Source organism: Cheilinus undulatus, linkage group 4, assembly GCF_018320785.1.
Source record: "Cheilinus undulatus linkage group 4, ASM1832078v1, whole genome shotgun sequence".
In the NCBI taxonomy this organism is placed as follows: Eukaryota; Metazoa; Chordata; class Actinopteri; order Labriformes; family Labridae; genus Cheilinus; species Cheilinus undulatus.
Window position 1 is genome coordinate 26,113,218 of NC_054868.1, and position 547,040 is coordinate 26,660,257.

Sequence of the window (547,040 nt, forward strand, 5' to 3'; positions counted from 1 at the left end):
GAGTCAACCTCAGAGCAAGACAACACATACTGATGAATAATATCCACTATGCATCATATAAGAAAAAATGGGAACTCTAACACAGTGGATACATTCTCAAAAAAGTACAATACCCCCAAAACTACTCAATTACATCATTATGTCACTCATAATGTGACATAATTATCAAATAAAACAGACTCACATCCTGATATCATGCCAAATTATGACATAGAACATCATACTTGTGATTAACAGTAAAAAATACGAGTGGAAAGTTTGAAATTATATATAAAAATTAAAAAAGTATTGGGTAAACATTTCCTTTATTCCATTTCTGAAAATAATGTTAGGCTAATATAAAAAAGGAAAATATGATTAAGTCATTCATAGGCTACTAATGCAATTAAAAAGTTAAAATTCTAGGACAACAGTAGAATATGCTCAGAAAAAAACATCAACATTTTAAGATGATGCTTTTGTGAATTTAAGCTTGAGAAAAGAAAAACAACTAATAATTAGGAGAATATCAAGTCAACTGAAACTAAAAACAGATAAGAGAGAAAAAGCTTAAATTGTGATATAAATATTAAAAATTGGGCTTAGGAAAGTAAGGATGACATCATTGAATATAAAAATAAAGAATTATAGGATTGTAAATCATTTATGATTTTGACATATTATCTCATTACTATGACTGGTATATCTGAGAAAAGTTAAATGTGTTATTTTGATCTTTTATCTTATAAATCTTTCTACTGGATTTCATAACTATCTCATTTAAATTAATAGGAGTTATGACTATCAAACTTTGTCTTTGTAATATTGATAAACTTTTCCTCTTATATGAAATTGACATGAGCTTTTTAGTACCAAAGCTTTTCTCATTCTTTGTCTTTTTGTGGATAAGTGCCACATTAAATAAAAAACCCCACAATTTTACAAAACCAAATCGTTTATTTTCACATTTACATTTATATTTCACTGGTATCCCCTTTACATCACATAACATTAGAAATAATGTGCAAAACTCATCAAGAGTGTGTAACTCATGATTTCACCCTGCCAGGTGAGAGGACACAACACTGTCTGAGATTAGACTACTTACTTAACCACATATTTTTATCATATCTTGAACGACACTTTGTACATTAAGATGTTCTTTATTTGTGTATGTATTTATATGTTAAGCAGTAACAGAATTCCCCATGTAATGGTTCATGCTTCGCTCCACTCCCAAAAGGAAATGGTCTATTTCTTATAAATGCAGAGCAGTCTTTAGTTTCATGCTGAGGTGATTTTGTGGGCACAAGTGAGACATTTACTGGAAAGGTGTGCAAGTTTCGCTTTTGACAGTCCCCTTGTTTGCCTCATAGCGAGACTTGTGGGTTTAGTTGACTAAAGTCCCTGTAGCTTCATGAAGCTTTGCCTGTACATAAGGTAAACTGTTGTTTGATACAGTAAAGTAATAAGTTGAGCCTGTGCTGTTATTCTTTACAGTTCATGGGGCTCCTGCTCTTGAGTGTTGTTCTTGTAACTTTCCAGAGAGTTTTCCAACACTAAACGAAAGCTTAAATCCAGCAATTTCATAACAGTCTGCACAATGAGACAGGCACAGGTAAGACAAGCTAGATGAATATCTAATTATAACGGAGGCCAGACGAGTCTGTATGCATTATTTATTTATGTGTGTGTTTGAGTGTGTGTGTGTGCCCAGAGGGCAGTGAAAATGTAGTGTGTCTCCAGAAAGTAAATTCCCTTCACCTTAGATTTCCAGATTTACAAGGATAAAGTCATGAAATCAGTGGATCCATTTAAATCTGCAGATCTACAAATGTATATGCATCTTTATTTTTTCCCCTGACCATCCCTCCAGTGTCAGTTTTGTTCTTTGGCATCACCACAACCTGCATGTGTTAACCAAGTGTCTTTAAGTCAAGGCAATCCATCACAAAACACTTTCAGAAGTTAAATCATCCCTGGTGTATGAAGATATTTTGTTCTTGTTCCTGGGGTGAGTAGGTTTCAGGAGCAGCGCATTGTGACTCACAGGAGATTCCTTTCATGGTTTCATTTGTAAAACTGATATTCTGAAGTTACAGAAGCAACAAACATTTCTGCCATTTAACACACCGCTTGACGGTCTCCTTTGTTGTGTTGTTTCCATCTTGTCATGTGATGATGCCAGCAAATGTGTTGATTGGAAGAGGGAGTCCTTTGTTCATATATTTACTCAGTCCGGCATCTTTGTCCTCTCCCAGATTTAATTTGGACCTCATGATTTTCTGAACGCAGTATCCAGGATCGAGGCATGGGGTGATCTCAATACTGCAACATAAAAAATGTTCAAAAGAGGTTCATTAATTTGGATTTAATCTTAAAAAACAGGTTAAAGACAATTTTATGTGTTTGGGAGATCGTAAAAGTTGGCTTAGAACATTCAGCTTTAAACAAGAAAATATCTGTTAGAGTTATAGGGAACAAAAATCCAGTACAACTAATACACAACCTTTGTAGAGACAGTGTTATTCATAAGATGTCACCTCTTGTTTGTTAGTGCTTTGATAACAAATATAGCCATAAAACTATTTATTCTAACCAACTACTGTTATTACTTCCGCCAAGGAGGTTATGTGATCGGTTGGGTTTGTTTGTTTGTTTGTTTGTTTGTTTGTTAGCAACATAACTCAAAAAGTCATGGACTGATTTTCATGAAATTTTCAGGAAATCTCAGAAATGGCATAGAGGAAAGAACTGATTAGATTTTGGGACTGATCCAGATCACCGTCTGGATCCAGGAATTTTTTTCAAGGATTCTGTACTATTGGGAGATAGGGCTGTTACCACTTCACACGAGGAGATGGCAGACATGCGTAACTTATTCAAAGTTTTGGAGTTTATGGAGTTTGAAAGAAGCATGCCCAGTCAAAGAGACGAGTCAGAGCATAACAGAGAGAAAGACAGCGAATTGTAGCGAAAACACTCACAATGCTGGAAGGAATAGAGGAATATTCACCCTCTGCCATGACTTTCACATGTAGCAAAGCCAATACTTTGCCTCACCGTGTCTCCACCCCACCAGGGAGGGAGTAATCAGCGAATTAGATTTTGGGAGTGATCCGGATCACCATCTGGATCCAGGAATGTTTTCAAAGGATTCTTCACTATTGGGAGGTAGGGCTTATGGCGGAGGTCTGCGCTCTCTGAGTGCTTTTCTAGTTGATTTTTATAAATAAATGGTGGTCAATATGATTTAGCTTTTTTGCATCACAAACAACCTCTTTAATGTCAGAGTGAACACAGATTTTTATAAAGTAATGATGTACAGTAAAATCAATAAAAGGGTAAAACATTTAAGGGGGTCAGTATATTTTTTATAGCTACTGTATTTGAGCTTCTACCAGAAGAGCAGCTGAGGCTTTTTCACTCTTACCTCTGGACGTCTTTGTAGGACCTGCGACAATCTTTGTCCAATGTAAGCGTGAAGGATCGACTCTCCAAAGAGCGAATCTTAACGTTGTTGGTCCGAATAGTTCGCTGAAATACAAAACATAACAGAGAGATTTGTTGATAAATAGACTTAAAACATTTATAAGGTTTTTGAGGTAAAATATGTTTGCAAGGATAATTAACTCAAGATTTTAGAGCTCAATAATGCAGTACTGTTTAGACTCACCACACTGTTTTTAGATTTTGTCGGGAATTCATTCAGTGTCAGTGTCAAACAGTTCATATCTATGAAAGGTAAACATAAGGGAGCGTTAGAGTTTCACACAATCATATAAAACAAATAAAATAGCTATGTTTTCATCATTTAAAACGACACACTGAGAGTATAAAGGGAAATGCTGAACCTTCTGCTTCATTGGAGGGAATAGCATTGATCTGAGCACCTGACGTCCTGACTGAGAGTCCTTTGTCAATGTCTCGGCCACTCAATATTACCTGGACACATGCAAACATAAAATATAAATATGCAACATAGAAGTCATCATTTCAGCACACTAAATCTAGCTTTAAATACTATTGATAAAGCATTTTTCTACAGTATAACCACCCTAAGCAGCAGAGCAGCTGCTCTAACAAATAGTGAGGAAACAATCTTAATAAAAAAACAACTTACTCTCCTGTAATTGATCGAGACCACAGCTCCGCAAACCTCCCCAGAACTCCTCCTCTGTTTTTCTAATACAGAGGCAGACAGTGTTTGGTTGTACAGAAACACACATGCAGAGTTTACATACAAATATGGCAGGGAGCACTGAAAAGAGCATGTATACCAAATTCACCTTTCATTGATGCCAGGATGTGTCTGAACTCGGGGAAGTCAATCTCCAGATGGGTGAGAAACACATCCTCCACAGGATCCTTTGTAATGCTGGTGAATATGATCTAATGGGGGATATTTCAAAACCAAAGAAGTTTAAGAAAGTACAACTAGAATATTTCCCTGTTGAAAGGTTTAGCTCTCTTAAAAAGGGGATGGCAAGTTGCTTCAAAACTGACTTCCAAAGTATGAAATATACAACAGTACCTTTACTGCATAGATGGTGAAGTAGACAGGCTGCTGGCCAGTACGGACATAGTAGGATATGACATCAGACACAAAGGGGTCTTTTGGCCTCCCTGGGTTTGCATTTTGCTGAAAAGATAAAAAGCCATGAGAAGATAAGATGTCTATCTACAACCAGGCTGTGACCTCAAACTTTTTTTGATCCTGCTGTGGTTGTATCAGGTGAAGATTATGAGTCATTAAAAGGTCGGCTGATCGTCAGATAATGCAGCTGTGCATGGTAACATGGTGGATTTTAAGAAACAGCAAGAGTCCCTTTAATAACTAGGCTTACTTGTTTTGTTTTAAAGTGACCTAAACTTAACAGGTCTGCACATAGCTGACATTCAAGTGGTTTAAAGTGACACGCCAAACATAACCTTGTTGAATAAGGAGCTGAAAGACTTCTTGCACATAATGAACTTTACAAAAGTGTTCAAAAATTTAACTTTACTGAATCCTTATTTTTTATTTACACACTATAAAAATAACATTACTGTCTATGTGTTACTTTTATGACATATTTCCTGTTTAAAAGCCAACAGAGTCACATTAATGCCAAAATGTCTTTCACTTCAGCTTGCTGTGGCTTTGGGTTCAGTTTAATCAACTGTGTTTTTTTCACAGTACGAGATGTTATGCAACTTCCTGAGTTTCAACTTAAACAGAGAACAGTCACTACACTGACTAGCTTGGATGTGGTAATGTAATGACATTTTCACAGAGTCTTAATAATTTAGACGCTACAAACTAAAACAGAGTGAGAAGATGAGAACAGGCACCTCAAGCTCAAATATGGCCCATAGTTTTTCCCTCTTTCGCTACTCCAACACAAACAAATGCAATGATTAAAATATATTAAGCTTTGTATTTTACTGTACCATCTCTGCCAGTTTGGGGATCATGGAGCCTAAACTCCTGATGTTACAGTTGTACCAGGGGTCCACCAGGCTCAAGTAGGAGCCCAGGGTGCAGAGATTTTCCTTGGAATCTGGGAGGTATTTCTGGAACAAAAAACACAAGCGTGGAAGAAAAATGTGTCAATTTTGATGAGTTGATTGCAGTGAGGGAAGTTCAACACATGAAAACAGACTTGTGAGCCTTTTTTGATGTTACAGCTGAAGTGTTGAGTTCAGTGCAAACATGATGGATGCTGATTCTGCTTATATGACAGATGCGTGTCAGTCTGTAACCATGAACTTTCATGAATGCAAAACAGTAAAATTTGTTTCTCATGACTTTTGAGTTTCAAGTATGGCTGTAAGCATTGATTCATTCGGGTAAGTAATGGACTAAGATCCATAATTGATGCATTTATTCTTATTCTTGGCATTAATCGCATGCTTTATTGTCCCTTTCAGCCAGTTTTTTTAAGCCACTACAGCGTCTCCCTGCAGCCACAGAGATGTAATATAAGTCCACCACTGCTCCTTAATGTCTCATTTGGCTTAAAAAAATCCTCACAGATAGCTCAGTAGACCAGTCAAAGGTTGTCTGCACTGTGTTGTCAAATGTTTACCTTTTCACTATTCCCTTATTTTCCTTTTCAATCCATAGCAAGTTCCTAGTTCTATGGTTAAGATAATGTCACAATCTTCAATCTACTCAAAGTGCCTCTTATTCCAAAACAGTCTGGCTGCAGACTCTTCATTTATTTCAGAATGGAAGTGCCGTAACTTGCCAGTACAACGTATTTTTAGTTTAAGATGAAAAAACAAACAAACAAAACTTTATTCATACATGAAAGTCTGACAGTTACATTCATGAAATAAATACATTAAAGACTTAACAAAATTCCATAAATAAAACAGAGAAAAGATCATTGGCCTAATCCGGGATTAAATAATGTATAGACATGTTTAAGTAGTTACACAATGGTACCTTGCTTTAGCTAAAGCTAACATAGCTCACTAGCTATGAAGTTAACATTACTACTATGACATAAGCCAATGTAGCTAAGTTAGCTTCAGCAACATGAGCTTTAACAATGTGAAACTTTTAAAAACATTAAGATTACGTGCAGCCTTCAGGTCCTCAGGTAAGCTCTTCCCTGCTTAAAATAAACACATCGTGACAACTATGTGACAAGCGATGCTTTGTCTCTTTTTTTCCCATGAGGTGTGGTGACTTTTACGCAGTAACAGGCTTCTAGTGTGCTGATAAGAGGAAGATGGCCTACCTTGCTGGGGAAGATGGGAGCTGTAGGTTGACAAACAGGGATGTAGTAAAACTGGAGGTTGAATTTCATCGTAAGAAAAAGCCTCCGTGCTTCCCTTTTCCTGCAAAAATGACAAAAGATAAGTGAGAAGCAAGTAAGAGCATGCTTCCCAAAACAGTGCGACCATCCCTCAAAAAGGTTTAGATCTAAATCTATGACATTTCAAATAGAAGTACCGTTTAGATTCTTGCATAAAAGCAAGTCAAACAGGGATTTATGAATCTCCTAAAGGCTAAAAAAAAGTGCATGTTTAACACAAAGAGCATGAATGATGTAGCAAATTCAGAGAAGGAGCTCCAGCTGCATGCACCATCTTTTTGCATCATGTCAAATCTGTCACTCTCACCTGAAGAAGTAGTAAGCCTTTGCAAGGCGTCCAAGCACCCTGTCGTCTCCCATGGCAACTATCCTGGCAGTAAAGTGTCTCTGCTGCTTGTTGAAGGAATTCTGCAGCACACAGCTTCCTGACCTTCTCTGCAGCGTTGTCCCTCTCCGTCCTCCCCTCCTTCCTCCTCCAATCAAGCTGGCGTGATCCTCCAGAGTCTCCTGCATCAGCAGCATGTTGTCCTTCATCGATGGTTTCATCTTGATGCCTCCACGTCGTGACAGTTTCGATGTATCTGGCTCACTGGCAGAAGAAGACTTTCATGGTCAAAGTCAAAATAATTTCTAAGCAAAGATCCCAAGATAATCCTCAGTGATATAAAGATGAGAAAAACTGTTTGAAACTTAAGTTTTCTTGAATGTCAGAAAAGTGTCTCTCAAAGTGAATGTTTATATGAGGATAGCACCCTTAAATTTAATTTCAAGTTTCTTCAGGATGATTCAGGTACAAAATGATGCCTGAAGAAATCTCCCAAATTATTTTTTTACATGTTATACTGCAATGACTGTATGGGAGTTTAATAAATGCATGGCAAGATGAATTAATTTTACCTTTTGCACTGTTCCCATGATGAACTCAGGCTGGCAGAGTCCAGAGATGTTGGGGTTGAGTCAGTGCCAGTCGGCAGATCTCTTTCGATGCCACTGTCATTAGACATAACAGAGAACCTTGCCATGTCTGCAGGTGTCAGATCGCAGGGAGATTCGCCCAGCTCAAGGTCGTCCTGACTAAAGGAGAATTGCTCTGACACTGAGCTGGATCGGAACCACTTGGCCAGCTCTCGCCCTGTAAGCAGTCAAACATTCATTAATTCCTTAATGTGATGGACATTTGCATTCACTGAGAAAAGAACAAGCTTCAGAAGAGAGGACTGTCAATAATCTTAAAGTCTTATATCTGCATGTAAACAGAACTCAGACATAAGTTTCCTGTCATGTGTAATACTTGTGTTTTAGTGCTGCAGGGTACTCATGTTCAAGCTCAGTTACCACACCAAGGGAGTTGTTGGTGTAATATTTACTCCATCCTGTGTAAAAGAAAATCCATTTGAATGATCATATTACAAGTTCAAATGTGCATGACTCTGCTTATTTTAAATAAAGTTCTAGTGTTAAAAGTAAACTATGTTTGAATGCATTCAGCCTACTTTACTGACTGTTCTTGAGAAAACACTTTATTTGAAGGGATACTGGCAGGACACTGTCATAATCAGGACATGTCATGTGTTACTGACATGAAGGAGGCTTCATGAATGTTTCTGAATGTTGTCATTAAGTGTTATTCAGTCAGTTATGACACCTTTAATGCAAATATGACATTGTTTGGGAAGCCACTATCATGACAACTTGACATCAACCAGGACAAAATAAACTACCAATGTTTTTATCATGTCAACATTAACATGCAATAGCTGTTAGAGCTCATCATCAAACTTTAAGTCCCTGTAAAGTGATTAAATAAATCTTTATTCTAGGTTTGTTACATGACAGGCCACTGTGTTATGAACCATCAGGCCAAATTTGAGTCATGAAAATCATCTCTATGTTTATAAAATTAAGCTACAAAATCACAAAAAATGAGGCAATAAAATCTGCTCTAGGATGTGTGGGCATGTCGGTTGAATGAGCTGAAGCCACACCCACTCATGAGAAATACAAGTCTCTCAAACTTAAAAAAAAAAAAAAAAAACGCCTCTGATCAGAGCACAGTTGCCTGGCTCTGTGCCAGAGCAGAGAAGCAGATGTTGGGGATTAAATTTGGTGTTTTCTGGCACAAAAATCTCCATTATAATGCTTTTAGTGACCCGTAGGTCATTGTGGCAAAAGATTTGGGAAACTTACCTCACAGTGAACAACAACACAGCATGTGTTGTTAACTTTCAATGGCAGTGACATCAGCTAACAACAGACTGTACTGAGATGAACTGCTTTGTGCTTTTATAAGGCGTAACTCCTCATCCAGACTGGAGGTGTCATAGGCTCAGATTTTTATCCTTCTCAAATGAAACTCCTATGAAGGAGTCAAAATTCCCTCACTCCACTCGAGAAATGATTCATCACACTCAATGAAATAATTTGACTGTGACTTCTATAGCAGTGCCAACTTTGCATTAAAGGTGACATAACTGACAACAGTCATAAATGCTCATAAAGCCAAGCGTAATGTCATGATTATGACAGTGCCATGTCAGTCTAATGCACAACCCTTCAAATAAAGTGTTATCATTTTCAACCATTTAGCACATTTATATTATTTAACAACTTCTTAATACTTGGTTTAAATGTAGTAAATTTGTATTTTTTTGCGCAATGATTCATAAAAAAATAACTTATAAAATCATCTAAATATGCTAGGCACAAAAAGAACAACTTTTAGATAATGTTGAAAATAAAATACATTTTCATAACAAAAAAGATTTACTTTTAACATGGGTATTTTAATTTCTAATCTGTATCATGGTCCATCATGTTGAAAGAATACAAAATCAGATCATATAAAAATATGAATGAATATAAAAATTCTCCCTAGATTTAACTTTTTTTTTTGACTTAATGTAGTGTACATTCTTTTCCCATTACAACATGAGATCAATCAACCTATGTGTGTTTCCACCACTGGTGCTAAATATCATATGAAAAAATTACCCATTTCCTGTTTCATTTCAAGCAGCTTAGAACAGCTAAAGCGGGGTACACACATAAGGATTTTCTAAATCTTAAGAGATTTTTTATCTGTTAGAGACCCCACACATGAACACACAATTCACATTCTGTCCCACCACCAATCTAGAATCTCGTACTCCAAGCCAGAAATCTCACGTGATCACACGTGATCTAACAAAAACAACAAAGAAGAAACATAGCAACAACTGAAGCAATGACCAGAAAACAGCATGCAACATGGAAGAGAACATACAAGAAGAGGGAATGATGGTGTTCTTGGGACCATTGTGACAGAAAAATCATGAACTTAAAAAAAAAAAAAAAAAGAAAAAAAAAGAGAAGACTGGAGAAAATCCTGGAGATAGCGCGAACACGGACTTTATAGTCTACTGGGCGAGCTAGAGGTGAGTTGTTGTCAAAGACATTATATATGTACAGACGTATATAATGTCTATGGTTGTTGTCAGTCGGCTAGCTTCTTGATTGGCTACATTCCGTTCCACGTCACAATTCATGGAGTCATGACTCGGTAGTTGTTGGCTTGCCCCACAGATGAGGATTTTTGGTCAGAAATATTGAACAAATTTAACATTTACGATTGTCGGCCCCGACCGTTTTCGGAGCCAATTATCAGGACAAATTCACTCTTAACACACCTCAGACCAAAGGATAATCTTACAGGATAATCTTGTAAGACATAAGATAGTTGGGCATTTGCCATCCTTGGTTGGGAAGGGGGAAAATCGGGACAAAAACAGCCCGATTATCTTTATGTGTGTACCCCGCTTAAGGTGATTTTTACACTAGGAATCTATTATGGGGTTGCTTTTACATTTCACTTGGGTCTTCCTGGTGGCTCTCTTCCACTCAGAATGATCCTTTTTTCCTTCTGTGTTAACACACAGCCCTGCTGTCTCATGCCCGTATATGGACATGATTTTTTCCTCTATGCAAAGTAGGTGAAAAGTGGACAGCTTCCAGCTTACAAGCACGTGGCATTCATCACACAGGTGCCAACAGTTCAGCAGTTTTAGAGCCATTAATCTACCTAAAAGTTGTTTTTTTTCATCTCCTTAAGAACAAATTTAAGGAAAATCCTAGAAGAAGATTGGCGAATGAGGCCAATTGTTTGTTTTTTTTGTTTGTTTTTTAAATGTAAAAGAGACTAGATGAAGTTTAGAGTGGATCATGTTGTTCTGGTCTCTGTCTAGGCTATAAAATGGTGAGGCAGCCAGACCACGGCTATGAAAACATAAGGAGTCATATTTTTAATACTGACACATTGCCAAGGTAAGATGATGGTACAGCAAATAGATGTGTCAAATTCAAAGTAACATTTCCTTAAAAAGTGGTTGAGTTTGATGACTGTGGTTTGGAACTGAAACTATAGGTGAAGGTCATTGGAGTCTATCAGATTATATCTACATGCAATTTATGAATCACAAAAAAGCAGAACACAGCCACGAGAAAGACAAAGCTCTGAATTTGTGAAAGCCAACAGTCAAGTTCCCTTTAAAACAGCAGCACCACAGAAGTAAGAATAAACGAGGGGAACTCCTACAGCTATTTAAACCAACACAATCTTTCTGCTTTAAGTGGAGAACATTTTTCTGGTATATTAGGGTTGCATAACCTTGCAAAGTAGATGGATACGCCCGTTTCCTTGTTTTTCACTGGCGAATCCATCTTGCAAAGCTCCCATCTGAACCGTTTGGGCCCGGTTAGAAAGTGACAGGACCAATCAGTGACGAGGGGCAGTACTTTCAGGCACAGCACACTGTAAACCCGGATTTTGTTTCTACTTAAACTTTTTAGTAATCATTACTTATTCTTCTGTGTTTTGTCAAAAAATGTTGACATTACTAAATCAGATTATTTGTTTGTACTATTCAGCTGAAAGATGCAATGCAATGATCAAGTTAAGCTGAGATAACTTAGTATGTTTAGTTCTTTCAGGGGAGGGGCTATTTCAAAATTTTCAAAAAACTATGGGCGAGACTGTCAGTGCATCTGTTGGCATCGGCAGGCAATGCTTCCATCATGACTTCCACACATGGCGAAGCTAGCGCTTTGCCTCACCATGTCTCCACCCCACCAGGAAGGGAGTAATCAGCTGATCTGGAGTACTGTCTGGATCCAGGAATGTTTTTAAAGGACTCTTCACTATTGGGAGATAGGGCTAATGGCGGAAGTCTGCATTTTTTGAGTGCTTTTCTAGTTTCATATTGTGGCAAGCAGTGATGAGGAATGGCTCCCAGACAAATTGAATGAGTTTGACAAGCTCTCGCCCAGGAAGCGTGAGTAGCTATTATCTATTCTGAACCACAGATACAGTCACATACAGACAGCTTGGTCTGCAACATTGACCCCCTCACTCATGGTGTCACACTTCAAAAAACACTTCTCACTTAGCACAAACTAAAAAACTAAATGCAATGAACATGAACATTATAAAAACAGTAGAAGAACAAATTCTTACACACAAAGCACTCCCAGAAGTCCCTGCTCCAGGTGACTGCTTCCTGGATCGCCACGATATACACTAAGTAACTTTAAAAACGCACATTGAAATTCGTGAATATATTACTTGTAATTCATGAACTATATTTCCAATTATAGTTATTGTTCTATTGTTCTATTGCACACATCTTGTGGGAGACATACACACAAAAATCAGGAATCAAGGAAACAGTTTATTCAATCACGCAATAAAAAGTTGACAGTACCACCCATTCTTACAAGTCAAAATTCAATATCTGGTATGACATCCATTTGCTCGCACCAAATCGGCCACTCTCCGAGGCATAGATGTTATGAGGCCATTAATCTGTCTCTGTGGGATCGCCTGCCATTCTTCCTGAAGAGCTGTACGTGCCTACACGTTTTTAGTCAACAATTTATCCCATCCCAATATTTCACTCACCTACCCAGTTTATACACTTGTGAGTGCAACTCTCATGAACTGGTCTGTGGTTAGGAAAAGGCACAATCAGTCATGCAGAACAAAGGTATAATGTGTGTCTGAGAAGTTGTTTGAAGCATCTGAGTACATCTCATGACAATTCTAGCAAATTTTACGATGTGCGTTTTTAAAGTTAGTGTATTTTTATGGAAGTTAAACTGAGCATGTGTTGTTATTTCATACAACTTAGAATTCATTTATGTGAACTAATGATTTTTAGTAAAGACTACTAATATACACTTAAAGGGATACTTCAACATTTTGGCAAATTCGCCCATTGCCATAACTATATAAGACTATAGGAATATAGTCTTAGTAATAGGTTCGTTACCTTTAGTTGTCAGTGCAAGCTATTTTTAGATCAGCGCTGCCGAGTTTTGGAGCTGCTGTGCCAACTCAATGTAGCGTGGTGAATGTGCAGGTCACAACTTGTCCACGAGAGCGTTTTGGAGTTGTTGGATTGTGTATTTGATGAGTTTGATGAGGGAAAGCCAGTAATACCTTGCTTACATTGAGTTGGCAGAGAAGGTCCGAACTCGGCAGCGCCGGTCTAAAAATAGCTTGCACCGACAACTAAAGGTAACGAGCCTTTTACTAAGACTATAGGAATTATGGCAATGGGCGAATTTGCCAAAATTTTGAAGTATCCCTTTTACATGATTACTGCATAAAATTAAGGTTCTATGTTAATACAACTTAACTTCTTTAGTTTTAGCTTGTGTAAAAACTAAAGTGGTTTAAGGCAATCGGTTTACTCGGGCTTATTAGTAATGTCAACTAATTCGGGTTTAGAGTGCAGAGTCATGACGTAAACAAGCAGTAGCAAGAGCTGGTGCAGTTATGGAGGAAGAGATTAGCATGGATGCTGCTAAAGTGCCAGTTTTATCAGAACTTGAAAACATTTCTTTGTTAAAAGAAGAACAAAGGGGAGCACAGATGGTTGAGTGGTTTAAGGCACTACCCGTGTACGCAGGCAGCCCAGGTTCGAATCCAGCCTGTGACCCTTCACCGCATGTCTCTCTCCACTCTCTTCCCTGTTTTTTAATCTTTCCACTGTCCTTACTCTATCAAATGAAGGCATGAAAAGGCCCAAAAATAAATCTTTAAAAAAAAGAACAACAAAGAACAGCAGTGAGTTGTTTTCTTTTCAAAAACGACAAAAGTCGAGTACTTACATGTCTATAGTCACCATGTTTTGCGTAGCTCGATAGCTGCTACATTACATGTTTTGTTGCTATTGGCCCGTAGAGATGTGATAGAAGGTTTATCCAATCACACTCTGAGTTTTTTTCAAATCCTCTGCCTTTTCTCAAACGTTTCCTATTGAAGCTTTTCCAGATGGATGTGTGAAACAAATCAATCTGGCATGTCAGGTTAAGAGCTGCACTGATGATGGCAGGAAATATGAATGAAGGGCCACAAGTTGCAAAAGCAGTGGGGTGCTCAAAAATCTTTGTTTTTTTTCCAGAAACTGAAGTGTTAAACCATAAAATGAGGAAGGCACTCAGTGTAGTGGTAGTCTTTTTGTTAGAATGGCCATACACTGTGATTTGTGGGACTGTGCTGAATGATTTCAGCGGATTTCAATTCAGGAAACTGCAGAATGAAATTAGTCTTCAGTTTATTGTAGATTTCTGGGTTTAAATATTCTGTTCACTATTTTTTTCAGCTAGTATTCTTTATCTTTTGTTTTAGTTTAGGCAACTTTATGTTTCATTTTGACACTTCAGAAGGAGGTGCTGAAAGGCTGCTTTAGCAACATCACAGCTTTTGTTTAATTCGGCTAGAGGTCTCCAGCCCCTTTGTGTTCTACTTGCTACTACTTTCTATTATTGCTATTTATAGCATGCAGATATGCTAATAGATCTCTGGAAAAATAACGCATTTATAAACAATGAATTATAGCATTAAGTGCTAAACGTATAGAGCAATATGGGATCTAAAATAACACCCATGTATTCCAAAATAGTAGACATAGAAACTTTTCCTCAATAAATAGTCTACTCACAGAAACAAAGTACTAACAGGTTCAGTCTGAAAATGCCTTGTAACCCCTGAGAGTTTAATGATAGATATGTCTGTATTGCAGACAAACATGGTGTATAATTACTGTCCTTTATTTCCTATAAACAGAGTGTGAGCTGAACACAGTAATCTCTTGTAACATGTGCAGCTGTAAAAGACAGCTCACATGCCTACAATTCAATAATCACATGTAGAATCCCTTACATCCCTCCCTGACATTACAGTTGTGATGATTAACACTTTGGATATATGAACTAGTAATATGATAACCACACTGTGGATAATCTCATGTCATGGTTACGGTCACAGTTCCATTGATTTAGATCTGATTTCTTGCTTTGAATCAGTTAGCTACAGCTACAGCACACTGATTAAGTTCATCTAGGAGGCAAGATTAACCCCTCAGATATTCTCATGCAAGGATGAGAATTTATTTCAATCAACCTCTGATTTGTTTTCCTACAGGTCTGGAATACCTCAGAGCTGAACACAGTTTAATTACACCTGGTTGAAGTATAAAAGCCCTTGACAGAAACGCAGGCATAAGTTTAGTTTTTTCTTGCGTACTCAGCAGCAGACTGATACACCCACCCTGCAAGAGGGGGCGCTAACATAGATCATACATTCTAACTGCAGTCAGACACAGCAAACGTTAAATTTTACTATACCTCATATACACGAGGGTTTCTCTTGCACTTCATATCACCAGGATTGGACAATAAAAAATGAGAAATAGGACTACCAAAGGGACCAGCCTATAGTATTGTTTCTATATTTCTTGAAAAAATACATTGTTAGCATATGAAAAATATATTTTTAAGTAAAACATGTCAAATTTACTCATTACAATGGGGAACCCAGTGTCTTTTACTTCAAAATAATCAGATAAATGAGAAGAGCAACCATAAAAATGACTGTATTATGCTAAGGATGCAAAGATGTTTTGGTTCTACTTCAGTGTTATAGTCAATACTGGTCCTCTTCCAAACATCAGTCATTGGCAAAAATTAAGGCATGAACAGATACCAGTAGCCAGTGTTTATCTGGTGTTTCCAATCAATCTAATGCTTGCTGCAAATAAGAGATGTTTTTAACAGGGCAGAAGAAGCATCCTGTTGGACAAACTCTGATCTGCTTTCATGACCATGTGAGAAAACATTGGAAGTGTTACTCGTGTATTCACAATCAGTGCATCTGTAGAAAATACTCATGATCAGAATGAAGTAAATGGAATGTATGGATGCATGTTCTCAAGGGCTTATGTATTTAAGAGCCTTAAAGGTAATTTTCAGGTTTCATCCCTTTATACAGCTCATTTTTAGTGGAAAAAGGGTCCAGTCTCAGCCCAGTATAGTCCAAGAAACTCACAGATATCCAGATCCTCTGTCCACAGGTGGAAACTCATCTCAGGGTTAGGAAGAGGGCAGTCACACAGTGGTCCTCCAACAGACAATGGCTCTACAATGCACATATAAATACACAGGGGAAAGAAAGATAGGAAGAGACCAAACTGTCACAATGACACTCAAAACAAAACAACTCACACCACTTCCTTTCTGTGAACACTGCTGTCTCTGCCTTTAAGCTCACAGCTGTGATGAGGGAAGAGCAGGTTCATGGCACGAGTCGCTGACATGATAATTGTGTGGAACTAAGTGGATGTATTAGAAATAGATATCCGGAAAATTACAAAATACAGACAACTGACTGGACTGATTTGGCCACAAAGGAAACAGCTTTGATAGAGGAGAATTTAAACGTTTGAGCCTTTGTGGCCTCAGAAACACGTCAATCACAGATGGTTTGTGCTATACCAGTGCACTGATCAACCGGTAACTTACTCACTAAAAAGAAGATCAGTTTGTAAAAGGGTAAGATTAAGAAAATAGAGAAAGTATTAACCATTTAACACTCTGTTACCTCCTTATCAGTCATCAACACTAAAAATATGGCTACAAGGTGTTTTGTTGATTTTTGTTTGTCTTGTCATGACATACTTTCAAACAAGATGGCTGAACATGCAAATCTGCATCATACAATAATGTTAATACAAAGATAATTCTATAAAAGATGCTAAAAATTATTCAAATGAGCTTTAAAACTATGGAACTATGAGAGGAAAAGTTTACCTAACTCTGTCAACATCACTGCACAAAATGCACTACAGGTAAGTTAAGTTAAGTTAAATTCAATTAAGTCAAGTTAAGTTAAGTTAAGTTATATTAAGTTAAGTTAAATAAGTAAAGTTAAGTTAAATCCAATTAAGTGAAGTTAAATCAAATTAAGTCAAGTTAAGTTAAGTTATGTCAAATTAAGTTAAATGGAGTAGAGTAAAATCAAATTAAGTCAAGTTAAGTTAAATCATTTTAAGTTATGTCAGGTTGAGTTAAGTTTGGTAAAGTGAAATGAAGTGAAGTTAGATAAGTCTAGCTTGGTTAAAAATGTTTAGGTTATGTTGAATCTACTGTAGTTTCATTAAATTAAGTTGAGTTACGTTAAGTTAAGTTAGGTTAAGTTAAGTTAAGTTAATTACATTAAATCAACTTAAGTCGAGCTAAGTTAAGTCTAGTTTGGTTAAGTAAAGCTTCAGTAAAGTGAAGTGAGCAGAATTAAAGTGGGTTGGATTAAATAAATTCAAGTTAAGTTAAGTTAGGTTTGTTTTAGTTTAGTTAAGATAAGTCTAGTATAGTTAAGATAAGTCTTATTTAGTTCAGTAAAGTTAAATAAAGGGAAGTTAAGTTTAGTCCTGTTTATTTAAGTTAAGTCAAACTTGGTTAAATGAAGTTTAAGTTAAGTTAAATTTAGCTAAGGTAAGATGAGGCCCAGTTTGGTTAATTTAGGTTTAAGTTAAGTTAAGTCTAGTATAATTAAGTTTCAGTAAAGTGAAGTGAAGTGAGGTTTGGTTTGGTTTGGTTTGGTTTGGCTTGGTTTAGTTTAGTTTAGTTTAGTTTAGTTTAGTTTAGTTTAGTTTAGTTTAGTTTAGTTCAATAGGATTAGCCAAAGTACTACTGCAGCCAGTCTTCCTGATGCTCTCTACAACCTTGTTGTGCCTTCATCATGACACCTTACAACCTTAAATCAACAGAACTCCCATAAACAGGACAGGATTCAATATGATTACTAACATCATGAAACATAACATTAAAGCACAAACAGGACATGACAAAACAATTTCACAACACAATAAAGACAGCTTCTAGGAATGATGAGAAGTTTTTAATGAAGTATCATCATTGTGTAACCGTCTGTGTGATAATCTGTTGGCATATTGATGGAGAACTGTTATACATTATCATTTCTAATTCTTCTCCTTTCTTCTTATTGTGTTTTTATTGTTTTTTTTGCATGGTGCTTCTGCAACAAAAGTAATTATATCTGAGCAGGAGTTATTTGTGTATCTGCTTTCAGTGAGAACCATCATTTGTCAAATGTGAAGCAGCCTCTCTTTGTTCTTTTCTGATTTCTATTGTGTTATATAAGTAAATGAGCCAGTGGTTCTTGTGGTTGTTCTATCTTTGTTTACGATAGCCAAACCAGTAATTTGGTTTAGACAGAGATAGAGCAGCAAAGCCTCAAAGAAAAAAACACACTGCTGTATCTCCTTGTCAGAGAGCTCTTACCTGCTTCTGCATCTGAGACGATCTCACTGTACAGCTGCAGAAGACGCTTCTTCAGTGCTCCCCCCTCCCTTTTGACGCCCTCCTCGGCACTCTGCTCTAAAGTCGCCAACACTTCCTGAAAGTACGAGTCAACATCTTGGCCCATGTCCTGTCCGAGAAACACACACACAAACACAAAGCAGTGATGCACACAGGAAGATAAACACACACATGTTGTGTATTAATAGCACAGAGGTGAGGGGTCAATGGGGTGTATGTGTGTCTGCCTACGTGTGTGTCCTGCTGAGGTGTTACTTTAGGCTCCATGCCAGGAGACACTTCCACCACGCAGCTCAAAGCTAACGGGCCTTCATTCAGGATGTTTCACATGACAAGTGCAGATGAAGCACAAACTCTGAAGTTATTTTAAATTAAGCAGGAAAGCAGAAATGCTGCCATCACCAAAACTCCTCATGAGTCCCTCTGAGTAGTGTTGAAAGCAGTTTAATTCTCCAGACATGCTCAGTGTGCAATGACCAAGATGTTTCTAGAGGTTAATAACTTCCCCTATGAATAACAACAGTCAGCATTACAGATGTGCACTTACATTAAAAAACAATAATTACATTGCTAAAATTATAAATAGATCTTGTGCAACTGATTAAAACAAAAGGCTCTGATTTTTCTATTAACTACAGATGTATAAAAGGAATCTTACGAAGCATATAGGGTTTACTAGTTGACACAGCTCAATGAATATATGCTGCATTGAAGTATGAATATTTTACAATCCTATCCATTACAAAAAAATCATATTATGTTTTGTTATACATATTTTAATGCATTATTGTCAGTTCTGGTAACATGCCATTATAAAAGTGTCTTCCTCTTAAATCTATTCATTTTAAGGAAACACCAGTTTCTCTCTCTTTCCAACAGTGGAAAGAGAGAAACTGCCATCTAAAACAGTTACGTTTCATGAAGATACTGCAATTTCAAAACTGCTTATCAAAAGTATAATGAAGACAGTATTTTTTAGAAAAAACATGGTTTTAAAAAGAAGCCAAGAATGGCACATTTTGACAACCTTAGTCTGTTATGTAAACATCTCATTGGGCTAGACACTGAATCCTGAATTGCCCCAAAGGCGCAGCTATATGCAACTAAGATTAGATTAGTTTCTCCTGAGCCAGTTTTCACTCTGCCTCCATCATCAGTGTATGAATATATCTGTGAAGGAGTTGTGCTGATGTGAAGTGTCAAGGGTCTGAAGTCTAGAATAGCACTCTACAAATGCACTGCACTGTAAGTGCATTTTAACTATAAATACAGCTTGTAAGAGCTATATAAGTAAAGCTTGCAGCTTGAAGTGACACAATTCATTTAATGATGCACATTCTCCCTTACATATACTGTATTTAGATATGAGCAGGCCTGGCTCTATACATGAGAATTTAACCTCTACCCACAGTGTGGTTGTTATACTGACTTGCACAGTCTTTCTATTTATGGTGTCTTATTTTCTTTAATGCATTTCAAGAACTTAAAGAACTAAATTCCTATTTACAGTAAAAGTTTTCAAAGGTGCTTAACAAAGCCCTGTGAGTCCAAGAAAATGTTTTCAGAAAAACTGCAGTCAGATATACAGAACAAGACTCTGAAATCCAATAGTCAAAGTATAATAGCATGACAACAACAACCACAGAGTGCTATGTGTTGCAAAGACCACAAATGACAACCAGAGAACTGAAAACATAAGGCAGCATGAGGAAAAAAAGACATGCTTATTTAAAGTTGACTGACTAACCTTCAAGGCTTGAGCCAGCTTCTGTCCATCGCACTGGTCTGCTCCTAAAGCAGCCTGGATGGAGTGTTGGACAACACAGCGCATGTGATCAAGAGGACTTAGAAATCCACTGGTGGCTGTACCAGACGCCTCAACATCACCCATCAAGACCTGTCCCATAGAGCCACAGAAGACTTCTGGGTCAGCCAGAAGGAAGACCCTGCAAGAATTAACATCACAAACCAGAGTGAAGGGTAACTACAGGCAGAAGTACAAGGAAATAAAATAAGCCTTAATTAACTGCTGTGAAAACTGTTGTTTCAGACTTGACAAGCATTTTTTATGCATGACTCACCTTTCCTGATGGGGATAGTGTTCACTTTTTAGTCTCTGCTCTGCTGTGACCATCCTCTGATACAACAAACCTGTGGATTGAAGTGATATTTGTTATGGTGAAAGGTATGTTCATACAGATTAACTTTTGCATTTATGGCAATGGACATGTCATGTTACAACAAAGTAATTACGTTTTCTGGTAGTGATGGCTGCACCATAAGCTTGTGCTGACATCAACATTTAATTTTTTTCTTCTAGGACAGGGTAGGAACTCAGCCTCTATACATGGAGCATGATCTAACAGCGAGGTCATCTGCACCCTTTTGTGCAGAGTTGTTTAATCGATAGAATTTTAGTTTTAAAAGAATAGGCACAAGACGATGACCATACTACAGTTGCTGTCCACTTTATTAGGTACACCTGTTCAACTGCAAATATCTAAATATACCAAATGTTTAAGGTAGTTTAAGGATATGTATGCTGTTTTTTTTTTTTTACAGGTGACCCTGATATGCAGCTGGAACTCCTCCTTAAGGTTGTTCAACTGCTACTGTTTAATTGGCTGGACCTGTGTTGAATTAGGTCAGTCACTTTAAAGGGGGTAAGTATTTATGCAATCACTTTCTTACCTTACATATTTTTATTTAATTGACATTACATTGTAGAAATCTGTTTTCAGTTTGACATTAAAGACTTTTCATTCTTTTTTTTTTGTCCAAAAGCCAAACTAAAATGACAGTGGTTGATTAACAAAGTCAATAAAAAGGTAAAACATCCAGGGGTTTGAATACTTTTTATAGGCACTGTACAAGAGAAGATTTGAAAAATACCTGGAACAACCTGCTCAGTTCTGATCTTTCTCGTGTAGCTGAGGCCTATAGTGCTGTAAGGAATGGGGTAGGTCAGTAGTCTCTTGCAAAATTCATAAACGCGTTTGTACAGCACATCAGGAATGTAGGCAGTCTGGAAGATCAATAAACACACACACAGGCAACAGTTACTGACAAACAATTATCTCTTTGACTTTGAGCTACTAATGATGAGGTTACTAAAAATATGAGGAAATACTTTGTTTGCAAGCTTTTTGTTATTAGCTGTCTACTTCCTTGTTTGTTTTTAGAAATAAAAGTGTTATCTTTGTTCTGTTTGGCTCTGTTCAGGGAAAGAACATGGAAACATATCTCACCTTAAGATAATACACAATGGAATCTAATGCATGTCTATGCCAGTGTCACACATTAGGGTTTTTTTTTTGAAGCACTGCCATTTTGTCTCTTATAACTGATAGATCAGTGAAATATACTGTATATCACCTTTTACATCATAACAATTATAAAAGTCAGTACCTGAATGATGGCATACATCAATGTGTGGAGCAGAGGGATGATGCATTCACGAGAGTCCCATCTTTCAGCCTGCATGGACAAACACACCACGTCAGTGATCCATCCCAGCCTAAACAGATAGTACAATGCAAGTGGAGCTTAAACAGCTGGTCAATTAATAGATTGATCTAGTCATTGTATTTGCACTTTTAAAAAATGATAATTTATTTAAAGAAATTCTAGGAATGTCACATATGAGCAGCTCTAGATTTTCAGCTAAAAGAAACAGTAAAAGCTGTTTATAAAGTGGACAGACTATTTCAACAAAGTTCAGCTGGAGAAGAACACATATCAACCCCCCCACAACCATGAGTTAGGTTTATATCTTAACGCTTCTTCCCTTCTTCTCTCTTTTTAGGGATTTATGTCAACAGAAACACATCATCTGCAAACAGCAGAGATGAAATTCTGAGGAGCCTGAAACTGGAAACCCTCTTCCCCTCGATTGAGCCTCGAGATCCTGTCCTTGAAAATCCCAAAAAGGATAGGATTTGTTTGGATTTTATTTTTGCAGACATGTTCTGTTGGTAAAGTTGGTTGTCTCTAATAACTGTTACTGCTCCAACAGTAACATGTTGATGTGACCTTTGACAAGACACTTACCCCAAATTGCTCCCACTGCTCTGTCAGTGGCATGAGAATGGCATATGAATGAGATTGGTTAATAATGATGGCCACTCTACACAGTAGCTTTCACCATCAGTGCGAATGGGCAAGTGTGATCTGCAGTTTAAAAAGCACTTTGAGTAGTCAGACAGCTAGAAAAGTGCAATGCTAGCTTAATTTCCTTTACCATTTTACCATTCACTATTTATAACTACTGAGGTAGTTTTGAGTTGTTTTACATTTCTGGCCCATGGGCAAAATATTACTAAATTTGTGAAACTTGGTGTATGTAGAGTATGTCCTGTCCAATATTTGCTTTTTTAAATTATTAAAATGATAATTTTCTAGTTATAAATCAATTACTTGATTGACAGATAAACACTGCAAATAATGGTAATTATATAAGATATAATTAGCCACATTTTGACAACTTCAGTCTACAACGGGCAAGATTATACTCAACATCTGTGACCAGTGCCAGAGCAGATATCTCTTACCTTCTCCAGCTCTTTAATCAGCACCCACAGCAGGGATAAGCTGTTAGCAGGATTGTTTTGGACTTTCTTATGAAGCGTCCATCTCAGCATGCCTGCCCACACACACACACACACACACACACACAAGCTATTAATAGAGTAAGATTTCCAGAGGACTAACATGAACTTGCCACATTCATCTCCATAACAGTGCTGATCTAAAATATGTGTGGTGACTAACAACTGATCTGCCCTCAGTCATACTGCTGACACATCCAACTGTCACAACATGTCATTAACAAAAAACAGCTTCATTTAATAACTGTCTAGGGTGGAAAGGTTTACAGGGTGGATGCTTATGGATACAGAAAAACAAAGCTGGCTCCCTTTTGTCTGATCTGTATTTTAAGAAACACTGAGCAGTGTAATGTGAAGCTATCATCTGTATCGTATAAAGTTGGTCTTTGGTTGTTGCTACTTTTTAAAAAAACAGAATCATTAAGTTAAAGACAAAATCAGATGATCTTTTCAGAGCTGGAGGCAAGGATATGTTAAACCCCTAACAGGGCTATCTTGAAGCTTTTTCTTTGATTCGCGGAGTTCAGTTGGATCATTCTTTACCTTTGTTGAAACAGTCTAGAGACTGTTGTATGTCTGTTTCCCTGGGCAGCGTAGCCTGGATGCTGCGGTACAGCTCACCCTCAGAGACTGTAGGAGAGCAGCCAGCTAGAGGAAAAATAACAAAGTTTGGTAATAGGTTTTGTTATGAAAAATGTTTAGCTCACAAAGAAGCAGCATCTGGAGTTGACTTTTTAAATACAGATTGCATTTTCAGGCTATAGTCATGCAACTAAAAGAGAGCAGCTTTTTAATCATGCATCCAAAAGAGAATTTCACACATTTACTGAAAAGTGCATCATTGTGTCAGAGGAGAACTTTACCATTAGGCTGAGGTAGGCAATTGCTTTGGGCCCTGGACTACTAGGAGCCCTGTGAACACATAATTGACTTAACCCTTTCTCCAGCATCAACCTGTATTTTGGCTGCTTGGAATTTTAAGTGGTTACCAAACTCATTAAAAGTGTGAAATATTAAGTAAACTTAATGTCGTATTATAGTGGTAAAAGGCCAGCTGTAAACGATTCAATGGAAATATTTGTGTGAATTATATCATTGTTGTTTTAATTTTTAATGTCAAAAACACAAAAACAAGTCATTTCATTTAACTGAAATATTTTCACATATATTTTATAGTTATCATAGAAAACTGTTATTACATATATATTTGGACACTTTTTGAGAGGTTTAGGTTGGTAAAACATGACAGCAAAAACCTCCAAAATAGAACAAATATATTTTTTCTTTGAGTAAACTGTCATTTGTTATCAAAATAAACATTCAGACTAATTGGATGGGGTGCCCCCCTGGCTGTGTTCATCTGTGGCCCCAAAATTGTCAAACCTGCCACTGATGATTGCACATCTAAATGTGGTTTTGACGTATATACCTGTTGGCTCCATGCTGCACATACTGCTTGAGTTAACCCAAGGGGACTTGTTGGTCACGTTTCAGATGCATTGTGGGTATATCAGCTGTAAAAAAGAAAACATTGACAGGTTCAGTTTTGATATACATAAACATCCTGGAAACACTTTATAATAAAACTTACACAATACTAAGCACTGAAGCACTGAAACGTAAGTAACTAATCTTTTAAAAAGCATTATCAAGTTCTTAATGTATCATTTAAAAATAAAGTTATAACACCATTATAAATTCATTATTAAAGGATTGGTTACTTATTGGGTACTTATAGTGAAGAGATTATTAATTACTTTAAATGTAATTTATAATGCAGGGTGCATGTAGGGTTAGGATTACGAATGCTTGTTTACTACAGCTGTCTTTCTAAATAACATGATTTGTAGATGGTGACTTAAGCTTTACTAATGCTTCTCTAGGGCTTCAGTACACATTTATAGCTGTGTTTATATATGACATATACTAAATATCAATATGCTTTATAGGTGATGAGTCATGTATCTATTACATAAAATAAAAATCGAATAATTACAACTGTTAACACAAACAAAAAAATAATTTAATAAGAGACAAAACACACAAAGGACAAACAATTTGAATACAATAACTCAGAGATATGACAGCGTTAATTTAACAGTGTGTTGTAAAAGACTCAATGTATCTGGAGCACTAAGGTTCACCTGTGGGACTGAAAAACATTAGATCGGATGCAATAAATCAAACTTTTCACCGCTGAGCTGAAAAAATACTACAGAGTGCCTCAAGTGAACATTTAAAAAATGCAGGTGTTGCTTTGGGGTTAAGCTGAAATGAACCATACACACATTAACACTCCTACCAGTACACACAGGTGGTTTACAGGTGATGGAAGGATCAGTGGGCCCACACCAAGACACCCAGTAGTGTGAAGACGTGTTCCAACAATGGTCACCTATTTCAGCTTACTTTATTTAAAACAACCACAGTTTTATGAGTCACCTCTAAAGCCTCACTGTCATTTCTGTAATATTGCCAAATCTAGGCCTATGAAACTTGTTTGTGAAGTTCAGAGCTTGTCTTAAGACAGTGGAAGGACAAAACAGGAGCATGTTTTAAAAGAATTTAATGGAAATCATTCCTGACCCTGCGGCCCCCTTTTAGGTCATGACCCACCAGTTGAGAACCAAAGTCTGAAGACATTTATATACTGATCTGAAATTTAAAAAAGAGAAACTATAAAAACCCAAACAAGTAACTGATAAAGATGGTCTAATTCTCCTACAGATTAAACAAACTTACCAGTTTTGCATAAAGCATTAGTGTAAACAATAGAAATGTAATACATCAGCAAAAAAGCCTCTTTGTCACAAAAACAAGATCTGTCCAAGACAAAGCAACATGTTTTACTTCATGGAAGAGGTTAGCCAGCCATTCAAATCAAAACTAAATTTCCACTGTACACCTGCAGCAGCAGGAAAAAGCAGTGAAACTGCCAAAACAGATGTAAATCAGAGATTATATTCTACAAACTCACCTCGTTCAGTATAAGCACAGACCAAACACTCCTAAAAGGTCAGATACATCCTCATGCTATGCTCTCTGAACTGAAACTAAGTATGTGACGCATGCAGGCAGAGACAGGGAGAGATAGAGAGAAATAAAGAGAGAGAGAGAGAGAGAGAGAGAGAGAGAGAGAGAGAGGATGAGCTTCACAGCAAAGCAATGACAGCAGTTCTTTGCTGAGTGTATTTCCTCTTATGCACACAAATAAGCAGCTGTTTACTCTGACAGGCTCAAGGAATAACTACTTCATATGTCAGAGCATGGGCGAGGAGGAGGAAGAGAGTGTGTCTGTTTTTTTTAAATGTGTTGGAGTGTGTCAAAAAGTCATAACCTGTTTTTGTTAGGATTTGTTTCCATTGTTGGACCCCTGACTCATACTGGGTTACTCACTCTATTAAACTTTTACTTTAAATTCTGTTAATCTCAACCCTTTCTCTTACACACTCACTGCTCTGTGTCCACATGCTATGTGTGATTTAATTTAGCCCTGATCCCTCCAAGAAAAGCAGTACTTTGAAAAATGTTGCATTTACAGCGCTGTCTCAGCAGCTGAATGCTGCCTGTTTGACCACAGGCTTCCTGTTGTCTCTTTTACATTCACAATTTATCTCTCTTTCTTTCATTCCCACCTCTTTTCTCTACCACTTTCTGTCTGCATCTTCACTTACAGTATCTATCTGGAGTCTGGGGTGCACAACATTTGTCTTATATGATCATTTCTTTGTCTTTTCTAATCATACAATCAGACACAAACAAAGGCTTCGGCAAAATAAATGCATATTAAAACACAAAGCTTACTTTGTGTTCATAAAAAGACATGCAAAAGCAACCATATGCAACTCACACAAACTCACCAAACAGAAACTATCAGTGAAGTGTATGTGCAAACCAAATATGTCGCACTTCCTCTCCGTCAGAATGAGTGGGCAGATGGCGCTCTAAATTTAGAAACACACAGAGAGTGCGAGATATGCTGAATGAGAGTAAGAGAACGAGGAAAAAGAGTAGAAAAAAAACTTTAAAATAGCACCACCACATCACTCACGCACTGTCCAAATAACTAACTTGGAAATACCAGTCTGCATAAAGACTGAACAAGGGTTAGTTACCAGTATGCAATCGTGGGACAGGTTTATCAAACAAAATTGCCAATTTAAATGCATACGTTTTTAATTTTGTGTTGATGAGCCAACTTTAAATTGCTAGTGACAGCTCTGACAAAAATGGATATAGAAAATGATTTTGAGCTGATTAAGATGTGAGATGCTGCAGTCTTCTCAACCTCTATCAACACTGTTATCCAGAGTTGCAAAATCTGCTGCATATTCACAAATCAAGGTCAACATCTCCATCTGAACATTCCTACCATGGTTTTCATAACTGTCAGGCCTTTCTTTAATCACACATATTGTTTCTCTTCCCATCAGTGCCAGTAAAACCAGTCACACGGCCCAGATAAGTCTTACACAGCTCAGGGTTCAATGCTATTTTGCCTCATGCCAGTAACACAATCTTCCTCCATGACTATTTACAGTTAGTGTGAATAAGTTCCTGATCCAAGTTTCAACTAAAAATCCCTCTCCCTGTGTGCTGGCAGAGTGTAGCAGAATCTTAAACAATGATGCAAAACAGAAAACAGGAGTGCTCATTTCCATTCAAGTGTGCTGCCGTTGTCTCAGACAACAGGAAGGACCTGACGATGGCGATGTGTGGAAGTGCTTTCAGAGAGTGAGAGCAGTGAGGTGCAGCAGAGGAGGCGGGGTTGTGTATACACGCGCGTGGGTTTGTTTGAATGGAAATCCCCAACAAAGGGTAGCATTGGGGTCAAAATGGGTCTACACTATATTGCCAAAAGTATTCACTCTCCCATCCAAATAATTGAAATCAGGTGTTCCAATCACTTCCATGGCCACAGGTGTATAAAATCAAGTACCTAGGCATGCAGACAGTTTCTACAAACATCTGTGAAAGAAAGGGTCGCTCTCAGGAGCTCAGTGAATTCCAGCGTGGTACTGTGATAGGATGCCACCTGTGCAACAAGTCCAGTGGTGAAATTTCCTTGCTCCTAAATATTCCACAGTCAACCGTCAGTGGTGTTACAACAAAGTGGAAGCAATTGGGAACAACAGCAACTCAGCCACAAAGTGGTAGGCCACGTAAAATGATGGAGTCAGCGGATGCTGGGGGGCATAGTATGCAGAGGTCACCAACTTTCTGCAGAGTCAATCGCTACAGACCCCCAAACTTCATGTGGCCTTCAGATTAGCCCAAGAACAGTGTATAGAGAGCTTCATGGAATGGGTTTCCATGGCCGAGCAGCTGCATCCAAGCCATACATCACCAAGTGCAATACAAAGCATCGGATGCAGTGGTGTAAGGCATGTTTCCACTGGACTCTAGAGCAGTGGAGACGCGTTTTCTGGAGTGACAAATCGCGCTTCTCCATCTGGCATTCTGATGGATAAGTCTGGGTTTGGCGGTTGCCAGGGGAATGGTACTTGTCTGACTGCATTGTGCCAAGTGTAAAGTTTGGTGGAGGGGGGATTATGGTGTGGGCTTGTTTTTCAGGAGCTGGGCTTGGCCCCTTAGTTCCAGTGAAAGGAACTCTGAATGCTTCGGCATACCAAGAGATTTTGGACAATTCCATATTCCCAACTTTGTGGGAACAGTTTGGGGATGGCCCCTTCCTGTTCCAACATGATTGTGCACCAGTGCACAAAGCAAGGTCCATAAAGACATGGATGAGAGAGTTTGGTGTGGATGCACTTGACTGGCCAGCACAGAGTCCTGACTTCAACCTGATAGAACACCTTTGGGATGAATTAAAGCAGAGATTGAGAGCCAGGCCTTCTCCTCTAACATCAGTGTGTGACCTCACAAATGTGCTTCTGGAAGAATGGTCAAATTCCCATAAACACACTCCTAAACCTTGTGGAAAGCCTGCCCAGAAGAGTTAAAGTTGTTATAGCTGCAAAGGGTGGACTGGCGTCATATTAAACCCTGTGGGTAAGAATGGGATGTCACTTAAGTTAATATGTGAGCCAAGCTATGTGATTTAATTTGTATCACATCCATTATTTAATGACCAATTGTATTGAAAGAGACCAAGGCCTTGAAAAATGGCTTCTGCTTTATAATACAGGTGCATAGGAGAGGAATGAATCCATTAAAATTGCGAAAAAAATTCTTGTAAACTGGCAAAATTCCACAAAAACAGTGAAAATGTTCCAATATGAAAATGTTTCCAGTGTTTATATGCAATTTGGACAGTGGGCAGGAGTTTGTATGAATATTGGTGTCTAAGACTAGGGTTGCCAACAGCCAGGAATAAAAATAAGGAACACGGCACATGCATGCATTGTTAATAGATAACATTAGCATTAGCAGCATTTGATTTTGTCTGTAAAAAATAACATTTAACACTTAAGGAACCTTGTCTAGACATTCTTGTCAAATTTTCCCGGTCACTGTGGTGTTTTTGCAGTCTTCTCTTCCGAGCTACTGGTAGACTGCTCTCCCTGTCAGCCATGTTGTTCAAAAGCTGTGTTTCTGCAGTGACTTAGCAATCATGGGGCAGCAACACTGAAAATGTTTTTAATAGGTCAGTGACTACAGGCATAAACGAAACCTGATGCCTCTCATTGGTCAATGACAAGCACTGCACATTTCATGCAGAGAGACAGCTATCGACAGCTATGTAGTCAGATAGGTCAGATAAGGAACAAAAGGCGTTCCTCATCAATTCTGTTCATAACATCCCCTCTAGTTTCCAGATAAGGAATGATTCCTTATTTTAAGGAACGGTTAGTAACCCTACATAGGACTTCTATTGTTACTGTGGTATAAAAACCAGGGGTTTTCCATTCTCACTCCCCATATTTTCTGTCTCTCTTCAGCTGTCCCATCAGAATAAAGGCAAAAAAGCCCAAAACATAATTTCTTGAAAAGGAAAACAAACAGAGGTGAGAAGTAACTAATCACATTTACTTAAAATACTCTAAATGAACAGGGTTTTGTGTACCTGTGCTTTTTACTTTGTAACTTTAACTTTTATTTTATATTTAGGGGTAAGTATTATACTTCATAACATTTTAAAAAGTACCAATTACTGAGCTGAAAAAAGATGGAAGTAAAATCAAGGAGGGTATAAGTTAGTTTTCTGTCAATGACATAAAACTGTAAACTGGCCATGGCAGTTTATTAATGTGTGAATCTACATAAACAACCTGTTGTGAGTTTCATATTATCATGTCATTGCTGATAAATCAGGTCATTGTTTCTTCCTTAGAAGTTATTCAGTACTCATGACTTTAAGTAACCTTCAAATAAAATAGTTTTTACTTTAACTTGAGTTGATAAACGAGATATAATGAGAGATATAATGAGACTGCACTTATGAGGATAAAACCAGGGGTTCACAGTCACACTGTTATATATCGAAGGTTCACACACAACTGCAGTAAGTTTCCAGTAGGTGATGTCTCTAGTTCATTGCTAGCTACTGTTTTCACTAAACCGTCAGAAAATGATTTGCTTAAAAGTTGACAAATGCATTAACTTGAATTTTTTGGTGAAATTGAACAAAACAGCAGCCAAATCTTGTCATTCAATAACTGAGGTGTATAGGGAACACTGCATGTCACGTGTTTTTGAATGGCACAAAAGATTTAGTGAAGGCAGAGAGGATGTCCAGGACGATGAACGGTCTGGGTGTCCATGCACATCAAAACTTTCAGAAAACAGTCAACAAATTGAGCAAATTGTCGGAAATGATCGATGACTAAGAGTAAGAATGACAGCAGAATAATTCATTGATAAACAGACAGTTAAAAATTGCATGGAAATTTTAACATGACAAAAGGTTGACAAAGTTGTCCCACAATCCCTGATTAAAAGGAAAAACTCACACAAATTTGTGGCAGGAGCAATTACATGTGATACTTGGATCTTCAATTACGGTCCTGAGACAAAACAGCAGTCAATACATTGGAAAAACCATTATCACCAAGGATGAAGAAAGCACTGCAGAGCAAGTCCAAATTCAAGGCCATGTTGATGGTTTTCTTTGACATTAAGGGTATCATTATGGAGGAGTGGTACCAACACCATTACAAACAGGCTCTATATAAATGGCAAGAAAAAGTCAGGAGGAAGGGACCACAATTTTGGAAAACTGGTTTCATTTTTCATCAAGATAATGCACCAGCTCACACTGTGCTCTCAGTAAAGCAGCATGAAGGGCGTTCCTTTGCTCTGCTATCTGCTCTGTCTTAAGTTTGGATTTACTAAAAATAACAATCATTTTCAAGCACCAAAACTTCTGTAAACTTTCAGAGTTTTGTGCAGTTTGATCTTGTTTTGTGTCTGAAGGTGGAGATAGGGGTCATTCACATGCCAAACAAGGCTCTCCAAAATCTGATTGGCCTCAAAATCCTTAATAATGACTGGGTATTTGCTTTATCAGCCATTCATGGAAAGCTGTGATGTCAGCTCTTTTCCTTTAAGGATATTCAGTTGCTAAACATAGCTTAACCCATATTAGATTGTTTTTTTTAATAACTTTAATACACCAAAGGTGAGCTGTATTAAAGTAGAATCATATTTTTTGTATGTGGCCCTATGGGAAATAAAAGTTTGGACACTACAGTATAGTAAGGATTCATTTTTAGATATTTCTAAAAACAAATGCTGAAACAAACTTTCATAAATTGCCAAGAAGCCCCTAAAAAATCAACATTTAATTCAGTGAGAGCAACAGGGGATATCAATCACAGCGATTTCCTGTATCAACATGTTGGACAATATGAGGAAGTCCTCTTGGCGTGTGTGTGTGTGTGTGTGTTTGTCTGTAAACCCGACTGACCTGACCAACTGAGGATTTTTTCCTCTAAAGGGCACGCAAAACAGTGCAAAGTAAGTCTCAAAACCTGCAACAAACAGACAGATAAACCATCAAAAAAGACAGAGCTGACTGTGGAGGCTGCTGTTAAAATGGCATTCAACTATCAGGTCTGATCAGACATGCTGAGAGAAGATTTATGCTGTGCAGGGTGTGCTAAATCCATCAGGAGAGAAGAAGACAGATAGGAAGAGAGAGAGAGATATAAAGGGGTTTCCCAAGAAGGTGTGTGTGAATGCATGAGTGTGTGTTTTATGGTCTTGTTGTGGGGTCTGACAGTGATAAGTGGGTCAGCTGGTGCATTGGGGGTCAGCTGAGGATGTGGCATCAGGGTTGGATTAGGAAATATGTGCCAGCTGAAGAGTTTTGGTGCAAAAACTATGCAGAGGCACACACTTACAATGTATAGTGATGTACACTGCATGTTATTTAACGCAAACATCTGGATCTGAATGTCTTTATCCTGTACGCAGCCTCAAAAACTTGTCAAATTGGCTTTTTGTCCCTGCTTTTTATTGAGCTTTGTGCTTGAATATATCCTGACACTTGCTGTGAATGGTTACATCAGTGTTTTGTTTTAATGACAAGATCTATTATATGCATGAAACACTTCTGAAACCACTCTTACTGAAAATAACACATGAAGAACACACTGTTACTGTTACTGCAGTCTCCGGCTGACGACACTCACGATGATTGACTTCTTTCTTAGTCCAACTCTTAATGCATAACAAGGCACCTACAGTCAGTGGTAGACCAGCCAGTTTACTGTGGTTGGTGCTTTTGCTTTGATCAAAGTCAGTGAGGAAAATGAGCAAAGATGTGTCAAATATTTAATTAGCTTGTTTTGGCACTTGAACTTCCCAGACATTTAAACTTCAGTAGGATTCTGATAAAACTCAATGCCTCAATCTGAAAAATAAAGTTTTTTTTTTCAAGACTGTATTTAAAACAGACAGCATTGGTTCAATATTTGCTTTGGAGCTACCCGTGCTGCACAATAAATCACAATTTTATCAAGATAAATATGACTGCTTTCTCATTCAGAATGTGAACAGAGTATACTCTGAGTACTCAGAATAATTGTAGCAAATCCAGTGGTTAAATGTGATTTATTTTAGCTTTATTTTTATCTTTTCTTAAATATCCATGTCTAAAACAACTAAGTATAACTAGTACTGCACATGATTTTTTACTTTTTGGAAGTGTACACCTACAAGAGATTAAAAAAAAAAAAAAAAAAAACATCCTGCACACTGTCCAACATGCAAAAAGAGGGGGTATTTATTCACAATGCTTCAGTACCAGACCTTTATCAGGCAAACAGTTTGTTAAAAAAAGGCAGGGCATCTTAAACTGGACGTGGCCACACACCTAAAAACAACTTCTTATCATGACTTCAGATCTCAAAGCTTAACCTCCTCCACTCCAGCCTCCTCCTTTATAGAATAAATGTATCTATCCATATGGGGGTATCTAGCCATGCGCTCTTTGGAAAGTCAAAGCATGCTGCTTGACTAGGTGTTTAGTAGTCTTTCATCATGTAGACTCTCTGTCAGAAAGCTGCTGTTTATTCTTTGTTTTGTTAATTTGCAAATTGAGATCTGACGTCATGATGAGAAGTTGCAGGTACGTGGCCACTTCCTATTTAAGATGTCCTGCCCTTTTTAACTAACTGTTTGTCTGATGATCTAGTAGCCAAATCTTGCAAATCAATAGCCCCATTTATGTAAGTTGAGCAGTCTGCGGGAGTTTCCTTTGAACTGTTTGTTTGATACCTTGCCCAAGGATGCACCTGTCTTAAGAAAAAGATATGCGAAGCTTTCTTCCATGGTGTAAGTGTATGTCTGACATAAAAATACACTTAAAGGCACATGTAAATTTCACCAACAGAGGGCTCCCACTTAAAACAATAACAATATGACAAGCAGATATGCTGCTCAGCCACACCAACCTCAGCAGCTTACTTCTTGCTTTGAACTGAGGACCCTATTCAATAAAAACTGCTCTCTGTAAGGTGCAAGTAAACCAACATTTTGATATCAGTGATGAATTTCACATAAGAGGCAGAAAAGCTGTTAAAAGTGCCTTCTCTGGGTCGCTATTGTGAGTAGCACGCAGCGTTAACCAGACAGGCCACTTTTAACAGCTTTTCTCCCTCTTCATTTGAACTTCATCAAGGACACCAAAATGTTAGTGTACTGTTTGGCAATAACAGAAAGCAGGGAGCAGGTTTTAATGCAGCAGAGGAGGGTGTGATGGTCTCTTGAACAGGAAATGCCTTGAGGGGGCGCAGCCTTAGGGCGGTGGGGGTTGAACTTGCAATGGTAGAGAATAATCGTAGTCCATCACAAGTAAGCAGCACAAAACATGAGAAACATGACAAATGATACACCATTAAAAGCAGCTCCTTGTATAATTTCACATTATTTTATGTAGCTGCCTGTTACATAGCATCCACCATTTCTACCGCAATGCTAAACAAGTTGTGTGAGTCATGGTGGATCTGTCATGACAACCACAATAACAGGACATGTTCCATTACAACTAGAAAAAAATAAACTACAAACTAATAAAAATCACAGTTGTTGGATTCAAATCTCTTTAAAAATGTTTCAAATTGCAATACACATAAAAGGAAAAGATACTACACATCTCTTTTTTTCCAATATCATTCAGCCCTACTGTACATGTACCTGTTTTAAATCAGGTGCACTCTTTGAGTCTCACACGCTCTCTTCCACATTTTCTATTTCAGCAACCGCAAAGGACAAAAGGCAAAATCTAAGACTCTGCAACTATACTCAGCAACTGATGTGTGTGGAAACACAAGCAATGTTTCCAGACATGCTTGGAGAAGCTATAATTGTAAGGATGGTCAGTCTCGGTGTGCTGCTGTATTTAAACTCAGTGGATAAAATGAGGAGATCAGAGGAGGTCAAAGAAGGTCAGTGGCTGTAAAGTGATCCAACTGCTGACAGGATCTGCAAAGTGCGTCATATAAACATGATCACACATAGAGACAGAGAAACATAGACACATAACTGGCAGAAAATGTCCCATGAGGCTTGCCATGAAACCCACATACACAAAATTTTACCACGAGTTGTTATTTGTGTTCCTTTCAGTAGGGTGGAACCACAAACTAGAGATAGTCTGCAGCTGTCTATATTTTACACTTATGTGGCAAGAGCTTTGCACTCCAGGGCAGCATGGGTACAAAATTTGCATGGAAAATCAAGCCTAGGAATGCTGAAACAAACCACCCAATGAAGGTTTAATAGCTGATTCATCTGAAGATTACTTTGCCACACTAAAGTCTTACATTAACCAACAAGAGTGAGGCTGAGTAGCAGCTTCTCAGAATTGAACAGGAAATGTTCAAGAAAGGTAACTTCTACAATCAATTTCAAAAAGTTGAAGATTCCTGTTAACTTTAGATTCACGTTCCTGTTGGTTGCATCAGTGCTACAAATCTACACATGACATGTCAAAAACTCTAGCAGATACAGAGTGGACTGAAGACACAGTGCTGTTTGAGAATTATATCCATACTGAAATCAAATATTTTTCTTATTCATACTCTTATATAAGACATTATGTCAAGTGACCTTAGATGGCTTAAAATATTCTGGTCATTTGACTGAGTTGAAATGATCAAAGCTTCAGATGGGTCACACAAGTCCTGTGTCCTCATGGCCCACAGACATGTTGGAGTCTGTGTGACCCAGCCAACGTAAACCGCAGTCTCTCATTAATGCCACAGGGTAAATTGACTACAAAGGGGTTTATTGAGCTGAAACTGAAGAGACTCAACAACTCTTGATGTAAAAAAAAAATATGTCAAATAAAGTATACACTAAGATTCTGCTTAGGTTAAAAAGAAGAACCAGTAGCACAATGTTTAATGTAAAGGCGTCACTTCTATCTGCAAATGAACAACACAACAAAAGTTATTCAACAATTAAGATGCCTTTAGGATATCCTTCAAACACTTTTCTTTCAAGTGGCTGAAGTTGACAGTCTCATGATGTTGTCCCTCAAGGGCCCAAGTGGCACCACAAGTCGCGCCCTGTCCATCTTTCAGTCACTGGATGTTGTTTTGGCAGAGCAAGAAGGAGACAATGAACACATTTCATCAAATACTTCCTCTGCTCACAGTTAAAGAAATGTTTTAAGATACTTATTACAGCTGCTTAATAATCTAAAGTATTTTAAACCTAAAAATGTTAATATATGACCAATCAATCGAGATGTTTTAGCCATCCACAATAAAACCAAAAACACAGGTCTTTAGTTTGGGGGTTTTTGCTTCACCCTTTCCATTTAAATCTCCAGCCGTCTTTCCTAAATTTTAGTTTTAGCCCAGTTTAACTGTAATGTGACAACATGGAGCTACTGAAAACTCCAAATGCTTTTACATTAAAATTCAATTAATCAATCATACATTCACTGATGGAAGAGGCTGCTGTAAGAAAGGTATTATCAGTGTCAACTAGTTACTTCATACACTGCTGGTTCCGCCTTTGAAGCAAATAAAGGGTTCGGTGTTTGTTCTCCTGAGAAAACTCTGACATGTGGACTGAATGAATTTGGATCTAACTTTAAACCTTCTCATTAAGAAATTAAGTGCGATAAATATGCAAAAGAAATCAGGAATCAGAAAGGGGGCAAATACTTTTTCATGACACTGTACACATCCATGAAGAAGTTGTGGTTTAACAAGATTGTCATTTGTTCATTTTATTTCATTTGAACTAAAAACTAAAGTTAATTTCTATAAATATCCCATTACAAACAAGGTCAAGAGAGTCCAGCACTCAAGTTTGAAAAGCTCTACGTATGATTGCGTTAATAATACCTGCAGTCCTCTGTTTTTTCCCTTCCCTATTGTCAAAACCTCACCTCTAGCCCTGAAACATGATTTTCATATCACTTTCTTTGTTTGTAATGAGGCAGAAATTGCATGTAAATTATTGTGATGTAATTATATAGATATGGATATATGATGTATGGATGGCATTCTCCTGCGACCCCCAACGGGATTAGCGCTATAGAAAATGGATGGCTTGCACTCTTATGATAAATGTTTGTGATGTGAGCTGTTTTCCCCTTAAATATCTTATCAACAGTCTTGTCAAAGACTTGATCATCAGCATCCAGCTAATTGTCTCTCTTGAAACATTGTGTCACTATTTTGTCTCTGAGCTCACCCAAATCAGCGGTATCATTTTGATCTTGATAACAAAGCTATTATTTTAACAGAGCCTTCATCCAGTGAATGGCTTCAGCATCTTTTTTCAATCTAAAAAAGTGACATATAAGGATTTTATGTCTGCCTCACCATTAAAGCCAGTGTATACTATGAGCCCACTGTCCTTAAATGAAGCAGTAATGGACTTCTACAGTGGAGAAGGGTACCAATCAAAAAGAGACACACAAACAGACCGGAGACACTCAGCATCCCTTGACTAACCTCAGAGTGGTACCAGGAAGCTCTGATCATAAACACGGAAGCTGGAGGAAATACAGCTGTGCTCTTAGACTCCAAACAGACACAACAGAGAGCTCGGGCTTCAATCAGATCAGGCTGCCTTATCAAACCACCGTTATTATCTCAGGAGGGAAAAAATAAACCACCATTAGTCATCATTTCCCGTGTCACAGGGCATGTTGTTTGTACGTTTTTTTATACCCTGACTTGCGTGTAGTCTTTAGAAAGGATGAGGACCAAATTAGATAGCCTATTTACTTCAGGTGCCACACATTGATATCTCATCCGCATAACACACGAATTGTCCTCTGACAGGACAGCAGAAAATAGTCCACAGCTCATGACTAAGCTTACATGCATGAAGACCATCCTTTTGGATAATAGCCCATGAGTCACATCGCAAAAACTCTCTCAATATAAAAACACAGGCTACACAAGTCAACCCTGAAGAAAAAAAACACAAGTGGTAGTTATGAATTAAGAAAAAAATGCATGCAAGTTGGCGTATAATACCCTACTTTTACAATCATTATTCGCAAAATTATCGAGTAAGTCTTCCCCGTGTAGGAAGACGGATAAAACACCAAGCTAAAGCAGAGACATACAGAGTCTAAGACATGTTGAACATGTTGTATTTAAGGAAACGTACCTGCATATAGGTTGTTGAAGTGGCTCCATTCGCCCACATTAACAACTCTGCTTGTATCTCTCCTGTCAGCCCAATGAAGTCAACTGTCAGCCGACTGTAGTCATCTGACCACGCCCACCGCTGAAACTGACCAATGGTGTGACGCTTAAGCTTTTTAGTATGCTGTGGTGAAAATGGATTTGAATCCGGCACAAATGGGCAGAAAAAGTAATGAAATGTGGTTTCGAAAGTGGCGAAAATGGATATTAAGAGGCAAAATGGGTAAAAAAGTGCACAGTGTTAATGAAAGGGGGCAATAATTTTAAAGTCTCACAAATAAATATTCTCAACATCAGAACCCCATAATAGCTCGACACACTTTTTGGCTCCAAAACGTCTTGTTAACCAGGATGCTAGCATCTAAGCTACTGATCCAACACATACAGTGATGCTATCGATTAATGACACTGGGGAGGGCCTTTTAGGCTCTCTGGGTGTCACGTTTCCTCTATAACCAATATTTATGAATATGAATAGTATCTATGTGTAGTCAACCAACTGGAACAATACTTTCTGGTTATGGCACAAAAACAAGATTCACAGCAGGGTTAAGACATATTTTAATGAAAAATTTCAGATGAATGTATTTCATGATTCATATAATGAAAAACAATATTGCACTTAAATGTATTTACAGCAGATACAAACAGTTGGAGGAGAGCAGTGATGCAGGGGCATAATCTGTAAATCAAAGTACCTTATAATTTTCTGTATCTAATGTTTAAAGCTTTAAATTCTTAAATATTCTCTACAGTGTTATGATTTTCAGTCATAGCTATGGAATCAGAAAACTCTTAATTGGACACAATGATGGATTTTGTTTAAAATGTCCTTGTTAGCAACATGCTAAGTGCTATGAATCAGTTACTTTTATCGTAAAGGGTAGCATCCATTCATGTTACTCTATGCACCACCAATTACATATTTTATCAATGCAAAAGCACAGTTCTTTTACATACTATATTCTCATGACAGTATTCAGTGACAGTTGCAAGTATTGCCATCTCTACAATATTCAAGCAGTACTGTATATACTTCAACAGAAGTAAAAGTGCAACAGAGCCCCCTGCTGGCCACATTAATAACAACAGTAAAACTGTGACTTCATAAGAAATCTTTGGAGAAATATTTTCACAAAAACCCAGATACAATATTTATATATAAAAATTAAGTTACATTCACTTTTATACAAGTAAATATTTAACAAACACAATATTTACACATCATGTAAGTCCATAGTGTCCAATTTTAGGTAGAGTCTCATAGGGTAAATATCGGGCTGTGGGTATTTGGTTCAGTCTGGTTTTGAATAAGTTCTAGTCAGCATCCTGGCCCATGCATTATGGTGTTACAAGTCTGGTTTCCCTCCCTGAGATCCTGTAGATACACCCAGAGGAACTGAAACTTGTTAGTTGAAACAGGAGTAGTTCTCTTATGAAAATTAACAGCTAAACGTCATTCAAATTCTTGCATCTATTCTCATTATTAGTTTCACAGTTTTGTGCACAAGCCAGCCAGGTCTTTAGATTCTTGATTGGTCCTTCCCTCTAAATCCTTGTATTTTATAAAGAGCTCTGCCCCCAAGTGTTCATGTTTGTTTTGATGTGAACTTGACCACTTCCCCCTGCAGGCAGTGTCTGTTTTTCACAGCATGCAAACATTAGTGCAGTGAACCTTTCCTTTAAAGCTGGTGGTCAGCAGTTTCAGGGAAGAGCCCCGCTGAAAGTGACAATGGGCAGGCAGAGGAGGGAACAGAAGGTGGGGTTCAGAGGCTGAATTTGGGCTGAGGTCAGGAACTCTCTTAACTTCCAGTCGCTGGAGCTGTCAGGTTTATAGCACACTGAAATGTCACATCTGCATGGGACACAAGAAGACACGAGGTTAAGATAAATTACAGAAGTTACGAGGGTTGTGAATGAAGAGTGTAAAACTTTGAGGGTTTTTTTCCTATTAATGAGTGTTCTCAGAAAGGAAGTGGGTTATGTAGGAGGGTGCATCTGTGAAAAGAACCAACTGTGAGAAAAAAAGAAATCCAGCCTACCTGCTCTGTTTTTGAGATGAATATATATATATATATATATATATTTACCACAAAGGTAATACAGCTCTGTATGTACCCCCTCTTTATTAACACTTTATATGGCTTTATAACTTACTTTATGTGTGTTTAAGTATCTGAGGAATAAAGTTATTCAGTTAAAATAAGCTTTTGTATAGGATAAAGGCCAATCTGGAAACCTGTCTTTAAACAAAGATTGTTGATTGTTGCCCTTGAGAGGGTAGACGTATGGGCATCAGGTAACTGCTGGGTAAGCTGGGGTCTCATCAGGAAAACAGTGTGACAGTTCATACTAAAGGTGTATTTATGGCAAAAACCTGAAAATGTCTTATGAAAAAAATAATTCAGATAAGTTAACCATGCACAGGTAACATACATACAATGTTTTGTTTATACGTCATGTTCTACCTTCTACAAGCCCAAATGTCTCAATAAACCTCATACATGAATAAAAACACAAATGAGCTGGCACTTAATGAGATTCATGCAGTGAATCATGGTAAAAATCAGAATGAAACAAAGAACATAAACATCCTTACACAGAACTGGCGGTGCTTCTGTATGAAGTTACAACATAAACTATATATTTTTTGTACTTTTATGCATATGTTTTGGGAGAGTCCTCCAGTGGCCAGATCCTATATGATTGTTGCCTCCATCTTTCTGAGATCATTTTATCTATCTTGCTTGTTACACTTATTTTTGATGATCTTTCAAACAAAGGCTTGACAGAAAAGTTAGCCACTGATTTGTGACTTATGAGGCTCTTAAAGAACTTATGTGCATTCATCATCAGTTTGCAGTGGCTTTCTATGAGGTTGACTCTCTGCTTTGTTATTGCCAGAGGACACTCGCTTTGCCACAGATTTTCAAAATATTTAACACAGTTAAAGTTGAGAGACAAACTCTATAACCTGACTCATTTTATTTAAACACATATCTTTTAAAGACCTGCACATCTGGTCGAAAGGTTTCTGGGATGTTTTGGCCTAATATCATCCCCTGTTTTTGCTATAATCACAGATGGTTTTCCTGCATATACCCCATCAGCTGGTACTGATGCTGTGAAAATGAGGCTCTGAGCACCACAGTCACAGTGAGGAGGCGACCTTGGGAGAAAATGTCACTAACACAAGAATTATTGAACTCACACAGCCTCTGATGCCTGCTTTAATTGAAGCAATAATCTGTTCTGCATTGAACTGTACGAATTTGAGTGGACATTGCAATTTTACTGATAGGTGTTTTCATTATCAGAAACAGCAGGACGTCACAACTGGGGCTCTTCTAGACACAATCTACTGCATAGACTGTGGCTACATATGTGCAAAATGTCAGTATCTGTCACTGGTTATTTTTGCTTTTTCTGTACAAAAGAAGGAGTTTAAGACGCTTTGTCAATCGTTAAATACAGTCTACAGTTTTGACTAAACCATGTAGTCCTCACAAGTATTAATAAAATGTTTGTGTGTGTTAATTTAGCTTCACACCTGGTGACACTCTGTAGGATTTTTTTCTCATCCTGGTCCAAACAAACAGCAAATGTTGTGTCTCCAGCACCGCTGATCTGCACCTTGTCCACTTTCACCTCAGTCACACTCAGCTGCTACAGGAGGGAAGAGGAGAGAAAATAAAAACACATGGTAAATCATTAAAACCTATTTAGGACCAGTTTGCACATTTGTGTATAATTTTTGAGATATTAGCACTTTGCCCACATTCAGCTGATTCAGATCAATGCTTCACATTAAGAACTCAAGCTGCAATGCTCAGTAAACGCTATCAAGGCCAAACATCACGAGCAGAACACACGTGAGTCTCGACTATGTTGTGGCTTTTTGTTCCATTTAGCTGTCTGCTTGAATTCTTTTGTTCTCAGGAGGCTGTACATGAGATTCAGATGAGTTTGAGATGCAATCAAGACTGCTTCAAGGTCTCTGTCCTAAATTATCCGAAGTTTGCTGAGTTTTTTGTAGACTGGTGTTGCAACAAACTTTTTACCACAAACCACCAGATCAGACTGATGTTGTATCAAGCTCACCTGGTTGTACCCCTTTTTGCTTTTACCGCTCTGTCTCTTTAGGACCTCCGTCATCGTCAGCAGTAAATACTCCATCTTTGAGTCTGGCAAAGAAAGTTTTAATTAAATTATGATTATGTCTCTTAATGATAACTGCCTAATGCATGTATCGGACTGAGATATCAAGGGATTTAATAACTTTTAGATGGCACAACAGTGTGTACAGTTGATTGTTGAATTAAAGCAGCTAATGTGCCGTCTCAAAATACAATTTTTTTTTTTAGAGGCAACAGTGTACCTAGTTCTTCTGGGTTCTTGCAAGCTTTGGTTAAGTTCACTGAAGTACAGACTTTGGTTTCTTTCTTCCACTGGCTCCTCCCACTGATGACCACCTGCATGGGGAGGAAACGAAGGATACGATTAGAGCTATTTGGGAAAAACAACAAAGTAATAGCAGCTGCTAGCTAAAGAATATGAAAAGGGAACAACAAATCAATGGAAAAAAATGCATTCACCAGATATAAGAGACTTACAATTTTTTGCCTAAGAGGCAGAGTCTGTTTATATTATTACCGCCTATAATTTAACAAAAATGACATGAGCAACAATCAGTACCAAAGTGGTCTGTCACAGTAACAAAAGCAAACTGCACAAAGGAGCAGGAAAAAATTTACACTTTAACCTTAAGTTTACATTTAAAGTTAAAAGTGGACAGTGATGAGCTGAGCAGCAACACGGAAAACTGGGAGGAGGAGACCATTTATTTATTTATTTATTTTATCAACAAAGAAATCATTCCCCTTGGAGATCTAATACACACATCTACTTTCTGTCCACACAGAGAATAAAAATCAAAAAATCTAGCCCTTGATCCCAATCTCTCATCTTCTCTATACCCACTGAATGTATTATTTTTGTACAAGCAGATCATGCAGCTCTCTAGAGCTTCATGCAGGATTCACAAAGACAAAGACTGTTGCTTTGTCAGGACTCTTGCCCTTTGCTGTTAAGCAGAAATAGCAAGTTGTCAAAGCAATTTCATGTGTCATTTTTCAGTGAAAGGAGAAGTTATCATAACTGAAACCATAAACAAGGAAGACCTGAAACAATCTCTAAACAGGTCAGGTTTTTGATGATAAGATGTTTTATTCAAAAGATGCCATGTTAAGAAGAACTCCAGGATAAACTTTTAAATTTCACAATATCAGATCCACAATCTTACCCTGTTGTATAGCACCTCTAACATTAGTGGCACTGCTTCTCGATCTCCATCAATGCCAAACCGTTTACTGGCAGCACCTATGGAAAGACACATAAACAAACCCATAAACATGGTAATTATTACACATGTAGTTTAATACAAACCTGTGGTACTAAGCAATATAAACCCTTGCTGTGGAAATACACAAAGGTTAAGCTAAGTTTAGTGCCAACCTTTTCTTTCTCACAGTATACAACCAATAAAAAAATTCTTAGAAGTTGAGCAAAGACAATATACTGTGAATCGATGTGGTATCAGGCGTCAATTTTTCCTTGAATTTTGACTTCTCAAAGGAAATTAAAACTCACAAGTGCAATGTAAGTGGTGACAAATGAAACTTGAAAAGTAGAAGTGGACTGAATGGTTTTATTAGAAAAGCAGATGTTCCTCTTTCATAAATTAGTCCAGACACAACTTTAAAAACACTCATGATGATTCATTTCATTGCATGGAAAATGCAGAAGATGTTATTTTTTTGTGGCATGGTTGCTAGGGTCTGTGTTTGTGCGTGTCTGTGTGCGTCACACTCACCCATGGCCTTGATGGCTCGTGTTCCTGCAGTGTGACCCAACTCTAGTGAGTGGATGAACACCTCAGTCCGCTTCTCTCCACAAGCTAATGTCAACTGCAACATGAGAGATTCTTAATGAAACATCAGTTTGAGACAGAGAAATTTAACTTCTGTTAACAAAGTTTGTAAGGTATCTGAATGTCCATGTTCAGGAGATCATACTGGCTTGAAGGGGGTGAATATTTATGCATTTACTTGTAGAAATCAGTTTTCAGCTTGACATTAGTTTTTTCTGTTTTTGTTTTTGGTAAAAAAAAAATATATATATATATGTGTGTATATATATATATATATATATATATATATATATATATATATTCACCTGAGGACAAATGCTTGTTAGAATCAAGCAGTTAGAATCACAGTTTACCTTTACATTTCAAAGGATTGTAAATCCTTTAAATGTAGACCTTGATTATATTAAACAGGACTTACAGACATCAAAATTGTGGCAAGCTAAAACTGAGAGTGGCTTGGTAATGTATGAATGAACAGTGAAATTCATGACTTTAACTGTTATTATTAATTGTTATAGTCATAGTCACTTATAATGATATTTGGGGTTGGAGAGGTGATGCCATGGTGCTGCCATGTGGGCGTAGTGTCTAGTCAGATGTCGCCCACTGTTTTTAGAGTTTAGAAATTCAGGGTGAACATTGGTTGTTAACCACTGCTTTAAAATCTGAGGGAAAAAGAGATAGGTCTAATGGTTTCACTTGAAATTTACAAAGGTAAAGCCTTACCTTATAAACCTAAGTATTACAATATATGTCAGAGTTTTTCAGTTATTCATGGCCAACATATCAGCAGAAATTTCATTTCTGCCAGTACAGATCCTTAATTTTTTAAGCCAATAACACCATGTTAACCCCTCCACCACCCCTGTAAGCTGTGACGAGGGGTTTAAGATACCATCTTATCACCCTTCAAATACTGTTTGCAAAATAAATCTGGATGCTAAACACAAAACATGTTCTGCTGCTGCAATAAATGTATTAACCATTACAAATGTGAATTGTTTGACTTAAGTCTTACCTCAGCTTGATAGAGCTGGATCAGAGCAGGCCTGGTAGCATAACGGCAGTAGTATAAGACCAAGTCGGCCAGGATGGGCAAACGCTGCTCGTACGAACTGTCGTATGACTCTGACTCTGTCTTAGAGGTTTGCTGCGAAAAGATAGAAAATAATATTACGCTTCCTTTAGTTGTTTGGAAGAATCCTTTAATTCTCAGATAAAGCTTTGAAGAAACACTGAAAACTATTTTCACTTTGCGAATTCATATCAAACATCTCAGGATTGGTTGAGAAATAGAGAAGAGCTTTTGAATTAGTGACTTTCTGAAAAAAATTAAGGTTTTGGTTAGACAGAGTTAAAGTTTGATTCCAGACGTACCTGGCAGACAACAGTGGCAGGCAAGTTAAGCAGGCTGAGGGTATTTCTTTCGTACCATGGGTCCAGCATACCAAGGAGATTAGCAATGTCATTAGTGCTGTCCCCTGTACTCATGAGAGGAAGATCCTGCTAGACATAAAGCAATAAGTATGACCAAAAATTGACAATGTCATATATCTACATGCATGTTTTTGCCAACTCAAAGCTCGCAAATGCAGTCCAGCTTTCTTACTATGAAATATACAAAACAACTCTTAGCTAAGAACACAAGATTGTCTGCTTACGTTAGACAGGCTTGCTCCTTTTGGGGTTCCGGTTTGGACCACAGAACTAGGAGACCTCAGACTCCCTGGCCCAGCCGCAGAGTCTCTCCTCACAGGCACAAAGTAGAACCGAAGCTTGAATGCCCTGCTGAGGCGTGGACATTCAGTCTCCTTCCTCCTAAGGCTGTTGTAGGCTCGGGCCACCTTACCCACAACATGGTCAGCACCAAACACCACCACCCTGAGCGTCATGTTCTTGATGTCCTCATCGCTGCTGAGAATCGGCCTCCTCCGAAAGCAAACATGTCTGAGAGTCTGACTTTGTGGTTGCTGCAGAGGCTCAGGACTGCGTAACTTGACTTGCTGCGGTAGAGAATTTGAGCGTCTATCCCGCACCACTAAAAGGTCCTTTGATTCTGTGTTTCCAAGGCTTTTTGCCCGGATCAGCGACCGGGATTTTTTGGGTTTAATAAAGAGCCGGTAAAACTGCTGGCTGAGACGAGCTGAGGCTCTGTTGACTGGAGAACATTTTTCAGAGATGGGAGACTCATCAAAATCATCAAAAAAGTCACTATCCACTCCAGAAGTTATGGAGTAGAGGGAAGGAGCGTGGGACCCAGAGGCTACAGACAGGGTGGAGAACATGGAGTCTTTGGAGGCGGTGGACAGGGAGGAGTAGGTGGAGGCGCGATGGGCGGACATTAACGGCAGCTCAACTCCATGCACCTCTCCATCTTTGTCATGTTCATCCACTTCTCCTCTTAAACCATTACATATCACATCCTCCTCTTCATCATCATCATTAACACTGTCTACCTCCTCCTCGTCTTCCTCAGCATGCCCGTTGGTGGACAGGTCATCTGGGTCATTCTCCAAAAGTGTGTTAAGAACATCTGCAGAAATCCAAATATACAAATATCAATTAAATGTAACTACCCAATATAAATATCCAACTAATCCATCCTCTTTTGGATATGTGGTCAGTATTTCTATGATGTTTACTGAAACTTTTTTTGTGTGTGTCTGAGGCCTGCTGGATCAATGCTTTATTAATTTGATTTCATTTCTGTGTTGTATTCATGATTGGTAAAAATCATTTTCATTCCACTATTCCTGTTTTTACCTGAGGTATACATAAATACCCTATAGACCACAATGTTATTGAAATGGCTTGCAGAGACATTATTCCTCTATTTTCCATTCACTGTGCTGGTTAAAGTCCTATACTAATAAAATTATTATTCTAATTTATCATGAGACATATATGAATTTGTAAATATTAAGTCCTCTATAAGTGCCGAAGTTGGTCGTGGAATTCCATAAGCTTCAATACTTGGACTCCTTCTTTTCACTTTTGATCAAATAAACAGGCAACATTTCATACATATTCTGTTATTCAGAAATTTCCCCTCCCATCAAAAAAGGCAAACTGGAAGAAGATGATTGATGGTTGGACGCAAAATAGCAATAACACTTTATTTTAGTGGGCCCTAATCACCTAATAATGACTTTGTAATCTTAGAGTAATTACACTGTAATAGTATAATTTTCTAGTATTTTCTAAGAATAAGGGGGTAATTACCTCATAATAACTTGGAATGCATTATGAAGGATTGTAACCTCAAAATTACCTTGAAATTTTGAAGGAAGTCATTAAGAAATTACCTAGTTATTACATGGGAATTATGGAGGAAGAAATAACTTTAATTCAGTGGGCTGACATAAAGAAATACCTAAAAGTTACTTGAAAATGATTCAGGGAGGACTTACTTTAATTTAATAGGGTAGGCCAAATAAATAAACTACTGGGGAATTATCAACCAACTTAAATAGAAAATCTATCATCTTATTTCTGAGAAATTACCTTTTATAAATACCACCCAATTACAAAAAAATTGCCGCAATATTATAAGGAGTTAGTTATAATTAATACATTAATAGTAGCTAAATACTTCTGTAATATTACCACATTTGCAAGTTATTACTTGGTAATTACCACCTTATTCTTTAGAAATGACTAGATATTTATACCTACTTTAAAATTACTATGTATTAACTGAAATTATTAGGTAATTAGGCCCACTAAAATAAAGTGTTACCAAAAGTATCTTCAAGAACTTCAACCAAATCTAGTTGCCTTTAAACGACAATTCCATTGTTTATTTGTCTAGAAGATACCATGTTATATACATCAATAAAGACGGATAAAACTGGTAGATATTTTCCATTTAAAGTGTGCCTGGAAGACATAAAATCCTGGATGACTAGCAATTTTTTGCATCTAAACAAAGACAAACTAAATGTGTTGTACTCTGCTCTAAACCAGGGGTTGTCAAATTTTTCAGACGTGACCCCCAAAATAAGGGTGCCAGAGACCAAGGACCCACTGTGTCTGAGGGTGGTTGAAGCATAGCTGAACACAGCCATGCACATTCAAGAATGGATCAAAATCTCACTAAATGAGCATGTCTTTATGTTACATTCAACCCATTTTAGGCACATGTTTTTTTTAAATATAAACATTTTTAGAAGGCATCTAGAGACCCTCTCGTGTCTCATGACACCCCAAAGGGGGCCCTGACCCCCAAGTGACCTAGTGTCTAGCAATAGTGTTAATCTACCTCTGAACAGAAATATTCATTCAACACATAAAAAACAAATCACTGTGTAGAATACTTTACCAAAACTATCATTTTCCCAGTGAAACATGTAACACTTTGCTGTTGGCAGAGGTAGAGTCTGTAGCATTCCTGCAAAAACAACAACAAATAGCCTCTGTAATATCATTACCACTTTAACACACAGTGTAAATATCCCAAAAGTCCTGAAACTTGTTTTCTTACCATCAGATTTCCTTCCGTTTGATGCTGGGATTCTCATACTCTCCCTCAGTTGCTCAAGACCCTGGATCACATGACTACGGCCCTTCAGAGGGTCACTCATGGCAGCGGCAGTCTCCAAGAGATCACTTACCACGGAGAAGATTTCCCCGAGTTCATCCACACTTTTTTCCTGTGGAAAGTGTTTATGGGAAGGTACTTTTTAGAAAGAAACCGGCACATTCTTACTGATCTATTGTGGTCAATTTACTTAGATTTCTGTGATTAATTTAATATGACCTCATACCTGCAGGGCTTTGTGGATACTGTGGAGGGGGTACTTTGTGCCCAGTGTGGACTGGAAGGCCTGTTTGATCAGGGTTATGTAGATCTCCGTCTCTGAGTGCCGAATTCTGCTGAGCTGTTCAGCTACTGAGAGAAAGTCAGGGGGCACCTCACCTGGGTTCATCAGCAGCACAGTCCTGCAGCAAACATGCAGATCTTGAGTGTTGATGTAAGGTCATGTCAACAGATTCACATCAGGGGGAGATGCAACAGGATGACAGAGTGAAAGTGTTGTTGATGGTACGGTTTAGTGGTGAAGAGGGGAATGAAAAGGGACTTTCCACAGAATGAACCTGTTTTGTAGTCCTTCAGTAAGTCAGTGATGTTTTTTAGGTTTATGGTCAGGTCAGATAAATTTACTGGGAACTTCTGATATCAGAAAAATTACTATTTTAACAAGAAACCAGAACATAAGAGATTGCAAAATATGAACTGGGAACTGGATAGATAGGCCGACAAAGAGGTACAAACAAATTACTGTAAACTTCAATCTAACTGTTCTGTTAGACATGCAGCTGCCTTGGCATTGTGAAACACAGGAGCAACTGTCTGGCAGATTCAGAAAAGATGTAATAAAACTATTTAATTCAACTGGAAATATTCAGTTGTGTTCACAAAAAGTTTATGCAGCATCTTTTTTTTCAAATTGGAGACTTACATGGTCTTAGAGGACTGTCTGGATGTGATGAGGCCTTGTTCTTCTCTCACCATTCTCTGAAAGGAGATCCCTGGGAGGAAAATAAAGACAGATTCTTTAATTCTCTGATTGTTACAACCTGTCAGAAAGACAACAGATTGGTTAAGGAGATGGTGCAATGCTTTTGGCATTTGAGGAACAGGAGAATGACAGACAAGGTCCCTTTTAAAGCAGCTTCTTTTGATGACTACATATTATCTATGAATATGTGTCACAAGTGACCTTAAGTTTAATGTAAATGCTTATAGACAACCAGGTGATTACGAAAAATATGGTGATTACAAATTAACTTTCGGATGGATTTAAAATACAAAAGCAACATTTTATACAGTAAATTCAAATGTTTTATACAGTCCCTTGTTTATTAAAACACTTCCTTTAACCTTTACTGTGAAGCGGAGGCGTTCACAACTTCTACTTATTTTTTGTGAATGTTGAAGCTCCATCCGCTTTCAGACAATTAATGGTTATGAGGAAGTACAGAAATAAATTCATCACCTTCCTGTCGATACTGCTATTTATGCTGACATTTGTAAAACAGTATTTCTCTGGTCGTGTGCTATTCTAAACGCATTTCTTAGACTTGCCACTAGGGGGTAGTTGATCCCAAAAAGAGAAAAGCAATGAGCGCAAACAAGAGAAAATATACACTAAGAGTCACCAATCCATGTTTACCTGGGGCCTTGATCTCCAGCTGTAGAGTGCTGAGGAGTTTTCTACACACACTGCTGTATGGCTCTGGCCAGGTAAGGAAGCAGCGAAACACAGCAATAGCTTCCTCTAGCAGCTCTGTGTCTGGAGGACAGTACGGCGTCTGTAACCAAAGTAAAAATCAGATATTCTGGGTTAGGATATTTATGAAAGGAGATGTATGGCCTGTCTTAAGGTCTCATAAAATTCATTTACACCGGAATGGCAATGACAATAATGTCAATTATTACACTTTATAATTGCCACCACAAGGCTGTAGTACAGCCACAGGTACATCTGTGGTGTCATCACAGAACTAAATATTATCTATGACGATACAAATTAAACGTGGTTCCTGACCTTCTTTTGCCAGGTATCCTTCTGGCAGATAAAAATATGATACAACATGACACTGATATCTGCTGTGGACTCATTGTTCAACCTACATTTACCTGGAAGTTGTCTCACAACATTTGCAGTGCTTTTCTAGCAGTGCAAAATGGCATACAGTACATTGTTCTTACTTAGCCTTGCTTAGCCACTGTCATTGCCAAATGGGCCCCACTTTGGGAATAACTGGTTCAAACACTGAAGATAATCACAAGATACAGTGTTTTTATTATTCTAGTTGCCCAATTGCCTGCAAAAATATAATAAAGAGGATTTTTCTATTTCACATTTTGAAGAAAGCAATAAAGTTGCTGGCTCTATCTAAAGATAATATTAAGCTTAAAAAGCTCCAGATATTTGACTTGTGTTTACTGATCATTGATTATGAAAAGTGTTAAATCTCTACTGTGATAAGTTTATCTCTTTGATTGTCATTGCTTCTTTATTAATAGGAGGGTGTTTTTGATAGTGCTGATTGTTTTTTTAATGTTTGCTTTTCATTACTACAATTGTAGAGGCCAATAAATATGTTCAGCTGTGTCTCATTACATTGCATCATATCGTATCCATTCATACTGTATCCTATTCTATTCTATCTTATCCTATCTTAAGTCATATCATAGCCTATCGTTACCCATGGTTGTATTTGGTACTGCTTAATTCTGTTTCACACTGTTCTGTATCATATATCCTCCCAGTGGAACAATAGAAGCCATGTCTATTAACCCTATTATGCATGACAAGCCAGTTACTGTCTTGCATAACCATGTATTTTTTCAGTTGTGTTTGAGTCTTTTGTTAAAGTAATGTTAAAAATGTCACAGTGGTTTGATTTGAGGAACTTATTGTCATTTGATAGAGAGTGAGGTACACATTTCATGTTAGTCAGAGAGGTTATGTGAATATCAGATTTTTTTTTTTTTACCTGCAGCAGTGTGGAGGACAACATGATCGCAAGGGGAGTCACCAGCTCATAGCGACAGCTCTCCTGAACCTGAACAGAAACATGAACACACATACACAGAGGCAGAAAGACAATGATCAGGTTAAGTCCCCAGTCTTAACAACGCTGTTTCACATCAGTCAAAGATTGCCACTGTAATGTATTTTCTGTCGCTCACCTCTTTGGTCTTTCTGATAATCTGCTGTAAGAGGATGAGAAAGTTCTCAGGGTCCCTCTTAACCAGCTCCTCCAGGCTCCAGCGGTTCATGGACTGACCTGCTGAGCACATCAGCACTGAAACACAGAACATGTGGGCTCATGTTATTATAAAGACCCTCATTACACATGGAAAGACATTTTGAAATACCATGTTTGAAAGTTGCCAAAGCAATTTCGTCAGGAAAAAAAAAGTTTGCAGCAGTTTAATTTGCAGCATTTGAAATCAAACACAGTTTAGGGTAGAAAACTTTGTTTGCTGCAATATAAACATGGGAAAGGTTGATTCGCACATCCATTTCTCAGGACAGGTGCATCAGAGGGCAAGGTACCCAGCAAGCAGTTCAAAGATAACACCCGCACACTGTGCAAAAGAGGGAGGTATTTATTTGCAACTTTTCTGTACTAGACCTTCTAGACACCTGTTTGCCTGATGAAGGTCTAGTACAGAAACGTAGCAATAAATACCCCTCTCTTTTGCAAGTTGGACAGTGTGCTGGTGTTTTCTTTGAACTGAAATATAAACATTAAAATCACAATGTCTAAAAAGTGTTAGCTTTTCTGGTTTATACTGCTGAAGAGAGTGTGAGTAAGTAATTTATGTACTGTCTGCTTGAGAATCATCAGATGACCGTAGAATAAATGAATGAATTAATGTTTTTATTTTGGTTATTTACATGCCTTTCTGTACCATCCAATGATTAACCCAGAAAATCAGCAATTTAATTTTAAAAAGCCCTAAATAATTAATAGTTTAAATTAGAAATCTATGTTTGTCAAGTGTCAGTTCACATCATAACCTTTGATATTTTTTCACATTTTAAAGTTTTTTAGATACCAACAGAGAATTACATATTTTCAGTTCATCATTAAGTCCATACTATAACTTTAGACACAAAATTGACACACATCTATATTTAACATTTCCTCTCACTTTGTAAATTTCAAACATTAACAATCCCCTTAAATTATAATTACCTCTCTTTGTTTAAATATTTTTTAATAAAAGTTTTTATTAATAATATCTAGCATTTTTTTAAAAAAAGCAATTGGTAGATTCTAATAGCTTTTCTACAGATTAATGAGTTAGTTTTATTTGCATTTCCCCAATTTCAGCACAGTATGCCATATACAGTCCCCTTTCAAAATTATTGGAACGGTGGGCCCAATTCCTTTATTTTCGCCGTAAACTGAAAACATTTGGGTTTGACAGCAAAAGTTGAATATGAGATCATAGATCAACATTTCAGCTTTTATTTCCAGGTGTTTATGTCTTGATCTGATACACAGCTTAGGAGATAGCTTTATTTGTAACGGAACATCAGATTTTTAGGTGAGCAAAAGTGTTGGAACAGAGAGACTTAAAACACATTAAAGTGAACAAGACTTAATATTTAGTTGGAAATCCTTTGCTTGCAGTAACTGCATCAAGCCTGTGACTCACTGACATCACCAAACTTTTGCATTCTTTTTTTGTGATGCTTTTCCAGGCTTTTTTTCATCACTTTTTGTTTCAGTTACAGTTTTTGATCAGGCACATTTGGCAGTGGAGATTTTCAGTCAAGGCTGAAGTTGTAACAACTGAGGTCAATGATGCTCACAAAACTAAGAGAAGGATTGCTGACGCCTCACAAGCACCGTACTTTCCATTTGATCCCTCGGTTTTAACGGCTTTGAGTGTGTCACTGAGGAGCTCAGGTTTGCAGAAAAGGACACAGCAGCAGCTGTTCACGTTGCAGTGAAGTGTTTTCTAAGAATCTTTTCATTTGTTATCTCTCTAAAATTAAGGAGTGTATTTTAAAACCTCTGAAAAATTGAGTGCTGATTCTGTTTTGTTAAAGTAAGATGTGTGGTTAAATTATGAGTCTATTCTGCAAACATATGAATGTAAAAACACTGATTTATTAATGTACTACATCCTTTCTAACTAAAAAAAAATGGCCATATATTTAATGTAATAAGGGCAAGAACAAAAACAAAAACACGCAAAAATCAAAACATCTTACATTATAACACAAACAACATGCTCTTGTAAAGGTGCGTATCACACCATCTGGCACAGGTTTCTATGAAGGAGGCGGATTTGATCATGAGACCTGTTTTGACACTGCACCATAAAAGTGCCATCCTCAAGATACCGCCCTCACACACTGTGGTCTTTGCCACCACTTCCTCTCAGCTGTACATTCACACAGCTTCCTGCAGCACCCAATAACACATCCCCTGATGATCTCACAACAACAGTGTCACCAACAAGCTCAACATGCTTGTAGACGCATAAAGCCTGCATACCAGCTGAGTGTCTGTCACATGCTGGCCTTGTGTGGGGAAGGAGAGAACAAACAACTGCTTTCTGTTTAAGATAGCACAAGTCACGTCTAAATATGTGTACTGGGGTTGATATTATTGAGAAGATGTGCTGCTTCTACCTAGAAAGTTTGACCACACACAAAAGCCACAAGTCTTTGAGCAAGATGCTCGTTCATTGCATGTGGGAACTATCATAACTTCAAACATGTTCTTTAAAACTAATGAGTGTATAAATGAGCACAGAACCAATGATTTAATTATTATTACCATAATGCTTTTCAGTGTTCTTTTCTCTTTACCACTGCACTATAAAGCCTGAATTTTAATTTTAAAATGTAATGCTTGTACAAAGAGCAAAGTCAACAGGAGTTAAATCCATATATTTGTTAATGAACTTTACCATTAAGTCCGATTCTGATAGCACCTGTGATATTTGTAAAATGTTATATTTCAACACCTCACCCTGCCACTGCTTCCACCATCCTCTTGTCAAGCTCTCTTGAAATTTTTTTCTGTTCCCCTTTTCTTTTTTTTTTTTTTTTTTACTTTGCACTTCTTTTTCATATGAAAAGCTGTTTTGTGTTGTAAATTGGGAGTTATTATAAGGTAGGCAGCAGGCCGGCCCACAGATTTGGCTGACCTCCTGACACACCCAGAGAAGAGGCCCTAACGGATGTGTGTTGGATCAGTGCCATTGGTGCCCCTTTCATCAGTTTTCACATTTATCCCATTTTTGCCACTTTGGTCTGTCATCTCTCATTGGAAATCATGTGACCATTGGGAAAGGTGAACTTTTCAAAATAAAAGCCTCCTTCCTTTTCCTCAAGTATTTCAGTAAATGATTTTTTGTCACCAAAATGAAAAAATGGAAAAACAGCTTGTTTTTCAATTTTTTTCTATCTGAGGTGAAAAAATGAAAAAAAGTAAAAACCTCTCATAACGAGAGTTTCTCCCTGTTTTACCTCCGCCAAGGAGGTTATGTGATCGGGTGGGTTTGTTCATTTGTTTGTTCGTATGTTAGCAACACAACTCAAAAAGTCATGGACGGTTTTCATGAAATTTTCAGGAAATGCCAGAAATGGCATAAGGAAGAACTGATTAGATTTTTGGACTGATCCAGATGACCGTCTATATCCAGGAAATTTTTAAAGGATTCTGTACTATTGGGAGATAGGGCTAATGGCAGAGGTCTGTGCTGTTACCACTTTACACCAGGAGATGGCGGACATGAGTAACTTATTCAAAGTTTTGGAGTTTACAGTTGAGGAATAGAGGAACATTCACCCTCTACCATGACCCACACGTAGCGAAGCCAATTCTTTGCCTCACTGTGTCTCCACCCCACCAGGGAGGGAGTAATCAGCAAATTCGATTTTGGGAGTGAGCCGTATCACCGTCTGGATCCAGGAATGTTTTTAAAGAATTCTTCACTATTGGGAGATAGGGATAATGGCGGGGGTCTGCACTCTCTGAGTGCTTTTCTAGTTTGAGTCTGGTTTCAACCAGGAAATGGATCTGCCAGAAAATGCACTGACCCAACTATTTCCCCCTTGTCACCACTTTTTATGCCCATTTTATGTCCATTTTGCCAACTTTTACCACATTTCCTGTTTCCCCGTTTTTACCACTTTTAATCCATTTTTGGTACTTGTAACTTCTTCTATCTTTGCCTGTTTTTTGACACTTTAAACCCTTTTATGCCTCATTCCACCTATTTTTTTTTGCCTCTGTTAACCCAATTCTCCACTGTCAATCCTTTTAAATTCTATTTCAAGAAAAGAGGTTATCACAGCTAAACTTTACAATGGACCATGATTTTGCTGACCTCCAATTTGCCTTGCCCGCAGAAAGCTTTGCCCAGGCAGCATTGACACGACCTGTAGATTGCATGTGCGGAGCCTAGGTCTGCTGAAGGTGGCAATGCTGTTTTGGCTGTGATGGCTATGTGGTAGGGTAGTTAAGGTACAGATTGTCTCTCTGCTTGGGGGCATCTGAGCCAACGCTCAGTATTCAGCTCTCTGGAGGTGTCGTGAGACTAACTGAATGAAATACTGACAAAGGGTTTTTTTTTTTTCTGACTACCTTGGTGCTGTTTTTTGCTGCCCATTGGTCTGCACAGTTGACCTGTGGGGGCAAATATATCTTGTGCCTACTTCACAAAATATGAGTGTAAAAATGTTGTCCAAGGGTGGGTGAAACTTCATAGTAAGCAGAACTTCACTCTGGCATGTCTGAATAGTTAAGACAGTTTTAGCACATACTTCGATTATTAGACTGAGATGTCTTGACAATCTTCTTTTTCTCTGCTTTTAAAAATGGGTTAGGGTTTATTATCAAGCACAAGCATGCCCAGTAGTCCCTGACAATTCAATGCCAAAACAAATGAAAGTTGTATTTTATTGAGCTTATTTTGCTAAGGGCATACAGCAGATGATTTCAGATTGGCTTGAGTCACAGAGGCATATTTATGATGTTTTTGAAAGCAATTAACAATGCAAAGGTTAATGATTGGTTAAAACAAACCTTTTAGTTCTTAAAATTTCAGCTCAAAACAATAAACAGACTTTCAACAGTCAGCAAATCATTTTCATGGCAGTTGAATAAAAATGCCATTCCTTCATGTATCTCTGCTTCCTGCACTGAGTAAACTCTACTAAGTACAACCCATCTGCTGTTATCCTTATTTCTCTAACTCCTTGAATCTTACCGTTCCAGTGTTGTGCAGCTGTGGGACTCTCTCTCAGCCCGTCCAGACACCTGTCCAGAGCATGCTGGATCCTGTCCTCTGTGCATGATGTGTGCTGCATCTTCACCTTTCAGGACCTGTGGAGGTACAAACAGAGAGAGGAGAGGGAAAGCAAATATTAAATATCAACACATGCAACAAAACTGTGCTCCCATTCATGTATTCTGAGGAAACGTTTGTATTCTTCAATAATATTTACATGCAGAAACACGGACAGGCATGCTCCTCTCTTTTCATGAACAGTATGTGTTATCATTTCTGTTTTGCATGATGGTAGATCAACCGCTAAGTATGAAAATAGCATGAGATGATAAACAAACCATAAAGGGACTTTTAAAAGGAAAAGCAAACAGGCAGTGTTGCTTGTATTTCTGTTTTGTTGCTATACTCAAGACACATAACTTAAGGGATGCACAATGTTGGATTTTTGCTGATATGCCATTTACCAATTCATTTGAGCTGATATAGCTATTGAATGTACCCCCCACCCCCTTAGAGGTTTTACCTTTTCACTGGTTTTCTAAATCAATCCTGGTCAATATAATCTGGCTTCTTTAAAAAAATAAAAATAGAAAAAACAAAATAACCTCTTTATTGCCAAAGTGAAAATAGATTTCTTCAAAATAAAAATAAGTCAAATACAAAAAATATAATGTAAAATAAGTGACTATAAATATTCAGACCCTTAATGTCAGTATTTAGTAGATGCACCCTTGGCTGCAATCACAGCCCTGAGTCTGTGTGGATAGGTCTCAGTCAGGCTTAAACACCTTGACGCTTCAATTTAACTCCATTCTTCTTTGTAAAACTGCTCGAGCTCTGTCAGGTCGTACAGGGTTCAGGTGTGAACAGCCCTTTTCAAGTCCAGCCATTGATTTTCTATTGGACTGAGGTCTGGGCTTTGACTCATGTACTCCAATCTTCTCCCAAGCCATAGTTTTCTTACAGACTCAATAAAATTGCCTTCCAGGTTATTCTGCAGCATTCATTTACCCTCCACCTTTACAAGCCTTTCAGGGCCAATTGCCGAGAAGCATTCCCACAGCATGATGCTGCCACCACCATGCTTCAAAGTGGGGATGGTGTGTTTGTGGTGATGTACAGTGTTTGGTGTCCACTTAAAAGCACCATTTTGATCTCATCAGACCAAAGAACTGATATGACTTTTCTACAACAGTGGCTCTCTCTTTGCCTCTCTCCCATAGAAGCTTTGACTGGTGAACCCAGGCAGCAGTTGTTGTATGCACAGTCTCTTCCATCTCAGCTGCTAAAGCTTGTAACTCCCTCAGAGTAGTCATAGGTGTCTTGGTGGCCTCTCTCACTAGTCTCCTCCTCGCACGGTCGCTCAGTTTGTGAGGACGACCATATTCCTTCCATTTCTTCATGGTGGATTTAACTGAACTCCAGAGGATGTTCAGTGCCTTGGATTTTTTTTACCCATTCCCTGACTTATACTTTTCATGATCTTTTTTCTGAGTTGCTTGGAGTGTTCTTTTGTCTTCATGGTGTCATGGTAAACAGGGATACTGATTAACCAGTGACCAGACCTTCCAGACACAGGTGTCTTTATACTGCTTTTCCTGCTAAAACTCCACAAACTTCTAAGTACATATGATTGATATTTGCAGCTGGCATTAGCTGATATTTACTTCAGATATACTGGTCGGTTCAAATGTTCATAGCTGCTTTTTATGCAAATGTCCACCAATGCCAGTTTCATGCTGACTGGCAAAATAGTCCCAACAGAACTTGCAGTGCAACATTAGTGATAAGACAACATATCTGCAACCAAAATTACAATTTCACCAAAGCTCTTAATAATGTTGAGAAGTTTAAGATTAGCATCAGTGCTCAATCATCAAACATCCTCCTTATCAGTTTTGTTTTTAGTTGATTTCCAATACTGGTCAACTGATGACCTGATGACATTTTAACATTATCTTTAAACTCTGAGAGCAACAAAGAGCAATCCAAAACAAGCCTACATTTTACTGATATGTCCTGTATCTCCATGTTAAAAGGAAACAGCCCTCAGTGATTTCAGATCAAAATCAATGCGGCACTTAGCAGGGTTTTGAAATGACACTGTTGGTCAGAGATGATATGACGTTGTCTGAGTAATTTCAGTATGACAACAACAAAGTAAGCAAAGCATCACATCTTAATCACTAACTCATTCTGGGAATGTGTTGAATTTTACTTTTTCACTTTTATATATCAATGCATTCAGTTGTTTAATAGAGCATCTGAGGATAACCCAGGTGGGGTGAAAGTTTCAGTTCTGTTAAAAACACATCTTAGCAGACCAACAAGACAAGGGGATGCCCCATGAGTGGCATGATAGAGTGGAGTGTCAAATTAGTACTATTGGGTGACAAATATTATTTATAAAGACAGGTGTTAAATGACACAAGTCAAAAACTACAGCTCGGACCACCGCAAACCAAAAAGCCACCAACACAACAACAACAACTTGAGCCATACAATACAGTCTGTGACCACTTCTTCACTGGTAATAATGCCACTGTAAGAATTTTGAAAACCCCTTGATGTTTTTGAATCGATTGAATCAGCCATCAAAAATAACCCAGGATAGATATATTCAGCAAGCAAAAAAAAAGGTGTGATTCTGCCTGTTCATCCGGGGAAATCCTGTCCTGTCAAGATCTCTGAGGTTAAAAAAATTTATGATGTATCACAATCACTAACACAATCTACTGCATTACTTATCTAAATAAACTGGAACCTCACCTCAATTAGGCACAAATTAGTACAAACACTCACACTACCTTTAACATGGACCAAGCCCTTTTAAACATAACATTTATTGAAAACAAAATATTGTATTTTCTTATAAGGCATTTTAAAGGCTCCTAATCAGGTTGTCCATCTGCTATGAATGTTTTCCTTTCCCTTTGAACAATCTTGTTCTTATAAAATGGGCATGAAGCTTTGAATATTTCTATTATGCAGCCATCATTTTTCAAATAACTTATCACTTTAGCATTAGTTTTGGAACATATTCAATGCCTTGTGCTTTTTGGGATGACTGCATTTTAAAACACTGTATACATAATATAAACCCTGAACCAACCTGCTTACTGGAGAGAAGTATCAAAACCTGGTACCACCATACTACCATACCAACACATCCGAGATCCATCAAATTACAAGACAAATTTTGGTGCTTCATTTCGATACTTCAACGACCCAAGGTGATCCACCACTTCAAAAGATAGGTAAGAAATACATTACATGAAGACGTAACACCTGTTTCCTTTACTTATATGTTCTGTTGGTATTATTTTTGAATCATTCAAACAACCAAGACAGCTTTTATGCACACTTTTATACACTCTTTCTCTCTCTTAAAAGTATCGATCCTGGCACAGTTTAGGGATTTTTTGTTTGAGATAAAAATGGAAAAAGTAAAGGGAACTTGTACTGAGTACTATTATAGTTCAGGCAAATGTTTCTGAGGATGCGTAACGGATCAGCTAGAAATATTTTTAAGACATCTCTTGCATCATAATAGATTTTTTTCATGGGAAAAAGTGCAAGCCCAAGCATACTGGTAAACAAAGAATAAGTACTTCCCTTAAGTGAAGATTAAAAGCCTTTTTATAGACCTGCTGTTTTGGAGGTGGAGCAGTTCATCTGATTTTTTTGTTTGTGGCACAATTAGCTATACTTTCAACATAAAAACCATGTTGAAAAGGTTAATCTTATCTTAGTTGGTATATTCAAAATGAGCATCCTGATGTGTTTAATTGTGTCCAAAAACAAGTCAGCACAGGAATAGAAAAGAACAATGACGTCAAAAACTGTTTTTGCCTGATTACATCTTTAAAAATTCCCCAGTGTCAAATTCCCCATTTCAAATGAAAGCTAGAAATAAATGAAACCTGTGTTAAAGGATGACTCATTAGCACACCCACTCACCTAATAACTCTAAAACACATGCAGGTTCTAAGAGTGACTTTTGGCTTCTTATGCTGTTGATGAGTGTGAGATCTGTAGATAGATACCACTGTTAAACTTATTGGTTAATAGCCTGTGCTTAAATTAGAGTTGGGGGCTGAGTTGTATTGTAAGCCAGTGTATGCAATGGCTACTGCCATGATAGCAATTAGCTTGGATGCAGCTGTAAATAAGCAACTGTTTAATCAAACCTTTACCACGTTTCTAATTAGAGAAAGAGCAAAGAGCCACACCAAAAGTTTCTCTTAGAAGTCCTGCCCTTTTTTAAACATTTTGTACAAATGTGAAATACAGTATATCCATGCAATTTATATATGAAACTATCTATCTGGCATGCCAGGTCACAAACCCCTGTCCCACCAACCTCATTAATAACATCTTTGAAGGTTAATACAGAAGTCTGTGCTAGTTGACTTCAGGATCCCTGAGGAAAGAGGCTCAATGACCCATTCACAACTTACTCTCCCTATGTTCTTATTTTGGAAAAGACACTAGCACGTCCATGTAGCCTCAATTTTCTCAGCAGTCCTTCTGCCCCAGGGACTTATTGTGTCTTAGCGAGATCCCGCTGGCATTAAGTGGGGGAATACAGTCGAGCATGCTAGACCCTCAAGCTGAGGGCTCCGGTCATTGTGAGGGTTGGACAGACCTGGAGGAGAGCCCGGTGAGAGTGGAAGGAAATAATAAGTCAGAGCTGTGATGACTCCTCCGTGCAGGAAGGGTCTCAACTTAGACGTGAAGAAGTAGTCTAATAAAAAATGAAGACTTAAATAGGGCAGTTCAGAAGTAAAAGTAAGAGTTTAGTGCAAAACAGTCACACCTGTATGCTTCCATTTATGACAGCAGGTTCCTTTTTTGCATTGGCAAAATCCCTTCAGCAAAAGGAGCATGAATGTACATTCAGATATTCTTTAAATAAGCTAATGAGCTAGCTACCATAATTCACCAAGAGAAATGTTACTTTACTAAAATGAAAATTTGATTGGCCTACAAAACACAATCTGTAGCCTAATTCCATAACAGCTAGCAGTGCTAGCCCTGCTGCCCTGCACACCTCTGGAAAAACATGAGCTGAATAACAAGCTGCAGAATCAGCCTTCATTAATATTTTACATTTCAAATATTTACAGAGTGATCCAGCTGACTGCTAAAAAGTTGGAAGGTGGTGCACAGATGACCTTGCCTTAGTGTCTCAATACAATGTACAGGGCAACTTGGGTTCAAGTCTGACTGCTTTCCCATGTCATTTTCCACCTTCTCACTCTATTCACTTCTAAAATGAAGGGACAAAGAGCCCAAAAATACATATTTAAAAAAGAGGGATGGAAACACGACTTTTACATATACAGAAAAAGGTCAGAAAAGAATTAAAGGCAACACTTTGTTACGGGGGGGGGGGGGGGGCAAAATTAATGAAAACTAAAATTGCCCCGAGAAGTCAGGTCAAGTATACCTAAAAGGCTTTTGCTAATGCTGCAGTATACAAATACAGGGATTTTAATGTAAAATCCCAACTCCTGAGTGTCATCATACTTGTTTACGTAGTTTTAGCAGTGTTGCAAATGCATGAGTGTGTGGTGTTTCATAAGAGGATGTATGCAGTACATCCTTACAAGTCAACAAGGTCACTTCCACATTTTCATGGGTCGCTAAAGTCAGACGAGAGCAATTGTTATGGTGAAGGAACAATATGAAACAGTGTCCAAAAGTTAGCCAGGTTTTTGCAGTTGACAATCAGATATAGATTTTATGATACCGTAACAACAAAAGATTTACACATTGCACACATTATCGAGCTGTGGTGGTGCAATAACCATCACAATCTCTCTTAGGAAAATATTAAAGATCCTGTTAAACCTTAAGGTTTTTGTTTATTTGTAGCCCTCTTTGGACAAAGGATAACAATCAACAAACAATAACACACAATTCCCGTTCAGACTCTCTGTGTTGTTAAAGTTGTAAAAGGCACTTTTTAATAAATGATTGCCAGACATGAATTCACAGCCGGGGTCACTGCAGAGCTGCATTAGTAACAGTCTGGCTAAAAATCAGGGGTGGAAAGTAACTAATTACATTTACACAAATTACTGTAAATGAGTAGTTTTTGGGCGCTTTATTTCAGTAAATTTTTAAATCAGTGCTTTACTTCTACTTCAGTACATTTTAGCCAGAGTCACTGTACTTTTATTTGAGTACAATTCTCTGGTGCTTTTTCCACATCTGTTGCCTACACATTAGCACCACATTACATCCCATAACAGCAAAAACTGGAGGGTTGTCATCTTAACATTTAATATTTCAGAGTTGATTTTAACTCCCAGAGTGTAATTTTAAAATCGTCTTCAATTTTACAGCGTTGATCCACCAGTATTAGTTCAACTCTGTACAGAGTCAACTGATCTAAGCTCATCTAATGTGCTTTAAAATCTGTGAATGTGTAGGAAGAGTTTCCCATCATGCCTTTGGGCAGAGTTTTTAGTTGTGTTTAGATGTTACCTATACAGTGATCGCTGCTGAGGTTCTTTTGTTCATGTTTATGGTTGATTGTTGTTGTTTTTGACATCAGACACATTTGCACCATGAGTGAACTTATCCACTTAGTTGTACTGTGTTCAGACCAATCACATATACACATGAAAAACTTAAATAATGGCCATAATTTTATCTCACATCTGTCTGACATCTGCTCAGTGACAGCCCTTTCAGGTATTAATATTACTACATAGAAATAATCAGTCTTTTAACTGCTTTTGAAGGTCATGGTGGGGTTTTAATTTCAGTCCAGCTCATATCATTGGAAAAGTCTTCACAATAAATTTAAAGGCAAAAGCTTTATTAACAGAAACTGATAGCGCTACTGGCAAAAGGAGATCATATGGTGATTAATAACATCTGTTATGTAACACTTGCAAAAAAGGACAATAACCTTGTCAGTTTACAGCCAAAAAAAGAAGAACTTCTGATTATGAAAACAACAATTAAAAAATTTGACTGACTCTTTTTCCTGTCTTTTATCCCTCTTCCATCATCTGCATTGTAATTTGTGTCACAATAGCATGCAAAACAGTTTAATCCATCTTTTATTTACGTACATTTTAACGAGTTGGCAGCGCTGTTACAATACTTCACTAAAGGTAATCTTGTGTCATAATAACAACAGTTTTCATTGTTGTAGGATCAGTTATTTTCCACAGTTGTAATGTCTCACCGGGGGGGGGGGGGGGGATACACGTCGTTCCCGCCTCTCATTTTCTTATTTTTTATCAGCATCTCTCCCTCTCTTACCCCTTTTACAGTACCAACAGTTCTTTGACAAAGCAAGCAGTGCCAGTCCCGCACCTTCACCTGTGTCCCTCTGTCTCTTTCTCACTCTGTCCTCCTCTTCCTCTCCTTCTACCTTCCTCACACAGGCTGCTTCCCATCTCTCCCACTGATCCCATTACCAACTGCTTCCTAACAGGAAGAGGGCTTCCCTGCACAGCTGAGGAAGCAGGTGCCTCCCCATTGTTGTGGTGTGATCAGACCCTCAGATACACTCCCACAGACCAGGGTCTGGAGAGCTGGTGTGTGTATGCATTTGTTTGTATGTGTGCTTACAGTATACATGCCTGTTATATTCACAGAGCCTTCATAATTAATAGAGTCTGATATTCACATCCAGTCTTCCTCTGTTGGCCCATGGAGCTGCTATCCTCCCCTCCTCTCTTTCTCTTCACTGACCTACTGGATGTGAACCTGCCTCTTATGGCTTTAGGAAACAACAGCGGTCCAACTCCAAAGCTTGACTGTAACTAAGTGCTTCCCTTGAGTTCAAACAAACTCCACCGGGAGAAATACACAAGTCTGATCATGTAAACCAAAGTAAAAATGGGCCAGTGGGTTTCACATGGAAACAAAATTAGACTGCAGCTTAAAACTGTTGTTATTGTTATTTACTTCTCTATTCAAACACTCAGTACTGTGCCACCAGGGGGCCCTCAATCAAAACAATAACAAAAGATGGTGATTAGCTATGTTTACTTCTTGTTTTGAATTGAATAAAGTAAATGAAGTCTGTCTTCACAAAGTAAATAAACTTAATACCATCTTTGTTCCATGGCTGAATTTCACGTAAGGAGAAAAGCTGTCAAAAGTGACGTCCCTGGTTCATGCTGTGAGCTTAAATTTAAGTCCTAATTTCAAAACAAGAAGTAACAAAGCTAACAACAAAGGCTGGCCAAGCTAAGCATTGCGTGTCTACTGTACTTGGAAATGTCTAGTGGGGCCACAACATTAGGGCAGTCAAGAGAAGTTACATGGTATAGGGGCAACTTTGGAGGAAGGACAGAAGGACAGTTGATGACAGAGAATAATCATGGTCCAATGCACAGCTTGAAAGCGATACAGCAACAGAACAGCAGCTTCAAGCAGCAGTCTTTGATGTAGTGTCCAGCATTTCCATGGATAAACATGTTGTATCAGTCACTGTGGCTTCCTCTACAGTACATCTCTATCTCGTTGCAGTCATCATGACTGCATTGCAGTCATCATGACAAGGCACAGATTAAAAAATAGAGTATTTCTCTAGCTTTGAAAAATACTGGAATACTGAGAACATTTTAATACTCAATTAAAAAATCTATTACATAGGAGCAGGCCCAGTTTTGAGGAATTCATGATACTGTTTGTCAGTAGTTAAATGATCTAGACCACGAGGTATACCAGTGATTTCTCAGCATGTCTGCCCACAGAATTGGCAAGGCCACTGAGAAACCCAGTGAATGGGACTTCCCCAGTTTTGATTTATTGACAATATCAATGCATGTGAGTTGGACCAGTAGCACTGGTGCTAGCATTCTGGCTAACAGTTACCTCATTTTGGAGCTGAAAAGTGTGTAAGCTATTTTTGGGTTCTGCTGTTCAAATTACTTATTTCAGACACTTTTAACTGCTTTTCATCACTGTTTCCATCCATTTTCCCCATTTGACTAATTTTTGCCTCTTTGGACCAATTCCTGCCACTTTCATCCTATTTTGCTACATTTTAAACCCTTTTCATAACTTCACATGCATTTTTTTGCCTCTGTAACCCGCAGTTGCCACTTTTCACCCATTACTGCCAATTTTTGCCCATTTTTGCTACTTTTTAACTGCTTCATCACATCTCCACCTTACCCTTTTATGCCTTTCTTAACCCATTTTTGCTGATTTTATCCCATTTTGCTTCTTTTAATCAGTTTTTGGCACTTAACCACTTTATTTCTACTAACTTTGCCATTTATTTTACCAATTTTGGTCAGCTTTAACTTTTTAGCCACTTTTTCCAGTAGTTCAATTATGTTTCCCATAAAGTTATTCCAGCTCCTTCTACTTCATTTTCTGGCAATTTGAAGTTTGTGCACATGATGGCTTAGCTATGAAGTCTAAAATTACTTCCCTAATAGTTTATGTCAGTATACCCATCCACACTGTTACCATTACCTAAAAAAGTAATACTGTTTTGAAAAAAAAGGTTTAGATGCTGAAAAAGGCTGTATATTACTACAGCATAAATACTTTACAGTGGACCATGGTTTTCCTCACCTCTGTGGGCCCCAGAAAGCTCTCCCCTTTTTCATGGGTGGCCTTGTTTCCAAGTAATATTTTAAAGCTCAGAAATAAACCTTACAGCCCAGCTTTTATAACCTTTCCTGCGTTGAGCTTTAGATGTAAAAAAAAAAAAAAATCTACCATTTATCAAGATCTGAAGATGATATTTTGCATTTTATGGCAATATTCCTGTCTATACAGTCCTTTCCAAATACATGTTCAAGTAGGACTAGAGAATGCACATACACAAAAACATGACTCATAAGAATGTCTGCTTTCCAAATTTTATTAGCTGCAGAAATACTCTGGTACATCTTCTACTGTCACAACGACAAGAAAAAGCCGCGTATTAATATAAACTTTGGTCTTTACTTCCTCAGTAAACACTGATAAACAGATGCTGAAACTCGCACTAATGCAAATATCAGAGGTTGTAATGTCAGTGGTGACTCCACACTACAAACAGAACTGAGTGAGTCCTTGTCTGCTCAGTTTCTCACTAAATAATAAGACCTTAATACATCAACTCATTACAGGATGTAGCTATAGTATATAAAGCGAGCTTTAAGCTTTACATCACTGATTGTTTCTTTGAAACAACAGGTGGGTTATGCATGTGCACAGATGCACACACAGACGGGGGTGTTGACCGCACAAGTCTGTGATGTAGTGACGAAAATGAAGATTTTAGTGATACCAGAGGTGTAAGGAGACAAACAGGAAGCAGTGTTTTGAATAACACACAGCATTGCAATGGGATCTTGCAATCAAATTCTGCTATATGTGAAGAAAAACATCACATCGTCACAGCGTTCACTTTACATATTTGGTGTCTGTGGTAAACACCAAAGTGTGTCATTATCTGCCACCTCCATTAAACGTCATTAATCTGTGTTCCTGTGTTTTTTCACGCCTGACACACAACCTGTGCTGGCAGTTTTTATTTCCCAATGCTGGGAGGTTTCTGTGCTGAAAGTGATTGTGTAATTGAAGAATTTCTAAGAACAGTTTATCTCTCCTTGGGTTGTGACGGATTAGTCTTTCATTATCTGATCATAGGACTCAAGGAGACATTGCTTTTTATGACAAATATCTATCTGGTTATAAAACAAAATAATACTAATACTGATGCCTTCTTATAATCTACAACAGCAAAAAGGCCAATCAGCTTATTAATTCTGTAAAGATATTTTAAGAACAGTCTTGTCCACTAAGGTCACTAAAATGGACACAAAATAAACGTTACCACAGGAACTGAAAGTCCTGCCACACATCTGCAGTGTTTCAAACATGGACACATTTGTCAGTATTGATTCTGCTGTTTAATTTTCTGTGCTATAACATATAGGGATGCCGTGCTTCTCTGTTTTATATTACCTGATGCAAAAGTTATTGTTGATAAAAATACAGCATGAGCCACATTTAACAGGAGATTGGTTTGTGCAGTGCAGAGGATGTTGATTTCAGGCGTTGGCTCAGTAGACTCTCAGGGTGGAGACCACTATCAGACTGCGTTGTGTCAGACTGCACTCATGATTCAGTGACAGTTCATAGGATTCTTCTCTTGCATCCCTGGTTTTTACTTTGCAGGACCTTTTTATATCAGTGCATACAAATGATTTACCATGTCTACTCTTGATAAAATTTGCCTTTTATAAGGTTGAATTTCAATTGCATATACTATAAACTAACACCAGCAACTAAAATCTGAGGAATACAACCTCAAATGGCCTTATCATGCAGTATAAGATGCTGACACAGATGTCTGACCTCACTGGCTTACATGTGTGTTTCCATTTACAGACACACAATCGCGGACACAGAAGTTTAAAAGCCAGATAACATCCAGGCGCCTGGCACGTGGTTCTGCCTTGCTACTTCCTCAGCATTTATTAAAAACATGAATCATACAGAGCATCTAAAAAAGCAGAAGTCCTCAAACTCGTCTCACAGTGGTGGTCTGTGGGCTTACTCAGGTGGCTGTCATTATGACAAACCTGCTTTTCCCATCGCTATGAGGATGAAGCTCCTCTGATACAAAATGAGACGCCTGAAGCTTTACCATCGTAGAGTCATGCACTCTGGTTTTATGATAAATGTCTACATGAGTCAAAACAAGATGACTTTGACAAAACCACCTTACCAAGAATGATCTGAAGCTGTGTAAGAGTATCAGAAACTCAGCACATGTTTGGATACTTGGTGGACATGCTTCCTAGATGCATACATGTTAACTATCCAAATCAATAAGTCATTAAGTCATATTTCACTTAAGCAGAGAAAACATTCACTATTCATTAATCAATCAATCATTTATTCAGTTAATCAATTTTTTAGTACCTAACCACAACAGAATTTACCCCAATCCACTTTAGATCCTCTAATGACTCTTTTGTCTTACCTGCAGTTTACTGTCCAGCATCCATTGCTTGTGTTTGGTTCAGTGAGTCCAAAGAAAAGTGTCTCCAGCTCAGTGTTGCTGCCATCCATTCACCTCACACATCGTCGGTTTAGCAGGTAAACCCACATCCTGAGCGCAGTAGAGCAGAGCAGTAAAACTGGAGTTAACAAAATGCCGCTAGTGTCTCTCTGACACTCTCTCAGACTTCTGCACTTCACACACAACACTGCAGCTCACAAACAGCGCAAACAGGAAGTGTATGACAGACGTGCATGTGAGCACAATGAAGGAGCCTGCTGGTGTGTAAAGATGGGAGGTGTCATTGTATTTGTGCGTGTGTGTTTCTACATGCGTGTCTCAGAAGTTGCATGTGGATTTTGAAGGGATGTCGGCCCTAAGGAGGAAGTCATCTGTTTGACTTGTTTTGTTTTGCTTATTCCAAGCTATTTTCAAGTTTGTGAGACTTGTGTCTTTGTTTGAATATAATGGCTTTGTTCATTGTTTTCAGAAGCAAGTTAATTACTGATAGACCTGTATGTGTGAGAAACAATGACCAAACAAATAAATGAGTAAATAAATAAATGAAAAATAAAAGGGGGAGGTAGGGGGCCAGTAAAAACAAAAACAGCCTTGTCATAAAACAACCAAGTCTATAATAGATGAAAATGATAAAGTTTGTATTTAACATGATGTGTGCAATATACAATGATAAGACTGTCAGTTTTATTTATTTATTTAAGATAAGTATGTTTGGCCTATTTTCCTGCTGCTTCTTTATCAGCCACATTGCCAGTCAGGGAAACACTGATCTTACTTCCCTTCCCTCCACTGCTTTGAATGTCATTTACATTTCATAAAATTAATTTGTATAACTGTGAATTCCCCTTCTTGTAGCAGGAGGAAGGTACAAACCAAACAAGCCAGAAACAGTAAACACTAATGGTGATGTCAGTTTATGTTGCTCTCATCTGGAGTGTACTGTAATATTCATACATCTTAATTTTTTGCATTTTGTTGCAAAGTTTTATTTAGTGATAGAAACAACACGGGTGCTTTAAACTTAACACTATAAGGGCTGAGACAGAACCCCTTGGTCAGGGGTCATCAAAAACATTTTTAAAAGGGCCAGCTTTTTCTTAGCAGATGCTTTTGGGGGCTAGATTTTCAAATAAGCTGAAATAAAATAAATATTTTGGTCTGATAAACATACAGCACCTAACATATTTGCTGCAACCAGCTACAAGGAGGTGATTTAAATATTTTAGCTACATAATTTTGAGGCCACCATGAGGTCAGTCACAGGGTTTGATGCTAACCTGCTGCTTCCTGATTGGTAAAAGATAAAATAAGAAACTTTTATTGACCCCCCATTAGGGGACTTATGTATGTATGATGAGGACTTATGTATGTATGTATGTATGTATGTATGTATGTATGTATCTATCTATCTATCTATCAACATACTATCTATCTATCTATCTATCTATCTATCTATCAACATACTATCTATGTATCTATGTAAACTTTTCAAACTGTTCAAAATATGCTTTAATGGCATGAATGGTTAAAACCTTTGTGGCCAAGCAGAGTACATAAACAAAACAAAACAAATACTAATAATGACAATCACAATAACACAACTGATAATAAAATATTTACAAAAAAACACACACACACACAAAGTTATTGATTATTGGTCATTGGTCAGTTTTTCCAAAATCACAATAGTTACAAATTCTTTGGTCTCTAGGTTTCCAGTTTTTATGACGACCTGTTTCAAATTCTAATTTATTGTAGGATTTTCTCTTTTCTCGCTCTTAGTTCTTTAGCTGATAATATTCTTTAATATTTTTAAGGGGGTCAGTCTCTGGGCAGAGGCTGTTGCTCAGAAGGCCAGGTGATGGTATGATTCAGGATCAGCTTGTGCTAGGTGAACCTGGAACTTAATGGCTCTTTTAATGATGTGTAGAGAAAGAGGGAATTCCCCCAGTTCTGCTCTACATGCCAGGTTTGGACAGTTTCTGTGGACCTTTAGGGTCTCTTTACAGAACTGGAGATGAAATTTTTCTGTTGGAGTTAAGTCCCAGGATGTTTGCCACTGTTTTAGGACAGGGACCCACACTTCACTATCATACATAAGAATAGGAGTAATAACATTACTGAATAATTTTAGCCAAATTTTAACTGGGGAAGTTTATTTAGAGATGTTTTAATGCCATAGTAGGCTCTTCGTGCCTTATCAGTGAGAGAGCTTATAGCTTTGTCAAATCTCCCTGATGCACTGATGACTATGCCCAGGTAATTATCCCAGATGCAGCATGGAAAGAATCTTTTGGAGTGTCTTATCCAGCCCCTGCAGGTTTCTGCTGTGATGTCACCACACGCTGCATCCATGGCAGCCAGAAGGGTCATCTGTGTATGTGGCTGGCGATCATATACTTTCCATCTCCATGCTGAGAAAATTCCTCAATCATCAAATTCTCCTCAATCAAATTCCTTGATCATTGGTTGATCTAATGTTTCACACATTTCCCTTTGTTAGAGAAAGTCAAGATTCACCTGGGAGCAATTTACCAATTCAGGAAAGATTTAGGAAAAAAAGTCTAATGGAAATGTATAGAATTATGCTTGACATATTATGACATGATCAACCATTTTGCATGTAAAGACTTATGCAATGAACTAATGCCCAAATGTTGTGGGGGTGAGACTATTCAACAGAGACCCATGATAATACATTTTGATCAACATGACATAAGCAACTGATAATGTAGGAAACAGCAGAGAATTGTACATAATCATTTGCATGGATGTACCAAAGCAGTTGCAACTTGCTGAAAGAAACGAGAAACTGCTTTTTTGATGTGCACAAGTGACGCAATGATGTGAAGATTGAACAAGTAGTTTCGAGAATTTCAATTCTGATCTGAGAAATGTACCAAAGTGACTGAGAAAAACTGTAATATTAGGAGAAGTTGCTGTTTGATCTAAAGCTGTGTTCTTGATGTTCTTTGCAAAAAGTCTTACTCCTCTTTGGCTGAGGTGTAGCTTGTCGTATAGGTGCTGATAAAAAATGTTTCCATGGTGAGCTACATGGACGTTTGGTAGCTCTAAACAAACTTGACAGTGTAATTCTCGCTGTGGGGAAAGCTGACATTCCTTTCCCAACCAACTGTGTCAGTGCATGAGGTACATCTTTATTGGAGGCAGTTATCTCAATTGTCCCAGTGCGGATTACGATGTGTTTGATGTCTTTGAGTTTTGAATTAGACAACTTCTCCATGGCCTCTGAGGTAGTGGGGCTCCATATCTTTTTAGATTTATTGCCTGGGAAGAGTCACTTCATGTTGATGTGTTTCCCATTGGAATCACATAGAAAGATGAGTATTGGCGTCTCCATGACTTTCAGCTGAAGTTGGATGGTTTTCCGGTTTTGAAGGAGAAGGGTTAACTTCAGTGATGGGGGATGAGGGTGGGGTTGAAGGGAGAGCTGAAGGGGGGCATGAAGGTGTCAGAGATGCTGGAGGAGCAGAGGACCCCGATTTCCTTTTCTGGGACACCTCATGTAGGTTCAGTGCTGGGGTGGAATGGCTAATGATGACCAGCTCCACTGTCATTCTTCGAACTGATGCTCTCAGAGCCTGGTTATCCTCTTCTAGTTCTCGAACAGCCTGGTGAAGTTCATTTATTTCATTTTTCTGTTGGTGAACCAGGGAGTGTAACTCTTCCAGTGGTTGTTTGGGATCATCATGTCTTTGACAAGCACTGTTTATCATCTTCTCTCTGAACTGGATGAATTCTTGCTCTAATGTAGAAAGTCCCTCCTTTGGCATGCTGAGACTGCTAGAAAGTCGGGGTGTTGAATCAGTGGAGGGTGTTGGAGGCAGGTTACCAGTGATGGCTGACCTGGTTGGCACCTCTTTTTGCAGGTGAGAGGCTGGGATCTTTGAAGTGGAAATAGACTTCAGAATTTGAAAACTATTCTCAAAGTTGTCCAAGCTGTTCTCTGATCCTTGAATCATAACTGTCCCATTGTGGTAGATGTTTAGGGTCAAATTGGGACAGTTGAGGTCTGCATCCTCATATACTGTAATCTGTCTTCCTTGTCTTATTCCATTTTTCTTAATGTGGATAAATGAGTCACATAGTGTTGAGTGCCAGTTAGCAGGTTGGTGAGTGAAGAACAGTAAGTTGCAGTTGCACTTTACCTCGCAGTTGTTCTTCTTGGTAAAGTCAGCCAATAACGACTCTATCTATCTATCTATCTATCTATCTATCTATCTATCTATCTATCTATCTATCTATCTTTCTGTGTATGTATGTATGTATGCATTTATGTATATATATATGTATGTATGCATCTATCTATCTATCTATCTATGCATCTATGTATGTATGTATGTATGTATGTATGTATATATGTATGTATGTATGTATGTATGCATGTATGCATCTATCTATCTATCTATACTATATTGCCAAAAGTATTTACCTTACCCATCCAAATATTGAAATCAGGTGTTCCAATCACTTCTATGGCCACAGGTGTATAAAATCAAGTACCGAGGCATGCAGACTGTTTCTACAAATATTTGTGAAAGAATGGGTCAATCTCAGGAGTTCAGTGAATTCCAGTGTGGTACTGTGATAGGATGCCACCTGTGCAACAAGTCCAGTCGGGAAATTTCCTCGTTCCTAAATATTCCACAGTCAACTGTCAGTGGTATTATAACAAAGTGGAAGCGATTGGGAACAACAGCAACTCAGCCACAAAGTGGTAGGCCATGTAAAATGATGGAGCAGGGTCACCTCCAAACTTCATGTGGCCTTCAAATTAGCTCAAGAACAGTGCGTAGAAAGCTTCATGGAATGGGTTTCCATGGCCGAGCAGCTGCATCCAAGCCATACATCACCAAGTGCAATGCAAAGCGTTGGATGCAGTGGTGTAAAGCACGCTGCCACTGGACTCTAGAGCAGTAGTGACGCACTCTCTGGAGTGACGAATCACGCTTCTCCATCTGGCAATCTGATGGATGAGTCTGGGTTTAGCGGTTGCCAGGAGAACAGTACTTGTCTAACTGCATTGTGCCATGTGTAAAGTTTGGTGGAGGGGGGATTATGGTGTGGGCTTGTTTTTCAGAAGCTGGGCTTGGCCCCTTAGTTCCAGTGAAAGGAACTCTGAGTGCTTCAGCATACCAAGAGATTTTGGACAATTCCATGCTCCCAACTTTGTGGGAACAGCTTGGGGATGGCCCCTTCCTGTTCCAACATGACTGTGCACCAGTGCACAAAGCAAGGTCCATAAAGACATGGATGAGAGAGGTTGGTGTGGAGGAACTTGACTGGCTTGCACAGAGTCCTGACCTCAACCCAATAGAACACCTTTGGGATGAATTAGAGCGGAGACTGAGAGCCAGCCCAACATCAACATCGTCCAACATCAGTGTGTGACCTCATAAATGTGCTTCTGGAAGAATGGTCAAAAATTCCCATGAACACACTCCTAAACCTTGGGGAAAGCCTTCCCAGAAGAGCTGAAGCAGTTATAGCTGCAAAGGGTGGACTGATGTCATATTAAACTCTATGGATTAAGAATGTAATGTCATTTAAATTCATATGCGAGTCAAGGCAGGTGAGCAAATATTTTTGATAATATAGTGCATCTATCTATCTATCTATCTATCTGATGAAATTGTAAGTGGAATAGCCTAAATGCTGTCATGTATGCATGCTGAAACAAGGACCTGGTTTATATGTCATTTTATATGTGTATCTATCTATGTATCTATGCATCTAATTATCTATCTATCTGATGAAATTGTCAATTGAATTGAGCTGGCTACTAGGTAAGCTAGCTAGCTCGAGTTGTCTGTAGCTGTTTTTATTCTAACACTTAATATAATATACTCAATAATATATACTCATAGTATTTTGCAACTCTAGTCTAGTCAGTACGACAGTAGTTTCTTACAGCAGTTTGAGTAATGTGAAAATCCACTTTTTGTGCTTAATAATTGTGCTTGAACCTTTAGCAGCATGCTATAAACCAACCCCTCCACCATTAAGGGCTCTTTGGCATGGCTAAGGCTAGTGCCTGGTTGCTCATAATAGCTAGAAACATACACATTTATTTAAGTAACTGTGACAAAACATGTTTTGTTACACGCTCCTCATGGTTTCCAAAATGGAAAGCTTCTTTATTTTGGCTGTGTATTTTTTTTTTAATTGTGGATATTTTTCAAGCATAACTTCCCTGTCACACAGTTTCCTCATGAACGTATGAATTATGACAAGGGAAGTAATTTGATTCTACAAAAACAGATTGGATATGTGTTCCTCTTTGCCATACAGCACTGTTGTGTGGTTTAGTAGTTGTGTACGTTAGCCAGGCTCACATGCACTGTATGCTAACAGTACAAAGAGAGTTCGTTTTGAAGAGAAGCATACAGCTATCAAACAGCTGACTTTTTCTCCTTCTTCTTAAATAATAAAATTTCCTCCGTGCGATTTTTTTTTTCTCTCAGGGTCAGATAAATAGCAGTGGAGCATGAAACAGTTAAGCCAGAGTATGCCTACAGGTGTGATAATCATAGACCTACCTTGCGTTTCAGGAGTGAGTTCTTAATTGGAAAAATAAAAATATATGATGGATGAATGGAAAAAGCTTAGCTTAGAAGAAACCTACAGTTTGACGTAGTCAGTCACTTTTCTCTGCTGATTGATAAACGGTGTTATGACTCCACCGCCTGGATAATACTGGACATGCTGGGTGAGAATTGGGTTTCAATGGCCACACGATGGCGGTGTTACCTCTACTGCCTTCATTCAACAGGTCCAGAGATGCTGAAGATGCGCCAGGTATGTGCAGAAGGGAGCTACATTACAGGAAAAAATGTGTCCTATGGCTATAACTTTCATACAAACGATTGAATCTTGGAGATCGATATTTTTAGGGGGTAGAAGCCAAGTATCATTTAACATGCTAATGAAAGTGACATTGTCACATTGGCAGAGTCTTGTTTAGTAACACTGAACGTTAATAAATACATTTCACTCGTCAATATGATGCTTTTTTTTCCTGAATTACTGTCGCCAAATACATGATGCGTATTCTTAAGTTTTTTAAGATAAATGCTGTGTTCATAATCTATCGTAGTACTTCATTGTGTTGTGCATTCTGCACTCTATAACTTAATAGAGTGGGAGTTCTTAAATCTAATACATGACAATGAGCATGGCAAAAGTCATTCTAGCATTGCCATGGGTTTAAACAGATCTCAAGCTGCAGTACTTCATTTTACATATCATTGATCCAAATTAAGTTACGGTCTTTTTTTACATTTACAATCATGACTCACATTTTCTGCTGCTTTTGTGGGGAAAAATAGCCGATCACTCGGCCTATTGTAGATTATATGAACAGGATAATAAATAAGCACACGTGTCGATGGGCATTTCTCTGTTGGGTACAGAGCTACATATTTTTCTTATGTGCTTCTTCTGTATAAAGCTCAAGCACTTTGTGATAGCAGTTGTCCTTCAGATAAAGGTATGTCATGTGGATAATGACCCAGTGTTTGTTCCAGCTGTTTTCTCTTCAATTTTAGTCTATCTCCTGACGCGCCACCAGTGAATGTCGTTGTTCCGCCTGGTGACACCTCACCCACCCCTTAAGATGAGCTGATCCAAACTGTGCCAAACAAGATCCGAGAGAGAGAGGGACGGGGGGGTAGAGTCAGAGGGAGAGAGAGAGAGAGAGAGAGAGAGAGTGGAAGAGAGAGAGTAAATACCGGCAGGAGGAGTAAGACTTTGCTATAAGGACACAAGCGACTCTTAAATCCAGCCGCTGCTCTGTTTTTACGCAGCAGATTTGAAGAAACAAACATCCAAACAGGAGGAGCTGAGCCTGAAGGAAACGTCCCCCGGTATTTTGACATCTTTGAAATCATTCTCAGGTACGGTGGGCTTTATAGAAATTAAACTAAGACGATGTTATGTGAGTGACTATCACTTTAAATATTGCCAAATGATAACTTCTTAAGTGTTTGTTTGTAAACTCATTTTATAGCATCATCATCAAACTTGTGTCTCTTTCTTTTAACCAATGCTTCTTCATTTCCTCCTCTTCAGCGGCAGACACACTCGGGGACCTAGAACCATGACACGAGCTGTGGCTGTGCTCACGCTTCTCCTCGCCGTGTCTCTCTCGTGCCGGAGCGTCCTCGCCGGTTACGGGATGAGCCTGTTCGCGGCGCAGACCTCTCCCCCGGACCCCTGCTACGACGAGCACGGCAACCCGCGGCGCTGCATCCCGGACTTCGTGAACTCCGCCTTCGGGAAGGAGGTGAAGGTGTCCAGCACCTGCGGAAAGGTGCCCAGCCGCTACTGCGTGGTGAGCTCCGCGGACAAAGGAGAAGAGAGGACCAGGAACTGTCACACCTGCGATGCTTCAGACCCCAGGAAGTACCACCCTCCCGCGTACCTGACGGACCTCAACAATCCGCACAACCTCACGTGCTGGCAGTCCGAGAACTTCATCCAGTACCCGCAGAACGTCACCCTGACCCTGTCCCTAGGGAAGAAGTTTGAGGTGACTTATGTGAGCCTGCAGTTCTGCTCTCCTCGACCTGAATCCATGGTGATTTATAAGTCCATGGACTATGGAAAAACCTGGGTGCCCTTTCAGTTTTACTCCACGCAGTGCAGGAAGATGTACAACAAGCCGAACAGGGCCGTGATCACCAAGCAAAACGAGCAGGAGGCCGTGTGTACGGACTCCCACACCGACATGTACCCTCTGACCGGCGGCCTCATCGCCTTCAGCACGCTGGACTTGAGACCCTCCGCGCACGACTTTGACAACTCCCCGGTGCTGCAGGACTGGGTCACGGCAACCGACATCAAGGTTATCTTCAGCAGGTTGCACACTTTCGGAGACGAGAACGAGGACGACTCGGAGCTGGCACGGGACTCGTACTTCTACGCCGTGTCGGACCTGCAGGTCGGAGGGAGATGCAAGTGCAACGGGCACGCATCCCGGTGCGTAAAGGACCGGGATGGGAGTCTGGTTTGTGAGTGCAAACACAACACGGCCGGGCCCGAGTGTGACAGGTGCAAACCTTTCCACTACGACAGACCGTGGCAGAGAGCTACAGCCCGGGAGGCCAACGAGTGCGTGGGTAAGTCCATCCTCACTGTCCTCCGTGTGTCTGAAGCAGCGGGATGCTTTACATTGAAAATGCATTTTATTTTGAAAATTAACTGCCTGCAGAGGCGGAAATATTAAAGGAAAATGATCGCGCGCCCCTAAATAGTCTGATTTTGTCATGCAAATATTAATGGCATTATGTGAGAGCTGTAATAATAACAGTTATAGATGAAAACAAATTGACGAATTAATTTGTATTTAATTAAAAATCTACGAATGATTTTCCAGCGCTATACCATTATTTATTCAACAACCTAAAAAACAGCGCAAAGCACATTTTTTACATATTTTGTGGCACAGTAAAATTGCGCTGAAATCGCATGCAACATGTAAATATAAAGTGACACTCAATCCAGCTTGTTGGAGGCCATAATGGAGCTTTTAAACCACCTCAAACAGAACCACCAAGACCAACCATCCACAGTCAGCCACGTTTCTTCACCGCTGCAGTAAAATGATGCCTTTAATTAATGTGAGTAATTCTGCAACAATCCCACCGCAGTGCTAATTGAATACATATAAGTATTTTGATTTTCACAACTTCATTATTTCCACATAAAAATGTTGGATTTTTTGTGGTAGGTTGAAACGTAATTTTTTTTCCCTTACTAATGTGTGGATCACCAGTTAATTATTTAATTCAAAGCATTTTAACTGATTTTCCCCAACTACTAAATTTCAGTTGCACAGTTTGGCACTGATTTTGATTGCTATTTGTACGCTTTTAGTGCAGTTTGAAAGAATAAATCTTTGATTTGGATATTTTAATTATAATTCTGACACAATTGACTACTTCTTCTGAGGAATACACAACTGAAAACACACAAAGAAACTGTCATTTTTGCTTGTGCTATAAACTCCCTCACTGTCAAGGGTGTGTTTTATTACAGCCAAATGACAATAGAGATAACTAAGAATCAAGGATCTCTACAGGCTCCTGTATTCTGAAATGCACTTACAATTAAGAAGCAGGAGGCTGTGAGAGCTGGACGGAAAATAGTTCTTTTTTTTAAATCATTGTTGTAGTCAAAGTAAAATGCATCACAAATATAGTGGCATAATTACACATCTCTAAGATGTATTATTCTCCAAAAATTACTTTTCGCTATAAATTTACTGATTTTATGAGATCTTGAATTTGGTTCTTGATCAGCACCTCTTTGAACTATTCCTATTTTGTAAACATTATTCATTTTCCATTAAATGAAATAGTCACATTCAAAGACTGTTTAAACCATGAAGAATACAAAGAAAACAGAGGCTCGCTCAGTGTTGGTACGGCTCCTACTGATGAGATGCTCATTGCAGAGGATGGCAACAGTCTGAGATAAAGCAAGATGTTGTTATAGAGATTTAAACCTCAGTGTGACTCCACTTTAAGAGGACACACTAATGCAGACTTTTATATTTCACACTCTAAACCTACAATGTTTGGCAGTCACGGCATAAATCAGCCACTTTGACATGTAGCAGCTGTGTAGAAGCTTTTTGTTTGCCTGGTGTTTCCTGTTTTATGAAGCTTGGACATGCTTTCACTGGCACACATACAGCTGATGCTGGCTTAACTAACATAGTTTTTTGGAAATGCGTCTTTTTGTTGCTGTGCAACTTTTGATTTACTTAAAATATGCAGACAAAAGAGATGACATTTTTATTGTTTTCCCAGGTAACAGTGTCAGGCTGAAGGCTTTATAGTTTTTTATATATGTAATCCAGCCATAAACTGAAGTCGAAGGTAGTAAAACTGTTTTTTAGAAAAAAAGGTTTTCCTTGTAAAACTAAATTTAAAAGACTTTGTAGAAGAACAATTGAATGTGCAGTGCTCAAAATGTCATTTCTTCGTTTTTTTAGAAGTAGAGAGACTTTTCAGCTTTAACTATCCAAATGATGCAGTGCATTTTTGGAAAAGCTGAGATGGAACATTCCCCTGTACTTTTACAATTTAAATGTTTCCACTAGTCAGAGTTCTGGAAATTGTATTTACTTATTTTTCACCAGAGGAGAACATGTGTAAATCCTGTCACACCTGTTCCTTTTCTGACATTTTGGCTGTGGGACTTTGTGAATGAGCTTTAAAAAGTCCAGATGTGGCAACGAAAAAGAAATCATAACTGTAAGAGCAAGCAAAAAAAAAAAAAAAAAGGGAAAGAAGCTTTGTTAAATGAGTGTGTATCGCTCCAAAATCTGAGGGGTTTTGCTGATGCAAACCCTCTATTGTCAGCACTGAGTGGCGCTGGATGCCGTAACCCCGGCAGTGAAGTGACGCAAACTCTGATAATCCAACCGGGGATATCAGAAATAAATGGGAAAAAAGTAAGATTTGTTATTTTTTTAAAGAAAAGGAGAAATGTTCCAAAGAATGCCAGCCATGCAGCTGCATGTGTGTCTGTGTTTTAGTTTAAGTGCACTTTGCTGATTACTTCCATCAGGACTTCAGAGGTGCCTGACATCTTTCTTATGTTGGACCTCCATCCGTCTGAGTTATTGAATCTCCACAGCAGAGAAAACTTCTGAAGCATTGAGCTTTAAAGCAGCATCACAGGCACAGCAGTCTTAGAAGCAAAGGTAAAGAGAATTGTCTGCGGTAACATTATAGATGCACCATCAGAAAGCTCCTTCACACTAAGCTCACAGAGTAAGGAAGGTGAAACTGTGTCAGCTAAATGCTGCATGATGAGAACCGGCTGCAGTCAGAGAGAGGCTCCCTCCAGTGATAAATTCTTTCATTGCAAATTTACTGTAAATGTTATTTCTTTTTATACCTCGGTTTGTGCTGTTTACTTGATGTGTTGAGTGAAAAAAAAAGTAGGAAGAATAGAAGGTGTCTTGAATAATTCAGGGAGATTAGAAAGCAAGCTTTTAGGCATGCAGAGTGAGGGGACCAGCTCTGCAGCACAGAGAGGAACGGGGCCAGAGAAAGGGATGGAGGACAACAATAGTGAAAATGAAAGAGATGTAAGCCACAGAGGGGGAGTATGATGAGGAAAATGTGCAAGGGTGAGGAGAAGGGAAGTAAAGGTGACATTTCCATGGCCTGGTGGCCGGCAGAGCAGTTGTATTTTTTCCAGGCGCATCTTATTGGGTGAATGTAAAGGACAACCCAACAGGAAGAAACTTTTCCTTTCCTCCATCCACTCAAAAAAATTACACAGTTGTGCTCAAGTGTAGTAATGCTGTAACTACAGTTGTGGTTGGCCTTTCATTTTTTCTGCTATAACTCCTTCTTCTGCATGGTCAAACATAAGGAGTCTAAAGCACAGTATCAGCTGGATGTTTTGCATACTTTTACACTAGTTAGAATTCTGCACATCACAAAACACTCGAATGTTTGCAGGTGCTGACAGGAATGCAGAAAATCTGACATGGTTGATTTGATACCTATTAACGTAATTGTGTTTAAAACCGCAGCCACTTACACAGGAGAAAAGTTGCTTTCATGCCTCATAAAGATATGGATGTGGATACACCTTAAATGGTTGAGAGCAAAAAAACCAAAACAACTTGTATGATGTAAAACTGAAAAGAAAATCAAGCAAACATATGTCAACACTTCAAAACAGCTGTGCTCGTGCTGTTGTGTGGCGGTGGGCTCTTATTGAATGTCATAGATTAACGGGCTGAAACTTAAAGTTTAAGACATCTCCAGAACAACAAAAGAGGAATTTGATAACAGGAGGTATTTCAACAGCAGTGTTAGCACCATGCAGTACTGAATTTTCTGCAGCTTCAGTAGCAAATCAAAGGGAAATAAAAGTTTCAAATTGATCATTCTGTACCTAATTTAATTATCTTATAAAGGGGAATTCATTTAAATTATGTCCCTAATGAACAAAAACACAATCAGTGCCGTTTATTGAAAAGCGTCTGGTTTAGTCTCCATTCTACTACATGACTGATTTTCACAGCCTCTCAATAGATGCTGATAAATGCTTTGTTTCACATTAATCTCAGGTAAAATACCATTTAAATATAAGAATGTGCATTCCTTTGAGATCCTTTTATCAATTACAGGCCTGTTAATAATAGGTTAATCATGATAAAAGCTTTAAACAAGGGGCATATTTATCTGCATGATAGCCTATCCTTTGAGTTAAACATGCAACATTTGGTCTTTTTCTGCTCACAGAAGTGTTGTTTTCATTCAAAGTACATCAAGCCAGTTTTAGAACAAGAAGAAAAGATGTTCTGCAGGCCTTTCCTCAGATGTTTCCTGGCTGTCATGTCAGTTTGGTACCTTTCAGACATGGCAACAGGTCTGGTTAATGTTTCGGAAACTCAACCCTCTGTTATAAACCAGCGCTGTCATCTTTCAAGGTGTCGGCAGAGTGCATTGTTAGGTCCCAGTAACAGCAAACAAACTGGGAATAAAGAGACGGAGCAGCTTTGCCCATTCACTCTTATTCCTCACCTTTAATCCTCTAAAAAGCACCCGTCTCTTTCTTCTTTGCACATATGCACAAAGTTTTTTCAGTCATCAGCTGAAGCAGTTGAGACATGGCCTCTCTCTCACTTAGAGTCTGCACTCTTATCACTGTTTATAACTCATTTTGTAAACCTGATGCAAAAAATAAGTCGTTCATTCTCCAGACAACTGGCTCGGCTCTCTGTTTTACATTTTTTGGACTTGTTGTATCTCTCAACCAGACAGAAACATGGCCACTGAGCCAGAACACACTGTAAGCAAGACTGACGGTACAGTATATCAAGTGCTTCAACCAAAGACAAGAAAAGACAGCCAGAAAAGATACGCAGACATACACAAGCAGCAGACAGCAAGGAGGCAGTAATAATGAGAAACTTTCAGCAGCACTTTACAGACACAAAAATGCCTCATAAGCTTGCAAATGTGCTTTCATAAGTTAATTTGTGGTAAATGCTCCAGATGTGAATGTATTAGTTTCTGTATGTATGGGAGTGTTTGCTAATTCTGCATCAAAAATCCTGCTGTTCTGTCTGGTAATTGAACTGCTTGCTCTATATGTTAGCTTTCAAGTCTTTTTTAGAGGAATGAAAGAGTGTCAAACGTGTGTCCTGACTTTAGATTTAGCACTTACTTTTCCTAAAGTAATAAAAACAATGAAATTCAGATCACTTAGTTTATCTGAAATCTTTGAAATGCTCAGAAAACAGAAAAAATGAGCATGAATTACTTATCATATCAAAAACATGGGATCATAGAGTCTTGGGGCAAAAAATCTCAAATTGGTATGAAGAGTGTGGTTAATTTTGGCAGTGTAAGTGTCACCAGCTTTTGTCTGTCCTTGCAGGTTAGTGTGCACATTCTTAAACTGGTTATGTATTGCTCTAGTTGAGTGGTTACGGGACAGGTTGACATAATGTAGTCTTCATATAAATTTAGATCATAATACTGCCAATCTGTAGTATCCTTAACAACAGCATCAAGCTGATTGGTGGCTTGAGTTTAAAGCTTTGATTAATAATTGTTCATTATTTTGCACTTTCTTGCAGATATCTGTTCATAAGAATTCCACTGATGCTATTATTTGGTCAGATGAGGCTCCTTGTTTCTTGTTTCCCACATGGAGCCTTTGCCTGTATTCCCTAAACTCTGCTGATACCTGACTGATCAATACAAAATGAAGCCTAGCTTTAGTTCATGTAGGAAACGGTAGCCCAGCCGTGATCAGCTGACAGCCAGCTGATCCTAATTATGGCCTCCTAGCTCCCACAGCCAGTCACAGCACTTTTTCTCATCACAGGGGTGTATTTAAATATGACATACTTCTCACTCACCCCTGCTTGCATTAACGCTGCTGCTAGCAAAGCTGAACCTCCTCCACCCCAGCCTCCTCCTTCATAGCATGAAGCTTGCTGCACCCTTATATTCAGATACTCGTTATGGATTTTGAACAAATTTTATTGTGTTCAGTATGCATTATCATAAATGCATTTAACTATATGGGGATTAAGATGTTAAGATATGTGAGGAGAATGTTCCTGACTGAACTATGATGCTACTTCAAACTGAAACCTGAACACTTAACATGCTGAGAATTGCAACCTCTGTATACAGAGTCTACATCTGTATATTGAATCTGAAAAAAGCAGTTGGCTATAAATTCTGCTCCTTACTTGGTTTATTGTACTAAATCAATAAGCTTAATAATCACAGACATTCATACAAAAGCCACTACGCCTGGAGCAAAGGATTGAGATTTTTCTCGTTTCAGAGAGATACATATTTGTCTTTATTCTGTGTCATAATCCCAGGAAAAACAGCTTTTATTTGCAAATGAAAGCTGTAGTTGTAGCTGTGCAGATTCTGTAGAGTACACTGAAACATTTAGGATCTTGAAGCTATTAATGTCAGCGTTTTTGGCTGCAGAACCTTTTTGAACTGGAATTTTTGGAGCTAGTTGTTGCTTGTCATGAGGTCTGTTCAAGAAACAATTACATTTTGATGGAGCTCCACTTTTGCACAGATAATCCATTTTGACAGGCCTTTGAAGAGAAGAAATGAGTTTATATAAAAAGGGTTTGAGAATAATATACAGATTGGACAGGCAGTTAGCACACAAACCATCAATTGGAGAGTGTTTGTGCTTGAAGCAAACTACAAGGAAGGCTGCCACTAATCATAAAAGTGAAAATTAAATCCAAAATACATCTGTAAGTGTGTTTTACTGCAGCTATCTGCATGTTGCTTTGTATTAGTCTCAAGTGGAAAAGGATCACTTTCATTTCAGTCCATTTTCCTGCCTTTGAAAATGCCCAGGTCACACTGCTCTGCGATGAAGGAATGTGTTCACTTGTCAGAAAAAGACAAAACCTGCACTGAAATTTCACAGCCTTGGTATCTGTTGTTGAATTCAGGCTCCTTTGGGCAAAGTGAACATTTCTGCGGCCGCGGTTTTGTTTCATTGCTTTGGCTTCGACACTTAATGCAACACAGATCCTGCTCACAGTGTGAGTCCGTATTTTCAGCTAGTTTGTGTGTGCACGGCCCTCTGCGCGCTTACTTGTACCAGAAATGGAACCTCGACCTTGTTTTTGAGAAACGGTTTGGTCGGTAGCCATATTGACTCGAAAGGAAAGTCATATTGTGTTACTCTGTTGGCTTCTGGCCTGCATTCACTTCCTCTTGTCACCATCACTGGTACTTGAACTCACCGTGGACTGTGGCTGGTTTATCACAACATCCAGCTGGGCCAGAATGTTAGACTGTCGTCATTATTACTTTCATTCTATGATTTATTTTGATCAGAATGTCACTGCTGCACACCTGTTGGTGAAAACACTCTCTCTCAATGGATTTAAAACCTTTCCATCTATTTTCTGGCACACTCTTGAGCAGCTGGTGATAATTGGTCCAACCTATGAGATCCAAAGTGGATCTTTTCCTCCTTCCTCCATCTTTCTAACACAGAACTCTACTCTTTGGGTATCAGCTGCAAGAGTAGCTCACTTCTACATGTTGTTTTTACGCTGTCAGGTAGATCCTCAAGAGAGGATTCTTGGCACACCTCTCTCCAAAGATTTTCAGCAATTGGATTAATCTTTTTCAAACCACAGACATGAAATAGGTATTCTTTTACAGCGATGACAGCTGTTTCGTTATTTTTTTTGGAAGGCTCGATCTTTGACAGCTATGAGAGCTTGATTTGAGCTGGTTTCCTTCAGGGGCAAAAAGTTAAATGCAGTACTAATTCCCCCGATACACTGGTGTGTTCAAACATGACTAGGATGGCTCCCAAACGTGTGCTAAAGTGTGGTTTCCTGGTGTAGGAAAGGTGTTTGAAAGACATGAGGGATGGAGGCAACACTAAGATTTTCTCTTTTAATTCCTCCGGATGCATGTTGATGCTCTGTTGATACCTGCCTTTCTCGCCTGTAAGTTATCTGTTTATATGTGCATGCTTGTATGAGCGTTTTATCAGTGTCTTTTTTCGCTGCCAGTTTGTCTTGACTTTGTACAGTGTATACATTTCTGAGAGCAAGAGTGAGAGGACTGATTGCGCAAGTCGTGTGAGTGTGTCTTTTAATCTGCGCCGTCTGCCTGTGGGTGTTTACGAAGTAATTCTGTCAAGGATGTGAGCAGTGATTTAGCGCCCAAGGAGACAACTGTTAATGAATTAATTGGTGACTTGATGCCACAGTGAAGGCTCATCTTAGCCAAGGGAGGATCTCTGTGTGTTGTGGGTTTAGCAGAAACCGTGGGATGTGTACGTGTGTGTGTGTGTGTATGTGTGTGTGTGGGAGTGTGTGAGAGAGACAGAGAAATTAAGAAAAGAGAGAGGTGTTTGTGTGTAATGGAAAGGTTTGGATCAAACAGGTACCACATGATAAAAGATAATCAAAACCACCAGCAGACATCAGCATGTGATCACACATCAGACACAAGACGCGCCAATGCCTCACTCACACATTGTCTCTGCAAATCACCGCCCCCTTTGTAAGCAACCGCTCATACACACAAAGTAAACTCTGTCACACATGAGATGACTGATGCTAATCAGGCTAGACACAATGTGTGCAAATTTACTGGAAATTAATAGTAGGAAATGTTCTGACATTGTTCTAGCTCCCTGTCTGAGATTTGGGGATATGTTATAAAAAAGAAACAACTCTTTGTTCTCACTTTATAGGGTTTAGCTGGATAGCTAACAAACAGCTGGACACAATCTGCACATGAGCAACATGCAGAGTCTTACTCATTACTTCGATAAATGAGAAAGACTCTACAGATCAGGACAGAGTTGGTGATTTATCCTCAGAGGAACTGTTTGGAGAACACAAACAGCTTAATTTACAGGCACAAGAATACTTTTTGGGGGGAGAAAATGCCTTTGGTCTCATTTTGCTCTCTTCCATTAAAAGAAAAGTTGCCAGTATCAACCTTAGTGTTAGTGATGAAGAGTATATACCAGGGCGAATTAAAGTTCCAATACATGTAAATGTCATTAGCACAAGCATGTGCAGCTGCCATTGTCACACACTGCATGAGACCTAACCTGACTGAAAATTCACTCCATTCATAGTGTACTGCAAATGACTGCTTCACTGTTCAGAACATGCTGAAGTACATAATGACACAGACCAGAGCACTTTTTAACCGCTTTTCTGTCTGTAAGGTTGTAATTGTGCATTAAAGAAAATGGGACGTATACTGTTAGTAATATTCAGATATCACTGAGTGCTGCTTTGACTGGAAATACTCCTCATTAAGGACAAAAAGTGACAGGTAGAGGAAGGTAGAGTGACTCCCAGGCAATGAGTTAGTCTCATAACACGCACCAGAGTCTAAGAGCTCAACTACCTTACTGTAGCTAGTAGATGCTGCATACGCAAAAACAGATGCTTCTGAAAGAGTGACACAGCTTCACATTATGGACTTTGCCGAATGAAATGGAAATATTCACACAAGAGGAAAAGTTAAACCTGTTGCCCTTTGGGAGATTACAAAACACAGACTGCCACTTATAATTTCTTTGCAGATAACATCACACAGCAGTAGAGAACTCCCCTTGGGGGCAAGAAGTGATTTCCACATAGAGAAACGCTACCAAAAGGCCATGTTTTGAGCAGTTTGCAACTATGCCGACTGTTCAAAGTGTGAAACATAAATATCTGTAATTCTTAAGCTTCTGGTATCCTGAAAGTAGTGAAATATTCAAGCAAAAAAAATTTAAGAAGTTGAAAAAACTCAAGGAGAAACAGCAGCAGGTAGGGATTAAAAAAGCCTGGACGAGTGGTGTCACACAACACTTGCGTATTGTCTATTTTCACAAAACGTCCTTGTTTGATTCACTTTAGTTTTGCCATGGTTCAGCGCATTTAACTCTGGTCTTACCTGTGTCTCCTCAGCTGATGTCCATCTCACCAACCTCCAGCCTTGCTCATTATGATGGCAAATTCGTCTTTTTTTTAGAGATCCAGATCATTTGGCTCAGCTCAGTAGAGCTGGTTGTTTGGCTTCTGAATGGCTCTTCATTTAGTTTGGCTTTTTTAATTCTGGATTTAAAAAATGACAAAGGATGGAGGAAAGGTAACTGGTTCTCAAAAGGGAGCTAGCTACCACAGCTAACATCAAAGAGCTGTTTCATAGCACAGGCTCATTCTTGAATGGCTCCTCAGAACTCGTTTGCTCGCCCCACAAGGTTCATTCAATTGAAAGTATATCACTGTTTCAATCAAAAGTATGTATGTAACAAAGCACGGATTTCCTTATGTGTTAAAGGGCCCAGCTAGCCTCTTAAGTCAGTACAAGACTCCGGTAGACTCCTGTCTCCTTTCATCCGACTAGATGACACCAGACACTATGAGGTCTGCAAGACTGAGTACTTGTGATATTGATCACCTCCATGCCAATCAGTTACACTGTGGGAAAAAAATCACTTTTTTGTAAAATGCAGGGATTATATTCAATGTATGTAAACATTCTTTGATTCTCTGATGAAAATTGCAGCATTGAGTTCCCTTTAGAGCTGTTAAGTACTAATTTTCCTCCATTCTTATTCATTCATTTTGGTTGTCCCCTACTTCCTGACCCCCAGTGGACATCCAGGATCACATGATTACACACAACCTACAGTATATACCAGAGCGACTTAAATTCCAGGTTTCACTGTACTATTTGCATATGATGTCACAGCTGGCCCTGCCACTGCCTAGAGGTCAAAAGGGCATCCTACTTCCAGGATGCTAATGCTAAATAAATGCTGCCAAATTCCAAACTCCCAGCAGCACTCTGTGTAGTGCACATATACATGGAAAGTTTTAAAAAGTTGTAATGTCAGTATTAGATGCCTGGAAATCATTTTTTGAAATGTAAAACACTACAGTTCTGATAGTAGCTTGTCATTTGTAATAGAAGCACCTGTTTACTGTGACTTTCAGCTCAATGAGATATTGAAAACAGAAAGAGTAAGAGTAGTCTGTTTTAGTCTGATGAGCGTATTTAGACGTTGAAGTCTTGGTCAATAAAGATTCTTGTAGTCAATGCACGACATTTCATCAGGATATTTTTCAATAGAGCGCTGCGAAATTCATCTCTGATTGGATTGTACCCCTGTGTTGTGATTTGACAATACCTGTTGCTTCAATGATAGTCTTCATGTCTCTCTTTTTTTTCTTTTTTTTTTTTTGCCGAATGGTGACCATTTCTTTTACCTAATTAAACCGTGATAGTGCCTAGACCAAACACAAGACCAACATTTGGTAAGATTTTGACACCTGCACTGTGACGCTATGTTAAGATAGACAAATACCATGGTAAGGTTTAAGAAAAGAAAGGTTTTATTATCATATAAGTCAGTGTTCAGTTTTGGGTTTGCATGGGACACAAATATGAATCTCTTGAATGAAAGTCCTCTATTTGTTTCTTAAGGCCTATACAGCCAATCACAGCCAAGGTGACGATTCAGTCAGGCATTAGGTTGTCATACTGTAGAGCTAATAGTAGAATTTTGCTCTGAGCGTCAAGCAAAGGTGAGAAAACAGATTACACATGTCTGTGATGCAGACTGAATTTTTGCCCCACATTTTAGACATTTTAATTAGCAAACTTCTACTTTATGCTGACCCAAGTGAGCTCAACCCCCACTGATCCAGAAAAACATTAAACTTCTTTTTGTAAATGAAATCAGTGGAGTTGGTGCCTTGAGTGTGCCAATTTATGCATGGAGCAGTGTCAGTAATTCCTCAGGTCTAAAACACTCTAGTGTGGCATGATACTGGTTCTTTGGTATCACCAGAGACAGAGCAGAGTGGCTCACCCTTTGACTAAGGGTCGTAAACAGAGTACAAAAACCCTCACTTGGTGTCTGTTAGGGGTTCTGGTTTTGTGCATGTGCGTGAGATGATGTATGAGTAGGAATTGGCAGGTTTTTAGGGTCAGAAAGCAGTGAGAATGTTTGTGTGTGTAAATGTGAGACCTGATCCTGAAGCCAGGGCCAGCAGTGCCATAGAAAATCAGGAGCAATGACCTCAGCAGCTCTGTGTGGCACCAGGTTACTACACAGTTAGTGAGAGGAGGGCAAGAGTTTGCAGCCAAAAGAAACATATAATGTGGACTGGTGGCATAAAGCAAAAGAAAGCAAGCAGGGAATGGCAAAGGCTGTGCTTTGTAGAGATTGATCAATGCAATAGAATCAGATTAACAATAATATCTATGAATTCTGCATTCCTTTAAGTAGAAGAAAGTCATCACCACAAGCACTGACTCTGGTGCAGCATGTGTTGTTTCATTACGGTACAATTACCCGAGTCTGTTCACACTTTAAAATGAAAGCCTTGGCACAGCTTGTTACAACTTCTCCACAAATCTCCTTGTTGCTGATGGAGCTCTAACAGCATCAACAACAACAATAAAAAACAGATACTCACTCATGTGTGTGTGTGAGAGAGAGAGGGAGAGAAATAAAAGAGAGAAGGAGGCTTTTGTGTTTGCAGCAGCTCAACATTTGATTCAAGGTGAAAGTCCTGGCACAAACTTCTCTGGCAACAGTCGCGCCTTTCGCCGACAGGACCACCTAGCGCGAGCGTGAGCACATCAGGCCCTGAAGCAGGGGTCCTTAACACTCACAGCTAAAGATGATTAACGGCTGGACGCAGCTTCACCATGACACAGCAGCCTGTTGTGCAGATCAGAGCGTCCCCTGCTGTTACTAAAGCACTCTGTGGTCGTCACGTGTGTGAAGTACTCACAGCTGGTATCTGTATTTGAGAAATAACGCATCTGCAGTGATTACACTGTTAAATTTTACACTTTAAATCAAAATAAGGTGCAAAGGGTTCTGTTGTGAGGTAAGCCTTTAACTGAGCCTGCATGGGTTAGTTTGTTCTTTCAACTATATTTAGGCTCAGTAACTATCTCTCTTTGTTCCTCTCTCTCTCACACACACACACAGAGTCAGAGCAAAGCACCTGTGACAGATCAAGCACAGTCAAACAATTTCATTGTGCTTCAAACATACTCACATGCTGCCACAAAACTTTCCCTGGAATTCCTGCTGTGTGAGTGTGTGTTGAATAGCTGACGGTGATTTATCACCAAAGTCTTTGTCTTTCCCATATAAGTCATGGCGCAGGCTGCAGTGTGTTTGTGTGCGGCAGCCAGCGGGTCACCAAAGGTTTGTTGCACCCCATCGTCATGGATGCTTTCAAGTCGCAGTGGTGTTTGTGACTGTGTGTGGGCCTGTGATTGTCTAGCAGTAATACAGGCAGCTCAGAGTCATACATCAGCTTTTTATCTCAAAGGATGTCAGCCTGTTGTTAGACTGAACAAGCTGTTTGCAGGCAGCAGGTTGACAAGGCTGCACAAAGAGAGCTCTGTCAGCAGAGGTCAGCACAAAGTTGACAGATTTACAATGAAACTGGAGTAAAAGACTTAATTTGTATGCTTTTTTTGCTTGTTTTACATTGATGTGTGGTTCTCTAAAACATCATTTCTGAAAATTTGAGACCTTGTGTAAATTTGCAGATTGCAGATTTTACAGTACATTTTTAAGTACAGAAAAAGCATGCCTAGGCTTGCAAAAGTAAAGATGGAGAGATGTTGACTTTCTGATAGACTGTGCTGGAAAATAGTGCAACAATACATTAAATTGCAAGAAGCCAGATAATATCAATGCTGACAGTTAATTGTATCTAATAAATCAACAGATATAAAAAAAAAAAACAAGTTTAAAACGATTGTTGGATGGCCATTCTTTTGATAATAGTTTTTTCAGTTCCAGCATTTGATGTGTTTGTGCAATTTCCATTAAAATATGGGATTTAAGTACTGAAATTATTCACATTCTGTATGTTCATATTCGAAAAATATCCTAACTTTCTTGGAAATGGGGGTTATAAATCAAAAGTTGAAACTTATATTTTATGCTACTGGAAAACTAGTTTATGAATGCATTCCCACTTTGATGAAACTGTAAAATTAAGAAATAAGAATTTTTTTTAAATTTAACTAACCTTATAAATGATTCTGCCACCAAACCCACAGCATATGTGCTGTGTACACATCGCAAAATAAATCCACATAGATTGGAATGCAGATTTCTGGGGTAGTGATTATGGGGAAAGTTTGCAGGGTCATCTCAATTTGCCAGGGGTTATCCCAGGTAAATCCATCACTCATTAGTCCACACAGACAAGATATGCTCTCATGCGGGGGGTGGGGGTGGGGGGGGGGCTGTGAGTCAAGTGTTTCTCTCACAGAAGCTCTTTTTGGCATGACTGAAAATTTTGAGAAAGTTAATCGCTCTAACGTTAGCAGTGCTAGCTCCACAGGCTTTTGATCCAGTTTGCTGGTTAAGGTCCACACTCCTAAGCAGAATATCATCACTCAATGCTTTGGTTATATGTGAGCGTAACCTGACTCAGCCTCTGGACAACTTTATCCCCATTTTCCAGATCAAAATAGTGCTAAACCATGCTGTTCCTATGAGATCCTGTGGTGCTGAACAGTAAGTAGTCATTTATATGGATTCAAGAGCACTATAGAGTCAATAAGAACAACTGCTGTGGCAGCTAGTGGCAGGAAGATGAGTTACATGGAATTGGTCCAGGATTGTTGGCCTGAAATGACACAAAAAAAAAGGTTAAACTGGTTTGTGATTCTGGTGCTGACGAAAAAGGGATCTGAATTTAACTCTTTAGCCAACTAATGACATGCATCCCTAGAACAGTTTTTGCCTTTATTTCAATTTGTCGGAAAGTATCAGAAACTTGAAAGGGTAAGGGAGAGAGTGGGGAAAGGAGCCACGGGCTGGATTCACACCTGGGCAGTCAGCTTTGAGGACTCTGGCCTCTGTACATACCGCACGACAACCACTAGACTATCAACACCCCAACTCATCCTGACTCATCCTCTGGCAGCTATTTTACAATGTGGATGGCATAAAAAAGTCTAAGTGAAAAAAAATGAGCTAACCCCCTAAACCTCAGAAAACTTGATAGAATAAAAGCCATTCTTTCACTTTATTCACCTTATTAACCTCATCTCCACGCTGGCTCTTTGCCCATAGTTACAATACAGCCAATTAATTAGGCTTGGTGTCCAGCTGAGAGCAGAGAGAACCTTGTAAAAGAGCTGGCCTCGGCTGATTTAACTACTCCACTGAAGGCCCATTATGGCGCGAGAGAGCGAAGAAGGAGAGGGAGAGACTGAGAGAGTGCGAAAAGGAAAGAGGAACAGGGATAAAGATAAAGAGAGAGGCTCTTGACTCAGCATGTAAGAACTGTTTCAAGAGCTTCCACTGCTGCTGCTGGAGGATGAGGGTTGTCTCTGTTTATTGTGTTATTGCGTGTTTAAAAGGGGTCCTGAGCAGCTGTAGGGACCCCCTCCTTCAGCAGAATAAGTCATCAGGTTCCCACGTGCCCCCCCAAACCTCACCACTCTCTGCTTCTAATAACAAAGAACCCATATCACTTGAGGATGACAAAGCAAACAAATGGACCTAATTACGGGGGCCGATAAGGAAATTATAAGGAAATTGAGTCATTAATGGTAATATTTGTGTTATGAGATGATAGTTTAGGTCTAAAATTCATTTCCAAAAGAGGCCCCTCTGTGTTTTCTCTAAAGCTAAGACCTGGACCTGTATGACAGGGGGAGACAAACTTGGCCTTGGCCTTGTTCTCTTTGTCTATCTCCTGCTCTCTAACCTCAAGAGACACATGCAGATACTGAAATGATTATGTACCAGGTCTCTGTAGATATCCAGATGTCCATGTGTTTAAAAAAAGAACCTGGAGAATGCATTTCACGTCTTTTTCCCCAGCTCTCCTTCCCAGTTTGGTTGTATTTTTCACATTGTAGCCGCCAGGACAGGTCGTTGGCTGGAGATGAAAGTTGAGGTTGAGCATATAACCAGTCTGAGACGATCCTCCTGTCTCCTAAAGTCTCTTGGGAAGGCAGGAAAAGGTGGATGGATATGTGGAGGCCAGCCAGAGGTGGACAGGAGGGGGTGACTTGTTCCCGGAGCTCAGGGGAGAATCTGCATTGTATCTCCCCTCTAAGGTCTGTCAGTCAGCTGTGAAAATATGTACAGTAGCTGACGCAGACTTTGTTCTTTTCTTGGACGTGAAGGTTTGTCAAATTTTAGAATCTAATCTTTATTTTTATCAAAGCCTCTTGCCTAAAATCAATAATCAATAAACTTGTATAATGTAAAAATCAGGATATAAAATAGTGTGCATTTAAAGAGCATGAGATTTTGGATTTAATATGCAACAGTGTCTGAGGTTTCTTAAAAAAACCTTTAAAAACCTGCAAATCCTTAAGCGTCCACTAGGACGGTTTTTGAAAATAACATTTTACATCAGCAAAATAAATTACAGCCTGGTTTATAGAGCACATTTTCTAACAATAACTCATTGTTATTAATTCACACTGTACAGGGGGATTTTCATTGATAATGATTAGATCATGTTAAAATACTGGAGGTGTCCTTTATCATCATCTGGTAAATTCTTAGATACCAGAGGTGAATTCAGGTCTCTCCTCAAGAGAAGAAGAAAAAACTGAAAGGCTCGAGTGCTTTGTTCTTCTGCTGGCAACGTCAAAGCATTTTGTAAACCTTTGTTTTTAAAAGTGCCTCACATATACAGTTATTTTTGTTTAATATTTTCTTAATTATATTTTTAATAGAGTTTTGTTCCATCCTTTCTAATGTAGTTCAATTAGTAAGGGGATCAAACTGCTTATTGGCTTTCTACACAGCAGCAGACTTGTGGTTCAAGTTTAAATGTTTGCTCCACTCTTATGTTACTGCTTATTTATAGACAAATATATCATTAAAATACTGCAGGGAGGAGCTGGTTTGGTTGTCCGCACTGATCGTTTTACTTGTATATATCAGAGCCTGCTAAAGTCTGACTGATCAGTACAGCCAGATTGATACAGGTTACATCAGTAGAAATCAATCATGGCTGATCATCACGATTCAGAGCAGGGTTGGTTTGACTGACCAGTGGACATGCTGTGACTGTTTGTCTGAAGGCTAAAGACCCTCCTCAACTCCATCTCTGATTTCAGTAAACATACTGAAAATTAGCTGAAACTGCATTTCCATTATAGCAACTGCCATCATTTGGACTTAAAAGGCCTCTTAAGTCCATGTTTCATATGGTCTATGGTTTAAATAAGCTGGTGTGATAACCAAATCATCAGCAAACTAATTACAAGAGAAAGTTTTACAAGATACTTGGTTGTTGACACAAAACCATAGTGGACTAGTGCTTTAGGCACAGGTTGTTTAATTTTGACCATGGCTGACAGTTTTCCTCCAGATTTTGTTAAGCCCAGGCTTTAGATGGTTCTCTTTTCAGCAGAAAGTGTTAAGAGTTGTTGATGTGAGTTAATCTCTGTAATATTGAAGCATTAGCTCATTCTAGAGAGTTATCTTTTAGTATTTAATTGCTTTGAGGGTACAACTCAGTTAGTGTTGACATCCACTGATCAATTAAAATGAATACATTCAGGTGTTGGGCTATTGTACCTGCTTCTGTTTCTTAAACAGATGACTCAAACACAGAACGTAAAGTCGTACAACACTGATCGCCACATGTGCTGTAGTTGTGCATAGATCCAGGCATGTCAATCAGAGTTTAATTGGAAATGCCCTAATTATCCTAATAGAGTCAAAAAAGCAAAATACTCCTATAGGCATTAATAATAATCAGGGTTCATTTACCCTCAATTTTCTGTGCAATGCTTAATATGACTTAACCATGTATTCTTAAATGTCTGTGAGTCTTTAGAGAAAATGAAGTCATAGCAATAGTAGTTAGTGTTGTAATATAAAGCCTGAGGTCTTTGTCCTGCCTCTTGCCACTGCTACTGTTTCAGAACCCATGCAGGAGCATCTTGCTGTTTCCACTTTTAGAAAGAAAGGCAGTATTGGGTTTCTGTGAGTGGTTTCCCTAGCAGTGGGGGTTGGGAATTAAATTAAACCGACAGCCCCAATAACAAACAAGGTCAGTGAAAAAATAAAGCATGGGCCGAGGACAAACAAAGATAGATAGAAAAAGAAACAAAAGAGCGAGATCTACGCACAGGAATAACACAGGCTAGTGTTTGTAGTGCTCCGGCCTGTGACATCATCGGAAATGACACCTCTCAGACCAGTGCGGGGGTTTCATAATTTAGACAGAACAGTTTAGATTACAGCACGATGAGCGAGTTTAACTGTGATAGGAAGAAGGATAACAAAAATGTGTTTTCAGAGATACATAAGCATGAAAAGGTTGATAAATCCTGACAGTATCATGCTGATCAAAAACAAATAGAGTTTTTTTTTACTAATTTATCAGCTGCAAGAAGTTAAGGCAAAAGTCTGCTGTAAACTCTTTGCCAGAGTCATTTTCATCAGATTAAGTTTAATTGGCCTATTTGATAATTAAAGCAAATTATACTGGTGCGCTAAGCAGAGCAATCATCCTGCAGTGAGAGTTGACCTTCTGCCAGTGCAAATAGAAAAAAAAAAAAGCATACAGGTTTAGTAACATATTGGAGCTGATATTATTCCTGACATTAATTAGAATTCACTTCCATTTCACTGGAAAAAAACAGTGTTCACCAGCCAGTCAGCTCCATAGTTGTATAGTTCTTGGCTCTAAGCTGGTAATCTGCATCAGAAAGTAGCCTTAACCTGATTTTCTTAGGTATTTTTTAATTTTAAACTCAGGTAGTTGTGTGAGTGGCATCCAAATTCATGAAAAAAAAAACTGTATTGTCCCTTCCCACCACAGCAAGGCAGATGGCTAGATCTTTATCTTATGAAAATACTTTTGGAATTGATCAATCCTAAAACAAACAGCCATTATTTATTTGCTGAAACTAAAATTGTGTCCAAGGATTATCCTTACAGTAATGTAGTTGCCATGCCTAGAATTTTTACTTAAATTAAAGACTTCAAAAACATTTGTTTTTGATTGAAAGACAATATATGAGAAGAAAAATGCCAAAAACTGACATACTTAAGCATTTTGCTTGGTGAACAATACAAAAATAAGCAGTATTTAGCAGTAGGGATGCACAATATCATCTGCATAATAGCAGCATTAGCACATAGGACCATCCCGAGTTGCACGGCACTCATCAGTAAACAAGACTGTTTGAAAATGAGTCTTCATGTGTTTCTGGGCCCACTGCAACCATTTCTGCTTGTGAGCATTGGTTAGGGGTGGCTGAATAGTAGGTTTATACACGACTGCAAGCCTCTGGAGGATCCTACACCTTGAAGTTGGTGGTAGTGATGTTAGGTGCTGTGCCGATGCTTCGAGGCGTGTGTTGAGTAATATAGGAAGGCTTGTATGGTTTCAGATGAATGACGTCATTGGTGACGTCCGAAGCCTCGCTGCCCGGCTGTACCATGTGACTGGTTCTGCAAGTGGTTCAGATCTTTGCGTGAGGTTTGACAGCAATATAAACCCCATGCGTTCCATTACTATGGTTCCATTCAAAATGTGTGGCTAATGCAGAGGAGATTTTTTGGTTAGTTTGGGTTTGTATAGTTTGTATAGTTTGGAGGGTAAGGCAGTTAAACCAATGCCATTTTCCAAAAGTGACACAGAACACGAATATTACCCCTACTGCCTTCAATATATAGCCTATTATATGACACTACTCATGTTTATTATGATGCATGCATATGATATAACATAGTCATTATAAACTCACTAGAAAATACACTTTATTGATATAAAAAAATTATAGTCATACATTTTTTTCATTATCCAAAGTAATTACTGAACGGCTGATACTGACACATAATACAGTGTATCACAGAACACATGGTAAAGATCACAGCTGCCTGTTTTACACACATTGGCCTGCAGGTGATTTCGTGTGCACATGAAGCCTCGAGAAATGAACCCTTTTCTGAACCGATTTGCTGGAAAGCTTTAATGCTTCATAAAGCTTCATCTCACCATCACTAGTTGGTGGGACTCCAGAGGCAGCAGCAGCTTCAAATACCTGTTTGCTGCTTTGTAATGGCTTTTAGCATCTGCTCTCTTAATCCTAATTTGTCTGGCAGAAACCTTCTTCATTATGCCTTTATCTGCACAAACCCATCTGTGCTCTGAATCAGCCACAAATTTCTTCACAGTACAACAATCACACTTAATTTTTCATGAAATATCTAATGTTTTCATACCTTATCCAAGCCATTGCACAATTTGATGCTTTTTCGGCAGCAAAGAGATCCTTTTTCTTTCCCATATTGCTTGAAACCTGTGGCCTGCCTAATAAAGTGGAACATCCTTCTTAAGTAGTTTTCCTTTAATTGGGCTCACCTGGCAAAGTAATTATCACAGGTGTCTGAGATTGATTTCAGTGATCCAACCATGAGACACAATGTCATCCATGAGTGTAATCAAAAAACAAAAATTGAATGTTTATGACACTAAAATCCAGTTTGCATAATAATGTGGAACGTGGTGTATTCTCCAAAGGACATCATTAAATTATTATATATCAGCACTTATAAAATGCTTCTTGTCCAATCAGATTGCTTGGTTAAGACAGACCATTGTTGAATAAATAAAGCATGTCATTCAAGCATCATTTATTGATGCATCAGTTTTTTATTTGTTGTTTTTCAGTTGCATGTGTTCATTAAGGACATCTCATATTGGTTAAGTGCATATTTGAAACCTGCCTTTTATATTCAGTGTCTTGCTTCACCAAAAGGTGCCATGCCACCTCTCTGTTCACCTGTTCACTGTGTATGTTGTGTGTGTGGTGTTGTATTTGGTTGCTGCCGCTCTCCACAGTTGAACTTTCATCCCATCCTTGTTTGAATAAATCCTCATCTGAAACGAGATAAAAAGGGAGCCATTTGCACCTCTTCCCCTTAATCTTCTCAGTGAGAGAGAGCATCTATTAATCCTCAGCTCATTTCTTGGTTTGACAAGTGTCAAGGTCTTTCCACACAGAAAATGCTGCTAAGCCTCTGTTTATGTTTCTTCAACTTAGATAAAACTTTCTTTGTTCTGCCTCTCTCAGTCTCAGCTTGCACCTGCCATTATCTTAAAAATAACAAGCACGCTCTATTGTCACATTAACACAGACGAATTATGCTTTCATTGAGGAGTGCGGAGTTTACCCTCAGTGTGTGTCAGGCTATTGCTTGCTTTGGCAAAGGCCTGTCCTCCCCTCACTTCTACCAATGACTAAATTACAACAGGGTTTGAGTTTCTGGATGACCATGGTCTCTTTTCTTCCTTCCCTACTTCCATAACTGTATCCTTCCTGCCTGACTCATGTGTCCCTTTTGGTTACAGTTAATATAAAATGCTGCTTTTTTTTTTTCTCGAAAAGAGTCATCCCAGAAAAATTAGGCTTGAATGGCTACTGTTCCAGTGCAGCAGTAAATGCATGTCCATGCGTGTGTCTGCGCACATGCTGTTGTGCATGAGCCCCTGAGTTGTAGAGAGTAGTACACTTGTGCAGCAGTGGAGTGCAAGATAATGTGCTTCTGGAGCCTGTACAGTAAAAACATCTCGGCTCCATCACTGTCAGAAACAATCTGCATGGACTAAACCAGCTGCAACACTGCCTCTGTGCACAGAAACAGGCATCAGGACCTGTTGAGTACACTTCTGTTTTTTGCACTCATTGAATAAATCTTAAGCTTTACAGAGTGCATACTCATCTTTCGAAAGAAGCTGAAATCGATTAAGCTTTGTTAAACAAAAAAGTACATGTCTTTTTTTTTTTTTTTTTTTTTAAAGGAGGGCAATATTTTTTTTGTCTGAAATCTTGACTAAAATTGCGAGCAGAGAAGCTAAACACCTGTTCGTTGAAATTCATTGTCCAGCATATATTGACATTCTTCTATTCTTTCCTAAGATCATTAGCATGGCACAGAGGCCAGTTATTTCAAAAGTGTTATTATCAATTTGTTGGTAAAAAGGCAGAAATATCCATCACATTCCTAATCAGCAGCTTTCACAAATTGCCCTTTTAAAAATAGCCTCAGATTTTAGATTACTTTGGATGATCTCATTGCTTGAAAAGAAAGTACACAAGTATCACATAATTCTTGGAATTATAAAAAATCTGATTTCCATTCTAATTTAAGCCCAAACACACGTCTTCATTTGCAAATAATTTCCAACTTAGAAGATGGCATTGATTTAAATCTGCTGGTTTGTCTCCCTCTGTTACATAACTTGTTGGCTTGTCACTTTGACTTTAGGCATGTGCCCTACAGTTGGTAGAAGCTGTCCAAAGTCAAACGAAAGAAAGCCCATACAGAAGAGGTTAGGGAAAAAATACAGCATAGTATGACAATATTTAGCATGGCAATATTGTATTGATTCACATCCATCAGGTATTTATTTATTTCAAATTTATTGCTAATTTGAAATAAAGTCTATAATACTAGAAAAATAAAATCAATCACTGTTTCCATTTACTTGAAGATCCTGGCCCCTTTTTTCTGGTGAGGTTGGCATGTGTGGACCTATTTTGGATTTTTTAACCAGCAGTGCACATAAGAGATGGACATGACACATGGGGTTTGTAAGGAGTGCCACATGAAAATAAAAAATCTGCAGAAATACAACAATCATGAGGGCTGTTCTCACTTGGCAATACAAAGAGATACCGATAGCTGATGAGGGGAAGGATAATGCTACATCAGCTAAACAGTTGAAAAAATAGTATAGATCGCAGAATCTGCGATATATTGTTTCACAATATGTATGCTATGCAAAATATGTAATATTTCAATAATATAGTCTCGTGACGTAAGTATCATGATAATATTGTATGTGGGGCCACTATTGATTCTCACCCCTAGTTAGAGGATAGATTTGATTGGTCAGTTCTACAGCCACTGAAAATATTCTCCCTTCTGAATGACGTTTCCCAGGCTGCATGCCCTCCCAAAGCTGGATGTAAAGGATTGTCCTGCCTAGCAACAGCCATGACAGAAAATTCTTATTGGATGAATGACTGTTCTCATTCATTAAACCTTTTACAAAAAGGGTTTTTGAGAGGGTTCTTTTCACAGAAACATATTGTTTAGATGTTGATTATTAGATTATGAAATGATACATTAAAATTTGAGCTAAGGACATTTCAGAAACTATTTTTGGCATACTTAATGCCCTGACAGTTCCCCACTATCGTTTGGATTCCAAATGTATGATCGTTGTAGCAAATACATTTTATTGACAGTTACCGTTACTTCAAACTACACACAGATTTTATAATGAAGGTAGCTTATCAGTTGCAAGGCATTTAAACCTTTTATTTTTACTGTGGCATGAAAGACAGCTGGGATAGGCTCCAGCCTCCTGTGACCCTGAATTGGATAAGCAGTGTAGAAAATGAATGGATGGATGTTGTATGAAATGAAACATTGTCATTCTACTTATAACAACACTTATGGCTGCGGCAATGCTGCACCGACAGCAAACTTATAGCTTGATTTCCTGTTTCTTCTTTTGTTTGCTTGTTTGCAAAGAATTCTTTCTACTCTGAGTTCAAAGCTTATTCTGAAAAGTTGTCAAAAATCTACTTAAAATCCTCAATTTACACATCTATCATTAAATCCTAACAGTTGAGGCTGAAACCCAGCAAAACTTCTTTTTAGAGTCCAAAGACAACATTAGCCATGAAAAGTAATGCATATGCATGTGCACACTCTTGCCACATTTTGATCCTTTTGATCCTCTCTTCTTTGAACTGTTTGGTCTGTTTGCACCCTGGAACTAACTCGTACTGTGCTCTCACTCCACCATATCAATATAAAGTTAAGATTAAGGTTGAAGCAAGTGAACTGTAGAGTTTTTTATAGACTGTGATCAAGTCACAAAGTTGCTGATTGTTTCTCATGCTTTATTATTATTCATTTACATTATTACAGAAAAAAAGAATCCTGAAAAAATAGCATGCTTCCTAAAGAATTTGACATAACTTTTTTTATACGTCTAAAACCTGCTCCTCTGTGAGCGTCTGCCCTCCCTCCTGTAGCTTCACTCTCTGCTGCCTCTTCCAAGAAAAATGCCTGAGCTTTGACAGATGCTATGCCCACTGCTGGCTTCACACTCCATTTGTGACCAAGGCATTAAGACCAGACAGACTTTAAAGCCCAGAAATGGGTGGAGAAAAGACAAGCGATAGATACAGCGACAAATTATTCCCCCCCTGCCTGCTCATATTCGTAGGTACATGTGTTGAGGGGGGAAAAAGAGTTCAGAAGCATGAGGAATTCAGGTTTAAAAATGGATGAGAGCTGTGAGCAATATACGGAGGAGGGGAAAATGAAACGAGGACAATAAATGTGTCACAGACATGAAGAAACTGTGCTGTGGGGTTTCAGATTTATGGTCCTCCTTTTGGAAGGGGGGACTGTATGACTTGGCGGCAGAGAGTCAAAAATGTTCACAAACACGCAAACGATCACGTCTTCAGCTGTACTTCACCCATCACTCCCTTGCATGCTTCTGTCTGCATAAAGTCTGTCTTTATGGCCAGATGCAGTGAAAAAGTGCAGTAGATTACATGGTAATCTTTGGTCCTGCTGGTGTGATCTATCCAGCCTGTTCACTGTCTATTTACATTTCCACTTATAAAGCTGGATAGTTATGCATTTTTCGTTTACCACACTGTGCTGGCTATTAAGAAAGTCTTTATTCTTAACCCAATTGTTTTGATTTTCACTAGAGTTACAGAGTGTTGAATACAGGATGCTTCTTGTGTGTTAGATTACAGCCATAATTTGGCAATCTGCCTCATTTTTAGATTCCAGTCATTTGAAATCCTTCTAGATATTGTCATACAGTTGACAAAAGTCTTGCGCAACAAATGTCATGCTCTTAAACAGTTGCAGTAACCAAAGAGCTGTAAAGATAATTTTCACTGCAGCCTGGTCTTGAGTCAAATCTGTTCCCTGTGTGTTAGTGGTAATTGTCAGGTTGTAAAAGAGCTACAAAAGGTCAGGCAGCTCAGCAGTGGATTTTCATTTCATTCTGAGTTTCATCAGGGGAGAAAGACACCGTCAAATGAGCGGTAGTATCTTTTTTTCTTTTTTTTAAGTCCATCCAGATGAGATTTATGTCTTTTCCGCTCCATTCCTCTTTGTGTCTAGATTAACTTGTGTTGCCGATAATTCAACCTTCTTCTCCTCTCTGTCCGACTACCCAACTGAAGCCGGTTTCACGGCTTATAAATTTTATAGAGAAATTTGTCAAAGTACCAGCGCTAATGATATCTGCAGCAGGGAAGATCCCAGAGGAGAGAGGAGGAGGAGGGGGAGGGTCACGGCCCATTTTAGAGGAGTGCTAACTTAGTGATGGGGATTTGACAAAGGAATGTAGGGGTGTGTGTGTGAAGGTCAAAGGGTTCCCACCTGCTAAGCATGGCCACTGTGCTGTGGCTGCTAATGAGTATATAATAGATAAGTATAGAGTGAAGATTCTTTTAAGAATTTCCAAGCAAGGTGAGAATGCTGTTACTCTGATGTGAACCGTCCTCAGGCTGATAATGATGTAACACATAGCAAAAATTTATCCAGTATGATTGAATGTCAAAGTATTTAATTTTTTTATTTCAATGAGTAGAGAGTTGAACTGGATTAGAAAAAATGTTCCTATAAGATCTCTTAAGATTCCAACGTTTTATTGGATCTTCTTTTTATGATGAAGTGTACATTAATGGATCACATTTTTTTCCCCATAGAATTGTAAGATTTTTGTTGATTTATTGAGACTGCAATGATTCAAAAGAATAAAATTCTCACAGAATACTTACATTAGAAATCAAACTGTCTACTGATGAAAATCAAGTGACCTCTGAGGCTGATACATTAAAAAAATAAGAGCAAAAATTAATGTTATAGCCAATCACTGATACAGATGCCAATTTTTTTCATCACATCTTTTAGTGTAAATCTCCCTGAATGCAAACATTTCCCTCATGTTTGAACATGATCACATAAAATCTGCTCCTGACATGAGTTTATGTCAGATTTTGCCAGATTTTTTGCTGATGTTCTGATGTCTGTCAAATCAATGCATTGATGCCTCCCCACCTAAAATCATTGCTGCAGTTTAGGTGTCACACCAAATATTGAACAGCACACTGCTGAAACACTATTTTTCTCTTCATTTTCATTTTTGTTATATATATCAAACCATTTTTTTCCTTAAAAGGGCATTGAGGTGTCCTTCATTCCCGATACCCACCAGAATAAAAGCCCCACAATCTGACTGTTTAGGCGTTGCTGTTGGTGTGTGCTTGGGACGGAAATTGTGACGTGTCATTTGACATGATACATAGCTTTGGCACTGGTGTGTTTTTTGGACTTGGGAGCTTGTACAAGCAAGACAAAAAGTTATGGAGACAGTGCCTTTTCTATCTGTGCCCCAAAACTTTGGAACTCTCTCCGCCCTACATCCGATTCTCTGCAAATATTGAGATTTTCAAGATCCATCTGAAAACTCATTTTTACTCATTGTCTTTTAACTGTCCCTAACTAAATCACTCCCTGGCTTTTCTCCTAAATTGTTTAGTATTGTGATCATAATTAGTGTTGTCATAATAATTACTATTATGAGCAGTTGTTACTTTTATCGCTATTAAATTTGACTCCTTTTCTTCAGATTTTTTTCCATTCTTTTAAGGCTGTTTTCTGTGAAGCACTTTGGATCAACCGTGTTGTGTGTTAAGTGCTATATAAATAAATTTGATTTGATTTGATTCGTTTCCGTGAGCTCGAGGCATCAAAAGAAAATGCAGTTTCACCAAGTTTATTGCAATCTTTAGGGATTTTAACAACTGGAAAGATTTTCATTTTGACAAAATCAGAATTAGCTTATTTATTATTTATTGGCCAAGTATGCTTATGCAACAAGGAATTTGACCCTGGTTAGCCTTGCTCTAAAAGTACAGGATATATACATGAAATCAGTGGTTCCCAAGGGTCAGGACCCCCAGGAGGTTGCAAGACACCCTTGGAGGTTGCGGGATGTTCTCCTAAAAACAGAAAGAAATTTAAAATGATTGAAAGTAGTATATTTTATCCATTTTTTAAAAATATATCCTTATCATTAATTCCATTCAAAATAAAACCATAATTTTAAAGTAAGATTTTTACTTAATATAATAGTTTGTACTGTGCATGATGCTTTGTGCAGTATCATACACTTTAACCCCGTTAAGGGAAGGTGGGAGTCCTCGGTCTATGGTGCTGTTCTTTTGAAAAGTTAGGGAACCCCTGTGTTAAATCAATGTTTGCTTGAAGGATAGAAATAAGTCCATAAAGCAATTTGATAAAATGTAAATTGAAGGATTTTGACTTTTGAGAAAAGGAGCCTTATGTAATACAGTGTAAAAGCTCCAGGACAGATACACCGGAACACCTAGGCTTTCTAAAACTGCCGTTTTAATGACCAAAAATGAACCAGAGCGATTTAAAAAAAAAAATGAAATTAAAGAAAACTTCTCCTGTAAACAATGTGCATCAAAATTTTTTTTTTTTTATCACATTTGAGACAACTTTAAAAGAATGCATTCACAAATACATCCACTGCAAAGTTCGTTTTATCATAGATAGAGTAGAACCACACACATTTACCCATAAGTGAGATAGCCAAGAGAGCATTCCTAGCTCTCCCCTAATCCAAGACTCATCTGCTTATCCTTAAGGCTGGCTCAGTCTGTGATGGGAAAACTTTCCAAAGGAAGGCAGAAGCGCTTTCTCCCACAGGACAGAGAAGAAGGAAGATGACGATGGTTGATGATGATGATATCCAGTGTCTCTTCTCAGAATCGCAAAATGAGGAAACGCTCTCTGCATTTTCCCGCCTGAAGGGCCAAATTAACCCTTCTAATCTTCTCATCATCTTATCTTCAAACACTGTTTATTTTCTCAGCTCAAAGCCCACCAATCAGTGTTGGCCACTTGCGTTCTGTTATAACACAAGCAGGGTTTAAAACCTTTAGTTAACGTTGTTGGCGCAGAGCGTTTGCCTTAATTGCAGCCTGAGTGTAAACCTCGTCTCATTGTCTAACACTGACAGCAACGGCCCATCCCTGTCAGCCTCAGGGGCCAGCGATGCAACGAGACGACCTGCCAAAGAGATATCTGAACCCAAAACACTAAGGAAGTGCCAGTCCCATAGAAACCAAACTCAGCGAGTAAATAGACTGAAGGTGATGTTTGACATGAGCAGGGAGAGTGCTTGTTTGGGGGAGATGTTTCCGATATCTCTGCGCTGAAAGCCCGTCCGGTGTTCATGGATGTGTGAGAGTCCAGGCGGAGGAGACAGGGTAAGGTAATGCCTGGATAGAGAGCTAAGACTGAGATAGGAAGCTATTATGCTTCAATAGAGAGCCAGGTTGATGGCACGGAGCTGTGATGTGATCGTACAGTTGATCCACGCTGATCATTCTCTCTGTGATTATCACGTCAGATACTGCTGGCGGAGAGAGACATCAAGCACTTGTTTCAGTAATCCGCCTTTATTCTGAAAGGAAACATTGCTCCTTCAGTCAAACACAATACATTTACACAACTTTCCTACTCATAGCCCAGCTACTCTCCTAAGTGAAAGCAGAGATTTTTGGACTTTGTACTGCGGAAACTGTAAATCCGTTCGTTCCAATCGTCATCACTCAAAGGAGGCACCTTTTTACATCCGTTCACACATGAAGTTCCCAAATGATTTGTCTCTGCCAATTCTATCAGAAACACATCCTTTGAGGGTTGTGTTTAATAGAAATGTAGAGGATGCATGCACTGCCTGGCAACTCTCCTGTTAGATCGTATTATGTTGTCAATCAGTGGAGCGTCGTTTGAAAACTCTGCGTGGATGCTGCATGTCAGTCCCTCACGCTATTAAGACAGCTGCTCTCACTGTGTATTGTTCTGCAGGGAGCTATGGGGACCTGACAGGCCTAAAGAATCTTCTTAAAGGGCTTTTCCCTGCTGACACCCTGAAAAGGAGCTGCCAATGTCATCCTCCACCCATGGCATTTTTATGGCATAGCTGACATACGCACAAGGCCCTCTCATCAGCTCCTCTGTGCCTCTAACTGGGCTCCCTTTTATTCCCCACACTGTATGTCAGCTGGTGTTTTCCCATAGTTGCCGATTGGAGGAGATCTTTTCCAGGCAGAGACACTTTATCTCAGAATTACTCACGCAAACACTCACAGGAGCGTCGGATGCACAAATAAAGACAGATGGCTAAAGAGGGAATCTTCTCTCTTCCTTTTCCCTCTGTCTCTTTAACGCAGGTGCTTTCACTCACACCTTCTCACACACAAACACCATTCAAGACAAAAGAGCCCTGATTACTCAGCAAATGGATGCACCACTGATCACAGGCTGGCCTTTTTTACAAACTGGCCTATTATGCGGTCTCAGCGTGGGGTGGAAGTGTCGCAGGGGCCCGCGGCAGTGTGGCTGAAGGACTGTGTGAGTGTGTGTGTGCACAGGCACTAAGGCTGAGAAGTGCTCCCATGCTGCGCTGCCTAACGAGAGGGCAGGTCAGCCATTAAATGGGCACTAATGCGGGAAATTGGAGGCCATTAGGCCCGTCTTTGTTGTTGTGCCTCAGTGTGGCTGCTCCGACTTTTGAAAAAGGAAAAGGCCTTATTAGCCCCCACATGGAGACAGAGAGGGAATATATGGGCCATTTAGCTCAGCATGGAGCAGGCTGGCCTGCTGCTGCAGGAGGCTGCCAATTGTAAGATGTGTGGGCACAAATCTAATGTACATTAAGAGTCGTGTTTGTGTTTCAAGGATTTCCATCCATTTTTAGTTCAGAGCAGGGCCTTTAAATAAATGTGGAATTAGGGCCAGTTCTTAAAAAGGAACCCAAATTAAGGGCCAGAAAGTTAACACATGGTGTGATATAATCTTTATCAGTCAATCAGTTAAACAGTTAAAGATTTTCCTCTTCTCAATTGAAGCAAGCATGCTTTCACAGTCTCTGTGTCTGTAAATGGCCTTTTCTTTTTGCCTAAAATCCATGCCACCGTGATGCTGGTTTAGCATTCTTGTTGTGTCCAAGTTCAAAAATGGTACAAGGTCTTTCCTACCACCACAAGTTCTATCCAACCCTTTATTGCAGCAAACATGTGGGGTCAAAGTTGGCATGAGTTGTCTCAAAATGCCTTCTCAAGTTGTAATCCTTGCACACCGCTGCATTTACTGCAGAAAAGCCACACAGGCCTTGTACAAGCAGATAAAAACAAATACTCCTCCATCCATTCACTGTTGAACTTTCTGTTCTCTGCATCTACTATTTGTATTTTTTTAAGTAGAAAGAGACATTTTGTCTGGTTTAAAGGCTTATATGCTAGCCAGAACATGGTCACAGGTGATGGTGTGTTTATGTTGATATGCTGGAGTTGAGCACGTGTTAGGCAGGAAAAAGATAAGCAGAAATCACTTACAACGCTTCAAAGTGGGACAAATAAATTTGAAAATTTATGTAACAGATAATCGTACAAATAGAGTAATTTAAAAAATTGCGGTTAATGTTTTTAGCATGCACAGCGAAAACCTTTCACAGTTGATTTCAACTCTGAAAGTGTAGTTTGGACTCGATTCTGAGTTAAATGGTCTTCAGTGTTGGACTTACTTGACTTAATTAATCCGTTAAGCATTAATTCAACTATGTAGAGTCAACTGATCTAAGCACTGCCCACTGCCATTTTGATCCCATCATGCCCCAGGGCACAGTGTTGAGATGTTTCTGTTGTACAGTGATCACTGTTGGGATTCCTCTGCTCGTGTTATGGGTGGATTATTGTTGTTGATGTTAAACACTTCTAGACCACAAGTGTAGTGGTCCACCACATTTGTTACTTCCTGGTAATTACAGGGGATGGTCTGTATCAAAGGATGGTGTGCAGACTTTCAACTCAGCACATATTCTATCTCTTTCCTCTGTGTTTGTCGTAAGACACCTGACTGCTACAGGTGTTCAGTATGAGGTGGCAATTTTTGTAAACCATGAGTGTATGTGTAAGTGTATTGGTCTGTGTCAGTAATTAAAGTCAGAAATACCACAGATTAAAACTAAATGGAAATAACACAATATTGTGTTAAAAGTACACTTTAATCTGTGAAAAATAACACTTTGAGTGTTTAAATTAACACTATGAGAGATTTAAATAATTAACACTTTACAAGTGTTATTTTAACTTGAGATCTGGGAGAATGATATAAACCCAGAAGGAGTACAAAACTTAACACGATGGGAGTGATATTAACGCTGATGATTTTGCTGTATTAGCCTGCTATTCTAGTCTACTTAAAGGGCTGAAAATCCCAAGATGTCTCAGCTTAAACCTGTATGTTCACTTGGTGTGCATCTTATGATTTAAGAAACAAAGTACAATGTGTTGAATCAAAGTTTGATTATCAAAAGTTAACTCATTAATTCATAATTTGTTCACTCATTAATTTGGTTGGATTGTTTACAGTCTATAAGACTATGTCCACACTGCAGGCCTTGATGCTCAATTCTGATCTTTTCTCAGATCTGATTTTTTTTAATTTGTTGTTTGGCAAAAGATCTGTATCTGATTTAGAAGTACATATGAAAGTGGCCTGACTCTAAAAAAAAAAAAATTAAATATAATGTGACTAGTGCTGTTCACACTGTCAGAAAAAAAAAAAAAAAAACTGATCTGAGTCACGTGAGCAAAAAAAACCCTGATTTGGGTCACTTTTGCTACATTGTAGTAGTAGTCGGGCAAAGCTATACATAAACATTAAAGCCATTAAAGTAAAAATGAGGCCTGATTGCTTATAATAATTAAGAAAATTGACTGTAATGTCTTGAAATGAGGTGTACTTAATAATTTAGATATAGATGTCTCTTTGGGTTTTCTAAAAGAATTTTCCCTTTCAAAAATCTTGTCTTAAAGGACAGTAAAAGCAGAGGATAAAGAAATTCCAACATGTGACTGGACTAGAAGACCAAACATCAAAACATACTCCTGTGCATTAAGTATGTGTATATAGATCCTCGCCTTGCTCTCCGGTACTTACCATGCCATCCACTGTAAATCCTTTGCTGAGCATGAACCTTCACTCAGCCTCTAATAGCATCATGAGGGATCCCCACCTCCACAGAGGCAGAGTGGTTCCCACAGCCTTCTCACTACGCTGGTTAGAAGATTATTATCCACTGACAACTCTATTAGGGCAAAGTTTTAATCACAATTAATCCCCCTCTTCGTTACATTTTGAATTTTCAACATTTCGTGTTTACAGTAGAAACATTTTGAAAGAAAAGAAGGCATATTAGGTGGATCGGCGATTTTGATGTTTACTTTACCATGGAAAAAGGAACTTGTTATGGACTGAAGAGGAAATCAGGGAACAAAACTCACTAACTGAGCTGTCTGTCAGTTTTTTTAAGTGAAATGAGACTTTAAGGAGCAGTGGTGGAGTTGTTTTACATCACTGTGACTGCAGGGAGAGTGGGACAATAAAGCATGCGATTAATGCAATAAAAACATCTGTGCTATAACTTAATCACATTTCTATTACTGCATTAATGTAATACATATATAAACTGTGTGCATATGTGTGTGATTGCAGTAGGAAATGCATAATTTCAACAAATATGAGAACACATCTGAGGGTTAAATGAAACACAGAGGGGAGAAATAAATAAGTGTGTAAAGAAAGCCGTCTGACACCAAGTGGAATCTGTCCACTTGAAATCATTCCTCATCACATAAATCTGCTTTGATAACACTGCAGGACTGATGAATATTCTGTGTGACTCCCATCTCTATTACCCAGGTCTCCTTGAGTTAGATGTGGGACTTACAAAGCAACAGTCTGTCCTTTCTTTATTCCCTTTTGTCTCTCCTGTTTTTTTTTCCTCTCATCCTCATCACACATCAAACTGCTTATTAAATACAGAGCGGCTGAAAAACGTGGCCTTCTTTGGGAGCAGCAGAGATCCAGAGTTTAGTCGAGGTCATTAGAGACACAGTGAAGGGGGTGAGAGGAGCCACGGGGGCTAAAGTGCTACGGCTAATTGGCTGCAATAAAGGAATTAAATTAGCCTGATGTAATCTCTGCAGCGGACTCTCGCTCCCCCTTTTCACACTCACTCACAATTCCCTGTAGTTTCACGGCATTCCCAGGGTGCTTCCCAATACACACTGACCAGGTCAGCACACCCAGAGGTGTCATCATTAAGCTCCCCTCTCTCTTCATTCATCATTACTTTTAACCCTTTGCTTTGTTTGTTGTCTGAATTTCAACATTCATGTGAGGCTTGCATTGATGTGTTGCAATGAAATTGATGGACAACTGTTACTGAATGAATAACTGTTAAAACTGCTGACAGGATTTTATTGTGATTTATTTTTTTTTATTTTAAGTTAATCCCTTCTTTTTTTGTTACAAGGGAGTTTGGTTTTATAGTTATGGATCGTGCAAAATGAACAGCATTTTGCCCAAATTTTGCTCATTTTATCTGAATAATGGGATCCCTTTTTCTCCACGAATTATGTTGATTTATTTCACTTTATTTCACTACATTTTGTTTATTTTGGAAACAAAATGTAGAGACATTTAGAATATGTAGCTAATTTCTTGGAGTGGGTTGCGTCCCCTGTGTGAGGATAATTTGCAGTTGAGTAAAGATTAAGTCCTTTCTCATGCTTTTGTTCAGCAGTAACACATATTGTGGCAACAAATATTAGAGAGAAATGGTTTGCTTGTTTTACAGAATTAATGAGCCGTTAATGCTAAATGACATTTTTATGAAAGCATAATTATACTTAAAGAGGACGTCAAACACAAAATATTTTATCTGTCATCTCAATCCCTCCAATTAGCTCTCATTAAATGTGGAAATCCCCTCCTTTATTTAGTCACTGTCTGAATCAACGAGCTCAACATAAAACACACTATTGTTCTAATTCATAAGAGCCAAAATAAACAGCTACAGTGATTTATAAGTTGATGTAAAACACAGAAATGGATAGATATTTCTTCAATTTCTCACCCTTCTGTGTTTTGGTTAAACAGTTAATACAGCGGCTTAAAACTGTCCTTTTGTTTTGGGAGAAACAGTCATTATCGGGAACAGGCAATTATTGAAATTCCATTGTCTGTGAATCACATTTTCTTCATTTGTGTGGTCGGACATCAACCTGACGTGAGGCATTATTGTTACCTGTAACCAAGGTGATGTTCTAAATCACTCCTCCCTGAGGAAATATAAACATTGAATTAATCCGGCCACAGAATGGCTGTTTGGGATGCCTGTACTTTGAAAAAGTCCCAGATATTAAAGGATAATAATTACAATATTGTTTTTTGTCGCTTTGTGTCAGTTGCTGGAAAGTTGTCCCTCTTTTTGCAGTAACACTGGTGAGATATTTTTGGACTGTGGTCTGTTGATGGTTGACGAGCAGCAGCCATTCTTGTATGAATACAAGCAATGCAATTTTGTGAAAGCAAAGACTTAACTAGCCCAAGCCTCTGCAAGCCATCAGGAGTGTAACACACTACTCCAACTTGTATAGAATCAGCTTCTTGTACTTTATTTTAAAATTCTGGGTAGAAATATTACCCTATTAAATGTAACAGGAAAGAAATTTGTACTTTAATTCAACAAGGTTTACAAGTACAATTTTAAATCAAGTTTTCAAATACAACAACCAAGATAACCTTTTATATTATGAGGGGATGTTTAAGATTAAACCACCCAGTGATAGTTAAATTTCACAATCAGGATGCACAATATGATTGGTATAATATCTGTAGATACTAGCTTATTTTCAAATTTAGTCTTAGTCTTATAAAATATAGAGCAGTCATTTTTAACCTTAACAGTTAAAGTCTAGTTGTTGTCAATGAAAACTCATAAACATTTTAGTCCAGTTATTAATTAGTTGTTAACATTAAAATGTTATGTTTTGTCTTTAATTTCAGTCACAGTTTTTATTCTCCTTAAACCAGTTTAACACGCCAATTTTTAAATCAATAAAAATGTTAAACACTTATATTATTCTAATTGATTTGAAATACACTGTTAAAACAGTCCAGCATGTATTAGTCTCTTTTTAGTCTTCTTGATGTGTCTTGAGTCTTGCCTTCCTCATGGAGAAACATCAGTCTGCTGATCATTTTAGTTAGAGTTTTAGTCGACAAAATTAACACTGTTTCCTTGAAATTTAAAACCGGTTTTAAAGACTTTAGTTTTAGGTCTGAACCACATTTACTGTTGATACCAATATCTGTTTTGGCCAAAATAAATGTGAAATTATGGGCATATCAGAAAAACTTAAATTTTGTGCATCCCTTCTTCTCAGCCCACAACAGTGCTTATATAAATCATTATCATATATATTGTAAGTAGGGATGCAAGATATTACTGGCATGATAGTATCAGCTGATGTTTGTCTAAAAAGTGAGATATTAGTATCAGTAGACATGAAAACATTTCTGCCGATATATCTGTTTTGATATTTGGGCTACAAAAATCTACCTATATCATCTGTAAATACTGGCCCTGTGAGCAAAACAAACTTCAGCTGAAGTCTTTCCTTAGTTCATCCTCATTCCTGAAACCTTAAAGTGTGTTTTAAGGACTAAAATGTATTGACTTGTTTGTTCTAAAACTTCTATTACTGTATTTGAAGGACTGAAGTTTTAGATCTGAACTACATTCAAATAACAGTATTTGTATCAGTATCACCTAAAATTGTTTTTTTTTTTAAACGGCATATCGAATATCAACAAAAATCCAATACCTTGCATCCCTAATTGTAAGCACATAACTTAAGATGTATAACATAAATCCTGTAATAATTCATTTGTAGTGGCCGCGTTTCTGCATTGAGTTGATTTTGATATTTACTTGTGTTTTTAAGTCTACTTTTGGAAAATATTTACAATGCTGTGTTATTCACATCAAATGGTGTTTTCACCTATTTATATTTTTAACAATTTCTGGAAAATTTACCAAAATATTTGGTACGAGCAGCATGTGTGAACACAAATAGATTTTTTTTTTAAATTTGGCTTTATCCAGAAATGTTCCTCAATCACTGTGATTCTCATGCAAGTAGTTAAGATGCTTTGTGCTCTTTTCTGCTTGCAGGCATGTTCTTTACCGCTCCTTCATTTTACTGAGTACATGGCCAGTAACATGTAGTTACGATGTAAAGGCATTAAGTGTCTTTTATGTCATTTCTTCCACCCTGACACATAACCCCTACCCCCTTCTGTGGGACAGTGAAAGTCTCCTGATGTTAGATGCATTTGTGGACAGTCACATCAGGAAGATTTCAGTGGCAGCCTGTCCTGACATTTTGTAGACATTTTCAGCAGTGCATGAGTGAGAAGGGCTTAAGATGTCGTACCTGTGCTTGAGGAAATAAGATTCACAACCATGTTATAAAATCTTCATCCAGTTCCTTTTTACAGTGACACAAACCCCCTTTGATAAAACAGTAGCTTTAAAAATCTTCATCTATCATTACCTGTATTTAAACCCTTTAAATGAAAATTGCATTAATCTCTTCCTGCTCCTTCACTGATTAAAGAAAAGCAAATATAATAAAGGAATCCTTTCAAATAGAGACTAAAATTTGATTTTAAAAAGGCAGGGTTCAATCGAGGCCGGTGCTCTTCTTTAATCTGAAGAACACAAACTCAATAAAACTACAGTCAAACACAGTGAGGTGCATTATTTGTGTTTACGTCCCATAGAATCTCTGAAATGACCTTAAGCTGGGATGAATGTTAGACACACATCTGATTCTGTGTTTGACCGTGTCAAGCAGCCAAACCTCCCAAACTTTCCCTCCATGCGAGTTATGTTTCTGCCCCCGACCCCCAGCGAGAGAGGGGGAGATAGCAGGCAGCGGTCTGTCAGTGTGTTTGTTGAAAGAGGGATGCTTTCACACACAGCCATGATTTAATTTATGCACCATATGGTATTGGGTGGTATCAAGTTTTTCCACATATTTTAGGGCACAGTTTATGAAAACATTTGCAAAAAAGTCATAGTAAGCACATGTTACTTTCTGTAAAAGCAAAGGACACCCAATCTTTTTAAAATTTTCTCCTGAGGGGCTTCAGAAGTTAATCAGATTACTTTTGGGAGTACCCATAGGATTAAAAGTAAACTCTCTGTGTGTGGAGTCCCCTCTGTGTTTGTGTAAAAGCAGGAGACAGAGAAATGGAGCTCCTGCTGCTTGCAGGCGCTGGTGTTGGGTTTTGGTTTTCTACGCTGTTTTGATGAGCTGTGGAGATGAGGGCAGCGGGGAGGCTCAATATCCAGAAAGCAAAAGAGTTAAGATCTCACAAATGTATAATTGAGTAAATCCTGATTAAAGGACAGCTGTTTTTTAATGGATGTGTATAGCTGCAATGTTTTGATCGGAGCAGGCAGAAGCTATAGCAAAACGCTCAATTCAGCGTGAGGATTTAGCGTGAAAGTGGCAGAGATCAGTTGCTGGAGTGTCTTTTAGAACAAATCGAGGCTGTGACCGACATCACTCAATTACCCGGCTTATCGTAAGTACGATGAGCTTAACCTCGACCTCCAGCTCTGTTGGTGAATTTTCCCTCTAATTAGCCGAGCCTCTGTTCTGCTACATGACTGAGGTCAGGAGATAGAGGCTGGGAACCACTCAAAGAAACTAATTAGCCAGCTTTCCAAAACACACACACACACCACGCCGAGGCCTGCAGAAGGGTGTGCGGGAAACTGCTACACTCCATAAACAAATCAGCTTCCTGTTGAATTCTACAGTTTGAGGTTAAAACAGACGCTTCACACAGGTTTTTTGGTCAGTTGTGGTCAATTTACAGGAGATGATGATAAGCTTTAGGTAAGCTTAGCTTCACCCAGCTAATTCAATTACTCCTGTGTTAAAGGTATCACTTCTTTTTACTGCTCACCTGGGGGTGGTTACAGATGCCCACTGAGCTACTAATCCAGCCTGCAGCAGTTAGCTTGATTGAAAACAGGCCAGACATTTTAGGCCTTTCAAAGAAGTAAATAAAGTTTTTGTTTGCAGGAATTATCATACTGAAATTTCCATCTAATAAAAACTTAAAAAGCTCACATTTCTTTTTCTTCTATGTGGCATCATAGGAAGCCAGGAGCAAACATGTCTTTTAAGCACACCTGCATCAGCTTTTGTGTGTGTGTTATTCAGTGCGAATAGCAGCACCCGCTTTTGTTTGCAGTGAAGGTGTGTGAGCTGATCGCTTGGCTGAAATAAACTACCGCTCAGCTTTTGTGTCTCCACTCAACGGCAGGAACCCCTGAATCCTGCCGCTTGTGAAGAGCAGGTGTGAGGAATGTGGTTTGCTTGTGTGTGCAGCAATGCTTTTTTCTTGGTGTATAGTTTGGCAAAGTGATCACAGTGGCTTTAAAGGAGATGGCTGGCATTTTCGCCACAGGAGAGAGTCGTGTTCCTATCTTGGTTTTTTCTAAATGAGTTTTTGGGTCTTTCAGGAAAATGATACCTTCAGTCTTTGGAAAATTCAGAATGATAATATTTGCATTTTTTTGCAGAAAAAATCTTAAAGGTCGGTTTTATCTTATTTCTAGCTATGTAAGGCTACCAGGAATGATCTATGCTTCTTACATCAAACATTTTTTATGTCAGTATAATATAATATAATATAATGTAATATAATAATGCATAATACAAAGACTGTAAAAAATCTTCTCATAAACAAAGAGGGTGTGCATCTCTTTAAATGAGCATGGGATGATATTATATTTATTTACCTTTGTAATTTCCTGTAGGGAGGCTGCACAGCTCGCTTCCCGGCCAGGGCCTTTCTGTGCAGAGTTTGCATGTTCTCCCTGTGCATGCCTGGGTTCTCTCTGGGTACTCTTCCTTGCACCGCCAAAGACATGCTTGTTAGGTCAATTGGTTACTCCAAATTGGCTGTAGGTGTGAGCATGCCTGGTTGTTTGTCTCTATATGTCAACCCTGCTATTGACTGATGAACAGTCCAGGGTGTACACCGGCTTGCCAAATGACGGCTGAGACAGGCTCCAGCCCTGCGACCCCCTATTGGATAAGCAGTATAGAAAATGGATGGATTTCCTAGGGAATGGATTTATCAACATGATAATCCTCTCAGATTGTCAAAGGAAGGGCCTGTCTTTAATGTATACCTTTAAACAATAAGTAGGAATGTATTTATGTACCAATACAAACAAACATAACATAACTGTGCTCAGAAATTAAAGCAGATACTGTATAAGATTGTCTTTAATGTCTGTATTTTGATACTTTTTGGCCCCCGTGCTTTTATGTAGAAGTGCACAATATTGGATATTGGTGACAGATTAGATATTGCTGATACCTCATATGCCAGTATTTTCAAATTAATTTTAGCCTACACTGCGACTTATATACAAATATATTTTAATTTGTCGATTAAACAGGAAAAAGTGAATGTTAAAAAGTTACATTTTTGATAAAACAAGGTGCGACTTTAGACTGTGCAGTGAAATGAGACATTAAGGAGCGGTGATGTACTTACTTTACATCACTGTGGCTACAGGGAGACACTATGGCTTCACCAAAAACATTTATGTCTCTTACAATCAGGTAAAGAGCCGAGCGTTAGTAACAGAATAGCTTTGTTTAAGAAAGGAGCCTGTGGTGGTTTGTTTTAGGTCATAACTGACAGCTCAGTCTCGGCTGATTATGTGTTTGATATGAAATTATGAACGGAAACAAATAACCGCACATAATCAGATAACACTGATATACACCATAGCAGGAAACCAGACAAGATAACAGCAGCTGTGCTGCTAATTGACTGACAAATCTTAACTTGAACTCAATAAGATGCCTCTTCTTTTGACAAGGTGCAGATGATGTCATTCTTAAAACACTGTTTGTTACCAATGACACTTGGGATTAGGCCAGTGATAACAACAGTTCAAAGGTTTTTATGTAACATTCATTATGTGTGACATCTTGCATCATGCCTGGTGTCAGTGAGTTTACATACAGTGCCTTTCACTCATCCCCATTATCTGGCATAATACCTGGTGAAGCCTGATACCGTCACACATAATGTGGCCTCCTGCCCCACACCTTCACATCCCGCCTGTCTACTGACTATAATGACCAGCATGCCTCCCAGGACAGCACTGGTTCTCACTGGTGAGAGTGTAGGTGTGAAACACACTGATCCATGTTACCTGCTAAGGTGTAGCTTTCATTCAAACTGTGGCCTGGAGCTGGAAACACAGATAGACTAAACCTGCCTGTAGGCCTGACAGCCAGCTCAGGTTTTAGAGCACACTCACACTTATCGTTTAAAAGCTCTGTCCAAGCATTTTATCTGTTTAAAACCAATATATACAAAAATATCAATAAATGAAAAAAATCCATGTCAGAACACACAATTTGATGCACTTTTATGTCTTAAATCCTAACATTTTTGCTTAAAAAAGTACAAGGTAGTGGCTTTCAGTGCTTCAGGGGTTTTCCAGTGGAGCCAGGAGAAGAAAGCCTCTGTTCTGTTGTGTGAAAGGCCCCTGACATGAGGCATACAGTGGTGTAAATGTGGCTTAAAAGAACAATGCAAACGTCAGATCTGTGTCACTTTGATGAAAGCAGGTGACTGAATAACAAACAGGGGTGAAGATGATCATTTTAACCTGGATTACCCTAGTATTATTACCCCAGAAAATTCAGTTCTTGCATTGGTATTCTCCTGTCAAACAACTGCAAATACAAAAAAAAACAAATATATTGACTCAACTAAACATGGGTTTCCCATTGAAAAACTAATTAAATAAAGCTTGAGTGCTCAACCTGGACATCTTTAACAACAATCAAGTGCGATGTCCGGCTTCAGATTGATTTTCTGTAAATAGAATGGTAAAAAGACCAAAACAAATCTGACTGCCAGGTTTCAGCAATATGAAATGGCTTAACATGTATGCACTGTATCATAGAAATATCATTTTGAGCTCTCATGGCATTAAAAGTCTTATATTATTTACATTGAAGTAAATACTGAGGCTTAAATCAACCAATCTGAGGTAAAGATGTTTCACTAATTAAACCCCCAAGTCACTACTGATAAAGCAGAGACCTGCTAGCGTTTGTGTGTGTGTATTTCAGAGATATTGTAATTAGATCCTCAGAGTGGAGAGGGGGAATCCCAGGAGTCTCAAACACACATCCATATGAAACATTCCCACGTACACACAAAAAACGTACGTGCGCACTCGGACATGCACTCACAGAAGCATCCACATGTACCTGTAAAATGTCAGGTTGAGTGATGCTGAGGGAAGTAAGATCTTCCCCTTTTCTTTCCTGGTAATGACAGGAGGATGATGAGCTGTGTGAAGAAGCGGTGCAGGAAAGCACAAACAGATGAACCAACCAGGAGACCCTTGATGGACCCAGATAACCCCCATCTACTCATACGCATTTACACATCCACACACATGAAGTACAGTATGTTCTCTCACACAGCCATGCCTAAAACTGTATCAGAAGCGTTGCTGTAAATAATGCATGACTGCGTCTGTGGTGCTGGTGGAGGGCCAGTGTCTCGGACGGCCTGGTCTTAATGAAGTCGGGCACATCGGCCTCGCTCGGCTGCCAGGAAGTCATGAATAAACATCAGCTGGCTAATTAAACTCAGCATGGGCAACTGTACTGATCAGTAAACAAGCGGTGGCGAGGGGGCTCGCACATGCTCAGTGGGATTCACGGTGAGGGGAGGAAATGATAAAACCAGGGCTTTACTCTCTCGATGGTACAGTTTGCACTTGGGAAAGAGAGGAGGAATAAGAGGATGGAAGTCAGATAAGAAGAGAGGAGTGGCAAGTAAGAGGCTAAAAACAGATGACTAGGGAGAGTTACAAAGAGGAGTACAAGAGTTTGACATCAGTGTCAGTGACGTTTAATGTCTCTTAATGACCCTTGGAATCTATGGCAGCTCTGCATCCTGCCAAATACCGAGGGAACAAAACAAAACATCCTGCAGTAGTGCTCTGTGAGCATAAAGAATACTCACTTCTGATTGGACCATTGGCGTCCATCCAAAATTAGTAGTAATCAGAGATGTACTGATTCAACTTTTTAAACTCCAATAGCAATCCAATACCAGGGCTTTGGGTATCTGTCGATGCAGATTTGATAGTGTTACATTTTTAACCTTTATCCCTCACTGTGATGATGAGAGTGGTGATAATTTCTGTGTAAAGCAGTGCCAGGTCCCAACTTTGTTAAGCACCTTTCAGTAAATAAATACAAGTTTACCACCTGCAGCAGCATCACTCACCCTCTGCTGTCACATTGAACCCTCATCTAGCCTGACTGTATGTGTATGTTTATGTAGAGATCAGGCGGGACATCTTTAGACAGGAGTTTTTATGCTGACAAACTTAACCAGTGGTTACTTGGATTATGTTGTTTTCAAACCACAGCCGGAAGTTTCCCCTGTCCTTTCAATGCATCAAACAATGTTAATTTGTTCACAGTTTTTGAGACTTGTGGTATAACCACCACTTGTGCTAAACAGAAGCTGAGTAGGAATGTTTGTCGTTAGAAAAGTTGTTGGCATCACGTGTGAAATACACTCAAACTGCTCAGCCTTTGTTGTTGGCTAGTACTGCAGTAGAACTGAGGCCACTGACATAACAGCACATGCACGTGTTCGCTGTAAAATCGGATTGCATAGAATTAAATTGCTCATTGCCACCTACTCTCTTTTTGGCTGTTTGAATATGGGATTCGACTGATTTCAGATACCAGGATTGGATCAGCTCATTCTTGGTATTACTAGCTGAACTACAAACAGCATTGTGAGCAGCAAAAGCTGCTCCAGTGCACTCATACTAATAATATTTCTGAAAATTTAATACTATTCATTTTTGAAATTACTTGGTCTAAAAGTTTCAATCTATGTCATTTTTATACTAAACCTTGGAAAAAAAGGTTTCATGATAACCACTGTTAATGTGCTTTATTTAATGTTTAAAGTAGTAGTGTGTGGCTATATTAATTGACAGGATTCACACAAAAAACAGTCAGCCATATTCACAAAAGCTTACATTTATGGTCTGCTAATTAAAAAAAACTTACATCTAATTGCACAATATTTTTTAGATTTAATTTTTAAGATCATTTATGGGGCTTTTTCAGTCTTTGTTAGACAGGACAGTAGAGCCAGGCAATGTAAGGAGAAAATGTGAGGCATGACGTGCACCAATCAGGATAAGCTCTTACAAGTGAGCTAAACAAACTGCTTAATTTACGGTATCTTCTTCTTCTTTAACCAATTATCTCACAATTATATGCTACAATTCAGTTCAGATTCGAGGAAGCAGTTACATGTAACTGAAACAGATTAATATTAATTTAACTCAAACCTTTTTTTCTCCTCAGCCTGCAACTGTAACCTGCATGCTCGACGTTGTCGTTTCAACATGGAGCTGTACAAACTGTCTGGAAGAAAGAGCGGAGGAGTCTGCCTTAACTGCCGCCACAACACAGCTGGGCGCCACTGCCACTACTGCAAAGAGGGCTACTACAGAGACCTTTCCAAACCCATCTCACACAGGAAGGCCTGCAAAGGTAGAGTGACCTTCATCTGTTTTTTTTTCTTTTCTAGCCTCTTCACTAACCCTTATCTTTCTGGTGAACTGACTTTTGACGTTTTTGCAGCAGCTTAATTGGAAAAGTACTTGCAGAGTTTTATAAAACCCTGCTGAGATGATATTGAGCTTATGTGCAACAGTCATAGATGAATTACAGGAAGTGGGGGGAAGCCAGCAGTGTCTTCATTCCTGAATGTGTCTCGCCCTCATCTTCTGTCAACGGAGATGAGTTGGGGGTCTGTTGGGATTGTAGAGGTCGTGGAGGTACGGGCATGTCGGGCTGGGTGTTCCCTCATCGACAGTTGAGTTATTTGGCTTCATTCAGGGAGGAGGGCAACGGGGGAGGTGAGTGAGGGGATGACAGGACAAGCAAAACAAACACAGCCGAGGTGTGAAGTGATCCCCGGGTGCAGGTCAGAGACGAATGAGAAACAGGGAAGATCGGAGGAACGCAGCAGGAGAAAAAAGGAGGAGACAAAGTGATATAAAAAAAGGTTGGAAAGAGAGTGAAAGATGAGAGAGAAGGGGGGCTAGGGAGGAGGAGGAGGAAGAGAGGAGGACAGGAGGAAAACGCCCCCACGCAGGTGTGCTCGCCATTAAGTGCTGGATGAATCGGCTGCCATCAGCCCTCAGCGTAGCTAATAAGGGTCAAAGAAAGAAAAAAAGGAGGAGGGGGAGGAGGGGGGGATTGAAAAGAAAGAGGGTATGTTTTCTCACCTCTTCTATAGCTGCAGGGAAAGATAACAGGAGCTGAATCCCTGTGCAAACAAGCCCACAGACACATCACAGTGTATATGCAGCATGCACACACAGAGATACACGCATAGTTTGAAGGTTTCGGAGCACACACTTCCAAAGGCGTTTCTGTGAGGAAATCTTAGCCGCCTGTTAACAGATTAAGCCAGAGTTTTCTCACATCAGTCACCAGGAAGTAAATAAATAAGCCAACCAATCAGTCAGTTTGACAGGAGGCATGTCTGAAGAGTGAAACATCTGCAGACAAAAAAGGAATTATTTGTAAAGATGTTTCAGCAGCAGTTTATTATTCAGATCTACTCGCCCTCATTTTCATCTTTTTCCCTTTGAACGAGGTGCATTTGCATTGATGCCTTGCTTCATGCTACTGTAGCAAAAACAGTCATCACACTAATGCAAAATAACATCACATATGTTGCATTAAATCCCGGAAATCAAGCAACCATATCAAACATCCTCAATTCATTCCAAAGCTCCCTGAAAAAAATCTATCCTTTCATTTTTCCCACCACCTTGAGCAATCCTCCAAGCACATTAACACCTTCTGTGTCTTTGAGCCCGTTCTCCTGTCTCAAAGGAATGCAAACACACATTCATCAGGATGGGACATTGTGTATCATTAACCCCTATCCTCTGCTGTGTCTGCCAGCCCAGCTAATTGTGCAGATTTAACCACTTTTTTGGTTGTTTTGCATACATCCCTTCTCGTGTGTCAATGATTGGATTCTTTCAGCATCCCATAACTCAACTTCATGAGGGTTTGTTTCTTCCTAGAGGAAGATACCTCAAGGTCCTGAAGTGGATTTTAAAGTGGAAAGGTTAAATTTGGTAACTTATGAATGTAAGATAAATTCAAAGAGTAAAATAATTACTTTTCATATGGTATACAGAGGAATACTGGCTCCTGTTAATTAGAAACATGTAGATTTAAGGATTGGCTGAATAATTAACTATAACCAATATTTAATCTGGAGACTTAATCATTTTAAATCCGCAGAATATGAGTGATCAATTCATTTGTTATGATTGCAAACTGTTTTTCATCCAGGACAAGTCAAACTTTCTTTATACAGCACATTTCATACATGAGGCAACACAAAGCGCTTCACATTCAATCATTAAATCAGTCAACCTTTCTTTGTATAACATCAATTCATAATAAAGAGCAGACCAGGAACCAGTGTTTCTCAACTTGTTAGGCATCAGGACCCACCACCACCCCTTTATGAGGAATCCTAACAGACATTTTAAAAACTTTCAACAGACTGAGTAAAATAGACAGGACAAAACAAAAAGTTGAAGAGCACATAGTTACAAAAGGACACGCATGCATTCATTTTATTTTTCAAACATTTTGGCAATTTTTAAAGGAATAACATCCTTTTCTGGAGAAAATCAGCTTTGTTATCTTAATTAAAGAGGAAAGTAAGGTAAAATCTGGAGAAAAAGATTCATATGTAATCATTATAACATTAAAACTCAGTGAAATCAAATATTGAGTTTTGTCTGCTTAGGGCTTCCGCACATCAATGTTTTTTTACAACATGTTTTTATGGGCATACATTTGAGACCCACTGGAAAGAGCTCAGCAGCATACTTTTGAGAACCACTGCTCTAGACAGTACTCCTTGTTATCTTACTTACAAAGGCCCTATACCTGAATAAATACAGTCAAGCCCGAAATTATTCATACCCCTGGCAAATTTTGACTTAAAGTTACTTTTATCAACCAGCAAGTTTTTTTGTTTTTTTTTGACCAGAAATGACACAGGCTTCTCCCAAAAGATAATAAGACAATGTACAAGAGGTATCATTGTGAAAAAAAAATTCTCAACTTTTATTTACATTTGAACAAAAAATGGCATGTCCAAAATTATTCATACCCTTTGCAAACTGTCACAGTCTATGGGAAAATCCAAAGTTCTATACCATTCCAAGTAGTCCAAGCTGTTCTAAAGCATCCTAATTACCCTGATTCGTTAGGAACAGCTGTTTTAATCAACTCAACAGGTGAAAAACAGCAGCTCTCTGCAGTTGGTTTGTGGACAGTCATGGCTAAGATAAAAAGGCTCACCAAGGACCTGCGGCTGCACATTGTGGCTGCTCACAAGTCAGGAAAGGGCTATAAGGCCATATCTAAATGTTTTCAAGTTCCAGTGGCTACAGTGCAAAGTATTATTAAAAAATACAAGATGTTCCACACCGTGGAAAATCTCAGAGGACGTGGTCAGAAGCCAAAAGTGACACCTGTGCTGGCCAGGAGGATAGTGAGAGAGGTGAAAAAGAATCCAAGGATCACCACCAAGGCCATCCTGGTGAATCTGGGCTCTGCTGGAAGCAACGTCTCAAGGCAGACAGTCCAATGGACACTGCACACTGCTGGGTTCCAAGGACGCAGACCAAGGAGGATGCCACTTCTCCAGATAAGGCACACAAAAGCCTGCTTGGCCTTTGCAAATGCTCATCTGGACAAAGAAGAAGACTTCTGGTCTTCTGTTTTATGGTCAAATGAAACAAAAATTGAATTGTTTGGCCACAATGATATATCCTTCATTTGGCGTAAAAAAAAAAAAGGAGAAGCCTTCAACCCTAAGAACACCATCCCTACTGTCAAACATGGTGGTGGGAACCTAATGCTTTGGGGGTGTTTTTCAGCCAATGGACCAGGGAACCTAATCACAGTAAACGGCACCATGAAAAAAGAGGAATACATCAAGATTCTCAAAGACAACATCAGGCAGTCTGCAGAGAAACTTGGCCTTGGGCACCAGTGGACATTTCAGCACAACAACAACCCAAAACACACAGCAAAAGTGGTGAAGAAATGGTTAATGGACAAAAACATTAGCAGCAATTATAGGAAGCGTTTGCTGTAATAGCCAATAAAGGCTTTTCTTTTGATTATTAAGAAGGGTATGAATAATTTTGGACATGCCACTTTTTGTTCAAATGTAAATAAAAGCTGAGAATTTTTTTTTTTTGTCCACAGTGATGCCTCTTGTACATTGTCTTATTATCTTTTAGTAGACGCATGTGTCATTTATGATGCTGCTGACTAATTAAATGTTAGAAAACTTTGAATAAATGAGTCATTAAAGGAAAGCCAAACCAGTTAGTCAAAGCTGTGTAAAATGTACCTGGTGTGCGTTATGTAGACGCTTACAGATCCAGATCTGGTATAAATCTATGTACTTTATTTATGTATTAAGATTTTAATAACACTGATATTTTAGCCTGACTCTCACTCTGTCATTTTCATCCATTTTCTTTGCACGTACACGGTGTCCACTTCTCACATCTTGTGTGACTCTGCTTTTTTACCCTGATGCTGCTTATGATGTGAACAGACATGCATTTTATTGTTTACAAGCTTAGCGATTGACATGGGCTTAGTAGTCAATTTTTTCCACTTTTGAAATTCAGTTCATTTGATCTTAGTTCAGAAAGGAGAAAAGTTTAACATTTTCTGCTTTTAATTTCCCTAAGTGAAGATTTGCACAATAAAATATAATGAGTAATAATTTACAGATAAATCAACTGATCAAATATGCATCAGTTAAAGCTCTAATTATTTGAACATAATGTCATTTTCTATACTTTACATCAACATTGACATGTACAGTTTATTTTAAACACATGGGAGTGAGCTCTTTCATCTTTAAAGGGATTTTACTGTAAGTTTCATGAGCATTATTATATTTAAAAGAAGGTATTCACAGCCTGATGGGCTCATAGCATGAGTACAGTCATGCCATATCCTCATTACATCAGAGTCTCCAAATCATCTCACACTTCAAACTCACTCCTGACTCCTTCTCATTCTGCAGTACCTTTCACCACACTCAAACATAAACACATTTCATCATTATTTATAACATTGTCAGCTTACCCAAACCGTTTTGTTCAATTTAATCCATGAAATTTGCCAGAGTTTGTGCACCTCTCACCTCTCCCAGCCTTGTGTAATTATAAGCAAACATTGTCCGAGCTCTACTAAGGTGTTCAGTTACATCAAAGCAGACCTACAATAAAGGATGTGTGGTAATTACCCCAAGCTGACAGATGATACAAAGCATGAACTCTCGCTTTGGCCAATTAAAACATTTTTGTTGACTACATTTGGAAAGTTACAGATGAGAGCTTTAAAAATGTAACTGTATGGCATGCTCACTCAATTTCTGTTGATAAACTTACCACACAGATTTTCCCCCTCTGTCAAACACCTATGTCAAAGTCATTCCCTGCCAAATCGACCACATCATAACTCAAGATAATTCAATGAAACTCAAACCGCAGAACTAATTCCTGTCCGTTTCTCAAGTGGCATGAGCACCGCACCAAAGTGACAGTAATGAAGAGGTTTGGTTATTTATTGAACTCAAGGACAGAGAATGTAGGAGTGTGAGCAGGTCGAGGAGCACAAGAGTTTGCTTTTATATGCGTAACAATATCCGCTCATTTCCATAGGAGGCCATTAAAAGAGCAGCAGCTTATCCTCTGCAGGGTGAGCTGGGCACAGCTGTCTCATTTACAGTCTTACATTTATAACTTTACCCCTCATTTAGAGAGTGTAAACACATAGCACGGTTTCAAGCAGCCCTTGTTTGTATGCTTAACAGTTTGAAACCTCTGAATAAAACAACACAGTGTATTTGAAAGAGATATACTGTGATAGCAAGACAAAGAGATGCTGCACTTTGGGTGGTCTTTGAACACCTCTGACATCTAACTGAGATAAAATTGTGGCTCTAAAGTGATAACTCAGCATAGTTTGAGCAGCTGTTTTCACTGACTTTAAAGGCTGCTCTGAACTGTATTTAAAAGTTAAACATTAGTGATTCCTTTAAGAAACCCTGAAATGCTATCTACACTACACTGGATGACAATGATAACAACATGAGAGGTCTTTTCCAAACAAGTGCTGTGCTTTTGATTATTCCTCCATGCAGATTTGATCAAATCAGGCTTGAGTAGGTCGGTTTCTGTGGCTGATTGATGGAATGCAGGCGTCCACATCGGAAACTGAACATCAACAATCATATAATTACATCGGTCAGTGGGAAGATGAGAAACATGTTTTGCATAAAGAGAGAAATTAGGCTTCATTTGAGGGATGGTCTGATTCAGTTGGAACAACAAGTTTAAAAAAAAATGCTTTTTTCATCTAGATGTATCCTCCGCTGACACAGTTTGGTTGCAGATAAAGTGTTTTTCTATTTGGATCTGAAAATACTGTTTCTTTGTTCACATAAATCTAGCTTTTGACTTCTTTTTGTGTCAGGGGCTGGTCTTTAAAATCTAACAGTCAGCACCCCACAAACCTGAATACTGATCAGCCTTTTGCCATGTCAGAAGTGCAAATGTTTAGGCTTTGTTGTAACCAATATTTAAAGGCTAATAAAGTTAAAGAATAAAATAAAATAAAAATAAAAAGATAAGAACAGAGGAGGATTTTATCAATGGAAATGAAAAGTTTTTAGTAACTCTTCTAAACCTGTGTGCTCTTGGATGGGTTCTTGGGACACCTCTGGCGCTTGCATAAGCATGATTATCAAGAGACACCATTATTTGTTTGCTCAATGTTATTCCACTGCAAATAGTTGCACTTTCTTATTATTTATATTCCAAAATTTCACCTTCTCCAAACAGAGAAACCATTTTTCAATATTTAATGGTTTTCTTTATTTGTTTTTAACGCAAATTCAAAATGCGCATAAACACTTGTGTAAGGAAACCTTACTGTAGTCTGGGCTATCCCAAAATGTTTAAATCATAATGGTAAAACTGTGTACGTTGAAATATCTGCTTAGTTATTCAAAACACATGGAGTAAATTGTGGATTTGAGGTGTAAGATTTAGTCAAGCTATACTCCAGGTTAAATTCTGGACTAGCCCAAACTATACCCCAGAGAAAAATCTGGTTCTGCCACCATTTGGCATGCTCATACTGGTAAGTTTTCACTATGAACAGGACACGTGTGTAGAAATATGCACCCAGCTATCATTGCTCAAAATGAACACTCTGACGTTGAGCTTTTTTGCCTAAAGAAAAACAAAAAACAGACTTTTGACCAATTTAAACTCATTAATTGTATCTATGAGTCCCTAAACAACACAACAAATAAAGCCCTCTCTATTAGGCAACCCGTCTTTTAGAGAGCTGCTATGCTCACTGGAACAACCCAATAACACCATCTCTTTCTGCTCTCCAAAGATACATGTGGAGGAGCAGAAACCTAATTATAATGGAACACAGACTCAGGCTTCACTTCAGGGCCAACAAATTATTCTTATTGGCACAGAACACACAAACCAATGAGGGGGGGTTCAGACTTCAAACGGCAGCATTATGGTAAACGATTGGCAGAGTTGAAAATTCTCACATTGTGCAATCTCAGGCTGTGGCCCGCCTTTGAGAAAGCTCTCCACCCTTCACATTAACCAAGAATATTTTATGCTCTGAGAGTTTTTTCTCTGTGTTCTCCATCCTCATCCAGGAGCATGACAAATATATAAGATGTATTAAAGTTTAAGATATAAGAAAACAACCACACTTACAATTCTAATTAACTCCTTGATTTTCTCCTTGAGACTAAACCAGCCTTTCCTCGTCTTCTTCTGTCCCCGTATCTTTCTGAGACATCTGTAGTAGCCACTTAACCGCTAAGTGGACACGCACTTAAACCAGAGCCTCTCACTCACACTCTCCACAGTGACTCAGCCCTTCACCCAACAGGTGGGTCATACAGCCACATAGTCGGACTATTTGTCATCCAGCATGACAGCGGGTCAGACTCAGTCAGCCTTTAAGTCAAAGAGGAGGGAAAACTGTAGAAGAGGAGAGGGCTTTCGGAGTTTCCCACCTGTAGACCATGTGCTGCTGTGCACCTTGATTTACTGGCAGGCTTTAGTCTCAGGGCTGTGGTTACCAGGCAAAGGCTCTTAAAATTATAAACTGAACTCTCTGAAGCTCCAACCAGAAACCCCTCTTTGCCCTCCTGAGCCCCGGACTCCTCTGACATGCTGCAAAATTTACAGGCCTGAAGACGTGCTGCACCGGCCTCCACGCTGTTTATTGGGCTTCCTGAGACCATGCGTGTGCATTTGTTTGTGTGTGTGTGCTGTTCCTCCCTCTCAGCTAGACACAACTAAGCAATGAAAGCGGTGACTGATTGGTCTGATAAAGGTACTAATAGATACACACACTTAAAAGAAGGTCTCTCTTAGTCTGATAAGTGGTCTGAACAGCAGCAGCTTTCACACACGCACTTACACTGCAGAGATAAGAGCAGCAACAGGAGCTGAACCACGGGAAACAGGCAATAGAGATAAAGGTGAAGAGTGTTAGTGTGTGAGTGGAGAAAGGCAGAGGCATGTGTGGTATCCAATGACTGCTGGCCTGACATGGGGGCACTAACTTCTAAAGGTCTGGCATTAGGTATATGTGCACACATGTCTGACTATCACCTATTCTCCATTTCCATCTGCACTAATCATATCTACTCAACCTACTAATTCAGTGGATTTAATTCAATTCAAAATAGAACAACAAATAAAGCTACTATTGCTTCTTCTTGAAAGACCCCCACAAACCTCAAAACTCAGTATGTGTGCATGCACAGTTCATTCGAGCTATAGCGACAGCTTGTTTTAGTAATTTAACTGGAATACTCTAAAGGAGAATCCATTTATTGACAGATGTATAGTGCTGCTATGGTATGTGGCAGAATCCCCCCTTTCAGTCATTCACTAGTGGGCTTACATCTGCTTGATTATTACATCATAAACCAAACAATTCACATACAAGAAAACAAGAGGCAGAACTGATTGTATGGAGAATGGTGAAAACATGGACAACTCTACCACGCTCTACACTTTATAGGTGTGACACACGTCTCCTCATCAGCCCAAAGTTTTGGTTTTCTCGCGCCAACACTTGTCATTTTTTCAGTGCATTTATGCTGTTTGACTCCCAGGTCAAAGTCTGGTGTGAATTCTGTTAAGAACACCTAGGCCGGTTCTCAGCTGATCTAGGTGTATACAATACCTATAAAAAGTAGTTTAATTGATTTCATAAGTCAGTCATGGTCAGTATAGTTTTGCTTTTTTGAGAAAAAAAAAACAAAACAAAACAAAACAAAAAAAAACCTCTTTAGTGTCAAAGTGAAAAAAGATTTCTACAGAGTAGAGTCAATTAAATAAAAATAAGTAAAGTGAAATAAGTGACTGCATCAATGTTCGCCCCCACCATTTCAGTATTTAGTAGATTAACCTTTGGCTGCAATCACAGCACTGAGTCTGTGTGGATAGGTATCAAGCTTGCTCATCTGGACACTGCAATTTTACTCCCTTCTTCTTTGCAGGACTGCTAAAGCTCTGTCAGATTGCAAGGGAATGGGGTGTGAACAGGCCTTTTCAAATCCAGCCGCAAATTCTCTTTTGGATTGAGGATCTGAGCTTTGACTCAGCCACTCCAGAACATTCACCTTCTTAAAGGTTTTCTTTATCTGTATTTTGCAGCATTCATTTTACCCTCTACCTTTATGAGCCTTCCAGGGCCAGCTGCTGAGAAGCATCTCCACAGCATGATGCTGCAACCACTGTGCTTCACAGTGGTCATGTGCAGAGTTTGGTGTCTGCCAAACATAGCACCGTTTTGGTCTCATAGGCCAAAGATCTTTCTTCAACTTGACCATGGAGTCTCCCACATGCCTCGCATGTTTTCTTCAACAGTGGTTTTCTCTTTGCCACTCTCCTATAAAGCTTTGACTGGTGAAGAACCCAGGCAACAGTTGATGTATGTAGAGTTTCTCCCATCAGCTGCTGACGCTTGTGACTCTTTCAGAGTAATCATAGGTGTCTCAGTTTGTGAGGATGGCCTGATCTAAGCAAATTTACACATGTGCCATAGTCCTTCCATTTCTTGTTGATGGATTTAACTGAACACTGGGAGATGCTCAGTGCCTTGGAAATTGTTTTTGTATCCATCCCCTGACTTATACTTTTCAATAACCTTTTTTCTTAGTTGCTTGAAATGTTCTTTTGTCTTCATGGTATAATGGTAGCCAGGAATTGTGATTAACCAGTGACTGGAGCTTCCAGACATAGGTGTCTTTATACTAGTCATTTGAGACACATTCACTGAACTCAGTTGATCCCAGTTTCACTAGTTGTGCAACTACTAGCACCAGTTGGCTAGACTTTTGTTGAATTAGGTCGGTCACTTTAAAAGGAGTTAAGATTAACACTTAACTTTTTAATTGACATTACATTGTAGAAATCTATTTTCACTTTGACATTAAGGTGTTTTTTTGTCAGAAAAAAAACAAATTATTAAAAAAAACAGGTAAAATATCTGAGAGGTGAATACTTTTCAAACTTAATATTATGATGGATATGTGTTTATTTTCTTTACATGACAAAATATCTCACAAAATGGTAATGATGTTGTTCCCAAGAGTGCAAGGTAAATCCTAAAGAGGTTTCTTTTCTAAAAAACATCTGTTTAGACTGTCACATTAAAATGCTTAATATATTTAATTAATGCACATTTGAAACCTGTATTTTGATTATATCCATATCCACTATTCATCAAAATTAACTGTGACATTTAAACACATTAAACTCTCATTTGGATGCAATGAGCCGATATGAACGGATTCTTTTGAGGCTGTTATTTTTCACTGTGGGCTCAACAGTCTGTGTGGTTAAAAACAAAACAAGCCAAACCACTAAATACCCTACAAACCTCAAAGCACATAATTCAGCTTTTCCTTTGAAGGCTTTCAGACTGACAAGTGACACAAGGCAGAAAATAATCTTCAGGGCGGGGCAGCCAATGAGGCTGAATGTCGGCATCACTGCTGGAAAATAAACAGAATATATATCAGTCATGGTGTGAGGAATAAAGTGGTGAGAGTTTGCTGACAAACACTGATTTTGGCTTTGTAGATCTTTTGAGTGAAGAAGTGGAAATTGATGATAAATTATCAAGACCGCTCTAGTCTGGATTCGACCGTTAGGATTTAGAGAACTGGCTGTTAGGAAGACTATCAATTCAACCACCTCTCTTCACTACTATTTCTGTCCAAAAATAGATGAAAAGAAACAACTCTCCGACAACGATTATTCAACAATGATTTCCAACCTGACTGGTTTGGCTGTGAAATAAATTAAGGGCTTGGATTCTGGGGGAGAGCGATTGGAAAATTATTACATTCCTAAGGCACATGTGTTCAATAGACCCCCCAGTTCGGGAGGAAGTGTGACAGACGTTTTGGGCTTGTGTTCAAAGCCCAGCAGAAATCAAAAACAGGCAATTAGGATTATCCTTCATTATTTTATCATTTGGAAAACATGCACAACCCTTTGTCTTAACCTCACACACACAACTGCTGTCCCACAGAAGGCTCACCCTCCAAGGCCAATGAGCCACACTCAACACACAGAAAGCACTTACACACACAGGCATTTGTGATTATGCTGAAACTTCATGTTAGCAGCTTCCTATGACGGTATGTGATTGATTAATGCTGATAAGCTAATTAGCAAACAATGTCAAAATGACAGAAAATGTCTCCTCTCTTGCTGTTTAAGTGTCAACGCCACACTTGCCTCACAACAAGTGCTCCTCGGATGTGAATATGTTCGACCTTTCTGTGCACACCTCCACCTGCCTATCACCACTTTGTTGTTGACTGTTTTCACACAGTGGCCATTTTCCTACAACGTAACACTAGGGGATGAAAGCTTAAAGTGCTGTAACAATGTTGTTAAGCTAATTTCATGGTTGAACATTATTTAAAAACTTGGGAAATCTGCCAAACTCTTCACATTCAATGCTGTTTTTAATTGATAAGCACTGGAAAAATAAAAATATGGTTATAAATTGGAGTTTCATCTGGCAATATTTTAATTTACAACAACTTTGATTACCCATTAGCTGCTTTTACAAAACAGCAAACTTAGCCTAATAATCAACCACTTCCTAGTTAATATTTTGCAAACAAGTGGTTAGTAGTATAAATGTAAATGAGAAATTCATTGTAAATGATAATTTTAGCTGAAAAGTGGTCTCTAGCTAAACCACGTGCTTATTAGCTAAAATGTTGTTATTTTCTTGCTAAAATATAAACACTAGCTAGGAAGATTCTAGTTAAACCACTTTCTGTTTAAATTTGTCTGTGTTCTCGCTAGAATATAAACATTAACTAGGACGTAGTTTGTAGCAAAAGTAATTCCTAGCTTCTTAGCTAAAATTTTGCTCTGTTCTTGCTAAATATAAACAGAAGATAGGAAGTAGTGTCTAGCCTAACCACTTCTTAGCTTCTTAGCTAAAATTTAGCTGTATTCTTGCTAAAAATAGAAACATTAGCTAAGAAGCAGTTTCTAGTTTATCAACTTTCAAGCTTTCTGGCTAAAATTTCGCTAAACCTAAGCGAGAAAGTAGTTACTAGCTAAACTACTTCTTTGCTAAAATCTTGCTTTATTCTTGCTTAAGTATTGGCATTAGCTAGGAAGTAGTTTTAGCAAAACCACTTATTAGCTTCTTAGCTAAATTGTGCATCAGGAATCGTAGCTGGCCCTTTATTCTCACCTGAAATATAAACATTAGTGAGGAAGTGGTTCCTAGCTAGGGAATAGCTTCATGAGAGCAGTGTGAATTCTTAGCTAAAGCTAATGTTAGTTAGTAAATTAAATTCTTATATTTAATCCTCACAATCCTTTCACAGTTGAGCATTTCTTTATCATACACTATGAAGGACATTACTTTCTTGCCAACAGTAAAAAAAAGATGATAATAAAGGTGATATCACTGTCAGTAGTGAATCTTTATTGTTGTTTCAGCTTGAACTGTAGCCTGTGGTACATCGTAGTATACATTTTTGCAGCATTCAAGCTTCCCACCTTTAGAGTGATGTTATTCAAAAATGGATGCTGTGTGAACATGGTGAATTTTTGCCACCACTGCTATCTTTGCTACTGTGTACCCACCCTCTCTCTGTAGATAGTATTTGTTTGTATCTCCCCACATGTGTGTCTATGTGTGTGTGTGACCACTCACTGTGCCTCTCTTTCTTCCTCTGTTTCCTCACAGCATGTGATTGCCATCCCGTGGGTGCTGCTGGCAAAACCTGTAACCAAACCACAGGACAATGTCCCTGTAAAGACGGCGTGACTGGTATCACGTGCAACCGCTGCGCTAAAGGCTACCAGCAGAGCCGCTCGCCCATTGCCCCCTGCATAAGTATGTGGACCCAGTCTTTACCACAAAGGGACACACAAGACACAACAATCTCTCAAACACGCATAATCAAAATCACACACGTTGAACACAAAAACACACAATGTAAGAGTAGACACTCCTACACAGCTTAAACCCTCTCATCCTTTTCTCCAGACAAGCACTCAGTGTTGGTTTTCTGACCAGTAAATCTGCTAGCTTAAATAAACACACCATTAAACTGAACCTCAAGGTTATGGCAGAGCAGCTTTCCTCGGCTTCTTTGTCCTCATAAATCTGAGTAAAGACCCAGAGCTGTTAACACCAGCGTTTCTTAACCCCAAAAGTGTCTTGGTGGAAAGCTTTGGATTGTTTGAAATTACTGATCTTGTTCCCAGCATCCAATCATCATTTATGAGTCAAACGTTCTCTTTTATTGTGGTCAAAATAATGGAGAGAGGAAATTTTACCTAGGGATGGCTGATGACTTAAAGCAGCAGAGAATGATCATTCTCCAATATTTTATTTGTCTCATGAGAAAAACAAATTTTAATCAGCTATTACTATTGTAATGCGATTCTAGGAATTAAACACTCATGAGGCATAGACCTTAACATGAAAATGCATGGCTGAGATACTGTAAAGGAATCAAATAAATGTAATTATCAGATATCTTTGGTGCGTGGGAATGTTAGAAAAAGCGGAGGTACAAAGTACTGATCACTGTGAGATGTAAATAAAGTTCCCCCTGATAATCACATTATAATCAGGTTTAATCTTTAACAGCCGTCTCAGATTTAGTGATAGCCAGCTCTCATTTGGCTTTATCTGTGATATGTGTACCTTCCAGCACTGTCAGGAGTAAATCTACACTGCAGCATAATGAGAAACAGACTCGTCATTTAAACTGGCACTCGTGGCGACTGAATACTCATGGGAGATTCTGATCCACACCAACATCAGCAAAGCAACCTCTGGGCTATAGGCGCCATTGTTATGGCAGTAAATGTTTTTCTTGTCACTATATAGACCAATTTGTCATGGGAGAGGGCTTCATTATGCCCACAAGGTGTACATATCATTCCAAGATCCTGATTTTATCGCACCATAAATGTGTGCATTCAGAAAGTAGGGAGCAGGTTTGCTCAGCTGAGAAAATCTGATTTTTATTCGATCAAAAGACTTGATTCTTTCTGTTTTTCCTCAAACACACACGCAGTGCTCCCCTCTGCACAGCTGAAACCACCACTGTTGTGCACCTCTTTTCTTTGCATGTGTCTGATTCATCTCTGTGGTTTTACCTTTTGTCCTTGTATTCCCCCTTTTTTGATGAGCCCCTTTCTGCCCACAGTAACAAAAAGGCATTATGTGTATTTTATCTTCTGTTGCCATCCTGCTCCTTTGGAGATAAGGCTGCAGTTCTTCACGCATGGCTTCTCTGAGCGTCAACTTCCTACCCACAGAGTATGAAGGAGGGCTGAGAGAATCAAGTCTTTGGATGATCACACTGCTCTTGTAGTTTTTCCACCGCAACAGGAGAGGATGAAGGGAAGGAAAAAAACATCCAAATGATGGATGATTCATGAAAGGAATAGGTACTGTAGAAACTGAAGAGCAAGCAGATCCACAATAGATATTTCAAATTGTTTAATAATTAAAAAAAAAAAAATCATGTTTAGACTTTTGACAAGATGTACATAAGATTGAGAACAGGGCAAAATCACTGCTGATCTTGGAGACTTAACTATTAATAAGAATATTATGATGTCAGTACTGGAGGAAAATCTACCGTTATGCTGTTATAGGCAATATGAGGCAAAGCAAGTTTACATATGGCGTACCATTCATACAGTGAAACCAAAGTGCTTCATAAAGTTAAAATCAGGGCATTTTAGTAAAAATAATACATAATAAAAAATATAAAAAAAATATGAGCCCAGCAGCTATTGATTCAACCCCCTTTTTTATTTATATGCAAACAACACCCCTGCTTCAGTCGATGCTTTCTCCCCAGGCTGCTTTCTAACATGCAAAATAATCAAAAAGCCTTTTCAAGTCAACTCCTCTGCTGCTCTTATATGTTTGTTTAGGGCCTCAAAACCTACACTATTGACCCATAGCCTCTTTTTGAACCGTGAAGTCTTTGCATTTTATATTTCATGGGGCTTTAGTCCCTGAACATCATAGCATCTGCACAATTTTTAAAATGTTAACCACTCTTAAACTGTTGAGCTCAGACAACCTAACTGCTTAGGCATTAGGCTTTTGCTTTGGTTGCTCTCTAACACAAAAAAATATAAGAAATGCCATTGTAGGTCAACCCATCAGTTGCACTTAAAAGCATAAGCAGCTTTGACAGTTGATGAGAAATAACAAGGAATGCTTAATTAATGGTAGTGTTTGTTTCACACATAAGTCAAAGTGGATAATGGCTTTTGCTGGCCCTTAATAGATAAGAAAGAGAACTAACACTAAAATGAAGAAGAAACACCAGTAAGAGCCTTCAAACCAAAAATATTTTTTCTGATTTTTCCATATTTTCAAATTAATAACACATCATACTCATTTGCAGTGATGTATTTAATAAATTTCCAACTTTATGACAAGTATATCATCTGTGCATTTACAGTTTTAAATAAAATCTTGTCTGTTGAAAAAAATCAGACACCTTTTGGCAGCTCATGTCCTCGCCAGTGATTCCTTTTTTTTATTTCTTTGAAATGTTTTGTTGTTATGCCTTCTTATAGCATCATAATGAAACTGATAATTCCTTGTCTTTATGTTGTTTTTTCTCTGGGAGTAGAGATTCCTATTGCACCTCCTACAACCCCGTCCAGCAGTACAGAGGAGCCTTCAGGTGAGTAAAAATAACAAACATTTATTACAATCTTTTGCTTGTAGTTTTCTGTTTGCTGCTGCTCATTGTGGTGAAGATGAGGAGAATATGGTGGCAGAGTGTATAAATGATTATGGGATTTTTCCACATCTCGCCATAATATTTTTCCACCAGTGTAAAAACAGACTTCTGGATAAATTGGATCCCTCATGCCTTCCTCCTGCTTATTAGGGCTTCATGAATATTGAATCCATTAGCAGCAACCCTGGGATGTGCCTCCTTTAATCTCTCACACTTTCACAATTAATCAGTCTAACCGCGGCACAGTGGGGTGTTGGTCTGGCTTACAGCGCTTGGCAGTTTGTTTGATTTGATGATTTTTTTCTCTCTCCAAACTCCTTCAGCCCGCCTGATGCAGTGAAGTAAGGTAAAAAAAACTGATGGACTGATCTGGATTTTGTACTAAATGGCAGGATTCAACTGCACTTCATAAAACCAGAAAGGACTTATGTTGAATTTATACTGTAACATGTACTGTCCCATCCTCAAGTTTGGGATATGGCATAAGGATTAGCTATTAATCAGGTTCTGGAGCTGAAATCTGTAGAATAATCAGTCGCTAGACTGTTTCAATATTGGTGAAAAAGTATTTGTTATTTTTAGAATCATATTTATATTTGGAATAGACAGTATCACAAAATGTACTGTACAACAGTAATTTGATATTTTATATTAAGGTTTCATTATCATAATCATCAGTCACAGTGATGAAATGTCTCTAGGGATGCATAATGTTGGATTTTTGTCAATATCTGATATGATGATATTTCTAAACTCATTTTAGCTGATACCAATATATACACTCTTTTATTGTAAAAGAAAAAAAAACAAGCAGGTGTCTACTGTACAAAGAAAAGCGAAGTCACTAAGAACTGAGATAGGGGCATGAATGTAGACATTCTGGTAGTTTCATGCTCCATCTTTACTTGACAGTTCACTTGTATGTTTTATAATTCAGGCTGATATATGATTTGTACTGCCGATATGTACGATCAGTATATTGCATGGCTATACCCTAAACCTAAGATTTACTTAAAAATTATTCAGGAAGGACTTACTTTAATTTAGTAGGCCAAAATAAAGAAACTGCCTGGGAATTATCAAGCAACTTATGCAGAAAACTGTTATCTTCAGAAATTGCCACCTTATTACCAGAGAATTGCTAAATTTTACAAAGAATTACTTGATGAATAACACATTATTAGGAGATAAATACTGTACTTAATTACAGAATAACCATTTATTATAAAATTCCTAGAAAATTAGGGTCCACTAAAATAAAGTGCTAACAAAGTTTCATATGAGGATCAAAAGTTAAGTTTTAAGCTAAAAATTGCTAATAGTGATATCATGCAGATAATATTGTGCACCCCTAAATAATTCAGTTTCCCTCTTTAGCTTCTTTTCGCTGTCCAGCATCTATGGCCAGTTAACTTCTGATCATGTTACCCTCATTCATACCATAAGCACTGTGATCAGAATTAGGGGTGTGTATTGGCAAGAATCTGGCGATACGATACGTATCCCGATGCAGGGGTGCCGATATCGTTATATAGCAATACTATGAGCAGGGCGATATATTGCGATATTTTTATGTATTTGTATGTATACGTCTGTGTGTTTTATGTATATATATAAACAACTATGCAATTTTAAGTTAATATGGATTTTAACAGAATGAATCTATTAACAAAAAAATTGATTAAAATTATGTGTATAGTATATAAATAAAAAATATATAGTGTATTATAAAATATATGGTCCTGCACGCTATCTGAAGATGAGGATTTTTCCCATTTGTTGTAGTGAATTAACATGCTTTCAGGATTTTTATGAGAAAATTGGAGAAATAAATCAATTTAGAGTAAACGTACTCAAATCTTTTATATTTCATGGTATTTTAGTTTGTATGTCTTTACATAATGACAAGGTGCTTGTGGAGGAAGACTATGGGACACAAGCTGATCCTCATGTCCAGCTTTAAGGACTGATGGACTGTGTTGTGAGGACATGACATGATGGGCCAGTGTTTTGCTCATATTACAGAAGTCGTCATTACTAACGTTCACTACACGGTGCAGATCCTTTCAAATAAAACAAATTCTTGACTGTTTTTATGGTTGCATGAGTAAACCAGCTCGCTGAGACTGGAAGTCTCACGTGATCTCGTTGTGTATGCAGAGGGGAAGAGGGAACAGTCAGCTGCTTGCTGCCAGCTGGAGGTGCCTGCCGCCAACTAGTGGTCAGGGGGTGAAATTACACCACAAAATACCGCATCAACAAAGTAAAATATTAACTAAAAAATTATCGATACTGCATTTCAAAATCTCGATACAGTATTGCGCCGTGAAATATCGTGATATCAGTGTATCAATATTTTGTTACACCCCTAATCAGAATCCATTAAGTAGTGAGGCAGTGAGTCAAACTGTAAAAATCTGTTGAGAGTGCTGTTATCTTTTTTGAGTTAAAATATCTGTATCAGGCCCCAGCGAAAGGATAATGGTATTACACAAGTCAGGGTCATGGTATATTTCTGCAACAGTATTTTGTCCCACCACTATCCAGGATAAAGATTTTTGTACTATAAAATCAGATATTTGTTAGACTTTCCATACCTGCAAGTTAAGAAGATAGACACCAAAGCACATTGGCACTTCAGCCGTCAATGTCAAGACAAAAGTGGTGCTGTTTTTACCTGCTCTTTACTATGATAATGCACTAGCAACACTGTACCTTTTGCCTCCTGAGCACCTTGTGCTCTTTAACTTAATGGTAGTTTAATTTCTGGGCTATTTTGCACAGAACTGCACCTCCACCTTTTGTAGGGTTGTATGTCTTTGTTCTAGTCAGCTAGAGGAAAGATGATGTGTTTTTGTTTCTGCTTGTTGTTTGGATAGCTCTGTTTTGTTAGGTGCATTTGTGTCATCAACAAGCTGGGGGACTTCAGATAGAAGTTAACAGATGGCTTTAATCTGGAATGGTTTTTTTTTTACATGTTTTTGTTCATGAATAGAAACTTTTCCCTTTTCAAAACAAATAGGCCCATATAAATGAATAAATCAATAAGATATATATACACTTTACTTTCCTTATGTCCATCGGACACATTAAGTATTTGACATGATTGACGCCTTCCCTATCTAATTTGAATGTAATTAAGCTACATGAATTCTACAGTTGTGAAGCTCAAAACTTATTGAAGCATTTAAATGGACATAAACAGACATAAACTTACAAACCATGTTAAAATAACTTCCACATTTAGTTTTCTGGCCTCTTGGTGGAAAAAACTGAGTCATCTGGCATCGCATGTTTGCTCTGTCTCACCAATGAAGTTGCAGGAGGCCCTGCTACACATCTATGTGAGAGTGAGTAAGAGGCTCCTGCAGCTGTTGTTGGGCCCTCTGAGCTCCCTTTCGTTCCCTGGCCAGCTTCGATTGACAGCACAGTCAGGACCCCCCCACCCACCCACAACTGTTCTCCACCTCTTTTCTTTTCTCTGTTCGCTCTCCTCCACTTCCTTCGTCTCCCTCTATTTCACGCTTTGTCTTCACATAACACTGTGGGTGGTGTCGAGCAGGGATATCTGGAGTTTCTCTGGGCCCCCTTGTCATGAATCTGTCCAGTTTTGGGGCGTAGGAAATTTTCCTCACTTCATTCATGGATTATTGGATAAGTGAGAGAAAGGTTTGTGCAGCTCTATCAACATATATGTTTTTTTTATTTTTTTGCAAATTGATTGCTTCATGTTTTCCACATTTATACATTTGTTCAAGTTTTGTATATCCTAGGTTTTTAAATGAAAGCAATACCTTTCTCCACACCTCCACTTCACTGTGTTTACACAAAACTGTAGTAACACAGCTTCCTGCTTTAAGGCTCAGCGATCCTCTTTATTAAAGAATGCCACTGAACTAATGTAAACACAAGCTAAAAAGGACAGTAATGCCTCAGATCACATAGTCATACAGATAATCTAATCATGAGAGAGCTCTGGGAGTTCCCTCTTGTATGTGCCATTGTATGCACAATAGCAGTGGAAATATTTTAAGGTGAAGCGTCTTGATGGACGTTCAGTGTCAGCAGTCTGAATCATGAGTAGAGCCCCATTGGATCTGAAGGGTTTAAAGCCCAGAGGATGCATACATTACCCTCTGAGACTTTCAGAGAAAGCAATACTTGCCCCGCCTGGTATTTCTGAGGAGTTATGCTATCATCTGATATGTGATCACAACCAGATGTGGGAGATTTATCAGCGCTTCCTACGGGTATTGCCCACTTTTATTACTGTCACATAGGCAGCAGCATGACAGTCGTGAATAGTAGTGATTGTTCAGTTTTAACCTTTGATATAAAAAACTAAATAATTATAATGCAGATTTTTCTTTTTTTGCCAGTATCCGATATGCTGATATTTACAAATTGATTTTAACTGATACTGGTTCCTTTATTTAAATGAAATTCAGACTTAAAATGGTCGTCATTAAAAATGTTTCAGGATGAACAAGAAAAAAAACTTACTTCAGTCCTTAAAAACACCTTAAAATACAAGGATGGACAAAGAACAAGATGTCATCTGACATGTCTGTTGGTTAAAGGGCCAATATTACCGCTGAATTATAGGCTGTATGTATTAGCAGAAACTTTCAGATCTGTTGACTGATGATTAACTTTTCAAGCTAACATCTGCTGATACCAGTATCATGCCCGTTATATTTTTCCCAGAGTAAAAACCAAATAATATCAATATCTGTTTTAAATAGTGCTGTCAAGCAGTTTTTTAAAACCAATCAAATTAATTGCAGGTTTTGTAAATAATTAATCACAATCAATCACAAATATGGATGATAAGAGCAGGACTGGATTACAGGTAGATTTACTGTATTATTGTGTTTGTAATCGATTATAGATACAAATTTATGTATGAATGATGCATTTGTTTCTATGTTTTACTCTGCTCTTCACATCACTAATAGTTTATTCACAATTTACTGTATCTGATCTGTTACTCTGTCAACATCACCCTTTTCCCTCCAACACACATTGCCTGTGCTTTTGCTCTCCATCTGCACAAGACTGCCTCCTCTTTCTGTGTCTCTGCCTCTTCATTGTCGCTTCATTACTTTTAGGATGTTTTTCCTCACGAACGAGCTTCTTGTTAGTGAGGTCATGAAAAATCTGTTTAGAACATGCTTTTGAGCAGCATCAGACCTTTTTTGGAGATTTTAAACATCAGAAGATGAATTCAGAGCTTTTGGACATAGTACTGCAGCACGTCTCTGCATGAGGGTGAACATGCTTGTCTGTGAGTCTGCTTGCCTGCTGGAGATTCACACACAAACACAGGCAGGGTAGTTGAGATAGAGAGGCTGTCATATTGATCAGTCCTGGATGGTGCGTAACTCTTAGATGTAAAATATGATAAAAATCAAAAAACATGATAAAAAGTTTGGCTATTTTTTCATCATGTTTACAACCTACGGTGGACGGTTGTTGAAAAGAGCAATCGATGATGTCAACGCAGTTAGTTTGCATTAAATTCTATTTATCGTACTGTTTTTGTGTGATTGATTAATCAAAATTAACCCATTATTTTGCCAACAATAGTTTTGATACCATGGCAAAAAACATCCAAATTTTAGTCAGTCAGTATCACATATACCCTTGCGTTTTGATTACTAATAAAAGATGGAAAATCTTTCTCAATGGTTAAATTGCACAAATACATTGTCAAAGTTTTGGTACTGAAACAATGCCAGTGTAATGTGCAATATTAACAGTGTCATCTCCTCTGCTTAACACAAAAAGGGCTTAAAAACATAACATAACACATTCTTTTTTAACTTTTGAAATGTAGGTGATACCATTTTAATAATGCCATATTTAAAATGTTGTATTTGAAATTTGGCGTCCTCAGGGTTGGAAGACACTCAAGGAAAAGATTAAGAGGATGGAGAAAATAAAAGTGGATAAGAAAAGAAGTAGAATTTAAAAAACAAGGCAAAGTGAAAGATAGATGTTTCAGATGCAAAGTGGAAAAATATGCTGGAAAATTTTGAGAAGGAAATAATTGGGTCATTTCATTAAGAAATATAAAAATGATGTAATGATTAAAAGAAAAACAACTTTTTAGTTCATGTATGGGGGTTTAGGGTGGACAGCTGTGAGGCAGGTGCCTCGTTGCGCCAGAGAGGGGGACGTATTTTGAGGAGGGGTGAATGAAGGGCGTGAGGGGAAAAAATGGAGTGGATATTAATTTGTCTCCTGCAGCAGAGGCTCTCCCCCTCTCGACCACACGGAGGGCTGGAATGCATGGAGAATACCTCTGATGGTGTGGCCCAGACAAAACACACATTGTACGGGTAGGTCACGGATGGTGTGAGTCGCCACTCCCATGGGTCGTGACAGAGACGTCTGCGCAGCAACGAAAATGTGGAGGAGATTAACCGCTGATGACCTGCGATGGCCGCCGGGGCCTGTAAGGATACACAGGATGTGAAAGTAACTGATGATGATGAGGAGAAGGAGTATTGGAGTGGCGCTGATGAGGCTCATAAGGGTGTCGAGATCAAGTCTTACACGTGTGTGTGTTAGTGAGTGTGTTGTCTGAGGCTGGAAGTGATCAGATTCTGTGGCCGACCTCTCCTTGAATTTTTTGGACATGAGTCTTGCCTCACACGCCCTGTTTTCAACTCCACCGTGCTGTACAGTCATGTTAGCGGGAGATTGTTTTACATCACTTCATTGTACGAGAGAGTGAAAGAAGAAGTGATGCTACAGGACATTTAGGAGTAAGCTGGGCCAAATATAGGACAACATGGTATCAAATGTTAATTATTGGAATAAAACGAATGTTATTTCAGATTTTTGGTGGGCCAACTTGTAAATCTTGGAAAGAGGGGTGGTTACAGTAAAAGAGGCCAACCCCAGTCGGAGTTGTTGTTGTCTGTTGTCTCCAGAAAACAGACCATTGTCATCATTATCTCCCAGTCCAATGATAACAGAAATAAGGGTACTTTTTCTCCCTGGACAGGATCCAAACTCACAGCTCTGTTCTGATCAGCCTAGCACAGATCAGGGCACCACACTGGGCTCCATAATCTAATTACATGCTATATTTACCACAATATGTTTCTCGATCAGTTTGCACGAGGGAGAAAGCCCTCCTCCTGTGCCGTCATTTACACCTCCCTGTCATCACTGCTCTAGCACCTCTGGTACACCCTCCCTCTGCGGTCTTGCTCATGCTGAGTAACTTGTATTTAGTTTTAATCAGTTTGTCCAGATTTACTGGAGGGGCTGCCTGCTGTCAGATCTCACAGGCCTGTCAAGGGGTTCAGGATTCATCAGAGTGCAAAGGGGTGCCTTTTTTAAGCTGTACCATACTGTATGTCACCATGGACATCTATTGTCAGCGTTCATTGACAGTGCAGGCAATACTGTACCAGACACTAAAGAGTCATCAGACTAGCTATTGTCCATTATACTTAGCCTTACTTTTTCCTCCGAATAACTGAATGTAGCCAGCATTATAAGGAATTAGCCAATATCTAGCTCGTCAATAAGGTTTGCTTAAAATGTTATTTTTTTCCTCTGCAGACTGATTACACAAGATGGAATGATCTACTGCATAACTTTAATAAATATTGAACTATCCCCACACACTGTTTATGGCAGTCTAATGTAATGCATATTAAATAATGGTATGTTATGGCAATCAAGCAGCCACAGGGTTAACATCTTTACAGATGACATTGCGTTGTACTCTTGTTTCCATCATTGCTACATCACTGATCTGTTTTCCTCTGAACTAGCAGACTGAGATCATGTCCACAAGTTGGCTGTTATTTTTGAAAATAGTGGTTTTCTGTGCATTGTGGCCTTTCGTACACACACAAACTGTGTCTGAAGTCACTGCCTTTAAGGAAAATGTACCTTATGGGAAACCCCTTCCAGGGTGATGATTTTTTTAAATTCTGTTTACAGCATTTCTATGTAGATGAGGAAAACTGAGTTTTTGGCTTGTAGCTACCGTCGCACTATGCTCCTGTTTCTCGTCTTTTTTGTGTCACTGATCTGGAACATTATCACTTTCATCTCCATGGCACCGGTGGTTATAGCCAAACTTGTGCTGGGGTTGATGTTGCTAACTGGACTTTTGAAATGCTTAGCCAACACATTCCTAGTTGCCCCCCCCCCCCCATTTTGTTAATGAATAAAGACATGCAGAGGACTATGGAGGTCACCCCTGCTTCATATACAACACTCCAAAGACCAAATGCCGCCAGCAGTGTCTGCAGGTCTTGGAGGATAAAGATGTTTTTGAGAAAGTAGCATGTCACAGGAGATGGGAATATTTTTGGAAACTGGAGGAAAACTTCAGTTTTCAAAAAAGGCCCACCTACATCCAGGAAAGCCCTGTAGTTCTTTAATAGTGTTAAAGTCAGTCCAAACAGGCCTTAATGACAGTTAATTGTTTACAACATGCCAAAGATGGTAGACTAGCAAAAGAGACTGGGACTTTGATGACAGCTTTTCAAAAAAAAAATCACTGCTAAGTGATTTCTAAGTGAATCAACTAACAAGGAGAAAAGACATGCTGGCCACAAAACAACGGTGTGAAGCAACCTTTTTATGTGCACAAGGATAGCAAAGGCTCCTTAATTGTTAACATCTTTAACATGGTCCAATCACTATGTTCATTTTACTGAATATTACCTGTTGCATTCACCCATCAGACCTTGTTACTTGGGGGTTGGCAGGAATAATTGTGATTAAGTCAAAGTGAAAATTTGGGAAAATGTTCCAGCTTGAGAGTCTGAGATTTGATGATGATTCTCTGTAAATGTAAGGATTACAGTAGAGTTTACCTCCTCCCCAGCTGATGTCAGGGGTCATTAAATTAAGCTGTGGTTAGCAAGCATGAGCTTCACAGTATATTGTTTGCTGTTGAATGTTTTACTACTCCCTACTGTACTGGATATGAGATACTGGGTATTGAACTTAATCTAGGCCTTCTTTGGCTTCTTTCTAAGCCAGGCTTTGGCTCAAACACATTAAACTGTACAGTCCTGTATTCTGTCTCGCAGCAGCTTTAGTCAGAAGCATCCCAAATGAAAACGATTAGCTTAAAGAGCTGTACAGCACTTTATTTGAAGGGGTAAAGGTCCACCTCTCAGTTACACACTCTTTGGTGCTCTGAAAGGTGGGAGACAAAGCTCTGTAGTAACTACATCTACTCAGAACACCAAAAGCACATTTTAGCTCAGTGCTAGAGGACTGCTCCCACTTCCCCTGCTTGTAACACGCGCACAAAGGGAACATTTGTCCTCACCGTAGGGGACTGCCTGGTCCTAAATGGGGATCTCGGGGTGCTCTCAGCGGGGCCTGGAGCTGTGTCTCAGGGGTACACTAATGGGGAACGAAAGGCTATCAAAGGGAAGTATCATGATGGCATCAAGGGGGGTTATGAGAAAACAAAGCCTCCTTTCCACAGCTCCCCCCTCCATCATTTACATGGTAATCAGGCACAGCTCATATAGACTCCTCTGTTTCAATTACTTTGTCTATTTTTGTTACTCTCTCTATTTACCACCACCCCGTCCAGCTTTGTGGCCTTGCTAACCAGTGTGTGAGGCATCAATTTTTTTCTGATTTTACTTAAAATCCTGGTCTTCCTCCTTCTCTTCTTCTTCGTCTTTCCTTCTTCCCACCCCCTTGATAAACTTCACTCCTGTCTACTCTTTTTTTGTGTCAACCTCTCCACCCCTTCGCTCTCTACCAGTATCCATCTCCCGCCTCCTTTCTCTGCATTTTTTCTTGTCCTGGTGTTCCCCAGGCAACCTCATTCAAACAGAGTATAAAGGAGAGTAAAGGCATGGAGCAAAGATCTGCCTACAACAATGAAGTTTGTTCATATTCAGGCTGCCTTGAAGGCTCCAATCCTTCTTCCACCAGCCCATCACTCCCCTCCATTACTACGTACTGTCCATCCATCTCCTGCTCCCTCCATCCTTCACTTTTTTTCTTTTACTTTGCTCGTTACAACTTGCAGCAGTAAAGTGTAAACCAAATCAGGGCTCTGGAACCAATTTATGCCAGTAGGAGAGTGCTAAAGGCGCAGAAAAAAAAGGAGAAAACTTTTCTTTTTCTTCATGATGTAGCCTCACGTCACGTCTTCCTGGCCCACGCTGTAAGGGTCTGGCAGCGTGACAGCATAGCACAGGGCAATCACTGAAGCTATGAACTCTGTGGATTGCAGGGGCCTTGTGTAGAGGAGGGAGGGATGTATGGTTGCCTTCTTCACCTCCTGGTAATCTATCATAAACGTTGAAGGCGCATGCATTTCCTCATGGATCAGTTTGGACAAGAAGCTGGGCTCCTTTAAATCTGCAATGCATGTGTAGTCAACCCTTAAAAATCTGTTTTTACTCCTAATAACACTTGAACAAATGTTGACAAAATAGATTAAGGAAAAAAAGTCTAATGTATATCTTTCACATTAGCATATTTTCAGTAGAGAGCTGCACCCGAGTTTATTTTTGTCCACATGGGATGCCTGCAGTTACAAAGGTACAGTGTTTAATATTAAGACAAGTAGCATGAAGCAAACTGGGTAAAAATGAAATATGAAAGTTGTAAGAATGCCTTTCTAAGTCAGAGTTTATTTCAAGACAATCTTGCTACAGCCTTCTCATTTCTGACAGCCCCTCTCACCTGATACGCTGTTTATTTCAGAACAGCAATGCACACTAAAACTTTCAAAATAAATCTGATTAAACTTCCTTTCAGGGTAATGGTAAGGGTAAGGGTACCAAAAGTTAAAGTCACAAACCTGACCTGCAAAACCTGATTACAATGCATTTGATTAGCCAAGCAAAGAGTCTATTTACAGGAAAAAAAAACTAATGCTCTCTGAAAACATTCCAACGCAGCCAGTGTAGCTTACATAGCTCTGTAAGCTACGTAGCTAATGCAGCTACATAGCTAACAGAGCTTAAGTTAAGCTCATAAAGCAGCTTAAGATATGAATCTACATTATCTTTGCAGCTAAGTTAGCTTTAGCCACCCTCCCTAAAGCTCATGTTGCTATAGCTAACTTAGCTATAAATAACATAGCTATGTACATAGCTAGCATAGGTACTTAGCTAAAGCTAAGCTCACCAAGCAGCTATGTAAGCTACATAGGTACATTATCATAAATTTGGCTACGTTTGTTAAAGCTCACAGTGCTAAAGCTAACTTAGCTACATCAGCACATAAATTACTTAGCTAGGGTAGCATTGTAAGCTTTAGTGACCTTAACAGAGCTAAAGCAAGCGACCGGTCGTGTAACTACTTCTAAACTGATCTATGCATATTTTAATCCTGGATTAGACCTCTGACCTTTTTCTCTATTTTAGGAAAATTTTCCTATTCTGTAATGTTTGCAATGTGGCTATTCCATAAATGTAATTTCCAGACTTTGTTTTGAATGAAGCTGAATTTTAAAAAACAATCTGAAGCTGGAAATATGTTGTACTCCTCAAATTATGGCACTTCGTTCTGAGATATACAGTGTAAGAGATAACAGTCTGTGAGAGTAGCCTTCAGAAATCTACGGTCTGCAGCCAGTCCCCTCTCGTTTAATCAGCTGGATATAAAATTATTTGATTTTTTTATTAAGTTAGAATGAGTCTTTTAGTCATACATGGGGAGGGTCCCCTTCACAGACTCCGCCATTTCGGATTTTTGGCTCTTTCATGTTTCTATAGCACAACAGAAGGGACCAAACAAAGACACACTTTTTCTGGTTACCACCAGAAGTGAGCATTCCAATCAAGAATCTGATGGCTAGTTGTTGTTGTTAATATTCCTAATTTTAAACACTTGTACCTTTAAAGCACCTGTGAGAGGTTTTAAGCTGGCTTTAAAAAAGAAGGGAATTAATATTGATGCCTCTTTGTGATTAAGAAAAGCAAACCAAACCCTCAGAATATAAATATATAATTTAAACATAACTTTTAATGCTTTTGACTGCAAATATGCTTTTTTGATCATAAAACGCAATTTGTTCAGGACTGGATCAGTAAAGAGATAATGCCTACACCTAATCCCCTTGAGGCTCCAAAAACAACGCTTATTCCTCACAGTAGCTTTAAAATTTAACCTGAACACACGTATACAAGTTTCCCTGTAGGAGAGAGCTATGAAGCGATTTGGGTGACCCCTCTGTCTGCGTGAGGTATTTATTTGTTCACAGCCCTCCCTCCAAAAAAAGGACCCCTCTGCCTAACGTTCATGGATGGCTAATTTTCCCTTCCTGACCTCCCTTTGTGTGGCATTGACCCCCCTCACACCCCCTCACCCTCAACTCCCTTGAAAAGCTGCCAGGCCTCTGTGCCCCCTCCCTTCTTGTCTGCACGGCAATAAATGTGAAAGCTTGACATGGTCCTTGCCGGGGCCTCGAAGTGATCCTGGGGTTATTTTTTCTCTGGAGGTCGGGGGGGCTGAGGTGACAAGCGAGGTGAGATTTGGAGGGAGGGTAGAGGGGGAGGCTGAAGTGGGTGGAAGATGGTCTGAAGAGGCCTGACTAATTCCCACAGTCTGACAGGGACAGAGAGGGTTGATGGCAGTGGTGAATTTGTATGTCTGCTAAACTGCTGCTAGTACTGCTGGCTCCTTCCAGTGTACTCACATACAGATAATGTTGACTCAGCCAGAGGGTAAAAGGCCTCACCTTTAAGCATAGAAGAAAATGTATGGCCTGGATGAGGAAACTTTTGTTTTATCACAGCAGAATCATCAGTTTTAATTCAACCCCCATGGTGTTATATTGAACACCTTTTTTGTTTTTATGATTCTCATGGGTCCTGAGTTAGATTAAAACTTTGGAAAGTGTTAACAGTTGTATTCTCTTGTAGTGTAAATCAACTCTTAAAGTGTTGTTTTTTTACACATCAAAGTGTACTGTTAACATAAATTATGGTATTTCCTTTCACTTAATAAGTATTTATGGTTTCAATTATTGACCCATGACAATTCCTTGTTCATATTTAATCAAAACTGCTACTTTGCATTGAACACCTTTGGAAAAATAAGGTGTCTTATGGCAAGGATGCAAAGAGACAGATGCAGAGCTAAAGTATGCCCACAGTTGAAATTCAACACTCCACCCTTTATTATAGATCATCACCTGCCATAGGCAAGAGATGACCAACGTAGTGGATAACTTCACTCATAGTGCATAAGTGTTTAGTGTTTAGAGACGAGATGAGATTTTACACTTTTTTTAATTTTGGAAAAAAATATATGAATGGAAAATATGTCATTAATACTGTGAAGCACATTCAGAAATATTTAAACTAAATCCTCTTGTACTGAATAGGCTATCAATGCTTACACAGTTTATCTTGTCTAACTCTGAGTCAAACTGTACATTATAATGCTCTTCAAATTAAACCTTTCATTTTAATAGTCTACCACATTTTTATTTTACTACAATATGCATCCATTGCTTCAATAATAATAATTATAATAATAAAAGCATTTTGATTAATTTGAAAGTAATTTAAAAACTATTTACAATAGACCTAAATATAAAGAGCTGCATTGGTAAAATCAAACTATTTCTCATCCTACATCTAGATTTAAACACTCAAAAGAAATGTTTCTGTCAATAACATGTTTGTTTGTTTTTATACAGTAATTTATAGAAATAGCTTTTGTTATCGTTTTCTGGTCTTTTTCTGATAAGAGCTTTGACAATGTTGGACACGATGCCCAAATGATTATTGACATTAATGTGTGTGTGTTGGTGAGCGAGTGTGTGTCTCTGCTCTGTCTGCTGTCAGATAACAAACGGCGTGTTTAACTGGGCTAAAACTTTGTTTTTTGGAGCTAACAGTGGACTCTATTGCGCTCAAACAGAATTTGCATTGCTAAGTTTACCGCTCAAGTATACAATGGCCCGTTGCGCTACTTATGTTGAGCTTCTGATTGATACCCACAGCCAACAGCTGATGGATGTGTGGCTGACCGACGGTGGGACGAGGAGACATGACGAAGCAGATACTGAATCAAAGTTACAAAGTCACAAATAGCGGCACTGTGAGAGAGTCTGCGCGTGCACACAAACTCACGGAGACTGCACAGGTTTATTATGAACTTATTATGCATTTGCAGATCATGTACGGCCCCGAGTAGCGCACGCTGAGGAGGGGGTGGGAGATAGAACGTGATCTGAATGGGTCATGGATCAGCTCTGTTACTTCATTAGCTGTCAAACCAACGATTTTAAAGTGTCCAGGGCATCTTTGGGAACTTTTATAACTTCCAGTTAGGTATTGTTTTCTGTCAGGAGAGCTGCTGCTTATGATGTCTGGGCAATGTTGATCTTGACATCTCGTGACATTTTGATCTTGCGAGATCTCATGGCAGGAGATCTCGTCACTCCCCTAGTGTTTACTGCTTGATTTTTTTAGATAGAACAGTGGAAAGAGTTAAAATTGGAAGGGCAGGAAGGGGGAAAAAATTCTGTCAAATGATTTAATAAATAATTCATGATAGTCACAGAAATGCAATCACCTAAAACATATAAATATGGGTAGGTACACGCTGGTCAGCTCTGAATCAATGATTATTTCCATAGGGCTACAACATAATGAGGTTAAAGATAATTTAAAAATTCTGCAAAAAGCATGTAATGGTGAGTTTTAAGTTGATTTAGACCACCAGGGGGTTGCAATGAGGAACCTTTCACTGAGTAGACTTATCTTAAGATAATGTGCATGTGTTTTTTCATATACCCCAATAACAAATTAGTTGATTGGTGCATGGGTGGAATTTCAGTCGACCAAGTTTTTATTTGGTTGACTATAGGCCTACTCATTTGCAGCTGGCTGATGTTTGTCAAAAGGGCTGATACTGTTAAATTGATGTATCTGTGCAACCCTAATTCATTTGAGAGTGTTTGGCTCCTAAACTTTGGATTGTCAACCAAATCTTTTTCCAGTTTTTTAACTCTATTTTTCCTCTCTTTTTTCCAGACTGTGACTCTTACTGTAAGGCATCTAAAGGTAAATTGAAGATCAACATGAAGAAGTACTGCAAGAAAGATTATGGTGAGTCAATGAACACAAAAAACATGTCTGCTTGAGAAAAACATGTTATAACTGTTTCCCAAGTATTTATATTTTTCTACATAGATAAATAATGTTTTTTGTGGCTGTTTGAAGAGGTAGACTCACTGAGGAAAGCACCACACATCTGTGACAAAACTACACATTTCTAATACTTCTCCATGCAGCACAATGATGGGGAGCTGTTAAAGTTTACAGATGAGGCATCTTGCTGATGGCTTACTCCAGCTTTCTGTGGACACTGAGACAAAGGATCAAACAGACAGCAGCGTATCTTAAAAGAGGAAGAGAAAAGCAGACAAACAAAAAAGAGAAAAGGCAGGATAAAGAATTAGGCAGAGCTTTGTAGAGAATGGAAGTCTCCAAATAGGCATTTAAGACCGGCCGGATAAAGCATAGACAGTGTGACGGACAGTGGGTGCTCTCTAAGAGATCCTCATTAAGCTGGACCACTTCCCCCCTAAAACCGATGTTTTCTCGCTGCATTCCTCTGAGCGCCCGTCCGCCACGCCATTCAAGGTGTGGATAAGACATATGACCTCTCCCCTTTGCCCCGTCCTCCATCCCCTCCCCTGATTGAAGTTGGGCTGCTGAACCAGTCGACCGATCAGCGGCATCCTGAGGCATACCTCCGCAGCTTGATGGACAGGCGTGGGCTTTGTTCTGCAGGGATTTGGAGGAGTTAGGTGGTCAGCTTATTGACACCTCCTCTTCCAGCAAGGCCTACCTTCAGCTGCTGATGTCATGAGAAGACCCCAAATGAGGAAATATCTATTAATTTAAGCATGAATATGTCGATAGTTAGCCTCCTCCAGAAAGCTGCAGTGGCAACAAGTGTGCAAATTTAGCCAATACCCTCTTGTTTTTTCTTCATCTTGTTTTTTTTTTTTTTTTGATTATGTGAAGCAAAGCTTTGAATTACAACTTCAGGGATCGTGAATTCATTATGCTAAAGCCACTATTGGATTTCTTCTTGCTCTTACTTTTCTCATTTGATCATTCCAGTGTGTTTTTTTTTTTTTTCATTTGACTCTTTTAATCAGCGTATGCATTTTAACTTTCCACAGCCTACAAAGCAACAGACCACAACAATCTTCATCCTTTATTACAGTACAATGATTGCTATGTCACTGTGTTGTATTCAAGTTTTGGGTTAATTTAACAGCACAAAAATCACATGATTCAGTCTTTATATGGAAAATATGTTTACTGATTCAATCGTCTTATAAACTCTATCTCTCCTTGTAAACACAAGTCATAGCAAAGTTGGTCCTTAAAGACCTTCAGCAGACTTTGGTATCCAGTGTCATCTGACTTCTTCTACATAGCTAAGCTGTGGACAGGTTGTTTTGATCTCAGTAGACAGATTTGTCATCAGAGGGCCTTCTATGACAACACCGGGAGTAACAGCTGTACAGTAGCTCACTGTTATCATAGCCACATAGCAGTCATTCTTTCCTCAGCTACTATTCCATTTAAAAACCACAGTACACTTTTTGTAAACTGAATAATTGTCCTTATCTCTGTCATCAGGCAAATCCATCCCCAAAAAGCCTCTATCCACAACGCTTGTCCTGAATTGAACACTGTTTGGACCAATCAGCATCATTTGAGGAGAAAGAGGCAGTAGCTATGGGTGGGGTTTAGCTGTACTCAAAGTCTTTTGCAGTGGCTGCCTCCTGTGCAGTGGTTTGCACTGATATAGCTCTAGTGTAGATTCACAGAACTTGACCACGTTTCTGCATGAAATAAAGAATAAAAGGAACACTAAAAGCTTTTCATGATGGAAACGATGTTTTCACTCTTCTCCCAGCCTGCTTCGGCATGGGTTTGCAATCTTTAGGAGTGGGGTTTTCTGGCGTGTCCTATGGCTGCTGCCACAGTAGCTATTAGCTTGGATGTAGCTGTAAGAAAGCATCAGTTTCATCTGAATTGGAGCACATTTCTTTTTAAAATGAGCCAAGATACGCACCAAAAACTTGTCTCGGCAGAGAAGATATTTGTGCACGTCTCTCACCTGACCTTATATCAATTTTATTGACTGAGAAGATCCACCATTAACAATCTGCGGCAGCAGTAACGTATCAGCACAAGAGAAGCACATTCGTAAAACATCATTTTGTCTTGTTTCCGTGACTGGCCATCATGAATGTCACAGACAGAACATTCCTCCAATCACCTTCAGAGGATTTTTAGTTTTGCCTTTCTTAAACACTTTCTATGGGAGCTTTCCCAGATGAATGTGAAATATATCCATGCAGTGGATATATGAAACAGTCTATCTGGCATGTGAGGTTACACTTTTTGGCCCCCTTGTTGATATGTATGTTGGTTAAGCCTGGGGTAGTACCGTCTCTTCCTTAAATTCTCTTCTTCCTTTTAAAACCAAGAAGCAACCTCTGGTCCTGAAAAAGGAAACCAATGCAGAAGTGCAAAAAATTGCAATACAGCGAGTGTCCACTTGAGGCTGGCTGCAGGAACACTGGAAGTCCCGTCTGGACACCTGTTAAAAAAAACGTTTTTATACACAAGAAATAAACTGGTTTACAGCATGGTTCAAAAAACCAAACGTGTCTCATAAGGTAATGTCTTCATGTGCTCTCACTGTATGGGAGGTGAATTTTTTTTTTGTACCACAATCGTTTCGATTATATTTAGGAAAAACCTCGCTGCGGACTGATTGGCGCATCTCATTTGATTGACAGATAGCTTGACAGGCACAAACTACGTTTCTGTCAACCAGAATGCTAGCTAGCCAGCGGACAGGAAGTCGAGCTTAGTTGGCGGGTTTGGTTGAGTTCGATTGAGACAGCAATTTTGATATGGAGCCCGCCGTGGATTGGCTTCAAAAGCAGTTTGAGTCAGCCTGTTGTAAGCAGATGGCTGACGTCACACAGGGTTCTTCCAATTCTTTCAACAGTCCATGCTTAAAACCCAGTTTTGCATAATACATAGATTTTGGGATGTCTCAAGCTGTTTCCATGACATTGATAAAGACTGGATTTACATTAGCTGCAAGTAAATGGGCTCTTACATTTTCTGCAGTGCAAGTCAAGTGGGCATGGTTTTGGAGCATACCCCTGCCTGACTCGTGCACAGAATCTCAGGGCAGAAATTACTACTTCATTTTTGATGATCAAAACATCATTTTGATTAGAGAGTGCAATTGCAAGTTAATCGAGAATTTCTGTAGTTATTGTGATTGATCTCCATTTTTGTTGCATTTTGAAATTCCCCTATTTTGCATTTAAAAATGTTTTTGCTTAATTTCTTTAGTGTCTTAAAGTAAGGGTGGATACAGACCTATTTTTGTTACAAGAGAAAAAAAAACCTGGGAATTTCAGGACAAAAATTATATCAACTTGATGAGGGAATGGTAAAAAAAGGTAAACACTTGGTGACCTGACTTATCCACTGAGCTATGTGACATTACGGAGCAGCTGTGGACTTTTTTTTTTACATCACATTGTCTGCAGGGAGATGCTGCAGAGGCTTAACCAAAGTGTGCTGACGTGTGCACATTCTCAACCCTGTGAATAGCTCTGCTACGAACTTTTGGGTCCCGTCCTACCAGCTGAGAACCACAGCTATAAACTGTGTTTACTATAACTAATTTAGATCTTCAATAAGACTGCTGCTCAGGGAATAAAGTCCAAGCAAATCTAAAAAACAATGCATGATTTATTTTTCTCCTGGGTGTTTAATCAAAATAATTTCCCAAGAAAAGCATTTTTTTTTTTAGAAAAACTGTTTCCTAATCATGCATTTTTTGTGCAACAACCAAAAAGCTCAAGAATTCCTGGAGGGACTGTGATTTTTTTTGTAGACTGTAGGTAATCTTTGGATGTCAGGCTCATTTTTTTAGTTCAAATCTGCTGTAATAGATGACAGAAAATGTCATCAGTAGAACATTTATGCCACAGCTGAGTGATTAACACAGGCAGCATTCATTCGAGGGTGGAGAGATGAAGAGATAAAAACAGACATCAGGATGTTTCTTTTTCTAACCAAAGTTTTGAGCCTAGATAGGCAACACTTTTTCCCTGTTTAAATTTGTGATTATATCCTCATTCTCTATGTAATCCACTCTTTTCTTGCCTTTTCTTCAGCAGGGGGGCTTTGTACATGATAACTAATGAGCTTCTTGTCATATCCATCTATAGTTTGCAGCAGCTTGTTCAAGATTCAAAACAGACTGGAACAAGATCCCTGTAGAGTTTTTAACCACACACGAGCTCAGCGAGGCTGAAGAAACAGTCAAACACAATGTGAATCTACAGAATGAGTAGAGCGAGCTTTAGCTTTGGATTGTTGTGAAAAGATCAGCAGGGGAGCCGGGCGCCATGCTGCGTAGAGAAACGATGCTACAAGCTTCTGCGGTCGACATACAGACGCACATAAAGAGACACAGGAGGGAGCGGAGCATGGGGAGGGGGTGGATATGTCAGACTTCACAGTAATCCTTGGTTATCATAATGACTGCATGCAGTTCAGTGTACAGTAGGCATTGACTTAACTCAAACGGACAGAACAGAAACAGGGGGTTAGTTCAAGGTGGTGCTGAGGCCATGTTCAGGTCACACAACTACCCCCTAATGGCTCAACAGGGGACCTGCAGCCAGGGTGAACATAATCTACAACAATGAGCAGAAGCTGTGTGGAGAGCAATGGCAGCATAATAGTGCTGCTCAGTGGGAGGAGGATGCCTCTGAAGTTTCTGAATGAAATCCTCTAATAATACGGATCATTAGCAGTAAGGCTATGGTTCTGCTAAAGCTGCCGACAAACTGATGATGATAGAATTAAGTTTAGTAGCACAACCTTGAGACTGATACAGTTGCATTGGTGACACCAGTTGCAGCAAAGTTTGTAGTTGGTTATGAGTCAGAGTGCAATTAATACTATTGCATCTCTATGCACTATAAAAGCAAAGGACACCACCTGTGTAAAGATCGGCTGCTTCTATAACGTCATTTTTCATACTCTAAACCCAGCTGGGTTAGGAGTCATATGACATGATGAAGAGCACACTGCACGAACAGAAATGTATTTTTTTATATAGCAGGGTGAGGTTGTTTTTAAAAATCAGTATCTTTGCATGTTCAGAACAAGATCAGAAAAAGAAAAACAAGCAACCCAGTCTTTTACCTGTACTTTTATTGTAATTTGCAGTGTGCCAATTCATTTCTGTTGAGAGTCTGCTGAAAGTAGCTTTGAGAGTTTTTTTGTATTTACCAGGCTAAACATTAAAAACAAGTGTTTTTGTGTGAGGCAGATTAATTTTAAATAGGAACTTGACTCAGTTTTAGTCATATAACACCTTTTATTGATAAAACAAGCAGCCACAAGTTCTTTACAATGGTGGGAAAGATGGGAAATAAAAAAAAAACCTGGCAACAAGCGATGACTTTATAAAGATTGAAGCAAGGAAGGCCATGGTGATAAAATGATTTAAAACAAAACAAAAAAAAAAGTGAAAGGTACAATATAGAGCATTTGCACTAGTATGTCTATATTAATACAACCCCCATTTCTATAAAAAGTTTTGATGTTGTGTAAAATGTAGATAAAAACAGAATGCAATCATATGCAAATCTCATAACCCGTACACATCATATCAGGTGTTGAAACTGGCATTTTACCATTTCATGAAAATATATGAACTCATTTTAAATTTGATTGCAGCAACACATCTCAAAAAGTAGGGACAGAGCAACAAAAGGCTGGAAGAGTAAGTGATACTAATAAAAACAGCTGGAGGAGAATTTTGCAACTAATTAGGCTGATTGACAACAGGTCAATAACATGACTGGGTATAAGAGGAGCATTTCAGTGAGACAGAGTCTGTCTGAAGTAAAGATGGACAGAGGTTCAACAATCTGTGAAAAACTGCGTCTAAAAATGGTAGAAAAAAAATCCTCAACGTAAAATTGTAAAGAGTTACTAATATCCCACCATCCACAGTAAACAAGATCAACAACAGATTCAGATGATCTTGAGAAATCTCAGCTCAGGAACTCCTCCAGAGAGTCATTGTCTGTCAAAACAGATCACCACACAAGCCACAAATGCATGTTGTAAAGAAGAAGCCATTTGTGAACATGATCCAGAAACGCCACTGTCTTCCCTGGGCCAAAGCTCATTTAAAATGGACTGAGGCAAATTGGAAAACCATTCTGTAGTCAGATTAATCTTAATTTGAATTTCTTTTTGGAAACTACGGATTCTTGTCCTGCAAACATAAGAGGAGAGGGACCATCCAGCTTGTTATCAGTAAATTTCAAAATTGAAATTTCAGAAGCCTGCATCTCCGATGATATGAGGTTGCATTAGTGCCTGTGATGTGGGCACCTAACACACCTGGAAAGTTACTAATGCTGTAAAGTATAAAGAGGTTTTAGAGGGAACATATGCCATATGAAGACTCAGGAATGTTGAGCAGCTAGAAAAAACATCAGGCAAGAATGGGACAGCATTCCTCACTCAAAACTCTTGCAAGTGGTCTCCTCACCCCCAGATGTTTACAGACTTGTTTAAAAAAAGATGCGATGTAAAACAATAGTGCCACTTACTTTTACATCCTTTTGTTGACCAGTCCCTACTTTTTTGAGATGTGTTGCTGCCATCAAATTCAAAATGAGCTAATATTTTTCTTGAAATGGTAAAATGTCTCAGTTTCAACATCCGATAAGTTGTTTGTTTTATTGTGAATAAAATATGGGTTTATGAAATGTGCAAATCATTGCATTGTTTTTATTGACATTTTACACCGCGCCCCAACTTTTTGGAATTAGAGTAAAAAAATGACCACTCCTATGTTACATAATTATAAGTATTTTATTCAGAAATTTCCTATGTGTCTTGTGACAGGCTGTCATGATTGAGCCATCATGCCACTCGTTTATTGTTGTCATGGAAAACTGGATGTTACTTGAGCTGCCCTTCTGTTGCTGCTTCTCATTCATGTGTACTGCTGCTAACTAGCAATGGACCATGATTATTGTTTGCCCAAGCACACCCCTGTAATGTTGCAGCCCCTCCAGGCATTTCCAGATGGGGAGAGACCAGCTCTGCTCAGTTCTACCCATTTCTACCATTTATGTGTTTGTTTGAAGTGATGGCTTGTGGTGGTGTATTTACTTAACAATGAACCTGTTTCATTGATGAATTTCACATAATGAGAGAGAAAAACTGGAAGGCTGCATTTAACAGCTTTTTCCCCTGATTATGTGTAATTCATCCAGTTTCATCAGTGTTACACTGAAGGCGAAACCAGTGACCCCATTGTGCAGCCAGTCATTTTAAAAGCAGTCCTGTAAGTACGGGGGGAGTTTAATGGAACTTAACAGAGATGTGGTCAATCTATTACATAACTATACAAGCTGGGTCTGGATCAATAAGAGGAAATCCTCATGTCTCTCTCAGGAGCCAAACCAGCTGATTCATCATGATATGTCACCAAGTGTCTTGTAGCTAGCGTCTGTAATAGCCCTCAGTAGCCTCTAAATCACATTACAAATCATTGAAGTCTGTTAGTAGTAATGGAGATAATGCATGTGAAGCTCTGCGTCGCTATATGAAGAGGCCTTTTCCATTGAGGATATGCTATGTGACAGTGAGTGAATATAGATGGAGTTTTACCAAGGTGTGTTTTTTTCTCATCATTCTTTCTTCTCAGCTAATTACTTTCTTTTGTAAATTCATTTGATTTTTTAACAGTATGCACATTTTGTTTTAGAGCTTCAGACTAATCTGATGAAAACATACTGATCTGCATTGATGTTCATACTATACTGGATGTTTCCCAAAGCTTACAAAATGAATCATATATTTTCTTGTCAATTAAATCTGGAACATTTAGCAGTTTAAAAGACCTTGAAATTGCAAGAATTTTTGACTTGTGTGGTTACCATTTACAAGAACTCTGCTCATCTCCAGATCTGATTTTTGCAACAGTTACAAAAAGCTGCTGCCTTAATGTTCCAAACATTATCAAAAGAAACAACAAAACAAATCTTTCTTACCTTCACATGTATGGCCAATCAATCTGGGAGCTACACAAGCTTCCTTAGTGGTCTCTCTGACTGTCAGATCTAATGAGCATTCATATTGAGCAAACTGACTGTTGTGCAACTGTACAATGCAACCAAAGGAATCTCAAACATAAGGGGCCTTGAGACCAATTGTGCGGTCCTCTAAGTATATTACATACTGTGAAATGATCCCTCATGGCCGCAGCATGGGTCAGAACTCACTAAGTCTCTCCACATTGTGCTCTGTGGGGTTTTAACTGCCAGCTCAACTCTTGTAGTTTCTGAGAATAGAGAGAGCTTATGTTTAAATAATGGTCACAGTTGGAGAAAGAGACTGTGAGCTTGGCAGAAAAATGACCCTCTCCTTCCACTGTGATGGTGATTTTTGAATGTGGTGATTTTTCTACACTGAAATGCTGATGAAGCAAGTTGTAACAAAGTACAAGCTCTCTGTAAGAGGACAAAATCAGCTGCATATCTTCATACAGGAGAGTGGTTAGATAACTTAACATCAGTTCTTTGATTAGATGAAAAGTATTTTTTGTCTGGATCAACATGACATGGAAAATGAAAATGTAAATGCACAGCATGAAAAACACTTCACTTGTTAACTACAGTGCCTCGAAAAAGTAAAAGTATTGCCATTGGATATTTTACCTCTTATTGACTTTATGAATCAGTCATGGTTAATGTAATTTGGCTTTTTTGATTTAAAAAACATTTTAAAAGCCTCCTTAATGTCAGTGTTAAAATAGATTTCTACAAAGTGTTATCAGTTACATAAAAATATGTAATGTAAAATAAGTGGTTGCATAAATATTCACCCCCTTTGAAGTGACTGACCTAATTCAATAGTGGTCCAACCAATTGTTGCTAGTAGTGTCACCATAAGTGAAATATGGATCATCTGAGCGCAGTGAATGTGGCTCAAGTAATTTTAGTATAAAGACACCTGTGTCTGGAAGGTCCAGTCAGTGGTTTATCTGTATTCCTGGCTACCATTACACCAAGAAGACAAAAGAAAACTCCAGGAAACTCAGAGAAAAGGTTATTGAAAAGTACAAGTCAGGAGATGGATACAAAAACAAATTCCAAGTCACTTAACATCCCCAAGAGTTCAGTTAAATTCATCATCAAGAAATGGAAGGAATATAGCACAGCCTAGATCAGGCCAAGTGACCGTGCCAGAAGAAGATTAGTGAGAGAGGCCACCAAGACCCCTATGACTACTCTGAAGGAGTTGCAAGCTCCAGGAGCTGAGGTGGGAGAGACTCTACATACAACAACTTTTGCCCCCCAGTCAAAGCGTTATGGGAGAGTGGCAAAAAGAAAGGCACTGTTGAAGAAAACTCATAAAATCTCAACTAGAGTTTGCCCGAAGTCCTCAACTAATCAGTCCAGTGGGCAGTGCTAAATGTGAACCGCAATGAAGACTATTGTTCTTTTTTACATCATTCATTTAATATCATATTGTATTGTTTTTGTATTGTTTTGAATCATAGTATGTCATACATAGTTTAACGAAACATGGTGATATGTCTGTTGTTCTTCGGATCATTTTGTAAACATGTTCTGTGTGTACTAGTGTGAGCATTTAGCTCTTAGACTGCTGTGTTTGATTACAGCCTCATAAAATGTTTCTAATCACTGCAGACTCATCCTCTAGTTAATATAATCACCTCAAGCTGAGATGCTGAGTGCATGTCAGTGGAATGTCATAAATCCCTCATTAAGTGATAATGTGTCATGTCTATTGTTCCCTCTGCAGCTGTCCAGGTGCACATCCTGAAGGCGGACAAAGCTGGTGATTGGTGGAAGTTTACTGTCAACATCATCTCCGTCTACAAGCAGGGCGAGAGCCGCATCCGCCGTGGGGACCAGTTCCTGTGGGTGCGGGCCAAAGACGTGGCCTGCAAGTGTCCCAAGATCAAGCCGGGGAAGAAATACCTTCTGCTGGGGAACGACGAGGACTCCCCTGGGCAGAGCGGGGTGGTGGCAGACAAAGGCAGCCTGGTTATCCAGTGGAGGGACACGTGGGCGCGCAGGCTCAGGAAGTTCCAACAGCGCGAGAAGAAAGGCAAGTGCAAGAAGCCATAGGTGTAAAAAAGACGGAGAGGAGAGAAAAGCTGTGCGGGTCATTATAAAAAAAAAGTGAAAGAGAGGCAGACTGAGGACCACGGACAGACAAGAGACTGTTTATGTCGCTGCTTTTTCGTGTAGAAGCATGAAGAGAAAAATATTTAGGATGACTTGTTTTTCTAGTGAACTGTTGTTGAAGGAGCTCACCCTGCAGATTTGGTTTTATGGTTTATTTTACTTTGAGATGTCTTCTCTCTTGTGGATTTGCCGAATTTGCACCTATTACCAGCTTATAAAGTTATTTGTGTTTGTTTTCTTTATCTCAGTATGCCATCATTATATTTTTATGTTTTGATTTTATGGACATTTACTGCTGGTTCAAAACGACAGAAAAAGTCACTTAATAACCACTGCAGTTTTGCATCTGCATGGATTTCTCTTTGTATGTTTTTCTGCTAAGAAGCAAGCTTGTTCTCAGAAAAAAATTCTTCACTGATCTCACTGAAACAGTGTCCTCAACAAGAATGGTGCCATAAAACCGATTGTTTCAGAAATGCATAGCTCATTTATCTGTCACTTCTACAAAGTCAGTGACATCCGCAACTCAAGAGACGTGAAATGTGTTTGCATTTTTAGCTTATACAAATTAAGATTATTGTGGTGACAGCTGAGAATTGTGGAACAAACTTAAGCATTTTTTTCCTGAGTAATCTTGAGTACATGTTTAATCCTTTCTTTGCCCTATTGTGTCCACTCATTAGTTTATAGGGAAGAGTATTAGGGAAAAAACTGCATGTGAATTGTTTTCATTGGAGAGTGTTAGTGTTCAGTTCACTAACCAGAGCTGCTGAAAATTAAAAAAAAAAAAAAAAAACATGTTACAAAGAGGAGAGATTTCATTTGAAGCCACAAACTTTCATTGCAAATACAAATTCAATACAAATCCCAGCCTTTACTGTCATTATACTCATTATACTTTACGATGGCGCTCCTTCAGTTAAATTATATTTAATAATTTAAGGCTTAAGAATGATTACAGCACATTGATATCTTACTTTTCTTTTTAACTGTTGGCCTTACTGGGGTACAGCATAATACGACTCACAGAACTGATTAGTATTGAAACAAAAAAAAAGTGGAACTGTTCCCAAAATTTTTCATTAAATTTCTCATATAGAAAAGACAATATTTGTCCTCTAGTGGCTGCAAAATAAACTTTAAAGTATGTATTTTTTATTTAAATGAATTGAGCCAGATTTACAGACTTTAAACATATTCTGCCACAGAAATTAAGAAATTAATTTTCTGTATTTTGCTGTGAAATGGACGCATCCTCACTAACAGTACCTGTGATTGAAAGTGCTGCATATATTTCACTGCAAAACTCAAGATAAACAAGTGTATTTGTCTGATTTGTAGTCAAAATGATCTCATTACAGTTATTTTGTCAGATTGTTCTGACAAGTCTGCATTAGCATCTTATTTCAAGATATGAAAGCCAAAAATAAGACCCAAGTTGCTGGTTATGAGTAAATAAGTTTCTGATGGCACATAAAAAATATCTGAAGTCTTTTTTCAAGATACCTAAGAAGATCAAATTTTGTGTTGCAGATTGATTTTTACTTATTACATGCAGATTGATAATCTTGCAAGGCCAATGGATTTGCCAGATTTCAAATCTGTCATCTGGTTGATCCATCTTGTCAGTGTGGAATGCCTCTTCAGCCCATGAATAGCCTGACCAATCAGTGTCATTGGAGGAGAACGGGGCAGTAGCCATGGGTGTGGTTTAATTTTACTGCAAGTCTGTAAACAATGGCTGCCAGTGGAGAGATTAGCCTGGATGCAGCTAAAGCATCAGTTTAATCAAAATAGGACAGTGTTTCTTAATTAAAAGAAGAGCAAGGAACTGTATTGAAAGTTTTTATTGGTGGTAAAGATGTTTTTCCTTCTCCCCCAACCAGCTTTAACAAGAATTTGATTCAGTTATGTAGTTTATTTAAAGGGGGAGGCAAACAAGTGGTTCACTCTGATTAGCCACAACTGTGTACGGGATGTTGCCCAGATGGATATGAAATAGATACCATGCCATGGATATAAGAAACACACATACTTATAGTTAGTTTAACCAGCAAGTGATACCAGCGTTGGCTACCAAGGGATACAAATTCAATTGTTTGTCCAGTTAATTCTACATATCCCTTGTTCTTTCTGACTTCTCCAGCTTCCTCCCGCAGTCCAAAGATATGCTCGTTTGTAACCCTAAATTGCCCGTAAGCGTGAGTCTGCCTGGTTGTTTGCCTTTGTGTGTCAGCCCTGTGGCTGACTGACGTCCAGTCCAGGATGCACACAGTCTCTTGCCCAATGACAGCTGGGATAGACTCCAGGCCCTGCAACCCTAAATAGGATAAGCGGATGGATGATTGATGAATAAATAAGCAATTTTATGCCAAATCTTTTGGTTTTTACATCTTGAAATAAGAAATCTTGGCAAGAAATCAGATGGATACAACAGCTTGGATTTGTGTTTATTCAGTGCTCTCAGAGGACATGTGAATACAGTGTTTCATCAGTGTAACAATGCAGATGTTTTTGGTCATTGTAAGTGCATTCCTCATATACCTGTTCATTCAAAACACTTTGTAAAATGTGTCAAAATACATCCAAAAGACAGAAAATAGCCTCTAATTTGGCCTCTAAGGTATCACTAGTGTTCATTTGAGTGCATACTGTTCTTATGTAAAGATTTCTGAATGAATGCAGATAGTAGAAAGTAATTAGCATTGGAATAATAAAAAGAAAAGTATTTTCTTGCCTCATTTAATGCAGCAGTGAATCTTCAATGAAAACTTTACCACAAACAGTACCTTTAATGTATTTCTCACTTCACACTGGCTTGCTTTCATCTAGAATAAATCTTACCGTCCTATGAGATAGCATTTAAATACTGAGTCCTCCCTCCTTTTTGGTGCATGACTGTACATTGTTTAAAAAAAGGACACTCAGGAGCTGCAGTGTCCCTTTGACCTGTCACATTAATTCTCTTCACCTTCACACTTGTGCAGGGAGAAATGGGCTGAATTGCAATCACTTGGTGCTGCTTGATTCAAACCACATTGCTCATTTTATTTGTGTGCGGTTCAGTTTGGATTTCTCTGAAGAATGCATGGTGAGAAAAAAAAACACAGCTCAGGTTTGTAAAATATCATGAAGTTGGGTTTCCTTTCAGTCCATGCCTGAACACATGTTTGATGTTGCTGGTGTTCGCTGTTTTACTGGATTATATTTAGCACCTTTCAGTGCAAGAAAAAGTAACTCTTAAAGGTTTTAAGGTCTTTTTAAGGCACATGGTTTTCATCTAGTAGACTCTTTACTTCCTTTGTTGGGTTAACAATGATTTCTGATTCCAGGAACTTTGTTTATAGGCTGGATGCCTCATTGATGATGATGGAAAATGAGAAGAGTTTGATTTTTTTCAGCTATGGGGATCAGAATCACCAGAGTTGAACTGTAAGAAAAGATTAACTGGTAAGGATTAGATGTTTTTTACGATAAAATCAATCAAATGATGCTGATGTCAGTAAAATAATGTGTTTGTCCGGCATCATTGATGACATAATACTCACTCGTTTCTGCCTTCATTTTTACTTTGCATCATAACTCTCCATGTCAGTGTTTTTTTTGTCGGGCACAATGTAATCTGTAATCCCACTTCTATAATCTGTGTAGCCTCATGCTGTAAATTTTTACATCCGTCTCCAGAGTGACGATTTGACAAGCTTCCTGATGAATCACCACACACACAAGCCTGTCAAAGCATTGCTTTGTGTTCATACTATGAATTGTAAATGTTGTTTAGTTGTCACCATTGCCAAGACTTTTGCAATGTTTTTACAATGCGTACTAATATATTATGGTTATTATATATGAATATATTTAATGACACAAGACATTGTGGATATTATTGTCTTTTTCAACTTTTTTTGTACTTTTGTTTGTGGTCGTTTAGATTGTTGCCATTAAAGAAGGAAATAATAACTACTGAACACGCCAACCTGGTAGAACTAAATTCAGATTTACAGATGAAATAAACTCTTGTTACAATGAAAATATGTTGACCTCTGTTGTTTTTAATCATAACCATAACATCATTTAGTGCATTTTGAGGCATACAGTCAGTTACCACACCCGCTTACTAGTTTCATGTCAATTATGTACAGGATAATTGTGACTCATTTGTTTTTTTTTTGTTTTGTTTTGTTTTTTGCACTATGCAAAACCAGCTTGACTACTTTTTGTTTATTTTATTTTTTAAGATTGTTTTTTTGGGCTTTCTTGCCTTCATTCTAGCTGAAGACAGAGTGGGGAAAACATACACCTTACAGCCCAAGGATCAGCAAAAGATCCTGCATTCAGTGGCCATTACTGGCCACTTGATTTCAGTTGGCTACTTTTTCTTTAATTATTATAAAAGACCAGCAAAAATCACCATTTTTAATATGTAGTGATTAATAACATTGAAAAAAAAATAATGTTTGCAGTTGATATCTTTGTCATTTTTCTATGAAAGGTAAGAGGATCCTTTTTATAATAACCTGCTTACTGTCCATCTGTCTTATTGCACAGCTACCTTCTAAACATCATTCTCCTTGAAAAAATTGACTGATTTACTGACAACAATTACACTTTGATGAGGAAATATTCCTGAATATCAAGCTTTAGCATTGTTTCCATGGCAATATATCAAAGACTCACTAAAATTCATCAAATCAAACATTATAAAGCACAATAAACTGAACATGTTTACTGATAGTGTATTGAATCCAATCCAAAAGAATTGCATAAAACCACACAGCAGCTGATTGGATGCCTGATTTCTTCAAATGATGGCGATTGGCTCCTCTGGATGATGCCTTTTCATATTTATTAATATGTTTAACATGTTTCTTTTGACATACAGCTGAAAACCCTACGTTTCCCCTCAAAACTGATCTAAGGAAGCAGGTAGGTCTGCTGTGGTCTTGCTACAATAGGGTACTTTCCTTGTGTTTTGTTGTGTGCTTTTTCTTTGTTTAAGTACAACAACAGTGATTAACACTGGTTAACAGTGGTTAGTCCACCTGGATAGGGGTGTGAACACTGCCTTGTGTTATTCCCTTTTTTTTCCCCAATCACACACATACTTTGTTAGCCTGCATGCACCGAATTAATACAGAAACAAATACAATGACAGGCCTATTAGCATCCCATGATAGACCATCAGAGCTGAACATTCAAGTATTCATAGGAATACTGAAATAGTGCTCTTTGTGTCAGGTATGTAAAAAAGATCACCCAGGTCAAATATCATGTTAGAAAACACTGCAATCCTGCAGAGTAAGGTCTGAACACAACAGCAGACAGACAGAGGAGCCCGGGGACTTTTAACTGGATATGTCATTTATTAGAAATTACAAGCTGAATTGATTTACAATGAAGGAAAAGAGCCGTGTTAGTAACACAGCCGAGCTGTTTGTTTTGGCTGAGAGCGATTCTATAAACATTATAAAAACCCAACACAAATGATAACATTACAGCTGCTACAGTAATGCATGGCTAAATATAAGTGAGTGTGAAGATTGCAAAGCTTGCAGAATAAGTGAGCCTCAGCCAGACCACAGACAGACTTATGAGAGGAAAGCTCCTGCTGCTGCTACGGGAGGTCCCGCTAGTGGGTCAACATTCACATCAGTCCAGGCTCACAGTATTTTCAAAGGGTTTATAAACCTCCAAATAATTTAATACATTGTCAGTGTGCTGAGTTAGTCACTTAAAATTATAAAAGACAAACACAGAAGCATATTTGCCTTTCATCCAACCAGTGAATGTACCTGTGCTGCTAAAAGACTTTTTTTCACACTACCTTAGTTAAGAAATCACTCCATGTAAAGAAAAGAGTAGGAAATAAAATCTTTAAATGAATGTATATACATGTGCACACTGTCTATGCAAAAGGTTTAAAACCAGGATTCTGCACCAAACTGTTGTAATGCCGTGTCCATGTCCAACCCTGTGCTCTTCAGCTACACTGGCCAGGCAGCAATCACTACAATGGCTATGAGAAGCAGAACGATCACCACCATCATACCTGAAAAAGAAAAGATACACATCAGATGATAGCAGTCAACCCAATTTAGTCATTTTGTAAGATTTGGGTAAAATATAAAAGCCACAATTACATGATCCTATCAGCGTTGACACTTTCAGATTATTATTATTCAATATTGTTCAATAATTACTTTAATTCTAATGTGTCACAAAGTTGCAATGCAATCAAACTGCAACATCTAATGTTGAATAATGAAGCCAGCGTTGGAATACAAAACCTGCAGTTTTTCAGGTGTCTGAATGAGGCTGGCAGCATAAGTATGTACAGCTGGTTAAAAAATGCACTATGTTTGCTTTAAAAGCCATACATCATACCCCCTTTCTACCTTTTAACACAGTCCCCTGTAGGGATGGGGATCACTCATTTTTATAGATATTAATACCCTCATCATTACTCTTTAACTATCTAAGTCATTATAGATACTACTACTTTTATATTAGTTGGTGAAAAGACAAAAACAGAGATGCATCTTTAACATGAGTGGTATAAGCAGGGTTAAAAAGGTCAGAGTTCTTCTGCTACAGTGCCTATAAAAAGTATTCACCCCTTGGATGTTTTTCCCTTTTATTGATTTTATAAATTAATCATGTGTAACATAATTTGGCTTTTTTGACAAAAAAACAAAACAAAATACCATATCTCCAAAGTAATGGCAATGAAATAAAAATAAGTAAGGTAAAATCAGCGACTGCCTAAATATTCACCCTCTTCAAGTCCGTATGTAGTAGATTCACCTTTGGCTGCAATCACAGCACTGAGTCTGTGTGGATAGGTCTCAGTCAGGCTCGCACATCTGGACACTGCAACTTTACTCTGTTCTTCTTTGCAAAACTGCTCAAGCTCTGTCAGGCTGCATGGAGACTGGGCATGAACAGCACTTTTTAAGCCCAGCCACAAGTTCTCTATGTGATTGAGGTCTGGGCTTTGACTCTGCCACTCCAGAACCTTGTTGTCTTTAAACCATTTCTGTGTAGCTGTATGCCTTGGGTTACTGTCTTGCTGGAAAATACATTTTTTCCCAAGCTGTAGTTCACTTGCAGACTGAATAAGATTGTCCTCCATGATTTTCCTTATTTTACTACATTCATTTTACCCTCTAGCTTTACAAACCTTCCAGGGCCAAATGCTGAGAAGCATCTCCACAGCATGATGCTGCCACCACAGTGTTTGGTGTCTGCCAAACATAGTGTCTTGTCTTTTGGCCAAAAAGCACCATTTTGGTCTCATCAGACCAAAGAACTTTCTTCCACTTGACCACGGAGTCTCCCAGATGCCTTTTGATGAACTCTAGTTAAGATTTATTATAAGTTTGTCAAAAAGCTGAATTATATTGACCATGATTGATTTATAAAATCAATAAGAGTAAAACATGCAAGAGGGTGAATACTTTTAAAGGCACTATATCTATTTTATTTTGTTGAAAAAACTGAAGAAATACCCATCCGCACAACAGCGTTTCTCAGTTTCTCATCAAAATCTATGCTTTACTTCATTCTCTTTTAATTTGAACACCTTATTAATCTATTTATATTTGCCAAATCGTAATTTTTACTGAGCCAAACTTAAACACATCACAATATAACCCTCCATCAGCATGTAAAGGTAACTAATTAACATTTATTAAAGTTTTATTTTTCATTTTGCTAGTCAGTATATTTTCTGACTTCAAGTGGCTGTAACATACAAGGAAAAAGTTGGAAGTTATATGAAAATCAAAGAAAATATTTATTTTTAATTGGTTTTCTGCCAACTGAACATATATTCTTATAGATCACTATCAAGCTTATCTTTCAATACTTGCCTGAAAGCCTACAGCTAAACACATACTCATAATGCAAACATTAACAGGTGTGCAATTACTTTACAACACATTATCTCTGATCAAAGCACCAGCTATGCATTTGTTGGAATAATAGTTTTGCATACAATTTTATGAGCCTAAAAAACAGAGTTTCATAAAAGTAATAGCTGAAACAAAAGTTATTCTCTAGACTTTTATGGCACCGAGCCTCTAGAAGTTCCTTCAGAATACTATTAATCAATTATTCATGTGAGGTCAGTGCTGTTTGTACACTGTTATGTCTTCACTTTGTTTTCTATCCATTTGTGATAAAGCTTTTAAGGTACAGCTAATCCCCTCTTACTTTAATACTGCAAATGTAAATGTTAAGCAGCTGAGGAGTCCAATGCTGATGTAAGACAGACTCACAAAGAGGAGGAGAAGGAGGGGCTTGCAGGAGACACAGGGGAATACACTTGGAAGAGGTAAGGAGCCTGCATACCTCACTATTAATTTTCAAAGGCCTTGATCTAACGCGAGTCCCGAGTGAGTATGCCCTCACAGCATATCACAGTTTTTCTCTTGATGACTTAATGCAATTTACATGCATTCAACAGCCACAGACGCTTTATTGCTGCAGATTGCACACTGTGATAGACATGTGTTTCTGATTGTGCTATGAGAGGATAATCATTGTTTTTCACTGATACCATGGAAGCAGAGAAAAACGTGCAAAAGCTCGCTCACACTTCATCAAAGCGCTAAACCCCCAGGACCTGAAAATATTACAGTTTTTATGATAGCCACCACCCAGGGAATAAAGTTTGTAAAATCCACTACAAGAATTTTCAACCTTCGTAAAAAAGACAAATGTCTTTGAGGAACTTTACAATCACATTTTATTGATTATGAATCATTTTAAAGAGCTGAATGAGTCTGGTTTGATGTAATTCTCTACCAAAGCCATACATAGCTAAGATCCTTGAGACAGTCTGACTGCAGACCGTTCATCTCTGACAGCCACTCTCACAGACGGTTCATCTGAGACGGCACATATTTCAGAACAGAAATACACGCTAAAACTTTTAAAAATAAATTCAGATCAAACTTTAGTTTAGGGTTAAGTTAATGGTTAAGGTAATGGTAAGGATACCAAAAGTTTAAAGTTAAAAAAAACCTGACCTGCTAAATCTGATTACCAAACGTTTGATAAAGCAGAGTAAGCAGTCTACTTACAGGAAAGAAGCTTGCCCACCTTAAAAACATTCTGTAGCTTTGTTAACTGAGCTATGTTGCTGACATAGCTATGTAGCTAATGTAGCTATGCAGCTAACAAACCTTAAGCTAAGCTCACAAAGTAGCTACATATTTTAATCTCTTTGTAGCTAAATTAGCTTAAGTTACATTTGCTAAAGCTCACATTGCTAAAGCTAACTTATCTACATAGCTAACATGTAGCTACATAGCTAACGTAGTTACCCTACAAATGTAGCTGAAGCTAAGCTGACAAAGCTTAGGGATGCACATATAATGGGTTTAACATCAGTACTTGCCAGTATCTGCTTTTTTCACAAACATCAACCATCACCAAAAACTGTAGGCATGAACTGATTTCAGAAGAATCTGTTCTGTCTTTTCAATTTAAAGTTAGACCTACTGGCTGATTCAGAGAAAAAAATATTATTGGGCAGAAAGAAGAAACACCAAAAAGAAGAAATGGGAAAAAAGTCATCAACGGTTTCAGCCATCGGCTAAGCCATGATTTAAAACAAGTGTTGGCATTATCCTTTATTTTCACAATTGGTGCATCCCTATTCCTTTTCCCTCCTTACTGGCAGCCTTGTCCCTGATATACCAATACAGATTTGAAAGCTATCAGTGAAACAGTTACTGTAGTCCAGAGATGTTAAACATCAAAGACAGCTAACTCTTTTGTGCAGTTTAATGTTTGTCTCAGATGAGGTATCAGAAATAATCCTTGTGCATGGTTATTGATAATTACTAATAGAATTTAACCACATTTATTAAACATCACCAGTATTGGCCTAAAACAATCAAAACAATAGTAGGTGGGCCTTGAACAAATACTAAACATAATCAGGCAAGGAAACGTTATGGAAAATATTTGGTTAGATGGATTAAAATCTGACATTGAGGTCAGGCTCAGCTTCTACATTCTCCAGATAAGAGAATCTACAGTTTATAGTGCACATTGAAGAGATGAATATGTCTCTCCAATTTGGTTTATCCCTCAGTAAAGTCTATATATTCTATGATCTACACTACCAAACATACCTCTAACACAAGGACATCCTCATCCACTATTCCTCTACTCCTTTGGCTTCCAGGAGTAATGATTTCAGACAACTGCGTATCTGGCCGGTCTGCCTACGTCCTCTCACTGACTGGAGTTGTCTATTGTTATTTAGCACAGAGCTGGTATTTTCCCCCAGCCTTTCACTCTGGGTTTACATTTCTCTCATTCTTTGGCTTTCCCCGCCTGCGTTCTCCTCCGACCCCTAATTGGTCGACTTTCCCACAGGGGAAGAGACGAGCCTAGATATAAGCCATGCTGAACTAATTGCTTGTGGTGGTTGCGGTGGTGTGGCAGTGGGGCTGATGCAGGATTTCTCTATCAGGATATGGCTTTAAAGGGTCCAGACCATGCAGGCTCCATGTGTCTAAGCTGTCATTTTGGGTCTTTGTTTCTTTTAGGCATTAATTAGATAAATGTGTCTTTCTCTGCATATTTTTCATTATTTAACACTCAGTATTAAGTCCACAGTACATGCAGGTGTGGTTTGTTGACCGCCTTTTGGACTGAAGCCTCTGGTTTGGTATCGGTTACCAGATTTTGACTAACTGGTGGAGTGGGAGAGTAGCTTGGGGTTGGCAAGTACAAAAGTTTACGTAAATTATAATAGCAGTATGTACAAACCCCCCGCTCACTTGTCCAAACAAAGGATAGATTAACTGAATATTTTCCATCTTTGACAGAATTTTTTAAACAATGATAGAAAAATCTGACCACTGTCCATCATTTCGACTGATTAGAAAACTTAGAGCATCAACCATACCATTCTGTTTGGCGCTTAAGCAGGAAAATTTAATACAAATTCAGAAAGAAAGATTATGGCTGCAGCAACAATTCAGTTCAGATCATTTGCTCATTTCACAGGCAGTCGGATTGCAAACAGGGGATCTGACCATCAGACAACAGACCACTGGATGTAGCTTAAGTACAACTTAACTGTTGTCTTTTTTACCACTATGAAGCTGAATTTTAGCTGATTATAATGTTAGCCCATCTAACATGTTTACCAGTGACAAAGTATAAAGGCTTATTTTTGCTTCATTTATGTATGGCAATAGATCTGTAAGCTTCATGGAACATCATTTATCAATCCTGTGGCGTATTCACTTCCAGCTCTCATCAGATGGTTAAAATTGCTCTCGTCCCAGTAAAAAAAACTTTTAACTTAACATTTAATCCTGTGCTGGACACAGATTGTCCTATGACATGAGAGCTTGTTTGGTGCAGCCCTGAAAGGCACCCAAAATTACACAGAGAAATGGCCCAGTTCATGGCGCATAAAGGAATGCCAGGAGGATTCAGATAGTATACGGACACGCAGAAGAACGACTGTAGGGGCTCATACGAGTTACAAAGTTTGTGTTTCATTCAGCAGACATGCTTAAACTATGATCAGGCTCCAGATTATATGCTGTGATCGATAACTCTCCTTTATCACTCTCTCTTCTCACTTGGCTCTGTATAGTTAACGTAGCCTACTGATCCCAGTGTCATATCAGATATCGTATAAATCTGTTGCTATTTTTACAGCCTAAAAAACAATACTTACGCATACCGCGTCATCAACACGTATAAATTAATTAATGGAGGGTGCCACGTGTGATGACGTCGGCGCGTAATGTATCAGTGCCCAGGCCTGGATGCATTGAGCAGTGTTAGTTCAGGCTAAAGGGGGACAGGGGAGGGGGTTAGATGGGCTTCAGCACAGTTAGAATACGGCACGGTACGGATGGCCTAATGTGAGTGCGCCCTAAGTTGAAACACCTACAAAAATATCCTACGCCTTAAATAGTCTGGTTCACTAGGCTACACAGTGATGGGACAGACTTCTGACCTGACAGACGTCAAGAAAATGATCATTGACACCCTGCACAAGAAGGGTAAGCCACAAACTGTTATTGCTAAAGCTGGCTGCTCACAGATTGCTTTATTAAAGCATTTTCATAGAAAGTTGAGTGGAAGGAAAAAGGGTGGTACAAAAACAGGGATAACACAGTCTGTCTTTCTGAGTTCTGAAGTGAAAGCATACATTTCCTGGAAATTTTAGAGCATTTAATGCTTCAATCTGCTGACAAGCTTTATGGAGATTTTTATTTCATTTTCCAGCAGGACTTGGAACCTTCCTACACTGCAAAAAGTTCCAAAGCTGGTTAAATGACCATCATATTCCTCTGCTTGATTGGGCCACAAACCCGTAGGACCTGAACCCCATAGAGAATCTATGAGCTATTGTCAGGAGGGAGATGCAAGACACCAAACTCAACAATGCAGAAGGCCACTATCAGAGAGACTTGGGCTTCTATAACACCTCAGCAGGTCCACAGACTGCTCGCCTCCATGCCACACTGTACTGATTCAGTATTTCATGCAAAAGAAGGGCCAACCAAGAACTTAGTGTAAATGCATACTTCTCAGAAGGCCAACATTTCATTATGGGTCTTATGTAATATTCTATTTTTTAGATAATAAGTTTTGGGTTTTTATTGACTGTAAACCATAATCATCAAAATGAAAAATATAAACTTTTCACTCTGTGTGTAATGAATAAATATAAAATATGAATTTCACTTTTTGAATCTAATTACTGAAATATATTTACTTTTCCACAGTTTTCTAATTTATTGAGATGCACCTGTACATGTTTTGTAGTTTTAAACAAATTAAATAATATTCAGGGATATTTCCTCAAAAACTTCCACTACTTTCTAAAGTTTTCTTCTTCAACTTCTTTCACTGGTTTGGCTCAAACTGAATGCCACAGCACTCAGTGTACTGCTGACCCCACTAACCGGTGGTACTACAGCATTTGATCTAGGACTTGGCGATTATGGCAAAAATCAAAATCACGATTAATCGGGCTTTTTACCTCGATTACAATTAATGAACGTTTATTCCACCCCTAACCTCCGACTCTGTTTGTTCTGTAAATAATTTTAAAACCAATGACTGAGAGGAGCATGCAGAGATAAACAATTCATAGTTATTTATTGAGACAACTGAAAGCAAAATACACAGCTGAAAACTACCTGGCTGCCTATCATGTGCCTACACAGCTAGTAGTTTGTTTTTAAGTGGGTGGTGCATTAGTAGAGAGAGATATTACAGGGAAAAAAACTGAAATAATTGACATGCAGGTTTTCGTCAGTTATAGACTCTAAATGTCAGTTTTGATTATTTTTCGATTAATTGCCCAGCTCTAATTTGATCTGTATCCATAAGCTTTCAGAGAGTGCATACATATGAATGGAAGCAGCATAAATCAACCTTCACTCAAAATCTGGTTCAAATTCTTTGTAAAAGATGGGGAGATGACTGAATAAACACTTCAATTTCTGCTGTGGAACTGTGCATTTTAATTCAGGGTCTAACAGGGATTGAGTTTTTAGCAAGAACTCAAGTGCAGCCTCAAGTGGCTTCATTCCTCAGCGCTGAATTTTGCCTCCTGGTCTATGCAGGACCTTTCCTCCTGATAACTTGCACATGTGGGCACAGTATAAATGTCAAATTAGAACAGTTTTTGATGGCTCTTTAAAAGCTTCATACTTAAAGCAATACACAAACATACGTAAGTTTCCAGCAATTATCTTTGAGTGTAGAAGATACTGAGGCAGCACCCAATCGTCAACAGACTCAAACATCAGAATTTCATTCAAACAGCTGCCAGTAACAATAGCAGCAAAGGCAGGGCTGTAACACATGTGCATATGTTAGCGTGGAGAAAAACTCTCACACCCTCTATTGTCAAATAACAGTCAGTCATGAAGCCACATTAGACCTCCGTGCTGACCCTCACCCTCCTGCCTGCCTCAGAAACTAAACAAGCCTCTCCTAACCCTCAGATTCCCTCCAGAGACTAATGACAATAATGCCGTGTGCTTGCCAAATAGATTAGTCCTGTGCTGTGACACTGATGTGGAGGGAGATAGTTAGTGTGCTGATAGACTGACCACCCAGGAGTTTAGGGGGGCGAAGTCTGGGTTCATCCCATCTTAGCAATTTTCAGACACATCAGTAAGACAAATCACAGAGGGAACGAATAATTGGTGAGAGTCTCGGACAGGCTGAGACAACCTCTGAACCTCCCTCACGTCTCCTCTGAGCCCCCCTGCTCATGGTTCAGAGATCTTTTTGGACCACAAAAGATGAGGATGACCTTTAAAGGAAAGGGACAGATTTTATGTTAACAAGGTTAGTGTGATTCGAGTCATTTTTCTCACAGCACAATTGAAGAGGACCAAATATCAGATGTACTCCTAGAGCGTATGAATGAATTAGTTTAATACAAAAACACAAATAGTGTGAGCACTGGTCTGAACACTACAGACCAAAGCTGTCCAATAGTCGCAACTGAACCTCAAATGAGTCGGGTTGGCTTGGTATTTCATAGGATTCATCCTTTTAGAAGTTTAGAATTTGACTCTAATCCATGTTGTATCCTTTATAGGTAATTATGGGAATATGAAACCTTGACTATGATGTCTATTCTCCTTGCAGCACAAATGTTCAAATTAATAGCTTGCCAAAAATCATCTCTCATTACATTTATAATTTACCCTCAGAGTGCAAACTGCATACTTTGTTAACATTTTCAACTAGAATGGAAACCAGTAGGTCCAGCAATTTGCAAACTAGGGCTAAAGCACCAAGGGCCTTTTGGAAGAGCTAAGAGGACACGCCAGATAGACTATTTCAGATATCCAGTGCATGGATATATTTCACATTCACCTGAAAAACTTTCCATACAAAGTTTATGGGAGGGGCCGGACTTTCCAAAAAAAATCTTGGAAAATGACTGGGCAAACATTCTGTCACATTCATTACGAACCAATCAGAGTGACAAGACTAAACGAGGTAATCTGCATGCACAGTTCCAGTGGTGACCTGAGCTCAACAGGCAGGTGATTCCATAGTTTATAAACAGTGGACCTTGTTGGTGGATAAAACTCATGCTGAAGCAGTTAGGAGAAGAGCAAAAACATCTTTTCCATCATAAAAGCTTTCACAGCTGTTCGTTGTCCATTTTAAATAAAGAAATGTTGTCCAGTTCTGATAAAACTGCAGCTATACTAGCTTGATATCTGAGCTAAATGTTACATCAGTGGTAGCTATTGCTATCAACTTCCAGTACAACTAAACCCTGTCCGTAGCTAGCGCCTCATTCTCCTCTAATGATGCTGATTGGTCAGGTCTGTTTTCAGAACTGACATAATCATATCAAATTGAAGCTTTTCAAGATGGATTTATCTGATGTCAGACATGGAATCTGGCCAATCCATCTGATTTGAAAGGTTATGGAAGTGCATCCCGCTCGTCAATGTCCCTTCTCCTTCACCGTCTAGTCATAATCAAGAAGGGGTGGGACTTATGAAATCAGCTTTGTCAACAGCAATGGTAGAGGAGGAACTGATAGTCACATCTTTCATGATCAAGTGTTCTTGTAGGTCTACAGCTGCGGCAAATGCCAAAGCAGGACTTCTTTACATTGTTGGCATGTTTTTGGTGATATTTCCTTGAAGACAGGAAAATACTAAGTGAACAGCCAAGCAAAACACATGGCATTTTGCAACGCCAGTGAAAAGCCCTGAAACTGAGGTTGTGAGCACTGCCAGCGCAAACACAGTAGCTCTGCACACAGGCCCTAAGAAACTGCTACCAGCTAGTTTCAGGATGAGCTTTCAACATATGAATGGAATATTTGGATTTGGAAAGGATTATTGACAATTCAATATTGTGAGTCCATCTCTATGACCATTCATGACATGCATCTTTTGGAGATCTTATCCCAGAGGTAAAATACTTGGATGTATCTAAATATTTGATTGTTTCAACTAGTAAGGTTGTCAAAATTCTCAGTACTTTTTCTAACCATGTTCCAAAACAATAAACAAAACGTCAGGTGCTTTAGTTATTGAAAATCCTTTTTGAGTCTCATAAAGGCATAAAAGTTGTATTCATGTGTTGAAAACTAACAAACGTGAAGAGTTTAAATTTTTGTATTGAAACATTGCTAATGTGTTGCAACTGCAATTTAAACAGTGTACGGGAGTTTAAATGCAATTTCCTATCATTGAAAATCAAACATTGCTGCACTGTTGGCCTCGCCATTAGGTCGCACCTTGAAACCTGTGGCTCCTTTCCTGCATTATGTCATTCCATCCACTGCGATATCAACTTAAAGCATAAAACTCACTGGTCTGCAAATTAGTTAGCTTTTTGAGGTAATATACGACTAAAGGGTCTGAAACCATATACACCATGGTGCCGTTTCACAGCCTGAGCACATTGACTAGAACTAAATTGTTTAAACAGAAACCCTGGCAGACACGCGATGTGAAAAGGGTTTTAAATATTTATAGTTTTTTTCAAGGAAAGTTTAATTTAGCTTGTCACGCAATAAGAGGACTCTCAGATGTGGGAACATCATTAGCAGCATGTAACACTTTGAGAATTACTTTTGCCAACCTTTGGAAATATATTGAATTTCTGGTTTCCAACAATAAACCATGTTAGACCAATAAGAAGTACTGACAAGGAAGATGCCTGAATAAGGTCCAAGAGAGTTCTAAGAGTTAAACATCCTATGGATTGAAATGACTGTTTCCCTTGACAACTCAGACTCAGAGCAGTTTCTCACTTTAACATGTTCATTTACCAATGCTGTCAAAAGCCTCCCATCACACACAGTCTCTTAAGACCTCCCCTCTAGTCCAAACATTGAAAACTACTTTAGATGCCAACCACCTGCAGAAGTGTGAGGCTGCACAAGTGGCCCTCAACAAACCGAGGATTAGGGCTGTTCGAGCACCGGTGCTGCCTGCTAGTGACACCCAGGCTCAGAGGAGCTCACACTACTCTTCAAGAGACCCTTTGGTGCCTAAAACTAATCTGTCACACTAATCCAACCAAAGTCAAAGCCTCCACTCCTAAATTCCCACCGACACCATCTAAAACAAATGTTAATGACTCTGAGTCAGGCTTAGCTTGTTTAATGACAGCACTGTGAGAGAGGTGGGAAAGAATTTTGATTCAATGCTGGACTTTCTGCGTACAAGGGATGCACAATATTGGATTTTTGCCATTATGCCGGTATTTAAAATATTGGTGGTAATATCAGCAGAAAGTTAGATTCCTGTTGATACTGATAATTACCTTTTTAAGCTAATATCTGTTGATACCAATATCATGCAGTAACTATCTTGCATTCCCTAGTTTGTATGCTACCACTGTTTACCCAGGTTACAGTTCTTAAATTATTATTTGCTAAGACAACCCTTTAAAGAGGTTACCCTCAAAAATGCATCTTTTCTGATAAACAAAATAAGACCAATGTCTTGAAATTGTTTTTATGGGCATTTCTCACTGTAAGAGTTGTAAAATATAAAATTTATTCTAAAACTGCAATATTTCTAAAATAAAAAATATATAAGTCTCATCAGTAAATATGAGGGCAGTCTGTTTGTGCAGGTCTCACTGATGGAAAATGGGTTTTCTTGCATGAAAATTTTCACTGCATTAAGCAAACTCCACATGCAACTTCTGTACAGCTGCCATTCTTTTTGTAACATGTTTTTCCTTTTGGAGTTTAAAATTTTGTTAGTTACCAACAGGCCGAAGACTTGGCTAGGACCCTGAAAAAAAAAAAAAACAACAGAGAATGGGCCCTCCCTTGTTTTGATTGACTGATGATATCAATGGATGTGTGCTGGATCAGTAGCATTGGTGATAGCAGTTAGTATCCAGGCTAACAGTTACCTCATTTTGAAAAGTGTGTCAAAATATTATTGAGTTCAGATGTTGGAATAATTTATTTGTGGTAGTTTTCACCATGTTCTTCCATATAACCACATCTTTTTGACACTTAAAACGTATTCTTGCTGTTTTGATGCTTTTGTGACAATTTTTGCCCATTTTTGCCACTTTTTTCCCTTTTTACCTTTTCTTGTCATTTTTTTAACCACATTGGCCATACTTCTTTTTTTGTTGACTGTTTTTTTGCCCATTTTTCTAATATCTTTAGGCAACATTTTGCCCAGCTGCTTTTTGCCACTTTAGTCAATTTTTGTCAGCATTTAACACATTTTTGCTGGTTTTCACCACTTTTTTGTTTATTCCGCCCACTTTTGTCACTTCGAGCCCATTTTGTTATGTTTTAACGATTTTTGCTATTTTTAATCAATTCTGCCGCTTTTCACCCATTTTTGACACTTTTTTTTCCACCTTATCCAATTTTGCCACTTTTAACCCATTTTGCAATTTTTAAAAACAATTCTAGCCCATTCTTGTCAATTTTTGGCCATTTTTTCCTCTTTCCACAACTATATAATTATTCACTGTATTTTCCCCCCAAAATGTCTCAGTTTCTGCTTCACAGCCTCTCAGGTCATCTCTGGTTGTCACATTTTGTCTTTAACTGAGGATCTTTTCATTCAAAACAGCACTTAATGAGATTTATTTACTTAACAATATGTCACTGTTTTCTTTAAATGCATGATTTGACCTACAGAGGAACTAAAGCTATATAAAAGGTGGCAGTGCTAGCCTTGACTGAGTCGCTATATACTCCCGCAGGTTTCATACTTTTAATCAGCCAATTTACTGGTAAACTTGTGGATATCCCATTAAGGAAGAGTTTAAAAAACTTTGGGTTAGGGTTGCACTCCCTGCTATGGACCGTTTATGTTTATGAATAACTAAATTGCAGACGTCTCTCTTTAGTGTTTAACTGTCATTTTATTTTACCACATGCCTATGTGTATAACTGTTGTAAAGGCTTCTAAATGTAAAACTGTCAGATGTTCAACACTGCAAACACATTTTCATCAAGTCTTAATCTTTCTACATTAAGATATATGTCTCTACAAGTCTTGTATGTGCATGAATTAAGTTTGTTTCATCACAACCAATGTTTCACAACTCCCTCAGCGTACCACAGGAACCACGGTCTGGCAGTATGTGGGTCCCTCTATTTTGTCGGGATGACCCTTCTCATAACTCAGCTGACTCTTTCCCACCTTCTAATGTTCAGGATCTTTGGTGCATACAAGCACAAACTGAGTGCAAGTGTCTGATGATAAATACTGTAAATCTAAGTAAGTTTAAGTTTCCAGTTTGTGTGTGGAAAAAGTAAGTTGTCTGTTTTACAATGATGCAGCTCCCACCAGTTATGTTAAGTATGCTGCCGCCTGTCAGAACCAGACATTGTACCTTTACAAGGGCACGGATGAGACATAACACCAAATGCCGGCTTTGGATGAGAGGTGGTTTCAAAAATAAATAAAGCCTTAAAGCTGAGGAATTATAAACATGCTGCCATGGAGAAAGAGGGAAAGCCTTCAGAACAATTTGTGGCATGTAGTATTTTCAATTCTTTCTCTGCTTGACACAAAGACGAGTGTCAAACAACCGAGGAGACGAACGGGGGGATGACAGAGAGGAATGGAAAAAAGAAAGACCGCATTGAGGTGAAAGTGAAGACGTCCATGGGGGAATTTTCCATTCACAGGGAAGGTCTGAAATGCACACACACTCTATTCTACTCTCTTGCGAACAAGCATGCACAAGATCATGCTGTGCAGATACAGTTTCAGTCATTTAGGTTGACACTCAGAAACATGCAGAGTACATGCAAATACATTTGACACTTGGTATGCAGGTGCACGCAGGAAAACACACACTCTGTGGACATTCTTCAGCCTCAAACTGAAAGAATGGAGGAGGAAGATGGGATGGCAAAAGCACAAGTTAAACAAAAAAACAAAGACAGAAAGAGAGAAAAGAATTCTGATTCCAAAACAACATAAGCTCTGGGATCTTCAAACAAACTCGCGCTTGGGCACCATGGGGACACGGCCAACAGAATAAAGCATTCTGGGGGCTGACCCTCCCATTGCCTCCCCTACTTCTGTCAGTGACCGCCAGTTAGCCGGGTCTCTTAGCACAACAAAGCAGCCTTTGCTATAGCAATGCTGTCTGGCGTTTTGCTGGGCAAACTGAGCCTGGCCTGGGCTCCCACATTCCAAAGATTGGTTTTAACCCGCCAACACACCTCTCATAGCGGCTGATTTCCTTTGAAAAGCTTTACCCACAGAGGACAAAAAAGAGAGAGTAATTCTTTTATGACAAAACAAGAGCTAAAAAAATGAAGCTGAGTCAGACTGCTGGGAGGCCACTTTGATGACTGGATCTTTTTTGGGAGTTAGTGGGTTTCTTACTTTGAAATCTACAAAGATTTGCAGCTAGTTTGCAGCAAATTCCTTTGTTTTTGTTTTTTGTTTTTTGCAGCATGTTTCAGTTCTTTTTTTTTAACTTTCATTTGAATTTTGCAATATTATTTAAAACTCTAATTTGAAGCCAGTCCTCAAAGAAATATATTTTGTCATTTTGCATCTGGCCACCTATTGGTAGACATCTTGTTATAATCCACATCCTCTGTGCTCCCGCTGGAGCAAGTTGGGCAGATTTAAGGTTTAATTTGGACAAAAAAAACAAACAAACAAACAAAAACATCCTATTAAACATTGTCAGAAATATAAGGCATACATGGTAAATCACAAACTAAAAATTTGGGAGATGTATCTTTCAGCATCTCTTTTTGTTGTTTCCTCAGTAAATGTGGCTTTTATTTTATTTTTTTTTTACTACTGTCATTTAAGTTGCAGTTCTATATTTTTTGATGGTAATGTTTTATTTTTATTCTAAGGATACAGGAGTTGGTTAGGAACATAACTGATGGTGTGTTTTATTGCATGTGGATGTGTCAATGTGGATGATGAGGAATGGGAGGCTTGAAAATATTCACATTTACATTTGCACTCTACTGTATTGGATATTGGTGCTCAAGGAACAAGGAAAACTCACCACAAGAGGCTGACTTTGTCTCCACCAACTTCACCCTTCGTGTTTCATTTCGAATCCTGTCGTCTGTCTTGTCCACGAGATGTGCAAGGTCGTCTATGATTTCTAGAAGTCAAAAACAGAGATGGGAAAGAAAGTGAAGGTTGATGACATTAACTTCTGTTCTGCATTATGCTGCTATGTGCCAATAATAAGACTTTATAGAGGGCTTTGGTCCTTAGTTTTGAACCTCCCAGTATGTTATGGTAGTAAAAGATATGAAAAAGTGACAGGTTTTACACGACTGAGCAGTCAACATTTTCAAAAGGCAGAGGTTGCCAATGCTTGAGTGGTGTTATTGAGGGAGTGGGTTGTGTGAAAGCACTCCTCGTGCTTTCAAATGGTTTCACTACTTCCTGAATCCATTCTGGATTTAATCAGGTCCTTATTGTTCATGGCTTTTAAAGATGTAAGCCCAGACTTCAGGGACTGTGCTTGGGCGTCCAATGAAAGATTGTGAATGTGTGTGTGTGGTTGGCTCAGTGGCCAGGATCCTTGAATAGGGGTTCCTGACTTGAAGGTCGTCCAGATGGAAGCCTGTTTGATTTGTTACAGTTAGCCACTGTGTTGACATGGCATCTTCAGAGGTTTGACCAAACAAGAAAAACAGATCACTGCTGGAAGATTCGCAAATTCTTCAATAAACAAAGACAGTAGAGGTTAAAGATAACACTAACCTGTTTTGGTTTATATCAAGTCATGAATGGAAAACGGCACCAAAGACAATTTATGAACATTAATTTATCTAAAATTTAAAAGAACATCAAAGTAGGTGCAGGAAAGCGAAGTTTGACACAGGCTAGGTTGGTTGAGCATGTTCCAAATACAGAGGTAATTTAAGTCCTCATTGCATCTGCTCAGGGTTGATCCTCTCTTATGTCATGGTGGCGCATGTCATGACTCAGACTTTGCCTTGTACTTTTTATCTTGTGGGGCTGTATGAAATATCGGTCACTAGCAAGTATATTAGCCACTGGAGATGTTGGTCAGCTCAACCGCTCTGTTACACATTGTAGCAGATGGATATGCAGACAAACAATTTTTGGACCAAAACAAATCCTCACTTTGAAAACACCTACATCCCTCAGCTCACATATCCCTTACCCTGCCCTTCCTGTTTCATTGGCAAGAATCTGTGAGACTGTAAGCAATAAACAAATACTGAAAAACATCTGAAAAACTAGATTCTGCTGACATTTTCAAGTGCCTGCATCTCTAAACGGATTAGGTTGTTATCAGTTTCTCTTTTTAGCAGGGGTGTAAATCACCTCTTTCATCACAATATGATATGATGTTGATAGTTTGGACAATGATAAAATATTTCCGATATCACAAAATCTTCCAGGATACAACTTCAATATGATTGACACTGGAGCCTACAATTGATATCAGGTGATTTTATGCACAAATTTGACAGTTACATAAAAATGTAGCTTCAGAAATTGAACTACTGGAAAGTTTCTGTATTCAATAAAAGAAACAACCCATGCCCCAATATGTACTTATTCTGCAACCTTTCATAACCATGATCCAAATTTTGGGCCTGTTTTCCCATTCAAAATTTTTGTGGACTTCAACAGATGTTTCTGCCCTTTATCAGCCCTTCATACTTAAATAGGGGCCTAGTAACATGGCACAAAGTTAAATTGTAGTTGTAATACATTATGAAATTTTAAAAAGTTTGATCCGTGGCATGTGATGTTACATTGATGAATTTACATTATTTTTGATGTATTGCAACTTTGATTTTGATAAATGGAGGGTTTGGGTTGGGGTTTGGTCAACAGACTCTATTATGATGAGCAGCCTCATAACAAGAGAAAAAGTGGGGACAAGAAAGCAGCTGTCCTGCTTTAACCAAGATCTTATATTTTTGTTATAAATCTAATGTAAGACGTCGGGCTTCAAGTGTAATAAAGAAGTCAAACAGCAGTGGACTTTTCCCTTTCTGTTTATCTGTAGAGTCTATATCAGACACCACTTGTGCTACTTCAGCTAAAACAAGAGGAGAGTGTTTTTTATCCCTGAACCATCTCATATAGCAGTTATATATGGATAAAAATGCAGACGTAGTCACCAAAATAAGGCAAGAGGCCCACCCTGGTGCAGTCCCTGTCCGAAATATGTCAACAAGGTCGAGGGAGGAGTGGATATTCTCTTTCCCTCAGCTGCTAAAGTAAGCAACTGCCGCTATGCTAGGCAGAAACTGTCATGTGCAGGGAGAATTTCAAAATAAAAGCATAGCTTAAAGGTGAAAGTGTAGATTGATATTTGTTACTTTCCATCAATCTGATTGGATTTGGAAAGGATGACACGACTGTATCATTACAACTTTACTTTTTAGGCAAAGGAACGTCTTTCCTTTAGTTTGAAAATTCTGTTAGCTCCTTCCTCCTCCTTCAACTGTACTCTAGTGGCAAAACTTCCTCAGTATACCCACAGACACGCCATCCTTTAACAGACCGGCCATCTTTCTACTCACATGTAATGACATGACTATTGGTTAGAGAATGGAGGGTTCATGCAAATATTACCTACAAAATGACAGAGCCTCTGAGAGAAATAACCAAGCTGAAGGAAGCATCTGCTCGCCTGTGTGCATAGAACTGAGAAAAACAAAGCCAGAGGAAGTCTGACTTCATTATCCTTTCACCAAGTCATTATGCCACCATATATTTATATAAGGTGTATTTGATTTTTCTGCATACATATTGAGATTGTAATATATTAAGCCTTTAATCATACTTCTTTGGAGATTTGAGGCATATTTTGGAGTTTCCACAGTGATAAAAGATCTTATCCTGGAACCTTAAAATAACTGAAAATTAATGGCTATAACAACAAAAAAGAACAAAAAAGCCACTGAAACAAATCCAAGGTTAAGCCAAGGAAAAGGAAGTAGTTCACAGACTCACATCATGGTCTGAAAAATGGAAGTTTTACTAGAATGGGAAGCTAGACTGCTAGGCTGTCTTGGGACAGCCTTCTTTGATGACGCTATACAGTAAAATATTATTCAGATGGTACGATCCAAGTCTTGTTTTTGTTTTAAATAAATAAATGATCAGTGCATATTCAGGTTCATATGCTGCATTTGCTTTTACAAAATAGGTTTCTGCATTTGGAGAGAATGTTTTATCAACTAGGACCCATCAGCTTTAAAAAGACAGCCTGTGATTTGACAAAGATCTGGTCTGACATGAGATAATTAAGTTGCAGGAATAATTGAAGGAAGGGAAGTTAAGTCTGTCAGTTTCGAGAACCGGGTGGTGAAGGAGCAAGGACGTAGTGATGCAAGACGTGAGAGCGCTGTGTGTACAGTTTCCCTAGAGACTCCCACATCATCATCTACGCATCAGGCAACAATTTAGAAGGAAGCAACTCTTCCTTTACAGGGAGGAAGGAGGGAAGACACTGAACCACTCAGGAGCATCCATCTCCAACTAGTCATAAAGGATGTTTCTGATTTACTGCTGCCAAGTTTCTTGAGTCAGTTCTGGTATGCAATAGCAGCTGAAAATTTTATGATGAATTCTCAAGAATGTCAAGGTTAAGGGATTTCACCTCTAACAATTGCTTCGAAACATGAAGCTACATTTTAGAAAGATTCAGGAGCACAAGGAATAGGCTTTTTTCTTGTGTAGTCTTGTAGTTCCCTCTTTTTCCAAGTCAGGTTTCTCACAACATAATTCAATTTCCTTTTGAAAGTTTTGCTTCAGTGTATGACAACTGCAGACGAGGATTGGATGCCAGACCACAAAGACGGTTTTAGTCAAGCAAGGACTGTTGTTTAGAATATGATTACACTGGATAAACCTCCAAAGCCACATTGTGGGCATGCATGACACCATTGCTTCCCACAAATTTTCATTTGCCAGCTTCTTTGGGATGTCTTTGTCAATGCAAATTGGTATAAAGGACAATATGTCCCTTGTCGAATATGCAAAATACTAATAACCTGATACATTTTCTCATGAAGAGCTTCATTATACCTGACTTTATCTACAGCATGTAAGAAATGAGGCTATTGGTGAGTTTTTTGTGTCCTAGGGTCTTGTCACAATAACGATTGCCATGCTCTGACAATGACTTTTCAAAACAAACTGGCAGGTGGTTTTGAAAAGGGTCATTGTCAAACTTGGAATAATTATTTTGGATCCAATGGGCAAAGATGTCAGTAATAGACACTTTTGACTCCGTGTCAATTAATGATACTGCTTTTATTTTATTCAGGTAACATACAGAAACATTTCTGCCCCTACATCAGCCAGACACTCAGCAAGTATTTTGGCCCAGAGAGCTGGGCCAAAATACTTTAGATGCTGGCACATAAAAAGAGGTTTTGAATATAGACTCTATGAAGGGCCGACAGCTCATCTATAAAACTGATTCCATATGACCATGCAACTTAACCCAGCACAAAAGGAAAGGAAATGTGTGTTTGGGAGATGATTTCTTTGTTGTAACAATGCAACGCCTGTTCATTTAACTTTTTAATGGTGCTAAATTTGTAAGGAATGTGCCTTTGTGGGATGAGCAGTAGAGCTGAGTATGTGGGTTACACCCATGAAAAAAAATGCCAAATCTCTCACAATGCCAAACAGCTTATTCTGCTATTGATTCTTGTTTGGTGGATTGAATGATTGAAGTCTGAAGAAACAAGACATAATGGTAATTTAACATTTTTCATTTAACAAACAGAAGCCTCAGTAGCGTGTGGAAGAGCTATTGGGGCATTGACATCTTGGAGAACAGAATTTGGTCTCACACTGTGGAGATATTGGATTGCCACTGGTTGCAGAATCTCATCTCGATATCTCTCTGCATTAAGATCACCTCCTATGATGAAAAGCCTCATTTCTCCAGTGAGGGACATGCTGCTCCACACCATCACACTGCCTCCACTAAAAGATTCTACTCTACTGGTCCAGCGATCAGTATACCATTCTCCACCTCAACACTTTGACTCTATGATTTAACTCCTGAAGGGAAGGCAGAATCTGGACTCATCACCAAACATAGCGTTCCTCCACATGTTCAGGTTCCAGTGCACATGTTGCAGACACCAGCGAAACGGGCCTGATGGTGAAGGGCAGTCATGGCAGACCTCCTGGTAGCCCTGTGAGACTGGAGATTGGCTACTTGCAGTCTGTTCTTCATTGTCGAGGCAGAGAGCTATCCAGCGATATCATCCTGCAAACCTTGGGTGCAAATCTGTAGAAGACAGCCTATGGTTCTGAAGTGCTGATAGAGTAAGGAAATGGTCTTCTTGAGGTTTAGTCTTCTTGGGACGCCCACTTCATGGCCTATCTCTGACATCCCCCATATGGAACTTGGTTTTCAAGTTTGAAGATGGTACAAGGTCTCACTCCTAATAATGCTGCAACTTGTTTTTTTTTTTGGGACACCAGCTTGATGTTGCCCAATTGCACAGGCCCTATCAATTCTTGAAGCAGACACCAACTGACCACTGTAGCAGGGCTCATACTCACAGGTGGTGACAATAAGGTGCCAATAATTGGTGCAGCCCACATACCTTGCTATGTGGCTCATCCCACAAGTTCATGTTCTTTGCAAATGTGGCACCAATAAAAAAGGGAAATAAACAGTCTTTCCAAGGGTATGAGATTTATTGCCAAGAAACACTGTTACAACAAAGACATCATCGACCAAACACAAATTTCCTTACTTTTTGTGCTAAGTTTAGACGATAAAGTCCAAAAAAGGATGCATTACCTCAGATGCCATTCAAAAATATCCTGGAACAAATTATCTGATGCTTCCAAAGCATGTGAATCTCTGACACCTTAATACTTTGGCTGAAAGTGAAAGGGATGCCAGCTCTCTATTTGCTTCTTTGCCACCAACGGAGACTTTAACTGAAGAGAAATCAAGATGTATAAAAAGTATATTCCCTGTTTGTATAGGCACAAGAGCTCTGGAGCTCAAACAAGCCAATAAGAGACAGATGTGCCTCTCATATGACATCACTTCTCATGCTGCTATCTTCACAATCTCAATGCCATTTTAACTCTGTTCCAGCTCTTGCAAATAAAACATCCTCTCTGTGGCCACCCTGTTCTCCAAGACCTAACTAGTTGGCAGGTCTGTTTCCATCTATCATCTGGAACCATGGGAAAACACCAAACATCCACCAGATTGGCTGCTGCTGGTCGGGACTAAATGACCATTATTTTGTGGCCTTATCTCCAAAAGGATAAAATCCTTGTTCTGTAGCATTGATCAGATATTTTAATGTTGCTCACTTTCATTGTTTAGAGCAAGGAGGAGTGGAAAAGTGGTAAAGACCATGAAGATATAAGAATGTTAGAAATATGCCATAAAGACAATTAAGGACCCTCATCTTTCCCTCAGAGATGTTCAGTGGATATCTCATTAAATGTAACCTCAGCATTTTCAAAGAAAACCATCACATTTTAAGTTTAATTCAAGTCAGACCGCAAATATGACATACTCACGCAGGGGCATGGAGAGACATTCGGGAGATGGCCCCTATTTTAATGATTACATTCTCAAATACCAGATCTATATCCACTTCCAAGCCTCTAATATACGCTGACTCATCTTCACAGAGGCTACAGCGGTAGTGGTTCTGGTTTGTGTGTGTGCATGTGGTGGAGGCACTGCCATAAACACTGACACTCCAGCGTGGCTCCAGGATGTGCTCTATTAACTCTGTATGTTATTGTAGGACTCATTTCCACATTGGGCATGGCACACAGAGAAAATGCTTGTTTTCTCTCGCCATTTTAAACACAATCCGACTCAGTGGGGCTAATTCTGTTGTTCTTATTCAGGCGATGATTTCTCCTGAGGATAAGAAGAAAAAGAGGAGTGAAGATGGACAGTTTTTTTCAATCAAACCTCCTCTTGTGCCCCTTCTTGTAATGCAGGGGGGGTCTGACCACAACTGTTACCAATTGGCCCTGGTGTGACTGACTGTGTATAGAGGCTAGAGCTTTGTTGCCAACTAAAACACACACATTTCTGGATGTAACTGGAACTTCACTTGGCACACTCTCAGGCTCTCAGCGTGATCATACAACTCCAGGCAATTATGTTATTTACAAGAAGTTGCACAGTCTTGGAAGGGTCTCTTTGAAATGTGTTTTTTTTTTCTGCTTTCGGCTGCTTATTGTAAACAAACTCAACCCGAGGGTCCACAGCAAGTAGGATTTTTGAGGGTTTACTGAAAACCTCAAACTTTTACCAATTTTTAAAGGGTGCAAAATCTAACTACATCTTTTGAATGCCAATAAAAAAAATACTTCAGGGAACAATTTCTGTCTGTGGAAGATGAACCTAAAATAAACAATGTGTTTAAGCATGCTAACATTTGAGGGGTAAGAATTCAAAACACTGTCTCTTTCCTTTTTTAAACAATACCATGGCATGACGATGAAAATGCCAGCTTATTTCTTCATAATAACCTTTTTATCACTGTTCAGATAATTCCACCAGTGTTGGATATTAAATGACTTAATTTCAGCTTTCATGTCCAACAGCACCAGTTCAGAAAAAGCCCCTGTTTTTAGGGTCTAAACCAGTCTTAAAATGAACTTCCTACCTGGGTGTCCACATTGCCAGACAAATGCTGACAAACGCATCTGTATGTATGTACTCAATTTCTTAGCGATCAGATTTCAGTGGTTGGCAAAATCTGTGGCTGCATCTCCCAACCTATAATACACAAATTTGAGCATCTGGCTCTCTGAATTGCATGGCCACATGTAAATGGTTTAGTCTCACTGTTGGACACCTTCAGCCCCCCCTTGGCTGTCAGTCTCTCTTCTGGTCAACATGTTGAAGATGTCCTTTAGTCCACCTTGATATATTTTCACTTACAAACGTACTGTCTTGCTGAGTGTTGATTCCTGTCTTGCTTTTTGTAGCTTACATCATGTCTATGTTTGCCAATGATGAAAATAAGATTTGTTTATTAGTACTGTGGGGCAACACGGTCTTTCAATGAAAACTTTGTGATGGCAGCATTGTTGTGAACCTTGGAATAAATGTAACTGAGCTCATCCAGCTGGGTAATTTTTAGCCTACGAGCAGCTGCAAGATTGCTTTAAACTTTGGACTATTGATTTCAAGATGCTGTTATGTTGGAAGCACTGCACGTGAGACTTGGTGTCTTCCAATGACAATAGTAATGTAGGTGTACAACATGAAAAAGAACTGAAAGAGAGCCATTAGGAATTGTAGACCTCTGTCTTGTGGCACAGTGACGATAAGTCAACAAGCTTTGACCATCCATTTTGATTTCCATTACATATGTGGCCTCTACAATTTCCAGGCATAACCTGAACGACTTGTGTGCTGGTTTGAAACTTAAACAGTTATGTGTCGACAGACAGTTTCACCTCCCTAACCCTGCAACGTTTGCCCCGAGATCCATCATTGTGCATGACAGACACAGAGAAGAATGACTGCCTATTGAATGCATTTCCAAAACCTCCATCTGAAAGAACATGCATCAAAGAAAGGCACATGAATTGAGAAAGCCTCTAAACGTCTTCAGGTTTAGCACGTAAAGACCATTGGGTTTGTATTTGATAGGCTCCACAGAATAAGTTTATGTGAATTATGGATTATTAAGAGGGCAGACAGTTGAGTCCATCAAGTTTAAGATATCAAGTTAAGTCCATCAAGAAAGGAATGACACACTGATTTAGTGAAAACTGCTGCATCATGCATATTTTTCTTAAAGCTGTTCAATTTGTAGAAATCAGCTATGGCAAATTAGATTCTATCTAGTTTTAACGCAGCCAACTGGCATGCACTTACTCTATACCTGGATGGGAAATTTGCACGGCCAAGTCAAAGTGCCTTTTAAAGTTCAAGACTACTCACAAGTAAAAATAAGGCTGTTGTTCCTGCCTTAACTCCACTGATGTACTTGTTGATATGGCCAATATTTACAGGTGAAATAGGCAGATTTTTATAGATAAGTATTGGTTGTAAATCTCAGTAGAAATTTCAATATCTGCCTATACCAATAATGTACTTCTTAAGTTAATATCTGCCGGTATCATGCTGATGATATCCTGCATCATTTATAACAAAAATAAAATTACATTAATTACTATTTTAATACAACAGCATCAAAAATACAATTAATAAGCATCCACTGTTAGGTGATTTCCTGTTTTAACGACCACAAATTGCAGGCAATTCCTGCATACTGTCTTTGGAAACATTTCAGTACTGAAACAACTTTGGCAATGTTTTATGCAATTTTGGTTGTAAAATGTTGCAAATGCTTTTGAATTCAGACAGTATTTGGGAGTTTGATGGATATTTTTGATTAATAAATTCCTCTCCAGCTTATGAAATAAAATTCTTTGAAAGTCTTGGTATTTTCCCATATTATTCCATTGAACTAAGACTGTATCCTTTTGGGAAAATTTTTACAACTTTGTGGCAGGGATCATTCAGGTGGTATGCAGACTGGCAGGTTAGCCATGCAATTATTTGGCTATAAGTGGGATTATTGCAGCTGAAGAAAGCTTGTTTCTTTGTCAGACCTGCCATGGAGCTGATATTACTACCCATGTTCTTATTTTTGATGCTTGTACGTATTCCATCAGTTCACATTCCTGGCTGTGTTACAAAGTCACAACAGGATCATCAGAAAAAAATCAGCTTGTTGCATTCTGCATTCTTTCATTCTCAAAATATCTACTTCTTGACTTCTTTTATCATTACCTGTCAGGCTAAGAAGAATTCAGCCAATCCTTCAACAGAGGGAAACTTGGTCTTTTCAGGAGCAGTGCATGACAGTAATACTACTCCGTATGCTTTAAATAAATCAGGTAGTTTGAACCTGAAAAGACTGAGAGCAGTTTGTGCACATAGCAATAAAAAACAAGTGAGTCATGCTATCATCTAGTGATGCCGGCTAAATAAAAACAAAAACCTCTTAGCACAGTTCTGTCAGCAAGACTTTGGGGCATGTGAATTGCCCAATACATCTGCAAAATATCAAAACAGCTGGCACAATTCATTAAGATCAAACCTTAATGCTTTCCATAGATTAAAAAAGTTAACAAAAAAATAGAAAAAAGAAATGAGCAGTCAATGAGGAATCTTAATACTTGCTTTCTAGCCTGAATACTGCTCTGTCTGTGTTGGGCCGCCAAATTCAACAGCAACACTCATCATAAATGTAAAGATGTCACTTAACAGTAAATGCATATTAAACTCCTATCATTTTAGCAGCAATAAAACAATTATTTAAAAGTGCAAAGACCAGCAGCAATGAGGAGAAGTCTGATCTTTACCAGGCTTTTCACCATCACCCGTGTTATGGCCAGGTGCCACCGAACAATGTGTGCGTGATGAGCATGAGGGTGCCAGCAGCAGCAGCAGCATGAGATGGGGACCACCCTGTCACTGGCACGGCACCTCCAGAACCAGCCGCTGTTACACTTCATCACTACCATCACACTTCATTAGCAAGGACACCCAGGAGGGCAGGACATGTTGAGGAGCTAGGACTCAAATCAGAAAAATGAAAGGGAGTAGATTTGATTGGATTAGATTCATTCTGTAGGACATGGAAGGAGGAAAAGGCCTACCGGATTATGACATATTTTCTCGTTCATGTGCTGTCTATTATACTACATAGTTACACATTAATATCAATCTATCAAAGCTTCTGTGAGGAAATTTGATTTATTAATGAAATAGACCAAAATAAATAGGGGTGTAAGAAAATATCGATACATTGGTATATTGCGATATTTCGCGGTGCAATACTGTATCAATATGGGGCTACGTGATGTTTGCCGGTGTTCCGTGAAGCCGCTTTGACATGCTGTTATTGTTTAGGAGGGGACAGGGTTAGTGTAAGTGAGGGACAAGTTATGCCCTGCTTTTGTGTTCCTATACTCCTCACTCCATACTCCTCAGATATACATTCCTCTTTCTAAAAAAAATACAGCATTTCAGTCAAATTCATTCAATTACCGCGAATTCTGCGTTAAATTGTTAATTACGTTTTTACTGACCAATTCCGCGATTCCGTTAACGCTGAAATCATAGGGCCCTACATTTATGGTTTTTATGCACACTTTACAAAAAGCTTCCCTGTCATTCCCCAAGACCAGCTTAAGCTAGTCTTAAATGTCGGGTCATCAAGCCAAAGTTGCATAAAAAAATTTACATTTTCCCATTGTGATACTATTCCGACATCACGGATGTGCACAACAGGCAGTGGAACCAATGGGGCTATCATCGCCGACCCAGGTCCTGCCGTCCATGTCCTGCCGTCCAGGTCCATGTATATTTTATTTTAGATTTTTTTCAGTTAAACAAACTTAAAGCAAAATTTCAGGATCATTGCAAAAGTCATAATATATTGAAGGGGTGGTGAAAAATTTACTACCAAGTCAAACTGCATTTGTTACCTTTTACTACTTTCAATGGCCTTTATTTGAGCTAATTTCATTTACTACCTTTTACTACCTTTTACTACCCCCTCAGCTACCCTGTGCCTCTTCTTCTTCTCTGCTTAGACAACAAGATCAAGTGAGACTTCCAGTCTGAGCGAGCCAGTTGCTCGTGCCTACACAGGAGTGCAGCTTCTGCTGCATTCATTGCAGATATGTGGACTTATTTTGGCTTTCAAAACATTAAAGACAGTACAAACTTAGACAGGAGTCAAGTAAGATATGCCACACCAGAGTGAAGTACTCAGACAACACGATGGACCTGACAACATAGCGATAGCTTAGCGGCTAACAGCTAACTTGAAAGAAGCCCGCTGAAGCTACCGCTGGTTTTTACTCATGCAACCATAAACACAGTCAATAGCTACTTTGTTCTATTTGTAAGGATCTGCGCCATGTAGTGAACGTTAGTAATGACAGCTTCCGTAATACAAGCAAAACAATGGCCCGTCATGTCAGGTCCTCCTCACAACACAGTCCATCAGTCCTTAAAGAGGTAGTCAACACTTCAACATTTTTTTTCATCTATACATGGAGGCAATTTACTGAACTATAATAAAACACATCAATGTTGGTGTTATAGCTGAAATCTGCACCAAACTGATAAAAATATGGATTTAACAGCTTTTTATTAGCTCAAACGGACCTCTGACTTGAAAAATCTTTTCTGAAAAGGTGGATCACACACAGCATTTCAATTTACTACAACAACTGGGAAAAATCCTCATCTTCAGATTGCATGCAGGACCATATATTTTATAATAGACTATATATTATTTATTTATATACTATACATATAATTTTAATACATTTTTGTTAATAGATTAATTCTGTTAAATTACATTTTAACTTAAAATAGCATAGCTGTTTATGTATACAGTGCTTAAGAAATTTATTAGACCACCACCCAAAGTAAGGTTTATGCCACAGCTGCCCTAAATTAACAGCGCTGGTAATTACCAAAATCATTTTTTATGTTTCTACATATTGGTTAATACACCAGTATGTAGAAGCTCTTTAACCAAAATGATACTTTTATTTTTAATGGAGACTTTCTCAGACTCTGATATAGAAGCATCCATCTCTGCCTGAAGATCAGCAGTGGTCTTCCTTCTGTGTCTAGTATTTAAAATCTTTCAGTGTCTGACATCTGCTTCAGTTAACTTTGGTTTCCTGCCTCTTCCTTGGCACATTTTGTAAGTACCAGTCTCTGCAATTGACTCCAAAGCATACTTGACCACACTGTGAGAACACTTAATGTCTTTCCCTATTTGTCTCAGAGACCATCCAGCATCATGAAGAGCTTTAAAGCAGACTCTTTCATTTTCAGTGAGCTCTCCATGTTTTACCATTTTGAACAGGAATCAGGAATTTTAAACTGAATTCCCCTTTTTATACCCAAATTTGAGCCAGCTCACTGGGCTTCTCTGAAAAGTCAAAAATTAATCAAGCATAATATTCAACCACTAAAACTCATTTTTCTGTTCAGGAATGCAAGTAAATAACTATAATTTGACATATTAATCAAGAAATAATAATGTGCTTGACTATTTTTTCAGTTTTTTTGTAAATCAGTAAATTTGAAAATTCATGGATAACAAGAATAGTTATATTTTAGCATTAAAAATATTGTTTCTGTTAAAGAGCTTCTACATATTGGTGTAATCATTGCAGAAACATAAAAATTATTTTGGTAATTACCAATGCTGTTAGTTTAGGGCTGCTGTGGCATAAACCTTACTTTGGATGGGGATCTAATAAATTTGTTAAGCACTGTATATATAAAAAACACACACATATACATACAAATATCGCAATATATTGCCGGCTCATAGTATTGTAGTATATCGCAATATATCGATATTGGCACCCCTGTATCAGGATACGTATCGTATCGCCAGATTCTTGCCAATACACACCCCTAGAAATAAATATGGAAGAATTCTGTACCAACAAAAACAAGGAAGATCATCAGCAAAAGAAAGATACATTCTGTATAGGGATGCACTGATGCATTAGTTTAAAATCGGTATCAAAGATTTCAATTTTGATACCGTTATATCCCTAGCAGATAACTTTTGAAGTTAATATGTGCTGATATCTTTATTATCCAAGAATGCTGTGCATCCCTAGTATGTGATAAGATCAGCAAAGCCACAGGAGGCACCGAAATCAACACAAAGTTCCTTACTAAAGTTTTAAAGTACTGTTAGACATTCCTATGATAGGCTACAACACCAGACCGTGTGTGGGAATTTTCATAAATAACAATGGAAAAACTAAGCTAGAAGTACAACCTGGCAGTTATATGCCTTATTAGTGAAGTATCTAATTGGCAGGCAGTGAAAGTTCAGTCGTGGGTCAACAAGAAGGGGTAATGATCGTGAAAATCTATCAAAGCATTCTTGAGATATTGGATTCAAAAGCAAGGGATTAATTCTTTGACCTTGATCTTTGACCTCCAGTATCTAATCAGTTCATCCTTGAGTCAGAGTGGACATTTGCTCAAAGTTGAAAATTCCCTTCCCTTAAGAGAGGTGTGTGTCAGCTACAGGATGTTATTCACTTTGTCTCCCAGCTACAATTTCAGACATTTAACAATATTGAATAGTGAGTCTTATTCGTGATGGTCTTAGTTTTTGTTGGACATATAGAGGATCAATAATTCAAATCTGTTTCATAGCTAGTTAAAAGCTTCTCACAGAAGCTTTAAGCATCAGCACATGTATTACAGTAATGTTTCATATTAGTTTCCCTTTCAGAGAATTACACAAAGAAAGACATTTCTCACAAACTGAACAGCTCCTTCTAATTGAAATTATGTGAGTCTAATAACTCAACATCCCCTGTAGTGAAAGGAGCTTCCTGGCAGAACGCTGGCTGGCTGACGACTTATGGAGGACTTTGATCTTCATGCCAGACCCTGTTTCACTCATAATGCACTCACACGCATGGAGACCCATATGCTCCCATGCGCAGACACTGACACAAACACACGTGTATTTACACATCTATGAGCATCATTCAGAGAGGCACACCCAAAACAGGCACGCAAATGGAGGAAGTCACTTACACACTTCCCGGATGTGAGACTCTTCCGACAAACATTTGAGTCCCAGACTGAGAGCCAGTCATCTCCTAATGTTGACCCACTGGGCTGATCAGAGAGAGGAGACAAGCTGTAAGGAGAATGAAGCCATGTAACTACTGATTTCTTTGACTGTGGAAAAGACAGCTCACAGCCAGATGATGTTTATCTGCCAAAGATCAGCAGGGATGCTGAACATGAAACTTCACAGATTTGTTATTCAGAATGGAAAAATCTCAGATACTGTGTGATCCAATTCACATCTGTGGAGATAAGGTTGTCAAAATATAAAATACACTTATACTTTTTGATACCAAATCTTTTACAGTGATACAGTCTCCATTATTGTAATGTATCAAAAAAAACAGCAGCTCAAGACTAAGTCCAGCAAAAACTGCAAGCAAACACCCACTAACTGTCTAAATTTCACATTACATTGGCTGTCAGTATTCTGTTTGGACAAATTTTCAGGTATTTTTGATGAAAGAGAGGGGCATTACATTTTGGTTATTAAAAGCAAGAAATGATGTGATACTTGGAGACTAGAACTTCAACATTTGTTGTTCCGATATCAAATCAGATATTTGACAGAATCCAGTACAAAGAACCCAAATGCAAACCACAAACTTAGCTTCTAAGAGTTTTGAGTAACATACCGACGAACCTGAAGTTTTCAAAACCTTTATTATGACTGCATTAGTATGAGTTATCTCCACATATTTATATTTTCTACTGGTATACTGCATGACTGAACATTTCCCTTGTGATGCATAACCATAAAATCAACAAAGTTTGGAACACTTGGCATACCAAGATTCCCATAACTCCTAACATCCTAGTGAGCATGTGGTGAATTTAGGGTAATTGCACTCCACTCATTGAGGCCAGGACCAATGTTTGGCCAACAGCGCATCTAAAAAAAAAACTTCCCATCCTGAAGAAACAGCCTCCCACGTCGCTTGCGGACAGCTCAGAGTGGTGCAGGGCACTAAGCAAATAGTGAAAGTATGACGCAGTCGACTGCATGCTCTGCTGTGGACTTCAAGCACTAAAAACAAGGCTGGATGTGCAGACAGACTAAAACCACATGCATACGCTCAGCTGCACATGTAAGTGCAGTCCTAGTAGCATTCAAACCCAGCGACACAGACATCCTCACAAACACAACGGGCCAGTGAATGAATAACACACTCAGAGACTACGATCTCTTCTTCACACTGTAGCTATAAACTATGACGCTACAGAAAGAGCTGGAAACAGCTGCATTAACAGCTGTCGTGTAATTACCCATCTCCCTCAGCTGATGGGCAAAAAAGAAAAGAGCTGATTAATAGAGGGGAAAAAGAAACCTCCTCAGAGGAATTAAACAAATTAACAAATCCTGTATGAGATCCTGTGACTCGCTCTTCATCTGCCCTGAACTTGGATATCACTCCATCACCATAACACATCCATGCCATGGAAGAGAGAGCATGCGGCTGAGAATCATCCCTGTATGAAGGTGTAAACACAGAGATATTCTCTAAGGATGGTGGAGGCTTCACTCCTGCTGACACTGCTTTTACTGCCCACTAGTGGGGTCAGGTGTGTGCTGCATGAGGGAGAGCAGAGATCGACTTATGACTCTCTTCAGTTTAAAACAGTTTGAAAGGAAAAAAAAAAACAGTAACAACAATTCTTAGCAACAAAAAGTGAGTTCAATAAATAGATCTTTTGTAGAATATCCTTTTGCACAAGTTCTGTATGTGCTGTCCATTGCTACTGCAACACTTCTAGCGCTGATCCAGACATTGCATGCTCCTGTAACGAGCACTTTTGAGGAATTTGTTTAGGTTGTGAGTAAATCCCTTATTTGAACCAAAATGTAAACTGTGACAGCAAACTAAAGACGCTGTAACATTGCTGAAGAATTTATATTATCAACTAATTTACTCTTTGACTTTTCATTTAAGAGAGTGGCCATTTATAATTACTTAAGGGTCATTTCTAAATATTATTCACAGCTCCAGAAAAATTAAGGCACCACTGAAAAAATGTGTTTTTCTCTGGTTCTTCTATTTACAGGTTGTTTACAGTCACTTGAGCATTTAAAAAAAACTCATATTTTTACAAACACACTTTCAATTGAAACAGTACTGAACCATCAAATAATAAACATTGTGGGGAAAGCAACCAAATGATGATGGGCCTCTCATTAACAAGCCTGTGCAATGAAACAGCTCTTTTATGTTAGCCGTGGTAGCTAGCTTCCATTTCAGTGCCAGTTTCCTTTCCTTCATCCTTTGACGTTATTTATTCCACATTCAACAAGCCAAATTGTTACTAAAAGAAAGCCAATCGGGGGTCAAGCCGCTGTACTGAGCTGAGTCAAATGATCTGGATCTCTTAAAAGAGATGGATTTCCCGTCATAACAAGCAAGGCTGGATGAACATCTGCTGAGGACATACAGCCAACATCAGAGTTTAATGTGCTAAAACATGGCAAAACTGTAGTAACCCAAACCAAATCACTGTGTGGAAACAAGCCTGGACAAGTGTTGTGCAACACCACTTGTCCAGGCTTTAGACAAAGGCTTTTTTTACAAATGAGTCTTTGAAACTTGTTTTTGACTGAACATATTCCTACTTTCAGGACACAAAAGTAGCTTAAGAATTAAGAGCGTTTTTATTTTTCGCACTTAAACAATTGGTATCGTTGTAAACTATATAAAACATGACCTTTTTGGTAGCATTTCTCTATGTAGAGAAATCACTACTTACCCCCCAAAGGAAGTTCATGATGCTGTGTAATGTCATCAAATAAACGTCTTTTGTTTAAATGTATATCTCATAAAAAAAAAATTTTTTTGTCTGAAAATGCAATGTCTCTATTGGTACACACTTCATGGAGGGTGATTTTTTTTTTTTTTACATATCTGTTTGATGATACTCAGGCTACAAATTGAAAACATCAAGGTTGTAGCTTAACTGACAGACAGGTTAGAAGCCTGCCTCATCTCCTCCACTTTGCTTTTGCTAAATCGACCAAAAGTAGCTCAAGACAGTGTTCAAATGGTGCCTGTCATGACTCAGCTTCAAAACGTTGCTTCAATAATCAATGGGTGACATCACTGACACAATGTTAGCCAGTCTAGAGTTCAGCATCACTTCATCAACCCGCTATAAAAACCCTTTTGACAACAATCTGTGAAATTCAACACCTCAAATATTATGCCAACTGTGACTGTGCAAAGACATGGAAGTTTTGGAAGAGAAGAAAAAAATGTTTTACATATATATATATATATATATATCAAAAAGATTTAAAAATCTGTACAATATTACGAATTGAAAATGCTTCAAAATACTTAACTTTTAGTCTAGAGTTTAAGCAACTCACCAAACATAACAGTCCTTAGATGATTTGAATTGATAAAACTCAAAAAAGGAAAGTTACCTTGAGTCTCCTCTCCTACTATCTGCCCTCAAGCTCATCTTGTAATCTTTTCGGTCCAACCCTTTCCATGCAAAAACATTTGATAAAGTCTTGTTTATAATTTCAAGTCAGCCTGTTTTATTAGTGAAGTCTGTAATTGATATATGTAGATTTTTTTGCATTCATCACTTTTTTCACTCTCCTTGTCTTTCTCTAACTTCTACGTCTCACTACAAAAACTCACCGTTCATCAAGCCCACCCTGCTCTTTGCTGCTCTTTGTGTGTCACTGTGCTTTTTAGTGCGTCCTGTACTGCCAACTACTGTGAACTCTATCCAATTTCAGGCTGGCCGGTGGCCTCTGACTCTTCATGCAGATCTAAATATGGCTTGTGTGCCAGTCACATCCTGACTACATGTGCTGGACATGTGGTGTGGACTTTTCAGAACAAACACAATGATCTCACACTCAGACAAGGCACTTATATTCTCCAAAATATACACACAATACTCACGTCAGAGTGGAGGCTGTGAAGAACAGATGTAAAAATGTGCACTTGCACACATACATAAACACATAAAAATGCATGGCAGATGAAGGTGCAATCTTCCCCCCTGTGCTTAAATGGGAACCACGTGCTGCTTTTGCTTTAAAGCAGAGAGAGAGGCTAAAGTAAGTCCTTCCATTCATTATGTGGGATGACCCATGCTACCCCGGGGTTGAGAGGAGCGCGAGGCAGCTCTCTACTCATCGGCCCTTTGAACGCGGCCCCCAAACCGAAGCAGTTAGCAATTAAATAAACAGAGGAGGAGATTTGTTCTCGCTGTCACTTGCATGAGCCAAAAAGAACCTGCCGGGCCAAGCCAGAGTCAGTGGAAGGTACCATTAAATGGCAGGGAATCCTTCGCCCAGAGCCAAAGGAACTGGCAGCTCAAATTGTAGAGGTTCCCAACCACCAATACCACCAACACATGCGGCTAATGTGCTTCCTCTGGACTATCTGCCCATAAAACTCTCCAGGGAGGAATTACAACACAGTATCAACATCAGTTTGCCGTTAAATTGCACACATACCACAAGTATTAGGCAACGCTTTCAAAAAAAAAGAGAAAACATAGCTGTGGCTTGGATGTGCAAACAAAAAGCAGTGAAATCATAACATCCTCATCTTGAGCAGGTAATCCAGTGAGGTAATGCTGACGGATAGACTGTGGGGTGTGTGTTGAGGGGACAATGGTAGAGTTATCCTCTATTTTTCTTTTTTACAACAATACAGTTCTATTTTCAAAATGATCCCTATGTGCAAAGTTGATACAGTCAAACAGTCAGTCAAAACAGGCTATGAAATAGTTTGAAGAAGCTGCAGAAAAAATCTTAAAAATGAGTGATGGTGTTTTTTATGATTTTAACAGTTATGGCTCGCGTTAAAGGCCTTACTCTTTTGTGTGTAGATTGGTGCAATCCTTTAGAACACATAATTAATGTCGGATAATGATTCATGGTTTATGAAAAATGGTTTTCAAAAAGTTGAGGTTGATTGCTTGGTCAACATCACATTATATCATGCAAGAAAAAAAAATCTCCAACAGATTCATTACACTGAGTCAGACAATGACAGTACCCTGTTTCCTTGGAGAATGAGTATAAGTGTCTGAATAAAGTGATGAGTCATCCTTTCAATATGACAAAGAGACCAAGTACCTCCCACTGAAGAAATGAGACAGAGAGCAATAGCTGAATAGCTGGTAAAATAATCAGGAAATGGTAAAAAGATGAGTCAAAGTCCAGCAGCCCAACTACTTATGTGTGGACTGTTACACAAACAGGTAAAATAAAAAGATATGTGCTGTAGATAGAGATGTACCGATGCATTGTTTGAACATGAAGTGCTACTGGCCCTGCTGCCAGCCCTTAACCTATCAGCAAATATGACAGCATGCACCTGTGTCCATGGCCAATGAAGTAGTATTACAAAGAAGTAAGTAAAAACATGGGAATCATGGGTACTGGGTGCCCATATACAGAGGCAGTCCTCGACACACTAATCGCGGGACTAATTCCTGGTCTTGGTGCTGTTTGGTGCATGTTTTCCCTCAGCCTCTCTCCCTACTACCCTGTCTATCTTCAGCTGTCCTATCCCAATGAGGAAAAAAAGCTGTCGGTATCTGTACGCATTTTGAATGTCGAGCATAAATGAGCCTTTTTTGGCTGCATTCGCAGTGCAAACATTCATCTTCAATCCAATTTTTTTTGGCTAATTTCTGATATTTTTGTTTGTTTGCATTACTTTTCATAATGAAGCCTTAATCTGACTCCTGTATTCACTTCAATGGATTCCCATACAAAAAGGGCTCAAATCTGATTTGAAAGATCAGTTTCTATGTGGCTTGAGCTGTGCTGTCATAAAAACTCCTATTCAAGTCACAGAGAAGCAAAAAGTCAAATTCAGGTTCCACTGGCCTGCAGTGAACAGGCAGCCATGGACAGTTCAACAATATCAGTACAGATACTGAATGACATGATAATACAACCAAACCCTTTACAGAGCAAAGACAGCTCAGTGAGTTTCCAAGTGTTTTTCATCCTCCGCTTTTAAGATGGCAGTGAACTCATAATAATTTTTTTTCTCCCCTCATCACTAGCGTGTTCGTTGTCAGGGATAATGTATGATTGATTGTTTGTGAAAAAGCTTGTGGCTGCCAGCATGGTGGCTGTGCGTGTTGTGGAGGATGGATGGAGTTGGGAGTGGAAGGGAAAACAACCTCACCCTGTCTCTTTGCAGACGTGTTGTCGGACATCTGGATGTGATCCGTGTCTGCAGACGAGCTAAGCAGGACTGACCACACCTTATCAATGCAGCTTACTATCCTGTATCCTGTGAATCTTTCAATTTAACAAAGGAGCTTTTACATTTCTCACCTCAGACCATACCTTTAAACAATTAGGTAGATATTTCTGCAAATCTGAAGGTAATGACTGTCGCCACATGGTGCATCCCATAAGTGGCATTAGAGTTTCATAGCTGTAAGACCAGACAGTGAGCATAAATGCTGCCCACCCTAGAACCAAATATTGTCTGTTGGCCATAAAACCAAACTAAAAGCTATCATACACTGAACAACCCTGCTCACTGCTTTTATCTACGTTCCTCAAATGTATCAGCAAAATAAGTTGCATCTAAATTATTTGTTGGAAGGGAAATATTGAAGCCAAGTTTATGCGAAACACATAACATTATAGTCTAATCTGCTTTAATGAGTGATTTCTACTGTGCTAATGTGAGCTAAAAGCACCCCAATGAAATATCAGCTCATACAAAAATGCTGAGTCAGGATTATTTGATCCATAGAGTGCTGGGATGGATAGTTCTTAATGTACTATTATATCCCTTACACAACAGAAACATCCAAGAATGAATCACTATGACCAATGAAATCATGGAAAACTTAGGAGCATTGTTCTCAAACCAAGTAACAAAACGCCAGTTCAATATGTTTTGTAGCTTCGCATTTTTTAGAACTGTTTACTGTAATCCATCATCTATTGAAAAAGAAAAAAAGGAATTACTTGCTCTTTATTTTGATAAGAGATGGTGCTGCATCAGTAGTAAGGCACAATAAGTTATAGGAAAATCCCCCATCAATCTACCATACATCAGTTCTTTGTCATGCGCTTTAGAAATACATCACTGATTGTGCTGAGCCTTTTATTGATAATGACGGTCACTAAACACTGTTGCTCTAGCATGTCAAATCAAAGACATGATCCGGCAACAATCACTAAAGCTTTGAGAGCAGAAAGTATGGCAGAGGAGACCAAATATGGTGAGTGTCCCATACATTCAAGTATCTCTATAAAATGAATAGGAAACTAAATCAACTAAGGGAGACGGATCAACAGCCTGGCCAATTATTGAGGCAGATATTTGGCATTTGGACAATCATCCATATCAGCATTATAACTACAGATAATCAAAAAACTAAGGAATCAAAAAGTGTGCTACTTTGGCTTCAAGGTGTGTCTTCCCCTCTGGCTTTATTCTTACTCTCCACTGTCTCACCAAATGTCCTGAATACAAAACAATCTCATTGGGTAGATGTCAGTGTTTTCCTGCTGCCACTGTGTTACTATGTGCCATTGCCCATGCTGATAGAGCTAGGGCTAAATTACTTTTTTCCCTCCTCATCATTTGACCATGTAATTTCATTTTTGCCACATAAGGTACATTTTGTATGTCATAATGAATGCATATCAGTTCCAGATATTGGTTATCGGTATAACAGACTACTAGTAATCTCCATCATTATTAGTGCAGAAAATCCAATATCCGTTGACTAGGGGTGGGTAAAAATATCGATTAATCAATGCATTGCAATATTCCCCCTCCCCAATTCAATATCGATTCAGCAAATCCTCTGAATCGATTCACCTCCTGGCCAGTGGGGGTCGCGTTGCATGTGATTCGTGTTGTATGGACGGAGGCTGCACTCAACCAAACAACAACCAACCATAACCATGTTATGTGAGGTTTATCACAATTTCCAAAAGGAAAGAAATATTATCTAAGTTTACATGCACTTTACTTTTTCAGTGTTTATACAGAACTGTAATGTTTTTTTACTTTTGTACTCCATATGCACAAATAAGTTATTATTATGCCATTTTTTATTTTTTATTTTCAGATGTTTTATTGCTTAAAAATGTGAGGTGACTTACCACACATGTTCACATGGGCATAAAAATAATTATTAAAAATTTTTCAACAGGTTATTTGTGTATTTCTACTTCTTATTGAATCGACATCGAAGCTTTTAAATCAATATCGAATTGAATTGATATTGAATCTAATCACAACCTAAAGAATCAAAACAGAATTGAACTGTGAGGTTCTTAACAATACCCAGCCCTACCGTTGACCCTTACTATCAGTAATGAGACCAAATGGTTATTATCTTCAGGAGTACTTAAAAGAGCAATTTCACAGCATGTCAATGAGCAACACTATTTTTAATAACTTTGAATGTTATATGAGAAGAGTTAAATGCTCTGATCACTAAGTTAGACAACCCCTCATGGAAGCATTGAGAATATGGATGGGAATCCAGCCTTGCGAATACAGTCTCACAAGAGGCAGTGAGTAAAGAGAGTAAGAACAGAGAAGTCGAGGAAGTAAAAATGGTGGACAGCCACAAAAACAGGCTAAAGCAGTTGGAGTGGCTTCAATTATCAAAAACTGATCCAAACAGTGCAGCGTGCAACATTTGTTGAACAGTGATTCCATGCAAGGCATGCGTCTTTTTGCACAAGAACTGTTAATTCTGTACAGGATTTCAATTATTTTTTATACATCCAAAGATACACCTAGGATCCACAGAGTAGTTTTATATTTGTTTCAAGTTTCAAGTTTAGAGATTGACAATCCAGAAGGCAGTTTGTTGTTACCAAAACTTTTCCAACAAAAAAGATAATTTTTGTACATTTTAGCATGTTCTCCTCCCAAACACTTTATGTGTTATTATTATAGCCAATAATTGAAGTGTGCTTGTCACTGACTCTCACTGAAGGTGGCATGCATCTTGTTCAGTGTTCAGAGAGAAAGAGACTCAATAAAATGTGAGTTGTTAACAGTGAAAACCCATATAGTCTACTTTTGCCCAAAAGAAAATTCATGGGAAAGAATAGATAAGGAATCAGTAAAGAGTTGAATCAATAAGAAGAATCAATAATAGCATCGATATCAATAAAATCTTATAAATCCCCATCCCTAATTCAGAAAACGTTTGATTCTTGAATTTTACTTTTGAACATTAAATCCAACATCAAGGAACCCCTAATGACTGTAAAACTGGCATTACATAACCATAAAACATTTCCCACAATGAATGTCTTTGAAATCACATCTGCACTTTTTGTCTGGCACTAATGTGTAAATGTACGTAAAACCAAAATGATGCATAAAACTACTGTTAAAAGAGGTTAATAGATTAACAATTCAAGACTACAAAGTAGAAAAAAAGTGCAAAGCAACACTTTGAAGGATAAAGGGGGACATAAAGCCACTGAGCGAACAAAAACAAGATGTGATTGATGAGGTGTCTTCAGAGCTTTCTTTAGCATCCTAAAATGTTCATTTCCATGCTCAGCCTTAACAGGATTATTCATCTCTTGGTGCAGACTGATGGGACCCAAGTCCCTCACGTCATTGTTAGGCACTACTTCTACACAACTCTATCAGTGTGACACCAACAGAGCTCAGACAGAGATGGATGCCAGGATAGACAGATAGAGACATAAGGACACAGGAAGTCATGATTGATTGTATCCTGGCTGAGATGTGCCTCAGAGGAGTCTGGCCTGGTGACTTGTGGTGCATCTTTATTTGGCCATTTAACATGTCTGATCCCACCCATGAATCAAACCCTCCAAAAGAAGAAGCCCAAAACTGCAAAAGTACACACTTGAAGCTTTGTTAGAGTGTTGCCTGTGGTATGTCTGTAGCAGTTGATCTGATAGGCCAACATGCAGGATAGTAGAGCTGTGTTTAGGAAACTTTATGACAGAAAATGTGTTATTTGGTTGTTAAAACTAAACCAAAAGAAGTGCGTATTCAGGCCAGATCAAGATCCTTTTAAATCACTACTGGTTCTACCAAAGTCAACGCAAAGGTGCCGCTGCAGAATACAAAAAAGGAAAACAAAAAAATCCCTTTAAACTCTACATTTCGTTATTTCTTTATAAATTCAATCACCACTTACCCAGTCTGGTGGTCACACAAAGGTTGCTCTTTTTTTTAGCGGCTAACTGACATTTCTCTAATGACAAAAACTCTTTTGAACTTCACATCATATGTCTCTGCATATCCACAATGTCTGGAAAGCACATCCCACTACAACCAGCCTAACGGTTAAACAGAGCGAATCAATCAATGAATTAATCTACAACTTTCACCATACAGACTTTGTGCCGAGTGCCATCAGTAGCATGGTTTATTAGCTGTTTCTGAAAGCAGAAGCAGGCAGCATGCTGAGCTCTCTGTGGCAGCAGGCTGATGTCACTGTGCTGCGGCGGTTAGTGCCTCTCTCCTTTCACTCTGCTGTTTATTTGGAAGTCATTAGTGCTGTCCAACCTGGACCCTGCTCATACTGACGCAAAATCCCATCAGCGATCAAATTATTAGCCAGTCCATCAATTTAGCAAAGCCTAACTTTAGCAGCTGGCGAGCTAATTGACAGAATACTTGGAGCATAGCTTTAAGAATAATCAGGCTGGGTGACAGAATGCTTAAAAACACTCCCATTACCAAAAGGTCAAAACTGAGTCACAGCAATGCTACACATGTGCTCTGCTAAAGGGATCTGTGAATGATATGTCAAATCCCTCAGTGGGAAGTGCATGATAATGGAAACAACATATGAAAAATGCTACACAAAAAGACAGAAAAATGTTGCCTATCAAAGTAACAAACTTAAAAAAAAAAGCTATATATAGTACACACTGCATTATCGTCCTGACTATGGTCATGACATGCATTGGGATTAACTGGACGTGCAAGAAACAACAACTACTGGTGCATATCTCTATCACTGAAGAAATTTCAGGCAGAAATTAATGAATATTTGTAGACTAAGGGGGAAAATACTCTGGGTAAACTACATTTAAAAAAGAAAAAAATCATAATCATTTTAGGTGAACCTTTAAGGGGGAAGGTCCTAATGATAAAATAAGTAAAAGTAGCTATTTTTAGCTTGTAGACTACAAACTCTGCTGGTGCTTGACATGCAGATGAGAAGGGAAAGGGGAGAAACTGTGGCTGGAAAAAGCAGCCAATCAAAGGCTTTTGAGTACTGTCTGAAATTTAATATGGAGGTGATCAATCAATACATCTGACACATGTAAAATAGTGTGCTTGTGAGAGTTCAGCAACTTGCACTAAAAGAATTCAACTATTTAAAATCTGAACTGTTAGAGGAAAGTACTGGCTATTAGACAAACGATGAAGTGGTTTAAATGTGTATGGAGATTACACTGGTCATATGTTGGTTGCAGGAGGTAGTTTTCTTGCATATGTCCTGCTGCAGTCATGCATCAGCTCACCCACAGGAGCATTTCCGGGTAAAGTTAGGGTGAAAATTCTGACAATTTGTGTTCAGACATGCAGCTCAACCCAAACATTCCAGGTGACTTTCAGAGGGCTTTTTAAGTCTAGAATCAAGTAAAAATGTAACTCTTTATTCTAAAAAAAAAAAATAAAATATCTGCACATATGACACAGCACACAAGAGGGAAAAAAATCTTTTTTTTGTCTATCTTCAATTTTTCCAAGAGGTTGTCAATCAAAAGTTATGGTCTGTTCCCTCTAGTTATGAATCCTGAGTACTTTGTAAGATAAATGTGATAAATCTCTCCATTATGTAAAATCTTTTGGTTGCCACTGTCTGTCAGTCACAAATAAATGACACTGACTTTGACCAATGTCCTCACTGTAAGCCACAGTCTAAGAAAGATCAACATTAGTAAAGTAATATTAATTTAAATGTTTTTCATTGTGAAGGGAGACTACTGCTGGGCTGATGCAAGCCAATCCAGTTGGTATGTGGCAGGCAATTTTCTGCAACATTTAGGCTGGAAAACAAATTAGAAACCAATTTATACTAATGTCATGTTAGAAATATGAAAACATGTGATGACATCACATCGTTTAACTAATTTCACCACACTAAAAATAATAATTGAATTTCTTTCTTGTTATGACTGGCAAGTAATATAGGAAAGTGTTCAGTGGGCAGTGAATTAATATTATGTGCCATGAAGCACAGACTGGATTTGAGGCAATCTGTCTGCTTACTCAATTCTGTATTTCAGTTCATTATGATTCAGTTTGGACTTACAGAGGAGGAACCGGGGCCTTGGGTTCATCTCTAAACCTCTGAAAAGGGTCGTCTTCTTTGCTGACCTCAGCCGGAATCGTTTCCCTTAAAGGAAATGACTGCAACCTCCACTGCACTTGGGTCATGAGCTAGACTGAAGCAGCCAAACTACAAAGAGCTTAATCTATTTATAGGAAAACACCGCTCCAGTACAGTGATCAGGGGGAAAAGGAACCCTACAAGACAGAAGACAGTCGGACGCCAAGGTTACCCGCCAACTGTCAAGATCAATGAGAAGCATTTATACCTTCCTGCGTTCTAATTTGAATTCATTTAATTCTACAGAAACATTAAACTATCCCATTACTTTTATGCTGTCCAAGTCAGAGACCAGCAAGAAATGCAGGACTGACACTGTTATTTGATGCTATTGTCCAAGTTGTTTAAGTACACCTTTGATTTTTTTTCCTCTTCTTTTTGATGGGAATGTAGAAAACAATTATCATTTTCAATATTTGATTTAACTTGCATTATGAAAACAGGACTTGCATTAAAGTCATATAGCAGCATGATATAATGCAATGTGCACAAGTTTTGCACAAACTCTACTGCAATGGCAAGAGAAACACAACATGTAACTTGGTATTCCAAGTCCCATGGGACAAATAAATCTGTAAGGCTTACAAATGCATTGAGACCTGCTTCTTCAAACACACATAAAACACGAAAAGGAGGATTTTGTGAAAGATTGTTAAAAAAATGACACTTGAATGTTTGCCTAATGTGCATAAAATCTCTGATGTAGCAAAAAAATTGATTCATTAAACTGGTATTTTGACACATTTCAAGTTAAAGAAATACTGCGATTTGTAAATTGCAGCAGGCCATATTGCAATTTAATCTAATTTGCGATTAATTGCCCAGCCCTTGCTTCAATGACTGTTTTTGATTTTATTTTAGTGCTGCATGCACAGCATTAACTAATAAAGAGTAAAGAACATGTTTGTAAGCAGAGTAGTGCATAGTTATTTAATTAAAATTAAATAAATGTACATAAAAGGCACTAAATTGATCTGATTTTATTTTCTTAACACACAAAAAAATCGGCATATATCACAGAGAGAAAAACTACTGCAATGTCTGTTTTTTCCAATATTGTTTAGTCTCACTGCACTGAGTCCAGCTGAAAAAATCTGATGTTTACATTCACATAAGTAGCTCAGCCTGAAACTTTCAGGATTTTTTTAGGAATTTTGTAAATGAAAAGACTATCAGTCTAAACTTTGAACAACATTTTACAGATAATTTTGGCATTTACATGTTAAATTAAATATCAATTATAATTAAAAAATGCTACATTTTAAATGGCAATCACTCTCGGTAAATCTCTGTTTTACTCCACAGGATCCCTACATTAGGTCTTGGGACCACACAGTCACTGGCGCAACAGTTTTAGGGGTTTAGAATCAACATCTGCACATGCATATGATGTTCTCCAATTCCCCACCCTGCCAGACAGTAAGAACAAGAGAATCTCCCATTACTCAGTATGAGAGGATACAGACGAGACGAGGAGAAATGGAAAAAGGTTATAAAATAAAGGACCGTTGAAAAGAGGAAAAAGAGAACAGGGAGTGTGTTGAGAGACAGACAAGCCACACAGGTCCCACAAAGGAAAGAAACACAGGTAGAGAAAAGCTGTCAGAGGCCTGAGTCCAGAAGGTCCTGTGAATCATTGTGTGGTGTCAGCAGGCCATATGAACCATAAGCTGGGCCATAAATTGTTGAGAGCGATCTATGTGGAAATACTATTTCTTCACTTAATCAACTGCTGGCTTGAACAGAGGGACTGGTTAAACTGTATGCACCACACACATCTCTTATCTGTCTACATAACTCAGCATTATTAATACAAACTGTAATACCAATAAATGCCTTCCTATAGAAAAATCAAAAATGTTCTGGCTACTTCAGCTTCGTTCAGTTTTGATTTTAAAGCACATAATATTCATAATACTCACAGGTGGCCAAGATACAGAAATGAAGAGTTTAGCTAAATACTGAGGATTCACGTTGGGTGGTAACAAAAAAGAAGGGACAAGTCATTGTTTCCAGAGCTAAAGGGATTTGCCTTCTAAAAGGAAACTGGTGTAATGCTCATTTACATTTCCCTCATCATCCATTCAGTTTGGAAACAATGATATCCAGCTGAAAAAACTACAGAGAACTAAAGTGATTGCACCACTGGAGCAAAGATCCATCCCCAGCTCATTACAATATCTGAAGGGAGGTATGAAAGAATCAAATTTGTTGTTTTCTCTATGCATAACTCATCACTATCCTCCAAACATCTGCCATACCTTCCCAGCAGAGAGAAAAGGTTGTTTTTGAATCAAGATCTCTGTTCTACAAATTCTGTACTTGTTTGGGTACAACAGTTTAGACAAGATATTACAGAATACTGTCACACCGCCTTAGTCTGATTGGAAGGTGGTCATCAAGAAAGTAACAATCAAAATCTGCCTGTACCATTCACTTGTGTTACATATTTCTGTGTATGCATGTTTGTGTGGATCAGGTGAGTTTGGAGAAAAACAAAGTTTCAGATAAACAGCTTGCTACATTAAAGTGGACTAACTCAAGATGAAAAACAAAACATCACAAAAAAGCAAATAAATACATGATTAAATGAATGCATAAATTAATAAAAGTTAAAGCAATATGATACCATATAAAATACAACAAGGTACAATATATTGCAATACATCCTATATAGAACAATGCAGTATAGAGCAATGCAGTGTGGTGCATCGTGTGCAGCATGATATCGTACAATATTCCACATCATACACGGTATGATGTGGCACAGTATGTTAGTGTTGAGTGCATGAATGTGTTGTGGTGTAATTTGATTAAATAAAGAGTGGAACAGAATGATACAATACAATGCGATATGATAAGACACAATACAATACGAATTAAATTACGAGACGATGTCACAAGACACAAAGAGGGCAGGTCTAGACCGTACTCTCTGTTGTGGTCTATAATAGACCAGCATTAATCATTACATGACATGAAGCGACACACCCAGACACGTTACATTATGTTACGATACGACACTACACAACATGGTGCAACACGACACATTTCATTTCAACACAATAAGACAACCTAAGACACTACACAACATGACATTACTGTCACAATGCATTACAGTATGCTACATTATGTTACGATACATGGACCAAGATGATGCCACTGTGATACAGTTGATTCTAGCACATATTTCATAATAATTCAAGACATTATTTCTTGACATATCAAAGAATCTGATATACTGTAAAAGGCCTGTAAAAAGTTTCAGTGCAATTTTGTGTCAGTTTCACCTCTGAGCACGGTTTATATCATGATTCTTTTAACTGCTGTCTTACATCATACCACAGCGATGTTCTTCTCATACTCCAATGTCAAGTTCTTCTTTGGACATATTTATGTTACCTTTATTAATAAGCATCATCAAACCCTACTGTTATGTAGTGGGGTCGAGTATGGGTATACTGTTGAGGTTATCACTCAAATTAAAAGTTTTAAATCCGTCCATTCAGTTCGATTTTTTTTTTATGTCAGTAGCCAGCCTCTTTTGCCAATGACTCTAATGAAGACCTGGGTAGGTTGCAACCTGCCTGTTTTTTTCTGAAATGTATTTTACTATGTGAAATAGAAGCATTTTCATTCTATATAAATCCTTCAGTATGCCTTTGATTACTTTTTGAAGGACAGCTGCAATTTGAAAACTTTGTATTCTTTTTGCACTGAATTCCTTTGTATAACTCGTGTCATTACCTTTTACCTAGATGAAGTGAACAAAGTAAGCCTATAGTTTCCATAAAGCACTCGTATGTTACATTACAAAACCCAGCAGAGCTTCTACTCTTTGTCTTCACTTTGTGTAGTTGGCTACATTGATAGAGACATATCAAGTTTAAAGTTAACCCACTCCTGTCAAAGTGTCTCAGACAAAGATACTAAACCCTACAGTGTGATTCAGCCTCAACACTCCTATGATAATGCAGAGGGCTAAATAATCCAGCCCTCTCTTAAAGTGGCATGCAAGATGCTAACACACTTTTATGTGGCATCAGAGTGAACATTAGAGAAAGCAGTCATTATTTAATTAAAGAAAGGATAGAGATACATGTGTACATCCACTTAGTAAGGTGACACTCTCAGGCCTCCGTCTATTGACTGCTATAGTCTTGTGAAAGTGATGCATTAATGGATCTAATTGTTTTTTTGGTTGAAAGATGGACATATCCAAGTCTTGAGTCTCAAGTAGCACCTCTCTGAGCCTAAAATCATCTAATGCAATGTTTTACCTGCCATGGAAGATACTGATGCCCTGATAAGAGGCATTTAGCTAGAAATAGCCTAAAAGCAACATCCCCGCTGAGGAGATCTGGTTCCAGAAACCAAAACTCCTCATTGTTTTTTTTTTTTTGCACTTTAAGTAACAAGAAGAGAGGGGTCATAGACATCCTGACCTCATTGTTTGGTCAGTGTTTCTGACAGTAGGCGGGAGTATGCATTCATGTGTTGAGTACCTTTGTGCAGAGATGTAGCAGTGCGAGGGTGTATCAGTCACGAGTTGTTCCAAAGCAGAACAGCTATGAATGTGCAAGGTGTCTGGAAAAACTTCTGACAAATGTGTTCAGACCGACATGTAAATTGTACTTTACCGTTCTGTTCATCCAGCTCATTGCCGATCTCCTGGCCCATCAATTTCTGTCGACTGATGACGGCTGCTAGTGCATCCAAGCCTGCATCCTGAGCTGTGAAGAAAGAAAATATTAGAAGTAATCTACATTGGAGCATTAGCAAAAGAGGAAACTGAGTGAGAGAGAACCAGGATAATGCTATGCCTAAGAGGACTACAGTGATACTTGTGCAAATGTATCTACAGCATGACATATTAAACTGTGTTGTAAGATAAACAGTTAACTATACTGCAGTCCCTCTTTGTGAAGAAGAAATAAGTTGTTATTGAACTTGTGATTTAGTTGGGCAACTATTTGGGAAGGAGGAATGACAGGCTGTTGGGGTCCAGCTCTCAGCTCATAGTGCCACCTGTGAGTCATTCAGCACTTTACCCCACTCAGCCTTACTCCTGTTATTGTAACTGCAGCAGGCCAAGGGTGAGAAGGAAAATGGTGCAGCTAAAAAAGGTTGGAAAAAAAGAAAAGAGCGGAGAGACCATAAACACAAGAAAAGATTTGGCCTCTGCAGGTTCTGACAAACTTTACCACAGGATTTTTATGACCACATGTTCAGACATTCACCACTACCCAAACCGACCAGATATCCCAAAGGAGACTAGAAATGTCCATGTGGTTTGGTTTTTACTGTCTAAGCAGGGATCTCTGATCCCAAATTGACAATAACCAGAGCCATAATGGAGATACGCCATTGATGTGACACAAAGAATAAAGAGTGCTGCAGTCATGACAGAACCAATCAGAAAACAAGAAAACACACTGTGAGTTTATAGACATTCTTCTGTAAATGATTACTTAATTTGTTTGCACAAATCAGCATGACAAATACCAGCTGAACACAAATCAGACTGTGCCTGAAATATTTTGTGTTATATGCCTGTAATATTTGTGTATGTGCATGTTAGCGCTTGTACAAAACACTAATACAACAATAATATGTCATCATGAATAATGTTACACATGGATTAAATTACTAGTTCCTAATATTTATTTTTAATTTTAAAAATCGTGCTGCATTAAACAGATTTCCCTGGCAATCTAACCGTGTCCCTACTTCATGACTCTTCATGGTGGCACATTGGCATTGAATGCATTGAATGAAATATCATGCAAAAGTCTTAATCGGCCAAATAAGGAAGTAAGGAAGGAAGGGAGGGAGGAAGGAAGGAAAGAAAGAAGGAAAAAAGGTAGGAAAGAAGGAAAGAGGGAAGGAAGGATAAAAGGTAGGCAGGAAGGAAGGGAAAAAGGGTAGGAAGGAAGGAAGAAAGAAAGAAAGAAAGAAAAGAAAGAAAGAATAATGTCTGACAAAAGTGTAAAAGGAAGTTAAGAGATGAAATACAATGACCTTTAGGGCTGTAAAATTTTATCATTTGACAACCCTAAATTTTTTCCTGCTCTTGACTTTGCACCTGAAAATCTTCATCAGTCTGTAAACTGTCCTACAGAGCAGCTGCAGCTCCACATTTTCCCCACAAAGACAAAAACAGTAGAATATAACTGTTGGCACTTATTCAATTACATGTAATTACCGTCAATGATTCGTTGTTGCTGCTGTTTGATCTCTCCAAAACTCAGCCCTCTGGTCTCATCTGTCTCATTGATCAGCCAGGGGTTTGCAGTGCCTCGACTTCCTCCTGCCCCTTCAGCCATCAGTGATGACCTGCAAAAATCATTATACCCGTACATCGATCTGTAAGTTTCTACATGGTGAATCAAAAAATATGTTTTTAAAGACATTGAAATAGCATTTCCTACGAAAAAAGCAGAGTAAATGCTGCCCAAGTATCAAGGACAATGAGAGAGTGAAAGGCAACTGAACTTTTAGTCTATTCATAAATATTCAAGCATGCATGTCTGCAATAAGACAAAGCTCATGCAAAATTGTCTTGACTATCTAGGTGAACAAGATCAATAATAGTGATTGGACTATGATACATGTCTATACAAGTTTTCTTACCTGTTCAATGCTTTTCTTTTTCAAACACTAATGTAAAAGTTACTCTTCACATCTAATGTGTTTTCTTATTAGGTGTTTGGGGCTCTTCAATAACTGAAAAAAAACAGGGTTGCTTGTGCAGAGTGTAAACAGCATGTATTAATCTGTCACAGGACTGTGGGCTGCTGGAGAGGTTTTAGTCTGTCAAAATGACAAAGCAGAGAGCGGCCTGTATTACTCTGTACTGTGCACTGCTGTGTTAAACACTGCTGTGTGGTTTGAGAGCCATTCTTCTGCTAATAGCTTAAAGCTGTGTTACTGACCCCCGCATGGCTGTCTTGTGGTCATAGGCCTAGAATCTCTGTGTGAGGCTCAATTTTTACCACATCTGCTGTAAGGAAGTTGTCTATTAGGCAAGCCATGGAGCAAGTATACCATGCTGGCTAATCTGGAACTAAAGCAATGGTAAAACCACCACACTGAACTGTTAATGCTGCGATTTTGTGGTACAGCTGTAATTTCCTTTGCTACAGTTATATCAGAACTTATTAATTCTAAAATAAAGGTTATGTGTTCATATTTTTTTGCATGAGAAAATTATAAAACTTTATCTGCTGAGTCAGCTTGTAAATAGAAAGCACAGGGTAGCATGTCTATATAACCTGAGCAAAAGCAGTCGAGCTACAAATGATTTGTCTTCCCCTTCCATGTCAACAAAAAAACAGGATATTATAAAAACAGCATGTGTTACTTGTGTGTGAATTGATACATGCTAGTCTGAGGGTGAATGAAAAGCTGCTTTGGTAAACCATTCCTGTTTCAGAGAAAGAAATAAGGCAAGGTTTTAAAGATAATGTCAATGAATATTGTTAAAAAAAGGAATCTGTTCCAAGCTTATGCAATTTATAAACCCATCCAAAATCTAATGGCCATGCCTGATACAAACTATAAAGTATGTGCTAGCCTGTATGAACTTATCCCATTCATCTTATGATGTTTAAACATACACACAAAACTCTTGAAAATTCCCAAATCTTCTCTAAAATATTTTCACTTTGATCTTACTTAGACTTTTTCCTGCCAGTGCCCTAATAAAACTTTCGCATGAAATCTATGAGCCCATGTGTGAATGGAGCAGATACATTCAGAAAATTTTACCCTAATTTACATGACAGCTGATAAGACTGTACTCAAAAAGTCGATATGACGTTACATTGCCATATACAGGAAACAGAATGGCATCTCGCAAGATAAACCAAAACTACTTTATGTAATTATGAGTTTGGTGATGTGCACTATGACACATCACTCAGGCCTATTTTAAAATTATTATTTTACAAAAACAGGGTGGGCCTAGAAAAACTTTGTGGCCATTAAAACTAAAACTGAAGCACAAAAATGTGTGGCCTTAAGCATAAAATTTTCAGTTTTAAACAGGATGTAATCTGTCCCTATTGTATAGCTATGAAACTTGAGATTCTCTGCAAAGATGCCCTCCTAAGCAGACAAAGTGTGTGCCAAACGAACCCACCATAGCCTGACAGCTAGCCTACCTGAGTTTATGCAGCAGGACTGACCGGACTGTACTGACCATACCAATCAGTACGCTGAGATTGATTGACATGTGTACCAACAAATCGAGAGTGAGCTTTGACATGCGGAACGTTTAAAATGGTTTTCTATTGGCTGCTCTGCCAATGACATTGACTGACATACTGACAAAAGCAGAGAAAGTGTAGCATGAATGATGCATTGTTTTGGGGTTTAACTGGCTAAAACTGGGATAGGGGTTGTGCAGAAACAGGACATGTGAGCATTTTTGTATACAGTAGTTTTGTCAAGACAGCCTGAATATGGGACAGTCCAGGGTAAATCCAGATGAATGCTACCCTCGTCTTACAAGATCTAAATATTTGCAAAAGTTTTGAAAAACAGCAAGGTTCTTAATTTCTATAATTGTACCAGGACATGTCTTGTTATGGAGGCTTCCATATGCTGCAAGTTCAATCAGTGTTACACCCGCAAACGTAATAATTGCCCACAAACATGATTAACCACAAACATAATACAAATATGCAAAGATTAATGTAATAATCCCACAAACATAATAGCAGTTCATTGTAAAGGCAATTAAAAAAAGGGGTGAAAACAGCCCTCTTTGTCATTTACGAATAACTTAAAGAAACATTGTGCTTTTTATAGACTGTGTATTTATAGACTGTGCTTGATTGGATGTGACTTGAAGTTACTGTAAAACAACATAATTTCACGGGGGTTTTAAGACTTGCACCCACCTTACCACAAAACTTATCTATTACAACGCCAGAGTGCATGGGCATCATGGGATCCTATAGCACATGCGCACGCTGAATGTGAATGTGGAAGTGCACTTTTCAGTGCATTCTCCCCTTATTATAATATGAAGTGTATACAATTAAAAACTTGGGGTTTCTGTTTAATAAATACACCGTTATATATGTCCAATAACAGGTAGTAATCATATAAAAGCACAAACTTTCAGAACATCAAACACTGCAGATTTGTCTGCCATTTCCATCACTGACCCTTTTTAACATCATATCCTGCCTCCTGAGACCTTGCCCCTCTTGTCCAACAGGGAAAGTCTCTCATTGGGAGGTGCTTGCATGAACAGGCAAGTCAGGATTTCAGGAGCAGGTTAACCTGAAATTCACTAATAAATTTCAGGAGTGCATGAAAAATGGCTTCAGTGTGACGACTACTTCAAGATGCTTTTAAGGCAGTAAGTAAAGTATTGTGAGACCACTCACAAAGCTGGCAAGCTAAGACTGATACCATCAGAGAAGTAGGCGAGGCAGGGCCTTGGGTCTAATCTCTCTGACATGTTTGATTACTCTGAGACTGTGTGCCAGGCCTGAACTTCCTCCATGCTGTTGCCCAGTGTGTGAAGATCCAATTAACCAGTCAGTGGGGAGCGCCAAAATCAGTCAGGCACATCTCTTGAACTAGACTGCCGCCATCGCGACCCGAGCGCCCATGTCCTGACTGAATGACTTGGACAGGCGAGATTTAACTAATTACAACTATTTCCATTGCAATCACACAAAGGTGAATAAAGAAGTCAAGGTAGGTCTAAGGGGCAACGGGGTGAACTGATCCTTCAATCGCAGGCGCCATGTCCTTCTTTATCCAAGTCTGAAATGGAGATGCTGAGAATGTATTGTTTCAGGGACAGATTAAAGTCCCCTCCTGTAACCTCTATCCCTTTTCTTTTACCCTAAAGTCCTCACAAAAAAAAGGAGCTTAGATTATCCAGGCATGGCCAGTCCACCCCCCTGTTCCACATTCTGTCCTCAGAGACCACACAGTGGGAATGGGTCCTACCCACAAATCCAAATTACCCACCACATATCACTATTAAAGTTAGGTTTCACTGAGCAAACTAAAAAACCCTGCAACCACATGATTACAGTTTGCCGAGCTAATTTATTAGAAAATGTCATTAGAGTCTTTTTACAGGGCCTTTTATGTAATTGGGTGTGTGGTCTGTAAAAAGATGAAAGCCTGTGCAAAGCAGCGCTAAGCAGATCAGTCCCTAAACCAAAGCTTGAGAAAGATACCAGAGAGTCAGCCTTCAACTAAAGCATCAATAAAAAATTCTCTAAAATTCCACAAGTATGATTTAACAGTTAAGCTTGGTTTCAAAAAACCAAACCTTAAACACGTTGGCAACAAAGAAGACACTGGGACATCACAGCTCTCTTAGACTGCACAGTGCATCTATCACTTCTGTTCTTCTCTTGGATTTCAGACCCTCCCACTAGAGATGCATGAAAAAGAAGCAAAGAAGAGAGGGAACAAGGTGATTTGTTTCTAAAACATAAGACGTCTGCCAAAGCATCAAATGAAGTGACTTCGGTTTGTAATAATGGCATCAGCTAATGGTTCTCACTCTGTTATAGACACATTTTCCACGATATCGCCAAAGACAGTGTAGATGCTTTAAGGGCTGTGGGATGATACTTAAGATGGTAGGTCAGGAACAACTCTGGATTTGAGCTAGGAGACAACATTTAAGAGAACTGAGATGCAAGGATCCTGAAATGAAGGCATGTAACAGTACACTCAATTTAATACATTTTCAGCCAGGGACCTCCAGCGGGCACTGGGGCAGTTTGTGGCTGAGTGCGAAGCGGTCAGGACAAGGGTCAGCCTCTCCAAGTCCAAGGCCATGGCTATCTGCTGGAAAATGGTGGATTGCTCCCTCTGGGTGGGGAGAGTGTCTTTGGCCTAACTGAAGGAGTTCAAGTATCCTGGCGTTTTGTTCACAAGTGAGGGTAGAATGGACTGTGAGATTGACAGCTGGATTGGTGCAGCATTGGCAGTACTGCAGAGGTTGTACCATACCACTGTGAAGGGGGAGCTGAGCCAGAAAGCAAACCTCTGGTCATGAACTCTGGGTAATGACTAAATAAGATCCTGGGTTCAAGAAGATGAAATGAGATTCCTCAGATGGGTAGGTGGGCTCAGCCTTAAAGATAGGGTGAGGAGCTTGGACATGCGAAAGGATCTCAACTCAAAGTAGAGAACTGGCTCCTTTCGAGGCCTTGGACTTGGAGGTGGTTTGGGCATCTGATCAGGAGTTCAAGTATCCTGGGGCCTCCAGTCACTTCCCTGTTGAGATCCTCCAGTCATGTCCAACTGGAACCCCAGGGGTAGACACAGGACTCTGGATTATATATCTTATCTGGCATGGGAACGCCTTGAAACCCCCCAGGAAGAGCTGGAAAAATTGCTGGGGGGAGGGGTGTCTGGGTGGACTTGCTTAGCCTGCTGCAACTCCAGCAACCCCAGGCCCCGGTTAAGCAGAAGAAAATGGATAAATGGATGGATGTTTAAATCTAGGTAGTAAAGTTAAAAATAAAACAACACGTTTTATTTATTTATTAAAATTGACACAGATAATTTCATATAAAAAGACTCTATTGAAACCCTGAGAATAAACTAAGGATTTTAAACCTTGCCTAATCCCCTGTCAAAAAAACATGTACAGCACAACTAGGGAAAGTCTATTAATTTGATTTAAATAAGCAGTGGTACTGCCTGTGGTCTTCCACTGAAGCACAGAAAGCTCTGAAAAAGATGCTTAATTTTCTCACCATCTTACTTTGTGTCTCCTTAAATACATTTTCATTCATATTTTTAAAAGTTTTATCATTACTCGAGCGTTTATTATCAGCAAAAATCCTAAACTCACAAATGCACATAGAAAACTCTGTGCCTCTTACACTTATTAGAGCAGTTTGAAACCTGGTTCTCAGTTTAATAAATGTTCACGTGTCCAGCTTCACAGTGTGATGCTTTTTCATTAAATGCATCAAGCTGGTCGTGCCATTTTGTCTTGCATCAGTCACTTACAAAAGTTGCAAAATCCTTGTCTGTTCTCTGTTTACCTGCTCATCACAACTAAACTCCTGCTTTTAAAAGAGCTGCAATAACACTGTAAAATATTTTCTATCATGTCTATACACCTGTCTTCTCCAGCTGCTGATGGGAAAAAATGCCAGCTGCAGATACAACCCTCTAAGCATTAACAAGAGTATTGCAAAATTTAATTGTATCTCACTGATTTCAACTGTTCATATGTAATATTTTCCTGATTATACTGGAAGGTATTATTTCATCCCAGCTAGAACTGTAATTTTCTATAAATGCTAAGACGTGAAATTAAAAAAAAAATAATGGAGGTGCCATGCAAAAAAAAAAAAAATCATTTATGAAATACAAAGTAACCCTTAGGAGGTCACAACATGACCCCATTTCCTCTTCCTGTCCAAATAAATACCACAGAGGGCACATTAGGTCAAACTTTACCCAAAATAATGACTGTAGGGCTGCTGTAATGTTTTCAAAGCTGTCACACTGATGTAAAATTAGATGATGAAGAGGATATACAAAGTGACGTTCAGCTCTTAGATTAGATCCACAAGAACAAGAATAATTGCTACTTCACTGGAAATTCACACCTCTCATCTTTTCTCAGCAAAACACACACAAATCACCCATTTAAGCGAGTGTGTGTGTGTGTTTTCATTTCAAAAGGTGCCAAATGTGTGATCAGCAGTGCAAAACCGGCAAATCTCTTAATGAAGAATTAGCTATGAAGTTAAGCACCTTGTCAAAATGTCAGACAGACAGACTTCCTCTCAAGTGATGAGGTCATGGTACACGGGTCATAACGGATGTACAAAGGCTTTCACACAAAGTTAGTGACCGCTGACATACCATCAAAGAACAGAAGAGGGCCTATGACCTCGGTGGTCAAGGACACAGACAAGAGAATGAGGTTTCATTATTTTAATTGGGCATCCAGAATTATTAAACCTCTAACTGAGAGAAAAATCACACTCATTACATTATCTTAAGAATAAGGAGGGCAACAGTGATTAAAATAGATTTGTATGTAGAATTACTCCAAAACCACAAATTGTTGCCCATAAATATGTCAAGATTCATCAGTTTTTGGAAACAAGAATAAAATGTCTTATTTGTCCCATCAAATAGTGAAAATGTGAAAAACAACAAAAACTACAAAAAATAAAATCAGCAAGTTGAAACCATTTTAAAATTTTCTTTTTTGTGATGAAATTTTGTGAATACCTGGACGGCTCAGGCTCTGTGGTGTCTCCCTTGAAGGTGGCATTGAGATGCTTCTCTCTTGTTACCAGATCATCAACCAGATTCTGCCTCCTATCAGCTTCTGACTGCATGCTGGAGTAGCCAGGTTAAGGTCAAAATAAACATCCACATCGCTTTAATAAGTGCAGAGAGGATGCTCCAGGTGTATCTCTTTTAATTGCACCTCAAACAGAAAAAGACTTCAGCAGTTAAAGATGTTTTGACAATACTCTAACGCCCTCTGCAGGCAGACAGCTGCTACTGCAACCATGGAAAAACCTTCAAGACAAAAATGTTATCTTCACCTCATGACATCTGCTCCATGACACTCTTAGAAAAAAAGGATACATGTGCCGAGATGATGATGCTCTTAACACACCATCTTTGAGCTGTGCGATGTTTTGTTTGAGCTTTTGCAGCGATGCCCGCAGAGTCATGTTGATCTGAAAAGACAGAAGATATTCACACAAACTATACATTTAAAAGAAAAACTAAAATTCCTCAAGAAACTTACTGCAAAACTGCCTGCCTTAGAACTATAGCCTCTTACCTTTGCAGGGTTCCCGCCTGTTCTCTGCTGCCTGTTTCGTTCATGAATGTTTTCTGCGATTTCCTGTGCCAAGCGACAAGTGGCATCATAATTCTGTATCCTTGAGTTGAATGAATGGGAAAAAGATGACATGTAAATAACTGTAACCTGTCATTACTGGATAATAATAAACGGCTCACTCTGATAAATTATGGAGCAACCCAAAGTGACTCTGTTTAGTTATAGGATTAATGTAGTATGAAAACCAGCAGGAGACAATTAAATGTCCCTGGATTTGTACACAGTGAAGACAGAAGCCTCATAATTTCCTTAAATGCAAGAAAATCTGTTTTAATGATCAATAGTATCAAAGAGAAAAAAGCTATAAAAGAAAAAACTACAGATCTTCAATCGTATTTTGAACTAAAAGCTGCCATGAGAAAAAGATTAGTCATTGTCTTATATGTACAAATAAGCAGGCAATGAAAAATTGCTGACACATTTAATAACTGCCAATGTCTTTTTTCTTCAGACTTCAACAATCCAATCCACCAAACAAGAGTAAATGGTAGAATAAGCTGTTTGTCACTGACAAAGAAGATCTGGCTTTTTTCATGAATGAAACTCACATACTCAGCTCTGCTGTTCATCCCACAAATGCATGTTCCTTACAAATGTGGCATCCTTTAAAAAGGAAATAAACAGGCTTTCCAGCGGTATCAGATTTATTGCAGGGACATTGTGACAACAAAGAAATAATCTACTACAAATTTCCTTCCTTTTTAGCTCAGTTTATTTTGTTTGATTTCACATGTATCGTGAAGAAAGTTAAAAATCCTGTTATTATGACAATCTAACATCGCAGTGCCACTGAGTAAATACAGACCAGTATTCCGTCCACCTCACCAGACTGCCAAATAAAAAAGATTACCGAGACTCTTTGGTTGTTTCTAAAACTGAGATACTGTCTAGGTTAGAGGCAACAATCAAGTGTAGAGTATGGGACGCTTGAGCTTCTTTGTCAGTCGCCCAAGCTTTTGTTATGACGAATATTTGTGTTTTGTATTTTTAAGTTAAGGAAAGAGTGAAGGATTGAGCCTCATCATGTGACGTCTTTAGCATCGTCCTTTTCCTGTTTCATTCCTGCTAACGTTACACGGTCCAAGCCTTAATAGAGACAAGAAGTTGGAGAAATTATGTCCAAGTATGAATTTCATCGACCCCAGGATGGCCACACTACTGTCACCAAACTAAAAAAACATGAAAACACAGGTTAACAGGAAACGCGAATCATCATATTCTATTCAAGTATCCCTTTTCTGGTCTGGTGGGTTGAAGCTAGCCCTGTAGCTAGTACGATGCTGAACGATTATGAGGTTTATTTACATGAATTTGAAGATTTTTCGTTCAGAAAAGAGAGGACTTGTATCCTTCAATTACATTACGTACCAGGGATCCTGAGACATGATGAAAAAGTGGGTTAGTGGGGGGAAATCCACGTAGTTTCAACCATCCGGCTTTAATCACAAGCGTACTGTTTCTTGTTTGTATGTAGCGTCACTACGGCAAAAGGTGAGGTACATTTGGCTCTCGAGTCGCGTTTGAGGGCATACGAAAAACAGGGCTTAACATTGTTTAAACTGTTGTTTGGAATGTTTGATCAGCATTACTAAATAACCTACCAGGATTGCTCTCCTTGATTTCTATTGTTATAACCTAAAAAAATAATCACATTTTCCGGTATTGATTTGAAAAAATCAAACTGTGTTTGACTGCAAATGCCAGGACAAGCATAGGGGCTGTGTTCCCCTTACTAAACGTGTATTTTGGTTATTAAAAACTATCTTTTGTAGGCCTATTTTTTAAACATTCTCAAAAAAATAGATCCTTCCTTTACGTGTGAAACATCAACAGAAATTAAAATACCATGGGACATTTTTAAAGATCTCACAGGTTTTGTGAATAAGTCTGAATTACATATCTGTATACCTTTGTTTCTTAAATTAAACTAAGAAGGCCATGTTTTAACTTTTTGTTCACCCCCCTGCCTTCATGGAAATTGACTCCAAGGAGCCGACTGCATGCCTGTTTCTCACACTGAGCCAAAGAATTTGTTTTTCAACCGTATTACATGTGGAGCCCACATATGAGATAAGTACGTGTGGTCGTTTCATGTTTCATAACCAAACAGCAGTTTTGTTTGGATCAAAACATGCATCTGTTGTATGGAATAATAACTTTTAGAAGACTTCTTGGAACTGACTGGCATTTCGATGCTATGCATGAAGCCGATTCGGAGAAAGACCAACATCTAAAAATGTACTGTCCTCTCTCTTTTGACCTTATTCTGAGAGATTCATGGATTTATTTTTCTTTATTCAAACCTAAGTATGTGCATTAATCAGTATGGAAATTATTTTCGATATGTCACAATCAGAAAATTCATCTGGAAATTTATAAGTTAATTCACAATTTTTCTCATTGTAAATTAGATAAAAGTAACTTTCATTGCGGTGAAAAGGGATAGTTTTTCAATATAATAGAATTATTTTTTAAAAAGTGTCAATATGGGGTGCCAGGTGCCTGAAGGTTATGTCTGCATCCTCTTTTCGTAGAGGCTGTTGTCCTCAAAGTGAGTGGCTATTTCCCTCACGACAGTGCCCAACTATTTCTCTACCCACCCTCTGACTCTGTGCCCTGTCCAATCATAATAAACAGAAGCCCCAAAATACATCCTTTCATCAAAAATGTCCATATTCATGTCCAAACAACTTCTTGTGTCCAAACAACTCCTTGCTGCTCTGGACAGCAACCACATATTTGAAAAATTTCAATCTGGCTGCTGAAAACACCACAGCACTGAGTCTGCCCTTCTGAAGGTCACTAATGATCTGATGAATGCAGATGAGGACATGTGCTCAGTTCTTGTGCTCCTTGGCTTAAGTGCAGCGTTTGACACCATAGATCATAGCATCCTTTTAGATAGACTGAGGCACCGGGTGGGGTTGTCTGGCACGGTCCTAAAGTGCTTTTATTCTTTTATTTTTATTTTATTTATCAAACAGGAGGTTCTGTGTCTCTGCGAATAACCCTACCTCGTCATTTTCCACCATTAAGTACAGTGTGCCCCAGGGGTCAGTGCTGGGACCCATTTTATTTTCTTTGTACAAGCTGCCCCTGGATCACATTATTGAAAAACATGGTATTTCATTTCATTTCTATGCAGATGACACTCAGCTCTACATGCCAGTAAATCCATTAGACCTGGGTTAGCTGAGCACAATAAAAACTTGTTTGGACGATGTAAAGAGCTGGATGTCATCTAACTTTTGACAATTGAATGACGACAAACGGACATACTTGTCATTGGGTCCCAACTCATTGTAGAAAAAATGCTGCCATCCACTGGGTCCCTTTTAAATAACATGCAGCCTGTTGCAAAGAATCTAGGTGTGTGGTTTGACACTAATTTAACACTTGGAAAGCATTTTACTAAACTTGTGTAATCCTGTTTTTATCATTTAAGAAATATCTCAAAAATAAGACCAGTTTTCAATTTTAAAGACACAGAAACACTTTTACATGCTCTTATATCCACATGCCTAGATTACTGTAACATCCTTTTGACTTGCCTGAGCCAGAAAGATATTCACCGTCTGCAGTTGGTTCAGAACTCAGTGGCCAGGCTTTTAACTAAAACTAGAAGATCCGAGCACATCACTCCACTTTTATCTTCTCTACACTGGCTCCCAGTATGTTCGAGAATTGATCTTAAGATTTTACTGATAACTTTTAAAGCTCTTAATCGCCTGGCTCCTACCTACATTGTAGATCTTTTAACCCCTTATGAGCCAGCACGTACACTGAGATCCTCAGGCAGGGGTCTTCTAGTTGTCCCAGGGGCCCAGCTGAAATCTAAAGGGCACAGGGCTTTTTCAGTCAGGGCCTCGAGGCTCTGGAACTCCCTGTCTGAGAAAATCACATTGGCTGAGTCAGTGACTTCTTTTAAATCTCTTCTTAAGACATACTTTTTATCGAAGCACCTTTCCTGATTTTTCTTGAATTTTAACTTCTCTTATTTACCTGATTTTATTTGACTAAGACATGTCTTGATCTTTTTACCTGTACCCACTTTGCTGCCTGATTACTGGCATTTTATTTTCATTGTAATTTCTTTTTCTTGGGAAGCACTTTGTGACTCTGTTTTGAAAACTCTCTACAAATAAAGATGATTATTATTATTATATTTTGTGCTCCCCAGTGCCTTACTTCTCAGAAAAGGGCACAGTGTCTTGTCAAAGCTTAAAAAAACAACATCCCAATTTTCCTTTACTCTCATTGGCTGAAATATCAACATTGCTTGCCTCAGACAGGAACAGCCCACTCAGGCTTGCATAAAGCCCTTATCCTGAGAATGAGCAGCCAGTAACAGTAGACACATATTGAGGACTGCTTGCATTTTGTCAAAGAATGAGACTTGAGATGATTGAAGTTTCAAGATTGCCTGAGTTCTCAAATTGTGGAAACATGAATTCAATTTCAATGCACCCTTCCTCTGATCAGGACCTGCAGGGCTCTCTGGCAGGAGGCAGAAGCAGACAGAGGTCTCACTCCTACTACAGTCGAGAGGACTGTAAGAATTACGGTGTGCAGACTCAGACTGAGGAAACCTTTTCAAGACCTCGCTCCAGGTATGTGCCACCTTCAATGTCAAGTCTTATGCTGTCATATCTTTTAGTTTTATAACTGGAAATACAGCATCTATTTGGACTTTTCATGTAAATCTGGATATTACAGAAAACACTGGATGAATTTGTTTTATCTTTGATGTGGTCATGCTAAAAGAAGTATCAAGTCCATTTACAAAAATCTCTGTACAATTCTGTTTTATTGCTGAGACATTATTTGATAATAATGAATTACTAATTTGACTTCTTCCAAGGTCCTTTTACAGTATTGAGACATCAGAACATAACTCTGATCATGACATGGGAAACTCTACATCGCCCAGTCTGCTGAGACAGAAGGCAAACTCCCTCCTACAGTATCAAGAGAACAAAAAGGAAACTAAGAAGTCCAGGTCTAAAGCAAACAAGCACCAGCCATCAAGAGAGCCCAATGGTACTGAAAAAGATTTTTACACAACAATAGGAATTTATATATATTGTTGAGGAAAATAATAATTCTGAAATGCGTGCATACATGTTTTGCCCAGGTAGTAAAGGTAATCTGAAGCCTGTGTCCATGATCACCATCTCTGAGTCAGACAACTGGGAAATCAGCTCCAACTCTGGGATGAAGTACGGGCAGTTTGTGGACTGGGAGAAGATTGATCCTGAGGCTGCTAAGAAATACCAGCAGATCCTAAAGAGCAATCATCAGCAGTTAAAGACCATGGGCCGTGAAGGATTCTGGGAAATGCCCCATACGCTGCGAGCCAAAGCCTACTATCACATCATCCACAGCATTAATTGCATGTAAGTCCCATTAGAGTTTAAGTCTATGTTTTCTTTTATAGTGTATCTTAGTTTAGAGGATTTTTTCCAAACCTGTGGTCTGGCTCCAAAGACCTCAGAGGGATGCAAGGCTGTCAGAGTTTATTTGGGACCTTTTGACTAAAATCATGAAATCACACTCAATAATTGGTTTATACAAAGGTCTTTTGGTAAGAACGTGCTTGCACTTGTTGGTAAATCACTTTTTTTGTGCTAGTCCTGGAGAGGGTTCAGCAAGTACAGTATAAAACGGAAAAACTTGAAAATGCTCAAAATATTGTTACTGATTACAAAAAGAAAATAAAAAACAAGTAGAAATGATTTTCTGAGTATGGCTCAAGTTAAAATAAACATATTATTTATGTTTCTCATCCACTGCAATTTTCTCTCATGCCTTTCACGGTTCAATTTTGAACAGATATGCCACCAAAAGTAAGCTAATGTGATTGGCTAAAAGTGACAAAGACTGCAAGGTGAACTTTGACCCAGAAAACACTCTTCCATAGAGGTCAGTATATTATCTTTGCTATGTTGAAGTTGCTCCCCACAGATGGCACTTTTCTAACTGAGTGGGTAACTTCATTCATGGTGCAAACATGTCTAATACACAAAAGCCTTCTGGGAAAACTATGCAGATTAAGGGATGATTGTCAAATAATTTGAGTGCAATGGCAAAAAGTAATCAAGTACTGTTTTTGTTTGAACTAAAAAGGAGTTCAGTCAACTCAGAAAAATAAAGCAGAAATAGTTTTTTTGGAGATTCTTAAAGACCCTATAAAGTGTCAATAAATCTGTATTTAGGTTTTTTGTTAGGTTTGTTTGTCAGGCCATTGTGTTTTAAGCCCCCAGGTCTAACTTCAGTCGAATAAAGAATTTCTATATTTGTAAAATAAAGCTTCAAAATCATGAAAAAGAAAAATGAGGTAGTAAAATCTGCTCAAGGATGGTGTGGGCGTGTCTGTTGAATGAGCTGAAGCCACTCCCACTCAGGAGAAACTCAATTTGAATGGAGAAAAGCACTCACGCCATTCGCCTGCCCCTTGACCTTATGATCAGCGCACAGCTGCTTGGCTCTGTACCAGAAAAGAGACAAAGTCTGTTTTCTTGCTCAAATCTCTGTTATGATGCTTTAAATGGCCCTTTGGCCACTGTGGCTGATACATTTGGCAAATTTATCTCTCAGTGAACCAAAAACAGCATTTAACTGATGGTCAGATTTCAATAAGGGCAGTGACATCAGCTAACAACAGACTGCACTGAGATTTACTGCTTTGTGATTTATATTGTAGTGTTAGAGGGATGGGGTCAATCCCCACTGTGGGCCGGTGGAATCACCAGCCCACATATTTGCCCCGGCCAAATTAAGCCCAGCCAGCTAAGAGGCGAAAAACTTTCCAATTGTCTAAAACTGAATTTCAGTCATATGTAGATCTCAGTGTTTTCACATGTTTACAGCAACCATATTCCAACATATCTAGTGTGTTAAGACACAAATTTTAATTTCTAACTTTACAGGGTATTTAAGTTCACATAACACATTTCTAAACAGCCTTTTACTGCACTGTCTTACATTGTAGGGGACCTACAAACAAAAATGGTTGGGAACCACTAGTTTAGAGGGATGTGTATTATTAGTATATACATTTTAAATTTAACCTCATATGTTAAATAATAAAAAAAAGATAATAACCTTATTTAATTAGCACCTTTAAAGCTCTATGCTGTTTTTGGCAACCCCTTAGGTCAAAGAAATACTTCTTAACTGGTTCTTGATTTTTTCCCATTCATGTTGTTGGGGTTTTTAACAACAACAAAAAAAAATCTAACCTTGTTTTTTTAACAGTCTTATACAGTTTACTGCTCAACAAAAGAAAGTTTCTGCATGTGCAGTTATTCAATATGTCAGCACCAACTTGCTGGCAGCCAAAGAAGAAAGCAGAAGAAAACTCACAGGAGCTGTAAAACAAAAATTTACAAAGTACTTTGACATTTAAGAATTGATTAGAGTATGAAATCCCAAGTACAAAATAATCAAACAACACCAACATAGCCAGGCTAACATAAGAATCCAACAGCAAAAGGTTCAACCCAAAGCAACTCAACCAACATAACCAACCCAAAAAACATAAGAACTCAAGAAACACAAGAACCCAACTGTAGGAATTTAGATGGGTAGGACTTTCATACTACTGTGTTGAACTTTTAGACACACGTTACCAGAGGCATGGGAAAAAAGTCTGTTGAAAAAAACTACAAATTCCACACCTTTAGGGTGAAGTTAAGGGTGGATGTAGAGAGTAAGCATGGTTAAGGGTACTAGTAGTAGGGTTGCCATGAGCCCTGGTTGTGCTGTGTATGTCCCAAGGGCCTGGAAACTGCTGGCGATCTCCAGTCATATTACCAGGAAGCAAGCAGGAAGTGAAAACATTCTGACAAAAGAGCTTGACCTTGGCTGTTGAGCAACACATGTGTCAACATGTTTCAAGCTTGACTCTGGCTCTGATTTTTACCCTAGAAATACCTACAGCCCGGTTCAAAAAAACAATTTTGGTTTGGATAATAAATGCCTCAGTGGGAACGGACCATACAGGGATGATTTTTTAAAAATCATGTCCGTTTGAGGGGCAGATGGCCAAGTAAGGCTTGTCACACATGCGCTGACTTTGGGTCCAACCTGTCTCTCCCCCACTCTGTCATTTCCTGTTTCCAACTCTATCCACTGTCTTCCAGCCAAGGCATAAAAAAGCTAAAAGTAATATATAAATAATGTCCATTTTGGTTTTAATAGGGATACTGGTTTATTCATTATTAGGGTCATGACTGATATAACAGTAAGATGGCAGAATGTAGCTGTTTATCAGAACACATAAGATTCACCTCAGCTCTGACACTTTGTCTTTCTGGGTCGATCTAAAGTTAGTTTGAGACAGTGTGTTCAGTACTGCAGCTGCCACAGATTGGACTCGAAAGCCTCCTTCAGTAGCCAAATGGCTGACCTCACACAGGCTTCGTCCAATATTTTCTGCAGTGTATGCTGTGATTGCAAAAAATATTTTCACCCCCACTTTAACAGAATTATTTTCTTGTCAGCCTCCTTGTGAAAAGAGAAGAGTTTGAAAGTCACTTGAAATACTCAGAAAATGTTATTGCCAGTGAGCATGCTGGGGTGTTGACGATTATATCCTGCAACCACAGCCACATATGCTCGTAATGAAATTATTTTATGTTTTATTTTCAGAGGTACTGACACTCCAGACAGAGAGGTCTACTATGAACTGTCCAAAAAGCTCTTTGGAGAACAAAAAATCAGCACCCATCCTGTGCCAGAATACATGGAGGCAGGAGAAATACCCAGGTACTAAATTATTCTATATTAAATTAATAATAACAAATTCCTTTATTCCATAGATGTGACAGCTCATTTCTCTTTTGTTAGATACTGTCTCAACAAAGCCGGCCTGAACGCCGTTAAAAAAATCCTCCTCTGCCTGGGCAGCTACTTCCCAGACATGAACTTCTGCCCCATCCTGCCTGAGCTGGTCTCCCTTCTCCTCCACTTCAGCCAGGATGAAGCTGAGTGTTTCCATAGCGTGTCCCGACTCATCAGTTACAAGGACCCCAACAAGCGTTACATCGACCAGACCTTCCTCACCTACCGGGCCTCCTGTATGACCTTTGGTGACCTTGCAAACAAGTGTTGCAGGGGCATCCGAAAGCTGATTGCAAGCTCTCACCAGAACCTGTTTGAGTTTTACTCAGACTGGATAATGTGGATATTTGCCGACCTTCCATTCACATACGCCATCAGAGTGCTGGACGTGTATCTTCTGGAGGGCTTCAAGGTGCTTTACAGGTTCGTAAGTGCTGCATTTTTACCTAACCTTTCAATTTGTGTGTGTAATTTATCCAGAAAATGAATAATTATGTATGAATTATGTATGTATCTAACAAAAGAATTCCCAATCACTCTCTACAGGGTGGCACTGGCTTTGCTCAGCCTCTACAGGGTATCCGTTTCATCACGGGTGGCAGACGTGGAGGACTTCAGGACAGATATGAAGAGGTTTGTGCAGAACATAGCTCGACATTGCACAGCTGAGAAACTTCTGGAAAGGGGCTTCATGATCCCCATGGCCACACGGAGGGAGCTCAACCTCCTCTTCAATGCAAACAAAGACTCCCTCATGCAAAAAGGAGTCAGCATACACCAGAAGAGGTCAGTTCTAGTAGGCATAGTTACAATGCCGGATTATAATAAGGATGAATAAAACTCTCAATTTTTTCTCATTTCAGTTTTTTCACTCTTGTTGTTTTAATGTTTTTAAAGGCAGTCAGTCGAGACAGTGGATTTCAGCAACATCACTTCCAGTGTTGTGACAGCGACTGAGATGAGAGTCGTCTGGGCTTGGATACCTGAACGCTTTGCCCTTTTCAGTCCCATTAGACTGTTTAGCACAGCTGAACATGGACGAAGTCTGTCCTCGTGAGTAACCTATTCTCAACAGAATCCAACTGAGGAACCATCCAGGTGTAAAAACCCGTTTAACATATCTTACTTTAACATGAATTATTAAATGAGGTCAGGTCAGTGGGGTCAGTGGTGGCTGAAACCGCGTACCAGCAGTGAAAAGCATTCCCAGGTCTAATTACATAACATAGACAGGTAGTGTGTTTTTACTATCAACATGTTTGCAGTGAGTGTGAAAGTCAAGTGACCAAAAGTTTGCTGGCAGGTCACCATTGTTGTCTTCTGTTGAAAAAGACTTTATTCTGCTACGCATGGTATAAATGCAACGCTCAATATAGGAGGGGTTACTTTTGCACCAAAGATGACCAATGAATCATTTTCCTGGTTTATAAAGATGATTTGGGGATTTTAACTTATTTTTTGTATTAATTTTTTTTCCTTTTTTTTGTAGATTCTATTCACATGCGGAGGGACATGAACCAGCAGTCTTGATTATCAAAACTTCAGATGAAGAGGTAAAACTAACCAACAAAAAGTATACCCCAGGGCCCAGTGTTCAAAAGCAATCCAAGGCCTTGTCTAAGTGAATTTGCCTTTTGGTTTAGTAAACAGAGTTTAGATGCACATTGATGGCAGTAATCAAGTTGGATATGCTAACTTTTGTCATGTCTTGCAACAGGTAAAGAGACTGAGCTAAATTATTAGCATATAAAACAAAAATCCTGGATTCTGAACTTCAGATTATTCTGCCTACAAAAAACCCTTTGAACAACTGGGCCCAGTTGATTAAAGATAACTGTGCTTACCACATAGGACCTTTATTCTATGGTATTATTCTGATTTCTCAGGTCTTTGGGGCCTTCCTGTCAACAGATATTATAGAGAGAAGAAAGCATGACTCTGGTGAACTTACGTATTTTGGAACTGGAGAATGTTTTGTTTTCACAGTGAGCCTCATTTATTCCTCTATATTGTTACATTAAAGATTTTCTGTCAAGTTGGCTATAAAATACATTACAATGAATTTGGGACAACTTCCTTCAGAGTGTTGTTATTTTCTAAACTGCACTGAGTGTCTTAACAACAAATCTACTTCTTCCTTCAGCTTCGTCCCAGCATGGAGCGCTACCAGCAAGCTTTGATCAACATCATGACTCGGAGAGCTACTCCTCAGCAGGCTCTGGCCTCCTCTGAGATTCCTAAGACTGGCTGGTCACCAATCCTCTCCAACACAGGCACAACTTTAACCTGTCCTGCTGGAACCCCCCAGGACCCCAGTTACCTAACAATCCCCTTCACTGCCCCATCAGGGGAACCCATGACAGCTAAGGAGCCAAAGAGGCCCAAGGAACAGGAAGCCTCTATGTTTATAGCAGGCAGTGACAGTCAGCTGATTATTGGTAGGTCTCTTTATCATATGGTAAGATGGATCAAACCAGCTTTTGAAAATGTGCTGATGTATGTGTCCTCTTTTAAGGTGGGGATGGCGGCCATGCACTCTGCCTAAAGGAAGACTTAACAGGAGGATACACAGAACCTTGTGACACATTCAAGAGCATCCCACTCTGCAAGGGATGTTTCAAGATCCAAGCACTAGAAGTGTGGGGCATCCAGAACTCTATATCGCTTTCTCATAGTTTTTGCTCTCATTAATGTAATGAGGGAGCTGCATCATAACTTTACATCTTATGGAAAATGCTACATTTTTTTATGTACACATAATGTAAGAGTGAAAGTTAACCAACATTTTCTTTTTCTTTTTTCTTTTTTTACTTCGGAAACCAGTGATATTTCTTGGATGTATCTACTGTTGGTTTCTGAATTATTTAGCATTTTATTTAAATGTCATTCATTTTCATGCACTTTAAATCGTAATGATATACCTACTTTCAGATTTATAAAGATTAATTCAGACATGTGACCTTATAGGATTCATGTTTTTACTATTAATATAATCGGATAACTGTTTCAAACTTAAAAATATTTACCAGTTGTTAAAACTATTGAAATTGTCAAGACATTTTTGTTCCTACATATGTTGGGTTTGAAAGATATTTACTTTTTTTCACTGTTGAAATTATATTGAAAAACATCTTTCATATAAGAGTCCTATTTACTAAAAATAAACCGTGAAGCTACAAGTTTATAAAAAACGTTGCTGCGTTTTTGTACTGTTGGAACTACAGTAAATTTAAATGACATGACTGCTTATTTCATTCTTTGCTTTATTTATTCCTTATTTTGGTAGTTTTTTTTGTAGGTTATTTCGTTTATAATCTAATATTTTATTAGTTAAACCGATGTCAGCAATAAAAAGATCTACAGATCCAAATTCAGCTATAAGTCAGTGAGTGATTTTGCCTTGTGCCCTGTGGCTATTCCCTTTGTTTTAAAAATGTCGAGGCGGAAAAACACTCTCAATGCAGATCTGTGGCAAATGAACAGTGATTTTGACTACTTTCCATTGTCGACTTTCTATCCTTTCTTCTGATTATTTCGACCACCAAAGAAAAGATGATTATTTCGACGTCTGAATTTACGTGCTGCAAGTGAAGGCATCATCGAGGGACGGGCATGTTGCTGGCTTGTGGCTAGCTGCCCTATTTTACAGAAGCTTCATAAGCTGCAGCGACTGGCTCTTTTCAAACGTTGTGTATGTTATATTTCAAATGTTCCCGTCAAAAAATGTGAAAACCTTCTTTTAGGGGTTATTAACGAGGTAAGTCTATCTTAAATGCAACGCTTAATCTAAAATGCATGGCTTTGCATGATAGCCCAACACAATGCTAGCTTTGCACGGTTAGCTTACTACAGCTAGTTCTTTCTGTCTGCATGTGTGCCAAAAAGCAGCTGTCTACCCCGACTGTTTAAAACAATCCCAGCAGTGTGAAGTTTATGGATTAACCGCACAGCAACTGGGATTTCTCTATTACAAATAGTAAAAACCCAGCTCCAAAATGTTAAGTAATGCTGTCCTTCACCTCCAAATACATCGACGTTTTTTTTCAGACTTCTCCATATTGCTACACAAATTCAGCCATTCACTATTCGCTCAAGTATAACATCATGAAAAGGGGTTTTCTTTAGTTTAGGTGTTTCGTCCTCAAGTAAAACAAGAAGCTTACATGTGAAAAGCTGAAGCCTGCAGCTGTATGGGCATCATAGAAACAACGCAAGATGGGGACGGGATTTATTTTTGTGCAGTTTCGGAAATCTTTATTTTTTCTCAATTGAAATGGTTTGCAATACTTGCCTCAATGGATACTTAAGTTATTGTATGTACTTTGTTTAAGTCTTACTGAAAACTAATTGATATGATACACTTTGTCATGAAGGTTGATCATGATTGCGGAGGGATACATTGTTAAAAGGAGAATAAAAAGATGTTCAGGCCTAAATGTTATTCAGTCTCTGGTTATGTTATGAAAAGCAAAATCTTACATTTCTGGAAGAGATGTCATGGTGTGTGGCTGGCATTATCTAGTCATAACTAACAGTTTTCATCACTGAATTTTAAAATCTATCAAAAATTTAAGGCTTTAACAGAAAAGAAATTAATTGATTAAGATTGAGTGAAACCAATGACCTGTGTCTTGAGAGGACTGCACATCAATGTCAGATGGTCCTGAACTCTGTAAGGGCAAATAATCCTCCTGTTTAAAGTTAATGCCAGACAACCTTTTTTACTATCATATGTTTGTTTTGAAACCAAGTAAGCTTATATGAACAGTCTCTTCTCCAAACAAGCCTTAGATGTCATACTTAGCTTCTGTGTGTGCATCAGCTGAGAAAAGGATGTCTTTAAAATCAGTGTGCTAAAAAGTTGACTGTTCGTGTATTTTAGTATAACTCAATATGTGTAGTTTGAAGTGCTGTTTCTCTCCTGTATCTCTGCTAGTTTAACTAGACGTCTGATTAATGTTGCTTCTACAGCCGAAAACAACCCTACATCTGACTAGGTTGTTTCATAAAAGACTTTAGACAAAAAAAACAGAATTTTTCTGAAACAAAATGCATTGATCTTTTAATTAACTGAGCTTAAGCAGATCGACTAATAATAATATGGTGGGGAATTAAAGTATTTACAGCTGCCTCTTTGACCACATATCACAGTCAGCCTCTGAGTGGAGTCGAGGTTGTCTGATGGGGCTTTTCCATTCTGACTTTTGGCTGTGCCAATCGAAACCAAGCTGTGTTGATTTACTTTTCCATTACCAGTTTGGCCACATGCTTTGCCCAGAATGGTCCTGCTCTTGCACAGGGCCCAAGCGCACCAGTCCCACCTCCAAGCATGCCAGGGTGATGACACAGTGCCTTGTAATCATTTTGGGACACCTTGCAGAGGTGTTTGAGTAGCATCCACTGCAGTGAAATTTAAAATACCTGCTGGATTACCAATAAAAGAAGAGGAAAAAACTTTGATGCAGAAACCAAACAGTGCCTCTTCTTCTTCTTCTTCTTCTGGTGTAACAAAGCAATGCTTACTGAAGTGCAGCTATTTAACGTTATCTACTCAAAACGGATTGATCCTCAAATTGGTTGCTTGGTTGTGGTCAAAAAGCAAATATCCTGCTGTGCTAGGCTGTTGTGCCAAATCAAACCAAGTAGAGCAAAGCCACTCAATGTAATGGAAAAGCCCCTTGACTGGAGCAAATGATTTACAATGGCTATCCCTTATGTGTTTTCAGTTTGTAGAGCTACTGTGTTAAATATTTGCTTTGTATCTAAATGACATTTAAACTCCAAATGACCATGGTTAATATAAAAAATGTAATCCCTTCAGGTCAAACACTAAATAGCTGCTCCACATTACTGATGAAAGCTTCCATTTCTTCCATTTGTGTCTGTTTCTGTTATGTAGGTTAGTAGGTTGCAGTCATGGGCCCAGATACTGAATCCGTCCCTAAGGCATCCTCTTCAGAGGACAGTGAGTAATGACGATTCTTTGCATTTCCAAATTGTGTAGCCAGTACTTAAGAAGTTATCAGCTGTCTTATACTCACCTACCATTAAGTCTCTGCTGAGATTTGTTTGTTCATTATTTACATGGTTAAGTTTCAGAGCATAATTGATGTGATTGGTCCTCAGGTCCTGGAGAAATTGTTATCAAGGTAAACACAGACTCTGACTCCAATGATGCTTTATCTCCCACTGAGCTTGAGATCTCCAAACTGCCAGAGAGCATCATAGGAGACAAGTGTTACCCCTGCGCCGTCTGCGGTAAGGTATTTGACAGACCCTCTAAGCTAGAGCGTCACAAACCTGTACATACAAGGAAGCCTAAGACTCTTTATCAGTGTGAGCACTGTGAGAAGAGTTTCACCCAAGAAGAGAAGCTGGTCCGACACCAGAGTTGCCACAATAAGACTAACAAGCACCCCTGCCCTGACTGTGGAAAAGTGTTTAATAGGCCTTCAAAGTTGGAGAGACATAGGCCCACGCACTCCAAGAAACCCAAGGTGCCTCATCAGTGTTCGTACTGCATTAAGACTTTTAGTAAACTCAACAAACTTGTCCGTCATGAGCGAATGCACACCGGAGAGAAGCCTTTCACTTGCACAGTCTGTGGAAAAGGATTCTCAGAGTCAGGGCACTGCAAAGCGCATGAGAAGACGCACGAGGAGCAGCCAGAAAAACCTCACTGCTGTGCCGACTGTGGGATGTGCTTCTTCAAGGCGTCAGAGCTCCGCCGCCACTTCCGCTCTCACACAGGAGAGAAACCATTCAGATGCAGCATGTGTGAGAGTTGCTTCTCCCGCTCTGAGGGACTTAAGAGACACATGAGGAGCCACACAGGAGAAAGACCGTACAAGTGTATAATATGCGCGAAGGGATTTTATTCTCGCCATGATTTAAATGTTCATGGACTGACCCACTCAGGAGAGAAGCCACATCTTTGTCCTGTGTGTGGGAAAGGCTTCTCACAGTTGGGCAATATGAAAGAACATGAACAAAATGTTCACATTAAGTCTGAGAAGTATATTTGCAATGACTGTGGGGCGACGTTCACGCGGTACAAGTCTCTGACAAAACATCAGCGGACGCATACAGGAGAAAGACCCTATCTGTGCCTTACATGTGGCCGCAGGTTTTCATGGAGTCATTCTCTGAGCAGGCACCGCAGGTCACATGCGCACAGGCAGATGTCTATGGTCATAGCCAAAGACATATCAAGTTTTGTAGAACCCTCAGAGAATCAAAGCAGCTGTTAAAGAAGTGAAATCCTCATCAAGTTGGATTTTTCCTGTAGCTGGGGTCAAGTTAAATGTACCAATGTGTATTACATTAAAGTTGTGTTGAAGCTTTGTCACAATTTGCTCTGCTGCTTGTTTTGTTTGTCCAGAACATTTCAATTAGAAATTCTGAGCAGACCCCTGGTAAGCCTTGATTAACACCTTAAGCATTTATGTCACTATTAAATAATTAAGGGCCAAAATGTGGCATTTGGAAGAGATTCCAATCTGTTATCAACCAAACATACTGTCAAAACCAAAGTAGAGTTGACCCACAAGACTCTTGGCAAGCAACCAAATTTTGATGTATTGACCCAGCCTCTGCAGCTCTAATGTTTACACACTTAGTATTGACTTTTCTGCATTACAATATATTTTGAATAAACATGATGTAGTCTGCTACATCACCCTAAAAGTACAAGAGAAACATAAAGAAGCACAAGTTTTGTGCAAGGCTTGGTCCTCAGCTGCTCATTGATTTTCTTATAGCAGTTTTTAAGACAACTTACCTTGTCAACATTTTGTCAGCAATTTGCCCATCACTATAGTGAAATGGCAAAAATAGGCAATATTTGATGCTTTTATATTTTGTTCTTTATATATTTCTTGTTTAAATAAGAGCAGGAATGTCAGAAATTTTGCCTGTTGGTGCAAGTTTGAAGCTCCTGTGAGGCAATTCCCGTTTGTATTATTTTTGACAACACCTGCGGACAAAGCAGTGCCTCTAAATATTTGCAGATTGTTTTTGCTACGTTTACTAAGTTGTGTTTTTAAACAGTATGATTCATCCTGCTCTCTTTAGACAGCCACATTATCACTTACAGTGAATATTTACTATAAAATATTCTGTTTTCAATAGCATGTATTTTTCACTTCATCTGACACTGACCTCACCACAGCAGCATTCGACATTAATAGTATTACCTATATAGAAATAATCAGTTTTGTTGCTAATGATGTTATTTGCTTTTGTAGGTCATATAAAGGTATGAGTATTATTTCAGTTTATTTCTCACAGGAGCTTTAATTTTCAGCTGTGGCTTTTGGTGTACAGTGTAAGAGCGCTGTTAATTCTTTGTTTAGAATTGTGTTTATACTTTTCAGATTTTAAATATTTCATTTTCACATTATATCCAAATAAGGAATAACAGTATTCTGTGTAGTGATGTTGCTACTGTTTTCTTTTTATTACTTTATACAAATATGGGGAGCCACTTTGTGTCACTTAAACAAACATGGGGGCCTTTCATCAATAAATAGATAGATTACGTATTTGTGTAGCAAACTGCATGGTATCAACTCACCTGGTAAGCTTTAAAGTATGTAATCGAGGAAAGTGCTTACATGTAGTTTTGGTTGTACTGATATAAATATTTGAATTGAGTTGAACATTAAGCTTCAAACTGATGGCCTGACCTGTGTGTGTGTTTTTTTAATACAGCCACCAATAAACTGTATTCTTGAAGCAGGCATTGTATTGAAAGCTTTTTCTTGTTTATATATATATAGGTATATTTACATAGGTATATATATATATATTATTGTTCATAATGTTAAAATAGCATGAGATTTCGATGATGGCATTATTCCTTTCATCACTTGTCCACTCAGATATCTACACAATTCTTCTTAAAGTATTGATGCTGCTTTTCCCATCCCTGTGTAACAGACTCTAAGTTTCAAACATACAGAAGATTGTTTCATACATTTATAAGAGGTTGTTTTTTGCTTGATGCGTTTTTATGTATACTGTTATTGGGAAATTGCATTTACGACGGCACGTGAAGGCAACAAGTACGGAAGCCTTGCTGTTGCTAGGTAACGTTTGTTTGGTGTTGCTACTTTGCTAGGCCTGTAAAGTATTGACGTTCGCATTAGGGGGTTTTATGAGCAAAAAATAAATTTACAGAAAGAAAGAGCCGTATTTCAACACTGAACATACCGAGACGAAATTTGTTAAACTGCGATGGCTCTTGAAACACAAGGAGTTTCCCAACTTGAGTTGGAGGCTGTTATTGGGTTCAACGGTAAGTTTGTCTTTTGCTCTACGGTTTTTGACTTTACAGTTAATTTAACGGACCTGTAGTTGGGCTACTTCCTTTAAAAATTCAAACATAAAAGAAAAATAGCTTGGTATTTTCTCATAATCGACGTTTTTTGAATTTAAAGACGTCCGAATGGAATTAAAGCATTGCTGTATACAACGGAAGAACAGCGGTTAAGTGTATCTTAATTGCACTGTATGATAAGTAGGCTATGCAAGGCTATCTGTTATGACTTCTGTCTGCTATTGGAATAGAATATGTACAGATACATCTAAAAAAAAAATAAAAAATAGAATATCATGAAAAAAATTCAATATTGTTGTCACTTATTTCAGAAAGTGAAACCCATATATAGACTTGTTACACATAGAGTGAAATATTTCAGGCCTTTATTTCTTCAAATGTTGATGATTATGGCCTACAGATAATGAAAACTCAAAATTCAGTGTCTCAGAAAATGAGAATATTACATAAGATCAATTTAAAAAAAGGATATTTTAAACAGAAATGTCAGGCTCCTGAAAAGTATGTTGATTTCTCTGCCTTCAATACTCGGTTGGGCCTCCTTATGCATGAATTACTGCATCACTGCGGCGGGGCATGTAGACGATCAGCCTGTGGCACTGCTCAGGTGTAATGGAAGCCCAGGTTGCTTTGATACCAGCCTTCAGGTCATCTGCATTGATGGGTCTGGTGTCTCTCATCATCCTCTTGACAATACCCCATAGATTCTCTTTGGGGTTCAGGTCAGGCCAGTTTGCTGGCCAATCAAGCACAGTAACACCATGGTCATTGAGCCAGCTTTTGGTACCTTTGGCAGTGTGGGCGGGTGCCAAGTCCTGCTGGAAAATGAAATCAGCATCTCCATAAAGCTTGTCAGCAGAAGGAAGCATGAAGTGCTCTAAAATGTCCTGGTAGTTGGCTGCGTTGACTGTGGACTTCAGAAAACACAGTGGACCAACACCAGCAGATGCCATGGCAGCCCAAATCATCACTGACTGTGGAAACTTCACACTGGACCTCAAGCAATGTGGATTCTGTGCCTCTCCACTCTTCCTCCAGACTCTGGGACCTTGATTTCCAAATGATATGCAAAATTTGCTTTCATCTGAAAAGAGGACTTTGGACCACTGAGCAACAGTCCAGTTCTTTTTCTCCACAGCCCAGGTAAGACACTTCTGACGTCTCTGGTTCAGGAGTGGCTTGACATGAGGAATGCTACATTTGTAGCCCATGTCTACAAATGTGGTCTGAGCGTAGTGGCTCTTGATGTGCTGACTCCAGCCTTAGTCCACTCCTTGTGAAGCTCCCCCAAATTCTTGAATGGATTTTGCTTGACAATCTTCTCAAGGCTGCAGTTATCCCTTATACTGGTGCACATTTCCTAACACATTTTTCCTTCCTTTCAACTTTCTATGACTATGCTTGGATACAGCACTCTGTGAACAACCAGCTTCTTTTGCAATGACATTTTGTGGCTTACCATCCTTGTGGAGGGTGCCAATGACTGTCTTCTGCATCTGTCAAGTCTGCAGTCTTCCCCATGATTGTGTAGCCTACTGACCCAGCCTGAGAGACCATTTAAAGGCTCAGGAAACCTTTGCAGCTGTTTGGAGTTCATTAGCTGATTAGGGTGTGACACCATGACTTTCCAATAATGAACTTTTTCACAATATTCTAATTTTCTGAGACACTGAATTTTGCGTTTTCATTATCTGTAAGCCATAATCATCAGAATTGAAATATATCACTCTATATGTAATGAGTCTGTATAATATATGGGTTTCACTTTCTGAAATGAGTGACAAAAAATACTGAACTTTTTCATGATATTCAAATTTTTTTAGATGTACCTGTAAATTAGCAAATATTCCCCTTTAAATCACATTATATTCTTTTGATGATTTAACCTCTATCTGAAAGATTACTGGTTGGTATACTGCCATTATAAATTAAGCCAATGATATCGTTTTGTACTGTTAGACTAATATGTGTATATGAAATGAGACATAACACTGTCTACTTGTACTAACAAAATCAGGGAGGACAGTTTGCCAGCTATTTTTTTGTTGTATAGATGGCAGTATTCAACTTTCTAATCCTTTTACTTTTAACCTCCCCCTTCTGCTTTAAAAAGTGTCTCAATATTGACCTCACTTTCCTTTTTCTCCCCAAATGTATTTACAAAAAGATGGCATATCGTGGTTTGACCACTGTTCTTGTGAAAATCCATTAAAAACTCTCTTTAAAAAATCATATCATATTCTTCTCTGTATATTTTTGGGTTTGATCTTCCACTATATTTAACTTTTTACAACAGGGCATGTGATCTCTGGCCTGAGAGTGCATCCAGACAGAGAGCACCTGATCTATCCGCTGGGGAGCACAGTCATTCTGAAGAGAATAAAAGATGGCAAGCAGGAGTTCCTTCGAGGACACACAAACAATGTATCCTTTATCTCAGTGTCCAAAAGTGGATCTTACATTGCCTCTGGACAAGTCAACTTTATGGGCTTCAAGGTAGTCAAAGTTGTGATATCTTCTTTTTATTTGGTTTTATGTAGTACACCTGGATAAGAAGTTATTGCTTTTTTAAGTAGAATTAAATACTTTATTTTATTAAACATTTTTCTAGGCTCCGATTATTATCTGGGACTATGCACAGCGAACAGAATACGCCCAGCTATTGCTCCACAAGGCAAAAGTAGAAGCACTGGCCTTCTCCCCAAATGACAAATACCTGGTGTCTCTTGGTGGTCAGGACGATGGCAGGTAAACATCAAGTTTGTCTTGTGCAGGTAATAGTTTCAGGAAGACACCATGCACTTTGTGTCCACATTTAGATTAGCTTAAATTCATCATAACAAGATTTCAAACACAAAGTGTTGCTATTGCCATACATTCGTTCCTGTTTTCAGCATTGTGGTGTGGAATATTGAGACCAAGCAGGCTATCTGTGGGAGCCCAGCTTCTGCTCACAGTGCTGGCCACTGTCTCACTGTACAGTTCTCAAACACAAGTGACAATGTGTTTGTCTCTGCTGGGAGGTGAGCTTCATGTCCTTGTTCACAAATTTACAAGATATCTTTATTCATTCATTCATTCATTCATTCATTCATTCATTATTACCTCCAAAATGTTCTCTTTTGGCTTTCTCTTGTTACTGAAGATGTCATTCTTGCTGTAAAAGATTGTTTTATTGTCACTGATCTATTTTTGCTCAGTGGAACATTGAGAGTTTGGGAACTGGACCTTCCAAACAGGAAAATCAGGCCCACAGAGTGTCAGACTGGCAAGCTGAGGAGGATTGTGAAATGTGTTGAGGTATGATAGCATTACATTTATTGTGTATGAAGATGTACATAACTCTGAATGTGTAATCATTTCTTGCAATTATACCACAACATTAACTAAGACTGAGCAATAAATGAGTATTTTGATCAAACTGCAATATAGCCTGCAGCAAATTTCTAATCGCAGAGGGTGCAATACTCTGTTAACATAAAATGTGTCTAAAATACCAGTTTAATCTTTTTTTTTTTTTTGCAGCAGATATTATGCTCTACACATCATGCAAACATTGTACTGTCATTTTATTTAGAATATTTTATACAACATCCTACTTTCTTTGTTTTTTTTTTTTTAAATGTGTTGTCTACATCAAATAAGAACACCACAATAAAAATGATCACTTCCTTCAATACAACAATTCTGATTGAATTTGCATAATGGGTCAAAATCATCAGAATGAGATATTTTTCAAAATCCTTCTGCCCTAGGTTAATGTATCTAATATTGTGTGGGTTAAAATATGACTTATTTATTGTGTTTGTTGAAAAATACATACAACAAGGAACTTGTATGTAACTTGTATGTAATTGCATATAAAATCACAATCACAAAAAAAAAAAAAAAAAAATCGTATTTAGATTGTTTTCCCAAATCTGTCAGCCCTGGAATTAACACCGAGCTTCTTTCATTTTAGACAGTTCGTAACTAACTTGGTAGAAGAGGTATGTTTTTGCTCATCTTAACTTGTTTATTCTGCACAGATTTCAGAGGATGATCAGATCATTTTCTGTGGCACCACCAGTGGAGACATAATGAAGATCAACTTGGAAAAGAGGCTTATGGCAGACTATGGTCCACTCAAAGCAAAATTTAGCCTGGTAGGTCAGCCTAAAACAAGTCAGAGTGAAGTAATTTCATCTGTTTTTCTGGCATATTCATGTTTATTTACTTGTAGCACCCATAATGGGATTTTGTAAAGTTTGGGAACTTTTTACCCCATACTGATAAAACACCCAGTCTTTCCAAATGTTATACATTTGTACTCTATATATACTTAGTTCTGTTAGTGTTAAAAAGCCACTTAAAAGCCCTATGCTCTCCATTTAAAATACATGGGCCTTATCTCAGCACTTAGGAAACATGCCTTTTTCTAACAGGGTGTCAGTGCCCTAAGGACTCTGAAATCTGGGGACCTGCTGGTAGGTTCTGGATCAGGCACCTTCACTCTGTGCTCCAGGACAAACTTCAAATCTCTCAAGTGAGTTTCAGTTTGAATCCAACCCGTTGAAGCGCTTCAATTTGGTAACACAGATTCCTACCCTGACAGTGATTTTGAGTGTATTTCTACATTCAAATAAGTATCTAAGGTGCAAATATAATACAAACAGTAGTAATGGTGAGTGGTTTTCTGAATTATCTTCTCCTCTTTTTCCTCATTAGGGAAGTCCAGCTGGAAAAGGGGGTGACATCCATAGCTCTGAGAGGAGAAGGCCAGCAGTTCTATGTTGGGACAGAAGCTGGTCAGATGTACTGCTTCAGTTATGACAACTTCAAAGCTGAACTTATTTCCACCAGCCACAGCAGTGCTGTCAATGATATCGCCATATGTTTGTAAGTCAAAGACTCTTGGGGGGAAAGAGTCAAAATATCTAGCTCAGCAGACTGCCTGCATCCCGTTCATCTCTCCTAATGCCAGACGCCAATACCTCAGTGTTCTCACTAGAGGGTGTCATATACTTCTTCCTTGTTCCTCTCCTCCTGCATATGCATTGAAAAACTGTACTGGTTTAACATATTCTGAACAAATAAAGTTGTTTTAAATTTTATTAAACTTTTTCATATAATTTTGCCTCAATGTGCTTAATAAATTATATCAATCTCAAACTCAAGCAAGTTATACAGACATGTTTTTAACTTAAATTCTCTGTCTTTTTTTCCTAGTGGAACATCTGAATTATTTGCAACCTGCTCTGTGGAGGACATCAGGCTGTGGCACATAAGCAAACCCAAAGAGCTTCTACGCATCACTGTACCCAACATGACCTGCAATTCTGTGGACTTTATGATTGATGGACATAGCATCATCAGTGGTGGGAATCAGGGAATCTGAAAACAAGACATTTTAGCTGAATATGACAAAAGGGTTTTTTGTAGCAATTGTTTGGTCACAATTATGCAGCATGTTTTTAGTTCTGTTGCAAAAAAAAATATCACAGAGTCTGTGTCTCTGTCTTATAGCGTGGAACGATGGTAAGATTCGTGTGTTTGCTCCTGAAAGTGGCCGTCTTATGGTCATCATTCACAATGCACACAGGATGGGTGTGACAGCCATTGCAGGAACCAGGGACTGCAAGAGGATCATCAGTGGAGGGGGAGAAGGACAGGTCAGTAACATAACAGTGGTAAGACTGATTTTGCCCACATATATTAACCCAAAATAACAACAAAAATCTGCACAATCCCAAAGAAAATTTTACAATTTGGACATGTATTTTAGGCTCAGCAGTGATTGATTGATTCTCTGGACTCTTCTCCTTAATGCTATGTAGCTCGCAGTGATACTAAGCGTGCATATTTTATTACACAACTTGAAAGAGGCAAAGTGATCAAAGGGGGAAAATATCTATCTTAATTAAATTCCTCACAACTTTTCTTGACTTTTTATGAGTTTTTTTGTGCATGTGTTTTATATTATGTTTAATCTGGATTAGGATTGATGATATGAAGGTATTATGTGACATTTCAAATATGAATGTAGCATTATTAGGCAATCTTTACACAGAACAAGCAACTAAAAACACAATACTTGTTTGCCTGCAGTTTTGAGAAAGTTCCACATTCAGACAACGGCATCTTGATAGAAACACTTAAACACCTAAAAAAGTTTTAGTATACATGCAAAGCCAGTAGTTAGCTGTGTGGCTTCGAGATGAAACAACACATGCATGCATACTTACACTTCTCTCTTCAAAGTAGTGATGTGCAAACATACAAATTGGCTAATATAGGAATATTTCTGTGGACAGAGGATGTGGTAGAGAGGCTACTCCACATGAGCCTAAACTAAAAAGACTAAGTTTCAAAATATGGTGACTGGGTTAAGCACAAACAAATCTCTGAAGTCTGCCATTGTAGTTATAGTCAACCTACCCATGAATGGCGATTGAATGGATCTGTAATGTGCTTCTTGCAAGTCTTACTTTTCAGAGGGAGCTAGTTTACATGACAATGAAACTAATACAACTTTCAAAGTTTTCATTTTCAGATGCCCAAAACAGTGCTGTCAAGTAAATGAACAATTTTGTAATAAAAAAAAACAACAGATTTCAGCTGAAGTCTTGTTGCATTATCATGGCCTCAAATATATACTAACTGAGTAATGGCTTTCTACAAAAAGAGTGAAGTCTGTCTTCCCCTGGGTTTGTTGTTCTTAGCTGTGTTAATACTGATACTGTTGAGCTTCTGTAGCTTATTAATGTGTCACTTTTCATAATTTCTCTTTTTTTCCACATGAACCCCTCTCTCCTCAACTGTTAGCTCAGTCACATTTAGGGGGTTGAGAGATGGCCCTGCATGAAAAGCGAACCAGATGACTTTGACAGTTTTTTACGACATAACTATCTCATGAAAACAGGATTTTTTAATTTATTTTTTAATTTCCTGTTTTTACGAGGCACTACCTCCTCTGTTACCATCAAGCATAAAAAAAACCAGGTCAAGCGAACAGTTAGCTGACACAATTTGGTGTGAAACATGTAACTGTTACCTAAAACACATTCAAAAGCCTACCTTACCTGTATTGAACCCACACCTCTAATTACTGGCTGATAAATGCAGCAACTAGTCATGCAGGGGAGCGTCAGGGGGAATCCTGTCTTTATGAGATAGTATCTCGTAAAAACAGGAAAATCAAAAATAAATAAAAAAATTCCTGTTTTTATGAGATAGTGATGGCGTAAAAACAGGAGGATTTTTTTATTTTCAAGTGAATGCAGTATGCTTCCGTACTTTCTTAACAAATAATTCAAAGAAATATAAAGATAATCAACTTTAGGAAGCATATGAATGGAGATCAATCTTACAAGCATGCTCTTGGTAGAAACACTTAAACTGGAAATATGCTGCAATTTAAAGCCAACTCTATAACAGATGTTGCAGAATGCCAGCTCACACTGTACAACTGAATCGCTTACGATCCCTGTGCACTATTTATGTGTTAATGCTATATGGTCTCATGTTTGTGCACGACCTAAGTGCTCACACTGTATGAGTGAAGTTGGAATGGACTGTGACAAAAATTTGTGGAGTTTCCTTTGAAAAAGTCTCTCACTGGGGTTGAAATCGTATCCAGTCATATCCTCTCTCCAACTATCTCTCTCTCCATCATACACGCACACAAACAGCATTGTCATCTATGTCAGCTGGAGGTACATAGGTAGGAGTATTTCCTACTTATGTTTTTCCTTTATTGTTGGGGGGTGAAGCGGCATAAGAAAGTCATTCCTGCCTTTGTCATGATGATTTAAAATGTTATCTGGCAGTTTACAAAGGAAAATATACCCCAAAGTTGAGGATTCTGCTCATTGTTCTGTTCTCACTGAGGGAGTTGTCTGGAGTCTTGGGACCAAATTATCAAACATGACCGGGAGCAGCTGGTTGGGCTGTAGTAGGGTTGTGGTTTGCCATTGTATCCCTATGTACACTGCACGGCATATGAGGCAGGTTCCAACTGAAAGTCGGCACGACTTCCGAGTGAGACGTACGGCTAAAAATTTGTGGCTTAATCAGATTAAATTTTTACAGTGAACGCCCTGTTTTAGGGAAAGGGGGTGGAGGTGGTGTACTGAGAGACTTTGTTTTGGTCTGTGCGACTCTTACTAAAGTATGATATCTACTGGATTAAAGTCCCATTTATTACTTTTAAATGACCGAAGAGAACTCTGTCCTGTGAAGTGAAGTCTTAGAATTGGAAGATTATTTTTAATTCTTAAATTAAAGAGAGAAAATATTTCGATGCTCAGTTGAAATGGAAACATAATTTAAACCATCACTGATCAATATTGCAGTCCTAAATCTGAACACTGAAACAAAAGGATGTTATTATCTAGAAGAGCCATGTCTGGTGTGAAACAAGCTACTGTAAGTTTGCATTTGTATGGATTTGCCTTTATTTAGGTGCGTGTTTGGGAGCTGCAGCCACATGGCCATAAGCTGCTGGAGACCATGAAGGAGCATAAAGCCACTGTCACATGTATCAAAATTAAGAGCAATGACAAAGAGTGTGTCAGCGCTGGCTCCGACGGTGCCTGCATCATCTGGGACATAGTGTGAGTATTCTTTATCAATACTGAAACACAGCAGCACACCCCAGAAGCACGTTCTGTACCATCTTTATGCCTTTAATTCCCTCCTGGGGGGTCCCACATTTGTTTACTGGAGTACAATGATATCCATTACAACTGCAAAATGTGAAAAAACTAGGTTAAGGAAAGTATATTTCCAAATGATATACAAAGCTCCCAGAGACAGAGAGGAGCGTAAGCCTTTCACTGGTGTCTGACTGGTACAGTGGGAATAACACAAAATCCTGTGAATTCTTTATAAGGAAAGCTTAAAATCCTTTAATCCATGGGCCTCTTCAGTAAGAAAAGTAAAACATTTAAAGACTATTACGGTGGTCTTCAATTTTATACTATCTATCCTCTCTTCAATGAATAAGTCCGCGGATAATTGCCTTCCTAGCTGTATTCATCAAGTGTAGTCAGGATTTACATCTTTTGTATTTTTACTCACAGTCTTGTTTTGAAGCTGTATTGGAGAGAGGTTTAATGAATGGAGACTGGCAAACTGTGATACTGTAACTACACTGATTGGCTTAAATGTATTCATTTAGGAGTTTAAATCAAGCATTTTTATCACATTTAAAGCTTCTGTACACAGTTTTCAAGCTAATTTTGAAACATACTGCAATTCATATTGTTGCCTCTGTATGAGCTACAAAGCAAAGAAGACCATCAGGGAGAAGAGATTTATCATTCAGCTGTATAAAAGTTAGTTGGATATCAAAAATCAGAAAATTAAAAACCTTTATTTTGTTAATTGTTAATCAGTCAGATACTGAACTAAAACTGTGGATTATTTATCATCTCTTAATAACCCCCACATAGATTTATATAATTTTCAGGTTGTGCCAAATATAGCATTACAGTGAGTGTTGTTCATTCTTATGAGGTGCACGTGATCTCAGCATGCTTTTCTCTTGGCAAAATGCCTCCATCAGGTCACTCAAACGGGACAAATTAAATATCAAAATTAAATGCGACCCATTTCTTTTTTTTATGTCCTCTCCTTTGCTTATCCGAGCTTAAAACGGCAAATACAGGAATCCAAGTGTTATCTGTTTTTTTGGAATTTGATAAGAGCCTGATGTATACTTATGTGCTGAATCTGTGCTGTAGCTCCACAAAGCCTTCAACGCTACACAGAGGCCTACAACAATGTAAACTACAAGCCCTCTGACTGGTCTGCTGGGCAGCATTAGGTTACTGCCAGTCTCTGAGTAATGTCTATGGCCATTTTATGTACTAGAGAGTTAGATAAGTGGCTGCAGATAGCGATACAACTTGGCAAATCTACTTGCCAGTATCTACTTCTTTAAGACAACAGAATAACTTAGAAATAAAGCAAGAAATAATAAATATAGTTTAAAAATTACAAGATGGAAATAAATAACTAAATCTAATGGCTCAAGTTTAAGGAAAGGAATCTACAAGAGAGACACAAACAATTTAAAAGATGGTATAAATAAAAACTACCGAAAGGTAAAAATGTGGTGTCAGGACTGGTAACAAGCTTAAACATCACACTGCTGAGTAGTATTTTTGTAGGGTAATGCAGAGGAAAGCAGACACACCAGTGCATAAGTAAATGCTGAACAGACTTGAACTTGTATAGTGCTTTTCTAGTCATCAGATCATTCAAAGCATTTTACTTCTACTACCCATTCACACCCATTTACTCCATATTCACACAATGATTGCAGATGTTGCCTAGGAGAACTGGCCATCAGTATTAGATTATCTCATTCAAATGCATCGCTATGCATTTACATGCCACTGACAAAGCAGTGGGAGCAAATTGACACTGACATGTGACTGCAGGAGCTAGGGGTCGAACCCACAACCTTCCACTTCTGAGGTGACTGACTACCTACTGACCCACAGCACTACAAGTATGTAATGCATAATACAGTGTAGGCCACTATGAGCTAAGTCGAAGCAAAATACACACAAATAAAAAAATTGCTTTAAAAATTCTGTGTCAATTTTGATAGTTTAATTGAAAAAAAAAGCAAGAAAACAAGTCTACACAGGTTCATTTTTTACCAAAAGGCTTGTAAAACTAGTTATTAAGTATTTTTTTTATAGATTTGGTTAGTATATGCCCATCTTATTTTGATAACTTCTACCTCATGCCACCCTTGAGGTCTCTTGCCCCTACCCCAGGGCCCTTGAACCCATGTTAGGAACCAGTGGCCTTGATTCAACACAGACGCATCAACCAGGCTTAATAAACAAATAACAGGATAACATAACATGGGATAGCTTTTCGATTTTGATTTAAACATGGATAACATGGATGCAGCAGGTAGGTGTCAGATGAAGTGGTTAACTGAGCACTGTTAAAAGCCTTTGTACTGCTTATCTCTGTCCATAGGGGGCACCAAAATTGACACAACCCACAATTTAATCAGAAACTTTGACTTTAACTGTTCAAGCAAATTAATCCTTTCTCTCCTTTGCCTGACCTTCTTCTTGCCTTTCTATAATTCCTGCTTGTAGGCGCTTTACAAGTCTTCAAATGGTGATTGGAAACACAATGTTTCATACTGTGTGCTACCATCCAGATGAATACCAGATCATCACCAGTGGCAGTGACAGGAAGGTATGTTTTGGAACTCGTTTGGAATACATTATTAGATTCCTTGTATTTCGTACTGTCATGTACCATTCTGTGGTCTTAATCAGCCAGTGTAGCTTTATTTCAAGATTTATCTGGTCTTAGGCAAAGGTACGAAAGAGCAAAGAATTCCTCGAGACTCAGAATTTAGCAGTCACACCTTGTATAAAAAAAATGTAATGACTGTAGAGACTGAAAATCCCTCAGGGAGCAACGAGATAGGCACTCTACAGTCAACATAATCTAGATGTCTTATTATGCCGTTATTATTGGTATTATAATCTCCTCACAGTGTGCAGGAAAGAGAAGCATGCCGCCCTTGCTAGACTGGAGGAATACAGTGAACACATACACAGTGACACACACTTGTGTGTCCACAGATTACTTTGAAAAGCTTGTAATTTGTTTCTCACTCGACATAATTAAACCATTGTGCCCTCTGCAACTCACTGTGGCACAAACACTCAGCCCTTCAAGCCTGTCATTTAGTGGGTAATTTTGATGAACTTGGTGCAACTTATTTACATGAGGTCAGAAGTTCACAGTGGCAGAATGAAATGCTTGTTTTTCTTGATTGTGCTCTTCGTGAACACCCCTTGAACCCAGCCACACGCTTAGACCTATACCGTCACCTCCGCTGCATGCTGAGTAGTGAGGACAAGTTGTGCTGATTAATATAGTGCTGAGTGAGCCGAGAGAGAGAGAGAGAGAGGGAAAAAAAGAAGGAGGGATTCAGGAAAAGTGGAGAGAAGAGAAGGAGCGCTGTGGTGTTTGTGCCTTCCTGCGGATGTGCCTGTGCCACCCAAGTGCCAGCCAGATCCACCATCTGCTCATCCCAGGACACAGGCGCTCTGTCTGAGAGAACAAATACCAACACTCTGCTCTCTCTCTCCTCTTCTCTTTCCCACCCCTTCATCACATCCCAGCATGCCTTTAGGAGTAGATTCATAGCGAGTAAACCAACCAAGAGGAGGTGTGGAGAAAAAGGGAAACACAGACAGGGTCAGTCAGAGGCAGACAGGGTCAGTCAGAGGCTTTATTAATGAGATGGGATAGCATGAAGGTTGAGGAGGATGATGCATATTGATTGTGTATTTAGAGGAGACAATTTAGTGCAAATCGTCTCCCCATTTAAAAAAAAAAAAGTTTCTTTTTAGAAAGATGAAAATATTGTTCGATGTAATTTTTTAATTTTATTGTATGTAATTAATGCTCTTGATTATCTTGGACTAAAAAGCAAATGCTTTCTTGGAAGATAACATAATTAAAGGACAGAAGTGCTGGGTATAGTGCAATATGAACTTTCGTAGCTTCATGAACAACGTCGTGAGTGGTACAAACATAAAGCTATAGCTCACAATAATGCATAGTATAAGTATGATAAGTAACTTGATTTTAACTAGTTGAAAGAACATATTGTTAGTTTTAAGTTAACGGCACTCAATCACTAGGTATATTTCTGTAACTGTACTCAGATTATTTGACAATCATCCCTTAAGCTGCAGTTTTCCCAGAATTCATATGGGCAGTTTTGCACCATGAGTGAAGTTGTTAGTGAAGTTACTGACCCAGTTAGAGAAGTTCTACCTGTGGGGAGCAACCACAAAACTCATTGCATGGTAAACTGAACACAAGGGGACTTATGGGTACAGTGCACACCTTTCAGCTATTGTCAGAAGTAGTCACTTAAGTCGGTCTATGCTGAATGAATGATCTGCATCATGGTTATTTTATAATGTCGCTTGTAAAGCTTGGCAGCCTATTATGCTACTGATGAACTTTGGTTACACTTTTATATCAATATTGTATTTTAGGCACTATGTAATGTTGCTGATGTGTAATGGTCAAGACATATTAATTGCCTTTCTGTATTTCTATATTGATAATACTGTTCCATTGACATATTATGATAATGCTCTGCACTTTATACATCTCATAAAGCAGGGTCTAGTTATGGCTTTATTTATGTAGTGTGTTAGGACTTAGCTTTTAAAATACATATGTAAAAATTTTAGATTATTTTCTTATCCTTACACAATTTTTGCATAGTAGAACTTATTTATCGCCTTCTTGACAGTGTTAATTTTGTACTTTGTCTCGTTAGCTGTGGTCCTGTCATGTGTATGCCTTTGTCCCTGGTACTTCTATGTATGTTTTGTGTCAGTTTTATGTGGGACAACAGATGGAAATTAGCGACTCGCTAAATCTGGTGCAACCATGTTTTCATTTACTTTGTATGAATGATCAATGCCATTGCACACTGTCCCTGGATAAAAATAAACATTAGACATTAAACATCAAGATCAAAGTATGTGAAAGAAAAATGGGAAAATTGCAGTAGACGAAGAATGTGTAGCTTTACAAAGAGCACTTAAACATGTAGTTTTGAGTTGGATTTAAACAGAATTTTTAAGTGCTGGAAAGTTAAATCAGGAGAGACTTAATACGAATTTGTCAATAACTTATTTTATGACTTGAATGAAAGAGAATTGTGCAAAGTCCTTGGCAGTTAGACTCCACTGTGACAATATCATGTATTTGAAGGGGTAGAGAAGCAAATGGCGGGAATTGGATACCCCTGGAGTTTAGACACTGATGGTGGTGTTGAGAGATGCAGGATCAGATGAGGAGTAGATTTTGAGAAGCTGCCCAGGAACCCAGGAATGCAGGATAAGATGAGCAGGAGACCTGTAAGGATTTGGACAAGATGATGAATAACTGAATGAAGGTGGCTGGGGTGGAGGGGGGTTACAGCATCTGCACAGAATGACTGGCTGACTATGAAAGAGAGAATGTCAGATTTAAAATCTGACAGGTACATGATGATTGACAAATGGGGTTGTGGCAGAATCTGATTAGCTGAGAACTAGGAGAGTGAACGCCCATAATCAGCTGATCGTCAGAGCGGGAAGAGAGAAAGAATGGAAAACAAAGAGATGCGAATGAGTGGTGACTGCTTTAACTTTCACTGAGCTCCATTTAAATCCTGTCACATCCCCAATTCTAACTAGATGAGATACACTGTCATTATAACTTGCTCATTTTATATTGGTATTTTAATGAAAAGACTGGACTGACTGGATTACATTCTTGCTAAGAGCTCAGTTGCTCACTTGGCTTAAGCCAGGCAAGTAGTACCACAGTAGACCTAACATTTGGATTATGTGTTGCTTGCTACATGTAATTAATTTCCTGCTGGCCCATGTTGTGGCGGTAGGCCAGTTTCTGAGGCCGAGGCGGAGGATCACAGATGGTTCTAGACGACTCACACAGGTGGGAGTCTCTAATAAGCTACTAAAATGAGAACTGGAAAGAGGGGGAGGCTGTGACTTTGGCAAGGACCAATAGATGAAAGATGACAAGGAAAAGAAAGAGGGGTATTACAGTCAGTTTGGTCACTGTGGGAACACAGAAAGATACGCATAAGCATAATACTCATCCATCTGTAGAAGTATTGCTGTGTTTGCTGTTGGTTGAAAAGATTGTGCTTTGTGTTCTTAACACAGCAGAAACACAGCTGAGCTGAATGAATTAGCATATTTTGTTCCGATTTGATGCCAAGTTAAATAAGAAAAGATTTCAGAACTGTTTTTGGTGTTTTGTAATGAATCATTTCCCCCTCTGTTTGTAGCCGTGTTTTCTTAAATGAAGCTTTAGAGCGGTATTTTGTGGAAATTATATCAGCAAGCAAATCCATCTCAATAAGCCAGTCCGTTTCAGTTTTGCACTTTTCTTTCAAATGGCCCCTAAGGAAATATTCCTTATACTTGTAAGGGCTAGTGAGAATTACTCTGCACTTCTCAAACTATAAATAAATTTTTTGCTGAGCCTTTTCTTCCTCTTTCATAGGATAATAACAACAGCATTCAATATGTCTGTGTTAGATTACATCTCCCTCCTTTAATGTTTTGGAGGCAGAGAAATGAAAATCTGTTTCAGAGGCTATTCTTTTACATGATTATCTTCATCAGCTCTATGTAACATAAACTTTTCCTTTAATAATATCCAGCCCTACAGTCAGGATATACTGTATATTGTTCACTAATTTCACATCTTTTAATTTGGCATTTAGTTCTTTTAACTCTTCATAGTTTTTGAAGCAGGCTCAACATATATTTTTTTTATACAAGATGGCTCAGATAACTGTTTACTGATCAAATCCATCTGGCTCTTCAATTAAAGCACCTCTTATAAGATGCAATCAGGTTGGTCTTATAAATAACAAGAAAGTGGTGTTGTTGGTTTTCAAGCCTTGTGATGTTTCTGCTGGCTGTGCTATAAATAACTTCAACTAACAATTGCCTTTTTGTTAGACTCGATACCTTGACAGCTGTAAAGCTCTGGGGATGATTAAATCTCATTTGGATCAGCAACCATAGGTGTGTGAGAGAAGGAGGTTGAAAAAACTGTAGATGTACTGATTTCCACTCAGTAACAACAATAAAGCAGTAAGGGGAGTTTGAGGTCACATCTTACCTTAATAGAAAGTAATGGGGTTTATGATGTACAGCAGTCACATAGCAAGTGTGATATCTTCTTACATTATCTGTCAACATCTGCATCAACCATCCATTACAATTAATGTTATCATCAAATTAAAGATGTTAGGTCTTTGTTGATAACTTTTTCTTTTTGTTTGTAAAGAAAAGAGGCTGTGTTTGAAATCACTGTACAGAGGTGCAGCTGTGGCTCAGTGCCTGAAGGCCAGACTTTTGATCCCCTGCTCCTGCAGGCACACATCGACGGGCCCTTGGTTGGGTCACTGAACCCCAAATTACCCTGTATAGTGACAGGGGCTTCTGCCGTCACTGTTTGACTGATGGATTTTCCAAAGTGAAAAATGTCACATCTGATTAAATTTTAATTATGTTTAATCAACTAGTCTAAATTTATAAATTTACCTCCGCCAAGGAGGTTATATGATCGGCAGGGTTTGTTTGTTAGTTTGTTAGCAACATAACTCAAAAAGTTATGGATGGAGTTTGATAAAATTTTCAGAAAAGGTCAGAAATGACAAAGGGAAGAACTGATTAGATTTTGGGAGTGATCCGGATCACCGTCTGGATCGAGGTATTTTTTAAAGGATTCTAAATTAGTGGGAGATGGGGCTAATGGTGGAGGTCTGCGCTCTCCAAGGGCTTTTCTAGTTATTTAAGTGACAGGAGACAACCAGTGTGTTTTAATTGAAGTTTTTTTGATGTAAAGATTGTGAAACATGGAGTGCCTCAGGGAAGTTGTCTTGGTCCGCTCCTGTACACAATTTTTACTAATGACCTTCCCTCTGTTTTAGATAAGGCATGTATCTCAAAGTATGCTGATGATTCAACCATATATCTATCAGATATAAATATTGAATATTTAAATTGTAATTTAGAGAGAGAGTTACAGTCAGTGGTAAATTGGATCAGCAACAATAAACTTTGATTTGTTGAAAACAACTAGCCTAGTAGTTGGAACTGCCTATTGTTTATGTTCTAAACCGAAGCTTGAGCTCAGGATAAATCACACTTTATTAAATCAGGTAGATGATGTCAAACTTCTAGGTGTTACTATAGACCATAGACTATTCTGGGAAAAGCAGGTACAAAAATTAGTGACTAAGATTGGAAATACTTTGTCTCTTATTAAAAGGTGTGCAAAGTACTTCTTACCAAAAACAGTTCAACAACTACTTCAGGCTTTGTTTTTTTCTCATCTGGATTATTGCTCTGTAGTCTGGTCCAGCATTTCCATCAGCAATATTAAGAAACTGCAGCTGGTCCACAATAAGGCTGCAGGTGTGGCTCTGTCATATGGGTTTAGGTCAAATGTCAGTAAAATGCATGAAAATCTCACATGGTGTGAAGTTAAGAATAGATTATTATATGCACTGTTGGTCTTCTTACGGAATGTCGTAACAACTGAAACCCCCTTAAATTTATCTGAAAAGCTCTCCTTTAGTACAGATGTACATCATTACTCTACCAGGTGTGCTGTTAGAGGTTGTTTTGTTTTGCCTAAAGCAAAGACTTCATCAACTCAGCACTCAGTAATATACAGAGCAATGCAGGAATGGAACTGGCTTCCAAATGATATTAAACAACATAATACTCTTTATAGTTTTAAAAAAATCCCTGAAAAGATATCATCTCCTAAGAAACTTTAGTAGTCAATACTAATTCTGAATACTTTGTTGAATACATGGGTTTGCTAATGTCTATTTTTTAGTCACTCAAAGAAATTGTAATGTCTTTTGTCTTTGACTTTGTTTGACTGGGTTGTAATAGTTGAAGTGGTGTTTGTTCTGTTAGTGCAATGTGATGTATTGTCTTATGTTTGTGTACTGTGATTTCTGATTGTATAAATTGTATTGTCACAATGTAAACTGTGGACCCCAGGAAGAATAGCATACAGCTGATGCTCAAGCTAATGGGGATGCAAACAAACAAACAAACAAACAAACAAACAAACACAAGGTCATAAAGTCAGTGCAACAGTGATTCTTAACTGGTGGGTTGGGGCCCAAAAGTGGATCTCCAAGTTATTTCCAGTGGGTCGCCAATGTGGGCCAGGAAAAAATGTGGAAAAAGTCCATGATGTATGGAAGCTCTAAGAGAACGTACAGTATCCATATATTTCAAAACAGTTTTTATTTGATGACGAGTTAATTTCTCTCTTTTTTTGTCTTTTTTTTCAAGATTTCAACTTATTTATCTCCTTTTTGCCTACAGAGCAAAGCTGGTTTTGCCAAAAAATAAGGAGGGTCTTAGAGAATTTACCAAGTTTCTAAAAAAGTGCCACAGGCCAGATTCAAACCCTGGCTGACTGCATACGTGGGGTGCACCTTACACCACTAGGCCACCTGCGCCCCACCCTACACTTTTTAACATCTCTGTTTCTACGATTAATTTCACCAATTAACAGCTGAATAATAAACTACTGCAACAACATGTCAGTGTTTCTGTGCTCATTTCGCTCTCAGATCGGCTACTGGGAGGTATACGACGGCTCTGCCATCAGAGAACTGGAAGGCTCACAGTCGGGGGCCATCAATGGAATGCACATCACTCAGGACGGTAAACACTTTGTGACAGGTATGCTCCATTACACAGCTGCTGCTTACTGGGATGATGCTTTCAGTGATTTTCCTATCAATATAATTCAGCCACAAGCAAACTAGTACATTTTACAATTGACCTGATTGGATGTTAATTACCTGTGTACCATGTATGGCTCAAATCTTTTTTTATTTTCCACCATAGCCCTACACTGTAAAAAGCAACATCCATTTTACTCATAAACATTGAGTTGAAATTACTAAGTTCTTCTTAACCAGTTCTAAATACTTATTATAAACAAGTTAATTGTACTTCTTGGCCATAACAGCAAAAGGGCTTGATTTACTTAAGTTTACTTAGTTTAAAAAAAATAAGTAAAAAGGGAGTATAATTAAGTTGTGTTAACTTAAAAATCCAAAACAGCGATTTGAACTCTATTTTTATGAGCTGATAGAACTTATTTCAGTTTTAAGTGAACAGTACTCAAACAATTTAAGTATTTTTTGTTATAACTCATATTATTTGAGTTGTTGCAAATCTGCAGTTTTCCCAGAATGCCTTTGGGCACTAAACCTTTATGCACTCTGTATGCTGCAGCTGTCTTTGCCAGGACACTTTTGAAGAATAGATTTTTAATGTCAATGAGGTTTTCTCCTGGTTAAAAAAAAGTGAAATAAGATAAATAAATAAAATGCACCATGAGTGAAGTTGCTGTCTCAATTAAAGATTTCCCGCCCATAGGGGGCACTGATACTGTTATCAGCATCAGTCAAAGTTGTATGGCACAGTGTCATTGATGAAGTGGTTTACCAACAGCCATTGTTGCAAATGGTGGCACAAGATAGTCCACCTTAGGTGAAATGATGACTTACAAAACTTTTGTACTAGCTGATGTTCTAAGGTAATCAGTTATCTAAGATATTTTGAGTGCTATTAACTTATCAGTGTTTACAATGCACTAAAAATGTTAAGTATTACACACTCAAAGTAGATGATTTAGGCTAAGTCCTGCAAACTTAAATTAACATTTGAATCTCAGTTGTGAGAACTTAAAATAACTGATTTAAAACTAGTAGTGAATACTTAAATAGTTCAAGTAGAACAAGTACTGTACACTACTAACAGACAAGTTTTTTAACTCACAAAAGTCAAGTGTAGTTTACTTGTTATTTTTGAGGCAACGACTTTCCATAATTTTTTTTTAAGTAAGTTCAACTAATTTTTTCTTACAGTGTAGAGTAGTTTTGTGTTTTCTTACTCTTGGTTATTGAGTGTGTTTTGATCTCACCAGAGCCTTTGTTTTCATCTTCTCAGCTGACACTATAATACACCCTCACCATGAACCCCTCTCAAGTTACTGACACTTTCTCTTCACATTTTGTGACAGGTGGAGATGACAAGATAGTGAAGGTGTGGGACTTCATGGAAGGGGAAGTAACCCATGTAGGACTTGCTCATGGTGGCAGCATCACCAGTGTCAAGATCTGCTGCAACAAGAGCACCTTAATCAGCACCAGTGCAGATGGAGCAATTCTCAGATGGAAGTTCCCCCACCCTCCTTCTTCTTCTTCATACATTAGAAATGATAAGTCTCCAAAAAACCAATAACACTTCACATGTACTCACATTTATCCAAGTATTCTTAGTAATCTTTTTTCTTAATAAATGTGTTTTGACAATTCAACATTCTAACATTCAGATTGAAGAATGGATTCAAACTCTAGCCAATGGAAATAAATATTCCTCGATGGAGCATTAATGGATAGACAAGATTTTTTTTTTTCATTTTCTGCAAAGAGAGGACTATACATAAGAAAGCGAACAGATTACACATCTTGAGCAGTGTAGTCTCTTAAGTGGTTATTCCCCCCAGGAGCTGAATATAGGTGGGAACTCACAGAGCTTGGATTTTAAAATTACACTTCAAGGCACAAGAAGGTGCTAAACATCAAAGTGCCTGCATTATGCTTCTTCAGACTATTTCATAACAACAGAATTAATGGCACACTACAGACTTTCTCTGTGAAGATGAAATTGCAAGAATATGTAAAAACAAGGCTATATTATACAGTACATTAAACGGAATCAGATATGATTCTTCGCCCTGCTGCTGTGGAGAAAAGGAGGAGGCACGGATTCTTTGCCGCCTAAGCGCACGGCCACTGTCAGCTAATCTATCAACAGCTATTCCCTGAAGGATTCTGGTTAAAGAGGAAGGTAGAGTACAGAAAAGAGGCTCTCTGACTCTGTCTGATCTGAGACCATTCTTTGCACTATTGTTCAAAATGGCTCATCTAAATTATTTATAGCTCACCTGTGCTTCCCCAAACGAGTGGAATGGGCAAACCAACCCAAACACAAAAAAACTGTATCATCTCTGCTTTTGCTTTTCCTCAACCTGCCCATGAGCAGGCATTGGTCTTTTCATAAGAAACAGTTTTTAGCACATTTTATTTGTTACAGTAATATACCATGTGTTAGATTTCTTAGAAATGCAGGGAAAAAAGCATTGAAGTATTAATGTAAAAACTGGTTACTGTGCTGATTATCCGTTTAAATAAATCAGCACATCTGGCCCGCTAAATTCAATCTTTAGTACTGGTGAGCTGTGAAATGAAGCTGCAGATGATTAGAATAGGAATGTAAGCCCAAAAGATGCTGGATCCCTGTGTAAACCCACTCTACACAAAGTGTCTGGATGAATGGTTCTTTCACATCCATTGTATTTTCTTTATGGAGGCTCCAGAAAGCTCCACAAAGTCTTGCACATAAATTCTTCCATAGAAGCAGCAGCATTAATGTGTGTTAGGGCTGTAGCAAGTCTATTTATAAGAAACTGTATGTGTAAGTGCTGGGATGTTATAGACAAGGTATTTTAATAGCAAAAGCAGACACAATGCAACTGAATGTCAGGTATATCCTAGTATCTATTTAGCTGAGAATGTCAACAGATTGTCAACATTTTTCCAGAGTTGTTTCATAACTGATTTTTTCCCCTCTCAAAACCAGTATTCATACATCAGTAAGGGAACATCAGCTGTTTGCTTACATTTTTTAGCATATGGGAGTGACTGTTGACTTTTGAAGTTTTCTCTGTTGCCAGGTGTTGTTCATAAGGAATAAATCTCCTCACTTGCACTGTTTTCCATCATACAGCCTCCTGAAATGTGATTGGTCAATAGAATACAGACCACAAATGCATCACAAATGGAATCCAGAACACTTGTTGCACCAAAATGTGGCCTCACACCTAAAAAATGCTACATAATGTAAGCAGGAGTCATGTCCAATACAGAGTATCCCTATTCATATGAGTGCAGTAAAATATCTTATGTTAGTAGAAAACATTGATTGCTTATTGTTATACTAATTTTGACTAACACGACACACTGCAAGCACCAAGCTGTAGTTTTTTTCTGTTGCTATAGGGAGATAATTTACCTGTTTACTGGATCTTTTAAAAGATCCAGTTAATTTGGCTCAGCTCAGTAGAGCTGGTTGTTTGGCTCTTAAACAGCTCTTCATTTGATACCAGTTTGACTTTTTAAATATGGATTAAATAACAACAAAAGATAAAGAAAGGGAAACTGGCATTCTGCTACTATGATTCACATTTAAGGGCTGTTTTGTCAAACTGACTCGTTCGTGAATGGCACATTATAACTCGGTCATTTACCCCAAAAGATTTATTCTGTTGATAGTACATCACGGTCTCTATTAAAGCATCATGGTGACAAAAAGATGCATTTTTTAAATGTTAAAGGGGCTAAGCTGGCCTCTTAGTTCAGTACAATACTCCTCATAATAATGGGAATTATGGCTCTTTTCAGTGATTTGGATCATTCAGAAAGAAGTTCAAATTGATGAAAATATCATGTTTCACCAGGTGAAATCTGCTCGCTGGCTGGGCTTCATGACAAACCTGATATAAAACACTGATGTTACACCATAAAGCTTGAGTCCTTGATGCATGGTCTGCCTGTGGTAGAGTAGTGTGGGAAAAGATCATTCCTATTAATCAATCACATAACACACAGATGCACACAACATATATAAAAAATAATAGTAGTAATAATAATAATGATATAAAACAGCTTTCAAACAGGATCCCAATGTCATTGTTCACAAAAGTGAACAGGTGCATTCACGAACAACCCATCACTAACCCCTCCTGACTCTTGAATCCCTTCATCTGGCTAGACAATGCTGGACTCTGGAAGGTCTGCAGGACTGAGTAATTTGCGATATTGAGTGCCTCCACGCCAGATAATTTTTTTAAACTATGGGAAAAAAAATCACTTTTCTGTAAAGTGTAGGGGTCCTGCTCAATTTATGTTGACTTTTTTCTGATGATAATTACAGCGTACAGGTCAATTTAGAGCCATAGAGTACCAACTATCCTCTTCCAACTCATTCCTAATGGCTGTTCCCCACTTCCTGCCCCCCATCAGGCATTCAAGACCATGTGATTGTAAACAACCTATTCCCTATTTTACACACTGTACCATTAAGAGTCTTCAAATAATGCATAATTTTTCATTTAATATACAACTAATAATTATATTTTGAAAATATACCCAAAAACTAAACAAGGAGGCATTCATGAAAATGCTGTAAGTTTTCTACATCTCTGTAGTTATGACACAAAGATGCATTTATCTAAAGTTGCCAGTTAATATGGTCACTTCTTAAACCAAAACACTGGCACACTCGCTGTTTCCTCATACCACATTTAAGGCCTCATTGAAGGTTGATGACATGAAGAAAACTAGAAAAGTACTCGGAGAGCGAAGACCTCTGCCATTAACCCTATCTCCCAATAGTAAAGAATCTTTTAAAAAATTCCTGGATCCAGACGGTGTTCTGGATCAGTCCCAGAATCTAATCAGTTCTTCCATATGCCATTTGTGACATTTCCTGAAAATGTCATCAAAATCCGTCCATAACTTTATGAGTTATGTTGCTAATGAACAAAGAAAGAAAGTAACAAACCCTGCTGATCACATAACCTCCTAGGCGGAGATAATGATTACAGTTTAGAGTTGTACTGCCATTAGTTAGGCTGTTATAAAGACTCCATACCTTAACTACACTATGAAGTTATAGTATTAATGCACTTTGTAAACTTCTAGTTGTTCGCCATTTTAATTAGAAAGGTTGGTGTTGAATTTATGATCATTAAAAATGCCATTGCCGTTTTTGGGACGTTCTCTTTAGAAGCTTGGACAGGTGATATTGTAATTGTTCCTGAAGGGGGCAGATTAACGCTTCAGGGTTTGACACCTATAGAGCACAACTTCCTTGTTCCCTGTTCAATAATAAACAAGACTTGCTAAGTAGGCCTATTATATCCAACAACAGAGTCAGCCTGAGTTGAAAGTGTTGTTGCTCATTATATCAAACTTGCTCTTTTGAAAAACTAAAATGTATTCAGGCGTACACTCATGTCTGAGGGGCGGGCAGTAGACTGGATCCAAACAGAAAGTTGCCCACTGTAACACCGTAGACAGGAGGGAGGGAGGTGGGGAGTCAAAGCCCAGCAGCTCACGATCCAGCGTTGAGACCCATCGATGAGGAAGTGTGGCTAGGATGTGAGGGAGGGAAGCATCTCATCTCTGTAGTTCCTGGAGAGAGCGTGACTGGTGACCACACCATACTGGGAATTACAACCATGTCGCGGGAATATTATTGAGTATCGTGCCTTACTGGCACGGAGTCGGTGCCGTCTCAGCGGTGAGGTTTGTGGAGGGAAAGAGAGAAAGGGGGAGGAGGAGGGGTAGACAGCCTGGCAGACAGGTGCGACTCAACTGCCTGTTTCATTTTCTCGCGGTCCTTTTTCCAGCCATGGATACCCGCAAGGAAAACAAGGTAAGAAAAGCCATGAAACCCAAAACCACGAAGCGGAAAGAGAAGAAATACAAAACGGGGAGGTTTATGAGGAGGAAATCGCTGCGATCTTTTGGGAATTTCATGGGAAGGATCCTTAAAACTTTGGGCACTTTAGCGCACTTTGGCGACGCTGAACCGCCGGACCCGGAGGACGACGATGGCGGCTTCGGGCAGAGCGCTTCGGGGGGTTTCAAAGAAGACTGTCAGCAAGTCTACAGGGAGGGCACCGTGAAGAAGAGCTCCACGGTGTCCTCCTCTCACGGCTCGGTGAAAGACAGGCTGTCGTGGTGCTACGGCGACAAGACCCCCGGGGTGCTGGGGCTGAAGAACCACGGGAACACCTGCTTCATGAACGCCGTGGTTCAGTGCCTCAGCAACACGGACCTGCTTGCGGAGTATCTCGGTCTGGAGCAGTACAAGTCGGATATAGTGAGCCACAGGCGGCTGAACGGGGAGGCTGGAAGGGGCGACGAGCGGCAGACCAACAGGGGGGAGGTGACCGAGCAGCTGGCGTCGCTGGTTCGAGCGCTATGGACGCTGGAGTACACGCCACAGCTGTCTGTGGAGTTCAAGGTGAGGACAGAGAGGGCACCGGGGGCTTTTAACGAGCAAGGTTGATTCTAAATTACACTTTTTGTTCATTTTAGGGATGTTTGTGTTTCTCTGTGCCTTCAATTGTCTACCTCAGTGGAAAGTCCATGTGTCCTGTCATAGAACAGAAATTACATTTGGCTGCTGAGAAAGATGTTTAATTTGCCTTTGCTAGGCTATTTAGCAGCAGTGCTAATTAATAGCATATGTCTTAACACCATTAGCCTAATTGTCACAAAACTGAGGCGAGGATAAAAAAACTATGCCACTTTAGTTATATTTTGGGACTTTTGGCCTCAATTACAGTTAAATAACTTACTTGAATGATTTTTTGAGGTAAATATAACTTAAGAATAAATTTGAAACTTTGTAATACAAAAAGCTCCTGTGAGATGATTTTAGCTGGTTTTGAAACAGACTGAAATTAATAATAGTGCCTTTTCAAGACCTAAAGAAACTTTTAGCAACAAGACTGATCACTCTTACATATTTTAAATAATTATTCTGTAACCACTGTTGCAGGGTAGGTGTCACACAAAGTATGTCAAAGCACCTTAAAGGGAAAGCCTTAACCTAAATTTATACATACATCCACAGCAAATAATCACACTGATTGATACATGTGACTATTAAATAATCTACAGGAATGATTAAGACATGTTATGAACTGATTTGTCCACAGACGGTACTAAACTGGCACACACCAAAAGTCACTGGGTTCTTGTGTTATTTTGTGTCTAGTTGTGTGTCTTCATACCTGAAGTATGAATTCTGTGCAATTGATAAATTATCAGAAAGGACCTTTTAAAACTGTTGTCTTCACAGCAGTTTATAGCATTTTTCTTTAATAAATTTGTCACTTTTTTTTAAAGATTTATTTTTGGCCTTTTTTTGATAGGACAGTGGATAGAGTCGGAAAGGGGGGAGAGACATGCAGGAAATGGTACCACAGGCCGGATTTGAACCCGGGTCACCTGCGTATATGGCATGCGCCTTAACTACTTGACTACCGGCACGCCAAATTTGTCACTTTTTGACTCAAAGACCAGTCACAGGCTTTTTCAGAGAGTCAATTAAGAGGGATAATTTAGCTGAAACTATTCAACTTAGTGGTTGTAGACCCTTCCTCAGCTCGATGAAGCCTCTATTGGCCCTTTACCCAAAGTGGCCCTCATATGCTGTTTACTTATTTATTGACACATCCTATCGGTAAACAACAAAATACAGGACCAAACCTATCAGTCCATATTAGTTCTCATATTTGCAGTCAGGTTGTACTCCTGCACAGGAGCACTGGGGGTTTCTGGGTCTCCAGACAAAATACAATAAAGCTGCCTCAGGTTGTCTGCTCTGCTGTGCCGTGTGTGCAACACACACTTTACTTGAAGAAGACAGAGTGCATATAGCACACAGAGAGGGGGTCAATTTCAGCTCAATGGGGAAATTCAGACCCCAGGGCCCCCTATAGGCCACCCCAGCGATGTCTAAGGAGATTCCATTACCTTCAGGCCAGATTAATTCTACACATTCTTCTCCTGGAATTTCCCAGTTTCCAGCCAGAGAGTTTATTTTCCTCAGCTTAAGTGTTAACCTGTGCGTCCTGCACCCTGCCACCGCTCAGCAGCAGGACTACACACAGCACAGCGTGCACATGTCAAGAGCACTTTGTAGGATTTGTAGGCAGTATTACCTGTTATCAACGTCGATGTGCAAACATTTATCTGAATGACGGCATCAGGTGACCACTTTATTGAGTGTAGTTCAATGTTCAACCTGTGCCCCATTTCAGTGAATAAAGGCATCAGGGTCAAGTTTCAGTGTTTAACACCCGCCTATTTTTCTGTACAGTTTTAATGTTTTATTGTTGTTTGCTAAGCTAGTGGTAGCATTGTGTGTTTACTCAGTGTGTTAACTGGTGTGTAGTTATACCACTTGTCTGCATTCTCTGACTGTTGGGTTCTTACTCAGTTTACACAGTCTGTCAAACGCATGTGAAAGTTAAGACTACAGCACAACTTCAGAACTGAAGGGCCACATCAAACCCTCCACCCAGGCCTCAGATTGTAAAATTCAGAAAATGTTAGGAGGGAAAATATGTTGTGTTTAGGGTATCTTTTTTCTTTAATTCCCTACAAATATTAAGGAACCCAAAAACAGTTAGATTGACACAGTTTAGCTATGAATGACTTAAAGGTTGATTTGTTTAACAGATATCCACCTGTCAGCCATTATTAGCAAATATTCAACCAGGAGTATGTGCTACCTCTCTTAAAAATTCTTTGCATGTTGAGATAAGACTAGTCTTTTATGACTGAATTGTTGCTTGGACCTTTTTTTTGTCTAAGAATGAGGACAAACGAGTAGTGTTCGTTAACATGCTGCTCCTGTCTAAAGTTTTGCAATATTTTTTTTCTTAATTTTAAATACCAACCTTCAACCTAACAAACTTTGAGACAAGTGACACGCAGGTACTGCATTTCTGTAAGCTGTCATGATAAACCCATACTTATCAGCCCAGTCTTGACTAAATCTGCAGTTTGCTGTGCCAACTTGCTGCTTCATCCTCTTTGAGAGTGCTCTCTTCTTGCATGATAATCAGAACAAAAGACTTGTTTCCTGCTTGTTTTTTCACCAATCATGGCACAGAATATCCCAGTGATGGACCACAAGATCTCTCAGAAATATGTAGTCAAAAATCTCTTCATTGCCCCTTTATTGCTATCTGCAGTGTAGCTAATAGGGACTCTTCTTATTGTAAGAAAAAACCCACTTCAGCACTGTTATGTTAATATATTTATTTTGTTTAAATGTATGTGACAATCGGGCTCCCACAGCACCTACCAAGAAAAATGCTGGCTTTTGTACAATAGAATTGACGACCCCTGAGAAAATCATGATGGCATACTCAACTCATGTCTCAGCATAAGATCACAGAAAATAATTTCATAAGTCTCTGAGGTCACCTTTTTCTAACTGTATCTGTAGTATTAAATTTAATCTCTTTCCCACTGAGCTGCTCCTGACAATGACACATGTCCTGATGTGGGCATTCACAATAAAAGCACTTCATAAAAATAACAACTATGGACTTTTATTATGAAGGATTTGATGGAAGTAGCATGTAGTCATTGATTTAACTTAGCTTTAGCAGCTTTAGTGCCAGCTTCTGTGTTTACAGCTGCTTCTTCAGCTTTGTTTACGTCATAGCCTGATTCTTTGAATCACCACCGACTTAAAACAAGTGAGTCATGAATTAAAACACACTTTTAAACAGTTGTTTTAGCTGTTTTTCACATCACTGCAGCACTGTGCTCAAGATGGACCAAGTTGATCCAGTGCAGCTCACAGGTTTAGTTAAAGCTCCAGACAGGCCAACAGAGACCCTTTGCAGAGTGAGTGCACTAGCTGTATGTTTCTGTTATTACACATGTTAAACTTGGTACGTTTTGTGCTGCACGCCAAGTATACTGACACAAACAGGGGACATTTGGCTTGTTACCTGTCTGTTCTTTGGTGTCAGAGTGAAACATGCTGATGACTGAACTCAAACTGAGCTTTTGTCTGTCACATATCAATCTGCTGCACTAACAGTGGCATCTGTGTGGAAGAGTTTTCTGGATTGGCTTGGGAATGTGCTGTCTTCTGTGAGGGACACATTAGTAGACAGCGGAAGAGGGAAACTCCTGAGAGAATTGCTGATGGCTTAAAACTTCCATGTAATTTTTACTCAGTGGTCATGATAGAGTCATTTTATACATCTCGTGGCAAAAGCTGCAATACATTGAGTGTACTCAGGCAGCTGATGAGACCATTTGGACAAACTCTAATCTGTTTTCATGATCACAGACAAGAGAAAATGTAGGTATTGTGGGAGTGTTACACCCTAAAAAGTGGTGAAAATAACATTGGAATCAGTGTTGGCCATAAGCTAAATTGTTATTTTAAACATTGGTACTGGCCCTTGATTTTTACAATTGGTGCAACTTTACTACCTATGCATGTCCGAGATAAAATTAACAAAGATATCCATCAATCAATGCTACTTCACAGGGGCTTTAAAGGGCAAATATTCAAACTAAATTTTTATGTGACTCTTAAAATTTCTTGTGTGTGTCTAATGATCAAAAAGTGTTCACACATACACACACAAAAAGCTTTTTGCAGCTGCACTCAGTCATGACTGTTGTGAGCCAATCTTGCAGCCCCCAGCAGCCCATCTAATACCAAGGGGACTCACTGAGTAGTCATTGTTATGTTGCATTCAACAGCCTGGGGGAGGTTGTCGGGAAAGGTAGTAATGCAACATGTGCACAAATCAAATCACACAATCAGAAGAGCACGGGGAGACAGGAAGAGAGGGGTGCCATTCATAATAGAAAAGGTGGAATTTCATGATAGTTACTTTTGATGTAGCCTTAACCACAACCTGAAAGTTGGCATGAATTAATAACAAGTGCATTAAAAGAGAGAGAGAGATGTCTGTTGCAGAGCATCAGAGCAGTGAAGACTCAGGACCCACTATCAGCACAAGGAAAAACTGCAACCCAATCAGACATATTTAATGACATATAGTAAAGTTTGGATCTTAAAGAGCACAAAACGTGACAACTCAAAGAAACAGCACAAAACAACTATGTTTTTGGCTCAATTTTTGTATCAATGACCAGGGACACTTTCAGAAGTCACTGGAAAAGGGATTCATGGCTCTCTTTTGGGTCCTAACCCACCAGCTGGGTCCATTTGTTGCATTTTGAAATTTTACTATTTTGCATCTTAAACTGTTTTTTTTTTTTTTTTAATCTATTTTGGATTTTTTTTACCATCTTAAACTAAGCATAATTCACTTCCTGTTTGGATACAGACTTCTGTTATTTTGAGAGAAAACTGGGGACTTTAGGTTGATCAAATAATATGTATTTTAAATAGAAAAGTTGTTATGGCTTGACAAGAAAATAAGTGAATGTAAAAAACAAAACTGCAGATGACTTTTGTCTCTGCTGAGGTGTCTCATTTTTTAAATTAAAAATGAGACAATGAGAAGTATTTTAAAAAATATTTTTGGGGCTTTTGCCTTATTTAGACAGGATAGCTGAAGAGAGACAAGAAATAAGAGGAGAGAGAGCCGGGGGAAAACATGCACCAAACAGCCTCAAGACCGTGAATCGATCCCTGAATTGCCCAAGATTTTAAATCTGAGCTGATAAAATGACAGATAGCCTCCTGTGTGAGTAAAAGGATTTTTATATAGACTAGATTTACCGTGACTTTAAGGGAACATTGTTGTTGCGCTGTGTTTAAGTGTGTAAGGATTGTGGTAAATTGAACATATTGGGCTTTTAGGGTATTTTTCCATGTTATCATACAGTGCATTTGCTCCACAGATAAATGTTTTGTCTCGTAGTAATGTTTCACAGCACATTTAACGATCACAACCGCACTTAACATACAACACATGCTGGTTTTAAACTGTTGGTGGGGACAACCATAGACATAATATACGTAGACACCGCATTGGCTAGTGGGCTGTACGTCAATGCCGACACCATTATACCAGAGGCATTCCTGGGCAAGATGCCTCACTCCTGTGCTGCGTAGGACTGACAAGATCGCTGGAGTAACATTTCAAACAATAACAAAACCCTTCATTCCCTATATACGTGCATTTGTTTATGGAACGGTCTTGCCTCTGGCAATATGGCAGACACGTTGACGTATAGCGGCAGTGGGCAAACACAGTCAATGAGGCGTCTATGTATATAATGTCTATGGGGACAACAAACATAACTATTTTGGCACTTGTCATCCTTGATTTAAAAATCTTTTTTCAATCTCTTCTTTTCCAGCTCTCCCTCACTCACTTCATTTCTCTGCGCTCTAAAGAGTATTTCCAGGTAGACAAGCCAGCACACTCATAACAAAGGAGCGTGACTAGTGCTACTCCAGAGACAAGAAAAGCTGCATCATTTAAAATAGACTACCACTGAAATGCATTGAAAGCAGCCGTGCTTAAAGGAGAAGCCGGTCATAATTAGAGAAGTTATGGTAGGTGCAGCAGTAGCGAGAAAGTACACATGTAGCGTCTGTATGCATAGATTATGAGCTGCATCTGCATTGATGGAGAATCATCCAGGCTAAATTCACGATGCATCTTGGAAATGATTATGTTTAACACTTCTAGCCCCAAAAGTGAAAAAAAAACAAAAAAGACAGACCCCATGTCACTGATCAGATTTTTAGAGATTAAATCAAATGTTTGCAGACTGAAAAAAAGCAGTTGTGCTGTCTTTATATTGATTTTTACCTCCGCCAAGGAGGTTATGTGAGGGAGGGTTTGTATGTTTGTTTGTTAGTTTGTTTGTTCATTTGTTAGCAACATAACTCAAAAAGTTGTGGACGGATTTTGATGAAATGTTCAGAAAATGCCAGAAATGGCATAAGGAAGAACTGATTAGATTTTGGGACTGATCTGGATCACCGTCTGGATCCAAAAATTTTTTTAAGGATTCTGTACTTTTGGGAGATAGGGCTAATGGTGGAGGTCTGCGCTGTTACCACTTTACACCAAGAGATGGCGGACATGAGTAACTTAAATCCCAGCAGCAGTTTTTGGTGCAGCAATTTTTGGGTGTGTTTCTATTCAAAGTTTTGGAGTTTATAGAGTTTGAAAGATGCACGCCCATTCGAGGAGACGAGACGGAGCATAACAGAGAGAAAGACAGCGAATTGTAGCGAGAATACTCACAATGCTGGGAGGAATAGAGGAATATTCACCCTCTGCCGTGACTTCCAGTCATCCATGGTGCATCTGTTGGCACACGTAGCGAAGCCAATGCTTTGCCTCACTGTGTTTCCACCCCACTGGGGAGGGAGTAATCGGTGAATGCAATGGTGGGGGGCACATGGGGACGGATCCAGGAATTTTTTGAAGGGTTCTTCACTATTGGGAGATAGGGCTAATGGCGGAGGTCTGTGCTCTCCGAATGCTTTCTAGTTATTCATGTAGACTGTATAGGGTTAGAGAAGGCTGAAGGCTGTCTGTCTTTAAAAGATTGTAGATACCACCAGCAGGCCTGCAGCATGTTCGACTCTTTAAAAAATAATGGTGCCTGACAGTTGAGAGCTCATAACTGAGAGTCAATTCTAATTTCATTTATTGATATTTTTGAGATAAATAACAGGTGTTGCACACATAATTCCTGACTTGTTGACTCGTTCTCGGTTTTTCTCATACATTTATTTATTTGTTGTGTGTAGATGCCAGGATTGTTGGAGAGGTTCTTGGCAGGATTGCTGATCCCTAGTGAAATGGTGGCAGATGGCAGTAAAAGAGAGACTGGTTATTTTAGGTTACATGGCATGTGTTGGTCACCTGCAGCAATTTCACCTGGACTCTGGAAACTGAAAAGGTCCCCAAAGTTCTCCAAGTTCTCTGTGCTTTTTAAGGCTGAGAAATAAGCAACGAACCCCTTATAAAACTGTTGGTGGTAAAAACGGTTTGACTTTGCTAATTCCTGTTGACTTATCCTGCGCTCCTCCTCAGATCCTCTCACTTCTCCATATGTGTAGTCTTTTGACTCTGGAAAACCAACATGGTGGCAACAATTACCAAAGTTCAGGCATTAATTTTGAAGTCACAAAACCAATGAGTGAAATTGGTGGCTTTATCACTTATTTTATTGGGGTCTAAGGCCGAAGGAAGTATTTTGTCAGATACATACATTATCTCTTACATAATATAATACCCAGACCTGTTGCGTTAAAATTGCTTTAATTTACTGACTGTTTTAGTCCCTGTGTTAGAAAGAAATACCAAGTATCAGCCACTGAGCTTTGAATTTATGAATGTACCTGAGTAAACTGAGGTCTTTTTTTCATAGTTTAGCCTGAGTAACTCTCATGATTGTTGGCAACTGTAACAAAAAATGTCTTTCGATTTCTCTTTCTCTTCTCGCACCATTGCACTGACGCAGTGATTTGTGTCTGTCTGCTCATCCTCCCATGAAGATGGTGTTTACTGTAGCAAGTGCATTCAGCCCGGAAAAGGAGGATGCTCCCCTGCTGAGACGCCACCGATGGCGAGCACTCAGAGGGAGAGAGAGAAAGTAGGAGGGAGAGACATTTCTGGTAAACAAAACTCTCCTCCCTCCTGCGGGCCTCATAAAACCCTTCTAGTCTTTAATCGGGACAACTTTGACAACAGGTCATTACTGCTGCTAAAAGATAGCCACTGGCCCATGAGAAAGTGGTAAAAGAAACTTTTGTCTTAGATAAGGGCTCTTGCTGTACTTTTTTTAAAACTTCTTTAGTTGTTGGATTGGTATTAAGAGTGAGTAGGAGTCATTAGCTTGTCAGTAAGAATCACAGTGTCCCAAACCAGAGTGACCTCAGTGTTTTCACAAAGATACAACAGTAAGTTAGGTCGGTATTACAATTTTGGGCACATCCTTAAAAAGTTTGACTTTAGTACATTTTTGGGACGGAATAAAAGTAGACCTTTTCTCAGTTTTCTGCTTTTTTTTTTTTTTTTTTTTTAAAACCAATACAGTGCAAATGTACTCATAAATCTGCTGTCTTAAACAAAGAGTTTTGATATGGAACGTTTCACTCAGTTACATATTTTAACCATACTGGTAACTGTCATCTACCCAGCTGGGCCTTCTGTAATACTTTGATGCTTGAAGAGATTAGATGATTGTCAACAATACAGGCATTCTGTTTTTTTAAATCTTCCTAAGCATTTGTTTCTGAATTTGATTGACGACAAAATACTGTAGTCTGAGGTTGGTCCATATCTGGCTCACATTGTCTGTTGGCTACAGTTAAAGCTCCTTTTAACTGGGCTACCGTCCTTTCCCTGTATACAGTGATTTGATCTGATTTCTTATTTCTTTGCATATACAGTGCTTAACAAATTTATTTGACCACCCTAACCCTAACCAAAGTAAGGTTTATGCCACAGCTGCTCTAAATTAACAGAATTGGTAATTACCAAATTCATTTTTTATGTTTCTGCAATGGTTAATACACCAATATGTAGAAGCTCTTTAACCCAAATGATATTTTTAATGCTAAAATATAAGTATTATTGTTATCCATGAATTTTCAAATTTACTGATTTACAAAAAAACTGAAAAAATAGTAAAGCACATTAATATTTCGTGATTAATATGTCAAATTATAGTTATATACTTGCATTCCTGAACAGAAAAATGAGTTTTAGTGGTTGAATGTTATGCTTGATTCATTTCTGACTTCTCAGGGAAGCCCAGTGAGCCGGCTCAAATTTGGGTATAAAAAGGTGAATTCAGTTTGAAATTCCTCATTCCTGTTCAAAATGGTAAAACGTGGAGAGCTCACTGAAAATGAAAGAGTCCGCATTAAAGCACTTCATGATGCTGGATGGTCTCTGAGACAAATATGACAAGTGGTCTAATACATTTGTTAAGCACTGTATTTCCCCCATAAATGTTTTAGATCATCAAAAAAATGTTAACGTTAGACAATGCTAACCCAAGTTAATAGAAAACAGTTTTTAAATGATGCCACCGTTGGCAGCAACTACTGCAAGCAAGCGTTTGCAATAACTGCCGATGAGTCTTTTGCATTCACTGTGGAGGAATTTTGGCCCACTATTCTTTGCAGAATTGTTTAAATTCAGCCACAATGGAGGGTTTTGGAGCATGAACAGACTGTTTGAGGCCATGCTACAGCAGCTCAGTCAGATTTAAGTCTGGACTTTGACTAGGCCACTCCAGAACTTTCCTTTTGTTTTTTTTTTAAGCCATTCAGAGGTGGACTTGCTGTTCTGGAACATCGTCTCACTGCAAAATCCAAGTGTGCTTGAGCTTGAGATCACGAACTGATGGCAGGACTTTTCAGGAATTTCTGTTTGAGAGAAGAATTCATGGTTCCATCAACTACAACAAGTTGCCCGGGTCCTCAAGCAGCAAAGCAGCCCCAGACAGTCACACTACCACCACCACTGGAGACTGATGGTGCGATGTTCTTTAATGAAATGCTGTATCACTTTTACTCTCGATGTAACGGGACGTGCACCTTCCTAAAAGTTTATCTTGTCAGTCCACAGAATATTTTACCAAAAATCTTGGGGATCATCAAGATGTTTTTGGCAAATGCGAAATGAGCCTTTGTGTTCTTTTTGGTCAGCACTGGTTTTCTGTTTTGGAACTCTCCAATGATGCCATTTTTGCCCAGTGTCTTTCTTATGTTTGAGTCATGAACACTGACCTGAACTGAGTCAAGTAAGGCCTGCAGGTCTTTTGAGGTTGTTCTGGGTTCTTTTGTGACCTTCTGGATGAGTTGTTGTTGCACTCTTTGAATAGTTATGGTAGGCAGGCCACTACTGGAAAGTTCAGCACTGTGCCAAGTTTTCTTCATTTGTGGATAATGGCGCTCACCACAGTTGGCTGGAATCCCAGAGCCTTTAATATGGCTTTGTAACCCTTTCCAGATTAATAGATGTCAACAACATTGTTTCTAATTTGTTTTTGAATTCCTAGTTTCTTAAGGTGGCGGCATGATGTGTTGCTCTTTGAGATCTGAAACTGCATTTTGTATTTATTTTTAAGACAAATATGCAAAAATGTAAGAAATTAGGACAGAGGAAAAATGACTTTTTCACAGCACTCTGTGGTCTAAAAAGGTGTGGTTTTCACTCTAGCACCTTCCACTTGTTTTCTTACTCACTCTCTTTAACACATTTACGCTATTTAAATCTCAGGTTAAAGCCCAGGAAAGGAACCCCAACCATATTATCTAGTCATGTTATTCCAAATTTGAGAATTCTGTTTAGTTTGATTTAAGTTAGATGAACATTGTTTACATGTATTTGCAAAAGTACAGATTAAGTTGCACTTTTTTCCCCTCGCAGGTCCTTAGGATTCTTTACAGGGATGTAACTAAACTGTGTAAAATTGGTGTCCTAGTGTGTGGGTTCAAACCACATATTTCCTATTTTTAGCACAGAAAGAGCCTGTAAATGCAGCACTTATCACATTGGACCACTATGTATTGGATTGGTAGGAATTGTGATACAAAATGCAGCTACACTCATAAATTAAGTGATGCATTTGAAGGTCAGCTCTGTCATAACTGGTGCATATCACGTTTGATGTTGATGAACTCTGGAGGGATGAATTGTCCGTTTATTAGTTTCACTTAAGAGTTGTCCACATCAGTTTAACTCCATGACAGAGTGAGCTTTTTCCTCTGTCATGTTTCACTCCTGACATAAAGGCTTTAACAACCCAGGCACTACTTTAGAAGTTAAGGGATGAAGAGCTCCGGCCCTGGATTTATCTTTTTACGCCTGACAGGATGCAGCTCTGTGAGGCCGGTGGAGCTCAGCTGGAGAAGACGAAGCCTGGTGTTTCTAAGTAGTCCTGTTCGTTCAGAGTGAGCAGGCAGTGTTTGACAGCCAGGCAGGACAGCTAGACTGATGGTTTGTTTGTCTTTTCGTGTCTCTGCTCTCCGTCAAGGACCAATCTTATTCTCACTCTCAGAGCTGAAGATGTATATGCTGTTTGCGGAAGAGCACACACACTCATGCACTTTGCAGTTGCAGTTTGGATAAGCACCACCTGGACTCTGTGCTGAATTTGCTCGCTGGGACAGCCTCTCATTTCAGGTTGATGGCAGCAGTTTGTCAGTGAACAGATGGGGGACTTTTTTGTAGATTTTTAGCTGTTTAAGCAAATTGCAGCGAGAATATTTCTTCCCACTTTCAGATTGAATTTACTTGAATGAAATCCTGTAGTAATTCTGTTGCGTATGATGGAAATCACATATAACAGAAAATCACTAGCAGTATTCATAATTTTTCCTTTACACTTAGGTTAACATCTATAAGCCCACGTGAAAGCATTTGTAATAACAACAATGTAAGATATCTAATCAGTTCTGTAAGTGGTCAGTTAAAAGTTAATAACACGGATTTTCTCAGGACACAGCAAAGACAGCTGGTCTAGACTGCTATGCTGTTTAGTAGCAGTATGTCTAAGCTCAATGGTTTACTTTGAAGTTAGGTTGTAAGAAGTACTTGTCTATAGTTGCAGGAGCAACTAGCAAGAAGGCATGGTGAAGCTACAAGACCCACTGGCTTCTGAAGACAAATCCTGTGGCTGATTTGTAGGCACTGCCATCTTGAGTGCTTGCTGTTACTGCAGTGGGAACTGGGTGTCTACTGCCACCTGTGACAGTGGCAGAGATGTTGTCACAAGGATACCATAATCAGATGATTTTGACTTCAGTTGTATTTTATAGATTGAACAATTTTTAACCATGTGAAATGTCTGTGTCAGAAATTGCGTAAAAAACGTGAACTACGGCCAGCCACACACTAGACTATTTTTTAATCTGATTTTAAAGACGTGGGAGTCCACACACTTCAGGACAATTTCCAAAGATTTTTCATCTTTAATCCTCTGAACACACACATTAGAGGACTCAGCCAGACTGTAAGATCACTGGAGACCACACACCTGCTGACCTGCCTATGACCTCGCGTGATCACATGACTTCAGAAAAAAAACACAAAAAAATATGGATGTCTGTCGATACCGTCCTGCTGTCTTTCCACAACAGGCTGTCCTGGCATGCGTTACAGGTGCAGCAACAATAATAAAACAAGGGAAAGACTCAGGATGCAATCCTGGCTGGAATTAAGGTACCATTATGTTTATGGTTGTGAGCGGTGAAAGTACGTATGATTCGTCTGGTGACGCTACCCAGTGTGCTCACTCTCATTGGTTGTTGTGGGTACTCCGTCAGAGGCACTACAACCATGTTTGATATTTACGATCCTGGGTTTGGGAGGCTACGACACGATTTGGAGCAGTAAATTAATCGTGTTGACACCACACACATGCAGACTACTCAGACAAAAAAAGGTTGGGATGAGGCTCCAGTTGGTATATGCCCCCACCATCATCAGGGGAGGCAAACCTTGCCCCAAATTGGGCTTAAAATCCTGTAGTGTGTGGCCGGCCTAAGGTCCAGAGTTTATGCTAGACTCCTGTTGCTCCTGTTGCTACATATGGCTAGTAACCAACATTTAACAGCAAAAACACAAAAACTGTGATTCAGCATTGTGTCTTCACATTAGTTGGACTGGAGCCACACATTTCTGTCTGAACCTGACCCGAGTCCAAGCCAGAAATTGACTCTTGACAGTAAATCTGAGGTGTCTGTTATTGCAGCCTGCTTGCTGGAACAGATTTCACATGAGCAGACCTTGAAAATAATGGAGAAAAGTCAGAACTTCACTCATCTAACTCAAAAATAACATCATAATAAAGGGTGATGTGATTCTGTTTTAAATACAGTTCCACTTTATCTAAGAATTGGCCATATTTACCCACTCCCCAAAAGTAAATTTCTGCAAGGCCCAAACCCAGTTTCTGTAGCTGCTGCTTCATGCTTATGTTTCTCAGCTGTCTTTAGTCCTCCTTGTTTTGGCTTTATTTTTAGCTAAATCTACGACTAGCTTAAAATCCTCCCATACAGTTGATTTTCCTGCATAGAGTTCTGTTTTTTTTTTTGACACATGCATTTATCTACAGTATCTGCGGCACGCTGATCCGCTGTTTGGATCTTTAGTGCAGCAACTCGACTTAAATTTGACTGATAGTTTTATTGTGAATTGTGGTATCGCTTTACTTCAGTTTCAGATCATGGGCAACAAAAATCCAGCATTTCACCAGGGTTGTCAGGTTGGAACCCCTCTCATCAGTGTTTCGTTCAGTTTGACTCACGACACCCCCAGAGGGCTGAACAGTAAGCTCTAGTGTCCCAGAGCCAACACTCTCATGCTAGCTCTCACTGCCCACCATGCCAACATGTAGACAGTCTTTATCTTACCATCACATCATTGCCACCTACAACAGATCGAGACTCAATACATACAAGCTCCAGGTCATTTATACTACCTATCCTAACACATAGCTTATACTGTAGCTGACAATACAAGACAAATATCCCTGGTCCCTACATTACGTATGATAAAGAAATGGGAAGAGAAAAAAAGCTAGAAAAAGGTGTAGAAAGAGAGTTTGGCAAGTGGGTTGAGGAAGCAGATGTATAGTGGAGATGTACACTCCAGCTTCTTTGCAGGCACTTCTACCAGGTCATCAAAAAAGGGCCATGATGACTGATATCTCCTGTGGCAAATACACTCACAAATGACATGTACCTCAAACAACCTCTCTGAAAAATAAATGATAGTGTACTGATACTGAAATACTGTTTTTTCACATGCTGCACCTCACACTTAAAACAAAACAAACTGGACCACTTACAAGCAGGGTTACAGAGACACAATGTGCTGTTTGGAAGCAGCATATGTTCACACAACTCAATGAGCAGCACTCCATTATACATACCTACACCGCTGTGACAAAAGGCAATAAAGAAACACAAGAAGGAGCATGTCTGTGTAAGCAGTACAATACGAGACCATTTCCATCAGGTTCATTATACCGTGATTTATCTACCGAGGCTAGATGACAAGGTTAAGGAAGCTCTGGGAATAAATCAATCTTAACAACTATGAGGTGGTATGCTGCGATCACAGAATCATGAAGACAGTCTAGCGTGACTTTTTCCTCCTTCAAGGAAGCACGTGGAATGGCAGATAAGCTCATGATAGCATGATGGAGCCCACCACTGCAAACAGTTTTGTATATTTACAGCTCAGCTAAAAGTAACAATTTCTCAGTTTGAGCAGAGCACAGGGAACCCTTTCCTGGGCTGTAAACCATTCAGAGGCGATTATTCCCATCGCATCTCATCCCTTCTTATTTCTAACTGATCGCCTGTAAATCCCGCACGAGGAACTTAAGCAGACACACAGGCTTTGTTCAGTCTTGACTCGCTGACGCCTTTATCGAAGGATTTTCCATCTTCTCAGCCAGGAAATTTAGGTCTGATTCCAAGATTTAGGCTTTAGATTTAAGATAAAGAATATTTAAGCTTGAGGTGAAACCAGTATTGCCCAATGACACAGGAAGTAGCAGACAAAATCAGCTTGGATTTACAAGGATAGAGGGAGGAGGAGATGCTTGACTGAAAAGTTGAGGCATACTTCTGACATGACAGAGAGAAGAGAAACAAAAGCAGGGGTATTATTGTAATTTAAGTTATTTAACATTTACTTTCCTTTATGATTTTAAACAATTTTGATCATTAGCTTATACTTGTACCCCTCTGATGCTGGAGTGATCAAAAAAATAGATGTATATATCAGGGCTGTCAAAGTTAATGCGTTAGTATTGCGTTAACTCAAATTACTTTTAACGCCGCTAATTTTTTTGCCGCACGATTAACGCATGTGCGTTCTGTATGACCCTCGACCCATCCCATAGTTTGCCAGACCAGGAAGTGGTGCCGTCGTGATGCGGTACAAGCGAGCAGAAATGGATAAAGGGCAGAGACTTCTGAATGGCAGGTTCAGCTTTCAGATCATGTCAGATATGACTGAAGTTATTTTCTCCTACTGTCGACATGAACAGAGTTACAGGAAGTTGGTAGAGTCTTATATAGCCCGCACCACTTGCTAGCCATGCTCACCGCTAATGCAGAGAGCTGCCCCCCTCGCCATGCTGGATTTGTTTACAACGGAGACACTCAGACAACTCTGCAGGGATGGACTCGCTATCTGGCATACCGGGCATTTCCCGGTGTGCCGACGCACTTTTGGGCCAGTATGATTTATTCATTTATTTAGGCTATTATATCTGCCATGAACCAGCACCACAGCTGCGCTATTGACTGTTGACTGGTCCAATCACGTCTCCTGAAGGTCCGCTCTCATCCCCACGCAGCTCCTGCTTGAAAGTGAAAGTATTCGGAAAAAAACGAAACTTACTGAAACGATCGACTGGACTGCCAAATTTAAATAACAGTCAATCAAGATGTTGCAAAACTGTCAAAGACTCTGCAGTCCCTATAGGAGATTGTCTGATGCATGGTGAATGTACAGCTGCATCATGAGGAGGAGGAGGAGACACAGCGGCAGAGGCTGGTGTGTGACAGGAGAGCAGAGCTTAGTGAATGAGCTCTGTAGAGTATCATAATATAAGCTGAAAGCATTATTAGACTGTGGTTCTCCTTTATTTAGGAAGAAAAAAATGGTTTTAGATTAAATCCATAGCTCTTCTATGATCTGAAGAATGAAGAGATGGTTAAGTCCTCTTAGTACACCTTAAAAGTTCTCTACTGAGACTTCTTTGACTTTGTGTGTTCATGAGTTTTGAAAAGAGGCTTCACATGTGTGTTTATTGACATCATTCCAGTAAATCTACTGGACTGATGACAGTCATTTCTTACTGTCAGCATTTATTTTACATGTGGACTACATTTTTTAGTTTGAAAGTAAAAACATGATAAATAATAGCAGATGTTTTTTAAGTAATTACTTGCTTTTTCTCTTGAGCAGGGCAGATGTGTCTACCATACTCACATCAGAACAGTGAAACACCATTAGATGTGTCTGTGCCTTACTACTGAGCTCTCAGCAGAGACTTGGCTTCTTTATGTCCATGTGTGATGATGAGATCTGTTGTTCGGTTTCAGCTGCTGAGAACAGAGGAGTTAACTTCTAGAAGTCTAAAGTTTGACTCTACATTGTGGTATTATTCAGTAATGTTACATTAAGGTCAGTATCTCCATCTGTTGTGGCTTGTTGGGCTTGAGTTTACCATGTTATGCTCTCAGCATATTTTTGCAGCGTTCAGTATCTTTGAGCTCAGACTAGAGAATTTTCTGGACTTTTTTTGGGGTTGTTGACATGAACAAACATTTGCATAAAGAAAGCATTTTTGTCCACTTGTGTTGATAAGGGTATTTAAATCTTGAGAAATAGTACTGTAAGGTACATTTAGAACAGACAAAAAAGTGTGATTAATTTGCGATTAATTGCGAGTTAACTATGGAATTTGTGAGATTAATCACGATTAAAAATTTTAATCTATTGACAGCCCTAGTATATATATGTCTGAGTTTCCATTAGTTGGCATTTGCCGGTCATTGGCCGGTAAAAAGGGCAGAAGTCCGGCAGATAAAAATATAACCGGTAAAAATGTCCAGTAGAAAACATGCAAATGACCAGATAAGTAAACACTGAATACTTGCATATTATATTTTGTGTAACCTAGAAGATATGTTGCAAGAATACGTTAATATAAACTAAAAGTTGCCTAATCTTACTACACCCACTGTCCTGCGGTGCTGGGTTTGTTTGTCTCCTCAGACGACAAGCACATGGCTAATTATGTATGCACGATGATGTCAAAGCAAGTCTATCTCTCTATGCATGCTCAGTATTGCTGGGGACTATGCAGGGAAAGTGGGAAAGTTTGACCAGAGCTTTCTCGTAAAGCAGAATTTTAATCAAAGTGAGGTTTTCCTTGTTAACCAAAGGCTTAATATCATCAGCGGTATGGAGGGATTTTGTGTCATCGCTGCGAGTAATGAAGAGGCTGAAACAAAGGGAACTGTATAGCTGAGCGTCTTAAACACCGATGGAGAAGCAGAGAGAGAGGCCTACGCCAGGCAGGGTTGTAGTGGACTTCAATAAACCACCTATGACCAATCCTCAGATAAAGTTGTATTGTAGTCAACACAGAATCACATTGTGCAGAACGGCATGGACCGCTTGGAGCTTATAATGAAGGCTCTGTCGCTCTTCCTGGCTAATTAGCAGAAGTAGTCTTGGATAAGCCATTAATGAGAGGAGGACTGGACCGGACTATGCTGTGGAGCTTTTGTCCTTCAGGACTAGTCCAAATAAACCAGGATGGTTGGATTTCCAGCTTTAGCAGAGGTTACAGTTATATCATCATGAGGACTGTTATTAGCAGCTGGCGGTAAGACTCATTTTTCAATTGAAATGTAGAGTTCTAACACAGTGTCCAGTTAAGGGAGCACTTTTGTTATGTGTTTGAATGCTTTGTTGTTGTCGGTGGAGGATGGTATTTGGCTGTTGTAAGCTGCAAAGTTATGATGGCAGCCGAAGTGCTAACAGGCTAACGGTGCTAATGTGAAGCTAACTGTTGTTGTTTATGAGTTTAAACTGGGCATATATTTTGTAACTGACTGTGTGTGTAAGGAAAAGCGCGCAGCTTTCATTTTGATACTTTAAACCATTTACACAAAGGAAATAAGAGAGAGATTTATGTGTTTTTCTGCTGTTAATGCAGCAAAATAATGTTAAAGCAAATGTCCGATAGTTGTTCTAAATGGCCGGAATACTTAAGAACTGCTAGTCATTTTGACCGGGGACAAAAAAGTCTAGCAGAAACGCTGATATATATAAAACTGAGAAATTTTGCTAAGCATTTGATTGAAATTACATTCTGCTAGGACCACACTGATTGTGTTTGATAATGCCACACAGTATTTTACCTGGAAGCATTTTTATGGCTCATGGAAATGGATTGGCTCATTTTGGTGTGTGCTTTTTTTCTTACTCCAGGACTTCCTGGTAAGGTTTGTTATGGGGGGCAGGGATAACCATTTTATTTTCAACCTAAATACCATCCCTTCTTGTTAATGCAGCCACAATACATATTTAATTTTTTTCTTCTGTAAAATTAAGCATGTTTCAAAATGTCAACCCATCCATCCATCAATCCATCCATTCATTTTTTTCCACTTATCTGGGCCAGGTTGTGGTGGCAGCAGGCTAAGCCCACCCAGACATCCCGCTCCACAGCAACATTTTCCAGCTCTTCCTGGGGGATTCCAAAGAGTTCTTTGTTAAGTTGAAACATATAACCCCTCCAGCGAGTCCTGGGTTGACCCTAGGGTCTCCTTCCAGTTGGACGTGCCTGGAAGACCAGGAGGCCAGGAGACATCCTGATAAGATGATCGATTTACCTCAACTGGCTCCTTTTGAGGCAAAGGAGCAGCAGTTCTGATGTCTGAGCCTCTCACCCTATCTGTAAGGTTGAGCCCTGCCACCCTCCTGAGGAATCTCATTTCAGCTGCTTGAACCCACAGTCTAATTCTTTCACTCACTACTCACAGCTCATGACCAGACAGTAGGTGAGGGCTGGAATGAAGATCGTCTGGTAGACTGAGAGTTTTGCCTCTTTACCACAAGGGTAGAACAACATCTACAGTTCTGCTAATGCAGCACCAATTCACCCATTAGTCTCACGGTCCATGCTACCGTCACTCTTTAACAAGACTCAAAGATACCTAAACTCCTTCACTTGGGCCATAGACCCTTCCCAAAATGTCAACCCAGTTCTCTTTAAATGGTCTGAACCTTTTTTTGAAAGTGTCAACAATGTGGGTGGGCCAACTGAACTAAACCATTTGGCTACTTATGCCATAAAGGATGATAAACTGCATCAAATTTCTAAGAAACTTTGGAACCTAAAATTCAGTTGAATATACTTCTTAGCACAAAAATGTGGTACCATGAAATCCATAGTGTAAGTGGCACTTTTAATTCTTATTTTTTAAATTTAAAAAGTTTGCTGTAGCCTATACACCAGTATAAAGTGCCAAGACATGCAACGTCATTACAGTGCATACAGCTGCCACCATCACACACTGCACAAGACCGAACAGGATTGAAAAGTCATCCTGTTGTGTTTTGCAAATTGCAGCTTTGGCTTTACCTCTCAGAATATGCTTGAGTACATAATGGCACAAACTACACCAGTGGTGGTGGCACCATTTCTTAACTGCTTTACCCATTTGTTAGGTCTTAACTGAGCATTCAAAGAAAACAGGGAGGATACTGTTAAATAAATAAACTATGTGGAGTGCTGGTCTGAACAGTTCTCAGTAAGGACAACAAGTGACAGATAGAGGAGGATAGAGCGACTCACGTTCTGTGAGTGTGTCTCATCACTGCAGGTCAAACTGCAGCTTACATGTCATCATCTGAAGCGGGGCAACTGAGGCTGCCGTTCACATGTATCCGCGGGTAATGACGTTAAATTCAGTTGACTGTGTTGTAGTTCAATATAGCATGATGTTGGCTTTTTACTTCCATCAGTTGGATTAACGAACCAGATATGATGCTTATACTATCAATTTGTGAAGATAATCTTTATGAACAAAATGTGTAAGTTTCATAAACTTTTATTGGACACGAAGCTTATTTTCAGCAATAATCCAAAAACCCCATGAAAAATCCCATAGGCTCTATGCCGAGGGAACCCATGCTACGTGAACTTCACTAATCCCTGCTTGCATTGATACTGATGCACCACACTGCTGCTGCAGCTGGTAAAACTTAACCTCCTCCACCCCAGCCTCCTCCTTTATAGCATAAAGCTTGTTGCAGCCTCATATTGAGATGCATGCTTCAATGGATTAATTGCTTTTGGACTAATTTTATTGTATTCAGTATGCATTGTCACAAATGTATCTATACATACTGGGATTTCTAGCTATGTGCTCCTTGGAAGGACAAAGCATGCTGCTTGAGTAACCCAGTGAGCATCTTTCTGAGCAGAGCCTTCTCCGTCACGTAAAACTGTTTATCTATTTTCCGATAAAATTGTAAAATGTGTGACAAGAGTGTTCCTGACTGAATAATGATAAATAACATCAGCCTGTTCACTGGGCTGTTCAGGGGCCTGCTTGTTGGTATTGATACCGATATGAATACTGATAGACCAGTACAAACATACCAGTACCAGTACTGGTATGGGCCTGAGACTGGTACTAAAACAACTTTTAACCTTGGTCCAGAAATTTTGAAATCTTTACATCAGACATGACAACAAATAATGACAGATTTAAAAGGAATGCTGCATGTTTAGGCATGCTGACTTTATGAAATTGACATTAGAGTCTCTATATGGATGTTTTACAAAAAACACTCTACAGATTGGAGAGGTTTTAAAAATAGTTTCACATGTTGGCTGTCATTTTTGTGCAGTGTCACCTAGCTGCATCTTTTCACATCTTTTTGAATGTACTCACCTTGATCTGCATTATTTCTTTCTAATTGTCCTCTTCACTGAAGTTACACTCTTGTAATTGAAAAATGTTAAAGGATGACACTCCATGGGAAGAAGATAGCCTTTTGAAATGACTACCCTTCCCACGGAGTGTCATCTTTAAAATGTTTTACATTGTAAAGTACAGTTTTAGTGAAGAGGACAATGAGGAGAATGAAGCCAACAATTGTCTGATCATCTTATAGTGTGTACCCTATATAAGAGAACTAATGTAGAGAGAGGACTCAGAGCTTTTGTGTGAGACTGCTGAAGTACCATAGCATTATGGGTGCAGTAGTGGAGTAGGTGTGATGACTACCTCACATCAGGTCTTAACACCAGGCATTTAAAATATGAAACAGCCTATAACAGCAGATTCTATCCATCCTCAAAACAGTCACAGCTTTAGGGGGGAGAATGTGTTAAAATGAAGACTGCGTGCAGTTTTTCTTTGGTTGTGTATGCTGGCTCATAATTCGTCAGCATCATTCTCCGTCACAGGAGAATCCATCCAGGCCTGTTTTTCAGGCTGGACAGCGATGAGGTGTGTGGCTGTAAATGGGCTTTTTAGGGAGAGATAGCTAGGTAGAGGAGGGTTATTTTGCCTGGTGTATGTTTAAAATAAATTCCCACCCTACCCGCACTCTGATCTGTCAATGTTTACAGAGGAAGAGGATGGATGAAGGCTAATGGTGTGAGGTGAGGCAGAGGGGGCAAACAGACATGAGGGTGTGGAAGCAGGAGAGTACAGGCATCCGTCATTAGAGGTCATGACCCCTGCTGTAGAGACTGGGCAGATTTATGGCAGTCTTTTATCTGTCTTTGATGTTCTCTTTGTTTGTTGCTTTCTTTGTTTGTAGAAAAGCAAGTAGTCCTTTATCTTTTTGTTTCTAAAATAAAAAAGAGACATTTGTTGTCACATGAATCATAACTTCTTCTCCTGAGTTGGTTGGGGATAAAACTTTTCTTTTATCTCCAAAATTGAAGTTTTCTTTGTTAATATGACCTGAAACCGAACCCAATTAAAGCCCTTGAAAAAAACACTGGGACCTTGTGTTTCCAGCACAATTTGAGATTTTGAAGGAGTGAAGCTCCATGCTGATGATTACAGGAGGTCGGATGTATCAACAGTAATCTGTTATTTGAAAAATCTGGAACATACAATAAAAGATTCTTTCAAATAAGCACACTATCAAAGAAACGGCTCACTTTAAAAAGTAACTATCTCAAATGATAAAAAACAGACCACCCAGCTAATTTCACCATGTTCTGGTGCAATGAAGTACTGATAGTTGAATCAATAAATGAAACTAATCTGTCTCACAGCTCCATAGAATTAAGAGAAACGCTCTCTTAATCCACCACACCGGGTCAGAGCCAATCAGGTATGGGTTGAGACTCTCTGTCCAGACTGATCAATAGCTCTAAAAAAAGCTCAGTGCTCCCTCAAGTCGACCCTGGCGCCCACCTTGATCCTCTCCTTGACTCACTCTCGAATGTTTTCTCAATAAACACTTCGGCCGTGCTCAGGTCAGATTTAAACACCGCACAGTGTTTGTACAGCAGTCTGACATTTCAACTAACCACTAATTCCTGTCTTTGTCTCAGACGCAATTTCTCCTCAACTTGTTTCAGCCTTTTATTTCTACGTTTACAAGGATTCAATTAAGAAGGGGTTGATGCCTGGGAATACAGATTTGTCTCTTTTTAAGACTTTTGAGGCTGTGTGCCAGTTTTCACCAGGGATGCTCTGGGAGACAGCTCTGTAAACAGATATTAAAGAGATGCCAAGACATCAGCTTTTACACAAGAGCACACAAGAGTCTGATAGAGAGAGACAACAGCTAAGTTACCATGCTCAGACAGGGATTGATGATACTACTGGCTTCATTTCAGTATTGACATAAAACAAATTATCGATAAAAACATCCCCGAGAATGTCTGCCAATAAGCTCATATTTCTGCCTATATCTACAGCTGTATATTATTTAGGCAGAATGTATGAATGTACAATAATGGTTCCCCTTAGCATAACATTTATGAAGTTTTAAATAGAACCCAGGTCTGACTGCAGCTAATTTAGTTTGTTTGCACTTGAATAGAATTTTTTTTTTCAGTATTTCAAGCACTTTGCCAGGATTATCTCACTAAACCACTTTGCAAACTTGTTGTTTAATTAGGGGAAATGAATTCAGTTTGACAGTACAAGCTTCTTTGGAAAGGAAACTATGCTCACTTTGTGCACTACATCACTCCCTGTCTATCAGCAGCTTATTATTGTGCTGTTTGTAGACATTAAAAATACATAAAAGGCTTGGTTTTACTCTTAATGTTTTAAATACATTTATTTTCATTTAATGTAGTCTTATGTAATAATTTCCAGGTTTCTGTTACAGAACTTGGATGTTTTACCCTTTTATTAGTTTTATAAATCAATCATTGTCAATTTAATGTTGCTTTACTGACAAAAAAATACAAAAAAAACCTCTTTGATTTTAAAGTGAAAACAAATTTCTACAAAGTAATGCCAATTACATAAAAATATGTAACATAAAATAAGTAGTTGCATCCAGCCAACGTGAGCTAGTAGGCTCACAGTTAGTCAAACGGGGATCACCTGAGTGTAGTGAATGTGTCTCATGTGATTGTAGTATAAAGACACCTGAATCTGGAAGGTCCAGTAACTGGTTAATTAGTATTCCTGGCTACCATTACACCATGAAGACAAAAGAACATGCCAAGCAACTCAGAAAAAGTTAGTGAAACGTACAAGTCAGGGGACCGATGCAAAAAAACAATTCAAGGCACTGCAAATCCCTGGAGTTCAGCATAGTCCATCATCAAGAAATAGAAGGAATATGGCACACCTGTTGAGATCAGGCCATCCTAACAAACTAAGCGACAGTGCAAGGAGAGTAGTCAAAGAGGTCACCAGGATGCCTATGACTACCCTGAAGGAGTTACAAGCTTCAGCAGCTGAGATGGGAGAGACTTTACATACAACAGCTGTTGCCCAGGTTCGTTACTAGTCAAAACTTTATGAGAGAGTGGCAAAGAGAAAGCCACTGTTGAAGAAAACTCAGATTAAATCTGGACTGGAGTTCACCAAAAGGCATGTGGAAGACTCCATGGTCAAGTAGAAGAAAGTTCTTTGGCTTTATGAGACCAAAATGGTGCTTTTTGGCCATCAGACAATATGCTATGTTTGGTGGAAACCAAACACTGCACATCAGCACAAACACACCATCCCCACTGTGTAGCACAGTGGTGGCAGCATCATGCTGTGGGGATGCTTCTCAGCAGCCGGCTCTGGAAGACTTGTAAAGGAAGAGGGTAAATTATAGGGGAATCTTGGAGGACAATCTTACCCCATCTGTAGGAGAACTTTGGCCTGGGAGTAGACTTATTTCCCATGAAGACAATGACCCGAAGCATACAGCGAAAGCTATACAGAAATAGTTTAAAAACAACAAGGTGAATGTTCTGGAGAAGCCAAGTCAAAGCCCAGACCTCATTCCTATTGAGAATTTGTGGCTGGATTTGAAAAGGGCTGTTCGTGCCCGATCCCTGTGCAACCTGACAGAGCTTGAGCAGTTTTGCAAAGAAGAATGGAGTAAAATTGTAGTGACCAACCTGATTGAGACCTATCCACACAGACTCAGTGCTGTGATTGCAGCAAAAGGTGCATCTACTAAATACTGACATGAAGGAGGTGAATATTTATAAAGTCACTTATTTTTCCTTAAATAGTTGTATTCAGCTGACATTACTTTGTAGAAATCTGTTTTCACTTTGACATCAAAGAGTTTTTTTAATATATAAAGAAACCCCTCTGCCTCTAATTGACTAGTACTCGTTATTGCCTTTGTTGCTTGTTTAGGTACTCATATCAGGGTAAGACAGTCAGAGGCAGAGTGGGGCAGGCCATGCTTTGCTGTTTTTCTGAGATATCTAGTGCCATGAATCAAGCTTGTGGTGATACTTTCTGTCAGCTTTTCTCACTCATCATAGTTTCATATCGATACTACTTGAATACGCCATTTATCCTCTGCTGCATGGGCTGCTAAAAAACATGGAGCATATATTAAAAGCATACTCACTACAACAGGCGCCACTACATCACTCAAGTATTTCTGAAGTTCTCAGTATTGGCCATGCTCAAGTCTGGGGATTGGAATCTGCATTGGGAAACAAAATATGACCAATATGACCATTAATATCCTTTTTTTGTACTCATTTTTAATCTTTTGAGTGACCGTGACTGCTGTGTCACTTTTTGATAGGCAGACATAAAATCACTCCTCCTCCTCCACATTTCCTCCTCTTCTCCCTCTCTTCATCTGTCCCTCATTCCTCCAGCCCCTGTCAGTGTTTCCTCGTAGTGATGAAGCTCATTAGCTGGCTGGCTGTGTCAGGTAGTGTGTGTGAGTGTCCTCTGTGTTTATATTTAGATACTAGGGCACGGTAGGTATGATGTGGTGATTTTTAATGAGGTGTGGAGCAGAGCTTGGATTCTGTCAGTCACACACACAGACAGAGAGAGGCAGACAAGGAGCCAGTCAGTGAAGTGGTAATGCAGTCATTAGTTTTCGTGTTATTTTTCTCTGTCTGACTCATCAACTCACTCCTTTCTATTTGTAATTCAATTAGACAGTCTGGCTGCTTTTCTCTCAAGTAACACCTGTCAGGTTTGGATCTTCCTTGTGTCAGCTTTCTTCTGGTGAACAACCAGTAAATGAAAGAATGAATGTGTTTGTTGAACAGATTTTTCAAATATGATTGATCCTCTCAAATAATACGTAAATCCATACTTTTGTATAGTCTTCTTTGCTGATGATGCAAAATAGCTCAGTCATTAAGTGCTGCACTGCTACACCAGTGGGGTCTTAAACCATGACTGATCGGTAGGAGACAGCTTTAAGAGGCTTATTCTGTGAGATACGGTGTTAAACCGAGTTTACAGTGTGTTTTGTTTGGAGTGCATCTATAAAATGACTCTTTCCTTTCCTTTGGTCTTTATTCATTCATACATCAGGGTGTTTTGAATCAAGATATGCATGAGGAATTGAGATATCTTTTTTTTTTTTCTTAATATGTTACCTAGGTGTGTAATGATTCACAGAAGTCCCTGTTCAGTTCCTACCTCGATTTTTGGGTCATGGTTCGGTACGGGTTCGGTCCATCAATAAAAAAGGAACATAAAGTCCCAGATAATTCTAGATTTCCTTTATTTATCTTCATTATTTTTTAAACTAACGTTAGTGCAGTTAATAGGTTGTTGCATCTAGCATAATTAAGAACTGTCTGTAATAGTTGGTTCAGCCTCTGATGTATTAAACATGAGACAAAAAGAGGAAAATAGAAAATATGAGAAATTAACAGCCTAATATCTCCTGATTTGAAACAACAAAAATAAATGCATCAAAAAATGCCAACATAAATGCGGGCATTTTAGAGCAGTGTATCCTATTTATGATTTATGAAGTGTGCTGTGACACCGGTGCAGTGGTTACTTGTGCAAAATCCTGATTCATGTTCAGTAAGGACCACAGACTCACTGATGAGAACACAAGATTGGACGTTGCAATAGAGCCAGAGCAGTGTGCTTAATTACACGCTTGTATTCTCTGTTCTCTACTTTTACAGGTCTGTAAGTATCGTTCAAAGTGTACAAGCAGCTTTATTTTTGTAGGCTTTTTTAAAACCAGCGCAGAGACAAGGACAGGGAGAGAAACCTGGCGTGTCTCGCTGCTCAGCAGCTCTATCTACAGAAGCAAACTGTTCTTCTTCGTGTGTTTGTTTCACTAACTTCTCCCTCTTCTTTGTTGGTGGTTAAATAACAGTTAGCAAACACATATCAGCATTACTGCCACCAAGATTAGTGGGTAAATACTGTCGCCTTTCTTTTCTTATCTTTTCTTATTTCTAATAGCTCGGACGTATTTGTCCTGGGACTATGCATCAAACCATGACCCCCAAACCGTGACAATTCAGGGCGAATACAACCCCAATTTTTAACACAGTAACACTGTTTAGTATTGAAACTAAGTCAAGAACAAGCTTTATGGTCTTATTTAGGCCATATTTGATTTTATTTATATAATTTGCTGTCGGCCAATCAAGACTGGACTGTGGGCAACCAGAAGGGGAAAGAATACAAGATGGTTGAATTCAAGTAAAAGTACAGTTACTTTAGTTAAAAATTATTCAAGTAAATGTAAATCATATTTAGGTTTACTTTAAGTACTGAGGACTGAGTAACTACTGAGGAGTTGTAAAGCAAAATATGATCCTTCAACATTGACAACGTGAAAATATGAATCTCCAACCAGATTGTTCAGGTTTGCCACAACTTTATAATAAAGTGAAATGCAACAGCTGTTTTGAGATGTGATGTAGAATCTTTCTGTAGCTACATGCTACTTGCCATCATGTAAAGTCAACACCAAACTACCAGTTTCAGGTCTTTGGCAGAGAGGTAGAAACCCTTAGTTTCCACTTTGCTTTTTTAAAATTAGTAATTAGATGATTTTTATAGATAAATATCTAGATATAGAATTAAATGTTCATATACCATGAACATCAAAGCCTGTAATTTGTATCAGTGATGAAACTCAATCATACAGTATGTTTTAGCTCTGAAAGCTAAAGACTAGTGCAAGGGTCCAGATTTTCCCCAGGAAAGATCTGAATTTATCAGAAACAAATCCACCTTTTTGGTTTAAAGTGTGATTTAATGATGAAATTGCTGTCAAATGATGTCTGGGAGATGTTCCTTGATAACATCAAGTGATTACAAATTTGATTGAACAACATTCTAGCATTTCCCGTCCCTCTAATGAGCCCCAGAGCTGAGACAGGTCTAACTTCCAAGTGATGAGCTTCTGTGTTCTCAGTGATTGTGGCCTTGTTATGGACGATGCCAGTATTTAATGATCAGCCAAAGTATCAGATTAATCAGGTTGTCTCCTCTCTCCTTCAGAGCATAGTGGCCAAGTATGGCTCTCAGTTTCGGGGAAACTCTCAGCATGACGCCCTCGAATTCCTCCTTTGGCTTCTGGACAGAGTTCATGAAGATGCTAATTCCAGCCCCAACAACAACAGCAGCAGCAACAACAAGACCAAAGCTAACACCAAGGTGAGTCCACATTGTCAGGCAGCAGCCTCAGGCTGTGCAGCCGGCTTCTCTTTCTGCTGCCACAAACCCACACACAAATACAAATACATGAACAAACTCCTGTGTCCCCTCAGCATTGTCTCCTTCCTATAAGAAAGTTTTTGTACAAGGACTGTGGGAATGTATCACACTTCTAATCTCTAGAAATAGTGTGATTGTGTCATTCTTTATGAGTGAAGGCATGAACACTTGTCTTACAAAAGAGTTAAACCCAGCATTATGTCATCTTGTGAGCACAGTCTCAAGGAAAGATTTTGACTTGACTTGTTTGAGCTGTGATTAGCTCTTGTCTTTGACATTGTGTGACACTTGGTATGTAAACAAGATATTTTATGCAGCCAGTCTCCCTTTTTGTTTCATTTTTCATCCACAAATGATTCAAAGGCAGCAAAAAAAGCAACCTGCTGCTAGAAGTCGAGGTACCATCTGGCAGATATAAAAGCCATCAAATTCCACTTCTGTGGCTGCAGACAGCAAAGAGCTATTACAGTCTGTCTTCAGCTGCAGAATCATGTAGTCACGCTGAAAGGATTGTTTGATCAGAGTGTTGCATCACTTTAGGGTACAGTTGCATTGTTTACTTTGTTACAGCAGACATTATTGGTCCACCCTGCTGTGAAATCACAACACTACAACAAGGTTTGTTTGATTCTAGCCAGAGAAATCAGATCACAATTTTAAAAAGATCATAGAGTCTACTCCTTCAATCCCAGTCCCCCCACAGATCCCAGAATGGTGTTTATTTTGTGGAGACGAGCACTTGTGGTTCTTGCACCTGGAGTTGAGTGAAATTCACTCAGTCTTGTCCTGAAATGAACCTCGGTATGCAGCGAGTCTTTCCGTGTGAGATGTAAAGGAAAAAACAGGCTTTCGTTCCCCTGTCTCTCTATCTTTGTGTCTTTTTATGGGGCGCTCACCTTGTACTCTTGCACTTGGAGAGGAGCCAGGATGGAGGTGATGCAGTGAAAGGAAATGAAGGGCAGACACATCATGTCTGACTTGTTGACTTTTTTATCGGGACTCTAGTGTCAAACTGCAGACCGCTTTATACAAAATGACATCAAAGGTTGTCTTTTTGTATTAGTTCATGTTATTGAAATGAAGGGCAACATTTCTCTCAAATGTGGTCTCATACAGAGTTAGATATAGCTTTAACATAAATTCAAAGCATTTTCACACCTAGAGCTTGTTTTCCTGGTTTGGATCTTGGACCATTTTGTTCTGTTGCCGTATAATAACTTCAAGTTTGGTTTGTGTTCACATGGGGACATTTACAAGCAGACCAAAAGTGGTCTGAAAATGCTTTGATCAAAGAACAGTCGATGTGACAAGGAGGATACTTCATGCTAAATTGTGTCATGTATTAAAATGAGCTAGATCAATATAATGATGTTCCCAGTTAAGTCCTGTACAAACTAAACAACTACAGAGGGGTATATTAACACAGAAGGTCTGAAATTAGCTAGTTAATATACAAGAGGCAAACAATAAGTACGCTCCACAGCATAGTGTCATTGTAAGGGAGCAGAGTGAGCAGATATTGTGCCTTTATTAATTGATCCAGGATTGTGTCATTTATGCTACTGTAGGTAGATCGGAGATATTAACATAAAACTTACCACAGAAAAAAGAGCTTGTTATGGATTGAAAAAGAAGTAATGGAACAGTTAAAGTGCAGTGTTTGATATCAGAAGGTGCAATTGACTTTTGACTTGTCCACTGAGCTGGTTTTTTTTTTCAAAGTAAAATGAGATAGTCAAAGGAGCAGTGGTGTGCTTATTTTATATCTCTGTTGCTGCAGATAGACATCGCCAAACTTTCCCTGACCAAAGTGTGCTGAAAGGACAATACAACAATGCAATTTGTGCAATAAGAAAAATGCACTAGTTATGAAACTAAGATGATCGCGCTTAATGCGTGACTACTGACAGCCTTAAAATAAATATATGTCAACACAATATTACAAGGATATGGACAGAGTGTCTTCTTACATTGCTCAAAAGTAAGGCTGTGATTTATTAACATCTTGTGCTGCCACGTTGTGCTTGTGACACAATTTGGAGCCAAGACGTGTTCAGATTGGAGCTGTCTGGTGTAACTGCAGAAATAATGTTGCACCCCTATTGCTAACAAAAGTACCCATTGAACTTGATAAAATGGCAGAAATTCCTCAGTCAGTGGAGTCAATAGCAGAACAGATTTGTGTCTATTTTAAGCAGACACTGATGGAAAATTCAATGACTATTGTTAGTTTTCATCACTTTTCCTTGCTTTTCTCCTCTACTCTGATGATCTGGTTAAAAATGCTGCAAGGAGCCTCATTTGTCAACAGACCTGTCAACCATGATGTTACATCCATTTTCTTTATATCAAATAATTAATTACAAGAAAAAATAAACAGAAAAAGTGACACTTTGTCATAAATCAACATGGTAAAACTTATTTTAAGACAGACTCTTGGTCTGAGAAAAACATTTGATGTGTATTTTAACTTTAAATTAGTTGGACCCCTGATCCATTTGTAAACATGGATAAGATGAGGTTTATGACCACGACAGCAGCCGGTAAGCAGTCTAAATTATCTGGCTTTACTCTCATGCGACTGTTGCTGTAACCATCTAAAAATAAAACCCGTGTTTCAAACAGACCACTGTACCACTGGCCCTCTGTCCTGACTTTATGCAATTATAGGTATTTAAATATCTGCTTTTTTGCTGTCTGATGGTTGATTTTCCATGTTTCAGTTTCCCACTAGTTTAAAATTAAATGATGAACCTGGAAAAAGTACATTTGATCTGCCTGGTATGTTTCTCTTACAGGCACACTCTACTACTGTGAAATTAGGTTTGGTGATGCATTAGTCCACTCAATATTTTGTTTGCATTTGTTAGCACAAAATACTCCACCAGAGAAATCCGAAGAGTTGTCTTAGTCCAGGAGTCTGGCAAAAAAGAGAAAAAAGACTGTATTATATCAGGGCAATAATTTTTGGGTTATTTTTTGGTATTAAGCTCCATTATTACTGTTACCAGAATAAGGAGTTTTTATGGACCCTTGAATCAGTCTCTTCAAGTTATATATAGTCTGTAATGCATAATTTGATCATGTGATTCAACTCGCATGTGTTTGCATGCTCATTATGACATTAAATACCGGATAAGCAGACCTGCTGTGATCATCAGCCTCTGTGACAAACCCCTAGTGTTTAATTACATTCGCTAAGTATCCTGTCCCCTCGCCTTGTGTGGAGTTTGGCAGCAGCTTCCCTGGTTCGCCCTCCTGTCTGGGCCTCTCCGTGCTGCCAGCTGACTATTTTCTGCTCCTGTCTATGACATAAAAACTGTTATGAGCTGACACTATTGCCACGCTGCCACTTGATGCCCAGCTCCGCTCTGCTTAAAGCAGTGCTAATAGAGACAGCCTTTATGCCACATAAACAGCTTAGGGCTGTGGCTCTCATTAGGCTTCCAGTGAATCATGGCATCATAAAGCCGGCTTTCCTATGCTGCTGTTAGGAGGCAGGGAAGAAAATCCATGACATTTTCACTCTAGGATGTCAGATTTTGTTTAAATGAAAGGCCCATCATGCTTCCCTTAAATTGATTTCATTCATGTTGTACAGTGTGCTAAGACTTAAAGTGCTGATGTACTCTAAATGCTCTTAGGTGTTGGAGTTCTGAAGGTTATGGGTATTGCATAATTTATTTGTTTAAGCTTTATTTAACCAGGTTTGTCCCACTGAGATCTGAGAGCTCTATTCCAAGGGAGACTGGACTAAGAATGGCAGCAAAACATTTAAAACTGGAAATGAGTTGGAAGCATATTCCACTAGTGGAAAATGGTGGCTAAGTTTGGGAAGTAGAGGCAGTAAGTTCTCTCCCCTCTTAACAATGAAGTGACTAAATGTTTTATCCTTACAACCTGTGCAGTTTTCTGTCTCACTGCTGTTGTTTTGGTAGTCCTCTGGTACTGTAACATATTTTGAGCTCAATTGTTATTGCTGTTATGTTTATTCTCTGGAGATGTGTTTCTCAAATAATGAGCTGAGAGTTGTGTTTCATTGTCTCATTCTGCTCTCAGCTTCACGTAGGTTACTTGGAAAACAAACAAAACAAAATCCCTATTTTGCTTGCAGGTGGTGTTACATGCTAAAATGTGTAGAGGCAGTAGTCTTCACAAAGTCTAATCTGTATAACAGGACACTATGAAGAGCACCATTTTTAAATTGTAGACTTGAGTATAAATGAGTTGAGCAGTCCCCCTGTGATTATGCTAGCAGTTAAGTGGATGAATGAAGTTAAGGATTTATTCGGATTCCTGTGAGCTCGACTCAGAAACAACAAGTGTCAAAGGTCTTTTAGACGACTTTTTTTTTGGATCCAGGCAGTTTCCCAAATTATAGAGTGCAGCCACAAGCAACCTCACACCAACTACAGCCTCCAAAATGTCCATGAATCTAAACACCAACATGTTGAAACAAAGGTGCATAGTGCAAAGAAGATGCAAGTGCTTTGGTTATATGATGTATGGCAATTAAATTACAAGACTGCACTTATGAGGATAAAACCAAGTGGTTCACAGTCGCACTGAGTATGTATTAAAGTTTGGGTATTCACGCACAACTGATGTAAGTTTCCAGTAAGTGATGTCTTTAGTTCGCTGCTAGTTTCTGATTGAAGTACATGTGTTTTTGCTAAGGTGTCGGAAAATGATTAGCTTAAAAGTTAAACAATGCATTAACTTTAATTTTTGGTGACATTGAACAAAACAGCAGCTGAATCTTTTGGCACACTACCTGAGGTGTATGGGGAACACAGTGTAACGTGCATGTGTGTTTAAATGACATGAAAGATTTTATAAAGGCAGAGAGGATGTGCAAGATGATAAATGTTCTGGGTGCCCATTCACGTCAAAAACTTCTGAAAGCATTCAACAAATTTGAACAGGTCCTTCAACATGATTGATGACTCAGTATAACAATGATAGCAGAAATGGTCTCCATTCATAAAGGAGCAGTTCGGCAAATTTTGCATGAAAATTTGAACCTGACAAAAGTGAATGCCAAAGTTGTCTTAAAACTTCTGACTCCTGATTAGCAGAAAAATGCTGGAAAATCTGGGAAGATGTTGTGGAAAAAATTTAATGAAACTAAAAGTGATTACATGTGATGAAACTTGGATCTTCTAACATGATCCTGATACAAAACGGCAGTCAGTGTGTTGGAAAACATTATCATCACTGCTGAAATACTTGGCTGTATTCTGTAATGTGAGTGTTAAAGGCACTGGACAGCTTTTATTCATATCTACGGATTTATATTGTCAGTGGCAGTCATTCTTGAGCGCCATAAGATCTATTATAAATATCTGTCTTCTTTTGCAAATTAACTTCTGTTGATGTTACTTTTCATGTCTCATAAGTGTCACCATAAAGAGACATAAGTTAATTACATGTTGAGTCAAAGTTTCAGGGAAGCTTGTTTAGAGCCTAGTTTTTATTTTGAAAAATTAAACAATTTTCACCACCAATTTGATGACTGATCAAATCTATTTCTTTATTAATACAGTACTGCACACTATGCAAGAAGAAACACCAAAAAAGCAGATTTGTGTCACACTGTCTTGTTGAACGCAGTGCACCTGCTGCAGGAGCAGTTGGACCAGTCCTGCTACTCCATACAAGTAACATTACATAACACAAGACTGAACACACATGAAGGCAGCTCAGTAATGTTAATCCTCCTTCCAAAGAGACCTCGCTCAACTTGCTTGGTTTCTTTCACGCCTCACTGCCGACACATCAGCAGCATTCCTCACCAGCAAACCGAAGACCACAGCGAAGTCAGAGATTTGTGCTCAAAACAATCTAAAAACATCAATTCTTCATTTCTGTCAAATGCACAAAGGGTTTGACAGTAGTCATCATAGGAATGAGAAAGAGATTGTTTTGTTTGAAGTGCTCCATGGATAAGCTTTTTGTCATTCCTAATGGCTCACATGCTGTTGAAATACCAGCTTTCCTCCTCCAGCAGGTCAGAAAAGGAAGAACTACGAGTGAAAGAGGCTTTTTAACCTAAATACTGCAATGCAAAGCATAGCTCCTGCTGCATAGAATCACACATACTATAGTTCACTATTTTATCCTCGAACACCTCGAACAAAATACAAAAACAAATATCTTCTGAGAAAAGTCCCGAGCAAACTCAAGCTTGGTATAGTTGGAGAGAGGCATAGATTTCTCAGCTTTCTCTCAGAGAGCTCCTGCAGTGAGCTACATTTAGCCCCAGGCCCTCCATGAGTGGGATTAAGAGCAAGTGCGTTTAAAAACTCATCCATCTTACCCCTATGGACAGTAGTGGGACACAAGGTTTGCCAATGCAACCCCAGTGCCAAAGCATTATGTATGCATTATTCCATTTAAATGCCGATAGTGGTCGGCCGCTCTGCCCCTCGAGAGTTGACAGCAAAGAGAAAGAGAGAGAGAGAAGGAAAGCGAGAAAGAGAGATCCCCCTCTTCCCCCCTGGGCCAACTGCAAAGACTTTAAAATCGGGTCAGTGGATGCTGTAAAGCCAGCAAGCCCTGTTATTGACAGGGTCTCAAAGAACGAGTTTGATAGTCCTCCATGTGATTTTGGCTCGGAGTCTCAAAGGGGGTGGAGGGCAGATGTCGATGAATGAGATGAATCAGCTGACAGGTGGGGTGACAGAGCGAGGCTGATGAGTCCTTGATCTGGAGTCCCCTGTTCCTGTGTCAGTCATCACTGCATTAATTCTCTGATAGCAAATCCACCTCCCTGGATGGATTTAAAACAGCATTTTCCCTGAAGATAACATTTAAATGTAGCCTCTGATTCCTCACACTTAACCTGTCTAAATGTGTTCATAGATTATCTGAAGCAGAGAGTGTAGAGCCATAAAGAGCTATACTGTAAATAAAAGATCAGTCTTTTAAACTAACTGCAGTGAAGTAACTCAGTGCTGTTGATGAATGACAGTTACACACTCTTGTAAATAAAAAATTAATGTTCCATAAATATGTCAAGTTTTAATGAGTTATTAAATAACTTATTTGCCCCTGAGGAGTATATTTGCAGATAGCCGAAAACATTTGTAAATATTTAACACATAAATCAGAGCTTTTATCAAATTTTAAAGCAGCTTTGAACTCAGACAACTTAATTTGAGTCATACTACAGACTTAATTATTAGATTTGTATACAGTATAAGGTATACTCTTTTTGAAACGACTTAACCTTTCATATCCAAAGTTGAAGAAAAATGATTTTGACTGCATCAGAAAATAACCGAGGAATATTTCCTGTCCTTTCTCTGTTCTGTTTTGAAGCCTGGGCGGCCAGTTGCAGTCTGGTCTCCTGTACCCTTCACTGCTCGGCTCCTGCTCTCTGTCACACACAGGTTACATCAAAGCTGCATAACCTCTAGCACGGTCACCACCACACACTAAGACAGCTACTCCATCTAACAAAAAGTGACATTTCTGAGATGCCACAAATTCCAAAAGATGAAGAGGTAGAGCTTGAGACAGATTCCCTTGTGTATTTTTATTCTTTGAAACCGTTCTCAACAAAAGTTCACCTGTGCAGAAATAAGTGGATTTTTTCATGTTGGTGAAAAATACTGAAGCACTTTTTGTTACTGAGAGTTTCTAACTTGTAAAAGCCTTCACAACACATCCTTTTAAAGATATAACATTCCTTTAGCATACAGGGAAAACATAGATACCAGTTTAAGAATGATCTGAGAGTTTCTGTATTTTATCAGTGCCAAACAGTTTGGACAGAGTGAACAGGGTCAGCTAATCCCCCTGTGCCATCCTACCCCTCTAATAGGATTTACACAAGAGGGGGTAAGAGGCACTTTAAACAGAAACTATTTTATTTTTCAAATACAGTATTTCCCAACATATATTTCTGCCCTCACTTTTTGCCACGGCCTCATCCATTATTCACTTGGCCAGTTCAAGTGTCTTTTTCGAAGCCTTTTTCCTGAGGTAATGTCTCAATTTATCAGCAAGCGAGGGCTGAATGACTGAATAGGCTTTCTTTTCCCGTCTCCCTCTGTCCTGAAACTGAAACCTTGTTCAGCTTCTGCACGGGTGGGATTTAGGGCTGAAACGATTCCTCTAATTATCCAATGATTTGATTCAAAAAAGTCCTCGATCTTCCTTGGTGCTTTGCTTAGATCAGTCCTATATCCATATGCTCATGCTGTAATCTTGGACATTGCGCTGTGTGTTGCACGGTGTGCTGTGTTTCGCACAAAGGGCTATTTCTGTGGCACAATGCACTTGTTTTCACTGCTACTAAAATGTAACATGCATGATTTGAGGCATGAAAATCACGAGGGAAGAGAAGATAATGTAGTAACGCTTACAGTCACGCGTCCTGTGTTTTTACGCATCCACTGGCCGTGGCTTCATAACAACTATGGCACTATGCCTGCACCGGTGAACCTATGCAAATCTCCGAGTTTACGCGCTGCCTGCATGACTTGCTGGTGTGAGACAGCGCTCAGTTTGTTTCTGCAGACTTCAGGGAATTTCATAAACTTCTCTGATTGACCTGACAGTTTCACAGAACACAGGCAGGCTTCACGATTCAGGTCCTGGTTTGGTGCCTTGTGCATAAAAATTGCCAACACTCTGCTGATTCCAATGTACTGGCATTAATGTTAGCACAAAAACTGTGCCAACTCCATATTAAAGTACATGGATTTGAATATAATGTCATGACAGCCTCTGTTGGTAACTGGCGGCCAGATATTTTTGTCCATATAGTGTAGGTGTAGATATGATTTCTACATGACCATAAAAAAATTGTAGCCACTTGACCAATAGTTGCCTTGACTGCATCATCTAACTGAGATTAGAGTATTTTTCCATTGAACTGTTCCTCCAATTGGCTTTATATTTGAATCACTGAATTCCCAAGGCAATTAAGTATCAAATTTGAGGTCAATCATGTACTTGCTTAAAATTGATCAATTGATCGAAAATTAGATTAAATAGCAATATGGCCTGCTTCAATTTTCAAATTGCAGGTGCAATATTTCTTTAACCTGAAATTTGTGTCAAAACACCATTTTTTTTTTTTTTTTTTTGCAGCAGAGATGTTATGCATTACATATCATGCAATAATTCCAGAGCCATTTTGCAATACAAGTCAAAATCATCACAATTAGATAATTTTTTTCAAAAATGTTCAGCCCTTGTTTAATCTAATATTCTGTTGGTTATAATATGGAGTAATTATTTACTTGTGTTTGTTGGAAAATACAGTTTGTTGGTTTGATGATCCGAAACATTTAAGTATGATAAAATATGCAAAAAAATCAGGAATTAGAAAGGGGCCAAATACTTTCTCAAATCGCAGTATGGGGGGAAAGTCGCAGAAGAGCATCTTCCCAGGTCTTTCAGGCCTACTCTTAATGTGCACATGCTCTGAGCTACTGTGGTTTAAACAGACACTGCAGTAGTTAATGAAAAAGTAAAAGAAAGTGGGAAGGTCACCAACAGTTTTCTAAATATTTATGGAGTCACAACTCAATCCTGCAAAATCTTCCTTTGAGCAATTAAGAATCTTTTTATTCCACTACCAAAAAAAACAAACAAGACAATGCAACCCAGCTAGGGATCTGGACATGTGATCGCCTAAAGCCACTAGCTTTAAGCAGAGTGAGGAGCAGACTGCAGAGGTCTGTGGAGGAACTAACTTCTTTCTGACTCAGCAAATTCAGATTTTGTGAAATAATTTAAACTTTTCAGTCCTAATAAGTGACTGAGTCTTTCAGATCTACACAGCTCCTCCTGGAGCCACAAAAATTGCAGTAAGTCATTTTTTATACATTTGCAGAGGAACCATCATAGATTTATGGCAGACTGTTTTTGGTAGTTTGTGACGTTAAAAGTTATCTATTAAGAGCTGGACAAAAACAAGTTCCTCCTGTGAAGAAGAAGGATGGTCATGATCGACTTTTTTTCATTTTTTTTTTTAGCAGATAATCAATATAAAGAGTTTAATTCTTCAATATGAGTCTGACAGAGTAGATAAAGCAGAAAACAATTCATGGAAAAACGAGACAAGTGGTTGAAAATGTATTTTTGATTGTGTTGGGAAAAAATGGGTTTCCAAGTATCTTTTCAAGGGTAATATGGCTTTAGTCACATTAAAAATATCATTTGCCATTCCAGCTCACTTGCAGGGCTGCTGTAAAACCTGTAAAGTTGGTATTGGCCTGAAAAAATGTAATATCAGTCAGGGAACTGTCGACTGTTCATTGTAAAGTCTGCTGACATTTTAGAGGGGATATCTTTGCCTTAGGATATCAGGTTCATAATTCCAGAATATTTAACTTTGATATGAGAACAGGAACATTTATTTATCAGTACATGCCCCTGTATCACTGCCACCAAAGGTGTTCATTTGGTTGTGTTAAAAGTACTTACAAGTTAATTAAGACATAAATATTAATTGAACAAATAGTAAATAAACAATGATACAGTTTGATAAAAGATCTTTGTTGTTTTGACTCTGTGGAGATATTGTGCTAAGGACAAATGACTTAAAGCTGGATAAATCCCCTACCGTGGAGTTCATACTGGTAGAGGATGAGTTGCTGAGACCAGATGGTGGATGAATTGATGGATGATGATTCTGTAGACTGGGATGTGATTGGGAAATGGCGGGGCACCTGCAGTAAGAAAGCAGAAAGGCTGGTGATGAGGGTGAGACATCATGCAACTGAATAAATGACCGCCTGATGAGAGATCTGATTTCTCAGTGGCAGTCCCAGAAATGACAGCAAGAATTCTGAGTTAAGCCTGGCACGTGCCAAAAGATTTCTCAAATTTAACTGATTCTGAAGATGTCAGAAATCACACACACTTACAGATTCCATCCAAAAATAACCAGAGTCTCAACTTTCAAGACTCACAGTCTCTTACTGTCAAATAAGGCTTTTGATTTAACAAAAGTCTTTTAAGGCTTGGTGCCCCCCACCCCACCCCACCACCACCACCACACACACACACACACACACCCCCACACACACACCCACACACACACACACAACAGGATTTCTGATTCAAAATCAGGATGGCCTTGAACTCTTTCAAGCAGATTAAGAAGGGTAAAATCATGACTCTGGTTGGAAGGAAGGAATCTATCCCAAAACCATTCTGATCATCTTGGAGTGTGTGCACCACCAATGGAAGGGATTAATAAGAAATATACTCTTCTTGGCTGAACTCACTTAAAAAATAAGACATTTTCTTGTTTTGAATTAAGAAAATTGCAAGTGAACTCTTAGATAAAAAGGTCAATCATGGTCAATATAATTTGGCTTTTTTGACAAAAAAATAACAGACCAAAAAAAGCTCATTAATATCAAAGTGAGAACAGATTTCTACAAAGTAATGTCAATTGTAATATGAAATAAGTGACTGCATAACTAATACAAGTGACCTGATTCAACAGAGGTCCTGCCAGCTGGTTCTAGTAGTTTCACAGTTCGTGAAATGGGGATCACATGAGTGCAGTGAATGTGTCGCTAGTGTAAAGACACCTGTGTCTGGAAGATCAGTCACTGGTTAATCAGTATTCCTGGCTACCATTACACCATGGAGACAAAAAGGAACACCCCAAGCAACTCAGAGATAAGGTTATTGAAAAGTATAATTCAGGGGATTGATTAAAAAAAATCTATGTCACTGAACATTCTCTGGAGTTCAGTTAAACCCATCCCATCCAACCTAGACCAGGCCATCCTCACAAACTGAGTGACTGTGGGAGAGACTCTGCATACAACTGTTGCCCAAGTTCTTCATTTCTCAAAGCATTACAGGAGAATGGCAACGAGAAAGCCAGCAGTGAAGAAAACTTGTATCAAGTCTTGACAAGAGTTGGCCAAAAGGCATGTGGCTCCATGGTCAAGTGGAAGAAATTTCTTTTATCTGATGAGACCAAAATAGTGCTTTTTGGCCCTCAGACAAGACGCTATGTCTGGCAGATATCACTGCACATTATCACAAACACACCATCCTTACTGTGAGGCACAGTGGTTGCAGCATCATGCTGTGGAGATGCTTCGCGGCAGCTGGCCCGGGAAGGTTCGTAAAGGTAGAGGGTAAAATGAAAGCTCTAAAATATCTGGAAATCCTTGAGGACAATCTTATTCGGTCTGCAAGAGAACTACGGCTTCGTAGAACATTTATTTTCCAGCAAGACACTGACCTGAAGCATACAGCGAAAGCTACACAGAAATGGTTTATAACAAAGTGAATGTTCTGGAGTGGATGAGTCAAAGCACAATCTGATAGAGAATTTGAGGCTGGACTTCACTGATCACCATGCAGTCTGACAGAGCTTGGGCAGTTTTGCAAAGAAGAATGGAGAAAAAGAAAGTGTCCAGATGTGCAAACTATCCTCGTAGATGGTGCTGTGATTTCATTTAATGGTGCATCTACCAAATATTGAAATGAAGGGGTGAATTTTTATGCAGTCACTTATTTTTCTTTGAAATAAACAGTTAAATGCCAAAACATCCCAGCTGTAGTATGTGGACTAGCACTAGGTAGCTTTATTTCAACGTAAACCACTACACACAGCTGAGAAAATCTACTGAAGTATGAAAGGTGTTGACAGCAAAGGAGTACTGCTTGGCTCTGCAATTGAAATGTCAGAACTCATGCATGATATTTGTGTGCAGAGAGATGTAGAATACTGGAGCAGCTAGTGTTTGTGAGCAGAGGGATCTGGAATAGGGACCCCCCACCCAGCTGTGGAGCCTTCCTACAGAGGAGTGCTGTGATTGAAATGCCATACTACGGGAGGTTATGAAAAATTAAATATGTCCTCTCAGGGGGCAAAACAGTTGCACATAGACAGAGAGACAGAGACGCACACAGGAGATCCCTAAGTGGCAGCAACATTAGCCCAGAGATTGATTCACGCCTAGTAGATGGCAGCAGATGCTCCTTTCATCCACCTCCCGTCCTCTGCTGCTCCTTCACATCCTACAGGTGCACCGTTTGTGTGACAGTGAATAGAAAGTTCTCAGTATGATCTTTTAAATCCTTCTCTTGCATGTTTAAAAAGTGCAGATATGCCCTTGCTTGCTCTTTTTGTCTAAGCTCTCCATCTTACTCAGAAGTGCTCCTCTCTCAAGTCAGGAATGTATTTTTCTCTCCACTTTATCAGGCTTTTTTTTTTTTTTTGCCATTACACAAACACACACACACACGCAGGTGACTAGTTACTCCTGGTGGGTCAGAAACGCTTTCACCAGTGAGCAGGTGGACATTCTCAGTGAAAGGCTTTTAATGGATCGCACTACATGAATGAAAAATTCACGACATTTCTTCAGAATCGTTTAATTAAATACATGAATGTTTCAAAAGATGTCCCGCTTTAAATAGCTCAAGAACATCTGAAAGATAAAATTCAGCCTATACAGAGAGAGAGAGAGAGCAGAGAGAGGAGAGCAGGGAAAGCATGATGAGAGGAGTTGGTGGAGAGGTTTCTCTTTTAGGATTAGGGTGAATTGAGGACTATGGGAAGTTAATGGAAGTTGGACTTGTATTGTAAATGCTGAAGCATTCACGCCTTAGATTCTGAGAATTATATAGTAACCCTTTCAGACTGAACTCTGCACAGAAAAAGGGAATTTAATGACCTTCACATTCATAAATGTCTCATCTTTTCTTTCTATAAACGCTATATTAAAAGAGGTGAAGGAAATTCTGTATCCTTTAATTGGCAGAAGGGTATAGCTTTTTCAAAGACTTCAGGTATCCCTCACTGTTTCTTACGGCGCTCATATTACAAGATGATTGAATCTGAATTTGTGTTTCCAGGTTATGCTGCAGATCAGATAGCTGCTTTAAATTTGGGTATTTAGAAAAGAGAACTGATTGTTGACTAAAGAGGTCAAGGCTGTTTTTTATGATTTGGTTGTAGTTAACAAATTTGATGAACTGCTTGGAGTTCTGCTAGACTTCCCTTGTCTGTTTCTCACAGCCCTGAGCCCAATGACTAAAGGTGATGTTTACAATAGAGATGAATGACTCGTGTCAGGCTGATAAAAGCCAGAATGGCTGTCAGTGGTAGAGTCGCTTGTCTCTTGGGCCTTTGTGTGGATCAATCAGGGGGAAAATAAGACATTGACAAGCAGTCATTACTGCGATGGGGTCTCATAACATAAAACTGTAAGATCCTAAAGTCTGAATGAAAGTTGACCAAAGAAGTGAACATTTTCTTCTTTTAACAGAGTGTGAATTTCCAGGGGGCGCATTGGGGATTTCTCCCCTTCTGCTTCTGATATCTCTCCCTCTGATGATAAATTTTCATCTCCAGGGGGATAGGTTTTTTTTCTGTGCCTCTGCTTGGACTGAATGCATCCAGCTATTTAAAAGTGGGGGTCTGGTGTCAGCATTTGCTGAGAGATGGAAACGTTTATCCCAACCAGACTTGAGATTTATGTGCTCACACTGTGGTCCGCATTGTGCACAACCTTACTTCTCACACTAATGCACGAAATCAGAACAGACTGTGACCAACATCTAAATGTTTTCTTTTCAAAATCCAAGCAATGCAGTTCACTATCAGCTACAGTGATGGCAATCATGCTATCCAGAATGTGGGTTGGGGCTCGGGAATTGGGGAACAGCCATAAGGAATGAATGGGAACAGAGGAAAGTTAGTACTTAACAGCTCTAAATGGATCTTTATGCTGCAAGTGTCATCAAAAAATTCTACATACACTGAAAATGATCTGTTTGAAATAAATGCCAGGAAAACATGGACATAGGTTCTAAAGAAGGGTTCCTAACAGCTGGGTCCTGTAATTTTCACTAAGCAGAGGTATGCGTGGTGCATAGGTTTGGCATTACTTTTAACTGCAGATGTAGCATGTTAGTGAGTATTTTATGGATGTGTGATATCCCCAGTACCCTTGTATGTTATGATAAAGGCAAATGTAGGTCTGTACTATTTTTTATGAATGATGGAGCACTTTAGTAGTGCTGTAAAATTGAAATAATTGCAAATGTGGTGAAAGGCTGTGCAATCATGTATCTGCATAAAAGGTTGCAATTATTTTGTATTGAGCCGTACTTGAAAGGTTTACTAAGGCTAGCAGAAAGGCCTTTAAGTTACAATAGTGCCACTATTGCACTTTGTTGAAGTACCCTATTTTTTTTTTTTAAAGGAAAGAAACTACTTTTATTTAGGGAAAAATATTAATAGTTTTTGAAAGCAGTACTATATAAATGTAATGTTTTGTTTTTTATTTTTCACCCTTCTTGATATTTTCTCTGCATTTTCCATGATAACCGAGCAAGAAGGCTCATGATACCATACATGTATGACATGTATGTAAACCGTAACAAACAGTCACAAATCACAATACTGTCCAGTATAACTGCAATCGCACATAATTAACATATTGTGCAGCACTTCTCTAAAGCACACATCAATTAGCGTTTCTATCATCTTTATCAACAAAACACATTTTGGGGTATTTTCCATTTCATTTGTTGAGAATAAAAACATTTGGAACATTTCTTGTAGATTCAACGCTAAGACAGCTCGGGGACAGAGAGTCATCTATTATGATATTTGGTTTCTCTGGTATTTTCACACTAAATGGTACAAGTTATGAACACACCTTTCCCAGTTTCTTTGTGTTGTATTTCCTGAACTGCAGCCTTATCTGCTTATTACTATCCCTGTAGGATATACACAGCAGGTTATCTGATAAGGTATTACAGGTGGAAGGAGTGAAATTAACTCTGTGGATTCATGAATAAATTGCCACATGCAGTTTTACAGTAATTAATAGTGAGATAAATCAAAGATAGCTGGTGGCTATTATAGATATAGTCAAATGAAAAATTTCTGTAACATTTTCTGTCTTCTTTATTTTCTGTGTGATCAGTGTTTGGTGTTGAGAACTGGTTTTGCTGGGGCTTTGTTGGTCTTGGTATGTTCAGGTAAATAGAGTTTGTCCAGCAGGCTCATTGTGCTGCTTTCCTTATGACACACCCTTAACCTGCTTGTCTTCCTTATATAGTCATGTCTTCCTGGTGCATGCAGACCTGGTTATTAGGATGCAGTCTGACCTGTTCTTCATTGTACATTATTGTCCTCCAGGGCCAGAACTGAAAAGAAAATACTTACGTCACTCAAGAGCAGGTCAGTGAGTTTCAAGTACAGCAAACAATGAGAGAACAGTGGAAGTTAACACTTCAACAGACAAGGATGCAAGGATACTTTTAAATATTTAAACAAATATGAACTTAAAATTATTTTACAAAAATCAAGTTTGTATTCTGTTACACCAGATAGATAAAATTAGTAAAGATTTAGCGGTCATGAATGCATCTTGTTTCAGGGCAGGGGTGTAGATGAGAGGTGAACAGAAAACAGACAACTCATAAGCAATATGCATTCATTAGTAAGGGACTGATGACTGACTTTAACAGCACAACCGTGATGCAAAGCTTAGGACAACAAACATTAAAATATATGCTTGAAGCAAATTTTAAACCCTGCTTGCCTTAAAGCAACTAAAAAATAAATGTCAGAATTCATTTTTGTGTGGTTTCGCGCCCACTGAAGGTCCCTGAGTGCAACTGCAGTGTTGTCATACAAAGTGCCCCCCCCCTCCATAGACAGCATACATTTGTTAAAAAACAGAACTTTTATTTCCAAAGACATTGTGAGAAAACAAAACTTTTTTGAATGACAAGGTATTGTAATATTATCAGACTTTGTATAAATATGCCTCTGCTAGCATGTATAGCCTGTCGCTCACTAGTTTTTTGCACGTATCATATGTGTTTCACCTGGCTTAATAGTTTCAAGGGCTGCAGTAATCTTTTCTTTTGTAATAGAGCATTCTATCAATTCTTCTGTCGATTAATTGAGTAATCTAATAAGAAATATTTAATTTTTTTAATCTATCACTTTTGCTTTTTCAAGAGAAATACTAGACACATGAGAAAAGAAGATGTGTTTTTTTTTTTTTTTTTTAAGATTTATTTTTGGCCTTTTTGCCTTTATTTGATAGGACAGTGGATAGAGTTGGAAACAGGGGAGAGACATGCAAGAAATAGTGCCACGGGCCGGATTCGAACCCGGGTTGCCTGCGTATATGGCATGCGCCTTAACTACTTGACTACCGGCGCGCCAAGATGTGTCTTTTAAATTAACTGCTTGTATATGACAAATATTAACAGGTTCTCTAAAGAAAATATATTTTACAAAGTATGATAAATTCTGATGGTAATTTACATTTATTAAAGTAAAAAAAGGAAAGTTAAATAATTCAATAAAATGCCAAAATTTAGGTTTTGGGACTAAGAAATTTTGGGTGCTAACACTTTATTTATTATATTGTATTTTATTTGTATTTTCCAATTAATCATTGAGCTAAAGGACACTTGATCATTACACTTTCTTAATTTCATGCATGAGTGTATTATTTCACATTCTAGAAAGACATAAAGCTCCATTATTCACACAATGATCCAGTGATGTCAGTAAAAGTTGATCCACTGTGGAAATGAGACATTTTAACAGACCTTGAGAACACATTTTAAGGGATGAAGGTGCTCCCATGACCTGTTGAATCCTGTTCATCTCAGATCTATTTGGTCTCTTTGGGTCTGTCTGAAATGTATATATACGTTATAATGGCTGCACTGAAATACTTCCAGGTTGTTTCACTCAGTGAGGAACCTTCCTAAACAAAATGGACTATTCAAACAGCTCTGTCTCAGTCGCTGCTTGTGGCCATAATGTGTTTCTCTTTGATTGGTGTGTATTTATTATCAATATGTAGTCTTATTAAATGCTTCAGGTTGCTGAATGTCATAGCCAGTGCATGTGTAAAAGACACAGGACAAATGCCTGTCAGCATCACTGTATCATCTTCTCTTTTCCTTCATGAGTTTCACACCTTGCATCATCTCTACATGTTATAATTATAATAACAGCTTAATCATTGTACCACACAAATAACTGTCTGTACCAAACACAGCATGCCGTACAACACACAGTGCGATGTCCAAGCTTATACCATGGGCGTATATTGTCTGAATACAGTAGATCATTTGTTATTTATTCAAACATTTACTTCAGTTTGATTTCTTTATAAGATAGGAGAATTGTGAAAGCATGATTTAAAAAACAGTTGCAATTAATCTCAGAGTTTTTGTAATTAATCACAATTTATCGTGGGTCTTGCATTGAAAAGTCAATAAGGGAACAGTTTAGAAATATGGGACATCACAGCTTCAATCTTGTCCGTTCTGTGACAGCAGATTGTGGTTGACTATGTGGGTGTTTGTGTGTTTTCTCTGGGTTTTACAGAGGCTTTGGCATTAATATGCCAGTGTGGCAGATTTTGCAGAAGGATAAAAGGTTTTAAAAAACAGACAGAGACCTTTTGCAGATCCAATGAGATACCCTGTTTTAATATTGCAGCAGTCTCAATTGTAGTTGTAGTTAAAGGGGCTATCTGAAAGATAAATATGTGCTTCAGAGACAAAGTTTTTTTTACTGATAACACTCCTTCCGTTAAGGTTACCTCTAAGTGGAAATTTTGCATCAGTGCATTTTGGAAAGGCTCCATGAGGTAATTGATCAGTCTTATGTGTGGTTTCATTTTTACAGCTTTAAATCTCTCCTTTAGCGTGAGATTCCTCCCTGCTTTTCCCAGAATTCCAAATACAGATCAACAATGCGGCCGCTTTTTTCTCTGGTAGAATTAGAGGATCTGGCATCAGCCATCACAAAGCTCAGCAGCCATCAAAGCGAGGGGAAAACACCCTCACAGGACCCACACTCTTCAGAGAGGCTAATGAATTCTTCTGCTTTCATCTCGATTAGTCACGTCGATTCATTTGTTTGTCTGAGTCAATATTTGCTTGGGAATGAACTCCTCCAGTAAGAGATGAGAGGGCGGGGGGGTGTTGGGGGGTGCTGGTGCTTGCCAAGCCAGATTTGGCTGTCAGCGCTCTGCCAGGGCCTCTTGTCTGAGGCTACTTAGTTTGTGTTCTGCTTTTGTTTTGGCTCGACTGGCGTCTCCATGGTAACAGCCAAAGAGTGGCGGGTCTGGCTGGACTCAGCACTGCGTGAAATGGAGTGGGTACATGCAGCGCTCTTCAGATAGCGATAGGCTTAAGACCAGTAAAAGGTACAGTGAAGTTATTTCCTTATATTCTCTTTGAGTAAAAAGAATAAACATCAGTGAATAAAGAATGACCGGTTTGTCCAAAAGAAGCTGGATGTGCTGCCACAGGGGAAGTGATTGTTGCAAAGTGGTTTTGATGGCTTGGGTTAGGAGGGGTTAAAATGCCTGTGGCTTCCCCCGTTATCTCCCAGACTGCTCTGTTAGTGTAAGCTGGCTTTGAATAGGATGAATTAGCGGCGGTGGTCCGGAGCTGAAAGAATTGAGGTGAGTCAGCCGCTTTACTGCAGGGACAGCGTTATCCTCATTCCTCACCACAGAGTCAGGCACTCTAATGGAGATTTTTACCAAAATCTGCCTGGAGGATAAAAGGGAGCACTGTCTAAATCACACAGATACATTAAGGAATTTTCAATCATATTGCTGAAATTTAGACTGTGTGCAGGACTTTTCAGCACTTATTGGTAATTTAAAAAACATGAAATTACACATTAATGGTATGCAGAACTTCTATTTTCGTGGCAAGATGGGTATTCATAGAGGTTGATTTAACTTGTGTTAAAGGTCAAATATTTGGTCGTGTGACAAACCTCTTATAAAGTTTGAACTGGGGTGTTAAAACTTTATTTACAATTTATATCACAATATTTTGTTCACGCTTCGATTTTGTTCTTAAGATATCTCAGTTTTCATAAAGACATGAGATATGGGTTAATTTATCATAAGTTACAATTCTTTTTTCTAATTCTGATAATAGAAATGTATTTGACTTATTTCTTTGTATAAATTTAAGTGTTTTTAGGGTTTGAGTGTTTAGCCGATTTGTCTGAAGTCAAGTAAGCACATTCTGCAAACCAACTTCACACTGTACTGGTAGAAAAATTAGCTCCATAATAGTGCAAAGTTGATTTGCAGAATGTAGCTTATGCTAACACTGACTGGCCTTTGATCATTTTTGCAGGTTAACGTCCATATTCCTGTGCTGAATATCATCAACCATCACTTAGGTTAAATCCGACTACAACCTGAGACAGCATCTGAACAACTTTATCTCTGTTTTCTAGATCAAAAAAATGCTAAACTGAGCTGTTCCTACATGATGCTGTCCATGACGTTAGTTCACCTTTGTTTACCCCAGACTAAGAGCACTGGGGCAGCATGGCTGTAGTCCTGCACAGCTACAGGGGCTACTAGAGGTGGACAGCTGCGTTACAGTTTATATGATGCTTTAACTGGGATTGTGGGTCTATGAACTAATTAAAATATTATGAATTAGTTCAGCCAACTCATTACTTTGGTGCTGATTGCCAAAAGTTAGGAATTTTATAATTTAGCTGCAAAGTGTCAGCGGTTGTTACAACATTGTGAAAACACTCAACATCTTCTGTTATTTCTAATATACACTTAGAAGATGTAAGTTTAATGAAAAACTAAACAAAAGGCTCTTTAATTTGTTGATATCCATAGTCCTGTTTGATGTCAAATATCCTGCACTGTCTCCCACTGTTTACTGTATCTTAAATACAGTAAGAAAGCTCACTGTGGTAAAATTCTCACCTCATATGCACATTCACACAAATTAATCTACTTACTGTAGTAATAACTCATTTCATCTATTTACCATAGTCAAATGTAGCGAGTAATTAATCTATTCACTGTAACTCAAATGCTGTAAGAAAGCTTTCTGTGGTAAAATACCTCATTCTTCACATTTGGACACTATTTTTGCGTGATTGTGGAATCAGAACAAAAGCACAATGACAGCAAAGCTTTGATACAATGCTTTGCTACCTAGACATCATTTACAAACTTGTATTGCTGTTTTGACTAGTATTAAAACCTCTTCCTGCACTGATATGATTGCAGTCCAGTACTGTGATATCAGAAAGTCTGTGAAAGAAAAGAGTGGATCTGACTTTGTCCTGTTGCAGCAAATGACTCTGTCATCACTGGTTTGTCTAATGCTTACACTCAGCAGGAGACGTCTTCTCCTTCTGCAGGAGGCCCAAAACATCAAGCTGCTACCAACAGCTTAAAGTGTGGACTACTTTGGAGCAGAACACACTCAAAAACACACAGAGACTCACAAAGACTCACATTACAGAGCTAAGCTTGATAAGACAGTCACTGCATACAAAACTCAAAACATTGTCTTATGACTAAATAAAGCAGCACAGAAAAGTAACAAAGACACTAAGGTGAGAGTTGCTTTTCTATTTAAAAAGATCAGATTTCATGGGGGCAGAAATTGTATTTGTTTAATTTACCCTTCTCTGTAACAGGAGATACTATCTCCCATGTACGGGAGTCTTTGAACAGACAGCAGCATGATAAGTTTAACCCAAAGAGCAAACAACAAGCAAAAAATCCACAACATTCAGCAGTGAAATGTGGGCATGCACTTGTCATATGAGTCTTTACCCTAGGAGTTAGTGGAGATAATGAAGATAGATTATGTGTTAAGGCAGGACACACAGTGGTGCAGTGGTTATTGTTGTTGCCTTTCAGCAAGAAGGTTCCTGGTTGAATTCCCTGTTAGACAGATGTTCTCCCAGTGCATGCCTGCATTTTCCCAAAGTAGTCCAGCTTCCTCCCACAGTCCAAAGCTATGCTTTTTAAGCTAACTGGGGACTCTAAATTGCCAACAGCTGTGGTTGTGAACATGTCTGGTATCTGAATGTCAGCCCTGTGTTTGCCACCACAAAGATGCGTGCATGTATGAAGGCTATTCAGGAAGGATTCAGCAATATTCACTTATTCTATAAAGAGGACAAACCAACTTTCTCTCTGATTTAAAGACAGGTTCATTTAGCTAAACATATTTAAATGTTTGGAGTAGGGATAGGTAATGATTTTTGAATAATCAAAAAGTCATTGATGTAAAAAGGAAGCTTACCCAGGCCTATTATCTCATCCTGGTTTAAATGTGATTCTGCCACCGTACTACTGTGGGTGCAACGCATCCAAAACGTTGTAAGTATCATTAAATAACAATAGAAGAAGTATGTAGTGGTGAAGGTGAGATAACTGCAGCATTACAGACAATAAAGATGCTAAGAAACTAACCTCACATCCCTGAACTCAAATAATAGTCTACTAGTCAAGTAAAACTAGACTGTTTCCTAAATTAAAATGAACTTGATGTTCCCCCATCGATCTGGAAAACTCAGATTTGTACATCCTGGTCCATCTGTGAGTAAATGGGAATGTCCTTTATTCTGGTATACCAGTAAGCTTTGAATGGTTATATTTTTTGAAATGCAAATCCTTAGTTTCAACAAAATTTCGTACCTAACTTTTTAACGTAAAAATCTGAATACCATCCTGAACTATTATCTTAGACCTTGAGAAGCACATCATTTATTTTTTTCATAAACATTTTGTGTATGTTTTACATTATGTAATGTCTTCCAGCTTTTGTTTGACCTTTATGTTGAAGTTCAGTTTTTATCAGCTGTTCTTTTTTTAGATTTAGCAGTGCAAGACAATAAAAATGCATCACATGCACCAATTAGAGCTTGGAACAGTGCTAAGAAGTGGCTGCACAGCTGACTAGGCACAACAGCCTGTGCAGAAACATGAATAATTTGTTATGGATGAGTAGGCTAATGATGCTGTCAAGCCCAGCTCTGCATCACCTCTTTGGAAGAGGACATCATTTAGTGTGGGGATCTCCTTCATTATGCTGCATGAGGAGGAAATTGTACAAACCAATATTTCACCTTTGTAAAATTAATGTATTTGGATTTATTTTTATAAATCAAGCTTCTAAATGTTTTATTTTTTATTTTTTTTTTGGAAACGCAGTCATTTTCCCCACAAACTTGAAGAGGAAGTAGGTTCAGACTTTAAAGCATGGCACCAGGGTCAATTTGTTTGAGACTTTCCACTGGAATAAGGTTATTTAAGGACTACACAGTCTCTGCTGCTCAGCTTTGGACTTCAAATTTTGTTATGAAAATGACTCCAGAGCTTGATTTGAGAGAGGAGTATGGCTGCATAAGATAACGTTTCCTGTAGCTCTCGCTGAATTTGGCACTTCAGGATCACAAAGCCTGGCCTCACTGTGGTGAAAACACTTTTGGAGGAAGAACCATGGTTGGGTCTTAATATTCACTGCATCTCATTCTGGTTTCTGACACATTTTTGCTTTGTCACCTCAGTGAATGGCAGTGTCTCTGAAGGACGTATGCTTTATCATGAGCCTGAATGCTGTTTTTTGTGCAAGAGAAGGAAAAAAACAGTGAACAAGGAGGGACAGTGTGAAGGTTTACACATCAATACATACGATAGTGTGCATGTTTGTCTGTGGGAATGTATGAGGAAGTGAATTTCTAAGTGAGTGTAGGGATGACTCAGAGCAGCTCCTGGCAGTCAAGGGGAAAGTGTTAAGCTCCTCCAGCCAGCCTGTTGATTAAAAATGTGGTTTGAGCTGATAACTGTGTCAGCGTCTGTCCTCAGTCGGACACCATTTATTTTTCAGAGTTTTTTTTTTTTCAAAAGTCACTGTATGCAGTTTAGGTGATTTAGCACACTGACACAGTAGCATCATTAAATATTTTATTACGCAAATGACTTCAGGTCAAAATAGAGCTGCTATTTCTCATATGCCAGATGACTTTGAAATAAAACAACAAGATTTGTCTTTGTGTCGTTTATAATCTCAGACATACAGAGTGAAGATGACACTAGCTGCTGCTGTTGAAAAACAGGACTGCTACACTGAATAGAGTGAAGCAGTGGATCTGCAGTATGTCAGAGTGATGTTTGAATAATGTAAAACTCAATTTACAGCTTTTATGATCATCCTAAAAGGGAAGTTAGGATTTTTGAAGTGGAGTTCTCAAGTCAATAGTAAGAGTATTGGCCACAGGAGATGCCGTAGACGCTGAAAGGAAGCCTGCATATTAGACACTTTGACTTTATTGGATTAACTTTAGTGTCTTTTATAGTAATGTTGTGCAAAGAAACACACAAGAGTTCTATATTTTGAGACATTTTGAAGAATATTTTCATATGTAGGCTGTCATTGTTGCTCAGTGCATTCTGGGTGATATAATTTGTCTGCATTGTTCTTCTAAAGAAGCATCATCTTTAAAGTTTTTTTTTCTTTACCAAAGTAAAGTTTTAGTAAAGAGGACTTTAAGAAATGGGCAGGGTCAGTGGAAGAGTGCAACAATTTGACATCACATCCCAGAGTGCATTGCACTACAATGACAGCCTACAGATGAATTAGTTTTTTAAAATGTCTTTAAATGTACAGTGCTTAACAACTTTATTAGACCACCACCCAAAGTAAGGTTTATGCCACAGCTGCCCTGAATTAACAGCATTGGTAATTACCAAAATAATTTTTTATGTTTCTGCAATGGTTAATACACCAATATGTAGAAGCTCTTTAACCCAAATAATATTTTTAATGCTAAAATATAATTATTATTGTTATTCATGAATTTTCAAATTTACTGATTAACAAAAAAACTGAACAAATAACAAAGCATATTAATATTTCTTGATTAATATGTCAAATTATAGTTATTGATTTGCATTCCTGAACAGAAAAAAATAGTTTTAGTGGTTGAATGTTATGCTTGATTAATTTCTGACTTTTTAGAGAAGCCCAGTGAGCTGGCTCAAATTTGGGTATAAAAAAGTGAATTCAGTTTAAAATTCCTCATTCCTGATCAAAATGGCAAAACGTGGAGAGCTCACTGAAAATGAAAGGGTCCGTGTTAAAGCACTTCATGATGCTGGATGGTCTCTGAGACAAATATGACAGGTGGTCTAATAAATTTGTTAAGCACTGTATATCGAGTATTTCTTTACACAGCACAAATATTAAAGACAGTCATGTTAATGTAAAAAGCAGGATGCAAATTGATAAAAAATCTGAAAGCCACTTGCTTTAGCCTGCTACCACAGCACAAACATGTTCTTTGCCCCATCTGGAGTGATGTTTAGCTTCCATGCCTACGCTCTGGGTGGTCTTTTCTCAAAGAGGTTACACTGACTTGCATCTGTGGTTTATACACTTACTTTATTATTAAAACTTCAAAAAATGTTTTTTAATCACATTTTTGGATACATGATTTATTTTTGGGCTTTTCGTGCCTGATGATTGATACTGATACTGTTATTGAAAAAAGTTCAGAACTAAAACTTCCGTCCTTTAAAGACACACTTTTAAGTTTTAGGATGAACAAATGAACATGACCGTGCCCGAACGGTGCCTGAGTCGTTACTTTTAAGGTAAAAAAATTGTGTTAAAAGTTGGTGGGTGAATTAAAGCTGTTTCAGTGCTGTTAAAGATTCAGAGAAATATCTTTAAAAATGCCAAAAGACCACAGACTGTAAGTAAATCAAACAGTTGAACTTCCTTATGCAAGAGGCTAAAAAAAAATTCATTATATCAGAGACAATCAATAAAGTTAATATGTCCATCAATGTGACAGTGGCCTTGGTGGAAACATGCATGCAAAGCACAGCAGTGCACATAAATCAAAACATATTTCATGCCTTTCATTTGGAGTGTTAAGTTGCATCAGGTTAGTGGGGTACTCAAATGAAGCACTGAAATCTGTGATGTAATAAGTTGTGATAGGTACCAGTTGGTACCCTTAATAAGCTGGTAACCAGATTTCAGTACTCCTCAACACATCATAAAGGCAGGGATGTTGCTGTCAGAGCTCGACAAACGTACCTCACTCTTTCATTTCATGGTACCAACTTCATCACTCTTCTTTTGGTTTGCCATTTGGTTTGTTTACATTTGCAACTGCTGCACACCCAGAGAGCTCTGTGCTCATCAACATCCCTAATGTGAAGGAACAAGTTGTTGAAGGAAAGACTAAAATCAGAAATGCTAGACTTTCTGTATGGAGGTGTCTCAGAATTGTTCTGGATTGTTTACTATAATAAAACAACAAACCCTACGAATGTCGGATTGGGCTATAATAGTGCTGAAAATGGGTACCGACCTCAGGTTAAAATAGTGTTTACAGTTTTAAAGAATAATTTATTCTCCTATTCTAAAAATTATGAACGAAGTTACATAATGGGCAATTTAACCCAAAGGAACAAAAAATGTGTAGGATATATTAATGTAGTTATATGCCAGAAATATTGGTGGTACTATTTACAAATGATAGTATTTTGGTATAAATTTGCAACTTTGCCTTCTGTATGTATCCCTAGTGCCCTTAATGATAAATTCACATCTGCTATTTCTTATTCTAATTAATGGGGGATTCATCTTCTGCCTCTCTGGACAAAAAGCATTAGGAGATGCAGCTGCTGGCAATATGGCTGTCATGTTGATCCTGTGTGTGGTTTATTCTGTTATATGCCAGAAGTAAAAAATAATGTTTTAACATAGGGAAAGCATGCACTCACTGCGGACTAGCCATCGGCACCAACACTATACTCAGCTCCACAGACACCCTAGCACTGAAGTGTTTGGGGTGCAGGACTGGTTAGCAGTAGACCCAAACCACTGTGAAGCAAATGAGGGGGGGGGGCATCTTTCAAAACTTTGAATCATGTTGTTTTGCATCTACAACTGGCACAGGTGTTTTAATGAGTGGTATTATATAAAGTAAGGTTATAATCTACTGACTGGGGCAATTCTGGTTCCCAAGGGTGGAGGTGAGGAGTCCAAACCCCGCTGCCCCCCCCCCCCCCCCCCATGATTTCTGCATATGACTTTAAGCTTAATAGCTTTCATGTATTTCTTTTAGCTGCTTCATACTCAGATAATTCCAGATAATTATGTTTCCTTCCTGTAATACTTAATGATTGTGACAATAGTCACTTAATGGAAATATCAATGAGTGACTAAACTCAACGTATTTCTAGATACAATCTTGTTTATGAGTCACGCTTTTTGCCCCAGGCCAATTTTCTCACCTGGTTTGTTTTCATATGTTTTGCAGCAACAACATCTCGCCATCTCCAGACACCTACTCTCTCCTACTGTAACAATGATTTCAGGTCCTTTTCCTAGCTTAAAACTACAACCATTCTTACATTCACACAAACACACAAAGGCGTCAAATATTCAACCACACATAGCGAGCCAAACTCCCACTCTTCCTCTGCAGCATGCCATGAAGGAGTGTCTCAGTAACGTCTCACATGAATGCATGCCGCAGGGAATCAGAAGCGCTTTGATAACAGCATATGTTTTCATGTTGGGATTGGAGTGTGAAGATCTCTTGAGGGGAGCTGTGTCTCTGCCAGAGGCTCAGGGCCAGAGAGATTTACAGTGGCTGCACTGGAGAAATGTTCCACTGATCACGCTGAATTGAGTCCCAAACTGAGGTGAGGACTCTGAGGAGGAGAATCATGAAGAGCAGAAAAGACTTCAAGTAAAAATAGAGACATGTCTCAGATTTATAAGACTGTATATCCAGCACTTTGTGGCTGATGAGAACCAACTTCTGTCATGACCCTAGTGGAAGGTAACTTGTTCTTTGATGCTAGCTGGTTTTATTCTTTATTTGTCCTCCTAGATAGATACACCCCTGTTTCCAAAGAAGTTGGGACACAGTGCAATTTTTTTTTACCAAACACAATATTTTCTCAACTTCAACATGCCATATATTGTCTCTGTACTATTTTTAGTTCAATATAGCTTCCAGTGTTTTGAACTAAACACATTATGTTTTTATTGACAGTTCATTCAATGTCTCAGCTTTATTTGAGACAAACAGACAATGCTGTCGCCAACACTAAATGTGCCAGTGGAGGTGGTAGCTGGTTTGTTACAATACAAAGATACAACTAAGTACACACATAACCACACACTTAATATGTACACAAATAAATAAAAATCCCTAAGTATGCACTTAAAATGCATTTTTAAAAGTATATTGAAATTCACAAAAGATAAAAAAAACAAACCTTTAAAATAAGTGTTAACTCTTTCTTCCAATGGAAATCATACTATGTTGAATTTCTTCAAGTGGGTCCAACATACCGACGTAATGTGATTGATGGTCGTTTTACTCTTGCATATATATGGCCACATCCATTTCCTGAGAGGGGCGGAGTCAGACAGCTCATTACATCGTGTATTAGTGGAAGCGCGTCGGTCTCTGTGCTGACAGCGCACTGAGAGGCTACTGCAGGTGTCTCAGTACGTCACAGAGGAATACAGGTCGGCATGCAGAGTGAACGGCCTTTGCACAATAAGTCCCTTTCATGTTGTTCTAATCATGTCTGCACACTGATGCCGAAATTGTTTTGTTTCTTCGGAACAGGTTTTATTTTATGCGAAATTTATATCAGCCCAGGTCATTTAAATGGGAGATTGATGATTCATAACAGTTTGACTGCTTCCACCTCGCTTGCTCACCACTGCACTCCCCTCTCTCTCTCACACTGGAACCTAAACACCAAAGTTTGCTCATTTATCATGTGAATATCAACCATGGAAATATACAGTTGCAAGAAAAAGTATGTGAACCCTTTTGGATTTCTTGGATTTCTGCATAAATTGGTCATGAAATGTGTTCTGATCTTCATCTAAGTCACAACAATAGACAAACACAGTCTGCTTAAACTAATACTGCACAAAAAATGATATGTTTTCATGTTTTTATTGAACAAACCATGTAAACATTCACAGTGCAGGGTGGAAAAGTATGTGAACCCCTAGGCTAATGACTGGTTGACCCTCCTTTGGCAGCAATAACCTTAACCAAACGTTTCCTGTAGTTGCATATTAGACCTGCACAACGGTCAGGAGGAATTTTGGACCATTCCTCTTTACAAAACTTTTCAGTTCAGCAATGTTCTTGGGATGTCTGGTGTGAATCTCTCTCTTGAGGTCACGCCACAGCATCTCAATCGGGTTGAGGTCAGGAATCTGACTGGGCCACTCCAGAAGGCGTATTTTCTTCTGTTGAAGCCATTCTGTTGTTGATTTACTTCTATGCTTTGGGTCATTGTCCTGTTGCATCACCCATCCTCTGTTGAGCTTCAGTTGGTGGACAGATGGTCTTAAGTTTTCCTGCAAAATGTCTTGATAAACTTGGGAATTCATTTTTCTGTCAATGACAGCAATCCGTGCAGGCCCTGAGGCAGCAAAGCAGCCCCAAACCATGACGGCCCCTCCACCATATTTCACAGTTGGGATGAGGTTTTGATGTTGGTGTGCTGTGCCTTTTTTTCTCCACACATAGCGTTGTGTGTTCCTTCCAAACAACTCAATTCTGGTTTCATCTGTCCACAGAATATTTTGCCAGTAGTGCTGTGGAACATCCAGGTGCTCTTTTGCAAACTTCAAATGTGCAGCAACGTGTTTTTTGGACAGCATTGGCTTCCTCCGTGGTGTCCTCCCATGAACTCCATTCTTGTTTATTGTTTTACTTATTGTAGATTTGTCAACACAAATGTCAGAGATTTCCGTGAGTCTTTAGCTGACACTCTAGGATTCTTCTTCACCTCATTGAACATTCTGTGCTGTGCTTTTGCAGTCATCTTTACAGGACGACCACGCCTAGGGAGAGTAGCAACAGTGCTGAATTTTCTCCATTTGTAGACAGTCTGTCTTACTGTGGACACATGAACATCAAGGCTTTCAGAGATACTTTTGCAACCCTTTCCAGCTTCATGCAAGTCAACAATTCTAGATCGTAGGTCTTCTGTGTCATGATCCAGGTTCTGATTTGTTATGTTTTTGAGATTCTCTAGTGTTTTCCTTGGTTGTTCTGTGATTTCCATGTTTCTAGTTTTACATTGTACTTAGGTTTTCTAGTTTGTATATTTCTGGTGTTTAGTTCTTAGGTGTTTCTTGTAGTCCTTGTGTTTCTGTGTATTTTGTGCCTTATGTTAGTTCATGTTCATGTTTAGTTACTCCTTGTATTTCATGTCTAGTTTATTCCTTGTTTCATGTCTAGTTTTACTCCTCGTGTTTCATGTTTAGTAATTCCCTGCTTCATATTAGTTTTACATTCCCTGTGTTTCATGTTTAGTTAATTCCTGTGTCTCATGTTTAGTTTTACTCCCTGTGTTTCTTGTGTAGTTTATTCCCTGTGCTTCTTTGTTTAGTTATTCCATGTTTAGAATTACTCCCTGTGTTTCATGTTCAGTTTTCCTCCCTGTGTTTTAGTTTCCCTCCTTGTGTTTGGTTCTTTGTATCCTCCTGTGTTTCCTTTGTTCAGCTTCTAGTGTTTAGTTTTGTCATTCAGTCCTCGTGTGCTTCTTGTGTTAGGTTCCATGTTTCCTGTTTTACTTTGTAGTTTGCCTTCCCTTGTGTGTGATTCTAGTTTTGCTTCCTGCCGGAGTTTCCCTCCACTGTGATTGCCTTCACCAGTTCCACCTGTGTCTGATTGTCCACACCTGTCCTCCGTTGTTAATCACTCCCTGTGTATTTAAGCTCTGTGTCTCCCTGTGTCTGTGTCGGTTCATTGTAGATGTCATTCCCTGTGTTACTCCTCGTGCTCCTGTGGATTTTGTTTTGTTTCTTTGATTTTGATTCCAGTGTTTTAGTTTCAAGTAAGTTTGTTTGTTTGTTTTAAATTAAATCTTCCTTAGTTTATCTGCATTTGGGTCCTTCTCTTTTTGTTTTTGGATTTTGCCTGCCTGCGTTCCGTGACATTCTGATAGCTCTCTTGTGCCAGGCATGGTTCACATCAGGCAATGCTTCTCGATAACAGCAAATTCAAAACTAGTGTGTGTTTTTTATAGGGCAGGCAGCTTTAACCAACACGTCCAATCTCATCGCATTGATTGGACTCCAGGTTGGCTGACTCCTGGCTCCAATTAGCTCTTGGAGAAGTCATTAGCCTAGGGGTTCACATACTTTTTCCACCCTGCACTGTGAGTGTTTAAATGGTTTGTTCAATAAAAACATGAAAACATATCATTTTTTGTGTGGTATTAGTTTAAGCAGACTGTGTTTGTCTATTGTTGTGACTTAGATGAAGATCAGAACACATTTCATGACCAATTTATGCAGAAATCCAAGAAATCCAAAAGGGTTCACATACTTTTTCTTGCAACTGTGTGTATGTGTGTGTGTATGTGTATATATATATATATATATATATATATATATATATATACAGGATTATGTAAGTTTTCTGTCAATTTTGTTTGTTTATTATGTATTATAGACAGGTAGTTGTGAGAGGAAACCCCCCCAAAGCTGTAAACCTAGGGGAAACACCGGACATGCAAAACTGGATTTTTTTTTTTCAGCAACAAACCTTACAGGCATGTTTTGAGGACCTCTGAGACCAATTTAAACTTGTTTTAAAAGAGTAAAATATGTGACCTTTAATATTTCTTATCAGTACCTCTAGTACCAGCTAAGATCAAGTTGGTTTCCCTGGTTGGAGCACTTGTCTGTATTTGGGGCTGACAGACAATTACGCAGGGAAAGTATTTGCTGTCATGACAGCAGCTCTTGTAATCCCCCACAGAGCTCTGGCTCTGATATTTGTTAAGGCCTGAGATGCAGAAAACTAGTCAGAGGTGCAGATAGGACTGGACTCTATAAGAGAGAGCAAATTGCAGCTTTGCACAGTGGTTAAATTCTTCATCTTCAAAAAAAAAAATTAAAAACTATCAAACATAGACAAAATAAATTAATCTCCTTCAGTCTTAAAAATCATGCAGTCTGTGTCAGCCCATTATTGGACAGTATGTTTACAGAGCTGAGAGGATGCGCTGGTGTGCGCTCTGCTGTGCGTCTTTTTATGAGTTTCCTCCCTGCTCCAAAGAGGGTTCAATGTACCATATTTAACTCATTTATTGCATCGTATTATGAACTTTCCTTGCTATAATTATAGCTAGATCGTGATAAGTGAGTGGAAATTAGTATCTGAAATACGTAAATGTTGAAAATGAATATAGAAAATATCCATCTTTTTCCCCAAGTGTCTTACGGGCCAGATGGCACCTGCTGGCACCGGACCTGGCCCGCTGGCCGTCATTTGGGGATTGCAAGTGTAAGTCAGGCGGTTTGTTTACAGGTGCAGAAGAAGAATTTTTTTCTTCTATGGCAAACTGTTGATAGATTTAACTTGTGGGACGATAAGGCGCATGTCAGAAAATTTGTATTCACATCAGATTGAGATGCATGAGCACACGTATCTGAATCGGATTGTATCCTCTAGTGTCCATGTGTACAGAGACGTTTTAATCTCTGATCCAAATGAATTTAATCTGATTGTGAAAAAAATGCTCATGTAACCGCAGCCACTGATTGTTGCAGTAAGCACTTAAATTGTGTGTTTACTTGTGCTGGTATGTGTTCCTGTGTACAGGCCTTAGTGTGTCTTTTTTTGAGTCTCCACAGATAGCACAGTGTTTTTACTGATGCACAATCCTTGTGCTTTTGTTCTGGGAGTCCTTGTTGTGATTCTGTGATGCAATGGCGGTAGATTCTGCTGATGGTGGTGGTATGTATCCATCTGACCTCGCATCGCTCAGAGGAGGAGTGATCTGATCCAGGAGAGCTGGAGGACCCAGTGTTCTCCCCAAAGTGACCTTTTACTCTCCTGAAACATTTAATAAAACTTCTTTAATATTCTGAAAATGGTTTCACTGGAAAAGCTGAGAAGAAGTTCACTTTGGTGCTGTGAAAAGAACAGACATTCTACAAATAATTCAGTTTTCACTCTCAGAGGTGTGTCCAAATCCCAGAACCCATTGCTTGAAGTCCCCCAGGCTTTGACTCAAATACTTTATTAGATCAGATCTTTGTGCTGAGAGTGGCCAAAACCTGGTTGTGTGGACAAAAAATAAGACTAGCTTCAAAAACAAAAGCATCAGGATTTATCCTTTGGTTTGCTCCTCAGATATCTTCTTAAGTTTTTCATTTTTAAAATCTTAATTCACCGGATCATATCTCGACTACTTTTTCCTTAAATCATCCATGCACTACAGTCGCAGAGATAACAAGAAAAGTACAGCTATTTTAACTGAAGCATGCTGAGCTCTAAAACAAGAAGCTATGCAAATCTTAAAAATCAATAACACCACCAGGGGTGTGTAAATGCCCCCAAGCATGTTCTAGATTATATGTCCTACATCTTTATGCAGTCAGATTTTTGGGGGGATTGCACCAAGTCTGACAGTTGAATAGCTCAGTGCTTTCAGTGCTATGTACATTAGTTTTCCCTTGTTTTTGCCGCAGCTGGACCCACACAGCTATTTCCGTCAGCCGATGGCAGAGCTGGAACAACATTGTGCTGGTGTTCATTATTCCCAGGCTGCTAAATAAAGAGGCAGAAAACACTCAGTGATTCTGCGTCTGCCTGCCTGCCTGCCTTGTATGTGTGTATCTGCAGAATACAGTGTGTTTTTTGATGTGCACACCTTGTCGTTGTTAGATGAACACTTGTGCAGCCTCTATCACTACCTTGCTCTCTAACTCTAGCTCAAAGCAGTCATTTATTTTCAGGTATGGCTTTGAGGTTGTGGACCTGTTTATGCTAGATGGTGCATGTTCAAGTAGGCAGTTAAAAACCCTGCTTCTACATCCTTATGTGTAGACTGTTACATATCAAAGTCGATCTTTATCTTCACACATAGATATCTCTTTCTTCACCTTATTATACTTTTTGATGTAAACTATCTGTTAATATGAATCCAGCTGTGGCAACTATCGGAAAAATGTTCTAAACTGGTTCAAATGTAGAAAATCTTCCTGTATTTGTCGCAGTGAAGGGACCAGAGCCGTTTTTCATATATTTCAATACTTTCTTTGTTTTAATCTTGATGATTACAGCCTACAGCTTGCAAAAATAAAAAATTCACTTTCTCAAAATATTAAAAAATTCTGGAAAATTCCAATCTGCAAAGGTTTCCTGAACCTTCATTCTCTCATTCTGGTGAAGTACACACAACTGCATTCATGGGGAAGACTGCTGCCTTGACCGTTGTCCAGAGGACAATCATTGACATCCTTAACAAGCAGGGTGAGCCACAGAAGGGCAGGCTGTTCTCAGAGTGTCGTATCAAAGAATTTTCATGGAAATTTAACTGGAAGGGAAAAGTGTGGTAAGAAAAGGTGCAGAGGAAACAGAGTTGAGCGCAACCTTCAGTGAGTTGTCACACAAAACAGATTCAAGAACTTAGGGGAACTTTGCAAGGAGTGGACTGAGGCTGGAATCAGTGTATGGAGAGTCACCACACACAGACGGGTCTAGGAAACTGGCTACAAGTGTTGTTTTTCTAGTGTCAAGCCAATCCTGAACTGCAGACAACATTATAAGCATCTGGACTCTGGAGACAAAGAACTGGACCATTTCTTAGCTGCCAAAGTCAGATGAAAGTAAATTTGACAGTTAATTTGGAAATCAAGGTCCTTGAGTCTGGAAAAAGATCAGAGAAGCACAGAATCCAAGGCGCTTGAGGTCCAGTGTTTTCAGTTTCCACAGTCAGTGATGGTTTGGGGTGCTATGTCATCTGTTGCAGTTGGCCCACTGTGCTTTATTAAGTCAACCTCAATGCATACATGCAAACATTCATGCGTTTAGAGATTTACGTGGCACTTCTATCCGGCAAAATGGCTTCATTCAAACCTGAATGGCTGATTAACCTCTTTCTTCATTTTTAGGCCACTCTGTGATGGATGAAAAAGTTCCCTGTTCCCACATGTTTAATTGGGGAATGAGGCCAGGGTTTCCATGGCGATGCTTGTAACCCAGTCTGTCTCTGAGGGTTCAGAGGATTGTTCACCATTGTCCTTCAGAAAAGAGATGGAGTAGAGTGGGCAGAACTGAGGGAAAGAGACGGAGAGCAGCTTAGCTTGTGTTGTACAAATAAGAGATGATATTCATATGTGAAATACAGATCTCTGATGTTTACATGGCATGCTTTTATCATTCCTTTTAGCTGGGATGGGTTCACAAACAGACAGATGTTTGTTTTGTTATGTACAGCCAATTCAAGATTGAGAAGCTCTGCATCTCAGTCTTCAAGGAACCTTCTGGATGACTTTTGAAATTCTGTTGCCTAATTCTCTGCAGCTCAAAGTAAAACTGCTGCTCACCAGCACAAAATGGGAATTTAAGTTATTTTGAAATTCTTGCAGCTGCATTATGCAGTCTCCTGGTGAACAGTAATTTATTTCACAATCTCTGTGGCTCACACACGCCACAACAGTGAGTCAGTGTAATGTGCACAATATAAGATCATATTTCTTTCTTAACATGCTACAGTTTCTGATGAAAAAATAAACTCAGTGGATGAAGGCCTTCAGTCTGTAAATACCAGCTTAATGTTTCTGTTCACCTATTTAGATATGTTGTTGCTTTGAAGCAGTATGTTACATTTTTGCTCTCATTGTGCATCATTGCTACAGAGTATTGTGGCAGTTTGCTATCAGATAACAAACCAACAATTCAGCTTTTTTCCTTCCTGATCAAAGGTAATCTGTAGCTGCTTAAAGTTTCTTTAATTTACTGCAGCTAAGATGAATATCAAACTAGCACCTTGGTTCATGACCTGACAGCATAAATATTATATCAGTAAACCTGGACTTTACACATGTATTGTGTTAAATTAATCATTATCACCCAGCTATCAACAGTCGCTGTGTCTCCTAGAGTCATAGTTGTTAATGTTTTATTCATGGCCTTCATTCTTGTTGTGTTGTTTTTGTCTGAAGTCTTTCTGTCCTCACACAACACTTTAAGTGTTACAGAAATTTAAATTATCAGCATGGCAACTTCATACAACTTATATCTCCTTTTTCTGTTTGACTCAGCATCTATTGTATATTATCTCGTAGTTTTTTAAAAGAGTACATTTCAGAGCTGAGGCATCCCTCTAAAGACGGTTACATTGTCACTTGGGATTACGTTATGTATAATATATTGTTTGTAATACTGCAAACAAAGGGAAAACTATTTTCTAAATCATTCTTGCGTCTCTTAATCAGTAATTAGGCTGTCGCAGAAGTAACTAATCACTACAAGCTGCTGCTGCAGATGGTACAGAAGTTGAATAGTACATGAGGTGAATCTTGTTTTCATATTTTTTTTCTCTGCAACAAATTGATAAACTTCAGAAAACCCTGACAGGATGTTTTATGTTTCTGCTTAACTTGACTCAAGTGTAAAAGAAAATCCGCTCCTGCAGCTTTATTTCATCTTTGATAACATGGTAAAAACAAATGTGTCTAATTTTAAGAATTCTGAAGATGATTTTGACGATCCATGTTTGTATTCATGTATCTGCCTGCAAAAAATGTATAAAAGTTGAACTAATAAAGTGTAATTCAGGGATGATTTTCCTCCTTTTATAGTCTGCTCTTTTTGTTTGTAGGGACCTGGTTCACTAGAGGAGCCTTCCAGCCCCAGTTCAGCCAGCACACAGCAGCCTCGAAGTCGTCACAGTTTTGTCCAGGAGCACTTCCAGGCTCAGTACAGGTGAGCGGCAGAAACATGAACTGGAGTGTGGGGCGGAGCAGAAAAAGCACCCTCAGCATCAGCTGTTTTTTGTCGCTGTGCTTAAGTGCTCTCAGTTGAAAACAGTTAAACTTCTGCAGCAGCTCTGTGCTCGTAAGTGGCACTCCACTCTCACTTGCTGATAAAAATCAAGAAGGGGCGGGACTTCTGACAATATCCGGAGAGAAATCGATCTCACTCGTCATTCTCCTTCTTCTTTTTTAGGGTAGTTTTCAGGTCCGCAGCAGCTGCCTGTGTTGGGACAGAATTCCTTTTCATTTTCTGCATGTCTTCTGTATGAAATTCCCTTAAAATACAGAAATATAAAAGCACATAGAACTCATTTAAAATGACGTTACAGATGCTACTGAGGAAAGCAAGATTAATTTTTTGTAATATGGCAAGAGTACGCACTGGTGAGAGGTGCTTTGGAAAAAAGTTCTGAGCGCTTTAAGTGCAGAGAAAGATATGCATGCTCAGCCGTATCCATTAGAGTTATGTATTAACATTAATATAACATTGAAAAGAAACCTACCAGCTAGGTAGAGAGCTACCACAGAGCTAATCATTAACTTAAGTCAATTATGTCCACTGATCCCATGACACTGCAAGATATTAAGAGAATTTACTGTGACTGCATGTGATTGTGTAAATCCAACATTTACTCACTCACACACTATTGGCAGAGGGATACAATGTGAAGTACCCTTTAGTATTGGCAAGAATGGTAATTTGGGGAAATTTAATCATTGAAATGTGGTTATTGTGACACATGGGCATGCAGTGAAGAAGTGACCTTAGACCACTTTCCACATTATTATGCAAATTACATTTTTCTCTTATTTTCCAAAATATGAATGCAAAGGACATTCAGAATATTTTTCAAGTCATCAGCTATTAGAGCATAATTCAAATGTTTTTGAACAATCTTCATAATGGTAACCATTACTTTTTTTAAATAAAAACTTCAAAATGCACTGTTCCACATTATTATGCAAAACTGAGTTTGAAAAGATTTTATAGGCTGTAAAGAACTGAAAATGGTCATTCATTGAATTTGCAGCATTAGGAGGTCATATTTACTGAAATCAAAAGCTATTTCAATCAAAAGCATCTTAACAGGCCAAGTTCCATGTTAACATTGAAGACATTTGTGGCTGATTCAGAGCACAGACGGGTTCATGCAGATAAAGGCATAATGAGGAAGGTGTCTGATGGACAAATACATCGGATTAAGAGAGCAGCTGCTAGATTGTCATTACAAAGCAGCAAACAAGTATTTGAAGCTGTTGGTGCCTCTGGAGTCTCACCAACCTCAAGGTGTAGGATCTTCCAGAGGATTGCAGTTGTGCGTAAACCTACTATTCGGCCACCCTATCCAATGCTCACAGCAGAAATGGTTGCAGTGGGCCCAGAAATACATGAAGACTCATTTTTTAACAGTCCTGTTTACTGATGAGTGCCGTGCAACCCTGGTCCAGATGGAGGAGTAGTGGATGGTTGGTGGATGGCCACCATGTCCCAACAAAGCTGTGACATCAGCAAGGAGGTGGCAGAGTCATGTTCTGGGTCGGTTTCATGAGGATAGAGCTGGTTGGCCCCTTAGGGTCCCTGAAGCTGTGAAAATGACCTTGGCAAAATATATAAAGTTTCTGACTGACCACTTTCTTCTATGGTACAAAAAGAAGAGCATCTCCTTCCGTAGCAAAATTATCTTCATGCATGGCAATGCTCCGTCTCATGCTGCAAAGAATCCCTCTGTGTCATTGGCTGCTATGGGCATAAAAGGAGAGAAACTCATGGTGTGGCCCCATCCTCCCCTGACCTCAACCCTATTGTGAACCTTTGGAGCATCCTGAGGCTAAAGATCTATGAGGGTGGGAGGCAGTTCACATCAAAACAGCAGCTCTGGGAGGATTTTCTGACATCCTGCAAAGAAATTCAATCAGAAACTCTCCAAAAACTCACAAGTTCAATGGATGCAAGAATTGTAAAGGTGATATCAAAGAAGAGGTTCTATGTTAACATGGAACTTGGCCTGTTAAGATGTTTTTGATTGAAATAGCTTTTGATTTCAGTAAATATGACCTCCTAATGCTGCAGATTCAATGAATGACCATTTTCAGTTCTTTACAACCTATAAAATGTTTTAAAACTTGGTTTTCCATAATAATGTGGAACAGTGCATTTTGAGGCAGTTTGTTCAAAAACATTTGAATTATGCTCTAACAGCTGTTGAATTGAAAAATATTCTGCATGTCATTTGCATTCATATTTAGGAACATAAGAGAAAAATGTATTTTGCTTAATAACGTGGAAAGCAGTGTAGTTGTAATTCTGATATTAATTTGCATTTGTCTTTTGACCACATTTGAAGGTAGGAACAGAGCTGAGACATTAGTGTCGCTCTCAAATTAAAGGAGAGAGAGCTGCAGACTGAGAACACTTTGAGCAGTATGCATTATATAAATGTAATGAAATCCATGATTATACCATTTGAAACGTATTTTAGATAACAATCTAGATCCGATCTCATTAACATCCCACCTCCATCTATGAAAAAACCTCTAGCTTTAAAAAGTTTGATTCGTGATTCTGTTACCAAAAGCTTTGTGTGAGGAGGTGAAGAGACTTTATAATAACTTACTAAATAAAACAATAAAAAAACAAGCCAAATCACATCAACTGCTACGATTAAAAGAGCTGGCTCCGCTGACTGCTGTGTGTCAGATAGTTTATTTACTCTCTGCATATGTTATTTAGGATGCTTAGATTGAAAAATGGTTTGTTGTGTTGACATTTCACGTTCAAATCTTATTAGTGCAGATTGAGCAAATAACTGTTTTTTTGCACCCTGTTGGTTGGGATGAATGCAAAGCAGTGACAGATAACAGAAATTCACTCCTTTTTAAGGACTACATCTTTCGTTTTCATTTTCAGTCATAAATCTCCACTCAGTTCAGAAGCAAAGGGGAGCATAGAAGTGCAACAGGTAGATTGTACACACAGCCGATACAGCAGTCTCTCATAAACATGTTCTCATTTCAGTATTTTTTTGATTAATTTTGATTAACCCTCAGAGACCAGCGTTGTTGTATATGACAAGAAGAGATATGTTATCTCAAGCAAAATAAAATCCACTCCTATACTGAACTTTTTTTGGCCATTATTTAATCAATTTTTCAATTATCACTGTCACTAGCTTAGCATTAGCCACCATATCAAGTTCCCAAAATAGATGTCATATAGGCTGTGATGACAATAGCAGGCTGTTCTGTCGTCATATCATGCTTTGCCGAACGGTGCCTTTGCAAACACTTAAAACCTGAATGACTCATAATGGAGAGAAAGAGACACAGAGAAGCTGTGATGTGTCTCTGTGTCACTGCAGACAGAAAAATGATTTGAATAGTGACTCTAAAGAAGCCAATCCAAAAAGCACAATGATTTTTTTTCTAAATACGTGAATATTTTAGAGACTTTTTGTAACAGAATGATTATTTTCGATTTTTGGTCCCCAGGAGACAGGAGGACAAGCGGGTCTCTTCTTCATCTGTTTCAACAGCTTTGATGCCATTCAGAAGCATGTCGTTTCTGATTGTTTTGTTAGTGTTATCTTTTAATCTATCACTGATACAGTCTTTTTTTAATTATCGATCTATGCAATGAATTGCAATGAATTGATTACAAAGCCTATAATTTATTTTTCAATCAACTGACAGCACTATTTTTTCATGCTCCCTTTTATGCAATCTCATGTTGCTAGCTGCCAAGTTTACTGTTTTACCCAAGTACACTCTGGCATGTGGCCTGCAACATCTGTGTTTTATGTTGTTGGATTTTAATGATGGTCCTTTTTTTTCTAATGTTAGTGTGCTCTGCCAGTGAGTGTGTTAAATCTGGCTCACTGAGGACATTGTGTAGTCTGTGATTAAAGTAGAGGTTAAGTTTCTAACCCATCCACTGACCTGACACATATTCGTATACAATATGCTCTGATAATAAGAACCAGCTTTGATGAGGAAACACTACAAAACACTACATACACATTTTTTCATCTTTGTTTGATTGAGATTTTACAGCTTAAACCCAGAACCCAAACTTTTAAAAATTAAAAAGTTCTTTGGGCTTGCATCGCTCTCAACTCCTTGATTCTGTAGATTGAGCTTTTGGTCATCCCAGGTTTACCTTTTAGGGGCCCCATCCAGGAAAAAATTGACCAATTTTAAACTATGATTTAGTGAAGGCTTATCTCCCTGAGTTTTCTCAATTCCCCCTTTCTTTAGAACAGTGGTTCTCAACTGGTTAGACATCACTACCTCCTGAAAGGGAAAAATGACCCAAACTTTAAAAAATTTCTAACCATTAACATTTATTTAATGAAAATTGTTGAAGTTTTGACCCCAACATAGCTAAACAAACATGTTTAAAAAGCACATCGTTACAGAAGAACGTGAATGCATTCATCTCATTTTACTCCATTTTTCATCAACAGCATGAAAATTTGGTAATGTTTTGCAATTTTTGTCATCCTCTTGGGAAAACCAGCCCTCTTATCCAAAGAAAAGGAGACACATATGTAGACACCATGAGATAGGTACTGAAATTTACTCATCATCATAGAATAGCCTAAAAAATGTCTGCTTAGGGCTTCCATATAGACTTTTTGCCAGATTTATTTTTCCTGGCACACATTTGAGACCAACTGAAAGAGCTTTGAGATCCACTTTTGGGGCCTAACCCACCAGTTGAGAACCACTGCTTAAGAAGACAATCTGAGACAATAAGAGGCACCTTTATTGATAATTAACTTTACATTAGGATTGTGAAATACACTGAAATGTAATTGTACGTCCTTTTCTTGATGTTATCAATTTTACACAACATTTTCAACATCTCAACGAACATCTCAGTCAAAAGCATAAAACTCAAAGCTCTTAGTAAGAAGTAGGACGAGAACTAATTTTGGAAACTATCTAAAATCACTTATCAATAATGCAGAATGCAGGCAGGGTTCTTCCAGGCACTACATTTAATGCCCGGAGGTGGTGTTTGAATAAAGTGAGCGCCATACATACCATTAAAGAGAAAAGGTAGCACAGGTGAGAATGTGTTTTCTCTCCCGCAGATAAGAATCAGTAGGTGGAGAAAGTAGGTCAGACAGACCTGTGAAAGATTCAGCAGATCCATCTTCAGCACTGCTTTCAGAGAGGAAAGTCTGGAACTCAACTTCTTTGGTTTAATAGAGCGTCTAATAGATGACGAGACCTTCAGTAACCCTGCTGCAACACTTGGCTGTGAATATTTCATACAGCTAATTCTCTTCACATTTTAGTTTCACACATAATGTGAAAAGGATTAAATGATAATAAAAAATACTAATTTCAAGATGTTTTTGCATCCAACACAATCTTTGAGAAATGTATACATTCCTGCACAAGTAGCTCACTCTCTTATTCCTTCTTAGTTCTAAAATCCTAAACCAATGCGAGGGACTAAGTAGAAGACTAGGCTTTCAACAGCACACTAAAAATATATATTCATCAAATGTTTATGTACATTTTTGTCTACAGGGATTTGCAAAACTTAAACTAACCAAAAGTTCTTCAGAGCAGCTTTAAGGCTCACCCTGAATCCAGGTCCTCGTGTGTAGGCCCATATAGAGACCTTTAGAGGTTAAAAAAGGGCGCTCTGAACTACAACAGGCTAATAATAGAAATACTGACTGACAAAAAACCCAGCAACAACTGGTTGCAAACTACACTGATGCATGATTAATTTAAGTTATTTTGGATCAATTAATTGTTCAGTTATAGAAAAAAATCTTCAGTTGTTTACAATTGTAGTTTCTTAAATGAAGTCATTTCCTGCTTTTCTTTGTCATATACAGTATTACAGTATATGAAGACTTTAGGAGATTTGGACTGCATTTTTTATGCTTATAGACATCTGATTGCATCATTTTTTGCTATTGGAAATTTTAATGGGCATATTTACATTATTGAAGTTCTTTTTTTTGTCTTAGTGTCCTTGATAAGTGAACATCAAATTTATGTGTGAATGCTTTTTTTTTGTCATTCTAACAGGCTTATGGTGTAATGTTAAACAATCAGAGAGATGAAGAGATCATTTTCAGTTTTATGTTGCATTTAATTTTCAAAATGCGCTTTAAAAAGTCGGATTCCTGTCTGCTGAGCGCATGTAATTTTTGCTACACAAACAGTAGCATGTATGTAGCTCCTACAACATGTCAAAGAAGACCATTTCTGACATTCCCCAAAACTGCCAGGGATACCTGGGAATGATTAGGCATCCACAGCTTTGGTGTCAGTCCTTTGGAACAACAGAAGTGGTTACAGCCCAACACTGACCTTTGCACGATGGTCCAGCTGGCTAATGCTTGTCCTTTCAGCTGCTAGCCCCTCTCTCAGCACGCTAACGGCTGCCGCCTTCTTGGAGACGGCGGATTTGGATGAGCCACAGTGAAGCTACCAGCCCCGTTACCAGCACTACTCAGGCCACGGCCGCCAGCATACCAGCGGTGTCCTTTCAGCCCAGAGATTATTTTTTTCTCCCAGGCATTTTAATAGTAATAATAATAATAATAATAACAGTAATAATAATAATAACTTTATTTGTATAGGACTTTTAAAAACATGGGTTTACAACATGCTTTGACATATGCTGAAGAACAAAGCAACAACCCAAAGAAAAGATAAGAAGACAGAACCTGATTTAGAGACAACATCAACAAAATCCAAACACTTAAAGAAACTAACCAAAAATATGGATGAGATAATAAATCATAAAGATCAATATACATCAAAACCTAGATGTCATGTGATGCCATGTAAACTAAGACATCACAGATATCAGAGTGCAGACAAGAAACCATTCTACACAACTAAGACATCATGAACATCATCAGGATGCAGGCAAGACACAGACATCAAGTACCATAAAACGATAGGAATGATAGGAACCCAGGCAATGCAGGAACCCAGCTACACAGGCTGAGATCGAGAACACCAAAATAAAAACGTGAAAAATTAAAAGAGAACCAAGGAGGAGTAAAAACAAAACAGGAGATAAACAAGGAAAGGCAGTAAAATGTAAATAAGAGGGCAAAAACAGACAGTAAAGTGAGGTAAAATGAGCTCTAAAACTGTAAAAGCAGTAAAATTGATAGATATTATAACAGAGGTAAACAAAAGGGAAGCAATAAAGACAAAAAAGCAATAAAGTGAGGAAGACAGTAATGATTAAGAACAGCCAGGGGGCAAGGAAATAAAATGAGGCTGACAGGGAGTAAAGGAGAGATTAAGAGGAAATTAAACTAAAATAGGTAAGAATTTGTGAGAAGATAGAAACCAAATAAGAAGAGGACAGCATCACGTAAAAGCAAGTCTATAAAAATGAGTTTTAAGAAGTGATGTAAAAGCTGTCAATGATTCTGCATGCCTTATCTCCTCAGGCAGATCGTTCCAAAGTCGAGGGGCCCTGATGGAGAGGGCCCAGTCACCTTTGGATTTGAGTCTCGACTTTGGAACGACCAGGTAGCCCGTGCCTGAGGATCTAAGGCTGCAGGTTGTCCCTGGCAGTTTTGGGTGATGTTGGAACTTGGACTTTACTGTACATGCCAAACCTCCCTCCACAAATAAGATGACTTCAAAGAGGTGAAAAAGTTGCTCCACTTGTGGTTGTGTTTACCAGTCACAGCATCCTTAGAGAGATCTTTCTCTTTTCTTTGCCGCTTGAAGACATGGCTCCTAGAGTGTCAGTCAGGAAAGATTGACTCATGTGGCACTGTTCACAAAGACATTCTGGGTGACATGACTCCAGAGCACTGGTGCACCTTTGCTGTGTGTTAGTGTTTAAATGTAAGATGCAGATTTTCTTCAAGCTTTGTCACTGTTGTATATCAGTGTTTTATACCAGTTGCTGAGCTGTTTATGTAATATTTAGCCTCCCTGGCTTCAGTATGCACTTTCTCTATCTAAGCTTAAGTCTGAATTTGTTCTCTGTCTCTCTCTCTCTCTCATTGACATCACACAAGTGTCTTTTTATTCAGTTTCTGCAAAAAATGTTTTTAAAATCGCTGCAGTTGTTGTGAATACTGTTTCTGATGGCATATTTGAGATGATTTAGAAATTTTGATTACATCTGCACAGGTATAAGTAGCTTGTAGGCCAAAGCTTTAGTTCTGAAGTGCTGAAATTTTGATGAACAGAGGTTGGTGAATAAGGTGCACAGGAACATATAAAGAAGTTTTAAGCAGACACAATCTTTCATTCACAAAATCTTTGCTTATAGCCTTAATTTTGGTGGAAATAAAGCTCTCCCTGTCTCTCTTTCTCTGTTGGCAAATGCTGCAATAAAACATTTTTTTTTCTTTCGCCCCTGAAGTCCTTGAATGGTCGATCTAGGTACGTGACGGCATTTTTGCTGTGTGGATGCTGTGAAGTTTAATCCAGAAAGTAGGGTGTGCTGCTTTAAGATTTCAAGGCTTTTTCTATCACTCCAAGGTCCAAGTTATATTCCTGCAGTATTGAACAAACAGATGTTTGAGAATAAGTACTCAGGACAGAGCAGCTGTAGCAATAACACATGTCTGGCTCTAAAGACAACAGAATAAGACAGAGTGAAGAGCACATTTTGCTCTTTTGTCAAACTACATTATAGACCTTCTTCAATCCAGGCTTGTCCACTGTTCCAGTCAGAGTCTTAACTCTATTTTATCCTCAGCAATACAAATGCAAGCCCAAAGCAGCTACATTTGCAGAAAACAAGCCAAACATAAAAAATCTAAATGGGTTTAGACTATCAATCAAGCTACAAGAGGGTTTTTTTAGGGCACTGTCAAATGGGGCTGATGTATTGCTGGTAATAACCTGCAGTACCAACCTCAAGCATCTGCAAAGAAGGCTGACTTACAAACCGAATCACCTTCAGAAAAGACAGAGTCCAATCCTGTGTCCACCCTTCAGTCAAAGCACTAAACCTTCACAGACTTTAATGGACTTAGGTGTTCAGTATGTAAGTCTGAGGGGTTAAGATGGAATAAAAATATCAGGTATGGGACACATAAAAACAAGATGTGCATTATGCGATCAAAATAAAGGCACTTTGCACTCCTCCAGACTTGTGCTTTATCACCTTGTACAGAGCAGGTAAAAGACTGAGCAATTTTGTTTAACGTACTACAGGTTGTTGTTTTTAATCTGGGGGTGATGCACTCAAATAGGTTGGTAAGTTAGCTGGTTAATGAGCTCTTATCTCACCTAAAAAGAGAGGACGAGAGCACAGCGGTGGACAGTCAAGTAGAGTGGGAACAAAGTGATGCAGAGAAAAAGGTTATTTTCTGACTGTTTCACAGGAGTTATGCTCCAAAGAACCTAGAAACATGTCACAAACATGCAAGAAGTTGCAGGACTCATTATGATGATGACGTAGGCTGAACTGCACTCCTTTCCACATGCTGTGTCACTGCTATGACCTTGTCATAGCCTCAGTTGTGCACAATAGGTACAAACTGGTGCTTTAGGATAACAAGATTAAAGGAAAATGATATACAACAAGAAGAAACACAGGTTATAAAAAGTTAAGTAACTTTTGAACCATAAATCGTAGCCACTTTTTTCCTCTGGAAGCTCACCATTGTGCCATTCTAATGACGCCCTTGCGGTAGCTTTTCTAGTGAGCCAGGACCTTGGTTGACTTCCCTGAGTCTTTAACCCTCTCAGCCCTAAGATGTTCTTTTAACTGTTTTGTCTCACCTGGACTTATTGTCTTAAAAAGCCTTAAATCATCAAATCTGAGGTGCACAGTGAAGCGCACGCTAATAATCCTTTTTTTTTTTTTTTTTTTTTTTCAGGACAACCTGGGCTTTGACAATATGTGTGCTACAGTAAATTCACTGAAATTTCTGGAAGTTATGGGACTATAATGAAAAGGAAAAACTACATGGAAACTATTACTTAACCATTTTTACATGTGTTGCACAATAAACAATAACGACTCAGACTTTTATGCACAGACTTGTTCTCCCATGTCTTAGGGACCGAAAGTGAAAATATGATCATTATGTGAGAAAAAGTCTTCAAAATGTATACATATTTACCAAAAGAAATCCTTGTGCTTTTTGCATTAGTTGATTATGGGTCAGCAGTTCCTGTCTGCAGTGACTCTGAGAGACACATCACAGAGTCTCTGTGTCTTTTTCTCTCCATTATGAGCCACTCAGGCTCCGTCATCCTGTTTCTAAGTGGGATGTTTGGCAAAGCATGATGTAAGGACAGAACAGCCTGCCATTGGTTGTGACAGCCCATATGACATCCGTTTTGGGAACTCAAGAAGGTGACTAATGCTAAACTAGCAGAAGAAATGAACAAAATGGGATTAAAAACGGATGAAAACACCTTAAATATCAGAGTTACTGGTGTGAATTTAATACTTTAAACTCAGCAACCTCTCAGGAATGAAATTGTCCAAAAAGAAATTCTAGATTTGTTAAATAGTATAATATTGTCTGATATTTGATGGCTCTTAACAAAATTGAATCAAAATAGAACTGTGGCAGACTTTGTGATATCAGAAATAATGTCTCTCTGTCTGAAGAATTGACCTGGTGGTTCCTTCACATTCACAAGTAGCTCTTCAGCTGAAACCACTGAGTTTTTAATTGTTTCCAAAATCTAATACAATATTTTCACTGGTGTCTCACTCTCATTTTATTATAAAACACAGAGATACTCTGATGGTCTGGAATGTATTATCTACTCTGGTTTCATCAGGCCATGTTCAGTGGAAAAATATGCTTTTATACATGTGTATGCTCATCTTCTGTCTCAGGCTAAGCTGGATTTAGTCTGCTGACTCGGGAGACTTTTTTCTTAATCGCTCTCTTTTCCACTCTTCTCTCCTTTTCTTCGTGTAATCACTGGAGGAATAGAGTCACTTTGCCTCTAAATGCTGGCTAACAAAAGAGTAATCACTCCCCCTCAATCTCACTGTGTCTAATTTTTGTTTCTTTGTTTCTGGCTGTGTCTTTGTCGCTCTCTTTCTCTCTCTCTCTCGTTGTTCTCTGGCCTTTGCTTCTAGTCTGTATCACTCAGCTGATCTCTCTTCCTTCCCTCCTCTTCCTCCCTGAATCTTATTATATCTCACAGAGATGCTCCTTAGAGGCGTTCAGTGCAGTTGTCTGATCTGAATAAATGTTTGCGATTAGAGCCGGGGCTGTCTTGTGGTTTGGGCTGCCAGAGTGGGAGTCAGTGCTTGAGTCACTGTTGTGCAGAAGCGTTTAAATGAGTCTTTGTCAAAAGCTCTTCCTCCCTCCTCTGTTTGTCACTCTCAGTTTGTGGCATCTATTTTTCATGGCCTGGGAGACGTGGGGAAGACCCTGGCCTCTTTCTTTGTCTGAACAAATAAGATAGTCGAGGACGGGTACTCTTTTCCTATCAAAGTGACTTTTATTGTGATGCAGATTTGATGTGAACACATTTGGGATATTATACAATTTGTAAAGAAAATGCTGTCGGATAGATGCTCCAGTTTCTGTGATTTCTAGCCTCATAGAGCCGCTGCAATAAGAGATATTCTTATGCTACTTTTTCTTCCTGATAGCAAGGTCAAAGATACTCCTGTATCTTTCTGGCTAATGACTCTTCTCTAACCAACCACAGTCACAGTTGGTGCAGCTATCAAGTTTTTTCATCCAGTATTTTGAATCAGTGTTAATTTTGGCAGCTATTTTTAGATTTAGTATTTAGAGAAAATGCCTTTTAGTTTTAGTCAAACTTTAGTCATTTCTACTAGGGATACACCATGTTATCGACCTGATGTTGATATCAGCAAAAAAAAAACAACAAAAAAAAATCTGCAGATATTTACATGCCATATTTGATATTAGTGGAGTTTAGGCTGGACCAACAGACCTGTGCCACTTGAGGTCTTTTTCCTTTACTCATCCCCATTCCTTAAAGGTGCAGTGTGTAATATTTAGCCTAGTAGCATTTAGTGAAACAAACTTGGTTAAATGAAACATGATGTCTATAGGTAGGTCTATCTTAATTAGTGTTTATCCACCTGATGAGTGTTTTTTTTTTAATATTAACTCAGAATAAGCCATCTGTTCATTCATGGGGAGGGTCCCCTCCATGGATGCCGCCATCTTGAATTTTTGCATTTTGCATGTTGTCTATGGTGCCACAGAAGCCATCAAATAACAGATACACTTTTTTTTTTTTAATTCCACTGGTTGCCACAGTTTTCACTAGAGAAATAAGTATCACATTCTAGAATTGACTGTTCGATGTTGAATTTCCCAATTTTACACACTGCACCTTCAAGCTTAAAAGTTTATTTTAAGAACTAAAGTTTGTTTCTTTGCTCATCCTCAAACTTTGAAGTGTGTTCAAAGAACTGTATTTATAGGTCTTAAAAACATATTTAAATATTGGTATTGATATCATGTAGTGTGGTGGAGTGTGGACCCAGAAGGCAGAACCAGACTTGACGAAGTTTTAACAGATTTATTGTAAACAGAACTCTTTTCACAGTGAGGGGAGGGAATCCGGTGAGGGGGAATAGTGAGGGCCCTGGTGAGTGAGTGCTGAGGCTGGCTGTGGTGAGGCAAATGAGTGAGGCACTGGAAGAGTAGCTGGCAATTCTCTGACGCTGAGGAGAGTCTCTGCAGGCTTCTTGAAGGGAGCTTGATCACCAATCAGAGACAGGTAAGTCCAATCAACCTCAGCGCCACAGGGGAAGGGAGCAGCCTCAGAGGAAACAAAGTGATGTTAGCCACAGTCACCACCAACAGGAACCGGAAATGCCCCAAATAAAACCAGAATCAAAGAAACCATCACATATCAGCTAAAATGAATCTGTTAATATCGACATATCAGCATAAATCCATTATTGTGCAGCCCTAATTTCTACCAGTGTAGATTTAGTATAGTTTTAGTTGATGAAAACTCAAAAACATTTTAGTCCAGTTTTAGTCACTAAAAAGTTCTTACATTTTGGTCTTTACTTCTAGCCCGAACATTTATTCTTTTGCATAAATCTGGTACTAACTAGTTTGTGGCTTTTATGCACCCTGCCAAGTCTCGTATCCCTGCTTTCTACAGCTGAGTGGCAAAAGAGCTGCAGATACATTGTATTTTAATGTATTTACCAACAGTGAAGAAATATGGATTTTGAATGTCAGATAAAAACTAAATTACATTTTAGTCTAGTTTTAGAGGGAAATGTTCAGGCAGGACAAACATAGTTGAACAACAATGTTTTTGTACAGCTGGGTAAGCCTATGTATCCTTACATTTTAAGCTTATATTGAGTTAGCCTTCAATATATGAGTTTAATGTTTGTTCATTGCTTCAGCTTACTAGCTTCTGCAAAAGCTTGACAGGGTTTCTGTGCATAGTTTCGGTTGCTAATGTAGGATTGGTCAGTGACTCTGCTAGGTAGGGGCTCAGGGTCAACTGTTCTGTGTCAGTCTGAGAGAAACTCTATGTTTTATTTGTGTTGTAGTTTTCATCTCCTCCTACCTTCTTTTTCAATTAGATGGGCACATAGTCTGGACCTGCTCTCTTTGTAGAGATCATTTTTGCTATAAATTGGCACTATAAAAGTGTGTATGAAAAGTTTCCTTGTATAACAGGTGATATATAAATAAAGATTAACGTCTCTTGATTTACTAAAAAAAAGTTAATTGGTTTATAAATTACTGAATGCAGCACTAGCATACTTTCTGTTCCCAAAGCTTGACATACACTGTGTGATTTCCAGCCAACTCTGTAACGTTCGTGTCGTAGTCGTGGTCGTGGTCGTGGTGGAAAGTCAGTGCACACTATGTAACTGTATCTTTGACAACCCATGACCATCGCACAGCATTTATGTGCTCTACTGTACAAATCTGTACAAACCACATGTTTCTTAGGTCCTGAGATTTTAGAGAGCGATTTACTGTTAATGTTATAAAAGCAAAAGCAAAAGCAAGAGCTGTTTTGGCAGTAACACAAATTATTGTCAATCCAGTTTGATATGTTCTGTTTATCCATTCCATCCATTTTCTTCTGCTTATCTGGGGCTGGGTTGCGGTGGCAGCAGGCTAAGCAAGTCAGCCCAGACATCCCTTTCCCCAGCAACATTTACAGCTCTTCCTGGAGGATTGAGAGACGTTCCTACGCCAGATGAGATATATAATCCCTCCAGTGAGTTCTGGGTGTAGCCCTAGGTTTCCTTTAAGTTGGATATGCCTGGAAAACCTCCACAGGTAGGCAACCAGGAGGCATATGCCCAAACAAAGTGGCTCCTTTTGAGGCTAAGGTGCAGCTCTACTTTGAGCTCCCTCAGATTGTCAGCGCTCCTTACCCTCCTTATTTTGACCACTTGAACCCATGATCTTATTCTTTGGTCATTACCCAGAGCTCATGACCGAAGATGAGGGCCGATGCTGCACCAATCTGCCTGGAGCTGCCCGGCTGAAGAAACCAACAGAACCACATCATCTGCAAAAAGCAGAAATGAAATCCTAAGGCCAAAACCAAAAAACTCTTCTCCCCAGCTATGCCTCCAGATCCTGTCCATGAAGATCACTAACAGAATCAGAGACAAGGGGCAGCCCTGGCGGAGGCCAATGCGTGGGAGCGTGTCTGACTTTGTGCCTAGGATGCAGAAACAGCTCTCATTTTAGGGGCATGATGGCCCCATATTCCCACATTACCCCCTACATGACCCCTCATGGGACACAATTGTAGGCCTTTTCCAAGTCCTCAAAACACATATAGACTATATGAGCAAATTCCCATACTTCCTCAGGAAGCCCTGAAACGGTTTATTCATTCATATACTGTATTTTCTTGTCAGATACCATAAAGACTTTATAAATATATGCCATCTCAAAAGATGTCTGCAGGGGCTTCATTCAGGTTTGAGTGTGCTCATGTTGACCATTCTGAAGCACACCACACAGCTCTGTGGCTGGTCAAAACATGACCAGACTGTGACCCTCCTTACTGTGATTTTGAAACTTTCACCACCCACAGAGCTTTCCTGAAGCCCAGCCTTACACAACACTCTACCCAGTGCTGATACCACTCTGCTCTCTGCAGTGCCACTCTTTGAAGTGGGTGCTGACCAGTTAGTGTAGGTCATTAACCAGAAGAAGGAACTTAGATCTTTCTTTCCTTGTTATTTTGAAAAATCAAGAAGTCCTATTCGAGATTAAAATGAAGCTTTACTTGATTTAATGTAAAGCACACAATAAACATTGTGACAAATAATTCAGGGTCTGATCCCAGAATTAAAGTCAGTCATTATAATTTGTTATTTCTGTTACAGTACTGTAAATAATTGGATCTTAACTTATTGTATTTCTTTTTTTAATGTAGGTATGTGAGATTAAGACAGCTACAAAGCATCAGAGAGACAGGACAGTCAGCCACACAGACAGAGAAACAGAGCGAGAGAGAGAGAGAAAGGGCCAGTCAGAAAGACACGACATGAGACAGAAAAGAGAGACAGGGTTGGACAGATTGATAAAAAAACGTGTGCATGTTTATCTGTTGACATGTGTTGGGCCACGTAGTGATCAGAAAAGGGGGGCATGAGATATCTGTTAAAGTCTGAAATACACTTTTATGAAGATAATGTCATCAGCAGGCAATCAAAATATTGTCTTCAGGCCAAGATGGAGAGTTAATTAAAGTAAAGATGTAAAAAAAAATGGGTTTCTGTGGGGCTTGAGTCATTCTATAAGAATGAATGGTGTGTGCACGTACGCATGCATGTGTCTCGGCATCCCCTTTTAACCCACTTAATTTCCCCTGACAGGAGGTTTTCACTTGTACTCTCAGACTGAGAGATGGGAGGCTCCAATCCTCAGCCAGTGACACTTGACTGACTGACTGACTGACTGACAGGCACTCATAAGGAAATTAATTTCCCACAGACTTTCTGCGCTACTGTGTTTGATGAACAGTATGATGCAGTTCAAAATTTGTATTCTAGGCTCTAAAGACTTTGCAAGTTTCATTAGTTTATTCATTCATTCATTTCACATAAAATGACCAAATCTGGTTGGTTTGAATCGTGAGGTGCCTAAAGATTCCCACCTCTAGTGGCCAGGCTGATGGCCAAGATAGGGCAAGAGTCCCATATTATTGATCTTACAGTGAGAATTCCCTGCACACAAGTTCTTATAGAATCTCAGAAGAAGGAAAACAAACATGGGGGATGATGGAAATCTTTGGCTGGCTGTCCCAGCATGAATTTCAGTTGCAGCAAAAATTAAAACATAATATCTATAATAAATGATACAGAAGATGATTGAAATCCTGGCTAAGATGAAGGCTTAGTTGTTTTTATGTTTGATGCTACCCAAGCTGCTGTGAGTACTCCCATCAGAGGCAGTGTGACCAACATAAATATCAAACATGTTTAATATTTACATTTTGAGGCTGGGGAGGCTTTGATGCAATTGGGAGTAGTTAAATAATCTTATGACTCAAGAAAAATGTATATTATTATTCAATGTTGTGATCATAAGAAAGCTTAAGGATCTATTTTGTTTCTTTTTTGCTGGGTTTCTTTTTAGCACATTCACTGAGAAGATAGTGAAGGTTTTCCTTGCTTTTTATTTACCCCAGGAATCATTGCAACAGATCTTGATATCGATAATAGATGAAAACCTCAAACACGCAGTTATTATGTGTACTTTATCCACTGCAGTACACGCCTGAGGCTGCAGACTGATGAATGTGCACTGATGCTCTCCATGTAACAGTCTAGCCTGGTGCTGTAAATATGTATTCTGTACTCAGCACTAGATCATATATCATTTACTACTGGCTAAGGGGGATTTGATAAGATAAGAAAATAAATGTTTTTTTTAGGTTAGCAATGTATCAATGCATTTAGTGCTACTGTTAACTGTGTGTTGTCTGTTTCACCCTCCTTTCTACCATAGACTTTAAAAAGTATTGGACCAAACTTGAATGACATAAGCCATTTGTATTAAAAAGTTTTCTTGAACTAAATTTCATCCAGACAAAGAGGTGACATCTCAGCAGGCCTTGAGCCTCCTGACAAACAGGTATAATGTGATGGCTTGCAGTAATATCAGCCATTCCCCCAATCATGCACATCTTCTATCCCTCTTAAAATCAAAATGGACTAGTGCTATAAATAGCAGCCTATTTGCAAATGTTGCACTTAAAGCTGTAAAAAATTAAAATATGTACCCTTGAAATCTGGTGAATAAAACTCTTAAAAAAGCGAGATCCTCCTTGGTACTGTCATTGATGCGTTGCATTGCTTTTACACAATATGCACCATATACAAATACCCTGACCTATTTTGGGCTCTATACATTGCATAATCCTCCACATCATCATCCTCTTCTATTGTACTGCACAGCTTCTATGTATGAAAAACACTGGAAACAGACAATAATACTGCATGTTGTTCAGAGATGCTGCTGGTGGAGTGTTTTTATTTTGTTCTGAGCAGAGCTCAGCTCAACCTTCACTCCAACAATCAAGAGCAGCTGCTGTTGTGCTGGGCAGGTGCATGTTTGAGGGCGTGTGTGATGTTGCTCCAGATATCTGGTCTACAGTAAAGGATGGTGCTCTTTCTGTTTGACTCATCTACAGCATCTACACAGTGCCACCCTTGCTCTTCAACTATCAGAGACACACACAAACGTACTGATCTCTTTTTTCTGCCAGACTGGAAACACTGTCAGTCTCACAACAAGATTCTTCATGTGTTGTTTTGCGTGTGTTCTGTGTGTGAGTGATGACGGCCTGTCAGTCTGCTTTACTGAGTACAAACTGGCATCATTAGTGAGCCTGTGACTGGCTGCCACGGCACACTGCCTACAACACTGACAGCTGGGGAAATGTGGGGCTTAAAAATGGTCGTATTATTTCCAACATATTTGTACATCTGACATGTTAGTATCTCTACAAAGTTGGATACAGCTCAACTGGCAGAAATGACAGTGAAACACTGGGAAATCAAACAAGTGTCAGGAAACACATAACAAGCACACAAACTCAAAGAGAACATGGGGTAATGCAGCAACACTGCAGTAACTGTCTTTAAGTCACAAAAACTTACATAACTTTCTTATATCTTAAAGTGAAAAATGACAAAAACCTCTGAAAGATTGTTGAGGATACTATCCTGTTACATGTAATAGAAGATTTTATTCAGATGGTGGCAAAAAGGCTGAACTACGTGCACATACACAATCAGGGTCCTATGGACTTGCACTGATGGAAAGATGTCAGATAAGGGGCTGCTGATCACAAAGAAGCACCTGACTGGTTGGGAGTTAAGTACCTCGCCCAGTTACTTAGCAGTACTCTTGAAGTGAACTAGCATCTTTCCAGCAACCATACCAATTTCCAGACATGGTCCAAACTAGGGATGGGCACATACTGATGGCAGAATTGAGTATCGTTACAATACCAAGCCTTAGGACTCACTCTCATAAAAATAGCAGATACTGTATCTATCGTTTTATGGCATGATGATACCCTCTTGTTTGGTGTAAGTTAAGGTTTACTACAATTTGGGGATGTTTTAACATAAATGAGGATGACAAAAGTAGAGTACTCTGCAAACTATGCAAAACTAAATTATCAAGAGAAGGGAGGAAGAACTATTTAATGAAAATGAAACAAACTTCTATTGTTTATATTGGCAAGGCTGCTCATAAGGGGGGATTAAGGGCAGGGCTTTCAGGGGCCCAGCCAAACCAGGGCCCATGGGGGTTTCCATAATCATGGTCAAGTGCAAAGTTAAGCTGTGATAACCATTTTTTTCCTGAATAAAAAACACTCTTATCAAAACAACAGAAATGTATTGATGTATTTATGCTGTAATACAATATTAAACCTTTTCCAAAATGTTAACCCTTTGTCTTCCACAAGCATGATCTTTTTGGTAATGTTGACAATGTGGATGGGTACACTGAAGTAAACTATTAGGAAAGTTACTTCATAGCTAAGCCATAATGTGCACTAATGTAAAAAATGCTGGGGCAACTTTGATGGAAAAGAATTGAATAATAGTGAAACGTGGCAAAAATGGACGGAAAGAGGCAAATATGGGTTAAGGTGGCAAAAATGGGCGGAAAAAAGTCTTGAAAATGGTTTAAAAGAGGCAAGAATGAGTGAAAAGTGGTAGAATTGGTTAAATGTGGATTGAAAGTGGCAAAAATGGACTGATATAGTGGTGATAAGGGGTTGAAAAGCATCAAAAATGGGCTGAAAGACGCATGAATTAGTGAAAAGTTGTAAACTGGTTAAATATGTGTTGAAAGTGGCAAAAAATGGATGGAAATAGTGGTGATAAGTGGTTAAAAAAGTGGTGAGAATGGGTTAATACGTTACAAAAATTTGTTAACAGTGACAGAAATGGGCAAAAATAATTAATTTCATCACCAAAGTCCAACAATATCTTGATACACTTTTCAGCTCTGAAAGTAGTAAGTAACTGGTAGATGGGATGCTGCTGATCCAATACACATGCATAATCAATTTATCACAACTGGGGAGGGCCCATCCTCAGGGCTTTCAAGGGCCCAGCCATGGGCAGGCCTGAATAATGGTACCCCGTATTGATTTTCATTAAATGTGAAGTTTCTTATTTCTTTCTGAATAAAAGTATCCAAACAGGAAGACACTTACCCTTAGTAGGGATGGGGACCTTTCACATTTGAACTGGTATGGTACCGATTCCCGGTACCTGTGAACCGGTATTGGTACACAATGGTACCCATTTTCGGTACTTTTGTGTGTGAATAATATGCAATACTAAATGTTAAATAACCTCAAACCTCAGACTTCTGAATTTTAGATAGTTATTTCTCAATTTCAAGACATTATCAAATTTATATTATATCAAAACAACATCAAATACTGTTTGTAATGTAACATCACAAGAGTTTCTACAAATTACTCCAACATGGAAAACCTAAACTACTATAACTACCCAGTGGTTTTTCTTTATTTTACACAAATTAAAACCCAGCCCCATTGCCCCCTATTCCTCTGATTTCCCCTCTTGGAAAAATGTGCGTTGGGGTCCCTGGAGGGTTTAAAACAAATAAACAATAGAGTATGGAATCAAAATAACTAAATGAATGAATAAAGCTATAAAAGTATACTGAATAAAGTATTACAAATGAAAGTAAACAAATTACTTCCTCTACCATGAACAATGTGCACTGCGCATCTTTCTTCATGCAGGTCTTTTTCAGCAAAACTCAGATGTCATCTTTCTCTGGTAAGAGAAGAGTCTGCTCCTCACTCATCAAACATGCTCCCGTCCACACAGAATCATAACTGAGCCTCAGTGGTGGACAGTAACGGAGTACATTTACTTGAGTACTGTACTGAAGTACATGTTTTCAGTATTTGTTCTTTACTTGAGTATTTGTTTTTTTGGAAACTTATGACTTTCACTCCACTACATTTCAAAGACAAATATTGTACTTTTTTCCGACTACATTTCTAGGAAGCTTGTCGTTACACGTTCCTTTTAGGTTCAGTATAGCTTTGTAGTGAGATGTTGGTGTTTTTCTTTTCTAAAATGCAATTGGCCACATGCTGTGCTCCTCAAAGAAGGGAACCAATCACAGTCACCACTCACACCTGGGATGGATTTGGAAATAGGCTACGTCATCCTCGCTCTGTGTAGCAAACTCTCCCACCTTCATTCAAACAAAACTCTGCCATGGAGATGGAAGGAGAAACTCAAGCTGAAAAACTAGCACACCCATGGCCATATCTCAGCTCGATGCTTGAGATTTCAGAAATGAGGAATGATTCATACCATATTTCTATACACATTTTTGTAGCAGAGTGGTTAAGTCAGTGCATCATTAGGAGGTTTCAGAGAGTTACAAGGTTCTATAAAAGCACTAAGAAAACAATACAGCAATGTACTGATATAAGAAAATGTACCTTGAAATTTTGAATACTTAAGTATTTTTAAAAGTAAGTACTTTAGTACTTTAAGTTGAGTAAAATTTCACCAAGCAACTTTACTTGTACTTGAGTAAGATTTGACCATGAGTATCAATACTTTGACTCAAGTACTGGAGTTGAATACTTTGTCCGCCACTGCTGAGCCTTAATCCGAAAAAAGTCACACACCCGAACCATGCACACTGAGTCTGTTACGTTCTATTTGTATTTACTGCAAAAAATTAATAGAAAGTGGCAAATTGTTTCATTCTGCGATAAAAATAAGCAGTGAGGACGGGCCTGTGGCTCTGTCACTCCTTTAGAATCACTCTGAATCCATCCTGACAGAGGGCTTTCTACGTCATCAGCTGTGCCAAGTTAAAGAGATGGAGAGCAACTTTTAGGACGCACTCACACTAGGCAGTCTGTACCATGCCATAATCCAGTGTCAGGTGACTGAGCGAACAAACGTATCCCAAATATTGCAGCGTAACCTCCATCATATTTTGATAAGTGGAGCGCTACCTTCAGTTGCTTCCTATCAGCCATGCTTGTTTTGTTGATTCAGTTAGCTGCTGCCGACGTCATTACTCACGTGCGTGCAATGCTGCATTCGTGTCCGGCATGAAAAATTGACTTCTCTTCCACTCTCTTGCAGTCACAGGGATGCGTTTAGGTACCGAAACATGGTACTGTTTAATTCTTACGTAAATCGATACTCAGGCGTACTGACGGAATTCGGTCGGTACCTATAAAAGTACCTAATTCAGTACCCTTTCCTAACCCTTAGTTTAAGACGGTACAAAATCCACAATAAAACAAAACAGTTAGAAATGAAAAATTGTTTGATTAAAAGATGTGAAACAATAGGGAGAAATTGTAGAAATCCTGAGTTTAACCCTTTTTTATCATTTGAGATTCTTTTATTAAACCTTGGCAATGATCATGACAGCTCTCCTACGGCCCTGTGGGGGCGCTAATGAGACCCACCAGAGGTGATTGCTGGATGATGAAATCATCTTCAGGGGCTTTTTGGTAATTAAGTAATCAGGGGCTTTTGAAAAGGAGTAAGGAGTAACAGTAAGGAGCCATCCTTGAGGCAAAGCAGATAATTGAGCCTCTTCAAATACGAAGACAGTGAATATACAAAAGAGCTATGTGATATCTGTATATCCATCAGTCCAAATCTATGTGTGGAGTCTTTGAAAGTCTTTGAATGTATTAAGGGTGAAAGTTTGAAAAGCAATGTGATTCCAAGAGTCAATAAATACAGAGTATCTGGTTTATGTGAGTACATGCATGGAAAAAACTTAAAGTGCTTTCTCTTTCTGTCTTCAGGTCCTCTCTGACGTGCCCGCATTGCCTTAAGCAGAGCAACACCTTTGACCCGTTTTCATGTATCTCCCTGCCCATCCCCCTACGACAAACAAGGTAATGTATAATGTGATTTTTATTTAATTATTGCTGACAACGTTATTATAAATTTGTGCAGGTGCATATTTGTCTGCCTTGGAACACACTTTTCAGGTAAAATGTATGTAATAAATATTTATACAGTGCCAAAAAAGAAAAAAACCTTGCAGCATACATCCTCTTGTAACACACCTGGACATTAATCATTGATGTTATTTTGGGCCTCTCAATGTTTCATGTCTGCAAACGTCAGACACCCATGCCCATGCAACCCAAATGGGATTGTCCAGGTAGCTCACAGTCTCTTGCAGCTCTCTTGTCCTGTTCCAAAGCAACTCCACAGGAAACGAGGCAGCCTCAGTAGTTAACTTGATGGCCTCTGTGATGCTCAGGGTGTTATAAGCCTTGTAGAGGATCTTGCCTGTAACACCCTCGGCTCACACACCACCCTCAGCACTCATTCCCTCTCCTTTCTTCTACCACCTTAATGTCCTTTTCTCTTTCCTGGCCTCTACAATGCAGTCCTGCCTTGGCTTGGTTAGTTCCTAGAGTTTGACCACTTAATTTTTTTATTTATTAATTTTTTGCAAGTAGTTGCTCCACAGGTTGAGTGATAAGGTACCACAGCAGAGTTAAAGCAGGTGGACTGATCAAGAACTCACCAGATCCCAAATCCTGCTCCCTGAATATCATCACTTTAAGTATCTCTAATGGGTCAGATCCCATGTCTGTCATTAGGCAAATCCATTTTGCAAAGCCCCGGTACGAAACGATTGTTGCAAGGTCTGAGAACGGTCCTAACCAATCAGCATCATTTAAAGAGAGCAAGATGGTAGCTATGGGCGTTGTTTAGTTGTACAGGGAGAGGGTAGCCTTTTATAACAGCAGTTTCATCGCAGCTGGACTGCATTTCTTTATTATATGAGAGCAAAGAAAAGCAATGAAAGCTTTTCATGACAGAACTAGAAAAGCACTCAGAGAGCGCAGACCTCCACCATTAGCCCTATTTCCCAATAGTGAAGAATGCTTAAAAAAATTCCTGGATCCAGACGGTGATCCAGATCACTCCCAAAACTAAGCAGTTCTTCCTTATGCCATTTGTGACATTTCCTGAAAATTTCATCAAAATCCATCCATAACTTTTTGAGTTATGTTGCTAACAAACTAACTAACAAACGAACAAACCTTGCCGATCACATAACCTCCTTGGCGGAGGTAAAAAAATGTTTTTGCTGTTCTTCCTACCTTCTTTGGCCTGACTTTGTGATAGTTAAATGAGAGGTAAGTTTGACTATAAGCTAGTATATAGGCTACAATGGCTGCTGTTGGTGTAGTGATTAGCTTGTAATGCAAATGACAGACAGAATATTTATCCAGTTAACGTCCAAACAAATTTTTTTTAAAAGTCCTGCCCTTCCCAAATACTATGTGTGGAGGTTTCCCAGATGAATATGAAATGCAATGGATTTATGAAACAGTTGATCAGGTGTGTCGGGTAAACTTCATCTTGGACTGGTGGATATTCAGTTCATGCCCTGGTTGCACACCTTGTCACATACAAAGTTGAAAACTTATCTGCGTATCTCTACTGCCATGAATCAATGTCCTTTGGTGTGTGAGAAAGGAACTATCACCGTCTCCTCCTCTCAAGGATTTCTGGGGTGAAGTCCTGGGGTTTTCTCTCTCTCAGAAGATGGAGGTCAGGCTGCTGACCCTCTCAGACCTACTACCATTTCTCCAGGCTGTCTCATTGCATCTTTTCACAGTCATTAGTCAGTCTGGTAGTCCTAGTAGTCAAGGGTTGTTCCAGCCAGCTTGTAGCATGTGACATCACACATTCCTGTCTGTAAAACCCAAACTATTTTGTTCTACAACATAAGGAGTTAGCATATTTCTCAATTTTTGCTATGTAAATGAGTTAGATTGTGAAGAAATAGAATGTATCAACATTCTGCACTTCTGCTGCTGAGAAATATAGGAGTTGCATTCTAGCTGTACATACTGTATTTATGATCACTCACCCCCTCCCCTTTTGTTTCCTGACAGAGCTGGATACATGGCTGAAAATTAGGGCTGGGCAATTTATCGCAAATTAGATTAAATTGCAATAGGGCCTGGTGCAATTTTCAAATCACAGGAGGTGCAATATTTCTTTATCCTGAAATTTGTATCAAAATACCAGTCTAGAACTCATTTTGCAGCAGAGATGTTATGCATTACATATCATGCAATCATTCTAGTGGCATATTTTTGGAATAGTGTACAAAAAAATCCTTTCTACATTTTTATATGTTTTTCTTGTTAAATATTAGAATTATATTAAAATAATCATTCCCTTTAATACAACAGTTCATAGCTAGTTTGCAAAATGAGTCAAAATCATCATCACAATTAGATATTTTTTCAAAAATTTTCAGCCCTAGTTTAGTCTAATATTGGGTTGGTTATAATATAGAATGAATTATTGCTTGTTTTTGTTGGAAAATACATGAGTTAGGAACTTAAGATATAATCGCATATTAAATTGCAATTGCAATATTGGGTAAAAAAAAAAAAACGCAATTATATTATTTTCCCAAATCGTTTAGCCCAACTGAAAATGCAACTTAAGATTTAGTCCTTAAAATAACTCTAAATGCCTTGTATGGAATTGCTTTAAGTTTTTCTAAACCAACTGGGCGCAAGGAACAGTTATTTGCACGAAATGCGCAAAGTTTGCAAACTTTTTGACAATCTGCATCCTGAGAGTCACACAGGTGAGAGACCAAACACACCACAGTCAGAGAGAGGGGCAGTCACAGGTCCAATTCTGTCATTGTTATGGTTAAAGCCAGTGGTACTCTGTCCTTTCATTGTTTCACCAAGTATTCAAGTATTTAATAAGCATCTCCACCTGTCAAGGCAAAGTGATTAGCCCTCTGGAAGCAGGCAGGTGTGGAGGTAACACAAACGGCATCAATTTGTATCAGCTAAACTTTTTCCTGGTCCCTTGAAAAATAAAAATCAAGATTATGTTAAAATAAAAAAAGATAAAATAAAATAAGGCCACTTCTTCACTAAATGACATTATGTTTAAATTTGCTCATTTAGTCATTCTTTCAGGTCTATAAAGCTGATATAACTCTGACATATTATATTGCATATGCACGTGAAGTACACAGCTGCAGCTGCAGAAATTCTGTTAACAGTCCAGGTTTTAAAATAAATATCACTGTGTCATATAATATGACATCAACAGCTAAGGCCGTGGTCATCCTGTAGTGATAAATGGTTCTCATAAAAGTCCCTGACCAGATGCTTTCTTCTTTTATCCATTTCAAACTGCATCAGAAGCTGCATCTCAGCAAGGTCTCTCTTTTAGTCAGTGCCTCTACAAGAGAGAAACTGAAGAGAACAAGGACAGATTTAATGGGCTCAAGAATGAGTGTCAGTTATCAATATTTTGTTATTGTTAAAGGCCCTTAACATCCATTACACAGCTGTATTCTTAAGCTTGACTAGATCTCTTTTTAGGCCTATACTTGGGCTTTCTTTATCTAAGTTTAGCTGCAACATAGAAAATACACTAGATGGAGTCCTTTGCACCTTTTTGTCAATTAAAGCTGAAGAGCATTGACTCAGATTAGGTAAAATTACTGAAAAACTTAAAGGGACACAGACATACTTGGTAGCTATAAGATTGTAGAATTTTTCTTTTCACAAATTCTTTCTTTTTTTAAGTATGAAATCTGATATGTACAAAAAACCAAACTCAGAATTACAATTATAAGAAAAAAACTCTGAATTTCAAAGTTTGAAATGTCAGATTCTGGCATTATAAACCCAAACATTTCAAGGTTTTAAAGTCATACATTTACAACATAAAGTCGAATTTACATGAAATCATATTGAAAAGTGTGGCTTGATGTTTCCAAAAATGTCTTTATGAAGTCCTGAGGATAATGATAGACTATTTCTTTGACGATCAGTCCTAGTAAGAAGCATCGTTTGATTGCGCTTGAAACTGCAAACTGGACTTGTGCATGGAAAAAAAGCATCATCTTGTAGGATTTTATTCCATGGAATCAGCTATTTTCAACTTTATAATCTCAAAAAGTATGAGTTTTGGTTAATGTAAGTTTACAACTTTTGAAGACCAAAATTTCTGTCTTTTTCTTGTAAATGTAAGACTTTTTATACTTGAAAATTTCTATTTTTTTCTAGAAAATCAACAGATCCTCTTTTTTATTTATCCTTTTTAAATATAATAATAAATAGTTTGAGATAGCTTTTTTGCCAATGAGAAGAATGGATACGATAAGCAGAAACTCTGTAAAACTCTGTCAGACAATATTTACATGTAATAAAGGCAGATTTTTGTAGCCAAAATATTGGTTGTAAATATCAGCAGAAATGTGTTGTCTGTCCACTCATCCACATATCTGTCTCTCTGTCTGTCTGTGCTGTTCTGTTAAAGCAGTCTGTTATTTTATGTTGTGCTGTTTTGGTCATATTGTTGCTCTCCACACTCTATAGGAACAAAAATAGTTAATCATCATTTGCTGCCATTTGATCATTCTCTCTCATTTGCAACATCTGTCCAGATTTCCAACTGGCCGGTTCAATACTGATTAAACTGAGTTCACATGATTTGATGACAGTCAGTGTTTAGTGAACCTTCATATCTTCAATCTGGCGGATGTCCCTGCTCTGCATCCCCTCTGCATGTTCTACTTCTACATCAGTTTTTCAACTCTCTGACTGTGTGGTCTGTCCCTGCAGTAGCCTGAACCCCAGCATGGTGGAAAATTCATTCAGATTCAGCATGTGCTCACTGCTGGACACACGCACACACAGGGTTCTCATGCATGGTCCTGCTGCAGCAGTATCCCTGCAGAATGCCTGAAAAGTATGAGGTCCCTAAAGACACAGCAGGGTCTGGCTGGCAGCAGGGCACTGAGATCTGGGTGATGCAGATAATGTCTCTATGGCTGAGAGAAAGATGCACCTCGGTATCTTTGACTGTGATATCTCCTGATGTAACCTCACACAGTTCCCCTATATGAATGCTTTTGTTGGAAAGCAAGTGAATATAATCAGACAAGTTCCAAGACTTCAGGAAAAAGCTTGCTAGTTGCTGATCAGTGAAATAAATTAAGAGTATATTTCTCTCAGGGCTCAGTGGGTGGGAACTAAGGGTTGCAGAAGTACAAAAGGGCAAACAAGCTTCCAGAGATTATGGATCTGCATTCAGGATGTGCCCTTATTTAACATTTTGTTTTACTTTATACATTATGAAGTATGTCTTCTTCTAGAGATAAAAGAGCTTGGCAGTAGCTCAGTCTGCAGGGGACTGGATTAGGAACTGAGAGATAGATGATTCAGCTCCCATTCTAGTAATTGAAGGGGAGTCAATTCCCTTCTGGGGTCCTTCCAAGGTGCCCTTTGCAAGACTTAGTGCATGTAAACAGTTCCTATAAGTACATAGGGATGGGATGGTCATACAGTGTTACTTTTAATCACTTAGTAACAAGTCCCCATATATTAATTTTAAAGGCTTTGTTAAACCATAAAATTCTATGCTCATGCTCATTAAACTAGCTGGAACCTTGTGTTTGGTGCAACCTGCATGGAGCAATAATAAACAGCCAGCTACATGCTGTTTTTGTTCATTGTTTGTTGTTCAAATATTACTGCTTCATTTGTCATGAATTTGAAACTTAATTTTATAGTCTTAGAGATGTTTTTCATGATTGAAATTTGGCCTTGTGGTTCATAACACAGTAGCCTGTCATACAAACCTAAAGACTTTTTACTGCCTTACAGGGACTTTAAGCTATAGCTAAATGAAACAGGAAGTGAATGTTGTTATTTGGTGGATTATACATTATTTCTCAGGTGTTAGGGAGAATACAGCTAAAGAGAGTAAAACAGTAAACCTCTCTGTTTCTTTTAGTTGACTTATAAATAAGTTACATTAAACAACCAGAGACAAAGACAGTGTTAAGGATTCCTGTTTAAATCTTTCTAGAATGCTGCCTTAATGCATATATTCAATTCTTGTATAATTACCTTAGACCTGGTGCAGTTTTGAAGATTGTTTTAAAATAGAAGTTAATCTACAGCTTGTGTTGAATTATGGATGTAAGATTTGACTTCCATAAAAGACAAGGTACAAAATGATTCAGTTTTGCTTTCAATATTTATTTTTCAAATAATGAAAATCAGCTAAAATCTGTCCTAACAGGTCAGACTAGGGAAAAATTTGAAACTGGGATCGACCAATCAAACTGTCTTAACAACAATGTTATTGTGAGGTGAGGTGTGTTTTAGAAAAACTTAAACTCTGATCAACTTAAACTCTGAACAAGTATTTCTGGCAAAAGTAGAGTCTATTTATGAAACAGGAGAGAGTCATAAATTTACAGTCAGTGTCCCAAAAAAATGCAGCAAACTTCTGAACTCTGCTGAGAGCATATTTCTGTTCTAAAATTCTGAGCTGTCAGTGCAAATTCAATCACCGAACAATTCTTACAATCTGTCGTGACAGACAAATAGCAGACATTTAAACGTACTTCTATCTGGATGCAATGATTCTGAATATTGTTTTCTACTTTATTTTTTTCAATACATTCAGCACATATTTCATGGCATCAAGTGAAACGAATGGATTCCTGCAAATATGAAACATTTTCAACCAAGCAGAAAGAATTACATTTGTAACCAAAGATCTCAGACACTGAAGTGCAGTAATTTTATCACATGTTGGTTATGCCATTATTTTCAGTACTATTTTTGATACACCTGCACAACTCCCTTTACTCTGCATGCTCCAAAAAGGAACATGGTATGAGACTCTGCAGTATAATAGAGACTATCAGGCTTCAAACCAGCAGGAGGCTGTGAGGCTGCATGAAACCTCCCCTGCCTCTTAAGATGACATCTCTATTTCCTGTTCCTCTCGAGGATCATCTCACACCTCTCATCCTTTTTCATTTCACATGCTGGTGTCTCATCTCAGAACATCTTACAGCGTAAATAAAACAGCTGCTCAGATCCTCTGCTGCCTGCTCTGTCAGACATCCCACTGCTAACACATTACTTACCTGAATAATGCATGATGGGAAACAGGAAGTGGAGGTGTCAGCAATTATCCCAAATGTGAAGGCGCGACCTCACTCTGTCCCACCGGCTACCTGCTCTTTTTTTCTTCTCTCATCTTCTCGAGTCATCTTCTCTCTCTCTACACATCTGATCCTGAGTTAAAAAAAAAACCTTTCTACCATCCTTTTATCATTTTCATGCCTTAAAGAAAAGTGTTTAGATTGTTCTAAATCAAGCATTTCATAGGACACGACTTTAAAACCACTGCTACATTATTCATGTCCAGCCATGCATAAATTTGCACACATATGCTCACTCATTTGAATGTAAACAACTCACAGTAGAAACTAAAGTAGACAAAGATAAATCAGATGTGGTTAAGTTACAAGTTGACTTTTACCAGCTCCACATCATCATTAGTCATCAGTCATTTTATTTCAGATTTTATTTAGCTGTAACTGCAGGTACAATGTTAAAAGAAATCTTGTTTTTTATAAACTACATGGTAAGATAAATTTAGATTCATTTCTTCAATTTTCATTTAAATGTCCATCTAAAACACTTTGAAATTAACAAAAATATACTGGCAACCAACATGGATATTAATAGGAACATACTTTCTGAAAAGACTTACACTATACGGACAAAAGTATTTGGCAACACCTGTTAATTATTGTCTTCAGGTGTTTCAATCAGACCCGTTGTATAAGATCAAGCACCTAGCCAGAGCTCAGTGACTTAAAGCTCAGTTTTGTGAAAAGATGTCACCTTGCAATAAGACAATTCGTGAAATGTCACCCCTGTTGGATATTCTACAGTCAGCTGTAAAGTGACATTATTAGAAAGTTTAAGCGTTTAGGAACAGCAGCTACTTAGCCATGAAGTGGATGACCACAGAAAATCAGAAAGCAGGGTCAACAACTGTCAGGCACATGTCGCATAAAAGTTGCCAATGCTCTGCAGATTCCATAGCTTAAGAGGTTTTAACTTCCGCTGGCATGAATGTAAGCACAAAAACTGTGTGGGAGCTTCATGGAATGCGTTTCCATGGCCGAGCAGCTGCATGCAAGCCTCACGTCACCAAGTCCAATTCCAAGCGCTGGATGGAGTGGTGTAAAGCACGCTGGACAAGAGTGGTGGAAACGTGTTCTGTGGAGTGAAGTATCATTCCTCTCTGTTTGGCAGATACCTGGAGAATGTTACCTGCCTGACTGTATTGTGCCAAATGTGAGGTTTGTTGGGGGGAGGGATGATGGCATGGGGCTTTTGTTCAGGGTTTGGGCTAGACCCCTTATCCCAGTGTGGGGTAATCTTAGCATACCAAGACTTTCTGGACAATGCTATGCTTCCAAATTTGTGGCAACAGTTTGGGGAAGGACCTTTTCTGTTCCAACATGACTGTGCCCCAGTGCACAAAGAAAGGAGTATATAGACATGGTTTGATTAGTTTGGTGTGGAAGAACTTTACTACCTCAACCCCATCAGGCACCTTTGGGATGAAATTAAATGGAGATTGCGAGACAAGTCTTCTTGTTAAACTTCGGTGACCTGACCTTCCACAGAAACGCTCCAAAATCTTGTGGAAAGTCTTTCAAGAATCTGCTGTAGCTGCAATAGTGGGGCCAACTCCATATTAAAGTTCATGTATTTGAATACAATTTTGTTACAATTCCTGTTGTAATGGTCAGGCAGCAAAATACTTTTGTTTATTTAGTGTTTCTTGTCTAACCCCTTCATTCTTTCAAGCTTTATCAATTAAGCCAAAGCCTAATCCTTCAAAATAATATAGATAAACAGGTAATCATCTATACAGCAAAAAGCAACAAGAAAAGGCAATAAAATGTGTAACATATGTCATAAGGACTTATCTTTTTGTTCTAAAAACACCAACTTATGTAAACCAACTACGAGGGCCCAACAGTCCTGTTAAAAGTCTTACAAACATGCCCTTTATTTACAGCATATTTAACATTTTTACAGTCTGGTTCAAAAAGTTTTTGTCTGAATAATTAATTGCTTTGTTGGCTCACACTTTGGGGGGTGGTGTTTTTATGACTAATCAGTTCTGATCATATCAAGGCTAAGAGTTATATATATTAGAGGTGGGGAGGGGCAGGTATTTTGACTATGTTGTTAGCCCGGAGGCTAATGACCCTCTTTAGCACTACCTCTGACTGTTTCTAGCCTGACTGATAGCTAATTTGAGACATTTCTAAAATGGTGACCGCTAATGGTAGGCTTCATAAATAAGCTTCAGAAACCACTGGCTGACGTCACTGAAGGTACTTTAATATTTTATACACTCTTAGATTTAGTCGAGAATAAATGATAAATGTTCTAAAAAACTGACAGCATGATCTTTGTTGACACTGCTGCACCTGAATTCACAAAAGCACAGATTACGTTGTCATGTTTTGGTTTATCTGCATCTGTAGATGACATCTCTGTATCAAAGTTGCCTGCATTGTTAAACATAAAAATCCCTGGTGTCCTTTGTTTTTGGAATACATTGTAAAGTAAAAAGAAAGGAGCATTGCTAAACAACTTTGCTCTTTGATCTAAGATGTTATGTATGATCTCTCTGTCTTCCTCTCCCTCCCTTTCTCCCTCCTTATTCACATTAATTTTCTCCCCCCTCTACTCTGTATCGATGTTTCCCACAGACCGATGTATGTGACGCTGGTGTTCAGCACAAAGGGTCAGAGGTACCTGCGGGTGGGGCTGGCTGTTCCTCTCTTTGGTTCCATGTCCTGCCTGAGATCCATGGTGGCAGAGGAGGGAAACATCTCCCCAGATCAGGTATCTGCACACACAGGAACAAACAACTTTAAAATAACAGAGATATTTTGTATCTGTAAAGGTATTCAGACCTTTTGCAACAACACTTGAAATTTAGCTCAGGCTCCTCCCATTTCACTTGATTATTGCTGAGATGTTTCTAGACCTTGATTGGAGTCCATCTGTGGTGAATTAAATTGAGTGGACATAATTTGGAAAGGCTCTCCTCTCTCTTTAGAAGGCCTCACAGCTGACAGTGCATATTAGAGCAAAACCTAGTCATGGGGTCAAAGGGACTGCCTCCAGAGCTCATGAACTAGATTTTTGCAAGGCACAGATCTGGGGAAGGCAACAAAAACATAACCTCTGCACTAAAGTTTCCAAAGAGCACAGTGGCTTCCATAATTCTCAAATGAAAGGAGTTTGGCACAACTCTTCCAAGAGCTCGTTACCTGACCAAACTGAGCAACTGGGGGAGAAGAGCCTAGTAAGACAGGTGACTGAGAACCATATGGTCACTTTGACAGAGATCCAGAGATCCTGTGTGGAGATGGGACAAAGTTCCAGAAGGATAACCATCACTGCATCCTTCCACTGATCTGGGCTTGATGGCAGAGTGGCTAGACATAAGCCTCTCTTCAGTGCAAAACACATAAAAGTCCGCTTGGGTTTTAATATTTCAGTTTTTTATTCTTTATAAATTTGCAAAACTGTGAACATACTAATTTGTCACTTCAAAATTCTGCATATATGCATACATGAAAAGGAATAAAATTAAAACTTGTAAGCATCTGTGCCCTTACAATTACAACATACTCTTCAGTGTGGATTATTTAGTTCTGCTCACTTCAGATTTTTTTTATCTTCACTCTTAGAGCTCTGATAACTGAAAGTATAAAATGCACATCTATGATAGGTAAAAAAAATATATGGTAATTATGAGATATGAAAGAAACTGTGTCTTCATACTATTCCCATTGCAGATGTTCATGTTTGACTTTTGATGTTGATGTATTTACCCTCCTGTTCTCTGATTTTCTGCTTGTTTGAAAACCTCTCTTTGTTCTGCTTTATATGATTTATTTCTAAAGCAGCAACCTTTACATCTTTTTGTTGTATTTGATCTGATTACACTAGTACGTATGTACTTTCATTTCCCTGTTGAACCTGCCTGCTGAACTCCTTGTGGTCTGGCTTTTATGTCATGCAGGTTATCACACAAAGTCAGCTCTTGTGCCGTTGAAGCTGAATGTTGTTTTTTCAGTTCAGTTTGTTATTGGTCCAAGACTGTATGATTTGTAAGGACTGTGTCTGAAAGCAGATAATTCACAGCTTCTCTCTCTCTCTCTCTCTCTCTTTTCAGGTCATCCTCTCAGAGCTCTACTCGACAGGTTTCCAGCGTTCCTTTTCAGACGATGACGACCTGACAGCAATTGCTGACAGTGACGTTGTCTATGCCTTTCAAGCTCCTCCCCTCTACAGTCGTGGAGGCTCCACACAGCACTCAGGTAATCATGGTACCAGGATGTTCATCTGATGACACTAGCTGCGTTTCCATCACAGTTTTTCACAAAATAAAAGCAACATACCTTTTAAATTTCAACTAAGTAAAATTGCGCACATATCTAACTACTGTATGTGTAGACAGGAAAATAAAACAGCTTGATTACGTATTATGAGAGCCCAGACTGATCTCCATCAGGTAACAAAAGCCTGAGTTGCAGCCCAGTTGATCTGGAATGAGAGATTCATTTGCTTGTCAGGCAGCTTTGTACAAGACCAGTAGATTGTATTCACTAAAAAAAAATGAAATTAGTTCCTTAAAAGTTTCCAAGAGAAATTTGCATGAGATCCATGATATTTTATTAAACTGCTGAACTGCATGCACCTGTGATGACCATCACGTCCTCATAACCCTGAAAGTCATGTATGTTTTATTTTAATTTGCAATGAAAAATTACCCTTTCTGGCCATTTAAAGGCTTGAGACTGCAGGGCTGTGTGCAAACACAGAAGGCACTCAGGAGGGAAAAGAGAATAACTGAGATAGATGTCAAAAATGTCCAAATCAAAATATACCTTGAAAAAAATCCCACACTGGACTTAAAGTATAAGAAATACTCTGGTAGTTCTGAAGTGGATGTAGTGCTGCTCCAAAAGAAGTGGGAATTGGCAGCCTTATCTATGCAGCTCTTAGAGTCCAAGACAAATTTCCCTAAGGGTACAAAAAAGTGTATCGTATCGTATCATATCGTATCGTATCGTGTCATAGTGGATATCAAGTAAATGCTACAGTCATTTTAATTGGATGATATAACTCATTGGGATAGCGCTGTCTTTTATTATAAAATATGAAGCTGTCATTTGATGTAACATCAGTTGAAACATGTTTAAACAACTGTGGGTGAAGGTAATTTTTTTAACTTAAATAAAGTGTTGAAGAAATTCTCATCAAGATGCTTAATCAGACTCAGAATAGGGATTTATTGCAAGTACATTTTCCCATGCAAGAATCTGACTTGGTTTTTGGTGCAAAACAAATAACAAAGTAATAATATAAAATATTGCAAGGCTAATAGAATTATTAAGAGGATAGACTCAAATAAAATTATATAGAAAAAAATATAGTTCAAAAATAAGAATTTAAAATGGAATAAACATCAGAGTATAACAAACAATGTGAAGTTGTAACCATGAGAGATAGAGCCAGGTGTGTGTTAACATAAAGCATTAAGTCTGTATAGACATGCATAATTTTTGTCTGCTGCTTCTGGGCTTCGGTGAGAGTCTGTGAGGGGAGGGCTGGACTGCTGTTCATGAGGCGGACAGCAGAGGTAAAGAAACTGTTCTTGTGGTGGGATGTTTTTTCCGGATGGACCTCGGCTTCCTGCCAAAGCGGAAGGCCTCAAAACATTTATGTCCTGGGTGAGAGGGGTTGGCTGCAATTTTACCTGCACACCTTAGTGTTGTGGAGGTGTACAGGTCAGGCAGAGATGGAAGATTGTAGCCAGTCACCCTCTCTGGAGAGTGGATGATGTGCTAGAGCCCATGTCTGTCCCTAATTCAACATTTTAAGGTTGAGATCAAACATTGCATGACTAAATTTATAGTTGACCATATTTTAGATCAAATTGTTATATGCTCTAAAAGGCTTAGCTGGTTTAAAAAGCAGTAAAATAAGGTTTAAAATGATTAAATGGTTATAGTTTCTTTCTTAGCTTAGCATATTTAAGTGCTGATCAGTGCAAAATTAGTCACCTTTTCCTGTCATATCAGCACTCATGTGGCTATGAGGGATATTGTTCTTAAAAACAAATTTAGAGATTAAAGAGGAGGATTTTATTAGCACTGTCCCTGGGTATCTATATGGATTTAACAACCTTAAAAGCATTCAATGCAGTTCACCCCTAAAGGGCCTGAAATGTTTAATCTCTAGTGGATTTAATCTAATAGAGGCTGGGATATTTTCCTTTGTCTGCTATTAAAAGTAAAGTTTCAGATCTAGACTGGATGAACAACTCCCTTTGTTGTGGGTGTGACAGTGGACTATGTATACAGTAGCATTTCATCCTTTTAGCAGAGCTTGGTTTTAAGATACATCGCAATGATGCACTGGGATGCATCTGGAGTGATGTTCCTGGGGTCATTGGGGGTTTCGTGTCTTTCAACATCATACCCCTTCGCCCAGGGGACCCAGCTGGGGTGATGAAGTCCCAGCTTGCATCCCAGCAGCAACAAGCCAAGAGTCTCCCCTCTTTATCCAAAGCCACCTTGTTGCTTTTCCTCTAATCCTCTAATTTTCTGCTCCTTATCCTCATCCAGGGTTGCAATTAATCACACATTTACAAAATAATAGTATATTCTGCTTGAAAGTAGTAAAAAAGGGAAAATAATGAAGAAGAGCTTCTGGCCATATCAGTGTCTTTAATATTTTTTTGTAAGCATGACTTGCTGCGCCCTGCAGCAATGCTTAACACTCAAATGAAAACTCTAACTGAGCTCACTTTTGTTAACTTAAGGTCCTCCTTTGGTGTTTAGAAGTGAGCATTTTTTAAACTTGTTGCCATTTATTTTCAGCCTCTTTTACAACAGAAACATGTTTTACCCACAAAGTTGTCAGAAGGCAGTGAATTTTAAAGGAAAAAACTTTTTTGATATTTCTGTAGTTTAAAGCTGCAGCAGATCAGTGCAGCTGGTTTATGTAAGTCTTTCAGCTGACACCAGGCTGTCACATTTAATGATGTGACATTTTTATGACAGAATATCAAAGATGTTCTTGGAGCATAGATGGCTTTTGAGGTGTTGATAAAGTGAGAGAGTATCATCTTCTTGCCGGAGATAAAAAAAAGACTTTATGACTTTCAGAGCAGATTTTTTACAACAAATAAACGCTCCCTTTAGACATGTCTCCTTTGTCCCTCAGCCTTCCCACCTACCTGCTTCCACTCTTCTGTATCTCCCATCCTGTTCCAACAAGTGTCTATAAGAGGGAGAGTGACACAAGTGCTGGCAAACATCTAAAAGCAAGATTTAGCCTTTAATTCCAAGTGACACAATGCATTTCACACTTAATTTGGCTGTGATCTACTTTTTAAGACCAAGGGGTATCTTCTCTTAAGTTTGAAAAACAGTTTGTTCGTCTTTAGGGTATTCAGCTTGTTGCACACTGGCAAGTGGCTCTATGTGGTTTTTAAACACCCAGCAGTAATACTATATACTGTGGTGAAATTTGGGGAAGGTTCACCAATATTAAAAAATGAATCCCGCCCAATCCTTGGTGGTAGGGCTTACATTAGTGCTGGGTGGTCAATTGAGGTTCATTTTCACTGAAGAGTTATGCTTCCCTTGATCATAATAACAAGATAATCAAGATTAAATGATTATGCTTTAGGATTATGCTAAGCATATGCTGTCCTTGTTATTTTTTGCCTTGTAAAAATAAGGATGTTTATTACAGGGGTGCTAGAAGTGATTTATAGTTGTAGTAACATTGTTTTCACACTTAACTGAACTAAACTGAATTATATCTTTTCATCCGTCATTCAGAGATAATATGAGTAATAATAATCCAAAACTATCATCAGATGGCATATAGGAATGTAAAAATGTTGCCTTTGCTTTAAACAGATAAAAGTCATCCCTATATGTTATTTATTTCTGTACTGAGCAGCACTGGTGAGCTCCATAAAGCTACAAGTTAACTGTAGGGAAGCTTATGCAAAGCAAATGCAAAAGAAATGCTTTTATACAATCGCACACACAATAAACGCACAAAGCTCCTTTGATAAATCCCACTTAAGTGCACACTGGGAGGTGTGACTTCCTTTCCTGTGAACAATCTGATGAAAATGATGAATGGACCTCAGCCTAGAATAATTGATGAGATCACAGCAGAGCAGATTCAAGGATATCATACTCCATTTAAGTCGATTTGTGTCGGGATAAATAAAGCAGAGCACACACAATTTAAGCATTACTGCTCGGAACACAGCTTGGCAATACAGTGATTAAAGATTATGTATGGCAGCTTTTCTACACAAGCTGGATGAGTTTTATAATTGTATATATGTAGCAATGCACACAGACATATCAGTCAATAAATACTCTTTAAAAATGTCCTCAGTGGTCAAAAACGTGAGCTAGATGATCAGATTTTAACTGGTTAATGCTTGATGTATTTTCAGATGTTAGACCAGCATGTGGTACTGTTTCATACTGTCCTCTTGCTAAGAGAGCTGGGTCTAAATGGGTTGAAAATGCGCTCTCACTGTGTGAGATGACAGGGGAGATTAAAATCGGGAGAGCCAAATTACACAGCATATAGGTGCAAGAGCAGAGGACGACTTTCTGTGTGATACTGGGTTCATAATCACACCTCTTTCTTTGATATAGCTCTCTACATTTCTATGTGTGATCATGGAAATGACATTTTTGCCACCATGTAAAAATTGATCTAGTAGTAGAGGATATAAAAGAGGATGCTGCTGAAACACATGAAGAGTACTCTCCACACTAGAGAGCTTTACAGACTCAGATGAAGGACCTCACTGTAAAGCCGTGACAAAAATAGCTCAAACAACAATGGCAGAAATGCTGTTTTCTGAAATAACTTTGCATTTAAAAAAGTTGGAGTCACTTTGCAAATTACGACCAAATATGAGGATAAACTGAAGCAGACAATGGGGCCTTTGAGAGACATTCTTACCCTTTGGTATTGATACTAAAGGTCATTATAAAGTAAATAATTTGATATCTATAAGGATGGCCGGAACTTATTTTATCCTGTTACTGCTGTCATATTTAGAATAAAGATTTAACTGGGAAAATGTCATTATGTAAAGCTGCTCAGTCAGTAAATTTAGTTGATCAACGATCAGAATTCAGGGGTTTATATGTGTGGTTCATCTTCTAGGAACCATTAGTGTATGACTGTTGACTTAGTATTAGTGAAGTTATTTTAGATGCAGACCAATGACAATGCCCTCTGTTCATTTTCAGTATAAAACTGCTTTTCATATGTAGGTAATTCCTCTGATGTCCTGACCTGCTTGGCAGCGTGTTGGAGCTGGTCTTTACCAAATTCTGGGGGAGGGGTATTGACTCAGAGCTGCTCCAGGGTGCAATAATGAGCATGAACATTTAGAGAAAGTGGCTACAGGAGGTCTCACAGAGGAAAACACTGAAAATCAATTAGGTTTTAAAGCACCAAAATAACATCCTATTTCACTCTCAACCGGGGCAATTTGCACATAAATAGAGTGTTACAGTTCTGTAATGGCTCCTGCCAAATAGTAGCTCGGGAAAGATTAGCGTACTAGCTTTGTGTGAGGTTCACTTGGTGCCCTTGAATAAAAAGGTAAGAGCCAACCTCAGACACATGAATCCTGAGTGATAGTGAAATTAATCAAGATGGAGAAGACTGGATTTAGGGGGTTTCTAGCTCAAAGAGAGGCCTAAAGGGAGAATGGATTTTCTCAATGCAGATACGAGGAACTGTGATGTGATTGACTCATTAGCATATTTTATTATTTTGAAAGAGTTGCAATTATCTGTCATTCTCTCCTTTTCACATAAACACACTAAGATCCTGCACAAGAAATGCTATTCTTCAACACATTGTTTTATGTAGAAGTCATATTGAGGTTGTGCAAATTTGGATACATAGATACTTTTCTTAGGCCGGCCACACACTAGATGATTTTTTAATCTGAAACTATTTCAAAACTGTGAGAGACCACAGACCAAAGGACAATTTCCAAAGATTTTTCATCTTTAATCCTCTGAACGCACACACTAGATGACTCAGCCAGATTGTCAGATCACTGGAGACCACACACCTGCCAACCTGCCAACGACCTTGCGTGATTATGTGACTTCAGAAAAACAAAACAAAACGTGGATGTCTGTCGATACCATCTTGCTGTCTCTCCACAACAGGCTGTCCTGGCATGTGTTACAGGTGCAGCAAAAATCATAAACAAGGGAAATACTCAAGATGAAATCCTGACTAAAACTAAGTTGTGTTTATGGTTGTGAGCGGTGAAAGTACATATGGTCTGGCAGTGACGCTACCCGGTCTGCTTGCTCTCATTGGTTGTTGTGGGTACTCCATCAGTGGCACTATGACCCAGAATCGTAAATATGTTTGATATTTACGTATCAGGATTTTTGAGGCTACGATGCAATTTGGAGCAGTAAAACAATCATGTTGATACTACACACATGCAGACTACTCAGACAAACGGTCGTTTGCAACGAGGCTTCTCTCGGGATAATCTTGCCCCAAATTGGGCTTAAAATCCTGTAGTGCGTGGCTGGGCTTAGATACTTTACAATACCACCCACCAGAGTTTCCACTATACTCTTTTGTCTTTGGCCAAAATGGCTGGCAGTCCTCAGTAATTCCAGCCATTTAGAACAACTACAAGACATTTGCTTCAGATAGTCATATGTGACCAGTAACCTGCATTTAACAGCAGTAGACCACAATAATCTAAAACTCTGTGATACAGCTTCAAGTCTACCCTGAAATTAGACTAAGGACAAATTTTTCTTTCAGGACCTGACCCAAGATTGACAGCAGAAACCGAGCCGACAGTAAACCCGAGTAATCGGTACCCTGTTATCACAGCCTGCTTGTGTATGCATATTACACATGACCAGACCTCGGAAATGACTGTGGAAAGACATTCTTTCATCCGTTTTTGCATAAGTTGTTAAAACAAATGTAATGAAAATTGTGAGCTCTTCCTTACACATGTGCCAACATATGCCAACCTTAAACACATAAACAAAAACAGCACTTAGCTTCAGATTAGCCCATTTGCACATCATCTGCTACCATAACTTATCAGCTTACAACAGCCAAATAACATCCTCCACTGAAAACACTTTTGAATCGACCCAACGCACCAAAATAACGACAGAACTGAGCCCATATTTTCAATGACGACGCCACAATAGTATTCTTTGTATACTTGGAGACAGAGGAGGAGAGCTGTGAGTGTAGTAGAGACTGTAATGTGACCGAATGTGTGGAATTAGCCTCTATAGTTAACCACATAGGAGGATCCTCAAGGTTTCCGTATTGAATCCAAAAATTTAGATTTCTTATATTCACCGCCCAGTAATAAAATAGCATATTTGGTAATGCCATACCCCCCAACTCTTTAGCTCTTTGAAGTGACTGTAATCTTAACATGTTTTTTTTCTTCTTCCAAATAAAATCTAAAATAATACCGTCAAGTTTATGAAAAAAGGAGCGGGGAATGAGAATTGGCATGCATTGAAACAAATACATAAAACGAGGTAAAACATTCATTTTTATTATATTGATTCTGGCAGCTACAGATAATTGTAAGAGGGACCATCGATCAAAATCGCATTTAATTTGAGTCATTAGCGAAGTGAAATTTCTCTTGAATAGTTTGTCATATGTATCTGTTACATGAATGCCTAGGTAATCAAAGCCTGTCCTGGCTAATTTAAATGGTACATTTTGGAGGGGGTAACAATCAGAAAGTCCATTGATAAGGAACAGCTCGCTCTTGCTAAGATTTACTTTATAAACTGAGATTTCAGCCAGACATTTTGACTGTTAATATTCTTATCTTTCTGTCTGCCCATGAAACCGGCCGAAGACCGGGAAACACCAGCAAGTGGAAACTCAGCCACCCACTTTGAAATAATTAAACCTCCATTATTTTCACTATCAACTAATTTAAAAAAAACAATTTAGAGAGTGTGCAGGAGTTTGTTCTAGTAACTGAAAACAAGAAACCGCCAAATTTTGGGTTTCTTACAAGGAAACTACACTGAAGATGGTCAGTTAAAGCTCAGCACTCCATCTTGTTTCTTAGTTTTGCATCAGGCCACATTTATAACAGGCATGCTTGACTTAAATATACTGTCATAAATGCTCTTCTCAGCTAGACGGGTTACTTCATGTTTACAGATTTAAACAAATATTGATAGAGTTAGGGTTAGAACATAAAAGCAAGAGTATTAACCAGCCAGTTAAAGCAGACACTGCCTGGATACACCTTTCTCCTCTTACAGATCATAAATCTTTAAAACAGCTCTGGGCTATGAAGTACCATTGATCCATACGCCTAGATGGTCAAGCATTATGGCAGTAGCCATTATCGAGAGCTCCAGATAGTGGCTCCAGAAAAATAATGTTAAGCATTTTTACAGTTAAGGAAATCAGTGAAAAGGTACTGACTATTCTTCATGTTATAATACCTGCATTGTAGCACATGTAAACATGCAGGTATTTGTGCATTTATGAGCTTCTAATAAAACTGACTTATATTTGTACAAATAAATCACAGGTGCAGATGAAGACCCTGCTAAATACACCTTCCTTGAAGTTCAGTTAAGGCAACATCAGGTCGCCTGCAGCAAACTCATTGCAGAACAGTAAAATATTCCAGGAACATTCACAGGGGAGCTTTCACCCCTCCAGTAGGTTTCATCATTTAAAACAACCTGAAGAGAATGAAGGCAAAAAGAAATTATTTGTGTCTACACTTGGTGCTCTGATCATCACTGCTGCTGGATCATGTTCTCAAACCATCTGGGAAATAACAGCAACACTCAGCTCGGCTGCTTTATTGAGAACAACACAAATGATGCATGAATCATATGTGAAAGCCAGTACTGACAACTTCCACTGGAATCTTACTGTATGATCGAGTTGTTTTGTATTCTTTTAAGTAGCTTGTTGTGACTCATCAATGGTGAGTGACCTCAGAACACCTGAACTATGTATTGCTATTACCAGTTGTGGAAAACATAATTTACCATTTAAAAACACCTAATTGTAAAATAAAACGAAAACTATACGAGACAAATTTCATGTTAGATTTGTGTGTAAGGTGTACAGGTGTGCTTGTAGTGACAAGAGAAACTTGATTCAAACGACATTTCACAAAAGATGGTAAAGATGGTTCATGCATATGTTTTTCTAAATGGTTTTCAACAGATTTGGGGAGTTTCTATACCATTTAGGTTGTCCTGTGGAGAGATAATGGCGATAACAGCTGTGGTTCGCTGCATGGAATATAGATGTAAACACTCTGTGCCCAACGGGAACATTTTCAGCATTCTTTCTCTTTGGATGATTATGCAGTGTCACAAAATAAACCAGGAACAAACCTGCTGATAAGCACTGCTTTTTTCCAAACACTGGAAAAGATAGCTTTACATAGATGTTACATAATCCATTGATCTGTTAATCACTGGGCATTATTTTTTGTTTAATTCATTTTCAATATGTAAATTAATTTAAAGATCAGTTGCTGAAAACTTACACTACCATAAATTCATTTGTCATTTTATAAGCAATAGCATTTTGCCTCCTGTACTTAAGAGATGTTTTTGAATGCTACAACATCACCATGTCATTTAACTGTCCAAGTGATGTATATCTGGGGCAGGTGTTCCTGGTGTTAAGGCCCTTGCCTGAGGGTCCACACTGGATACTCGTAATGCCCTGACCAGGATTGAAACCCCAAGCCTCATGTAAGAAAGTCAGTGATATAGACCACTGATCTATCTAGCTAGACAAGGGAAACCCCCCTGAGCTCTTATTGTGAAATGCTGCTTCACCTATTTGGTGTTACATACTTCTGGGGCTCTGATAGTGTGAGTTTCTATTATTTATTGATTTAAAGCAGTCTCTGGATCTTTTTAGACATAATATGTTTAAGTTGTGTATTTCATGAGTTTTGGATCATGGTGGACCCTTTCCAGTACAACAGGACTGTTTTGTAGAAATATTATGATCAGAAGATTGCTCTTCAGTGTTGTCCACACTTTCTTTCTTGGTGACCCACTTTTTACATGGTTCAGGCCATCATGACCCAACAAATTTGTTTTCCGCTGTTGGCTATTGCTTGCTTTGATAACGTTAATTCCAGACTCAGGAATTATTATATTAGCCAACCATCAATAACTGTGACTTTAATTTTTTTGCTATCCAGTTTCTGGTAGTGCTTTGTTTTGTGTTTTTATGGTGAAAATGGTTGGTGCCAGAGGGTGGAGCCCCCCATGTGGCTGTTATATGCCCTGCAAAAATAAATGTCACACTAAATACTGTAGCAAAGGAATAATGAAAACTCATTTGGCGACCCAAAAAAATGAAAACCTTTCCCAATCCAACTTTAAGGATGTGGCTACTCTCTTGTATGGATCTTGAAATAGTTACAAGGATCCTAACTTTCTGGTTATATGATACTTTATGCAGCAGTCTTCAAAATAGCCATGGCCCAGGGGCAGACCATAAAACTTACATAAGGTTTCAACTTTAAAGGTGGCATATTTTACCCTTTTAAGACACGTTTATATTGTTCTCTGAGGTCCCCAAAACATGCCTGTGAAGTTTATTGCTGAAAAAACACTCCAGTATTGGATTTTTGCATGTCTAAAAACCCCTGTGTTTCAGCCCTTCTCAGAATGAGCCATTTCTGTGTCTGTGGCTTTAAATGGTAATTAGCTGTCTGACTCCACCCCTGACCACACCCCTCTCAGGGTGGATGCAGCACTTGTGACATTACAGACCTTTTTTCTCCCCCAAAGTTCAGACTGGGGTTTGAACCATCAATCTCCCAGACTGTAGTCATCAGGGTAACCCACTGAGCTATAGAGCATCTCAGCTGGTAGCTGGGAGGATCAGTAGAGGACGATGGAACTTTCCTCCAAGTGGGGAAGGGCCAACCAAACCTGGGGGTGGGTGCTTAGGCTCCTGGTGAGGTCACTAGATGTAAAATCTGAGAACGGCTTGTTTCAGTACACATTTTCTGAAAGGTGGAGAAAGAGAGGGGGAGAGGGAATGGATTTTTCTGGTACTTGATGGGGATTGTGGACAGGCCACGGACACATATTTGTGTTAAAAAAGCCTGAAAAAGTAATTTTGCCTAATATGTCCCCTTTAATCTTCATGTGTGTTGATCTAATCTGGGGTAGAATTAATGGATAAACTGTTATTGATGTTAACATCTTTGATAATGGATTAATGCTTACCAGAGTTACATTTTTGATGAATCATGCTCCACTCTTCTAATCCATTATCACTTATTCCCACATCATGTACAAAAATAGACCCTTAAAGTTGAAAGGAACAATGCTACTTTGGATCTGAGTGGTTGCACTTAAGCACCAGCCATTCAGAACAAAACAAAATGTTTCTCTTAGCACATAGATTCCCCTTTTCCCCCAGCCCTCCCTTCGTGTTCTGAACAAGTGCTGTCAATTGTAGGACAAATCTTCATTCAGATATGTAGCTCACAGTTGATTCAGTTTCTTTTTTAAGTTTTTAACAAACAAAGCCTCCCTTTGGTCTGGAAAGTCTGATGTTCCTGTTAAGGGTCAGTCTAAGAGATAGGATAACTGGTTCAAGTTTACATCATACAAAGTACACTTAAAGTGAGACTAATTATTTGAAACAACTTGTTTTTTAATTGGATAAAGATACTTTCTGATTCACCCCCATTCTCAGTGACATATTGTTTAGCTCCAGTGATGTTCTAAAATTTGGAACCTTTTAAGCTCATGCAAGACATTATGTCCACATGAACCATAAAGAAGAGGACAGTGAAACCTGAAGATGCCTCCTTGTGCTGTACTCTTTTGTCCTTTCATTACACATAGCCCACAATTTAGCATGACTTTATTTTATCTTGTTTATTCACAACTAATGGACTCAAGGAATTTTTTTTAGCTTCAGCATGACGTAACTAAGTGAATATACTGGCAATTTTAACAATTTTGACTTGATTTATCACATTTTCCAAATGGGAGGTAGCAGTAAGAGTTTGACATAAAAGTAAACTTTTGATAACTAATCAGGTTGACAGTAACAAAAGTTCTGAGGTAAAATGGAATTAACAAGGAAAACAAGTTACAAAGGAGCAGAGAAAAAAGAAGGAAATATCAGGTGGATGTGCCTCCCCTGCTGCCTTCCTAATCTGTCATTTTGCTGTTGGCAGAAAGCTCAGGTGCTTTGCTGACAGGAGGGGGGCATTTGTGGTCAGATGGCTGCTCAGTGCCAGGACCTGTGATATGTCTGTGTCTGGGGCTAAGCCCACAGTCTCCTGGGTATTTTTAGTCATGTATGTGGATTACTCTGACGGATCACTCAGTTGGTCTCAAAGGATTTGGGAGGAGTGTCCGTATGTCGCCATATCCTTTCTAAGGTTTCCTCCTCTGCTTGTTCCTATGTTAACACATTTCTGACTTATTTGACATTGGAAAAAATAAGTCATAGCCTGTACATTATGGAAGGAGACTTTTTGCTGGTGTAATAAATAAAAGCAATGATTATTAGTGAACTTTTGTCATCTGCTCTTCATGCATCAAGAAACTGATAACTGCATAAACCATACAGCCAGGCCTTACGAGCCTAAGGCTCCCATGCAAGGAGCCTCCACCTGTCATTGGTCCCCCTGGACATGAACTTTGAGTACACTCAAAGTATAGGCGAACAAATGAAGGAACATTTGGACACTTTAACAAGGTCATTGTGGAGACTATGATTTAACTTGTATTGAGCTCTGTGATGTTATAGTTGGTTAACAACACTTTGCATGCATTTTCTTTTGTGTATCACACATACATACACTTTTCTTTTAGATTTGCGTTACCCTCTTTTCCATTGGAAATCCCCACCAAAGTGGAATCATTGGCACACATAATTCTTTTATGGTATAAAAGAATGCCTGGTTCCAGTAAAAGCAGACAGAACCTCTCCCTGGTTTGTTTTTACCCTGAGCATTCCTCCATTGACATCTGATGTTGTTTAAGTATCTGACAAGTTATGCAAATGGGAATGACCAAACTGGATCACTGGTCAAAATAAATTAAATGGGAGCCAGGTTTGGTATCCTCATCAGTGAACTTCTTACATAAAATGGGCTTCTAATAGTCAATGAACAAAATGATGCTAGAGGTTATCAGAAAAGTACAAGCTAAATTTGACAAGCATGTGGATAAGGGATTTCTGTGATGACTGAATGTAGCTGTTGCATTAGTAAGCTAACTAGTAAGTGGAATAACCTCATATTAACAGCACCTCATCACAAATATATGGTGGACAGTCAAGCTCCATTTCTCTAAGATCTCCAAATCAGCAATTGAATTTGTCTATAGTCCTCAAAGTGGGCAGCCCAGTTTCAAGATTGACCAGTGGCTCCTTTCCTGCATGTAATAAAAGACATGAAAGCCCATTAATAAATAAATACACTCTCAGTCTATCATCACCCTGTAGCCAATGGTACCTGGCTATACTGTAGCTTAATGCTAACATTAGCTGTTGTCCGCTGATAGCTTACTGTTTCTGAGCAAAAAATGTTTTTACTTATAACATTACCCTCTGTCCTTCAAAATTATATGTCCTTTGTTTTCAGTTTTTAAAGCAATCTGGTATTATTGTAATGAAAACACACATTCCGTAGTTCTACCAGACAGCTGTACTTTATCCATTAGATTTTTAAAAGAATAATGTGGATTTTCTTTCTACTTTGACTTTTAGATTCCACCAAACAGTCAGATAGTAAATTGGGTTTCAAGGGGGACAGATAGAGGCAGGGAGAGGGATTAACTAAATACAAAAGAAACAAACAAAGATAGGTTTGGCCAAATTAGACTGAGTGCTAGAGGAGATATAATATCTGAAGTTGTTTAATTAACATACTTGACATCTAATCTCAAGAGCCATTTCTGTTTATATGCTCTTTTCTTTTTTAGTGTGGGCTTGTTCTTTATTTTTCCTCTTCTATGCTCACTTGCACTTCTGTCTATGTATTTGCTTTTGTTTTAAAAATCATTTAAAGGGAACACACTCTAGCTATAAACTTCACCTTGTGACAAAACACTCATACTATTGTACTTTGTTCATTAAATAAATGCATTTTTGAAAGGAGAGTCAGGGAGCATACTTCTCTCCTCACTCGGAATGCACTTCTTGTAAAAGTCATGGACAAACTAGTTTAGAAATATTTCATTTTGAATAAGCCATTACTGGTCTATTCTAGTCACTCTGAGAGAACTCCTCCCTCTCAGAGTCTCTTCCTCTCTCCCGTCTTTCACTTTTTCCTCTTTCTCCACCCCCTTGACACCTCCTGAATAATCAATGTCATTGGACATACCTGGGCAACAAAACACACCTGTCAGTCACATGTTCCAATACTTTTGCTCACATGAAAAATGGGTGGGTTCAAATGAATAATGATATCATTATCGATACACACTAAAATTTTTATTTTATTGTAATTTATTTGAAAATCCAGGCCCTACTGCATCTGTCAAGAAAAAAGCTGGCCCTTGTACAAATGTTACTGATGGTCCCTGTGTTATGCTGTATTGACTACCTCCCAATAGTCCCCAGTTCTCAGAAGACAGAAAGGAAAATAAAATAACTGGGTTTCTCCAAAGTAACTACACTGGGTTATTCATTTATTTTTGGTAAAAAAAATATCTGTCATAATTTTGGCCAGTTTTTTGTTTTTTCTTTCAATCGCCTTCAATTTATGTTAAACATGATCCTAGTTGTAAATATTTCCTCTGAAGACTGTGAATGAAAAACACATGAATGCAATGTAAATAGATGTAATTTGAAGGAGTCAGGATTATTGTCATAATAACATTTGTATTTCTTGCTTCAAGGGCTTTCCTCTTTTACGATTCATGCTTCAGTTTGTTAGACATGGTTGTTTATACCTTTTACAATAGGGTACATAAGCTTAAATACTCATTGGTAATTGGTATTCATTTGTAAGTTTTTTGGTGTAATATTGATTAATTGTAAGGTTAATGCTAGGGTATCGTTACATACAGTGCTAAACAACGTTATTAGACCACCTGTCATAAAAACGAGAAAACATAAATATTTTAGAAATCTTTCAAAAACTTGTTTAAAACTAAAAATATTATTGCTATTTATTTGGCAAATAACAAACTGAAACAACTAAATAGTCCTTTTTCACACATAATAACCAAAAAGCTTAATATTTTTTTATGGCCTCCTTTGTCCTTGATAACAGCTTGCATTCTTGCTGGCATTGTTTTTATGCACTTTTCCACAATCTCTTTTGCTATTGAGTTCCAAATAGTTTCTAGCTGTTCCCACAGACTTGCTTTAGATGAAACTTTTGTTCGATCAATCTTTGAATCTACTAAATCCCAAATTTGTTCAATAGGATTCAAATCAGGACTTTGACTTGGCGAGTCCATCAGTTCCAGTACTCCAGATTCATTTTTCTCGGTCAAATAGTCTCTGCACAGCTTTGAAGTATGCTTGGGGTCATTGTCTTGTTGGTATATGAACCCACGACCAATCAGATTCAGTCCAGAAGGGATTCCATGATGCACTAAGATGTTGTGGTAAATGTTCTTGTTCATGATACTTTCGATTTTCACTAATTTGTCCACGCCGTATCCACAAATGGAACCCCATACCATAATGGAATTTCCACCGTGTTTCACTGTGGGTGCAATGCATCTGGCATCAAAACGTTCTCCAGCTTTTCTGCAGACATAACCACGACGATGCTGAGCGAAGAGTTCAAACTTGGACTCCTCTGTACAGAGTACCTTCTTCCAGTCATCAACAGTCCAGTGTTTGTGCTCCCTGGCAAATCTGAGGCGTTTCTGGATGTTTGCAGGCCTCCATTATGGCTTCTTACCAGCTACTCTTCCCTTTAAACCTTGTTCCGTCAGTCGTCTGTTTATGGTCATTTTGGAGACTTTCTCAGACTGATCTAGAAGCATTCATCTCTGCCTAAAGATCAGCAGTGGTCTTCCTTCCGTCTCTAGTACTTCAAATCTTGAGGTGTCTGACATCTGCTTCAGTTAACTTTCATTTCCTGCCTCTTCCTTGGCGCATTTTGTTAGTACCAGTCTCTGCAATTGACTCCAAAGCATACTTGACCACACTGTGAGAACACTTTATGTCTTTCCCTGTTTGTCTCAGAGACCATCCAGCATCATGAAGTGCTTTAATGCTGACTCTTTCATATTCATTGAGCTCTCCACGTTTTACCATTTTAAACAGAAATGAGGAATTTCAAACTGAATTCCCCTTTTTATACCCAAATTTGAGCTGGCTCACTGGGCTTCTCTAAAAAGTCAGAAAATAATCAAGCATAACATTCAACCACTAAAACTATTTTTTCTGTTCAGGAATGCAAGTATATAACTATAATTTGACATATTATTCAAGAAATAATAATGTGCTTGACTGTTTTTTCAGTTTTTTTGTTAATTAGTAAAATTGATAATTCGTGGATAACAATAATAATTATATTTTAGCATTAAAAATATCACTTGGGTTAAATAGCTTCTACATATTGGTGTATTAACCATTGCAGAAACATAAAAAATGATTCTGGTAATTACCAATACTGTTAATTTAGGGCTGCTGTGGCATAAACCTTACTTTGGGTGGTGGTCTAATAAATTTGTTAAGCACTGTATGTCTTTTTCCAAAGTGAAAACAAAAAACAAACACAAAGATGACCAAGAGGATGGAGGAAGTGCTGAGACAACAGACAGAAGCTAAATTGGCTGTCTAAAGGGCAAGCATTGTGCTTAAAATGTCACATCCAGCTGATGATGTCTGCAGAAAGAAAATCTCCATTTGATTTAAATGTAGCTTCACAAACATTACTTACATTATTTCATTATCTGAGCTTGCTCAAAGGTCAGTAGTTTTAGTTTCAATGTCTAATACTTTAATTTTTAATTCAACTTTTTACTGACAAGTGGAGACTCTAGTTGCCCAGCAAAAGCCTTCTGTGTGCTTTGCTTTTTCTGTGTCTTTTGAAGCATGTTTGCATTTGTCTTATATTTTCTGTGCTTTTGTGATGGCATAACATTTTAGCTGTAAATTTTTTTCATGCTTGTTTTGCTGTGTGCATTTGAATTTGCTTTGTGTGCGGCAATGATTAATTTTGCAGTACAGTAAAAAAAAGCAATGATTAATTAAATTGTTTGATATTATTTACGTGTGTCTTTCCTAGGGGACAAGATTTGGCTTTTGAACCCCCTCAGCTTTTACCCACAACCACTCACAGCAAATGTTTGTGTGTCTAATGAAGTAGTCAGTGAGTGTATTTACAAATTATGAATTTTTGATTATCTGTCGGTAATAAGCACTGTCATAAAAGTCTCTGGTGAAACAGGATTTGAAATGCACCTTCCAGGATGTCGTCCGAACATGCATTCACATTTTCTCTTCTCTATCTTTCTGAACAAAGAAGTCATTATGAATCAGATTCTGACCAGAAATGCCCGCCTGAGCTTGAGTTCACTGTGCTGTAAGGAGGTTGGTATGGAGTGTGTGACATGAAAGGAGTCAGATCCCCCTCTACTGGATAAACAACAGAACACAAACATGTCTAAGTGAAACCAATGCGTATTCCCTGCACTTCATTAGTGAAAATACAAGAGTTAACATCAGCGTCTGTCAGCCAACTTTGATAGGCTATAACTGTCCTGCCCATTGAGCATTTGTTTTTGTACTCAGGGTGGTGAACGCTGAAAATGTGGACACAGGTCCAAAAGTCTTGAGAGCAAAGCAAAAAGATTTTTGTCATGTCTGCCTTTCTTCAACTAATCCCTTCTCCTCTCTGATCAGGGTATCACCACAGCCTCCCTTCTTCCCCCTACACCTCTGCGGCTGGACCTGATGGTCATAGGCTCCTCTCATCTGGAACCCTCTCCTCTGAATACCTGAATCAGGGCAGCTCCTCCAAGGTCCTTTTCCTTATCTGTAACACAGCTGGATCTGGCCAACAGGCTGTCAGGTAGGCTGCAGGCTGATGGATCTTTTAAACTGTTGGTGTTTGGTTTTTATTAATGGTTTGGATTTACTTCATTGAGACAGACAAAGCCTCGCTCTTGTGTTTTGATTTTTAGCACATTGTAATGTTGGTTTACTTGATTTTTTTTTTTTTAGATTTGTGAAACCATTTTCAGAGCTGCAGAGATATTTTTCCCCTGCTATTCTGTGTCTTTTTTTCTGCTAGCCTTGTTCATTGTTCTCTCCTGAAAGAATCCAACTCCGTCTCAATATCAACTCTAACTTATGTCTGACATTGACCTGTATATCTACTGCATAAGTATCACAGCTCAGGTGCTGTTATTTAGCTCCCTTTCAGCTTAGCTAGAAGCAGACTGTGAGAAAAATGATTAAAAACACTTTGCTCAATCTGGAGCACCTAACCTCTGAAAGCTTTGACTACTCAGTTGCCATATGTTACCCAAACAAGAGTGGGCAGTACCATTAAAATGCTTAACACCTGCAGTGCCTCTGATGTTCAGACAAACTGCCTGAAAATGCTTTAATACAGCTACTGCTGCTTTGAGTGTTCTTGTTGTTGCCAACAGGAGAGCTGTAGTATTTGATTCCAGGATAAATGTCCCCCAGGGAGCTTGATGGTTTGAAAAACACAGAAGAAGTGCTCAGTTATATTTAAAGCTATTTAAATGAAAACAAACAATGTCTATTAAGATGTAAGCAAAGATTTTATGGACTTGAATGCCAAAGCCAAATGAATGCAGAATTTATTTGCAAATACCTTAGGTATTAATCTACACCAATTTAAATGATCATAGCAAACCTAGAAAAATATCTGATCATCTAAAGATTCATAAAAACATTTTCTGTCAAGTGAGTATGGAAGAAAGAATACTTCATTCTAATTGTGGCTTTATTCTTGCCCACACCGCCATGTTTAATGTTGCCCTGTGAGAAGTACATCAGCATTACAGTGGATTAAATGGTCAATTTTTTGTGTTAGTAACATCACAAGTGTGAAATCCCAGTACAATAAAGGCAATGTTGATAAATTAACTTAAGCACCACCTTGATTAAGTTTCCTCTCTGAAAACAACCACATCCTTGTCATGCGTTACAGTGCCACATATGGATTAACAAGACTAGGTTGAAACCTAGTATATGGCTGACCGTGACTATCTGGGATGCCTGTTGAAATGCCTGACTGGCAGAGTGATTTTGTCATTGTTATTTTTTTGTGAGCCAAATTTACTGTGGCAGCTTAAACGTATAGCTACATGCTGTCCTCTCTTTCTCTGTCTCTCCTCTTAATAAAGCTCTACTCTGTGTACATATGAAACTCTACAGAGACATGTGTCAGACTTGTCTGATAAAGACAGTGTCATTAGAGATTAAATGTTTTTTTTTCAGATATAAGTCTTTAATGGTAGTAAGTTTATACAACGATAAAAAAAAACTGTTAATGAACTGTTTATTCTAAAATGAAATAAAAACTGCAGCAGGTTTCATGAACATTTCTAGTTTTCCACAGACAGGTGTGTAAGGGTCTGTATATGTGTAAAATTAAGATGAATTTCTAGTTTAGTGTTCCTATTGTTTTTTTATATCTGTTAATTATCAATAAACAGCACACTTATCATATTCCCTGCAAATAAAGACGTGTCAAACGTTTAGGTAGCATTCTTTTAACAATGCAAATGCAGAGATTTTAACATTTATTTGTTCCCCATAAACATATTATATAAGGGAATATTAACCAAATATTTTTTTAACATAGCGCACACCCCTGGCTCATGCAGGCAACAAAGAGACACACAGCTGGACCGCACACACACAGCGCTGCTGCACTGGTCAGAGAGGAGCTTTAAGAGGAGGAAGTTCAGGTGTTTATCCTCCAGTATTCGGAAACTTTTGCCCTCAACAGATAGAAGCCTGAAGTCTGCACTACCAACACGTTAGTGAGCATTTCAGTGTAGGTGTGTGCGTGATTGTCGCGTTTGTGTGTGTCATTGTTATGTAGCATGAAAGCAGACGAGGATGAGAGGAGAGCAGCTGATGCTGCTGCGTAAAAGACGCACAAACGGTCAAAGAGAGAGGGACAATTGGAGAAAGAGTTACGAGGGACAGGAGCTCATGATGGAAAATTTAAAAACCAAAGATTGTGCAGGAGTCTCAAATCACGAGTCCAAGTCAAGTCTCAAGTCACGGATGTCATCATTGTTATTTGTTCATTAATTTTAGCCAAATAATAGTAAGCGTTTACTGAAATGTAAAAAGCTAAATGTTGTTCTCTGTCTCTGTTTGTCTCCTTCTGTGTGTATTGAAGCCCTGAGCAGTGTTTTATATTATTCACTTGTTTTAATAATGAAATGTCCAGTTTTGACAAAGTGCTGCTGTGACTAAGTCAGAGCCAATTGCTACACGAGCAGCTAGTATGCACAAGTATTCACACAAGAAGTTACCCTTTCCCCCTCAACTATCACATAGTCATGCCAAAGCAGGTCAGCAAAGGAGTGAAAACATCTTTCCAAACATGAAAAACTTGTTCTGGTGAAACAGAGACCATGCTAAAGCTATATTTGAGTATTTAGAGCAGTAGAGGCAGCCATTAGAGAGCTTTCAGCACAAGTAAACCCCGCCCATAGCGCAACTCTGTATATATGGCACTAGTTCACACAGTGGAGGCAGCCATTACCAACAGCTTTCAGTACAAGCAAATGCAACTCTGTATTCTATGGCACAGAAATTATGGTAACTCACTCAACCTTACTTACTTAATTACTTACTCAGACATAGACAGAGGCATCTGTAGGGCTAACCTCAGTGGTCAGCCAAAAAAGCAGCAGAGAGTCTCAGACTGATTGACCTCCTGGTGTCAAAGTAATCTACTGACTTTATCTGCACATTTTTTGTCCTCATTTATTTTAAAGTCATACGGAGGCCAAATTATTTCCTGATCTCTGAAGTTTGTGCGCCATAAAAACTAGAGCCCGACCGATTGATCAGCGGGCCGATTAATTGGGCTGATTATAGCGTATCACAGATTAATCAACATCGGCCAATATGTAGCTGATATATTAACTTTTTGCTGCACAGGGATTCTGTCGCTCTGTGTTTATCCCTGCTGAACTCAGCCCGAGTGCCTGGCCCCTCCCCCTCAGACACAAGCAAGTGCAGCCATCAGTGCAGCGGCAGCAGCTCTCCCCCACTCAGTGTTGCCGAATTAGTGACTTTGTCACTGTATTTAGCGAATTTTCAGACCCCTCTAGCGACTCTTTTTCAAAAATATGACTAATCTAGCGACTTTTTCTGGTGCTATTGGAGAGTTTTGGAGACTCTGACATGAAAGCACGTATCGTTGTTGCTCTACCCAGTGAGCAGTGGGTGCTGCCGTGGGCCCCTCCCCGTTCCTAAGCACTCACATGCCCGTTTCAGACTGGGAGCGTGTTTTGCTGCTTGCGTGTGCCGCGCGTATCAACTCTGGTTCCTGCAAGTTTTTCTGTGTGTCAGCTGCATCTCCCTGCTCTCAAAGCCCTGTCCTTTTTCATAAGTTTTACCTCAATAAACCCCCTAAAAGCAACTTTATTTAGTGTACAGTGGAAGTTTGTAGGGAACTATTCAAAATAAAAGCATTCTGTAGAAGTTAACAGAGTTTCTCTATAGAAATGCTAAACCGGGCTTTTACTTTGAAAAGCACAAACCAGAAAAGTATTCATATGGTGTTTATCTTTCCTGTGACATATTCTACCAGTGTAGAGACACAAGGTTTCACTAATAGTAGCTCTTTAGAGAACAACTTTATAAAACAGGTGCATTTACACTTGTGGCTTCCCTCAGGATTATCAAGAAACACAATGTAAGCATATTCTATGTGCATATTTGCCACAATGATGTAAATATGGCTCTCCATGTATTATTTTCCTGTCTAGCCACAATACAAGACTATTATACAGCATTTTAATGTCGTCTAAGTTGCATCTTTGTAAAATAAACAAAGATAAATACAGCTGTTAATTCACATGTCCACATTTGTGTTCATGCACAGTACATATCCTGTGTATATCAATGTTCTTATTTCATATATTGGTCGATATATTGTTATCGGCCAATATATCGGATATCAGCCGATATATCGAAAATTGGCTTTTTTTAGCCCCCAGTATCCGTATCGGCATCGGCCACAAAAATCCCATATCAGTTGGGCTCTAATAAAAACTGAAGTGTACTTCCATCAGCTCTCGCAGACAGTAGGCTAAACTTTATGTTGTGCTATTACCCTCCTCATCATTAGTTGCTTAATAAGATAAGGCCAATTTGCAGGGAAAGGGGTGTTTTTCATAGAGTCTCAGCTATACAGCATAACAGACGGGTACTATTGCTGCGTAGTTTTAGGTAAAAATGGGCCAAGAAACAATGTTGGCTCAAATGTATGCTTTATTGGAAATTTTTGAGGCATTTCATTTTTTTGCGCAGAAAGCCTCTGTGTTTGGCATTATTTTTTAATGCAAGCTTGGGATATTGGCTACATGCTCCTCCACCTCAGAGCATCCAGTCTGCTGTTTGGGTCTGTGGGCTTTGTCAGAGACAGCAACAAAAAACTAAACTAAGCTTATTTCAGCTCAGTTTTCCGCTCCAACAGCTGACTCATTGTTTTGATAAGATAAACATATCGTGCAGACTGTAGCTTGTCTCATTATCATCCATTTGAAGAATAAAGTGGCAGCCATACATTTTATTGGATGACTAATTTTCATTCAGCTCTTCTGGTTGGGGTTGGTTTTTCCAGTTTATCTTTAGAAGGTTGAAGAAGGTCTATAAAACACCGGCGTTCAGTAAGGCAGGGAACTCTGGATTCTGGATGTGAAGTGATGCAGGCTGCTGGCGTCTGTGAGCCACTATCCTCAGTCAGAAATCTCCTGAAGTAGTGTTGTGAAGTCCTAATTGTGACAGTAACAGATCTCCAAGTTTATGGGTTCACAGTTTAACGTGGATTGTGCAAACACAGAATCAGTAGACAAAAATGTGTTGACCTGGACAACTGGGCAATGGGCAGTCTTTGGATCTGGACTAGAGTGATATAGACCATGTCCCAATTGGCCATGGATTTTGTGGACATGAACTATGTGGACAACAACTATGAGGACATGGACTATGGACATGTGTGAACTACATAGAAATAGATAGGGATGCATGATAATTATCAGTACCGATAAATTATCAACTGATATTGCATATATTTTACATATTTTTTATTATCCCGATAATAAAATATTAACCGATAAAATCCACAGATAATAAAGGTGTTTGTTTTCTTTTTCACAAGACTACACATTCCGAAACAGCAGGTGGCGCCGCAGTACACGACCCGCTGTTAAGCACCAGAGAAGAAGAGGAAGCGACCCTTGTGCTAAAATGCTAACAACACGGTGGCGTTATTCAGTATTTATGGGGAGGATAACATGACCGTGTGTGTAGAATTTGCTCTGTAAAGGTCCCAAAGAGTAAAAAGAAGTCCTTGATGGATCTTATAAGTCACTGAAGAGTCATCATCCTAACGACCTTAAAATGAAGTGGCAGCATCCACTAGACTCAGCCAACGGCATTAGGACTGAGCCAATGGCTAATACCAGGCAGAGCGCTGATCGTAAGTATGTATTGAAAACTGCAGAAAGTTTTCCAGTGCCAAAAGGCGCAATGTTATGATAACAAAATCAGACTGACAGTCTCCTGATCCATCCCTACTTTCATAGACGTATACCTGCCTGCTCTGTTTTACGTGGTTTCATTCAGTCTGATCGACGTTAGGAGCAGAAGTTTAGCCACAGACCACGGACTTTACATTCTTAACCTATCTCTGATATGACTTATGTCAGTGCATATTTTTAATCTTTATGTAAAACATCAGCTTGCTTTTATTCTGGCTTAACCAAAAAAAAAGAAAACAGACCCCTAAATATCTCCATTTGTTAAGCATAACAGCCTGTTATCATTTGGTTTTATGGTGGGAACCTATGTCAGTTGTTTGTGTATGTTGTACTTGGTACACAAATGTTTAACTAAAAAAAGTTAACTATAATAACAGTTATAAAGTCAGAATAGTTCTTTGTTTTTTGAAAAACATGAGTGATATTAGTAAGAATTAGTTATAAATATCTTTGCTCACTACATATTAACCCCTTCTTACCCCCAGATGTGCATAAACATATCTCAAAACTTCTTTTGTTAAATCAACAATAGAAAAAAATGTATCAGGTATTATCGGTTATCGGCCATCGGGAGTAGGAAATTATCGGTTCAAAAACATACTTATCGTGCATCACTAGAAATAGACTATGTGGGGAGATAGAATTCGGACACATGGACTATGTGTGGACATGGACTGTGGAATTTATGGGTTAGTCCTCTGTGATTATATCCACCGCCCAGGCAACTATCTGCTTTTCTTTTATATGTAGTTCATCTTATCAGCTGTGGTCTATCAAGGGATAATTGACATGCATTAGCCAATCAGTATGAAGTATTTGACACACAGGTAGCACAGACAGCACTGTAATAGCTAATGGACATGGACTGTTTGGATATGGACTATTGGGACATGGACTGTGTGTGGACCTGGACAATGGGTACATGGACTATGGGGACACTGATTATGTGTGGACATGGACTATTTAGGCATGGATTATGCCAAAATGGACTGTATGTGAACAAAGATTAAAGGGACATAGACTATGTGTGGACACAGACTATCCGTGGACATGGACTACAGTATGTGTAGACATGGACTATGTTTGGACAAGGACTATATAGACTGTGGACCAAGTATGGAAGCTGGAGTTGTTAGTATTTATTATTATTTATTATTATTTATTTTTATCAACTCTTAGGATGTTTTTATGCTGTCTTAAACATGATCAAACCTTGTTATTTAATATTTAGCTTGCATGTCTTAATTATTTGAGATATGAAAGTTTGTTTACAAAGGCTCTTGAATCAGCCTCACATGTATTACCAATTGAAAATAAAAATAAAACAACCTTTGTACTGCCAAGCAAGAGCCTCAAGTTAACTTAGAGGCTGAAAACCCATTATAAGGCACTGATGATATACAGACAGGCATCATCTCGTTATTCAGCCCCTGACCCCACACAGCATCACTTTGAGCTGTCAGTACAGGAAACAAAGCACTGCGGGTAAATCTTCGATGGTACGTTACACCTGACGGCTTGACAGATGTGGTAATGGTGAAATAAGTTGCACTGACCTTTATACAGACACTTTCTGCACTTTAAATACGCTCAGCCTTCTGGGAAATTTATCACATTTTGTAATGTGTATGACATTCAGAAATAATCAATCTTGAAAGAAAAGTATGAAGGTGCATTGATTTTTACAGACAGAGATGCAGGGTTCAATTGATGAAAACAACTGAGATATACAAATTAGAATTTTTATTACAGTGCATCAAACTGATGGAGTGATATTTAGTAATTTGTTTTGTCATCCTCTCTTCTCCTTTTCTCTCCTCAGGTTTGGACCTCCGTTTCTCATGCGTGAGGACAGGAGCATCTCCTGGGACCAACTGCAGCAGAGCATCCTCAGCAAGCTCTATTATCTGATGCTGAATGGATCTCAGGCACAGGTAACGCCTAATAACCAATAACACGAAAGCCATTCTGTTCTTCGGCCCTTCAGCTCAGGAATCACTTAGTGTTATCATGTTTTATTTAGGTCGGGATCTCTGTTTTTATAGGCCATGTTTAAAATGTCTGTCTGATGGCTGACATGTTTTCTAAGGTTTTATTTTAAGGTCTTACTCTTTGCAGGGATTAGAATATAGGAAATAGATTTTTCTTTGCATATGGAGTGAATAATGTTGGATTTGATATTGTTCAGGATTATACGCTCACACACTCACAAATGAATTGCATTTTTTATCCCTTTTGTCTTTACTAATCAAATATATGATGAACTTATATTAGATGTATGCCAGAAACAACAGTATATGAAAAAGAATGTTTACCAAACTGAAATGCAAAGAAAACTTCTATCAGCCATGTGGCAGCACAACCCCAACAGCGGATTTCAGTAGAAGCCTGTCTCTTACAAAGCAAACAGCCAATCATAGCTGGGAATTTTGGGGTGATACCAGTTTTTTTATTATTAACAATAGTAAACAAAAGAGAAAACATTTCATAACTTCCATAAACAATAAAAGACCGTGAGTGTTTTGTGATTTATGCATTTTTCATTTAGCTGAAGGCCATGATGACATTATTTTGTATTTGCAAAAGCTTATTAGTGAAATCTTTTTTAAATTAAAAAGTACGCTAAATTTAACCTGATATAGATTTTTCCCTTTCTGCTTACAGATTTTTAGAAATCCAATACAAAGGTCAACTTTAATTGTCATACTGATATCATTTTATGCATCAAAGGGCTGAATTAAACATTTATGCATTATTTATGGGTATTTAAAAATATCACAATATATTGTATATCGCTATATAGCCTAAAAATATTGCCGTATTAGTTTTAGTGCGATATCACTCAGTCTGTGTCCCCTGAGTCACAATAAAGTAGCCATTCTTTATTGTATGCAATAACAGTAAATACATTTCTCAGAAATGTATATTTTTTAAGCTAGTTTTCTCAAATTCATAACTTAGCCAGCAGCCCGGATAGTTCACCTGTTATTCTCGTTGAAATCCATAGATTCAGGAGCACTTGTCGAGTGTATCTCAGCATGGGATAGCTCTCCTCGTGTTGCAGATGTTCCATGTTGTCAGTGTTCCACTTGAGGGGTGTCAGCACAAACAGAAGAAGTCCAGTAACACTAAGTGTTTTCACCACTATTGGTCCTCATATAAACGTGCTACTTTGTTGTTTTGTTCCCCAAGTAAGAGTTTAAAAATCCTAGTATTAATAGTTAGTAGTTCCAACAAACAAACATACAAGACACATGATTGTAAGAGCAGGCATGCCCGTCACCACGGGGGAGCGCCATTTTCAACGTATGCATCAGTATCAGCTATAATTAGTTTGGAACTATCATCGTATTGGAAATTGGCAAAATCTGATATTATGCATCCCTACCCAAAAGGTATATTTACCACACAGAGTATCACTGTTTTCCTTAAATGAAACATTAAGACACAGTAAAGGAGAAAAGCTTTTGAAAATGAGAGCCCCCAGCCTCTCAATGTGTTGCTAATTGGGCCCATTTTGTATGTTTTGCAAGAGGCTGATTTACCCTGCAAAGCACACTGGAATACCATGTGATGATATAGTGGACAACAAGCTTTAATGCAGATCCCAGACAAGCCTCCACTTCAGCTTCACTTCATGTCTAAAGACAGTTCAAGTGCCTCAAACAATGGCTCCACTCTGGATTTTACACACACCAGCACGCACTTCTTCTGCAGACACACACTGTCCCCACTGCTGGTGGCTTAGTTGCCATGGTGACAGACAATCTTTGAGGTAGCCTTATCCGGAGTGAGCTGCCCCCGGCTTTATAAGAAAACGAAGTGAAAAAGAGGTGAGGGAGAAAGATCAGCTTGTTGTTCACTGATTACTATCTCGGTTCCTTGAGAAGCCGGTCTGACCAGATACAAACTCAGTGAACCTCTCTGTGTTCTCCTCATGATCTCTTCTCTTTCTCAATCTACAGGGCACTTTTGATGTTCATTTAACAGTTGTGTTAAAACTTAGCATGGCAAATTTCAGGGGAACAAGACCTATTTTTTGTAGATAATGCAATTAAAAATGAAAAATAAATTGAAATCCACCCCTCCCTGTTGTTAAAATAAGACATCTTGAGTAAATTATTAGTCTTAAACCAACAAAAAGCATTACAATAAAGTTAGTTCTTCAGTCCTAACTACAGGCAGTGGTTGTTACAGTCCTGTCTAGGCAGTGTGCTGTCTATCCGTACACCCGTATTGAGAGGTGTTTTGGCACCACCATGAGGCTCACAGGTTGTGTTACAACTTTTAACATATCAGGGTGTGAAAATAAGAAAAACATTACCCCACACATTACTGAGATACATTTCACAATGAAGCCCTTATTTCTCCATTGGGATAAATTGCCCAGGAATAAAAGATATGTGTAATATGTTTTATTTGCACTGGTTTCTGTGCCAAATAAACAATCAAGTGCAAAAAATTACAAAAAAAAGTATTTTTCTCAGTTTTGGCATATGAATTAACATTTCTAATTCCTACATTTTGAGCTGTATCTATAAATGATAAACAAATTTAAACTGAAATAAAACACAAAGACAGCTTAACGCCAGCTTAAACACACAGTTTGTTTGTTCCACTGCCAGGAGCTCTCTAATGAAAGTTGATGAGTATCTCAGGTTTGCAAGCCTCCATTGCTTTCTCTTTGTTTAGAATTGAAGACTCTTAAAAACAATTACAATCAAGTTGTAGAAACAGCTGAAGGACTGTCAGTGGAAACAGATTGCACCTGAGCTTATGGAGCTTACTCCATTATGGAGTAAGGCCGTAACAAAACAAAATGTGGAAAAAGTGAAGTGCTGTGAATACTTTCAGGATGCACTGTAAACAGTTTTTCTGTGGGTTTTTCTGTCTTTAGAGATGTCACCTGATAGTGGACCGGTCTGTCCTGTTGTTTGGTAGCAATGCCAAACCAAACATGGGCAGGTTGGATGATGGTGGTGCTGTGAAACATGATCAGCAGCTTTTGTGTACTGAAGATGTGAATATTGTCCCTACCGGAACAGATAATATCCGTCTTTTTTAAAATCTGTGTTTATAGTTGATTCTCTCTGAGCTCTGACTAATAGTGCCTTCATTGTTGTGTTAATTGTTCTTTTTTGCTCATTAGACAGGTACAGCTCTTCAGGGATTAAACTTTTTCTCTTGTCAGTCAGTAACTGTGGATTAGTTCTGAGTTTTGGGTGAAGTTGTTATTCAAATCCAGATTTTGATTAACTGTGAAAACCCTCTGGAAAGACTTTTGGACTTGTGCTTAATCATCCAAAATTCAGCACTGATTAATGAAGTAGATGTCATGTTTTATGAGAGCAATGCACTCTGACTGGTGTAATTACTCATCCTTATCAGAGGAGGCTTACATGTTTTGTCATTGCAGTACAGTGTAGCATCCTCCTGTGTTCTCACACATCTAAATAGCTAGAATCCATATACATATATCCTGCAGTTTGATAGCTCTTACTCAACATCTTGTTCAAGCTTGAGATACCCAGGAGTTTTTTTAAATTTACAGAACTCTGAATTGCTGTTGTGAGTGACCACTCTGCTATTCCTCCTAAAATGATAAGCCACTAGAGCGCATTAGTTACCTGATTCTGCTCTCCCTCCACTCCCTAGTAACTCAGACCTCTATCTTTGCTGCTGCAGCTTCAGAGGAGTCATAATCCTTGTCTGATTGCTTTGTTTCTGCTGGAATGAGACTGAGCAAAGGCTCAATGCTAGATGTTAATGAAGGAGGTTATTATTATTGGGCAGTGAATTATGATATAATGCAATCTTCTGCTGTATTCATATATAAATTAGGGAACTGCTGGGTTTAAGGTTGTCAAAATATTTGATACTTTGATCATTACCTCCGCCAAGGAGGTTGTGTGATCGGGTGGGTTTGTTCGCTTGTTTGTTTGTTTGTTCGTTTGTTAGCGTTTTGAATGAAACACAACTTAACTCAAAAGTTATGGACGGAATTTGATTAAATTTTCCAGAAATGTCAGAAATGGCAAAAGGAAGAACTGATTAGGTTTTGGGCTGGATCCAGGAATTTTTTAAAGGATTCTGTGCTATTGGGAGATAGGGCTAACGGCAGAGGTCTACGCTGTTACCACTTTACACCAGGAGGTGGCGGACATGAGTAACTTCAATCCCAGCAGCATTTTTGGGTGTGTTTCTATTCAAAGTTTTGGAGTTTATAGAGTTTGAAAGACGCACGCCTGGTAGGGGAGACGAGACGGAGCGTAGCAGAGAGAAAGACAGCTAATTGTAGTGAGAATACTCACAATGTTGGGAGGAATAGAGGAATATTCATCCTCTGCCATGACTTCCAGTCGTCCAGTGAGACCATGGGTGAGACTGTCAGTGCATCTGTTGGCACCGGCAGTTAATGCTTCTGCCATGACAGTCCACCCGTAGCGAAGTCAATACTTTGTCTCACCGTGTTTGCACCCCACCAGGGAGGGAGTAATCTGCGAATGCTGTGGTGGGGGGTACACGGGGATGGATCGAGGAATTTTTTTAAAGAATTCTTCACTATTGGGAGATAGGGCTAATAAAGAAATCCTCTTATAGAAAGAAAAACTGGGAAGAGAGAGTGGGGAATGATACATTATATTGCCAAAGTATTCGCTCACCCATCCAAATAATTGAAATCAGGTGTTTCAATCACTTCCATGGCCACAGGTGTATAAAATCAAGCTTCTAGGCATGCAGACTGTTTCTACAAACATTTGTGAAAGAATGGGTCGCTCTCAGGAGCTCAGTGAATTCCAGCGTGGTACTGTGATAGGATACCACCTGTGCAACAAGTCCAGTCGGGAAATTTCCTCACTCTTAAATATTCCACAGTCAACTGTCAGTGGTATTATAACAAAGTGGAAGTGAATTGGAACGACAGCAACTCAGCCACAAAGTGGTGGGCCGTGTAAAATGACAGAGCGGCGTCAGTGGATGCTGAGGAGCATAGTGTGCAGAGGTCGCCAACTTTTTGCAGAGTCAATTGCTACAGACCTCCAAACTTCATGTGGCCTTCAGATAAGCTCAGGAACAGTGTGTAGAGAGCTTCATGGAATGGGTTTCTGTGGCCGAGCAGCTGCATCCAAGACATACATCACCAAGCGCAATGCAAGGCGTTGGATGCAGTGGTGTAAAGCACGCCGCCACTGGACTCTAGAGCAGTGGAGACGCGTTCTCTAGAGTGACGAATCTTCTCCTTCTGACAATCTGATGGACGAGTCTGGGTTTGGCGGTTGCCAGGAGAAAGGTACTTGTCTGACTGCATTGTGCCAAGTGTAAAGTTTGGTGGAGGGGGGATTATGGTGTGGGTTTTTTTTTTTTCAGGAGCTGGGCTTGGCCCCTTAGTTTCAGTGAATGGAACTCTGAATGCTTCAGCATACCAAAAGATTTTGGACATTTCCATGCTCCCAACTTTGTGGGAACAGTCTGGGGATGGCCCCTTCCTGTTCCAACATGACTGTGCACCAGTGCACAAAGCAAGGTCCATAAAGACATGGATGAGAGAGTTTGGTGTGGATGAACTTGACTGGCCTGCACAGAGTTCTGACCTCAACCTGATAGAACACCTTTGGAATGAATTAGAGTGGAGACTGAGAGCCAGGCCTTCTCGTCCAACATCAGTGTGTGACCTCACAAATGCGCTTCTGGAAGAATGGTCAAAAATTCCCGATAAACACACTCCTAAACCTTGTGGAAAGCCTTCCCAGAAGAGTTGAAGCTGTTATAGTTGCAAAAGGTGGACAAATGTCATATTAAACCCAATGGATTAAGAATGAGATGTCACTTAGATTTATATGCGAGTCAAGGCAGGAGAGCCAATACTTTTAGCAATATAGTATATGTGAGAAAGCAGCTACAGGCTTTGGACAGGATTTGAACCAAGGCCTCCCACTTCAACAGCCTTTGTACATGGGGCCCGCTGACATTACTGCTATCAGTGCCCTTATGACAGGTTTTTAAACCAAATAGTCAGTTATCTGAAGAATTAATAGAATTGAAAAGTGCTGACAGCATTAGAAACCACATCTATTTTATAAGACATATGCTTTTGATGGATTCAGGAAATGATTAAATCCATCAAAAGTTTCAAGCAAACTCCTGCCATGTTGAAAACCAGATTGTGTGCAGGGGTTTCATTGCACTGTTGATAACTGTAAATAAATATACCAATATTCAGTTCCTAAGACTTATTTTTTGCTTGATTTTTTTTGCTTCTACCTGTATCTTAATGAAGTTAAAATTTGGTATGGTGACAACTCTACAACTACTACAAATACTTCTTTGTTCCTTTTTTAATTTAGTCAGACCTTTAGTACCTTAAACTTTAATTGGTTAACTCCAGTAGCCCTATCATATGCCCACAAATAGAGCAGGTGTCTTTTGTATTACCCAACTGGTGCAGTAATCATTTTTATTCTATGGTGTCCTTTGTTCCTATGATGACACCCTTTTTCCCACATATGAACAACCCAAAAATGTAATACTTTCAACCATGGCTATCTCTAGAGGCATGAAAAACAGAAACAACAAAGACCCTTCAACTGCACCTCAGACTAAAAAAAAAAAAAAAAAAAACTAAAATGACCACTCAAATTAATAACCATACAAAAACACCTCTGAAGCTGTGCCCAAAACACTGAATTTAACACTCCAAGAAAGGAGGATTTATTGCAAGAACATTGCATCAGTTCGAGTGTATATTTGAAGTATACAGTTAAGGATGAATAACATTTGTATTGTGAAGCGCACATCAGTTGCACTTAGATGTTATTCACCCCGATGAACTCACTTTCTAAAACAGTGTTCAAAGTATTCAAACGGGCTTTTCTCTGAAAACCGACTGCTCAATACACTCTGATGTGTTTCTGTGTAATATAATAAACTTGGTCCAAGGAAAGTCTTTTTGCCATCACTGGAAAGTCTTTACCATTGCAATGCAAAGCACATATCTGTGCAAATCCTTTGAGAAGAAAATTACCTCAAAAATAATTTACTTTAATAACCTTTGTTCCCATATGCCTAACAGCCCTCTAATGAAAAGGCCATTTGACATAGAACATAACTGTTTTTCTTTGCACTCCTCCTGGTATTTCAAATGTCATACATTTGACCCTATTAAAATAGTGAAAAATGTGAATACAGTTGGACAGTGGTTTGCTGATGTTGCTTTCAGTTATCATTTCCTCAGTCCTGATAGAGCAGACTTTCTGTGGTTATTATGAAACTTTTATGCAATTTAAGATATTCAGACTGAAACAATGTTTTGGTAGGGCATGTAAATGTCTGGTTTGTTTTGGGTACAGTACAGATATCTGAGGTGAATCCTATTTTCAACATTTTCTAACCAGTGAAGTGTACTCTGTGGAATATTTTTTACTGTATTAGTTGTAGATTTGCAATTTTTTACATTATATAAACATTTTGGATTATTTGTTGTCAGAAGTTGGCATCAAGAGCAATTGATAAGTCTGTTTCCCATTTTGTTATTGGTAAAGTTATGGTACTGTCAGATTTTACAACATTTTTATACATTTTGGACATGAGTTTTTTTTGTTGAGGTAGTGTGGATTAATTCTGAGCTAAGTGGAAGGAGATGGAGGTCAAAGTCTGTAGTGTTACATATGGCATGAATGGATGAAAATAATCCAGTTACTGATAGCTCATTTGCTGTATTAGCATTTGAAATGTTGCACATTATGCATGTTTCTAATTTTAATATAGATTTTTGCTGCTTTAATTGTGGATATTCCATGTTTTTCAGGAAAAAAAGATTTTCTAGTAGTCAAGATATGAAATATTTACCTGAAGGACATCAGATTTGCAATTTTTGCATCATGTTGCATGATTTTTTTGATTCCTCTGTGTAATGCTGGATTACTCTCCAAGTGTCTTAACCTTATCATAACGTAGTTAATTGGTTAAATCGCTTGTCACCTTAATTAAGATACCAGCTGTGCTATCTTGTGTCAGAAAATTGCAGTATTTTCTTGCATCATTTCCCCTTTGAACTCTGATACAGAGTTGACTCTCTTCAAATCTCTCCTCTTAGCATCGATCCTTGTCTGTCTTCAGATAAACCAATAGTCACAGTCTGATGTCTGCAACTTCAAAAATAAACATTATTTCAGTGCAGCTGTTCGCCTATGTCCAGGGGTAAAGAGCTTCTTTAAACAAACTATTTAAAAACATTGGCTCAGGAGATGGAAGCAAAAACATGTGACTGTTTGTTATTCATTGATTTTAAAGGCTTATAGAAGGCTGAACCTTGGCTGAATTTCATTTTTCTGAATGTTTATTCTGACAACACCTGCATTGTTCTTTTCTGGTACTTTTTAAAGTTAATGAGCAGTTCTCTAAGTTTGCTGTTGAAGGACAGAACATTGGTAAGTGTGTTACTCTTCCTGCAGAATGCCGGGGTGCTGTTCAGGATCAGGGTGGTGGGGGGATCTGCCGCATACAGCTACCTCTCCCCCCAGGACAGCCGGCCACTGTACCATCCAGCTGTTGATAGGTAGGATACATTCAAACAAGCAACCCCAAATAAAAGAAAACAACATACTCTGCTGTGCTCTACCAGTTTGTGCATAGTCTGTCATCTTAATAAACATGATTACCGTACAGTCTTCCTTTGTGTGGCTACTTACTCTTATGTAGCTATTTATACTTTTTCCTACACAGCCTGCTAAAAACATCTTATACCAGAAAGGAGGTTCATCAAACGCTGAATGAAACCATGAACTCTTAGGGATTAACCTTCAAATGAGAAACTCAGGAGTGTATGGTTCAGGAGCAGCTGAGTGTTTTTTGAGTTTTTGAGTGGGTTAAAAAAGAGTGTACCACAACTATAAAAAGCCACCATTATTGGAGCCCTAATACTACAATTCACCATGGCAACAAGTGACGAAAAGAAGCCCTTGTACATCACCCCTTTCAAGCCAAAAATCCTAAAGCAGGCAAGTGTAAACATTTTTGAATAAAAACATAGGAAAGAAAGAAGCAGTAGGCTCATCTCACTTTAATCCTATTTGCAAACAATAGATACTGTTAAGTTCATTAATAGGCCTAATTAGATTGGCATATCCAAACACATGCTGAGAATGCAGCCCCTTTATTTCAGGCTGCTTGACAAAGGGGCATGCCATATTCAATGAAAAGAACTTTTATTGTTTTTAACATTCTTGACAGAATGTTTAGAAAGCACCTGGATTTTCATACAGACAAATAGTGAATGTATTTAAATGTAATGAATGAATGAATAAGAAGGTGAAACCAGATTAGTGTTTTCTGTAGAGGGGAAACAGAGAGAAACTTGGGGTCCATTAAGGATAGCATAGGTTCACATGATATCACCTCTCAACAGACCTGGGTCTCCCCTCTTTCTCAGGTTTGAGTAACCTCCCTCTCTGTAAATGAAAAATGCAGAATCTCTTCCATTACAGCGCTGACAGACCTAGTCTCTGGACTACACTTGCTTTCTGAAACAGAGCTCTGACCACATCCATGAGTCATAGCTACTGCAGATGCACAAGCGCAGCATCCAATTAAGGCTTAAACTCAAGTGAGATTAACTTATATTGAGAACAATGGCAGACAGGTTTTTCTTCTGGTTTGGAAAAAAAAGCTAGAATACCTTTCAGAATGATTGGTCTATAAGAGGATTACAGAGCAGAGAGTGTAATGATCAGTTTCAAGGTGCGAGGATAAAGCCATTCTTTGCTGAGAGCTAAAGAAGAAGAGTGCGTCTATACAGCAAAGGAGCTGAGCTGCACTGCAGGTCAGGCCTTTCATAAAAGAGCAGGAAATTAAGTGCCTTGTACAAAATATGGTATATAAAGCATCTTGTGGCTGTTTAAAAGATGGATGTCAGCCAAACAAAGATACTTGCCGCTCACCCACTGGCTTCATGAATACCTCCGTTGTGTTTGAACTGTCAAACCATAGAATCAGAATTGACATTCATGGCAGATTTTCTCAGACACGGTTTCTTTTATTACAGTTGTACTTATGCGGAAGGTTTTTTTCCTTTTACTTTGGTTTTACTAAACTGTTGTAAGGCCAAAATTGGTGAATGAGGCTCCACCAGAAGATTCTGGTCTCCAAATAATGTCACCAGCATGATGTGTTGGTACCCATCAGGATGGGTGTGTCGGCATATTGTTAATTTTCCTTAACTGTAGCATAACAGGAGTTGCAGATGTGTTATCCATTTTCATACATAGTCAATAAAATATAATGTGGGTGTCCATGCTTTAAACATACAGTATGTTTTTTGTCTTTCCCTCTCTGCGTTGGCCATTGCTCTCATTGCTTGTATCCCTTGGTAAAGGTAATTTTCTATAATGACATAAACATCAAAGCAACTACCCAGTTAAACTCATCAATACTTAGAAGTCTTTGAAGGCTGGGAGATATGGCCTAAAATGTATATCTATGATCTACTGCAGCCTTTCATCGTGAAAAACTTGTTGGACATGGTGTGTTTATCACTGATTTAACTTTGCTTCAGCAGAGGTGCAGGACAGTGTGCAGAGTGACCATGTTCACAGTTGCTTCTCTGACATTTATCTTCTTTTATCTTGTGAAACCACAATATAATATTGTTACTGCAAAAGACAAAAAACATAAAGTGTTATAGGAATTTTAGGCCATATCGCCCTGCCCTAAGGTTTGTTCATATCACCGAACACATCACTAGATTAGACATTAGATTAGACAAACTGTTCTTGTCATAAAAGTATTTAATTTCACCTTGGATCACCTCAGTTGACTCACCATGTAACTGCCTTGTTACTTCACAAATGAATGCAATTATGATCCACCGTTCAGTGGCCCCATGACTTCAACTTTTGTAATCAATGAGTGATGTACATGTTTATGTATGAAACATGCTGGCAGCTAACATGAAAGAACAGGATCTCCGTTTAAAGAAAGGGTGAAAATACTGAAATTCATATTCAGTTGGTATTTTGCCATGCTTGAAATCCTCAGGATGTTTTCATCCAGAATTCAAACGCTTCTCTGAATCAACGAGGATTACATTTTAGGGAGAAAAAAAGAAACTCCACCAAAAAATTCCCTTAGCATTCAGGGACGGATGTATTTACTTTGGCCCTCAATCAGTGCTCCTGGTGGATGAATACTGATGCCCTTTTATCTTTGCTTGTGGGATCAAAGCAGTGAGCTGCATCTCTGTCATCCACATGCATCCCTCACTACACAATGACTCGTCATCAGTAATTGCATAATTATCATGCAGTGAAGCAAGGTCTCACCTGTTGCTGGTGTTAGTCTGTAAACTCTGCTGCTGACAGTGTAAAGATTTTATTAACTGGAACTGAAATGCACAAATTGTTATTGAAAATCTTAGATTCATATTCATTTGAGTGGACTGTTCTGTGTTTACTTTGATTATATCATTCCAAGGTTTCTGAAATGATGCAATCCTTGCTAACACTCACCAGACTTATATGATTATGTTTGTACTTTTTTGTGCCTTTTTTAAGAGCTCTTAAGTTCTGCAGCCCTGGTGGACCTCCACATGTGAAGCTTGTCATTGAGTGGGAGCCTAAGACTAAAGAATGGTGAGGATCGTTTTCTATTAGAAAATACATAAGAATAAGTTGGTAGATCACACCGAATACACACTGAAAACGTCTGATTTGATTGTCGAAAGCTTATTTAACCATTTGAGATAGTAGAGTGCATTACAGTGTGTCCCTCAAATGACAACGAAGTGTTAACACCCACTGTCCAATTGGCAAACACAATTCTGTAGTTGACTTGGAACAATAAAACCTGAATCTTTGTGTTTGTGTGTGTCGGGCCATTCAGTCTGTTTGGCAGCATCCAGGAGGAAGTGGTGAAGGATGCAGAAAGTGTGAGGAACCAGCAGCAGCAACATCTGCAGCAGCACAGCTGTACACTGGACGAATGCTTTCAGCTGTATACCAAAGAAGAACAGGTCAGACTCAGCAGCACTAATTATTCTCTTTATACCTTCTGTTTATCTTTTGAGCCTTTTCCTCCCTCAGGCCTAGGATTCTTCTAAGAAGTTTGCATTTGTGATAAAGTTTTTCGTAGCCCTCGAGGCCCCTAGAAGAGTTGGACACAATTTGGTAAATAGCCTCAAGGGATTTAACTCCAGTGTATGTCATAGTTGAAGAGCACAAGTCTGAACTGTGGCAGCTGGTCAATCACCCATCACTCTTACAAGAAAGAATAAGAATTTACTGAGTAGAATTTAAGAACTTTTCCTGGAAACTAGGGCTGTCAAAGTATGTATAGTATTTGTGAGATTGATCGTGGTTAGTAATTTTTATCTCTAGACAGCCCTGCCTGAAACATAAATATACATACATATGCACAAATTAACTCTTATATACTATGTAAGCAAATTAAGCAAATTAATAACCTTGTAGTGCAATCAAAGGCCTGAATCCGCTGCATGCCCACAAACTATCTTAAAACCTGCATCTGTGGATCGCTTCAGGAATGTTACCAAAGGGGAGAAAATTCTCTCCCCCATGCCTGTCAATCATCCATTAGTTATCCAGGAACTATGTTCCGGCCAAACGGAGTTTCTCAGACTTTAAGACATTTCACCTGACACGGCTGATGAACCACAGGTCCCCAGAGAGACTCACCACCTTAAAATTGAAATCTCTGATTGGCTACGCCATGATGTGCATAAATGTCAAGATGCCAGAAAAAGTTAAAGGTTAAAAGTTGCAAAACGATATGGCAATAATGGATGGGAAAAAATGGTGAAAGCTGTTAAAAAGTACCACAAATAAATCAATTCAACATTTAGAACCCAATAATAGCTTGACACCCTCTTCAGCTCCAAAATGAGGTAAGTATTAACCAGAATGCATCAATGCTACTCATCCAATATGCATAAATTATATAATTTAATTATATAAAATTGATAAATCGCAACTGGGGAGGGCCCATTCTCTGGGTATATCAGTGGACTGGTCAGTTCTGTGGGCAGGCCTGCCTGTTTTAGATTTCACTGTGAAAAACTACCTACAACTTATTCTAATGATCCAATGAGGACCTCCAACATTTTTGTATAACATTTTTTTTTCTTTTCTCACAGTTCAAAAATCTTTTCAAAATGGAAATCAGAAACATAAAACACATCGAGGGACCTTTTTCAAAGTGTTTTGGCGTGTAGCATAGGTGTCTTTCCTATTTTACGCCTGATGTAGTTGCCATATTAGTTTATTTTACCGGGTGTTGTTCAAAAAGCAAATGAAATTGCATCCTTATTCGTGGCTGTTGGTGTGTTTTTCTGAGGATTAAAATGAGGTTAGGCACAAATCTTGCATTTCATGTCTTGGGGATGCAGAAAACTACAGAAAAGCACCCCAAACATGGCCTCAAGTCCAAAGTCTATGTCACTGTGTGATATTTACAGAAAGCACTGGAAGATGAATATCATTGAGGCACACTCCAGAGCTTGTTGCACTCACACAGGATTAACCACAGTGTATTTGCTGATAAAGGTGTTGCTGGGACAAAGAGTGGAAGCTTTATTATCTTTGTTTAAAAGCATTCCTCTGTGCCTTCTCCATTTCATATCACGTTCTGTCCAACACAACACACAGGCGCGCATGCCCTGCTTAGTGGGCAGGCCATTAGGTTGATCCAAAGTTCGGTTGAGACCGAAAATATGCTTATATAAGCATATTTTTGAAATGAACAAAGTCAAGTTTTTCCCATCAGTTAAACAAATGTCCTCATTATTTTGCTGTAAAAAACAGCTCAAATTTTCTTTTCCGAATCATTTGTGGATTTCATTGTTGTCAGCACTTGCTAAATTGGGACAGCAGCAAATTCTTTCTCAACAATCCCCCAAGATTTCTGTTGGGTCCGAAATACAGCTTTCTAGATTAGCTCTTACCTTACATGATTTCTTTTAAATGAAAAGTTGTGACGTTATAATTAGACTCCCCTTTAGTTTCTAGCGTCAGTGTTAGGCTATCCTTGATAGAGGCTTGGTGTAATTTTCTACAGGTAAACAAAAAAAGCTGAAATATGCCAATATCAGACCGTAAATGTCTGACAGCCACACTTACAGACTGTTCATCTGAGACACCGTCTTTACCAGAACTAATGTGCCATAATTCGTCGGTAGAGGGGTTCAGATTTTGTTTTTAAAATTAAACTCCATTCATAAATAGGTCTGGCAGTTAGATTCATGAAATAACCACATTGCAAACATTACTGACTGAGCAACATTTCATAAATAAAACAGAAAAAGATCAGAGGTCCACTCCAGGATTAAATTATGTGTAGACCAAGGTTATTGTTGTTAGCTAAAACTAACTAAATAGCTAAAACAAAAATGAAAAAAAAAAATGTTTTTTGAACTAAATAAAAGTAAATGTAGAAAGTTATGTTAACTATGCGTGTTGCTTTAGAATTTTCCTGGAGGATGAGATTTTTTTCCTGTAAGAAGGCTGTTTTCTCGGCTTCATTAAATGTTTTGTAATTTGGTTTTGCAGGTAACATTTTGAACTGTTGGCATTCTAACTGTTACCTTAACCTTACCCCGGTGGCAGCTGGTGAAAAAAATACATTGGTGGGGCTGTCCTAAGTCTGTTCAACTTCAGGGCACATTGTCTCTGTTTATAGTCAAAAAGTGAAAGTATAAAAACAACAATTCTTCTTTGCATTTTAACGTACAACTATCATTTTATTCAAACATGAAACTGAGTTAACACTTTTAAAAACTCATCAAGATAATTTATCAAGGGAAGATTCAGCAAGAGACATGTAGCATGCAAGTAAGCATGTGGTACAGTTACCAGAAATGACATATAAATAGATAGTAGCATGTATCAAAGAGCTTTGAGATGCAGAGATCTTGACCTCCAATAAATTTCTGCTTAAGAAATGTTTCTCCTTTTTCAAAGACACCTGCTGTCCTGTAGCTTAATAAGTAGAATATTCCATCAAAGCACCTGAATCTGTATACAGTAAAAAAGAACTTACAGAACTCTTTCGCCTTGCCTACCCCACCTGATCCATGTCTTTTAATGTGTCCTTAATCTTAATGTGTCTTTTTTATATTATGTCTAGTTGTTTGTTTTTAGACTTATGCAATTTTTACTATTATCTTATTGTTTTGCTCTATTGTTGTCTGTAAGGTGACCTTGAGTGTCAGAAAGGCGCCCACAAATAAAATGTGTTATTATTATTATTATTATTATTATTATAAGATGCATGAACCATACCAATTCCTTTACAACATTGTATAGAATAAATAAAACTTTCTGTTTGTTAAAGCTGCTTTGAACAAATAAGTCTGGGTACAACTACTGACCATAATAATCATGGTGAGAGACCCTGCATGTATTTCTATCAGCTGATTTGTGGTAGGATTTCTTCATCTTGCTGAGAGGCAAAACTCTCATTAACTCTCTTATTTAGGTTGGAAATGTTGGTTTGTCGTGGGATCCTTGCTCCTTTTAGAGAGACAAACCTCTCACTGACTCTCCTACTAAAGTCAGAAATGTTTTAAACATCTTTTCTATGAAGAACAGAGCCTGAGCATTTAGATAACTGTGTGTCTCTGTGACCACTTCTCAGATTCAGCTGTTTACATCAGTATTGTGATGAGGAAGACTCACAGTTTCTGTCAGAGCTGTAGATGACTTGTATTACATTAATCGCATATTGCTGGGTCTGTATCATGTCTTCAACATATGTAGATCTTTTTTATTTCAAATAATTTTATTTTCTAATTCATACTCTATTGTTTAATGTGTGTCACACATGTGACATACTGTGGCTCTTACACCCATAGGCCCTCTACAACAAATAACTTTCTTTCTTTCTTTCTTTCTTTCTTTCTTTCTTTCTTTCTTTGTCTCCTCTTACACACAAGCACTCGTGTTGGCCCATAGCATGTTTTGGAAAATTGCGCAATTTTGAACTTTTTTTCTTTCCTCATTCAGTGAAACATTGATGGCAAATCTCTGGCAGCCCATTTTGTGATGAAGGTGGGAGAGTTGAAAGACTGATAATAAAGGAGTCTTAACTCTTACTGTAGCCATAGCAATGGTAAATGTTAAGTTTTACAATAAGCTGTGATGAGAAGATGTAGACTATGATTTATGAACAATTAGTGAAGGCAGAAGTCTTCTCTAATTTGGGACACTTGTGGAGTAACCAAGTATAGGACCAGCAGTGGGATGGTGTTTTAAACATGTCAACAACAGTTACAACTTGCATCTAATCCTCTAAATTCCTTTTCTTGTGGTCTGAAGCTTCTTTTCCCATAAAGTAAACCACCAAAAGTGGTCAAGGGAATATAACTATCCACATTGTTACAGAGAAACCACATAAAACGGTTAATTTCACACTGTTTATTATATACGCCCTCAATTGCAGGAAAAACAAGAATAAAACAAAAAATATTAAGGCATTCAGAAGTAAAACAAGTAGGCAGGTGCTATCAAAAGCCTTCGGGGAATCAGGAATGATTATTTATATTAATATACTAAAGGTTTTGACCTCACAAGGTTATGATGGGGAGGCAATCAAATGAGATTAATAAAACCTGTTTTCATTAAAGGAAAATCTAGTTAGTGTCACATTTCATGACAAAATCATATGCTCACAAATAGTTATAAACATGATGCATTCATGGCAAATCAAATCATGGCATTTTTTTTTTAATTGTGTGATTCCAGCTCGCTCCAGATGATGCCTGGAAGTGTCCGCACTGTAAGCAGCTGCAGCAGGGCATGGTGAAGATGAGCCTATGGACGCTGCCTGACATCCTCATTCTCCACCTCAAACGCTTCCGGCAGGTGAGTGAGCTGTTAAACAGACTCTGGTGAAGCCAGGGCTGAAGTTAAACTTCAATGGTGTCTTTCTTTAAGCTACATTAATCAATATTTATTTTAACTAAGAACAGAAGGGATGACAGTGAGTAATGTGGAAACAGTCACTTGGGATGACTTACAGGAATTTAATTATCATCTTTAGTGTCACTTGTCCTCAACTCTACAGTGTTCAGCTACTGTTAACTCTGTGTTTGGTACGAAAGTTTTATTCTTTAGGTTGGGTCTTTCAGTTTTACTTCAGGACTTTTTAGAAGGTTGTGTGAAGGACCACCCACAGATCTACCTGGACCCTGTCCAGATCTGATTTATTCATATCTACCATGAACCATACATTTAGATGGATAAAGCAACATTCACCCGAGAGTGAAGCTGAAAGATATAGCACTCTGCCTGCTGACTGACTGGCTGCTGTAGAGGTCATACACCCTGCCTCCTCCATGTTAACAGATAGTAGTTGGGTCTAACTATAAAGCTAATATGCATATTCAGCCTAACATTCACAAAAGTGTTTGATATTTTTACTAAGACTGTCATAGTTGATGCATTACTAATAATTATTTAAGCTAGTACATGACATAGCCACATCCCTTATTTTCCCTTTTAGCACACTTTAGTGACAGCTCAGTGGCCAAGTCATTTGTCATCTGCACCTTGTGTTATCAAACATTTACCTCTTTTTTTGTTCCTCTATGTGCCATTTTAGTCTGTAACAAGTTCCATGGTTAAGTTCCTGTCATAATCTTTGATCTACCTGAAGTTCTTTTTTGTTTTTCTCAAAATAAAAGCCATTCTGTATCCAGACAGGAAGTCACACATGGCTTAAAACAGTCAAAAAATCATTTCATAAAGGGAGGATTAATTGCAATTAAATTCTTTGATGGATTGTGATTAATTTGAACTATTTGACAGCCCTAATCTGCAGTGTTACTTTTGACAGCTATTTTTAATTTTAGGGCTCTATTTTAGTGGTGCAGCGCAGGGTGGCGCAGGGTGGCGGAGCATGGCGCACCCCGCGCAGTGGTAATTTCGTCCGGCGCACCACCGTGCGCAGCCAATTTGGTAATTTGGTAGACCGGGCTGCGCCGAGATGGGTGTGGCAGCGCACAAGGGGGAGGTGTCGACAGATTCAGCTTGGCGCAGTGACAATTTCATGCCAAAACACTGTGCAGAAGGTGCGCTGAAAGCCCGCCAGCTCCAACCTGGTCTATTTTCGGTGCAGGCGAAACGCACCCGGTGTAGTGGTAATTTGGCTGACAGGCGCGCAGTGCGCACACGTCACCAAAACCTCACAGGCAGGTTTCCAGAGTGTCAGGCACATTTCAATGCAATAAACAATCACAGCAACCACTATTTAATGTAACCGTCTGAACCAGCATATACATTTGTATCTATATGAATTGTCCCGTCACATCTGATGTCAGATCAAAGATGTTTGTCACACAAAATTGAAACTCAACCTGATGGCAGCTGGGAGTGATAAAAACTAGCGAGTTCACATCTCTCAGCCAACCACAAACAGCCACCGCATCTGATACGGAGTATATATTCGGCTTCTCTCATCTCATGAAATTCAAAAGAAAAGAAAAAAGAGAGAGACGCTCGCTGAATAAATGTAAGTCAGTCGGTGTCTTAAGGATTTACCTGTGATTGCCCATATTTCTCTGTTTTAATCTTTATTCTTAACGTGATCTAAAAAGATGGAGTACATTGTTGCAGGGAGGATGAGGAGGAGATACCGGGAGAGAATATATCACCAAAGGTTCTCCTATTTGGCGATGACAGAGCAGGAATGCAGGTGGATCACAAGCATGATGCCTGGATTAACCTGCTGCTGTGTTTAATGTCATTGTCACTTAATTTTGTACTCCTATTCATGACACAGGAACAGATTACATCTGTCTCGCGAGATGGTCCACACGGTGACGCGCATTGTGGCCTCTGATGCACAGCCCGATGGCCACTGTGTGCCTTCTTTGCTTTGACAGCTTTTTTTGGCCCTTCTCCTTACACCATTTTTTACATTGGGCAGCGGTTCTCAGAATATCTGGGCAAACTTGATTGACAATATTAGTAACAGCTCGTGGAGGTCTGTTAGCATTACCATATATTCTGGTACTGCGAGCTTGAACCTCCCGGACCAGCACATCAATTTCCTCCTGGGAGAAGTTTGGCCTCCTGGAGCTGCTGCTGCTGTCTTTGTCCATGGTGGTGGTGAGGTGAACCTGGCACTGCGCCTTGCCCACAGTGCATTTAAAGGCAAGGAGAGGCGTTCATTTGATTGGTGAAGATTACACTTGGCTGTGTTAAACCCACTCACGCCTTCTCTCCTCACTCTTTGCCACTTGCGCCGGTGGGGGGGACGGAGGCATGAGTGCGCCGCGTTGCACCGGACTGCACCGTGCACGAAAATTGCAAAATGCTCTGGACGCACCCCGTTGGCGCGGTGCAGGCGCGGCGCACCTGCCCTGCGCCACGCCTGCGCCTGGTCTATGAAAATAGAGCCCTTAGTCTCATTCATAGTCTTGAGATTAAGTGCCTTAGTTTTAGTCACATTTAAGTCATTTCTACCCTTCATAGTTTTAGTCGACAAAAACTCAAAAAATTTTTGTCTAGTTTTAGTTCATAAAAAGTCCTTGCATTTTAGTCTTTGTCAAGTCAAACCAAAAATAAAAGATATGAAAAACAAATTCATTGTTTAGTGGAGAGATAAGGTTAAAAACATCCTTAAAAGTGAAATTAATAAGTTAAATAAAGTTATTAAGGTACAGTTTTCCTTTAATATTATAATTTTTATCATAGAGAAATTAAATGGAGAAACAATAGATTCTAGTTTACTGTAGACGAACGTTCCTGTGCACCTGGAAGTTACAAACTGATGCACAGCTTCCTGTGAGGACAACGCTGCAAACGAGCAGTACTAGAGACTAGAGACCCAGCAGCTGATCAACGCGCATCAGCTGTAATGTTGTGCAGTACTGTTTGTAACAAATCTTAAGAGGCAGCCAATAAGAGCGCTGAACTTTTAAGACTTTTGTTTGCTGCTGCGATGCTGGCTCAGGCAAAACTTTGTGTCGTTTATATGGACATGATATCACAGATCTTTATGTTTAGGACTGTTTGGATGTACGGTGCATTTGCTTGTGTTCTGATTTGCAGAAAATTTGATTTAAGAGCAGGGCCAGTGAATTTTGGCACACTTGGGCACTCAGTGATATCCGGGTTAGATTTATTGATTGATTAATTGATTGACTGATCGACATAAACTACATTTTTGTCTCATTTTAGTCATCTTGATGAAAACAAAACTTATTTTTTGTCAGTTTTAGTCATCAAAGATCGATTTTTGACTAATCTTTGTCTACACTGCTATGCTGAACAGATTTTGAACAAACCCAACACAATGACAACCATAATGACAGATTTAAAAGTTTTGTTCTTATGAAACAAAACTGGGCTGTATCACAGGATAACCAACGCAGAATACTACAGACCAACAGATTCTGTTCACCACAACCAGACCCTCAACTGTAAAAACTCCAAACCTTGCACGATTAAACAAAACCACAAAATTAACTATCTAAATGTGGACAGCTGTCAGCTACGTATGTGGTTCATCCACTGCAGTAGCAGTTTTTGTCACAATAGATGTGTTTTTTGTGCTTTCTTCTTCAGTCATCTTGCTTTCTGATTACCTATTGATCTATTCCACGTGAAAATCCATGGACTAAGAGCTGGGCTATCCTTAGTAATCCCCCTACACAACAGGATTTCTGATCATGAATATTGAACATGTTTAATATTTATGATTTCAGATTGGAGTGGCTCTGATCATCTTCTGATCAGATTGGGGAGGGTAAAATCAGGAGACATGTGCTCAACCTTGTTTTTTATATTTTTATGTAATTGCTTTTGCATAAAGGGTTCAAGGTTTTCTTGGACTACTTATGTAATGAATTATATTTCAGGTAGTGGAACACCATTTCTTTTCCTGGTAATGCTTGTACCCATGATGCACACAGCACTCTGAATGCCACAGAAGAAACAGCAGTAATAAGATTTTTGAGATGTTAATTTTTTTGGATATCTGTGTAAAATCAATTGGAATTAGTCAAACACAACTACTTTCAGGTAAGATATATATGAATATATGCATATTTTGGAGGTAGTTGGCTTGGAGCAGTCAAAGTTGGTTCCATCACTGAATCCGGTAGTTCAGGATACCTGGCTTGTTATCTCTCTTTCTGGCACAGCATCCTCTGTGATAATAACCAAGGACTGCTAAACAAGTCACCCAGCCAGAAAGTGTTACCATCACTACAGCAGGTCTCTTAGCAGAGCAGTTAATTTGAATTGACATCTTCTGGGCCAGATGCAGAGGAATGATAACCCTTAGAAAATCCAGACTCTCTCTGTAATTAAAAAGCTAACGCACTGAGTGAGCTGCTCATCTTTTATTGGCATGTAGCAAACCCTTTAATGTGAAGTTAACAAAGTATCATCTGCACTCACTCTGATTTCTCTGGATTGATTTTGAAAACACAAGTACACCAAAGATCTTAGGGGGGCTGCGAGGTTTTGTCTGCTCTGAGACTGCCAAAATGAGATTTGCAAATATTGACATAAAAACATAAAGCAGTTATAAAGTAGTATTTTGATAAGAAAAGCATGCATAGGTCTTTTTTAGGGTTTTAGTGAAACAATTAAAATCTATGTTTATTTTTGGCAGCAGTGTGTCACTTTTTCTTCTCTCTTGGGTTCTGGGGGGGCTCCGCTTTTCTTAGGTACATGTAGGGGGGGACTTAAAGGAAAAATGGTTGGGACACACTGCACTAGGCTACCAGTGCTCCACATGTCTGTCACTGTTATTGTAGTCCTCCTAATCATGTATGGCTGTTGACTGGAACTGCATTGTGCATGTGTGCAAGACTCCTTCATTTTTACTTGATCACAGATGAGTCTCTGTCTCTCACCATCATGCCTTTCCATTGATAAATCTTTTAACAAAGTGGGCTGCCATTGTGTTTCTTATGTTTTATGGCCACTGCTATGTGCTTCCTATTCAAAATACATTGGTAAAGTCTGACTTTTTAAAGTTGTGCCTGCTCCTCCTTCGCGTAAAAGTTACATCCAGAGCCTAAGTCCAGCTGGTGGTTAGAGGGATTTGCTTTGTTACACTAAGAATAAAAGATCTGTAACATGTTAACATCATGGGCATTTTTGTTGATGTGAATACATAGATGAAGTCTTATTAAGGATAAAGCTAATGGCTGAGTTTGTGTCACCCTTAAGACATTGGTAGCAACCAGACATTACTTGTGAAGGTTCATTTGAGGCTTAGCAAAAAGAAAGAAAAACTCAATAAACAGACTGCTGTGAAAAATGAGGTTGAGAAGGGGCTGTTATCAGCTCAGAGAGCTCAGTATTATTATTGAGCCAATATCCTGCAGTGTTGTGTCCACTGATAGAGAGCAGATGTGATGTGTGATATTAATTTGGCATTTCATGATAGAAAAACATTGTATTAATTAAACATGGGTTCAGCTTCATGCTAGCTGTTTAAAAATCTAAAGTGAGTGGGACTATTGCTTATAAATCTTGTTTCTTTGTTTTGTTGTTGTTCGTATTTCATATTTAGACAGGGTCAGTTTCCTCTGTCGCCTCAGGGTGAGATGCTTAAGTGCTGTTATAATGACTAAGTGCTGTGTTTCAGGTTAAAAAAAAAAGTTATATATCTGATGAAAGGTTGTTATTGTCAAGTGCTTTGTTTTTATTCTTTTAATTCTATGTACAGCACATTGAAAGTGCTGATCTGAGTCATTATCGATTACCACTATTGATACTTTCTATAGTTTGGTGGAAAGACAAAGTAAGGGAAAATATTTAAACTACAAGTGGTCTTAGCTGGGTAGTGCTTGAGTTAAAAATCTATGATTCAGTCTGTCACATATATTGTATATCCCTTAAATATCGAAAAATATTCACACTGTATTTATTGAAGTTTCTCATCAAAATCTATGTTTTCCCATTTTTGTGTGGCATTAAATCACATCATAACATATAGAATACAGTTGTCTAATTTACTGAGGTTATCTGAACGCATCATATTTTCTGTCTTCAGCTCATAAAGTTTGCTAATTAACTTCAATTTTGCCAGTTCCACCATGGATTTCTACACTGGATTAATATTATAACAAACAGGACTTACTACAAAGTTTTGGAGCACTTTTCAGCATTTATCTGAGCAACTGAAGAAGAAAACTGTCCTGACACAGCTGAAGAGAGTGGTATGACCATGACTTGATCCCGTGTTGTTGTTGGCGTCTTTGCCGACATTAGCAAAGGTGTGCTTTGTCTGAAGGTGGAACTTCAGACTTGTTGTGGTTCGGTGTAAAAACAGTTTATCACTGCAGCATGTACCCACAATTTTGGTTTTATCTTAACTAACATTTGCCAGCTTTTTAAAAAGAAAATTGCCATTAAGCAGACCTGGGTCTGTCTCCTCGCTCATCACTGCAGGTTGTGTCTGACCCGCCTCTCACCTCTTTGTCCCAAGGCACATAAACATCTGTGCTGGAGGACTACGGAAGCAAGTTGTGGTCAAACTTAGTCATATGATTAACTTGAGTTATTATTTTTTTAACACATTCAGGTTCCAAGATTAGTCGAGTGTTAATGTTAATAGCCCTAATTTAAACATTAATAATAGGTATGGTAACCCATTGCCTGCAATCGGATGCTTTGTTAGCATCCTTTCTTATAAAATAAAATTATCCACTAAGAATTCAATAATTTCCAATTGCTTCATAAATAGTAACACCATCAAATAGAAATGCATGCATTTATACACTTTTTTGCTAATTGGGTTGTAAGTTTGAAAGTGTCAGAAAAGTGGCTAACATAACCTGAGGTTTTAAAATTTGCTTCTTCAATCTGAAATGTCAAAGAAAAAAATACACTAAAGCACTCTCTGTAATGTTTTTATATCCACAGCATGGCTTATTTTGGGTTTGCTTTCTTCAATATGAACAAGAAAAATACAATTAGGCACGGAGATCTCCCATAACAGCATGTCTGATTGTGTGCGTGGTTGGAGCTCTATGCTAAGGAAACCTTGATGTTTATGTTACTGTTGTGCTGATTTACTCTGCTCTTTTCTTTGTATAGATTGTTACATTGCTTGTTTGCAGGTTTTGTCTTGAGATTTTAAGGCATTGTTTTTTATGTTTTCTCTTTCGAATCTACAAAAGGGCGAGGGCTCGGTGGTAGAGCCTGCCATCTCTTAATGAAAAGTTGCTGTATTGATCCCCTGCAGTCTACATGTCAGTGTCTTTATATAAGATACTGAATTCGAATTTTCTCCTAAAAGACAGCTGTTGGTGTGTGAATGTGTTCAGTACTCATGGCCAGTTGGGCACATTATGTCGTATCGGTGTGTGAATGTGTGTGTGTAACTAAGTGAATGACATATAGTGTTAAAGTGCAGTAAGTCAGTTGACAAGAAAAAGGTTATATGAAATTTAGGGCTGTCAATAGATTAAAATTTTTAATCGTGATTAATCTCACAAATTCCATAGTTAACTCACAATTAATCAAAAATTAATTGCACTTTTTTGTTTGTTCTAAATGAACCATACAGTACTATTTCTCAAGATTTAAATACCCTTATCAACACAAGTGGACAAAAATGCTTTCTGTATGCAAATGTTTGTTCATGTCAACAACCCAAAACAACAACAGATAAAGTCCAGAAAATTCTCTAGTCTGAGCTCAAAGATACTGAACACTGCAAAAATATGCTGAGAGCATAACATGGTAAACTCAAGCCCAACAACCACAACAGATGGAGATACTGACCTTAATGTAACATTACTGAATAATACCACAATGTAGAGTCAAACTTTAGACTTCTAGAAGTTAACTCCTCTGTTCTCAGCAGCTGAACACCAAACAACAGATCTCTTCATCACACATGGACATAAAGAAGTCAAGTCTCTGCTGAGAGCTCAGCAGTAAGGCACGGACACAACTAATGGTGTTTCACTGTTCTGATGTGAGTAAGGTGGACACATCTGCCCTGCTCAAGAGAAAAAGCAAGTAATTACTTAAAAAAATGTCTGCTATTATTTATCATGTTTTTACTTTCAAACTAAAAAATGTACTCCAAATGTAAAATAAATGCTGACAGTAAGAAATGACTGTCATTAGTCCAGTAGATTTACTGGAATGATGTCAATAAACACACGTGAAGCCTTCCAACAGTTCCAGTTCATCATTTTAGTAAGTTTTGTTTTTTCTGAATACTTTCACTTTCAAGCAGGAGCTGCGTGGGAATGAGAGTGGGGGGTAAACAGACCTTCAGGAGATGTGATCGGACCATCTGTGGTGCCGGTTCATGGCAGATATAATAGCCTAAATAAATTAATAAATCATACTGGCCCAAAAGTGCATCGGCACACCAGGAAATGCCCGGTATGCCAGATAGCGAGTCCATCCCTGCAGAGCTGTCTGAGAGTCTCCATTGTAAACAAATCCAGCATGGCGAGGGGGCGGCTCTCTGCATTAGCTGTGTGCATGGCCAGCGAGTGGTGCGGGCTATATAAGACTCTACGAACTTCCTGTAACTCTGTTCATGTTGACAGTAGGAGAAAATAACTTCAGTCTTATCTGACATGATCTGAAAGCTGAACCTGCCGTTCAGAAGTCTCTGCCCTTTATCCATTTCTGCTCGCTTGTACTGCATCACGACGGCACCACTTCCTGGTCTGGCAAACTACGGGATGGGTCGAGGGTCATACAGAACGCGCATGCGTTAATCGTGCGACAGTAAAATTAGCGGCGTTAAAAGTAATTAAACGCGTTAACTTTGACAGGCCTAATAAAATTTAATCATAGTCATACATTTTATTTAGAAGTGTTTCTCTAAGCACTCAAAGACACTTTACAGATTTAAAAACAAATACAATAAAACAACAGCTAAAAGCTTAATACAGTTTAAAATGGAACAGTGTAATTACAAGAGTCAGCTATCCTGAACAGGTGGGTTTTGAGTCTGGATCTGAAAAGAGGAAGAGAGTCAATGTTTCAGATGCCTGATGGAGTTGGGGAGCAAAGTGGCTGAAAGTGTTGAGGCAGGCGGAGGACACAGTGAGGTGGATGAAGGAGGAGGATCTGAGGGAGTGGGAGGAGGATGCTATGTAGAGGAGATCAGACAGATAAGGAGGGGCGAGATTGTGAATGGCTAATGGCGAGGATGACACCCAGACTCGCTATCATTGAATCTGTATTCATTCAAAATTATTCATAATTTATCCACAGGATCGATGCTGTTGAGGTCGTTCACTCAGTTAGATGGGAGTAGATTATTATGATGGCAATTTTTTTAAATTGATAGAATCGATGCAGTTCAACACTGTAAAGCCAAACCAATTGAAAATACCCAAAATGATTGTTTTAACTGATTACATTTTAGTCTTTTGATAGAGGTAATGCTTTTTTTTTAAGTATGACAAAAATTAAAATATGTAATATACATGTTTCTCATCTACTGCAATTTTCCCTAATGTTTTATAGATTTTTTTTTTTGATTTTGACTAAGTAAAGTCATTTGATTTGGCTTCAAGTGGCATGACTGAAAGGTGCACTTTGACCAAAAAAGTGAGCTTCCACAGAGTTCAGTTCATCATCCTTACTATGATGAAGTTTGTCCCTACAGGCAGAACTTTCCTAACTGAGTGGGTAACATCAATCATGGTGCAAAAGTCTCTAATGCCCAAAGTCATTCAGGGGAAACTTTGCAGATTAAGGGGTGATTGTCAAATAATGTGACTACAATGACAAAAAACCTGAGTGACTGAGTACTGTTTACTTAAAACTCAAATGTCTTCAGATCATAAAAAATAGAGCCAAAACAGCCAGTTTGGTTTTCAGGTTAACACAACTCATTTTTTAATAACCTTTTACTGTTCGGTCTTACAGTGTAGTAAGGATGTTCCACTGCATACATGGAAAAAGGACCACATTCAAAATAACAAAAACATTTTGGGTGCACATCAACAACAACAGAAGACTAAAGAAAACTGAAGGGTCTGCACACAGAAATCTCCTTTTAAGGTCTTTAATTCTGGGAAGTGGAAGCATACAGACATGTTTCAGAGAATTTAAAAAAATACTGTTTCAGGACAGGGCTGACAAAAATCTTTATCATTCCAGGAAAGGGTATAGTGTTACTCAATACTCTGACGTATCCAGCATTGTTTATCTGCATAAGAATAGCATTACAGATTTTCTTGCAGAATTCTGGGCTGCATGCTGTCACCAACAAAAACTGCATGTATGGAAATCTCTATCATAAAGACTGCATGATATTATCTCAGAATTATTTGGTGGATAATAGAGTTTTAGAAAGGGAAGAGCTAAAAGAAAATGCTGTAGATAATTTTACTTTGTCTTTTAAGGCTCAGAAGTGCTGTACCCCAGTCACCCAAACATACTCTCTGGTTCATCTTTTTTTTAAGTGAGGCTACACACCCCTAATCCCTCTATGAATTATGTAAGATCTGTGCCAGTCTCAGCAGCCTGTTGGTATCCAGCCTTCCTGGATGAATTTCAATAAGACCAAGTCTCCTGATACTGCATAGATTTATAACAAGCCCTGTGACCTCAGACAGAATGATTTGAAAGTCAAAAGTTAATGCCACATCCCCAATCTTTACAGGTAATAAAGCTGTCTCTGCCTCGAGCTCTACTTAGTGATGTAACAGCCTCTCATTCATCTGAGAACACCTGAGGCGAATGCAAAAATGCTGGGTAACTTTCTAAAATTAAACCCACTGTGACTTCTAAGTAGGCTTGATTGATATCTTTGAATAGGGAGCTCCTGCCACTCTGCAGGAGGGTAAGTAAACTCTAGATTGTATATTTGCCTGTAGCACGTCAGTCACCGATGGTGTACCTCCAGGAACCGTGTTTAATATGGGTGTCATTGTACTACATCCTACATAGAAGGCATGACTCCATTTTTAAAGAACTTCATCACACAGTTTTATTCTCAGCATCATCCATTTACTTCAAACTGCATGCCTTTTGAGGTGGTGATTTCGATATCTGACCCCTACTTAAGAGCCAGATCATAACAGATATTTATCACATGACCTTACAAAAATATAAGGTCTAGAAAGCACTCTTTGTTGTGCTATTTACAAAGACCCAAAGACCCTTCTTTTGTACACTTAAATAGTACTACAGCACAGCACATTTTGAAAATCATTTACTTTTGTATTGTCTTTTTTTCTGCTAGTTTATTCTACTGCTTCTCTACAGCTGAGGTAACTTAACTTTTCAGATTCACCTTTGCACAATTAATAACAACAAACATTTCATTGAAGTTTATTTATTTGAAGCTGTGTGAATTAATGAACCCATTCCCCAGCAGTTTAAAATAATCAAAGTTAGCTCTGACTTAACTACATGTTGCCTATGCATCATTATTTTAACCAGGAAAAAGTATACTCAACTAAATGTCACAAAAGCTGCAAGTTTGGCTTCAATCTGCCTTCTGGAGTGAGGAACAACAATGAAACAATGCTGAAAATAGGAGTACATTAATTTAAAGGTGTAAGGTTATGGAGTAAAAACCTTCTAGAATTAATTAAGAAATGTGAAATTTAAGATCTGCTAACATGAAAAAAAGTTACTTGAGAAATAGATGCATCTAAAACTTCAAACCCTATACTACGGATGTTCCTAAGTGTCTATTTCCCTATTCGGCTAGACGCTCATTTACATTTCATTTCAACGACTAGTCTAAAGAGGCTGTTACCGTGTGTATGATGTATAAAACGTTATGTTCATCATGAAAACATGTAACACTACACAGTAAAAATGCCAGTGTTAGATTAACACTAAGAGTGTTAAATCTAACACAAGAAAAGTGTTCATATGTGTGTCCACTCTTTTGAGTGGTAATTTAACACTCTTCAAAGTGTTACTGTTTTTACACTGAACAAGTGTTACTCCAACACTGTATGGTGTTAAAAATTTACACTGGCTAAAACTGATTAGTGTTGATAATACTCTACACTAGTGCCAGTGTTAAAAAAATAAACTCTACCAGACTACACGTAACTCTGATGTGAAAACACTAATGAGTGTATTACAATTAATGTCAGTGGGTGTAGAATATTATCTATTAATTACAAGAAACAAGACATGCAAGTTCCACAAATAAATGTATATTGAAAATCGGGTACACCTGATACCTTTGATTGCCACCTCACATTGTATAACTGTAGCAATGAGGGGTACTTTATGGCTATCAAAGAGGGCAAAGAGGCAGACTCAGAGCTGGAACATGCTCTGAGTTGACAGAATGCACTCTTTCCATTATTATTAAAAAAAAACATCACCACAGTCAGGAAGTGACCAACCTAGCAGACAACTACACTCATGGTGCAAAGTGTTAAATGTCAGAAACCTCAGAACTTAAGATAATTCAAGGAACATGTGCAAGTGAATCCCAGCAGTGATCCCTGTACAACAGGCAACATCTAAACACAGCAAAACATCTGAATACATCTAAAATACCTAAAACACATCTAAACACCCTGCACAAAGGCATGATGGGAAAACTCTGCCCCCCAGATTTGAAAATGCAGTAGGCGGGGCTTGGATCAATTGATATTCTACAGAGTTGGACTAACACTGGTGCTTTAACACTGTCAAATAACTACAACACTGAAGGCTATTTACTCTGAATGGAGTTAAAATAACACTCTAAGTGTTAAAATCAACACTGAGAATTCAACACTCCAGTTTTTGCTGTGTACTACTAATAGTGCTATTTGTAGTGACGCAGCTGCCAAACACTATGACTAACACATTAAATTTGTCTGTAATGCAGCACCAGTATAAGTTTTTCCAAATCGCTTCAAGAATTTCTAACAAGTTACTTTTCTTATTCAGTGGTAAATTGGCTTCTTTTAAAGATATTTCTCTGGATCGTTTATGATGCTGTGACAGCTTTTATTCACACTTTTACACATATAAGTACAGCATGTTGCTCTTATTGATTCCATATAAGAAAATCTCCCCTTTTAGTCATCTGGACGAATATTATTAGCTTGTATTTATAGAAGAAAGAGGGAGGTAAAGATCACTGCTGGATGATGTAATTTGGCTTGGGGTGTGCTCCCAATGGGGAGCCAGCCACAAAAACAGGATAATTTTAAAACAATCAGACGAGGCAGTACTTTCAGCACTACTGGATGCATGTGTTCTTTGTATTTGTCAGTCTCAGTGTGAAGTGTTTTATAACTGTGGACTCACACTGGCAGAGTCATAGCATCTCTGTGGGCAGACTGATGAAGTGAAAAAAAATCACTGAATTTAAGCTGGGTGAAATTTTGTTTTTCTTCCTCCTATTGTTTTATCTCCATGCATTAGCATATCTCTCTGACCAGAGCTGCACCATTATGGCGTGATTTACAGCAGGGGTGAATCTAGAACTTTTGGTTGGGGTGACCCAGACCCTGACTTATGTAGGAGTGGCATAAAGTGTGTGTGCACACAAAAAAACCATCATCATCCAAGTTAGAGTCAGATTAGCACAATAATAGTTGTATTAACGATGTTTCATGAAAATGTAGTTGAAAGAAGATGGTAAATGGGATAATATGAAATGTATTCGTTGGGTAAGGTTTTATTCGTGATTTTTTTTTTAAGTTAATATGCTGGTCAGGTTTAACTTCAGTGTTGCTGATGTGTTTTTTAATGTTTTCAACCTTTTTTTAACTTCTTTTTTGTGTCTTAAAAGTTTCAATTCAGGCACCATTTGGCACTGGTAACATGTCAAAAAGTATTTGTTGAGCATCTTAAGCAAAGATTCCCTTCCTTTCACTTGAGGGTTGGTTAGATGCAGTTCTTGCAAATGGTGACATTTTTAAATTTATTGTGAAACGTGTGTGTGACTAACATGACACTGTGTTGATACTGACATTTATAAACCATTTGTGCTACATGCATTTCTACTTAAATACAGTATAAATGCATAAATGCAGTTACATGCATTTATACTGTATTTATGTAGAAAAAATATTTGAATTGATTGTTTTGTTTGTTTAAGGCCAGATTCTGAAACTGAATTGTGATTAATTGTCCAGTACTAATCTGGAGCCATCAATGACAGAGACGAGATGATGGCAATTTAGACAAGTGGAGATGCTGAAAGCTCACAGACTTCGCTGAGCCAGACAACTGTGGGGGTGTGTTTCTGCTTTCATTTCATGAATCCAATTGGCCATGTTTTTTGGATCTTGAGACAGATTTTTTTATAGAGCAAAAACATGTATTAATTTAAAAGGTATATTCAAGTGTTTAAAGCAGATTTGCTAGTGGTAGTCATTTTTTCAGAAGATATTTGGTCCAGTTCAGTGGCAGTCTGGGTGGATTGATTTATTATATGCTTGTCAAACTGTATAATTTGTGTAATCATGTATTCATATTTCAGTTCAGTTAATACTTTAATACTCCTGTTTTGTTCAGATTGTGTAATTTGTAGTGCCAGTCTCTTGTCAGTTTGATATTAAGCTCAATGATTTGAGAGTATTTTATGAGATTGTTGCAGACACTTGTGGCTTCACTGTGTGTTTATTTTAAATTGACTGAAAACATCACATGCAGAATCAGAATCAGAATCAGAATCTCTTTATTGTCCCGCGAGGGGAAATTAGTTTTGCAGCAGGGGCACACAAAAGACAAGGTACACAATGACATCAGAATTAAAAAAAAAAAAAAAAAAAACATAAGACAACATGGTGCAGGGCTAAATTTATGGATGATCTTAGTATTTGTTGTTGGATTAGTACAAATAAGCTATTTGTATATCATCAGTTCATTAAAGGACCTGTTAACAGCTGCATAATGGAAAGCCCACATAATCACTTGCAATATTAAAGAAAAACGTTGTCATTGTGTAGAGATGCACAATATTTTTGGCCTGATATTGGTATCCACATCCCATATTTTGGCTGTGAATATCAGCATATATTTACTGTAAATTTTGGCCATATATACTAATACATCAGTGGAGCTTTATGCTGACCAACAATGGCAGTTGAGGTCTTTATCTGTTTTTATCCTTATTTTTTTAAAAGCATGTTTTAAGGACTAAAATTGATTTCTTTGTTCATCCTCAAGCCTTAAAGAAGAAGTGAACACTTTAACTATTTTTTCAGCAGCACACTGAAGTATCTGACTGAACTATGCTGGTGTTATTTCTGACATTTGCACCAAACTGATAAAAATTGGCATTTTATGGCTTTTAATTAGCTCAAATGTGCCTCAAATCTTTCCTAAAAGGCGTGGCTTTTGTGACGTAGAAACCCACCATCGGTAGGTTTCTATGTCACAGACTTTATATTCAAGGTAGAACGTTGCCACTTCTAACCAACTTTACCATTCAGAGACCACTCCCATCCTCCCCTGCACCTCAACTCTCTAGCTCATCTGGAAAACCCCATCCTTTTCCCCTCCCTCCTCTCAGTACCAAACTGTTCACTTTCTGTGCATTTTTTGAAATCTTGAAGTGGGCAGAGTTAGCTTTGAGCTGGGGATTCACTTAGACTTTAAAGTGTGTTCAAAGTAGAGAAGTTTTAAGTCTGAAAAACATTTAGATATTAGGCTAAATGAATCTGTAAATACTTGCAAATATAAAGTTGCACTGGGAATATTAAGGCAACAGTGTCCCTTTGATTGGTTTAAAGGAAGATTTTGGATTTCAGATTAATAGAATATGTAAAGAAAGCTGGAAAGGAAGTCATGGTGTACATACAGTATTTGAGAGCTGTGTCCCTAAGGATAGCTCAGCTCTTTTTTTTTCTCTGTCTTATATAGTGTTTATGATTACCAAGCCACTAGACAGAAATGTGGGTTGATATATATTTCAAATGTGAAGCAAGCTACTGAACCAAACATGAGGCAGAGCAGGGCTTGGCTCCTTTAGGTTTGCTTCCAGTGAAAACTGGTAATAAATATTTAATGAACTAGTGATAGCAGAAACAGCTGCAGGGACAACTGAATATGAAGTTTAGATAACGCCTGCCAAACTTCCTCTCTGAAGCAATTAACAATTTCACAGCTTTACAATTATGAATTGAAATGAAAAGTAATTTCAGCATGGGGTTGAATTTGATTGTTTGTCATCCTCAGACTTTTCATTTGCCAAAATTTGGATAGTAAAAACGTAATCCTTAAGACATCTCCATCAGGCTTAGCTGAGTTACAGATTTGAGCCATTTAATAAATGTTTGCATTATTATTTGAAGCATGTCTTCTGGCTGATTTACAAGTCTTAATTTAATGTACCACCATACTTGAGTATGGCTTTTCAAAGCTTTGTGTGTTGCTGCAGACATTTGTTTGCATTCAAATGGTTCATAATACTGTGGGCCTAATGGATATGAATTTAAATACAGCAGAGTGCCTCCTCAGCAGGAGTCTATTGACACGTAAGAAGAGCACGGTGTGACTTGACTTTACTACATTTTTTATTTTTTCATCCTGGTAGGTGCAGGCTCTGCACACTGTCATATTTGACTGGAACACCTGAAAAGTAGCTTGCAATATTTAGAGTTATTAGTACCACCTGTACTTTTTCCCCATAATGACAAGTCAAAAATGTCTGCTGTGAAGAGGCTTCTCATAAACACAAGCAGCAGAAATCTGTTGATCTGCTCCACAGTGTCACACTGATCCCTGTTTGGGTTCATTTTGTCTGGGATGAGCTCCAGCACAGCAGCCTGATTAGTCTTCACACACATTCTGTGACAGCAGGAAAAGCCTGTGTCACTCAAGCTACCCTGTGTCTTTTTTGTGTTTGTATATTTCTAGACCAAATAAACACATATTTTCATAGTTTACTAGAAATCTGGCTTGTTGTTTCACAGCTTTATGCAGCCATTAATTCTTGACAACTTCCTGACTTTTCAGAGACCAACTAGAGAAATTGTCATCCCTCTCATATGTGCTCTTTTTCTGTAAATACATGATATAAGCTATTTTTTATGTTAGGATTTCCCCAGAAGCAAGACTGCTGCTGCATGTTCCTGAATATGTTTTTTAAAAGTGTCTCTTGAGGTATATTTGTTGTATTTTTAACAGCCCTTTTCATCATCAAATGTTGCAGGAAAAATGAACAGTACAGCTTTTATTGAATTATTGTCAACTGGTCAGTCAGATGTCACAACACTGTATTCTAACTTTATCTTGCTGACATCTTTCACACAGACTCCTGGCATTTTCCCTCTCAGAAATCTGACACTGAATTCAGCAGAAACCATCTCTGATCTATTCATAGTTCCAGTTTGACTTCACCCTTTGACCAGTGCTTGATTGGCACCACTGTGCACTTTCTCCTCTCTGATCATGGCGCCAGTCCAAGTGGTTTCCATCTGTCAAACCCAAGTAATCACTTTTAGCCCCCTCCCTCACCTGTGCAAGCTCAAATCTCATGACATGCCACGTTTCCCAAAAAATGAGATTTCCCCCCAGTCTTTGTGTTGGACTTCAGTCAGTCACATTTTCAGAACTTGTGCCAAGGGCAGGTTTTGCATATTAACTGCTACTGAATTGATATGCACCCTCAAAGGTTATGCAGATACACAAACCTAAATCACAGAGTGCACCAAAGTCCTACTGAACATCTCTTTAAACTAACAAGTCTGATTCCAGCTAATCAAAAAGAAATTCAACATGAAATTACAGAAAGATTCATTTTTTAATCTTTGTTATGTTACAACAAAAAGAACTACTGCTGTGTAATTATTGATATGATTGTGGGCTAAGTGCACAGATATGCCCAGGGCAGATATGGGCAGATGTGTCCATACCAGTGGTTACTGTAAGTTAGTACAAGACTTGATTTTTTTTCAGGATTTATATAACGAACTTGATTTAGTAAGAATTCTGTTAGCTGCAGCTTTAATTTGAAAGGTCTTAAATGACTAAGTGAATATATATTCCTTTTAGATTCCCTCTGGTCTTATTAGATGAATAATATAACTGCAATTTCATTGTTTTTTTTTTTTTTTAAACAGGTTGGTGAGCGGAGGAACAAGCTGTCCACCCTGGTGCGTTTCCCCCTCACTGGTTTGGACATGGCCCCCCATGTGGTGAAGAGGAGTCAGAGTATGAGGAATATGAACTTGGGAGCGTGGCCACCTTCATGGAAGCAGCCTTCAGGCCAAAACCACCAGCCCTCTGACATGACCCTCCCTCATGATTACCTGTACGACCTCTACGCTGTGTGCAACCATCATGGAGGAATGCATGGGGGACATTATACTGGTAGGGAGCTGTTTGCTATGATACATATTCAGTATGATAACTGTGCTTAATGGGACATTGTTAATTTAACACAACAATTATATTTCAAACTTTTTTAGCTCCCCTCTTTCTCTCTTCATCAAACACTGTATTAATCTTTATATGTACCGTAATTTCCGGACTATAAGCTGCTACTTTTTTTCCCATGCTTTGAACCCTGCAGCCTATACAACGATGCGGCTACTCTATGGATTTTTACATAGATTAGTTACAGCTAACGGCCACTAGGGGGCCTTCTAAATCTATGGATTCTACAGGTTACGGCCCCCCACCTTTAAACTCTATGGGCTCTATGGCCAGTCCACGTCCCCCACCTTTAAGAGGCAGGCTCCAGCAGGAAATGCTGGAGGCTGGAAAAGAATGAGACAGGCAGTTTGCGCGAAAGCAAAAGTGGAACCAAATGCAGTACGAGAGACAGAACGAGCGCAAGACAGACATTACGAGAGCGAGACAGTTTGCGCAAAGGAAGTTTTCATGCACAAACCCTCAGTTGGCTTTTGTTGGTTTGACAAATCATGTAGTCTGTGATCCCTCATGAGATGCAGTTATTAAGTGTGTGATTCCCAGTCTTTCAATAATCATTCAAAAATCTGCTGAAACCAGCCTGTTGGTGAGTACTCCCAGTTTTTTTCAAAATCTGTAAAGAACGTGAAAGTTGTGTAATGGGTCCCCAGCTGAAATTTCTAATAACTTTTTTTTACAGTCATAAATATGTTAGTTCTTCTAGAACCTGCAGATTTCACCTTACATTTTAACTACATATATTTGTTACTTCTACTTTTTTTCAAGTACATTGAAATTAAAAAGTCAATTTTTATGTTAAAAATTGTCTGAGTGCACACAAACTGTTTTCCTCTTGCACAAATCAGGGCCTGGGCCCCCAAACCACAAACTCTAGATACACCCCTGAAACTAATGAACACAGGTTATGCACATTAGAGTTACAACCAGCTGCAGGACAGAGATCTGATGATGGAACAGAGAGGGCAAAATCAACAACAGAAAAGGAGAGGGACTAAACTTTGACCCAGTTGAAAGTAAGACACCTTTTTTCTCTCTGTCGGCCTGATCCAGAGACATGCTGCTCCTAAGAGCATCTCTGTCTGCTATTTAACATTTAAAAACCTTTCTTAAGGAGACTGACAAATCCTAGAAACAAACAGAAAAGACGGGAGATAATGATAAAAGTTTCTTTATTGTCTGGTTGTTTTTAAATGAACTTTTCTTTTAAAATTAGCTCAACAATAGATTGGGCAGTGTGCTGTGCTCTCCCTCCTCAAATGCTTTCAATCATCGCTTATCTCTCCCTCTCGCTGCTTAAATTATAAGCCAATAATGACCATGAGATCTTCAAAAAGGGGAAAAATAAATCACTATGAGTTGTGAAATGTAAGATGTGATCACAAGTGGCCACTGGACACGTCTCCAGTGGCCACTTGTGTTTATATATAGACACGTCTCCAGTGATCACAAGTGGCCACTGGAGACGTGTCTATATGTAAACACGTACAGAGATGTCTGCTTATGGACTGATACCCCTCGTGAATATGTTAGATACCATGGGATATTTTCCTAAAGCTTCTCAAGTACAAAAAGTAGCTTCAAATGATGACATTTTGTTTCATTCATTAATTGTTATGATGATGAAATTTTTGAAGAATTTTCCCTTACAGTTAGGACTAGATCATGGCAAAGAAAAAAAATTACCCCCAAAGGAGCTTAGCACTGAAGAGAGCTCCAAAGATGAAACACTATTAGGATTAATATGTTGGACTCTTAAAAGGCTCAAGTGTCTACAAACAGGAGAAAATGGAAAAGAGATGGAGGGATAGGAGAGATGTTCTACTCAAATTAGCAGCAGGTTAAATCAACATGAGCATGTAAATAGCATTTAAAGAGACTGCTGGGTAAGCAGGCATTTGTTTTGATATGTTTTGCTTGTATTTTAAGGTTATATTCCTAGAAATAGGGGTTTAGCTAGGGTCAACTATGCCTCTTCACTATGAAAAGTTTCTCCCTACTTCACTCAGAGTTGCTCTGAGAGTGCTCTTTAATCACTCCTGAGCAATGAGTCCTTGCTGCAGTGTTTAAGCCAAGCACAGAGCTCTCTTAAGAATATTCTCAGAAGGGCATATACGCTATATTGACCCTGCTCCATCACTTAACATGGCATACCACTTTGTGGCTGAGTTGCTGTCGTTCCCAATCGCTTCCACTTTGTTATAATACCACTGACAGTTGACTGTGGAATATTTAGGAGCGAGGAAATTTTCTGACTGGACTTGTTACACGGGTGGCATCCTATCACAGTACCACGCTGGAATTCACTGAGCTCCTGAGAGCGACCCATTCTTTCACAAATGTTTGTAGAAACAGTCTGCATGCCCAGGTGCTTGATTTTATACACCTGTGGCCATGGAAGTGATTGGAACACCTGCTTTCAATCATTTGGATGGGTGAGTGAATACTTTTGGCAATATAGTGTATCTCAACAGGGACACAGTCCACTCTCTGTAGCTAGTTGGACTTTGGATGTTTTCAGTGAGTTCTCAAACACAAACTGTGTTCAAAAGGGTAGACTTATAATGAGAAATACCGCAGTTTTTTTTTCCTGTGTTTGTTCCCACATTCAGCCTTATACTCTCAAGGTAATCTGTAAAGATGAAGGCCTGGCTGTCAACACATTCTTTTCATTGTTCAAACGTGAATGAACGTTGATAATATCTGCGAAGAAATGTTCAGCACCCCTCTGTGACACATTCCCAGGGGATAACTTGCCTGCACGTAGTATCATAAGGCTTAAACTTAACTAAAGTGAGCAAAATTTCCCTTTAGAACTTTTTCCTTTTTATTTTTCCTTTTGGTTTGAACTCTAACTTTGTTGGGGAAGCCAAAACACAACATGAACAAGACTAGATTGAAACCAAGTATATGGGTGACAGCTATCTTGGATGAGTGATTCGTTTTTAGGGGATGCAATTGTGCGGTCCTTTATGTCTGTGGGTTGAGAATTGAAGGATTTCAATAGTTTAAAACAGGGGGTATCAGAACTAGAAGGGGGGAAATCTCCCCCATCCCCTGCGACAATTCTCACCCTGGTTTAAAACTAAAGCCCTCTTGGCAGTAAACAGCTAACCAAGCACACCAGATAGACTGTTTCATGTCCAATGCATGAATATATTTCCCATTTATGTGGAAAAGCTCCCATAGAAAGAGTTTGGGAAGGGCAGGACTTTTCAGAAAACTCTTGAAAGGTAATTGGAGGAATGTTCTGCCTGTCACATTCATGACCAGATGATCAGAGCAACAAGACAAAATGACGTTGTGGCATGCGTTACTCTTGAGCTGACAGGCTGCCACTGCCTTAGATTGTTAATAGCAGAGCTTCTCGGTGAATAGAATAAAGGCCGGTCAGTTAAAACACCATCTCTGCCAAGACAAGCTTTCAATGTGGCACCATGGTCATGTTTAAAAAAGAAATGTGGTTTGCTTAAACTATCGCTTTCAGCTACATCCGAGCTAACAGCTACCGCAGCAGCAGCTATTGGATACCCCAGCAAACCCACCCATAACGATTGCAAACCTATACTAAAGAAAGCAAGAAGAAGAACGAAAGCATTTATCTGTCACTGCAACATTTCAGTGTGGCTCTGTGCCCTTGTTTTAATAAAAACACACGTTGTCCAGTTCTGACAAAACTACCACTGTGACTAAGTCAGAGCTAATCGCTCTGCTAGCACTCATTGTATACAACCACTCACACAACTAACTCTTTCCCCTGTAACTATCACATACTCATGTCAAAGCAGGTTGGAAGAGAAGAGGAAAACATCTTTCACAACATGAAAAGCTTGTAGTGTTGTTTTTATTCTTAATTTAATACAGAAACGTGGTCCAGTTCTAGAAAAACTGCTGTATGCTGAAGCTACATCGGAGGTATTTACCGCTTTGGAGGCAGCCATTTCAAGCGGTTTTGAGTACAACTAAACTCTGCCCATAGCACAGCTCTGCAGAGCTCTGAAAGTATAGTCAGGCCAGCTGGCAGGTATTCAGTCAATCACATGCAGACCCATGTGAAGCGCTGATCCTGGTGGTCAGCCAAAAAAGGCCCACATCCCTCAAGCCCTGAGTTGCCACAGGAACTAATTTTTCAGCTTCATTTAAGTATAATCAGCTTACCTCCCCAACAAACAGAAATGCGATAAAACATGTTAAAATAAAACCATAATTCTTCCTTACATTTCTTAACAGAAAACTAATATAAACTTTGAAACAGAAAGGTAGTGTGGCGTTGCCAGCTGGGAGCAGAAAGACATAAGGGCATTAACTCATATTCACCGTGAAAATTCATCAAATGTGGCAAGTTGTTTCATACTGCAATGCAAATAAGCACAGGAGATGATTATGTGGCTCAATCACCCCTTAAAAATTCACTGGATCAATCCATCCTGATAGCGAGCTTTTCTTTTTTAACAGCTTCAGTGTACAAAGGCCTTCAGACCTCAGTTTATTACTGACCCACTCAGTTTATTAGTTTGACCATTCACCAACCCTCACTTATAGTTTATGAAAAAAATATACATAACTACAATCAGTCAGGTATAAATTGAAAAATATCCCATTAAGACACACCCAGGTGACTCTGCTTCTCAGTGAACTGTATGCTGAATGACACTGAAAATAAGAAAGCGTTCTACAAACAGTCCCTCAGCTTTTTGGAGACTCCATAGTAAACAGTTAATGGGTTCAGGACTCTGGCAGGGTGGGCTCCTGACCCACAGATGAAGAATGATCTTGTCTTTAATTGCAGGAGATGCTTTGTGAAAAGAAACATCCCTGGAGCCTGTTTGTTAGAGAGTATTTGGACAACAGCTGCATTGCTGCAGCCTTTACCTAGCTCTTATAAGATCGTTCCAAAAGCAAACACTGCACTACTCTCAATGGTTCTTTTTGATCCTTTATGACAAGGTTGATTTTTTCCCTTGAACTGTTCCTTCTTTGCTTTGATGAAAAGCAAGTACGCATAAATATCTTTAAAACGAATGAACTCTGGAATTTTCTTGCCAAGTATTTCCTTTTCATCTAAAGCCTTATGCACTGTGACCCAGTCCTCCATACTGCAGGACCAATGAGTCAAACATGGCACAAAGACCCATGCTGCATTAGCTCAACCTGAGATTCACTTCTTGATAGTTTCATCTGAGAACCTCAGCTGCAGTATTGTTGATCTCTAAAAAGTAACTTTTGTACCAGAGGGATGATATATTTTTACTTGACTCTGATCATTTCATGACCTTAAATAAACTAGGTAGACTCAAGGAAAAATTCCATCCACATTCAAGTGAATAATTCTTTGAGGGTTTTTACTGCCTGTGGACTGCATCATTACAGACATTTCTTTGCACTGCCATTTTAAACAATGGGTTTCATTTATGTTTTATCCCAAGACTGTTTCAAAATGAGTATAATTTGATTTAAAATGTACAATTATTGTAAAACCCAATACTTCATAGATGATAAAGCATAATTTAAACATATTTAAATGTCCATGTTGGCTATAAGTTAGGTAGGATAGGTTTTTATTGTTTTAAATAAGTGTCTAACGATAAAACTCCTACACATCTGCTACATTTATTTTTCATAAATCAACATTTTGCTGCAAATGTCAAACACTGCACATTTGAATTAATACTTGACCGTATTGAATTCATGTATTTGTGCAGATTATTTAAATGTATAGAAGTTTTGAATTGATAAAAATGCAGTAAATGCAGTTATTTTGTCATTTTCTAACCCAGCTTACTGCAGGAACTCAGTGGATGGACAGTGGTACAGCTACGATGACAGCAGCGTTGACTTGGTGCCAGAGGAGGAAGTATGTACCCGAGGAGCCTACATCCTCTTCTACCAGAGGCGTAACACCATTCCTCCATGGTCTGCCAGCTGCTCTGTCAGAGGTATGATATAAAAAACATCTCACAAAGAAACTTAAGTAATTACACTGTTCAGTGTAAGTTCATAGAGGGGAAATATTTGAACTCACATGTTCTCTTGAAATATTGAAGACAAATTTAAGCAGCTATACAAGGGCCTTGCAAGGAAGAACTGTAAATGTTTGCTCATTCTATAGGTTTTAGTTAAAGCTCATGTGAGGAACTTTTAGTTTGTAGTGATTTTGGCAGCCCCAGTGAACAAAGTGGTATTCTTAGTTCTGTACATGTTCTTGTAGTGAAAAATCTTGAGGGGTATTCCATCAAAGCAGCTAAAAGAAGCAGAGCTTACTTGAACTGGCCTGATTAGAACTTCACTTAAGACTCAACCTGTTCAGCTAAAATGGCTCAGCCACATCTGGTCCAAACTAACTTTAGCAAGGCAGGCCAAATCCAAGAACCCATCAACAGTCCAGTCATCGTTTAATATTGCCTGACTGATGCTTTATACCTCCAGGATCACAAGTGGATTTTTTTTTTTTTTTTTAGTACTGCTGAAGCCAGCAGTTACCATTAAATTACTTCCAGATAATATGTCCTTTATCCCTTGGCATTTACATCAGCAATGTTAAGGCTGTCATTTTACTTTCCCTGGAGTACTGCTGTTTGTCTGATGAGTCTTAGTTCCCCAGCAGACTGTACCTAAAATACTGAAACTTTACCCATGTTCACTTCCAAAAACAAACACATTTTTAAAATTAACATAAACGATGAGCATTGGATGGGATTGTCCTTCCTTTCTTTACTGTTAAAGTTCAAGTAATGTAGCCTAATACATTCATGCATCTTAAATAGCATATCAAATTGTAAAAACTTAAAGTATCCAAAAGACAAAACTTGTGGTTTCACATCATTACACATAGTTGGAAGCTCTATGAGAGCTTGTTTGAGACTCTGGAGGGCTCATTATATTTTTCTTGTAGACCAGGATGAAGCTCCATGGAGCACAGATTTCTACACTCACCTGAAAAAACGATTCTACTCGATTTAGTGTGTTTTCATCCAGTTTTCAGAGAAGGAGTGGTGCACACTGCATAAAACGAATAGACAGGGTAGAGTCTTAATGTCTTTATACATTATTGTCAAAAGCAACATGTTTTTTTGTAGTTCAAAAGAGGCAGAAGCAGTGGGAGGACACTTAACCCCAATTTGCAGTGTCAGTGGCATGTCAATGTGATTGTTAGTACTGGCAGCCACTTTACAAAATCACCTCTGGACAGTGTATGAATGTGGAGTAAATGGGTAAGTGGGACCTGTGTGACCTGCAGTGTAAAAGGGCTATGTGAGTGCTGTACAACCGTTATACAGCATGACTGTAGCATGCCATAAAAATGACACTTGGTTCTGTATCTGCTAATACAGACTCTACAAACTCATGTATACTCCAGGGTTTCCCAAACAGAGTCACAACAACATGATTTGCTTATACAGCTCCATATGCTATATGCTGATGGAGCTTCAGGGTCTGTTAGAAAAAAAAAGTTGTAAAACTGAATGGAATTATTGATTACGTAAGGGTTATCAATGTGGCACCTCTTGGCATACCAGATAGTATTTACATGCTTTAAACTTCACAACTAGTGGAATAAAACCAGGTTGTGAGCATGTTAGTATGTCAGTATGTTATGTATGTTATGTTATGTTAGTATGTTAGCATCAAAGACAAACTTAGGACTAGTTTAAAAATGAGGTTGTGTATGGCTGTATTGATCCTCAACACCCTTCTCTGCCCACCGGTGTGTCTCTGTTCACTGAGTGCTATGCTCAGAAACCAACCCAAACCACCAGAGGAAAGGGCAGAGCCATCAACAGTAGCACATAGTAGAGTGGGGAAGCTTTCTATGGAAAAGGTATTCTAAGGAGACTGTGTAACTTTGTTTTCAAGAGGATGTCAATATATAGTTGCAAAGGTCAGCTAATGTTGTTCAGATCTTGAGTCATACAAAAATAGAGCACTCTCTCCTTCTTCTGATTTGTCTGAAAGATTCATTCTTCCTACCTGTGAGGATGAAACAAAAAAATGGATGACAGACCACAGTTGGCCCATGGGCCATAGCAAGGGCGTACCTGTTATAAGGGTTAAATGCATGGAATGCCAATTCTGCTGCTAAGGGGTTCGCAATCAAAACAATAACAAACACGACAAAGTAGAGAGCAGTGCTGCTCAGCTCCTCCTACCTCTGCTTTTACTTCTTTTTTTTAATTGAGGACCTGTTCATTAAAAACAGTCCTCCAACTGGTGTATTTACAGAACAGTAAACTGGCATTGGGTTTTAACTGATTGAATTTGTCATGATAAGGCAGAAAATCTGTTAATAGTGGCCTACCTGGTTTGCAGTGTGAGCTACTGATAAAGCATTCTGGGATCATTTGCAGGGCAAACCAGAAAGGACGCTATTAACAGACTTTCTCCCTAATTATGAGATGTTTAACAACTAAATTGTTTATTTAGTGTTTGGTCAATACACCTTATGGAGTGCAGTTTTTAATGAACAGAGCCCTCAATTAAAAACAAGAGGTAAGCCGTGGAGGTTGAGGGATTCCGCATTAAAGTGATGAGAAAGGGTGACTGAACTCACATCCGATGTTTGAGGATAATTACGGGCCATCACAAATAAGCAGCAAACACATCAGATGAAGCAACAACAGGGCAGCTTTCAGTAGTACGGTGTGACAGTGACTGAGAAATGATGAATTTTAGGCTATTAATAACAGGTGCTGCGAGCTGCACCGTGAAGTACTCTATAACTTTGTATTAACTTCCGGTTAAGTGAACTCGCAGCGGAACGGAGCTTGCCAGGCTGCGCAACACGGTAATGAAGTATAATTAATGCCCAATGGAGGAGCTGGAAGATTGCATTGGAGCTTTTACGCACAGCGAAAAAAAAAGGAGACAGGATCATTTGACTCTTGGCATATTCTAACCGTGCTGAAGCCCATTTGACCCCCTCCCCTGTCCCCCCTTTGGCCCGCACTCACACTGCTCAAGGCATCCAGGCCTGGGAAAGATACGTCACGTGCCGACGTCATCACACAAAGCCTCCACGGTTGATGAACTTATATGTGTTGATGACTCAGTATAAGTGTTTTTTAGGCTGTAAAATACCAACAGATTTATACAACATCTGGTCTGACACCGGAGATATTTTACCTGACCTGGGATCAGTATTCTACGTTAACTATACAGAGCCCTGTGAGGAGAGATAGAAAGTGGTTCATAGCGGAGAGTTATCGCTCACAGCATACAATCTGGAGCCTGATCAGAGTTCCAAGAACTTCTGCTGAATGAAACGTCAACTTTTTAACTCCTAGGAGCCCAGTCATTCCTCTGCATGTCCGTATACTATCTGAATCCCCCTGGCACTTCTTTATGCGCCATGATCTGTGCCATCTCTCAGCGTAATTTTGGATGCCTTTAAGGGCTGCACCAAACAAGCTCTCATGTCATATGACAGCCTGTGTCTAGAGCAGGATTAAATGTTCAGATAAAAGATTTTTTAACGCGGCAAGAGCAACTTTAACCATCTGATGAGAGCTGGAGGTAAGTACGCCTCAGGATTATTAAACAATGTTCTGTTAAAACATCAGGGACCAAGACCACAATTTCACTACTTGATAATGTAAAATAGAATTAAAGGTAAATTAATTCAGTGGATGATAGTTTGGCATTATAATTTTATAATAAGAGAGGTTAAATCAGCCATGAGATTAACCCCTGCACACACTTGTCTGAGTATTTGGCACCCTCTTTACGCATGGAGGATGAAAGGTGTGTGTTATCCTGTGAGCAGCTGTTTGTGACTCAAACAAGGGAAGAAGCTTTTATTTCACAAACCAAAAAATCCTCTTGCAGTGGTTAAAGCCGGACTTTGCTAGAAACTGGTCAGGAATGTGGACTGGACTGGGATCCATTAGAACAAGGTCGTTGTGGAGCTGTGCAAAGTGAAATTCTCCCACTCTTATAAAATCTTTGTAACTTGTTGAAATCCAAGGAGACAAAATATATAGTTCTCGCTATCGTTCTAGAAAAAATCCTGCCATCTCTAGCATGCAGCTGCTGCCTGGTGTGCTCTCTGCGCTCTGAGGCGGGTCCTTTTGTTGTTACTTCATGTTACGTCACATTCCCGCACTTGTGCTCCTTTATTTGCATTCATGCCGTGCCTAGGCCCACCTCGTCCTTCTGTGCTGGTGCCGCGCAGTGTGCTGTGCTAAAGCGCGGAACGATTGCACTCACACTGGTCAAACGTACCAGACTTTTGGCTGAAATGGGCCCAGGCACGGTACGGATTGCCTAATGTGAGTGCACCCTGAATTTGTTGTCTAAATGTACTGTATATCTCGTGTTTCCACCATCAATGTCATTTTGAATAGTTTAATTTTCAGGTTGGCAGGTTTTATTTGATTTCCCACCCTATAACAGCGCTTTAGTTTGTGCATGGCGCATCCATGCTTGACTCTAAATACGAGCTCTTCTCCATGTTTTCTTTTTTACTTACTAGATTTTTTCCAATGATTTCAGATTTTCTAACAATTTTTCTTGGCTTTAGTGAATTACACAAAATCAACTCAAAATGAAAGTCTGTATGAACAAAAGAGAAGACCATTATCATGAGTAAGCTTTGAGAGCTGCAATAAAATGTGTTATTGGCCTGTGAAACATCAACAACATCATCAACATCAAAGTCAAACAATGACTCACAGAAAAATGGCTGACCCTCCCACTGTACTCTATCTATGCAAGAAAAAAAAAACAGCTCTGAGATAGAAAAGAGACATAATACCAAGAAGATTCCACTATCTGTTGAAGGCGGTGTGTGTATCTATTTTAAATTGTGTTAACATGTTCTGTAATAGTTCCACTGTCCTAATACAAACACACATCGGTGTATTTAAATATGAAGAACTTCTCACTAATCCCTGCTTGCATTAATGCTAATGCACCATGCTGCTGCTGGCATAGCTTAACATCCCCCACCCCATCCTCCTCCTTTATAGCATAAAGCTTGCTGCACCCTCACAGGCAATTAATCCACTCATGGATGAAAGTATTGGCACACCTGGAGTTTTTCCAGAAAATACACCATTTCTCCCAGATGTTGTCACAATCACAAATGTTTTTTGGTATATACATGCTTACTTCTTTTATGTGCATTGGAACGACACAAAAAATCGAAAGAAAAAAGACAAAATTGACATAATTTTACACAAAACTCAAAAATGGGCTGAACAAAATTATTGGCACTGTCCAGAGGTGATTTTATTGGGTAAATCATTTTATTTCAAGCATGTGATGCTCATTTAAACTCACCTGTGGCAGTTACAGGTGCTGGCAATCTAGAAATCACACCTGAAACCAGTTAGAATGTATAAAAGTTGACTCACCCTTTGTGTTGTGTGCCTGTGTGTGTCACACCAAGCATGGAGAAGAGAAAGAAGAGCCCAGAATTGTCTGAGGACTTAAGAAGCAAAATTTTGGAAAAATATGAACAACCTCAAGGTTACAAGACCATCTCCAGAGATTTTGAAATCCTTTGTCCACTGTACGTAATGTAATCAAGAAGTTTATAACCCATGGAACTGTGGCTAATCTCCCTGGATGTGGACAGAAGAGAAAAATTGACAAAAGAATGCAACGCAGGATAGTTGGAATGGTGGATAAACGTCCTCAAGTCAACTTCCACACGAATTCAGGCTGTCCTGCAGGCTCAGGGTGCAAAAGTGTCAGTTCGGACCATACGTCGTCTTTGAATGAGAAGCGCTATGGCAGGAGACAGAGGAGAACCCCACTGCTGACAAAGAGACATAAAAAAGCCAGACTGGAGTTTGTAAAAATGTATCTGAGTAAACCTCAGTCATTCTGGGAGAACATTTTGTGGACTGATGGGACTAAGGTAGAGCTTTTTGGAAAAGCACGTCATTCTACTGTTTACAGAAAATAGAATAAGATCTACAAAGAAAAGAACACAGTACCTACAGTCAAACATGGTGGAGGTTCAAAGATGTTTTGGGGTTGTTTTGCTGCCTCTGGCACTGAGTGCCTTGACTGTGTGCAAGGAATGATGAAATCTGGAGACTATCAAAAGATTTTGGGCCACAATGTAGGGCCTAGTGTCAGAAAGCTGGGTCTGCGTCAGAGGTCATAGGTGTTCTAGCAGGACAATGACCCGAAACATACCTCAAAAAGCACCAAGAAATGGTTGGAGACAAAGCTGGAGAGTTCTGAGGTGGCCAACAATGAATCTGGATCTAAATCCCATTGAGCACCTATGAAGAGATCTCAAGACTGCTGTTGCAAGAAGCACCCTTCAAATCTGAGAGACCTGGAGCAGTTTGCAAAAGAAGAGTGGTCCAAAATTCCATTTGAGAGGTGTAAGAAGCTAGTTGATGGTTATAGGAAGCATTGGTTTCAGTTATTTTTTCCCAAGGGTGTGCAACCAAATATTAAGTTGAGGGTGCCAACAATTTTGTCCGGACCATTGTTTGAATTTTGTGTAAAATTATGTCAATTTTGTCTTTTCTCTTCGGAATTTTTGTGTTGTTCCAATGCACGTAAAGGAAATAAACATGTATATACCAAAAAACATTTGTAATTGCAACAATTTCTGGGAGAAATTGTGTATTTTCTAGAAAAATTTCAGGGATGCCAATACTTTCGTCCATGACTGTATATTTTATTCAGTACACATTGTCATAAATGTATAGTCTAGCCTTGCACTCCCAGAAGAGTCAAAACTTGCTGCCATAGGCGGTTTTACCATTAGGCAAAGGTAGGCAATTGCCTGGGGCCTCGTCCATGAGGGGAGCCTCAAGAATTTGCCTAGGTTTGTTTTCCTACAATTATAGCTCACTTAAATTTTTGCCACTCCCCAGGTCAAAGAAAATTATTCATAGTTTAACATTTAGAGCCGTGAGGACCATCATAAAAAAGACGCACAGCAGAGCGCAGCTGCAGCATCACCTCTGCTCTCTCAGCGAGTCTTGTCCTGTCCAAACCTCCAACTAGTTTCTTGCACAAGCCTTAACAAATGTCAAAGCCAGAGGATTTTGCCTTGTAGTACTAAAGTTCCTCCCCTGTGTGGGATTAAAACAGCTGCTCTCAGGATAACACACACTTTCTCTGCTTAATTGTCCCTCAACCACAAATATATTTATATATATATTTATATATAAATATTTATAATGAATATTACAGTCTTGTAAATTCATCATCAGTGGGTCATAAAAACGTTAAAATTTGTAAAAATTGTCATATGTTACAAGGGCAGCATATTTTTGCCTGACCTGTTTAGATTACCTGCAGGTAAATTCTCCTTCTAAAGTAGCTAATGAACCCTTTGGTGTGCAAACATACAGCACTCATTAAATGGTACCTGCATCTAATATTGGATCATTTCTCTTTATAAACATTACAGCAGCCTTTACATCAGCGTTGGTTGTATAGATGTTGCTAAAAAATTCCCCAGCCAACAGGACACCTCATTGGAGCACATCTGGCCCCCAACCCAAAATAAGGTGGCACCCCTGTTTTGCTGCAGTTCAGTAAGATTTAATGAAAAAAATACTGAAAATAGAGCCTGTTGTATTTTTATCTTAATAACATAATAAAAAACCCATGTAATACAGCTGATTTGATGCAGAAACGCAAATTAACTGCATTAATTTCTTAATGGAACCTTGGGCCAGATACACTTACTAAGATATTATACCTGAAAACATGAAACCCTAAGAACAGGAGAGTACATGAACTTCAGAAAATGATGAAGAAAAGCCACAAGTTTGTGCATTAGAATCATTTAAGTACAGAGAGTCTTATTCTCATGTCTTTCTGGAGGAGATGTCAGATTTACATTTGTTTTTTTATTCTCTGTCTAAGGTGGATGCAGTTTGTCCAGCTTGATGTAACCAAGTGTTCACTAATACTTAACCTAACAAATGTTGTTTTAATGCAGATGATATTACACTGAATGGAGTTAAATGTTTTATTAGTGGGGCACTGCACACTGTGCTGTTTCTGTTAAATCACATTCATATGGTGGTCATCAAAGAAGTTGAGGTGAGTGATATTAGGGAGGCCTCACATTGATCTTTGCCTGAGGCCTCCAAGTCACTAAAATCGCCCCTGCATGCTGCTTGACTAACCCAAGGAGCATCTTTTGGGCAGAGCCTTTTCCACCAAGTTATACTGTATGACCGTTTTGCAATAAAAAAAACTGTAAAATGTATGATGAGAGTGTTCCTGACTGAAGTGTTGATGTTCCTCTTTTATATAAATTTTTAAAACAACAGTAAAGAGCTGGCGTCTGCTGCTGCCAGCTCTTTACCGTTATTTTACGGGAAAATTTTTAACAGTTTGGCTATACTTTGCTGCTCCCTCTGCAAGCTGCTTTTTGCAACCCTCCTCAACCCCAGCTCCTCCATCTGACTCAACGTCATGCTGTTGTCATTGATGCTTTCTTTTAGGCACAGGAGAAGCAGGAATGTGTGCCAGCTTTATGCTTCTCACAAAGGCTTGGCTGAGAGCAGGGGATTACCAGAACAGCCACTCCGCCAAATATAAATAACAGAAATTAGAGCCAATTAATTAATTAACTGCTAATAGAGAGAACAATGTCTTGACAAAGTGATCCTGACTGAACTATAAGTTAATAGTTATCATTCTTATGGCTGACGGCCTTAGGCCTGATAGATCCCATAGACTTGTCTTAGTGGAGATGCCAGAGTGAGGGTGTACACATAAATATGCTTATTTTGCTCAAGGGCTCCTTAGCAGTGCCCAAGATGTGCACTGGTACTACTAAAACAACTTGTCCCAATGTCCAAACTGAGTCTGCACTTGGATTTGAACCATCCATCTCCCACTTACCAGCCTAATACTGCAGAGTCACATGCTGTGTATAAGGTAAGCCTGCAGCCACGTATCAAATTAGTTTTAATATATAAGGCACCACAAGAGTTTGAGAAAAAAATAGCTCCTTTATTTGACAGTCAACATTATGCATGCCTAAGCAGAATGTGACCCTTTTGGGTCAAACACAGAGAAGGGAGCATACGACCTCAGATCAGAAAACAATTAATTTATAAGTTATTTTGTTTGTATTTGTGACTTCATTTTAATCAAGCTAAGCAGTTAAAACCCCAATTCCTAAAAGCTGGGGCACTGTCAAAATAAAGACAAAAACAGAATGCAATCGTTTGCAGTCTCATAGACCCATATTCTATTTACAATAGAACATAAACAGAATCAGATGTTGAAACTTAGAAATTTTACCATTTAATGAAAAAATATTAGCAGAATTAAGCTTTGAATTTGATTGCATCAAAACACCTAAAAAGTACAGGTTGAGCAACAAAAGGCTGGAAAAGTACATTGCTGTAATGAAAAACACCAGGAGGTGCATTTAACAACTAATCAAGTGAATTGGTAACGGGTCAGTAACATTACTTGATATAAGCATATAAGTCATACTGTATTAATCCCTGAAGGGAAATTCACAATTAACAGTCTATTGTTAAACACGCTACACAAACATAGGCTGAATTACATGCAAATACACATGCACAAACAGGATCCCCATGGACATGCAGTAATGGAGAGCTGTCAGAATGATGGCCTTGCTGCCCTTGTTGGAGTGCTGCCGTGAGCTGTCGGGGGTGCCCTTGAGCACAAGGGCCGAAGTGCTCAGCTCTCCAGCTACCAGGCCAAAGTCCAGATATGATCTGACCTGGACTTGAACTGGCAACCATCCGATTCCCAGCCCAAATCCTTCCAGACTGAGCTACTACCACCCGAGCATTTCAGAGAGGCAGAGTCTCTCAACAGTAAAGACCGGTAGACGTTTCCTATTCTGTGAAAATCTGCACCTAAAGATTGTGGAACAATTTCAGGAAGTATTCCTCAATGTAAGATTGCAAAGACGTTGCCACCATCTCAACTCAACTCAACTCAACTTTATTTAGAAAGCACTTTAAAACAACCACAGCCGAAACAAAATGCTGTACATAAATAGACAAAACAACTCAGGGTTAAAACAATTAAAACAATGAATAGGTATAAACACTAAAATAATTGTTTCATTGTTTTTAAAAACAATTTAAGAACAATAAAACAACAACTAAAGACAAACCATAAAACACTAAAACAGGAGCAGAGTCTCATGTGGGGTTGAAAGCCAAGGAATAAAAATGGGTTTTAAGACGAGTTTTAAAAATGGACAGTAAGGAGGCTTGTCTAATGTGGGAGGGAAACTCGTTCCACAATTTGGGAGCAGCAATAGAAAAAGTTCTATCCCCTCTGAGCTTCCATTTAGACCTTGGTACCTCCAGGAAGAGCAGATCAGCTGACCTGAGGCACTGAGCAGGAGCGTAGGGGTGAAGGAGCTCAGAGAGGTAAGACGGGGCCAGACCATTCAAAGATTTAAAAACAAATAAAAGAATCTTAAAATGGACTCTAAAGTGCACAGGCAGCCAGTGGAGGGAGGCCAGAATGGGAGTAATCTACAGTACAAAATATCAAAAGATTCAGAGAATCCAGAGAAAAAGACTAGGCTGAAGGTCATCATTGGATGCTCATAATCTTCAAGCCTCTAGGTGGCACTGCACTAAAGACAAGCTGGATTCTGTACTGGAAATTACTGCACTCTTCCAGAAATCATTGTCTGTCAACACAGTTTGCTGTGCCATCCACAAATGCAAGTTAAAGCTGTATTATGCAAAGAAGAAGCCATATGTGAACACGATTCAGCAAAGCTGCTGTCTTCTCTGGGACAAAGCTCATTTAAAATGGACTAAGACAAAATGTAAAAATGTTCTGTGTTTAGTTGAGTCAGAATTTTAAATTCTTTTTGAAAACTAAAGCTGTCAAGTCCTGAAGACTAAAGGGGAGAGGGACCATGCAGTTCAAAAGTCTGCATCTCTGATGGTATGCGGTTGTATGGTTGCCTGTGGTGTGGGCAGTTTACACATCTGGAAAGGCACTTTCAATGCTGAAAAAGTATATTGAGGTTTTAGGTCAACATATGCTCCCATCCGGATGGAAGGCCATGCATTTTTCAACAAAATGATGCTAAACCATATATCACATCCATCACAACAAAATAGCTGCAGTAGAAGAGTGCAGGTGTTGAAATGACCTGCCTGCAGTCCAAACCTTTTACCAATAGAAATATGGCTGGGCCCGTCAGTATTAATTCTATTGTTCAATACCCAAGCTAAGAGATTATTATAAATGATTCAAATCTGTATTGGAACTACTCTTCAGATGCTTACTAGATGACTGATGTGTATTTGAGTTTCCAGTGGTCTAAGCACACATCTTAAGTGCTTATGCTTCTTTCAAAGGTCTAACCAGCAAACTGATACAAAGCACTTCATTGTATTTCCGTATATGGAAGCCATATTAAAATGACACTTGTCCAATGAATGCATGAATAATAAAGGATTTAAATAATCTCTTCACTGCCGCTGATGTTAATGTAATGCAACACAGCCAAACCCAAATATAGAGTGATAGGTCTAAAGAATTTAAATGAAGGATATTCAAAGGAGGGATAGCATCTGAGCCACAAAAAGGCAGGATAGAGAGGATGAATGGAAGTGAGGGGGGAATTGGCTTGGCGACAGGTTTCTGAGCAGGGGTAAGCTGAGGCTGAGCCAAGCAAAGAGTCCTGGCGGGGGAAGATGATCTGAGTCAATCTGGAGAGAAATCTGGGGAATCTCACAGCAGAGACACAGGGTAGGAGAGTAGAGTACAGAGGATGATAGACTGGAGACGGGGAATGTAGCAGAGCAGATGGATTTGCAGCCAAAGAAAAAGCAAGATAAATGAAATGAGGAACAGGTCAATTAACTAAAAAAGCAAAGCACTAGAAAACACAGATCCAGCTATACATGACTGTTAATGGCCAACACACTAAATGACAACCCTCCTTTTTATTCTACTACTAACCCTTTTCCTAGAGGTCAAACAACCTGTTAGGAAAATCAGTTTTATTTAGAAGGTACCTGTAGAATAAAATAAAAAACAGCATAATTTTAATAAGAGTATTTGTGGGTACCCCAACTAAGTACATCAACATGTGAATAACAAGTTTTGCAAGTGTTACTCTTGTGAACTTTGATAATGCTGAACACGTTACATTTGCATACCGTTCATTCTGGAGAGCATTTTATGTGACTCAGACAAATAGGAAGGTGCGTTAAGGGACAACATCTTCTGTGTTTATATCAAAAAAGCACTTTGTATGACAGTTTTTGTAATATTACTAAGCTTCCAGGAAAAAAGCTGTCAGTCCCTGGTTGATCAATATTCCTGGCTACCATTGCACCATGAAGACAAAAGAACACTCTAAGCAAGTCAAAGTAAAGGTTATTGAAAAGTTTAAGTCAGGAAATAGATAAAAACACATTTTCCAAGGCATTAAACATCCCCTGCCACAGATTGCAGCAGGCTGATCCATTCTGTCTGCTGCATCCCTTCCTCTATTCAGACTATCACCATCAGTATCCAGCAGTGAGAAAAAGCCTCAGACAGGGAGCAGAAAGAGACACACCAAGTGGGGCCATGGTCATGTATCTGACAGTATGGGAATTACAAAGCCTATTTTATTCAGCTTGTATTTATACGAACTTTATAGGAAAATGTCATCTGAACATTTTTATATGATATAAACTCTGCCTTAAAAGTAAAACACTATTGCTTTTACTCCTCAAAGGCTGTTTACTGGTACTTCAAAAATACACTGCAAATGGCGAAAGTGTTAAATTTCACAAACTTTTTTGTCTTTCCCAAAGAGAACTCCAAGGCCAAAAATTGGCTCAAGCAAGGTTATGGGTCAGCATTTGTTAGGACTCAGAACTACGTTTGAAATATAAAGCCAACATTTGTGCGAGAACGTGAAAGGAAGTGAACTCACCAGAGTAGACATCAGCTTTCTCTGCTTGAGGCTAAAAGCTTTGAGCTACTCTGGCACAGCATTTTGGGATATCCAAACAAGTAGTTGTCAGTCAAGATGAAATTTAGTTGATGAAGGTAATATTTCTGGTTCTGATGAATCCAGTTTGCTGTATGTCATAACTCCAACCATGTGTTCAGAGCACAAGGCTATGTGAAGTACTGTGTTATTTGTTTGCCTTACTTTCTGAACCCATTTTTCTCTGTCTTCCAGGATCCACAAGTTCATCAATGTCAGACCACTGGCTGATCAGACTCACAGGTGATAGCAAAAGAGGCAGTCTGGTTTCTCGATCCTCAACCACATGCCCATCTTCACTACCTGACTCACCTGAGTCTCCGGTCTTCCTCGATGATGGCGTGAAAGAGGAAAAAGGTAATACACCACATCAAGGACTATTTGAATCAGTTTAGTAGCTTCCTTCTGATTAATAATTATTGTATCTATGTTACAACTCATGAAAATGACCTCTTCTTAATTGCTAGGTGGTTTTGAAACCAGCCCATTTGTCAGAGGTCTTCAAGGACGCAGCAAGAGCATGAGAGTCCCCAGCAAAACCAAGGACACCCTAAGCAAAATGCTTCCCCTGCGCTGGTCCTTTGGTTCAAAGGAAAGACGGAAACCTGACCCAGTGCCTCTAACTGCCCAAGATCCTGCCCCTGTGGAGCTGGTGCAGTACCTGGAATCTGGCAGACGACCCCGGTGCACAAAGGATCCAATAATAACAATAATGGGTGAACCACGTACGAGAGAAGCTGCTGAGGGCCGGGCTGCGCGATCTCCCAGTGTTGTTGGGAGCATGAGTTGTGTGGCTAAGGCAGAGGATGAACTGCCCCCTGAGTCTCCACAGGTCCCAGAGGGCCAGAGGAGGCCATCAGACAAAACAGCCAGCTTGAGACGAAGCAAAAGTAGCCAAGCAAGAGATGACAGCACCTCTAATATCAACACTAGTTCCAGCAGTAATACCCTCACCCTAAGGAAAGATCCCCAGAAAAGCTCCTCCAAAGCTTCCCAAGATGCAGAGACACACCAAAAGTCCAGTGCTGGAGTTAAACCCAGCTACAGCACCCCAACCCTTAATGATGGGACCCTTAGGAGGCAAAAAGGTGACAGGGCTGATAGAGAATACAATGTAACATATGAAGGAAAAACCAAGAAAGGAGAAGTGCCCAAGAGTTCTCCCCATGAGGGATTGCTCTCTTTTCTCAAAGGTAACTTCCTGAAGAAGGATAAAGACTCAAGGAAGTCCAAAGAGAGTGATTCAGGGAAAGGAGGAGTTGAGGAAGTAGGCAGGAGTAGAACCCTTCCTAGACTGTCTTTGTCAAACGGAGGAGTATCTGGAGCTGAAAAACACAAGTCTAATGGATCAGGCCACCTTGGTGATGATCTGGCAAATGGGAAGTTACACGGACGAGCCTCAGCCGACATCAAGCGCTCCCAGAGCTCCTCCAACATCCCCACCAAAGCAGAGCACAGCATGCGTAGGACGGCGTCTTTGCACCGTAACGGAATGCCAACAACCCCGGCATCGTCGCGAAGCCTCACAGCAGACAAACCATCTTTTGGTACCCTGCAGAGGACTCGGTACAGCACAACCTCACTGGGGCGCAAAAAAAAAGTCCCTGAGTCGAGTTTCTGACACAGATAGAGATAAATATTCTATTCACACACACACACAAAGCCTTTTATCTGTTGCAAAGTGAATGACGTCCAATCACTGAAATCAAAGCAATAGAGCTCCACTAACAGTGGTATGCCTTTTTTGTTTGCAGAAAATTAACTGACATGAGCCTTTTGCACCATGGAGAAAATGAAGGGTTCTGTACTGCTGGGATATAAAGAACAGGATGAAATGTGAGCTTTCCATCAGACATTAAAGGAATCCATTTAATTCTGTTTTAATGACTTTAAATAAGTGCCTGAGCAACTAATATGCAGTCTAGACCAATGAGTTTGTCTGTTTAGCACTGGAAGCAAGAGACCCCAAACACCTACACGCACATACAAGGATGATATCCACGTTTGTGTCTTATTCCCGTAGTATGAGTGATGGAATTCTAATGGTTGTTTGCTTACAATCAAGACACAATGATTGTGTTCATTTATAAGAATGTATGGTATTCACTTAATTAACGGTGGTGCTTTGAAGCTGTGGTTTCTAATAACCATCTATTTAGTTCATTTTAACATTTTCCTTTATGCTTTTAAAATCAACAGGATGATTTTGAACACCAAGTTGAGTTTTTATAAAGCTTTGATTTTTTCCCATCTGACCCTGACTGTTGTTGGATTATTTGGTATTGAACCTAAGGTGGAAACAATACAACATACTGGGTAGTAGGGGTTATCTGCAAAATTCTTTTCCTCTTTTTAAATCCTCACATGGCTTAAACAATGAACCCCTGCTAGGAATAGCAGTGACTTTAGCTGAACCTGACTTACCTCACTGTTGGAGAAGGTAAAATGCATTGGCCTGCTGTGGAGTGTATTACTGTGAAAGCTTCAATGACCATAAAATCTGTCATATAAGATGCACTTTTGATACTCATTTTTCCCGCATAGAAAAGTTGGCTGCACTGTGACCAAAACACTGGAATAAAAGGCAGAGACATGCACTGTATTTAACCCAAAGAGCAGTTGCCAGCATCACACATTGCACAGATCTGACATGATGGAAAATTTGACCCTAATCATTGTGTTTTGCAAAAGTAGCTATGCATACCAGGCTGCTGACACCACTTTTTAACAACTATTCACCCTCATTAGGTCATAATCCTGCATTGAAGAAGACAGTGGTAGTAAATAGTAAATCGACCTTGTGGAGTACTAGTTTGATTGAAAGACATCTCAGTGAAATGCAACAAGTGACAAGAGGAGGCAGGAAATGTGACTTGCAGGCTGCAGATCTGAACTTCAAAGCTATCACAGCAAATGAGAGCCCAAATACTTCACCAGTAGCAGTAGGAGTGAAAACACAGTAGCATATAGTGAGAACAGATGGTGCTAGAAAGAGCAGCACAGCTGCTGAGCGCAATGAAAAGATTGATGCAAGAACCCCGAAACAAACCCAAAGCAGACTGTACATGGTACAAAGGGATTTACCCCATATCTGTCTACATATTACTATCCAAGTTGAACACAGCGCAGGCGCAAAGTCAGGTGGGGAGTTCAAAGAGGTTGGATTCAGATGCTTGATCAAACATGGGCGTGTTTTGGGAGTGTCATGGATTCATTCAGTCAGAACATGAGCAATTGTTTCCTTTAAGAGCCAGGTGCCCCTGTAGGCTAGTGCACTGGTATTCTAACAGCGGATTGTAGTTTTATTCTTAAATAGACCAAACTCCAGCTGGCTCCCTAAATATTGTGTGCATTGTTTCATTGGAAACTGGATGAACTACACAAATGAAGTACTTAAATTACAGTTCACTGAAGCATCAGGAAAAAAAAAAAAAAAAAAAGATGATCAACATTCAGAATGAGTCATAAAGCATAACCTCAATTAAACTGTGTACAATCTCAGTCAATGTATGCCTATCTTTCTGGTACATTCTCTAAATAGCAGGAACACACTGCACCTGAGGCTGAACACCCACTTTTAGGTGGTCTGCGTCGCAATCATTGTCTGTGTCCGATAGATAGGAATGCCCCAGCTTTTGTACTGACCAATCCTCTTTTAGTTTATGTATTTGAAACTACATGACAGCTGGGTGTAAAAATTACAATTGTGTAAGGTGGAAATAATAGGTCCGTGCATTTGACATACTGGTTTAATTTATAATCCAGATTTTACAGTAATTGCCCAGCCTTTTACTGACTTTTGTCTATGCCTTTATTTGGAACAGTTGCCAGTATGATACAGGCCATTCACTAATTTCCTGTGCACAGGAAAGATGGGAGGGAATAAACAGAATGTTTAACAAAATGATGATATAGTTAAACAAATTAAATCTCAAGACACTATTCTGATCGTGGAGTTTGAGATAGCTCATTTATGCCAACCTGCTACACTCTGGGGGAGAGGGAGAGAGCCCTGTTATAAAAGTACTTCCACTAATGAGGTCTTTTCTTGCATATGGAGACATGTTAACATATCAGAATGGGGGTCACCATTTTGGCATGTACTATATACATCTCTAAAGCCAGCACAAGCAGAGGTCTCCATCCCCACTGTCACACGCTGAGATTTACATTATATCAATCTTTATCCAGCTTATCACATAGGAGGCCCTGAGAGGCACTGTTCATTTTCTGTGGATGCAAATGCACTTATGAATCTCAAGCTTATCTTCAGCGTTCTCTCACACTGATACACAGCATTATTCTCTCTTTCTTTGATGTTTAAGCTCATTTTGTTTTGTTTTGTTTTTTCAAAATGTTGCTGCTTTTTCTCCTTTTTTTTGATTTCCAACTATTACAACACAAGGCAAAAGGGACGTTTTGCAAAATCTGCCTTTTTTTCTGGCAACATCAGGCAAGTAAAAGGACTCAGCCTTACTTTTGGATTTGTTTTTATTAAATTTTTTACTGTACTCTTGCAGAATCTACTGAAAGAGAATGCTCTACACGGTTTATACATTTTTAATTGGATGCATTCATTTTTTCTTACTTTTTATCTAGTGTCTTAGTTTAACCTCACTAGTTTTCTTATTTATCATCTTTACACACAGTTACACACAGACATATTTGTAATCACCACAGTATTAGAGAAAGAGATATTAACCTAATGTATAATGTAAAATGTGGCCATTTTTTGGTTGTTTTTTCCCCCTCACAAATCTGCTTCTTTCCTTTTCTTGAGCCACATTTGGTGTTTGTGACCAAAGAAGAGGAAAATTCTTTATTTTCTGTGAATTGTAAGACTTCAGCAAACACTGGCTTTAACTTGTGTTAAGTGCAGCGGTCAAGTCCACTTGACACATAAAGCCAGTTTTCAGCAAAGTAAGTCCTTGAAACACAAGTATACATGGAGACTGCCACTTAAGTAAGGTATACTTTTCTTGAAATACTCCACATTTGTCTTGTTTGAGGGGCTATTGATATGGCAGAATATATAGCCCAAAAAATGGAATACAATACACATGACATGCATTTCCTTCGTATGTATTTACTTCGTGTGGTGTATGCTAAGCTTTTGATTGAACTTCTGTATGACAAGGAGAGGTTGTTTCCAGTTAAAGAAGATAAATTTCCCTTTCAAACCCTAATGACAATTAATGACAGTGGTTTGCATTCAGCCCTGGCATGGATGTGCATCTGTAACATCAGAGGGAAACAGATGCCTTCACTTTGTGTTCTGGGCTTGGAAGTGGTGTTTTTTATGACATTAAAATAAGGCCACAAAGAATGCAGGTAATCCCGCTGTTGTGAAACAAATAGCTGAGTAATAGTCCTTTAGAGATATTTCTCATTTAATTGTTTCTCTGTAATTATCATGGTCATTGTATTTCAATATTCTCTAAGAAATTAATTTGGTTTATACATTATCCCTCATTATTTGTTCAGATTTGGCACATCTTTGAATCAGGCACAAAGAAAGGATTGCTGTGCATTTTCACAACTCAGTGTCATAGTACAATTTCTGCAGGCTTGCTTGTCATTAGAGTTTAATTGCATTCTTGCAAAGATATTTTTTTTTTTGTTTGTCTGACTTTGACAATGTGTGTTGGAATAAGGTTGCTTTAAACATACAAACTGCTCTCTCCAAGCAGGAACAATCCAACCCCTCCTGTCTGTTAGAAACATGATGCTAAAGTTCAGTCAAGTATCTGATGAGAGACACATTCTGTTCCTGCCAAATCTGTCATAATGAAAGCTTCCAATGCTATTCATCATGGAAGCCTTTTATTTTGAAGAGCAACATCAGGAAATGGAGTGTTTTCAGCAGAAACTTAATAACCAAGACATTTCATTAACGCGTATTGTAAGATAGCAGCATAGAAAACAAATGATTTCTCCATTCCAGTTGTAGCATTTTAAAAATTTGGTAGGAAAGTATTTTTCTGGAGAAAAAGGTATCACCTCATTTTTCATAATTTTTAAGCTTACTTTTATAAACTCAGAGATGGTTTTCTTGACTCAAATTTTACCTGGTAGTTCATAACGCAGTGGCATGTCATACAACAAACCTAAAATAAAGATTGTTTTTAACACTTTACAAGGACTTCACAGGAAATGTGAGGACGCTTCATCTTTGGCGCCACCTTTGTCCGTAAAAAACAGTCTTATTCCTATGCTGATAATGCTATCGTGTTCTGTAGAAATGTTAACAAATGCTGTTTTGAAAGCTTGCTTTGACTCACTTTGACACCAACGTAAAAAATACTCTACGGGGGTTTTGATGGCCTAGTGTTTATGTCCGCCATTATGTATCACTGGTTCCTAACCTTTTTCCTTAGGGCCCTCCCTACTTGTGTCTAAGAAAAGCCAAGCATCCCCCAGAACCCTCTTGGAAAAAGCAAACATCAATTTTTAGTTGTATTCATTTACAAAATCCCAACAGGCCTACATAACAGGCCATACACTTGTTCTTGACAAGAACAGCTTTGTATAAATGATCTATTATTGCAACGGTGTATTAATGCCATTCTTGGAAAAAAAAAATGGAGAATTTGTTTATTTTCAAGGAAAACCTTGAAATTTTCAAGTTTAAAAAGTTTTTCGATGTGGAAAACATACAATTGTTTTATTTCAAAAGTTGTAAATGTACATACAACAAAACTTAAATCAATTGAGATTGAGATGAAGTCGAAAATCCCACCACTATTTTCAGTTTGGTTTCTTGTAAATCTTTGGCTCAACAATGTTGTAAATGTATGATTTTAAAAACTTCAGATATTTTAGTTTCTAATGTCAAAATATTAGACATTTTAATTTTGGAAATTGCACATTTCTTGTACAATTCCAACTTTTTAAATTTGGAAACTGCACATTTTCTTATAAATAAATAACTTTATTATCTTAAAAAATGTTTTTTTTCCCCAAAAAATGTGGACTTTTTTGCTCTAAAGTTAACAGTCTCATCATTTTTTTTTTTTTTTTGATGACCCTTATTCATTATGTTTCTAATCAGACTTTTTTTTTTTAAATATACAGTACTGTGCAGAAGTTTTAGGCATGTAGAGCGCTAACAGTTCTTCACAGGTCCTGATGTTCCACAACCCCGGGCTGAAGAGAGGAAGGAAGGCAGCCAGAGTCACTGTGACACATTTGACATGTACATGTGTCGCTCAGCAGCTAAGGTTGAGCTCAACAGCATTTCTTTTGTCTGGGCCTTTGCCCCCCTGGTAGTACGCCCAGCAACCACCAACAGTTTTCAGGTGCTTGAACATACACACGACAACCAGGGGGTTGTGGCAACCCTCCTACCTGCCCTAACAGTACCCTAGGCTATGTTTAAGCACCACATCTACACATAACCCCACCCTAAAGCTGTGGTTTTTGTTCTCTTGTCATCAGTATATTTCCCCATGCCCTTGGTAATGTACAAAGACATCCAGAGCATGTCCTGGGTTGTGTCAATCCTCCTTCCCACCCGATGGGGCTCTCAGGTGGGCGTACTCGCCATTACACGCCTTACTTCAGCCTCAAATTTTGGCCCAGACATGCTTAAAACTTCTGCACATTACTGTATGTACATCTATTTTTGACAGCATCAGAGCAGACAGGATTCCACACCCCCCCCAAGATCTCTTTCATCCATCCTAGGACCCCAGGCTGTTAACCAGTGGGCTTTGTCCAGGCCTTCTGTGTGGAGTTTGCATGTTATCCCTGTGCATGCATGAGTTCTCACCTGGTACTGGCTTCAACAATCCGAAGATATGCTCATTAGGCTGATTGGTAATGCTAAATTGCCCATGGATGTGAGTGTGATTGCTTGTCTGTTTCTACTTGTCAGTCATGTGATTGACCAGCAACTCATACCTCGTCTCTTTCCCTGGTGGCTACCTTGTACGGGATAAGTATATAAATGGATGGACGGATGTTCCGTAGCCAAATAAATCTCCTCACAGTAGTGTTAACTCAATATAGCTTAATTAATGTCTTCCTCCCATCCCAAGCCATTGCCTTCAATTAAAATTGGCAACCTCAGTGTCACAACACAACTTCTCATTCTGCTTGAACACTAACAGCAGCAAGCTGACTTGATATGCTTACTATTCACAGTAATTCCTCATTTTAAGCATAAAATTTCCCATTAAGCCATTTTTGGCTTGGCACATACACCACCTCTTATTGATATTAGCACAGCGCTGACTTCATAGACTTTAATTAACATTACTGTAAAGCTTCAAAGGATTTTTTAAAAGGATTTTCTCATTAAAAAGGTTAAAAACTCACTCAGAATAAAGGAGCTGCTTTTGTTCATGCCAGACACATCAGAAAAATGTCCTTTCATAGTATGGAAGTTATTTTGATTAAAAGCTATCTCCAACATATTTAAAGGTACAGTGTGTAAAATTGGGACTATCAACATCTAACAGTCAATTCTGGAGTGTGATGCTCATTTCTCTGGTGATAACTGTAGGAACCAGTGAAGTTTAAAAATCAATACATGCTTAACTGTTATTTGGTTCCTTCTATGGTGCCATAGAAACAGGCAAAATGCAAAAATCCAAGATGGCAGCGTCCTTGGAGGGGACCCTCCCTATGTATGAATAAAAGGCTTATTCTGAGTTAATTTAAAACATAAATTTATAAAATGTGTTATCAGATGTTAACACTAATTTAGATCACTCTACTAATAAATGTTATGTTTCATTTTAACCAAGCTTGTTTTGCTAAATGCTAATAGGCTAAATATTACACACTGCACCTTTAACTTATATCAAATTGATATAATCATTCAAAAAAGAAACTTTATAAAACCTTACAGTCTGAGATGGTCAAAACTCTGCAACGATACAGTAGAGCCTCTTAAATGTAGATGTTCTTTATCTTACAAAGACAGTTGGCATATTGTCAGGATATATTTGTTAGACTTCACCAACTTTGGAGATTCTTTAGAAAAAAAACATTCTCTTCTCCGATGCCAAAGATTTGAACTTTGTACTGCATTAACGAAAGAAATTACTCAGTACTATTGAGCACTTAAACAAAATCAGCTTTTAGTCACATCATTTCTGACTCTACATTTTGAACAGTGCTTGAAACCTGGAAAAACAATATAATTGGAAGAAATTCTCCATTGTGGATAGCTGATTTCCTGGGGACATTTTTATGCAGTTACTTTTTATTCTTTTCAATCTTTTAATCTTTTATCTCTCTGCTAGCATATATCAAAGATGTACTGTTTGCAGTCATATCAAGAGGAAATAAAAAGTTGATTTTAAATCTGATATTCCCCATCAGGCCTTGTAATAATATTTCTGAAATGCTTGTATTTAATTTTCAGATATTCAGATTTGACTATGAGTCCACAAATATCATGTTTTTTTTTTCCCTATAGCAACATATCCATTTAAGAAAACCTCACTGAATCGTAGTCAACATGAAATAATATGCAGTCTGATGGATGGAGTGAAAAAACAGCATGTTACTAAAATATGATTTACTGCAAATATTCTATTTACCCCACATTTTCTAGTTCCCTGTTTTAAGGTTGTAAAGGTTGACCTATAAAATTGAAAAAAAAAAAAAAAAATCAGAAAACAATTCATCCAATTATGAATCCTCTTCAGGGCTATTTCTTTAACCTAGTCTTATTGAAGCTGGAAAGTACAAATTTTATTCTTTCCTTGAAAAATCCTTTTGACATTTCATTTCTTCTTTCTTTTTTGTCATAGTTTGAATTTCTGTCTCTAGAGTTGGCACAAACCAGAAATTTTAATTTTGATACAATTCTAGTAAAAAAAATCAGCCACAGTGGTACCTGATTTGAGTCTGAGCCATCAGGAAATTACATCCTGGACACCCACAACTGTTTTTTGTTTTTTTGGGGGGTTATTTTTTACTTCCAACATGCATCACTGTTTTGTATTGTTAATAGTAATGAAAGGTCAAATAAATGGATCCACTCCTGCAAGCTACAGTGCAGGAATGGATACAGTGGATACAATGAAAACGTATTTGCCCCCCTTCCAGATATCTTATTTTTTCACATAACTATCACAATTAAATGGTTCCGATCAAACAAATTTAATACCAGACAAAGATAACCTGAGTAAATACAAAATGCAGTTTTTAAATGATTATTTCATTTAATAAAGGAAAAAAGGCATCCAAACCTACATGACCCTGTCTGAAAAAGTTACTGCCCCTAAACCTAATAACTGGTTATACCACCCTTGGAGGCAACAACTACAAGCAAGCATTTGTAACGACTGGCAGTGAGTCTTTCACATTGCTGTGGAAGAATTTTGGCCCACTCTTTTTTTGCTAATGTGTTGCCACATTGGAGGGACCTGTTAAAGGTAATCTCAATCAGATCTAAGTCTTAACTTTGACTATGCCATTCCAAAACCTTCATTTTGTGTTTTTAAGCCACTCAGAGGTGGACTTGCAGGTGTATTTTGGATCATTGTCCTGCTGCACAGCCAAAGTGGGGTTGAGCTTGAGGTCATGAACTGATGACTGGATATTCTCCTTCAGGATTTTCTGATAGAGAGCAGAATTCATGTTTCCATCAATTACAGCAAGTTATCCAGGTCCTGGAGCAGCAAAGCGGCCCCAGACCATCACTCTACCTCCACAATATTTGACTGCTGGTATGATGTTCTTTTTCATGCCGTATGTAACAGGACTTTCAAAAAAGTTCAACTTTTGTCTTGTCAATCCCCAGATTTTTTTTCCCAAAGGCTTGAGGATCATCAAGATGTTTTTGGCAAATGAGAGACACGCCTTTGTACTCCTTTTTGTATCGCAGTAGTTTTGGCCTTGTTATGTCTGTGTCTGACTGAATGAGCGATGCTACTTTGAAGGCCCTAACATAACAGAGTTGTGTTTGCTTGTACTGAATGCTGGCAGTAATGGCTGCCTCCACTGTGTTAACTAGAGCCATACATACAGAGTTGCGCTATGGGACTGAAAGCCCTCTAATGGTGCCTCCACTGCTCTAAATACTCAGATATAGCTTTGGCATTGTGTCTGTTTTACAAGAATTGGGCCACATTTCTGTATGAAATAAAGAATAAAAACAACCCTATAAGCTTGTCATGTTGGGACAGATGTTTTCACTCCTCTGCTGACCTGCTTTGGCATGACTATGTGATAGTTGAGGGGGAAAAGATAACTTCTTATGTGAATGCTTGTACTGCTAGTGGAGAGATTAGCTCTGAATTCGTCACAGCAGCACTTTGTCAAAACTGGACATTTTTTTATTAAAACAAGAAGACAGCAACACTAAAAGCTTTCTGCAACAGAAAGGGTGTTTTTGCACTTCTGCAAACTGCTTCAGCGTGAGTGTGTGATAGTTTAGGGGGGGAGTACTGTTAGACGAGCAGTTAGCTTGGCCTTAGCCAGACCAGCTCTTCTGTCAGAAATGTCCAGCATTTTTTTCATTACAGTTAGCGCTGAGAGCAACACGGACATCTTTCTGCGACAGAAAACGATGTTGCTCTTCTGCCACCCTGCTTTGGCATGACTATGTGATAGTTACAGGAAAGGGTTAGTTGTTGTATTCAACTTACGAGTTGTTGTATCCCAACTAATGGCTGCCCTAGCAGGCCTGCTAGGGCAGCCATTAGCTGGTACGCAGCGGTGCTTTTGTCTGAACAACACGTGTCTAAATCCAAACAAGCACAGCAACACTGAAAGCTTTCCGTCACAGAACAAAAAAAAATTCTTGCTCTACATTTAAGAATTATTTACTGTGCATTTACACTGGTTATCTTTGTCTAGTATTCAAATTTGTTTGATGATTTGAACTACATAAGCTTGACAGCTGTGCAAAACAAAATCAGGAAGGGGCAAAGACTTTTTCACAGCACTAGTTTGGGTAGACAACTCAAGCATTCTGATTTCACACCTGATATACATCATAATCAAATTACTTGACAAAAATCTGCCTAATATTGTTTACCCAAAAGAAAATATTAAGTCTGAATCACGATTAATAGCCCCAATGAAGAGGATGCAGTTAGTTATTCTCTCTGTCGTTCTTGTTTTTATCATTCAGGACACTTTATGGTAGGGGTGTACTGGCTTTTAAGACTTTCTGTTGTTCCTCCTCCTTACAGTGATGTTCTTGTCTGAGTGGTGCATTTTTTTAAATGCTTTGATTGATCCACTGGATGATGTGCTGTCAGCAACAAAATTGCTGAATAATGTCAGCGCTACTGTTGTTGTCTTTGTCCACTGTTGTATTTCACAGGAAAACAAAGTGTTCCTAAACAGGACACTTTTATCTGGGAATATTCAGGCTGTTGCTGTCATTTGCTGTGGTTGTGTGGTTACCAGGACAGTGTGACAATGAGTTGTGCTCTGGTTTTCCATCTGTGTATGACTTCGTTCCACATGTATCTGTTCGGTACACATCTGTGCCGCACTGAGAGGCCCGCACGGAACAGACACAGTACCAATCCAGGTACCTTTACACCCCTACTTTATGGTCATGAGTGTTGTGCAAGGATGTGAAGCTCGCAGACAAAAGTCTGCAGGTCAGGACAGAGAGAGAAACTTTCAGGGACCAGGTGACATTGCTGTCTTCATCAGACAGAAACATTAAGGTGCGCATCTTTGTTAGACAGTGTAAGGACCAAATGAAACAAATTTGCCAACCAGTGAATACAACACTAAGCATTTGTGCAGTTTCTGCGATGTAGTATGGAGCAGGTAGATACCCTGGGCAGTTCCTTCCTGCGTGTTTGGGTGGAGGTATCAAATATTTCTATATTTTTAAGTGTGCAACTGCTTTTAAACATTTAGAAAATATCTTTGTTTGTCACAAGCAATGCTCACTCTATTTCTCTCTCCCAGCAGCAGCTGTGGGTTGAAGATATGGCTGTTAATGTTTTATGTTCGTTTTGTTTTCTTCCAGGATGTCTCTATTTTTCAGTACTATTAAACATTAAAATTGACAGTCTTAGTCATAATTTATCCAATTTTAGCACTTGTTTGGAGGGGTAATTGGTTTTATTGTATAATCATTTTGCATTGACCCTACTACACTGCTTTTTTGCATTACCAGAGACACAGTCTAATAGTGTTAGTACTATTAGAACTTTCTCTCTAAATTATACCGTCTAAACCCAATATTTCCATCTTTTCAGAAAACACTACCACCGATAACGAATATAAAACTCTATGTCTAAGTGCAGCCTACTATTAACAAGTAGCAAATAATGACTTTCACAGCATGGAATGAAGGAACATCATTTTGCTTTTCTCTGAGGACAAAGCAGGAGATTGCAACTTATTAAAGAGATCAATGTTTTATTTCTGAGTCGTTGGTTTTAATTAGGGTCACAAGGTCTGTACTGGATTAGAAATTCAAAAGATGGTTTTTTTTTTTTCTTTTCTCTTTTTGTACACATCACAGTTTGCTTGTTTCCACATTGTTTACTTTGCCCACTGAGCACTTCTGTGTGAACAAAATTAAAGAGAAATGTGAGCTGCAGATGTATTTATATGCAACTTTTCTACATTTTATATTTAAAAAAAATCTACAGATATACTACAGACAGATCAGTGTGTGTGTGTGTGAGTGTGAGTGTCTTCATATGAGAGGGAGAGTATAAACAGATAAATGATCAACATCTATGTCTTTCACAACCTGTGCAGTTAACTAATTTTGAGTTAAGAAACCAATGTGTGAGCTCACATTTTGCAGAGAAGTATGATTTCAGTGTAAAACAGCAGTTTCTGTGTGGTCTATCTTCTGTATATAATGATATGCTGTTATATTTTTAATTATATAAAATAAAGAAGGATTATTTAAGACTCCAGCCTTCAGTCAATATCTTTCAAAAGCTTGATTCTATTAAAAGATGAACAAATGGACATCTGAAGATTACCTGTACCTTTCTAATGCTGCAGTTTTATGAAAAGAAGCTCTTGCATCGTTTCAGTCAGTATTATTTAAAGTAGTTGATTATTTCAGTACTGTTCCTGCTGTCATTGTCAGGGACTTTAAAGAAGAAATCAGCTTATCTGACACTGGTGTCTCAATGAGTGTAAAAATAAAGCATTCTGAATTAGATAACTGAGCTTTACATCAGAGGTCCAAGTGCATCAATCTGTGAAGCACTGGACTTGTAAAAATGTAACTCGAATCGTTCAGTGCAGCAGCTTTCACGTCAGAAATCAGTTCACTGAAGCTCTGCTTCCTCTTATCCTAGTTTGTTTTGCCCAGGCGTTGGCTCAGTGTCCTTTGTTGCCCTTTAACTTTGAATGAGGGTTATGGTAATGTTGGATGCTTGCTTGCCCGCAGAATTGGCCGGGCCCCTAAAACCCCAAAGGATAGGGTCTTCCTAGTTGTGATTGATTGATTGTCACAATGTATGTTAAAATTATTTTGTGTGCTATTTTTAACCCCTTTTATCCATGTTAGCCACTGTTATTTGCCACCCTTTATCAATTTTGCACTATTTCCACCCATTTTCTACCTCTTTTTCCCATTTTTGCCACTTTGACCCACTTTAGGCACATTTTCACCCCTTTTTATCACTTTGTCAGCCAATTCTTTCCTGTTTCAACCCATTTTTGCCACTTTTTGATCCCATTTCACCACCCATTCTGCCCATATCTGCCACTTTAAACCCATTTTGCCACTTCTTAATCCTTTCCACCACTTTCTTTGCTTGTTTTTGCCACGTTCCAACTACTGTTGCCTTTCTCCTGATTCACTCAGAACACAGCTAAAGCGTGAACTCATCTCTTTTACAGCAATGTCAACAGCTGCTGACCAGCACCAGTCAAAGGGGCTTGCCCTTTCAGCTCTATGCTCTGCAAACTAACACCAAAATAATATACTATAGTGACTGAAAAACATAGATTTAATTTCTTTGCATATTTCAAATCGATATGTAATTTCTCCTTGTCTTAAGCCTTGAAAAATAATGTATTTTCAAAATATTTTATCTTACTTATCTTTACACCTGAAATGTAACACTCTCTCCCTCAATCTGCATGCTCAGAAACTTCTCTAACATCCCTCCTGGCTTAGGCTTCAACTTCATCCTTTCCAGCTCTACCACTGTCCTCTTAAGCTCAGCTGTAGCCTTCGGAAGGATAAGGTCATTTGCCGGCAGGGTTCGGCTCAGACACCCTAACTCCACAAAGACATCAGCCATAAAGTGGCTGAAGGCGCAGAACTGTGCTGACTCCATCTCACTCTTGATCTACAAAATAATTTCAGAGATTGCAATACATTTTGGGTCTTTAAACAACCAGGATATAATTTAGAAGAAGGCAACATTTCTTTTAAAATATGTTAAATTTTGCCCTTCCTTTAATGTCAACAGAGGGAGAGGTTGCAGCCAAGTGGCTCGTGCAGAAGTGTTGCAGCGGCTGGGGATTTTAGAAGGGCAAGCAACGCTCGCTCAACATGTGGAACCCACCGTGCCCCTAGAACAGGAGTTCTCAAACTTCTCAGGGCTAGGGACCCCTTACTGGGCAGAAGCGTGCTTAAATATTTATCCACTGTTGCTAGCTGGACCTGCACACCAAATGTGTCCTGAGCAAAGTGACTGATACATGATGAGTGATAGATTTAGGTAATATGCCACAATCATATCTGATTTTTTATTGGCCCTAAGCTGACTTAATTGGGAGTCATTGGCTTGGTATGGTTGTTTAATGGCACAGTGGTCCCTGTACTGTATTTATTTGATTTTGAATGACATGACATGGCATTACTTTAATAGTTCATTTTAGATTATTTCACGGACACCCAAGCTGTGGCTCGAAGACTTCCAGGGGTCCCTTGACCACTATTTGAGAACCACTGCCCTAGAACAATCATACTTTATTTGTACAGCATAGAATACTTTAAGATACTTAAGAAAATACTGAAAACAAGGTGGCTGAGGGAAATACCTTTGACACTGGAAGGGTTGCTGATGTTCACCCCCAGCATTTTGCCTGCTTCTTGCAGCTCCCTCTTAGACTTTGGGCTGTAATGGTAGGTCTTCCAGATAAGGTGGAGGAGGTCATACACTTTTGCAACCATGGGCTCCTTCTTCTGGACATTCAGCATAGCTAACTCCAACCTATGAATGAGACATTTTTAAAACAAGGCTAATTCATAAAAATTCAGTATGAATGTAATAGGGAGCTTTGTCGTTTGATTGAATACACTGGGAGGGGGGCAAAAGTTACAGTAATATTGTTACGGTGGGATGACTAAACAAGAAAGTATTAAATTGCTCTTAATTAATGTATATTTAAATCTCATATTAAGAGATGTATAACACAGCACAGTATTTGTGAGCCATGCAGTGGAAGGCAATGATGTGCTCGCCAATCTCCTCCTTAAGCAGGGCAAAAACACCACCATGCTGTCCCATGTTGACTCCTGCTCCATGTGCTCCAAAGCCCACCAGCTTGTCCTTCCAGTCAATGCCCTCTTCCAGTTTCTCAAAAGCGTTTTTAGTTGCTTGTAGTACCTCTTTAATGAGAATGATACTTAGATTAATTATTACTGTAAGATGTTATATGTTTAAATCCATGTATTCATTTGTTTTTGTCCATACACATTTATCAAAGTATTTTACATAAACAATCTCGCTGCTACTTTTTCATGTCACTAATTCAATAGACAATGGCCCATCATGAAAAGGTAGTTATACTATGTAGTTTTATTGACTGAACCTGAACAAACAGAACACACAAAAAAATACTCACCCTTTGCATGGCTGTACTGTAGCTCCTGTTGGCCGACCAGCTTATTAGTTGGCTTCCTGTTTCAAGCCTCTGGACATAGACCATCTCATTCTCAATGCATCTGTGTCCCCGTCTACCATAACAGAGATGTAGCGACTTTCTTTTATCTGTGCAGCAAGGTTGGCTTTCATGTCAGACGCGATCGTTGATATCATTTTCCCACATCTGATGAGGTTGTCATATGAGGGGGGAATATTTGCTCCATTTTCTTTACATAGAGCAAGAAGAGATCCGAACCTTGTGAAAGAGAGCTCTTCTTTTGCTATAAAATAGGCTATGTTCATTTTTGCAATGACTTCTTGAAGAGACGCATCACTGGCTTTGGTCACTTGGGTCTTTAATGAGTCCAGCAAAGTGCCAGCTCATTTAGGTTGCTATTTAGCTAAATATATTTTAATACATATATTTTATATTTTATACCGTTGTAATTATGGTTTGTATGACATGTGATAATCAAAAATTAATAAGTAGCAATAAAATAAATTGTATAAACCAGGTAAGTGATTGAAATCAGGTAAAGGCAGTGGTAAATAAAAATGTTCTGAAGAGCTGCTTTGACGAACAAACAGGTTGAGAATACTTGTTGTTCTCTGACAGCTTCTTTCTTGTTGAGTGCTTGTACTTCCTTTGCAGACTGCTGGCTGTGGGAGCAGAATACAAATAAAACAAAAACACATAGTTTTGTCTGTTCAAAACTCACAGAGCACTTTATTTGGTGAGAAAACATCAGAAGACACGAACATGGCTGGGAAGACTAGACAGCATTAAACAACAGTTTGAAACAACAGTTTCAGTTCTTCAGCAGTTCCTCAGTCTCTCCATTATCTGCCATATTTGTACTTTTGATATACAGTCAATGAAAGTAAGTTTTAGGGCCACCTGGGGGGTGGATTTGTTTGAAGTCTGGGTCATATCTGTTTTTTTTCCTCCTTTGCTGTTTTTCTTATACTATTCTTTTGATATTTTAGCTTATTTTTTGCTCTTAGCATGTTTAATTTAGAGAAAACAAAAAAATTATCTTTAAATCTTGTATTCTACATTAGAAAATTTCACTAATAAAACAAGGGGTGGGTTAAATGAATGAATGAAAGAATTGATGGCCCTGCGATTCATTTTGTTTCTCCATTTATTATACAGATGGACATAGTCTCATTGATGTTACATACTGGTCAACAAAAGGAACTTTTGAGGCCCAGTGATGGCTGTCGCCATATTGGATTGATTGGCTGATTGATTAATTTTATTTCTGGGCCAAGAATAATCAATAAGCTCCGCCTAAAGAGGCTTACTTGACATTATTCATAGAAAAAGACAAAAAAAAGGGGTACTTGAAAATACTGGAAATGCTTACAGTAAAAAAAATGTGGTGACATTTTATCCAGGCTTCAGCAAAAGTGAACAACTTCTTAACACTGAAACAACCATTACATCCTGTCATTATTAGGGGTAAATGTAGTTAGCCAGCTAAACGGTTAAATTAGTACATCAAAATTTAAGAGTTGGTTTAACTAATTACTAGGGCTGTCAAAGTTAACATGTTAATATTGCGTTAACTCAAATTACTTTTAACGCCACTAATTTTTTTGTCCCACAATTAACGTACGGGCATTCTGTGTGACCCTTGACCCATCCCGTAGTTTGCCAGATCAGGAAGCAGCGTCATCGTGATGCAGCACAGGCAAGCAGAAATGGATACAGGACAGAGACTTTGAATGGCAGCCATGATGGCTTAGATTGCCAGGTGAGCCCAATTAAAGGAAAACTACTTAAGAGGGATGTTCCCCATTATTAAGTAGGCCACAGGTTTCAAGTAAGATTCAGAAGAAAAAGGATCTCTATGCCGCCTAAAAGCCTCATAGTGAAATGCCATGGACAAGAAATGAAAACATTAGATATTTCAGGAAAATTTAAGTGTGATCATCGTACTGTGAAGAAATTTGTGGCTAATTCAGAGCACAGACAGGTTTGTGCAGATAAAGGCAGAATTAGGAAGGTTTCTGCCAGACAAATTCATGGAAATTAAGAGAGCAGCTGCTAAAATAGTTGGGGGGTTATGGCCTTTACAGCTGCAGGTCAGGAGGAGTTCGGATTATTCTAGTGAATAATAGGTAGGGATGGCAAATGAATCTTCCATATCAGAACAAAAATGCCAGCTGAAATACAGTTATCACAAATGACTATTTCCAACTGTGAGACAAATGGTCCCTTATTTTTTTAAGATAGATTATGGAAAGTGTGTTTTTTATGTTTGAGCTCGAAGGCACAAACACATTTTTGTCATGCTGATATTCAAAACAGCTTGTCCATCAGCCGCAGAAAACAGTGAATACAAACTCCCCCGCTGCTGTATTGTTGCCATAGTTTGTGAACGTGTTGTGGCTAAAATCACCAATGAGTGATGCCTGGGATGATGATGTTGTCAGGAAAATTAGTCAACTTTTTTTTTTTTAGCTGCACAAATGACTGTCATGGTGGAGAACAGCATTCATTATGAACTCATAAGAAAATCTGAGCAGAAATATATTCACTCATCTTCCTACCAACAGCATATACTTTTCTGAAATTACTCATTTATATTTCATAATACAACACATCACATTCCCTAGTGAGAATCATTATTTAACACCTTTTACAGCTACAGAGAAATTAAATGTGAAAATAGGTGAGCACCATTATTCCATTTTGTCTTTTAGAGCATTTTCTTGTCTTTGTAGTTGTGCAGGAAAGTGTGCAGATCAAATTAACTATTATGCCTACAAAGAACATCATGACAGCTGTCTTTCCAACATTTGCAATAGCATGGGCAGAACATATCAAATACAAATCCCTTCTCAGCTCACGCTAGTGTCCGTGGGTCAGTAAAAACGCTTCTAAATGAGAACCAAGCAGCTTTCTACGGCTTCCTTGGAGATGTATGGGTCAAGAGGTCTAATGCTTTCATGTCTTCTCTTCTTCTTTCTCTGCAGATGCTCATTTATGCTTGCCTGGGTGTGTCACAGCTAACACACCAGACGCTTTCTGCATTTCTGTGCAGAATAGCCTTGGAGATGAATATCAAAGTTATACTTGGTCAGCATGCTGCTATTTCCTGAGCTGTCTGGGTCTGCTGGCTTCGACAGAGGCAACAAAAACAAATTAATACCAGTAATTACAGCTCAGTTTTCAACTTCAACAGCTGACACATTAGAAGCCATTACAAGAATAAAGCGACAGCCATAAATTAACTTTGATGACCAATTGTCATTCAGCTCTTCTGGTTTGGGTCAATTTTTTCAATTCATCTCCAGAAACTTGACAAAGGTCTGTATAACACCAGCAGTAAAGCAGGGAAGCCCACAGACTCAAACAGCTGATCGAGAGATAGCATCATGCTGAAGCGGAAGAAGACATAGTCGAAGGTTGCATTGCAAAATAGTGCCAAGCAAGGAGGCTTTCTGGGTGAAAAAAATAAAACAATTCAAAATTTCTCAATATAGTGTACATTATAGCCAATAATTTTTGCCCATTTTTACCTAAACTTAAAGGGATACGTCAACATTTTGGCAAATTGGCTCATTGCCATAATTCCTATAGTGTTAGTAATAGGTCCGTTTCCTTTTGTTGTCGGTGCAAGCTGTTTCTAGATCTGGGGGGACCATTAAACCAGCTGCACCGTGAATGCTATTTTAGTGGACAGAATTTTTGCTTTCCCTCATCAAACTCATCAAATACACAATCCAACAACTCCAAAACACTCTCGTGGACAAGTTGTGACCTGCACATTCACCACGCTATGAAATAATAACGTATAATTACGTAATTATACGTTATTATTTCATAGCGTATAATTACGTAACATTACGACACATGAAGCAAATACTCTGAACTATTTCTTGAGTAAACCACTGGGCGGAGTGACACAGTGCAGCAGCCATGTCTGGAGTGTAGTTCCAGCTTTGCATTTAACTTTAAAACATCTCTGTCTCATAATGTTCCATGATTATTGTTTTCTAACAAACATGTTTGTTTGTTAGAGGACGTTAAGCTCTATCCTTATACTGAGTTGACAGGCGCTCCAGATTTAAAGGCTGCAATTGTAGTACATTTGCCTAAGTATACAGCAATGCTTGTACCTTGGCAACTGTACTTCCCTAGAACAATAGCTGTTTTCCAAACTAGTAAAGGAACACAGCATGCCATGGTCCAAGCATCTTTACTAGTACATTGCAACCTTCTGTCTATGTGCATCTTAGTTCTGAATTGTGAAACAGTGCTGATCATGATTCTTGAATGCACATGCTTTATATACTTTAGACAGTGTGTCCCAGGTTGAAATAAGACCTAAAAATCTTATTTTAATGGGAAGATGAAGGTGCCTGTCTTTCCAGATAAGGAGTATTGGTGTACTGTATATGTCAATTTATTTTTATGCTGGAGGTTCTCTAAATTTTATTCAAAGCTACAACTTTGAGTCTGTGAGAAATATTATCTCTAAAAGAGTACTTTTGAAGATGATATAGTGATAGGTTTATGTTTTAGCTAGGGATGCACCGAAAATTCGGCCACCGAAAATTTTCGGCCAAAAATGGCCCAAAAGTGCATTTTTGGTTTTCGGCCAAAAGACTTTTATCACCGAAACAACAAGGCCGAAACACGACGTTGTGATGACGCAAGCAAAAACCGCGGCCAGCACGCGCTTGGATCAGTGGTTCTCAAATAGGGGTACACGTACGTGAAGGCACTCCAGGGGGTACGCGAGATTTTAAAATACATGCCGGCTGTTTAAGAAAAATAGCACCTTTCTTTGCACGTCAGCAGCGACACGATTATGCAAGTATATTACGTTCTAAAATCACATTCGTGCTGCGAACGTCTGTGGTGTGTTTTCTCTGTCCTCTGATAAACAGTGATATTTATTGGAGTGGAAGATAAAAGGAGGTTCGTCCCTCTCTGTCCTTCACTCCGTGCGTAACGCGGCACTTTTACGCACAGCCAGGACGTCAGTGCCGTTTTGTTTCACGGTTTCATTCACTGTGCCAGCCAAGTTTGTAAGAGGAGGGACTGACTTTTCATTCATTTTATGTCAAATATGATCAAGAAGAGTTATTATATTGAACAGCTGAGGCTCGTGGTGAGAGGAGTTAACTCTCTCCACAGCACACAGACTGGCTCATCTGTTTGTGTTTCAGACTGTCCAGAGGAGTCATTTAGCTGGTTGATCTGGAGCTTTTATAAGTCGTTTGTCTGAGGTCAGAGGACACTGTGTTGGTAAATATTTCACTAAAGTCCCGTTAGTTTAGAAACAGCTCCAGCTGTGTGAGTTTCGCTCCAACGAGCGCACATGGTGGTGGTGGAGCCGATTTTTAAGGCAGACAGAGGAACAAAAACGTCCTCCTCTCCAACACCACCTGATGTTTGATATCTCCTCATATCTGTCTGTATCAGTTCTTGTGTTTTTGCCTCTTTTTTAGCCTGGTAGAGGGAGACAGGTAGCAGGCAGCCCCACATGTCCACATGAGCGCAAATGTGCTACTTAAATATCCGCAGCAATGTCGTGCTGGGAAATGATGTTGCAGGCGAGGAAGCTTGCTTTGACTCGCTACAGGTTCTAAATGTAAATATTTTGTTTAGATAATTTGCATGAAAAAATTGCGTATAGAGTGTAAGGACCTTAAGTTTATGAACTGGAGTTAATATTTTGTAGGCTCTTAAATTTAATCATCCTAAAACCCCCTGAGTCTCCCTATGGCAGAATGGTTTGACCCACACTGCCACAATGCCTGTCAATCACTGTATTCACAATCACTCCATTCATAAAAAGGTTTATGATTTATTTTTTGTGAAGAAATGTTGATCTATAACTAAAGTTCATGATTTCAGTTTGAAAAAAGAGAAGTCTTTTTTTATAACTTGTTTATTATTTACAGGTTTTTAGTTCTTTCTAGCTCTATGTTTTTATTTCCAAATTGTTCCAGGGAGACCACTGCAGCCGAGCAGAGCTTTGCACACTTCTGGGTTTAAAGCCTTTCCAGTCATTGTTTTCAATAGCTACATTAATTTAAATTCTCACATTTAGAGATGAGAAGATGTGCCATGACTTTAGTCATGCATTTTTAATATTTAAAATGTATGAAAAAAAAATCTAATATTTGTAATTTGAAAGTGTTTATCGGTGACAAAGTTTGATAAATCAGACGGCTGTCACAGCACTCTTTAATGTCTTTCTTTTTGGCCAAAAAGCTTTGCGCTGTTTAAGGGCTACTTGGCTGAAAAAATACTTCACAAGGGGTACATGACTGACAAAAGGTTGAGAACTACTGATTTAATGTATACATGATTGCGGTCAAGTTAAACATTTTATTTTGTATTTTATTTTATTTTAAATTGTGCATTGTTGGAATGAAGTGCTTAATAAATATTTACATAATTTTGTAATTGATTTATTCTTTGAAGCATTAATATTAATTTTTGCAATTGCAATTGATTTTAGTGAGGTTAGTACACACTCATAGCCATAAGTGCAATGGTACTAATAACTGGCATAATACTTTCTTTCTTTCGGTGTTTCGGTTTTCGGCCTTGGTTTCCAAATTTTCGGTTTCCGGTTTTGGCCATAAATTTTCATTTCGGTGCATCCCTTGTTTCAGCTTCCCTTGACAGCGATCAAGAAGTCTGTATTAAATTAATCTGTCTGCTACAAACCAAAACATTACTTGAGAAACCATTTATTGTATCATATAACATATTTATAATAGGTAAGATTATGTATTTCGGTAAATGTTCTTATGATGATTGTCATCCACTGACTTTATCTACTTCTTTTTTTCTCTCTCTTCACTATTATTATCCACACATATTGCATGTCTCCGTCTCCCCCTTATGTTTCTATGTCTGTGTGAACTTTTGTCAATACTCCTATGTTTATGAAGGTTGAAGAGTTTCTGTCGTAATCTGCACGTGGACGCGGTTTATTTGCGTAAATAACGATCATAAATGTCGCCAATAGCGTCAGGTGCTTTGAGAAACATGCATGCGAGGAATAAAAAGACAAAAGGGGCCATCTACTAGCTCATTGATCCCAGATGAATGAATTTTAAAATGATAAAATGATCATCAGGTGACTCCCGGAGGGGCAAGACGGAATCGACAGACATCCGTGTTTTGTTTTGTTTTCTGAAGTCACGTCACGCGAGGTCGTAGGCAGGTCGGCAGGTGTGTGGTCTCCAGTGATCTGACAGCCTGGCTGAGTCGTATAGTGTGTGCGTTCAGAGGATTAAAGATGAAAAATCTTTGGAAATTGTCCTGAAGTCTGTGGTCTCTCACGGTTTTAAAATCATTTCAGATTGAAAAAAATCATCTAGTGTGTGGCTGGCCTTAGGGATAACTATCTTTATCGGGTGCAAAATGATTTCACTATACATGATTACAGGTTTTTCAAAGAGTTAATGGTCTGAAGATACTCTAAAGTCATCTCAGTTACTCTCTATCAACATCTCTTTCTTCAAGTGCCCATGGCTGTGAAACAGCAACTTTTGAAACTGAACTAAAACCAACTGCAGGTGGAGAGTGGGGGGGTGGGTTGAAAAAACTCTAACTGCATTGTTTTGCGTCTACAATTCGAACAAGTCTATTACATGTTAACATGGAAATTAATTTTGGGGGGAAAATTCAGGATTTTCTTGGATTGATGTCATCCACCATCTGAGATTTACTATCCAGTGAAAATGTGTTAATATTAAATAAATATTTACCTAGAAATGATGAATTAATTATTCATTAATTCCTTGTAATATTGTGGTAATTCTCAGGTAATTAGGTGCTATTTTACCAAGTAATTTCTTAGAAATAAGATGATAATTTTCTATTTAAGTTACACGATAATTCCCAGGTAATTTTTTTACTTGCCCTGCTAAATTAAAGTGAGTCATTCATGAATAGTTTTGTGCACAATAAAATAGAAGCCATACAAAGAATTTCCTAAAATTACCATGTTGCAGCAGCTTAAAGTGTACTGGTGCTACATCGTCAAGAACAGTCCCTGGCAGTCCTCTGTGTTTTCATGGGGGTGGGGGGTGCAGCTTGTGGAAGAAGCTGTGTGTGGGTTTGGATAGGACAGTGGATAGAGCCAGATAAAGGGTCACACACTGGGATGAGAGAGTATGAAATTACATGCAGGACAGGAGCCACAGGCCGACCCAAATCTAAGCTATACATGGAGTATCAACACAACTACCAGGCCAGATTGGTCAAAACAAACACAATCTGCTGTTTCTGTGATTCTGTTCAGTTGGACAGACTCACTCTAAACAGAGCTGACAGAAAAACATCACTTTATGGAGAGACGCGCCATGCTTGTCTTTTCACCAACGGATGGTATCAGGACACTGATGTCTCCTCTAACCACTGAGCAGCACCAGCAGGATTTTCAATCTTGAAACGGGGGGGCCTCTAATTGCTGACAAAACAAAAACTAAGAAAAAACTTCTGTGAACTGCGAGATGCCATGATTGAGCAGAAAACAAACTATCTTTGTTATTTTAATCATATTGGGGGTTGTAAAAAAATAGTTTCATAGTTTCATATCACAGCGTATAAACTCTGCAACGAGAATTAACAACACAAGGCCTACACCTCTCCCTCACTTGAACTCCTCAGACTGTATCTCTATTGTGCTACAAACCTTGAAAAAGAAACAAACTAAAGTATGAGCTAACCACGGGATCACACAGTGACAGTTTTGAATTACATAGACAAATGGACTGATGATGTTACTGTGCTCAGGGCAATCACTGAGCATTCAAAATAAAAAAGAACTGTGGAGGACTGATGAGGTTTGCTCTATGCTGAAGAGCCAAGATGCAGAGCAGGAGATGAGGCAGCTCTGAGGTAAGCACCGAACAGCGTGTCCCAAGGAATAAAGAAGGTACAACATCAGTATACATGGAGCATAAACAGCCACCTCACAGACAAAAGAGACAGGGATGGAGTCCAGGCCATCACAGGTTACATACACCCACCACCCGTCATAGTAAGTCATCAAAATGATAACAGAGCCATCCTCCTCCTTAGGTCATATTTTTTTTCCATCTGGTTGACGGCTTTAGAATATCTGTGCAAGTTCTGCCAGACTGAGCAAATATTTTCTTTTTTTAAACCTGAGCCTTCAGGACCCTGCACTCCATCCCTATACTGCCCTCCTCTTATCAGACACCAGACTAGTGAACAATGGGTTCATTCTCCCACCGTTCTTCAGAGGAAAATTGTTCTTAAAATCTCATTCACAGTTTTTAAGATGACTTTAACATTCACCAAAGTTTTCTTCTCTATGATTTGATTTGAGCAAAGAACAAAGACTAGGAGCACTTTTACACACATTTTTGTGCTGATATGATGGCAAATGATCAGTTGTGCACCTACTAGTGCTCATAAACGCGCATGCTAACATATGCAAGACACAATAACATTTGAAATGATAGCGCGCTGCTTTTTAAAATCTATTTGGCCATTTTTATCATAATATGAATATTTTAACCATGCAATGTTTGATCTTAACCGCAAATTGTTATATTATGGTTACAAACTTAATAAATAGTTTTTTCATGTTACACAAATTTAAATATCAAAAACCTAAATTCATACATGGTGCTCAAATGAAATTTAATTATTTAACAGTCTCAGTATTGAAACTGACATTATACTGGTGCTTTGACTATTTTTTATAAATCTGAAATTAATCGTTTTCATTTACCAGTGTGATGTATGTAGTTAATAATGTTAGTGCTGCCTGAACAAGAAATATCATAGAATTTATGTATTAATATTTTATAATATCTTAATAACATTTATAATATCTAGTATTGTTGCTGAATTTACAATAAAACATTAAATCTGCCTTTTCTGGTTTTGATTCAAGCAGCAAACATCCACTTTAGAACTATCTAACCCCTAAATTCCACATACTCCAACTGCACAGCAATTCACACATGAAATGCACTGTGGAGCAAATCTGAAATCAAATTCCCTTTTTTTTTCATATTTGCATTTGTTTGATTGGTGACAAATTTAAATATGTTTATGTTTATTTTAAATAGAAACATTTACAAAAGACATCAGGTGCAAGTAGTCACTGCTTCAATAGTGACTGGTTGAGTATAAAAATATAAATGCCAGACCTGAATGCAGCAAAAATGTGAAAGCACACAAAACTATTATTTATTGATTAATTTACTTACTTTTTAATTCGTTTAATATGCCAACAGTGTACTCTCTCCCTCTGAAAGCTTTGTCGGCTTCATCCTGATATCCAGCTGGTCAGGTCCAAGCTCTTTACTTCTAAGTTTCTCCTCATATGTCCTCCTCTCAAAAGGCCTTATTCTTAAACACTCGACTGATTTTTCTTTTTGCATTTTGCTTACTGTCTTCCTAGCATCTCTCCACAAGCCAAAAAATGAAAGCAGGTGCAGATTCTGGCAGAAAGCCAGAGATATACTGTGACTGCGCATGACTTACTCTGTGAGTCTCAGATAAAGGAGCGTATCTCTGCTGCCACCTGTTGGCGTCTGGCAAGTGGTGGTAACCCCTTCAGAGGCACCGTCGTGTTGTGCCCACAGAGCTCCTATCTCTTGTACTAAAGAGGAGCAAATGCGCATGCATAGCTTACAAAGGTAGTCTAGAAAGCTGTAAGCGCTCCAAGTGGCAACCTCCGGTCCTGAAAAATGAAGCCGATGCGGAAGTACAAAAATTATTTGCTATACCGCGAGTGTCCACTTGAGGCTGGCTGCAGGATCGTCAGTAGTCCCATCTGGACACATGTTAAACAGCCGGTTTTGACACTAGAAATAAAGAAGTTCACAGCCTGGTTCTAAACACCAAACATGTCTCATTAGCTAGTGTCTTATTGTGCTCCCACTGTACGGGGGGTGAATTTTTTTGTACCACGATCATTTGGATTATATTTAGGATGAAAGCTGTTTGGCGCGTCTCATTTGATTGACAGATAGCTCGACAGGCAGAGGCTCCGTTTCTGTCAACCAGAATGCTAGCTAGCAGGCTGACAGGAAGTCACGCTTAGTGGGTGGGCCGTTAGGTTGATCCAAAGCTCGGTTGAGACCGCGATTTCAACACGGATGCCTCCACAGATTGGCTTCAAGAGCCGTTTGAGTCCGCCTATTGTAAGCAGACGACGGACGTCACACGGGGTTTGTCCAATTCTTTCTACAGTCTAATGGCCATTCAAGCCAAGCACCCCAGGGTGGAAATGAGTGAACAGGAAGTAAAAGCAAACATGTAAAACATTTGTGATCTACAAATTTATTGCACATTTGAATCACTTAATAACTCACATTTATACAGTGAATGATAGAGTATATTTTTATTCATAGAAATGCATTGTTTATACTTAAAAGAAAAAGTTTTAAAAAATTAGTCAATGGACTTAAGATGGAAACCCATTCCATGAAGCTCTCTATGCACTGTTCTTGAGCTAATCTGAAGGCCACATGAAGTTTGGAGGTCTGTAGCGATTGACTCTGCAGAAAGTTGGTGACCTCTGCACACTATGTGCCTCAGCATCTGCTGACCCCGCACTGTCATTTTACATGGCCTACCACTTCGTGGCTGAGTTGCTGTCATTCCCAGTCGCTTCCACTTTGTTATAATTCCACTGACAGTTGACTGTGGAATATTTAGGAGTGAGGAAATTTCACAACTAGACTTGTTGCACAGGTGGCATCCTATCACAATACCACGCTGGAATTCACTGAGCTCCTGAGAGCGACCTAACCTTGCAAAGCAGATGGATACCCCCATTTCTGTGTTTCTCACTGGTGAATCCATCTGAAACATTTGGGCCCGGTTAGAAAGTGAGAGGACCAATCAGCAACAAGGGGCAGTACTTTCAGGCCAGTGCAATTATGGCGGAGGACATTAGAGTGGATGCTGCTAAAGCGCCAGTTTTATCAGAACTTGACGACATTTCTTCGTTAAAAGAAGAACGACAAAAGTCGTGTACTGACATGTCTACAGTCATCATGGTTCCCGGGGCGCGGGGGCGCAGCTCTGTAGCGGCTATGTCATGTGTTTTGTTGCTCTGATTGGCCTGCAAAGATGTGACAGAACGTTCATCCAATCACTCTGAGTTTTTTGTCAAAGCCTCTACCCTTTCCCAAATGCTGTGTATGAGTAGTTTTCCAGATGAATCTGGCATTCCAGGTTAAGAGCAACCCATTCTTTCACAAATGTTTGTAGAAACAGTCTGCATGCCTAGGTGTTTGATTTTATACACCTGTGGCCATGTACATGATTGGAACACCTGATTTCAATTATTTGTATGGGTGAGTGAAAACTTTTGGCAATATAGTATACATACAGACAGAAAGCTCCCCTATTATGATAGTAAGATTTAACGATATTATTTTCTATATTCAAAATCATAATAATAATCATTGGTATTTTAAGCGATAACCAAAATCTGACATTACAAATCCCAACAAGCACAATGATGAATTTGCTTGAAGACAAGCTGTCCCACCTGAACGTGCCTAACTCTGCCTGCAGGCGTATCAAGATTTCCTGTATGACAGGAAGCAGCAGGTCATGATGGGGTAACATGTCTCCAACAGCAGAACCATCAACAGCAGCTCCCCCTCTGCTCTTCTCCCTGTATACCAACAGCTGCACCTTCAGTCACCAGTCCAGTCAAGCTCCTGATGTTTGTGGGTGATGCAACCCTCATTTGACTCATCTCTGGAGGGGACTTCACTCTCCCATAAAGCTTTGACTAGTGAAGAACTCAGGCAACAGTTGTTGAATGCAGAGTCTCTTCCATCTCAGCTGCAGAAGCTTGTAACTCCCTCAGGGAGGAGTCTGAGTGGCCTCTTTCACTAGTCTCCTTCTTGCACGGTCAGTCAGTTTGTTAGGATGGGCTGATCTAGGCAGATTTACAAATGCCATATTCCTTCCATTTCTTGATGTCTGAAATCACAATTTTAAGTGCAAACTAAAGCAAATATGCAATACAGCGTATACTGAGTTGACTTTATACTCCTGTGTGAGCAGAAGCCTGGAAAACTGTGGTCTGGGGTCTCATTTATAAAACTGACCATAGGAAAGATCACTACAGGTGGCTCACGCCAGAAACACAGGAAATGCGTGCGCACAATAACTTTCAGATTTATAACAGTGCACACGCACATCCTACGCCTGTTTCCATTTATAAATCACAATCAACTCTAAAGTTGTCCCACATGAGGGAACGCTTTGCCCCGCCCATATGGTGCCTATAAAAGGTCAGGTGAATGCCCTTGATGAATTATTAATGATATTAATTTCACAATGGACCAAGAGGGAAAACGCGCAAAAAAAAGTAAAATGTGAGGTCCAGATAGTAATAGGTGAGGTGGACACACGCAAAAGACTCTTATTTGGTGGGCAGTGTGGGCATTACTAATGCCAGAAAGGCAAAAGAGTAGAAGCATGTGGCTGATGCTGTAAATAATGTTGCCTCAGAGGGTCAGACTGTGGCTGAAGTAAAAAAGAAATGGTCTGACATAAAAATGGAGGCGAAAAGGCGTATCGCTCTCCATAGAAAGAGTGTCTGTGTGACAGGTGTGAAAGGGCACAAAGGAGCTCATCCCCACGGGGATCATTAGGGAATCCCTCCTGAACGGTGTGGTGAAGGAGGCAGACGGGGACACAGATGCACCAAATGTGCCAGAAGTAATTGTATTCTCTTGTTTGAAAGAGGCTAAATGAACATGTACAGTACAAACACACTTGGAACGTAATTCACAATAGTTTATTTAAATTTAAAAAGCCTAATTGATCAGCAGTTTTACACAATGATCATGTCATTTTAATTACAATTATTAATAATGTAAAACTTTATTTGTATGGCACATTTTGGGAACACGGTTGTTGTCCACCTTATTGTTTAATTGAATGGGTTTCATAATTACATGTAGGGTTTATTTCACAATGACAGAACATGATTGATTCAATAATATAGGCTATGTGTGTGGAGGCACATGCGCGTGCTTGCATTCGCGCACTCCCTGGGGCATCAATGTAAATTTTTCCTCTTTCTTCATTTTTGAAAATATATCCTTCATGTATGATATACGTTGTGAAATGTGTAATATTTGATTATTTCACACAAATGTATCAATTTCACATAGCAGTCTTTAATTTCATTTTTCTACTGTTGGGATCGCAGTTTCCCATCTCCAGATTTTGTGGGTACGGCAGGGTCAGACCTGCTGTGGAGGTGCGCACATTCTCTCGTCAAGTTTGTTTTTTATAAATCCAAAACGTTGCTTACGAGTGGCGTACGCTTTCATTTGTGCATATGCAGCGTTTATAAATGCGGCCCCTGGTCTCTGCTCTAAAACAGATTCAGGCTGTTTTCTCTTTCCCAGGCTACTGGTTCAGGGCATCCCTACCACCACTGCCGAGACCCTGGATTGTGTTCAGACCACTGTGTCATAGTTCTGTTGTTTGACCATCTTTTTTCTATCCTCTGTCTGACCTTTCTTTAAAAATTCTATTCATACCCTCCTGAACATCCTGGTTGTTCCCAGATGAACAATCAGGATCCTATCCTTAGGCTCACAGAAAGTTTTTCTGTATAAGAAAAATGTAATCTTTGTGGTGGGCAAAGTGTCCTCGCCACTAAGGTTTACGTATATTGTTTGTCTCTAAGTCAGACTTCAACTTTGTCAGTTTTCCCTTAAGATTCAGAAAAGGTAGACATTTCATCTGTCATTGACTCACCTTTCAATAGCAAACATCCACGCATGGATGTAATAACTTCAAGTAGAAATCTTTCATTTTCAAGGAGACACCAGGTAAATTGTACAAGTGACATTGTTGCTAACAAAGCCTTCTCAAAAAAGATCCTCTACTGTCAGAAAAAATGCCAGTTTTGATTGCAATATGAGGGCTCTGCTCGAATGTGGTGACTGACATCAGTCCTCATTTTATCTAACATGACCTGACTTCAGTTAATTAATTTTGTGCTTGTAACTTTATGAACAAAGTTACAAGCTGAAGTAGACACACTTACTAAATAATACTTGAGATTCACCCGTGAACTGTTTGTTTCCATTTTTAATAATTTCTCCTACAAAAAACGTGTCAAACTCATTTGAAGAACAGGCATTTTAAAGGAATGTTAATCAAGTTTTGTACGGCCTTGCTTTGACAGGAGTGAGGATAAGTGGAGCACTTGGTCTGGTTTATTCTGAAAAACATGGGACAGCACACACACAACCAGAGTTGTGCAGAATTAACTGCAAGTCACTCAGACCACAGCATAAGGTCATTTGCTACTGCACAGTGATTGTGTAGTGGTATAATTGATCCAGTTAAAGGTGAATGTCAAATACATAAAATACACAAAGGTAACAAAAATATCTTACAAAAATAAAATACTGAAGAGGTTTTGTAGAGTGAGATGGATTCAAAAATATATACAGACTTGTTAAACTAATAGTATTTTCCAAGTATCTTGTATCACATTACCAGTTTAGAGACATTAAAGCACAATGTTCACAGGCTTAAGCTTCTTTTAGCATTGTAGAACCAAATTCAGTAAATACTACCATCTAGTTGTGAAAACATGCCTCAGCAAACATGTCTCATACACACATTGAACTCTGTTGGTTAACTATTACTTTAATCAGCCAATCACCCTGCTGCTGTCAAGCTTTAAATCTGTTCTCCTCGTCTGCTGCCAGTTTCTGATTTCAGAGTGGATATTGCGTCCCTCCTTCAGCTCAAGCCTGCCTCATCAGATGTTCAGATGTCCGCCTCCATCCTGCATTCTTCTTTCACCACCACCATCAGCAGTGTCTAGACACCATGGAAGAGCTTCCTATCCTGAACAATGCTGGCCTTTAAGAGGCATGGAGGTATCACATTTCAGTGGTTTCTCATGTAAATTAGTAAGCAATTGTTTACTCACAAATACAGTAGGTCTATCCTGCTCAGAATAGCAGGAAGTAGAAACTTTATATAATCGAAAGGGTGTAATGAAAAGAGTGCAATCTCAAGACAGACAGCTGTGGGGGGTTTCATACAAATATAACATTTATTTTATACAGAATATACAGAATACATAAGCAATTCATCTTTAAATGCTCAGTACAAACAGAGAGACTTATTTTTTCATCAACAGTATGGCAAAGCTGCATACTCAAAAATGAGTTTTTTTTTTCTTGCTTGCTTTACAAGAACAATAGCTACACCAGTTTCTAATCCTTGGTGTTAAAACTTTACAGGTTGAGGTTTCATAAGAAGCATCTAGATGGCGAATTGACCCGCATAATTGTTCATGCCAATAGCCAAAGTTTATTTAGCCCTATTCAGACTGTCAGTTTAAGGAGCACAATCTAAGCCACAATGATGCCTCCCTTCATTATGATGTATAAGATGTGTCAGATTTGGGTTTGGTAGATTATTTCGTTGTTGTTTCAATGCTTTTAAGCAATAAATCTCCTACTGTTGTAAGCCTATGTAGCCTATATATTTGGCACATTTATCAAGGGTGCAACCCCCATACTCAGCTCTGCTTCTCATCCCACAAATGCATGTACTTTACAAATGTGGCACCTTTTTTAAGGGAAATAAACAGGCTTTCCAACAGTATATGATTTATTGCCTAGAAGCATTAACATAGAAATAATCTACCAAACCCAAATTTCCTTACTTTTTGTGCTAAGTTTAGTCACCATCTGGCTCTGCACAGCTCCACTGCTCGCTTGTCTTGAACTGAAATCATAGTAATAAAATCAGCACCACAAGGTTCAGCTACTAAATAATATATCAGTGTTTACTTCAAATGTATGGTTTTGACATAATAAGGGGGAAATGCTTTTAAATGTTGTTTGCCTGGTTTGTACTGAAAGCTATCAATGCGTTGTGGATAGCCCATGGCATAGACAGGCTAGTATCTCCTGTTTTTGACAGGACATCATGTCAGAGTCATTCATTGAAAGAAAATGGTGAAGCACTGTCTATTATACATGTAATGAAATGCAGTTTTTGTAAAAGAAAACAAACTTGTCACTTCAAGACAACAAGTGAGCTGCAGAGGTGGGTAGAGTTAGGCTGAGCTGGGCAGTGCATCTATGCACTGGAACATGGGTAGTGAGTCATCGATCAGAGCAGAGCTGTGTGTGTGCATGTCTGATCGTGTATTTCTGTAGAATCAATATCAAAGTACAGAGGCATAATGACAGTGAAGTATTGTTACTGTGCTGTTGTGAAATTGCACTTCAAAATAAGCAAGTGCTTAGATTCTCAATGCTGAATAATATCCCAAGAAAGGTTGAGGAACTGGTTTTCACAATCAGTGTCAAAGTTATCATATATTTACATGGCATCATTATTGTAGTACAGACTTTAGAAGAGCTTTCTATCAATACACTGACAATGCCAAACAGCAAAATTACACTTTTTAAAGACTTGACAGATCAGCTCAACTAGAACACAACAGTCAGTTTATATTCATGGCTCAGAATGTGGGACTGATGTGATACTGAAACAACACTACTTGACAAATAACAATTGCACTTATGTGAAGTGTTGCAATGATTCCTCAGGAGGAGATTGTCTTGTTTTCAGGAGGAAATGCCTTTTTTAGCATCTGCTGATGGTAATATAATATCCACGACATAAAAAAGAAGCATTGAATATACAAGAATTGCTCTGAAAGGACAAATTCCTGGTTTGAAATCCCACACTTTCATAACTCTTAAACAAGCTTCTTCTTTTTACCTTAGTATTGTGATCATGATGTAACAAGCTCAGAGAGCTACTGCTTTGTAATTTACTATTTTATGTTTCAAGACCTTCAGTGTTCCCTTGAGAGGGCCCACAGCATCATTTTTCTACACTTTCATTGTACTCTGTTTACAATATTCTTATATACTCTGATAATAAAGGGAACTAGACATACAAGCCAGAAAGAATACAACGTATGTTAATGGTTGAATTACTAGAAGCCCAGCTGAGGGATAAACAGGATATTAAAAAGATCAAATATTCTACTTTTTTAATGCTTTAATTGGAAAGACAGGGTAGTGGATAGTGTGAGAGACAGAAGGGGGAAATGCCAAGCAAGAAACGAGGCTTAGGTTGGATTTGAACCCAACCCACTAAACATGGAGGGCCATGGAGGTATGACCTAATGCTAGACCATGAGCATCCTCCAGCAGTCTTTGTTTGATTTTCTTTTTGACCACAAATGAAATACACGTAATACTTTATATTAACCATATTTATAAAGCACTCATATAACATCAATATGCATAATACAGTATTTATCAACACTTTATACAGAACTATTACTATATTTTACAACATTGAAATTGAAACAATTTTAGGTGGTTTCCACTGACAAAATTTTCATAGTTTTAATGTGATGTCACAAATTCATGGATTTGATCTAGTGGGCCAGACATCATTTACTACTCATAGGTGTCTTGGTGACACCTATGACTACTCTAAAGGAGTTTCAAGCTTCAGCAGCAGAGATGGGAGATACTCTGCATACAACAACTGATACCTGGGTTCTTGACCATTTAAAACTTTATGGGAGAGTGGCAAAGAGACAGCCACTGTTGAAGAAAACTATGTTAAATCTCGACTAGAGTTAAAGGCATGTGGGTTATTTGGCCTGATGAGACCAGAATGAGGCTTTTGGCCATCAGACTGGACACTATGGCTCACAGACACCAAACACTGCATATCACAAACACACCATCCCAACCATGAAGCTTGGTGGTGGCAGCATCATACTGTGGGGATGCTTCTCAGCAGCCGGCCCAGGTAGACTCATAAAGGCAGAGGGTAAATGAATGTGGCAAAATATTGGAAAATCTTTGAGGACAATCTTATTCAGTCTGCAAGAGAACAACTGACATTACTTTGTTTAAGTCTCTTTTCAATTTCAGCATTAGAGAGTTTTTTTTTTTTCTCAAAAAAAGCAAATTTATATTGACCGTGATTGATTTCTTAAATCAGTAAAGGGGTAAACAGAAACAAAGGGGTGAATACTTTTTTGAGGCAATGTATCTTATCTTCAAATTTGTCACAAACAAATGAAAAAAAAAAAAAAAAATTCTTGAAATTAATGATATTAAGTAAACAGTATCTATTCATGGTTTGTCAACGGTAAAATCACTATTATCTGACTTATTATGGTTGTTATAAAGTGTTTCTGAATTTTATTCAATGTTATGTACCCCCTAACTCCATTAGTTGTAAGTGAGGAGTTACAAAGTTGACTTATTTAAATTAAAAAAAAAAAAAATTAACACTAAAAAGGGAATGAATCTTTAAAATGCAAGTGCCTTGGCCATAGGAGACTCGTTCAATTAATACAGTTTTTTGGAACACCTTTTTTATGCACTTCTGAGGTACATGTTCACAAAATTCACAGATTCACAGGAGACAAATAGAAACAAGTTGACAAGATCTTCAAAATCACAAAAAATGCCAATAATGCCCGTGCACAGCTTTGTACAAAACCCTTTAGCTGTATAAAAGCTTATCTTTTTATGTTTTCCATGTTCCACTTTGACAAATATTGAAAGTACAGACTTCTCTTCCCTCTCTGATCTGACTTCAGGTGTGTGCTGATTACTGCATGGATGCTCACAGGCATATTTCACACTGAGAGAGCAGGTATATATGCCATTTATTGTCTGTCCATCACTGTCTCTGTATATTTAACAAGACTGGTTTGTTGATGTGGGTGTAAGAATGTATTGTTTACTCCAAATTATAACTGCTTCCACTCAATGGAGTATTTTTTAATGGTTTTGAGCAGTTGTTAATTCTTGTTTGGAACAGTATTTTCCTTTTTTAAGTGTTCAAAGTTTTTATTCAACATTTGACCCATTATCATAAGTAGTCCATATAAATTCCCATCAGTAGCATTTAGTTGTGTTTAGACAAACATAAAAGAGGTTTTAAACGCGCAGATGAACCATCACCTCAACTGCAGTAGGAATGAATTTGCCCCCTCTTTTGCATTAATGTGCTCAAGCTGTATAATGGTACTTGATTATACTAAGAGACTTGAGCATCAAGAAACTAACCTGGAGGAACTTAAATGAATTATGATGAGTACAGTGAGTCATTTATTTTGAATACTCGAAGAAATGACTCGCCTGTATCCGGACTATAAAATCCACCTGTATCACTGGGCTGACTGATAAAGTAATAGCTGTAAATAGTGTATGAGTCTGTCAAGCAGAAATTAATAAACCAGAGAGTAGTGCATGAAAATTACATTTAATATGAGGAAATTAAATTTCTTTAGTGAAATGCCACAATAAGCTGTAAACACTGCCTGGGAGCACAGTTGTTGAGTTGTCAGACATTTATATGCTCAATTAAAGAACACTATGAACCTTTATTGACTGTTTTCTGAGTATCATGGCATGTATAAACACAATATAAGACGGTATCTGGTGTTTGAACAGATTCAGCAGCTTTTGTGATGGTTCTATTATTTTAAACATGTTTTGGAGCTGATGTGCAGACCGGGCAATTTTTATTGTGCTGCAGTTCCATTTACAGTTGAAACCAGAAGTTTACATACACTATATAAAAAGGCACATAAACCTTTTTCTTCTCACCGTCTAACTTTAAATCAGATTAAACTTTTCCTGCTTTTGGTCAATTTGGATTACCAAAATTATTTCTATTTGCTAAATGCCAGAATAATGAGAGAGATCATTTTTTAGACATTTTTTTATTATATTCTTGAGAGTTAGAAGTTTACATACATTTCATTAGTATTTGGTAGCATTGCCTTTAAACTATATGACTTGGGTCAAACGTTTTTGGATATGCTTCCACAAGCTTCTCACAATAGTTTGCAGGAATTTTGTCCCATTCCTCCTGGCAGAACTGGTGTAACTGAGCCAAGTTTGTAGGCCACCTTGCTCGCACATGCCTTTTCAGCTCTGCCCATAAATTTTCAATGGGATTGAGATCAGGGCTTTGTGATGGCCACTCCAAAACATTGACTTTGTTATCTTTAAGCCACTTTGTAACCAGTTTGGCAGTATGCTTAGGGTCATTGTCCATTTGGAAAACCCATTTGCGCCCAAGCTTTAACTTCCTGGTTGATGTCTTGAGATGTTGCTTCAGCATTTCCACATAATGTTCTTTCCTCATGATGCCATCTATTTTGTGAAGTGCACCAGTCCCTCCTGCAGCAAAACAACCCCACTACATGATGCTGCCACCCCCATGTTTCACAGTTGGGATGGTGTTGTCAGGCTTGCAAGCTTCCCCCTTTTTTCTTCAAATGTAACGATGGTCATTATGGCCAAAAAGTTCAATTTTAGTTTCGTCAGACCACAGAACATGTCTCCAAAAATTAAGGTCTTTGTCCCTGTGTGCATTTGCAACCTGTAATCTGGCTTTTTTATGTTTCTTTTGGAGTAATGGCTTCTTCCTGGGAGAGTGGCCTTTCAGCCCATGCTGGTACAGGACTCTTTTGACTGGTGATAATGACACACTCTTACCAGCTTCAACCAGCATCTTCACAAGGTCTTTTGCTTTTGTTCTTGGGTTGAGATGCACTTTTCGGACCAAAGCACGTTCATCTCTGGGACACAGAACCCGTCTCCTTCCTGAGTGGTATGATGGCTGGACATTCCCATGGTGTTTATACTTGCGTATATTTGTTTGAACAGATGAATGTGGCACCTTCAGGCATCTGGAAATTGCACCCAAGGATGAACCAGACTTGTGCAAGTTCACAGTTCTCTTCTTGATATCTTGGCTGATTTCTTTTGATTTTCCCATGATGTTACAAAAAGAAGCAGTGTGTTTCAGATGTGCCTTAAAATACATCCACAGGTGTGCCTCTAATTAACTCAAATGTTGTCAATAAACCTATCAGAGGCTTCCAAAGACATGACATCATCATCTGGGCTTTCCCAGATTGTTTAAAGGCATGGTAATCTTAGTGTATGTAAACTTCTGACTTTGAACAAAGTAATAAAAATTGTCTTAAAAAAATCATTTTCTCATTATTCTGGCATTTAGCAAATAGAAATAATTTTGGTAATCCTAATTGACCAAAAGCAGGAAAAGTTTAATCTGATTTAAAGTTAGACGGTGAGAAAAAAAAAGTTTATGTGCCTTTTTATATAGTGTATGTAAACTTCTGGTTTCAACTGTATATCCCCAATCAGATGTTGGATACACATGGCAATTACTCCTATTCTTCAAATGTGATTATGATTTACTGTGGGTCCACATGGGATGGTATCATCTCTCCAGATGCCGGCTCCTGCTGGGCCCCCTCAGGGATCATTCTCACACTCACACTTCCACCATCTGTTGTGCTTGGGTTCACACGAAATTTCCTGTTGATGGGTCGAACTGCCCTGTAGAACTGCCTTTTGAAGGTCTCACTGAGTATAATATAAAGAAATGGGTTGATGCAGCTGTTAGCATAGCCCATGCTTATAGCTATATTATAGGCATAGGAGAAGGCAAGGCTTGGCTTCTGCACTCCAAGATGGACCAGCTGAAGGATGTAGTAAGGGGCCCAGCAGATGAAAAAAGCCAGGCAGATGGCCACCGCCATCCGCGTCACCTTCCTGGTTCGCACTCTCAAACTCCGAGGAGGCAGGGGTGCCACGCTGGTGGACATGTGCTGCAGGATCTTGAAGAACACCAGGCAAATGATGGCCAAAGGTATCGCAAACGCCAAGAAGAACTGGTAGAGTGTAAACCAGTACGTGTCAGTGACTGGGTCAGGCAGAAGGAGAGCACAGGCAACCATGCCATCAGGGAGAGTCATCAGGCCGGCGTACATCCACACAGGGATAATGGTGAGTAAAGACAGACCCCACACTAGGCCGATCACCAGCACTGCCACAAAAGGTGTGCGGATGTAGTTGAAACGGATGGGATGAACCGTAGCTAGGTAACGATCAAGTGTCATGGCAGTCAGGATGTAAGTGCTGACAATCTGACTGTTGGAGTCAAGCGCAGTGATGACTGTACACATAGCTGCTCCAAAGTGCCAGGTACCGTCACCCAGCAGCTGGTGGATGAGGAATGGCATCCCAAGGAGAAACAAGAGATCAACAAGTGATAAATTCAAAATAAATATATCTGGGACAGTTTGTTTGGCACGGCACTTGGTCTTCTTCATGATGGTGTAGATGACGATACAGTTCCCCATGATACCCAGAAAGCAGATGATGCCAGAGATGACATGAAGGATGGAGCTGCAGTGAAGTGTCCCATCTACAACTGAAGACAAGAAGAACAAATATTCAGTGATTGCTGACTGCATTGTACAATACATGGTGTGTGTTCATGCTAAAAGTGAAATGATTTAGGCAGTTTTGGACCCTTTTGGGATGCCCAAGCACCTAAAATTGAATCATAGGACCCCTGAAATATTTGGAAATTTGATATCCCAATTTGAATTTTGAGCTACTGATGGAATTAATAATTAATTCAACATATTTTAGGATTTATTACAAACTTTTGACAGTTTTGGTGTATAGATCATGTTAATAAAACACAAATTCCAAAAAAGTTGGGTCGCTGTGTACAATGTAAAAAAACAGAATGTTATTATTTGCAAATCTGATAAACCCATATTTCATTCACAATAGAGCATAAACAACATATCAGATGCCAAAATGGAGACATTTTCACATTTTGATTTCCCTCAATTAATAAAGTATCTATTTTACCATTTCTCAAAAGATTTGGCTCATAGCTAAAAACATATTGTAAAAGTAGGTACGAGCAACAAAAGGCTGGAAAAGTAAGAGGTACTGATAAAATAAAAATCATCTCTGGAGGAGCATTTTGAAACTAACTAAGTTAATTGGGGACTGGTCACATGACTGGGTATAAAGGGAGCATTTTTAGAAATAGGCAGAGGTTTACCAATCTACATAAAACTGCATCTAAAAATTGGAAGGCAATTTCAGAAAAAAAAAAATCCATATCATAAAATTATCAAGACTTTGAATATCCCACCACCTACAGTACATAATATCATTTAAAGAATTAGTGAGTCTGCAGAGATCTCTGAGTGCAAGAGACAAGGCCAAAGGTCAGTATTGGATACTTGTGATCTTTTCGGACCTCAGGCAGCACTACATTAAAAAAAAAGTATGATTCTGTGCTGCATGTACTCAGGAATTCTTTCAGAAATAATTGTCAACACAGTTGGCCTTGCCATCCAAAAATGCAAATTAATGCTGTATCTTGTAAAGAAGAAGCTATATGTGAATACGATCCAGAAACACCACCATCTTCTCTGGGCCACAGCTCATTTAAAACGGACTGAGGCAAAATGGAAAACTGTTCTGTGGTCAGATGAATGAGAATTTGACATTCTTTTTGGAAACCAATGTGTCCAATAAACTAAAGATAGGTGGGACTAATCAGCTGCTATCAGTGCAGTTCCAAAGCCTGCATCTCTGATGGTAGGAGATTGCATTAGTGCATATGGCATTGGCAGCTTACATATCTAGAAAGGCACTATTAATGCAGAAAAGTATACAGAAGTTATAGAACAAAATGCTTCCATATAGACATCCTTTTCAGGAAAGGCCATGCATATTTCAACAAGACAATGTGAGACCAAATACTGCATCCATCACAACAGCATGGCCTCACAATAGAAGAGTCTGGGTGCTGAACTGGCCTGCAGTTCATGAGGTGAACAGAAAAACATCTCACACACTGCAGGGCTTCAAAATTTGCCAATATACTGTACTTAATTGTTAGCATTATTGGTGAGATTTTAACTTTTAAAATTCTGCACACACAAGTCAACAAACACATGACAGTGTATATCAAGACTGCATTAATAAAAACAAATGTACATAGCTCTTTTAAAGATACGCAAATACCAATCTATATCAGAGGGAAAACAATAGTATGATGTAACAAACATCAGGCAGAAAGCCATCATAAAATACATTACCAAACTAAAGAGGCATGTCTGATTCCTGTAGGTGCTATTCAGACGTCATGTGACAGGAAGTAAATACTGGTGCTGTACAATGACGGCAATGGAGAACCTTTGGCCAACATAAAACCAAAAATCAGGCAAAGACGACCTAGGACCGTTGAGCAACAAAAAAAAAAAAAAAAAAAAATGAGGCTACTTACCTCTTCCAAAACTCCAGCAACTGCTCTCCTCACTTCCTGCTGTTTTACAGACTGTTGTAACATTTATTGAGATGTGCTGCTGCCATTATTTTCAAAATGAGCTAATATTTTTTAAGAAATGGTTAAATGTCTCAGATTTAACATTTGATAAGTTGCTTCAGGTCTATTGTGAATGAAATATGAGATTTGCTATTAATTGCACTTATTCTTTTCATTTAACAACATTTTTATTTTGGAATTAGGGTTGTACATGTCACTATTGTCATTTTATGACATCATTTTTTAATGAAATTAGAGGATAAGGAGGAGTACTAAATACATTCAAGGACCTACAGCCACCTTGTCCATTTCTGGAGAGCTGATCATCTCCAAAAGTCTGATCCTAAATGCTCTATATGCATGTAATTTAGAAATGACTAGAACAGCAAAAAAGGAACAGATTGGAGTTGTGGGTGTTACATAGGTGGGTCTCTTATCAAATTCTACTCTGATTTCTTCCATCTAGCTTTAAGGCTGTGTCCACTTTAAGTGTTATTGATCTCTCTGTCTCTCTCCTTCTCTCTATCTATCTATCTGTCTATCTATCTGTGCATGCACCTTTGCTTATGAGAGGGAGTTGTGTGCCTGTGAGGGTTTAACTGCTCTAGTAGCACACATGATGGCTGGAGGGTCTAAAAACAATCCAGAAGACATTGATTTACGAATGGGTTGGGGAAGCAACACGTTAAACTGTCGTCTTTGACAAATGATTATGTACATCTATAACTGAGAAGAAATCTATAAATATTTGAACAGTGGCACTGTAATCTGTTCAGCATATAGAGTGAATTAATCAAACTGCAAGCAGAGAAATGTGTATTTTATGCTTTTTAAAACGACAAAAATAATTTGGAGGGTTTAAATGATACACATGCATTATATCTTCAGGCTGTATTCATGACCATTATGAGCAGGGTGAGACTGCAATACATTACGATCCTCTGTTTACTCAACCTACCTGTTGGTGTGGTCAGATTAGAATCCACAAGAGAAAAATTAGAGAGGTTAAAAAAATCCATCTAGAAAATCAACAGTAAAACAAAGTTTTTAAGTATTAACAAGCGCCCGATTCCCAAGGGAAGCGTTCCAAAAAAAGTCAGCAACGAAAACCCTTTTTAATCCCTAAGTAATATCCAACTTGCAGTTGTTTAATCCTTGTGTTTTATTCCAAGAACAGAAAACCGCACTCTTCTCGCCCGCTGGAGATAGAAACAAAGCTTTCCTTGGTGAGCGGAGGAGTCAGATAGAGCATCTTCAACCTGACTCCGTCAGGTTCTCTGCGGAGTTGCGGCTGCGTTGCAGGTGTCAGCCAGCATGCTGAAGTTGGTGGTTAACGCTCAGTGTCCTTGAAGAGAGCGAGCGTATGCGTAAAAGCGCGCGCTTGGGAACGTATGATAAAAATGTATCTATTTGCAATGTTTTCTCAAGCCAAGGATGTGGAAAGAGATCACCGCACCCAACGACTTAACGAAAGTCGAAGGAAGAGAGAAAATATACTGACACTCAGAGAGAAGAGTGTGGTAAATAAATGTAAACAACTCATACTCAGTGTCGCGGGATTTCTTTTGGCAAAAAATTTGCCATAAAGTGTTTGTTCTCCCAAAGCTGCAGCTTTCTCGTTTTTTGTTTAAGATCAGAAGATAATGAGCAACATATTTTTCCACTTGGCTTAAAAAGAATCCACGACTCCTTCGGGTATTACTGTAAGGTTTGTATCCCCTTTACCGTCCATATCAGCTGATTCGTTTTCAGTTTCATTTTGAACCACAAGATGGCTCTGCTGCGCGACATTTGGAGTTCTGACACGTCTCCTCCTGGAAAACTGGATACAACTTGAGGTCAAATTAGGTTTGGAGGTAAAAAAAAATAAAAAAATTGGCAATAAGAAGCTCAAGGCTTTTATGCACGAATAGGCATGCAGTGATTTTAGAAACACGTTATAAGGTGATAAAGTCTTCTTTTCTGAGCTGCTAGTCTGAAAGTGTGAATCGGATGAAAATGAAGCAAATGAGTTTATTTTGTGTCTCTGTCCAGCTTGCGTTCATTTTGTGTGCTGTGCAAAATTAGATATGGCTACATGTTTTGAACTCCCTGAAATACAATTAGAGAACAAATGTGTGTGCACTGATTTTTAAATTACTCATGAGCCAGGATCACTGATAGAAGAAAGACTGTCGTTGGGTTTGTGTGTGTCCTCTTTGTATGAACAGTTTGAAAGGATATATTTCAGTATTATCATGTTTCAAGCTCCTATAAGAAATTTTTGCATGGTTATAAAACAGGCTGGGATTAAAAATGATGTCTGAAAGGAGCCAAGATAAACAACTACAGGACTGATTGTTTCCGTGCCGTTATCTTCAAGACCAAAACGTCTTCTAGGGGCTGTATGACAGGCAAAGGGTTTGTGCACTGCAAGCTGTAATACTCAATTCTGCTCTGTTTTTTTGCTCAGATTAGATATCAGACTTTTTGCTTTTTTAAATAGACCTTGTATCAGATTCCTCCATTCACATAAGTATCATAAGAACAAATGTACTTGATTTTACTCCATTTCAAATATTTGCAACCCTTATTTAAAACAAGTAAATAAAATAAGCATTAATTAATCCTAATTTAAGAGGGGATTCAATGAAAAACTTAATATTTAGTTGCAAACCCTTTGCTTGCATGAACTGCATCAAGCCTGTGACCCACTAACATCACCAAACTTTTACATTCTTCTTTTGTGAGGCTTTTCCAGGCTTTCACTTCAGCTTCTTTCAGTTGTTTGTTTTGGAGAGTTATTCCCTTCAGTCTCCTCTGTAGCGATTATAATGCATGCTCTATAGGGTTTCAGTCTGGAGACTGACTTGGCCAGTCTGAACCCTTCCTCTTCTTGTCCCTGATGAACTCCTTTGCTGTTTTTCCAGTGTGTTTTGGGTCATTATCTTGCTGCATGATAAAGGATCTCCTAACCAGTTTGCTTGCATCTTTCCTTAAATTGGCAGACAAAATGTTTTTGTAGACTTCTGACTTCATTTCGGCTGCCATCATGTGTTACATCATCAATGAAGATTAATGAGCCTGTCCTAGATAAAGCCATGCAAGCCAAAGCCATGACATTACCTCCACTGTGTTTCACAGATTAGCTTGTATGTCTGGGATCATGAGGAGATCCTTTCTTTCTCCAAACTTCAGTCTTTCCATCACTTTGGTAAAGGTTAGTCTTTGTCCCATCAGTCCATAAAACTTTGTCCCTGAATATTTGGGGCTCTTCTCTGTACTTTTTGGCAAATTCCAGCCTGGCCTTCCTGATCTTGGGCCAACCATTCCAATACCTTTGGAGGAGACTGTACTATGCCCATACCATAACAGTGTCTCCAACATGTTTGATGGATGATGTGGTATGTTCTGGATCATGAGCTGCGCCTTTCCTTGTTTTACCTGCACATGATTGTACAGCCTCTGTGTTTCTATTCATGAAGGCGTCTCCTGGTTAGAGACTTTGAAAATGATACACAGACCTACTTCAGAGTACTCTTGACTTGTCTAGATGTTTAAGGGTGTTTTTCTACCAAGAAAACATTTCTGCAATCATCCACTTTAGTTGTCTTCTGTGATCATCCAGGTCTTTTGATATTACTGAGCCTAACAGGTGATTCTTTCTTTTTGTACTATGATAAACCTAGCATATGGCTGACTACAATTATCTGGGATGCCTGTTGAAATGCCTGACTGAATTGTGTATGCTGGCAGAGTGATTTGTTTTGTGGTGTGTAATTGTGCTGTCCCTAATGTCTGTGGGTTGAGAACTGAAGGACCCTTAATGTGTTAAACATAAAGCCCTTTCAGCAGGAAACAGCTAACCTGGCACGCCAGATCAACTGAATATAGACTATGTCACACTCATCTGGGAATGCACCCGTAGAAAGCCTTGGGAAGGACAGTACTTTTTCAGAAAATCTTCATGTGATTGGAGGAATGTTCTGTCTGTCACATTCATGAAGGGCAATCAGAGTGACAAATGATGTAGTGTGCGTGCACTATTCTTGTGCAGGCCACTGTGCCTTAAATCGTGATTGCCAAGGCCGCTCAGAAGATGTGGAAAAACAACATTTTTGCCAAGACAAGCTTTCGGTGTGACTCTGCACTTGTTTTAAAAAGAAATGTAGGCCAGTTCTGATAAAACTGACGCTTTCCAACAGGTACACCTGAGCTAATGGTTACCGCTGCAGCAGCCCCTGGATACACCGGCAAACCCCATCACAATGATCGCATATTTTATTTATTTATTTATGATTGCACAATAAAAGAATTACAATTGATATAACAGCTTTCACAAGGAAAGGACGTGAGGATTTGTGCAGGTGAGGTTAGGAAACCTGAGAGGGCTTTTAATTATACCTCACCATGTAGAGTTTTCATCATCACTTGCCAATGCTGATAAGCATAGACATTAAAAAGAAAAGAAAAATCGCATACCTGTGCCGAAACAGAGCAATGTGGAATTCATATTGATAGTTCCAGTCAAACAGCTACAAAAAGCTAATTTAACACTTAAAATAATCGCTGGACCTTTTCTCTGCCTCATTTGTATTAAACAATGAGGGAACCAGGCTAAAAAACTGCTCATTTAATTTTTCAAATTCTTTTGAGCTCCTGACAGTGGCGATACTAAGGTAAAATCCTTTATGGGGATTAACAGAAGCAAAATGATACAAATTGTTCTTTCCAAATTCTCACAGACTTGATTATAATGAGCTGTTACTTTTGAGAACATGCCGCCTCTTAATTTTCCTGTTCTGTTTCCTGAGCTTCAACAGGCTGAGTGCAGGCAGTGGTGGCACATCACGGTCCTTCTGCCTCAGAAATTATTCCTTAAAAAGACACAAAGTACTTATTATCCAGATGCAGTAATCACAGGTTTCCTCCACATCTTCTTTGGAGTCTATGTTTCCTGATTTTTTTTTTTAAAACATCTGCTGTATTGCTCTAAGATCCCCAATTTCGCATTGTCAGTGCTTGTGTTTTTTCAATCAGAAAACATTTGTTGTCTGAGCTCACAGAAATCTTTCCGGAAAGACTTACTTGAGGTATGGCAGAGGAGACCATTTCTGAGATATAAAAGTGTTATTCACAAATATCTGTAGGCTTTCACTCATGCTGCCTGAAACTGTGGCACTCAGTGTGGAATTCACAGTAAATTGCCCTCTTAGTTCTTTCATCTTCTTCATTCATTCGCCTCTCGCAAGTTTCCTTTGCAGTAGAGAGCACTATTGGATTTTATCCTTCATTACATGTAATTAAGTTTGCTGCAGACCACTTCACATCACTCTAGCTCCATCTATCTATCAGACCAGCAGTGGCACACTCACTCTGAGGTCGTTCCTAGTTTGAATCCTGTAGGATGGGACATTTCTTTTGTTTTTTTTAAAGATTTATTTTTGGGCCTTTTCATGCCTTTATTTGATAGAGAAAGGACAGTGGATAGACTTGGAGGGGAGAGACATGCGGTGGTAGGCCACAGGCCGGATTCGAACCCGGGCCACCCGCGTACAGGGGTAGCACCTTAAACCACTCGACCATCTGCACTCCCAGTGTGGGACATTTCTGTGTGGAGTCTGCATGCTCTCCCTGTGCATGCCTGGTTTCTCTCTGGCTATGCTTGCTTCCTCCTACAGTCCAAAGACATGCTTGTTGGGTTTACCGGTGACTCTAAATTGAGTGTAAGTGTGGCGTGAGCATGCCATCGCTGTTTTTCTCTTCATGACAGGATGGATGTGTTGGGATTTTGATGCAAAATTTTGGTTAAGCAAATCAACAACACATGAGCAGACAACAGTGCAACAAATAGAGCTTTCAGTGAAAGCACATGAAAAGCTTCCTACAGCTAGTTCTGCCTAGATCAGAGCATCTTACTTGTGATCATGGTGTGTGATGAGAGTGTGATATCCAACCTATCCAGAAGTAAGCAGAGGTCAGTCCATTAATGTTCCTTCCACACTTCCAGCAAGTTGAAAGTCTTGTAGTGATTCAACTTTAGGGCAAAAGAAGGGCTTATATCGCCCTTCTGAGGAAGAAGAAGAGTTGTTTGTCCTTCTTTGGATACCAGGGGGCTTTCTGCAGCAGTCCTGTCCAGATAGCGTCAAAGAAAGAAGTCTTGTACTTGACCAGATGTTTGCTGACTGCACTAAAATGTAAGCTAAAGCTTAAGCACATAGCATACAGTGGAGGGCAGCTGGTCTGCTGCTTGAATGGTGGTAGAATTACCTGTGGGCCTGTGGGTCTCCTCCCAGCAGCTGGAGAGTGACGTGCTGCAGGTTTACTCGTTCTTTGTTTGGACTTTCCCTCCAAAACTACAAAAACTCAGGCCTCAAAACTGCAATGTAGGCCAAATTATTGTTCATGAAGTCCACCACATGGATGGATGGCCTTGTCAATGAAGGAGAGACACTTGAACAAAAGCTTCTGCCTGCATTACATGAGACATTTGTTCTAACATCAGCTACATCAGCCAGCACCCTAGCCCTGCCAATGCTTAAATGTCCTGCACCCTCTTACTGCTTTACTTAAATATTGTAGTACCATAGCACCTTCATTGCACACAGAAAAACGTACATAACGTCATTACTTTATCCAAGTTACTTACTGCATTTTAGTATTTTATGTCGAAAATGTAAGGCTGTATTACCAGTGTGCTGATTATCACCTTGCCTGTCAGCTATCCTGTGGTAGTGTTTAAAGACATTTTTAAAGAGAAAAACTGAATGTACTTGCTGAATGTCGTTCTGCTTTTGCTAGTCAAAACACTGAAACAGAGTTACTTTGTCAAGTTCAAAAGAAGCCAAGACCCCTCATATTGAAGTTTAAAGTCAATTGAAAACAGCACGGTACAATTTGGGAACATGCTAGTAGCAACCCTACACAGTTAGGTAATGGGCCCATTTTAGAGTTACCTTGAAAGCAACCTGCTCTTCCAGTTTCTTTATCAAGTACGGAGTACATGTGGAGTATATAAACCACATCCCACTTCAAGGACAATGACACTGACTGTAGTCAGTGAGTCCTTGCTCACACAATTGTGAATGGCCTTGGTACTCCATAACTATAACTTGGTTTGTTAACTCCTTTTGTTCAGATGGGAGACAATTCTATTGATATAAAAAAGATGAGCAACAGGTGTTTTTATTCAAACTGTAACCAAATTAACTTTCTTTTAAAACAGGCATTGGTCAATTGTCGTCCTTTTCTATCATTCAATGAGCGGCTGTTATTTCAACACAAAAGAGCATGAGTGAAAATGGTTACAGAAAGAAGCAGCCTTTCGTCTGCAGCTCAATGTCACCCAGCTCACTGTGGCAGCTACATTTTGGTTTGAATATTCCCTGCCACATTTTGACTGATCTGTAGCTTGTTGAACAATTAAGTTTAGTGCTTTACCATTTCACAAATACACTGACAAAGTAAAAGCAATTTAAAGGCTTCTTTACATAAAGCCAACAGTGGGAAATAATTGTTTTATCAAATCTAAGGATGATAATTTGTCATTTTGCCAGTTTACTGTTTACCAAAGCTACAAAGATAGCCCTTTGAAACAGCATTTGCATTACTCAGTGTTTCACTTGCTTAAAATGAAAGCTCAAAGTTCAGTTCACGCAGAGAAAATTTAAATTTTATTTTTCAAAGCTCATAATATAACATTTTGAACAAAGTTCAGCCAATTAGCTTGTTAAATTTAATTTCCTTTTATTTGATGCACAAAGATGATCCTTTTTATAAAATGAGTACTTTCTTGCATCATTCACTTACAAGTTTCTCTTAAATTGAAACCTTTAAAGTTTATTGGGTCAGATGTCATGGTAATACAGAATTAGAATAGTTAGTTATAGTAATACAGCTCCAAAGATATAGGAGAAAAAATGTCTTAATTATTGATTATTTATTGAACTTTTCATGTTATATTGATTTTCTTCCCTTGATCTTTTTTTGACATACTGTGTTTTTACTGGATGTACATTGTTACTTTACTCTTGCTTTAACTTACCACATTTTTACCAAGCCATGTCATGCCTTACCTTTGTCTTGCTTTTATTTCCCCTGTTCATTTATCTTGTTCTTAATTAGGGTCACCCCCTTTTTAGATTTAAGCACTATGGTGACTTTACCATGTTTTATCCAGCCCTGTGATATTGACTGTGTGTGGAGGAAGGCTATCTAATAATCTAATCTAATCCACAAGTTAAATTAGAAATGTGAGCTGTGCTTAAATAGGCCAGTGGAGGCAGTGCATGTTTGAGTCTGTGAGCATGCGTTTCCAAAGGTGCATTGTACTGATAACAAATATGCACAGATAGGGGATTTTTAACATTAAAGTGGTCTGAGCTACAGAGTTTATTTTGTCTCCCTGATGAATCTAGTTTCAGGTTGGCTGCTTCGCAGCAGCGGATTAGTTTCTCCTTATCTTGGAGCTATTTAGAAAAACGGGCTAATTTGTTTTGGCTTGAATTTTGTCGTTCTTTTATTTCTCCTGTCCCATGCAAGTGTTTGGGATATTAGTCAACCTCCAGAGAAAACTTTAATTTAGCTGAAGTCCAGCATTTTTTTTTGTTTGTTTGTTTTTTTTTTTGTTTTTTTTTTGTTTGTTTCTTTTGTTGTCAAAAATCAGCACAACCACATGCAGTCCTTGGGTGGATTATTATGTTGATCACAATAATAAAGTAAAACGAAAAGACGAAAAGTAAGTATAGCAACTAACTGATATGTACATTACTCAGAAAATTTGGAAGGAAGTTTGAAGGATGAAAATTAACAAAAAAATTAATACTGTTAAAATCTGCTGTGTTAAACAATGTACATATTATGAAATACTGGGGTTCCAGTTCATTTGTTTGAAACAGTAGGTTTTTAAATGATCAGAGGGTCTGACAGGTGAGACAGCTGATGCCACTTCAGGATGTCGGACTGAAGGAGTCTTCTGATGCTCATGACGGTTCCTTGTGTCTCAGCTTCTTGCAGTAAGATAGTGAAAGAGAGATACAAGGAAAATACACAAGACAAAAAAATCAAGGAAGGAGGGGTTAATCTGCCAGAGAGAAATTATTAAATCCGCAGCACTAGTTTGAAGTAGTCTCAGCCATCAAATCCACTGTACAGATGTTCAGAGAACCCTTCATTTAAAGCACTAAAGTTCTTTGAACATATAGACAGATTCTTATCTTAGTCATACAAAAATAAACCCTGTGTTTATTGAATTATGCACAGTGTTAAACAGCTGATTATGAATGTTGTTACAACCCTATTTCATAAAAGTTGGGACATATTATAAAATGTAAATAAAACCGAATTTGCTGACTTTTAAGGCAATGGATATTTACTTAAAATAGCACAAAGACGACAAGTGTTAGAACTGGGAAATGCCATTATTTGTGGAAAAACATATGCCCTATTAGGAATATTATACAAACATGTTTCTTGATGTAAAATAGCTGAGAATATGAATCTGACGAAACATCTGCATGTAGAGGACAAAGCAGGAAACTGTGACTGAATATCAAAGACAATCTAGACCTACTATTATATTGGACAGCAGCATACATTACATGTGTAATGTTCTGTGCTCTGATGGGTCAAATGCTGACTTGTTCTGACACAAATTCTGTTTGGAAACTCTGGACCCAGTGTCCTCTGGGCTAAAGAGGAGACAGAGCATCCTTGGTCTCATTTCAAAAGCCAGCCTCTGTGATACTAACAGGGTGCATTAGTGCAAATATCATAGGGTCTTCAAATTTGAGAAGGCTCCATTAAAGCTCAACCATATACAGGCACATCCTGCAAAATTTTTTTTAAATTTTTTATTTATGTATTTATTTTTGTGATTTCATTTGAGAATTGCAACCTCCATGTATTCTAGATTCCTCATTGCAAAGTGAAGAATTTCAGGACGTTTTTTTTGTTTCAATCTTGATGATTTAAATTTACTGCTCACAAAAAAATACACCATATCAAAATATTAGAATGCCACAAATCACCAGTCCAAAAAGCAAAAATGATCGGCTGGAAAATTATGCTCATTTATGATTAATTATGCTCACTCAGTACTTTTTTGGTGCTTGTTTTTGCACAATTTACTGCGGCACTGCTGGGGTGTTATGATGCCCAGGCTGCTTTGATAGCAGCCATCAGCTCGTCTGGTGTCTCTCATATCTCATTTAACTTTTTCCCAGTAACACCATGGTCAACAAACCAGTTTCTGTCACTTATTATATGATAACTAAGGCCTTTTATTTTTTATAACGACAATCTGAGCAATAGTCTACCTCAGAGCTGTTTATGCATGTTAATTATTAACATGTAATATAAAATTATTATATCACCAAAACATTTTGTAAAGCCCTTTGTGTAAATATGGAATATGTATCCATATATTGTGCAGCTTTAATTCTGATATTTTCTGCTGACCAGCACTGTGAGAATGATCTGTTTAAAAAAGTAATGATGTTTGTGGAGGTGAGATATTTGCTGAAATGTGCATCTCCATGCCTGAGTAGGATAAGCCTGTGTATCTTCACTTTGAGCTGCTCCAGAAGCCTCCTCTCTCCTCATCCCTCATCTCGTCCAGCTGCAGTAGAACCTTGAAGATCATATAAAATGTAAAGAGAAGCTTCAAGGGTATTTCATGTGGGAAATCGTCTCCTGTGACCTTGTGTTACATACACATATCTATTTGGCTGAAGGACTGAATCAAGGGGAACCATAGCAAATAGCCTGACAGCAAGATGTGGTTCAAACCAACCTGATTGTAGCTATTATGGCGAGCTGTCTACGTGCTTTCTAGCTAAATGAGGCAGCAAGAAATGTTGTTCTTCTTTTGTCTTTGATTGCACTCAGACAAATGTTGTCCATGGTGTTGTGGTTGTTGTTTTTTCAAGCAGGAGCCAGCATGGAGCCCACCTGTCTTAAAGGCCTATTTGACACAGATCTCCTTTGTCGACTGGTTTCCTACCTGTTTATACAGGAGTTGATCTAAACTTCTGTAAGCCTCCTCTCTGGTCTGATGCAGCTTCCTCAGCTTTGGTGTAAACCAAAATTTCTTATTGATTAAATGTGCTGAAAGTTTTGGTCTGGACACACATGTCCTCACAAAAACTGATGTATAATGGTGTTGATCCACCATAGTGTCAGTCAGTAAATTTCTGTAGCTGGAGGCAGGCCTGTAGCTCCGGCTTTGGCTCATCTGGCTATTTTCTCACTGTCCTCACTACAGATGTGTTTCATTTCTGCCCATCGATCGGGATGAGATGGTTTTGAAATATCTGAGACTGGCCTAGAGTGACTGCACCCTCAAAGTCATTCAGGGAAAAAGAGGTTTCTCAAAAGTATCCTGAATAGCAGACAAAGTTGGTTATTTATTTCTTTGATACTTAATGTTCCAGATCTAAAATTGTCTCTGTGTTTCTTCTTCCCCTGTTTAGAAAAAGAAGTAACAGCTGTCTAAGCAACAGAAGGGTTTTATTGTCACATTTCATTAATGTCCTTTGACTGTGAAGTATGGCGCTGTTCAGTTTGTGATAAGGATAGAAATCACTGCACTCAATCCTTAAAATTCTTTGGTGCTGTTTGTGAGCATGCCTCTTTTTGTTTTTGTTAGTTTACCATGACATTATGGAGTTTTGATTTACAGCACCTCAATATATTCAGAGCTCATAGCAGATTTGGTCATTCCCCTTAGAGTGAGATGTAGTCCCATTCAGCTTCAAAGAAACCTTGGACAGAAACCAAATCATCTCTAAAAAGGATGCCTGTGCTGCCTAAAATCAGCACAGAATCGATAGATAACATTGCTCATAGACACAAAGTAAAATATTTGATGCTAACAGTCTTTGAGTCTGCCATTCAAAGTAAATAGTGATGACACCAGAACTTACAAGTGTGAATGTGATGTGAAACAAAACAAAGCATTACATCAACAAAAGGAAAGGGCTGCATTGAGCTATGCTTATGTGTTTGTTTTTTGGCCCTTAATGGAAGATAATGTGAAAGATTGTGTTGTGGCAATTTCACTCGGCAAGAATCAGAGCTCTGTGCACCAGGTTTTGGTATTGTTTACTGTGTATAATGGTAAATAGTAAATGGACTCTAACTATGCAGCACTTTTCTAGTCTTCTAACCAGTTAAAGCACTTTTTGCGCATCTTCACATTCACCCATTAATGGCAGAGGAAACAAATAACAACCAGTATTAATTGATCCCATTCGTTTACACACTTCTGGCTGTGCCACTGGTTCAGATTCATGCCTGATACCACTTTGACGTGATTGCAGGAGCTTAGCTTTAACTGCCAACCATCTGAATGACCGACCACCAATCCACAGCTGCAAAAGACATGGGCAGGATAGCACTGCCCAACATCTTGAAAGCCCCTGTAGCAAAACCAGAGCTTTGTGTCTAAACACATGAAATATTGCTATGATATCATCATCTGAGAGCAGGTACAACACAAGCCAAGATCTAGATAGAAGGAAAGAACATCAGTAAATCAGTAAGTGCCAAGAAGTGCTTTAAGTCCAGTTGGACGCAGGTGCTGCTGAACAGCGCGCAAAAATATTTCACAAAGCACAAAAATATTTCACAAAACACAAAAATATTTCACAAAGCACAAAAATATTTCACAAAACACAAAAATATTTCACAAAACACAAAATATATTTCACAAAACACAAATACCCACCGTACACAAAAAATATATTTCACAGAGTACTAGATATATTTCAGGGAACCGGAAAGGGTAGGACCCTGGTACTCGTCTTTGATTGGACGAAACCCAAGTCATTTCTTGTTTCCAGTGGATACCACAATACCAGATCTAGCATGAAATTTCAAGTGTTTACCAGGAGGGAAGTAACCTGACATGTCTGGAAAACCACTCAAACACAGCCTTTGGGAAAGGGCCGAACCATTGAAAAAGAGTTGGAGTGTGATTGGATGAACATTATGTCTGTCACATCTTTACAGGTCAATCAGAGCAACAAAACACGTGACATAGCCGCTATCAAGCTGCTCCCCTACCGGGGACTAAACTCCATCGGGAACTGCATAATGTGAACCGTGTCGACTAAAGACATGTAAGTGCTCAACTTTTGTCGTTTTTGAAAAGAAAACAAGTAACTGCTGTTCTTTGTTCTTCCTTTAACAAGGAAATGTGGTCAAGTTCTGATAAAACTGGTGCTTATGCAGCATCCAGGCTAATATGTTCCGCCATAATTGCACCGGTCTCTTGTTACTGCTTGCATACGTGACAACTCCAATGCGCAAGAACGTACTGCCCCTCATCGCTGACTGGTCCTGTCACTTTCTAACTGGGCCCAAACGGTTCAGACGGGAGCTTTGCAAGATGGATTCACCAGTGAGAAACACAGAAACGGATGTATCCATCTGCTATGCAAGGTTAGGAGGGAAGAGGACAATTAGCTGATAAGGCAATAATTTTACAAGGGACATACATATTGTGTGATTCTTGAAATGCTCTCTACATATCATGAAGAACACATATCAATTGGAACTAAGAATGATTAAAGAACTCATGTTAATGATGTGAGGCTAATTTGGCAAATGACAAACATCCGCATATATACCGACACATTTATCCTTGCAGTGTTGTCAACTAAGTGACTTTGTTGCTATATTTAGCAAGTTTTCAGACCTCTCTAGCGACTCTTCAAAAAAAGCGACTGGCGACAAATCTAGCAACTTCTTCTGGTGTTAATGGAGTATTTGGAGACTCTGACGTGAAAGCCCACACCGTTGTTTCAGGCAGTACTTTAACAAGGGACATACATATCATGTGATTCTTGAAATCCTCTGTACGTACACAACTGTTTCATTCTCGGATGTTGTTTCCAGTATGTCAGGTGCCAGTAGCTCTGATAATATTTCCCTCCTGATGATATTTAATGAAGAATATCTGCTACTTCTCCCAGTCCGAGGTCCTTTACGTGAGATTTAAGGGTTCCAAAAAGGATTGGGTGATATTTATTTTTTGATACTGTCATCCTCTCCCTGAATTTTACCGGGGTATACAGTATTACCGCCAAATGTTTACATTATAATCAAACTCTACACTTGTGGGTGGACGCTCAAGCACAGCGAGCAGAGCGTGCCTACAACAGCATTTCATTATATCCTTCATCAAAACGCTGTTGAGTCTAAAAAAAAAACAAGTTTGTAAGGCAAGGTTTGCAGAAGCGCTGGAAGGATTTGTAGTTGAAGAATTTTTCTTTATATCTAACTTAATAAAAAAGCTACGTTCTCTTTGTTCCTCTCTGTTTTTTGCACGTACGTGCGCACATTTCATTCCTCTTCCCTTCCCTTGTCCCTGATTTAATATTAAAATGATAACTATTATCATAAAGGATCTTGGAATGTGTTTTTTTCCTTGTGCTTTTAAACAGATGAATATAGGCCTTAATTTCTTTCCTCATTGTGCATAAACGGAGATCTCTGTCCAGCCATGGTTTCACTTCGCAGCAAGCTTATAAGATATGAGACTTCAGCACCTAAAAATAACTAGCAAGCACTGATCAATGTTATCTATTTCCCTAGAAGAGTGATGAAGATAATTTAAACTTTTTTTAAAACCTTTGATGGTTTCAAATGTTTCTGACATTGCTGCAGATTGCCTGGGCAGCACCTGGGTTTTTAATAAACTTAATCATTCCTCATCATCAATCTACATGCAGACAGAAGAATAATTGTGTTTTTAAGCTCACTCATAGATCAAACTACAGCCACTGGTGCGTAGTTAACAGTACGGCTTTAACAGTTTGACAGAGGACTGATGGCAGCCAGTGCCAGCCGTTCCGTGCCATGATGCGCGAGGATACAGTGTTGCCAACTCCTCAGTAAGGAAAGTAGCTATTGGCTGTCCTAAAAGTCACCAGAAGTCGCTAAATGAAGCCATCGCCTAATTTGCATAATTGAGCGTATGCATATAATTGTAATGGACGCTGTATGAGAGAGGAATAACGTCATATGAGAGACAAAAAGTTAGTAAAAAAAGACACTCAATATTTTTAGAACAACAAATGAACTTTATTCTGTCAACTCTTTTTTTTTATTACATCACAATGCCAACCCTCCTCCTTTTTCTGGGCTTAGGACCAGCAAAAACGAGAGATACTCTGACGAAGTTACTTCAAATTTTATTTATTAATTTTTTTTTTTTAAGTTTATTAGTCTTTTTTTCATAAGTTTAGTTTTCTTGAGTTTGGTGTAGTTTTAAACCGTATGATCTACTTATGAGCCTCCAACAAATCAGTGAAACATGAAAGTATTTAACTATAACTTTGAAAATGTGTGTGTTTTTTTGTGTGTGAGTACAACCTACATTAACCCCTTCACAGCATGGTTAATTTGCAGTTTGGACGTGACGGGGGGAACATCTGCTCTGACTGCAGCTGCAATTTGGACTGCCGTGCGAGGACTCTGCTCTGGGCTACCTGTGAGTGCTTTGGGACGAGGAGGGGCCCACGGCTGCACCTGCTGTTCACTGAAAGGAGGAACAATGATATGTGCTTTTACGTCAGAGTCTCCAAATACTCCATTAACACCAGAAGAAGTTGCTAGATTTGTCGCCAGTCGCTTTTTTTGAAGAGTCGCTAGAGAGGTCTGAAAACTTGCTAAATATAGCAACAAAGTCGCTTAGTTGGCAACGCTGCAAGGATAAATGTGTCGGTATATATGCGGATGTTTGTCATTTGCCAAATTAGCCTCACATCATTAACATGAGTTCTTTAATCATTCTTAGTTCCAATTGATACGTGCATTTCATGATAAGTTGAGCGCATTTCAAGAATCACACAATATGTATGTCCCTTGTAAAAGTATTGCCTTGTCAGCTGAATGTCCTCTTCCCTCCTGGTAAGCACTTGAAATTTCACACTAGATCTGCTATTGTGGTATCCACTGGAGACAAGAAATGGCTTGGGTTTCGTCCAGTCAGAGACAAGTACCAGGGTCCTACCCTTTCCAGTTACCTGAAATATATCTAGTGCTCTGTGAAATATATTTCGTGCTCTGTGAAATGTATTTGTGTTATGTGAAATATTTTTGTGTTTTGTGAAATTTATTTTGCCTTTTTGAAATATTAATCCTGTTGGTCTTCAGGGCCCCCGTAATAAACAGCACAAACTAAATATTGATACATTTCAAAGTTGATTTCAACTCCCAAAGTGTAATTTTAACTAATTTGAGTAACCCATTTAATCCATATTAAGTGAAACGTTGGAGTTGTTTGATCCACCACTTTTTAAAGTCAATTAATGTAAGCTCCTCCCACTGCCATTTCAAATCTGAGTTCCCCATCATGCCTTTGGTGAAAGTGTTTTGATGTGTTTTATATGTGTTGAGTTATGTTTGGATGTTGCCTGTTGTTCACTGATTCCTACTGGGGTTCTTTTGCTCATGTTTCTGGTGGATTGATGTTGTTTTGATGTGAGACACATTTGCACCATGAGTGAAGTTATCCACTGGGTTTCAGCTGTAACTGAAGATGCTCTTAAGGGATGCTTAGAGAAAATTCTTAATTTATGCGCATTTTTTGCTATGAGGTTGACTCTCTGCTTTGTTCTTGCCCGAGGAGACCGACCTTACCATGGACTTTTTAAGAGTTACTGCAGCTCTGTCATATTGTAAATACGAAACACTCTAAAGGTGTATCTTAACTATTTGTAGTGTGGACCAATATAAACACTTTCAAAGTGTTACATTTTACTCTCTATGATTTTAATTAACACTGTTGGTTATTCTGTGTATTCAACTTTACTGTAGAGGTGTGACTTTACCTGATCTTTTTTCTTGTTGTTCTTGCCAAAAAGAAAGATCACATTTTACTGTACAAGTACTGAGTAGATACTCAGTACTTAGAGTAAACTGTATATCAAATACCTTTTACCTTTAATTAAGTAGATCTTTAGACGATTACTTTTAACTTCTGCTTAAGTCAGTTTTAACCAGAGTAACTTTACTTTTACTTGAGTACAATAGCCGTGTACTGTTTCCACCTCTCAATCCTTTGACTAGCCAAACCCTGAGTACAGTACATAGCTCTACAATTTTTAGCACATCTATTTATGATTAATGTATCACTGAAATAATGTAAGACAAATAACTTATTCAGTCTTAGATGTTCTTTGCGTTAAGTGCTAACTGACAAATAGTTGCACCATTGTGCCTTACAGTCAAAACTGAACCAGAGGCAAGATCACATTTTGAAAAATGGCAATGACATTGCACGTTGTCAGTTCCTCTTGGAGGGCCTTTATGCTGCGCTCTGATTCCCTCTTATGGGGAGACAGAAATAACTGTGTATCAAATGAAAATTAGAGTTCACTTAACTTAGCCTTCATGCAGCGTGGCAATCAGCGAGAGATGTTTGTGAAAACAGGATAGTCAGTTTTGGAAAGCTGCAGCAGTTGTCAGATGCATGACTCAGTGGGAATTTTCAGGGCTATGATGTGAAGTTGCCTTTTGAAGAGGGAAGAACTATGTCCAAATGAATTTCAGGCATGCATCATGGGTCACAGGCTTGCGAAACAACCTAATCCTCCCCTCTGACAGCCAGACTCTTTCAGGCACACTTACGCCTCCTGTCCCTTCAGGAAAAAGCAAAAAAAAGGTGATGAAGACGCCTGCTTTCCTAAATCAGTTTTCTGGCCATTTTTTTTCCTCTACTGTAAAAATAGAAGCAGGAAAAACAGATGTTTGGAGCTCTTGGTTGATCAGAGCTGTTTGTCTGTTGGTTATAGGAGAGACAGAATGTAAAGAGTGGACAGAGATAGATTAATGAATTCTTATAAAACCATTCTTGTGTTACAAAGCCTCTCAGTCTCAACCATACTATCTCTGTCTTTCATTATCCATAATCACCCAAACATTCTAGTCCTGTTGTAACAACCACGTCCATCACCAGCCATGAATATGAATACATTTGATTCTTCTGCTATTAAGGTTTTAATTTTAAATCTTAACTAAGTTTGAAAATGTTAGAGACCCCATATATGAGAAAAATAATGTTTGGTTAAACCATTTTGTTCTTACAGTGCTTCTTCTCTTAGGTGTCCTTCATGAGGAAAGACAGCAAAGCTGTTTACACCCCCTAAGGCATGTGAATCATCACAAAGAAAAGAAAAACACTGAATAGCAGAGAGGGAACAGGCCAGACCGGTTAAGTGATTTATAAGAGGAAGCAACAGGTTCTGAGGACAGAGAAGAGATGTGATTTTTTTGAAGGTATGACTGATTTGACACGGGGGTTGTTGGTCTTTTTTTTTTTTTTTGCTTCACTGCAAAAAAAATAAAAATCTAATTCACAAATAATAGAAAAGAAGTGGTGGATTCAGTCATCTGATCACACTGCCAAATCAAATAGTTGGCAAACATGATGCTACTTGGTATGACATGCCAATGTGTTGGAGCACATTTATAAGTAAACTGTGGTCTACCTCGTCAAACACTTTAGATAAATCAGTAAAATGAGCTATACATTGAAAATGTGCTATGCATTGAAAATGTATATCACAAGATTAGGCATTTACAATGCCTAATCTTGTGATGACTAGTTGACTTCAAACAAAATGGCTCATCACACAGCAGTAAAGTCGACTAGTCTATGCAGCCATAAGCCACAGAAGGTCATTGCTGAAATGACAGGCTGTATTTAACTTTGTAATGATAAATCTAAAATATCTGGAAGTTTCTTAAATTAAATACCGGGGGGAAAAATCATTGCTGGGGTCAACCCTACAGATGGGTCTGTCCCTGTCTGACTAACTGACTGAGTGATGCTAATTCAAGGGCCCTAACTTATCAGAGTTGGGTTTGCTTGTACTGAATGCTGTTGGTAATGGCTACCTCTACAGTGGTAACTAGAGCCATACATACAGAGTTGCGCTATGGGTGGGGTTTAGTTGGAGCGAAAGTCCTCTAATGGCTGTCTCCACTGCTCTAAATACCTCAGATTTAGCTTGAGCATGGCCTCTGTTTAACCAGAATTGGGCCACATTTATGTATGACAAAGAATAAACAACCCTATAAGCTTTTCAAGTTGGGAAAGATGTTTCACTCTTCCGCTGACCTGCTTTGGCATGACCATGTGATAGTTGAGGAGGGAAAGGGTTAACCTTGCAAAGCAGATGAATTCGCCCATTTCTGTGTTGCTCATTGGCGAATCCATCTTGCAAAGCTCTGGTCTGAACCATTTTGGCTCGGTTAGAAAGTGACAAAACCAATTAGCGATGAGGGGCAGTACTTTCTGGCGGCAAAGTCGTGGCGTATGCAAGCAGCAACAAGACGCCAGAGCAATTATGGCAGAAGACAATAGCGTGGATGCTGCTAAAGGGCTAGTTTTATCAGAACTTGATGACATTTCTTCGTTAAAGGAAGAAAAGCATTGAATTGTTTTCTTTTCAAAAATGACAAGTCGTGTACTGACATGTCTACTGTCACCATGGTTCACGTTATACAGTTCTTTATGGAGTTTACTCCTCCGTAGGGGTGCAGCTCGATAGCGGCTACGTCAGGTGTATTGTTGCTCTGATTGGCCCGTAAAGATGTGACAAACAGAACGTTCATCCAATCACCCTCCGAGTTTTTTTTTTAAAGCCTCTGCCCTTTCCTAAATGCTGTGTATGAGTGGTTTTCCAGATGGATGTGTGAAACACATCCATCTGACGTGCCAGGATAGGAAAGGGTAACTTCGTGTGTGTGCTTGTACTGCTAGTGGAGCGATTAGCCCTGAATCCGTCACAGCAGCACTTTGTCAAAACTTGACATTTCTTATTAAAACAAGAAGACAGCAACACTAAAAGCTTTCTGTAACAGAGAGGTTGTTTTTGCTTTTCTGCCAAAACACTTTAGCGTGAGTGTGTGATAGTAAAAGGGGAAAAAGGGTTACTTGTTGTGTGAATGCCTGTATTTTTGGCCTGCAAGCCGAACGTTAGCTTGGCCTTAGCCAGACCAACACATTTCTTCATTACAGTTAGCACTGAGAGTACCACGGAAACTTTCTAAGACAGAAAACAAAGTCGCTCTTATGCTGCCCTGCTTTGGCATGATTATGTGATAGTTACGGGGATAGGGTTAGTTGTTGTGAACAGCTAAGAGTTGTTGTGTCCCAGCTAATGACTGTGCTGGCAGGCATGCTTGTGGAGTCATTAGCAGGGACTGAGCCACAGCGGCGCTTTTGTCTGAACGTGTCTCATCCAAAAAAGCACAGAGAGCAACACTGAAAGCTTTCCATGACAGAAAAAAAAATGTTCTTGCTCTACTCCCGGTCTGTTTCAGCATGGCTTTTCGATCATGGCAGTGGACTGGTCCCGTATTGTCCACCGTTAGCTGTTAGCTTGGATGTCGCAGTAGGACTGCTGCAGTTTACTCCAAACTGGACCGCTTTTCTTGTTAAAACCAGAGCAGAGAGCCACACTGACAGCTTGTCTTGTGCGGAGGAGAGGTTTTTGCCTGTTTCTTGTAGTAATGCCTTCCCTTTGCGCACTAATGGCACAGAAAACAGACAGTGTATTTTCCCCTCCGTTCCCTTCTGAGGGGAGGGGGGATGACGCTGCTCAGGGCTTCATTATACACCGAAGGAGACAGACAGAGAGAGAGGGCAACATGTAGCTTTCACACCCCACCTGGAGTGAGTAATCCACTGTTTTCCAGCAGAGAACCATGGCCTCGGACTTGGAGGTGCTGCCCTTAATCCTGACGTCTTTGCACTCAGCTGCAAACTATCCCAGTGCCTGCTGGAGGTCCCCTGATGAATGAGCAAGCAGAACCACATCATCTGCAAAAAGCAGAGATGGAATTCTGAGGTCCCTAATTCCCTCCTCCCTCTGGCAGTGCCTTGAGATCCTGTCTCACTTTGGTTGTGAAGGGACCTGATGGCTCCTGGACCCAACATTCCAACCCTCACCTCATGAGCCCACGAGGGACACAATCGTAAGCCTTCTCCAAATCCACAAAACAAATGTAGACTGAATGTGCAAACTCCCATGGTTCTTCAGGAAGCCCTGCAGGGGTAAAGAGCTAGTCCACTCTTCCACGGCCAGGATGGATCTGCATTGCTCCTCCTGTATCCAAGGTTTGGCAATCAGCTGGCACCTCCTTTCCAGTGCCCTAGAGTAAACTTTTACAGGAAGGCTGAGCAGGGTGTGATAATTCGAGCACACCCTCTGGTCCCCTTTATTTAAAAAACAGGAACCACCACCCTGGTCTGCCACTCCACGGGCACTTTCCCAGACCTCCATGTGACATTGAAAAGGTGTGTCAGCAATGACAGCCCAACAACATCCAAAGCCTTCAGCGTCTCAGGGGGAATCTCATCCACACCTTGACCTTGGGAGCTGTTTGACTATCTCTGTGACCTCTGCCAAGGATATAGATGAGCTTCCCCCAGATCCTCAGACCGCCTCCTCCTCAGAATTTAGTAACTTACTTACAAAATCACTGTTATTATAGGTTAAAGATGCACAGAAATAAAATTTAAAAATTCAGAAAAAATATTGACTCAGCTGCAAGACCACCCCAGCCAGAATCACATGACCAGGAAATAACATCATATGCATATCATGTTTTCAATCTACTGACAAACAGGTGATGGAAAAGTTAATCAGCACAGTTTGGTTTGGATGGGCGTGGCCAAAAGTCCTGGTGGAAAAGTCCCAATACCTGTTTTTGTATGTCTCTGTCATGCTGAAATACTAGCCAAAAGATACTCAGTAGGGCAATTTCTATGCCTTTTACCAGTCCTGCTGCCACATTTCCTGTTTGTTTGTGCACATGAAGCCATGGAAGGGAGGAGACATCTGGAGGAGATGGAAAGTATGGACTGACTTAGAGGATGGGAAATCTATTTGCACTCATTCGGCCACTGTGAGACACAGATGAAGAAATGCTTAGCACACAAAGTTAAACAGCATCTCAGCATTTAGTACAACCAACCAACAGAGGAGTATGAAGCCGAAGTCAGGATGAAAAAAACTCTCCTAGTGTACCCCCGCCCTGAATCTACTAAACTAGGGCTCCGAATGAGTCAAATACACCAAAAGACCTGACTTGAGATATAACTCTTGGATGGAACAGTGAATGTTACACAAAAAGCAGATTGAGGGGAGGCTGATCTGATTAGATGACAAGCTCTGTGACGTTAGACGCAGCTGGCTTTTCATACTGAGTGATGGATTGGACAACTTGTGATTAGTGTCTGGAACTGGTGATAAGAGAGCAGTCAGGCACAGCCTCAGGTTTGTGGTCTGAAGGTGTTGGGACAGCAAATGATTGCAGTTTAGTCAGCCCTTACTGACGAAAGAAAAAAAATACACCACAAGAAAAAAGAAAAATCAAAGGTGTACCAGGATCTAAGAGTATGATTACAACAGAAGCCGTAAAGCACAGCTCTGCATTACATTTTTCTGTTGACCTTTTTTTTAATGTTACCTGTATCAGATTAGTTTAATGTAATCAGTCCTGAAGGGCTGTGCACTAAAGCGGTGATTCTCAACCTTTTTGAGTCGCGACCCCCAATTTAACATGTACTGGTGTCCGTGACCCCCAAACCCCCGCCCTCCTCCCAGTCACGCACGCCAACCAATGTGCAGTGGCTGAGCCTCGGAAAGGTGTTTCGCTGAGTATGGTATTTAAAAGGAGAGATTTGCGCATTTCTTGTGACTGTTGGAAAAGAGGATGAGTTTGCAGCACTGCGAGACCCGGACTGGGTGTGTGACTTTGCATTCAGGACAGATATAATGAGTCATCTGACAACCTCAACCTGAAGTTGCAGGGGAAAAATGTGTTTTTGAATGAGCTGTATTCACATGTGCGAGCATTCAAAGCCAAGCTGACCCTGTTTTCCCAACAACTGGCCAACAAGTGTTCTGCACATTTCCCAATGCTGGCAACCCTGGATGTGCCACCTGGCCACACTGACAAATATGTCACTACTCTTAAAGACCTTCACACTGAGTTTAACCGGCGTTTCTCTGACTTTGGAAAGATTGAGGGAGAGATGGAACTGGTGTCATCACCTCAAAGAAACTAGTTAAAACAGTGACAAATAGAAAAGCAAAAGACCACAGTATTATATGAGAAATGAGAAAAAAGAAGTAATAATATGTCATGAAGATGTCCATGTTTAATTAAAGGTGTTTGTGAACATCAATATTTTATGCATTTATTGTTGCAATTTTCCCCTAGTTTTGAAAATTAAATGTTGGCTATTGTTACACAGTCTGCCTCAGTTACATTCTTAAAAAGTAATGCCATGTATTTTATTAGTAGCCTGTACAGAGATAGCAATTTAAAAAAAATTTGATAAGTATCTCAGTTTTTCCAGAAAAAAAACAAATAAGAATAAACCATTTCTTACTAAGATCCTTATATTTGGCACAACCAGGCCCTCGGGGTTGTTAAAAAAATATCCTGTTGTTATATTTTGCATATTCCATATGTACCCTCTACATAACATTCAACATTATTTAGCTTTGTGCATTTAATTTTTTTGTTACCCGATGTGCGGCCCTTCACTCACATTTAGTTAGTCAGTCTGGCCCTTGGGAGAAAACTGTTGCCCACCCCTGGCCTAGCGGCATCACAAGAACTCTTCAACAAGGACAACAGATTGACAGTGGTCACATCACATCATATTGCTGGTAGTTGAGCCAGTTAACCTGTAAACAAATAACGCAAACTTTATTTTTCTTTTTAATCAAAGAAAACAACATTTAACACATACTAATTAAAGCCTTAACCAAACACAGTGGGGAGAAAAATATCCCACGTTTCTTTTTGAACATTTATTGCTGAGCGCTTGTAAACATGAAAAACACACTGCAGGTATTCCGTGCTGTTTTTGGTCATGCATGAAAAGCCATATTTCAAAAAGTCGGGCTGATATTTACAGAGCATCGAAGCTCTAATGTCAGCCATTGTAGGCCCCAGTGCCTTACGTTTCTCAGCTGGTGGAGCAGCTGTTAGGCTTTCTGGTGACTGATCTTGAGACCCCTGCTGCTGCTGCTGACCCAAGTCTTGAGCTGGAACACTTTTTGTGTGAAGCCATCACTCCATTTTTCATTATCAGGTAGCTGGCAAACTTACTGCAGCTGCGGCTAAAGCAACAATGCACAAGTTTTTTCTTTCTCTCTGTTTCTTTTTTCCGCTGTGTGTCACTGAACAGAATCTCACATGCACAGTTCAGATCATACAAACTCAGTTGATACAATGAATTTTGGACAAATAATGAAGCAGAAAAAAAAATTAAACCACTCCCTGTCTGAAATTATGTAATTTAATATTATGTGCATTTATATTTTTCCAAAATGATTCGGCGACCCCCAGAAATCATCTTGTGACCCCCATTGGGGTCGGGACCCCAAGGTTGAGAAAGGCTGCACTAAATAACAACCTGCTGTATGCATGCTCAGACCCATGGCTGTAGGCGGCAAGGCTGCCTTTAAGGAAGGATAAAGTGGAAAGCCTTCTGATGCCCAGGTAAATTTGGGACCCATGGAGGTCAGCAAAATAATGGTCCACTATAAAGTTCAGTTCTTATAATCATGTTAAACATTTAATATGAATAACCACTATTCTCCAAAAGAACAAACAACAAGTTGTATTCATTTATGCTGTAGTACAATAAAGTCTCTTTCAAAATGTAAACCCCTTTTGTCATCTTTTATTGGTATAATGTTCACAGTCTGGATGGGCAAACTGTACTAAACCATTAGGGCAGTGGTTGCCAATTTTTTTTTCTAACAGCCCCCCTTTGGCAGATGAAAATATTTTTAGCCAAGTCCAGAGCAGCACACTTCATTGGGTGAAGCAAACATGGAAAGCTTCCAATAAGGACTCTGTGGCAGTTGTAGGTTTCTGTTGGTTTTAGACAATAAATGAAACAGAACAAAACACTCAAACCGTTCTGAACCACTGAAGTTAAAGCACAAGGTCAAAAATTATGAACTTAGAACTTCAGAGAACTCAGTATTGTCAGAGGGTAATAATGTAAGATATTCTCTATAACCTCTGAATTTACTGTGTTCCAGCAAAGTCTGAAAAGTTAAATGAACACACAACCCTGCTACTTGCAATATGTCTAATTTGTTTACCTTGCATTCCATCAGGACTGATTGATTTCCTTGTATTGACCTTGGACAAGACTCAGGCTCAGTGCACTTCCTCAGTTGTTGCCCTGATAAGTGCACCGTCCTCTCTTTAGTTTTACTTGCGCTCTAGTAGAGCTCAACAGTGCCAGCCCACTTTTTTGGCAGCTATTCATCAGCTGTTCTTTCACAGATATTTCAAAAAGGATGAGACTGGAAAGGTTAGTATTTGCTGCTCGCTCTCTGTCAGGTAATATTTATAATATCAGCTTGTGCTCCGTATGCAGAGGGTCATGCATTAGGGGCTGACATTCAGTCTAAATTTATAATGAGACACAAATACAATTTATGAAGAGTGGGCACCAGTCTCAAACCTCAAGTCCAAGTCAAGTTTGAAGCTTTTAAGAAGCAAATCAAAGTTATTTTCAAAGTCACATATTCATGCCTGGTGTGCATGCGCATGTACGTATACACACATATACCTCTCATATTTTTTGTTGCAAGACAACAAAGCCAAAGAAAGAAAAAAGTCAGTCACCTGTCCAGGAGAGAAGCGGTCAGCTCCGCATCTGATTTGAAACTTTTCAGGTGCACCATGTTTACCCACGTTTCATTTCTTGCTCAGTCCTCCTCCCTCTAAGCGTGTTCTCTGGTTCAATCATGTTGTTACTGGTAGGCTGGTAGCTGTTTAGGCCAAAGAAAGGGCAGGAATCTTTTCTCAGTCAGTGGCATCAATGTTTACTGCCTCTCCTGTATGCTCACTGAGTGTGAAGCTACTCGATGAATCAGGGTGAGGGAATAAGCCCTGCCTCTAAACCAATCATGGTAGAGAAGTCAGAGGCAGATCTGATAAGTCGGTTACACCTGGAGTGGTGGAGGATTTCTGGCTGCTGATTACAGAGGTATATGGAAACACAGAGATCTTGCTTTAGTCTCATTTTACCTTTCTTACCAAGCACTGTGTATGGGTATACAGACATTTGATCCAAATAGAATATTTAAAAGCAGTGTTTTCTACCAAAAATTATGAACCACATCTTTACTTCATTTACAAAAAATGTTTGAAACAAAAAGTTTAATATAGAAGCACATCTCTGACATACATACCAATTTATTTAAATACCCTCGCATAAATGTTAAATACTCAGCAACTTTCTACAAAATAATCCAGTCACACAAAGACAGTTGTCTCCTTTACTATTCCCTGGGTTTATCACAAGAGTATGCAAGAACAGAAAAACTTATGACACCATGTGCATGTTTTCTCGTAAATATTAAAAAATAATTGACTGCAACAGGGAGGACATGATGAAGTAAGAATTTTCAAAAAAGCACTAATGATTTGTCTATTTTTTCACAAGACAAGACATTCTTTTAATTATTTTGGTGTTACTGAAATAATTAGTACTTCAAATCAAACATCCTCACACAAAACTGAAGCTGTTCTTTTTATAAATGAGCAGACCAACCTACCCTCCAAACTAAAATTAGGCCAATGTTTAGTGGCAAAAATTTGGTCAAGGGTATTGTGCACTCCTCTCCTGATCATGTTGTTTATTTTACTGGAAAAAAAACATGACAGAAATACTGACAAATCACTGCAAAAAATGCATTGAGAAAATGGGAAAAATACAGCTTTTCTTAAATCAGATAACAAAAAAGGTCTTAAACTAGGTACTAACTTCCTCCATGCTCTGCATTTAAAACTTTTTAGGTATTTTCTTGTGTCTTCCCTTGTTGTCTCTTTTTCCTCCCTTACAGCAGCACCCTTCTGGGAGGCATGTCCCTGCAGAGGTTTATCACTTCACTGTGATTTTTTGGAATGTCTTTCTTAATAGCAAGAGATCAGAAAGCCTCTCCTCTGTGCGACTAGCTTGAGCTTGTAGAAGGATCGCTCCGCTGTTGCTGTTGACACTGGAAGTGTTGCAAAGATATCCTGTCCACTGTTGTCTCTCAGTGCTTTTAACAGTCCTTTCATGGTGGATGTGTTTAGGAAAGAAGCATGAAAAACCTTGAGCTCTGTTCTCAACTTCTGCTCCTCTCCTCCAGAATGCACACAGTGTGTGAATGGCTTCAAGAGAGGCAGGACCCATTGCATCTTTGCCTACCCAGCCTTTGTCAAACTGTAGGGCGCTTGGTATTTTTACTTGAATGTGTCTTGCCATCTCCCCAAAATCTTTTGTGTAGTTCCAGGAAGAAAAGGTCTATGAATGAATAGTACACCTTCACTCTATAGTAGTCTTCTACTGCCTGGAAGGATTGGTTCTCTGTGGCTGCATTAGTACCTTGGCTATACTTTGCAGGCGCCCTCCTCTGCCTTTGCTGTCCTGGGGGGATGCTGATGCCAGCAGCTTCTGCCTTTTCAGTGGCACTCTTAAAAAAGTTTTCCAAACTCTTTTTCTCTGCATGCCAAACGTGTGTCAAGAGCTTCTGCAGTTTAATAACATGCTGTCCAGGGTACAGGTTCTCTTAGCATTTCTTAGCAGTGTGTCTTTTTATATAACATTGTAACAAGTTCCAGGAAGTTGCCCTGGTATGAGCTTGTGCCAGAATCATCATCCCTCCAGAAAGCCTTTCCCTGTCTTGCAAGATACAAAATTATATCAATTAATTGGTTCAGAATTTCTCTGTTTGTTTCTTTTGCTCTCTTATCGTTAAACATCTGGTACCTCAAATGCTGCTTTTAAAGCACTTTTGCAAGCATGCAATGTCGGCAAAGTGTCAGGATCAGGAGTTAAACCTGCGACTATAGGCAGCACACTGTAGTCTTTATGGAGCAACTGCCCTATCTAAACCAGCAGTCAGTGTTTTTTTAAAACTATGAATCTTTATGGTATCTTATGGCTTTGGACAATTTTATGTATCCAGCTGTAGAAAATACTCATCTTTTACAGGAACCACTGTTTATGTCTGCTTACATAGAACACATGATGAAACTACTTTTTCCCCAGTGGTGCTTTTGCTTTTTTCCACAGTAAAGGGATTCCTGCTGTTTTCAGTTCTTTGATGATTGCGCAGACATGAGATAAGAAGATGATGAGTTATCAGCAAGCTCTGAGTTATTTTTTTCTGCTCCCTGCCGCCCTGGTGATACAACATTCAGAGTTTAAAGCTGCCCACCACTGCCACTGACATAATTTGTTTCTATGTTTGTACGTGTATATTCGATTTTAAATGGCGAAATGGGGGCAAAAATGGGTGACAGGAGTAACAAAAAGGAGTTAAAACAATAAAAATGATTGGCTTGGCAAATCACCGTTCTGCAGAAATGCCATGGCTGGAAAGTTGAACCACCTCTTAGGAGGGCTACTTGTTTGGCTTCTCCTGCACATTTCTTTAATCATTGTTATTGACTTCTAAATGATCAAGCACTGCATGCATTTTATTTCCTGTTCTACATTTTTTTCTTCTGCTGTGTTTTCTATGTTCATATATGCAATAAAATAAATAGCTCTCACTAAATAGGCATCTTGGAATGTGTCAAACATGCCTGTGGAGTCCACAGGAAGTACATAAATATACTGTTGCATCTCTATGCTCCTCTGCTAAGCTCCTCTTTTCACCAGCATGCCAATGGGGGGTGCAGTCAGCTTATGTGCTCTTTGGATTTCCCCTTTTATAAGCCTTTATATCACAGTAGATTCATGAGGCTCTGCTCTTTGCTATACAAAAATGAAAGCTTTCTGTAAGTGACATCAGAGCTACATTTTGAAAGCATTATTGAGGTGACATTTGTTGGCTGAGCTTTGGTTATTCAGTAACTGTGAAAACAGTCTGAGGGAGATAATTATTCAATGCATATCAAATGTGACCCTTCTGTGGCAACTTCAGAAAATATCTAACATATTTAAGATAACAATCATGCCTTTGTGCATGAGAGCAGAAAGGGAGAAATGAGCGCCATTCAACATCAACCTTAACACAAGTTTCAGTTGTCAGAAAGAGAAATTATCCAAATGACAGGCATAATCCACTAAATTACAGCCTCTCTTTCCTATTACATTAAGTCTATTCACCATGTCTATTCCAATCTACAGCCTCTCTGTTCAACTTACCCTGTCCCTCTACAGCCAGCTGTCTAGCCTCTCTGTTCAACTTTAACCAGTCTGCACAGTCTTCCCGTCCCACTATAACCAGTCTATATGGATTCCTGGTCTCACTATAACTATAGTCTATTCACTCTCTCTCTCTCTTCTCCATGTTAGCTATTACAGTTTGCTTAGTCTAACTATTTGTGATACAACGTGTGTGTGTTCACAAACACTTGATGTTGCATTGAAGATTTATTATTTTCAACACTGCCTAATTATTGTAGTACCTAAACAAGATGATGTAGAAGCTGTCTCTCTATAGCAACTTCTGTCTGAAGAGTAGCACCTGCTGTCTCATTCACTGTCAGGAGTGGGACTCTTCTGTAGAGATCTGCCATCAGGTGAGTTTAATTGAGTGTCTGTTTTCTGATGTTACAGCTCAAGCTGTTGTTGTTCAACTCTCTCAGAAAGCATCTCAAGGTCTAGGTCATTTTTATGAAATCATCTGAAGAGGTAGAATTCGCACTGAAAGGAGTAGAGGATGTTGGAAGAGGAGAAGGTGTAATCTGAGGAACCAAAGGTGATATAGGTGACTGATCAAAACTGTTGGCAGAGGAAAACACCCTACTAGCCTGATGAGCAGTCTCAGTTTGTATGGCATATTTAAGATCACCATCAAGCACTGTCAGACCTTGTTCATGACAATGTAGTCAATGTAGCTGAAGGTAAGGCTCCATTCAAGCAATAAAGTGTCTACATTTTCTCCATCTTTAGCATTTCTTCCGTGAGAAAAGCTTCCTCAACTAGTCGACTTATTTCATCAGCAAACACAGGAAGGGGCTCCCCTGGCAAACAGGTGCGTGCATTAATGTAACTCTGAAATGTCAACAAATAAGCAGTTTGGCCAAATTCAGTCTTCAGTTTCTCTTTCACTGAATCATAGTCAGCTTTTACTACATCAGAGAAACTATCCCAGTAACTAAAAGCTGCACCACCCAGGCACGTGGGCAGGAGTTTAGCCATACTGTCTTCTTCATGATTAGGAGTTCAGCCACTTCAAAATGTCTGCACCATTTAGAAAGTCCTCTTGACCATCACTCATGACAATATGAGGAAAATCTTCCTTACAGTATTGTGACAGAACATGTGCTGAGCCAGTTGAAAAGGGTAGTTCGTTCCAAAGATTTTGATTGGACATACATATTTCAACTTTACAATAATCCACTGAGTGAACCACAGCCTTATTTAATATGATTAATGTTCAAAGGGAGAACGCAGTTTGAGTCTGCACTTACCTTTCTCATGCATGAAAGCAGGCAGGTCCTCGCTGAAGTCAAAGTGTGCACAGACAGTGAATGAACAACTTCACCATGCGACATCCCCCACAAGCACATCCATTAAAGCAGTGAAGAAATCTAAGTAGGGAGAAAGTTTAGTCCATCTTGAAAGTCTTTGTACTCACTTATGAAGTCCAATTATCTCCAGTCCAGCAAAAGAGAAAAGTTAGATTCATTAGCAATGAGCTTAGCCTAGCTTCATTTAGCAGACCACGGCAGAAAAAAACTCACTGAAGCGACAACAAGCTTGTTAATCCCTGGTAAAACTCACTGCAAAAGTAGCAGTCCACAGTCCGCTGCCACAATCACCCTGCTAGATGTAACCCTAAGCAACCTTAAAGGGAAAGTGCAGCATAAAAACTAGTACCCTTTTTAATATAATACTTTATTAAATATAATAAACAAATACTGTTAATTACCTAACATTGTAAAAATAACGATTAATCAAAAAAAAAAAAAGAAACTACCAAAAAAATCTCATCTTACAATGAGATCAATGTGTATGTCACACACCATTCACAGGGGAAGCTGCTTGTTCACAAAGCCAGAACAAGTATGCATTAAATGATCATAGAAATACAGTCCCTAAGAAAAGGATTCACTTAATTGGATGTTTTAGCCTTGTATTGGTCAATATTATTTGGCTTTTTGACAAAAAAAATTAAAAACTCTTTAATGTCATTGTGAAAACTATTTTCTACAAAGTAATGTCAGTTACACAAAATGAATAAACATTCACCCTTTTTAAAGTGACTGACCTTATTCAACAGAGATACAGCCAGTTGGTGCTTGTAGTCTCACAATCGTTGAGATGGGGATCACCTGAGTGCTGTGAATGTGTCTCCTGTGATTGTAGTATAAAGATACCTGTATCTGGAAGGTCCAGTCACTGGTTAACCTGGCTACCATTACACCATGAAGACAAAAGAACACTCTCAGCAACTCAGAAAAGGTTATTTTAATGTATAAGTCAGGGGATGGATACAAAAAATAGTCCAAGGCACTGAACAGCCCCTAGAGTTCACTTAAATCCATCATCAAGAAATATGTCACATGTATAAATCTGCCTAGATCAGGCCGTCCTCACAAACTTGGTGACTGTGTAAAGAGATGAGTGAGAGAGGCCACCAAGAAACCCTAGTTCAAAGGACTTACAAGCTGAGATTGGAGAGACTCTGCATACAACTGTACACAACTGCACTTACATTACATATTTTTGTTTAATGTTGATATTACTTGGTAGAAACCTGTTTTCACTTGGACATTAAAGAGATTTTTTTCAAAAAAAGCCAAATTGTGTTGGATTATCGATTAATAAACTCAATAAAAGGGTAAAACATCCAGGGGGTGAATACTTTATATAGACACTGTATATATGGAGCTCTTTTCTTGTGTGCAGATATATCAGCAGCTTTGTCTGAAAATGCTGATTATTTATATTGCTTTATTTATTTTCATTTTGTACACGATTACTTTCTCATGTGTCTTTGGTTTATACTATGTGGCCTCTTTTATAAGTGAATAATGAGGGGTTTTTTTTAAGATTATAGCTGTGTACTGTTAAGAGTCTTTGTTTGTTGTTTGACCATAGTAACAATTCATAGCAAGTCAGCAAAGACCAGAAATAAGAAGTCCACGTTTTTAACCTTTAACCACCATTGCAATCACTTCTCAGTGATCAATTTTGTTATCTGTATGGCAAATATCATCTTGACAGCTGGTCAGTAAAACTAAAGATTACTGTTGACGTATGGAAAGTTATTACAGAGCAGTGAAAATACTCAAAAAGGTACGATTAATAGATGACAACATAAATACATGTAAGTAGCCCTGTACCTGCAGACCAAAAAGGAAGGGTAGTGAAAAGATGGAAAATTGGTGCTGAGAACAAACCTACATGATAGCAAACACAATGTTGTTTGACTGCCAGAATCATTCTTTTTCTCATTTTGAGATCCCTATGATGATTATTACCTCTGCCAAGTAGGTTATGTGATCAGCAGGGTTTGTTTGTTAGTTTGTTAGTTTGTTTGTTTGCAACATAACTCAAAAAGTTATGGACAGATTTTGATTAAATTTTCAGGAAATGTCAGAAATGGCATAAGGAAGGTGATTAGATTTTGGGAGTGATCCGATCACCGTCTGGATCCAGGATTTTTTTAAAAGGATTCTGTACTATTGGGAGATAGGGCTCTCCGAGTGCTTTTCTAGTTTACTCTTGTAAAATGTCAGGGCTACAGGACACTAAAAAGAAAATTTGTTTGCTGATGTTGTTTGTAGTTTGGTTTTAGTGCTTAAAAAAACAGTGGCATCTTTAGTTACCAAAATCAGTTGTTCTAAGCCAGTAAATATGAACCTTATCATGCAGACGAAATTAGATATTACAGCTTTGCAGTACAAAAAAGCAAAAAGCTGCAGATCTCTAAAAATCCGCACAATTCCCTCATGATATTTTAACAGCTAAAAGAAATTGGATGGACTAAAATGCAATCATTATTGGACATGATACCACACAGTGCTGTGGTATCCTGGAGGCATAAATGGACTCTGAGGGCCAGACAAATACGCCTGGAACAAAGAGCAGATTTCTTTTCTATTTTCCATCTTTCAGTGTTCTGCATGATACCTAAACTAAACAGAGAAATAAAAACTTAATGAATGCTATTCTCGCAGCCACAGCAATCAACCAAAATGATACCATGATAGTCACCATGAACAGGCTGATGATTGAGAGAGTCACAGTGTAGATATCTAGTGGATAGTGGATCAGTGAAAAACTGATGGTACGTTAATATTGATATTCTCATATGAGGACTCAGCAGAAACAAAAATTACTTCCCCAGTGTTCTCCAGGAAGGAGGAGGCAAGTTCATCATTCTCATACTATGTTTATGTTATCTATGCGTCTGCTATTACCTGAGAGGAACCCTGCATAAGATACGTTTACCTTACTGTACAGATATCTGTATCCCTTATACGTATATTGAACAAAAACACACAACAGATATCTGCAGCGTGAGAACATTTTTAATATGATAAATAACGCATGGATCGTTATTTCCATTTTTAACAGCTGTTGAAGGTGAATGGGGCTCCATGTTTATTTGCATATGAAGTAGGAAAGTGAGTTCAGGTTATCACTGAGACGTTGCGATGTGATTAGGATCAGACCAGGTGTGAACAGCTGTGCTCAGAGCTATGCCAGCCGGAGCACATCAATAACGACAGGTGGGCTCTCTTTATCTCTAGGTTGGCACAGATGACCAACACAGACACTATCATACCAGCTCCACTTTCATTGTCTCTATGACTACATTCACTTTGATTCACTCTGATAGTAACTTCTTCATTATTGTTCTCTTCACTAACAGTGCAATCAGGTCAATAATATGAAGATGTGATGGGCGACTAATGCACAGAAAGAGAATGGGATGAACAGCAATATGGCCAGATGACGCCACATCACCTACACCTACATCAGTGTAGCACAGTCTAAAAATTATCCAAATTCCAATCCAGTAAGGTGAACTTGTGTTATCATACAGAGTTCTTTCTAACATCTGGACCCTGCCTATCACTTAGAGTTAAGATTTATTACTCGCTACATACACATCATCGTGTATAACAAGAGCAGTCATTCTTTGGTGGCACCATTTTGCAGGTTTATCTTAAGCAGTATTCTAACATGAAAACTTAACAAAATGTGTAAAAAATAAAACCATGAGTGATTATAAGTTAGGGATGTGCCAGTGAGGCCCTAAGTGAGCCTTCATCAGATCCTCCAAGAAACACAGAAGAGCCAACTCACCTGGTCAAGACTTGGTGGTTCACCACTGGAAATCTAAATGAAACAGGGCTTTCCTTTGAGGACAGCAAAGTTAGGATACTGGCAGGAGAAAATCGCTGGTTTGAGAGAGGCATCAAGGAAGCCATCTATGACGAGCTGAAGAAAACATCTTTGAACACAGGTGGCGGACTCAGACACTTACATACAGTGCAGCCTTGGATTCATTTTGACAGCAATCCTGGCAGGTCTGATCATTGAATTGGCAGGGCCCCCAGAGAATGGGCCCTCCTCAGCTGTGATTTATTGATGAGTGTTGGATCAGTAGCATTAGTGCTAGCATCCTGGCTAACAGTTACCTCACGTTGGAGCTTAAAAGTGTATCGAACCATTATTGGTTTCTCATGTTTGAATTATTTGTACTACTTTTTAACCCTTTTTCACTATGTTTTCTGCCCATTTGTTGCTACTTCTTTTGGCTGCTTTAAAACCATTTTTTGCCTGTTTCTTGCCCATTCTGCAGTGTTTGGGAACTTTACATCCATTTCTTTGCCACTTATATTTGGTACGCTCATTTTTGCTGTTTATATTTGGCACTTCTGTTCCATTTCTGACAAATTGTGCCCATTTTTTCCACTTTTTTAACCCATTCTTTCTGTGTTTGCCCTTATTTTTCAATTTTAACCATGTTTTTGCCACTGTCTTGTTACTTAACATCTATATTTTCACTTCTTTTTACCCTTTTTTTCAACTTTTTACAACTTTTATCTCTTTTTTTCACTGCTTTCTGCTCATTTTTACCCTTTTTTTGGCCCTTTTACCCATTATGCCATATGTAACATTTTTGCCCAAGCAACTTTAAACCCATTTTTGCCATTTGAAGCCCTTGTCTTTCATTTCTTTTTGCCATTTCTAACCTATATTTGTCGCTTTCACATGTTTTTACTTATTTTCAGAATTTTTAAATTATTTTTCATCAAAGAACAGAAAAAGCCTTTTGGAGGAGAGGTGAAGCACCTTCAAGAACCTAAATGAAGTCCATCTGCCCTCTTAACTAAGACCTGGATCATCTAGGCTTCATTTTAACATAGCAAGCCATTCAAGTGGGTTAGATTAAAGGTTGTATGAGAGGTTTTCAACAAAGATATTTACATGTCCACAAAGAGCAATAACTCTACCAACAAAGGCAAAAAACACACTTCAAAGGATCCTGGGTTGTGGTTTTTTTTTTTGTTTATGATCAAGTTTAATCAGATTTAGCTGCTTCCAAACAGCTTCTCTGATTTGAACACTTACCTGGACAAAAAAAAAAAACTACTCACATTGCCCAAAAGGGTTGTTACCTCTTAAAGTGCACGAAGAGGCAATTTTATACCTGTTGCCCAAATGTTTTCATGCATCTGTGCCTTCCAAAAGTGTTTAAAAATGTATCAGTTTTCTGGTTTGATAACACTCCTGTTTGTTTAAGGCTGAACTGGCCACAGTCTTCATCAACGTGATATGGAAAGGAAGCAGCTGGTAAAATTATTATTGCAGACTTCAGAAAAAGACTGCAAAAAAAGTAAGCTTTTGATGTTTCAAAGCTGTAATTTTCAGTTAGTCTGATTTGTCCAACCTTAAACATCCAGTTTTACATGCAGGATTTCTTTTAACCAATCTTGGGTGGGATTTTGAGATAGCTAGCAAGCTTCGTTGGCCTGTTTTTAAACACCAATCATCAATTGATCTATTGTAAAACTGGGCATCTTTCATTCTTTTAGGGAAAGGAATGTAACATATAACCAGGTTGTAGTGCTTACAGAGAGCTTTTATTAATTTACAGCAAAGTGAAATAGTGATATGAAAAAGGTGAGAGAAGAGCCAAAAAATGCTGCTCAAACCATAAAATCAGGAAAACAGAAATACTATGATAGTGTCCTAAAACTAACTTCCTATAAGTGAATATAAATGAAAATGAAACCTAATTCTGTTCACGCTATCAGATGATTAAAGCCAGGATCCACCAGGATCCAGTGACATGCATTATTTTGACTGTTCAAAAAACTGCTGCTGTGTTATCATCACAGGACATTATGAGGTTTTGCATCATCAGCTGTCTGAGATGATTATATGTTTTCAAATTTCTAGGCTGCCAAAATATCAAGACAGTGTAATTTCAACATTCAGCCTTTGTCAGCATCATCAGCAATGCTCACGAAGGCTAAGTGCTGAAATGTTTATGTTATGGTCTGCAACTACCCAGAATTAAAGACTCTAAAAGAACGTTTTTGTGTGCTGTTAAAAAATAATAAAGAACTCATCTTTTTCAATTGAATTAATTGCATTCAAAGTTGCACCTCCGTCATTTGACTATTATAACTTGGCATCTTCCTCAGGAATCTTTGGCCTCAGCTGGAGTGGAGAAAACCCTGAGAGCTCTCTTGTACCTGACCTGAAGCTTTGCAGGGTAGAGCAGTGCTGTAATCTGGATTTAGGGATATCCTTTTGTTGTTATACTGTATTTGTATGCTCCTTTGTCAGATGGGACATGCTCTCTTTCCAAATACAAAGGCAAGAACAAAGTTGTCTATGGCCATTCTTTATTTTCTAAGAGCTTCTAGAGCTTGGCGACAAGGGATTTAAATCTCTTTATCTGTTTCTTCAATGTTTGTAACTTCATCCTATGGCTGCTGTGTTTCTGAACAGCAGAATTATTTCATCTTTTTTTCCTTAGATACAATGATACAGTGGTCTAAGCAGACTGGTGATTATAACCAGGAGACTTGAGACTTGACTTGCAAAAAATGACTTGTGTCGATCTCTGGTGACATCGGCTAACAACAATCTGTACTGAGATGAACTGCTCTGTAATTTTATATTGTTGTAGCATTAGGGGTGGCGGGGTAATTCTCCATAGCAACCGGTGACATGGTGGGGTGTTTTATTTGCCCTGCCAAAAAATCGACCAAACCAGGAAAGAGATGAACAACTTTGTAACGGTGTGAATCCAAAATGTAGTCACATGTAGATCTCATTGTTTTTACATGTTTACAGCAACCTTTTCCCAACATATCTAGTGTGCTAAGACACAAAGTTTGGGCTTCACTTTACAGGGACTTGAGCTGCTCAGTGCATGTCGGGCTACTTTCTTTCCTGTTTTTTATTCTTTGAAGCCAGAACTGAAATATTATATCTATCATACGACTCGTATGTTGATGAAGTGCATTTTGTTAAACTGAACTGAATTACATAGAATGTATTTTATTGTCCTATATGCACAGCAATTTGTCCCACTGGTAACTCTAAGTAGCTGAAGATGCTGATAGAGTAGACTAATGCAGCCAACATGAAGTCCTATAGTCATGTTGACAGAATTCAGTAAATCAGAAAAACCTACCATTCATCTGACCATTGGTGTACAATTGGCTCACTCACTTACTCTTTTTAGCAGTTCATGAAGAAGTTGTGGCTTGGTTTCTATTTTCTAAATGTCTGCTGTTCCACTGGGGAGAAAAAGTTTTTTTTCTGCCACATTTTATGCCTCTGAATAACTATGGTGATGCTTTATGCATCCTCTGAGTGCCTTAAATTTCTATATTCTGTTTACCATGGAAAATTAAGATTCATAACAAATCTGAAGGATCTTAAGTCCTCATTTGATTATGCAGGATTAAGTCAGCTGCCCTGCATTGTTTGCTCCTAACAGTCTTAGGCATATCCTTATTTTTGCATGTGTAATTGTATGCATTTAAAAAAAGTTGTGAGGCCTTGTCTTGCCCTTGACTTCTTCTCCTTATCTGTCCCAGAGTGTGTCTTGAAACAGGGAAGAGGAGTTTCAGGTGTAACACAGGGTTTGCATATGAAAGAGAAGGTCTCTTTAAGTATCTTAACAAGGCTTGAAGTTTGTAGCTTAGCTTTGTCTAGTGACTTGTGACTGTAGAGGTATTTTTGACATTACATTACTTCTATATCTGCTATAGCCTATTCTGCTGCTGGGGCTCCCGTCATGACAGCCACCATACAAGACATGTCCTGTAACCAGAGCCGGCCAGCCTGTGGCATAGGAAGTATAGGCAAATGCTAGGGGCGCCACACTAATTTTAAAAGAAAAATTAAAAATATATATAAATAAGTTATTGAAAATAACAATTTTTAAATTTTCAGAGACCACTGTCACGATAAATAAAGTGATCAAAGTGCATAAAATAGCATAAAAATAAGGCTTGCCATAAAAAACAATCTTGTGTCTTTATATACAGAATAATTACCTCCTCTTGTCATCTTTGCATGTTACTGGAGAAAGCTGAAATCATAAAAATTAATTTCATTTTTACTGTGCAGAATGTGAAAAAATGTACTCTTTTGTAAACTTCAGAAATGGACATTAAGATGGGGGACCTATCAAAATTTGCCAAGACCAGCTTGAAAAATTCTACACTTTGTGCATTTAAATGAATTCTTAAATTCTTAAATTCTTAGCTTTGCTGCACTATAGAATAAACCCAGCAGTTTTAGTATGCTCTTGCTTCTTTTTTTCAGATATAAAGAGAGGAAATATTTCTGAAGAAATGACCAATACAGAGTCACCAGGTATCAAACTATGCAAAGTTTCTGAACAGCCCCTGCTTCTGAAAAATATGGGACTGATAGAGATTTATTATGTGCTCTTAATACACAATTCCTTCAGTCTTTTTTTTTTCAAAGTAGACATGAGATTTATTCGAAGTGGGCATATTTCATCAAAAGTTAAACATCAGATATACTAAGAAAGGCTTTTTGAATTCAGTTATTTCTGCTGATAACTGAACTTAATGTTAATGACAACAGGTTTTATCAAATACAACAAAACGTCAGCCTTTTGGTATGTTAATAGTTTCAAGTTGTTGAGGGCCATCTTAACACATGTACATTGAAAATCTACAAATGATAGAAACTTTTTTATTATATCACCACCACTGACTCAGTAATACTGAGATATGCAACTGCACATGTCAACTTGCATTTCATTAAACAATATGATGATGTTGACAGGTTATGTCAATGTATGGGTAGAGTGAAGGTGCATCTGAGTACTGCTAGTATGGAGTGAGGGGAAAAGGGACATCATGTGCAGCACAGGTCTCACACCATCTTGAAACAACCCCTAGCATGAGTAGAGATTTCATCAAATTACATCTTATTTTGGTAAGATGGACAAGACAAGGATCTGGAGTGGCAAGGAGGAACAATTGACATCACACTACCAGTGTGGACCAAAACATGGCGGCCTCCTGGTGAGTTTATGGGCTCAAATTTACTCAAAATGTAGATATCTTGTGAGTTTTATTGTTCAGTATACATTTGAGAGATACAAATATCTTTACAGGTTCCTTTTAACTCTTCTGTAAATATCTATTATAACACTATATTTACATATGTTGTGTGTCCTCACACCCTTTCTGCGACAGCTTAAAATGGTTAATAATAAGTTTAAAAAAGAATGAAATTTGAAACAGTTGCAGATAAATGATAAAATATTTCAATGTAAATCTTCAAATCCTAACAACAAGGAGTGCCTGGATCACTGAATTTCTGTTTATCTTCACTGGTAGACACTTTCTTACTCAGAATAACTACCGAGGATTGGGCACTCCAGTCAGGGGGTCTCCCTGACTGGTCTATTACTTCACCAAAGTCAATTCTCATCTGGTCCATCTGAAGCTATTTTGAGAAGAATAGTTACCACCAGCAGACACAAAGTGGTCTGTATGGGATGTATGATTCAAGCCAATCGGACGGTGATCGGTGGTCTGCTGAGAGAGGCAGGAGTGGAGAAGTGCTGCTTTTGTATCTTTCTGCAGCCCTGAGATTTGGAAAATCCTGAGTCTCATGTTTGAGCCTTGTGATTAGAAAGTTCACATCTAGTTCAGTTGGTCCTTGAACATTTTGAGTAAAAACTGAAAGAGTAAAAACTCCTCAGAGGCTCTTGTGGTTTACATTTCCTAGAGAAGTAAAAGAACAGGAGGTGCACCAAAGACAACTGCACAGAGGACATACACAGAGTATAAAACTTAACACTTCTTTGATAATGTCTAAAAGTGGACAAAATGTATGTGATGTAAATAAAACGTAGCTTTATTAAATGAAAGACTTAAAACAAACCTCTGACATTTTATGTATGTAAAACTTTATGATTAAGAATAAATGTTCAGTCAAAGCTTCAATTAAGAATGAGGGACTGATGAATGAAAATGATTCCACACTCCTTAACTTGACTCCATCTTTAATTACACACTTCTTTCTTTATTTTCTTTTTTAATATTCTGTCTTCACTGCTGAAAGCTTGACTTTAAAATACCTTTACAGAAGACAGTCATTACCATTGCACATTATCTGCACACCATGCATCATCAAACCGCTGTTCGCAAGAAGAAAGTTCCTTGTCCTACAAACTCAAATTAAATTTTCATTTAACAACTGATCCACAGCTAAATAAATAAATTGTAAGGTAAGTGCTGGAACCATAAAAATGATAAAAGTAACATGTAAAACAAAACATGGATGATGACGGTCTGCGATAAACCTTCTGTGAGGAGTTTTTTATGAAACAGATGGAAATGAATGAAAATCTGTATGCCTTGCAGAGTAAACAAACAGTTAAGGCTATGACTGATCATTTTATAATTAAGTCAGTGAATTTTTATCTGCAGATCCATTTTAAGATCTCTATCCATTGCCATCCCCAGATTTTTTTTGAGGAGTGTTTATAAAAGAGCTCAAGAATGGACAGATCTGTGCTGGGGTTGGTATAAACCAATGACCTCTGTTTTAGTCTTGTTCAGCTTAAGAAAATTAAAGGCCATCCAGCCTTAAATGTCTCTAAGGCAGTCCAGAAGAGGGGCTGGAAGGTCTGATTTTAAGGGGTAGATACAGCTGAGTATCATCAGCATAGAAATTTAAAAAATGCCATATCCCTGGAGCCTATCCCAGCCAATCACAGGGCTAACATATAGAGACAGACAACCAGGCACACTCACACTCACACCTACGGCCAATTTAGAAGCACCAATTAACCTAATGAGCATGCCTTCAGTGGTGGGAGGAAGCCAGAGCACCTGGAGAGAGCCCACACATGCACAGTGAGAACATGCAGACTCCACAGAAAGGCCCTGACCGGAAAGCGAACCAGGAACCTTTTTGCTGTGATGCAGCAGTGCTAACCCCTGGGCCACCTTGCAGCCCAGGACTGATATACATTTAGATATACAACACAAAGAGCATTTGATTCTAATTTCCTTGGGATATTTTAAACTAAACAAAGTGGCATTTCTGTTTGGAAAGTCTATTGGCTCATCTTGAATTGTACTCTTGAGAAACTTAACCACTGTGCCTCGACACAGCCTCCTGAGTGGACCAGATCATATCTTTTACACCATGAAGTGATGTTACATTCCTGTAAGGGGAGAAATGTTGAAGATAGACACACATTTGATGGTGATTTTCAGTCATCAGGGTAATGAATCTTACATTAAAAATGCATTAAACAGGTTATGAAGTCAACATAGAAAAAACTTAAGCAATGGACCTTCGTGGTCAAATTTCTGAGAAAATAAAGGACAGAAGTGGGTTTAAGTGGCACACGAGTATGGTATATTTAGACATCACCAAATCACATTCACTGGATCAGTTATATGAGGTAAACTATAGCAAAATCATTAAGAGTATTAACCAAGATCTGGAGCTTTGGTCTGCTCTCCCTTTAACTTTGTTGGGCCGTATTGAATCAGTGCGCATGAATGTTTTACCAAGGTTACTTTATTTGTTCCAGATGTTTCCCATAGATGTCCCCAAAAAAGCTTTTGATAAATTGAATAAAGTTATATCAAAATTTATATTGCAGAGGAAATGTCCAAGAATTTGATTCAGTGTCATACAATTATCCAAATTTCAGGGGGGCTTGAGACTCCCAAATTTTAGGTATTACTTTTGGACTGCAAGATTGAGACCCCTGATTTCATTGATGAAGGACCACACATCTACTCGATGGGTCAATATCGAAATAGCCTCAGCTCAATACTAATTAAAGTAATACCCTTTTCAGATGTGTGTTTAAAAAAGACCCAAACGGGTGAATGGACAAAGATCACTTTAAAAATTTGTAGAACTATACAGGCCTTTTTTAAACCACCAAGAAATATATAATCTATGGCTGATATTGGTTATCTTGGAGGCTTTGCACTGCTTCATGAGATAGAGGGTTCAAGGGGTGGTCTCAGTATGGACTAAGACATCTGAATCAGTTGTTTTACAATGGTGAACTAAAATCTTTTGAACAAATAAGAAATGAATTTAAACTCCCGCGGACTGATTTTTTTAAGTTCTTGCAACTTTTTGACAACACATCCAGAAATTCAGAAAGTTAAAAATCCTTCTCAACTGAAACTCTTTTCCCAAGAGACACAGTCTAGTAATGACATTAAGAGAGTGATCTCAAAAGTGTATAATGTATTTCTATAGATGATTCAAAGAACACTTCACATATAAAGGAAAAGTGGGTGGGTGAAATTGTCACAACAATTACTCTTGGAACCTGGGTACAGGCATGTGAGGAAGCACATTTAGCGACCAGTTCTAATATCTGGAGAGAGTTTAGGTGGAATTTTTTGACTAGATATTTTAGAACGCCACAAGTCACAGTTAAATGGAACCAAACCGGGTCAGATAAGTGTTGGAGAAAATGTGGACAGCACATAGGCAATCATACTCATATTCTGTGGTCATGTCCAAAACTAACTGCGTACTGGAGGAATGTATTTGATGCTCGCAAAGAATTTTTTCATCGTTAGATACCCCAAGACCCTATAGTTGTTCTCCTTGGTGTACTACCTGAAAACATCAACAGAGATAAAGCATATTTACTCCAAATCCTTTTAGTAGCAGCCATAAAGTGTATTACAATCAGATGGTTGGACCTGGAACCACCATCATATAATGCCTGGATTCAAAAGGTACTAGAGTTATATAAAATGGAAAAATCACATCTGCCTTATGGCTTCAGATGCCAAAATTTATAAAGAGATGGACACCTGTTATGCCTCTGCTACTGCAATAATTTGACAGAGTGCTTACCTGATGTAATATAATCAAGGTCACTGACACTCGGATACTTAGGTATGATGCTTTTGGCTGGGCCCTTTTTGTTTGTTTGTTTTGTCCTCTTAAATTCTTTCGATGTCAGTTGTCTGTTATCTTTGTGTATTGTATGTGTGCGTTGGGCACATTAAGGAGAAGTAATTGTGGCAGCTGGAATGTTAAAAAAATAAGGAACATGTCTTAAGAATATATTGTTAAAAAGAAAAGCATGTGAATATGGCATATTTATGTTATATGCTTGTTATGTTTCAATAAAAAAATAAGTTTAAAAAAGGGCATTAAACATGCATTACATGATCATAAAGTTGCAACGGTTCACATAATACAGCATGCATTTTTACTTACATCAGAAAACAGAAAACATATTTTCTCTTTGCCAAAAGTCAACACTGTACATTGTCCTGATAAAATTACAGCATAATACTATTACCTGCATTGCATTATATAGCACACAGCAGTATGTTCACATGTTATGGTAGGTAGCCATTTCCCTCATAAACTACCAATTAAACTTACTAAAACAACACAATATTGACTTATGTTACAGCTGTCATGCTTATTATTAATTATGGAACATTTGGCAAATAAATTCATTCATTGTTGACTGTAGACTTTATCCCAAAGTACCCAGATACAGCTTAGGACCTCCACTTCACACTGGAAGTCTGAAAATCGCCGGCATATCTTGTCTTCTTATACCAGTTGTCACAGTTTTATCCATACAGTCTATCTGTAATATTTATGTTTTAAATGTAACAATTATATCTTTGAATTTGCCATGAATATCACGGGGATATCGTTCACAAGTTTAACACATTGTGAATGCAAATCTTATACATATTACAAAAATGAAAGAAAAATGCAAGATACTTGGTCAGGATGTCTTGTTCGATCTATTGGTAATGTTTAACTAGCTCTGGCACTATGACTCAAGAGCATTGTGTCAGCTTTAACCAAGCTTGATCACCTGTCGGAGCTTCTTGTCTTGTGACTTTAAAGACCACAGTCAGCTCATTAGAGTCATAAATGAAAGGGATGTGTTGACACCCTTTGTAGCTCTGAGTCTGTGTACATGAGGGGCAGATATTTGTGTAGGAGTGTGTGTTGATGCGAGAGAAAATTGAGATTTGTGTTTTTGGAGCTCTCTCTTGCTATTGATCGTCATAGCTGGGGGGTGAGTTGGTTGTGCTTACAGTAATGCCTGTGTGCTGCTTTATGAGTCATTTTGATGTACAACTTTAAATTGTGCATTGAGAGGGTTTAAAATTCCCCTCAATTTATGAAAGCAGGCTGGAGACACGAACACCCATGCTGGCAATAAAGTATTCGTTAATTCAAGCCATTCATTACAAAAGCTCATGGGATATGACCTGTTTCACAGAATTTATTCATCATCTTCTGAGGCCACGCTCTGACACGGCTGACAAGGCTACTCATTCTTGCAGTTTATGGGTCATTAGTGATCTTCAACTAGATGGGTGGCAGTCACCTCTCATGATGGCATACTGTGATATTTACTGGCTGCAAAGAAAGACTTAAGCAGAGCTGAAGAGTAACACATGGAGCATCAGATTCAAAAACACCTGCAACAGGTCTAGATACATGCATCTCAAAAGGCACATCTGGCACTCATAACTCCACTTATTAGTGAGTCTGCTTTGACAGTAAACACCGCACAGAAATAACTATTACTGTAATACACAAAATAAATACATACAAAATAAAAATGCTGTATTTCTACCTGTTAATTATAATCTTCGTACACACAGGCATGAAAATAGTTCACTTTTCTTTTCCACTAACAGAGGCTAACAGAGACAAACAAAGTACAAGGATTCAGTATGACGGGAAGGGAGAGCATATGCTTTAAGATAAAGCTGATTTGCCCCTCCCTGAGCTGCCACCTTATCGTGGTGGAGGGGTTTGTGTGTCTCAGTGATCCCAGGAGCTAAGTTGTCGGGGGCTTCACGCCCCTGGTAGGGCCTCCCAAGGCAAACAGGTCCTAGGTGAGGGACCAGACGAAGTGCGGCTCAAAAACCTCATAAGGCGGAGCAGCAGGACAGTTTCCACTCTCCCTTGCCCGGACGCAGGTCCCCAGGACCCCCTCCTGGCGCCAGGCCTGGGGGGGGCGCCGGGCCTGCACCCATGGGGCCCGACCAGGCACAGCTCAAAGAGCCAACGTGGGCCCCACCTCCCATGGACTCACCACCCATAGGAGGGGCTATAGAGGTCGGGTGCAGTGTGAGCTGGGTGGCAGCCGATGGTGGGGACCCTGGGGTTCCGATCCTCAGCTGCAGAAGCTGACTCTAGGGACATGGAATGCCACCTCTCTGGTGGGGAAGGAGCCTGAGCTTGTGCGTGAGGCTGAGCAGTACCAACTAGATATAGTTGGTCTCACCTTGACACAGTTTGGGCTCTGGAACCAATCCTCTTGAGAGGGGTTGGATGCTTTTCCACTCTAGAGTTGCCCTTGGTGAGAGGTGCTGAGCAGATGTGGGCATACTGATTGCCCCCGGGCTAGCAGCCTGTACATTGGGGTTTACCCCAATGGACGAGAGGGTAGCCTCCCTCCGCCTTCGGGTGGGGGGACGGGTCCTGACTGTTGTTTGTGCGTATGCACCAAACGGCAGCACAGAGTACTGCCGTTGAGAATCAGCACCTCCAAATCTGAGGCCATGGTCCTCAGTCGGAAAAGGGTGAAATGCCCTCTCCAGGTTGGGAATCAAGTCCTGCCCCAAGTGGAGGAGTTCAAGTATCTCTGGGTCTTGTTTATGAGTGAGGGAAGAATGGAACGGGAGATTGACAGGTGGATCGGTGTGGCGTCGGTAGTGATGTAGTCTCTGCACTGGTCTGTCGTGGTGAAGAAAGAGCTGAGTCAAAAGGCGAAGCTCTCGATTTACTGGTCAATCTACTTTCCTACCCTCACCTATGGTCACGAACTGTGGGTTGTGACCAAAAGAACGAGATCACGGATACAGGCAGCTGAAATGTGTTTCCTCCACAGGGTGTCTGGGCTCTCCCTTAGAGATAGGGTGAGAAGCTCGGCCATCTGGGAGAGACTTGGAGTAGAGCCGCTGCCCCTCCACGCTGAGAGGAGCCAGATGAGGTGGCTCAGGCATCTGGTCCGGATGCCTCCTGGACGCCTCCCTGGTGAGGTGTTCCGGGTAGGTCCCACTGGGAGGAGGCCCCGGGGAAGACCCAGGACACGCTGGAGAGACTATGTCGCTTGGCTGGCCTTGGAACGCCTTGGGATCCCCCGGGAGAGCTGGACGAAGTGGCCAGGGAGAGGGAAGTCTGGGCTTCCCTGCTTAGGCTGCTGCCTCCGCGATCCGACCTCAGAAAAGCTGAAGAAGATAGATGGATCAGACTATGGTAATAGCATACATTTCTGCACAGTTTGAAGAAAATTCCTAAAAAGGTTATTGAGATACTGCGATCACAAGAAAGACATGATTACGAAGCCTAGTGGATATCAAGGTTATTATAGTTCACTAAAACTTACTAAATAACTTCATTTTAGTTTACAGAAAATAAATAAAAAAACTAAGCTTACCAAAAAAAAAAAAAAACTAAACTAAAATAAAATACAAATAGAGACAAAATATTCTTAGTTTTAGTCTTTGACGCAACCATACTGACCTACACCCAAATCTGGGGCTTGTAAAATTGCCTGAATTGATTGGTTATGGTAGTTTAATGTCTGGCCCAGCCAGCATGTCCTTGTGGGCTCCACATAGGTTATACACGGGCTCCAGTATGGGTCCCATGTGGGTTTGTCTGTGGATTCCATAGTGGCCCCATCTCTAGAGATCCAATATAGATTCTACTTGTAGTAAACATGGGCAATTGTAAGAATCTCTAAATGAGGCCTCTATGGGTCTCTTATGAGCTGATCCTCTCTTGCAATTCAAATGGGCAATCACAGATGGGGCTACCATGGAACCCATGAACAAACCCATGGGACCCATATTGTAGCCCACATATAACCCATATGGGACCCACATGGACATGCTGGCTGGGGAGTTGTATTCAATCATCATCTTTAAATAAATGAAATGATAAGTGAAGAGTAGCCTGTTCAATATGTTTTTAAAAATGTATGATATTCACTCAGCCCTAACATATATCCAAAAAACAAACAAACAAACAAACAAAACTAACACTAAAAATAATAAAATATAGCCGAAGTTCACATTTTGAAACATCTTAATTAACATCACTATCATGTCTAATGTATGTTTGTATATGTTCAGATTTCAGAAAGACATCTCGCACCCTGCAGGGCTCCAAAAATAAAATTATTAATTGCACCATGGTGCACCAAGGCCCTGCAGCATGCGAGACGTCTTTCTGTTCTCGGTTAGTCTCCTTTTCAGCTCAGGACCTGCCCACCTAGGTTCAGCTGTGCATGTAGACTTTCTTCTTACTGTATGTTCAGATTTCAAACGGTCAGGTTCAACGTCAAATATCTAGGCTTCATTTATATTCTCATAAAAATGTATCATATTATCCTATTTACATAAAAATAAGTCATTACGCATTGTATGGTCAACATATCAAGTGCATCATTTTGAATAAGTTCCACAGGAGACATATAGATCTCTCTTTTAAAACCAAGCTAACCTTAAGTTAGAGCATTTATTCTTTCATGCAGTCAGTGAGATGAGTGGCACTCTACTGAGATCACAGTAGAAGTGCCTCCTGGAGTACCCACTAAAAGGCTCACTCCTGTAGGGGCATGTAAGCTCTTAATGGCCAGCCTTGTTCTGAATTTAGACTGACAAACCTGCTTCAGACATGTAGAGCCTATTAAATACCACAGCAAAACCATGTGAGTGCTGGGTGGTATTACTTCAGTCCACTTGAACTGAAAACTTTTTGACCTTACCTGAGACGCTTCTTATGTTGGCAAAAGCAGACCTTATTTTATTCTTCCTTTAAAGGTGATAAATAACATCCACACCACTTTTGTCTTCTCTTCTTTCTCTATCCAGTTGCCTAGTGATTGGCTTATTGTACTTTGCTGAGCAGCACTCCGAATGACACCTCTGTTGTTTGCCTTGGCCATCTTTTTATTGTGCAAGAAATAATAGTTCTCTTTTTAAGAGTGCTTTATTCACCTTTTCAGTTCGTAGCATTCTATGCGCACAGCGATCACTTGTAAAGTTACCATGGATATCAGTGTAGAGTTTTTAATTGCTTATTTTTCACTGACTTTTCAGTCTCAGTTTTTGTTGATTGAACATCTTTGATTGTCTGCTCTGTCTTAACGTAGACTAAAACACTGGTGTATTTTTATCTACAGTGTAATTCTCGGTCTTCCTCCCTTATATTTTCTGATCCACATCTGTCAGAGGAGCTCTGGAACCTACCGTCCTCATTCTCGGGATGTTTTCTTGTCTGTCCCAACCGAACTTGGTAAAAGGCGAACGAATTACAAAAGGACCTCAAACTTAAAATCTGTCTTACTGAACGCTTTTAAGAGGATGGTGGATGACTTGGAGGAAGACAAATCTGTTTTTAGATGTGTTTGTAGATCTGATGATGATCTATGTTTTTTTTAGAAATGTCTGAATTTGACAATTACATTTTATTTATTCATTTATTTCTAGTGTACTATTATGCTTTTGGCTGCTTATTGTCTGAATCTTTCTTAATTGAGATGCTACCTGTCTTGGCTAGACTTTTTATCTCAATTGGCCCTGGCCATGGGACAGTGGGCAGGACATCTCAAGGGAGTGTGGGAGTTTGCTCATCAAGTCTACATGGGTTTTGTGGACTTGGAGAAGGCTACAATTGTATGAAATATGTAGTCCCAGGGCTGCTGCGGCAAGCCATCAGGTCCCTGTATAACTAAAGTGAGTTGTGTGTGCACTCTTAGCACAAAGTTGGACACATTTCAGGTGCATGTTGGCCTCTGCCAGGGCTGCACCTTATCTTCGATTCTGTTTGTAATTTTAATTATGGACAGGGTCTCAAGGCGCAGCTGGGGGAAGAGGGTTTCTGGTTCAGACCTCAGAATTCTGTCTCTACTTTTTGTAGATTATGTGGTTCTGTTGGCTTCCTCAGCTGGGGGGCTCCAGCAGGCATTGGGACGGTTTGCGGCTGAGTGCGAAGTGGTTGGGATGAGAGTCAGCACCTCGAAGTCCAAAGCCATAGCTCTTTGCTGGAAAACAGTGGATTGCTCCCTTCGGGTGGGGAGTGAGTTTTTTCCGGAGGGTGTCTGAGCTCAGCCTAAGAAACAGGGTCAGGAGTTCAGACATCCAGAGGGAAATAAGAATAGAGCTCCTTCGCATCCAAAGGAGCCAGTTGAGGTGGTGCAGGCAACTGATCAGGATGCCTACTGGGAGCTTCCCTGTGGAGGTATTCCAGGCACATCCAGCTTGGAGGAGACCTTGGGGAAGATCCACAATGCACTGAAGGCATTATGTATCCTGTCTGGTCTGGGAACACCTCAGGATCCCCCAGAAGGAGTTGGAAAGTGTCGCTGGGAAGAGGGATGTCTGGGTTGACTTGCTCAATCTGCTACCACCACGACCCAGCCCTGGATAAGAGGAAGAAGATGGACAAATAAAACAAAGAAAAAAAGGAACTTGCCTGACTTTACTTGTACCCCATACTTTTAGAAGAAAAAACAAACAAAGAATAAACCTTGTTGTACCAGTCTTTCTCAAGGTTGTGGTATATTTTATTCTTTTTTGTAGGATGGTCACCTTTATTTTCATAGTAAATTAAGCCAACCTGGGCAAGCCTGAGCTTTAAGAGTATGAAGGAGTAAACTCCATACAGAACTGCATACGCGAACCATGGCAACTGTAGACATGTCAGTACACGACTTTGTCGTTTTTGAAAAGAAAACAACTCAATGCTGTTTTTGTTCTTTTAACAAAGAAATGTTGTCAAGTTCTGACGCTTTAGCAGCATCAGTGTTAATGTCTTCTGCCATTATTGCACCGGCCTCTTGTTGCTGCTTGCTTATGTTGCGACTCCGCCGCACCTGAAAGTACTGCCCCTTCACACTGATTCGCCCTGTCACTCTCTAACCGGGCCCAGTTGGTTCAAACGGGAGCTTTGCAAGATGGATTCACCAGTGAGAAACACAAAAAACAGGCATATCCATCTGCTTTGCAAGGTTTGAGGAAAGCAACTGTCTCTCATCAAAAAAGGTGTAAATGAGGAAGGAAATACTAAAAAGCCTTTATTGTAATAGCCAAATCATTAAAAAGCCAACATGTTTCAACCAAACTGGTCTTCATCAGGGCTAACAAACATTTGTGGTGTGGTCACAACTCTACGTAGACTACAGACAATGAAGGCAGTCACATTTATCAGAGAGAAGAGAAGCCAGGTGAGAGTCTTCACACAGGGCTCATTAATCAGGTTTTAGTCACTCCCAATACCGGTGATGACCAATGAGAGGCAACCACAAACTCAGAGTAAAGACAAGGCAGGTGAGACCAGTTACAGAGCATTCAGTAACACATGAAGACACTGAATAAACCTAAATAATAATGATATTAATAAAAAAAAAAATACAACTCAAACAAATAAACATCTAATCAATAGGTCTGTGAGAAAAAGGAAGGACACACTAAAATACATTACAAAAAACATGATAGGTCAAAATCCCCATTCAAACCAGGGTATCTTAAGGCATCCAGCAGATGGATCCAGAAAGCTTCCCTTTGATTGAGATTCCCTTGAAAGGGAAGCCTATCTTCATGTGTAATTCTTGGTTTTTAAATGTAATATATATGTATGTATTAAGAATGTAGTGTAAAAATTAAAATTATGCTGAATTGTGGTACATGTTTATGTCACTTTTTCCCCTTTACACCACAGGAAACCATGATGAACAGCAAATGGTTCATCTCTCTTGCTGTTATTTTATCAAAAATAGGCAGCTACTTCTAGCCTGTGGGTGGCAGCATTGCAGTCTCATGTTCTCAAATCTGCCCGGATTTCATTATAGGAAGAAGGAGAAGGAACTTCTGCCGGATATGTGAACGTCACGTTTACTGATCCAGCTCTCTTTCCAAAGTACCAGACACCGCTCCTGACTCACCCTCGTCTCTGCTGAATAACTGTCTCTGGCTGTGATTTTCCCATCTTTTGTGATCAAAATGTCTTTAAAGTTTGAGCTGTGCCCTGGCAGAATGATCGGAGGAAGCCACCCGTGCTTCATCATCGCTGAAATCGGACAAAACCACCAGGGAGACATTGAAATTGCTAAGCAAATGATCAAAATGGCAAAGGTAACAAAATACAAAGAAATAGATTTTCTTAATAATGCAATCGTCCGATTTTCGGCCAAAAGCTCGAACATGGCAATGAATGTACCAAGATTTATGTAATATATTAGCCTGCACTATGTCTATTGACATACCTACCTTGTTTGAATTCCAGGAATGAATGAAACAAAACATGACGACCATATTTCTTGATGGTTATGAATTATATAGCTCCGGGTATTGTAATAAAACTTGAAGTCATATTCTAGATTAGTCAGATTCCTGAATGGGGTTTGGTTCATGCAGTGGTGTAGTGGTGCCTCAAGTAGTTGATCTCCTGCATTCACTCAAACAAAGGATAATTGCCCTGGGTTTTAACCAAAGACACGTGAGATCATTATGCATGTTTAGTTCACTTACAAATGAAGCTCAAGTATGTGTCTCCACACTTCTGCTGCTTCAGAAAGTAGGGATCATCATGAAACAAACAGCCAGCGAAAAACATCTTTTACAACCACTGCTGGCTCACAGAAAAATGCATGATTTTGCATTTTGAAAGAAATATTCTATTTTACATGACAGTATTGTGGTAATATGTTAAACAGCACACAAGTGCACTCAGATTACTTTTCTGTTGCCATTACTATCCCAGGAGAATAGATTTAGAGGTGGGTATACTCCATCTACCTGCAACTGGGCTTATGACACACTGTGTCTGTAAGCTACATAACTGGTTACTTGTCCCTTGTGTAGTTTATTACATAAAATTATGATAAACCCACTAGCACATTGGTCTTTTACCAAGAATGGCATAAAGGCTCAGACAGTGTTCATCCTTTTAACTTACAAAAGAGTTGTATATTACAGGTATATTATATAACAGTGGTTGTTTTAGTTGCCAAAATCCCAACATAATAGGCCTACTTACGGGTATTCGGGCCTCTATAAAAATTATAAAATACAGATCTGTTTTTTAGCGAAAACATCCCATAATTCTTAATTTTGAGAAAAAAAAAATAATTTTTGACTGAAGTTGTAAATTTATGTGAAACTGCAGATGAAGTCATTTACATTGGACAAGAGCCTAATCAAATGATTGAATTTCTGAGTTTTTAAATTCGAAATTCAGAGCTTTGTTTCTTCTAAATGTAAGACTTAATAATCTAAAAATGTGTTTTTTCCCTTAAAAATTTCAGCAAAAAGATTCTCTGTTTTTTAATCTTTAAGGGTGGCCCTCATACACCGTTGTACATTATGTTTCCGATCATGATATCAAAAACTATATACATAAATGCACCTCTCATTTAGAGAATCTAAGAGCGAACAGGACCCACCGCATACCCCTGAGATCTTTGGTGCCCACCCTAGGGGTTCCCAGACCCCAAGGAACAAATGCTGTATGGTATACCGGATGTTTCCTGTAGAAATGAAGCAGTTGTGGTTGTAAAGGAGAATTTTCTATTACTGAAGTTTAGTGGTGTTTGATACCAGACTGTGACTAAAATACCAATGTGACACAATGTATCAGAGGTGTGTTTTTGAAAACCAGAACCTCTAATATATATCTTTTTAATTCCACACTTCTCTACCTAACAGAATCAAAGTTCTGTTAAATTATAATTGCTTTCCATGACGTTATAGGAATCTGAACGAACACTTAAATAGATTTTTATAGTTTACCAATACGTTTTCTGTGCCAGCCTCATGCCTAACCCCTCTATCTGTTCATATTTACAGGACTGTGGTGCAGATTGTGCCAAATTCCAGAAAAGTGAATTAGAGCACAAATTTAACAAGAAAGCCATGGAGCGCAAATATGACTCCAAACACTCTTGGGGGAAAACTTATGGTGAACATAAGCGTCACCTGGAGTTCAGCCATGACCAATACAAAGAGCTGCAGCGGTATGCAGAGGAGGTGGGGATCTACTTTACTGCTTCAGGGATGGATGAGGTAAGTACAAGACTTTGTAAGAAGTCTTTCTGACATATTATCAAAGGTTTTGGTTTAAATACAAAGTACCTAAATTTTGCCACTAGGGGGCTCCCAGTCAAAACGATAAAAGATGATGAGAAGAGACACGCTGCTCTGCTTTGCCCACATTTGCTGCCTACTTGTCACCTGGGCCGGATCCCAAGTCCCTTATAGATCGGTCTTCGATCCTATGGATTCGGTTGAACCGGAAGTAGTTTCTGATCCGCCATCTTGACGGCCATGCCAAAGCCCTTAGACGGGTCTAAGACCCAAGCCATAAGACCGAGGACTGAGATTTGAAGACCGATGAGCAAAGACACATGAGAGCAGGCTTCCCGGAACTCTTTTTACTCAGAGGCACGCCCCCTTATTGGATATCACTCTCTGATTGGACGCTGCTACACAGTGGATGTCAGTGAATTGAGCCATATTTTGTCCGTCTGTTTTAGTCCAAATTTAGCCCAATAATAGTCGTTTAAAATATGACCATATTACGACCTGGAAATTACATCATTTTACCTTTCACTTTTCAGTTAAATCTAGGCGTTGTTTAGAGTGGAGCCATTTTTTAACGTCTTTATAGCTAATATTTGCTGGGTGGTATAGTAGTCTATTTAGTAGTTATTTCTGTTTATTAAATTATGAAGAGAATTAAAATCAAACTGCAGCAGGCTGTCTGTCAGAAAGCAATGTTTTAAATCATAGCGGGGTCAATACATTTTCTATCAGTCTGATGTTAGTGAGCGTCAGGTTTGATCATCAGCCTTCACACTGAATAATTAGGATAATAAATAATTTTGTAATGTAGCATTTGGTGGTAGAAAGAGTCTGCATGTTTTTTGATATCAAAAATAGTTGAAAACACATTAAAAACATCTCCACTCTGTCTAAACAATGTCTAGATTTAATAGAAAAGTGAAAGGTGAAATGTAATTCTCAGGTCATTGAAAAGACGTCTCTATAAATACATCGCTGTATGGTCATATTTTTAACGACTATTATTGGGCTAAATTTGGACTACATCAAATGGACAGAATAATTTAATAATTTTCTACGACTATCTTTTATCTAAATTCAGGGTTGTGACGGACTGAATGTAGAAAGAAAAACGTCTAAATGATGCCGGTGTTTGGTGGGAAAGGAAAGATTTATATCTGATTCTGTTGATTTTATGAGCTTTTAACATGTTAGATGTTTGAAGTTGAATCAGAAATCAAATCAAATATTAAACTCCACTGATTCACTCTTTAATATTGATTTGATTAAGTATATTCTCAATAATTCACTGTAAATGCTTATTTCAAACACTTTCTAAAATCCCAGCCCATCAGTTATAGAGCCTTTAAAACTGCTGATGTTTACTGCAGGTTTCTCTTCATGCAGGTGTTTTCTGATCCCACACTGAGACCAAACACTGTCAATGTGGAGATTTGTTAACAATAAATACAGTACAAATTATGCAGACACAGCTGTTTATGCCTCCTGACAGCCGATTGATGATCAGCTGATTGATGATCAGCGGCACCGTGAGCATAAACTGACGTCGCCTCACGTGACGCTGCAGAGGTAAGGACGTCCCATGGACTGTTAAACATCGGTCTTATGGCTTCAGTCTTTCCTGTCGATTCCTCGGTCTCTCCCTGAGTCTTTGGTGGGCGGGACTAAGACTCAAGGAAAAGACGCACGTCAAAGACCCAAGCCTTATAATAAGAGAAGTGAGAAGCACCCCATGTTCTGCAGCTTGAACCAGGAAGTGCACTTTTAACAGCTTTTCTTCCTTATTATATTACATTCATCCATGAACTCAAAATGTCAGTTTACTTTTAGTAAATACATCTTAAAGAGTGCAGGTTTTATTGGAAAAAAATAAAAAACACCAATACGTAAGCCATGGAAGTTGCAGTCTGCACTCCACTCATCCTGGAAATGCCTAGTGATGCCACAACATTTTTTTTGGGGGGGGGGGGGGGGGGGTCAGAGATACAGGGATGTGCTTTGATCTATTACTGAAAACCGATGGCAGAGAATAATCCTGGTCCATCACAGGTAAGCATTACAAAGCATGAATGAAAGCAACAGAGAGTCAGCTTACTGGTGTAGTTTTCATTTCATTGTGTTGCAGTCTTTCATATCACATTCACTGTTTCCATGGCAACAATGAACAAGCTGGGTCTGTCCTGGGGACTGTTTTATGGCAGCCACTGTGACAAGATGCATCCTATTACACTTTAAAAATTATGTATTGCACTAGCTTTGTAAACAATTGCATTTTTCTTCTTATTGTACCTTTAAAGGCTCTTGACACCCACTTAGTTGTTTGATTATTACTTTGGCTGATAAGACCAGGAGATGTTGAAAGTAGATAGAGTTATGGCAAGGATTTATGGTGTATTCAATTGTAAGGACCAGTATGAATTATAACAGGTCAACAAGTCCTACCAAAACTGGTTCAACAAAATTAACAAAGTGGTGGAGCTGTCAGTCAAACCCTACACAATGCCCATTGTCCACACTATGTCTGCACCCACAAAGTCCTGGGAAGGGGTCAAGTCCAATCATGATCTCAGTCACTAACACAATAGACCTTGTCCATGGCCTTTAAAGTTATCTTGTTCTACTTTAGATGGCAGTGGAGTTCCTGCATGAGCTGAATGTGCCTTTCTTTAAAGTTGGCTCAGGGGACACCAACAACTTCCCTTATCTGGAGAAGACTGCCAAGAAAGGTAAGGACTTTGATATCTCGTGTATTTAATGTTGATTAAACTATGGCCAAAGAAGTGTCAGCTCTGACTCGGTTTATTTAAAAGTCCTTACAAGCCATGTACCCCATTCCTAGCTCCCGTGATACCTTGCATGAATTCTGAATTCTGGGCATAACTGCTATTGTGTTCTGTGTTTGAATATAGAGCCAGTTTAACATCATAATTAGACACTAATCCTGCTTGTTATGGACGTTTGGAGATAAAATTGGGTCAAAGTCATCTGTTGCACCTCAAGTTGGATAGTGCGTTTTTTTTCTACTTCTACTATTGAGTGATGGAGGACGATATGAAGAAATGGTCTCAGAATTAGCTCTGTGTCAGTATTTGCACTGTAATGAAGTTGATTGTGTTTGCTTAAAACAGGTAGGACACAACCTTATTTGCTTTAAAGCAGACATAGCTCCCAGTAGGTGCCTCTCATCTCCCCCTGCCTGGGTTTAGTTTCAGTGCCAATGGCCATGATGTTAGCTGGTACCTTTAACAGTACCTTCAAGTAAATGCTCAGTCAGTTCAAAACCACAAAAGGCTTACCAATGTCTATTTCAAAACATAAAGTTCACAAAAATATTAGCATGGATGATAAGAACATTATGACCACACATTTAGTCTATGGATGTTCTGATATTGTCTTCATTCCACAAATCAGCCCCTCTTTTAAAATGTGTTTTTACTGACATCCATGATTCACATGGTCCACTTCTTTAGGTCAGTAAATCTGGAGTTCCAGAATAATTTAGGAGAAAAACCAATCTTGATGCAGTCAGACAGTTCAGAACTCTATTTTTAAATCCACAAATTTACCTTAAGAACTCTTCAATGACATTTCAATAAATCATGATCGTGGCTTACAACTTCTGATATAATTTGGTAAAACATCTGATTTAAACCTTAAGCAGTGTTTGCTCAATAGAAGGTAAAATCCTCTCAAATCAACTGCCGTTTGTGGTTAACCATTGTGGTTAGCCACTGGGAGAAATGTACAGCGCCGTGATAAAGTATTTGCCCCCTTTAAGATTCCTGATTTTTTTGCATGTTTATCACACTTTAAATGTTTCGGATCATCAAACCAGTTTTTATATCTAACCAAACAACCCAAGTAAATAGAAAATGCATTGTCTGAATTATTACTTAATTTTTTAAGGGGGAAAAAATCCAAACCTATCTGACCCATTGTGAAAAAGTAATTGCCCCCCTTGTTAAATCATGAGTTAACTGTGATTAACCACAGTTTTTGGAAAGCTGAGTTCAATTTCACTGGCCACATCCAGGCCTGATTACCACCAGATTTGTTGAATCAAGAAATCACTTAAATAGAAGCTGTCAGACAAAGTGAAGTAGGCTACAAGATCTCAAAAAGAAATGCATCATGTCACAATCCAAAGAAATTTTAAGAACAATTGAGAAATGAAGTGATTGAAATCTATCAGTCTGGAAAAGGTTCAAAGCCATTTCCAAGGCTTTGGGACTCCAGTGAACCACAGTCAGAGCCATTATCCGCAAATGGAGAAAACTGGGAACGGTGGTGAACCTTCCCAGGAGTGGTCAGCTACTCCAAGAGACATGACAACTCATTCAGGAGGGTCCCAAAAGAACCCATAACAACATCCAAAGAACAGCAGGCCTCACTGGCCTCACTGGTTAAGGTCAGATTTCATGACTCAACCATAAGAAATACACTGGGCAAAAATGGCATCCATGGGAAAGTTCCAAGACCAAAAGCACTGCTGACAAAAAAGAACACAAAGGCTCATCTCGCATTTGCCAAAAAACATCTGGATGATCCCCAAGACTTTTGGAGTTATATTCTGTGGACTGACCAGACAAAAGTTGAACTTTTTGGAAAATGTGCGGCCCGTTACATCTGGCGTAAAAATAGCACAGCATTTGATAAAAAGAACATCATGCCAACAGTCAGACATGGTGGTGTCAGTGTGATGGTCTGGGGCTTCATTGCTGGGGCTTCATAGGACCTGGACCACTTGCTGTGATTGATGGAACAATGAATTCTGCTGTCTACCACAAAATCCTGAAGCCCAACGTCTGGCCATCATGTCATCAAGTTATGCAGCAGGACAATGACCCAAAACATACCTGCAAGTCCACCTCTGAATGACTCAAAATAAACAAAATTAAGGTTTTGGAGTGGCCAAGTCAAAGTCTGGACTTAAATCCAATTGAGATCCAGTGGTGTGACCTTAATTGGGCAGTTCATGCTCGGAACACCTCCAATATGGCTGAGTTAAAACAATTCTATGAAGAAGAGTGGGCCAAAATTCCTCCACAGCAATGTGAAAGACTCACCACCAGTTATCAAAAAAAACGCTTGATTTCAGTTATTGCTGCCAAGGGTGGCACAACCAGTTATTAGGTTCAGGGAGCAATTACTTTTTCACACAGGTGTGGATTTTTCCCCCCTTAAAAAATCAAATATTCATTCAGACACTGCATATTGTATTTACTTGGGTTGTCTTTGTGAAATATAAGAATTGGTTTGATGATCCGAAACATTTAAGTGTGATAAATATGCAAAAAAAAAATCGGGAATCAGAAAGGGGGAAAATACTTTTCACGGCACTGTAGGTTCTCTACTTCCCCAATATTAGCAAAAGTTCCAATATAATCAAATCTACTAGCATCTCCAGGAATGAGGAGGGTCTGAAGCTTTGGGAAATTGATACATTATCCAAAAAATAAAGAGGATTAAGGGGGGAAAATGAAAGAAAGATAAATTACAGTGAGAATTCCCAATCTTGGTTCCCTGTAAAGTTGTGAAAAAAAAAAAATAAGGCAATCTTAAACGTTGTTCTTTTAGATGCTGTCTATTA

At 38.8% G+C, this 547,040-nt stretch overlaps 10 protein-coding genes across 20 annotated transcripts in view; 6 read left to right on the forward strand and 4 right to left on the reverse strand.

Moving 5' to 3' along the window:
* Window positions 1-947: 947 nt before the first annotated feature.
* Window positions 948-38,186, reverse strand: LOC121509171 (phosphoinositide 3-kinase regulatory subunit 6). 8 transcript variants are annotated; one of them, XM_041786419.1, is made up of 22 exons: window positions 38,099-38,186; window positions 24,480-24,564; window positions 23,914-23,962; window positions 23,594-23,698; window positions 22,994-23,085; window positions 21,852-21,920; window positions 21,336-21,468; window positions 20,525-20,594; window positions 20,191-20,389; window positions 18,405-18,552; window positions 16,153-16,242; window positions 7,686-7,920; window positions 7,096-7,377; window positions 6,711-6,810; window positions 5,413-5,535; window positions 4,514-4,621; window positions 4,269-4,371; window positions 4,103-4,164; window positions 3,834-3,924; window positions 3,656-3,714; window positions 3,413-3,516; window positions 948-2,307 (listed from the first exon to the last, which is right to left on the reverse strand). In XM_041786419.1, exons 5-22 carry the CDS (start codon window positions 23,081-23,083, stop codon window positions 2,151-2,153), a joined length of 2,223 nt encoding a protein of 740 aa, XP_041642353.1. In that variant the 5' UTR covers window positions 23,084-23,085; window positions 23,594-23,698; window positions 23,914-23,962; window positions 24,480-24,564; window positions 38,099-38,186; the 3' UTR covers window positions 948-2,150. The 8 variants fall into 8 exon arrangements, with proteins under 8 accessions (XP_041642353.1, XP_041642354.1, XP_041642350.1 ...); XM_041786420.1 differs by lacking the exon at window positions 38,099-38,186 and adding an exon at window positions 37,432-37,562; XM_041786416.1 differs by lacking the exon at window positions 23,914-23,962.
* Window positions 38,187-38,685: 499 nt separating this feature from the next.
* On the reverse strand, window positions 38,686-69,050 carry pik3r5 (phosphoinositide-3-kinase, regulatory subunit 5). 2 transcript variants are annotated; one of them, XM_041786351.1, is made up of 18 exons: window positions 68,812-69,050; window positions 56,823-56,938; window positions 51,768-51,883; window positions 51,572-51,640; window positions 50,242-50,380; window positions 49,528-49,597; window positions 48,832-49,006; window positions 48,549-48,717; window positions 48,387-48,455; window positions 45,727-46,598; window positions 45,443-45,568; window positions 45,084-45,215; window positions 44,009-44,102; window positions 43,439-43,515; window positions 42,515-42,608; window positions 42,238-42,320; window positions 41,687-41,802; window positions 38,686-39,991 (listed from the first exon to the last, which is right to left on the reverse strand). In XM_041786351.1, exons 2-18 carry the CDS (start codon window positions 56,920-56,922, stop codon window positions 39,841-39,843), a joined length of 2,652 nt encoding a protein of 883 aa, XP_041642285.1. In that variant the 5' UTR covers window positions 56,923-56,938; window positions 68,812-69,050; the 3' UTR covers window positions 38,686-39,840. The 2 variants fall into 2 exon arrangements, with proteins under 2 accessions (XP_041642285.1, XP_041642284.1); XM_041786350.1 differs by having other exon boundaries at window positions 45,443-45,571.
* Window positions 69,051-76,638: 7,588 nt separating this feature from the next.
* ntn1a (netrin 1a) lies at window positions 76,639-166,755 on the forward strand. 2 transcript variants are annotated; one of them, XM_041784813.1, is made up of 7 exons: window positions 76,639-76,766; window positions 76,942-77,990; window positions 121,389-121,577; window positions 134,454-134,603; window positions 137,383-137,436; window positions 152,505-152,579; window positions 162,399-166,755. In XM_041784813.1, exons 2-7 carry the CDS (start codon window positions 76,970-76,972, stop codon window positions 162,725-162,727), a joined length of 1,818 nt encoding a protein of 605 aa, XP_041640747.1. In that variant the 5' UTR covers window positions 76,639-76,766; window positions 76,942-76,969; the 3' UTR covers window positions 162,728-166,755. The 2 variants fall into 2 exon arrangements, with proteins under 2 accessions (XP_041640747.1, XP_041640748.1); XM_041784814.1 differs by lacking the exon at window positions 134,454-134,603.
* A 1,375-nt stretch (window positions 166,756-168,130) lies between these two features.
* stx8 (syntaxin 8) lies at window positions 168,131-226,149 on the reverse strand. The gene is made up of 8 exons (XM_041784815.1): window positions 226,038-226,149; window positions 224,610-224,709; window positions 224,408-224,502; window positions 224,042-224,152; window positions 216,996-217,126; window positions 215,431-215,523; window positions 183,809-183,910; window positions 168,131-168,836 (listed from the first exon to the last, which is right to left on the reverse strand). Exons 1-8 carry the CDS (start codon window positions 226,052-226,054, stop codon window positions 168,772-168,774), a joined length of 714 nt encoding a protein of 237 aa, XP_041640749.1. The 5' UTR covers window positions 226,055-226,149; the 3' UTR covers window positions 168,131-168,771.
* Window positions 226,150-229,070: 2,921 nt separating this feature from the next.
* On the forward strand, window positions 229,071-236,672 carry LOC121508851 (TBC1 domain family member 24-like). 2 transcript variants are annotated; one of them, XM_041785961.1, is made up of 11 exons: window positions 229,071-229,279; window positions 229,531-229,709; window positions 229,804-230,065; window positions 233,322-233,438; window positions 233,520-233,936; window positions 234,060-234,299; window positions 234,411-234,566; window positions 235,003-235,066; window positions 235,400-235,498; window positions 235,657-235,951; window positions 236,029-236,672. In XM_041785961.1, the coding sequence occupies exons 1-11, from the start codon at window positions 229,071-229,073 to the stop codon at window positions 236,202-236,204; spliced, it is 2,214 nt and encodes a 737-aa protein (XP_041641895.1). In that variant the 3' UTR covers window positions 236,205-236,672. The 2 variants fall into 2 exon arrangements, with proteins under 2 accessions (XP_041641895.1, XP_041641896.1); XM_041785962.1 differs by lacking the exon at window positions 235,400-235,498 and having other exon boundaries at window positions 229,129-229,279.
* Window positions 236,673-237,126: 454 nt separating this feature from the next.
* LOC121507930 (zinc finger protein OZF-like) lies at window positions 237,127-242,249 on the forward strand. The gene is made up of 3 exons (XM_041784332.1): window positions 237,127-237,270; window positions 239,413-239,478; window positions 239,640-242,249. The coding sequence occupies exons 2-3, from the start codon at window positions 239,430-239,432 to the stop codon at window positions 240,761-240,763; spliced, it is 1,173 nt and encodes a 390-aa protein (XP_041640266.1). The 5' UTR covers window positions 237,127-237,270; window positions 239,413-239,429; the 3' UTR covers window positions 240,764-242,249.
* A 397-nt stretch (window positions 242,250-242,646) lies between these two features.
* On the forward strand, window positions 242,647-262,724 carry cfap52 (cilia and flagella associated protein 52). Its single transcript, XM_041784081.1, has 14 exons — window positions 242,647-242,811; window positions 245,150-245,349; window positions 245,465-245,601; window positions 245,748-245,876; window positions 246,054-246,153; window positions 246,882-246,998; window positions 247,278-247,378; window positions 247,561-247,731; window positions 248,062-248,210; window positions 248,359-248,504; window positions 251,296-251,447; window positions 253,962-254,064; window positions 261,041-261,152; window positions 262,504-262,724. The coding sequence occupies exons 1-14, from the start codon at window positions 242,751-242,753 to the stop codon at window positions 262,722-262,724; spliced, it is 1,899 nt and encodes a 632-aa protein (XP_041640015.1). The 5' UTR covers window positions 242,647-242,750.
* A 4,014-nt stretch (window positions 262,725-266,738) lies between these two features.
* usp43a (ubiquitin specific peptidase 43a) lies at window positions 266,739-448,441 on the forward strand. Its single transcript, XM_041784322.1, has 16 exons — window positions 266,739-267,578; window positions 295,560-295,715; window positions 332,249-332,352; window positions 354,690-354,782; window positions 364,511-364,646; window positions 365,989-366,133; window positions 383,760-383,928; window positions 391,449-391,560; window positions 400,078-400,181; window positions 403,174-403,251; window positions 403,502-403,631; window positions 408,376-408,495; window positions 426,621-426,870; window positions 432,708-432,866; window positions 446,063-446,224; window positions 446,335-448,441. Exons 1-16 carry the CDS (start codon window positions 266,961-266,963, stop codon window positions 447,486-447,488), a joined length of 3,690 nt encoding a protein of 1,229 aa, XP_041640256.1. The 5' UTR covers window positions 266,739-266,960; the 3' UTR covers window positions 447,489-448,441.
* Window positions 448,442-484,913: 36,472 nt separating this feature from the next.
* On the reverse strand, window positions 484,914-488,880 carry mchr1a (melanin-concentrating hormone receptor 1a). The gene is made up of 2 exons (XM_041786329.1): window positions 488,820-488,880; window positions 484,914-485,935 (listed from the first exon to the last, which is right to left on the reverse strand). Exons 1-2 carry the CDS (start codon window positions 488,878-488,880, stop codon window positions 484,914-484,916), a joined length of 1,083 nt encoding a protein of 360 aa, XP_041642263.1.
* A 50,382-nt stretch (window positions 488,881-539,262) lies between these two features.
* LOC121507902 (sialic acid synthase-like) overlaps window positions 539,263-547,040 on the forward strand; it is a 13,015-nt gene continuing 5,237 nt past the window's right edge. Inside the window, exons 1-3 of the mRNA XM_041784286.1 lie at window positions 539,263-539,503; window positions 541,217-541,432; window positions 544,077-544,176. Of these exons, the coding sequence (XP_041640220.1) occupies window positions 539,372-539,503; window positions 541,217-541,432; window positions 544,077-544,176 (448 nt within the window). The 5' untranslated portion in view covers window positions 539,263-539,371. The remainder of the gene's footprint in view (window positions 539,504-541,216; window positions 541,433-544,076; window positions 544,177-547,040) is intronic.

Excerpts from the sequence above, each read along its gene's own strand:
- LOC121509171 (XM_041786416.1), bottom strand. The coding sequence starts at position 24,501 with ATGTGCAGCATGGAGCCAACAG. Across the intron at positions 20,595-21,335 it reads AACTGAGCAGGTTGTTCCAG|GTTTGTTGTATCAGAGGATG; the intron begins GTATTTTTCAAA and ends TTCAATCCACAG. Across the intron at positions 16,243-18,404 it reads CGTCTCAGATGCAGAAGCAG|AGCCATTGTCTGTTGGAGGA; the intron begins GTAAGAGCTCTC and ends TGTGCATTGTAG.
- pik3r5 (XM_041786350.1), bottom strand. The coding sequence starts at position 56,922 with ATGCAGCACACATCATGCACAGAGGACAGGATCCAGCATGCTCTGGAC. Across the intron at positions 48,718-48,831 it reads GTATCCACAAAGCCCTGCAG|GAAAAAAGTGTGGATGAACT; the intron begins GTATGAGGTCAT and ends CACTTTCCACAG. Across the intron at positions 48,456-48,548 it reads AAACGGAAGGAAATCTGATG|GAATGCTACAGACTCTACCT; the intron begins GTAAGAAAACAA and ends TTGTTTTTGCAG.
- ntn1a (XM_041784813.1), top strand. The coding sequence starts at position 76,970 with ATGACACGAGCTGTGGCTGTGCTCACGCTTCTCCTCGCCGTGTCTCTC. Across the intron at positions 77,991-121,388 it reads GGAGGCCAACGAGTGCGTGG|CCTGCAACTGTAACCTGCAT; the intron begins GTAAGTCCATCC and ends TTTTCTCCTCAG. Across the intron at positions 134,604-137,382 it reads GCCCATTGCCCCCTGCATAA|AGATTCCTATTGCACCTCCT; the intron begins GTATGTGGACCC and ends CTCTGGGAGTAG.
- stx8 (XM_041784815.1), bottom strand. Across the intron at positions 224,503-224,609 it reads CAGGCGGGAACCCTGCAAAG|ATCAACATGACTCTGCGGGC; the intron begins GTAAGAGGCTAT and ends CTGTCTTTTCAG. Across the intron at positions 168,837-183,808 it reads GACAAAGTCAGCCTCTTGTG|GTATGATGGTGGTGATCGTT; the intron begins GTGAGTTTTCCT and ends TTTCTTTTTCAG.
- LOC121508851 (XM_041785961.1), top strand. The coding sequence starts at position 229,071 with ATGATTGAAGTTTCAAGATTGCCTGAGTTCTCAAATTGTGGAAACATG. Across the intron at positions 229,710-229,803 it reads GCCATCAAGAGAGCCCAATG|GTAGTAAAGGTAATCTGAAG; the intron begins GTACTGAAAAAG and ends TGTTTTGCCCAG. Across the intron at positions 233,937-234,059 it reads GGCTTCAAGGTGCTTTACAG|GGTGGCACTGGCTTTGCTCA; the intron begins GTTCGTAAGTGC and ends CACTCTCTACAG.
- LOC121507930 (XM_041784332.1), top strand. The coding sequence starts at position 239,430 with ATGGGCCCAGATACTGAATCCGTCCCTAAGGCATCCTCTTCAGAGGAC. Across the intron at positions 239,479-239,639 it reads GGCATCCTCTTCAGAGGACA|GTCCTGGAGAAATTGTTATC; the intron begins GTGAGTAATGAC and ends ATTGGTCCTCAG.
- cfap52 (XM_041784081.1), top strand. The coding sequence starts at position 242,751 with ATGGCTCTTGAAACACAAGGAGTTTCCCAACTTGAGTTGGAGGCTGTT. Across the intron at positions 245,350-245,464 it reads TCAACTTTATGGGCTTCAAG|GCTCCGATTATTATCTGGGA; the intron begins GTAGTCAAAGTT and ends ACATTTTTCTAG. Across the intron at positions 251,448-253,961 it reads TGCATCATCTGGGACATAGT|GCGCTTTACAAGTCTTCAAA; the intron begins GTGAGTATTCTT and ends TCCTGCTTGTAG.
- usp43a (XM_041784322.1), top strand. The coding sequence starts at position 266,961 with ATGGATACCCGCAAGGAAAACAAGGTAAGAAAAGCCATGAAACCCAAA. Across the intron at positions 295,716-332,248 it reads AGACCAAAGCTAACACCAAG|GGACCTGGTTCACTAGAGGA; the intron begins GTGAGTCCACAT and ends TTTTGTTTGTAG. Across the intron at positions 403,252-403,501 it reads GAGCCTAAGACTAAAGAATG|TCTGTTTGGCAGCATCCAGG; the intron begins GTGAGGATCGTT and ends CGGGCCATTCAG.
- mchr1a (XM_041786329.1), bottom strand. The coding sequence starts at position 488,880 with ATGGATTTTTTTAACCTCTCTAATTTTTCTCTTGTGGATTCTAATCTG. Across the intron at positions 485,936-488,819 it reads TAATCTGACCACACCAACAG|TTGTAGATGGGACACTTCAC; the intron begins GTAGGTTGAGTA and ends TCTTGTCTTCAG.